The 541475-nt window shown below is 50.3% G+C and overlaps 25 protein-coding genes and 5 long non-coding RNA genes across 80 annotated transcripts; 16 read left to right on the plus strand and 14 right to left on the minus strand.

Moving 5' to 3' along the window:
* Positions 1-17179: 17179 nt before the first annotated feature.
* On the plus strand, positions 17180-36431 carry LOC311441671 (mannan-binding lectin serine protease 1-like). Its single transcript, XM_084530066.1, is given in 12 exon segments — positions 17180-17451; positions 17454-17491; positions 19503-19728; positions 24743-24920; positions 25008-25139; positions 25557-25753; positions 26033-26180; positions 26280-26398; positions 26667-26745; positions 30960-31097; positions 31668-31742; positions 35384-36431. Coding segments are annotated over 12 exon segments (2370 nt in total). The 5' UTR covers positions 17180-17307; the 3' UTR covers positions 36280-36431.
* A 1894-nt stretch (positions 36432-38325) lies between these two features.
* LOC311441317 (mannan-binding lectin serine protease 1-like) lies at positions 38326-40979 on the plus strand (the record flags this gene model as incomplete). The annotated part of the gene is made up of 6 exons (XM_084529272.1): positions 38326-38371; positions 38812-38925; positions 39132-39317; positions 39936-40219; positions 40430-40529; positions 40652-40979. 6 exons carry the CDS (start codon positions 38326-38328, stop codon positions 40840-40842), a joined length of 921 nt encoding a protein of 306 aa, XP_084385398.1. The 3' UTR covers positions 40843-40979.
* Positions 40980-44528: 3549 nt separating this feature from the next.
* Positions 44529-48698, minus strand: LOC311441213 (receptor-transporting protein 3-like). Its single transcript, XM_084529036.1, has 2 exons — positions 46004-48698; positions 44529-45327 (listed from the first exon to the last, which is right to left on the minus strand). Exons 1-2 carry the CDS (start codon positions 46147-46149, stop codon positions 44832-44834), a joined length of 642 nt encoding a protein of 213 aa, XP_084385162.1. The 5' UTR covers positions 46150-48698; the 3' UTR covers positions 44529-44831.
* A 185-nt stretch (positions 48699-48883) lies between these two features.
* Positions 48884-52308, plus strand: LOC311441214. Its single transcript, XR_014695847.1, has 2 exons — positions 48884-50073; positions 51217-52308. It is a non-coding gene; the product is annotated as an uncharacterized lncRNA (long non-coding RNA).
* Positions 52157-57355, minus strand: PDCD1 (programmed cell death 1). 2 transcript variants are annotated; one of them, XM_084529035.1, is made up of 5 exons: positions 57194-57355; positions 55119-55451; positions 54079-54231; positions 53654-53688; positions 52157-52956 (listed from the first exon to the last, which is right to left on the minus strand). In XM_084529035.1, the coding sequence occupies exons 1-5, from the start codon at positions 57300-57302 to the stop codon at positions 52738-52740; spliced, it is 849 nt and encodes a 282-aa protein (XP_084385161.1). In that variant the 5' UTR covers positions 57303-57355; the 3' UTR covers positions 52157-52737. The 2 variants fall into 2 exon arrangements, with proteins under 2 accessions (XP_084385161.1, XP_084385160.1); XM_084529034.1 differs by having other exon boundaries at positions 54079-54234.
* A 3955-nt stretch (positions 57356-61310) lies between these two features.
* On the plus strand, positions 61311-67445 carry DYNLT2B (dynein light chain Tctex-type 2B). 3 transcript variants are annotated; one of them, XM_084529062.1, is made up of 6 exons: positions 61311-61433; positions 61645-61778; positions 63376-63445; positions 64783-64846; positions 65931-66008; positions 67239-67445. In XM_084529062.1, exons 1-5 carry the CDS (start codon positions 61369-61371, stop codon positions 65976-65978), a joined length of 381 nt encoding a protein of 126 aa, XP_084385188.1. In that variant the 5' UTR covers positions 61311-61368; the 3' UTR covers positions 65979-66008; positions 67239-67445. The 3 variants fall into 3 exon arrangements, with proteins under 3 accessions (XP_084385188.1, XP_084385187.1, XP_084385186.1); XM_084529061.1 differs by lacking the exon at positions 67239-67445 and adding an exon at positions 66793-67232; XM_084529060.1 differs by lacking the exon at positions 67239-67445 and having other exon boundaries at positions 65931-66524.
* Positions 67446-67699: 254 nt separating this feature from the next.
* Positions 67700-85789, plus strand: PCYT1A (phosphate cytidylyltransferase 1A, choline). Of its 5 annotated transcripts, none has more exons than XM_084529055.1 (9): positions 67700-67850; positions 72224-72364; positions 74708-74807; positions 76926-77042; positions 78951-79102; positions 79888-79966; positions 80680-80822; positions 82014-82202; positions 82772-85789. In XM_084529055.1, exons 2-9 carry the CDS (start codon positions 72248-72250, stop codon positions 82976-82978), a joined length of 1104 nt encoding a protein of 367 aa, XP_084385181.1. In that variant the 5' UTR covers positions 67700-67850; positions 72224-72247; the 3' UTR covers positions 82979-85789. The 5 variants fall into 5 exon arrangements, with proteins under 5 accessions (XP_084385181.1, XP_084385180.1, XP_084385178.1 ...); XM_084529054.1 differs by lacking the exon at positions 67700-67850 and adding an exon at positions 68682-68732; XM_084529052.1 differs by lacking the exon at positions 67700-67850 and adding an exon at positions 68845-69168.
* A 204-nt stretch (positions 85790-85993) lies between these two features.
* Positions 85994-88349, minus strand: SLC51A (solute carrier family 51 member A). Its single transcript, XM_084529056.1, has 9 exons — positions 88235-88349; positions 87990-88084; positions 87596-87750; positions 87413-87486; positions 87166-87324; positions 86975-87086; positions 86745-86891; positions 86511-86616; positions 85994-86387 (listed from the first exon to the last, which is right to left on the minus strand). The coding sequence occupies exons 1-9, from the start codon at positions 88267-88269 to the stop codon at positions 86251-86253; spliced, it is 1020 nt and encodes a 339-aa protein (XP_084385182.1). The 5' UTR covers positions 88270-88349; the 3' UTR covers positions 85994-86250.
* Positions 88350-88494: 145 nt separating this feature from the next.
* On the plus strand, positions 88495-91071 carry LOC311441219 (uncharacterized protein). Of its 3 annotated transcripts, none has more exons than XM_084529058.1 (4): positions 88495-89172; positions 89378-89703; positions 90177-90225; positions 90542-91071. In XM_084529058.1, exons 1-4 carry the CDS (start codon positions 89060-89062, stop codon positions 90549-90551), a joined length of 498 nt encoding a protein of 165 aa, XP_084385184.1. In that variant the 5' UTR covers positions 88495-89059; the 3' UTR covers positions 90552-91071. The 3 variants fall into 3 exon arrangements, with proteins under 3 accessions (XP_084385184.1, XP_084385183.1, XP_084385185.1); XM_084529057.1 differs by having other exon boundaries at positions 90913-91071; XM_084529059.1 differs by having other exon boundaries at positions 89378-89505; positions 89585-89703; positions 90177-91071.
* A 7186-nt stretch (positions 91072-98257) lies between these two features.
* On the plus strand, positions 98258-112942 carry TFRC (transferrin receptor). Of its 6 annotated transcripts, none has more exons than XM_084529050.1 (19): positions 98258-98377; positions 99796-99866; positions 101250-101463; positions 102015-102237; positions 102449-102592; positions 103217-103313; positions 103707-103829; positions 104686-104775; positions 104942-105081; positions 105492-105661; positions 105959-106078; positions 106704-106786; positions 106915-106978; positions 107353-107420; positions 107806-107873; positions 108284-108365; positions 109243-109464; positions 109933-110073; positions 110347-112942. In XM_084529050.1, exons 2-19 carry the CDS (start codon positions 99834-99836, stop codon positions 110587-110589), a joined length of 2325 nt encoding a protein of 774 aa, XP_084385176.1. In that variant the 5' UTR covers positions 98258-98377; positions 99796-99833; the 3' UTR covers positions 110590-112942. The 6 variants fall into 6 exon arrangements, with proteins under 6 accessions (XP_084385176.1, XP_084385171.1, XP_084385172.1 ...); XM_084529045.1 differs by having other exon boundaries at positions 98259-98377; positions 106701-106786; XM_084529046.1 differs by having other exon boundaries at positions 98274-98377; positions 99755-99866; positions 106701-106786.
* An 864-nt stretch (positions 112943-113806) lies between these two features.
* Positions 113807-135824, plus strand: TNK2 (tyrosine kinase non receptor 2). 8 transcript variants are annotated; one of them, XM_084529043.1, is made up of 17 exons: positions 113807-114217; positions 116364-116513; positions 124353-124530; positions 124701-124771; positions 125625-125837; positions 125959-126111; positions 126321-126598; positions 126723-126849; positions 126959-127105; positions 127322-127416; positions 130104-130298; positions 131829-131920; positions 132481-132525; positions 133295-134646; positions 135055-135150; positions 135257-135384; positions 135486-135824. In XM_084529043.1, the coding sequence occupies exons 3-17, from the start codon at positions 124368-124370 to the stop codon at positions 135490-135492; spliced, it is 3162 nt and encodes a 1053-aa protein (XP_084385169.1). In that variant the 5' UTR covers positions 113807-114217; positions 116364-116513; positions 124353-124367; the 3' UTR covers positions 135493-135824. The 8 variants fall into 8 exon arrangements, with proteins under 8 accessions (XP_084385169.1, XP_084385167.1, XP_084385168.1 ...); XM_084529041.1 differs by lacking the exons at positions 113807-114217; positions 116364-116513 and adding an exon at positions 117734-117859; XM_084529037.1 differs by lacking the exons at positions 113807-114217; positions 116364-116513 and adding an exon at positions 119806-120016.
* A 15540-nt stretch (positions 135825-151364) lies between these two features.
* Positions 151365-161245, minus strand: MUC4 (mucin 4, cell surface associated). The gene is made up of 12 exons (XM_084529904.1): positions 161138-161245; positions 155019-159713; positions 154646-154785; positions 154297-154461; positions 153978-154133; positions 153597-153727; positions 153421-153509; positions 152895-153074; positions 152602-152754; positions 152245-152364; positions 151940-151978; positions 151365-151810 (listed from the first exon to the last, which is right to left on the minus strand). The coding sequence occupies exons 1-12, from the start codon at positions 161196-161198 to the stop codon at positions 151794-151796; spliced, it is 5946 nt and encodes a 1981-aa protein (XP_084386030.1). The 5' UTR covers positions 161199-161245; the 3' UTR covers positions 151365-151793.
* Positions 161246-164367: 3122 nt separating this feature from the next.
* On the minus strand, positions 164368-167917 carry LOC311441318 (uncharacterized protein; the record flags this gene model as incomplete). The annotated part of the gene is made up of 5 exons (XM_084529273.1): positions 164368-164833; positions 164961-165046; positions 165369-165476; positions 165564-165899; positions 167338-167917. The coding sequence occupies 5 exons, from the start codon at positions 167915-167917 to the stop codon at positions 164762-164764; spliced, it is 1182 nt and encodes a 393-aa protein (XP_084385399.1). The 3' UTR covers positions 164368-164761.
* Positions 167918-169431: 1514 nt separating this feature from the next.
* LOC311441160 (deoxyribodipyrimidine photo-lyase-like) lies at positions 169432-173225 on the plus strand. The gene is made up of 9 exons (XM_084528869.1): positions 169432-169798; positions 169940-170085; positions 170172-170354; positions 170578-170736; positions 171078-171276; positions 171367-171519; positions 171765-171886; positions 172027-172186; positions 172327-173225. Exons 1-9 carry the CDS (start codon positions 169528-169530, stop codon positions 172479-172481), a joined length of 1548 nt encoding a protein of 515 aa, XP_084384995.1. The 5' UTR covers positions 169432-169527; the 3' UTR covers positions 172482-173225.
* Positions 173025-199701, minus strand: RUBCN (rubicon autophagy regulator). 3 transcript variants are annotated; one of them, XM_084528866.1, is made up of 23 exons: positions 199621-199701; positions 194028-194181; positions 191174-191257; positions 190142-190301; positions 189158-189264; positions 188597-188737; positions 188237-188393; positions 187370-187906; positions 186886-186930; positions 185411-185506; positions 184861-184976; positions 184177-184378; positions 183786-183887; positions 182929-183003; positions 180293-180353; positions 179581-179713; positions 177932-178077; positions 177538-177602; positions 176949-177187; positions 176485-176546; positions 175851-176004; positions 175401-175494; positions 173025-175265 (listed from the first exon to the last, which is right to left on the minus strand). In XM_084528866.1, exons 1-23 carry the CDS (start codon positions 199656-199658, stop codon positions 175102-175104), a joined length of 3132 nt encoding a protein of 1043 aa, XP_084384992.1. In that variant the 5' UTR covers positions 199659-199701; the 3' UTR covers positions 173025-175101. The 3 variants fall into 3 exon arrangements, with proteins under 3 accessions (XP_084384992.1, XP_084384993.1, XP_084384994.1); XM_084528867.1 differs by lacking the exon at positions 186886-186930 and having other exon boundaries at positions 199621-199700; XM_084528868.1 differs by lacking the exon at positions 182929-183003 and having other exon boundaries at positions 199621-199700.
* Positions 199702-203053: 3352 nt separating this feature from the next.
* On the plus strand, positions 203054-216692 carry FYTTD1 (forty-two-three domain containing 1). 2 transcript variants are annotated; one of them, XM_084529297.1, is made up of 9 exons: positions 203054-203200; positions 206169-206300; positions 209286-209431; positions 210477-210589; positions 212157-212253; positions 213126-213187; positions 213839-213913; positions 214732-214858; positions 215990-216692. In XM_084529297.1, the coding sequence occupies exons 1-9, from the start codon at positions 203098-203100 to the stop codon at positions 216083-216085; spliced, it is 951 nt and encodes a 316-aa protein (XP_084385423.1). In that variant the 5' UTR covers positions 203054-203097; the 3' UTR covers positions 216086-216692. The 2 variants fall into 2 exon arrangements, with proteins under 2 accessions (XP_084385423.1, XP_084385424.1); XM_084529298.1 differs by having other exon boundaries at positions 212184-212253.
* A 2007-nt stretch (positions 216693-218699) lies between these two features.
* LRCH3 (leucine rich repeats and calponin homology domain containing 3) lies at positions 218700-283099 on the plus strand. Of its 18 annotated transcripts, none has more exons than XM_084529073.1 (23): positions 218700-219012; positions 244775-244919; positions 246418-246544; positions 246871-246976; positions 247161-247297; positions 248269-248378; positions 251132-251225; positions 251981-252101; positions 254464-254612; positions 257213-257283; positions 259753-259848; positions 260284-260335; positions 260491-260631; positions 261283-261330; positions 262554-262607; positions 266067-266147; positions 267773-267844; positions 268754-268802; positions 269329-269442; positions 270066-270184; positions 271675-271812; positions 273963-274040; positions 279510-283099. In XM_084529073.1, the coding sequence occupies exons 1-23, from the start codon at positions 218703-218705 to the stop codon at positions 279636-279638; spliced, it is 2541 nt and encodes an 846-aa protein (XP_084385199.1). In that variant the 5' UTR covers positions 218700-218702; the 3' UTR covers positions 279639-283099. The 18 variants fall into 18 exon arrangements, with proteins under 18 accessions (XP_084385199.1, XP_084385189.1, XP_084385200.1 ...); XM_084529063.1 differs by lacking the exon at positions 279510-283099 and adding an exon at positions 276257-278576; XM_084529074.1 differs by lacking the exon at positions 279510-283099 and adding an exon at positions 276257-278576 and having other exon boundaries at positions 254464-254528.
* Positions 281755-304011, minus strand: DRC9 (dynein regulatory complex subunit 9). 7 transcript variants are annotated; one of them, XM_084529083.1, is made up of 11 exons: positions 303769-303902; positions 302965-303078; positions 300809-300956; positions 297542-297786; positions 297277-297405; positions 295715-295796; positions 289956-290117; positions 288998-289072; positions 287447-287578; positions 286326-286427; positions 285581-285826 (listed from the first exon to the last, which is right to left on the minus strand). In XM_084529083.1, the coding sequence occupies exons 3-11, from the start codon at positions 300932-300934 to the stop codon at positions 285692-285694; spliced, it is 1188 nt and encodes a 395-aa protein (XP_084385209.1). In that variant the 5' UTR covers positions 300935-300956; positions 302965-303078; positions 303769-303902; the 3' UTR covers positions 285581-285691. The 7 variants fall into 7 exon arrangements, with proteins under 7 accessions (XP_084385213.1, XP_084385209.1, XP_084385211.1 ...); XM_084529085.1 differs by lacking the exons at positions 287447-287578; positions 303769-303902 and adding an exon at positions 303950-304011; XM_084529082.1 differs by lacking the exons at positions 302965-303078; positions 303769-303902 and adding an exon at positions 303950-303999.
* Position 304012: 1 nt separating this feature from the next.
* Positions 304013-307517, plus strand: RPL35A (ribosomal protein L35a). 2 transcript variants are annotated; one of them, XM_084529092.1, is made up of 5 exons: positions 304013-304246; positions 304571-304613; positions 305579-305731; positions 306633-306777; positions 307459-307517. In XM_084529092.1, exons 2-5 carry the CDS (start codon positions 304603-304605, stop codon positions 307480-307482), a joined length of 333 nt encoding a protein of 110 aa, XP_084385218.1. In that variant the 5' UTR covers positions 304013-304246; positions 304571-304602; the 3' UTR covers positions 307483-307517. The 2 variants fall into 2 exon arrangements, with proteins under 2 accessions (XP_084385218.1, XP_084385217.1); XM_084529091.1 differs by having other exon boundaries at positions 304070-304262.
* LOC311441227 lies at positions 307473-311136 on the minus strand. The gene is made up of 2 exons (XR_014695848.1): positions 309792-311136; positions 307473-309757 (listed from the first exon to the last, which is right to left on the minus strand). It is a non-coding gene; the product is annotated as an uncharacterized lncRNA (long non-coding RNA).
* Positions 311137-313778: 2642 nt separating this feature from the next.
* LOC311441225 (uncharacterized protein C2orf72 homolog) lies at positions 313779-319851 on the plus strand. The gene is made up of 3 exons (XM_084529090.1): positions 313779-314343; positions 317194-317310; positions 318250-319851. The coding sequence occupies exons 1-3, from the start codon at positions 313794-313796 to the stop codon at positions 318336-318338; spliced, it is 756 nt and encodes a 251-aa protein (XP_084385216.1). The 5' UTR covers positions 313779-313793; the 3' UTR covers positions 318339-319851.
* Positions 319852-321310: 1459 nt separating this feature from the next.
* PSMD1 (proteasome 26S subunit, non-ATPase 1) lies at positions 321311-393048 on the plus strand. The gene is made up of 25 exons (XM_084529093.1): positions 321311-321422; positions 323426-323469; positions 324470-324543; positions 324790-324959; positions 325927-326132; positions 327538-327681; positions 328501-328727; positions 329816-329876; positions 331153-331281; positions 332062-332150; positions 333215-333293; positions 334410-334583; positions 335497-335608; positions 336210-336406; positions 336984-337079; positions 337624-337688; positions 366922-367036; positions 370034-370150; positions 378644-378746; positions 383961-384130; positions 385828-385920; positions 387522-387614; positions 389301-389447; positions 391846-392000; positions 392841-393048. Exons 1-24 carry the CDS (start codon positions 321407-321409, stop codon positions 391990-391992), a joined length of 2868 nt encoding a protein of 955 aa, XP_084385219.1. The 5' UTR covers positions 321311-321406; the 3' UTR covers positions 391993-392000; positions 392841-393048.
* On the minus strand, positions 347132-359039 carry HTR2B (5-hydroxytryptamine receptor 2B). 2 transcript variants are annotated; one of them, XM_084529095.1, is made up of 4 exons: positions 358404-359039; positions 357069-357758; positions 350309-350509; positions 347132-348235 (listed from the first exon to the last, which is right to left on the minus strand). In XM_084529095.1, exons 2-4 carry the CDS (start codon positions 357376-357378, stop codon positions 347355-347357), a joined length of 1392 nt encoding a protein of 463 aa, XP_084385221.1. In that variant the 5' UTR covers positions 357379-357758; positions 358404-359039; the 3' UTR covers positions 347132-347354. The 2 variants fall into 2 exon arrangements, with proteins under 2 accessions (XP_084385221.1, XP_084385222.1); XM_084529096.1 differs by lacking the exon at positions 358404-359039 and adding an exon at positions 358157-358194.
* Positions 393049-400994: 7946 nt separating the features above from the next.
* Positions 400995-464956, plus strand: ARMC9 (armadillo repeat containing 9). Its single transcript, XM_084529094.1, is given in 27 exon segments — positions 400995-401024; positions 401169-401256; positions 402945-403070; positions 403614-403784; positions 404146-404301; positions 407042-407134; positions 408338-408362; positions 413966-414123; positions 415947-416045; positions 423360-423395; positions 429486-429520; positions 430755-430866; positions 431846-431938; positions 433195-433285; positions 434089-434212; positions 436079-436218; positions 437025-437101; positions 439147-439221; positions 440316-440406; positions 441327-441385; positions 447006-447110; positions 447881-447996; positions 450838-450962; positions 454417-454549; positions 458855-458972; positions 458974-459027; positions 462395-464956. Coding segments are annotated over 26 exon segments (2544 nt in total). The 5' UTR covers positions 400995-401024; positions 401169-401205; the 3' UTR covers positions 462476-464956.
* LOC311441231 lies at positions 447316-453264 on the minus strand. Of its 2 annotated transcripts, XR_014695849.1 has the most exons (3): positions 453127-453264; positions 452918-453010; positions 447316-451882 (listed from the first exon to the last, which is right to left on the minus strand). It is a non-coding gene; the product is annotated as an uncharacterized lncRNA (long non-coding RNA). The 2 variants fall into 2 exon arrangements; XR_014695850.1 differs by having other exon boundaries at positions 452918-453264.
* Positions 464389-467434, minus strand: LOC311441233. The gene is made up of 2 exons (XR_014695852.1): positions 466547-467434; positions 464389-465796 (listed from the first exon to the last, which is right to left on the minus strand). It is a non-coding gene; the product is annotated as an uncharacterized lncRNA (long non-coding RNA).
* Positions 467435-477788: 10354 nt separating this feature from the next.
* Positions 477789-482475, plus strand: B3GNT7 (UDP-GlcNAc:betaGal beta-1,3-N-acetylglucosaminyltransferase 7). Its single transcript, XM_084529098.1, has 2 exons — positions 477789-477968; positions 481009-482475. The coding sequence occupies exons 1-2, from the start codon at positions 477958-477960 to the stop codon at positions 482225-482227; spliced, it is 1230 nt and encodes a 409-aa protein (XP_084385224.1). The 5' UTR covers positions 477789-477957; the 3' UTR covers positions 482228-482475.
* A 3791-nt stretch (positions 482476-486266) lies between these two features.
* On the minus strand, positions 486267-493330 carry NCL (nucleolin). The gene is made up of 15 exons (XM_084529097.1): positions 493095-493330; positions 492558-492668; positions 491522-491810; positions 491038-491187; positions 490584-490769; positions 490281-490373; positions 489911-490046; positions 489419-489555; positions 489009-489135; positions 488641-488774; positions 488416-488551; positions 488161-488312; positions 487528-487654; positions 486961-487193; positions 486267-486756 (listed from the first exon to the last, which is right to left on the minus strand). The coding sequence occupies exons 1-15, from the start codon at positions 493110-493112 to the stop codon at positions 486677-486679; spliced, it is 2109 nt and encodes a 702-aa protein (XP_084385223.1). The 5' UTR covers positions 493113-493330; the 3' UTR covers positions 486267-486676.
* A 7462-nt stretch (positions 493331-500792) lies between these two features.
* NMUR1 (neuromedin U receptor 1) lies at positions 500793-503159 on the minus strand (the record flags this gene model as incomplete). Its single annotated transcript, XM_084530240.1, has 2 exons — positions 500793-501217; positions 502265-503159. The coding sequence occupies 2 exons, from the start codon at positions 503157-503159 to the stop codon at positions 500814-500816; spliced, it is 1299 nt and encodes a 432-aa protein (XP_084386366.1). The 3' UTR covers positions 500793-500813.
* A 4337-nt stretch (positions 503160-507496) lies between these two features.
* LOC311441236 lies at positions 507497-509740 on the minus strand. The gene is made up of 2 exons (XR_014695853.1): positions 509007-509740; positions 507497-508385 (listed from the first exon to the last, which is right to left on the minus strand). It is a non-coding gene; the product is annotated as an uncharacterized lncRNA (long non-coding RNA).
* Positions 509741-541475: the final 31735 nt, after the last annotated feature.

Raw genomic sequence — 541475 nt, forward strand, 5'->3', positions numbered from 1 at the left:
TGAAACTCCAGAGGCACAAGCACATCTGCACAGATGGGAAAATTACAGTTATGGTGCCTGGGTGGTATGACAAGTAATTTTGTTGCACCCCGAAAAGAAAAGAAAAAAAAAAAAAAACAAATTCAATTGTGGGAGGAATGTGTCAGTTGCAATTTTGGAGCATAATGAAATAAATCAACCAGATGGAGAGAAGAGATGAAGACGAGCCCACACAGCCTCGTGGGAACGCACAGGCCACATGAAGCCAGCTGCCGGGGAGCCGAGATCTCGTCTGGAAGGCTTCGGAGCCACCCTTGGGGTGATGACAGCGAACTCCCCAAGTGAGGAAGCTTCTTTGAACTTTCTCCAGCTGCTGCGGATGAGGTTTGAGGAACGCACGGCCGCCGGTGTACCAAAAAGCAGCTCCTTGCTCGGCTCAGCAGCGATCCTTGGGGGGGGTCTGGATGGCACCCTGCTGCTCCTGACCTGCTGGGTGTGCTCAGGGGACAGCACACAGAACAGGCTCTTCCTTGGGCCAAGGATGCCCAAAATAACCACGCCGCCTGCCCAGGATAACCAGCGAAGGCCCCCGGTACACGGCTCTCCAGACAGGAGGCTTTGCAGCAGGAAATTGATTTCCATAGGCTCCCTCATTAATTTTCATGGCACCCACAGTGTGGTTTTAGAACAAGCGGAATTATTAATGTTCCGAGTTACCCAAGCACTGTCGGGAACACGAGGCCCTCCGAGAGCCAAAGCGGGGCTGACAAACCGGGGAAGGAAATGCCAGAATTGGTCGCGTCCATCCTCCAGACCCCAATGGGTTTGGCCTCGGTGCAGGGAGGAAGGCAGAAACCTTGGAGAAAAGGGCTCATGCCCCCAGATGCCTCAGCTGTCTGGAAGGAAAAATAATAATAAATAAATAAATAAAACAAAAAGCATGGAGTTTGGGCTTTAAAAAAATGAGTGATTTGCCTAATTGCACCTGTTCAGTATTGCTTTGCTTCTGGGCCACCCTGGGCTTCCAGGGAGCAGGACAGCAGGCAATTAGGAAGGGTGAAATATTCACACAGGCTGGCAACACCGATCCTGCCCTTGAAATCACATCTGGGCTTCGGTGACAACTCAGCTAATTAAGGAGAGAGCCTCCCAGGCACAAGTATTCGCTCTGGTCAGACGTAAGGCAGCATCCCCAACCCACCCTGAGATGCCTGCTGGCTGGTACGGGAGGGAGACCGGAGCATCCCTGCCCAGATTTACCCCGACCGTGCCACCCGTGGCATCTCCAGCCACCGGGCACAGCCCCACGGAGCAGCAGGATTTGTCCTGCCCTGTTGGAGCGAGAGGAAACAAGCCCCATTTGTTAACATGCCAATCGTTCTTTACACCGGCTGATTAAAAAATAATTACCCGCAGCCATTATTGAGCACTCTTGCAAATGAGCTGTGGGAAGCTGTGACCGTGCACTTAGCACACTGTGTGTTTTGCTTGTTTCAATATTATTTTAATTAAGTATCTGGGTGAAAGGCGGTTTTCAGTGTAACTTTCTTTTCATAAGCGGGGTGTGGACGGGTGGCTCTGGGCCGTGGCTGGCAGGGTGGCTGGATCCATTTTGTATTCAAATTCAAGGAAAAAATCCATAGGTAGACCCACGAGGGCAGGAGAGCTCATCTGCACCCCAGGAACATGACCCCTGTCCTTTATTTGGGGGATTTTGTCCTTTCACGTGTGCTTACATTCTCTCAGGTAGCTTTTAAGTGGCAGCACTGCTTTCAATTATCTCGTGTTTGCAAGCAAATTAACTCAGCAAACACATTTCAGATCCTCAGCCGACGCAGAGCCAGCATTGCTCTAGAGAAATCGAATTACTGCGTAGATTAAAGCAGCACGCCACGGCCCCAGAGCTTCCCCTTGATCTCTCAAGCCCCCGCCTTACCAACCCAAATCCCAAATCTCGGGTTGTTTCCACCAGCACAAAGAGAAGAGGACCCCCAGACTTGGACCCCTGCCGAGGTCGGGTGGAAGCTGAGCCCAGGACGGGTCCCAGCCTCCAGCTCTGGTCTGGGGGCTGAGGCAGCCGAGGGGGATGGAGGTGTGGAGGCAGTGGGCAGGAAGGATGAGGCCATAATAAGCTGACACCACACAGCCAGCTTATGGGGCAGTAGCTCAGAGATCTCTGTTTTTTAAGCAAAAAGTCAGGCAGGAGGCTTTGCACAGCAAGCTGGTCCTGCTCCATGCCCAGAGCAACACAGAGGGCACACAGCTTTTTGGTACATGGGCACTTGCTTCCCTCCAGATAATTCCTCTCTGTGAGCTGAGACGTATTTATCCCAACACACACTCCTGAGAGCTGAAACCCTGAGCTTCGGGCTTTGAATAGACAGAAATAAATAAAAATCAGAGGGATTTTCCCTTGCCTCGACAACAAACATATGTTCCCACCAGACTTTCTTTTGCCAGAAAATAATAAAATAAAAAAAATACCACATTTCTGAACCAGCTCTGAATACTGCAGACGGCTTCGTTTCCCATCTCAGACCCCACAGTGGCAGGAGGGCAGGAGCAGGACAGCTCAGTGAAGGGGGAAGCCTGTTGAAGGTGAGCTTCTGCTGCTCCCCCCACGCCTGTCCATGGTCATGAGCATCCCTCTCACCAGGGTGCTGCCCCCCTGCTGAGCTCTCAGCCCCTCGCAGCCCGTGCCCTGGCTCTCTGAATTTCTTCCCTCAGCCCCAGAGCGTGCTTCCCATGCTGGAGGTGGAGCCCCAGCAAAAATTGGTGTGTATATAGCTCAACACTGCACTTTGGGACCCCTTGGGATGAAGCTTGCTGGATCAGTGCACTTCACCATCAGGAGGATGTTGATGACTATCTTAGTCTCCCCTGAAAGCCAGGCTACCAATCTACAAAGTCTTTTATTTTTTTTCCTTCTGCTTTTCCTTAAGGCAATAACCCTTCCTCAGAGCTTCCCCCAGGCATTTGCTGCTTCCAGCACTGTAGCTTCACACAGGTCACCCAGATAACCTGGAAGGAGCCCTTCCAGCCCTCCCTGCCTTCCACATCTTATTTACCTCTGCATTAAGCAGGCTGATACCACAGCAGAGCTGGGGATGCACTGCAGTTTGCTCCAATTTTTATTTTATTTTTTTACCTTTCTTGGATAATTTCACGGTCCATTAGTTCCCTGTAGCTGCTCCCCGCAAACACTCACACATCTCCATGGCGTATGAGCTTCTCTCTCGCTAGGGCAGGCACGGAGCAGGCTACACTTGTAGCAGTCCTGCTCGCTCCAGAGACCAGGGGCAGCATCCTCGTGCAGGGCAGAGCAGCAGGACGGGCAGCCCTGCTCCCCTGGCCTCCCTGGACGGGCACGGTGTGGGTGCTGGGGACCGATAAGACTGATGTCTCTCCAAAATGACAGCTTGTGCTTGGAGTTCGCTTGTCTCTCCCAGACAATTGAACTTGGCTGAAAAATAAATAAATAAATAAATAAATAAACAAATAAAAATAAAAGAGGAAAAAAAAAAAAAAGAAATAATAAAAAAAAAAAAAAAAACAACAAAGGGGAATGAGATTTGGTAGATCTAAAGCACAAAGAAATGTTATTCATGAGTATTATTGATTAAGTTTTCCTCACCGACACATACGTAAACACTTATCTCTCAAATGAATAAGAGGCTTTCTAATGCTGGAAGGAAGAAGGGAAAAGATTATTGAAAACGTGAGGGTCAGAGAAGCATCCGGCTGCAGCGGATGCTTTGAGAAGATAAACGAAGATGTCTTTGTCAACAAATCAGTCTGCCAAAGACCAAGTGTGACAGAAGGCAGTGATTTTTGGGCACTAGAAGCAGTGCTGGGGCGTTGATAACAATGAAATAAAGATTGTGGAGCAGATCCTCACCTGGGCTAAGTCACTGCCAGGGCAGCTACATCGATTTACATCGCTGAGCATCCTGCTCCCTCCAGACAAAGCAGCCCGTTAGCAGCAGGGCAGGAGCTGAGATTTATGGCAGCCTCTGCAGGGCAGGGAGAAAAGGGAAGAGCAAAAATCCCCAGGGGGAGAGCAGCAAGGAGTGGGATGAAAGGAGAAACGGAGGAGAAAGGGGGGGCTGCGTCCCGTGAGCACCACCCAGCCTCCACCTCCCACAGGGAGTCCCACACCCCAGCATGAAGCAGGAATATTTGGTGCTGAGCGTGTGGCCGTGACAGCCCAGAAGCACTCGAGCCATCTGAAGGCCATGAGGGAGCATTAGGGTAACCCGTTCTGGCATCCACCACCCCCAGGGGATCAGCTCGTGCATCCTGCCCACAGTTTACATCTCCATCACCGTGACAGGCTCCCCACGGCACCGTGTGGGCTGGTTTGCACTGGTGGCAGGGAGGACAGCCCTGCTGTGGCCAGGGGGACGTGGGTGCCATGTGCCACCTCACCAGGGATGTGCTGACAGATGCTGACTGTGGGTGCCCAGCCAGGAGCTAGAGGCGGGCAGGTTCCCCCATCCCGGGGGGATTATCAGGGTGTGTGAGTGCAGGACATTGCCTTTTGCAGCATTTGCCCACCATGTAGGGTTGGGGAGGGCACGTCCCCAAGTGTGACACCAACTGGGAAAGGAGTTGGGGGCTTATCCTGAGCTGCAGGGCTGTGCTCCCTGTGCCTCAGTTTCCCTGTCCTTCAGCAGGGACTCAAGCTGGGATGCCTGCTCAATCAAAAGGAAAAAAAAAAAAAAAAAAAAAGACTTCAGGGCTTTTCCTGCCTCCTCCTCTTGGTGCCTGCATCGCGGGTGCTAGCCCCGGCGAGCAGCGGCTCAGGAGCTGGAGCAGGGCAGCCCCTAGTGGCTGCAAGCCAGGAAATGCCGGCCCCAAACCCACGGTTTGCTCCCGAAGCAGCCGGCCTGCATAAACCAGGGCTGGTGCTGCTGCTGCAATGCCCAGAGCCCCCAAAAGCGAGCCCTTGGACTCCCCCCACCCAGGGAGAGTCAGGACCTGAAGGAGCTTCTCCCAGCAATGCATCCATAGCCAGGACCTTGCCTGTTGTCTTGTCCCCCACCTCTGCCAAAAAAACCTTCTTCTGGTGGAGGATTGGGGCTCTGCAGCCCCTGCTCTGCAGCACTGGGCTCCCTTTGGTGTCCAGCACAAGCTGGAGGCTGGCTGCAGCATCTCTGCTTCTTCCCACCACCCCTGCCCTCTCTCTGGCTTCCCCAGAGCAAGCTGGTAGTAAGAACTGAAGATTTCTGACACTCGGAGCAAAGACACTCAGAGCAAAGAGCCTGGGGCTGGCCTGCTCCCTGCCATTGTTGGTGGTTCACCCTGGACAAAGCCAGGCTGGCTGCTGTCCCCCTCTGCAGAACCCAGCAGGGGCAAAAAAACAGCAGCTCATGCACTGCTTTGTCACACACATATTCCCCCAGCCGAATGCAGATGTCCAGCTGAGCGGTCAGAGAGCTTGAGCATGAGGGGCAGATCCCAGTTAGCTCATCATTTGGGTGCCAGAGCCTTGCTTGCAAGCTCCTGTCCCTCGCAGGGAAGGGAAACGCTCTTCCCCAGGACGGGCCATCCCACAGAGCCATCACAGACCTTCAGCTCCCCGTCCCACGGGACATAAAACCAAGGAGAGCAAGCCAAGTGAGACAAAATTCCTCCTGGCTGCCTGCAGGAGCCATTTGGCTTCAGCTCGGTGCATCCCCGCTGCCTGCCTCACCCTGGTTTTATCCCTATGAGTCAGAGCTCCCCGCTAACCAGGTGGGGACAAGGCAGGGAAGACAAGATATAAATGCTAGGACTGAGCAGGGACCAGGCTGGAGGAGGGATGCCTGGGAGGACAGACACCTACACAGGTGCATAAATCAGCTGGGCAGAGGATGGAGAGGACGAGGAGCTCTCTGCTCACCGCTGCGTTGCTCCCTAAGCGCAGAGGATGCCCTGACTTCACAGGGGAGAGAGCACAGGGGTCCCGGTTAGTGAGAGAAATCACTCAAGCTCAGGTCTGAGACAGCCAGGAGCGTTTGGAGGTTATCACAGGTGGTGACAGGGCTGGGAGCATCCTTTTCTAGCTGGAGGCCGAGCATCCAGACAGGCTGGGCTGCATCGCTGCGGCGTGAATCACCTGCCCACAGCCAGCCAGGCAGCCTGGATGCATCCTAAAGAAATCTTCACTTCTCTCTGTTGAACAGCACCTTGTTTCTTTTGACTGCTTCTTGCCTTTGTCGAGATAAAATAGAAGCTGGAAATGTCCCAGAAGCCTTGTGGGATTATTTCTTAAAGCCCCAGGTCCTTCTTTTTGCCACTCTGTAATTATTCTTTTCAGAAATTTCCAACGTGTGACGCTTCAGAATGACAGATTACAGCTGCCCTCCTCCGAAAATGCATCACAGGCAAGATAAGGCAGGACAACGGCCAGGCAAGCTGCTGAACGAGCCGACAGGGCTGTAGGGGAGGAGATAAGAGGAGGAGAGGGGCAAGATACCACCTTGTATCCTCTGCCTTCACCACGATGTTTGCCTCTTCTTCGCTGAACCAGGCCAGCAACATCCACACGCACTGAGCAAGCATCGGACCCAAACCAACCTGTGCTGTGCGGGGCTGTTTTCGGCCAGATCCCTGCCTCCAGCCTCTGAGAGCTCTCCACATGGCCTGCTCGATGCTGAGACAGCGGCTGAAGTAGTGGCTGTGTTTCTGAAAGGGGTTTAATAATGAAGAGGGGACGCAGCTCCGCGAGGCACATTAGCAGTCGGTCGGGGTTCATTCGCCTCGTGGCTCTGTCATTAAGCACTGATGGTCACAGAATGGCTGGCAAAGCACCAGGGGCCTCTCGTGCTGGGAACCCTGTCTGCTGGGAGAGGATGGAGGAGCAGGATGGGCTAAATTGGCCTCCACCAAACCAACCCTGCCTCCCCTTCACTCCCTGTCCCTAAACCACTCTGGATCTGGATATGTGGTTTCACCCCAAGCATGGAAAGATTTGGTGCTGAAGCCACGAGTCCCCAGATGGAGAAGCCACACAGCTTTCTGAGTCACTCACACTGTACCCAATCTGTCCCCAAAATCCGCTCTCCTGCCAGGGCTGTGCCCTCTGCTGTTGGAAAGCACGGCAAAATTTCTCTTGATCAGAACAGAAGAGGGGTCATCAGATAAAACGTGCCCACCGAGTTCTCCTTGCTTGCTTCTTGGTTACTGAATTTCTGCAGTCGAGCTCAGGCCATGATTTTCAAGCTGTTTGCCATGATTGTGAAGCGTAAAATGTCCTTTTCTTCACTAAAAGCTTTGAGTCGCAAGAATCCATCTGAATCCAGAATGAGGAGCTTTGGAACAAATGCCCATTCTTGCAAACATCACAATAAAATTATGTGAGCCAGTGATACTTGAAATAACACCCGATTTATCTTCCCGCTTCCCTGTATGATTATGTCTTTCATTTCTCTGGGGCAGGAAACCTTGAAAACAAATGAGTCAGTTGGATTTTTGCTTCACAGAGAAGTTCATTTCCTGGCTCCTTCGCTTGCTCGCCACGTTCGGCTCTCGGCCTGAATGCTCTCGGAAAAAGAGAAGGGCTTTGGAAACGTGGGCTCTGGGAGCTGGGAGGCCAAGGTCCCACACCCCCTGCCACCCTCTGATTCCACAGCAGCATCCCAGTGCCTGTGGTATGGCCTCAAAGCTTGAAACAAAGGGGACAGACCCCCCTGGGGACACGGGGACATGCCTGGGGATACCTCTCCCCTTGTGCTCCGGGTTTTGTTCCCGTAGGTGCCACTCAAGTGTGTTCAGCAGCCATAAATCCACCAGCACAACTCCCTGGGCTGTCTCCAGTCCAAATCTGCTCCTTTGAGCTGGATCCCCATCTCTGGAGGCCTCACGAGGAACTCAAGTCACCTTTCAGCCTGCCCTGAGGAACAACCCTGAGTCATGGACTTGCTTTTCAAGGTGACCCCACCAGGCGATGCAGCAGCCCAGGGGTGGTTGAACCTTTCCCTTCCCCAGACCTCTGGGCATTTCTCTCCATCCCCTAGCTCTGCCCTGCATCGTGCCCCATCAGCCTCGCCAGGTTAATCAGACCTTGGGGAGCATCCCCTAAACCCTTCCCTTGCCTTCAGCATTTTTTCTCCCCCACGTAGCCGGTACGAGGCTCGCACACGTGGTGCTCTGCAGCCTCGCGAGGAGTTACGGCCAATTTAACAGCATAATGAATGTACGTACAGAGCAGTCCTGATTCAAACGCTTGCATTAGATTTAGTCACTGCCTCCCAATGCAAAATGATGCTGACACCGATTCCTCCTCAGCCTGAGTGACTAATTGTGACACAGAGGCAATTAGGCTTGGTTAAATGATCCATGTCCCTTCAAAATAATGGTCTGTCAAACTGCATTCGCCCAAAATAATCCAGGATTGACTTGACGATCAAAATATCTGTTTCTTCAAAATTAATAAAACCCCAGAGCTCCTTGCTTCTCCGTGGTGCAGCTGCAGAATGAGCGGGCTGCCTGGCTGTGCAGGGGAGGGTGGGCTGCCCCAGCGAGGTGGGAGCATCAAAAGGATGCTCTTGGAGGCGACAAAATAGTTGCAGCAGGGACAACACAGCCGGGCAGAGCTGGATGGGTCACTCTGGCCTTATGCAAACCTCCCTCTGAGGTCTCCAGCGTGGGCAGGAGCTGGAATGAGGGCAGATGGGCTGGGCAGGGGTCTCTGGTTGTCTGGCCCAGGCTGTAGGTGTCCTCATCAGAGGCCCCAAGTCACCAACAGGGGCTTTGTTGGTGGCACCTCAAGGGCAATGCTTTGTCCCCAGGAGCTTCCCTCCAAAGGAGGTTGTTGAGGTGATGCTGCGAAACCCACAGCCCTGGGAAGTGATGGGTCACCAGGTGGAAACAGCTCGGGAAGAGCACCGTGCTCCCAGGGACTGGGGTGGCCGTGGGGACAGCAGGGACACTCGGGACACAGGAGCCTGCCTGGGGGATGGGGACACTCGGGAGACAGGAGCTGAGCTTCTCCAGGGCTCAGCCGGCAGATCCCAAAGCGCCCCGCGCTTCCCTATCCCATATCCCAACCCAGAGTTAATGAGGGCCGACCCTCGAGGTCCTTACCTAGTTATCTGCCTCCACAGGGAGCTTCTGCTAATTAAGTATGGTGGGTTAATTGGAAGAGCCCACACAGACCTCCCTCAGGAGCAAGCCCCAGGAACGTGCTCCCCATCTCTCGTTCTGGGGGGATTCTGACATGCTTAATGCTGGTGATGCTGGTTTGGGTCTCTCTCCTCCGTCTTTCCCTGAACTGAAGAGGAACTTAACATCTTTGGGGCCGTTTCATGACAGCTCTGGCTGAAATGGGTGACCCCGCTCAGAGGTGACGGGAGGCAGGGTGAGAGATGGGGAGCTTGGCTGCATTATGCTTTCATTCCTGGGACACAAAGCTGAAAAATGAGACATTTAGAGCCCAGAGCAGTGGTTTGTCTCATTCATGCTCCTGTTCCCACACAGCAGAGTCCTCTGTGTCCCCTCTCACCACGGCCCCTCTCGCACACATCATCTGAATCTGCCACCACCACTTTGCAGCCAGAGTTCCCCCCCTGCTGTGGCTTTAGAGGCTTCTTTGAGCCACTTTCAATAACAGCAGAGAAGGAGAAAATCATCTGCTGAGAAGCAAATTACCACCTGGGAAACGAGAAGTTTCACTGCCTCCTCCCCAAATACGGGTCCATCCCACATAATTTCCTCCTCCGTGCAGCTGCTTAAAGCAGCGTGGACGGGGGGCAAGTGTCCAGGGGGAGGTGAGCCTCGTGTTCATGTTTCTGATGAGCTCTCGCCAGCAGCAGAGGGTGGAGGAGGGCTCCCTGAAGCTTATACGATGCCGTGCTTGTGCTAGAAGGGAGGCAGAGGTGATGCTGCCAGAGGTCCGTAACCTGCGTGCACCACGGCTGTGATGTACAGTCAGTGATGGACAGAAATAGTAACTTACTACTGGGAGAGATTTTTCACCAAACTGCCATAGCTTCTGTGGCTGTCTGGGCTATAAAATACCTCCAAGGAGACGTGGGGATAAAAACAGAGTCCTCCGCTGGAAAACTAAAAATCGTTGATCCTTTAGAGATAGCGGTTTATTCATGTTAGCTCTCAGAGCGTGTGATAATCTCCCTCTCTGCAGCATCCCCTCTGTGTTGTGAGGAGATAAATTGCTTTTATCCCCCACTTCCCAAAGGAGAAAGCTGGCCTATTGCTCCTGCAACAGCCAAGCCCAGTGGTTGCCAGTGGTTTTAGCTCTCAGGCCAAATAGATCAACGTGCCCGCTCCAGCTCGGGGTGGTTGTTTTCAGTTTGTACCTGACTTCAAGGCTTCCTGCTCCAACACAGTGACCCAGCCCCAACTCCTTTGGGATCCCCCCACATCTGGGGCTCCTGGGTGCTCCCGATTTGCAGCAAGGAGAAGAAATCACAGCAAAAAGCACAGCAGGAGGCGGGCAGCAAGGCGTTAAGCCTCCGGTGCTGCACTGGCTCTCCTCCTCCTGCAGTGGGGACTTCATCCTTTATTTATGGGCTGGCCTCCTCTCCATAGGAGACACTTTAATTTTTCAGCAAGGTCCGTGTCCCATCACCCGGGGCAGTTTAAATTTTCACTCGTTTCATCACGCACAGACATCGGCATGGGGATCAGCAGGAGGACAGTAATTACAGCAGAAAAGGATAAAAATGAAAAAAAAAATCGTTTCTGCCATGATTATTCCCTATGTAAAATAGAATGATGTATATTTTACAAGATGAAAATGATCAGCCTGTTGCACTGCTCAGCACACAGAAAAGAGCTGTAAAAGAGCTTTTCATTAAGGTGTTGTCCCAGCCAAAGCACGCTGCTGCTGGGAACAGCCATTACATGGGAGGAAACCCCAAAGAGCTCAGCTGCTTTGAGCACCATGTGCCCAATAACGACTGATTGCTCATCACAAGGGAGCTCGAGAGATAAAAATTGCTTGGCACAGGAGTCTCCAAACTGACTTGTAACACAGGATGTGTCTGCGCAGGGTCCCAGCATCCAGCTTTTAAGGGCTCTGACCTGCAAAGACTTCAAAGGCTTCCCCTCCTTTCCCAGCCACCCACCCCCGTGCACAGGATGGATGTCACCTTCCCACCCCTCCAGGTCACTGGCCTCACTGGGAGGGGGCTGCAAGGAGTCCCCAGGCTTTGTGGACACCAGTTCCCCCAGTTCCCCCAGCAGCAGAGCCAAGAGGTGGCACAGAAGTCCTCGTTCCCAGGCCACCACAGCATGGGAAAATGGTACACCACTGGGAACCCCACTTGTTGCTTCTGGAAGGAGAAATTAAAAGTTTGTTTGTTTTCTTCCGCATGTGGAAAGCCCTCTAATTGCACTGGACTGTTTGCCAGAGAAGGCTGTAATTAAAAGTGAATGGCTCCAAGTCTTTTATCGTCATGATTATTAAAGAAAGGTAAACACTGCATCAATATTCATTTAAACAGAAACAGAAAACGAAAGCCGGGGCTTGATCCTGGCTGACACTTCAGAAATTTTGTAAACGAAGCTACGCAGCTAGGGAAATAATAATAATAAGAAGAAATGACCTTGGAACAACGCAGCTGGGGCAGGCTGGAGTCACCAACCGTGCCTTGCTGCCCTCCCTGTCCCCAAAACTGGCTGCTCCGGGGGAAGGCGCAGGATGATACAGGGCTGACAGTTCCAGCATGAACTGGCCAAGGTGCTGGGATTCACCCCCACCTCTCTGCTCACCTTGTTCTCCACGAACACAGCCCAAGGCACCTTCTCTCCCTGCCCACCCTCAGCACCGACAGCCTTCTCCTTCTCCCAAAAGCCCAGCTCGTCGTCGGCTGGGTCTTTGTGTCTTGGAGGGCTTGGCTGGGGGATGAGTAAGAACTGAAACGTGCCTTGAATGGCATTGCATGCGAGGTGGTGCGTAAAGGCACAAGCCAGGGCAGATGTTGAGGATAACAAATGGCCTGTTGCAGGCCTCATAAATGCAGGTGGGTTGTGAAAATCCGCCCAGCGCTCCAGCCTCCAGCTATGTGATCTATAGGTTGTTAAAATCCACCCAGCTCTCCTGCCTCCAGCGATGTGATCTATAAGCTGTGCTCCCCCTCCAGCCCCCAGAACACGTCGCATCGCCTGCTGCACATCTAACGCCAGGCAGCAGGTGATTAACAGGTTGTTAATGAGCGCAGGGCTGGTGTGTGTCGATATTATTCCACAGCCAGACCCACACAGCACTGTGCAGAGGCAGGCAAACAGCTCTCCTGTCCCCAGAGCTCTTTTTGGCCAAGTCCTCTCCTGCCACCAGCTCCCAGGCTCTGCACCACTACTACTGGGGTGGATGCTGGCATCGGTGGGCTAAGGACTTGTTGGAGACACCTCCTTGCAGAAATCCTCCATAAATCTTTATGAATCTGGGGTCACCAGCACCTGGCAGGTGGATCCAGCCCATCACCTGCAGGGATGGGATGGTTCATCACTGCAGGCTTATGCCAGCCATCGCGGTGTCACCGCCACCAAATCTAGAAGCAGTGCAGCAGCAGGACAGGGAGGGCTTCCCCGTGGGGAGCTTTGAGAGTCTGCTGGCCCCAGCAGAAAGCAGACATCCAGCTCCTCCAACAGCAGCAAGCCCTGGGTTCCCCAGGCTGTTAGCTTTCAGGCTTCCCAGGGGAAAGAGGCTGCATTTAGGGCAGAGAATTAGGTGCCCAAAGCAGGGGCTGCAGCCCCTAATGTTGGGACCTACGAGCTGCAGGATTTGCTGCGAGTGCTCTGGAGGTGAGCAGGGGATGGTGCTGCCAGAACCATTCCTTGCAATGACTCATGCCGTTGTTTGACACCAAACAGCTTCAGGCAAGCCAAGCTTTTGGAAAAAAAAAAAAAAAAAGAGAGGGAGAGAGAGAGAGAGAGAGAGAGGGAAATAATGCTCTGAGGTTTTCAGCATCTTTTTTTTTTTTTTTTTTTTTTTCTTTTTTTTTCCCAGGAAAGCAAGGTCCTGCAAACAAACTGTTGATTGAGCTCAGCCAGCTCACGTTATCTGTGCTCGGAGCGCGGCGCAGCGTGCGGCCCCCTCCAACGCCGCAGATTTGCTATCGGCCCCTGCCACCCGCGTAATCACCTCGGTCACGCCAGGCTCTGCCCCCGCTGCAATTTCACAGCCGCTCGGTCGGGGGGAAATCACGGCGATCCGGGCTTGTCTGCCAGCATCACAAGAGCGTGCTGCGCTGATGTGGAGCACTGATGTGCACAGAGAGGGGTGGGCACGGTGGGACCCTCATTGGGGTCAGAGATCCCGGTGGTGGAGCTCGTGGATGAATCTGGATGAGAAAAAGGGGCTGGATCTGGGCACTTGGGGGGGCAAACAAAGCCCTTTCCTTGCCAGGAGCCCCCCTGGACTGAGGAGGGCTGAGGGCATCAGGCTGCAAGGCAGGAGTGTGGGCTTCAAAGCCAGTCCCTGCCCCATCTTTCCTCTGGAAAAAAAAGTCTCGTAGGTTTTGTTCTCTTTCAGGTGTGCAAGGGATGCTCTGCTCTGTGCCTCTGTGGGTGCTAAGTGCCTTAAATCCTTGCAAACCTTCAGCAGTGGTGTAGGCACAGCCAAGCCCGTATTCTGTCATACAGGTGGATGCTCCAGCACCTCAAATCTCAAAAGCATTTCGGGGCTTCCCTCCCAGCAAAATACAAAAGGGAGCAATGCCAAAATACCCATCAGACAGGGCCAGGGCACATGGCTAAACACCCGCACAGTCACAGCTCTGGCAGCTGTCAAGAGCCGGCGAGGAAACGAGGAGGAAGGAAGCTCAATATTTCCATCCATAGCGTTATGGATCTGCTTCCCTCCCGCAGCCGGGCGCAGCATCGATTTCTTGTGAATAGCCACGGGGCTGTGCTGCTGGAGGTTTCCAGGTCCCTTCCCAGGGATGCTGCGGCTACCCCAGAAAAAAAAAATAAAATAATAATAATAATAAAATAATAATTAAAAAAAAAAATCCCTGCGAGGGGCCGTGGCAGGACGTGGGGTGGGATCGGGGGGCTGCATCTCACCTGTCCCCAGCAGCCCCCCCGGTGTCGCTCAGCGCTCGGGCCGCTGTCCCCGCAAGCAGAGCTCCAAGTGCCACCTAGCGGCACGGGGACAGGCACACTGCCAGCCGGTCCCCTCCGGGTGTTCTCCCCTCTCCCGTAACCCTGCTCCTTGCCTTCCCCACCCCCGTGCACCCTCCTCCTCTCCCCAGCCCCCGTGCGCCTCCTTTTTCCCACTGCCATGTGTGTTTGCCGTGCTGCGCATCCTCGTCTCCCCCCTGTTTTAGGGGTCACCTCCGCCTGGGGCTGTCACAACGCAGGAGCAGGCTCTAAAAGCAGGGGACAGCAAAGACAGCGAACGACCTAAAAAATCTAAAGCTCACGAAGCAGGGAGATGGTTTTGCAAGGGGACCACCTTCCCCATTTGGGCACCTGGGGGTCTCCGGTGTCACCCCCTGCTTCACCCCCTGGAGATGCCCCCAAAGAGGGTCTTGCTGCCTCCATAGGGCCAGGGGTGCAGTGGGATCCCCCACCCCAGCAGGGGGATGCTGGCCCACCAGCAGCTCCCCGGGGATGCCTTTGGTGGGACCCCACCAGCGGTGAGAGCCACGAGGGGGCTCCAGGAGCCCATCAGAGCCGGCTGCTGGGAGCTGAGCTCCCGTCTCCTGGAAGCCGGGCTCCTCTCCAGCAGCCGGGCTGGAGGAGAGCTGCAGAGATGTCACGGTGCTGTCTCAGAGACAGGGCTTTTTCCTCTCTCATCATGCCGAGGAGCAGCGAGCATGCTGCAAGGGCACAGTGTGGGACCTGAGCGAGGCTGTGGCACGGGTTGCGCCGACCCAGCAGGGACACAAGCTCTTTGCCAGGCACTGGTGTTGGGTGTATGATCATTTACACCAGCTGTGGATTCATGCAGGGCCAGATTTATTCCTCACAACCCTTTTTATTGCTCTCTTTCTCCACGGAGTGCAGGGTGTTATTTCCAGGAGGTGAATCTGGCCCCAGCATTAAAGAACTTCCTTGGGCAACACTGCTGAGGTCTCTCCTAGACAAGCATCGTGGGCACGCAGAAGTAGCTCCAGACACCTTCTCTTTGAGGATGGAGGCAGATAAAGCAGGTCCAAGCCCAGCTGCTGCTTTGTCACAGTTTAACTCAGCTGTCCCACCAGCACTTGGGGAAAAAGCACTTCTGGTTAGAGACTCTGCGTGCCCACTCCTGTTACTCCATGGCCAGGCCTCATGTAACACGTACACGAGGCCCTGGTGAGGCCGGGCTAAGATTGACATCCCTGGCATCACCGATCGTAGGAGGGGTGTTTGCAGCATCTGAGCAAGCAGCACAGAGGTCTGCCACTGGGGTCTGCAGTGATTCACATCCTCCCCTGCCCTGCAACGCTTTGGGGTCGGTGTGGATGCTTTAAACCCTGCTATGCCCAGCAGCACGGGCTGGATCCACATTGAACTTGCATCACCACTGCACAGGTCACGGCCAGCCTCACAGTGTAAACACAGACTTTGACCCTCAGTGATCTGGCTTGAAAGAGGCATCAGCAAGCAAAGAAAGTGTCATACGAGGCTTAGGGCTGCTCCTGAAGTGCAGGAGCTGTTCCAAAAAGCTATAGGAGGTTGTCATGGTGGAAAAATGAGTGCATGAAGGACCCACCCTGCAGAACAGGCAGGGAAAAAATAGATCACAATGTATTCAGGCAAGAGCACACTTGCCTGCAAAAATAAAGCCCTGCGTTTGACACATTGCTGAGCTATTAATTAGTTTGATCAGCTTGCCTGGGTGTGTTAACACGAGGGAGAGCTGGTGTTTGTACAGTGATGAGCTGTTAAAACTTCCCAAACAGAGGCAGAAAAAAATGGCAGAGTGAGATCTCCCCTTTGCCCAGAGCCTTCCTGCTATTCTTCCAGTGCTTTCCCACTCATATTTTTTCTATTTTACCCGGCTGAGTCTCCTAGGTGCCATTTCTTCCCCGGCACAGAACCAGGGACCCATGGGAGCGACAGAAGCGGTTTCGGCACTGAAAGCCAAGGAGCTGTCAGCCCCCAGAGCACAAAGGCAAGGAATGGAAAAACCACCCCGTTTTCCTCCCCACAGACCCCTTCCCTCCCAGCTTCTTGGGGGGCTGCACGTAGCCGAAGGGGCAGGCGAGTTACCATTGCCACTTTAATGGCTGGGGAGGGCTGGGAGCTGCTGCTGGGGGAGCCGTGCCAGCACATCCCTGTCTCCCTGCCCCTTGTTTTTGTGCCTTCTAACACGCCGCAGATGTACCCGTGCCTGCCAGGGGGTGTCTGCAGGGTGTACGTTAACCAGCTCAAGCTGAATTTGGTCACCAGCTATGAAAGTTTCATTCTTGATGTCTCCGAGCTTGGCGTTTCTGGACGAGGGGGCCACTTGCACCCTAAGGCAGCCCTAAGGAACGATTCGGGTTGTGCAGGCAGGAGGGGCCGGGGTCTGCTTGTTCCTGGGGCAGGGAAGGGAAACCAATGTCCCCTGGCTCGGTGGGCAGCGTGCAGGTCCTCACCTCGCCAGGAGGGACTCAGGCTTCAGACATGCAGCTTTGGCATCTGCAGCTCTCGCTGCCGGGCAGAGTCCGCATCCGAAGCTGCTCTTTTGCCCTGGGACAAAATGCAGAGCCCAGCCAGCCCCGAGCCCTGCAGGAGGCTCACAGCCTGCTCTCGCCTTTATCCCGACTGCCACCAGCGGAAAGTTTTGCAGGAACCAGACCGCAGCCCCAACCAAGCCGGGCACGGCTCGGGGAGGAGAAGCTGAGATCGGGTCCTGAGCGCGGGTCCCAGCTGCAACACATCCCCACAGCTCTGCACTTCTGTGCAGGTTTTTATTTATTTTTTTTTTTCTTTTCACACATTCTTGCCTTCTGTTTTTGCTGGAGGCTCCCGTCCCTATTGAGAGGCAAATTTTAGCCATCTGGCAAAGCAGACTGTAGGATAAAAAAAATGAGAGAGGGAGAAAAAAAACACACACACAATGTGCATGGGCACACACACACACACACACACACAAAACTCTGGAGATTAGGGAAGACAAAAACTTCTCGGCGGTTGCTGGAGAGGAGAGGAGAGGAGAGGAGAGGAGAGGAGAGGAGAGAAGAGGAGAGGAGAGGAGAGGAGAGGAGAGGAGAGGAGAGGAGAGGAGAGGAGAGGAGAAGGAGAAGGAGAAGGAGAAGGAGAAGGAGAGGAAGAGGAGAAGGAGAAGGAGAGGAAGAGGAGAAGGAGAGGAAGAGGAGAGGAGGAGAGAGCCTTCAGCGCAGGCAGGTCCGTGTGTGCGTGCGGGGATGTGGGGAACCGTTGCAGGCAGGGGAAGGCGTGACCTGCATGGAAAATGCCAGACAACTCCAGACACACACGCAGAGGCGCGCACACGCTCACAAATCTCCGGCCAGAGATAAGGCGGACAGCGGAGCGTGGGGAAGGAGGCGAAGCCGGCCCCCGCCGCCCAGCCAGCCGCCCTCCCCTGCCTCCCCAGCCCCTCGGGGAGCTCTCCCAGCAGAGACATGAGGTGAGTGCCTCCGGGACCAGGGGCGATGCGGCGGGGGAGAGGCGCACACCGGCTCCGAGGGGCTCCGGGGGGCATCGGGGGGTGGTTGGGGGACGGCGCCGGTTTCACTCCGGAGTGGGACCGGGACTCGCAGAGAGGAGCTGGCCGTGGGGCGAGCCGGCGGCGCTGAAGGCGAGGCGAGGCGAAGCGGAGGGGGTGATGCCCGTTTCCGCCAGCCCCCGAGCAGAAGAGAAACAGATTTTTTTCCCTTCGCACATTTTTGTGGTTTCAGACGAGCTGTCAGAAAAAGGCATGTTCAACCTCACTCCGCTCGGATGAGAAGTCGGCCCAAGTTTCTCGGTGCCCCTCGACTTTGCTTTGTACCCAGGGGCCGGGGCGAGCGGTGGCACGAGACAGACGAGCCCCAGAAAACTACTGCCCTGGTTTTGAAAGAACACAGACAGGTTAAAAATAATCCGCTTATATAGCTTCAATTTCCTCATCAGCATACCTAAATCAAGCCCTGCTTCTGAAACCGTGTGTGCATGCACGTGTGGGTAGTTCCAGCGACTGTAATATACACCTACAAGCCTCTGCCAGGCCTTAGTACCTATTTTAGAAAGCGGAAATTTTCTCTAATGGCTCTAATTTCCTGCATGTTTCTGTTCCTCTGTGTGCTGTAAAAAGACGGAGGTCTCTCCTCCAGCCGGGTCCCTTGCAATGCCATGGGCATTCGAGTTTGTACCCCTAGCACGGGCAGGGGTTTGCTGAAAACTGCTCCGCTGGTGCTCACCTTGCTGTTCAAACAGAGCTCCAGACTGGTGTGCAGGGTGACCTGCAATCGCTGTCCTCTGTGCCCTCCTCGGGCACAAACAAGTTGGCAGCTGGGACAAACTCTCTAGGATCAGATTTTTTAAAAATCTGAGTTTGATGACAAAAGGTCTCTATGGATCTTACCTGCTGTGTCCTTCTTCATTTGGGGTGAGTGGTACCCTAAGAACTGAAGAGAATTGAAGAGGGAAAAGATAAGAGAAAAAAAGCAAAATGAAGAGAAGCGAAAAGTACAAGGGAAGCGAAACGAAGAGAAGACTAAAAGAGAATTGAAGTGAAGTGAAGTGAAAAAAGAAAAAAGAAAAGAAAAGAAAAGAAAAGAAAAGAAAAGAAAAGAAAAGAAAAGAAAAGAAAAGAAAAGAAAAGAAAAGAAAAGAAAAGAAAAGAAAAGAAAAGAAAAGAAAAGAAAAGAAAAGAAAAGAAAAGAAAAAAGAAAAGAAAGAAAAGAAAAGAAAAGAAAAGAAAAGAAAAGAAAAGAAAAGAAAAGAAAAGAAAAGAAAAGAAAAGAAAAGAAAAGAAAAGAAAAGAAAAGAAAAGAAAAGAAAAGAAAAGAAAAGAAAAGAAAAGAAAAGAAAAGGAAGGAAAAAAGATAGTGTGCTCGAGGGGAGCAGTGTGCAGGTTCTGCTGCTGGGGCCCTGGCCCATCCTCGCCTGGCTGCAAAGCCGCGTGCTGTTTGCTGAGAGTCGGTGAGCCCCGTTTGGCAGGGTGAAGCTAAGTGGTAGTAACAGCAGTAGTTATTGCCATGATGCTTTCATTAAACCGATTCAGAAAGCATCGTTATTTTATTAAGCATCCTAATGTTTACTCTTCTATTAAGCGAAGATTTGCCCATCGGCTGCTCGTCCAAAGACGTGTAGCTGGTGGCTGCAGCTGCCAGGAGCGAGAAGCATGGGGCTCCTGATGGTGCCTGGAGCTGCAGGGGTGCCTTTGGATCCCACGGGGCACCTCCATCACCCACCCTTCTAAGGGGTTTTCCCTGTGCAACTCCCACCCTCACCTCCACATCCCTACGAAGAGTTTGCTGGCGGTGGCATGGTGCCACAGCTCTCCCAACCCAGCACGCTGGTGTCAACTGTGCAACCTTACACAAAGTTGTAAGGGTTTTGGTGGAAAAAAATGCATTTTTTTGGAAAACGAGACTGAGCCCTGACAGGCTTTGGGATGGCCAGAGTTTCATTTGGTGTCCCCGTGTGCTTTCCAGGTACCCCCTGGCCTGGTCGCTCTGTGCCTGGCTGCTCGGCGTGGCGGATGCCGTTGAGCTGACGGAGATGTTTGGGGAGATCCGGTCCCCAAACTTCCCCGATTCCTATCCCAGCGACTCGGAAGTGACGTGGAACATCTCCGTGCCCGAGGGATTTAAAATCAAGCTGTACTTCATGCATTTCGACTTGGAGTCCTCCTACCTGTGTGAATACGACTACGTGAAGGTGAGCGGTGGTATCAGGGGACGCACGAACGGGCAGGTGGGACATGCGTTTGGCCAGCAGGGAGTGCTGGAAACGCTGGGAACAAGGTATTTTTCCCCATTTGTTGGGCACAGGAATTGTCTGTCCAGTGGACAACAGGGAGAGCACAATAAGCTGACAACATCCATTGGGCTAACCAGTGGGTGGGACACCCAAGTCAGAGCCCAGCCACAAAGGACCAGATCTCTGAAACTACAACACTTATTTCTCATTGAATCCCATGGGATTCACACACCTGCATGCTGATGAAATCCCTGTGGCAAAACCCCCAGGCTGTGCTCCTCTGATGCCAGGCATGTGCAAGCAGACCCCTGAGCTGGGCACCCTTGGCCAGGTCATGGCTGTGGGGACACCCAGCAGACCCAAAAATACGGGTTAGACCCCAGCTTAAGGCTGTAAATTGGGGTCTGCATGCAGAGCTTCCATCCTACGAGCAACTGGGACAGACCCACAGGCTCCTTTGTGTTCACTACGAACCCATATCACAGCCCAGGTCCAATTTTTGGGGCCACTGCTGGCAAATACCCTCAGCACAAAACAAGCTCTGGATGTTCCCAGGGAGCTGTCATGACCAAAACCACAAAAGATTTCATTCTGCCTCGTTGCTGGGCAGTAACCCATCAGAAATGATGGTGGGCCACACGCTGCAGGGCCACACATAGCATCCTTGCCTCTTGCAACTCCGTGTCCCCAAACAGGGTTCCCCTGGGCTCTCCGTCTCTTTGAATTTGGTCAGTTTTGGTGCTTTCTGGCAGGCCAGGTGTAGCAAGCAGGTGCTTCCTACATTTCAGGGCTGAACATTCATCACCCATCGCCCAGCACAAGCCTCACCCTGCCTCTCTGCATGGAGGCAGGTGGAGGTTGCACCCAGGTCTGGAAGCACTCAGCCCCGGTGCTAGGTGCCAGCTACTTGCAATTATTGTTTTATTCTCGCCCTAAGAAGACAAAGCAAACATTTGCATTTTTTTTTCTTCTTGGATCTGTTTGCTGCTTTAATTTCCCCTTTGTGCTGGCACTCATTCTGCTACTAACAGCTCTCATTGAGGTTTGATTAGTTCTTTCTGCTTCTCCTGGATCTTCTCCAAGCACGAGGGCCAGGGACATATATAGAGATATATTGCTCTAAGAACCCAATAAGCTCAAGGAGCAGATTTCTTGGAAACTTTCCCCATTCCAGGCTTTACCCCTCCTCCTGCCCTTCACCCCCTGCTCATTTTTCCTTTTTCATAAGAGCTCCCTGTTATTTGGCCACGGTGCCAAGTTGGCATCACAGCTTTCCCTGCTGCTGGATTTCCATAAGAAGGCGGCATTTTTCACAGGGATTTAGATCTCAGCTGTATAAATTTGCTCAGGGCTGTAGCTCAGCTCACGGAACCTTTACCACAGAACTGCCTTTGAAAAGTGCCGAAAACGCTCAGGAACACCCGTCTGGGTGGATTACAGGTGATCCGTAAGCTGCTCCGCTGGGAAGACGTGCAATTTTGATGCTATTAAAGCACCAGCTTGGAACACGTAAGGAGAGCAGCAGATGAATAGAAGACCATTTTCCTCCTTGGGAAAACCCAACACGTATAGATGTGTCTGTAATACTATGGCAGCCCCACTAAAGAGGCTCATTGAGGCTCAGAAAGCCAGAGGTGCCTCCTCTCTGTTTGGTACCATCTCCAAACAAGGGCTCTCCATCATCTTCACTGCCACAAGACAGAGGTCGAACACGGGGGCTAAACAGCCCTGGTGCAAGGTGGGGACCCAGCTGGGGCCAGGCAGAAAGCCACCGTGCCATGGTTTTTGCCTCCCTCACCTCCTCGGGTGCCCCTGTGCCCCAGCTCGAGCAGTGCAGAGAATCATCCCCAGCAGCAAGCTCGAGGCCCGCTGAGCTGCGAGCACACGCCGGTCTCTGCCTTCGGGGTGGTCTTCAGAAGGGAACAGTTTCCAGAGCCCTGAAACAATGGCTAATTAAAACAATAGCTGTTGATTTATATATATCCACACGCACGCGCGTGCGTGTGTGTATATATATAAAACGAACGTGGCTCCTAGGGAAACGTGGCCAGCAGGATTGTTTGTGCAAAAGGGGATGGGACGGGTGGCACTTCGGTAAGGAGGTAAGCGAGGAGGAGCAGGAGGAGCAGGCAGCCCCGAGCAGGTAGGAAACACCAGCCTGTGTGCTCCTCAGCAAGCACCCAGTGCTTCTGGACACAGGTCTCCAGCAACCCTAGGGCAGAAGCAGGGAGATGGGAGGTGCAAGGTCCTTGCCCCAAATGGGACAGGTGGTTTCTCTTGAATCAGGGGAGCCAAGGGGAGCTTCCAAGGGTGTGAGTTAAAACCTCAGCACAATTTTGCAGGGTTTTTTTGGAAGGAGCTGTCTGCTAAGTCTGGGAAACCTCCACCGGGGAGAGGATGCACGCATGTGGGGAAGACTCAGCTGCGGGCTCTTGCTCCCGGCTGCCCCATCCCCACCTCGTTTCCAGCACCAGGCAGCACAGCATCAGGCATTTCGCACAAAACCCCACTAATCTGGGTGTTGCCTCCTCCCATGCACTCCGGCTGCAAGGCGGCTCCGCAGGGGCCGTTCCGTGCCCTTCCCTGCCTCTGAGCCTCTCCTCCCCATGTCATGTTCCCAGTGTCTTCAGCCCGGCGCTGCGATTTCTCGGCCTAATGAGCCATTTATATATATTACAAGCGGTATGCTTTGCCCTCGTCAGTCCAATTAGTGCATTCCTGGCGGGCTGGCGGCCGCGTTTCCGTACTGCCGGCTCCGTGCTCCTTTCCGGTGGCAGGGGCTGAGCCGCCCGGCCAAATTCCCCGCGGTGCTGGGGGGGCTTTGTTAACCCGGCCGCTGCAGGAGGCATCACTGGGATGTCACTGCTCCAGCAGCCAAGGCTGGGGCTGTCTCCTTTCTGGGTGCCCTGGGCACAGCCTGCTTCACCACGTGCGTTGTGACAGCCTCTGAGTCCCAGCTCCTGCCAAAAATCACGGGGACAGAGCCACATCCATGGCAGGGACCCCTCTCCATCCACAGGGGCAGGCATCCTCACAAGGAGAGCAGAGGCAAAAGCAGACAGCAAAGCTGGCGGGAGGCAGTGGCACGGGTAAATTTAATGCACGAGAGTGTCGCTCTGTTTTATTTTTCAAAGCAGGCTTCTTTCAGCGTATTTTTATAGGGAATTTCTCCGCGGCAATTGATATTTCCCTCAGGGACACATCTTCTCTAGTGAAAACGTCGACATCGTGACCCGAGAGGGAGAAACTCCAAACAAACAACCAGGATTTAATTACCAGCCTGCTCGCTGGATGTAAATGATCTACGAAAAAGTATACAGTCCTCAGCAGAAGCAGCAAATATTAACCAGGGAGGATGACCTCTCTGTTTAGTTTACAGCCGGAGGGCTGTCTCTGCTCCCTGCGTCCCGGGGCATGGGACCCGTCACAGATAAGGGGCTGCCGATACCTTCGGCGAGGCCCCACGGCGAGAGCATCCTCGGGCAGGGACACGGGCACGGGGGACATTTCCCCATGCATCCCTTCAGAGGTGATGGCAGCACCGGCCCCGCACCAAGGATTCGGCTGGAAAACACTGCTTCCGACAGTTTTCCTCCCCAAGAAAGTGTCTTTGCAGAAAACGCGGTGTGCCCACTTTTCACAGCAGCCAAAGAGCCGGGCTCGTTCGCTTTTTGTAGATGGTGCTCCCGTTTTCCAGCCTGAAATGATGTTTTGTTTCAAAACACCCTTTATTTTGGATTTTTAAACGATTCTAAAGCACCACAGTATATTTCAAAGCGATTGAAACCAGATGGACCCCAAATTACTTGTTTCCTTTTTTTTTTTTTTTTTTTTTTCAGAACTCTGTTTCACAAAAAAAGAATAAAATTCAATTGGGTTTTTGTCCCAATGCGGGACGCATGCTTTTTCTCCAAATTCTCAAAATCTATCATCGGAAAGTCTCTCTCTTTTCTGGCCAGCTCTTGCTCATATGAGAGGATGGAAAATATCTGGAGGCAATGTCAAGGCACGCTGAGCTGCCATTTCCATGTTGTCTTTCCCTGGTGTGAACGAGTTTCCTCCTGCATGCTCAGCCCTGGGAAATTTCCTTTTCTCCCCACTCCCTCCCCAGCCGGCGCATCCCGAGGGTCTCGGGGAGCCGTGGTGGCAGCCGCAAGAGGGTCCCACCTCGCCGAGGCCACGCGAGCTGGGGGTGGCACTCATGGGTCCCCAAGCTGTGCGCTTTGTTATGGCCTCAATAACGTGTTCTTGGTGTGAGCAAGAAGGGCTGGTGTGGTGCAGAATTGCTCGAGTTCCTCCCCTGGGGGGTTATTCGTATTCAGAATATGACAGGGTGCTGGGAACGAGGACAGGGTCCAGAGGTGGGATTGCAAGGGAAGGAGATGGGGTTGGTGCTGAAATGGTCCTGGGGAAACAGCGAGGTAAAAGGAAGGGATGGGGCTTCCAGGGAACACAGGAGGGTTTCCCATAGGGATTACAGTGCTTCCAGGCTGTAAAGGGCTGCACAGAGAGGCTAGTGAGCACGCTGAAATAACAGCAGGGCACGGCGGCTCCTCCATCCCCTCCTGCAGCCTTCTGGGCCACAGCACATGGACCCAGGGCGGTGGGGACAGCACCGAGCTTGTCTGAGCCAGCCCAGGGAACTGCAAGGCCATCCAAATTACAGCTGCTCTGACCTGATACAAAACCAGAGTGATCAATACTCAGTGCTCCCAGAGCACGCAGCAGCTCCAGCTCTTCCCATGGGCTATCTGCTCTGCTCCTCATCCCAGCACCCCCAGTGCGGGGGTCCTCAAGGGTCCCAGCACCCTTCTGAGCGTGGAGGCAAACGGAACACAGGTACCAGCAGCTGTGGGTAGGAAAGGCACAGCTGGGGGCTGATTTTCACCCTCTTTCTTCCCCAGCTCCTGCCCACACGTCAGCCCTGTGTGATTCGTGTGAGCCAAGCACTAACCCAGCCTTTCTGCTACAGATCGAAGCGGAGGACCAGGAGCTGGCAACCTTCTGCGGCAGGGAGACGACGGACACCGAGCAGGCCCCCGGCCAGCAAGTCATCCTGTCCCCCGGCCCCTACATGGGGCTGACTTTCAGGTCCGACTTCTCCAACGAGGAGCGCTTCACTGGCTTCGACGCCCATTACACGGCCGTGGGTAAGCAGCACGCAGCCTCGGGACCTGCTGGACATGGGGGGCTGCAGCGTGTGACCCCCCTCTCCTTGCTGTCACCATCCCACCTAGATGTGGACGAGTGCCTGGAGAAAAGCGACGAGGAGCTGGCGTGTGACCACTACTGCCACAACTACATCGGCGGGTACTACTGCTCCTGCAGGTTTGGCTACATCCTCCACTCCGACAACAGGACCTGCAAAGGTACTGGCCGGGCACAGCACGGCCGTGGGGATGGTCATGCATGGTCATGTCATGAGGGATGAGATGTGGTTTCTCCCTCAGCTAAACTCTAGAGATCTCAAATAGGAGAAATGAGAGGTTTTAGTCTCTGCTCTGAGTATGCCTGATGAAGGTGAGATGGATTTGGCTCTCAGCCCGGGACCCTCCATATCACGGGCATATGTGGAGCTTGGCTTGTGAGGTTCTCCTTGCATGGACCCACATTCAGGGCCGTAGACCCCATCCCATAAAGGGGCTGAGCAGGCAGGGTGCAAGCAGTATCAGGGGCTGGGACGAAGGGGAGCTGAGAGCGGGGTGCTCATCAGCACCCCTTATCCTGAGTATGGCCGGGGCTGGGGGAGGCTGATGGGGCGCTGATCCATCCCGGCTGTGTTTCAGTGGAGTGCAGCGACAACCTCTACACCCAGAGGAGCGGGGTGGTCACCAGCGCCGACTTCCCCAGCCCCTACCCCAAGAGCTCGGACTGCCTGTACCGCATCGAGCTGGAGGAGGGCTTCTTCATCACCCTGAGCTTCGAGGACAGCTTTGACGTGGAAGACCACCCCGAGGTGACCTGTCCCTACGACTACATCAAGGTGAGCTCCCCCTGCCCCGCTATCCTGTCATACCCCCGGTGTCGCGTTGATGGGGCCAAAATGTCCCCAGTCTAAATGGACATGATGAAGCCAGCAGGAGCCCCATGATAGCTGAACCTCTTACCACACCTGATGGTGACCCTCTTTCTGGCCCTGGGCCCAGAACCAGTCCACATCGCCCCACCACATGGTGGTGAAACGTCCCAGTCCATCGTCCTCAGGGTGAGGAGGTCCCCAGGTACCCACACCCCACCTCAAGCCACCTCTTTCCCTTGGCAGATCAAAGCTGGCCCCAGGGAGTTTGGCCCTTTCTGTGGAGAGAAGTCCCCAGGACGCATCGAAACCCAAACCAACAGCGTGCAGATCCTCTTCCACAGCGATAACTCGGGGGAGAACAGGGGCTGGAAGCTGTCGTACACAGCAATCGGTAACTCCTGCTGCTTTCCTTGGGAAATGGGAAGGAAGGGCTTTATACACTCTGCAGGTGGAAACCTGTTGTTTTGCTTTGCTTGCTCTTCATTCAAAGGAAACCCATGCCCACTGGTGCAGCCACCCATCAATGGGAAAATCGAGCCTTCCCAAGCCAAGTACACTTTCAAAGACCAGGTTGTCATCAGCTGCAACACCGGCTACAAAGTACTGAAGGTATGGGGTGACGGTGTGGAGCAGGGAGGAACCTTTCCTCCCAAAGCCACCACATCTCTGCTTGGGAGAGCAAACATGACCCACACCCCCAGGCCTCCTCCTCAGGGCCTAGGGCACAGCCTCCTCTAGCAACTTTTAGCTAGAAAAGTCCTCTTCCAGGGAGGTCTGGTTATATCTTTACTAAATTGCCAAGAATTTGACTTTTTATAGGCTCATACCCTGATGGTGTTGTGGTTTCTGTTTTGTTTTGTTCGGTGTTTCTGCACAGGATAACCTAGAGAGCGAATCCTTCCAGATCGAGTGCCTGAAGGACGGGACGTGGAGTAACAAGATCCCCGTTTGCAAAAGTAAGGAAACCCCACGCACACCCTGTCGATGTCCTTTTCCTGCTGAAATTTCACACTGGATGGAGCTGCCCTGCCAGAGCGGAGCTCCTTACTCAGACCCAGCCAGAGAGACTACGTAATTCTGCAATGCTCTCTTGGCTCTTTCTTGGGTAGCATAACGGGGCTTGGTCCAAATGCCACAAGCAGGAGGTTTGTGCTTTCCCTTAGATTACTCATAAGTTGATTTGTGACCAGCTTGGCCGTCTCCCTGTCAAAGAAAGAGCAACCCTGGCTCTTGGGAGCTGGATGAGCGGTAGCACAGACGGCTCTGCTGCCATGTGAAGGATGGCAAATTCGGGGCTGAATCCTGCTCTCGATGTGAGAGCAAGGGCTGCGTGAGATGGGATGACTCCCTGCTGTCTAGAAAACACCTACGAGCTTCCACAAAGCTTTTTTAACTGTAAAGCCTGGGCATGGATCAGATCAGACTTACCTCCGTGGTGATGCACCTTCATGAATGGCTGCTGCTGGAGGGAGGGAGGTGGCTGGTCCTGGGTGAGTGAGGTGGGATTGTTCGAGCTGTTAGATAAATCTGACACAATTTGGGATAACCTGGTTCCCAGTCCAACTTTCCCTCCAAATGGAAGCTGCTAAGATCACGGGCTTTAGAGAGGTGCCAGGTTCTAGCTGGGCAGTGCACAGCTAAGAGGAATGGGACAGAAAAGTTGCCCAGATACTTACAAACCTCAAAAAGAGAGAAAAGAGGGAAAAGAAAGGAGATTCCATTTGCATCAGCTCTTCTTTTGTCTAACCCAGCTCCTCTCTCAGCTCAGGCCCGGAGCTGTGCTTCTCATGTACCTGGTAACACCTCTTTCCTTTCCCCAAACACTCGCCAGTACCTTTCTGCCCCAGAAGGCACTCACTGCTACTCAGCCTGCTGTAAGGCTGGCCCAGAGAAGGGAAAAGCAACAAACACTCTCAGGGAAGGTCCCAAGACCTCCCAGGACAGACAAGACGAGATGCTCTCAGGGGATGTGGCACCCAGGTTCTCCCCTTCTGGGCATATCCTTTTTGTTTTAATGATGTCGTGGATCTTACCTTAGGAGTGTATTTTTGGAGTTTTAAGTCACGTTTGCTCATTCAAAATGAAAAATGGGAGGTTGCCAGACATGCTAAATAGATTCCTATCTGAAAGGGTTTCTTACAAAGTATGGGATCAGTGATGTCTCTGCCCCACCAGAGAACTACCCCTCTCACCAGCAGCTTCCCATTCATTTTATCCAGCTTGGAGAGAGATCAGATAAACACTGGCATTGCCTAGGAAAAAAATAATGCAAAAGTTAGATATTTTTAACCCCCAAAGCATTAATTTTTGGAGATTACCTGCACTATTCCATTTGGGCTGGAACTGGTCCCTTCTTGCGTGAGATAAATCACTACACTAAATTTCTGTGGCTTTCTTGGAAAGCCAAGAAGCCCCTAAATGGGCAGTCCAGGCCTTCAGACTGCCGTGCCTCCCACCTCCCCTGTACGTCTGTCTGGGAGAGGCAAAAATGGTTTGAAGTGAAAAGCAAAGAAAATAGAAACCTCCCCAGCCAAGGTGGATAACATCCAGCTCTGCAGCCTGGCCAGCTTCTCCCAGCCACTGTCCCCAGATCGCCCCGGATGAGCCGAGCGGGTCCCCATCAGGGTCCCCATCAGGGTCCTCATCGGGGTCCCCATGGCTCCTGGTGCTCGTTACAGATCTCTGGTGTTTTGGGGGCTGGGTTTCCTGCATGCCTCTCTCTGCTCGGCTACTAATTGAGCTTTCTCTCTCTGCTCTCCTCCTTCCCCTCTGCCTTCGGTGCAGCTGCAGACAGAGCCGACAACCAGACAGACAGAAGAGCCGGCTCGGAGCAAGTGGCTGCGTGAGGCTGGCGCCGGCCGCGCCGCCGAGACGGGCAGCCTGCCTCCGTGCCCCTCTCTGCTCTGTCCCACACCCAGGGCAGCTCCCCTTTGCCCCTGGCTGCCAACTCCATCTCCGCGGCTTGTCTAACCGGCATGGCGCTCCTAACCCCCTGCGCACGCTGCTTTCTTAACTCCGTCTCCAGAAGGGAAATTCGGAGCCGAACCCCCCTGTCCATCCGTCGGCCCCTCTGGGAAGGTCCCTGCCTGTCCCCGGGCTGCCGCCAGCTCCTGGCACATCCTCTGCACCCCTCCGGACGCCCCCAGCCGTGCTCTGCTCCCCTCCGAGCCGGCGGTTGCGCAAGGAGCGTCGGCCCCGCACATGGTTTGTTTGTTTGGATTTAACCTCCCGCTGCCCTTCCTCCCTGGCCCAGCGTCGCAAATAAGAAACACTCCTTCCTCTCCTCTCTCCGAGCATCCTTTCAGCTCCCCCGCCCCGGGGTGAGGGAGGATGGGGTGGCATCAGCAGCCTTCTCCTGCCAGCCCTTGGGAGGATGCGTGCGGGACCGAGACCTGGCACGGGTACGGGGGATGCTGCTCTGCCTCCCCTCGGTCCCTGCTGCTGGCCCTGCGGAGGTGAGGATGGGCTGGCATCGGGATGGTCACAGCCAAAAGAGGGCAAAGCCCCGTGTCTGGCCCCATCCGTGTCCCCAAGAGCCCAGGATGTGCACCCAGGACTCCTTGAGGTGTCAGGGGCTGCACTGGGAGGGGGACCGGAGGCTGGAAGAGGAGGAGGAGAGTGCTGGGGGGCTCTGCATGGCTCTGCTCTTAGGAAGGTGGCTTAATGTCCCCTCTCCTGAGGCAAAAGTCTGGAAAAGCTCAAGGCACCAACTCCACACTCCCTTTGGGCAGGACCCGGGACACCGGTGGGGCAGCACCTCTGTGCAGGAGCCCATTCTGGCATCAGGGCTGCCCCCCACACGTGGGACACGCGGGGAGGGAGCAGGTTGTGTGGGCTGGGGGGCACAGCCCTGCAGCCATAAATAGCCCCAGAGCAGACGTGCCAGCCACACCGATCCCCCAACACCCATTTCCCCCTTTCTACAAGCCCCAGCATCTCCCAACACCTTCTGCAGGTCCTGCAGGTGCTGGTACCTTGGCACAAATCCACTGTGCTCCTAAGTGTGGTGGAAAGAGAGCTTGGGGACCCTGAGGCTGGTGACAGGAGTCTGTGTCCCCTGCTCTGCCCCTCTGCAAGGCACAGGCACCCCGAGCCTCCTCCAGCCTGGCTGTACCCATCCCATCGCCCACTGTCCCTGCCAAACCGCAGCGGGGCAGAGGGGACCCTGGTGAGCAGCGAGCCACAGCATTTTGCCATAAACCAGGCTTTTTTCACCCAAGTGGGTGGCTCACCCTGAGCATCGCTACATGTCCCTGGTGCCAGCGTTGCTTCTAGTGATTTTTTTCTTCATTAGCCTGGATCACCATGGTAAGGCTCCTGACCTCACTGCCTGCTCTGCTAGCCCTCTCCCCGTCCTCAAGCACCCAGACCGACAGAGCTCACGTGCCCCTGACACACTGGACCTCCTTTCCCATCCTCTCAGCTTCAAAGTGGCAGAGCCCAGCTCCGCAGAGCTGCATTTCCCAGGCAGGATGGGACCCTGGGTGGGTGGCACAAGCCTGGCCCATGGGAGAAGAGGCATGGTGAAGGATGTGGGGGAGAAGACAGACCATGGGAAAGGGCAATGGCACCCTGGAGGTTGGAGCAGGTAGGTTTTTCCCTACAACTGTTCATCTCCCCCTGCCTGCAGAGCAGCCAAGCCGTGCTCTCCATGTCCTTCACCCCTGGTTGTCACAGGAGAGCCAGGACCTAGGGGTGCTCAGCCTGAGCTGTAAATGGTTATCAGCAAGTCTTGCTGAGCAGGTCCAGAGCAGGAGGGATGGGGCTGTGCTACCAACAAAGCCTGGTGCGTGGAGGAGGTGTTTGATGAACCACTGCCTGCTTTTTCCTGCCCATTCATAAGGCATGCAAAGACAAACTGCAGGAGCAAGTCCTGACAGCTCCTGCCCACCTGTGCAGATCCCTTCCCCTCTCAAAGCTACAGCAGATCTCGTCCTAAACACACAGCTCGGGACATCCTAGGAGGGATGGGAGCCGAGCCAAGGAGCTGCCTGAGCCGTGCCAGGCTGTGCTCCTTGCATTGCCCTAAAGAAGCGAGGTATGGGGCTATCGGAGCCTCGCCCTGCCCTGTAGGACCACCACCCACGCTGAAACCCAGCACTGCCTGCACGGGGCTGGGCACCCCAAGCACGGTCACAGGGCTCAACCCCGATTCTGTGTTGGCTTTCAGTTGCTGACTGCAAAGAGCCGCCGGAGCTGGAGCACGGCTTTGTCACCTTCTCCTCCAGGAACAACCTCACCACCTACCGCGCAGCCATCCAGTACCACTGCCAGCACCCCTACTACCACATGGCCCCCAACAGCACCGGTGAGCGGGGGGACAGGTCCCCATGGTGCGGGTGGGCACGCGGGGGGAGCCAGGTATATGGCCACAATGGGGTCTCCGTGCTGGGGGGAGCACCAGGTCCAGCAGCCCTAGGAATGGCTCCTTAGGGCACCCATCCCAAAAACCAGCAGAGCCAAAGCCCTGCAGAGAGCAGTGGGATCATGGCAGACAGCTTCAAGCTTATCCACCAGCAGAGACACCATAAGGGGTTTCACAGAACACCACGGGTCTCTGCACCCTTTGGATATGGCTCTGGGCGGCAGCCCGGGTGCACATATGTCCCAGCCCTCCTTCCTCCTCCTCCCTCAGTATGGAAAGCCAAAGAATTTCCTCACATTCCTGCCTCCCTGCTCACAGCCCTGTGCATCTGGTCCCCGCATCCAGCACTCATTAGTGTAATGGGCGGCAGCAGCACTAACGGGGTGACAGCTCAGAGGGCTTCAAAAGGAGGTCATATCCTGGAAAAGGGCTCAGAGGGTCACGATGGCAGGGCAGCATTTCACTGTCCCTATACTTGGGCCATAGCCCAGCTAACACACTGCTCTCTTCCAGCCACCTACACGTGTGATGCATCAGGGGTGTGGAGGAGCGAGGAGCTGGGCACGGCGCTGCCGTCCTGCCGACCAGGTACTGGTGGGGACGGGTACCATGGGGAGGGGTGCAGGGATGTGCGGGGAGGGGGCTGCCTGCCCAGCCTCACCTGCTGCTCCCGGGCAGGGACCCCCCTCCTCGGTGACAGAGCTGTGTGCTGTACGTGTCTGCTGCAATGTATGGCAGAGAGGGCAGTGAGGACAAGGTTCAGGAAGGCAGCAGCCCCAGCAATATGGGCACGTTCAGCCCCCAGCATCGCTGGAGCTGGCTCCAGCCAAGGGCAGCGCACGACCTGCCCGGTGGCGCCGGCTCCCGGCTGCCATTAGCAGCGTGTCCCCATGCAGGAGCAATTAGCACGTCTCCGAGCCTTGCAGAAAAAAACAGCCCCTTCGCAGGGCCAGAAGTCCCAAGCCTTTGAGCAGTAGCAGAAACGTTTGCAGCCAGCAAGTTTCCAGGCCAGGCGCCCGCTTGGGATTAAACAAAAGTCCCTGGGACATGGGCTGGCCACAGCCGGCTGCAGACGGGGCTGGCGGCAGCTCTGGGTGCAGGCTGTGGTCAGATGTGCGGGGACAGCTCTTCGGAGCGGTGCAGGGACACGGCGGCAGGGCTCAGCCCCACGGCAGGTCTCGCTGGGTGTCTGCTCTCCAGAGACCGAGGCTGCGGCTGCTCTCGTTTCGGCAGCTGCTCCCTGCATCCCTCCTTGATGTTTCAGCCTGAAATAATTTGTGCCGGGAGCATACGGGGACATTTTTCGGGGCCTTAGCTGCCTTCATGGGCCATTTCCAGACCTCCTGATTAGTGACAGAAGTCACAGGGAGGCTTCAGGAAAATGGAAAATCCCAGGGAGAGGGTGACGCTCTCCTGAGATTGGGATCTGCAGGCAGCAGCTGGCCAGCTGCTCTTCAGATCTTCCCTCGTGTCTCACGCTACCTCCCCATCAATAGAAACTCCTCTTCCAGGCCACGCCGCGCCTGCCTCTGCCATTAGTGGGAGCATTTGCAGCCTGGTCAGCGTTTTTGATATGTAATTTAATAGAATAAATATTTGGCTGGATGCGTTTCCTCTAAAATCATCTCCCTGGGATGGCTGTCAGCTTCGGTGCAGCAGCACAGCTGGGCTGGGCTGGGAGGCAGGAGCTCTTAGCCTGAGCACGTTTTCTGTTCCCTGCAGCACTGGGAAAGGCAGGGGAGTGAAGTGCAGGCAGATGCTCCCCACACACTCTGAAGTCGCAGTTTTCCTAGCAGCAGCCACAGCAAATCCATGTCAGCAGCTCCCGGTGCTCCTGCCCCAGCTCTCAGCACTGATCCCATCACCTTGGGAGCCTCTTTCTGGGAGGTTCAGCATCCTCCCCTCCCAATATGAGGGCATGGGGCAGAGTCATGGCAAGCCCAAATCGTCTCCCACAGCCTCCCAGTATCACCAGCACCCCTGGGCACTAACCAGCCTGGGACTTCCCTCCCTGGCACTGCCCCAGGCACGAGCCAGCTCCAGCACTACCACCTTTGTCCCAAGGAATATGTTCCCCAAGGGCACCTTGGTTCTCAGAGCCACCTTCAGCTGCTGAATTCCTCCCGGTGGGTCACAGCACGTGGATAAAGCACCTGGAGGCAAACCAGGCAGCACATCAGGGCCCCTCAGACATAATTCTGGGTCTGCTGGAGCTGAGCAGAGGGAAGCTGGTTTGGCTGCCAGAACTGCGGCAAAGACTTGGGATGCAGGAGTAAAGCCCACGGTGCTAGGCAACATCCCGCGGCCAAGCCTCCTCCGGCCACAGCTCCTCCGGGAGGGTGAATGCCATGGCCGTGACACCACAGGCCTCGTGATGGGTCTCAGGGCGAGGGGTGAGGCTGGGCTGATGTAAGGCTCCAGCCCTCCCGGTGGCGTTCCCCTGGCACAGGCTGAGCAGGAGCCCAAGCGGCTGGACGGCTGGGGAAGGGCTGAGCGAGCTCGCGGGGCAGCGTGAGGCTGCAGGATTACTCACTTGGCCTTTCTGCTTCTGAAGTGGTGTGGGTCCAGCCAAACCACTCCAGAAACTGAGCTGCAATGGGAGGAATTGCAAAGTGCAGGCTGGCCCACCAGCCAGCTCTGTCTCCCACCCACCAGCGCAACTGTACAACAACCCTTCACATGGCAGCCCTGCTTTACTGCAGCCCAGGCCTGGCAGGAATCCTAGCATCCACCAAGTCTTTGACACAGCAGCATTCTCCTTCTACTTCCCATTCCATAAGGAGTCTGGTGCACATGGTGCACATCTGGAGCACAAATCACACCGGAGTAAACCAAGAGTAAGATCTGATCCTGCTCAGAGAACTTCAAGTCCCACCCTGGCTCCCCCTTTGCTAGGTCTGTGACTGGGTTCAGTGGCACAAGATCTGGTACAGCTCTGGGGTAGTTATCACTGGGTAAAAGCCTCCTCCACATCCCCATGGTCTGCTATGAACTGTTCCCATGGTCCATGCTCACTCAGCAGACAACAGACCATTCTTTCCACCAGCTGAGACCACTCTTTCCACCCACTATTTGCAGGACAAGTCCTCCAGCCCCGCTGGAGTGGAGGTCTGGCACACACCACCTATTTGCACAAGCCCACCTTTTTCATCAAAGGCTTTCTGCCTCCCTTCATGATAGGACCACATGTACTGTAGCCCTGCCCTGACAGGCACCAAAAGCTTAACCCTTCCCAAGCTCAGTGGATACTTTTTGGGACAGAGACCTACCAAAGCTGGTAGCCAAAACTGTGCCTAGAAAGCCCATGGCCTCATGGCCAAGGGCATCTACCTTCTGTTTTCACAGCCTACAGCAAGGGTGGGAAAGGAGAAGGCAGCCAAGAGGCTGCTTTTTGGAGCAGACATGCTGGGACAACCTGGGCCTTGACTGCCCGTGGCTGAACCCATGTTGGAGTCCTGCAGAGCTGGGACAGCAGCCAGAGGGAGCTCCTGGCTCTGAAGACGCCTCCTTCCCTGCCCCAGCATCTGGCCTAGCGGCCAGGCTTGGTCTCAGTCCCACCAGCTGAAGAATGGCCTGGTCTGGGCAGGCTGCCATAGCCATGGGAGCCACACAGCCATGCTTCAGGGTGCATGGGGAGATGCAGAGGCAGGTCGGACCCTCTTACCCCCCTGTGAAGGTATTGCAGGTCCCAAAGGTGCAATGATGGATGGCACTGAGCGCTGTGCATTGCATGCATCATTGCAGGTAGATTATGCCACAGGCTTAGCAGTACCTCCTGGGAGAGCTGCCTGGGACCCTCCCTTGGGTCTCCCAGGGTGCCATGTGGGAGCAGATGACAGGATTGGGTCCCCCCCAAATCCTGGAAAGCAACAGATTGTACTGTCCCATAAACAAGACACTTTTCTAATCTATGTCTCATTAACCACAGCCACAAAAAGCATGGGCAGAGGGCTTGGTATAGTTACTTTTAACTCCAGGAGAGCATTGTCCCTATTGTCCGGGGCCCATGAGCAAAGCAAGATGTTCTGTGCTCCAAAAATATTGCTGAAATAGCTCAGGCCAAGAGAGAACTAGCTCCATAAGGGCTGAACAGGGTCTGCAGGGGTCACCCCACCATCCTCATGGTCATGAAGATAACCAGCCATGTGGCATAATCTACAGGGAAGTCCCTTTTCATTTGTTCCCCAGATAAGTGCTGGGAGTAACAGTGCTGTCCGTTTTGTCCCCAGTGTGCGGCCGGCCGGCTCGTGCTCTGCCCGGGATCATCAAGCGCATCATCGGCGGGCGCAACGCGGAGCCTGGCTTCTTCCCCTGGCAGGCCCTGATTGTGGTGGAGGACATGTCCCGGGTGCCCAACGACAAGTGGTTCGGCAGTGGGGCCCTGCTCTCGGACTCCTGGGTGCTGACAGCCGCCCACGTGCTCCGCTCGCAGCGGCGAGACAAGACGGTCATCCCCGTTTCCAAGGAGCACGTCACTGTCTACCTGGCCCTGCACGACGTGAGGAACAAGATGGAGGCTGTCAACCGGACGGTGGAGAGGATCATACTCCACGAGGAGTTTGACATCCAGAACTACAACCACGACATCGCCCTAGTCAAGCTAAAGGAGAAGGTGACCATGGGGAACTACGTCATGCCCGTCTGCTTGCCCCAGTTCGAGCACGAGCTGGAGGGACCTCACCCCAACACTCTAGGGCTGGTGGCTGGCTGGGGGATCTCCAACCCCAACATCACCGTGGACGAGATCATCAGCTCGGGCATGAGGACGCTGTCCGACATCCTGCAGTACGTCAAGCTCCCGGTGGTGCTGCATGCAGAGTGCAAGACCAGCTACGAGTCCCGGTCGGGGAACTACAGCGTGACCGAGAACATGTTCTGCGCCGGCTACTACGAAGGTGGGAAGGACACTTGCTTGGGAGACAGTGGGGGAGCCTTCGTCATTCAGGACCCGGGAACCCGGAGGTGGGTGGCCCAAGGGCTGGTCTCGTGGGGTGGCCCGGAGGAGTGTGGCAGCAAGCAAGTGTATGGGGTGTACACCAAAGTCTCCAACTACGTGGACTGGGTGGAGAAGAAAACAGGCTCCTCAGAGAGGTGGACATTTCTGGACCCTGAGCTGGAGAGATGAGTGACTAAGCACTGCTTGCTGCCGCAGCTTCCTTTCTTCTTGTTGTTTTTTAATATGCTCCAGACTCTGGTCTTTCGCAAGCAGTAGCCACGATGCTCAGCCGCACTTCGGGCCTTTGCCAGCCCTCCACGTCATCCGTTGCGCTTGGTCCCATCCCTTTGCTTGCTTTCTTAGGAAATGCTTGCTAGGGAGCTGGGGGAAGGGAGCGAAGGGTGAGATCTCATCTGGCATCCTTAGCTCATGCTGCCGGGCTCCAAACCTTGCCCACCCTCCCGGGGAGGCTCCCTCCAAGCTGTGACAAAGGCAAAGTGACAGAAGCAGCATTTCCCTGCCACCGAAGCCTTGGGCCATGCACAAAGACTTGCCCACACCCTCAGGGCTCTCAGGCCAGCTCTTCCCATCAGATGATGTAACTGGAGGAGCAACAGGGGCTGTGGACAGCATGGGAAACCTGGATGGGCAGGTCTGGACCTCACAGGTCCCCCCCACTGCATAACACCTTTTCTGTGCAAGGAGCAGTGAGAGAGCCCTGTGGGTTTGCTGGTATTTGTATTTGCAGACAAACATCCCTTCCTGATGGCATCTCAGGTGATGTCCACCTGGCCCCAGGGATGTGAGGATGTGTCCACATTAGCCCTAAACTTCAGCCATGGCTGGAAAGGTAATGGCTGCTGAGATGGCACCGACCCAGCATATGGGACGGCCAGGTAAGCTTAGCTTCCTTCAGCAGGGACATCAACTCCTTCACTTGCCAGCAAAGCCCTCCTATAGCTGTAAGCAACATGCAGCAACTGCCTGCTGTTCCCTCTGCATGCCTCTAACCTCCTTTGGACCTCTCCTCCTCCTCCTCCTTTGGTTTTGCCATGCAAGAAATGAGTCAACAGTAAATGAGCCACTCTCCATTTTGCTATCGTCCAAAAGGCCATTTGTAGAGCATGTAGAGGAGCAGAAGGCCTGAGGAAGGTCTGATTTGCAGACACGCTAAGAACTGTATTCTTGGCTATGTCATGTAACGGCGACTGTATTTTTATATATATATATATATTTCTTTTTTTGATACTACATTCTGTAAAATATCCAATGTCATGTAAGGATGGTTCTGTGTAATCTTCCTCTTGAGAACAAAATAAAACTTTAATATTTACTGAGTTTGTGCCCTGAGGCTTTTATTCCAGGCAGATCAAGGTCAAGGACTGAGGGCAAAGGCAGGTCATGAGTCTGTGCCACACACCCCTTCTCCTTCTCCATCACATCTGCTCTCTGTCCATATCAGTCCTTATCAGCCATGCCCTCAGCTCCACACAGTCCAGCTCTGCATCACACAAACTCTTTCCATGGCCAAGACAGAGGCTGGAGCTACTGGATTTCACACACAGTCATCCTGCCCACCCATGTATAGCAGTACTGCAAAAGACCAGCTCACTTGAAAGGGTGAAGCTCCTTAGCCTTCAGTCGGGTTCAACAACCTGTGGGCTTTACAAGCCTGAATACTACCCAGTCTCACAGTGATCAGCAGACAGAAACATCCATATCACTTTGGGAAATCTGTCTGCAATTACCATCAGCTTCAGCAAGCATTTGCTGAGCAGAGAACAGCCAAGGCCCTCTAGAAACCTCCCCATGGACCATTTCCCAGGCTTCTGGTCGCTGCTGGTAACGCAGGCTGCTTTCCACACTGCCAGCGACACAGAATCAGAGCCCCTCCATTCCACATGGCCTGGGAATGCAGCAAGTACTCAGGACCATATGGCTCTTTGGAAACCCTTGGAAACAGCAGGAAAAGTCTGGGAACCCTCTCAGGGTTGTAAGACCCAAGTGATGGCCTCAAAGTGCCCTTCGCTCAGGCTTAAGGAGAGGCACCCCGTATCCTTTTACTCCACCACACCCCAGTAAGGGTTTACTGTGAAGTCTGGGTGTTTCCATCCCTCACATCTCACTTTCTTCCCTCTGGTTGCAGTGTGTGGGAAGCCCAGGTTTTCCAGGAGCGCCGTGTCCCGGCCCGCAGGCAGACACCTCTCCCAGCGAGGAGCCTCCCCCTGGATCGCCATGCTCGCTCGGGGCGGCCGGCCCTTCTGCGCAGGCTCCCTTCTGGGTAAGCCCATCCTCGGGGAGATGCTGCAGGAGGTAAAAACCGGGCTGGGAATATCCTGCCTGTGGTTAGGGAGGATCGTAAGATGCTGGGAGCCTCCAGCCCGCTGCTGCCCAGGGACTCCCAGGCTCAGATGTGGTGCCTTTGAGCTTCACCATCCTGCTTGATGAAAATACTGACGTAGTTTTTGAACATATGTAAAGATTTGGTCCCTCGCAGTTGCCCAGAGGGTGACTGCTCCTCGTGTTCATTGGAGCCAGCTTCACTCAGTGCTCCCTTTCCTCTTGAACTACAAGAGAAGTGAGCACCCCTGCTCCCGTGGCTTTCTCCTTTTGTGCAATTCCCACTGCACTTCCACCAGACTTTCTCCCATACACAGTGACCAAGAACAACTATGGTAGACTCTTCAGAGGGACACTGATGCCCTGGGGGTTGTTTTCTAGGGAACAAGTGGATTGTCACCGCAGCCCACTGCCTCCACAACGAACTGGACATGGAGAGCCCCCAGCTCCGCAGCTCGGATCTGCTCGCCCCTTCCTCCTTCAGCATCATCCTGGGTGAGCAGAGCACTGATGGGGGGTTGTGAAGCCATGCCCAGGGCTCTGCTCTCCCCACGGTGGCTCTGGGCACAGCTTGCAAAATAACCTCTGAAAGACAAATGCAGAGCACCCAGCCACGGTGGGAGCTGCCCTAATGGCCAAAATGCCACGGAGCCACCTCCCTCTTTGGTACAAAACATCTCCCTGTCTCCCCTCCCTCCCAGGGAAGCACAGCACCCTGAGGCAGGATGACACGGAGCAGCAGATACACCCCAAAACCCTCCTCGTCCACCCATCCTACCGCCCTGACACCCTGGAGTACGACATCGGGCTGGTGGAGCTGTCTGGGGCAGCAGCACTGAACGACTACATCATGCCCATTTGCTTCCCCGACCAGAAGCAGCCACGAGGCAAGAGCTTCGCTGCCCTCCTTTCCCTCTTCTGCCATGGGGAAAGGGCTGCGGGAGGGCTCAAGAGGTGGAAGGGAGTGGGGATGAGGAGTGGGAGCAGCCAGGGTGCACCCCGACAGCGGCTGGGTGATGAGCCAGGGTGGGTGCAGAGGGCACCTAGATGTATGTGGGATGTCTTGGGGAGGTGGAGAGGGAAAGAGCCAGGGTGTTGAGGAAGGGCAATGGCAGGGATGAAATATCATATGAAATGGTGCTGGAAGGGACCTCACAAGGCCTCTGGCTTGGCTTGGGATCAACCAAGTGAAAGCATCCCTGGCATGTGCTTCTCAGACCTCACTGGGGAGTTGGTACATCAAGACAGCCTTCTAGAGCTGGAGCCACAGCGTTTGGTGGTGGTTAGCCTCCTCAGAGACTGTATGAAGCTGATACACTCATCCTTGCACCTCTGAGTGATTTGTGAACCCAGAACCACAATCCCCTCCCCCTCCTCTTCCCAACCCCTTTGTCCCTTATCGAAGTGTAGCCCAGACATCCTGCCTGACAGCTGTTTCCCCGAGCTGCTGCACACCTGTGTGAGGTCCAGGCAGTTTTACTACCTGCTCCACACGTCTCTTTTAGCTCCCCAGCACAGCTATGAGACTCCCCAGCCCCGAACCACAGCTCAGATGGGGGAGCTGGGGCAGGAGCTGCCAGGCAGGGGCAGCCTTCAGGAGAAGGGAGGTGGGAGGCAGAGACAGCCTGAAGGTGGGCAGGAGGAGCATCCAGCATCTAAGAACCACCAGACAAGGGCAGCACACACGGTGAGCAGTGCAGCATCTTCCCTTTCCCTTTCAGACACCCTGGTCATCGTCAGTGGTTGGGGGAAACCCTTCCTGCAACGGCTTCCCGAAACCCTGATGGAGGTGAGAGCTACAGCTGGCCTCAGGGGCTGGTACAGAGATAATTTTCAGCAGGACGTGGCACTGCCCCATGTCCCCATCACGGTGGGGTTCCCTCCATGGTGCTGGGGCTCACGCAGCACTTGGTGAGAAGAGCTGGAGGCTCGGGAAGTGCTGGGGAGGAGGCTGGATGGAGGAGGCAGGAAGAAATGAACCAAAGCACTTGCGTTGCAGGTAGAGGTGCCCATTGTCGAGCACAGCGAGTGCAGAGATGCCTACGCCAGGCTCCACAGGACGGTGACGGATGACATGCTCTGTGCTGGGGAGAAAGAAGGTAAAATCCGTGCCATTTCCAGCCTCGCATCCCAGTCCCTGCTCCCTGCAAGCCCTCCAGTTCACTCCACCAGGGTGTCTGGGTTCCTGGAGAGGTTCTGCAGCAGTTTTCACCCCATGCAGGTGGGAACGATGCTTGCAGCGGAGATTCAGGCGGTCCCATGGTCACCTTCAGCCCCGAGAAGAGCCAGTGGCAGCTGCTGGGCACAGTGTCCTGGGGGGACGGCTGCGGGGTGAAGGAGCAGTACGGGGTTTATTCCAGTGTCATCCGGAGCCTGGAGTGGCTCAGGAAGGTCACAGCGGTGGAGCACTGACTTCCAACCACCGGCGTCCCCGGGCACGGGGAGCCCAGCAGGTGATGCAGTGGGCTGCTAAAGCCCAGGTGTTGATGTGGACCCATGGATACCCTACATGAAAAAGGGAAATAAAGCAGATTCCTCAGCCCAGAAAAGGGAGAGAATTGTGGAGGAGAGGAGTTTTTTCCTGCGGACCCAAGGGGAGGGCTCGCCTCCTCACCGCTGCCCAGGGGTGTCCCAGCTCCCTGCCCCGCGGCAATGCACAGGTTGAAGGCAGCTCGGAAACGGTCCCCAGGGGCTGCAGATTGCAGAGAAGCCTCTCAAGGCCAGGAATCCTGCAACACCGCTGAGCCCTTTGGCTTTCAATAAACTCCCTCTTCAGAAGTGCTGGGGAGAAAAAAAATATTTATCCCTGAAAGCAAACAATTAAACTGAAGCGCCTGCAATATATCTCTTGTCCCTAAGCATCACGGGGGAAATGCTAACGAAATCCCCCAGGATTGCAAATCGCCCTTCGTCTCTGCCAGCTGGGCTGGTGTCCAGCAGCGCATCCACCACCAGTCACTACCGACTGCGACTTCCAAAGCCCTTGGGCTCTCCGTTTACGCTGTCAGTTTATTTTAAGCTACTTGGGGATCAGAGATAATGCACTGAGGGGAGAAATGCTGCGGTTCCACCAGCATTTGTGGTTTCACCTGTGCAGGGCGGATGCTGAGGGGCTCTGCCCCGTGTGCAGGCTGGCAGTGTGCCTGCTCAGCTACAGCCCCTGCAGCTTCATGGGCTGAGGCAGACCTGGACTGCCCAGGAATGCAAACTGCAGGGAAAAGCAAGAGGTGAGAGCCTGCCCTTCAATTATTTATAGCCCTCGCGTGTCATTAAAGATGGATTTGGTGGCCGGAGGAGAGCGCAGTGAGAGAGAATAAAAATTAAAGCTGGGTTCAATCGGCATGCAGAAAAAATAACAGGTAAGGGACTTTAGTTTTAAAAGGGGTGAAGAAGCAGCCCGTCCCTGCTAGCTGTTGGGAGAGAGCACATCCTCACAGCAGGGGCTCCGCAGCAAACACGATGGAAGTTGGGGCAGGGACACAGCTCTGCTGAGCATCTCTTCCCCAGGCTGTGAAAATCCAGCCTTTGGAGAGAGCCTAAGCCACGGGCATGTTTCCTGCCTTGTGCCCAGATCCAGGGCTGGGAGCTGGGCTGTTGGCCCCCATTTTCCTACAGCACGGGATGGGAATAACACGACTGAGCTCCTCGGGGTTCACAGCAGGGTGGCTGCCCAGGCTTGCTCACGCCCGGGTGTGCTGGCATGTCCAAAGACATCCAAAGAATGAACGGAAGGAGAAAGAAAAAGCAAAAGCAAAAGATGGTCCCCTGGGCATCAGACCATCAGCTGCAGGACCTGTGCCTAGACAGCTCCCAGGCAAGTTACAAAACGCTGCTGCCCACAAGATACCCATCACAAATACAGCCTGTTCTCCTCCTCCTCCCTCCCACAGCTCTGCTGGGAAGTCCCCAATGCCACCCAGCCCGTGTCCCCTGCGTGCCACCAAATGCCAGCCCCAGTGCCATGGGGATGGGAGCAGGCAGCAGAGGGGAACAGCAAAAGCAGCAGCTGGCCATGTGTTCCTTGGCACCTCATGACCTGAGAGCCTCTCGCCAGGGAGACAGGCACAGAGAGAGCAATTTATCAGTTAGGTTATGGTAAAAATCCAGCAAAATGCCCCTGGGTGAGGTTTGCCCATCCCTGGCCAAGTGTAAGCACCAGACATTAGCTGCGGAGGAGCCCAGCCCTGGACAGACCAGGGTGGCACAAGAGGGACAGTGAGGACCTGTCCAGGACCCACCAGGAGAGCATCCTTCATTCCTCAGCCACCTTCCTTGGGCTCTCTGTCTCCATGCCTCTCACCTTCCCTGGTCACTGCACTGAGCTGGGGGGGCTTGCTCTGACCTCCAAAAGTGCCAAGAGCCATGGAGAGCAATACACAGAGGGCACTTTGCTAAGAAACCTGTGGGAGATCGGCACAACTGCACATCAGAGCGGAGTATGCTGGAAAAAAAAAAGCCCAAAAATGAGGCTGTGGCTCAGAAGTCCATGTATACATGGGTGTTGCTGAGTGATGGGAAGGGGATGAAGCAGCTGCACGATGGAGGGGGCAAAGCCCCTCCAGAAACACACACAGCACAAGGAGACAGGCAGGCAGCGTCAGCAAGGGGACTGGGGAAAAAGCAGCGTATGCGTGCAAGGCCATGAGTGAAAGGAGCCTGGGTGTGTGCAGAGAACATTTTAAGGAGGGTTAAGGGATGCCCTGCCCTTGCAAAAGAGCAGAAGAGACACAAGCAAGAAAACAAGGACCCCCGCAGGGATGCAGTCTCCACCAGAGCTGGCTTCGCAGGAGGAGGCGAGGGAGTTCCCCCTGCAGCTGGGTGGCTGGGCAGGCTGCAGGCAGCCAGGCACGGGGACTGACTGGGGCTGGGAAAACCTCAGCATGGAAAGAAAAGGGCCAGGGGCAACGGCAGCAAGAAACTTGGCAGCGTCTCCGCCTTCATGACATAACGCTGGCGGGGAGAGGGCTGGTCCCAGCGTCAGGGCAGCCCTGGGATGGAAGGGACAACATCTGCAGCACCAGCTCCTCCTGCGGCACAGCTCAGCCCCTGAGCAAGGAGAAACCTCCAGCAAGATGGGGACATTCAGGTTCTCCTGCCCAAAATGCTCAGGAAACATGGTGATTTGCATCACTTGTGCATCTCTCTCCAGTGCTCCCAGACTAGAGAAATCACAGCGAGAGACCAGCTCAACTGGCTGGCACCATACCCACAAAGGGCATGGGTTGGGGGAGCCATGCTGCAGGGAGCCAGCAGGGCACTGGGATGGGGGAGAGGGCTGCCCCCATCTGGGGAGGGCTGTCCCCTCCCAGTGCTGGCAAGACACTGGTCCCAGTGCTTCCCAGTGCCGTGCCGGAGATCTCGCAGCTCCATCTGCTGGCGCTGGGGCTGAGGGAAGCAGAGGAGGAAAGGCTTGGGGAAAGGGAGAGAGAGTTGGTGGGAAGAGAAAACCCCAGAGAGAAGGGCAGAGATGAATAAGCAATGCAGCTCTGGTCCATGGGGGATCAGGGACACACACACACTGCTCGAAGGTCCTCATCTGCACCTCAACCTGGTCCGGGTGGCTGTGGAAAAGGCTGATGGCCTGGGCTGAGCTCTAAAAGTGCTCACATCGGGATCACCAGGCGCTGAAAGAGAGGAGAGCCCTGGTGGTGAGACAGGGCAGCACTGAGAGGAGCACAAAGACACATCGTCACCCACAGCCCTGCTGCTGCAGCAACCTGGGGACACTCAGGATCCCTGCCTGGCCCCATGGCACCCGTCTCCAGGGCAGTGGGAAGCTGGAAGGAATAAGGGGGATGCCCATGGCATGGTTGGGATCCATTTTACAGGTGAGAAAACCGAGGCATAAAGTCACCAAACCACCTGCGTGGTACAGATCGGGCGGGTGCTGCTGGCTCACGGTGCTTTTGCTGCAAACCTTCAGTTCCAGGTGTCCTTCGGCTGCTTTGGGTACCCATCTTCACTAAGGCTGAGCCAGGAGAGCACTGGGATGTCTCCTACGAGCTGATAAAGGAATCCCCTGCTTCCAGCTGAGCTGGTCGCACATACCCAGAAAAAGGCTTTGGAGAAATTACAAAAGCACAAATGCATCCTCGGGCTGAGGACAAAGAGCTGGTTTATTCTTGCAGGTACACTCCATCTTTTTTTTTTTTTTGGGGGGGGGGGTCATCCTCATGCAGAATATTTCCCAAAGGAAGCCATCAGACCCACCAGGCTCCCCCGAGCTGGAGCCAAGGTGCCCAAGCAGGGTGGTGGTGGCTGTCCCTGACCGCTGTGTGCTGGGGAAGCCTCGAGACGGGGAAAAAGGCTGGCCCTGGGCACCCAAATTTCCATCCACCACCCCCATCATCCCCATCCCCACAGCCATCACCCCAGCTACCCTTTGCCAGCCCCAGCTCCCACTACTTCAAGGTGAAATAAAGCACGATGAAGAGGATCACAGCCAAAATACCTACAGAGAGGAGCACAAAGCAACATTGCTTGGGAAAGCCACCACTGAAGAGCTGGAGTGGAGGGCTCGTGGCCGTGCCCAGATGCCTCCTGGGCTTCCAGGCTGGTGTCTTCGGGGCCACCAGTGGCTTGGAGCAAGCCCCAAGCCGGCAGCCCTCGCAGTGGCTGCTGTCGTGTGGCCCCGCCGGCACGGTGTCCACCATCACTTCCATGAGATCAGAGGGCTGCACGGGCACCTCGTAGAAGTCCTCGAGGATCTGAAGCACCAGGTTGTGTAGGATCCTCTCCATGTTCTCCTGGCTGAAACTGGGCTCCTCCAGCGGGGTGCTGGGGCAGCGCCGGCAGCTCTGCCGGAAGATTCGCATCCTCACCTTGCCCCGGCGCATGTGGAAGAGGATGTGCACCTTGGCTGAGGACCACTCACGTAAGCACTGGGAGCACTGGAACCTGCCGGGGGGGCACAGGGGACACCCGCTCATCCCCGGCTCCCTGCTGCAGCCCAGCAGCTCCCCACGCCATCAGTAGGGACCAGGGCAGTCAGGGCTGAGGGATCAGCTTCACGCAAGGACACCCATGGCCTGTCCTCCTCCGTGGGCCTGACACCAGCCTGGGTAGCTCAGCATGGTGAGCTGGGGGCTGGCCCAAGCTCTATACAGATTTTAGGATGAGCCTGGTGCCCTCACCCATCTGGACCCCACCACCCCAAGCAGAGGCCCTGGGGGAGGGAAGCATCCGGCACCAGCTCCATTTGGGGCTCCAGCCCCCAGCCCGTGCTGTTGCAGCACATCTCAGCGGAAAGCCAGCATCAACAAGGGGCAGGGGAAGTCGAAAAAGAAGCAAAATAGAAGGAAGGTGTGGGTGGAGGCCGCAGGGCAGGTGAGGAGATGTCTTGAGCAGTCAAAAGGGGAGAAACCTGCAGCTCCTCGTCTCTCACAACACGTACGGGGGCTGGCAGCCCAGCACCCCTCTCTGCATCCCCTCCTGCCTCCTGGGCTGCAGGGTGCTGTGGCACAGGGCTCTGCACCCCTCCACCAAGGTCACCCTGCTGCAGCCCAAGGATCGGGAGGCTTTTTGGGGAGGACAGTGGTGGTGGTTCAAAGGGGACAGAGTCGGCAGCCCCTACCTCCCGGCTGCATGCTTCTGCAAATACTCCCTCCGGCCATGCTTGGGGCTGTGCACCTGCAGGCTGCCATCCTCCTGAATTGTCCACGGCTCCTCCACGCCCATTTCCGCAATCTTCTGTGCAAAAATCTTCTGCCATGTCCTCATGGTCCTGCCTGGAGCCGGGGAAGCGGCGGTGGCCAAGGTCAAGCTTGCAGCTTCTGGGCGTTGACACGTGAGCAGCTCTTGGTGCCCCACACCGTTCTTCCCTCCCTTGTGGGTACAAAGTCACATCCCGGTGCCTGGAGACGGGAACCTTTGCTCCCGCGTGAGCAGCACCACCCCAGCCCACTCCCTGCATCCACTGGTTCTGCTGACGCTGTGCCACACCTGGACAGGTGAAAAGTCCCCCAAAGCAAAGCCAAGGCAGCTGTCCCCGATGCGTTTTGCATGCAAGATTTGGGCACGGGGCAAGCTCCCATCCCTGTTGAAGCTGTCATCGCTGCTCCATCCGTAGGCAGACAGGCTCAAAATGCAAAACCTCCATGCTGGCCAGGACCACCAATATCAGAGCAATGGGGCAGAATCAGCAGAGATTTGGCCCAGCATAGGAATAATGGAAGCAAAACCCACCGAAAATGCAGAGCTCAGCAGCTGACAAAACCCGAGGTACACTTATCTCTCTCGATAGCTGCCACCAAACATGGGGTGTTTTTAACAACTTTCAGCCAACTCGAGCAGAAAAAGCCTGACACAAAACCACAGAGTGGAAAGTCGGGGACGATGGCACCGCACATAAAACCGAAAGTGGGGAGGTGAGCTCTGTGCCGAGAGGTGAAAGCAGCGGGGCCGGGGCTGCTGGCACCCCCTGCCTCCCCCATCGCCGGGCATCCCACCCAGAGCCACACAGGGTGGGCAGATAAGGGGCTGAATGGCACCTGGTCTTGAGAGAGGAGCTGAGGGAGGATCTGCTGCCCAGTGGAGCCACCTCGATGTGAAACCACCTTGTCTAGCCTGAAGGATCCAGAGGAGACCATCCTCTGCACAGAGAGGGTGCAAAACTCCCCAAAGTGCCTGGCCTTGGAGGGCACCACCAAGGATGCAGCCCCTGGGGAGAATTACAGCAGCAAATCGTGTTGGGTGCCTGAAAAAGGCTGTGTGGGCCACCACGGTTTGAGCACAGGGGCTGTAACCCCTCGCCAGGTGTGGCGTGCAGCAGCTCCCCAGGACGATGCCGAGCTTCTCCTCCAGAGGCTGGAGAAGCAGCAGGGTTCCCTGCAGGCACCCTGCCTCCTGTGCCTGTTTAATCCTTGTTTTGAGGTCCTTCCACCCTTAACAGCAATCCCTCCCTGTCATCTGGAGCAAGGCCAGGAGGGAGGAACGGAGATTTCCTGCAAGCAGAGGAGCCAAGGCAGAGTTTTCAGGATCTTTACGGAGAGCTAGCAAAGCCCTAACCTGCAGATGGGACCCGAGCACCTTGCCACGGGGACCCACTGCCATCCTGCAACAGGGCAGCAAGGACAGGGCCACCCCCCTGCAGCACCTGCCCACCCCCTCAGCCCCTCTGCTTTCGGGGCTGAGATTTATCCCAGGGGATGGATGCGGGGAAAAAGAAAAGGGGAGGCTCCGGGGATGCCAGCATTGCTCCCCGTTTCCCTGCTGCCCCTCGGGCTCGGGGGGCCGGGTGCCTCCAAAACCCCGCTGTCATGGAAAGCCTGCCCCGCTGCGTCACGGCAACACGACTCAGATCTCGACTCGGGGCGCCAAGCCCTCTGCGAGGAGCCGGGCGCTGCTCCCTCTGTCAGAGCCCGGTGCTTGCCGGCACTGAAGGGACTTTCCCAGAACCACCCACAGAGCTGAAACTGCTTTGACGTCCTGTTCCACTCGGCGCACACCTCCCGGCGCTGCCCCAGCGCCCTGATGCTTACTGGCACCTGCCTGGAAAAAAAAGAAAAAGCTCCCGTGGGACCCCCGGCACGGCCCTGGTGGGTAATAGGGATCAGCCCCATCCCACCACGGGGCCGGACCCCACAAGCCCTCTCCATCCCAGAGCTCCAGCCCTGACTCCTCCGCGGGATGCGTGAAGGAGAAGATGAGGCACAGCCCGCGAGGTGCTTTCCCTGCCACTTTCACACAGCCCGAATTTATTTTTGGCTTCGGTTCCCACCCCCAGGTGAGCTGGGGCGTGAGGAGGGAGGTGGATACCTTCCTCTCCTCCCCTCCCAGCTCTCGCTGCGCCAACATTTTTTTTTTTCAGGGTATTTTTGCTCCTTTCTCCAGCTCACCCGTGGATTTGGTTTCTAACCCTGATGGCCTCCACAGCCTCCCTAAAGAGCAGGCTGCCTTTATTCGGGCCACGCACATCCCTTCCCTGGAAAAACCCTATCTGAAGAGCCTGCCATCGTGGGCTATTGATAACTCTTTTGGGGATATAGCTTCTCAGGTAGCGGTCCACCCACAGTGGGAGAATTTCCCATTTCCCTAATTTGCTTACGAGAATGTAACATAACACACTGCACAAAGATAGCATCACTCCCAGTTTCCTTGCACCACCCAGCTCTAATGAAAAGAGCATTAGGTTGGTTTGACACAATTTGTTCCTGCTAAATCTACGTTCTCAGTCCCAGCGCTGCCCTCTCGGTGTTTACCGCTTGGTGGCCTTACTAATTTGTTCCAGCGGTTTTCCGGGTACCGAGGCTGACTCATCTGTAGCTTCCTGGATCCTCTTTTTTCCCTTTCCTTGATGCAGATGGCGAGCTTGGCATCTGTACCCTCCCGGGAGCCAGCACCGTGCCAGCTCCCCGTGTCCCTGTCCCCCACGCCAAGCTTGCACTGGTGCCACTGCTTGCCACCCCATCACGGCGAGGCCCACGTCCTCTAGGGACCAGCATCCCTTCCAGGCTGGGTTTCCTTCACGGCTGAGCCCTTAGAGAAGGCAGGTCTGTCCCAGGATGGGTTTGAGGCACGGAGAATCAGATCCCAAGGAAATGGGGACATGCCCGAGATGGGCTGTGGAAAGGGGACATCGCTCCCTTGCCCCCAGCCTTCTGCGATGGAGGGGGATGCTGAGCAGTGGGGAGGGATATAAGGGGGGAATCAGCTGAGGAAACACCATCGGGTACCACCCCGAGTGGGTTTTGGTGCCCCGTTGGCCTGGTGGCCCCGTGGTGGTCCCCCTGGTGTAAGGAGAGGGCTCAGCCCCCCGGGGAGGCTGTGCCCGGTGCGGTGGCAGCGGGTTTGTCCCCGGGCACAGGGCTCAGCACCACTCAGCCAGCCAGCCCCTCCAGCAGCACATCCCTCCCAAGGGAGGAAGAGAGAGAAGGAGAAACCATGGAGCCGACTCAAAGCAAAACTAGAGAAAGCAAAATGAGGGCAGGAGGAGGAAACGCAGATGCTCGGCAAGCCTCCAGCACTCTCGGTCGCAGGCAGGGCAGGGCTCTCGGTGGGATTGCATGGGATGGAGGAGATGCTGTGGGTGCAGACCCATCAGAACACGTTGGGGTGGTGCAGATGGGCTGTGGCTAGGGGTCCAGGCAAGCTGCCCAGCAGCACGTCCGACCACCTGCAGCACTCATCCCACCTCAGCCACTCTCCCAGCATGACGGGGCCATGGAGATGCTCCCTGGCCACCACACCTGGGGGGCCAGTCCCACCCAGAGGTCACCACCTCACCAACCCAGAGGCCAACAACTCGCACACCTATCCCCCTGCAGCCCAGCCCTTCCAAAAACCAAAACATTGCTGTGAAACCTCCCAGCTCTCCACATTTGTAAGTGACCAGGACGCTGCTTGCTTCTAAGTGACCTTATTGCCATGTGGCCCTACTGTCCCTTCTTTCCCCTACACGTGCAATGCCCTATTTTGCAGGAACAGGGCTTTGATGTTCCTTGGCATGGCTCTCCTCGAAGACACTCCTGCAAGCAGCAGAGGATTTCCTCTCCACCTTCCTGCCCGCTTCCTCAAAACCCAGCCCTTGGGCTGGGGCATCGTTAAGGGACTCACATGTTCCCTATCACCTCTGACCACAGCTGGGCTACATAAGGAGGTACAGTGGGGGCTCAGAGAGCTCTGCTGGGATATTTGCTTGCTCAGGTACTTTATTGCATGTGAAGCTTCTTGTGTGTGCTGATGGGGACCAGCCCCAGCTCTTGGAGGTCTCCCAGCCGTGGGACAGGAGCTGGGGTGAGCCCTGCTCTCTGGGTGCACCTGAGATGCTGACAAAGCACTTCAGTGATGCTAGTGACAGCCCCGCTGCCCTGAGGAAGTGTGGGGTGGCCGTGGTTGGAAGTGGCTGCTGTGACAGACCCAAGAGAGCAGGAAATGCGGTGGCTGCAGCCAGCCAGGCTGCTCCCCGTCCTGCACAGCACCGGGGCTGGCTGGGAGCACGGCTGCAGGGTGTGGGTGAGCTCTGGTGGCCACAAGGCTGAAGTGAGCTCAAAGCCAGAGCAAGGTTTTTGGGGGTCTGGCTGGCTGCTCTGCAGCAAGCTTTTTCTCTGCAGCCTAAACAGAGGACCATTAAAATCATTCCTCGTCACAGCAATGCAAAGCAGCTGCTGCAGAAAGGCCAGAATTTGCCAAATCCCCCCAAAACTTCCTGATCCATCACAGCCCAACCTTGGTGCAGGCAGGGAGAGTTAAAGTACCTGCAGGGCACCAGCCTGTGAGGGTGTCAGCTCAGCCTCCCCAGGAAACCTGAAGCAAACCTTAGCAGGGGTAGACATGAGTTGCTTGGGTCCTGGCTCAATTTGGAGCAGAGAAAAAGGGTGCCAAGTCAGTGCCAAGGCCAGCCGGCGTGGGCATGGAGGAGGGCAAAAGTAGGAGGGCTGTGACACAGGGAGAGGGGCTGGGAAGGAGGGATGTGGGATGGTGGGGCTGGGAAAGCCAGAACAGGGAAACTCGCACTAGCACCCTGCCCTGCAAACAGGGGTGGGAGACGGTGCCTGGGGCATCCCCACCGTGCTCCCCAAATGTCCCCAGCCCCACTGCCTTGCTCCCTGCGAGGCACAGGGCGATGGCCAGGCTGCTGGGTGCCCCGAGGGGCACAGCGCTGCGGTGGCTCGGGGTGCTCGCTGGGGTTTTCATGAAGTGCTGAGCCCCCACGGCGTGCCTGGCACCCCTGCTGCCCGAAGAGGCAGGGTGGAAAAAATGAAGCAGGGCCCACCCTCCTGCGTGTGCTCTTACGGGAAAGGCAGAACCAAAACTGCTGACTGAGCTCCCGCTTCTTGTTTGCTGCAGCTGCCTCCTGCACGACCATTGCGCTGCTGGGGCAGCGCGGCGCTGCTGCAGGGCGAGGAGCGGAGCTGCTCCTTGCACCGAGTCCGGATGGACTGAGCCACACTGTGACGTGTGTGAACGCGGGGTGAGATGTGCCACTGCCCCAGGGGAGCTTGCAGAGGGTCACGGGACTGAGCAGGGCCACCACATCCATGGTCTTGCCCTAGGGAAGGATGTAAGCCACTCTGGATGGATGCTCATCCCATACGATCTTCTCTGGAGGCTTCTCATGGGTGTCACAGCCCCCAGAGGGCACAGCCCTTGGTGCCTGCTGTCTCAAGGCTATGCTACTTTTAGCTGTGGTAACAGAAAAAGAAAGCTGCTGACAGTGCCACGAGGTGCAGTATGCAAATGGCCCTTTGTTTGCTTGGGGTTTCATGGTCTCCCAGCAGGACGCTGCTGCCTCCAAGCCTGCTTCTCACCAGGGCTCCTCCAGTCTCTAGCGACTGCCGCTGCTTTCTCTTTTGGTTTCTGTAAGCTTTTGGCTGAGCTGCACATCCCTGGCATCGCTTTCAAGGGAAAAATGGAAGTTTGGAGACAGTTTCACAGCTGGGCTGTGCCAGACACCACACCATGAGCATCACCCTACGTGGTGACAGCCAGTCCCCGGCACCTTGTCCCCAGCTGGGCAGGCAGAAACCCCAAGCTGAGCCCAGACAGGGGAGTGGGGGGCTTTTTTGTGGCTGCCCCAGCCCCGTCTGCACCCAGGCAGGGCTGGGAAGCAGGGAGCAGCTCGTTCTCTAAATTATTAAGAGCAGCTTCATGGAAGAGCGGCTTGCTTATCACACGGAGGGGCCCAGGAACCACAACAGACGCCGCCGCCTCCCGGCTCTCACCTGCGTGCTGCCAGGAGCTGTTATTTGCCTGCCCACGCGCCTGCCACCACGAGTCAGCAAACAGCCCGGGTGCCAACCCCTTTATTCACCCCCATAGCCGGATCCGGCTCCCACCAGGCACAGCATCCTCATCCCGGGATGCCCAGCGGTGTCCCTCGTCCCCACGGAGGAGGGAAGTGTCTGATAGCACCCGCCAGCTTCCCCGGGGCTCGATAAATAGCAGTACGTGCAGAAGGCCCTGCCCCGAGCTGGCACAAGACCCTGGGGTGGGGATGTTGCTCCCGTGGGGTGGCAGCTCCCAGCACTGCCCCTGTTCTCGCTCTGGAGCCCGTCCCAAAGCCCTGCTTTGCCATCAGGGTTGGACGCAGGGCGGCTGCCCCAGATATCCCCGGGGAGAGGCGGGAGATTGACGCTGAGAGGCCATCCTTGGCACAGACCCCTTGGCATCGCTGCTTCGTCCCATCCTGCCCTTAGTACGGAGGCACCTGGAGCCCAGCACCAGGCCAGCAGGGACCTGTCCCCGTCCCTCGGTGCCTGTCCCGTGGCCGTGACACCAGCACAGCCAGCGCTGTCCGACACGAACTGCAGCAGCAGCACCTCCATCGCTCTGCTCAGCACACGCCTGGCTTTGGGGCCAGCCTGGCCCTCAGCAGGGCTGTGACGGGGGCTGCCACGTCCTCTCGTCCAGGTGCCTCTTGCCCCGCTCGGGTGTGACAGGTTTCTCCTCGGGGAAGATGATGGTGGCGTACTCGGTCTGGTCGTCCGGGCAGGTCTCAGGAGGCAGCTGGGTGTGTGGGTCCCACTGAAACTCCAGCACGCCGTAGTCCACGGTGGACACGGACACCACAGGCGGCTTCTCTTCCTTCTGCAGAGAAAGGATGCCCCGTTGGGATCCATGCTCTGCCCAGAAGCACCATTCATTCCCAGCACGAGTCCCTTTGTACAGCAAGTGCCAAAACAAGCATCCCACGAGGGCGAGAATAATGCAGAGGGGTAGGATGTACAGACCTGGGGTGGCATTTGTGCAGGGAAACCAGACCCTGAGGCTTGGGGTCACCCACAGGCACGTCAGGGTCCCTTTTCCCACCTCTCCACAGGCACCAATGGCACAGGGTGAGCTTGAGGCTGCAAGTGCTCAGCCCAGAGAGGGGAGAGTGAAGGCTGCCCTCAGCTACCTAACGGGCTTGGAGGAAGACAGAGCTGGCCTCCTTCAGGCAATGCCCAGCAAAAGGAAGAGCGGGAACAAGCCAAGCTGCAGCAAGAGTTGGGTATGGAGTGGGAGAGTCTCCCATTATTCACAGCAACACAATTCCCCACCAGATAAAACCTTGCTCTGAGCAAGGCTTGGAGTAGAGAGGCCCCCGTCCTGCCTCAGGCGGTTTTTTGATTTCGCGATGGGGCCGTGCTGCAGGTGCAGCCGTAGCGGTGCCGGAGAGATCGCGTGGTGCCAGAGGAGATAGGGGAAGCGAGAAGCCCGATAAAAGGAGGCCCCGTGCCCTCCGCTCCCGCACCCAGCGCCGCTCCCCCGCAGCACAGCGGGCTGTCGGAGGCGGAGAACTCACCTCTGCGGTGTTTTCACTCGGTGGTTTCTGCACATCTGCAAAGTAACACATTTGGTTAGGAGGTGCTTGTGTGCCAAGGCAGTCTGAGCGGCTGGGGCTGACCCAGCCTCATCGTGCTGCTGCACCGGGGCTCGCCAGTCCCCTCGTGTCCTTAGGTGCTGCTCCAAGGTGAGGTGCAGAGCCTCAGCACGTGGGCTGGAGGGCGAGCAGCAGCCCTGAGCACCCTTGTCCCATCAGCACGGAGATGCCTGTCCCACAGGGACACGCCACACTTGAGTTTGGGCATCCAAACCAGCCCGCGTGCACCCCACGTATCCATCTGCCCCCAGGTCCCAGCTGGGTTTCCTGAAGGAGCATCACCCCCTGGGTCCCCTGGAGCACCCCCAGCCCCTTGGCACGGCGAGCGGGGTCCCCGAGGTCCCCACCTCCTCTCCTGTAGGTGACGAGGCAGTAGCCGAGGACCACCAGCACGACCACGCAGCCCAGCAGCAGGACGCCCAGGATCACGGCCTTGATGTGGCTTGGGGGGCTGCTGTCCTCCACGCCAGGCTCCTCGGTGGTGTTTATCTTCTCAGGGGCTGCTGCAAGAGCCGTGACAAAAGCCAGCAGGTCAGGAGCGTAAGATCTCTGTGAATGGCACTAGGGGAGCACAGGGGGTGTCCCCAGAAAGGGCTCAGTTCCAGGCTGGCTGCTACAGCCCCGCCATCCCTCCAGGACCCTCAATTTGGGCTGATGTGGGGTTTTTTTTTGGCCACGTTCCACTCCTCCTCATTGCGGGTGGTGAGGATGATCCCACTTGGGGTGACAGTGACAGTGTAGGGGCCAGGACACCCACAGGCAGTCTCACAGCAGGACCCCATCCCCAAGGAGAACACAGCTCCTCCAAGCCTCCCAGACCCCTCCACATCTTGGGGCCAGCTCACGCTGGCAGGAGATGTGTAAGAAGACTAAATTTTGCAGTGTTTTCCCCTTATTTTTTTCCTTTTTTCCCCTAAAGAAAATGCCATCAGTAAGGACTCATTCCTCCCCAGAGCATCCTTGGGGACAGAGACCTCCTGCCTCAGGACCAGACCCAGCTGCAAGGTGCTCAGGGAAAGGACAGCCTGCTGTGTCCTGGACCTCAACGGTACGAGTAAAGGGCAGGGCTGTGCTCTCCTCACCCACACCAGGTCCTCCCCAGGAGGGTGCTGCCTGCCTGGGGCCATACACTTAACCAGGAATGTGGTTTCTCCATCTCTGGGACACAGCCCCTTGGAGGCACCACAGCTGAGATGCCACCAGCATGCCCCTGGTTCAGGGAGCAGGGCAGAGGGAGGACATCACTCCATAGCTGATGTGCAAAACCCCACAGGGCTCTCACCAAGAACAAGCCCGGGAGTCCCCATCTCCTTGCTATCCACCCCAGTCCCTACCCTCTGGGGTGGCACTGCAGGGTGACACCGACAGCCTGTCCCGTTCAGCTGACCTGTGACCACCAGGTGGGACCGGTTGCTCTCCTCCACTTTGTTGGACTGGAAGAAGGCGATCAGCCCGCAGTAATAGGAGCCCGAGTCATTCTGGTGGAGGTTCAGGATCTCAATCTTGAAGACAGAAGCGTGGTTGGAGAGCAGGTACTTCTCCGTCTTTGTCTGGGGGATGCTCCGGCTGATCTGAGCAATTTTTTGGGGATTGCTGTGGTTGGTCTCCTTGTACCAGTTGAGGTTGTACTCCAGGCTGGAGTTGTTCTCTATGGAGATGTTGCAGAAGAAGGTGGCTGAGCTGCCTGCGGGGCGAGTTAATATGGCTGGGGAGGAGGTCACTGTTGGGGAGAGAAGAAGCAAGGAAATGACACGGTGACAGCGGGCAGCAGGAGCAGCCATGCCCCTCATGGGATCCTGGGCTGCAGAAAGGGTGAGAGCCCCCTGCAGCTCCCATCCCGCACGGAGGTGACGGGCTCCCAAGCCCCTCGTGCTTCTGCCTCATGTGCCAGAGTCCCCGCACACTTCTCAGCTGTCCCACCCTCAGCTCCTGAAGGCCCTTAAGGAGATTTGTAAAAATCTGCTCACACGCCAGCCCTGTGACCTGCGCCAAGTGGGCTCAGCAGAGCCCCCTACAATGAACCCACAGGAGCTTTTGCAAAAAACAGACTTCAGGGAGGGGGAGGCATATTATTACTGCTATTAAATCCATGCTCGGTGTTAACGTTGGGTTTCACCCTTCCTCTAGCTGGTGTCGCCTCCAAAAGCGAGCAGAGGGACTGGATCCCTGTTTGGGGCACCCCAGTGCTGCCCACCCAGTCCCAGCAGGGCTGCAGGCATGGGCCAGGCACCTTCTACCACCTCCTGAGAAAAGCCAGGGCTGCAGAGCCCAAGCAGTGCCCTCTTGTCCCCTAGCAAGCCCCTAATTAGCAAGAATTAGCAATATTAATCCTGCCCATCAGACTCTCTGCCTGCCTCTCACTTTGGCTGCTTGAGCCACTGGAATGGGTGATGTCCTGGCAAGGACAAGCAGACCCAGCAGGAAGAGGTGGCTGCTGTGCTATATTGGGTTCAGAGCAATAAAAAGCAGAAAAGAAAATTAAAAAAAAAAAAAAAAAAAAAAAAAAAACATGTAGGTTTTCTGACTACACGTGATCCAAACCATCGGTGAAGTTTAACTTCCCATTTTTCAGAAACCAGCACCGACACCAGCCCCTAGACTCGGAAGCAGGATCAGAAAAGTGCCTTCTCCCTTCAGCATTGGCCTAAGGCTGGTACAAGCAGGCTCACCAAGCAGAGAAGGAACCAGGACAGTTCCTTGATTACAGGATGAGCTGGAAAACAGGGCTTAAAAAACTGAGAAACGATACCAGACAGGAGGATGGAGAGAGGGAATTGCTCCAGCTCCTGGCGGGCAGCGTTTGCTGTGGCAGTGCCTATGCCGAGAGTTTTAATTTTCGCAGTATTCTTAGTTTCTTCTGTTTAACAGGAAATATTCAGCAGGCTCAGGGCTGTGCTTCCTACTGAGCGCCACTCTCAGCAATGAATGAAGTGCTCGGAGGATGTCCCGAGCAGTCCCTGGTTTTACAGGTGTCCCTGCCTCCTCCCAGCACCAGCTGCCATCGGTGCCTGGGGAGGGTCCCACGAGGGGCTTCCAGCCCCGTGTTCACCACCGGGACAGAAAACAACCGATGCCACCAAAGCGGGGACCTGGCCTCCCCAGGACTCTTCCTTACCCTGCCCAGACTCCCCCATTCACTCTCCACCTGCCTTTCTCTCCCGAAATTTCACACCAAACAAAACCAGAGGCAGAAGCCTGGCTCGGTGAGGATGAAGCCCACCCCAGGAGGGCATGCACGGGGGCATGAAACCCAGAGCAGGAAACCCCAGCACCTGACAAACCCAAACCTCCAACACCAAACCCCAACCGTGGTCGGCACACACGCAGCCAGGCTCACGCCCCACCAGCACCGCGACCTCAGCACCTGGCCCTTTTCTCCATCCTTTCACCCCATTCCTCCGCTGAGCGCCCCCCATTCCCCTTGCCCCTTCCGTACCCCAAACCTTTGGGTTTTCCACCTACCCCGGTGGCAGCCGGCCAGCGCGGGGCTGCAGCACAGCAGCAGGACGAAGAGGCCGGCCAGGGCCACGTCCACGTTGCCCGGTGTGGTCCTCGAGGTGCCGGGAGCCATGGCGAGGCAGCGGGCCCCCTGCCCGTGCCGCGTGCCCCGTGCCGTGCCGCGCAGCCCCGGCTCTCGCCGCGCTTCCTTCCCCACGGCGCTGTCTCGTCCTCCGCCACACGCGGCAGGGGTTGGGGTGGAAATGAAACGTGCCCATCTCAGCCCCGCAGGGAAACCCGGGCTGCCTCCCGCCCCCGGCTTCCTCCTCACCGAGGCAGGGAACAGCTGAGCTGTGGCCTGGCCCCTTCCCCTCCCCGTGCACTCCCCCCGCGGGCCCCATAGCATGGCCCCAGCCCCAAGGATGGCCCACGGGTGGCAGGGAAGGGGTGTCTGGGTCTCCTGGGTACCCATGGGTGCTGGGTGCTGATACTGGGAGGGGATGGGGAAAGGAGGGAGGAGGAGAGGAGAAGGTGAAAATCAGAGGGGGGAAATGAGAAAATGACAAGAAGGAGAAAAGGAGAAAAAGGAGCAAATGGAGAAGGAGCAAAGGAAAAGAAGGAGAAAAGGGCAAAGGAAGACAAGGAGGAGGAGAAAGTGGAGAAGAAAAAGGAGAAAGAGGAGAAAGGAGGAGGAGGGGGAGAAGGAGAAAGTGAGAAGGAGGTGGAGGAGAAGGAGAAGGAGAAGGAGAAGGAGAAGGAGAAGGAGAAGGAGAAGGAGAAGGAGAAGGAGAAGGAGAAGGAGAAGGAGAAGGAGAAGGAGAAGGAGAAGGAGAAGGAGAAGGAGAAGGAGAAGGACACTTTGCCTCCTTGGGCCCGTTTCTAGCGAAGCAAAGAATTTACAGGGGGCAGGTGCGCAAGGTTTGGGTACAGATATCGGGGTGATATTTTCTGCAGACTTCTTTAATTTCTCTGCCAGCGATGCTTCCCGCTCGCCCTGCTGACTAATATTCACGTCGCAAATAAGCAGCGGTGAAACCGCACTGTTCGCTGGCTCCTCCTGCTTCTACTGAGCCCAGCCGTGATGCGGTGGCAATTTTGGAAAGTGTCTGGGGAAAATTAATAACTGGGGCAAAGGATGCTATTCTTATGATGATTTAATAATTTTCCAGGCTCTCAGAAACTAAGCAGCGGGGCTGAGGCTCACTCACATCTCACTTTCAGACCCAACAGCAGCCTGGGAGGAGGCTGAGCCCCCAACTAGACCCTCCTGGATCTCCCCTCAGGCCTCCACCTGGTGCTGTAGCTTCACACCTTGGTCCTCAGCTTTTACCATTGCATGGTCCGAAGAGAGAGCCCAGGGGCTGTCCCGTCCTTGTCACCTCCCAAGGCCACCACGCAGCCCGGCATGGTGACAGGGGAGCGCTCTTCAGCATGTACAGCAGCGCTGGTGGATTTGAGATGGTTATTGCCTCATCCTGTGTTCCCATTAAAAAAAAAAAAAAAACAACAAACAAACCAACCAACCAACAACAACAACAAAAAAAAAAAAACACTAAAGAAACTAAAACAAACTCTGGGAAACGGCTCAGAGCAAGGCAGATTTTCCCCCTTGGTGCTCTGTGTCCCCACACCACAGCATCACTGTGCCACCCCAGTTCCCTTTGGAGACCCCCAGCCCCATCTCTGCGGGCCCAGGGCTCTCACCGCCTGCCCTGCAGCCCCAAAAAAGCCTCCAGGCAGTCCTGACGACATGTTTGGGTGGAAGATGTGACGGGTATCGCTGCAGAGGCTGCAGCTCACCGAGGGAAGGATCGGCAGGAAAAACTGGCTCACACCCCTGCACGGCTGGCACGGGGCTGATTAAAATCATAGCGCAGTTGCTCAAACTTTCCAACACACACTCGAAACGAGGCGTCAGGGGGTTGCTGCTCAGCGGGGCGGGGAAGGCGGCTGTGTCCACTAGAAAACAACGAGGGGGAAATGCAAGGAGTAAGGCAATATTTCGTGATACTCAGGTTCCCTCTGGGTCTGGCAGAAGCTCTCCACAGCACACCGTGAGCGAGGCGGTGGGTCCCAGCAGAGCAGGAAGGGCAGGGAAATGCCCACTGCTTGGAATCAAAAATTCCTATGGGAAAACACATTTCACAGTGCCAGACACCCCTTAGTTTTGCTGTTTGCTTCCTGCTGCCTTAGACTCTTCTCCTCATCACCAGCTCAGTGGCTGCATTTGAGTGCCAAAGCTCAGGGGCAGGATGCGGCCCCGCCGCTTGGTCACGAAGCACAGGGGAGGCTGCAGAGCTGGGCATGCAGCAGAAACCACGAGCCCGGAGCTGTCCAACCGAGCACCAGCAGAAAGCACACAAAAGGGTGATTTTTTTTTAAAAAAAAAAAAGGCCAAGATCTGCCTTGCTACAACAAAGTGGCTACAGGGGAAGCAAGATGTGCAGCTGTGCAGGGACCTTGCAGGTGCCCCGGGTGCTGGCATCACGGGGGGAGCCTGGCCCCAGCAAGGGGCCCAGCTAAGATAAGACAAGGACAGGGCAGACAGGTAGGGGGAGTTGGATGCCAGGGAAGGAAAAGCAGTGCTCAAGCTCTACAAGATCCTTTGATGCTTTTAAAAAAAAATAAAAATCTCCATCTCTGAGCTGGAACAGCACGTGGTGCAATCCTTCACTGGCATTCTTCACCCTGCCAAGGCCAGCACACCCCAAACGGCTCAAAGGGCCTAAGGTCAGTCCCGAAACAGCTTGAAATCACCTGGGGTATTTATTTAAGGAGCACTGAAAATGTGGAAGAGGAACAAGAAATCAATGTTCAGGCACCTGGTATGCAGTCTGCTGAGGCCCCAACCTGGATGCCCACAAAGCCTTGGGAAAACAAAGACTCCCAAAATGAGCAGGACCATGAAACCAACCATGAACAGATGCTGAGGAAGATCAGCCCGCAGATTTATCACGTCCACACACACACACAGCTTCTTAATTGAATTTGCATCTGTGGCTCTGATCCAGGCAGCAGGCGGCAATAGATGGGCAGCAGCAGGAAATGGTTAATGGTGTTTGCAAATAAATGCAAAGCAAGCCCGCTGCCTTTCAGATACTTCTCGGAAATTAAGAAGGCCCGTGCAGATGATTTGCATGAGCTCCGCCTGACCCTGCGGGAAAGCGAGGCGGCTCCAACCCACACAGCCCAGCGGTGCCTCGGGCTGAGCAAGTGCTGGGTGCGAAGAGAGGGAGCGGCGGCACCGAGGGGCTCCTACAGCCAGCAGAAATCTGCATGGCCCTGGTATGGGGATGGGAAAAGCTCCTGAGCTGCTGACCAAGGTGCTCCCGTGCCCAGGGCTCTGCTGGATCATCTCAGAGAGTGATGCTGCTGAAGCACTGAGCCCATGGGCACCAGCAACTGCTGCACCTTGGGTCCCAGCAACCCGCATGTGGTCAGGGGAGGCTCGGGGCAGGAGCTGGTGTGAGCCTGGCTGTGTCAGAGCTCACAGCCGCCGCAGGAAGGGGCTCTGGGAGAGCAGCCCGTGCCCGCGGGGTGGCCAGCCTGCACCCGTTTGGCAGCCGGGGGTGGTTTCCTGCTCCCCCAGCCCCGCGCCGCGCTCCACCCCGCAGCCAGCTGCGCTTTTGGTGCCGTTTCTATTCTAGCCCAGGCGCCGAGTTCTCAACGGTGTCACCCAGCCGTACGTAGGAAACGCAATCGGAGAGATTGCCGCAGCGAGATAAGCAGCAGAGGAAGCAGGATGTCAGCTCCTCAGCGAGGCACCAGCCGCGAGCCGTTACCAACAGCGCGGGACGGGGAGCGGGCAGGGGGAGCAGCACAGCTCTGTGATGACGGTGTGGAATTACAAAATGTTTTTTATTATTATTATTATTTTTAGGACCCCAGGGTGCAAACCCCATGGCGGGGCAGCGCAGGAGGGCGCATGGCACCCAGGGCAGCGAGCAGGGACCCGGCTGCGCCGTGCAGCAACTCCATCCCCGAGCCCTGAGGGTGGGCTGGGGGCTATAGGGGCACCCCGGGGGGGGGCTCAGCAGCACCCATGGGTGCGGGCAGGGACCCCACGGCCCCAGCGCGCCACGTGCCGCGCTTGGCGCGAAAACGGGGCGTGGCGCCGTGACGTCAGCAACGCGGAAGGCGGCAACGCGGAAGTAGCGAGGCGGAAGTGCCCGCGGTTGCCATGGTAACCGAGGCCGGCCATGGGCGAGCTGGGCCCAGAGGGCTCCGGGGATGCCCACGGGCTGCGGCCCGGCCTGCGGCCGCGGTGAGGAAGGACCGGGGCTGCCCCCGGCCGTGTTTTTATTTTTAGTAGGTTTAGGAGCTAATTCCCTTCGAGCTAAGCTCTTTTCTCTGCAGTTCTTCGCTTTGTTGTACTTTTTAATGGGAAAGCTGAGCTTGTCTGTGGTGTGTGTGTGTTTCTGTACATAACATAAATATCATGAGCCTTTTCTTGCTGTTTTTTTTTCCCCTGGTAGGTTTAAGTCGTCCACGGTGAAGGAATGTATCCATGCGATACTGAAGGAGAAGCTGGCCGATGCTCAGTACGTCCCAGAAGAAGTGCCTCAGCTCACAAAGTCGTTATCAGAGATAATAAAAGATAGGCTGAAAGGTAAGGAGGCATGTGGCGAAAGCCGCTTCTTTTCTCACTTTAAACTTAATTTCTCTAACTTTAAAATGTGTCCTCTTCCTTTCATAAATCCCCTCTTTCCTCCTTTATTCTTAAAGCCTGTTCCTTCACTGTCAAATGACTGAAGTCTGCTGTTGTTATCTGCATAAATATGTGCCTCACCTGTGGAAGCAGAAACCTAATTCAAGCAAGCAGCTTTGTTTTAATATGGGCTGGTTGGTGTGGGATGTCAGCCTTGCAGGGCTGTAGGGGAAAGAAGCTTCATTAGAGAGAAGGAGGAACGATTGCCTCTTGCTTCAACAAGCAAGTGTTCCTCCTGTTTTTTGTTTTGTTTCATTTTTTGTGTCCCTGAGATGGGAACAAGACCAGGTGGGAGCAGTGAAGGGTGAGTTAGGAGCACTGTCGATCAGGGAGGGATGTGAATACAGCACTGGAAGCGTGGTGGTGCTGCTGCACAAGATACCCTCCAACGTTTTTGAGTGCAAGATCCAGCAGGTGTTTCCTGTGCTCAGAGCTGGAAAAAGTAGGTAGGTGTGAGTTGGTGTGGTCACTTCTTTTCCCTCTTTTCCTTGGGACAGGCTGGTGCTCCATCTGCTGGGCTGACGAGCAGTGGCTGTGCAGAAATGCCATCACCCTCAGCAGGAGCCGTGGGTTTATGCTTCCCCCAGAGTTACACATCTGCTTTAAAAGCAGCAGCAGCTGTCGTCCCAGCACATGTTGATGCCAAGCTAATATGCACAGGGCTTGACTTCAGCAATCTGTAAGCACCCTCGCAGTAGCCTGAAGCAAGACTGGCCCAGTGTGGCCGTTGTATTGGCTGACATCTCCGATAAGCATTGACACAGTGGGTGTTACCAGGCCCAGCATGTAATGTTCAATCTTTCAGCAGAAACAGGCACTAGAGCCTTCCTTTATGTTGCTCTATTGAAGATAAAGGCATTAGGATTAATATTTTATTTAAAACATGGTTGTTCTGGTTTGAATTCTGGAATCTTGTCATGGCCTGATTGGATCTGACCTCTGCCCCAAAGGTATCCCTTTACTGTTGTGAAACAATCATATTTTTGCAGACATAAACTTAGACCTGCCTAAGCTTTTTTTGTGACCTTTTATCTCAGCTCAGAAGCAAAGGAAACAACTACGTGGCAGAAAAATCTCTAAAATACCTTTGCATCAGAACAGCTTTAAAATAAACCAATTTTATTAAACTGGCTTTTGCCCTACCAGCAGCCTTATTTACATTCTCACCATGTGTTCAGTTCTTAAACGCTGTAGAACTGGAATGCTTACATAGAAGAGGGCTGTTTGGGGATATCTTATGATTTAGATGCATCTTTTGATAGATACCAAATACCCTGCTCATCCTTTGAGTAAAATGAGGCTGTGGTAGTCCATATCTAGGAGAGTGAAGTGATGAGACAGTTGGTCTGCTCTGCCTATTGCATGTACTTTTAATTTGTACAGGACACTGCTTTGTAACTAGAAATCTTGCTCTCAGTGTGTCCTGTTCTGGGCTCATATCTTAAACGAATACAGAGTTTGAAATTGCTCTTGCTTTCTTTTGTTTTTCTTTTCCCAGAGGAGGGATTTGACAGGTACAAAATGGTGGTGCAGGTTGTGATCGGAGAGCAGAGAGGAGAAGGAGTGAAGTAAGTTTTGCATTTTCTAATTGTATTTCTATGATTTTTGTTTAATCTTTTTCCATTCTCCTTCGGGAGCTCCTTCCAACTTTTCCAGATTCTAAGATATTTCTGCCTGTACTAAAATGTAAAGCATTTTCTTTCCTCTTAAGCAGCAAGTGCAGGCTTGGACTGTGGCTGATTGAATTACTAGTCAGTTGACTGATGATAATTGGCTGTGTGATGGGTATTAACAGGCTGAAATGCTGAAAAGCATTTGTGAGGTGTGTTGCAGAAAAGATTTTATATTGTACTCACGATGAACTGAAGCATACATCCAGTCTATTCTCAGGGCCCTGCTGGAGCACAAGAGCCATGGTAACTCACTTGTGCCTAAAGCCTGATTTCCATAAGTACTTCATTTGCATTTAATCCCCCCAAATAAGTATTTTTCAGTAGTTCAAATTCCTATAATCCTCCTGCAATACTGTTATGGGAATCTAGCCCAGGCTGGGGGTGCTGAGCACTTGGAAATCTAGCTCCCAATGCCTGCAGTCAGACAAAAGAATTCCTCTCTGCTGCTGTGGTGGGCTGTAGCTTTCTGTTACTGCTGGGTAAGGAGAAGACAAAAAGGAACAGCCCACAAGGTTTATGTGCCTTATACACAGGGCTTCACGTTATTATTGTGCTTGGTATTGCAGCAGAAGATCAGTGAAGCAAACAGGAATCCTGTCAGTTGAGACTGAGTGGGGAAGGTAGTGAGCTGGGCATTTGCAGGAGAGAAAAGAGTGTCAGTGACATTAAACAAGGCAGCACTGAGGTCTCATCCAGAATATCCTCTGACAGTCTAGTTGCTTGTCTTCAAAGTAAAGCAGATGCAGAAAAAGTCTGCCAGAATTCTCAGGGAACAGGCAGTGTAGATATGAAAGGGCTATAGGAGTTCAGCTTGGTTCTAGTAATGTGAAGGCTGCCAAGGAATACGATAGCTCCCTATAAATAAACGGGTAGTATGCATCAGGAGGGCACGGGAGGTGAAGGATGAGAACAAATCAGCTAAATTAGCCACTGATATGTATACAGCAGAAGTCAGAAGGTTCTTAAGCATGAAAGCAAGGAGGCTGCAAGCCCTGCTGCACAGCAGAGCTGGCAGAATTGATAGTTGAGGAGTTTCAAGATGCATCTTGATCAACATACAAAGAGGTTTATAGCGTGTGGCGGAATTCAGCAATGCTCGGGATTTGGGGGAACACGTCCAGTTTCCTTTTATCCTTAAAGGAAGCTTAGCTTGCTTTTTCAGGGAAAGTGTGATCACTTAGATCCTTACACCTAACTTTGCAGGTAATGGCTGTGCTTTCTCCTTTTTCTAGTATGGCTGCGCGGTGTTTCTGGGATGCTGACACTGACAGCTATGCTCATGATGTTTTTGTTAATGTAAGTATTGAGTGTTTTACCATAGGAAATGTAAAGCTACTACTTTTATGACAGGCAGACTAACTTTAAAACGTGAAGCAGGCAAAAGGAACTGCTGTTGCCTTTGGAAGGAACCAAAGCCAAATCAAAACTGTGATTTACAGTCTCATTCACAAATTCATGAAATAGACGTAATACCCAATACAGTAAAACTTGTTTATTGAGTAGATCATACAATATTGTACACAAGTCATTTAAGTTGCACCATTTTACAGGTAGGGAGAGGAAGCACAAGAGATGAAGTTGTTTTTCTCTTTTTTTTACATGCTTTGCCGAGCTGCTATCCAGAAGTACCGCTGGAATTCAGGACTGAGCAAAAGCCAGTATTTTATTTTAAAACCTCCTTCTTTACTGTCCTGACTCCACGGAGCATTTCCCAGGTTTAATTCTCTATGAAGGGCTTCAGGCTCTCTGCTGTCAAAGGCATCAGCCTACGGGGCTTTCAGGAAGGAGAATGTCCTTTTTGTGAGCTACAGATAACAGGCAGGAGCATTGATTGCTCTTTGGTGAGGACATTCACCTGGATTTGGGTTTGGTCACTGCAGCAGAAATTTTCCATGCTTTACATTGTTTCTGGGTCGTCATCTTATCTTCACTGAGCTGCAGTTGAGAAATCACTGGGACCCGTTCCCACAGTGCCTGTGAATCCTGAAACAGTAGGGGTGCTCTAAGAACGCCCTGTGAGTGGAGCCCAGAGGTGAATTTGCCTATGGGCCCTGGAGAGGCGAAGGCGGGACAAGGGTCAAACTAGTCAGTTCTGACATGACTGGGACACTTCTAGGTACACAGAGAAACAACGCCTACACACCTTTGGGTGTGCAGCTGGAGAAAACTGAGGCACTTCTGGCATTCAGACTCACTGGCCTGGGTTACACCACACCTGAAGTAAATAAGTGACTAAAAAGACAAAAATTTGAAGGACTTTACAGCATAAGGCTCTAACTATTTTTAGTGCTCTGGTCCAAGCCTTCCCTCAGCCTAGCTTTTTCAGTTACGCTAGCAAAGAGTTGCCTTTACTAATGCAGAGCCTTTCTGTTTTCCCCAGGACAGCCTCTTTTGTGTGGTAGCTGCATTTGGCTGCTTCTACTATTGAAGATGGTAAAGATTGCACAAAAAGACAAAGGTGGGGAGGAATACTTTAGAGTATTTTTGCTAACACACACAAAAGCACCATACTCTTCCTTTAATACCTAACACAATACAGCTCTACAAAGCACGTCCTACACCTGTTACACTACAACATCCCTCCTCCCTTGTGGATATCAATATAGCTTTAAGCACATTATTATCATCATTATTTAAATCATCCTTTAGTTTTTATATAGTGTACTGGTTTTGTCCTAAACAGTATACTGCCAATAGCCATTGTTTCTAGGGCAAACTGAACTTGTGTTGTAAAAGAGTTCTGTTATTTTTACTTTATTAATTTTCATAAGTGAATGAAATATTTCTAAGAAATATAATAAATCTGTGTATTTACTGTTTCTCTCCTGTGTGTTTACCTTTGCCATTTCCACCACTGGTTCTTTTTCTCCACTCTGTGAAATGCACTGGCCTTGATTGCTCATCAGTGCTTCTCAGATAAGCATTTTCTGAAGATTCTTTGTAAGTTAATAAATAAAGCTGATCTCTAATTCTGGCTATCCAGACTTGTTACTATGACTTCTGTAAGAATTACGCTGTCAATCCCAGCTAAGTGTCACATGAAAATGATATCAATTGACAGGAAGACAAGGTATTTAGGATAATGATTCAGAACAGTAGCCTGCACACCCCATTAAGCGCCCAAACACCCAGCTGTAACCCCTCATTGGTTCGGTGCAATTTGGCACCTGTGGAAATGCTGAATAACCATTGCTCAGTGCCCAGTTCAATAGATATTGCAGTGCTTTCTGTAACTGTTTCAGGATACACAGTTGGATGTTTGGAGAGCAAAATTGATAAAACTCAAACCTTTAAAGGAACAATAGAAAAGGCTGCTGTAAATCAGAAAGGGAGAGCCAAAATCTCTTATCTCCCCAAAAATTAGAGGACGAGGTTGGTTCCTGGGAGATGGGTGCTACTGAAATGCATCTTAAATGCCCATTGGAAGACAGGAGGAGTTGCTCTATGCTGATGCCTGTTCTCTGTGCTAAGGAAGAAGCATAGCTGAACAATTTCAACTGCATGAATAGCTTTTGTAGCACTGAAGTTTAGCATGGTGAATCCTGAATCCCACCCTCACCAACTGTTAGAGCAGAACACACTCTGCCCATGCAGCTCTTAGCAGAGAAGTCAAAAATTATGGTTCATCTTCTAGAATCACTCTTCTGTCTAAAATTGCAGAACTAGCGCATTCCTATTTCTGTAACAGGTTTGTTTGAAAGCAGCTTCATCTGATTTACTTCTGATGGGAAATGGATGGTGACTTCCCTGCTGTCTTTGTATCTGTGACATGTTAAATGAGCTGCCAAGATGTCATAGCAATATTCAGTGTGTGAACCTGAGAGTCCACAAGCTTTGGAAAACAGTGGAAAAAAATAAAAAAATAAAAAATAAAAACACAGATTATATATATCTTTAGACTTGTTTAGACGTTTTTATCAAGTCACGGTGATCAAATCATGCTTTTTTGCCTTGCACGTGTTCTGGTTGGGGCGGTTTTTAACCCCCGCTTCACAAAGACTTGACACAAACCCCCCAGTTTGTGACCATCCTGCTTCTTGCCAGCCGTCAGGGCGAGCACCGGGGGTCCTGCCGGCAGCTGTGGGGCTCAGCACCCCTCTGATAACCTGCCGGGGCTCGCAGGGAAGGCGGCGGGGCCCGGAACGCGGCTTCGGGCCGTGGTTTCCCGGAGCGCCGCCGGTCCCTTCCTGCGGCCCGGGCTGTGCGCGGCGGCTCCGCCCGCGCCCCGTTGGCGGCAGCGGGGCGGGACCGGCACCGGCACCGGCACCGGGCGGCTCCGGGGCTCCGGCACCGGCTGAAGGTGTGTGGGGACACGGGGGGGACACCGGGAGGGGTGGCTGCGGGGTCGGGTGCTGAGACGCGTTGGGAACGGCTGCGCGGTGGTTACCCGGGGATAACCGCAGGGTCGGTGATATGGGTGGGTTGGGGGGTCCTGGGCGCACGGAAAGGGGTTGGGGTGGGCTCGGTGTGACCCCAGGGGGGCTCTGGGGGGCTTGGTGGTGATATGCAGCCCTCCTGGGGGAGGCTGGCACCCGGCTCCCAGTAGGTGCTGCTGGCAGACCCTAAAACACGGTTTTCAGCCCAAAGGTCAGGCAGATCGGCTGCCCATCCCTGTATGTTGCAGCCCCTGGGAAAGCCCCAAACCTGCCATATTCTGCAGAAATCTGCTCCTGCAGACCGCAGCTGAGACCTTGGTGTGTGCCGGGATGCTCCGTGCGCCGGGTTATGGTGTGCCCAGTGGGGCTGCGAATTCACCAAAAAGGTCCCACCAGAAAATCCTTTATTTTTTTTTTATACTACAGGGGCTCGGGGGGCGCCCAGCATCCTTCCCCTGACCCCAGAGCTCTGGGTGTGCCAGACCCCGCCGAACCTTGGGCTTGGGGGCTTGGCACCGAGTGCAGGGACAGCCACAGTCTGGGCCATTTCCACCCAATTTTTGTGCCGGTGCCCTCGGTCTGGGGGCACTGAGCAAGGCTGGGCTGTGAACGAGGCTGGCGTGGAGATTGGGCAAGGTTTTTAAACACTAAGAGGGATCCTGATCTCTCCCAGTAATTACATACAGGTTAACCCCCACCTTGTAAACAGCCTTTCGTCAGTATCTAGAGGGGCGTGTGACGAGCCTTGTCATTAACTTCTCCTGAGCCTTCCTGTCTACAGCGGATCCCTACAGAGAGGCATACCGGTGAGATTAATCATAAATCAGGGATGGAGAGCACAATACAGAGGCTGTGCTCCCCGTGGCTGAGGCATGCAGGGCAGGTCGGGTGCTTTGCAGCCTGGCAGGGGAATTATCGGCGGTGACAGGACCTCTTCCTCTTCCCTGCGGCTCTCGCTCCATGCCTTCCATGTGTCAGGGCAATTCTTCCCCGTGGACAGCTGCCAGAGTGCAAAGTTTGGTAGTATTTGCCTGCGGATGAGTCAGCAGAAGAGAAATAGCTTGCTTCTGTGCAGTGGGATCGTCTTGTAGGCAGAGCAGCACATGACAGTCACATCTGACCGTGCTAACAACGCCTTCCGAGTCCAGCGGGCGACGGGAGCATGCGAGGAGGCTGCGGAGCCTGGGGCTGGGGGCTCGCTGTCCCGGTGTGCAGGCCTCCTGCTGACCTTCGTCTCTGCTGGTAAATGCAACAGCTCGGGGCTGGAGCGCTTACGGGGTTGTGGCAGCCACCTCTCGTTTCGTACGTGTTTCGAGTTTAAGCAGCAGGTTTTGTTTTGCCTCGGTGTGGGAACCTGCAAGGAGGACGCAGCAGGAGAAATCCAGCTGCTGCACGTAGGTTTGCAAATCATAACGCTCTCCGAGAAATCCCTCGAGTCTCGAAACGCGAAGAATGCAGATGAGCCAGGTCCCCGTTCCATCAATGGGCTCGGGATGCAGGAATATCTGGTCTGCTGCTGTGGTGTCAGAGTCCTGCGACACCACAAATGCTGACACTCGGGGCTAAACTAAACCTCGGTGCTGCCCGGGAAGGAGCAGCCCCTGAGGTAAGGCTTTGGTAAGCAACAGGATTTGCTGCACCAATTCTGGGACCTTGTCCGTATGCCACAGGTGCTGTGGTGAAATTCCAGCTCAGATGATGATTAGTTAACTTGCACTAAGGGGAAAAAAAATTAATTTTCCTTGTGCCTGTCCTTTCTCCCCTCTGAGACGTGGCTGCGTTCCTGTGGGGAACGCCCTGAGCTTTGTAGTCGGCTGCTCCTTGCAGAACACAGCAGGCAGGTGATGGAAGGCACTTCCTTGATACGGGGTGCAAGCCAAAGAGATGAGTTACGGAAGCAAAGCCCCAAATGTTCTGTGAAGTGGCACAGAGGCTGGGATCTGCCCCATGGGCCTGCCCTGATAGGGCACTCCTTAGCTTTGCTCCTAGAGAACATTTTCTCATGTCAGGCACAGGCTCGGTCCTGCAGGAGGTTGATGCGTTAGGCAAAGTGGAACAGTGATAATGTTTTACAACAGGGCCGTTCCTTCTGGTTATGCCATTTCTTTGTCTTGGAGGTTTTCAGAATAAGCTTTCAGAGCTATCTTTCCTTCCCTGCTCCCCATCTGCTGCAAGTGTAATTAATTTTAGAACAGGCAGTGTTTTACTCGTTTGGGGAAGCAAAGATGTGTGCTCATGTGTTCAGCTCAGCTACAGATGCTGCATCCCATTGTTAGGAAGCAATTGTTTAGGGTGCTATTTTAGTCCTTTGGGTCAAAAAAAAAAAATAAATGTTCTAAGAGCAGTAGCTTTATCGCAGTGAGGTATGGCTTGTTTTCCAAAACAACTTGTTCCCAGTTATTTTCATTAATAACTTCGGTGCTGGGAGGAGCTCCCGGAAACGCGCTAGCCACGGGGTGAAGGTTTTAGAGCCCCGAAGAGGTAAAATTACTGCTTAAGTTCTGCATTAATTTGAGTAATTAACAGAGCTGCGTCACTCCTGAGGTGCCCAGCCGAGCTCTCCAGACTCTGCAGAGGCTCCTTCAGCACGGTCTAGCCTGAAACATCAGGGCAGGGAGAGCGCTTGTGTGCCATCCACCAGCCAGGTAGTCAGGAGAACCTACAGCTGTTTTCCCCCACTCTTTCCGTAAACATTAAGGTTGCTCCCACCAGAGACAGAATTGTGCTGCTAAAAATTCTCTTTTCCTGGTCGTAGTGCCTCACGTTAGGTCTAACAGAGCAGCCTGGGGTGCGTGTCTGCAGGTAACACCGCACCGGCTGCGCTTGGCCCTACGCCTGCTTGTAAGGTTGATGCTTGGTGGGGAGAGTTATTAAACTGCATTTGCCTCCTTACCTGGGGACATTCTTTAACTTGGAGTCAGATAAACCCAATCCCTAAATCTGCTCCTTCACAGTTCCCTTTCGCAGAGCCCAGGCTTGCTGGCAGCCGAGGAGCAGGGCTTTACCCCGCGCAGAGGGGCACTGCCCTGTCCCCTTCCCTCGCACTGCCCCGCCTAACGTGTTCCAGCTCATCCTCTGCAAAGGGTGGGGAGAAGCTTTACATTCCACCTGGCTCTTATTAGAAGGGTGTAGAGGCATGCACATAATCATCATTCCTGGGTGGAGGGAGGGCTCGCGCTGCTCGCGGCTCCAAAACGCTGCGCTGGGAGCTGCGCGGTTCAGGTGAGCAGGAGGGACAAGCCTTGGCTGCTGCTCTTTCCTTACAGCCTCTGCAAATGCAGCACCTCTCTCTGTCTCAGCAGCTGAAAGAGGAGTGTTGGCTGCCACGCGTTTTATAAATCCCTAGCTTTGCTTCAGCTGCTTGGAGTACTTCCTAATGCTGCGGGGCCCTTTGGGAAGGTAGCAGCGAACGGTAACCCCAGTTCACACGCCAGGGTAGCTCACGACCAGAGAGCTGTCACGATTTGCGTCCCGAGCTGCTCATCCCTCTGCCCGTTCAGAATCACAGCCTGGTACATGAAGTGCCAGAAGTGTGTGCCCGAACGTGGTGGCAGCAGCTGCCTCGCCGCCAGCTGAGTCACGGCTGCAGTGGGGACAGGGGACGAGCGGGGAGGACGGTGGCAGCCCTCCCAAGGTGAGCTGTCCCCGCTGAGCCCCGGCTTGGTCTTACGCAAACAGCAAAGCAAACAGCGAGCCGTCTCCTTAGTGAAGTTATGACCGTGGGTTGCACCCCTTTGCTCCTTCCCCTCCCCTTGTCCTTCTGCTTAAACCAGCTTCATCCTTGCATCGGCATTGCGCAGGGCCCCGGGGTCTCAAAGGGGGGCTGCAGCACTGAGGGGCAGAAGGGTTTGCATTTGGTGTCACCCAAATGAGAGCTGGGGGAGGGCTGGATGCGGACTGGGCATGCCTTAATCCTTAGCTTGCCTTTCAGATGCTAAACCAGCAGAATTAGCCTTGTTCTGATGATTTATAACTTGCACTGCAACTCCTGGGTGAGTTTCTCTCCAGCCAGCTGACTGCTGCACGCTCCTCTCTCTGCAGCAGAGCCCCGGGTTGCACTCAGTGATTCCGTATTCCCACCAGGCACTGTTTGTCAAGCCTTGGCAGCTGATGCCAAATACAACTGGCTAAGCCCCTTGTTAGGTGGCTGTGTCTTTGCACTGACCTTCTGTGCGCTGTGCCTGCTGTTGACTGATTTTTTTTTTTCTTTGCTTTGGAAGAGCTGAGAAATATCTCTCCCTCCCGTCCCTTTTTTTTATTATTATTTATTTTTTTCTCCTCCTTCATTTTGTCCTAGTTCCTACTGGACGCGCTTGGCGAGATGGAGCCGCCGACCTCCTCCCGGCTGAATTCCCGCAAGAGAAGAAAAGATGGATCCGGCCCCAACGGGGCGACGGAGCTGGATGGAGTCCCTCCAAAAATGTCCCGGCGCTCATTCGTAAGTAAGCAGAGATAGGGGCCGTAGGTGCCTGGAGATTAGGCACTGAAGTCTTAGCAGCAGGAAGATAAATGTTATGGGGTTTCTGTGGAGACGGAAAACAAGGGGGAGGAAAGACAAATGACTGTAGCTATCGTTCTTGTAGAGCCAGTCTGAAATCTTCCTTTGCCCATACTAATAACATGCTTACAACATGGGCTTAAATTAGATCTGAGGCGAGCGTTGCTAAGCTGCTTTTGTGGTCTGTCCAGCCTCTTTGTATCATTTAATCTGCACCCAAAGAGGCATGCGTATAGATACCCACGTGCTACAAAAGGCAGCTTGCTCTTCACACAGGTGGCTTTTCTCAGTGACCCAGCAGGAGGGAGAAATGCACCAAACAAGTACAAAATAACTTGTGTACCTAGCAGAAAGTCTGCGTCAAGGCAGGGGACCTATTGGTGGGCTTGAAGTTTGTTAGCACCTGCAGAAGACCGCTGCTGAAACACAGGGAAGATGACTTTTTGGTTCTCCTTGTGTGGCAGGATGCTGCGTTTATGTTGCTGGTACTTCAGGAATGTTTAAAAAAGAAAATATGGAAAGTATTTCTCCTCCTAGATCAAACTTGGAGTCTCTTCTAAAGGTCATGTGTCCATCTGTCTCAGCTAACGTCACTGTGAAGAGCTGATTTTACCTTGTCCTTGCTGTGATATTGTGGTGATGGGCTTTCTACAGCTCCTCTCTGCTCCTTTTCCTCGAGCTCTCCTGTGCATCACGTGTTTGCTGGTTGCTCCTTCCTTATCTCTGAGAAGCAACTACCGTCCCTGCCACATCACGCTGGGGTCATAGTCCTTAGTAAAATTTGGTGATGTGTCACGGCTTTCTTCTTGGATAACGTTTTGCTCTTGAGGAGTATTTCAGTGCTGTCCCAAGACATTTGACAGATGTTAACAGCATTGGAATTGAAGGATTGAGCTGTTGCATGACTTAATTCCACAAGGCCTTAATATCCTCGACTTCCATAAAGATCCATCTCTTGAAAATTCCACATATCTCAGTGAGGAAAGAGAAGCATAGGGGTTATTCCATGGAAATCACTTGCTCTTCAGTTTGGTGTCTGTCCTGTGTTAGAAATAAAGCATCTCTATATGAACAACATGAAACAGGTAATACCCAGCCTGTTGTATTGTGCACATCTGGTTGTGTCCCGACCTTTGTAGGTGCTGCAGAGGAAGGGTGAGATGGGCAGGAGCTTTTGAGAGCATTTCTCTGTGATTATCTGATAATTTCGGTAATTTTTTATGCTGTTATTCCTAGCTTTGCGTCACATACATGGCAACCAAGCTGCAAAGAGTCTGGTTTTATTCACAAGTCCCAAATATAATGGCCATGAGGAAAGGAAAGAGAGACAGGCCTTACCTAACCATAAGGATCCACCGGAGGAGGTGAAACATGGGTACCAGAGCCTCAGAAAATGCTCCTGTTAAAGGAGCACCAGTTTGCTTCAGTGTAGTGGTCAGTGGGTTGCTTTTTCTCTGCACCTCACTTGTAGCACTGTAATCAGGGATGACATTAGCAGTACTAGCAGTGGTCCTTCTGTTTGCAGTGGTGCTAGGTACTGTGGCAGGACGCTGCAATGGGACAGGAAGCCAGAGAGGAAACTGCTGATTAGCTTTCTGCAGCTTGAAGGTATTATTGTAATGATCTGCAGGCTCGTTTCCTAGCCTTCTGGCTCAGGAAAGAGAAGGCATTGCTGCCTCACACCTTCCTGCGAGAAGGAAGTTGAGCTGTTTGTTCCATTATGGCAAGGTCAGATGTTTTGTTCCCGCTCAGAGGAGGCCAGAAAGGATACGGGGACTTCAGCTGCTGATGAAATGTAACTGCTGTGATCAGGTTAGTAGATTAGAGAGGTTTTCCTGCAGCACTAGGATATGTTCTGCCACAGATCGAGGTCAGTCTCTTGTTGCACGTCTCAGAAAAGGGAGATGATGCACACATTCCTTGGGGATTTGTGCTGCTGCTGGTATTGCTCTTTTGCTCATCTGTGTATTCAAACTGAGGAGCTGTTAGAATTTGCACATCACGGCACAGGCACACAAGTCCAGCAAAGCGATTGTCTTGCCTGGGTGGGCAAAGTCACAGCTGTGACAATGAGGTTTGCTGAAGCTCCCCCTGTCAAATTCAGGCTAATCGCCCTGCAGGGCTGTTTTGAGGTTTTAACGCTAATTAGTCTTTCAGTACACGTGCCTGAATCATGCAGACACAGCAAGTCACTCCACGACAAGAGCACTGCAGGTGCCTTGCTGGTGCTACACAGCGTGCTCGCCTTTGCGTCCTCACAGCTGACCACCTCTGGCTTTTTAGGGTCTGAAGGAACCAGCTCCGTTTTCAGATGAAGTGGAGATCGACTACAGCAAGCCATACATCAGAGTGACCTATGAAGAAGCAATGAGAGGGACCCCTTGTAAGTAAGAACCAGACTGGACGGGGTTTGTATAAACGTTGGGTTTGGGGAAGAGGTTTGATTCTTGATATCTGACTCTGATCCAACCTTCTGTGTCAAACCAGGTTTGCAGCCCGTGACTTTATTCATGCTTTGGTGGTTAGATAGCTCTCCCTGTGTGAAATTAGGTCTGCCAGTCCAACTGAAATTGGAGGCTCTGTGTGTGAGGTGTTGTACCTTTGTCAGTAAGACTCTCTGAAGTAAATAAATATTCATATTTTAGCTCTTCCTGTGCCACTGACAGCTAAAGAGTACTATAAGAGCTGAACATTTTTCTGTACTACTTTGTCTGAAGCAGCTTAAAGTTAGGCACTTTAAAAGTCATCTCTTTAGGAATTTGAAATGCCAAGTAAAACCAACATATGTCTTTGTCCAGAGTATCCCATTCTAGCCTGGATTTGAATTAAAGTCAGTGTCATTAATCAAAATAGGCTATCCCCACAGCAGGAACATGCCCTTTTATTTTATAAAACAAACGGAGAAACTGTGCTCTCTGCAAGTCCAACGGGGAGGCAGAGGCAGGACTGGCTCCTCCTGAAGGCCAAGCTGTCTGCAGACCGTACTGCCTTGCTTGGCCTCTCCATTCTGGAGACCCTGAGACAATAAAAATGCTGCACTTCTGATTACCTGACTGCTGCCGATGTTGAGAGAGAAGCCAGCATGGAATGAGATCTGGCAGTGATTTCCTGCAGGAGTTTCTGGAAATTCAGTGCTTTTCACAGCCCGCGTTATTCTCCCAGCTGAAAGTCTCCAGAACCTGCACAAAGGTCTCTGATTTCAACATCGATGGCTCTCCTGCCTGCTAAGACTAAAATACACTGCATGCTTCCTTGTTGTTGTTTATGCCTGTGCTCAGCAACTGTGGCTGCTGCAGGTACAGAGGGAAAGATAGAGATGTCCCAGCCAATTCCCAGAACATAATTGCGCTGTGACAAAGGCGTGCCAGGGCCAGCCCTCTTCTGGCATACAGAAAGCTCGCACAGTCTTAGGCCTCCAGATCCTTGGCCCTCCAGAGCCTCCTGGCACCTTCAGACAGAGGCAGGTTTGCTGACAAATGACTGCAGGAGGCCATCCTCAAGCTGACTCCTCTGCTTAGCTTGAACTTAACGTCCTTCCCTTTGCATCGAGCCTTCCTCTCCCATGTTGTGTCACTAGGTGCAGTCAGAGCCCTTCTCGGAGCTGTGAGGTTTCAGCTCTCCTGATGGGTCTTCTCTCTGCCCCTTCCTCGCTGCAGCTTTGGTGTGCCTCTGAGCCAGTCTATGTGGCTTTCTGTCACCAGCAACAAGAGAGCCCAAGCCCCGTGTGGTCCCAGGGGACCAGAAGTCGGGGAGTCTCCTGCTGCTACGTGGCAGGACTCCTCTATCTCAGCTTATCTTTGTGCTGAGCTCAGGGAAGAGCTACGATTTACCCCGGCAGAGATGGGCTGATGGCCTTTGTTCTTCCTTATTAATCTGTGATTTCAGTGCATGCCAGCAGTTCAGCAGGATTGTGTTTGCATTTCTCTGAGTGGCCCAGCTGGGTTTTAATATACAGACACACACTTCATTGGACAGTAGGGAACTGGTGATGCTGGTGGGGAATCAGAATAGACTGGTCCCTCAACCAGACGTGATAGCTGTGGCAGTGGGCTGCAGAGAGGAGGATTTTGAGAAGGTCTTGGATGCCATCCTGGACGGCAGGGCGAATTGGGCACCTGTGAAATGTTTCGGCCAATTCCCCTCTGGTATCTCCTTGCTTTGCAAAAATGAATGCTACATTTAGATTTCTGTAGGAGGGAGATATTCAGAGTTTGCTTTCCCCATAGTGTCCCTTCATGGTAGACATGTGGTAGGTTTTGAGTCTGTTTTTGAATATGGTTCAGTTTCAGCTCTGTTCTCTGCTGTGTTTGTTTCCATGTGCGAAGGAAAAGAGCCAGCCATTTCTTTTCACAAATGTTTCCTGGCTATGGCTCTGTATTCTGCCAGTTTCCTGCAACTTCCCCCTGAGTTTCAGAAGGTCCCCATGTGCATGCATGAGCAGCAGCTACTTCTCCAGGAGGGCATCTTCACAAATGTCTGTCTGTCTGTCTCTCTGGCACAGTGGATCGCCCTGTCAGAGTTTACGCCGATGGAATATTTGACTTGTTTCACTCTGGACACGCCCGGGCCTTGATGCAAGCAAAAAACCTCTTCCCAAACACATACCTCATTGTGGGAGGTAAGGAGTGATCTTGTTGACTTTGGCTGTCAGGGGAGCGCAGTTAACCTCCGCTGTTGTGCATACAGATTGGCATAACAGGGTTTTTGTCCTTATGGCCTTAGTGCCATAAAGACATCTGCAGAAAGAAATCCTGTACCAAAAGAACACAGGGAAAAGATTCCTCATCAGCCTGTTCAAACTTGGCCCCTCTGTTTCTGACAGATACCACTGAGTATGAAAATATACTGGCGGCAGCTGAGCATCTGCCTCTCAGTTAACAGTCCCCCCATGGCTGGTTGAGCTTTGTGTCACTTGCATTGCCCTGCAAGGCACCCTCCTGCTCCAGCTCTCTGCTGGGAATTGCTTCTGGCTAACCCCAAGCCAGGAGCACGGAGATAACAGTGGTTCCTTGGGCACACGAGTGCCCACGTGGAAGTCAGTAAGGCCCCCATTTCTCCAATAAAAAGTTTCCATTTTGTTCATTAGATTCAAAGACCTTGAGATAAAACCAGGAATACCCTGCTCACTGCCTGAGGGGATCCAGCAGAGGTGTTTCAGCCAGGTCTCCTTCAAAAATATAACAGGAAAGAAGAAACCCTTTCCTCTGGCTGCTGCAATACGCTGGCCTCTGTCCACGCAGTGCCTCTGTGCCTGTACCTTCACCCACGTTTCTGATATGTGACACTGGAGACACGTCAGGCTGTGGATGCTGTCTATCAGGAGCTGACCTCTAATCAGGCTGCGTAATAATGCTGAGGTGTCAGGAGCTGGGAATACCCCTCACTAGTTTTCTCAACTGTCATTAACTTGCTGCAGCAAAGTGAAACTGATTCTGTGACAAACCATTAATAATGCCTTTGCGTTTTGTTTCACTGCTGAGAGCAGTTTCACAGTGGTACTTCTGTATTTTTTGTGTGCTCCAGTAGTGTCTGGAAGGGGAGAGAGGAAGCTGATAGAGTTAATCAGACTTTGAAAATGCTCTAAACTCAGAAAGTTTCTGCAGGCAGAAAGACAAGCCATGTACATAAATGTACATCAGGCAGGAAAATACCTTCAGGTAACGCTATTAACATGCTGGTGTAGCGAGATGTGTAATCTTGGTCTCTGCATCTGGGAGACTGGTGAGCTGTAGAGGGCAGTGAGCTGCTCCCCTTGCACCAGGAACTGAGGGAGATGAGGCCACAGCCCAAGTGAATGTTAACTCCAAGCAGGGATCAATCTCACCCACTCTTTATCATCCGTTTGTTTGGAACATAAATACATCCAATACCTTGAGATTGGTAATCCCTTGTTTACTTTTGAGTCTGATAACCAAGTGAAACTGCTTCCTCCTCAGTGTAGATTGTGAAGAGTGGTTCATTTACTTTTTCATAGAACATAATTAAATGAACTTAATTTGCTGTGAACTCACTCTTCATTTTAGTTTTCCGAGAGGTGGACTATGGTATGTTATTTATGAAATTAGAAGTTTGGGAGGTGGTTTTTTTGATGTTTTTTTGTTTGGTTTTGTTTTTCATATGGGCTCCAGTTTCCAGAGCTAAGACATCCAGAAGGTCATAAGCAGGTTTCTGCCAGGTGCCATTTCATACAGGAGAGTTGTCTTCTGTAGTGGCTGATTTTCTTGGAGAGTATTGTAATCTTTAGGGACCTTGAGGACGAAGGGTGTGGGTCCCCAGCTTGTGCAGAAATCCCCCAAGCAAATGGACAATTCCCCTTGCTCAGCCTGCCTAGAATGGCTCGAGAGTTTGGTGCCCTGTCACCACTCCCTGGTTCTAGTGCTTTTTGGCTCAAAGAGTTAGGTTTGGAAGCGCCAGCCTGTCAGCAGCTGGAATTGTCTGGCTTGGCAGGGGTGTATGCAGGGTCCTTTTGCTGTGAAGTATTAGGGTAAGTACATCATCTCGCTCTTCTCTCCGCCTGTTTCTTCAGTCTGCAGTGATGAGCTGACCCATAACTTCAAGGGCTTCACGGTGATGAATGAAAACGAGCGGTACGATGCTGTGCAGCACTGTCGCTATGTGGACGAAGTGGTGAGAAATGCACCATGGACGCTCACCCCTGAATTCCTGGCAGAGCACAGGGTAATATGTGGCATCTGATCTGCTTTGAATTTTGATTAGCTGCTGTCTGTGCTTGCTATTTACAGCAAGAATTCATCCGTGGGGGTGACCTCTGCCTGATCAACCCCTTTCTGTTGAAGATCCTTAAATATAGAATGAGCTGGGTTATGGGAACCAGGTGGGGCTTCTTGGAAGATTAGAAGTGTGTGCTGAGCTGGCAGATAGCGACAAGGTAAAGGAGCCCGAGAGGGCAAAAGGGTTTTCTGTGTTCCAGGGGAAGCTGATGCTGGTTACAGATTGGTGTGAAACATGAAAAAGGGAGAGCATAACATTGGGTGGAAGGGATTTCTGGAGGTCGTGTGGTCCAGCCCTCTGCTTTCAGCAGGGCCAGATTAAATCTACATCAGCTTCCCCGCAGCAGGAGACCAGGCAAGCTGTATTGTGAGTCTTTTATCAGTAGGTAAGATGAACAAAAAGAGCCTCTGACATCTGTTGAACTGCTTTGGGAAGTGAAACAGCATCTGGGGAGTGTGCTTAGTTTCCCCCTGTGGCCGTTAACAAGCTGTTTCTCTCTGGGGCTTAAAGCAGCTGTGTCCTTAGTCCCAGCCCTTCCTTTTTGTTGTGTGCTAACAAGTTTGATCTGCAATTGCCCGTGAGAATTTGTGACTGCTCTTTGTTGGTTTTTCAAGGGGAAACTCGTGCAGTTCTCGGCCATGCCTCTGAGTGGAGGTGTTGAGCAAAAAGTTACCCTCCGTGACAGATGCTTGGGATAAAATGTTGATTCTCATATTCTTCTTAATTTTCAGATCGACTTTGTTGCACATGATGACATCCCCTACTCTTCTGCTGGCAGCGATGATGTATATAAGCACATAAAAGAAGCAGGTGAGTTTGGGTCAGGTTCTCTGCTGTAGTTTTTCTTGTGCTCCTGTATATCAGGGTTGTGCCCTGCAGAATGGCCCTGAGGGCAGGAAGAAGTACAGCTTTGGGCAGTAGTGCTAAGGCCAAGACTGTTCCATGTGCCATGTCAAGGATTGCCTTGCATGAATTTTTATGTACAACCTTGTTACTGTGATTGAATTCTCAGCCATCTTTTGGAAAAATATAATGGCTTGTTTTGTAGATTCTCACGAGTGAAGAATCTTGCAGACTTCGCAGTGTGGATCCTCTAGCTGATTGCTGTAAAACTCACTGTGGGGTACAGTTTATGTTAAGCTATCAAACCCCAGCCATCAGGGCTTATGTTTCCACCCACTAAATTGTGGGACCCCTTCTGTCCTTGCCACCACGCTATTCTCAATGCAGTGGGTTGTAGTCCATAGTTCAAAACCAGGTAAAGCGAAGAGTTGGAGCTTTTCATTAGAAGATATGTTTGAATTTGAGTAAGAAATCGTTTCTGACATGCTTAGGCCTTTCTTAGTTCCTCCCCATGCTCCCAGAAAGGAGGAGCCAGGTATTGTGCATTCCAGGGCAGAGTCATGATGGTGTGAGGCCAGTTAGGAGTGTTCACAGGAGAAGTTATTTACCGTTAGAGGTGGCAGCAGCTTTTTACCATGTGTCTTGCTACAGCTGTCCCAAATCCTGTTCCCCAACTTTAGGCATGTTTGCGCCAACTCAGAGGACTGAGGGGATCTCAACGTCAGATATCATCACCCGCATCGTGCGGGACTATGATGTTTATGCCAGACGGAACCTGCAACGGGGCTACACAGCTAAAGAGCTCAACGTCAGCTTCATAAATGTGAGTTGAAGTGTGTCTGGCCACAACTTCTTGCTCAGAGAAGCTGTGAATGCCTCATTCGTGGAAGTGTTCAAGGCCAGGTTGGATGGAGTTTTGAGCAACCTGGTCTAGTGGGAGGTGTCCCTGCCCTTCAGGGGCGTTAGAACTAGGAGATCTGTAAGGTCTCCTCCAACCCAAACCGTTCTGTGGCTCTGTAAGCTGTGTGAAGCTGTGCCTTGCATAGCACTAGCACGCTCCTGCTGTATGCCCGTGAGCAGCAAGTCTGCAGAGCTAAACAGTTACACCAAACTGGCGTCCTTGTAGCAGAAATTAGATTTCTTTCTCTGCTGAAACTCTCACTGTGAAGAGTAGGCCTGTCCAGAGGAGCTGGGGTTTTGCTAATACTGCTCTATTATCAGAAATTACTTGGTGATATTTCACCAGTTGAGAGAGCTGGAGGCCGGGGCATGTGGCAAAATGTGTGTTTTGTCGAGTCGAGTGAAGTGTTGGTTGTTCCTGGCAGCAGATGCAGCGCCTCACCTCTCTCCTCTTCCCTCAGCCACTTCCCTAAGGTAGAGGCATTTGTTAGGATAAAATCTGATCCTGTTCTCGCTGTGCTATTCCCTCTCTGGAGCTGCAGGAGTTAGGGGAGAAGGATGTGCCATGATCCTTTACTGAGTGTCTCTTAGCACACAAGCAGAATACATGGCAGGAGGCTTTTCTTTTGTAGTAAACATTTTTCTTATCGCTCAGACACTGTGCCTTTTTAATACAATCAAATACAAAATGAAACGGGAGAGGTAACGGCTGCTTGGCCTCTCCTTGGCATCCAACTGTCCCTGTGTACGAACACCCAGCAAAAACTCTTGTGCTGCCTCGATATGCAAGGAGACCTACAGCAGGTCACTCAAATCTAATCTGTATATTTTATAAATATTTCCCTCTTCCATGCACTGCTCTTAGATAGCCCTTATCTCTGGGTTTAGTCTTGCTTTGTGGACTGTGCCAGGGCCTGCCACAAAGCATCTCGCAGCCCCACTGCGTGTCTGCCACTTAGTCTAGGGAAGAAGCATCGCTGAAGTGAGGGCCAAGTGCCACAAAACTGGTGGGGATGCTGAGCCTCAAGCAGCAGTTCAGTGTAATAACACAGAGCAGTGGTGGTCGCCTCTTAGGTCTGGTGAGCTGCGTTCTCATCCGTCGTTTACTCAACAGGAAAAGAAATACCACCTCCAGGAGCGCGTGGATAAGGTGAAAAAAAGGGTGAAGGACGTGGAGGAGAAGTCAAAGGAATTTGTCCAGAAAGTGGAGGAGAAGAGTATTGATCTCATTCAGAAGTGGGAAGAGAAGTCCCGGGAGTTCATTGGCAATTTCCTGGAGATGTTTGGCCCAGAAGGCGCCTTGGTAAGGAGCTGCCTGGGGAGAAGGGGAAAGGGGATCTGGGAGAGCTTGGCAGCTGACACAGGGACGGTGCAGCCCATACTGCAGAACAAAGCCTCAGGTTTGTTGCAGTGCTGGATGTGCTGCCAGTCTCCAGACAGACCTTGGGCAGGCTGTTTAAAGAGAGCCCTCACTGTTGCTCGCTGGATAAAGATAGTTCTGGCTGTAGCACAAAAGGTCCCCGCTCCCCAGAAGCTGGTCTGTGAACTCCAGCTTGTGTCCTGCAGGCCACAGAGCAAAGAGACTGGCAGTCACTTTGTCACTGGCATGGGACGGGATGGGTCTGAAACAACTTTTTTGCCTGGCTGTCCCGTGGTGCTGGCCAAATGTCACAGGCACTTCATGCTAGAGGTGCTTGAAAATGTGTCATGGTGAAAGCAGAGGCAGTGTCTGAAGGCACTGTAGCACTGTGTTGGGTTTCTGCTCTTATATCATGTGAGGAATTGAGGCACAACAGCTCAAAAGGCTGCACGGGCTATGAGCAGTGCCCATTTCCACCGCTCTTGCTAACGTCCCTCCTGCTTCCACCCCAGAAACACATGCTGAAGGAGGGCAAGGGCCGGATGCTGCAGGCCATCAGCCCCAAGCAGAGCCCCAGCAGCAGCCCCACGCACGACCGCTCCCCGTCGCCCTCCTTCCGCTGGCCCTTTTCGACCAAGACTCCTCCTTCCTCGCCGGGAAACCGCTCCAGGAACGAGTCTGCAGTCACCTACGACATCAGCGAGGATGAAGAGGATTAAGCTGCCAGCCGGGATTTGCCGCGGCCCGCTGATCGCCGAATCCTAGGTCCAGACCCACTGGGGAACTCTACCTGAGCAAGAGAGCCATAGGAACAGGGCTGACGGGGAGCGCAGGGCCTGGGAGGCACCCGCTGCTCCTGGCGAGGGCTGCTGCCTGGAAGCACATTCAAACCTCCTCTCCCTTCTCCCCAAATCCCCCTTTTATGGTTTACGTCCTAGCGGTCTCCAGGGGAAAGGTGGTTTTTATATTTGCAGAAACTGCTCTTTTAAAACACAAAGGATGGCACTCGAGTGTGGCTCTTGTTCTGGTTTCTTTGCCCCTGTTAAGGCTCTCCAGGCGAGGCAGAGAGTGGTAAGACCCACCTGCCCCTTCCTCCTTTCAGCTCCCCTCTCTTATCCCTCCCAGCCCCAGGCAGTATCCGTGCCGCTGCCAAATGAAAGACACCAGGGCGACCTCGACAGCACGCAGGGAGCAGTTTTTTAGAGAAGCTGCTAGGACACAGGGACATCTCTGCTGCCCTGGAAGGAGTGGCGGCACCGTAGCCGCACACCCTGCAGGTGTGCAGCATTTGCAGCTCTAAATCTGCACAAATTGGCTGCGGGGGAGAGGCCTTTCCCAGCTGATCTTAACGGGACTGCTAAATCTCGAGCTAAAATTGAGCCCTCCGGTTGCTGATGGAGAGAAGAGAATGAATCCTTGCTTCAGGGCACTTTCTGTCCGTGCGTTTCCTCGGGTGTGTGAGCACCTGGGTGGGAAATAATGTGTGTGCTCCTTTGCGAAGTTCCTCGTCCCGGTCTCTGGTGTGTCCTCAGTGTGTGTCCGTCCCCGTGGCCCCTCAGCACTGTGCTCTGTGCCTCTGTGTTCCCGTTGCTGTGCTCCAAGGACTGGCGCGGTCCTTTACACTGGTCAAGTTGCTGCTATCAGGACAAAACAAGAATTCGTGCAGCCCGTTTGCTGCCTGCTGTTAAGTGCAGCTGGGCAGATGGGGGGCACGTTTACCACCCAGTGAAGGGTGGCGGTCCCGTGTACCGATCCTGTGCAACAAATGCACAAATCCTGCCCATTTATTCCTCGGAGAGTGCTGCAGCTTTTCAAGATTTTAAACGTGTGCTCTGCTCGTTTGAAAGGTCCTAGTGCTGCCTGCTGCTGTGTGTGTGTAGGAAGCACCGAGCTTTGTGGCCCGCAGCTCTCCGGGGGAAGTTTCCCATCCCACTGGGGAGCAGCAGGGAGGTGAAGCATCCCGGGCTGCTGCTGCTTGCTGGCTTTCACCCTGCTGCTCCCCCGTCGTGCTGCCCGGAGGGCTTGGCAGAGTCTCGGAGGAGAGAAACCTCATCGCTCCGGGCTTCTGCTGAGACCAGAGCCTGTGTGAGAAAGGGAATTTGGGGGATTCCTCAGCCACCGCTCGGAGCTCTCTCAGCAGGGGTGTGCACAGCGTGGCTGGCTGCTCTTGGCTTTAAGCTGTGAGAGCAAAAAGGGTCCCTTGGTACGAGGCAGCCTTCCCTCACCTGGCTTATTCACCATGGTGGAGCACAGATTTTGTACCACCCGCGGTCTCTCTCCCTATTTTCCCCACCTCCCCTCCTTCTCCCTTCCCTCCCTGGGGGTGTCGAGTCGCTTTCCCCAGGCGGATCGCAAAGGCCAGGCTGCTTCAGAGCCCTCCTGCTGTTTTAAACACAACTTATGCAACGGTGTTCTGTCATTTTGGGTAGCAGTGGTGTGTTTTGGATGGTGGCTTGTTCTGTGGAGACCCTGCGTGTTTCTTGGTGCCTCTGCACAACCCCGGGGCGCTTGGGAAGAAGCCAGACGTGGTTTTACGTGTAGCTTGGAGTATCAGAGCTGTTTCTTGTAACCGATAATCCCTGCTTCCTCCTTGCACTTAAATTAAAAAGGACACTCGAATCCCAATGTAGTCTTTTATTTTTTTATTTTATTTTTTCTTTTTAGTTTTGTTTGTTTCCTCCTGTATCGCTGGACTGGCCCCGTTTCCAGCGCTGCCCTGTCCTACCAAGACATTTTACAGGGTCAGGACTTTATTGTAACCCGAGGCAGGTGCTGGAGCACTGAATACACCTGGCAGGAGCGGTGCCTTTGGGACAAACCCTGCGTCTTGATCCCTGCCCTCAGGGTGCTCACGAGGGCTCCCTGCTGGGTGTCCTACCTGCTGCAGGAAAGGAGCTGGCCCTGGCTGTCCAACATTGGACCGAGTCCTGCATTTTGCTGCTCGCCTGCCTGTTGCTGCTCGTCAAAACCAGGAGACTTCGGGGCCCAACGCTGCTGGTGGTGCCTAGAAAGTCCTGTCACGCTCCGTTGCCAGCAGTCTGTCAAGCCCCACGGTCTCCCAGCTGCTCACCGCTGTGTCTCCCAGCTGAGCAGTTTCACTCTGAACACAGCCACCCACAAAAAGCTTTGAGTCACTTTTTTCCCCACCCCCCCCCTTGATGGGAAAGAGAACTTTTTTCCCTGAAATGGATGAAAGAAATGAAAGAGTGGGAGTCGGGAGCTTTGGCTCTCTGACTCTTCTTCTCTTCCCCAGGGTTGCACCGGCCAGAGGCAGTGCTGGGGGGCACTGGGAGATGAGCAGGGTGCTGGTCTGGTGGTGCCCAGCAGCGAGCTCTGCCCTCAGCACCCACGTTCTGCCATCCCCTGCCCATCCCTGGCCTTGTGCTGTCACCTCGGGCTGGCTCTTCCCGATCCGTGTTCACTGTGCTGCTTTGTCTGTATGGCCTGTGTGCGCAGCCCCTTTGTCTTACTTGTTCTGGGGTTGGTTTTTTGGCTTCTGTGTTTAGCCAAATAAATGCAAAGTCATTTTACTCATCGTGTGCCAGGTCCCTTCTGCTGTTCTAGCCCAGCCAGCGCTCGTCGTGGCCTCCTCATGTGCTGTCTTAGCAAGGCTTGGAGGGAGAAGGGGCTTCGGTGGGGGGTGCTGGGCACCTCGTGAGCCCTGCACCATGGCTCTGCTGCCCTGGGCTCCATCCTCCCACCATCTGAGCCCAGCAACCAACACGAGACCCACGTACAGAGTTACATTTATTAAGTGGAAAAAAAAGACAAGAGCCCCCCCCCGGGGCTGGACAGCTGCTTCACAGCTCCCTCTGGCTCGTGGCCTTCAGGTTTCGGACCCTGTCACCCCTCCGCTGGCCTGCCCTTTCCCCCTTCTGCTGCCTGTGCCCCCAGCAGCTTCCCAGGGCCGCAGGAGGAGGAGGAGGTGGCTGTGCAGGGTGGGCAGCACCCGGGGCTCTGCCCCTCGCACCCTCCTGTGCTCTCCCCCTGCTCACACCTTGGCGTTGCTGCTGGTGGGGGTGATGTTGGAGGGCTGGTAGCCCGGCTTGTCATCCTGCTTGCGGTAATACATCCGCGCCACCACCGCCAGGATGAAGGTTTGCGGGATTAGCAGCTGCATGTTCATCTCTGGAAGCGAGAAACGGAGACAGGTTGGTCAAAGATGCCTTCATCGACCGTGTCCGTACCCTGCTGTGTGCTGGAGGTGCTCGGCCAGGAGCGAGCCATCCACCACCACGTCTCCCAACTTACGCTGCGACCTGGCCTTGGAGGAGAAGGGCGGCGAGCAGGCGATGTTGCCGTTGTTGGCCAGGATGCTGAAGATGGCAGGCTGCAGCGCTGTCAGGATGAGGAGAACCTGCAAGCACAACACCCCCAGGGGGAGGACACCGTCCCCACCCGCAGCTGGACCTGGATCTCGGCCACCACCACGTCCTGTCCCACCTCCAGGCTGCGCTAGGAATTGCTCCTTGTGCTCGGGCTTACCTGGAAGCAGGTGAACTTGGCCTGGATGTTCTGCTCCGCCAGATGCACCCGGGCCTGCCGGAACAGGATGCCCAGAGCCCACAGCCCGAAGAGGGTGGAGGCACCGACGACGGTGTTGATCCAGAGCGCCACGCTCTCCGCCGAGATCTGGGGGGGGAAGGCAGGAAATGCGTCTGGGCTGCCAGAGCCACCACCCGTCACCCTGCCCAGCCCCACGCTGCAGCACTCACATCAGCGGGGTTGTAGTTCCCGTCAGCAGACAGCACCAGCCCCAGAAACACGGCGGCCGTCCTCAAGAAGGCGTACTGGAAAGTCCCCAGCATCAGCAACCGCAGCTTGCTCCTGGCACGGAGAGAGAGGTCGGTGGCACCCTGAGGTTTCCGTGCCCGGGGTGTTCTCCTCTGCCCCAGCCCTCCCTCACCTGCTCATGGTGATTCGGGGCAGGCAGGGGCAGCAGCAGCAGCAGGGCCCGGTGTTGAGCACCATGGGCACGTCCTTCAGGGTGCTGAGCACCGCCTCCTTGCCCCCAAAGCCCTCCACCATGACCAGCATCAGGAGGTAGAAGCAGATGGAGAAGTACCTGGCGAGGAAGAAGAGGATGAGGACAGAAGGTGCTTGGCTCCCGTGGGCTCCCCAGCCCCTCTGCCCCCAGGGCAGGCGCTACTCACATCGTGGTGGCCATCTCCACCACCATCATGGAGCGCGGGATCCACAGCCCGAAGCAGCTGAACACGGCCACGACCTGAGGGGGAGACGTGGGCATGGCACGCAGCCTCTCCCCGTCCCCTCCCAGGGGGGGTGCTCAGACCCTTCAGGTGCCCCCCACCCCACCGCCCCCATCCCCAGCTCACCGTGGGCGCCGAGCTGCTCCAGCGGAGGGTCTTCATCTTGATGGGGCAGCGGATCTTGTGGGTGAGGTAGAGGGCTTCTTCCACGTAGATGCCGACCGACACCAGCGTCAGGACGGTGGCCAGGCCCATGATGGAGAGTTGGACCATGTCCAGCTCTGCCGGGGAGGGGCGAGAAAGGGGTTTGGTCGCGTCCCGTCCCATCTCCCTTTTGGCACAGCACCAGCACCCCCCCTTGGGCAGGGCTGTGGGGTGGGAGCTGAGCCCCCAGCAGCACCCCGTTGCCTCCCCCCTTCCTTGGGGCCGCCCCCTGCTTTCCCCCGCCGTCCCTCATCCCCGTCCCACTCCCCGGGGGGACAGGAGGAGGCTCCCCCCGCACCACCCGCTCCCCCCTTACCCTGCAGCAGCTGCCGGGAGGTGGGCGGCAGGGAGAAGCAGGCTGGCGGCACGCTGAAGTTCACGATCAGCATCTCCACCAGCGAGCGGGGGAACCTGAGGAGAAGGGCAGCGCTGCTGGGGACACGGGGACACCCAGCCCCATGGGGTTCCCCCGCCTCCCTCCCTTCCTTTAACCCAAAATCCCACTCCCAAAAGCGGCTGCGAAGCATCCCAGCAGCACTGGGGGGGGGTCCCCAAACCCACCTGGGGTCATTTGCCAGCTCCATGGTGGGCTCCATCCTGCCCCGCTGCTCCCCGGCTCTGTCCCAGCAGCTGCTCGGCTGCCTCCGCGTCCCCTCCCCGATTCTACACGGGGTCAGAGTCCCCAGGGCAGGGACCTCGGGGAGGCCTGGGCGCCTCGTTCAAGTTTAACCAGCTCCAGGCACTCATTGGCGGCCCCACAACCCCCTCGGCCGCCCGGTTATCGACCCGGAGGAGTGGCTGTCCGCATGCCATCGCGCCTGCGTGTCCCCAAAACCCAAGGTGCGGGGCCCTGCGGTGCCGTGACACCGCCTGCCCGCCCCTTGGGGCACCCCATGGATGGGTTTGGGTGGGGGTCCCCGTGGTGCCGGGGTCCCCGTGCGTCCTCCTGCCCCCTCTGCGGCGGTGGCTGGGGGGGAGGTGGTGCCACCACGCCTGCCACCTTCCATCTGTCCTTCCCGGTGGTGGCACCTGCCCTGCTCGTGGCAGCACGGGGCTGGGCCCCGCTGGGAGCAGCTCCCGTGACGCTAGAGGGCAGGGCCAGCCCTGCTCAGCACCACGGCTCAGCACCCAGAATCAGTGCCAGCACCAGGGTGAAGTCCTGGTGACCCCCCCAGCACCCCGAGGCACTCGGGCTCTGGTTTGTGTTGGGATTTCAGACATCTTCCAGCCCTTCTGCACTCAGGCAGGGGGGTCCTGCAGGAGCCAGGGTGCTGTCTGCACCCCAAAAGTGTCCCCAGCACCCCGCTGCGGTTGCCGTGGGGCCGGGGTTCCGGGGGTTGCTGTGGGAGCGGAGTGGGGGCGTTGGGCTGCGGCCAGGAGAAGGGGATGCCAACCACCCAGCGGGGCCACGGCCAGGCAGCTGCCCAGCCCAGCATGGAGCCCGTCACCCCCCTTCACTTCTCCATCCTCCTGTGCCTCTGCTTGCTGCTCCTGGGCCCGTAAGTCCCCCCACGGCAGCGTGCCAAGCCCCATCCTGCCCACACGGGGTGACAGAGCCACCCTTCCACGTCGGCATCCTGCAGATGTTGGAGCTGGGCATCAGCTCTGCCATCCCCGAGCTGCATTTTCCCCGTGCCCACCTCCCCCTGGGCTTGGGCACCCCGCTGCCCGCTCGGCCCCGACCTCCCCTCGCTCCCGCCGCAGGTGCAGCTGGCCGGCTCTGCGCGTCCTGCTGCTGCTCCCCATCTCCAGCAGCATCTTCCTCATCTCCATCCTGGCTGCCACCTTCCTCATCCTGCTCAGCGTCGCCTGCCTGGAGCTCCCCCAGCCAGGTGAGGCGCCCGGATGGGTGCGGGATACGGGAGCAGCGGGCTGGGGGGAGCGGTGTCCCCATCGTGTCGCCCGCACCAGGGAGCTGGGAGGACGTCCTGGAGCTCTGTGGCACAGCGATTCGGCAGCCCTGGGGCAGGTGCCAGCGTCCCCGCCGGCAGCACATCATCTACTGCTCTCACTGCGACGGCTACGTCAAGGTGAGGGACACGGGGTGCCCGGGGTGCCGCGCACCACAGCCCCGCTGCCCAAACCCTGCACCCTGAGGGTCACAGCGCGCTGCACCACGACCGTCCCGCTGCCCTGCGGCCCCAAACCGGTGCTCAGCCCCCTGAGCCCATCACCCTGGGGAAGAGCCGCACGTATCCCTTGGCCTGGAGAGGCCGAGCCCTGCCCTGACGTGCACACACACGTGCTGCACGCCCCGCGGTGCCGCCCGGGCTGGCACATGCTGGAGCCTGCTCCCCTTGGCGCACGTAGCCCCGGGGTCGGCAGTGGGGCTGGCTCCTGGTCCCTGCCTGGCTCTGCAGCATCGCCGTGACCCTACTCGCTGCTCCCTGCCCAAATCTGCTCGTGTCCTGGGCCCCTCTGTGTCCCCTGAGTGCAGCACACGGTGCCAGGTACGGCCACAGGGTGCTCCACCAGGCTCCGTCACCCCCCCGTGTCCCCACAGGCTGCTGCTGCAGGCAAGGGCAGGCAGGACGGGCAGGAGCCAAAGGCAGGTGAGCACCCGCCTCCTGGCACAGGACCAGGTGAGGTTTTGGGCCAGCCCCATCACTTCAAACCCAGCCCCAGGGTGCTGTAGGGCTGACCAGCTCACTGGGATTCCCCTTTCCTGCCAAAAAATCCCTTAGGTGGGGAAGGAAAACAGAGCACCCAGCAGAGCCATTCGCCCCGCTGGGCCCTGGCAATTTAAGGCTCAGGGAACCCAGAGCCACGGGCATCGTGGTGGGTGCTGTGCTCCGAGGAGCTGCTGGAGGGGGCATGCTGTGCTGGCAAACCCTCTCTGCTTGGTTAGCTTTTTCTTTCTTTAAACAGAAGCGCTTGACCTTTGAAACCCTGCCCAAAAAAAGCCGATCGGACCCCTCTCGGCATGTCTGCATCGCCCACGCGGCTGCTTGGTCAGCGTTCCCCAATACTTGGAAAAGCTCTGGAAATGCAAATATTTGCATGGGCTTTGGGGATGGTTTTCCGCCCATCTCCAACTGCCCGGGGCTGCGGCCGGAGCTGCTGGCCCAGCTCCTGGGGAGCCCGCGGGGGGCCAGCAGCTGTGCTCGCCCCCGGGGGCTGCGTGCCACCTTCCTGGTGGCTTTGGCTGCTTGTCCCAGCTGATGTCCCTCACAGAGCCCTGCTGGGAGCTGTCAGGAGGCCAAAATGCTCTTGTCTCCCTGCTCTCCTCTCCCCCCCAGCGCCTCGGGGTGTGGCGGATGGCAGGGACACCACGCAGTGACGATGTCCCGCTGCACCCGCACCGGCTCCCCGCACCGTCCCGCACACCGAGGGACACGCACGGCTCCTTCAGGCTGAGCTCCGGCTGCACAAACGGGCAATAAATATCTTCACCCCGAGCTCTCCTGCCCTGTGCTGTCGTCGTGTCGGCCACACAGCCCCGGCACCCCCGTACCAGGGTTTTAGGGGGAGCTGCTGACCCCGTTCAGCTCCTCCAGCGTGCCGGCTGCACCCCACGGAGACGCTGGAAGCAGGAGGGTGGACACGGCTCAAGAGAAACAAATAAAGCGTGGCGGTGGCCGGACTTGAGAAAGGGACAGGAAAGCCTTTCCCAAGGCGCCGGCCCTGCCTGGCCTCCCCCGCACCCCACGAGCATCGCCAAGAGGAAACTCAACAGTGAGAGGCCGGGGGGCTGGATCCTGCTGGCAGCAAGGCGAGGTGAGGCTCCGTTTGCCATCGCGTGCCCTGCTGCAACGCAACCCCGGAGCTCCTGGCGTTGGCACGCTGGCTGCCAGGCTGCGGGGGGACACCAGGACAGAGCCCTGTCCCCAGGAGCATCGCCGTGCCATGGGCAGAGCGGGGCCGTGGCCGTGCCCCCGGGGCTGGCCCCAGCACAGGAGGGATGGGGCTGTGTCCCCCTGGCCCCGAGGCCGCAGCCACCCCGCTGATAGTGCCGCAGGGGAGCCCTGCCCGCGGCTGGCCCGCAGATAAGCGCGGGGTGCGCCCCACAGATCACCCCTGGAAGGAGGCGGCCGGCAGGGTGGGAGCAGCAGTGCCCAGGAGATAGGAGCCCCAGGGCTGTGCGGCAGGAGGTGGGCTGCTCCTGCCCCGTGGTTCCCCGGCCCTAGAAGTGGCCCCGAGCAGGCGCCCATGGGGCACCCCATAACCTCCCCGGCTCCATCTTCTGCTGAGCAGCTCTGGGCTGCTTTTTTCTTTGCTCTTCCTCCCAGCAGAGCCACGTCCAGCGGTGCCACGCTCGGCCGGAGCGGATGCAGCCGATCGGCAGGGCTCACCGGGGCGGGCGGGGGCTTTGTCACCTTCAAAGGGGACAAACAGACGGCGTCGGTCCCCAGCCCGGCCGGGGGATCCTGAGGAAGCGCCGCCGTCAACACGCTCGGGCGCTGCTTCCTCCCCGCGCCCAGCATCTGCTGCAGCGCCGGGCTCAACCGCAGCGGGTTCCTGTGGCGTGAAAAGGCACCTTGTCTGAAAACAGAGGGGCTTTCTTCTCCTGCGGCCACCTAAAACACTGCACGTCACTGCTGATGTTTGCACTCCGAGCGTGACGGGGTGAAAGCACACTGTGCGTGGGCTCCGGGCGTTTTCTTTGGTCCGGAGTTTATTTTCCTACCCGTCTGCCTCTCGCGAGGAGCTTGCAGGTGAAAACGCTGAGGCTTGGGGAAAGGCACACCTCAAACCCCAAACTATTCTCCCAGGGAGCCAGCACACACACACACGCGCGGCGTCTTTAGGGAAGAGGAGCTCTGCTCCTGCCCATCCTGCCCCATCTGTCCTGAGGGGACACCGCGCCAGGAATTTCCTGGCTGCCCCCTAAACCCTCGCCTCGTGCCTGCAGGCGAAGCGGGGCCGGCAGCACCCTGCGCCCAGGAGACGGGGCGGGGAGGGTGGGGGCACCCGGAGCTGCTTGGGCGCAGGCACGTAGGTGTGTATGCGCCCGTACTCGTAGGGCTGTGTGGGTGTGAGCACATCCCTGCCCCTCCTGGGGGGTGCAGCAGGACGCCCGGCACCGCTCGTCCTGGGTGCTGCCACCCTGCGCCAGGGGTGGGTGCCCACCCGGGGGGGGCTCGGAGCACCGCATCCAAGCAGGGAGCGGGACCCTGCTCCTCCGTGAGCGGTGCTGGCCGCGCAGCATCGGTGCTCGGCAATTTGGCTGAGCTGGGTAATGAATGAAGCAGCTGCTCGGAGCAGCTGGGACGTGCAGGAGCAAAGCAGGGCGCTTTCACAAGGCACCCGGCTGATAAAAGACACAACTGCGCCCGGCCGGCTGCGGGGGAGGCAGGGCAAGGAGCCTGGGGGTGCCCGCGCCCACAACGGGCTCAGCAGCCCCCGGGCTGTGCTGAGGGAGAGGCCGGTGCTGGACACGGTCCCCGTGGGCAGTTCTTTACGGGACAAGGATGACTAAAACGGAGGAGGGCAGAACACCAGACTGCTCATCGCTGGGGGAAGGAGCGGGGAGGTTGTTTTTTTTTTTTTTTTCTGGTTTTGGAGTGTTTTTTTAGTTGCTTCAGCTTTCAGGCCGCGCAGAAACAAAAATACAAGCTGAGATATTTTTTCCCTGTAGGGTAAAGTCAGCTTTGCCCACCGCGCGGGGTCCTGCCCTGCCGGGTGTGCATCCCGAGGGAGGCCTGCAGGACAGGCGAGGCCGTGCTGGCTGCAGACATTTTCCTTCAGCACCCCCGTCCCTGGCAGAACGTGCGCTGGGCAGGCGCCCAGGGCTGTTGCAGGGCAGAACAGCACACCCTGGAAGGTCAGCGATTTGGCCGGGCAGCGGGGCTGCTTATCTCAGGTTTTCCAGCAGCGTGCGCCCCTTCTCCAGCCAAAGATTTGCCCTTGAGGTGCCGACCGGCTTTGCGTGCCCCGGGGAAAACGGCGCGGCAGGCTCCTGCGTGCAGCTCGAGCCAGCGCCCTGGTCGGAGGCACCACGTTGGACCAGCCAGGCTGCAACTAACCCCACAAATAAACCCACAAATAAACCCGCAAATAACCCCACAAACAAACCTACCAACCCGCCCTGCGGCTCGCCTGGGCCCCAGCGCAGCCAGGCAGGCAGCCAGCAGCAGGTTTCTCCGCCGCAGATAAGGGGCAATTAGCAGGAAGGCAGAAAGCTCCCCCTCTCCCTGCTAATCCCACCCCAATTAAAAATCCCCCCTCTCTGCTTTCGAACATTGTCCCCCTGGGGACAATTTCCCTCCGCCGCGCCAGCCGGCAGTGCACAGCAGGGTGCAGTTTCCCCCTCCGTTGTTGTTTTTCCCCCCCCTTCAGGCTCCCCTTTTGCCAATAAATGCATAAATAAAGGAATAAATGCATAAATAAAAGAGCAGAGCAGCAGGCAGGGCTAATCCCCGGAGCCAAGCGCTCCCTTATCTAGGCGGGGCTGTGCCGGGCAGGGTGGCTGTGCCATCCCCGTGGTGCAGCGAGCGCACGCACTGCAGAGAAAATCAGAGGGGAAACTTTTTGGGCTTTCCAGCCCCTTCCCAGGCCCTTTTGGGAATAAAGAAGGAGGGATTTTCGCAGGACTGCTGCTGGGAGAGAGGCTCAGCTGGTGTAGCGGGATGCAATAAGCAGGCTGGGGTGTCGGGGTGATGGTGCAGGGGGTGGCAGGTGCCGAGCAGCTCCGGGGCTTTCTAGGACTCAGCCCACCAAATCTGCAAGGGAAAAAATAAAATAAAATAAAAATAAAAATAAATAAATAAAAGCAATGCTCCCGGCTGTGCCAATTGCAGAGTGAAACGGCACACAAAGCACTTTGGAAAAGGACCGAGATGCCTGCCCGGAGATGCGGGGAAGTGGGGAAGAGAGGGGCAGTGTGCTGCGCTCGAGATACGGATCAGGGAGAGCCAGAACAAAGAGGGACCGAGGGAGCTCATGAGAAACCCGTGACGTGGAGCCCAGGACCCTGGGGGCTGCATCCCAGCCCCGTGCCTGCCCTCTCCCCACTGCTGCCTTTTCCCTTTCCGCTTCCCACCGCCCCAGCCCCCCGGCCAGCTGGGGCCAGGCCGGCGGCGATCAAACACGGGGGCTGCTGGGGAGCCGCAAGCTGGAGACGGGGCCTTTGATGCGCCCCGGGACGGCCGCGCTGCGTCCCCCTGCTTTTCAAAGCCCCGTCCCTGGCCATTGTGCTCGCATCCTGAGCTTGTTTGTGCACTTGTCGGGGGGGCCCCCAGCCCCGTAGCCCCCCTGCGGGTGCCTGAGCTCTGTCGGACACCGGCCCCGGCCAGCAGATAAGCGCAGCCGGGCTCGCTCTGGGGGCAGAGCTGCTATCGGGGCCGTGGTGAGCAGCGGTGTGCGGTGGTGCAGCCGCCCAGATAGCGGGATCTGGGGGCTCTGGGTCAACCACAGCACCTCCCCTGCTGCCCACCGCAGCGCTGCCTGTTGGTGGGGGCCCTATCGGCCCCGTGCACACCGGGGATTTGTCCTCGCGCCGTTGCTGTCCCCTCGGGAAGCTGCCAAAAGGTTGAACCGACGCCGGCCCCTGGCAAGCGGCACAGCGGTGGCGAGCACCGCCAGCCTGGCTTCCTTCCTCGGGCAATCTCAGGAGGGTTTGGGTGTCTCCTGGGCAGACGGAGGTGTCTTGGAGGGGTCTGGAGCTCCGTGAGGGTCCCCAGCTGCTCGGCTCTCTGCGGGGCCAGCTGAGGACAATGAGCCAGGCCAGGGCCAGGTGTTTCCCTGGGAAGGATGCGAAGATTAATTTGTTTCAAAGGGAGGATGGGGCCGCGGCCGGCTCTCAGCACTACCTGCCACATCTCCACCCCCTCCAGAGCCTTTTCCTGGCCTCTGCTGCAGGGAGGTGGGCTGCAGATCCTCTCCCAGATACCGGCGCTGCCGGGCTCCCTCTTTTAGGCAGAGCATTTGGGAAAGTCAGAAGGAAATGGCAAAACCACAAGGCCACCTCCTAGAGGATGGAGACATTCCTTGCCAAGTTTGGGGATATCACACTCGCAGCTGGGAAGGAGACACGAGCAGGCAGGGCAGGGTTTTTCTGGCAGGGCAGGATGAGGGCAGCATTCCCAAAATTGCAAAAACCTGGATTTAGCAACTCCCTTGGGACCATAGCTGATTGCAGCCCGGTGCAGGCTGAGAGCTGAGCGGGGAGCATAGACAAGGCACTGCTCCGATCCGCTGCCAGAAAGGCAGGAGCTGGCACCGCTGGGGAAGCAGCCCACGGGCAGGGCGTGTTGAAGCCTTGCTGGTCTCAGAGTCCACCATCTCCCCGCTGGCTTTTGGCCTCAGCCCTGCGCTCGGCTGCAGCACCCCTGGTTTGGCACCGAGCTCCTGCACTTTGTCCCTGGCTTTTCCACCCGTCCAGATTAAAAAGCCACAGTGCTTCCAGTATTTCTCGATATAAAACTACTCGAGTCACCTCCCAGTCTTGTTTTTGATAAGCAGCTCGCAGAGCACAGGGCATCCTTCCCAACCTGGTTATCTCTGGGGCTTTTGTTTTCCCTCTGCTCTCTAACTGCCACCGCCAAAATGTGAGCAGCACAGCTGGTCACGCAACCATCAGCCGTGCCGTAAAGCTGAAGTGAAACCATGTTTTCACCCCCACATTTTGGTCACATGTTCGGGCATTTGTCCAGCAGCAGGGACACGGTCACGTTGTGGGGCATTGCACAAGGGACTGGGAAGTCATTTGAGTCTAAGTCAGGGGACGCACGAGCCCCTCGGAGTTCAGACAAACATCTCCTAAAAACACCAGGGCCAAGCTGCCAGGAGGAGGAACGCCCTGGTGGGAGCTGGGCCAGGGTTAAGCTGCTCTCAGGTACCGTGCTGCATCTGAAGCAGGCAACATTTTTAGGTATTTCACTGCCAGCACTAGCTAAGTTGCAAAGATAGCTGTTTTTCTAATATCAGCTCCCTCCCCTCTTCCGGGCAGGCGTAAAAATGGGGAACTGCTGAGCATGTGGCCAGAGATGTGAGAGGGAACAGAAAACACCTGCAGCCGCTCTGTGCCAAGGCAGGTTGGGGCTGGCATGGCACAGCGCAACGTGCCTCCTCCGGCATGGAGCTGGCAGCCGACAGAGCCCACGGAGAGACATAAATCAGTGGCTGCTTTTCAGCATCTCTGTTTCCAAGCTTTGCAGGATCCTGGTTTTACAAAAATGAACAGTTCTGGAGGCCTGCAGCAGTTTGTATGGGTTGCACGTAGGTAAAAACCTGCCTGGAGTGAAATTAAAGACTCTTCTCTGGGCCTTAGGGCACTGCTGCCATTTAACAGGTTTTGTCCTCTCCGCAATGGGTGCCTCATACTGCCCTGAAGGTGATTTGATGAGCACTTGAGTCTTTAATTGCATGGCAATGGCACCTCCAGCTCCGTCAACAGCCTTCACAGCAGGAGATTTTATCCCTTTGTTCAGGAGGAACATAAAACCTTGGGCAGGGCTTGGGCTGCGTTCCCCTGGTTATATATTTCCCTGCATCCAGACTCGTATTTAAAAGCAACCAGAGGATCCACCCTCCAGGACGGCTCAAAACCCTTTCTGCACCTTTATTACACCCCTTGCCTTCCCCCGAGGACCCCTCAGCATCCCGGGGCTGCCGTTTCCCTGAGGTTTGTCTCCAGACATGAACAGCATCGAGCCCAGGCCTTGCTTAATCCCCCCAGTACCAGCGCAGGAATGTATTGCTTTTCACCAAGCGTAATCCTCTTTGCGGTCATGTGTCCTGCCAAACTACCAACTTTCTGCTCCCGTCGTTCTTTTCCCGGGGGAGGATTTGAGGCAATAATCCTGCCCTACCCACCTATTTCTTTAACGAGCAAGAGGAATTACGCACAGGGCACCACAGTGTGTGCACAGCGAGACCTGGGGGCACTTCTGGCCCTCCTGTGAGGGACGGGATGAACTCAGCCCCTGCTCTGGAGCACGGACACTGGGGACAAGTGGCTCCAGGGGCACTCACAGCATAGAAATTTTGGTGTTTTGGGGTGCTGAGGTGCCCTGCAGGGATGCAGGGATGCAGGGCTGTCCTTTCCCTGAAGGCTGTGTTAGCGTGCCCAGTGACTGTGCCGCAGTTCTTCACCACCCCGGAGCTGCTGCCAACACCGCCCACAGACGTGGTTAGCCCGGCATTGTACGGAGTGCTAGAGAACTGCCTCAGCACCAGGACAGGGCAATTTACGGAAAGTGACTCATCACCAACACCGGTGCTTTATGTGCTGCTTGAAACACCGTTCGTGTAATATTTACTCCCCTCAGCCTTTCCCAGGCGAAGCAGAGGGCAAGGAGGACCCACACTTCACTTCTCCTCACGGCTCCCTGGAAACAAGAGAGGGAACCAGGGGCTCTGACACACACACGGGCTCCATCAGGGCTAATTCAACGGGCACGGGGGTCTGGGGTCTCTCACGGAGCCCCCTCTGCCCCCTCACACACCGAGGCAGCGCTGAGGTGAGGCGAAGGCGGGGACGGGGCAGCGCCATCACCTCACGCGCGCCCCTCAGAGGGAGGGGGTGAGGTTCCCGCCTGCGCCTGCGCTCGGGGCGCTGATTGGCTGAGCGGCGTGCTGGGGGGGGCGGGGCGCAGGGATGAGCCGGGCGGTGGGGGCAGAGCCCGGCAGTGCGTGCGCGAGGAGCGGCACGAGCGCAGCGGCGGCAGCGGGGGGCTCGCGCGGCGGCCGTTGGAAGGGCGGGAAGGGCGCGCGCCGCGCCGAGGCGGGAAGAGCCCCCCCTGAGGCGGGAAGGGCCCTGAGGTGAGGCGAGGTGAGATGGGGCGGTGCGGTGCGGTGCGGTGCTGCCATGGCTGCCTGACCTTGAGGAGAGGCAGCGCTGCCGTGACGAGTCGAGCATGCGAAGGGGGCCCCCCTGAAGGGGGGAGAGACGTGCCCCGGGAGGGCGGCCTATCGGCCCCGTCGCTTATCGGGCGGCCGGCAGCCGGGCGGCCCTGCCTGTGATACCGTGCCTGGTGAGAGGCGGTGGCTCCTCGGCTGTTTTTTTTTTTAATTTTATTTTTATTTTTCGTTTTATTTGCTGTCAAGGTGCGTGGGGGGGGGGGTGGATGCGGGTGCTGGGTGGGTTGAGGGTGCTGCCGCAGCGTTGTGCTGAGCATCGCTCCTCACGTGGGGCCTGCAGGGCCGTGGGTGCCGCCAGCTTGTCCCTCGTGAGCCCCTGCAGCTGCCCCCTGCCTGCTTCCCCCCTCTATGTTGGCTTCCCTGCCTGCCAGCTATGGCCTGGGCCTCAAAACGTGGCCTGGTGAGGCCGCCGGGGCTCGTCTCCTCCACACAGCCCTGTTCTGAGAGGAAGGTGAGGCTACGGTTAACCTTTGGTCTCTGCTCGTGGTGCAGAGCTGTGCAGTGTACAGGTGGCGATCAGCGTGCACCATCAGCTTGAGCGCTCTGCCCATGTGCACCGGCTCAGAGCCATTTCTCAGCCAGAGGGTGTGCTCCAGCCACGTGCTCCCAAGCCCAGCTGGCTGGTCACTGACTTACAGAGCTCCTTGAAACATCCTCCTGAAGGAAGAAGTCCTAAACTGATTCAAATCAGAAGTTATACCCTCTGGGGAAATGCAGGCTGCAAAAGTAACTGCAGTGCTTTTGGGTGGTTGCTCTTAGTCATTCTGGGAGAAAGGCCAGTGCGGAGGTTGTCTTTATGAAATTATAAAGAAATAGTCACCTGGAAGGGACCTTCCAGATGGAAGTGTTCCTGTAGGGTAGGAATTGGGGCTGCTTTTGGCAGATGGTGTTGTGCCACCTCTGGCTACCAGTCGGATGTTTGTCTCCGTGCTGTCATGGAGCCATAAAGTCTCCACGTGCTGTCCCTTGTCACTGCTCAGTATCCACCTATTGTGAGCCCTTCCCAAGTGGAGGTGGTCCTACAATTCGTAAGACCCTCGGCTGAACTTAGCTGTGCGAGACTACTCCTCAGTTATACCCTTCTCACCACTGGGGTTCAACAAAAAGGGTATTTTCTTGTTCATCTGCAGAGTGGAGATGCAAACTTCAGGTTGTGTTCAAGGCTAAGGGGCAAGCTTGATCTAGCATAACCAACATGGTGAAGGACTTATATAAAATTCATGGGCAAGCATTTTGCTAGTGGCTGTGGCTGATCTTGGGCATCTTTTATAATTGCAGGGGAACAGCCTGAGTTGATTTGTTGTGCTCTGAACTTCTAGGGCTTCGGTCAAGTTGGTGGGTACTCCTCCAGAAGGCGATGGACCATGCGAGAGCAGCCATTTCGAACTTGGTAAGACACTGCCAGCCCCGTGCCATTTATCTCTCGGTGACGAACTGGTAATACCGTGGAAGTGCGATTCAGCGAAGTTGTTGTTGGTATCAGAGGCTGGCAAGTCCAACGTGCTGCTAGGTGCTGCTGTGCACGTTGCTGTAGCTAGCTGGCTATGATAAGGAAGTGGTTTAAGCTGTTTGGTCTGGTAGGGTTATCTTTAACTGCTACAGTGTCTCGGGTCTCTCAAGAAGCTGGAAAAGCGATAAGTGGAGGGGAGAGAGCTTTGAACAATGTTCCAGGAGGAAGTACTGATGAGGAAGCTGATTAAGTGCCCGTTGGGACAACCAGCACGGGACAATCAACACATGTTCTATTATGTTCCCCCGGGGGGGTGGGGAAGGGGAGCTCAACCACAACCTTTGTGACATGTGCTTCTGAAATGAGTACCGGGGAGGTGTTGCTGCGGTGTTTCCCCTCAGTTACAACAGCTGCCAGGCACTTCATTTCAGGTAACGTGGGCAGAGATGGCAGCAGTTTGGGTACAGGCTGCCACCTGCTTCTTCAGCATAGCAGGGAGGCCACAGGACCGCTGCTCCCAGAACTGTTCCTCTGGCTCTTAGCCAGCCTCCTGCCTCTCCCCAGCAAGTACCCGAGCGCAAGCATGGCTACAAGCAGGCTCGGTGGCTCCAATGGGAGCTGTGTGGTTCTGCTTAGAGTTAAGTCAGCCACGATGCCTGGGTGCTGAAAAAGAGCTCTCAAATGGTTCCCGTTGCGGCTGGACATGAGAGGCGCATCCCTGCCTTCCTTCCTCTCAGCTAAGGTTATGGGGTTCCCATGGATCATCCCTTTTCAGCCTAGCTGCTCTATAATAGTTATCAATAGTGTAATTTAAGAGTAGCCTGGGGCAGCTTAATATGAGATTATGTAGATATTGGCTGAGACTACTTGCGTCAAAGTGAATGTGGCTCAAAGGCACAGCTGTGGAGGGGTTGCCTTCCCTTTCGTCTGTTCTGATCAAAGTTGCCTTCTGTGCAAGTTGCACGTGTTCAGGTCAGTGCATTCCTGATGAAGACCAGGAGATTCTGCTTCTATCAGCCATTGCCGTGGGGCTCCATGGGAAATGTCAGTACCGTTGCCTGCCTTGTATCTGGAAGAGTCCAAGCTAGAATCTGAATAGCGTAGCTTGAGCTTGGGCAGGGCAAACAGCTGCGAGGCTCTGGAGACCCTGAGTGGGTCTGGCTGTGTGTGTGAGCAGCCAGCCTGGCGTATTGACAGCCGACACTTGGCTGTGCTGGAGCAGTTTCAGATGAACAAGCTGTACTTAGCACAAGTGCAACTGGCTGCAGGGGCTGTAGGTTGGCATAGCAAACTCTACCATCACGTGGCTGTCTTTCGACACAGTTTAGTGGCGAGCCGATGTCGTACACGCGCTTCAGCATTGCCCGGCAAACGGACGGAGACAACAGCCATGTGGAGATGAAGCTGTCTGCCGACGATGAGGAAGGAGGAGAGGCTGGGAGGCCTGAGCACCTGCATGCCCATGTGGCTCAGCCGTGGAGGAATGGCAAGAACCTCTGCTTCCTACTCATTGCGGCTTTTCTCCTCCTTTTGATTGGTAAGAAAGAGTGGGAAACGAACTAAGTACCAGGCTCTGCGTCATGCAGTTACCTGAGGCTATCCACTAACATTAGAATTCATGTTGTTTCAGGATAGAATTAAAGAGCCTGGATCCAGGCTGCAGCCTCTTGTCACTAACTCTTACAAATGCTCAGACTTGTGTCAGGCTTGATAGCGGGACTGTGACTTAGCCAAAGGGCAAACCAGTCACTGGTTTTTCCCCTCATCAACTCCCCACACTTCTCTAGAAATGTGGGCAAACACATCGGTAAGGCCTGATGCTGGTCTTTCCAGGGTTTTAATACTGCCACCTAGAGCAATCCTCCTCCCTGTCTGGAGGGACTCTGCCAAGCACAAGGTCAGATCTACAGTGCTACAGTGTGCCTTAGAATGTGCCAGCTCAGGCAAAATGTCAGGCTGCATACTGCTGTCTGTCCCTAGGTATTCCAGCTCGTTAAAAATGGAGTGAGAACAGTGCTGCATCTTAACTGTCAGGCTGCTGTGAGCGTGCTGGTGTGGTCATCTTTCTGACGTGTTTTCTCTCTATAGGGTTTCTGATCGGCTACTTGAGTTACCGGGGACGAATGCAGCTGGCTGCCAAGTGTCTAGAGGGAGGTGGCAAGTGTGAGGTGACTCCTACTGCATCTTACTTAGCGGATGGTGATGAAACTGAGGAAGAAGAAGTTCCAGGACCACGTATCCTCTACTGGCCTGATCTTAAGAAGCTGTTGTCAACTAAGCTGTCAGAAAGGCGTCTTGAGGAGAACTTGAGGTAACAGCTCCAGAAAGCTTAGCTTACAGCTATGGGAGAGGCAAAGCCTGTGAGCAGAACTCAGGCTTGTTTGGAGAACAAGGACATGGTGATATAGGGGGGCATGTGGTTAAAGGTGGATTTAAATGGCTCATCCAACCTGGGTTTGTAGGCTGGGGGACTGTAGTGCAGCCTGGTGCTGTAGCCTAAGCCATACATCCTTTATCTACAGGCAAAGAGCAAACAAGTACTCCTTTGAAGCTGGCCAGAGTGAAGATGAGAACATGGGCATCTACATTCATGACCTGTTCAAGAGCTTCTTTTTGAATCAAGTGTGGAAGGATAAGCACTATATAAAGCTGCAGGTCAAAGGCAGGTATGTTAATGAAAAAATGTAGGTCTCTCCCTCATAGCACGGATCTCCACAGTCCTGAGTAAACACTTTAATTGCTGTTGAGATTGTGTGCCAGTTACCTCTCTCTGAAGATCTTATCTAGCCAAGCTGTAGCTGCTCCTTTCTTTAGGCTTCCTAAATCCAAAGGGCCAAATAGCAGTCCTCTAAATTTTAGCTGGGACAGCTGGCTCTTAAAGCATGTGTAAGAAATGGAGGGAAAACACACAGAGTAAAGACTCAGCTGAAAAGTAGACTCCCTGTGCCCAAGACTGATAGCAGGGTGACAGTCTTGTTACCCAGGCAGGTGCTGCAGACCTGGCGGTGGCTCCCAACAGCTCAGAAGGGTGTCAGCTGCCACTGAGCTGTCTGACAGCTCACATCCCCAGGTCTTCCTGCCTGTTCATGCTAGGGGAGTTGAATTTACTTCATTAATGTCTGAACAATCCCAGAGATTGTTTTGTGAAAGCACTGGGATGAGTCGGCCGGTTTCAGGCTCTGCATGGACTTGATCAGAATTACAGGAGTTATTAGGCTGAAATATGTGAGATGGCTAAGTATGCACTTAACGTAGGAAAGAATGTAACGCTGCCTCCTGACACTTAACAGCACCAGGAACAAAGTGTCTGTTTTGGAAGATGGTAAAGAAGAGGAACTGGAGACTCCTGATGCATATGTGGCATACAGTGAGACCGGCTCAGTTACTGTAAGTGACTCCAAGAAAATCCTGGGGTTTTTGTGTGCCTGTCAGGTGGCGGTGTGTGAAATACATGTGTGTCAAGACATGTGCTGCTTAAAGGCCTTCCCAATTAAAGAGCCGGTGGGGAGAGGGAGGGAAAAGAGTGGGCCCACACAGTTTTCTTACCTTGTCAAGAGACAGAAGTTACTGTTTAAACTTCTCTGCTGGGATCCAGCCAGGAACTTTTGACAGAACTGCTCCAATACGTGTGTTGCATGTGATCAGAGTTTACATAGCTGAAATTGAACTCCCTGCTGCTAGTGGCAGGCTGATGTGTTCCAGGCCTGTAACTGGGCAGGGTGCTTCAGGTGCCTTCCTAGCACAGGACTGCTGTGTTTATAACCACTGTTTCTGTCCTAGGGCAAACCAGTCTATGCAAACTATGGACAGAAAGAAGATTTTCAGAAGCTAGAGAAGTCAGCGATTGAACTGAATGGAACCATAGTCATTGTCAGAGCTGGAAAAATAACCCTTGCTGAGAAGGTAAGCAGCCTGTGGCCCAAAGTCTGGCAAAACGTGGCAGCGGGAAGCTATGTTGTGTTTTTTTTTGGTTTGTAGTCACACCACTTTACCTCAGTTCACGTCTCAAGAATTCATAGGTAGGCTTGTCCTGCAGGCCTGGTCTTGTTTGTTTGCTCCGAGCTTCCACGTGCAGGTCTGGACACCGAGGTTGAATGGAGCTGGTTACCACTCGTGGGGCTGCTGTTCTTAGCCGCTGGCAATCTGGTTGGGATAGCCAAGCATTTAGGAGGCAGAGGCAGTTTGGGAACTGCCGTGTGCAAAGCTGGCCGCTATGGCTGGGTGCAGCAGCGGGGCTGCTAGAAGCAGAGCAGCCTCACCCCCAGGGCACCTCTGCTGCTGCAACCAGGCACCTTTAAAGCTCAGTTGCCGTGTCTCCACTGAGCTCTTGCAGACATGGTCCGAGTGAAAGTGCTGGCACTGCCTTCCCAGTCAGTTGCCACGTGTCGTTTAACATTCCCTTCATAGCAAGCGATGCGGAACAGCCAGGTAGCCTAAAAGATCCAAGTCCTGCACACAAGCCCGTTTTAGGTCTGTCCCAGAACTGCTCCTCAGAGGGGTGCTGGTGGAGAGGCTGGGGTATCGCTGCTGGGTGCCGCTCTGGCTCTGCCAGCGTGCATCGTGGACACTTTAACTGTTCAGAAGGGCATTAGAGACATTATGCCTGGAGTAAGGCTGTTAGCTTTCATCATCCTTGTGTGCATATCTCTGTCAGGTGGCTCTTAAAGCCTGTTGTGGAGCTAGGCAGTGAGGAGCTCAGCCCCTCACACTGTTACTTGACATACTTGCCTTAACTCCCCTTGCTTGCTGTGCACCTCAGGTTGTGAACGCCAAGGAGAAAGGAGCAGTTGGTGTGCTGATGTACCTGGATCCGTACAAGAACACAGACGACCTTGTCCCGTTTGGGCATGTGAGTATGCAGTTGGCTCTCCTGTCTGCTGTTCTCATGATGCTTTTGCTCTGTCGGCTGCAAACTGTAGCAGTCCTTCTGCAGACTTCCATGCCAGCAGTGCTTCATGCCCTTGTGTAGGTGGAAACTGGTCTCCTGAGACATGAAGGCTTCTTACTTTCCACAGGCCCACCTTGGAACTGGAGACCCTTACACCCCAGGCTTTCCTTCTTTCAACCACACCCAGTTTCCTCCCATTGAATCTTCAGGACTACCCCACATTGTTGTTCAGACCATCTCTAGCCACGCAGCGAGCAGGCTGTTCAGGTAACGGGCTTCTCTGGCTTGCATGCTCTGCTCTTGGTGGCTCTGCTGCAGAGGTGAGAATGATGATGAGGTGCTGCGAGCCCAGGGAGCTCTCTGCTGGTCTGTGCTGTGTATCGCAGGGAACACTTAATGAAACTGGCTGTGGAAATGTTGCTTGTCCATGTCTCCTTGCTTAAAGGCAGGTCTTAATCTAGTGTTGAGTTCTTCTTGGCCTCTGCATTCTCCCTTTCCGCACTTAATGAGCAGGGCTTCACAGGGCTGCAGGCTTGTTCCTGAGTAAGCTCTGAACAGGGCTGCACCTGCAGTTGCGGGCTTGATGGTGTTTTGTTTATTATTACTTTTTAGGATAGTTAAATGAGGACAGAGCTGGATAATGAGCTCAAAGGATCTTTTTTTCCCTTCCCCCTCAGCAAAATGGATGGAGAGTCATGCCTTCCCCAGTGGAGAGGTGGACTTCTGGTCTGTAAGATGACAGTGAGGAGCGACAAGCAGCTGACGGTGAAACTGGATGTGAACAATGTCATGGTGGACAGGAAGATTCTGAACATCTTTGGTGCTATCACAGGATTTGAAGAACCAGGTAACAGCAGCTGCCCTGTGGCTCAGCCTCTAGGGGAACATTTCATCTTCTGTGATCTCTGTAACACATGGCAGCTGCTCCCAGACAGAGACAACCTCAGTAGCACCAAGACCGGTCTCTGAGGATTAAGAGAGAAGCTGAGCTGCAGTGCCAGGGAAAGGCTAAATGAAAGCAGTGTGCTTCATACAGGAGTTAGACTCCACTTGGTTCCTGGCACAAAAGCTCAAAGCTGCCTCTTTGGTAGACAGTGTTTGCGATCTGAAGCTCGCAGCTCAGATCTTGATGTCTCCTTTGTAGATCGGTACGTGGTGATCGGAGCCCAGAGAGACTCCTGGGGCCCAGGAGCAGCCAAGGCTGGCGTTGGAACTGCCATATTGTTGGAACTTGCCCGTGCCATCTCGGACATAGTGAAAAATGGTAAATATCTGTATACAAAAGCATGGGGTTGAGGGGTTGATACAGGTTTAGCTCTGTGTGTAACACTGGAGAGCCCAGTTACAAAATAATCCTTCCAGAACGTGTGGGAAGTCTGACAAAGCTTTCTGAGAAGCTGCTACTTGTCCAACACAGACAGCTTGTCTGCAGCCAGCACTTGCTTCCAAGGGACTGCCTGCTTGTATCTGATATGGCTTGAATGCAAGAACATCCTTGTATAGCATGCACTGCAAACCTCAAACGTGAGCTGCCTATTGGACAGCCAGGCTTGGAGGTGAAAACATCGAAGCAGCTGACCAGCTGGAGGGGCGGGGGCTGCACGGTGGCACTTAGTGCGAGTGCTCTTGTCCCCAGGGTTAATTCTGGGCTCAGGCAGATAAAGAAAGGGAGTAAAATGCAGAGAACCTGGCTTTACTGTGCAGCATGGAGAAGGTCAAGGAGGGCTGGAAAGGTTGCAGTGTCCTTGCTGCCACTAGTGCACATGTTTGCGGCAGGCAGAATGCTTCAGCTCTGCCTGAGCAGCAGGTGACTTCATCAGCCCAGGTCTGGAGTGCTAATCCACATCTCAGGGGAAGGGCGGAGATCTCAGTCTGTCTCTTTGCAGAAGGCTACAAACCGAGGCGAAGCATCATCTTTGCCAGCTGGAGTGCGGGAGACTACGGCACTGTGGGTGCTACTGAATGGCTGGAGGTACTGGTTCTTCAGACTGTTGTGTGATGACTGCTCAGTCGTCATTTCTCATTCCACGTTTCCCTGTGGAATAAACTCCCTGGTATTATACTGCCATTGCTTATCTTAAAATGCTTGTTTTGTTCTAGGGGTACTCGGCCACGCTGCATGCCAAAGCTTTCACTTACATCAACCTGGATGCTGCAGTCCTGGGTAACTTGCCACTCTTAATTTTTCTTTCTTGAAACCAGATGGAATGAGGGTAGTTTGACAGATAACCTTAAGCCTCCAGAAATGGAGACGCTTCCCTGACTGCGCTAGAGGTGCTGTTGGGTGTTTGGCTGAAGGCCAGAATGACTCAATTCATCGTTGGCCCACTGTCACTGAAACCAGGAGATTGCAGGGACCTAGCAGAACTGTCTTCTGGTTCAGGCTGCAGCAGTTTCTGCCCTGTGCCTTTTGAAAACCTTTTGGCAACAACCCGTAGATCACTTGGCCCAGAAGGCCTTGTTGCTCGGTTGCAGGTCTGAGCTGCTCTAGCAATTAATTGTGCAATCAGTGTGTTAAACATCCTTTTTCTCTTGCAGGCACAAATGACATCAAGATTTCTGCTAGCCCCTTGCTGTATGCACTACTGGAGAGAACTATGAAGGGGGTGAGTTGAAGGGTCTCAGGTGGATCAGAGTTAAACAATAGCTTAAGCCACTTTCCACTGGGTCCCTTTCCTCAGCAGAGCTGGCACCTCTTAAAGAGAAGCTGCACTTAAGAGGAGGGGCTGAAATACTCTGGAGGGCCCTGTCTGAAGTCAGCTGGGCTCTGGGAATTGCAGTTCACTTAAACAGAATGCAAAATTAATAATTGCCATGGTTTGGTGGGAAATGAGTGCCTGTCCTGTATGGAGTGTGTTCGTGTAAAGAAAGGTCAGGAGAGAGCACACCTGACTGGTGTCTGCATAGCGGTGTGAGCTCTGGGGCACGCCCAGCAGCCTGGAAGCTGAAACAGAGGTCAGAACAAGTGCAGTGACTGTCATCTCCCTGCAGGTAAAGGATCCAGCAACAAGCTCGAGAAGCCTCTATGACAGAGTTGGCTCCAGCTGGGTAAAATCAATGTAAGTATTCCAGTCCTGTTGAGGAAAGCAGATCTCCATAAAGGCACAAACTAAACAGCTTCTGCCTTTGTGCTGGAACCTCATGCCACTGTCCGGGGCAGGCTTTCCCTGCTGCAGTGGGGTCAGGCAGGCGTGAACACAGAGCACTAGCCGTACTGAGTGCTGCCCCAAGCTGCCTGTAGGCAGTTCAGACACCCTTTTTGCAGGGCAAGATCTGCCTTGTACAAGGAGCGGTGGCCGGAAGCGGACCAGCAGCCCTTGGCACTTGGCTTGGACTCCTTGCCAAAACCTGTCTTGTCTAGACAGAGTAGCCCGGTTGGCTCAGAGCTTCACCTCGAGCCCTCTAGCCCTGTAGCTTTTCAGCTGGGCTGTCTAAACCAGTCAGTAACTATTCAATACCTCTCTTGCAGCGTTCCTTTTGGCCTAGATAATGCAGCGTTCCCTTTTCTGGCATACTCTGGAATCCCAGTGGTGTCCTTTGGTTTCTACAACGTAAGTACTGCCCGCCTGCCTGCCTAGCCTTCGTGCTGTGGAAGGTGCTGTAGGGATAGCTGCTCTCCAGGATGGCGAAGTGCAAGGTGCACTGAGCTCGGTGTCCATGCAGGAGCCTCTCTGAGAGAGGAGGAGCAGCCACTGGACGTGGGGGCTGTGGCAGTACTCGTGAAGGCTGCTCCTGGGATGTGGTTGGCCTTTAGCTTCTGTTTGAGCGTCTGGGATGCTTGTGTTCTGTTGGGAGAGGAGGGCATTGCTCTTCTAGAGGCTCAGATGTCAATGACGCAGAAATAAAAAGCATTAGAGATGCCAAGCTTCCACTGCTTCAATTAGAGAATGTACTGCAGCCTGCTGTTCAGCAAACAGTGCTCTGGGGACGCTGTACAGCTGGCCAGAGCAGACAGACTGTCCAGATCTGCTGTTGCAGCTCGGTGCTGGCAAAATGGCAGCAGCCTGGCAGCCTGCACTGCTCCTGCTGCAGGAGTGCAGCTGGGACCCTTTCTGCTAACAGCTTCCTTGGTTCCTGAGTGCTTGGATTTTGCAAGTGTCAGGCTTCACAAAAATCTTAGGCTGTTGTGCTCAGAAAGGTTGGAAAGTGCTGTCAGCGTGTACTGAAGTGGGTGATGGTTTGCAGGAGCTCTGCAGGGAACCCTGACAGAATGGGTCTGTGTGTCTCTGGCCTAACAAGCTCACAGGGCATGCGGCTGATCCTCAGAGGCTGTGAGGGACTAGAGGAGGGCGTTCCGTTCCCCTCCCTCATGTTCTGAAGTTTTGCTACTCAAATCTCACTATGTAGAAGCACAAGTTGATGGGACGTGCTGAGAGCTCCTAGCTGGAGAAGCATTGCTGTCTAACTTTTACACCTTCTCTCTTGTAGAAAGATGAGGACTATCCCTTCCTGGGCACTACTCAGGACACTGTGGAGAACCTGAAGGCGATTAACAGTCTGTACGCTCATCTGCGTGCTGCTGCGGAAGTAGCTGGACAAATAGCTCTCAGGCTAACCCATGACCATGAGCTCTTCCTAGACTTTGGGAGATACAGTGAGGAACTGTTAGCGTTCCAGGAAAAGTTTCTGGTCTACGATCAGGATGTGAAGGTAAGAAAGGATCTGAGTGCACTGAATCCCTGTAGACTGTTCCGGAGTCGTGTGTTAGCAAGGCTCTGTGATTACTGCATGCAGCTGGGGGGACATCTGTCTTCTTGACATGAGCGTCACAAGATGTGATCTGAATTAATGTTCCTTAGGGAGCAGTAGTACTGACATAGGAGCTGTTGCAGACAGGTTTAGCTATAGTGGCTTTAGTGAGTTCTTGAGGAAATGGATGTGGCAGTGATTGTTTCTAGTCTGAAATACCATTCACAGTGCAGCTTTGCATCTCATCTGCACCTCTGCTGAAACAGTACGAGAAACAGTGGGTGGGGAGAGACGTCACTGTGCTCGGTGACCTCAGAAGACTGCCAGGAACTTGCTCTGCTACTTGGTTAACTGGCAAAAAAAACACACACACTTGGTAAGAGCAGCAAAAGAAGAAAATCAGGTTTGCTAACAGTTCCTCCCTCGCAGGAGCTGGGGCTGAACTTAGACTGGCTGTTTCTTGCCCGTGGCGACTTCCAGCGAGCTGCAAATGCGCTGAGAAGAGACATTGAAAACAGTGACAAGGAAAACAAGGTCATCCGCAGAGCCCTGAACGACAGGATCATGAAGGTGGGTGCCTGCAGCTCGTTTGCCTCCCTTTGCAAAGGGAGAGAGCTGCCTGGGGTGCGCTTTGTACTTGGAAGCTGTGGACGCTGTGCAGATCCGTGTCTTACGTAGTGTTAATGTGACCAACTGCTGCTATCAGGAGAGGATCTGGCCTGTGCAGAGCTGCTCTAGGAAAGGGCTGGGTGGAGGTGGGAGGCTGGGGGCTCAGGGTGGGACAGATGAGGAAAGAAAAACGTGGGAGGTGAGTGTAACCTGAAGCTTGCACCTCTGCTCCAGGTGGAGTATGACTTCCTCTCCCCATACCTCTCACCGAAAGATGCTCCCCTTCGCCACATCTTCTTCGGCAAAGGCTCCCACACCCTGCAGAGCCTGCTGGACCATCTGCAGCTGCTGAAAACCAGCAGGAGCGAGGTGGATTTGGACATGCTGAAAGAGCAGCTGGCCCTGGCGACCTGGACCATTAAAGGGGCTGCCAATGCGTTAGAGGGTGATATTTGGAATACAGACAACACATTCTAGACACAGCAAACACCTGGTTAAGGTACAGGATTAAGGAAACCCACTCCCTAACACGGCATTATTTTTCTGTAGAGGTTTTTTTTTTTTGGCAACAGATCTCTTTTTGACCAAAATTGAAGATAAAAATTTAAATCTCACCTCACAAATTCACAGGAGGCAGTTTAAAAGCAGGTACTAAAATTTCCATGAAATCTTTTCTGACCAGGCTCCCATCTGACCATAGTCCAACCCGGTCGCGTACGGCTGCTTTGTGGGGTTTGCTCTCTGGTATACTTGAGAACTAACAGCTCGTGTGAATCCTGAACCGGTACCTTGAGTGGGGAGGTACCGTATCATATGTTTATTTTTTATTCTTGGCCTCCTAAATGTGGTGACAGAACAGGGAATGGATTCCTCTACTGCTTGTAGCTTGTAGTAAGGATTTTTTTTCTCTGTCCAGGGAGCTGCAGACACCAACCTATAGTTCAAGAGTAAAACAGCTTACTACAGCAGCTTAATACTAGCCTGTAAGTGCTGGATTAGCAGCAAGCTCTGAAGTGCCCGGCCTGCCTTTTCTCAACAGCAGCCCTCCAATAAAATCTTGGAGGCTTGCTTCTGCAAAGGCAGGTCCCGGCACCCAGGGAAGATAACCCAAAGACTGCATAACGCCCCATCTGGTCTCCTTACTCGGCACCCCCGCGAGTGCTGCAGCATTGAGAAATGGCTCAGGACTGGCACTTCAGACCTTGCTGTGCTGGGGCCTCTTGCGAAATCGAGTCTCTTGCTGGCCAAACACTGTTTGGCTGATGCCATTTTTGCAGGGTGGCTCTTGTTTGGCACTGAGATATTTATTTGTTTATTTATTTATCAGTGACAGTGTTCACTATAAATGGTGTGGTTTTTTTATAGAAGATAATTATCGGAAGCAGTGCCTTCCATAATTATGACAGTTATACTGTCGTTTTTGAATAAAGCAGCATCTGCTATTACAATCAAACATGATACTGGAACTTTGCATTTAACATAATCTAAACAAGCCCCCCCACCTACTTTAATCTTATAATTTTTATTACTATTTTTTTTTTTAAATAGCAGTTAAATTTTCTGTGGCTTAAATGCCCCTCTGGCAGAAACCTGATGGTGCAAACCTGGTAGCAAGCCTCCGGGTTGCACTTCAGAACAATCCTTGACATGCTGAAAACCTGGGTGGAAACTCAAATGCTGCAAATTTGGTTTCCCTGAGTTGCCTCTGCCTCTCTGGGCTTAGGACTCCCTCTTCTCCCCCCTTTCTGGCAGCTTTTCTCCCCACAAGGGGGCACAGCTTCCTTCCTGGCCGGGGCGGAGGGGCAGAGGCACCCTGAGCAGGGCTCATTGTGTAGCTCTTGCTCCACCCACTGCAGCACACACAAAGTACCTTGGATTAGGCATTGTCCCAATTTTCAATGGCAGCTTCCTGCAAACTTCCAGTACCTTATGTATCATGAAACCTAACTGACATTATCGGAGGCAGTGTCTTCCATAATGTGTAAAGAACAAGGTAGTTTTTGCCTACCACAGTGTTATATCGGAGGCAGTGACCTCCATATGTTGCACTATGGGTGTACGTAATTATCGGGGACAGTGTTTCCCATAATTGTTTTATGCTTATCATGCAATGTCATCTGCAAAGCTGGATGGTTAGTATCTAACATGGATTAACTTCCCGCAGTCATTTCTTTCACTCTCCTGTGGTGATGCGAATACAAACCTCGGCCTGTTATGTACTTCTCTAGACTCTACCTTCTCTCTAAGCTGAGCTTTCTCATAGCTGTGCTGTCCTGAAATGACGTCCTGCCCTCGGTCCTGAGACTGGTGTTTGAATGTTAGTGGAAGCTAGGCTAGGTAGATCGTGTGCTCTGTGATTTAGTGAACTTCCTTCCGAAGACTTGGTGAACTCGTGCTAGGTCAGCGTACTACTGAAAGGAAGAACTCAGCCTGCTTTGGCAGTCCAAAATTTAATGGACACGGTGGGTTTTCATCGGTCTTTCTGGAAGCCTTAGGTCCAGGCTTGTGCAACTCCTACCTCTTCTTTAAGTATCCTGCATGTGTGTAGCGCTCTCTGTCTTAAGGTTTTTTAGTATCACTTCTCCACGTGGCAGCTACGAGCTGCTGCCTACCAGTCTTCACCGCAGCATTTGTGTGCGTTTTGATAGCATGTTTAATCGTGTGCTTTGTAACCTGCAGAGGATGATTAAAGCCTGGCTGGGGGGAGCCGCCGTGGCTCCTGGGGTGCCGATACCCCTTCCTCAGTCCTGGCGGCGGACGTGGTGTGGGGTATAACGCCTGTTTGTAGGCTACCTGCTGTCTGCTTGAATAAAGTTGTAAAGCTTCAACACTCAACGCCTCTCGTGAGTTCTTGCCGAGCCGTCGGGCTGTTGCGGACACCGGTGAGCTTCAACTTTCACCGAGCCCCCCTGGGCTTTTAGGGGCTGTCTTCCCCTCTCCCTCATGCCCTTGTCACAGCGTCCCCCAAAAAGTGACACCAGGACTCCTCCAGGAGCCCTGACCCTGCTTGGGGTGCCCGAGTTTCTCCTTCCTCCCCATGCTACCCCGTGTCCGTCTGTCCGTCCCTCCTCACCCCCCTAACCCCCCCCTTTCCCCTTACGTAAAAGCCAGAGACGCGGCTCCTTTAAGAGCGCGGCCGGGCGGGAGCGCGCCGCCCCGGGAGCGCGCCCCGGCTGCGGGGAGCGCGCACCGCGGCGGGGTAAGGGGCGGAGGAGGAGGAGGAAGCCGCGGCGGGGCTGCGGCACCGGGAAGCGAGCACCGGAGCCGAGCCCCCAGCGTGCGGGGCCGGGGGGCGCCGCCTGCACCATCCGGGAGCCGGGGGTGGCGGAGGGCGGGGGGCTGAGCCCGGGGGTGGAGGAAGGCGGCGGCGTGGCCCCGGGGGTGCAGGAGGCGGGGGGCTTGGCGCAGGGGGTGCAAGAAGCGGGGCTGGGAGCCCGGGGACAGGAGCTGGTGACCGGAGGGAGGGCACCGGAGGGCGGCGGCGGTGGCGAGGCCGGGCGGCCGGGGCAGTGGCAGCGGGTGCTGCTGGGGGTGCGCGCCGGGCTGCAGGAGCGCGGAGACCGCCCGGTGCCCACCGTGGGCACCAAGCCCCCGCCGGGCTTGCTGCGCCCCCGCGAGCAGCTGGGGGCTCCCCGGGGCCGCCCGAGCCCCGGAGAGCCTCGGGTGGGCGTGAGGAGGGCGAGGGGGGCCGAAGGGGGCAGCCCCGGGGTTAGGAGGGTCCGCGCGGGTGTGCGCGGGGTGCAGGAGCGCGGCCCCAAAGCGCGGCAGGAGCAGGGCCCGAGCCGCAGGGCGCAGCAGGAGCGCGGAGCCCGCAGGGACAGCGGCAGCCCCCCGGGGCGAGCCCGCTGGTGGGTGCGCAGGGGTCGGCAGGAGGAAGGGGAGGCGCTGCGCGGGGTGCAGGAGGAAGGGGAGCGCTACCGCGGGGAGCAGGAGCAGCCCCCCGGCACGTGGCCCCCGCGACGCCGCCAGGCCAGGGTGTGAAGGCGGAGACCCCGCCGAGCGCGCCCCTCGCCATGCCGCCCGCCCGCCGCCCTCCTCGCCCCGCCGACACCGCCACGCCGGCACCGGACACCCGGCGAGGGATGCCACGGCCGTGAGCACCGAGGTAAGGGGCGACGCGGGCACCGGGACCGCTGGCGGAGGCGGTGCGGCGCTGGCACCGTGCCCTGCAGCACTGCGGGCATCCCGGCAGCAGGCACCAGGGATGCTTGCCCTCCGTCCCCCTGCTCCCCTCTGCTGAGGTTTGGTGTTTGAACCCGCAGCGGAAGCCGGGGGAAGGATTCCTTTTTCTTTTTTTTTTTTTTTCCCTTTTGCTCTGCTCTTCCTCCTCCCCGGGCTGAACAGAGGACCCTTGTCCTCCGGGCACAGCCCCGCGTCTCGGGGGCGTCGCGCTGCTGCCAGCGCTGGGAGCAGCACGGAGACCCTCCGCATCCCCGTCACATCCGCCTCTGGCCGCATCGGGGCAGGTTTTTCTCACCGAAGCGCTCAGGACGCTTTCTTTTGCTCACTTTTTTCTCGCTTGCTCTAAAAGTTAACTCTGGCGATGCGCGCTTGGCAGCCTCAGCACGGATCCTTCTCCAGCAGGAGGATCCCTGCTCTGCTGCCATCCTCTCGCAGCTGCTCCTCCAGACGTGTTCGGAGCCTCCCAATTTACCCACAGCCTTCATCTCGACCCCGTACCCCTCGCCCCGCTGGCTGGGGGAGCAGCAGCAACCCCGGGCACGGGGCAGGGACCCTGCCCGCAGCCGCCACCGAGGCTCCCGCATGCCCCGGGCCGGGGAAGCGCCAGGGCCAGGCTGTCTGGGCAGGGCAGGCCGAGGCAGAGCCCGGCGCTGCCGCTTCCCCACGCGCTCGCCTCCGTGGTGCCGCCCCGGCACGGCCTCTCCCCCTGCCCCGCGTTCCCCGGGCTGCCGCGGCGGCGGCGCGCCACCCTGCGCCGTGGGTGCCCTCGTGGTGCCGGGTCCCTGCACCCAAACCCTCGCTGGAAAATTGGCAAAGCTCACCAGGTTTTGGGATTTGCTAAAATTGCCACCTGAGCGCAGGGTGTGCGCACAAGGAGGAGGGTGGGATGGGGGGGCTGCTCCTCCAGGATCCTTTTCAGGGAGCCCCTGAGCAGGTAAAACCCCATCCCGCTCGCCAGCCCGACCCAACCCCTGCCTGGGGGCGCGGGCGGGGGCGCCCCAGCGGGATTTGGGGCTGCGCAACCAGTTAGCAGCCCCTTGAGCCACCCCGGGCCTCGTTAGCCCGGTGTTCATTAGCGCGGGGCGTGGTGCCGGTGGGGCATGGTGGGAACCACGGCTGGGCTGCGGGGCCGCCGGTGGTGCCCGGTTCTGTGCCACTGCCCCGGGCAGGGTGCGGGGGTGGCAGCCGTGACTCAGCTCCCCTGGGGTTTGGGGGGCACAACGGGGGAGCGGCTTCACCCCATGCACCTGGGTTGTAGGGCCAGGGGGGAGCTTCCCAGGAAGCCTCACCCCGCGGCACTGGGGCGCTGCAGCTGCTACGGATGGAGGAGGAGGAGGAGGAGGAGGAGAGCCGGGGGGGCTGCAGTGCCCGGGGTGGGGGCAGCAGGGCCTCCTGCACCAGTACCACCAGTACCACCAGTTCCTGCAGGTGTGGTGCCGCGGGAGCGGGTGAGACCGTGCGGCTCCTGCACCATGCCAAAGGGTCCCTTGGGTGCCCTGTCCCCCGTGGGGTGCCCCCCCTGCAGCCACGCTCCGGCTCTCAGCTCGCTGCATGGGCTGAGCAGCCCCAGGGGGCACTGCCCGTGCTGCAGCCTGGCCAATTAGGCTGCCTTCAATTAGTGCTAATGACTTGCAGATGCGCAGTGGTCTGGCCAGGGCACCGCTCTGCTCCAAACCATCATCCCTTCCCAGCGCCGGGTGCTGGGGCAGGTCGGGGGTTCCTGGACATTCCTGCCCAGCACCCAGGGGTGCTGAGCCCCTCTCCCTCCCCGTGGCCCCGTTAAGCTCCTTCAGAGGGGAGCCGGAGCCCGGCCACGGGTGCAGGGTGACACTTCCAGCTCTGATCTGGCCCCCGACACCGGCTGGACAGATCCCCCCGTGCACGAGGCTGGTGCTCCACGGCCAGGGTACCCATGGGTGCTGCCATGCCAGCCCCAGGTGCGCATTTTGGGGGGGCTCCCATCAGACCCCGGGTTTGGTTTTCCACCCCCACAGGGCTTGGGGCAGGCGACGGGTGCGGGATCAGCAGGATCCCATCCATCCTGACCTCTCCTTCCTGCTTGGCCCCAGGGGACCCTGCGGCCAGCGCGAGCGGAGCCCTGCCATGGCTGCGCGGGCAAAGCCCTGACGCTGTCCTACGTCACCGCTGGGCTCGCGGGGACACCGGGACACGGAGCAGCCCTGCCAGGGGACCCCAGCAGCGCGGCCGCCCCGGCCCAGGTAGGATGAGCACGGGGGCTGTTGGGCACGGTCCAGCTTCGCGTTGGGGTGCTGGGTTTTGAGGGGGTGTCCCTCTGAGTGCTCGGTGACACCAAGCCCAGTGCCCTCTCGTGGCAATGCCGGGCTCAGCCGTGCGCTCTGCCAACGCCGCCCTGGGCACGGGGCCCGGACGGGGAGCTGGGGGGGTGCTGTGCTCGGGGTGCCCATGGGAATGCAGTCACTGCATGCGTCCTCGCCTTTTTCCTCCAGCTTGCACCCCTCTCCTGCTTTTTCATGCCAAAGCAGGGTTGGTTTGTCCCTTAACCCAGCCCGGTGCTTGCCCTGCCTGGTGACAAATGGAGATGGGGACGAGATGGGGGTCGGCCAGGGGGTCGTGTGTGCCCCCTGCCCCTCTCCATGCGCCCTGGGCTGCACGGCGTGCACCTGGCCCCATTATTTCCCCCATCTTCCATGGGGATGTGTTGTGGATTGGGCCGGATCCTGCTGCAGATGCAGAGATGGGGATCAGCCCCTCAGGTGCAATGGGCTAGTGCGGCTCTGTGTGGGCTTGTGGCCCAGCCGGGCAGGCTGCTAGCCACGCTGGGAGCCCAGCATGCCCTCAGCCCGCCCCGGGGCTGTCTGTGCCGCCACTGCTCGCCATACGGCAGGGATTTAGCGGAGGAAAGAGGCTTAGGGAGAGGATTGGGGTTGCGCCGGGCTTTGTCAGGGCGGGGGGGCACCGCTGGGTGCGGCTGCTCCCGGGCAGGCTCCGAGGGACAATCGCTGCCTGGAGAGCAGGGGACGCACCGGGGCAGGATCCAACCATGGCATCGGGCTCTGGTGGCACGGAGAGCGCAGCGTTGGGGCACCTGCCACCCCGTCCTCGCCGGCCACCCCCGCCGCGGGTGTCACCGTCCCGCCGTGCCGGCTGCTCGGGACACCCCAGCGAGCTGCGTCGGGTGCCGGAGGCGAAACGCACGCCGGTATGGGGGCTCCTCGCCGAGATGTGGAGGGCACCGGGTGGGTGGCACAGCAGCGGGAGGTCCCCAGGGAGCGCGGGCAGGATGCTGCTGGCATCCTTTTGCCTTTGCCGCGCCGTGCTCTGTGTGTGTGTGTGTGTGTGTGTGGGTTCGCACGTGTGTGCGCGCACGCCTGCGCCGGAGCAGCCGGCCCGGGGAGTGTTGTCAGTGCAATTTGGGGCCGCCCCTGGGCCCCGCCAGGGCTGAGCGAGCCAGCCCGGGGCGCCGCGGCCGTGCTGCTGCCGGTGACATCACTTCCAGGTGACACTGCCACCAGGAAGGTGGCAGGCGGGGTGGCGGGGCCCCGGCACGGCCAGACAGGATGGCGAGCGGGGCGATGCGCTGCGGGTGAGCGGGGACCCTATTTTGGGGAAGAGGGTGGGCGCAGGGCAGGGTGCTGTGGTGTGCGCCCCAGGGATGCTCAGAGGGATGCGGGGACAAACTGGGATGCTGGTTTGCCTGGAGGGCTTGGGGAGCTCTGGTGTCCCTGTGGTGGGAGGGACGCCCTGTGGTCACCGTGGCTGTCACCGCCCCGGGGGCTTTGGTGGCCGTGGTTTTGGTAGGAATCACGGGTGTCACGCTCTCCGCCTCGCTCCAGAGACCTCATGCTTTGGGTTTTGGCTGAGCTGGCACCTGAGGCTCTGTGGGGCTGGGATTGGCACCGTTTCGGTCCCCAGCGCAGCACCCCGAGGCTTGTGCCACCCACCCCGTGTCACCTGGGGCTGGCCGGGATGCGCGGGGTGACCCTGCGGGGATGGGACACGGACCCCCAACTGCACCGGCCGAATGTCGGGGTGGGATGGGGATGGGGTGGGACACGGACACGGGCGCTGCGTGGCCGGGGGGCCGGTGGCATGCATAGCACGTGCGTCAGTCACCGGCCCGCGGCGTGCCAGCGCGGTGACGCCGGCGGGCCGCGCGCGGGGGCGGCTGGCTGCTCCCACGCCCCGCGCCCGCGGGCTCGGCTCGGCGGCTGAGCTCACCTCTGTGGTATGGCAGGAGGAGCCACCGACAGCCTGCCCGGGGCGCAGCCCACCCACCCCTACAGCCCCCCGGGGTCGGTGCCCCCCTGGGATGTGGGGTGTGGTGGGAGCCGGGGTGGTGCGGGGTGGTGTTGGGGGGGGCTCGGTGTCACCCCCACCAAGGTCAGGCTGGGGTTTGGATGCGTGGTAGGGGGGAAGGGGAGAATAATGGGGGGGTGTGGGGGGTCATCGGGGACAGATGGGGGTGCATAGGAGCGTTTCTGGGGGATGGGATGGGGCATCGTGCCCTGTGGTGTTGGCACCAGGAGTGTTTTGGTCCCCGAGGCTGTGCGATGCCGCCGAGCACAGGCAGGTGCAGGGGGGCTGCAGGGCCCCCACCTTCTGCCTCCTCCCATGCTTGCAGCTCTGCCAGGGGGGGTTCAGCCCCCGTCCAGCCAGGCGGTGTCAGGGCACGGGGGCAGCTCCGAGGGGCTGCTGACAGCTCCCCCGTGTGGGTTCCCCATCTCCCCGTGCAGGGGGTGGCTTCCGGAGAGCTGCATGCAGACACCTCACCCAGGAGACCCCCAGCACCGTGATAAGGGTGGCGAGAGGCTTGGAGGCAGGATAAATCCTCCCAGCACATCCCCCCCCCAACCCCAAAACCCCATCGTGCTGGGGCCTGGCCTCTCTCCCTACCCTGCCGAGCTCGCGCCCGCGCGGCCCCGCTGCCGGCTCGCCGCGGAGCAGCCATCTTCCCCCAGCATCCCTTCCCCCTCCGCCGGCACACCGCACCGGGGTGCCCGCAGCGGGAGGGATGCCGGGGAGGATGCTGCGCTGCCCACCTCCCCTCGCCCCCCGGGGGCTCCCCGCGTCGGGGCTCGCTGCCCCCGTCCCCACCCCGCTTGCCGCAGAGCCGCAGCCGCCGGGCGCTGCTCCCCGCTGCTCCCCAACGCTGGGCTGGGGGGAGAAGGGGGCCGCCAGCGCGGGCGGCGATGCCACCACCACCGCTGCCACCTCCTCCTCGCTCGGGTGCCGGGGGGGACAGCGGGCACGCAGGCAGCAGAGCCGGGAGGAAGGCGGCGATGCCAGGGCTCGGGGTGAGGACGGGTGCCCAAAGGGCTGCCCTTTTCTTTTCTTTTCTTTTCTCTTTTTTTTTTTTTTTATTCTCCCCCTCCCCTCTGCATCCATCAGCCCTCCCTCCTTCCCCTCCATCACCGCGGTCACCTTCACCCTCTCGCTGTTTTCCGGAACTGCAGCAACTTTCTGCCATGTGATCCCACGCCCGGCTCCAGCCCTCGCCGCCCCCAGGCAGGCGCGGGCGTCTCCGCAGAGCCCCCCGCTCGCTGCCACCGCCGCGGCCCCAGCCATGGGCGAGAGATGCGACTACCAGCGCCTGAGCAGCGCCGAGGAGGAGGAGGAGATGCTCGCCCCCCTGCCCCACAGCCTCTCGGACAGCACCGGGCTGCGAGCCCCGCGGCCGGGCGGTGGGCGCCACGGGCGGCCCCCCCAGCAGGACGTCACCCTGGGCATGCCGTGCCGGCGGGTCAGTGCCGGGGGGGGAGCCGTGGGGAAGCGGTGGCACGTGTGTCCCCGAGAGGTGCTGGGTCCTGCTGGGCCGTGGGGTGCGTGGGGGGCTCGTGGCGACGCTCCCCTGCATGGCTTCTCCGCGTCGGGGCCCTGCGGCGTGCAACTGCGGGGGTGGCATGGGGACGGCACCCGCCCCGCATGGCTGCGCCCCTGTCCTGAGCCACGAGCGGGGTGGCTGCTCCTGCCTGCTGGGGAAACTGAGGCACGGATGGGGGCAGGAATGTTGTTGCTGGGGGGGAAAAAGGGGACAGTGCTGGGATGGGGACCCAGGTGTCCCCGCAGTGGCACGTGTTGTCCCCTCGCGGTGCAGCTCGGGGCACGGCAGGAGCTTGGCTCAGCCGGCGCTGGCACAGGTCTGGGGATGGAGGGGCTGCCGCAGGGCGGGCACGGTGCCCGGCATGGGCGGCTGGAGGCCAGGCTGGTGGCTGTCCACGCTGGCAGGGACCCGTGTCCCCCGCCCTGGGTGACACTGGGCAAACTGGGAGTCGCCCCTGCGCCCCCAAAAAGGCAGCTGGCAGGTGCTTTGGTGCCTCTCACCTGCCGTGCCTCAGTTTCCCCAGCTGAGAGCGAGGGGTGGGGGGTGCGTGGCTGCTGGGGAAGGGCCCGGCGTGGGGACAGGATCTGCGCACCCCGGGCACCTCCTGCTCTGGGGAGGTGGAAAACGGGGGGTGGACGTATGGATGATGTGTGCACGGGGGTGTAGGTGGTGTGGGCACAGCTGGGGGGGCAGCAAGCTGCGTGTAACCGGTCTGCGTGGGGCTGCAAGGAGCACGTTGGTGCGTGGGCACCTGTGGGTGCCGACGGAGATGTCGGGGTGCCGTCACGGGCGGCGCTGAGCGTGGGAGGCAGACGGGGTGCGTTTGCACCCCCGCGCGCCGCCTCGGGAGGGCGTGCACGGTGTGTGCGATGCGCCGGTGGCTGCGTGGCTGGCGGGGGCGAGCCGGCTGCCAGCGGGCAGACGTGACCTGTGTGTGTGCCACGGGTGGGTGCCCGTGGGCGCAGGGTGCCCGTGGGCACGACGGGTGTGTGTGCAGGGGGAGCACCGGGGGCTTTGCTGCAGGGCTCGGGGTGTTTGCGCACGTGCACCCAGGCACATCAGGAGCTGCGGGGAGCGTGGTGGTGGTGGTGGTGGTGGTGATGGAGAGGGGGGGGGACGTGCAGAGGTGCTGTGTTTGGGCGCCGTTAGCATGCGCGCCGGGGGGCGGTGGCGGTGGTGCGGTTGCGGCCGTGCACGTGTCGGGGTGTGTGCGTGGTGCGTGTGGTTGCAGGAGCGCGCGTGTGTGGTCCTGGGCTGCACGTGAGAGCCGGCACCGCCTGCGCATCTGGGTGTGCGCACGTAGGGAGCATCCCCCGAGCTGCAGGTTGGGCTATGGGGGGGGAGTTTTCCCCAGCTGCGCTGTGCTACCCGGCCCTGTGCACCCCGCGCCGTGGCTCTGTGCGGTATCCTGGGTTTTGGGGGTCTGCTGTCCGCGTCCCACAGCCTCTGGGGATGGTGATCCCGCACCCTGCTGGGGTGCTGGCACAGGGATCGCCGTCACGCTCCGTTCACCGGTCTCAGAGGTTGCAGGGCTGCCCCTGCCAGACGCCCTCGCTGTGCAGGATCAGGCCCTGCCTGCTGCACTGCGCTGACCTGAGCAGCCCTGCCTGGGGTTTTGGGGTGCTGGAGGCAGCACGGATGCTTCCCCCGGCTGCTGGGGGCTGTGCACAAGCGTGGGGCAGGGAACACCCTGCATCCCTGGGGAGCTGGCGCGTGGCAGAGCTTGGTGCCGAGGGCACCGTGCCCGGCTGTGCCCGCTCAATGGGGCCGTTGTGCCGGGTACGGCCGGGATCCCAGCGGTGGGAGCCACTGTGGATGCCCCTCCAGCACCGCGAGGGCTCCCCGCCTGCCTCATCCCCTTCCTGGCCACCTCGGCACAGCCACGGCTGCGGCAGGGGTCCAGCACTGGAGATTTTGGGGGGGGGTAGGCACAGCAGGAGAATGCCCCGAGTCTTTCCTCTCTCACGCCGCGGCTGCCGGCACCGCCAGCTGTTCTCCCGGGGGAGCTCGCGGGCGGACAACGCGCCCGTGTTCGGGTGCCAGCCCTTGGCCCCGGCCCCATCGGGGACAGGAGCCAGCCCCGGGACACCGGTGGTCGCGGAGGGACCCGTGCCCACCTCCCCCAGCACCCCGCAGGGCCTGGCACCCGCAGGGCAGGCAGCGCGCCCACCGGCCCTGTGTGCCCACGGGGGTGACGGCGGCAGCGGCACGGTGCCCGTCACCCTGGCGTCATGCCTGCCGCCTCCTTTTGGGAGCGCAGGGCCGGATGTCTCCCCTCCCTCCTCGCTTCCTTTTTTTTTTTTTTTTTTGGGGGGGGGGAAACTGAGGCCCGGGAACGTTTCCCAAGGCCGGAGCGAGGTTTCCATGGCAATGGGAGCCGGGGGTCCGGTCTCCCAGGCGGTGCAGCTGCCGGAGCGCCCGCTGAACAAGAGAGAAAGCAGCACATTGATCGGAGCCCGGCCCCCTGGGCTCGCGGCCCAACGCCTGGCCAACGCGCAGCTAAAATAAACCCTCCTGGGACAGGGGCTGCGCGGGCAGCCGGGCCGGGACGGCGCTCGATGCCCGGCTGCCGGCCGAGGGGGGAGCCTCACAGAAAGCCAGGAGCGAGCCCACGGCCGCTGCTCGGAAAACGCCAACGCCACGGCTCCGCTCCGGCCCCGGCACGATTGCGTTCGGGAAGGGGAGGGCAGCACGGCCGGGAAGGAGAGGCTGGAGAGAGCACGAAGGAAGGAGGAGGAGGAGGAGGATTGGGACAGCCCCGCGTCCTGCCGCCAGCCCCGGCGCTGCGGGGATGCCCTGAGCCCCCCTGCTCGCACCGGGGGATTTATGGGGTGGCCGTGCCCAGCTGGCAACGCGCGGCACGGGGGCCACCAGGAGGCCGTCACCCACCGGGCTGTGACCCCCATGACTCCTCCGCGGGTCCCCCGACTCCGCTGAGCGCTCGGTGCCCCGGTGACACCGTCACCAAGCAGGGGACGTGCTGGTGGCCGCGGTGCCCCGGGCAAGGCTGGCTCTAGGGACGAGGCCGCCTGCCCCGGTGGCCGGCCAAACAGGATGCGACGCTTCGAGACGCTGCGCCGCTCCTTCCCCTTCCTCGCCCGCTTCCGCGTCTACCGAGTAAGTGGCCGTCACCCCCCCAGCCCGGTGCCCACGGGCAGGGGACCCCCCGGGGAAGGGGGTCCTGTCCGTGCTGGGAGCCGCCAGCTCCTCGTGCCGCGGGTGCCCCCGTGCGCCCCGTGCCCAGCCGCCTGCCGCGCCCGCCGTATTTTTAGCCCCGTGCCGAGGGTTGGGATCGCGGTGACGCGGACCCGAGAGCGCAGGGAGGGGGGTGAAGGGGCTCAGGGGGGGTGATGTCTAATCCTGGGGGAGAAAAGAGGATGGAGGGGGCTGACCGGGGGCTTTCCCACGTCCCCTCCGGCTCTCGGGGGCGGGGGGCAGAGCCGGGTCCCTTCCTGGAACCGCTGAGACCTCGGGCAGGGGCGCGATGCGGCGAGGGGTGCGTTTTGGGGGAGGATGTGGAGATCCCTGCTGGGAGCTGGCCCCGTGCCTTGTGCAGCTGCAGGGGGCGATGCTGGCAGCACCGGGATGCTGCTTGCACCCCGTCCTCGTCCCCCACTCATGGCTCTGCATCCCCCTTTGTCCCTTCCCCAAGGCTGCCGGCACGGGGCCACCACCCCATGGCATATCCATAGGTCTGTGCCCTATCCTAGCCCTGCTGGGGGTGCGGGGACACGAGGGGACACTGAGGCAGTGCTGTGGGGGCTGTCCCTGCTGGGGACAGCTGCCACCTCCGCTGTCAGCCACTCCAGCTGGGCACCCAAAGCCTGGCAGGCAGTGTGTGGGGTGCCCCGTGTGCGTGTGTGGTGCCAGGGCGCAGGGCATCCCTTACAAGGCGCTGGGTTGTGGCGTTCCCCTTGCATGGGGCTGGAATCGGGGACATCCGTGCCGTGCCTCAGGGTCTGACCCGTCTCCATCCCTGGCTTCAGTGGGGCACAATGGGGCAGAGATGGGGTCCCTGCCCTTCCCTGGGGGTCCTGCTGATGGGGAGAGGAGCTCGCGTCTCTCCTGCCCCCGCCACAGGGAGCTGGGGCCGGGCTCTGCAGGAGACGAATCCCTGCTGGCACAGGGAGCAGCCCCAGCTCTCTTACCCCATTTTGGGCAGCGGGTGCCTGGCTCTGGCGGGACAAGGGACGGACCCCTGGGGGCGGCGGGGCGCAGGGCAGGGTCCCCGCTAACCAGGCGCGGTGTCCGGCAGAAGCTGAGCTGTAGCATGCAGTCGGAGGAGGGCACGGACTGGCTGCTGGAGCTGCTCACCGAGCTGCAGCTGCAGCAGTACTTCCTGCGCATCCGGGACGAGCTCAACGTCACCCGCCTCTCCCACTTCGAGTACGTCAAAAATGAGGACCTGGAGAAGATCGGCATGGGGCGCCCCGGTGCGTTACACCCCCCCCCTAAACCCTGAGATCCCCCTCACCCCGTTTGGCTGCACCCCGTTTTTTTTGGGGGGGAGCCCAGAGGGACGCGTGGTCCCAAGGGATGGAGAGGGTTGTTTTTTTTTTTGGGGAGGGGACCCCCGTGTTGGTGACGGTCCCCTGTGCTGCAGGCCAGCGGCGGCTGTGGGAGGCGGTGAAGCGGAGGAAAGCCATGTGCAAGAGGAAATCCTGGATGAGCAAGGTACAGCCGGGGCAGGGGCAGGGAGGGCGTGATGGGGAAACTGAGGCACGCCGGAGGAATGGGGCTGCCTCAGCCCCGTGCAAGGAGCTGGTGGCTGTGTGCCCCTCTGCCACCTCCTTCCCTCTCGGTGCCCGTCTCTCCAAGTGCCCCAGGGTGATGGGGCCAGCCCTGTCCCCCCCGGTGCTGGCAGAGATTGGGATAAAACCCCCCACCGTGCGTCCTGCTGCGGCATCACCCTGCCCGGCCCCGCACGGGTTGCCTCCCAGCTAGGGCCAGCGGTCGGGAAATTCATTCCCCTCGCGTGATTTGCCTCCTTTTTTTCCAGGAAACTCATTCAGAGCTAATTAGTAGCAGAGCCTCAGCCGGCTCCGTGGGCAGCATCCCCGTTCTCCATCCCCCTGCCCGCCCCGGTGCCCCGCAGCGCCGAGGCAGGGGACCCCGGGGTGCGCAGCTGGGGACGTGCCCCATGGGGGTGCTGCCCCCCGGGCACCTCGCGCCCCCAAAACGCCCGTGTGCTCGCCAGCTGGGCGCTGGGTCGTGGCCTCTCCCTTTCGTGACTCATCTGGGCCGAGCCGGGGCCGGGATGGGCTTTTAATAGAAGGCGACTCAGCCTCGAGCCGGGCCGAGAAATGCCACCTCCCACCCCGGCCACATGCCTGCCCCGGCCCCCGCGCAGGTGCCAGCATCCCCAGCTGTGCACCGGGGCTGGGACGGACCCCATCCCTTCCGATATCACCCTTATGGGAAGGGGAAACCGAGGCGAGCCGTGCCCACCAGTGGGCAGGAAGATTTGGGGTCCCCCCCCCGCGTGTCTCCGCGCCCCCCACATCCCACCCCTCTCTGCGCCCCGCAGGTGTTCAGCGGCAAGCGCCCCGACTCGGAGCTGCCCCCCCAGCCCCACAGCACCTTCCGCAAGCCGCCCACGCCGCCCCCCCCGGACACGGGGGGCCAGCACTCGCTCACCTGCCTGATCCGGGAGCGGGATTTGTCTCTCTTCGAGAAGCTGGGCGATGGCTCCTTCGGCGTCGTGCGCCGCGGGGAGTGGTGCACGCCCGCCGGCAAGACGGTGAGGGGCCGTGCGCCCACGCTGCTGCTGCTCGTGGTGTAGGAGACCCCCCCCCGGGAAGGTGTCCTGCCCGGTCCCGTGGCTGTATCGGGTTTATTTGGGTTTTGTTGTTTGGCTGTAGCTCAACGTGGCCGTGAAGTGCCTCAAGACGGACGTGCTGAGCCAGCCGGAGGTGCTGGATGATTTCATCCGCGAGGTGAACGCCATGCACTCCCTGGACCACAAGAACCTCATCCGCCTCTACGGCGTGGTGCTCTCCCACCCCATGAAGATGGTGAGTCCGTGGGGTTAGCGGGACGGACCCCATCCCGTGCTTGCTGCCACCGCCGAGCCCCACGAGGCGGCGATCCCACCCTACAGGGCACCGTGCCCCGAGTCCTCCACCAGCACCCCCAGGACTGGGGACGTTAACGGGGCTGGAAAGCAGCCCCAAATGCCGTGTCCCTGGCCTGACCACCCCGCTGTCCCCTCCCCGTGGCCCAGGTGACGGAGCTGGCCCCGCTGGGCTCCCTCCTGGACCGCCTGCGGAAGAACCAGGGCCACTTCCTCATCTCCACGCTGTGCCAGTACGCCATCCAGGTGGCCAAGGGCATGGCCTACCTGGAGTCCAAGCGCTTCATCCACCGCGACCTGGCCGCCCGCAACATCCTGCTGGCCTCCAACGAGCAGGTCAAGATCGGGGACTTCGGGCTCATGCGGGCCCTGCCCAAAAACGACGACCACTACGTGATGCAGGAGCACCGCAAGGTGCCCTTCGCCTGGTGAGCCTGGGGAGCCCCGGGCAGCACCCCAGGGTGCTGACACCCAGGGTGGAGGCGCCAGGGAGGCGCCGCTCATCCCCTCCCGACGCTCGCGTCCCTCCTGATGCTCGTGTCCTTCGCTCAGGTGTGCGCCCGAGAGCCTCAAGACGCGCACCTTCTCCCACGCCAGCGACACTTGGATGTTCGGGGTGACGCTCTGGGAGATGTTCACCTACGGCCAGGAGCCCTGGATCGGCCTCAACGGCAGCCAGGTGGGTGCGCACGGTGCCCGTGGGGCCGGCACCCCCACCCACAGCACCCACAGCACCCACAGCACCCGCTGGGACCCGGCACCCCGTAATGGCGCTGCCTGCCCCGCAGATCCTGCACAAGATCGACAAGGAGGGCGAGCGGCTGCCGCGGCCCGAGGACTGTCCCCAGGACGTCTACAACGTCATGCTGCAGTGCTGGGCGCACAAACCCGAGGACCGGCCGACCTTCGTGGCCCTGCGGGACTTCCTGATGGAGGTAGGGGGGTGGGAGAGATGGGAGGAGGGCAGGGGGTCCTTGGTGCCCCCGTCCCATCAGCTGGAGCGCAGGCAGAGTTGTAGGGTACCCGAGTGGGTGACTCGGTCTTGTGCCCATTGCCAGGGCACCCCTGACCCCAAAGTGGGGGATATAGGGTTGCTGCGTCCCCATGTGCCCACGTCCCCGTGTGCTCACCCCGTCCCCGTCCCCCCCCAGGCCCAGCCCACCGACATGAGGGCCCTGCAGGACTTCGAGGAGCCCGACAAGCTGCACATCCAGATGAACGATATCATCACCGTCATCGAGGGCAGGTATTGCACGGCTGGGGGAGGGCACGTGCCAGCCTGCAGGGGGACCCCAAAAACCGGCGTGGGGATTTGGAGGGGCTCTACACCCCCTCCGGCACACCCGGCTGCACACCCCACGGGCGGGCAGCCCCCTCGGTGGGGACATGGTGGCAGGGGCCACGGGGCCACCGCCGTGCCCACGGGCAGCGTGGCTCTTCCCCGTGCCGCCCGGCCCCGCTGACTCACCCCGCTGCACTTGTTGCTTTGCCCCGGCCTTGCCCCGGGTGCACGCAGCGGGGCCGCTCCCTGCTGATAGTGGCGGGGCCGTGCCACCGTCACCACGGGGGCACCGGGCGCTCCGTGCCACCACCGTGGCCTCTGCCTGCGCCGCGGGCTGCGCTCTCCACCTCCTCCGATCCTTCTGGATGCCCTCGTTCCTCCCCAGATCAGGGGTCCCAGGACCCCGTGCGTCAGGCTGGGGGGCACTTTTTGTCCCTAAGGGACAGGTATTGTCACCCTCGAGGGTTCCTGCCCCGCTCCAGCCCTATTGTGCCGCTCGGGGACGGCGAGGGGACACCCCAAAAAGTGTCCCTTCCTGGTGGCACGCAGCGCTCCAGCACCCCGGCTGGCCCCGTAGCAGCGGGGAGGCGAGGGGAAAGGAGCTGCTTTCCCTCTCCCCCCCTCCCCGGGGGCCAGCTCCCTGCCTTTAGTCACGGCCCGGAGGTGAATCAGGCCGGATTTGTGTGTCTGGAGGGACCAGCTTTCTCCCCGGGCTGCCGATGACTCTTGCCCAGGGTCTGGCGGTGGCGGCGGTGGTTTAATTGCAGGGAGGGGAGGGAGGGGAGGGGAAGGGAAGGGAAACGGCGTCGGCGGAGCGAGGGAGGGAGGGAAGGAGCGGCGGAGGGCGGCGCGGCCGTGCCAGAGCGCGCACATCGTCCCTGGTGCATCACGGGCGGGCTGGGGGCCCCGCTGCCTCCGCCACCACCGCCACCACCACCGCTCGCCCCGGCTGCGCTCGCCCCAGGTGAACCACACGGGTTGGGACGCGGCGGGGAGGGACGCTGGCGGGGTGCCCTGGCCCCGCTGCTGGTGCCGGGAGCCACGGGGTGCTGGAGGAGCCGGGGCGCAGCCTCTCCTGCCTCAGTTTCCCCAGGCGGGCACGGTTTGGGGGGGTGCGGGGAGGGGTAACGGGGGCCGCAGCGGGTGCCGGCGCTGCGGGGTGCCCCAATGGGATCACCGAGCCTGAGCCCCCCGTGCCTCAGTTTCCCCAGGGGTGGCCGCCCCCCTCACTGGGCGCTGGGGAAGAAGGGTGAGGGGCTGCTGGGGGGGCCGCATCCGTCGCCGGCGAGGCCGCCCGGGGCGGTGTAAACACCCCCCACCCCTTTTTTCAAGCCCCTGCGTGCCGTTTGAAGCGGCGCCGGGCGTGCGTACGTGTGTGTGGGCAGGGGAAGGGGCCCCCGGCTCCGTGCGGGACCTACCTGAAAGCCCCGAGCGCACAGCTCGGCCGCGGGGTGGGGAACATGGAGTGTGGGGGGGGGAGCCCATTTTTGGGGTGGGAAACGGAGACAATTTGTGCCGGGGGTCCGAGCAGCGGGGCTGGGGGCGCGCAGAGGGGACCAGCTCGGCCTCAGCATCCCTCCGGGGCGCTGCTGCGAGCGGGGGAGACCTCCCAGGGTGGGGGGCCCGGCCCCCGGCCCCCTTTTACCCCCATCCCCGGCACGCTGCGGGCAAGGGAGGGTACCCAGTGCCGGCCGGGCTCGGGCTCAGCCTCTCCAAGGGGTCTCGGGGCTGAGTAATGGGGCTGGCTGGCGGCGAGCAGGGAAGGTAAACAGGAAAAGGGCTGAGCTAGTGGCCGCCAGTGACTCACAGGTGACTCCAGGAAACCGCGGGGCCCGTGCCAGCCTGGCCGAGCTGGCAGCGCGGGCGGCAGTGCCACCCTGAGCACGGACAGGGGGCAGCCCCCCGGGGTACCCCCGGCATGGAGCAGGGGGGACGTGGTGGGTGCGGGATGGGGACAGGCTGGGGGTGCTGCTCAGGGTGCCCTCCTGGGGTCTCCTCGTTGTGTTTGTCCCTTGCTGAGCGGGGACAAACTCTGCCACTGCCCTGTCCCACCCTGGTGGTGGCCGTGTCCCCCCCCAGGCTGCTCCCACCCTGGGGGGCTCACGGCTCAGGTCCCCCTGCCAGTAGGGTCACCCCACGCAGGGCTCCCCCATAACGTAGGAAAGAAGCAAGGGAGACCCCAAAACCTCTGCGTCCCTCACCGTCCCAAAACCTCTGTGTCCCCTCAATTCCCCCCATGGGGACTGGGATATTTGGGGTCGGACAGCAGCACCCCAGCTGCTTGGTCCCGTTGCTCGTGCTGCCCCCAGTGGCGTGGGACACGGCTGTCACCCCACAGCTCCCGCGTGTCCTGCGCCACCCAGGGCTCCGAAGGGGCACGTCCTTTGGGGAGCTCCGCTCCTCACCCCCCAAATCCCCAGCGGGTCGGATCCTGACCCCTTCCCGGGGCGCGGGGTGGGGGGCAGAGCACGCCGTGGGTGTGCAGGGTTAGGATCCCGGGCACCCTCCCCGGCTGTGCCACCGCCTGCCTGAGTCACTTTGCCTCCTCCTGTGTCACCAGGGTTGGGGACGTGCCCCGCTCCCAGCGCCCCCCCCGGGGGTCTCGCCGCCCTCCCACGCCGTCCCTAACGCAGGTCCTTTTTGTTCCTCAGGGCCGAGAATTACTGGTGGCGGGGTCAGAATAAGCGGACCCTAAAAGTGGGCCAGTTCCCCCGAAACACGGTGACCTCGGTGGCGGGGCTGTCGGCCCACGACATCAGCCAGCCGCTTAAAAACAGCTTCATCCACACAGGCCATGGAGACACCAACCCGCAGCAGTGCTGGGGGTTTCCCGATAAAATTGATGAGTAAGAAAATTTTCTGTCTTCTCTGCACCCCCCTGCCTCCCTCCCTGCCTTGATGGGAGCCAGCCACTGCTTGGCTTTCCTCCTTTTCTTTTTTTTTTAAAAAAAAAAAAAACAAACAGAAAAAACTCCTCTTCCTCCCTGGTGTGCTGGGGCTGGTGGCTCTGGGCAGGGTCCCCGCAGCTTGACTAACTCCCTCGCCTCTTCTCACTAACGGGGTCGGGCGCTGCATGGTGGGGAGCTCGGGGGTCGTGGTGGAGCTGTGCTGGTGGGGCTGCTCGTCATGGGCTGTGGGGTCAGGCTGGGCACGGAGCCCCTTGCCCCAGCCCCGCGGCCCCTCGGTGCTTCGCAGCACCCCTGCTGCAGGGGGACGGGGGAAATGTCCCCCCACAGAGGTGGCCGCCAACGTTTTTGGGGTGTCTCGGGGCAGCGTGTGCTTGGAGGGGTGTTGGTGTGAGCTTTTAACAGCGTGAGTCCTCTTAAAAAGCAAAATATATATATATATAAAAAAAAAGGGGCCGGGCATCGTGCAGCGTGTCCTGGCAGGAGCTGGGCACCAAGACCCCGCAGCGCCCAGGAAGCGGTGGGCAGGGTGTGCTGGCTCGCTGCGGGGTCACGGCGGCTCTCTGCCAGCGTTGGGGCTGGGGGGGCCGTGGGAGGGCTGTTTGGGGGGGGCAGGCTACGATTCCAAAGCCTGGAAAGCTCCCGCCGGGCCGAGCCAGCTCCCGCGCCCGCCTCACCACATCCCATGGCACGGCGACCCCCGTGGCCGTCCGGCACCCCGACCCTATACAACCCTGCTGGCGCTCCTCATCCCATTCTGCCCCCTCCCTATCCCCACGGGGCCGTGTCCCGGTGGCCTCCCCGGAGCATTTGGGTGCCGCGCGTGCGCCGAGGCGCCTCGTGCCCCGGCAGGCCTCCCCGCGCCCCGCTGCGTGGGCACGCGCCCTGGGTACGTGCCGTCCGCGCCGCGGAGAACGCACCGAGCCCGGCACACGCCCAGGCCTCGGGGCTCCGCCGGCTCCCTGCCCCACCACGCCTGGCTTGCGACGGCTCGCCCGGGCCTCCCGCCGCGCTGCTCCCGCCGTGCCCCGGGCGCGCGGCACCCCCGAGCACCCCGCTGCGGCACCGCGGCTCTCCGTGCCTCGTGCGCGTGGCACGTCGTGCACCGAGGGGTTCCCGGAGGCAGGGAGGGGATGGGTGGCACATGGAGAGCACCAGGGGGCTGCGCCCTGGAGGTAAAAACCTCTCGGGGTGCATCCCCGGGCAGCCAGCAGGCATGGGGATGGTGCTCGCGGCGGGATTTGGGTCTCCCTGCAGGGCACAGGGCTTGGGGAGGGGCTGTGGGGTTTTTCCCACGTCCCCATCCCGTAGCAAGGGGCAGGTTTTCCTCCTCTCGCCCCCCAGCAGCCCCTCACCGTAGGCGGGGGTGTGCCGAACGTGCGCCCGAGCACGTGCTGCGAGCGTGGGGAGTGCGGGGGCCCCGCACGGCGCCCCGCTGAGCCCCCGCGGCGCTCTGCTCTCTCCCCGCAGGCTGTACCTGGGAAATCCCATGGACCCTCCTGACATTTTAGGTGTCGACCTGACTGCTGCCAGACCCACCCAGCTCCCCGGAAGGGCTAAAAGTAAGCGGCTTTCCCCCCTCGCACCCCCTGCCTCCAGCCCGTCGGCTGCGCAAAGTCCCTTCTCTCCGCGCCGGGAGCTGTGCCCTTTCACCTGGGTGACGGGCAGGGTCTGTCACCCCTCCGCTCTGTCTCTCTGCTGCTACTTGCTTGCTGCAGCCCCGGGTGGCAGGGAGCCGGGCTGAGGGCGCGTGCCAGCGGTGTGGGCGGCTCTGCCCAGCCCCGCCAGGCTGGACTCTGCCCCGCTGGCCTTCGGCCGGGCCCCTCGTCCCCTCCCGGGGCAGGGCTCCCCGCTGCGGGGGAGATCAGCTCGGCGCAGTCGGAGCCGCGACATCCCCAGCCGGGCAGGGAGGTCAGGCACAGCACCAGTGCCACCGACCCCCTAAATCTGCAATCCGGGGGGAGCTGGGGGGCCGCCCACCAGCATCTGCTCCCATCCAGCAGCGGCTGGAGGGGGGCACGCAGCATGCACCGTGCCCCCGCTGCCGACCGCCCCGGCTGCCGCTTGCTCCCCGCACTCCCCCTGCGCCTCCCCTGCTCTCGGGCTCTCTCTTCTCCTGCAGGGCAGCCGCCTCCGCGCCCGCCTCAGCCTTCAATCCTGCTTACGAGTAAGTCGGGCTGTTCTGGGAGCCCCACTCGTGCCCCCCCCTCTCTTTTTTCTTAGCTCCTTTCTTCCAAGGTACTCGGGGCGTGCTGTGCGCTTCTCTCCCGGGGCAGCCCCCGGTCCTCTCCGGCGTGCACGGGCACCGCCGGGCACCCGCGGGTGACAGCGCGGCTCTGCTCCCCGCGGAGGAACGCGTCCCCAGCCCTCCAAACCCAGGGCAGGCGTCCCCGGGGAGATGGTGCCGCCCCTGCTGCCTGCCCCTGGGCGTCTCCAGGCTTGTCCCCCTCCTCGCACGTCTTCCCTGGAGGGACCGGCGGGGACTAATCGCTCCGAGGGGCCGCCCGCCACCGGTACTGACCCGGGTGCCGCTGGACCGGGCATGGCTGCAGCGTGGCATGCGCTGGGGTGGCCATGGAGCAAGGGGGAGACAGGGCAGGGGCCCAGGGGGTGGGGAAGGGCAGGGATTAGGGTGTAGGGGCACTGCCCTTCCCCAATCCCCGTCCACCCCGTGAACCCTGCCCCGGGAAGGCGAGCATCGCCGTGGCCAAGGTGGGAGTGGGGCACGGGGGCGTGGAGTGGGGGAGCTGAGGCTGCCGTGCCGTGGGTTTGGGGGAGCTTTCGAGATGCTGGGGTCTCGCCGTGGCTTGGGGAAGGAGGGCAGTTGGGATCCGGAGTCGTTCCCAAGGAGGGTTGTCCCCACCTTGGGGGCAGGAGCTGGGGATTTTTTGGGGTGACGCCACGGGACCCTCACCGCCTTCTCCGTTGCATCCTAGAGCCCTCCTACGACCCGGTCAGCGAGGAGGACGAGGGCCTGTCGTCTGGCTTCCGAAAACTCTGCCTGAAGAAGCCGGGCCCGGGGAAAGGTCTGCGGCTGGCCAAGCCCTCTGCCCGCGTGCCGGGCACCAAGGTGGGCGAGCGGCAACCCGGCCGGCCACCCAACGAGGGACCGGGCAGCGGCGAGGTGACCCTCATCGACTTCGGGGAGGAGGTGCCCCCCGCCAGCCCCTCGCCCCTGGGGGAGCTGACGGCCCCCTCCCTCGCCAAGCTGGCCATGGAGGCCTTCTCCCTGCTGGACAAGACCCCCCCGCAGAGCCCCACGCGAGCCCTGCCCCGACCCCTCCACCCCACGCCGGTGGTGGACTGGGACTCCCGGCCCTTGCCCCCGCCGCCCGCCTACGACGACGTGGCGCAGGACGAGGACGACTTCGAGGTGTGCTCCATCAACAGCCCCCCCGGGCGGCGGGGCAGCCGTGCCGGGCTGCCCAGGGCGCGGGAGCGGGGCGAGACCAACTACGGCTTCGTGGACGAGGGCGAGCGGGCGGCGGGGCTGGAGGACAACCTCTTCCTGCCCCCCAAGGAGGCCAAGCAGCCCAGCCTGACGCAGACCACTGAGATCTTCGAGGAGCTGCAGCAGGAGTGCATGAAGAGGTTCAACGTGCCCCGGGGGCCGGCCGCCTGCCCGGCAGACGACAAACCCCAAATCCCACCCCGCGTCCCCATCCCGCCCCGGCCCCTGCGCCGCAACGAGCCCGGGCGCTGGTCGGGGGAGCTGTCCCCGGCCTCGGGGGGCGAGGAGGACCGGCCACCCCAGATCCCCCCCCGGGACCCGCTGTCGCAGCCCACCTCAAGGACGCCCAGCCCCATGGCCCTGCAGGTGGGCTCCCCCCAGCAGCGCGGCGCCCTCTGCTCCTGCCTCTCCACCTCGCCGGGGAAGCCCATGCCCACCACGCAGAGCTTCGCCCTCGACCCCAAATACGCCACCCCCAAGGTGATCCAGGCGCAGGGCAAGGACTGCTCCAAGGGGCCCTGCATCCTGCCCATCGTGAAGGACGGGCAGAAGGTCAGCAGCACCCACTACTACCTGCTGCCCGAGCGCCCTGCCTACCTGGACAAGTACGAGAAGTTTTTCAAGGAGGCCAAAAGCCCCGAGGAGGCACCGGCGTCCCGCGTGGTCACCACGGCCACCGTCCGGCCCATGGTGCAGCAGCAGCCGGACTACAAGGCCAACTTCTCCTCCAACAACAGCAACCTGGGGCCCAAGTGCCTGGTGAAAGCCTCCTGCAGCCTCCAGAAGATTGTCTACGACGGGCCGGATGGCTACCGCCCCTCCGAGAAGATCCGGCTGGTAGGTGGCTTCCCCCGGGGGTGGCTTTTGGCCAGGTGGCCGTGGGCTCCTTGTGTCCCTTGGGCGACAGCCATCCCTACCCCATGCCCAGTCCCCGAGGGGGGGGCTGCGAGGGGTCCCCAGACGTGCAAAAAGCAACTCCAAAATGGGGATTGGGGAGACTTTGAACCCAAAGTAGCCCTACCCATGGTTTGGCCACATGGATGGGGAGGAAGGTGGCCGTCCCTGCTGGGCACAGGGAGGTGGCTGGGGGTCTGTGTCCTAGCACAGGAGGCAGAAATCCCACCTTGACTGGTGCTGGTGCCCAGCTGGGGACAGAGCCACGGGGGGAGGGGGACATCCCCGGTGTCCCCCTGACCCCTCCCAGCTCCTTGCTGGTGGCACGGGGTGACCGTCAGCCTCCCCCAGGTGCAGGACATGGTGCACGGCGTCACCACCGAGGAGTGCCAGGCGGCCCTGCAGAACCACGGCTGGAACGTCCAGCGGGCCATCCAGTACCTGAAGGTACGGCACGGCACGGCACGCCGCGGCCCCCACGCCAGCTCCCGCGGGGGTGGGAGCGCCCCCGCCACCCCCTCCCTCCCCGTCCTCGCGCCCTGTCCCCTTGCAGGTGGAGCAGCTCTTCTGCCTGGGGCTGAAGTCCCGCGTGGAGTGCCACCGGGTGCTGGAGATGTTCGACTGGAACCTGGCGCAGGCCAGCTCCCACCTCCTCGACCCCTGCGGCTCCTCCCGGCAGAAGTAAGTGCATTTCGGGGTGGCTTTTTAGGGCTTCTCCCGCGCCACGTTGCCCTTGCGCTTCCAGCCTCGTCCCCTTTTCCTCATCTCACCTCCCCTCGCAGGCGGTGACAGCGGGGACCCGGCGAGCTGCGTTGGATCCGGAGCAGGCGCCCGGCTGCGGGGCCAGCACGCCGTGCCCACCCCCAGCCACACAACCCGCTGCTGGACTCTGGACTGAGCCCCACCTGGGGGACGGGGGCACCCCAAAAAGGGGTCTGGGAAGGCCCCCGGCCCCTGCGCCGGGCTGCCTGCGCCCTGGCTTGAGAGATGAGCTCCGTCCCCTGGCCTGTTGTTGAGTTGTTTTTTTTTTTTTTTTTGTAAAGAGAAATGTAATTTTAATATATATATATTATATATATATATATTATATATATATATAAAATATTCTATGGAGAGGAGGAGGGTGCCTGTGCCCGTCTCCTGGCTTCCTCCCTGCCAGCACACGGGGACCAGGGTGTCCCTGAGCCCCTCGCAGAGGGTGCTCCGGTGGCACCCCATGGGGGGACCCCCACGGCACGACCCCGTTTCCCCCCCTTTTCCCCTCCCCGTGGCTCCAGCCGCCCCCGCGCCCCGCGGCAGATGTGCCGGGAGCCTGCTCGTGACTCATGCCCGGGCAGGGAGCGGCGAGCCCTGCGTCGCCCCCACCCACGCGAGGGGCGTTGTGCAACCGGGTGGCACCGCCAAGCCGCAGCCAGGTGCCGGGGAGGTGGGTGGGTGGGGGGGGGGGGGGGCTGGCACCCCGCAAGCCCCGGGTGCTGCTGCTCATGCAGCCCTAATATGCCTCGGATCCTCCCCTCCCCTAAATGGGGTCCCCCCCCCCGGGTGCCACCTCGCACCAAGGGGGGGGACTTTGGTGGCCAAGCTCTCCGGGTGCTGGGGCACCTGAATGCGCAGGGGGGGTGGACGTGGTGGTCCCTGGGGTGTCCTCTGCCCCATGTGCATGCAGAGATGGTGGAGAAGTCCCCATGAGTCGTCCCATTATGGCCACAAGTCCCTGGCACCCGCTGCCCCCCAGGGGACGGGCAGCTTTGGTGGTGCTGCTGGGGCTCTCCTGTGCCTCAGTTTCCCCCCCCAGAGCTGTCACGACATGTCATCGACATGGGATGGGTGTCAATGAAGCGAGGGAGGTGCAACACCTTAACTGACTTGTTTTCCCCCTCCCACCCCCTTAAAAACCCCGGAGCTGGAGCAGGCCCCGAGAGGAAGCAAACATTTCTTTACCGTAACCACTCCTGCCAGGTCCCGGGGGGCTGTTGCACGCCAGGGTGAGTCTCGCCGTCCTTCCCCTGGTTTAAGGTGACCTGTGAGCCCAGCCCATGTTAGAACAACCCCCCCCCGGCACGGATCTGCGTGGGTGTTTGCAATGGGATGCACTCCGATGGGCAGATAACCCCCCGCACGCAAGGACTCCGTTAAGGTCACCAGCCCTTAACACAACGCCAGTGGGGCAAAGTTGGGGTGCCCCAAGTGCTGAGCCCATCCCCACAGAGCCCCCTATCAACCCTTTCGGGGTCCCTTTTGGGCAGGTGGGCTTACGCAGCATCTGGGACTGGAATTTTTTGGGGTGCTTCATGAACGGGAATCGTCCCCAAGCATCAAAGCATCGGCGCACTGGGGTAGGGCACGGCCACGGGTGTCGGGCAGGGTGGGATGAGCACCACCGGGTCTCTGCGGGGTCTGGGGGGGCGATGCTGTGCCCCCAGGATGGGCAAGAGTTAAGCAGCACTGGACCCCGAGGCGGTGGGAGCTGCTCCCTTCCTTGTTCCTCCTTGGCGGCGAGCCCACGGGTGCCAGGGGTTATCGGCTGCCCGGCCGAGCGTGGCCAGGACGTGGCAGCAAACGGGGAGGGGTGGGTGCCGGGCTGGGGGGAGCACCCCCTCCCAGCAGCACTGGGGGACCCCAGCCCCTCTCCCCATCCCGTGTCCTTTTGCAGCCCACTGGGTAGCCCCCAGTGGCTATCGACCCTACAGATGTCCCCAACCTTGGGGTACCATCCGTGGGGTCACCCTAGGTAAGATCCCAAAGCCTCCCCATGGCTAACGCAAGGGTTAGGGGTGTCCCCCAGCACCAGCACGTCCCCAGGGCTGGGACACGGCCACCCCTTAGGAATGGGGGAGCTGTGGGTGCCCCGGGGCAGGGCACGTGGCTCAGTGGCAGCGGGAGGAGGGCTGGCACGGGGCAGTGCTCGCCGGCGGGGCCGCCCCAAAGCATCACTCCCCGCGGACACCAGGAGCCACGGGAGGTGCCAGGGACGCCAGGAGCCTGCTGCTGCCACGCCATGGGGTGCCGGTGGCCGCTCTGGAGCTGGGGGCTCTGGGTGCTGCTGGGTAAGTGCTGGGGTGGCCGATCCCATCGGGGTTACGGGTGACGGCTGTGACGGTGCCGGCCGCTCGGCGTGTCCACAATGGGGCTGCGGGACAGGCTGTGGGGTCAGCTCGTTGGAGCCACGAACGGTGGCACCCAGCAGTCCCAAAACTGACCCTGGTTCCCAGGTGTGCAGTGCTGGTGTAACGCTCCATCGGTTTGTGGATCAGGCAGGGATTTGCACAAGGGGAAGGCGCGAGCACCCCGTGTCCGCCTCGCTCTCCGTCCGCGGTGCCGGGGCTGCTCTTGGTGGCACGGGGACACCTTCTTGAAGCAGCCGGGCACGGTGGGGAGGAGGGATGGGAACCACGATGCTGCACAGGGCTGGCTCGCCCGTCCTGCCCTCACTCACCTGCACACCCTGCCAGGGGCAGCAGGAGCAGAGCCGGGCAGCATCTCCCGCGGGGCTGATAGCGCCGAGCTGCCTCCGGACGTGTCACCCACCGTGGCCAGGCTGGGCATGTGCCAGGTGTCCCCCAGCAGCGCGGCCAGCCCCCCGGAGCAGCCCTCTGTCCCCGGGGACAGGTCAGGTAACACCACTCGGAGCGGGTCCCTGCCTGCCGGGGAGCTCGTCCCGGTGCTGCGGAGCACAACGCGCACGCCTCTGGGCGCAGGGAGGAGCGCCCCGTCCCTCCTCACAGGTGACGTGGTGGCAGCAGGACAGGTCCCCACGAGCCCCAGCAAGGAGCAGGAGGAGCCCAGCAGCACAGCAGCTCTCTCTGGGGGGTTGGCAGCGCGGGATATTCCCCAGGCAGGGGCTGGGTTTTCCTCCCCAAACCCTGGTGGCCGCCCGCCCAGTGTCCCTCCAGCTCCTGTCACCCCTCAGCTGCTGTCCCCCGTGCCAGCAGGGCACACGGTGGCTCTCAGCGCTGCTGGGCCAGCCACAGCCACATTGTCCCCAGCTCCACCTGTCCCCACCGAGAAGGGGACGGGCAAAACAGTGCCATCAGGCAGCAGCACTGCTCCCGAGCAAACTCTGGAGGTGTTCAGGGGGCTGGAGAACATCGCTGGAGAGCCAACACCAGGAACAACTGTCCCTGTAGAGCAAGGGACTGTTCCCATGGCACTTACAGGTCACGTCCCAGCACCAGGCGGAGGTTTGTCCCCACCAGTGCCACTTGTCCTAGCTGCTCAACCAGAGCTGGGGACAAAAGCATCTTCCTCAGCCACGACCGAAGCGAGCGATGCCCGTGAGTTGGCGCAGCCCTACGGCGCTGTCACAGCAGAGGGGACGCTGGGGACAGCGTGGAGCACCGTGCCATCTCCTGCTGCACACAGCACGGGGACATCGCCCCCTGCTATCAGCGAGAGCCCCGCTGAGCCACACGCAACCACCGTGCTCCTGTCCCAAAAGGCCACCCCGGAGCTGGACACGGCCACCTCTCCTCCTGCCACAGCAGCCAGCGTCTCGCCGGCCTCCCCTGGGGACACAACCCACTCCGTGGAGCCACCAGCAGCCCTGGGTGGCCCTGTCACCGACCCCACTGCTCCAGCAGCCACCGGGGGTCCCCTCCAGACAGCCACTGAAGGATCCAGGACCCCACTGCCTGCAGCCCCCCCGGGAGCATCCTCAGCAGCGAGCACCTTTCCTCCTGCCACCGCTGGTGTCAGCGAGGCTGCGGGGCCAGGGACACCAGCCCCCGGCACTGCTGGAGCTGGGCTGCTCGGATCCAACCCTGCCACCCGTCCCCGTGCCACCACACGGGCACCAGGACCACCAGCCATGGCACTGGATGTCACCAACACAGAGCACGTCCCCACCATGCCACTTCCAACCCCAGGAAAGGCTGAGCTGGCGGCCACTGCTGCCCTGCACACCGAGGCCACACCAAGGGACATGGGGCAGGTCCCCAGCACGGCCCCTGCTGTGTCACTCCCTGGGGGTGGCCTCTCCCCTGGGCTCTCCTCTCCAGTCCCCAGGATCCCCACAGCACAGGTGGATGGGGACAGATCCCCTCCGGCCAGCCCCAGCGTGGCCACGTCCCTGTCCCTCGTGGATGGAGCAAAGACGACGCCTTCCCTCCAGGAGTATGGCACCGGGACCCAGCCAGCTGCCCTCGTTAGCAAAACTCCAATTAGTGCAGCAGAGCTGGGGACAGCATCGCCAACCAGCAGCGACACTGCCACCATGGCATGGGATGGCAGCTCCAGTGCCACCCCAGCTGCTTCAGGGGTGCCCAGGACATTCAGCACCCCTGGGGTACCACGGGCAGGCATCCCGCAGGACAGCAGTGCCACCGCGGGGACGGCAGAGGGGGTGTCCCCATCCAGCAGCCCCCCGGAGGTGGCATTGGGGACGTCCCCAGTGTCCCCAGCCACCCTGATGCCAGCACTGGGTGCCCCCACTGCCCGCCCCGATGGCAGCACCCCTGGGCGGGCAGTGGGGTCACTGTCCCTGGATGTGGGCACCGACCCATCGGGGACAGCTCCCAGCCATGGAATTGTCACCACCGGGCCATCACCAGAGCCACCCACCCCAGGGAGCGACGTCCCCAAAACCGAGCCACCGACCAGCTTTCCCCTCCTGCCCTCCCAGGGCAGTTTTTCGGCCCCATCAGCCTCAGCAGCCCCCAGCCCAGCTCCGGGCACAGCCGTGCCCCTCGGCACCACGGCTGGCAGCCAGGATCCCCCACCTGTAACCACTCAGCCTGCCCAAAACACGGCCACCGAGGGCACCAGGGACAGGTCCCAGGCAGCAGGAGACGGCAGCACCACGCAGGCAGCACCAGGATTGACCCCGTATGAAAGCCCTGCTGGGGATGCCCCCACAGCTACACCCCGCAGCGGGAACACCTCCGTGGGGACAACTCCATCAGTGTCAGCCTCCCCCAGAGCCAGCAGCGCTGCTCAGCCAGCAGTGCGCACGGACACATCCCTGGGCACCTCAGGGGACGGGGCCGTGGGGCTGCCCCCCACTCTGCCCACCCCTGTGGCTGGGGGTGCTGAGCCAGGCACCATCAGGGCCACCCCGGTGTCACCCTATGCACCGGGCAGCCAAAACCCTGTGGCAGGGGCAGGGACAGTGTCACCCACAGCTCCGGAGCTGGTCACGGCACCATCTCCTGTCCTCGGCCACAGCACGGTGGAGCCAGTCGTGAGCGTGTCCCCTCCTGTGCTCGGGGACACCACTCTGGCTGTGGTGGCATCCTCTGTGACACCCAGCACCAGTGCCACCAGTCTGGCAGCAGGAATAACCACTGCCAGCCCCAGCACGGTCACAGCACCCAGCTCCGCTACCTCCAGCAGCACCTCTGCCCTGTACAGCCCCCGTGGCACCCCTGGGACCCCCACCGAGGCCACCAGCAGCACCCGGTCCCCCTCTGTCACCCACAATGTCCCCATCAGCCCGGGCAGGGTGACGAGCCACGATGCCAGCCCTGCGTTTGCTGCCGTGCCCAGCGTGGCCAGAGGGACCCCGCCAGCAGCCACCAGCCCCGGTGGCACAGCTCCTGCCTTGGGGACACAGAGGGGACCGGCCACCACGCCGAGGAATCCTGCTCACACCACTTCCAGCCACGGACACCCCGTGCCAGAGCCCCAGCCCAGCCACGGGCTCGGTAAGTCGATTTTCTTCCTCCTTAGGGCGATGAAGAGGAGGGGGCTGCGGGTTGGCACAGCACCGTGGTGACAGCAGGAAGAGCCCCAAAGCCCTTGGGGGGGGCTCAGCCCCGTCTGTGCATTCCCAACTCCCCCCTCACCACTGCAGGGGCCAAACCCTGCACCCCTTCCCCATCCCACCCCTCCTCCTTTTCGGGCTTTTTTTTTTTTTCCCCTTAACCTTTACAGCAGAAGTGAGCGAATTCACCAAAGTACCCGCTCACATTTTGCCCCAATCCCACCCAGAAAGCAAGCGGGGTTTGTAGGGTTAAGCACCCGCAGGCACAGACCCCCCCACCCTCCCCCTGTGCCTTAGGACGTGCCGGGCACAGCGCGCCGGGCTCGTTAATCACGGCATTCCAGCCCAAAATTGGAGGAGTCACCGAAGTGGCTCATTTCCTCCAGATGCGAGCCCTGCTTGAGTCACCCAAGACCAAATTGGGTTAAAAATCGTGACAGCATCGGGGCGGGCGGGGGCACCCACGGGGAAAGGCTCCCTGGAGGGGCTCGCCCCGCGTCCCTCATTCCTAAAATCATCCATCATTCCCAAAATCGCATCCCGGGGCACGAGGGCGTGCTTGTCTTGGCTGCGAGAAAGCCGGGGCAGAAGTGGCTCGTTTCTAACCTTCTCCATTAATCTCCTGCCCGCCCCAGGCCCGGCGGTGTCCCTGTACCCGTTCGGCACGGAGGGAGGTGACAGGGAGTGCGTCCAGCGGGCGGTGGATTTCAATTCCCCCTTGTTCAAGCCGGAGATCGGGTTCCCCTTCGGGAAGGCGCTGCGTGACTCCCTCTACGTGAGTTCCTGCGGCCGCAGAGCGTGTCAGGGATGTACAGCTCCATAGGAAAAAATAATAATAATAAGGAAAAAAAAAAAAAAACACAACACACAGAGACACAAAAATGGAACAGAAACCTAATTTAATCCGAATGTTATTTTTTCCCAGCTTAAAATAGACATTTTCTGCTTGCATGTGGGCAGAGTAGGGATTAAAATCCCCCCTCCAGGCCAAGGGGAACCGCTCGGGGAGCCGGGTGCCGGGGCCTAATGGGTGATTTTGGTCAGTTTACAGACAATGGGCAAATTATTTTCCCACCCACGGACAACGTCGTCCCCTCCAACCCCAACCCGCCTGCCCGGGGGTTCAGTGGCCACGAGGCGCTGCCAATGGTGGCTGTTTTTTGGGAGGATGCAGACTTCTCGCGGGGCATCGGCACCACCTGGTACCAGGTCAGGGCCACCAGGGACCTGCACCCGGAGATCCCAGTGCCCCTGTCAGCCCTCACCCACTGACCCCCCCTTGTGAAAATCAGGAATACCTCACCCTCGGCTCTACCCGAGACCCCCTCGTCCGGGACGTGGAGGCAAAAATTGAGAAATACCTGAAAATCCCATACACGGCGAGATGGACCCTGAAGGTGACGTGGGAGAAGGCTCCGGCGTACCCGTCCCAGCAGGACGATGCCCAGGTGACGAAGGGGACAGCCACCAGCGATGGATGGGGCACGGCAGAGCCCAGCTGGATGGGTATTTGGGGTCTCGCCTTGGTTTTGCCCGGACCCACACCAGGGCACGGTGTATTTTTACATTTCAATCCTGCTGCATCCTCGGTGTGCGCTTCGGGGAGAGGGGAGGGAGGCTGTGGGGTGCTGACGTGTGGGTTCCTGCAGACCAGCACGTACCAGGCTGTCCTCTCCACCGACGGGAACCAGTCCTTCGCCCTGCTGCTGTACCAGGACGGTGCCATGCGGTGGGACTACGCCGGGCTGGCAGCTGGGAACGTGCTGATCGGCTTCTCCAGGTGCCCTGCATTTTGGGACACCCCATATTCCTCCACCGTGCTGGGGCCATCAAGGCATCTCCTCCCCAGGAGAGCCCAGCTCCCACCTCGCCCAACCCCATCCCTTTTAACCCCTCTCTCTGCAAACTGGCAGGAAAAACCTACGGAGCCCCCCAGCCTGAAACCCCGCCGGGCGCTCTGTGCCGAGCCATCGCCCCGCTGGGCAGGCAGTGGTGATAGGGGGGTGGGAGGGAGACCCCAACCCAATCCTAACCCCAAACCCGCTCTCTTTACGCAGCGGTGATGGGTATGCCCGAAACAACGAGCTGACTCAGCAGCCACCAGCAGTGAGGTACCGACCCGACCAGCACCGCAGCCCTGGCACCGGTACGGCACCTTCAGTCCGGGGCTGGTGGGGGGACGGATGGCACCAGGACCCCCCTGTGGGGTTTTTGGTGGTCTCTGCAGCTCCAATGGCTGTGTTGTTCTCCTGTCGTCCCCCCAGACGTGCGGGGGCTGTGGCTGTACCGGCTGGACAGCCACGGCCGGGTGAATTACCGGCTGCGGTGCCTGGCGTGGCTGGAGGCACAGCCTGCCCCAAACACCTGGAGCACGGAGCTGCCACCCTGCCCCTGCTCGCGGCCCCAGGCCGAGCTGGACCCCCGCTACCGCCGCAGCAGAGGTGCTGAGCATGGGGCTGAGCCCCCTCCTGCAGCCGGGGTGGCTGCCACCCCCCGGGATGTCTCAGACCCGGCAGACAGCACCGTGAGGGTGCTGCGCACCGCGTCCCCCAGCCGGGCAGGAGCTGGGGTGCGGTGTGTGTACCGAGGCACGAGCTTGCTGGAGGGCTGGCAGGAGCGAGCCTGGAGGCCTCCCACCCGTGCCACGGCTGGTAAGAGGGCACAGTGCTCCCTAAAACACCCGTGGGGTCCCCCCGTGTGCACAGGGGCACAGCGGGGTCCCCGCACCCCCAGCACCCATCCTCCATCCTCCCGCAGACGAGGAGCTGGAGGCGTTCGAGTGGTGCTGCCGGCGCGTGGGGAAGCCCCGGTTCTGCAGCAGGTTTGCCGAGAAGAGACCGAGGACCGGCTGCGAGGGATACCTGCCACCCACCCCCGGTGAGTCCCCGGGGTCCCTCTCCTCCGTGCTGGGCTGGACATGCCTGATGGAGACTGCTGCGTGCTCTGATCTGCCCTCCTCCACGCGATGACAGCAGCATTCGCTTCCCTTCCTCCCCCCAAAATGTCTCCATCTCCTTCGCACCCCAGCCAGTGCCTTCGGGGACCCCCACATCACCACCCTGGATGGCCTCAGCTACACCTTCAATGGCCTTGGGGACTTTGTCCTGCTGCTGGCCGGCGATGCCCGGAGCAGCTTCGTGCTGCAAGGGCGCACAGCCCGGACTGGCACAGCCCAGGCCACCAACTTCGTGGCCTTCGCTGCCCAGTACATCTCCAGCACCACCACCACAGTGAGTAGGAGCAACCTGGGAATTGGTCTGAGCATCTAACGGGACAGTTTGGGTGTTGTTTCTGCATGTACCTACAAGTGCTCGGGACCAGAGGAGCATCCTGCCACCTCCCGTCAGCCCAGCAAGGTGCTGAGGGCAGTGAGTTGGGCTCAGAATAACGAGGCACGGCTCTGACACCTCTGGCAAGCTGTCCAGTGTGGGTCTGGAGCCCTGCAGGGACGCGGGCTGCTCCAGCCCTCCCTCTGCACCACATCCACCGGGATCCTTTGGATGTGGTAGTGCCCTTCCTTGCTTTGCAGAACTGCTCCCCGCACTCGTTTCAGTACATAACATCCCCCAGCGTCACCAGAAGGAGCCCCTGAGCAGCAGGAGAGAGCCTGGAGCCACCACCACAGCTCTCCACATTGCGAGGGTCAGCCAAGCAGTGGTGGCAGCCTGGATGTGCCCTGGGATGGTGGCAGCGGGGGCAGCTCTCCATCTTCACCCACACCACCACCCCAGCTGCATTATATTTTGTTTTCTGGGGTGATGAGCGTGCCAGCACGACCCTGGGCTGAACATCTCTGCTGGGGCTGGAGAAGGACGGGGTGTAACATCACGTCCCCAGCAGGAGGTGGGGAGGGAGGAGCGGAGGGGCTGACGGGGACATCCATTGCCACTTGCAGGTTGAGTGGACTCTGGGGAGCCAGGGTGACATCCAAGTCCTCCTGAACAACCAAACCATCCAGTTTGCCTACTCCCAAGGTGAGCGGGACGTGGCGTTAAACATTCAGTGTGTCTGGGGGGGTTGAGGGGTGTCCCCATCCCTCAGGAACCTGGCCAGGGGGGATGAGGAGACCTCCCCTCCTCGAATTCAGAGGCATCATTTCAGACCCAGGCTCACGTGGGCTCTCCCCTTGTGCTCCTCTCCCCTTGCAGACGTGGGTGCCGAGGTGCACTACAGCCCTGGGGTGCTGCTGGTCAACTCCTCCTCCGTCACGGCCACCTTTGATGGCACCGTCTCCATCTCCATCTCAGCCAGCGCCGGGCTCCTCAGCGTGGTGTGCAGCCTGCCAGATCGGTACCGCAACACCACCAAGGGCCTCTTGGGTGAGGGCACCACCAGATGGGCCACAGCAGCCTCATTTCTCCTCCAACATGGCCGCAGGGCCAGGGTGCAAGGTCCCCTTCCCACCCCAAGGCGGGTGGAAGAGGCTGTGGGAGCCTGGTTCTGGGTGTCCCCGAGCGGCACCAGAGAGGGGACCCCAATCCTGTGGTGGTGCCCCCACAGGTGTGTGGGACAACAACCCTGCAGATGACTTCCAGATGCCGAACGGGACCAGCATCCCTGTGAACAGCAGCGAGGAGGAGATCTTCAGCTATGGGATGACCTGTAAGGCCGGGCTGGGGATCCACCCTGGCCATCCCCGTGCTCCGGCACCTTCCGGCCACGCTTTGGCTGGAGAGATTTGGACACTTGTCTGGGCAAGACTGGTGCCAGGGAACCCTTTGGTCTCTTCTTTGCTCCGTGTAAACCATCCCTGAAGAGGAAAAAGCTAAAAACCAAAGGCCCTACCCAGTTGTGCTCTCTTGCAGGGGATGTTGGAGAGCACAGCCTGTTCGCCCAGCCCCTGGCCGCACCGGAGAAGAACTTCACCCCCATCTTCTTGTCTCGGCTGCGGCAGGAGAAGGAAAGCCAGTACCAGCAGGCAGCCTCGCGGTGCCACGGCAGCAAGGAGTGCATCTACGACATGCTGAGCACTGGGGACGTGACCCTGGGCCTGGCCACCCAGAGCCTCGTGGAGGACTTCCAGGAGAAGAAGACGGCGCTCAGTAAGTGGAGAAGGTCCTCACCTCCACGAGGGCACGGGTTGGATAGCGGCTCCCTGGGTCCCCTTGCTCCATGTGAGGCAAGAGAGATGCCTCCAAGGTCTTGGATTTTTCTCCACGCCTGGGAGATGCCACCAGCAGGAGAGATGCCACCAAGGTCTTGAGTTGCGTTGCCTGTCTGGCTGCTCTCCGGGCTTTTTTTGCCATCTGGGGGGGATTTTTGGCTGGTGGTCACATCTACACCTGCCTGGGGTCTGTCCCCTCCTGGCCAGGAGGGCTGCAGAGCCGAGGGATGCCAAGGCCACGTGTTGAGCACACCGGGCTGCTGTTTCCTCAGACACCTTCCCTCCCGTCATCGTTGGCGACCCGTCCCTCACAGCCTTCAGGACGCAGCGGGTGACGAGGCAGTACCGAGCCGAGGGGCCAGGCGCGCTCTTTGTCCCCCACATCTCCCCAGAGCTCAACATTTCGGGTAGGGATGGGGACAGCGGGCAGCCGGGGCAGGACGGGCACCCCACAGACACCGGGCTTTGGGGAGAACCCCTCCGGGAGGACAGGGACGTGACCCTCACCGCGTGTCCCCCTCCGGCCCCCGCAGAGAACGGCACCCTGACGTGGGAGCCCCGCGGGACGGCCCCGCTCAGCATCACCCTGCAGGCCGTGGGCTCCCAGCACCTCGCCGCCCTGCTCCAGCTCAGCTTCACCCTCTGCAGCTGCCGCACGAGCCGCGAGTGCGACTACAACGACACGGCCACCGTCAACAGCTCCTCACTGCAGGTACCACCTCGGGGCAGCGCCGTGTGCCGCGGCCACCCTCTCTGTCCATCCATCCTCGTGTCCCCTAAGCCGGTGTCCCCGTCCCCTTGGCAGCTGGCAGCCTGCAGGTGTGAGGACGGCTTCTCGGGTCCCTTCTGCCAGCACCCACCGGACCCCTGCGCCCAAGGGTGCTTCCCTGGGGTGGGCTGCGACCCGCTCACCGGCTGCGGCCCCTGCCCACCTGGCCTGACGGGCGATGGGAGGCACTGCTCAGGTGATGAGGGCTGGCTTTGGGAAGGAACGGGGTGCCAAAAGGCTTCGCCCGGTGCCACGCTGCGTTGTCCCCGCAGATATCGATGAGTGCGCGCAGGGGATGGCGTGTCCGGGGAACGGCACCTGCACCAACACCATGGGCAGCTACACCTGCTCCTGCCCGGATGGTGCGGAGGGTGAGTGATGGCAACCTGGGGTGTGATTTGGGATCTCAGCCCCAAAATCTGCCAGGGCGAGCAGCTCAGGGTGCCTGGTGCTGAGGCTCGGCTGGGCAGAGACGTGGTCCTCGTCCCTGTCCCCTCCCTGGTCTCAGTACCCAGCCCCTGCCAACCTGCAGTCCTCAGCGTCAGGAGGGATCGAGATGCTCCAGCCCAGGGTCCTGAAGTATCATTAATATGCTAGGAAAATATTTTTTTCAGTGCAATTTTTTTTTCTTTGAGAAAACTCATCCCATCAAAGCTTGCAGGCACATGTGAAGGTTTGTAGGGTCAGGTCCCGTTTTCAGATGTTTTTGGTGGTGTTTGCTCCTGTTGTGATGCAGCAGGCTGGGATGTTTCAAGGGCAAAAGACTGGGAGGGTGCAGGGCTTTTCCTCAAGGACCTGAATTTATATAGAAGACTTAAAAAAAAAAATAAAAAAAAATGGGGGGAGGAGGGGAAGAGAAGAAAGGCTCGCAGCGTGGGAGCAGCGAGGATGGAGCAGTGCACTTTGACCAGTGCCTGCCCCTGAGCCGTGTGGGCGCAGACCAGTGTCCCCGTGTCACCCTGCTCCATCCCACAGGCGAGGGGCCGGGCTGTGGCACAGCCTGCAGGTCCCATTCCTGCCCCGAGGGCTTCTGCAGCAACGGGGGTCGCTGCCACCTGCACCCCTCCTCCTGTGCGCCCACCTGCCTGTGTCCCCCGGCCTTCACCGACCAGCGCTGCCTGGTGGCAGGGGGGGACTTTCAGCCCCCGGCCAGCCCAGGTGGGTGCCCGTGCCCCGTGCCCTGTCCCAGCTCGGCCAGCCCAGGGGCACAAAAGGCACCGTGGTGGTTTTTCCCTGCAGATCTGCCCCGGAGGAGCGTGAGGCTGCAGGTCAGGGCGCTGCAAAACGCCACAGCTGGGGAAGTCAACGCCTCCGTACGTAGCTGGCAGGGGACGGGGTGTCACGGTGGCTCAGGGACGGGGGGATGCTGCAGCATGGGGTGCCCGTGCCTCCTGCACCCCGTGCATCCCCTCCCGTGGCATCCCCAGGGATCCAGCAGCTCCTTCCCGTGTGCTCCCCGCTGGTCCCCAAGGCAGGAATGAGGCCGAGCAGCCCTCGGGGCTGGGGCACGGTGCCTGCAGCCCTCTGCTCACCCCCACACACCCCTCGGCACAGGTCTCGGCCATCCTGGGCTCCCTGGAGGTGAAGGCTTTCCAGGGCAACACCAACATCACCCGCATGTGAGTGTCGAGCAGACGAGGCAAGGGTTGGGGTACAAAGGACATTTCTCCCCCCGGGCCATGCAGGAATCTGCTTTTCCAGCCCCCACATTTCTAAATCTTTAAAAATACCGCAGGGCAGCTGCTGGCTTTGCCTTCACCGTGGTGGCTGAGTTTGCCTATGGCAGCAGCGGCTCCGTGATCCAGTTCCTGAACGAGGAGCTGCTGGGGGCCATCGCCAGCGCCTTCAACAAGCAGCGGGGACGGCGGGACGTGGGCACAGACCTCCTCTTCGAGCACCTGCACCTGGACAACGTCACTGACGTGGTGAAGTGTGAGTGCCCCCGGCACCGTGGTGTCCCCATGGTCCATCCCCTGCCACCTGGCGTGCCCCGGAGTCTGGGGGGTGGAAGGGGCTTGGTGGTGATTCCTATCCAAGGGAGAGCTTGGGGATGGTGTCCCAAAAGCCAGGGACACCCCAAATTATGGGCTAACCCTGTGCCATCTCTCACCAGTGACGGTGGCGGAGCTGAGGCACTACTTCTCCTGCGCTCTGTATGGCTACGAAGGCTACCAGCTAGACTACGTGGGGACCACTGGCTTCCTCTGCATCTCCCCTTGCAAGAAGGGCTACTGCCAGCACGGCGGCCAGTGCCAGCACCTGCCCGAGGGCCCCATGTGCAGGTAGAAAGCAGTGACACCACGGTGGAGGCCACCCCATGTGGCCACCTCTCCCCACAGCCAAACTTTGGCTCCATCCCTTCCACAGCTGCACCCCTTTCTCCATCTTCTCCCCGGCTGGTGCACGGTGTGAGCAGCTCGCCGTCAGCCTCGCCGCCTTCCTCGGCATCCTGCTGGGGGCCCTGGCTCTGCTCTGCCTCCTGCTCGCCGCCGCCTGCCTCGCCTTGCGCCTCTGCCGCCGGCACCGGGAGCCCTGGGGGTGAGCGAGGGGCGAGGGGCAGCGGGGGCTGGACCCACACGGGATGGGTGCTGTGGGGTGTGAGAGCAGCAGGGAATGGAGGCTGGGATTCAAGGAGAGGTTTGCCAGGATGAAAAAATGGAAAATCCCTCCCCAAAAAAGGGCAAAGGGTGCTGGGGGAAGGCACCCTGCTGCAGGTACCTGGTATAACAGCATCAGCGGGGTGACTTCAGCTTCCTTCTTCCCCCCCGTGTCAGAAATTATTTGCATTTCTTCCTCATCCCACCCAGTGCTCGGTTACAGAAGGGCTTTCCATTTGACTCGCATTTGAATGCCATCCAAATGTTCTCCACCAAAACTCATGCTCCCCTGGAAAGAGCTGGGCAGGGAAGTGTGGTCACCTATACTTGGGGCAGGGCAAGAAATAGGGGGGGTGTGTGCAGTAGCAGGGGCTTTTTTCCCTTAAATCCCTGTCCCACAGCCCTGCCTACCCTATACTCAGTCACTGCTCCCCACGCCGGGGCCTGGGACAAGGCAGGGGCTCTCCTGACCCCATTCTGTGCCCCTCTCCTAGGACCAAGGACACCTTCTGGAGGCCTCGGCCGTTCTCCTGTGAGCACACCCTGCAGCCCAACCCGGCCTCTGCTTTGTGCAGCACCCGTACCCCAGCTCGGGCATGTGCTGGGTCACTGGGGTGGCTCCGCGCCCCCCGGTGTCCCCCAGCTCTGCTCCTCTTCCTCACCCCAGCCCTGACGAAGGCAGCAGAGAGAGCAGAGAGCACCCGCTCCCACGGCTCGGGAAGGCTTTGGGAACCACAGCTCCAGGCCATCGACCCATCCGTCCAGGTCTGCCCGGGGTTATTGTCCCCTGCGTGGGGTGGCGCTGGCCTGGCTGGGCACCGATGTCCTTGTCCCGGGGCTCAGAGTCCATCGGAGCTGCCCTGCGGTGCCCAGTCCTGGGGCATCAGGGACATCGGGGGCTGCACTGCTGGGGGACTCGTAGCAAAACCAGCACCTCTTGTCCCGTCCCTTCTTTGCAGATAAGGATCAAGAGACCCCAGGTCAGGGCTCCAAGCCAGCCTGCCCTGCAGCCGTAGCCTCCCTGCAGCCCCTCCAGCACCGAGACGTGGCCGCTCCTGGGGGTCCCGGCTCCGTGCCCACCCAGGGCAGGGGCAGCATCGGATGGGGGGCTCCGGGCACGTGCCCGCTGGGCATGGAGCATCGCATCTGGGGGCTGTGGGAGGTGTCTGTGCTACAGGGGGGGATGCTTGGGTCAGCAAAATAAGGGTCTCGCCTCCTGCTCGGGACCTGCAGAAGTGACCGGGGTCACCTGTGGGTGAGTCTGTCTGGTGTGCCCTGCACAGCGCGGCTGGACCCGGGGATCATGACCCGTTATGAACAGAATAAATGTGAAATGACAGCACGCTGCTGCGTGGTGTGTGCACCCCACCTCACAGCTCTTCCAGATCGCCTCTCACGGCTCAGATGGCACCGGTCAGGCCCTGGTCCCTGCTCCAAGCCTGCCCCCGTCCTCCTCCCACACCCCCAACAGACACCACAGTGATGCTCAGACCCTCCCACACTTTATTGAAGAGACTAGATTTGACGAGGACTACTTGTGGTTTCAGAAGAAGTGCAGATGCTCTCTCACACTCACAAATTATTATTTTTCTCCCAATGTTTCTGACCGTGGGGGTGGCCCCAAGCAAGGTGACCCGAACCCCTCCACCAGCAGCCCTCGCCCTGCCAGCCCCAGGCAGGGGAGCAGGGACAAGGGACACGGTGGCACTGCCTGTCCCCCTGCCACCGGCGAGGAGGTGGCAGAGTTGGGGGGAAAAGGGGAACTTCTACGGTGAAGGGAACCACTGGAACGGGGTGATCATCACCGGGGGGAGTGGGGACACACAGGGGGACACACGGGTTTGCTGGGTATGATCAGGAGTGAAGGACTCGGAGGATCAGCTGTGGTCCAGAGCGCGTTGTGGATGTGCATCCCTTTAGTTACTCGTCCTCCTCATCTGCAAAGAAGTGGTGAGAGCTCGGCCATCTCCTCCCTGAGGGTCTGGGGAGAGCAGCGACCCCCCCCAGGGGGATTTCTGCCTCCTGGGGATGCGGCCGGCGGAGAGGAGCCCCCTGATCCCGCTCACCTGTCTGTTCATCTGAGTCGATGTCTTCCGAGGAATCTGCTGAGGATTGCAAGAAAGACCACGGGTAAGATCCCACCCACAGCCACTGCCTCTGTGGGGCTGCCACCCCCAGGTGCCTGCCTCGGGGAGGGACTGGGTGCTGCACAGCACCCCTGGGTGCTGCACGGAGCCCCTGGGTGCTGCTGACCCTCCCCATCTGACCTGCCCAAGGCTTTTGTTGCATTAACTGGGGGTGGCTGGGATGTCCCCTCCCCAATTTGGCACAGAGGTGGCACCGTGCCTGCACACAGGGGCTGGGAACCCACCTGTGCCAAGTGCCTGGTACCCGTCACAGCCGATCCTCGGCCTCTTCTCGCTGTAGCGGGCGCAGAGGCGGGCGCTTGCCGCCTGGTTGCAGCACCAGTCGTACAGCTTCAGCTCCTGGTCTGGGGGCAAGGATTAAAGAAATCAGAAGGGGAGAAGAGTGGGGGCAACCGGCTGCGAGCAAGCAGGGCGCTCGCCGCAGCACAGCCCCGTGCAGCCCCAGAATGGAGACAGGCTGGCACGGGGGTTAAAATGATTTACGGGCTCCAGTTGGTGCCGTGCAGCTTGGCACAGGGATGTTTCCAGCCCACCCACGCCTTGGTTGGCAGCGCAGGGAGGCTGAGGCCGGCTGTGCTTACCACGGAAGGGGGACACCTGTCTGGAGGACCTCCAGTACCTCTCCTGCCGCCCCTCCACGAGCTGCCCCCGGCTGTCGTACAGGCAGCGCACGCCGGCACCGTACCGGTTGGGAGAGGCGGAGTGCAGCATGGACACGCGGGCAGACCACCAGCCTGAAACGGGGCTGCCGTCAGCTTTTGGGCACTGCAGGGGGCCCAAAAGGGGATGGCAGGGTCCCCCCCAAGAGGGGACACCCGGGGGGGACACACAGCCACCCCGCAGGGGACACGCTGGGCACGGCGGTGCCACTTGCCTCCCCGGCTGCTCTTGAAGCGCGGGTCCTGCTGCCCTTGCTGCAGGGAGCAGGGGCAGGCGGGCAGGTCCTGGCTCCACATCCGCGGCTCCTGCTGCCGCCCCGTCCACGCCAGGCACTTCAGGCGGTAGTTGAGGCCCACGCGGCTCTCCAGCTTGTACAGCCACAGCCCGCGGAGATCTGAGAAGGAAGGAAGGCAGGAGATGTGATGGGGATGCCCCCAGCCCCGGGACCCCATGCACAACAGTCCCCCAACACCAGGAAAATGGGGGGAGCAGCGCTTGACAAAGAAGAAATCCCCAGGACACAGCCACGGCACCAAAAATTGATGTGCCAAGGGTGTTTCAGGCTCAGCCTCATGGTTCCTGGAGCCCTGGTGCCCAGGGGAGGCGTTTTATGTGTAAAATCAGGGCAAAACCCCACTGATGGCCAACTCATGGAGAGCCTTGCCGCACCAGCTGGATTCTACCCCCTGTCTGGGGATGTCCCCATCCCCACACAGAGCTTCCCCAGGCCGTGCCCTTACCTGTGTTGTATCCCCTGAACTGATCAGGGCGATATTTGGCAGCCGGGGGTCCCTGAGTCAGGTCATCGTTGTGGTAGGAGCCATCCCCGCTGCGCAGAGGGAAGAGGGGAGAGTCAGGCATCACCCTTCCCAGCTCGGATCACCCCATCCCCGTGCTGTGACACCACGAGCAGTACCTGGTGTACCCGATGAGCACGTTGGCAGCCGGCAGCTGGCTGTAATCCCACCGCATGCCCCCGTCCTGGTACAGGAGCAGCACGTAGGACCTGAAGCCGTCGGTGGTGAGGACGGCCTGGAACGTGTTCGTCTGGGGAGAAGCACGGCGGGAGGGTAAGAAACCGAGCAAAGCTGCCGGGTTTAAAGCTAAATTTAAAACGGGGTGTGGGTCGCTGCAGGTGGTGGCGGAGAGAGGGGCTGGCTTCCTGACATGCCAAACGGAGGCTGGGCGGCTTCAGGAGTGATATTTTTGGCAAAACCAGCTCCTTCTGTCCAGGCACCCATGGGTGCAGCTCTCGCCTTTAGCACCCAGCCACCCCCGAGCCCCGGCAGCCCCTTACCCTCCGGCTGTCACCCCGTGTGCCGTAGGCGGGCGCCCTGTCCCAGGTGATTTTCAGGGTCCAGGCTGCAGAGTAGGAGGACCTCAGGTACCGCCGGACCTTCGCCTCCACGTCGCGGATGAAGGGCGGCTTCTCCGAATTCAGGGTGAGGAACTCCTGCGGGTTTGGGGTGCGCAAACCTCGTTTGTCTCCCAGCAAAGCACAGAAAATTGAAATGCCACCCGCCAACCCCTTCGATCACCCATCCCAAGGGGTATCCTCAAAGATGGATCACCGAAAAGTGCTTAACGAGGTCACACACGGGGATGGCTTCACCCACCTGGTAAAAGGTGGTGCCGGTGCCCCTGGAGAAGTCGGCGTTGTCCCAGAAGACGGCGATCATGGGCACCTCCTCGTGGCCATTGAACCCCCTGGGAGGCGGGTTGGGGTATGTGGGGATGCTGCTGTCGGAGGGTGGGAAGATGATCTGCCCGTTGTCTGTAAACTGAGCACAGGGGAGGAGATGAAGGGGCCACAAAGTCACCTCCTGCCGCAAACGGACCCCGCAAGCACCCCAACCAACCCCTGCTTGCACGGATCCCAAGCCAGGCCCCAGCTCCTGGTGTCTCCCCCAGGTTTTTGGGGGACGGCCGCCCACCCCACAGCAAGTCAGGGCAATGCAGACTCACGTAGAGAGAGTCCCGGAGGGTTTTCCCGAACGGGAACCCAGTCTCGGGCTTGAAAAGTGGAGAGTTGAAGTCCACCCTCCTCTCCACGTACTCGCGGTCGTTTTCCCTTGGTCCGTAGCCATAGAGGGACACGGCTGCGACTAAAACAGGAAAACAAACAAACAAAACAAAGAAAAAAAAAAAAAAGAAAAAAAAAAATGGTTATAGCAAAACCTTTGGTCTGTGCCAACACAAATGTCCGAAACAATTTTGCATTCAGAGACCCAGGCTGGGCAGCAGGAGGACGAGGGACACCGGGACACCCTGCACATCACCTTCCCTCGCAGGGTCCCTCTCCCACCCCTCTCCCTGCCCTACCTGGTGCATCACCTACCTGTGGGGCCGGGTGGAGGCACCGGGGCAGCTGCTGCTGATCGTGGAGGAGCTGGAAGCTTGGAGGATGATGCACGGGCAGCGAGAGCAGCCGTCGTGTTTGTCCCCGGCCCCGGCAGCCCCTTTTTGCCCCCAGGGCTGGGAGCTGCTGGGGACGGGCTGCAGGACACGGTTGGACGCAGGGTGGTGGGGGCAGACCCCCTTTGGGCTCCCCCTTGGCCTGGGATGGGTGCGGGGACTCTTGCCCCTCCAGCAGCAGGGACCCTGTTTGCAGGGGTGGCGCTGCCCAAGGAGGGGCGCAGGGCTGGGGGCGATGAACCCCCGGCAGGTCCTGGCCCCAAAATGTTGGGCAGGGGGCTGCCAGCAGCAGGGCCAGCAGGAGGAAGGACAGAGTGAGACCCCCCAGCTCCCCCTGATCCTACAGCCACGCCAGGACGTGGTTTCCCCAGCACGGGGCCATCGGTGTCCCCTCTGCCTTCAGCCACCACGGGTCTGGGGGGGACCCCGGGGCCCCCAGGCTGGAGAGGAGGCAGGAAGGGGGCAGCCCCCTCCGCGGCAGCCCCCAGCTCTCCCCGTGTCCCCGCGCCCCCCTCACTTCCAGAAACTGGAGAGGAAACTGGTGGGGGGCGAGCAGCCACCCCCTCTGCTGCATCCTCTCCCTCTGAGGCCGAAGGCAGAGCAGGGGCAGCATTGGGGGGTGCGGGGGCACGTGGGGACTCTTCTCCCAAAGGTGCCAGCATCCCTGAGGCCATTTCGTATTCGGGGGACCCCGGCAGAGCGCTCCCAGCACCCACCACAGGCAGTGGGGAGCCTGGTGCCGAGGGGCTGCTCCCACTTGGGGTGCCGGAGGCAGAGGGGGGGCCCCCGTTGGGTGCTGGTGCTGAGCTCCCCCCCGTGCCCCCGGCAGAGGCATCCGGGGCCACCGGGACCAGGGGCTGCACCTCCTGGGGAGAGGACAGGACGGAGGGGGCCAGCACCCCCGATGTGATCTGGATGATGGCCCCTGCCCCGTCTGCCCCGCTGGCACCGGGGGAAGGTGCCCCGGGGGCCGAGGCTCCCGTTTCTTCCCCAGCCAGCTGCACCACGTTGGTTTGGCTCAGGTTTGCATCCGAAAGCCCGAGGTCGGCACCGCTCTGGGTGCCGGGGGCAGGCACGGGGGTCTCCTCGTTGCCTTGGGGGCCAGCAGCCTCCAAGCCTGGGCTCGGTCCTACACCAGCTCCAGGACCTCCTGCTCCCTCGGCAGCTCCACCGCTTGTCCCAGCTGAAGAAGATCCCTCGGGAGATGAGGAGGGAGATGCAGAGTGCAGCACAGCTCCCGTTCCTCCACCAGAGGCTCCAGCTGCTCCATCCAGGTCCTGGGACACCCCCAGGGACTCCCCAGCACCAGCACCAGCCCCTTCGACCCCACTTTGTCCTGCAGCAGGTTGGGTGCCGGGTCCAGCACCCAGGGCAGGCTGCACAGCACCAGGGGCAGCTCCTGCTCCTCCCAGGGCACCTGGGCTGGGTGTATCCGAAACTGATGGAGCTGTGAGTGTGTCACCGGGAGAGGCAGGACCAGGCAGGGACACGGCGCCAGGCAGCAGATCTGTCCCAGAATCCACCCCAGCACCACCAGAGGAGCTCAGGGATGGCTCTGACCCCATCCCACTGCCTCCCAGTGCCTGCCCCTCTGCTGCCGTCACCCCCAGGGCTGCACCAGGCTGGACCCCGAGGGTGGGCGATGGGGGTCCCACGGGTCCATGAGGTGCTGAGCCGGGGACATCCAGCGCTGAACTGAAGCCAGATCCTGGTCCCTCAGCCCCAGGGAGAGCTGCTCCTGCAGGAGCACCAGCTGCCATCCCCCATGGCTGCGACCCCACAAGGAAGGGGGATATGGGGGCTCCTTGGGCAGCACCGAGGTCAGGGTTTGCTGCCATCTCTGCCCCATCGCTGGTCCCAAACACGGCTCCAGATTCAGCAACAGGAGGTGGGAAAGCAGCACCAGGAGCTCCAGGGGCTTGGTTGGGCAGGGGTCCCGGTCCTTCAGCCCCCAAGAGGCTGGGCTCCAGCCCCACATAGCCAGGAGCCGTGGCACCAGGTGGGGACACTTCTCCCAGTGCCGGGGCTGCTCCTGCTCCATCCCCAGGAGCTGCAGCAGGGGACAGCTCGGTGCTGGGCAGGGCTCCTGCTGGGGCTGCCGGCAGCTCTGCGGTATCAGCGGGGCCCTGCTGAGTGCTGCTGGACGTAGAGCTGGTGTCCGTGTAGGGATTTATGCCCCCTGGGTTTGCTGCCTCTGCCGTATCCCCTGCGCTCTCGGTCCCCTGCACCGTGGCGAGCTCTGGGCCAGTTCCGCCGTACGGAGAGCCCTGGGACAGGCGGTCAGGGCCAGGGGCTGCAGCCCCCCCGTTCTCCAAAGTGGAAGATACTGGAAGTGTGTCACTGGGAGAGGCAGGACCAGGCAGGGACACGGCGCCAGGCAGCAGATCTGTCCCAGCCTCCACCCCAGCACCACCAGAGGAGCTCAGGGATGGCTCCGACCCAGTCCCGCTGCCTCCCAGTGCCTGCCCCTCTGCTCCTGGCACCCCCAGGGCTGCGCCGGGCTGGACCCCGAGGGTGGGCGATGGGGGTCCCACGGGTCCATACGATGCTGAGCCAGGGACATCCAGCGCTGAACTGAAGCCAGATCCTGGTCCTTCAACCCCAGGGAGAGCTGCTCCTGTGGGAGCACCAGCTGCCATCCCCCATGGCTGTGACCCCACAAGGAATGGGGATATGGGGGCTCCTTGGGCAGTGCTGAGGTCGGGGTTTGCTGCCATCTCTGCCCCATTGCTGGTCCCAAACACGGCTCCAGATTCAGCAACAGGAGGTGGGAAAGCAGCACCAGGAGCTCCAGGGGCTTGGTTGGGCAGGGGTCCCGGTCCTTCAGCCCCCAAGAGGCCGGGCTCCAGCCCCCCATAGCCAGGAGCCGTGGCACGAGGCGGGGACACTTCTGGTGCTGGGGCTGCTCCTGCTCCATCCCCAGGAGCTGCAGCAGGGGACAGCTCGGTGCTGGGCAGGGCTCCTGCTGGGGCTGCCGGCAGCTCTGCGGTGTCAGCGGGGCCCTGCTGAGTGCTGCTGGACGTAGAGCTGGTGTCACCCTGGGTGTCTGCGTAAGGACTGCCGTCCCCTGCGTCCCCTGCCCGTGCCGTGTCCACTGTGTCCCCCTGAGCAGGCCCTGCCAGGCCATCGGGTGCAGAAGAAGCCGGGCTGGCAGCATCCAGAGCTGAATTGAGGCCGGTGCCAGCTCCATCAGCTCCCTCGGGAGCTCCGGCTGCCGTCCCCCATGGCTGTGACCCCACAAGGGACGGCGAGATGGGCACTCCTGGGGCAGCACCGAGGTCAGGGTTCGCTGTTGTCTCTGCCCCATCAGCAGCTGCAGCCCCTGGGGGTGGGAAAGCAGCCCCGGGAGCGCTGGGGGTGTCCTTGGGGGACAGCAAAGCGGCGTCGTGCTGCGGTTGCTCTTCTCCTGTGGGGCTCTGCCATGGGGCAGGCTGCAGGGAAGGCTCGGCCGGACCCGCAGCCCCCGTGGGCAGAGGCAGGGCGATGGATGGGGCTGTGGCATCCGTGTCACTCTGCGCATCCGTGGGGGCCCTGGAGGCCAGCAGCGAGGTGGCCGTGTCCCCTCGCTCCCCAGGTGAGCCGGGGCTGGCCGGTGACACCGCCGGGGCTCCCTGCACATCTCCGTCCCCGCCACCGGCCGGTCCTGGAGAGGTGGCCGGGCTCAGCCCTGCCTGTCCAGCGAGGAGGGAGGCCTGCCCTGGGTTTTCTGCTGCTCCCGACGCTGTCCCATTCTCTGGAGCCAGATGGGATGAATCAGTTGTGCCAACAGCACCATCCACCGCATCTCCTGCATCACCAGAGCCCGGAGCTGCTGGCCCCGCGGTGACACCCACGGTCCCACTCAGCACCTCGTCCCGCTGTGTTGTGAGCAGCCCCTCGGCTTCAGGGCTGGGGATGGAGGAGGGGGCACTGCCTTCACCGTGGCTGTCCCCAGGCAGGGTGACACCTTCCCCTGCAGCCCCCGTGGCCGTGGCCAGCCCTTGGCTCAGCAGCGCGGTGACACGGGGACCCAGGGGGCTGCTGGTTGTTGGCTCTGCCCCTGCAGCTGCTGGTGGCAGGGTGGTGGGGAGGGATGTGGCATTATCTGTGGGCTCCAAGTCCGCTCCTTCCCTTGTCACCGACGCGAGGACGTCCTTGCTCGTGTCTGCAAACACAGGGGTGGCCCCGGGGGGCGCAGCAGGAGTGGTCCCCAACGCGCCAAGCTCTGAGCTGGGGGTGAAGGCAGGCTGGGGGGTGAAAACCAAGGCGGCAGCCGAAACCGTCTGGTTTCCCTGGGACGCATTAAGGGCCGTGGCCACGTCCGTCACCGCCTGGGGCTCTCCGCTGGGAGCCTGCGTGGCTGCACCAGGGCTCGGCCCAGCCTCAGCGTCGCTCCCCGCAGCCGGAGCGCTGGTCGCGGTCTCCAAATCTGCCTCAGCCCCGGAGGGGAAGGCCGGGCTGGCCGGGCGTCCCGCGAGGATGCTCTGGGTTGTCTCAGTATCAGCCACGGCGCTGCTCGTCCCCGCGGTGCCCGGCGTCGGGGCGCCCCGTGCCTCGCTCTGCGCCGCGGTGGGAGAAGCCGTGTGGGCACCAAGCGGCCCCTCCGTGCTCAGCGGGACGGCGACGGCGGCCCCGAGCCCTGCAGGGAGCACAGGGCAGGGTGTTAATGGGGGAGACGGGGCCAGCAGCCCCCTGCTGCTGGGGTGGGAGCACAGGGGGCGGTGGGACAGCGGGGCAGGGGGTGACACAAAGCAGGCAGGGGGCTGCAGGTACCCGTGTGGCCGCACAAAGGGGAATTTTCCGCCTTTATTTTGCCCCTTCGTGGCGTGGGACCGAGCTCTGCCGTCTTAGGGCAGCCCTTGTCGCTCTCTGCCTCGCTGCAGAGACGCCCCTGGGCGCAGCTTTGCGTTTTTTAATCTTTTGGGGTGTCTGAGAGACATTTAAATACGTTTTACCCACAGCTCTTTGGCAGAGCTCTCTGGCACGGTTTGGTGAAACGTTTGCTGGCTGCAGAGGGCTCCTGGCCCACCGCAGCCCCCAAAGACCTGCCCCCCACCCAGGCCCTTATCTGCAGCAGTTGGATGGAGACCCCCCAACCCCAGGACCCTCTCCCCAGCCCCAAAAGCTGCAGGAGGAGCCCAGCAGCCGCCCGTCGGGGCAGGCACCAGCTTGGTGGCGACGTGTCCCACCCAGCCCTATTTTTAGGACCGGGGCGCAACTGCTGCGGGGATGGAGCGGCAGCCTGGAGGATCTGCTGACACTTGGCTCCGGGCGGCTGCAATTAGGGGAGCCCTAATCAGCACCCTGCGGGTGAGACTGGGCGTTCAGCCCGCTCCCAGCCCCGTTGCCCCTGTTCGGCAGGTTCCCCCCACGAGGCCACCGGCCCCCCAGCAGCAGAGGTGGCTCCCAGGCTCGGTGGCGTGCCGAGAGCTGCGTGCCACCGCAGTGACCCAGCCTCCTGCCCCAGTCCTGGGGTCCCCCCCCGCCTCCCCTTCCTCCGGGCTGCTTCCTCCCCTTCCCCTTCCTGCCCTGCTCCCGTCTTCGCCTGATAAGTGAAGGTGTTTGCAGAAATCCCCCCTTCCCCTATCGGCCGGAGGAGATGAGCCGCTTCCCTTCTCGGCTCGGGGAAAACAGTGAGTCACCCAAGTCGGGTTATTCTGGCACTCTGCACCCTAACAAATCCACCTTTTATCTGAATTCTTGCACGGGGAGCAGGAAATGCCGTGCACCCTGCAGCGGCCGAGCGGGGATGCTCGTGCAAGAGGAGCCTTAGCACGGAGCTGGGCTGTGGGCGAGGTGGAGCAGCCTTGGTGCACCCCCGGTGCCTGCCTTTGGTGTCCTTGCTGCGGGGGGACCTGCCTGCAACCAGCCTTGTGGGGCCGTGCCTGTCCCCTAAAACACTTCCCCAGTTTTTTGGTTGCAAAGGACTGCAAGCACTCATCCTAGGAAAAGTTTCCAATGAAGCCAGAAGGAAAAAAAAGAAAAAACCATCTCAGCCATTCCCCCTGGGGCAGATTGCGCCGGGGATTTGCAAGGACTGGGGTAGCAGGATACGGGACATACCATGCAGAACCCATAGGCAGCATCCCACGAAGGCTGGAAGCGTCCATCCCCTGGTCCCCATGCTGCTGGAGCACCGGGAAGCTGGAAGGGAGCGGGGAGAGCAGCGAGGTGCAGCCCCGGCCCCGCTCTCCTGCTGGAGCTGGAGTCCCACAGGTGCAATCCCGCTCCAGGTCCCTCCTCTTTATAGGGATGGCAGAGGAGGCAGGTCCCCTCCCGCCCCCGGTGCTCTCCCTCCACGTCCCTGTCCCCAGCCCCTTCCCTCCCCGCCCTCCCCTCCACCTCCCCGCGAGGCTCTGGGGTCCCCAAGGGAGCACCGGCCCCTTACAGCTGGGTGCGGGGTGGGGGGCACCCAAAATCCACCCCACAGGGACCTGATCCAGCCAGGGCACAGCCTGGGGGACATACAGCTGGGGCAGGCCCTGGGGCATCACCCAGCCCCTCCCAGTACTCCTCCATGACTGGGAGCACTGGGGAGCCCCATCCAGACCCCCAGCATCACCACCCTGCGTGCGGGCGCAGCAGTGCCGGGGCGGGTGCTGGGTTGCTGCACCCCATATCCCCCCCACCTCCCAGCCCTCTACCCCTACAGCCTCTGCTCCCCACTCGGGGCTCCCCGGGGGTGACAGGCGTTGCACAACACCCAGCAGTGGGTGTTTGGTGAGCAATTAATCGCTCCTTAACCAGCAGTGCCCGCGGGCGGCTCCTGCCCGCTGCCATTAGCGCGGCGTGCCCGCCCCAGCCGGCCTCGGTGGAGCTGGCGGCGGTGGCAGCGGCAGCGTGGGCGATGCCAGGGGTGGCCAAGTCACGCCAAAAACCCGTCACACCAACACACCCACGCCTCACCCCCCTGCCCGGGCACCGGGAGCTGGCCGTAAATCACCGCTCGCCCGGAACGAACGGGGAGAGCGGTGGCGATGCGGGGGGACAGCTCCCAAAAGCTTCCTCTCCTCTGTGCTCCCCAAAGCCCCCTCTGCCCTATTTTGGGCCAGCAGAGCTGAGGTATAGATCAGGGGGAGGATCCAAGGATCTCTCTGAACCCTGGCACCCAGATTGTCCTCGCTATGAGCACGGCGTCCGGCTCTCACCCCGGGAAGGGGCTGTGCATTAAATCCTTCTGCTGTGCCCCAAACCCGTAGATCCTTCTGCTGTGCCCCAAACCAGGATCCCAGCAAGCCGCCAGATCTCTCAGGGCCAGTTCTCATCCGCAGTTATCGAGGCGGCCCAGCACAGGATGGACACCGGAGCCAAGAAATGGGACAGAGAGCACAGGACTCAGATCTGCACAGACACAGCCTGGGTTTGGGGGTCAGCACGGTCCCACCAAACCCAGGGCGGGGAGGTGCTGGATCTGAGGATGGGATCCCCTCGGGATCCTGGGTCTGGGGTGGGCAGTGCCGGGAACCCCAGCGCCGGGGGGCTCAGCAGCAGGCAGCACAGCGTGGCACGGCAGCGCCTTATCGGCCTTCCTGGAATTAATGGGCTGCTTGTTCCAGCCCCGCGGAGATTACGGCATCTCCTGCCGGCAAGGGCATCTGGAGGGGGCTTGGGGGGGGGACGGACGGGTTATCCAGGTTATCCATCAACCCCACAGGTTCTGGATCATTTGGTGCGCCGGGCACAGCGCGGTGAAGGGGAGGGGGACGCTGGAGGGGACACCTCGGTCACCAGGGGCTGGTGCCACCCTCCGGAGGTGAGGGTCCCCCTGGGTGCCGGGGAGAGGGGTCTGCAACCAGGGATGATGCTGATGGAGGGAAATAGGTTACAGCAGGAGGGTGAGGGATGGTTTGAGGGCTGGAAGAGCCCCTCACTGCGAGCAACATCCCTGTCCCAGTCAGCAGCTCATCCTAGCGAGGTGATGGTGGCAAAACCCCGTCCTGGTGGGGAGGCCCCACAGCACAGAGGAGAAAACCCCTAAAGACGTCCACACTGGGAAGTGGAAGGTGGGAAAAATTCAAACTGGGACCCACAGGACTGGTGCTGAGGCACAGCTGGCTGCCATCACCTTCCCCCAGCTGCGAGCGGGGGCTCTGGGAGGGCTGCAGCTTCCCGGGGCGGTACCCAGAGCCCAGCAAGCAGCAGGCACCCAGAGCGCAAGCATTCAGCCGTGCCGGGAGCCTGTCACAGCCCCGTGTCCCCATTTTGGGATCACAGCACCCCCGTCACAGCCGGGTCCCCTCTGCTCTGTCCCAGGATGAGGGCAGGGGGGGGCTTGGCCACCACCGGAGCATCTCCTCCCCCTGCCACGAAGGCAGCTGTGCCGGACGGGGATGGTAAGTGCCCCGGTCACCTTTTCATCCCAGCACTTGGGGACCTTTTTCCTCCCTTTGTGACGCACTTTGGCTGCCGTCTGCCGGCCTTGGCCCCGCGCCACGTCCCGGGGTCTGAAGTTATGGATTCAGCAGCCGGCAGGATCAGCCCGGTGGGACTCGGCGTGGGAGGGCTCCTGGCCCGGCGCCACGGCGTGGGCAGAGCACGAGGATGATTTTGCCCCGTGCCCTACAAGGCGTGGGGAGCGGGGACCCCATCCAGCAGGCTCTGCCCTGCTTCCCCTTTGCTCTGCACCCCGCTGCAGCAGGAGCAGCGCTGTGCTAAGGGCTCAAAAAAAAAAAAAAAAAGCCTCCCAAAAAGCCAGGCAGCATCCCGGCTGGGAAACAGCTCCCTGGGGAATTGGGGTGTGCTCCTGCAGGCTGCTTTTCCCTGTGGGGAAACGTGTGCAGGTCCCGGAGGAGGAGAACCCCATCCAGCTGGGGCTGGTGGCCAGCAGCAGGTGACACAGCCCAGAGCCTCAGGGCCAGGCAGTTCCCGTCCTCTCTCTCCCAGAATTGGGGTCACCATCAGCAGGGCCACTGTGTGACCACAGGGGGACGTGTTTTTATGTCCCCATTCGTGCCCCCTCCCTGTCCCAGCCCGGCCTGCGACTCACACAGACCAGAATGAAAGGAACCAGCAGTGGGTTGGGGACAGATCCTGCCCAAATCGCAGCACCCTGGTGAGCTCTCGGGGCTCCAGACCCCACCGAGCCCCCCACCTTGCCCAGACCCTATGAGCTGGGTGGCTCCGAGGTGGCTTCGTGTCCCTCCTGGCTGCTGGGTGACAGCTCAGCTGCCTGGGAGCAGTCCCCAGGTTTGGTGTCTGCAGCCCCAAACGCCCTTTCCCTTGGTGGGACAGGGGCTGCAGGAAGGGATCAGCCAAAAACACCTCCCCCCCCACCCGCAGTAACAACACAGCCATTTGGGTCATTATTTCACTTTTTAATCACTCCGCGAGGTGACTTGCTGAGGGTAAGAACTGCTTCGGCCTGATTTTATCTGCCTAATTAATCAGTTAATAAATGACTTCGCTGCGGGGGGATAGACGCTGCGGCCGTCTCCTTAACCAGAGACTGAGGAAAAAAAAAACAGGGAAGGATTTCAGCCCACAGGATTTCCACAGCCCCACGGCGCAGGCAGCCAGGGGGGGAGCAGAGCAGCGACGTGGGACCCCCCGGCTGTGCCCCCACAGCCAGCCAGGTCCTGAAATCTGCTTATTTCGGAGCACACAGGGGCTGACAACGGGCTGCAGGGGCTCCTTCCTCGTCTTCCTCAGTGCCACGGGCGGCTGGGGGGCTGCAGCGTGGGGCAGCGCTCAGGGTTTCTTCCCACTCCACTGCATGGTGAAGTTGGCGTGCGGGAACATGGCCTGCAGCCCGTGGCGGAGCTGGGGGCAGAGGACGGCCGTGACACCAAACAGCATTGACAGGGGGTCCCAAAAGGGGTTTCCTGCCCCCTGTCCCCAGCCAGGCAAAGGGGAGAGCCCCTTGGGAAGGGCTGCGGGCACAGCTCACCTCGGACATGATCAGGTCCTGCACTGTTTTGTTCCCAGGGTCCACGGGGCCGGCCAGGCGCATGGACAGGAAGATGTGGGACTCCGCTGGGAGCAGAAGACACAGCTCTGCTGGTTCCCCTTCCACCTGACGCCTGGGGTCTCTCCCCAGCACCACAACCAGAGCTGTGCAGGCTCAGGTGTGCCCCCCACCCTCAGGCACGGTGTCTGCGCCACCCTGCTCTGCGCCACCCCCCGTGCGCACAGCAAACCACGCGCCCCGCACACCAACAGAGCCCCCAGGCTGAGAACAGGGCAAAAGGAGAGGGGCTGCAGGACCCCAAAAGGCCACCACCATGCCCATGGGACATGTGGGCCTTGCCATAAAGGCTTCAGAGAAGAGTTTGGGGTCCCAGGAGGTGGCACTTACCGCCTGGGCTCACGATGCCGGGGCAGGCGGGTTGTGCCGTCGGCTGGGCTGTGGAGGTGCTGGAGGTGTTGTTTGGGTTCTGGGTTGAGTTGGTGGCAGGGGAGGTGCCTGGGCAAAGCAACGTGGTTCTAGTTAGTTAGCCAGAGGGTCCTAAACCTGGGGAAGACCCACCCTTCACCCCTCAGCCACACTCACCCGTGGTGGCACCGGGGCTGCGGGGTGACGCCTGGGTGTCCGGGGATGTCCCCGTGGTCAGGGTGGAGGCACCAGGGCTGGTCCCGTTTGTGGTCCCCAGTGCCTGGCTGGGATTTGGGGTGCTCCCGGGCACCCCAGAGCTGGTGTGGGGGGAGGCTGTGGTGTCCAGAGGGGCTGTCGAGGGCTCAGTGGATGCACCCGTGTGTGGGGCTGTGGTGGGAGGAGAGGGACGGCTGCTCCCCGGGGGTGTGCTGGGTGTCTCTGGAGCGGAGGATCCTTTTTCGGGGCTGGAGGCTGTGCCGGTGGAGGCGGTGGTGGGCGGCAGCGCCGTGGTCTCTGTGGGTTTCAGGGAGGCAGAGAGAGCTGAGGTCGCTGTAGCATTCAGGTCAAGCAGCCACCTCCTCCCTGAGCTGCTGCAGCCTGCCAGAAGTTAAATAATAATACTATGAAGGGCAAAGGTCTGCTCGCAGCCCCTGCCCAGGTGGATGTCTGCTCCGGAGGGCCCCATCCTCGCACAAGGGAGGAGGTGGGAGCCCACCTCTGCATCCCGTCCACCCCGGAGAGGCGAGAGCAAGCAGCTGCAGCCCCAGGCAGCCCCCAGGAAGAGGCAGAGGGAATTTGCTGTGCGAGGCAGCAGAAATGAAGCAAAACCTGTTGCTTACACAGCACAGCCCCGTTCTCCTGCTCAGTAAGCAGCACCCACAGCGTGTCCCCTCCCGTGCCCCCCACTGTGGGTAAAGCCACCCCGGGGCCACCCAAGCACCCTGGCAGCGATGCTCCCCATGCATCCCTCTCGTCCCTTACCCAGCGCCAGCTCGGGCACGGCGAGGCTCAGCAGCAGCAGCAGGGGCAGGGGCAGCCCTCCTCTGTGCCCGGCCATGTCCAGGCGGGCAGGAGCTGATGCCCCCCCAAAAAAGGCCAGCTCCGGGTGCTCCCCGCAGCCCTGGCACTGCGGTGGCTGCGCTCCCTTTGCCGGATAGAGGCAGAGCACCCAGGTGGGTGCTTTTATTCCTTGGGTGCTGGCAGGGAAGGGGGTGCTCCCAGGGGTGGGTGCGATGCCCAGCAGACCTCCACCAGCCCCCGGGGCAGAGATCCTCTGCCTGGTGAGGGGACGGCTCCGATGGGAAAAAGCCCGGGGAAGCAGCTGGGCTGCCTGGGGCCGTCCCTACGCCCCGAGACAGGGGTGATGCTCGGTGCCAGCAGCACCGCAGCCCCCGGGAGCCAACAGCCCCGCTCTGCCTGCGGCCGAGCAAGCGGCCGGGAGAGCAGGCGGCGCTCAGGAAGGGCGTGCTCCAGCCCAAGGACTTCTCTCCCGGGCCGTCTGCGCAGGCATCACTTCCCCAGAGCGTGTCACGGCGGCGCGGGGCCGCTTCCTTCTGGCCGGGCTCACGATCGAGCCCGCACGAAGGCGCCCGCAGGCACCGGGCACGGCCCCGCAAGCGGCCGGGACGAAGGCACCCAAGGGTGCCGGGGAGAGGAGCACGGGGGGCGCCCAGGGGACGGGGCTCCGGTGGCGGGGGCGCCACGGGGAGCGCGCCACCACGGGGAGCGCGCCACCACGGGGCCACGCCCACCGCGAGGCCACGCCCATTAGTAGCCACGCCCACTGCCGCCCGCCCATTCATCCCCGGCACCGCCCTACCGCTGGCCACGCCCACATCTCGCCCGCCCATTCAAGCCACGCCCGTAAAGCCACGCCCATTCCATTGGCCACGCCCACCTCCCCGCCCTATATAAAGCCCGCGGCCGGGCGCTGCACTCCCCCTGCACTCACCTGCGGTGCTGGCAGCGGGGCTCTGGGGGGTGTCCGGGGGTGTCCCCACGGTCCCGTTGGTGGTCCCTGGGGGCTGGCTGGGGGTTGAATTGCTCCCAGGGCCCCCGGTGCTGGGGTGGGAGGGGGTTGTGGGATCCAGAGGCGTTGTGGGGTCCGGCGGGGTTGTGGAGGGCTCGGTTGGTGTGATGGGAACGGGGCTGCTGCTCCCCGGGGATGTGGTGCTGAGCGCTGTGGTCACCGCTGGCCCTTTGCTGGTGCTCGTGGTGACCACCGAGGTGGAGGGGAGAGAGGTGGAGGGGAGGGTGGGGAGCGAGCTTGGTGCAGCTCCTGCCGAGCTGGTGCTCGGAGCTGGGGACACACCGGTCCCCAGCGATGTGCCTGCTGTCACCTCAGGCCGGGTGGGTATCGTGACTGCAGAGGTTGGGCTTGGGGGCGTGGTGGCGGCGGTGCTGGTGGCATAAGGGTGCAGCGTGGTGCTGGTGGGAGAGCCCACGCTGCCACTCACCTCCAACGGGGGGCTGCTGGGGGCTGCCAGGCTGCTGCCCCAGGGCGGCAGGGTGCTGCTGGTGAAGGGACCCATCGGCACGCTGGGTGTCTCTGGGGTGGAGGCTCCCGTTTCTGGGCTGGAGGGAGGCACGGAGGCTGTGTCGGTGGTGGGCAGCAGCATCGGGGTCTCCACGGGTGTCAGGGAGGTGGAGGGAGCTGAGGTCACCGAAGCATTTGTGGCTGTGGTCCCTGCAAAGAGGTGGGCAGCAAGGTGTCACCGTGATGGAGCTGGGGATGGCTCAGCACCACCACCACCGGTTCCTGGAGGCTCCCTAGGCTATGGGGTCAGCAGTGGGGCTCTGCCATCCTGCAGGGACCCTACACGGGTTCCTCCTGAGCAGCAGCACCCTGCTCATCAGTGTGGAAGGACAATAAACGCCCCAGCCTGATGAACAAGGAACCAGCTGCGGGCACGGCCACCCTCTGGGCAGAAACACCTCCTGGCACCAGCGATAAGCCCCGTGCCACCCTCTCCATCCCTCCGGGGGGGAAGTCAAACAAACCCGTCTGACGGGAAGAGCTGAGCAGGAACCGGTTACCGCGCTCAGGCTGGAATCTCCCGGGCAGTTTACACAAAGCTCTCTGCTGCAGATCTTCAGGAACCGATAACGCGATGCATAAATAGTGGCAGCGGGGGAAGCCAGCCCCGTAGGAAGGGAGGGAGAGGGGAGAAAATCCCTGCTTGCATGGCAGACGTGCTGCAACCCATGTAAGCTCTGCAGGGGTTGAGGGATGGGGTCGGGGGCTGTTCCCCAGGGTTTGTAGGAGGCCATAAGGCTGCAGGCCCTGAATTTCCTCCCTGGACATCACTTCTGCATTGTGCTGAGAGCAAATGCTTGCAGTTTCCCGGTCCTACAACAGCCCAGCACCCCTGCCAGCAGGGAAGGTGACCCAGACAGCAAGGTGCAGCCCTGGAGCTCTGTGCTGCAGCACAGCAGAGGCCTCCTCTGCCTGCCGGAGATGCCATCGAAACAAAACTTGACGTGGAGACGAAGCCACCCCGGGGCCACCCAGCTCCCCGTGCATCCCGCTCAGCCCTTACCCAGTGCCAGCTCGGGCACGGCGAGGCTCAGCAGCAGCAGCAGCAGGGGCAGGATCAGCCCTCCTCTGTGCCCGGCCATGTCCAGGAGGGTGGGAGCAATGCCCCCCTCCCAAAAAAGGCCAGCTCCGAGCCCTCCCCGCAGCCCCGGCACTGCGCTGTGCGCGCTCCCTTTGCCGGACAGAGGCAGAGCACCCAGGTGAGCGCTTTTATTCCCCAGGTGGTGGCAGGGAAGGGGGTTTCCACCCCCCCGGGGCCACTCCCTGGGCTGGGTGCGGTGCCCAGCAGGCACCCACGGGTGGCAGCGGGACCCCCAGCACCCCGGGGCCATCCCCAGCACCCCTGGGGCCGTGCTGGGCATGGGGGGGGGTCGGTGCCAGCGGGGACCCCATGGGGGGACCAGGTTGGGTTTAGGGGCAGGGACAGCAGCCCCTGGGCGGTGCACGGCCAGGAGGCCCCGCCCCTTATCCTGAAGCCCCGCCCCTTTTTCTTTGGCCCCGCCCCTTGTTGTATAACGCCCGGCGCCACGTGGGGGAGGCTCCGGGGGTCCCTGGTGGGGTTGGCAGCCGTCGGGCAAGGGGTCCCGGGGCTGTACCGGGCTGAGGATGCCGAGGGGCAGCGGGAAGAGGAAAGCCTCCGGGGGTGGCGAGGCTGCGAAGAGGAGGGAGAAGGAAGAGGAAGAGGAGGAGGAGGAGGAAGAAGAGGCCGAGGGGAGGCTGGAGGCAGCGCTGCGGGCGGCCCGGCGGGCGGCCGCCCCCTCGGTGCGGGAGTTCAGGTACAACAAGAAGCGGGTCCGGCTCGTCTCCCGGGGCCCCGAGCTGCTGGAGGACGCCAAATGCATCCTCTACTGGATGTCCCGGGACCAGAGGGTGCAAGGTAAGGATGCGACCCCCCCGCCTCCACCCTTCCCTAGAGCCGGGGGGCGCTGGGGGGGCTCCCCATGCGCAGCCCCCGGCTCCTTCCCCTCGCAGCGCATCCCCGGCACAGCCCCTTGTGCTTTATCCCCCCCCTCCCCAGATAACTGGGCTTTCCTCTACGCCCAGCGCCTGGCCCTCAAACAGGAGCTGCCTCTGCGCGTCTGCTTCTGCCTGGTGCCCAAATTCCTCGGTGCCACCATCCGCCACTACGGCTTCATGCTGCGGGGGCTGCAGGAGGTCAGCAAGGTACGGCCACCGCGGGGACACGCGGGGGTCCTGGGGGGACACGGAGCCACCAGGACCGTCCCCCAGCCCTCTTCGTCTCGTTGCAGGAGTGCACGGAGCTGAACATCCCCTTCCACTTGCTGCTGGGCTACGCCAAGGACGTGCTGCCCCCCTTCGTGGTGCAGCAAGGCGTGGGGGGGCTGGTGACGGATTTCTGTCCCCTGCGTGTCCCCAGGCAGTGGGTGGAGGACGTCAGGGAGAGGTTGCCCGAGGACGTGCCCTTTGTGCAGGTGGGTCCCTGTGATCTACGAGGGCGTGGGGAAACCTAGGCTGGTGAGATAGGGAATAAACAAAGGGTCTTGTGTTTGGGATCACTGTAGAGGTGTACTGGAGTGGCCTGAGCAGGGAGGGGTGAGGACGTTGTCCTGGGTGTGGGTCGTGCCATCAGGACCATTTGCTTCTCATTTGCTTCTCATTTGCTTACGGCTCCTCCTCCGCGGCTTTGCTTCCCAGGTGGATGCCCACAACATCGTGCCCTGCTGGGTCACCTCCCCCAAGCAGGAGTACAGCGCCAGGACCATCCGGGGCAAGATCCACAGCCAGCTCCCGGAGTTCCTCACCGAGTTCCCTCCCGTCATTCGGCACCCGCATCCCCCGTCCTGCCCCGCAGAGGTACTTGGGGCAAACCCTCCGCATCCAGCCCCGGATAGCTTTACAGCTGCTTTGTGATCCTGGGAGCGGGGACGATGACCTGGCCACAGGCAGTGGGAGATGGGGAGGCCCTGGGGAAGGGAGATTCCCACCCCATTCTTCCAGATATTGAGCAAATCTCAGCCGTGCAGGGCTGGTTTGTAGCTGGCATGAGCTGGGGGCTGGCAGGTTGGGGACAGCCCTAAGTGGTGGGCACATGGGGGATGTAAATACGGCTCAGGGCAGCCCTGGCTGGAGAGCATCTGCTGCCGGGGCTCAGCCCTAGCACAGCAAACACCCTCACACCGCTTGGTTGCTTGCAGCCCATCGCGTGGGACGCCTGCTACTCCAGCCTGCAGGTGGACCGCTCGGTGGCGGAGGTGGAGTGGGCGACCCCCGGCACCTCGGCGGGGCTGGCCGTGCTGCAGTCCTTCATCGCCGAGCGGCTGAAATCCTTCAGCTCCCACAGAAACGACCCCAACAAGGCGGCTCTCAGCAACCTCTCTCCCTGGTTCCACTTCGGTGAGCGCCCCGGCCGTCCTGCCACGCTCAGCATCACAGCTGGGTGACCCGATGGGTGACCGGGACCCACGCCTTCCCCCCTGTCCCCAGGCCAGGTGTCCACCCAGCGAGCCATCCTGGAGGTGCAGAAACACCGGCGTGCCCACAAGGAGTCGGTGGACGCGTTCGTGGAGGAGGCCGTGGTGCGGAGGGAGCTGGCCGATAACTTCTGTTACTACAACGAGAACTACGACAGCCTGCAAGGTGGTGCCCCGGGGCGGGTGGGCAACCCTAGGGGCCCAAACTGTGCTCACCCCAACCTGGCAAGCCCCTCTTTTCCCTAAAGAAGGGGCCGTAGGGGCAGTAATGTGCCATCGGTATCATCTAGATACAGGGCAGGAGGCGTAATGCCCCCTTGCGAGGCTGCCTGCAGGGCTGGGGTCTCCAACGCTTGGTTCCCCCCTCGCCCATGGAGCAGGGCGCTCAGCGGTGTCCCTCATCTCCCACAGGTGCCTACGACTGGGCGCAGACCACCCTGAGGCTCCACGCCAAGGACAAGAGGCCTTTTCTCTACGAGCTGCAGCAGCTGGAGCAGGCCGCCACGCACGACCCGCTCTGGAACGCTGCCCAGGTCGGGGACCCCAAAGGCCCCGCTGCCTCCCTTGGGACCCCCAGCCACACCAAGGGGGCTGCGGCCGTGCCGTGGGGTGAATGGGGTCTGGGAAGGGCTGGGACACAAGCTGAGCCCTGTGTTTGTCCCTTTCCCCACAGCTGCAGATGGTTCGGGAGGGCAAGATGCACGGCTTCCTGCGGATGTACTGGGCCAAGAAGATCCTGGAGTGGACCCGCTCCCCCGAGGAGGCCCTGCAATTTGCCATCTACCTCAACGACCGCTACGAGCTGGACGGGAGAGACCCCAACGGCTACGTAGGCACGTTGTGGGATGGGTTATGGGGTGGGGGTCCCCTCCCTTGGCGGCCACAGCATGGGGACAGGGCTCTCAGCCTCTCCATTGTCCTTGGCACCCCGCTGGCACGGGGCAGAGCTGATGTCCGCCTCCGTGTCCACCAGGCTGCCTCTGGTCCATCTGCGGCATACACGACCAGGGCTGGAAGGAGCGGGACGTCTTCGGGAAGATCCGCTACATGAACTACTCCGGCTGCAAGCGCAAGTTTGACGTGGACCAGTTCGAGCGCCGCTACGCCCCCCGAGAGCTCGCCCAGTGACCGGCACAGCGGTGCTCGGGGTGCAAGGGGTGAGACGGGTCGTGCTCCTCCCTGCTCGGGGTGGACGTGCCTTTGTCATGGTGCTGGCTCACACCTGACCCATGATTAGTGCTGCTGGAGGGCTCCTAGCAGCGGCAAGCCCCAGGGTTTTGCAGGTTTCTGCTTTGTGTTACCCCCAGCTAGAAAGGAGGCAGCTGTGCAGGGCTTGATGCAGGCAGCAAGGTGCAATCCTCAGCCAGAAAGCTTTCCTACAACCACTGTGCTCAGGGTCTGTGCAGCTTACACCTACAGCTTAGTTTTTCCTTTTTCTGGGGAAAAATCCCAAGAACCAGGCTCCTGATGCCATGCTTCCTGCAGAGCTCCTCGGTGCGGAGCCAGCGCGGTGCTGGGCTTGCCCAAGCGCCCTCAAACAGTTCCCCCCTGGCCTTTTGGTGTGAGGTTTACAGTTTGTATCCCCGGTGTTTGTGGGTCAGTGCACGAGCCCTGCTGCAGGCAGGGGCCTCAGTACAGCTCAGAACACAACCACATTTAGTTGAAACCACGTTGAGTTTAACTTAGTTTATTAGGGACGGCGTTTCACTGCTCTGCTGTGCAATAGTCCCGTGGGGAGGGCTCCGGTTAAGTGCCAGGGCAGCCCCTGGCTGTCCCTCCAGACGTGGCAGCAGTGGTAGTGTTGTGCGTCACCTTGCCCAGAGACCTCCACTGGGTTTCGGGTTCCCATTGCATCCAGAGGGGGGGGGGGGGGGGAAAAAACAGAAATAAACCAAAATCCATTCGCTCGTCTCTAAAGGTACTCAGTGCTTCTAGAACTGGACGTGGGCTCAGCTCGGCCAGCGGCCCGCGACGTTAAAGTGCTTCAAACAAAAGGGTGTGGGTGAAGGTGTGCTGCTCTGAGCCAGCTCCTAGGAGGGGGGAGACCAGCTCCGGACCTGCCGAGCCAGGTGGCAGCATGGGGACAAGAGGCAAGGACGGTGGCAATGCTCTCCGCTTGCGAGGCTGGCAACTTCAAGGCTTGTAGAGCTCCTGCCAGCTGCGGAGCAAGCAGGAGAGCAGCTGCTGTCCTGGGAAAATGAGGATAAAGACAGGAGGAGGCAGAAACATGAGGGAGAAGGTGTGGATCTACCTGTCCCAGGCCAGGAATGCTAGAGCTGGTAAGTAGCCTCTGACCCTGCCATCAGAGAGGTGACGTGCCAGGCTGAAAGCTGGTGTCCCCTGTCCCTCAACACCCTTCATCCTTCCCACCACCTGCCTGCCAGGCTGGGTGGGCTCCAGCCCCCAGTGCTACCTTGGTGCTGGACACTGCCCGTACCGTGGGACAAAGCAGCCCCTGGATGCAGCGGCACCTTGCAGCACCCCCAGTGCCAATCCCTCTCCCCAAAAGTGCACCCCCGTGGGAGCAACCTGTCCAGCTTCTCCCCTGAGGCTCTGCCTGGCTCAGTGACCCCTCTCCCAAGGGGAGCAGGTCCGATGGGAGAGGGGCACCTGGCAGCTGCCAGCCCCGGTCAGGGGTGAGGGACCAGGAGCAGGAAAGCTCTGGAGGTTTTATAGCCCCTCACGTAGGAACATCTCCAGCAGCACCTTCTTGGGAGGTGGGGAGCAAACGGTTAAAAACACAAACGACTGCGTTAAAAAAATAAAACCAAATCCAGCCAGTTAAAAAAAAAAAAAAAAAAAAAAGCCCAACCTAAAAGAACAAAGTGTGACAGAGGCTGGGGGGAGGCACCTGGAGGGCTGAGCTACGAGCCTTCACACGCATCCCAGGGTGACACTGCCAGCCCTAGAGGAGGAGAAATCCCCAAGAACAGATGAGCAGCATGAGGGAGAAGTGAGGTTTGAAGCCTCGCTTGCTGCACTCTTGCCTCAAGATCTCCTCTGCAATGCCCAGCAGCAAAGCGGGTCCCCTCAGGTGGCTGCACCTCCTGGATGCCCCCTGGGTGCTGCCTCTGTGGGAACGAGGCGGGCAGGCACACCACATTTTTACCATTTTTACCTCCTCTGTCCTGATCCTGGAGGAAGAGAAATGTGTCTCTGGCAGTAGTTCCAGTCCAGATGTGAAAAAGGGAGCTGCTAAACGTATTGTTCAGCCCCCCAGCCTCCCTCCACAAACACAAAGAAGCAGCAAGACAAGCTGGGGAAGACTCGGAGATGATTCCTGCCTCCCAGGAGGGGTTGTGGCCAGGGCTTCCAGTGTCCAGCCGCTGAGCAGAAAGTGCTGACCCCACTGGGGAGCCTCCCAGGCAGGAGGGGATGGGGACTGGCCTTGCAGCCCTGCCTGGCCCAGTGGCTCCCAAAGGGGAAGGCTGCAGCCCAGCACGTGAGCGACTGCCTGGTAAAGGTCCGTGTTCAGCCTGCAGGACAGACAGGGGTGGCTGCCTTTCCCCAAGCCAAGGCGGCAGGGAGGTGACTGGTACCTGGAGCAGACTTAGAGGATGGAAAATGTTCATTCCCCAGCACTGCTGCCCAGGGAAAAACAGCTCCCTTCAAGCCAGCGCTCCAAGCACCCAGCATGACAAGTGTCCCAGCGCTGCTCCTCATCACAAGTCCGCTTGGCTCAGTCTCTGGTGATGAAGGCCACAGGTATAAATAAACACCCGCTACCTGCTCCTCTGCTGCCACACGCTCATGTGGTTGCTGCTGCCTCCTGCTGCTCCAACTCGTCTTCGTAGTCCGAGACGTAGGACTCCATGCTCTGCTTGGCCAGCAGCTCCCGCCGGGCTTGGAGCCGCTCGCAGCGGGGACAGTGGGTGGACTTGAAGCAGGACTTGTGGTAGCAGGCTTTGCACTCTGCAGGGAGAGAGGAAGAGCATCTGAGAGCTGCGGGCTGGCGGAGGCTGACCCAGGCTGGCTGGCTCTCCACACCCTCCAGATTTGTCCAAGAGGACGCTGCAATCCCCTCCCTGCTTCTCCCCAGTACCTCACCTTCACACGTCCTGCACTTGTTGAGCTCAAAGGGGAAGATGATGTCGTCTTCATTCTGGCAGAACTCGCAGATGAAGCCTTTAGCTTGGCACAACTGGAAGAAAAGGTGAGGAAAAAGTGGCTAAATGCTCCTCATCTCCCTGGCAAGCCGGACAGGAGGTAGAGAGGAGGACAGTAGGACGCAGTGTCCTGCCCTGGCCATGTGCAACAGTCCATCCCCAGCATGGAAAAGCAGAATCAACGTATGTTAGCGAAGAGAAAGCCAAAATGGGGTAAGAAACATCCCACACCTGCTGGGTAGCAGCTCTGTGTAACAGGCAGGAGCAGCTAGCATTTAACCAATTAATTCTGTGGTTGCTCTGCATGTCAAAGGCCTCCCTGCTGGCTATTTATGCAGCAATGGGTGCTCAAAAGAGTGCAATGCTGCACAGGAGGTGGGTGAAGCCTTACCATGCATTTCTCAACGTGCAGGCTGCCTGCCTTCAGTAGTTCTGTCAGGCGAGGCACCAGGTCCCCCCTCTTCGTGGCGCTGAGGTCGCTCAGGGAGTAGAGGTGCAAATCTTCCGTCAAGTGGCCGGGCACTGCATCAAAGGAGTCTAGGAGGCTGCAAGGACAGAAAAAATAGAGCTTAGAGCAGAGGGATTGCACAAAGTCCTCTCTCTGCACTGCTTCTGCTTTCTCTCTCCCTCCACTCAGCGCTTCACCAAGTCACCATCTCATTTTGTGGTGGGATCTTGGAAGGAGCCCTCAGCAAACACCTTCCATGCCTGGACTAGGAGGCTTTTAGGAAGCAGAGGATGCCAACAAGACCCCGAATCAACCCCAATCGCTGCAGTTGATGCAGTGGGACCTGGTGCACACCACAATCTGCTGGACTTCACCGTCTCCCAAAGCCCCCACTGAGCTCCTCAAGGCTTCAACAGTGCCAGAGGTAAGAGACAGGAACAAGCTCAGAGCTTACAGAGATATCAGGACAGACTTTGCAAGCCTCCATTTATCCTCAGTCTGCACAGACCCGCATTAAAAATTGCCATGGGACAGACACAGGACAGCAAACAGCTTAGCCTCACATCCCAGGACTCACTCTTTAGCTAGGCGGCAGGTCTTAAACATGTTCTTCATGTGGAAGAGCTGGATTCGCAGCATCTGGAGAGGAAGGCGGGACACAAGAATCAGTAAACAGATCACAGTCCTTAGCTAAACACGTCTGCCCCGTTTCCTGCACTGGTGCAATGCCTGCTGCTCCTCAGCTGCAGTTTCCCAGGTACTGAGACGTTTACACCATGCTGGATAAAGCGAGCACAACCCAGTCAGCGCGTGCTCCAGGAAATAAAGCACCAAGGCCCAGCTGAACACCATGCAGAAATTCCTTCCCTCTCTATGTTACTGTACAGGAAACAAGATATGAACGGAAACCCGCAGCGCTGAGGTTTTAAGCTTCAAAACCTGAAATATCCGCTTCTCCCCAGCTGCTCCAGCACGTTTTTACAACTGGCAGCCACCCACCCCACCCAAACCCCACGCAGAGAGGCACGGGAAGGGTCTTACCCACACTTGGTTGAGAGACTTCACTTTCCTGTACAGGGCAGGATTGATATCCTGCACGTTGAAGAGTGGGTCGCTCCAGATCTTGCTCAGCAGGTCCTTGGAGAAGTTGCTCACGTAGTACTTGCTGAAGTCCCACTTGCGCAGGATGCGGCTGGGGATGACCGTCTGGGCGTTCTCGTGGCAGCACTGGCAGAAATACTTCCCCAGGTACTCGCAGTACCGCATCCGCTTGATGTAATCTGGCCCAGCCCAGGGAGACAGGGAGGTCGGATGATGTGCAGGCTCTGCCCAGCCACGTATCAAGACTCCCGATTCTGCTCAACGTTCCCACCAAGCAGGGTGTTCTGCCTGCTGCCACCTCCTTCAGCCCCCAGCTGCTCAACACTGGAGTCTGCAAGCTCCCTACAGACTGCGGAAAAATTTGGGACCGCCCTGTGCCCATCAGTCCCATGTAGCCTAGGCATTCAGGAAGGACTGGAAGGACCTCACGCTGAGCTCTGCCACAACCCACCCACTCTGTCTCCTCCTTCCCACTCGTTCATGGGCTATTCCCTGCTTTCCAGCTACGGGTCAGGGCCCCGGCACTCACCAGGATCAGTGCGGATGCCACAGCCCGCGCAGCGGTAATTCTGCTTGGCCACAGCCACCTTCCTCCTGCCCAGAGACAAAAGACAAAGTGCATGAATCCAGCCCTGCTGGCACCAGAGGGGCACTGTCACAGCTTTCCGGGGCAGGGACATTCATATTTGTTGCCACCTAAGTGTGGACAACAGCTAAGGAGAGGGGAAAAGCGCCGGTGCACACCAAAAGCAGCATCCACAGGCACCAGCTCCGTTGCACAGCACCAGCTAATGTGGATTTACCAGGCTGAGAGCAGAGAAACCCCACCAGCAAAGCAAAAAGGGCAGAAAATCCACCTTGGCATTGCTGGGAAAGGGGGAAAGGACAGGTACCGGAGAGCCCAAGGCCACAGGGGTGCTTACGTTGGGGCTGGGTGAACGTTGAAGATGATCTGCGGTCGCGGGGGCGCCCACTCCAGGTTTCCACGCACCCGAATCCTCAGCTTGTAGATGTCAGCGTGCTCTCCATCATCAGGGGAGATGGGCAGGGAGTCAGGGATGGGCAGGAGCTGGGAGAGGCAAGCAAGAGGGTCAGATCCCCACCTGGGACCAAAAAGGCAACACACTTGGCTGGCTTGCCAGAAACCTACAGCTGCAGCCCTCTGGAAAACTGCCTGGTCCCCAGCGCCCAGCCCTGCTGCTCCTGCTGAACAGAGGGGCTGGAGAAGGGATCCTCAGGGATCCGAGCACTCTGCTACTGCCGTTTCCATGTGGGCTCTTTTCCTTTTTTTTTTTTTCCACACACTTTCACTCTTTCCAGATCTCCAAGCAGCCCAGGAAACTGGACAAGGCTTCTCGTGCTTCCCAAGCAGAGCACATCTCCCAGCTCACTGGGGTGTGATCCTTCAGCCCTTCGGGGCACAGCTCATGGGCAAGCAGAAGAGCCTGGCAGGGAGCTGGTGCAGGGCACAAGATGCTGAACTAGAGCAGCAATGAGCCCAAGTCCCTTAGATCCCCAGGACAGCACACACTGAAGAGCAACCTGCATTTTGGGGAGACCAGACACAGCAGCCTCTGGGAGCAAACCACACGGAGGAGGGCTGAGCACAAGACAGGTAAGGTGCCAGTGTTATTCTCTGCAGACGTTAGTAGGAAAAGGCTGAGGCACAGCTGCCCAGGAGGACGTGGCCACAAAACACCCCGTGAGAACATGCTGCAGGTGGCAGAGAAGAAGCCATTTCCACAGCGCTGCTGGAGGTGCCTCCTGCTCCTTCAGGAGATCTTCAGCTCTCAGCTCTTCTCTCTGGTGTCTCCAGCAGCTGCCCTGGAGGTTTGCACCAGCTCTGGCAAACCTCCCTCTTGCTTCCAGAGCCACTCTCAGAGGAGGAGGGGAACTGGTATAAGGTGCTGTCTACACTCAGTCCACCCTCCACGCCGGAGGGGAAGATGTGGAAGGTGTTACCCGGCTGGGCACTGCTGGGTTGAGCAATTAGTGCACGCTACGGCCCACGCATGCTCCCTCCGGGCACACTGTCCACTCCCAACGTACCAGCAGGAGCTTTTTGGAAAGCTGCCTTTTCTTATACCAGCCGGGACGCCTAAAGAACTTTTTTAGAGATCGTCTCAGGCCCTGAAAACCAACAGCAAATAAGCTATCAAGGTGCTCAGCGAGAGCAGCTGGTGAGCAGCCGTGCAGGCAGAGCCCCTACCCCACACAGCTCCCACCCGCAAGCTGCTGCTGGTCCCACATTGCTTCCTCTCTCCTCCTGGCTGCTAGGCAAGGCACTGCACGGCAAGCAGCACAGCCTGGACAAAACCCATCCTTCCCTCCTCACAAAGGGATTGTCAGGGCTAGCAAAGGCCGGAGGCAGTGGGCACAAAGCCAGGGGTTCACGGAAAAGTGATCAAATAATCAGCGACTTGGGATTTCCAGAGAGCAGTGGGAGCTTTGTTTGTATGCTTCCCCAATCGCTGTGCTTAGGTGATCCCTTGCTCCTGTCCTGGCATCCCCATGTGCCTTGGTGGAGCCACCCTGGCAGTTCTGGTACCTTCCTGTACAATCACACCCTTACCTTCTGCGGAGCGTCGTGCTCGGGGACGAGCCATTCCAGTTCGGAGGCAGCCGGCAGCTGCATGCCCTCAAACTGCTTCAGCAAGCCCATGGCGACGGCTTCTGCCGAGTTCGAGTTGCTGAAGGAGTGGGATCTGCTCAACAAAAGGAGTTAATGCCAGGGATCTCGGAGCTGTGCCCTCTTCACATACCCCCATTCTCTGATCCCATTCCCAACTCAAGCTGAAAATGCTCCCTCAAACACTGGTACCTTATTTCTGCACCTCTACACAGGCTTGAAGTTGATATATGTGATTTTTTTGTGTCTTTGCAGCTGCCCCCAAGCAAAGCTGGCTAATGGCACACCAAAGAGAGGCTTGATGTGAAATGGGCAGCACCACATAGTCTTAACAGGCTGTCCTGGCCAGTCTGGATGCTCCAGGTCCTCTCCCCAGCCTCCTGCTACCAGCAGGTACAGGGATCCCTGCAGACACCAATACACGAGGTATCCACCTCGTGCCCACACAGCATGTGAACGACCCTCATCATCCCAGGGGCTGCTTCTCAAATTCAAGACTAGGACCCAGCTGTGCCCCACGGCTAAGTAAATACAGGGAGGGAGGGAGAAGACGTCTGCTCCAGCACAAAACAGCAGCTGATGCACTTGGAAGAGCAGAGCTGGATGGGAAGGGGAATTGGGTACCGAGACGTCTCACCGCAACTCGAATACATACATGGACTCCGAGGAGAGAAAGGATTTCCTGCTGGAGTCTGGATTCCTCTTGATGTCTGCATCTGAAGCACAAACAAACACAGTGAAGCAGACCAGGCAGGGCTGGAGGCTGCACTCACTCCAAACCAAAGCTACACGTTAAAACTCATCAAGCTGTTTAAAAGCACATAAACTACAGCATCAACTGCTACCGGTAACACGGAGCAGCAAGGAGAGGTGCAGCCTAATCCGTCACCTGGTGGCATTACAAGGCCAGGACGTGGTGGGACGATGCAAAAACACAGTTGGCCGGGGATTTGGGGGGTGACAAGCGGTTGCTGGTGCAAGTCACACACCAAGTCCTAGCGGTTACGTGGCCTGAAATGTTGTGCACACACAGCTGGAGCTAGGAGGGCACGACAGCGGGGTTAGCTAGAAGGTTTAGTAGCTCTCCAAGCAGTACAGGTGCTGCAGGGCGTTAGCAGTGGGATGCAGAACCCTCCTCTCTACTTAACCACAACCTGTAAGGTGTAACTGTGGCCATGACACAGCTTGTCAGCTGCTGCAGCACAGGGGATGGCAGCCCTGCCTCCACAGACAGGTCAGTATCTGTGCAGAGAGCAGGTCCAGCTCCCTCCAGCAGCCCTGGGCTGCCCCACGTCCCTCCTCAGTGCCAGTCTGGGTACCACAGCAGTACCCAAGAGCTACCTTCCCCACTCATCTCTTCCTTTCACTCCAGCAGGTTTCTCTGCTAAACCCTGACGCAGAATTCATCTGGACGGCAGAAGGTCGCTCTGCTCTTGCACCCCGAGCAGGTCGGCGACACGGACCCACGCTGAGCTTGTCTGCTCCTGGCCACGCTCACCCTGCAGGGGGACAGCCAGCACCACGAGCTGTCAGCTCCCCTACAAAGAGCGGGGCTGCCCTGGCAGGATGGGGAGCGAGGATTCCCAAAGGCTTAGGGCAGTGCTCTGCAGGAGCCAAGGACCCTGCCTTCAGGTGATCCTGGCTTTAGAAGAGGAACGACGTGCAAAGAGGCCACAGCAAGCCTTCACGGCCCTTCCACTAAATTTACAGATTTGGGTTAACAGAGGTCAGCTTGGACAGGCAGCACTCCGTGTTCGACATCCATCGCTAGAAACCAACATGAAAGCATCCTAATGCTAAGGAACCCACATGTCCACACCAAGCGAGCAGACTTCTAGAGCAGAAAAGAGGGAATTCAGGCCAACGTAGCCTCCTGCCCACGTACAACACTGGACAGACAGATCTACCATGCTCTGGTACCTTCAGCTCAGCACAGGAAGGCTTTGCATGGTCCTAGGCTACGACAAGCTCAAGCCAACAGTGGGGCACACAAAACATAGGGCCAAGCATTACAGGGAGATCTTGGGCAGAGACCAGTTCAGGCACTGGCATCACCTCGGGGATGGCAGAGGGAGCCAGATTTGGCCCTAAGCTCCCTCAGGGGATAGAGCTGGGATCCTGGCACCACTCCTTCCCCAGCCCTAACTGCAGACACTCCCCAGAGACCTCCAGTTACTTGCCCTAAACACCTCTGCTGCCAACGCTTTCTCCTCGTGGGACAGTCCCCAGGATGCTGGAGAACAGCACCCAAACCCAGGGAAGTCACCGCAGCCCCCAGGGGCCAGCTTCAGGCCAGGAGGAGCCACCCTGCACTACACCCACGGGCGCTGTAAGCTCTGGGTGCAGCAGAGCTGCCAGGAAGCTCTGAGCATCAGCACCTCTGGCAGTGCTGGTGCCAAACGCCTGAGAGCAGAGAGCAGCAGCAGGTAAGCAAGAGCTGGCTGCACGTGATCCCAGCGTTCGGGGCCTCCAATGTGAATAAAACGCCCATCAAGCAGGATAACTCTCCCCCAAGGCACCAACAGCTTCAGAGTGCTTTGGTCCCGTCCTAGCTCTGCCTCCTGGCCACAAGCTGACAGCAGGGTCATTTTGAGAGCGAGGTTTCTTCCTTCCTGGCTCCCTCCCTGTCTCACCTGCAGCAGACAGGGAGCTGCAGGGCAGCTCCATCCCAAGCCATAACGCTGGAGAGGGACAGGATTTCTGGGATGGAGACCTGGTCCCACAGCGTAGGGGGCTGTGCTCTCACCCAGCCCAGCAGCTACAAAGCTGTGCCTGTGCCTTCATCTTGGGCCACAGCCCAGGCAAGACAAGCTTTCGCCACAGCAGGCACGTTGTGTGCATACAAACCACTGCAAGGCAAAACACCCTGCAGGATGGTGCTGTGGCAGAGCTCCTCTGCTTCCTCTCTGCTCCCCCACAAAGCATCACCCTTCCGTGCCTTTCCTTGCTGACACTTGGACGCTGCTGTGTCACGGTTCCCAAAGCAGGCAGATCACAAGGATCTGGTTCACACTCACAGAGCAGCACGGGAGAACAGCTGAAATACCCTCACTAGTGGCTTGAGCCGGGGTCTGGAAGTAAATTTTGGTGATTTTGTGCCTGGTCTGAAGCTGACCTGCTGATGCAGCATGAACTCAACACCTCGGGAGCCTGTACAGAGATCGAGGCCTCTGCACTCCCTGTAATACCCCGAGGGGACACACCGAGGAGTGTGCACGTGCGAGGCACACACACGCACACACCTTGCACACACACGCACGCGTGCCGCAAGGGAGCACTGCGGGGTACTACCTGAGAACAAGGAAGCCATTGACACTGAGAGGCCGTTCTTGGACATTTGAATCAGGTTAGATCCATCGTTACCATCTGTATAACACGGTGATGACAAAACAGTTCACTTCAGTGCTTTGGCCAGGCCAAAGGGAAAGGGCATAACACAAGAGCAGCACTTGCAGGAGAGAAACCCAGAACTGAACTCACACACCCCTCCATGGACCTCAAAACTGAGCCCAAAATCTAGCCCTCGGGAACTGAAATGTTTTGTTGTCAGCAGAGACATGAAGATTGAGAAGTTCACAGCTGGAGACTGGATTGCTCCATCGTCTCTCATCGCACCTCTAAAGTCAGCGTGATGGAGGTTCTGCTGAGAAATGAGTCACCTACCCCAGAGGTGGAACAAGGTTTTGAACAAAAGGGATGCCCAGGAGCCCAGGCAGGTCTCCTGCATGCAATAAGCTCAGCTGTCCCAGCTGCCAGGGCCAGAGACCACAGCTAGGGCCAGGATGTGACCAGCAGTCGGCTGCTCCCACCCAAAAGACAAGTGGGCAAAAGTATGGCTCCTTCTCCTGGGTAGGAGAGCAGGGCAGCAGCTCTCCCATCTCTCTAGCTCTGACAGCTGCTCTGGCAAGTGAAACGGAAACCAAGTACCAGCTAGAGGCTCTGAATGCGAGAGGATTACAGAGGATTTTGAAAGAAAGTCATGCCACCACATGAGGGAAACTCATGCTCAGCATTCAGCCATTTGTCTGGGAAAAGCCATCCTGAAGGCCAGAGGGACATGCTCCTCTTGGTGTGACCGACCTCAACGCAATCACGCCCAGGAGAAGCCTGGCTCCACGCGAGAAGCTAAAGCAGCCGTTCCCTCTCACCTTGTATCTCGTACTCCTCCACGTCCTCCGCAGAGCCAGAATCAGACAGGCGCATGGAGCCGCGGGAGCTGAACTGGGACTCGCTGTCTGTTGCCACAAGGCCTGGGAGGCAAAGAAAAGGCAACACGGCCAGGCCATCAGTGGAAGTGGTCTGCATGGGTCACTGACAGCCAAGGGAGATCTCGATCGCCAGATGTGGCATCCTCGACGGACATCAAGGATGGAAAATGGGCTATGGGCTCAGAACGAAATCACATTCCTTACACAAATCTCTGCAGCACCCTCCTAGCAACATGATTGTTTCCCATAAAAAGTCAGGATGCTGCAAGAACAGGCAACGGACAGAAAACCCACATCCCACCCGCTGATGAGCCCAAAAAACATCACCCACTGTCTGAGCCCATCTCCTGGCAGGCAGGGAACAGGTGCTTGGTACGGATCTGCTGGCGCCTAATGCGAATCTTCTGTTTAAGCTCCTGGATCTCCTTGTCGCTGTCTTCCTCCTCCTCCTCCAGCTGCCGGCTCATCATGTTGCATTTCATCAGCTCGATGGCAGCAATCAGCGACTCTGAGATGCTGAAGTGAGCATTCTCCTGTGAGGCAAAAGCAAAAGCATTCGAGGCTGTACCACAGGGAAATTAGGAAGCCTTGGCAAAATGTGGTTCCTTACCTGTGAAAGGAAAGAGTTTAATGTTTATGGAAGGTGGCAGAAGGACCTCATGTCCTCCTGGCTCTATGAAAGCTTACCGTCCTGTAATGACCTAGAAATTAAAGTCTTCTTGGGCACCAGAATACTTGCAAAACACAAGGGGAATCCTACAAAGAGATGTGCAACACATCCACTCTTGGGGAGTCAGCACGTCCCTGAGGACAGCATGTTGCAGAGCTACTGCGTGTATGCTGGACGGGCAGATCCTGGTGGCCAGACAACGACGTGCAACTCACCATGGAAGTTCTGTTCACAGCTCTACAGCAGGAAATACTACGGGATTCTCTGTGCCACAGAGGGAAGTAGCACTGAACCTGCACCAAAATCCTTTCTCCTCAGCACACGGGCTGCTGCTGCCTCCCTCACCTTCTCCAGGTCTGCACAGCTGCCGAAGTCCTGCTCAGAGAGGTAGCTGATGAGGGACTGCCCTTCCGAGGGTCTTCTGAACATCCCTTCCCCCGAGCTCAGGTACTGGCCAGAGTCTAGAAGAGCAAGAGACAAACATATGAGGGAAGGACGTGGAGATCCACTGCTCAAAGCACTGGGTAACAGCCCACGCTCTGCACCAACACACTGGCGAGCCCACGTGGCCAGCAGCTGGTCTGTCCCACCCTACAGATAGATCGGATCTCTGCTTGGTCCTAATGGATAACAGCGACCAACATGGGGCCATTAAGATGACAAGACAAAACGTGACAGCAGGCATCCTAAAATCGCCCAGCCCTCCTGAACATCCCACCCTAAACATGAAGGAGGAGATCACTGAGAGCCCTGAAGCCTCTTGGCTCTTCTGGCTGCCACCAGATGCTCTCGTACTTCACTGGGGCTCTCCGATGGGTGGTACACACCCATGCCAAAAGTGCCCTGCAGTGCATGACCAGGAGCAAACGTCCTGACTCGGGCTCGCTGTACTCACCATACTCCATGTAGAGGGAGCTGGGTGTGCTCAGCTCGCTGCTCTGGGTGGAACCAGACACTGTCCCTCTGCCTCTGCCCGTGTCACCGTGGGACTCTGCAGGAAAAGACAACACCAGGCACACATCAGGATCCCGGAGGAGCCCAGACCAGATCTCGGTGTGAAATGGAAGGAGCTCAACATCACATGGGTGGACACAAATGGATGGGAAAAAACAAGGGAAATCCTCTGCTCGGCTAGCCTGCTCTGTGCCATGCCTGAGGCCAAGCCCAGGAGGGGACAAAACTAGAGGGGCATTCCAGGCAGGAGAGGAGGAAGGGGAAAGGAGAGAAGCTTGTGAGAGCCATGGATCAGCTGAGTCCTGAGCTTTCCTCTCTTTATCCCCTAGCAGATCCAGAGAACGCCACAGCCTCCAGCAAGTGCCTCTGCCAGCCCCTTCGTCCCCCTGGAGCATCTCCAAGAGTTACCCCACAGGGCTGGGCCATGAGACAAGGGGACCCCGAGCAACCAAGGGATCAGTGGGGCTCACAGCCCTGAAAGGCAACCTGAGCAAAGGTGGAAGGAGGCGTCTGAAGGACACGCTCTCACTCGGCTAGGAAAAGCCAGGGCTCCCTGCAGACAACCCCAAAGTCAGGAGCACAGTGCTCAAGGTGACCGGCCCATGCGTGCACTGCAGGGCCACCCGCTGCCAGGCAGAGCTGGTGGGGACCGCCAGGAGCTGGCCTCATCGGGGACAAACAACCAGCAGTGCTCCCTGGAGAGCAACAGCCCCAGAGAGCAGCTGACCTGTTAACTGGAGGACTGCAGGAAGGCAAAAAACACTTCAGCTGGAGCTAAATAGCACCCGGCACCCTCTGCTGGAGCGAGAGCTGGAGCAGGGCACATCTACCACCTCCAGAAAGGAGCCTTGCCAGCCACAGACATCTCAGCGCCTTGAGCTAGGGAACCCAGTGCCACCACTGATCAATAGATGTAAAACAGCCCGTTTTTTAGAGCTGCTACTCTGTCTCTGCGCAGTGCGGAGTAGCACCTGTGAATCCCAGCTCCCGGTGCACACAGGGCTAGCTGGGATGGAGCTGAACTCAGCCAGCATCAAACCACCCTGTTCTGCAGCCCTGTTCCACAAAAAATACGGTGTTCAAACCCACACCTTCCTAGCTACCAGCCCTCAGTCGCTGGTTCCCAGAGCAGTAGGGGGTGGAGGAGAGGGCAGGGAAGCGGGTCAGGGACAGCCCTTCCAAACACCATGCAGGAGAGCTGGGTGCCAGCCGTGGCCTGGTGTACTGCTGCCAAAAAACAAGCTGGGATCTTCAGTCAGGTCGCATGCACAAACCTGAGGCACCCCTCAAAGCACCACCTGGCAGTCAGGGAACACAGAATTTTTTGTTGTTTTCTAAATGGACATTAATGGGTTGATGGAAATCCTGAATGTAATGCAATGATCACTAATGAAGGGCTCATTCTGGCTCCCAAACCTGCCACTGGGTCTTCTATTATAATGGTGATATCCCTGAGGCCTCCTGGACAGACAGAGGAGGAAGAGGGCAGCAGTAAGGGAGAGAAAACAGAGACAGACTGGTTACTACTGAGCAAGGACCCATGTTTCTCCCACGAAGGCAGCACAGCAGGACAGACTCTCAGACTGGCTGTCCCTTCACACCCCACTCCTCCCACCATGCGTTCGCCCATCCAAGGAGAACCCAGGGACACTACCAAAGCCAGACCGGCCTTGGGCATTCTGGGCCACAAGACGTCAGCCCATTGCTCCACCGTGGAGCAGGAAAAGGCAAAAAATCAAATTTCCAAACTGCTTGCTCACTGCTCCCCTCGCTCAGCTGACACACGGAGTCCAAGGGGCAGCCAGCATCCCAACACTGGTGACTCCCACCCGGCCGTGGTCCCGTATCTGTGCCCACACCCCAAAGCCACCCCGTGCGCCCCGAAAAGCAGCCCCATTACCGTGCAATTTCCCCGAGGCCACGTTGGTGTCAGAGTGCGAGCGCACGTGGCTCTTCTTGAGGATGCCCTGCGGGGCTGACGACTGCCCCTCCGAGAAGCTGGACCGGCGCAACAGGCCCAGGCCCCAGCTCCCACCTCCGCTCGCCCCCTGCTCCCCCAGGGAGGAGACCGAGTCCAGCTTCTGGGAGCTGCTGGAGGAGAAGAGGTTGGAGCTGCTGCTCTTGCTGCTGCTGGTGCTGGCGCTGCTGCAGGCCCGGCCCCGGCGCCCCGAGTTGCCGATGGCCAGGTACTCGGGCCCATCGTTGGGGTCGCTCTGAGCATCGTCCTGGCTCCCCGTCCAGGTGTCCTCGCTCTGGCTGGTGGTGCTGGAGCTCATCTCGCTGGCCGGAGAGAAAGGGTCTTTGGGTGAGGGGATGCGGGAGCTGGGCTGCTCCAGGGAGGTCCTGTCCTCGCTGAAGGAGGAGGAGCGGGTGGCCGGGCAGTGTTCCTGGGGCTGGCTGGTGCTGGAGCAGACGGAGGAGCTCGCTGGTCTCCTGTCTGAAGGGAGACAGGAAGGGGGCATCACACACACACAGCCTGGCACAAACACACCACCCTATGGCACTAAGCACGTGGCTTCAAACAGGCATGCCCACCCACCCTGGGCAAAGGCAAGGGATCTCCACGCCAACACAGGCAGATTTCTCACACAAAGAACCTAACATAAAGCACGAAGAAGGCAAACCATTGTCCCAGCTGCAGCTTCACTGCAGCTCTGCTTGGACCTGCGTTTTGGCATCTGAGATGATTCAGCCCGAAGCGTGTGCTCTACAGACAGACACCGAGTGAGCAAGGGGCTCAAGTGGGCTTCCAGCCCCCCCCGGTTACCTGGCAGGCCAGACGAGGCTGGATGGGGCAGGCTGGAGAAGGACCCGCAGTGGCGCTGCTGCGTGCAGCCTGCAGACAGGGCGTACGGGGACCCGGGGAGGGCAGTCAGGCTCTGGCTCTTTGTCACTGGAGAAGGACCTTCACCCCTCCTGGTGAGCTGAAAAGAGGTGGCATCATGAATAAATCAGCAATTACAGGGCTACGTGTCAAAGGAGCAGCAACTGGACACGTGCAGCGCCTGCACAAGCACCTGCCCTGGGGCAGCCAGGTCTGCAGGGTGGGAGAAACACCCCGCAGCAAAGGGAAGCAGCTCTTTATTCACAGCTAAACAAAAAGCCCCCCCCCCCGTCTGAAAATTACCAGGCTCTCAGCAAGATGATCCAGGCAGCCCAGCGCCCCAGGCAAGTGGCTCTGGTGTCCTTCAGCGTCACAGTCACGTGCATCTCTTGTCCCGGCAGAGGGACCTGACGCGCACAGGGAGGGCAGTGACGTGCCGGCCAGCTGAAAGAACACAGCCCCCATTTAACGAAGTGTCATTAATTATCCTCCCTCTGGGGAGCTCTCTGCAAAGAAAGCGGCCGCTGCTCCCCTCCTCTGGGGAGAGGGCAGCCGGCATGGGGCTGCACGGGGTCGGTGGCATCTCCTCTGAGGACGGCTGGCTCTGAAGCCTGGGACTTTCAGGACTTTAGAGGTATTTTAAAGGAACTGGTGCCTGCTATCAGGGCCTCAGATTCTCAGTGCCATCCAGAAGCAAGGTGCCTCACTACAGATATCTCCCCCCTACCCCAATCCCCTCTCCTTTTGCTGTTTCCAAGTCCAGGCCCTTGTCCAACAGCTCTCTGAATGAGACATTGTACGAGCAGCCACAGCCGGACAGCATTTAGGGAGGGCCAGATGCAAAAGCCGGGGGCCTCAGCTCACCATGGACGTGTCGATCTGAGCCAGCAGCCTGGGGTTGTTCTGCTCAACAGCCTCCAGGCACTGCAGCATGGCCGTGACGTGGGCGTCACTGAGCAGGAAGGCAGTGTCTGCGGGGAGAGAACTGCTGTCAGGGGGCTCTCTCCTTACCACCCCCAGCACCAGGGCAGCAGGAGGAGCAGGATGCTCTTCTTGCAGCAGAGAGGCAAAGCCTGAGCCCTCACGGAGGGGTTTGCTGCCTGCACTTCATCCTGTAGGACAACCACAGCCAGCCCACTACTCCAAAACGCAGAATTAAAGAAATATCCTGACCCAGATCAATATACGTAATCTTTGTCCTTGCTGCTGATTTTGACTTTTTGACAAAATCTCAAGTTTTCACAAAAATGCTTAACATCTGTGAAGCTGCACAAAGGGCTTCATTTTTCACCTACAAAGTAGTAGAAACACAGCTGCGTTTCCACAAAACAAGCTCTGACCTCTGATGATTAGAAAGCTTCCAGGGGAGAAAAAAGCCCAGAGTATTTTTGAAACAGATTCAAAATTGACTTTCTATGCCCATTTTGTTTCTTTCTAATGAAAACGCATTTCTCCAAGGCTTCTAGTGCAAGCCTGGACACAGGATTAAGACCAGACCGATTCACTACTTCCAGCAGAAACCTTTGAGCGCATGCAAAAAAGCTGCTGCAAGAGAAAGAAGATGAGGATGTCCAGCATGTTCACACAGGCTCAAGCTCTCGCTTGGGCAGCAGGGAGGGCCCAGACACAGGCAGGACCAAGCGTGCTCCAGACAAGCTTGCTGCAGAAAGCCTGAGCTCAGCTCTTCTACATGCATCCGGGCTGTGCTTGCAGCATGGACACAGCACACAAGTCACCCGCTTTGCCCGACAGCACAGATTGCCCAGAAGCAAACCACCTTTCCTGCTGTCCCCTTCACTCACACGGGATATTTTCACGGGCAGATGAAAAAGGCCCGTTTTTATTTACCTGCGTAGAATTTCCTTATGTACTGCCTGTTCCCCAGGAGAGGTCTGAGCTGCGCCGAGAGGCAGTGGAACTGCAGGCTGTGCTGCAGCCACAGCTTGGCGATAGCTTGGTCGCTGCGGCCGTCTGGGCCGGGCTGGCCGTTCTCGTGCAGGCTGATGAACTGGAAACAAACGCCAGGCACAAGTTAAGGCGAGAAGAGGAGCAGGGATCGTTCCTCCTCACAGCTTTGGCCCCTGAGAGCAGCAGCTTTCCAGCGCCAGGCACTGCCTGCGGGAACACGGTCACATCCTAGCAGCTTCCCAGCTACCAACCGAGGGAGCACAGGGAGACAGAAACACTGGCGAGGAACAACACTTCAAAGGTCAGCCAGCAGGAGCGACCAAAGTCCTCCCGACAGCCACCAGCAACATGAATTTCAACGGCATGTTCTCCCACCCCTGACCTGGAGGGACCCCACACTCCCAAACCTAATTGCTTTCCTGCGGTGACGGTCATGTTCTCGCTGACACATTAACTGACGTGTCCATCCTCACTGCCCCACAGCAGACCCTGCTCACACGTCTGAGCCCGCGTTGAAGGGCAGCACGGTGTCCATCAGGGCACAGGGCAGCCACGGGCTGAGAGCATCCCCGTGTGTCAGCAGGCAGCACAAGCCAGGCATGGAAGAACCAAATGAATGGTCAGGGCTGAGACACAACCCAGAAATGAGACAGCCAAAGCCTCTGGAGATTTGTACCAACGCATCAATCGCTCTTGTATGCACAGAAGCACTGCCTGTGCCGGTTCCCTTGGTGACGCCAGTGGTACCCAACCAAAAGGAGCTGGAGACTGGCCCGTGAGAAATAAGGACCCGATTGTCTCAGCCTAAATCACGCCGCGTTCCCGGGATGTGGCTTGCACACAACCACGTGGCTGCTTCGTCCCTTTTTCACCCGCAGCAGGCCAAGGCAAGGCGATCCCAGCAGGGAGGCCCGCAGCCCGGCTGCTCTCTCCCCGCCCGCTGGGTACACGGAGGCACCCCCCAGGACTCACCTTCTCCAGGTGATGAGCAGAGCTGGGACTCAGCCGGCGAATGTCTTTGACGAACTGCCAGTAATCCTTCTGCCTGCAGCACACCTGTCCAGGAGAGGCTCGGTTAGGGCCCACCACACAAGTCCCACCACAAGGCCGAGTGGTGCAGCAGGCTCGGACTGGGGAAGCTGGACACCAGGCACCCCCAGAGCTGCCACAGGACTGTGCAGGCACTGACAGGGAACGGGTGATAAACTCCTTCCCACCAAACACAAAATAAAAGAATCTGTCAGCTAGGAGAGGGCATTCAACCTAGAACATGATAGGATGGATCCTACAGCCTGTTCCTATCAGCCTCCTGCTTAGAGGTTTGGGGACGGGGAGCTGTTCTGACCACAGAGCCCTCCAGCTTTGCTTGAACGCTTTGTAAATGCAAAGCAGGAGCACGCACAGCACGGTGTCAGCCCCAGTTAAGCGACAACATTTCCCATTAACCCCATGCTATCACCACTGGACAGCCCCCAGCCCTAGCAAGATGGGCCTGGAGCTAGAAAGCGCTAGGAAGAGCAAAGTTGCTTTGCAGAAGGGGAAAAAGAATCAGTGAGAAGGTCTAGCCTAGTTTTATAGACATAAAACTGGGAAAGGGATCAAGTCACAAAACACTGAGTTGATGTACACAAGCTGTCTAGTGCACAGTCTACTCCCACAGTGGCCTCCCCGTTGCGTTCACCCACAAGCAAGAAGACAGCAGGTCCCCTCCGCTGCTTCTCCTCCAGCAGGTAATATCCCAGCCCACAGATCTTAAGACCGGGAAGGGACATGGCATTGAAAGGTTCCCTCCACCTCAGTGTAAGAAGGACACTAAAGGCCACCGGCAGCTCACCAGCGGACCAGGGAGCAGAGCCAGCACCACCACCCAGGCAGCAGTGGGCACAAGGGCAGGAGAAGGGTGACCTCGGGTGCTAGCTGCACCTATAGCAAAGCGTGTCCAGTGCCTCAGCCCTCTGCCCGTGTCCTCCTGGTCACTCTGTGCATCACCATGTCACGTACACACCCCCTGCTGCCTATGGCGGTCTGCCCAGGTCAGAGCTGGCCGAGCTCCCGTGTCACTGATCACCTCCTACCTGGCAGCTCAGTCCCACAAAAAGGGCCAGGCTTCAGCGAGGGGATGCAGTGGGCAACAAGAAACACATCCCAGCAAAACCTGCAACAACCAGGGTCCTGTAACACCAGCCACCGACAAGGACACCGGCATGGCTGAGCACCACGAGTAAGAAACTCGAAGTAGCGTGCTCTGGCACTGTGTTTCCATCAGCAACTTGCTGTTTGCCTTGACTTTATTCAGACACCGAGTTATTTTTTGTTTCTTATTCTTCCAGTTAAAGAGGAACTGCAGAAGAGCTGCTGTTTTCCTCATCGCTTTATCGGGTGTAAACGCAGCCCCAGAATGTCTCTCTTCACAAAAATGCTGGGTTTTTTCCTCCATCTCTACTTCCTCTTTCACAAGTGTCAGACAAATTGGTTCTGTTTTGTGGTTTATTTGTTTGAGGGGGTTGTTTTATTATTTTTTTTTTTTAAAGACTAGAGCACTAACACAGAAATTTTAGCCCTTTATATTCAATCGGGGTTTTCTGGACAAATTAACAAAATTCACTCAATAGTTTAAAAACCTCTTATCCTAGTTCTCTTAACATGTACATATGGTGTTTTTTTTTATTTTTATTTTTTACTCCTAGTCATAGAAAAAAGCTGATACAAAAAATAAATAAAAGGAAGTTTCTCTGGAATAAATATGAGAAAACTCCAGCTAGGAAGCTGTATTTGCATGGGCCTGCCTTTGCAGCTATTATATTTGGAGTGGTGTCACACACACACACAAAACTGAAGGATCATTTCTAATTGAGAACTGCCTTTGTGTGTAGCATGACGAAATGTACTGTGCTGTCCTACTTTGCAGGTGTCTGTTTCCTCAAGCTGTGGCATGAACGGTTACCAATACACAGATGAGTGGAAATCATTTAAATTTCACTTCCTGAAGTCTATTAATAGCACGTCTATCAGAAATGAGCACTGTATTCCCCACATATGAAGGGTAACTTCTCTCTTTGCTCTAGTCCCAAAGGAGGTCACGGGCCCACACAGCTGGGGACTAATGGCCCAGAGCTCCTAAATGCAGGCAGCGAAATCCCAGCCCTGTTTTGGGACGATCTGCCAGCTCCTGGAGGTTTATCAGCTCGGATGCAGCACTGCCTGAATCAGTGGTACCAGAGCCCCAGCTGCACAAACCTTCCCTGGGCTTCTCTGCACCTCTGTAGTTGCAGAGCTGGCTGGTAGGAAGCCTGCCCGAGGCATGGCCTGCAGGCTTGCTGTAACTCTCCCTTGTGAAATAACAGCAGCAGTAATTGCAAGCTGAAAGGGAGATCTTCAGGTGTCTGCACACAACCGGTGTCCAGAAAGGGAAAGAGAAAGTCTTCCTGGCAGTCGGGGAGGGCTGGATGAGCCTGGAAGGAGGCCCCATTGACGCGGAGCGCAGCTGCGGCTGCCAGCCCCTATCACTAACACAGCTCACCAGAAACAGGCAAGATACAAGGCTCCTCTTGCCAGACCTCACTGGGGAGTTGTCCAAGCGCACACGGCTGGAGGCTGACTCATGGCAAATTCAGCTTTATCGCTTCGCTACAGGCTGCAGCGGGGCGAGAGAGAGGCCTCTCCTCACAGAGGGCACGGATGCTTAATAAAACCGTGTCAGAAGTACACGAGATGGAAAGAACAGAGGCACAGGGCTCTCTGACAGCCACACTGCTCATGATACAAGCCGTGAGTGCCACCAGAGCTGCAGCAGGAGGACAGCAAGGCTGGCAGGACAGACACCTACCTTGTCGTGGATGAGCCCGTGGTAAAGGATGCTGTGCATGTCCCTGCAGAGCCGCTCCAAGCCACCATACTTGGACCAGACGTTGGGGTTGCTGGTGGACACCAACCCTTCCACGGTGGTCTTCAGGTTGCCCAGCAGCTTCCAGTGCTCCTTCCTGCAGAGGAACACAGCGGGTTGCCTACCAAGCAGCAAATATATTGCAAGAGGAGCTTGAGAGCAGCAAGATGCGCTCCCCACACGGAGACTCTGGTCAGACCGAAACTTTTGGTAGTCCAGAAAGCAGCTTCAGGACTTCACACCTCTCTGTGGTCTAGCCCTGTGGTCTCCAACACACCGTTTGTGGACAAGAGGCCCTACAGTAACGATGTACATATGACTAGCAGACACCACTGATACAGCCTCTGGAGGCAGCAGAGATGGGTACCATGGCTTGCCTATGCAAAAGCAGTTTTGGGGAAGGAAATTTTGGATGGTGGACGTCTGGCCTTCCCCATTCAAGCTTTTTGACGGTGATGCCAGCTGCCAAAAAGATGTCTTCAGACAGGAGCCGCCCTCTCAGAAGCAACAGGAATGTTGCAAGGCGTGCAATAGGAATGTTGCAAGGTATATTTGGGTGTGCAACTGTCAAAAAAAAATGTGCCTCTGCAGGATTTTAACAAAAGCATTGGAGATAACAGCCTGGAATGAAAGTTTAACCTTTACACCGCAAGAACAAGCCCCAGTGTTTCAGCTGTTAATCCCTCTCCCTGCCCAAAATAAACCAGATTGCCAAAGTAAACAAAAAAAAAAAAAAAAAAAAAAAAAAAAGGAAAACCTGCTTTCGTTTTCATCCTTGTGGGATAAAGTATGGGCCGCACGCTTCTCATGGTGCAGAAAAGGACACGAACAAGCCATATAATCCTGTTCCTTGAAAACAAGCTCTTCTCGCCAATATTCTCCTTTTGAGACTGGTTTGTTATTGCAAAACTGATGAAGTGAGCAAGCCTGATACCTCCACCACTGCCCAGGGCAGAGGAAGCCAGGGCTGTGAGACATCCATCTGAATTGAGGGGCTTTTTTGAGCCGCCACCAGACACAAGAGCTCCAGCAGCTCCTCCCCGAAGTATTTCTGACACTCAGAGTTGGGAAATGCAAGTGAAAGCTCAGCCACGCCGCCCAGCTTCCAAGTCCGTGAGTCAGGAAAACTCTCTCCTCGCTCTTTTGTGCCATAAAAAGCTCGCAGTGCGCACAGCGACGGGGGGCAGCGCACGCTGCAGGCTGAGCAGTGCTCCCCCAGAGGCAGGAAAATCGGGATCCAGCAAACGGGAAGCACAGCTCCTCCGCCACAAATTCATCTTCAAACAAAACAGCCCAAAAACGCGAAAGCAGTGCCGCTGCCGCTGAGCTCATGCAGGAAACAATCGGCACCAGCGAAGCACCTCCACGGAGATGATTCAGAAGCTGCCAAAAGTGAATTAAATCTCTGAATCAACACAGAGACTCCCAAGGGACGGGGCTTGTTGATCCAAATGATTCAAAAGCCTTTCGCAGGACCTTACCCACACCCAAACCGCAGACGATTCTGGGCTGGAGCGCGCTGCCTGCTGAAAAGCTGGCGGTGACACAAGCCCAGGGAAATTCAGACCCACACACCTGGCTGCAGGTGTAGGGCAGGGAGGCACGGCACAGCTGACCACAGCCACTTTTGACTGGACTTTTGGGTTAACCCTTAATTAGTGGCAGGATTTGCTCCCCTCTCATTGACAGAGCCTGGGCTGCCCGGAGGGGTGGAAAACTGCCGGGTGCCAGCTGCCCTCCAGTTCCCTGTTTCTGCAGATGTTCAGGGCGCTACTAAGAAATCTGCTTCTTTCTCACCAAATAAAGAAAACGCTTCTCTAGTTCTAAAAAAAAAAAAAAAAGCCTAGCACGCCCTGACACGGGGTGAAGACGATTCAAATCATATCATGAAAATACCCCTGCTTACAGGAAGGGCAAAGGGAGCAACACACCCAAGGGAGGTCACAGTACACGAGCAGACTTTTCCCTGTAAGAGCCATACGTGCTGCTCCTTCCGTGCCCTACCATGGGTGCTTCCCCCCTCCACACCAGCTGGGTGCGTTTGCACAGCTCCTTGCTGCATCCTGCTGCAGCTCCCGGCTTCCCAAGCTTTTGGGGAGAAAGAAAACGTGGCAGGAGGAGGTTTGCTCTGCTCGATGCCTGGCCCACAAGCTGCTTTTTTGGGGTTTCGCTCACGGGAGCTCAGCCCCGTGCAGGCAGGGATGTTCTCTGATGCGCTGTGATTGACGTTACCCGGGTGAGAATCTGGACGTGCTCCAGCTTCAGCGGAGACACGCAGAAAACAGCAGCTCGAGCTCGCTGGGAGCAGCAGCATTTCCTCAGGGAAACCATGGCCTGGGTGCGGCTGCACTACGTGGGGTTAGAGTCTGGAGGGTTACGGCATACGGCTCCACGCAGGGACACAGACAACACTGGGGACACGATTTGGGGCCTTTTCCTAAGGAGCACGCTTCATGTGTTGGAAAGGAATTGGTCATTACGTGAGAGGAGCCCGTGCAGTACCTGCAAGACCCCAGGCACGTCTCGCTCCCTCCTCAGGTGCCCTCTGATTCAGCCAATTTAACCTCCAGCCCCACAAACCCGTCTGGGATTTATGTCCAGTCAGCCTCCTCGCCTTGCCAATACCGACTCTGTTCCAGACGCAGACACCCCAACCTGTGGGCAGGAGCTGTTCGAAATACGATTGAAACTTTTGCATTGGAGTAATAAAAGACCGAACGCAGCCTTGGAGCTGGGAATCGCTCGGTGCCAGCCTTGACAGAAAGGAGGGGGAAATTCTGCGGGGAATTCTGCTTGTTCTCCCAAGGCTTTCTCAGCCCTTCCACGCTAGCAAGAGTAGGAACAACCTCTGGGCCAAATCGGCAGAGGTGACTCAGAACAGACGCAGGGAACCATGCTGCTGAGTCAGGTGAACTTCATTGAAAAAAATAAAAATTAAAAAAAAAATCACAGAGGTAACCAATATCCAAGAAAATGGAGGTCATCTTCCTTACGAACAGCACGTGCCGTATGCCTTCCCATGCTCTCACTGCCCCGGCACTGTTCTCTACCTGGAGGTTTGATCCTTCTTAGCATGCTAAAGAGATCGGGCTGAGGATACCGAGGTCATTCAGGGGGAACCACAGAGGGACTTCTGCCACATCCCCGGGGACGCTCCTGCTCTGGCTGCTCCTCCTGCGGATTTCAAGGTGCCGGCGCCGTGCTGCTGCGCACAGGCAGCTCTGAATCCATCGCAGGCAGCTCTGAATCCACCCGTCCACGGGTTTCCTAGACAACGAGCAGCAAATTTCCTTGTGCTTTGCTGCCTGCTCCCCCGCCAGGCTTGACACTTCTGGGAAAGGGGAATTAAAAGAAGCGCAGGCTTCGTGCAGTTCACGGGGAGCAGCTCACAAACCATAGGAAGCCCCACAGCTCCTTCAGCCCAGCGGCTCAGCCCCACAGAGCCCGGGCAGGCTGGCTGGAAACCCACGTGCAGGGCTGCTTGCAGCAGGACTGGAAGCTTGCAGTTCCTAAAACGGGGGCACAGCCACAAAAAGGTCCCCCAGAGAACGCAGCCCCCACCTGCAGCTCCCCACGGCGCTGACAGGGCCCCAGGGGAGCACACGGGCTGTACAGGCATTTTCAGCCTCTCCCCTGCTCTTGAGGAGGCCAGGAGGCTGCCAAAGCAGGCACCAGAGCCTCGTTTTCCTCTCCTGCCCTTGCAAAAGGAAAGAGACCAGCGAAGTAACTTTTGCTTCTGCATTTCCCAAGACCCGTGTCCGGTCCAGCAGCCCCGTCCTCTTGCTGTCAGTCGCGGCCCCAATCTGCAGTGAGACGGCACCTCGCTGGGAAGCAGGGTGCTGCACCATCAGTAAAAAGGACAAGGCAAAGCCCTCCTGTGCCAAAATCCTCCCCAGTGCCAAATCAGACAGCCAGGAGGACAGACAGACACCTCCACGTGCAGCAGAGGGGACGGTGCCCTCTTCTTCCCCCTGGTTAATGTGGCACCACGTCGGCCCTACCCGTCACGCAGCGATGTGGTCTGGCAGAGCAGGGCCTGCGCTTATAAAGGCAGGAAAACAGGCAAAGATGATTCTGGAAAAATAAATGAACGCAGGCAATTCCGTCTGTCTTTCTGAATGCGCTGGGTTTGAAACCTCAGCTCAAAGAAGGAGAATGGCTCGAACCACGCGAGGCATGGCAGCCCAAACCTGCACCGTGGTTTTCGAAGCACTGGTCCCATTTTCGCAGCTGGCACCGTGAGCAGACAGCCAGCAGCAGCTCGCTGAGCCTGTCAGATAAGGAATGCCTCTCTTGGATCAGGTTTCAGCCATTCCCTCCTCCCCGGCCCCTCTCCATCCACGTCCATTCGGCCTTTCGGGACAGCACTGCAAAACGGGAGCCCCAAACCCAGACCTGCGAACACCTGAAGCAGCACTTACCACTGAAACGCCTGCAGGGAACGAGCTGCATTACCTGCTGAAATGCAAACCAGCAAAACCCAGCCTACAGCACAAGCCCGGATCACACCGACCGAGCTGCCGCAGCGCTGCCGCTGTCACCTGCCAGGCTCGGGGAGCGGGAGCTGCCAGCCACGTGCAGCCACCAGGCCTGGCGGCCAGAGGCAGCGAGGAGCTGGGGATTTGGGGTAAATATCCAAAGCGGGTGACGCAGCCGACTGCCAGGAGGGCGCTGGGACACAGCCCAAACCCCAAACCCAGCCAGCTGTGGAGGCACCAGAGGTGCAGCACGGGGACAAGGCAGGGTGGTTCCTCACCGAGCATCGGCAGCACAGGGCTGGGCAGCCTCCACTATGGCAGGTGACAGGGACGGGGACATCGGGTGCTTAAGGCACATGTCCCTGCACCACTGCCACGCAGCCCTGTCGCCCATGGGTGCTCGGCATGGCCAGGCAGCACGCCCACAGATACGCACCCCTGCTGTCTCCTGCGGTGCTGCGACCGCACAGTATGTCCCCATGTGTCCCTAGCATGTCCCCATGGGTCCCTATGCGTCCTCAGCATGTCCCCATGGGTCCTCAGCATGTCCCCACGGGTCTCCATATGTCCCCATGGGTCCCTATGTCTCCTCAGCACGTCTCCATAGGTCCCCATGTCTCACCAGCAGGTCCCTGTGTGTTCCCAGCATGTCCCCAAGGGTCCCTATACATCCCCAGCATGTCCCCATGTGTCCCTAGCATGTCCCCACGGGTCCCTGTGTGTCCCCAGCATGTCCCCATGAGTCCCTGTGTGTCCCCAGCCTGTCCCCAGCCCGTCCCCAGCTGCCACCCACCTGCAGCCCCATCCCCGGCTATCCCTTACCCGACCCCTCCCCGTTGTCCCCAAAAACCTGCTCCTGTCCCTCTTCTCCCACCCCTTTACCCCAGCACCCCCGGGATGCTGCCCCCCCACCCCCCCCCTCCGGTTCCACCTCCCACCGGTGCCGCGCCTCCCGCGTGCACGCGCACCACCCCCCCACCTCCCCCATCCCCATCCCCATCCCCGCTGCCCTCTCCGCGCGCTCCCGCAGCGCGCGCGCGCGCCCCCGCGCCCCCCACCTGCTCTCCGCGCGCCCCCCGCGGGGCTCGACCTCCATCCCGGGCGCGCGCGCGCGCCCCGCCGCCGCCGCCGCCGCCGCCGCCGCCGCCACCGCCCCGCCGCCGTCACGTGGGGGCGAGCGGCCGCCCCGCCCACCTCGCCGCGGGAACTACAACTCCCGGCGCACCCCGCGCGCCTAAGGGACTACAGGTCCCGGCGTGCACCGCGCGTAAAGGGGTCAGGGTGCTGGGGCTGCCCTAAAGGGGGGGGTGGAAAGGGGGCTGAGGGGTTACACGGGATTTTCGCTAAAATATAGTGAGATTGAAGTTGAAAAGGGGAAAGCTGCTGCTGCTGGCGTCAGGCTGAGAGTAGCCAAGGGTGAATTGGCAAGGGAGGTGAGAATTAAGTGTCTCAGGACATAGTGGTGCCTCAGCAAGTAGTGCTTTGCATAGAGGAAACTCCATGTAGCTGTGCTGCCCACTGATGCTTCATATGTAAAAACACCACTGGAAACATTTCTGAGAGTACTGTGAGGCTTATCGCACTGCCACTCCGAAGGCGATACCAAAATATTTCTCAGAAGGCACTTAAACAGGAGAGCGGGACTCCCCACGCATCCCAGTAATTAGGTACAATTACGGAACAACTCCCAGCAGGATTGCCAGCCAGGCAGAAATTTACTTGCCAGAGCCTACCTCGTTGATCACACAGGTTGAAAACACTGTATATAGGGGATTGGCATCTGATAATGGCTAGCACAGTGTAACAATTAACTTTCACTGTATAAGTATCGGAGAAAGACTATTGTAAGATCACTGTTAGTCATCACACCAGGTTAAATGGAGCGTACAGATGAAGCTTACAATTCTAATATAGCTCTTAAATAGGGAATTATAAGATTCTTCTAGCTCCACAAGTCAGAAATAGCCTAGAAATGATGTTGAGCCCAGTGGAAAAGGTGTTAAATGTGTAAATATAAATAAATAAAGAAAACATTCTTCAGGCACGCCAATTTGTTGATTTACTTAGCTCTATTACAAAGTGAACAAACATAACTAACTCAAAGGCCTGGAAGGCTGGAAAATGGTTGGGAGACTAAAAAAGAGACAAAAAATAATAATGATAAAAAAAAATCTGAGGACAGAAAAAAATTGTTCTTACAGTTAAAGTATAAAGTCTTTACAATAGTGAATGCCATATAGAACCATTGTCATTCATCCAGATGCTGTCACAATCCTGAGAGGTAGGCAGAAAACCAAGAGCTGATGTTTGTTTGCTTGCCTCTATCATCCCTATGCTATTTTAGCCATTTTGAACGCAGTAAAATTACTTTTTGTGATCATAACCTTTGCTTGGTTTTATGTTGTGCAGAGCAGAAGACAGCTGGTGTCCTGTTTGGATAATAAATGCAACAAATTGATGTGGCACAATCTGGATCGTGTCTGATTTCCACCTGCCGCGAGGGCAGGCAGCATCTGCCACCTTTGCAGTTAGCATATTTGTTTTGGGTAAACAGCATTTGTTTGTCAGCGTGACACAGTCACCAGATGGAGCTGCACCCTATAGCATCACAGGAATTTGGTTTAAGGTTTTGAAAAAAATGCACATTTTATTTGACACCTCCATTATTAGTATTTATCGGTAATCTGGCGATAGCATCTTTCCTTTAGAAATGTGACCTTTAAAAACCTCAAGTCCCACACATCATCAATCACTTGTCATCAAATCCCACTTGTCATCTGGAGGAAAATGCATAAATTATCAAATATTTGGCTCCAAGGCTCTGTGTCTGAAGTTATGCCACACATGAGAGAACACAGAGAAGAAAATGGGGATAGAACTCACAGCATCCTGCACCGTGGTTGTGGGCTACTCCTGCTTGGATGACAGGAAAATCTCTCACTAGCTGAAGATTTCCTGTGATGTTAACTAAGCCATTCTCTTCCAGACAGTAGAATTCAGTAAGAGGAAAATCCAGAAGCATGTTATTGGTCTTATTTTAAAAGGAAAGACATGCATAAAGAGCATAAAGGGATGGAAAAGGCCTTGTCAACAGTTTATGGTGCAGCACAGATCCTCAGTTCTCTCCTGTCATTCTTGCTCTTCATGATTTATACTCCTAAAAAGATCTCATTCTGCAGTTAAGGGGCAAAGGACTGCCTAGTATTTAGATTAAGGTACCTCCTGGCATAGAAGGATAAAAACTGTGCCAGGGATTACATACATGAGGATTTAGTTGTGCGCTGGGTACTTTGGGTATTGCATTTTGGCAGAGAGGTATTTGCTAGGGAAAATTTGTTATAGCAAATGAACATATGTTGTATGTAGGCAGTTAATGAAACGTGGGAGTGTTCGCACTATAAGGGGAGGTTGTGTCTGTGGAAATATTTATTCCTGCCCAAGGGCGTTTGCAATATAGTGCCTGAAGTCTGCATGAAGTCAGTCAAACCCTAAAACAACAGTTATCCTCTGGTCGCATTGCAAAGGCTGCTGCAGGTCAAGGGCAGGGGGAAGTCAACTTCTGAATGGCAGCTTCAACACAAATCCCAGAGAAAATACAGGGAGATGTGGGCAATAACACAAGATGCCCATTGTGAACAGGGGAAACTGATACAGATTTTTTGTTTCAGCATTTATCAACTGTTTTCTGAAGGAAGTCCAGCCTATATGGTCATGTTGTCTGCTCATCTGTTCCTTCCTTTAGTATCTCTAGAACTCACTGACCAATTTCAACCAACAATAAGCAAGATGATGTAGAGATTTCAGTGATAATTATTATCCCTAAAGTTTGATGAAGAGAGTGCCAGATGAAGGAAAGAAATTTCCTTCACCAAGTTGGGTTGCCCAGGGAATTGGTGGAGTCTTTGCCCCTGGGGATGCTTGAGGAAAGGTTGGACCTGGTGCTTAGGGACATGGTTTAGTGGATGACATGGGCAGTAAAGTGATGGTTGGACCAGATGATCTTGGAGGTCTTTTCCAACCTTAATGATTCTATGAAAAAGAGGAAGGTCCCAGCCCTGTTACACCTCATGTAGTAACAGTCAGCTGGCTACTAGGTATGCGTGTACTGTTGCCACTTCAGCTGGGGCAAAAAAAAAAAAAAAAAAAGGCTCTGCTCGATTACTTATTGAAGAAAAACAAATTGTTTCTATGAATCGTCCTGAATTTCAGAATCATGACTGACAAAAACCTGCAGAAAGCGACTTTGACAAAAAATCCAAAGAAAACAAAACATCAGTCCCCATATCATTTTATTTTTAAATGACAATTTTAATCCCAACGTGGTACTTTTGGGCTTCCCACCCCACAGCCACCTTCAGCCCTGACACCGGGCCGGCGGGCTGAGGGGCACTCAGCGCGCACGCGCCGGCGGCCATTTTGGGGGGAGGGGGCGCGGGCTGAGGGGAGGACTGCGGCGCGTGCGCAGTGCGCATGCGCGAGGCCCGCCCGCCGTCGGTTCGGGGCGGCTGAGGGGAGGCGGCGGAGGCAGGGCGGCCATGAGCGGGTTCGGGGCTGCGGCGCCGCTTGCGGCCTCCTCGGCCGCTGCCGGGGCCCGGAGCGGGAGCAGCGACAGCCTGGAGAAGATCGACATGTCCCTGGGTGAGCCGCGGGGCCGTGGGGTTGAGCTAAAGGGGGTGCGGAGCGAGCCAACGGCTGGGGGGGGGGGGGGAGGGGGAGGCGCCGTTATCGGTTGGGGGCGAGCCCGGAGGCCTGAGGTGGGTTCCTGGGGTGGGAGGGGGGTGTCCGGGGCACGGCCCGCACCTGCTGCCCTTTCCCTGTCCTGCCTCCATTCCCCTGCCCTCCCAGCCTGTTAGGAAGGAGCAGGGCCGCGTCAGGCCTGCTGCCCCTCAGGTAGGGCCCGCAACCTGCCACCCTCTCTATTTGTACATTTCCAAACTAATTCTGTTCTGATGATCGCCGCTGAGCCTGCTTGGTAGTTGGCGGAATGCTTGGTGGATGCCTGGAGTACGTCTTCCAGTCAGGGTTTGTTCAGAAAAACCCCAGCCTCAAAAACCTGGTGGTGTGGCTCCGAGACTGCTCCATTGTGCTGCCAAAGTGTGGTGGATTGGTACCGTCAGGAGGTTCCCGTAAAACACTGAAATCATGGCTTGAATGCAATGGTAGACTTGGCTTCTGTGGATCACCTTAAAATACGAAGATATATACGTTTTTTCTCTTTCTAGAGGATCCAGTGGAGTTCTTTGTTCTGGTGATGACTCGTGAAATGATGTGGAGAGTTTTTCTGAATGTCAAGTCCCACTACAGCATTCCAATAAATCTATTTTTATTTATAGACTAGCATACTGAGTCTTTGTTTCCAAGGTTACTAAGAATAAGGTCACTGATTCTCAGCGACTAGCTTACTTTCATAAAGCCAAATATTTTCTTATTTGGCCAAATTAGCTTTTGAATTCGCCACTGCTGCATGTTCTGGGCATTGCCCAGTAACAAATGGTGAAGAACTGTTGTGGTGTCACGGTGACGTTATGTTAAAGAATCTGTAGAGGGTGGGTGTGTCCCTTCGCTTGTTTAATTTCAGGGGAAACTTGCATGAGAACAGTTTCGTCACCACCTACTGTCCCTAAGCCATAGCTTTATGGCCTGCTGTAAAGGAAGATAAGCTTCAGTCCCACATCTGTCATGATAACAAAAAATTGTCATGATGCTAAACCAGGAAATCGTAGGATCTAGAACTTAGTGTTAAGTACTTTCTCTTGTACTAATAAAGATTAAACCTGTTTTTATTGCTAGTGTGTGCAACTCATCTGAGGCTGAGCTTCCAGTTTGATAATATCCATAAATTATTCTGCTGTTCCAGGTGTAGTTTTGATCTCTAATCGCAGACAAGGTAGGAGAACACGTTCCTTAGTTAAGACGACCTGAAGCTTAATGTCCTAGGTAACCTTCGTTTCCCCAAATAAGAGAATTGCTGAAACTTTAGTCCTTTTGTTTCAAAAACTTGCAAGCCTGTGTGCATTAACAGCTGGTTGTCTTGCAAAAACGGGATCTAAGATGGAGCAGATGAACTGTGAAACAAGGATCCAAGTTCTCTGAACATGGTAGTTTGCATCGCAGGTACCAGGGGGGAGGTACCCATTATAGAGAAGTACCCAGAGTCATAGAATCAGTCAGGTTGGAAAAGCCCTGTAAGATCATCTAGTCCAACCTTTAACCTTGCACTGACAAGTCCAGCACTAAACCATGCTGCTGAGTTCTACATCTACGTGTTTCTTGAAGAGCTCCAGGGTCAGCTCTTCAAGGCCCTGGAGGTCCAAGGTTGGGAATCTTTCTCTTTTGCTCAGCACCTGTTTATCGCTGATACTAAGCTTGAGCAATGCTTCCAGTTGAGTACTGCAGTTGTCAGTGATATTTTCAGCTATTTTTGAGCTAGATACCATTCTGAAGTGGCTTTGGTTTCCTTTGTCATACAGAAAGGTTTGTTCAGGAATCCTTCCTATAGGGATGAGTTCTTTGGTAAAGAAGCTTCTATAGCAATCGAAACCTGAGTGACCTGGTATCAGCAGTCCTTTACCTATTTTTTTTTCCAGATATTCATTCATTTTTGCAGCAAAGTAGGCTGATTTTTCTCTTCACTATCAGTAGGATACAAAGCATTTGCGAACAAAATTTTATGATTTTTTTTTCTAGTTGCTGTTTTCTCTTTTCTACCCCATCTAAGTCCATTTGAACTTGGTTAAATACAGCAACCCTGCTCCCTTCTCTCCCTGACTCAGAAGGGAATGTCTGTATTCGTGGAATCTTTCTGGAATATGACGTTTGTGTCAGTTGTGCTCCCACGACTGAGATGCAATAAAGTATAATTTGACATCTTCTTTTATGGTGTTTTTGTAGACAAGCTAAGAGTCAAGTAAAGACATACCACAGCTATTACTTTATGCTTATCTCCTGAGCCAGCTCCCTGATCAGTGGATGAAATCAGGCTGGTGTGACACGGTTTGCTATTGACAGACCTGTTTGCTTTTCATGAATTTATCAGTTTATAATCTTACACGTATTCTTAAACCCAGTAATAATTTGTTCAATGTTGTTCTGTACGACAATAGATAAGGTGATTGCTTTGGATTGCAGGTACTTGGGGAGAGAAGTCTTGCTTTTTCCTGTCGTCTGAACCTCAGTGAACTTATAAAGATAACTGATAGACCGAGTTCCTTTGTATGATTTCGTTGAGTAACATAGGGTGAAAGAGTTAAGGCTTGAACTAACATTTTTTCTGTAGCCTGGAAGGGGTGAGAGTGCGATGGGATTACCTTTTCTTCAGTGGTCTACAAAAACTAACAGATCATTTGTTTGGAAACTTAATGATCTTTCAAGTATCTTGGATATTCTAAATGTGTGCAACAGCTGCTTTATATTATATTTATATTATATTATCAAATGAGGACTGTAAGACTAATTGGGACTTAACTTGCATGTGCTGGTTTCTCAAGATTAACTGGTCTGTTTCACTTAACTCTAAGCAGCTATGGTTTCTCTTCTTTAGAACTGGAATATGTCTGCAATATGTCAAATCTTTTTTTTTTTTTTCTTTTTTTCCCTCTTCTTACAGATGATATAATTAAGCTGAACAAGAAAGAAGAGAGAAAGCAATATTCCCCCAAAATGAAAAGAGGGCTTCATCAGAATCGAACTCGGCAGTTCAGGACACCAGGCTCCAAGTGGGGAATCCAACAACAGAAGGGTGGGTGTATCAAATATGATGTGGACTGTGATATTTTTTGAGGTGAAATGTAAGCTCCTGAAAAAGCATGAATTGACACAGTCAATACGTGTGTTTTTCAAATGGTGGTATACAATTTTGATTATAATTCAGCTTATTGTGATTCATTTACGTTTGGGTTTGTTTCTGCTTCAGTATGAGAACAGCATTGAGATGTCCGGCCAGCAGGGAGATTAGGTATTTCATGGACTCTCTTGATACAAGGAAGGATTGGCTTTCTTTCTGATTCTTTTTCATTTTCTTTCAGTTTTGGAAATTGTGTTAATACTTGGTCTCACTGAGGTGGATAGAGAGTGTTCATGCCAAAACTCGTACATTAGGAAATGCGCAGGCCTTGCCAAACTTTGGAGCTTTGTGAAAAAGAGCCAATAGATTTATATATGCTAGGTAGAATTCTCCTAGTAGGCTTCCCAAAAATAGCTGTTACTGCAGTCTGTAACGCTGCCTCTGGGACATCCAGATGGATAGTGCAGGGTGTCTGAGTTGGCTTTTCTTGTTAAGACTTTGGGTTGCAAAGGAAGTACCATGGCAGCCTTCTTAAGTCTGTGCTTTTACAGTGGAGTACAGCAGTTGGGGGGAAAAAAATCACGTAGGCAGGAACTGAAGAGGGGAAAAGTGCTCAGTAACACCTGATTTGAAGCTACTGCAGATTTCCTGAGTAGCTGTCAGATTTTTCAATAAGTAGGAGTCATTTTTAGATGATTCCCAGGTATTAGTCTGGTACATGAAGAGCACCTGCTAGAAATAAAAGCTTTTTGCTTATGTTTAATTTTGAAAAGTACCTTTTTAGCACTGGTTGGTACTGTCCATACAGAACACATACCACCTGAGCTAGCTGTTTAGTATACACAGTTTCTTGTTGAGTAGCATTTGTTTAAAACAAATGCACATCTGTCTGATGCATTCACGGTAAGTAATCTCATGTTTTCATTGTCACTACTTAAGATTCGTTGTAGCAGTAGTTTGTATTCTTTTGGAGATCAATGAAATGTCACGTAACTCAGAGTTGTTTTGCTTTTCAGACAGGCCAACATAACAGTGTTAATTAATTTGTGCATCTTTGGTAAATTGTTGAGAGTACAGGAGAATGTTTTATGTCAGTCAGATGAAGTGTGAGACTATTTGTGGAGGTGAGAGAGTAATTGAAGTGGTAGATTATCAAGTGTAGGCTTTTATTTACAACCACAGTTCTCCAGTGCAGTTGTTCGTGACCTGAAGGGCACAAAAGAAGCAAGTATTACAATTTAGAATTTCAGGAAGAACTAGAGCTTCAAATATAAAATCCATAATACGTTCAACTCTTGGAACTTTCCTCCCTTGTCTGCCCTTGTTCTAGGGGGAAAAAAAAAAGGCAAACTTTTTTTTTTTTCTAGAATCAGTAGCTTCATCATTTGTTGAAACATTGTGAATAGCTTTAACTGCTCCATTCTAGACAGGTCCATGCATTTCCATACATTTCCTCCCATTGAAGCACCCCTCATCTATATTGTTTCTGAGCAGAAGGTATCATTAAATAGTTCCTCTGAGGGTCTTAATTATTACTTACTTATGACCAGTAGATTTACTGCTACTCCAGTGCCATTGAAGTTATTCTGATAAGTGGCAAATCCTCTCTTGTTTGTGGACAGCTACAGAAACCACAAATGATCAGCATTCAATTCCCTCTGGTTTTAGATGTTGCTGCCAAACTCTCTGAAAGGAAGCAAGGAACTCGAGCTGGGACTTTCTCAGCTTTTGTGGGGAGAAGCAGAGAGAAGATCATTGTCCATTTGAATAAAAGTTGTCCTTGGTGATACACAATGCAACTGCACAAAACCCTGGGCTGCCTGAGCTGACTTCAAAGTTGTCATTTCATTGAGCAGAGCTTGGTCCAGAGAGCTTGTGAGGTCCCTTCCAGCCTAAATAACTCCGTTTTTCAGCTTTTCTTTTAATGGGGAAGAGCATTTGTTAACTGTCTACACAGTGTGGTTACACAGCAGTCTCTCAACAGCAGATTTATCCAAGCTGGATTCTGATCCACAGCTTGCCTCGTGATCCTGTCTCATGAGGAAGCACAGATCTGTCATCAGTGCTGTGAAGTCACATATGTCAGGACTAGATGTGCCTGTTTCTGCAGAGCTGACTTCTCAGTCTTAAATTTATCTTGCAGTCTGAGGTTCTAGAGGGGATCCTAACTTGGGGATAAAACCGAGGTGTGGCGCGTTCACATAACGTGAAACTAAATGGCTCCAGACAGGGTTAACCAAACCCTTGTAACTGGAGACTTGAGATGTTTATACTACAGACCTTAGACTTGCAAGCCTTTTATATCCAAAGACAGCTGTCATTTCTCAGTCTTGTGTAGACTGCAGAATGCAGGCTTCTAATTGAAAACACTTTAAATGTGATGTAATTCATACACTGTTTAATATGGTTTTGTGGGCCAGTTGCTATACTCTTCTTAAGTTATGTCTTGGGAACCACTGATGTACATAATAAGCTTTGAAGTTGCTTTTCTTTTTTTTTTCTTTCTTTTTGTTTTCTTTATTAAGTTGGTAATTTAAAGTCTGCTGAATTGCTGGGGACCTGAATTATTTGGTTTGATTTTGTGTTACTCAGCACTTGATGAAGGTCCATTTTGGTGTATTTGGTAGGAGTCCTTCTGGCATAGGAAACTAAGTTGTCCCTGCAGACGTGTCAAATAACAAGTTTTCAACGTTAATTAATTCAGTGAAGGAAAGCAAAATTGTCATCTGTATGAGGTGATTATTGTTGTGCTAGCTGTAGAGCCAGACTTAATAAAATAACCGAATGACCAAACTGTCTTCAAGCGTAGTGATATTTTCTGCTCTAGGGGTAGAAGTGTGCAGCCAAATAAACCTGTGTTGCTTGCATAGCATCTTAACACAACAAACTTTGTACTTCTGTAAGAATTGTTGAACTCTTCAATTATTTTTTATTTTGCAGGTTATGGTAAAAATCGTTTGGGACACAGAAAGAAGATAACAGGGAAGAAGCGTTCTTACGGAGTTAAAACTGGCTTGGCAGCCAAGAAAGCAATGGGTTCACGCAAAGGAATTAGTCCTCTGAACAGACAGCCGCTTAGTGAGAAGGTAATTAATGCAGTTCCAGTGGTTCGTGTAATTGTCTGCAGTAGGTGTAACTCTGACTTTGCTAAAAGAACTCATTAGAAATGGAACACAGTGGCTTCAGACTAGTGCTACTGAAATATATTCCAGTATGCTGGTTCTATAGCATGCAGACATCTGGTACAACCTCTTACAAAATTGCAGGTGTGTTGGCTGAGTGGTTTTTTGTTTTGAGAGAGGGATGGACAGTGACTAGGTTTGAAAGGTTTTGAACACTTAGCAAGCCATGAAGATTGAAGCACAGAAGTCCATTCTGTGAGAATATGTGAGCATTTATGGTATTTTTACAAGAAAAGCTCACTTACTAGGATTTCTTGTCATCTATATTGCTTTGCTACAAACCAGTGGTACAACATGCATAGAGGTGTTAAACATGGGCCTATCACAAAAATGAAGTTTTGCAAAATACCTCTGTCAGCAGCCTCCCTCTTCTGCGTTCCTCCAGTGCATTCCTGCCTGCTCCATCTATTCTGGTATTGTAGAACAGGGATTGCTTTTGGATTTGTGAAGAAGAGCAATTTTAAAGGTGTGTGGAGGAGGTATTGTCAGTTATATATAGGGAGGTAAAATAATCAAGTAACTGCTAAGCTCTGCTTTTTTTGGCCTGGTAATGAGGGTAACATATGATTCATAACAGCATAGATGGTATTTCTCAAATTATAGTGAGCTGTGAAAGGTGGGCAAAGCAAAATGTGTTCTGTGTGCAGCTTGTAAACAAACAAAAATTGAAGGAAAAATTTCCAGGAAAACTGACAAAGCTTGAAACAGCAGAAGCGCATACAGTTACAACACACAGGAGAGAAATGCAGATGGTTTTAAATGACAATTCTAATATATCCCTGTTTCAGTTTAACAACTAATTCATGAAATACTTCCCTTTTTAGAGATAGGAAAGGACTCAGTAATTATATTCAGGTTATAACTATATTGTTCCTAATTCAATTTAGTGTGTGTTTGTATGTACACATCGTACATATATATTGCATTTATTTATTTTCTCCTTTTTAAGAATGCACAGCGGAATTACCCAGTTTTGAAAAAGAAAACAAATTTGCAGAGACAATCTGATATGCAGAGAAAACAAATCCCAGTCCTCAGGAGGCCTGCTCCACTAAACAGAAGGTAAAATGCCATGTCTGCTTTCTGAGCTCTTCTTGATAACTTTTCATAATGAGTCTTGTTTCTGACAGAACTGGGTCCGAAGGCAAATGGTAGGTACTGGCAGTTGTAGTACTATCAAGACTGTCATGTGTATGAAGCTTAGTAAATCTGAAGCTGAATATGGCCTCCATACAAAGGCAGATACTTATTACTGTGTAGAACACTTGGGAAGTACCTGCATTTGTTAGTGTCTGGTATTCTGCTTTCATTTAAATCATAGGCAGCCTATGTGAAAATGGCCAAGATGGATTTCCATAATAGCTTCAAAGTGACAACCATGGTTTAGTGAATTTTCTAAATAAAATGTCTTTGTGGAAGCTGGTGCCATCTTCCGTTTCTTGGAAGGTATTGCATATTTTATTTATGCCGGAATTGATCTGTATCAGTTACAAACTGCAGCTGAACTGGTCTCTGTGATGGAAATTTTCACTGTGTGACTCTTGTAGAAACTGTAAACGCAGCTTGTTTACAGTTACCAATACTGCTCTTTGTTTTTATCTAATATAAAGTGCTGGAGGGTATTACAGTAAAGAAGAAGCAGAATTATTAACCTGTGACATGGGAGTCCTAATGCCAGGTGCTGCACTTGGGTCATAAAAGCCCCATGCAGCAGTATAGGCTTTGAAGAGTGTGGCTGGAAAGTTGCCTAGCAAGAAAGGAATTGGGGGTGCTGGCCAATATATGAATATGAGCTGGCAATATGTCCAGGTGGTCAAGGTGCCCAGTGGCATCCTGGCCTGCACCAGAAATAGGGTGGCTAGCAGGACTATGGAAGTGATTGTCCCTCTGTACCCAACACCACACTTCAAGCACTGTGTTTGGTTTTGGGCCCATCACTACAAGAAAAGCATTGAGTTGCTCAGGTGTGTGCAGAGAAGAGCAACAAAGCTGGTGAAGGGATGAGAAAACAAGACATGAGGAGAGCAGCTGAGGGAACCGGGGCTGTTTAGTGTGGAGAAAAGAAGGCTGAGAGGAGATGTCATCACTCTCTGTAACTACCTGAAAGGAGGCTGCAGCAAGGAGGGTGTCAGTCTCTTTTCTCAGGTGACAAGTGATAGGACATGAGGTGACAGGATCAAGTTCTGCCAGCGGAAGTTTAGACTGGCTGTCAGGAAGTGTTTTGTCACAGGAAGGGTGGTGAGGTATTGAAACAGGCTGCTCAAGAAGGTGGTGAAGTCACCATCCCTGGAAGTATTTAAGAGATGTGTGGATGTGGCACTTAGGGACATGGTTGACCAGTGGATTTGTAGTGTTAGTTGGATAGTTGGACTTGATGATCTCAGAGGTCTCTTCAAACCTAAATAATTCTATGGATCTATAATTTCTAGTCCTAGAGATTTCTCCATTTTTAAATAACATGTTTTTTTTCCTCGTAGGTGAGAAGCTTATTGCGACTGAAATGTTCCGCCTCAAAGAGGCAGCTTCGCAGATGTCTTTAGTGGGCAATTGGGCAATTTCCTGACCTTCATAGTGGTCTCTTTCATATGTTATCTTTGGAGCCTTTCACTATGTTTTCTAAATATTACAGGAATAACATGCCGTCTGCTTTTACCAGAATTGGAAACAAACTAAATCAACAGAAAGACACTCGTCAAGCAACTTTCTTGTTTCGAAGAGGCTTGAAGGTAATAAACATTGCTGAAAACAAAGTAGTGCCATGGCTTTTGAGCTAACTCAAAACGTTGAAATTAATCGCTTTTGATCATCAGATCTAAGTAGAAACTTCAAGGAGACTGGAAAATAGGCACATGTTCTTCTGGAGACTTCCCTTCAGTTCCCTTCAGTTACTGTAACCCATTGAGTCTTGCTTCCTATTTCAGTGTAGCTGGACTGTTCTGAAGGGCATGGAACTTGTCTGAGTATTTGGGGATAGTTTTAAGCCATTAGTTCTTCCTCTCACAAGTAAATGTTAGAAAGCAATGCACAGCTTTCAGCAGCTGCCTTCAGGTAAATGATAGAGCAGTAACATGTTTCAGAATCTGAATATGTTCATCTTATTTGTATTCAAAGAGGGTTTTTTTAGTTATTTTGAATAAGATCAAGAAAATAGAAAGTGGATATGCAATGAATGGTGTTCTTGGTTTTCATTTATGCCTTTATTCTACATCTGCTGTTGTTTTAACTGTAGGTAGTTACTATCTTCCATCCATATGAATTACAGAACTACAGCCATAGCTTTTATTGCTGGCCTGGTAACACTTTGGTGCTTGTTGGTAGTGTTTGCAGAAGTTCTCAAAGATGTTTCCATCTCTTTATTGGTTAAGTTACTTTATTGGCGATGTTTAAAACGTTTTAGGTTCTTAGAGTAATTTTCTTCCAGTGCCTTACAAGGTTAGTAGGATAGTTACTTATATGTCCCTCTGAAAGTAGAGCTCAGTTTGTGCATCATGTATAAACCGCTTTAAACTTCTGTTTTTGAACTGCTGTATTTCCAGCTGCTACAAGGGGAGTTGTGAAACATTTTGCAAATCCAGTGTCTGTATTGATGTGCTTTCAGGTGCAGGCCCAAGTGCAGACAACAGATGATCTTGATAACCAGACAGTAAAGAGAACTCGTCAGTAAGTATTTCACTTGGAAAACTTGAGTATAGTTTCTTGTTTGTACTGCTCTTCTCCATTTAATACTGGCTTCTGCTTCTAGCTATGGTAATAGAATGCTTTTTTTGTTCCCCTGTAGGCATCTCAACTGAGTGACAGCAATCCTCCCCCTATTTTCCGCAGTTGTTTTCTAAATTATTTCGTAATTTAACTAGGAGGAGTTTGTTTGCAGTAAGACGCTTGCAGGAATGAGGGGGAAGGTGGTAGCTTCAGAGGAACAGACTAGTCTGTCATGAATACTGCATAGATGATAAGAAGAAAAACTGAAATGTCAGTGCTCTCCTAAGCTCATGATGCAATTTCCATTTTATTTGATATAAATATAGAGTCTATGAAGGAGTTTGGAAATATGCAAGGCAGGCCACAAGATGGACAACCTCCACTCTTATTCTTCATATTGATCTTTTATCATTCTCAGCCTGGTAGGCTCTTTGCAGTTTTGTTGTTGGTAACAAAGCAGGCTGAGAAAATTTGGCTGCATGTGGTCTTTGTATTGGCCTACATTCTGAAAACTTGCACGTTCCTTATTAGCCTGAGTTCTGGACGCACATTTGAAGATATTCTGACTAAAATTTCAGCAATATTTTTGTGATTTCTGTGTTTTCAAACTAGATGGCGAACTTCTACCACAAGTGGAGGGATTTTGACTGTGTCCATCGACAACCCAGGAGCAATCCTAGCCCCAATGTGAGTTTGAGAAATAGTTGTGAAATGTTAACATAAATGAAATCGCTGTTCCTGAGCCATTTAGCAAGTTCCTTTTGGACAGTCTTTCATGTGACTTCACGTGACAGCTTTTTCTGAAGACTTCCAAATCTGTCCTGTTTTTGAATATTTCTGCGTTGTGTGTTAGTAACACCACAGCTGAGTTTACCGAAACATCTCCTCATTAGGAGCTTGATCTGCTGTGTAGAGTCGAAGGGTGGTGGGCTGGTAGTTCTTCACCTTGTCTGCCTGTTCTAGATCAGACTGTTAAGGCTGTTTTCCTCCCTGATCTGAACAAAAATGAATTTAGCATCTAGTTGATGAGTGATGGTAGTAGTTTCTGCCTGATCAGCAATGACACTGCTAGAATTTTACTTAAAGAAAGCATTGCTGTATTTGTCTTTATAAAATTGAAGGCACTGTTGATTCGTGAGATATTTTATTTTAAAAATCAATTGAGTTGCTTTTTCCATTATTAATATTTTATCTGCAGGGAAAACTATACCAGTTTTTATTTTATGTATTTACAAGAATAATTAACCGTGAATAATGGGGTTGTCAGTAAAAAAAATAAATAAATAAAATTACTTCCTTTTGGGACACTTGCTGTCTAATAACAATAAGAAATCCTAAACTTTCATAGTTCTGCTTCACTTTAACCTCCTTGAATTTGAGCCCTTCAGCTACTCAGCTGGCCTAATCAAATGGCATGATGAAAAATTAATATTTCTATCAGCAGTAAGGCTTCATTGCATAAAACATGTATTCACAGTGTCCTGTCTGATGTTCTTCTTTCACAGTTCCCAGAAATTACGATTAACTCGCACTCCTGTGCCCCCATTTCTGATGAAGAGGGACCAATCTGAAGAGAAGAAGATTCCCAAAGGGGTTCCATTGCAGTTTGATATTAATAGTGTTGGAAAACAGGTAAATGTAGTTTCATTTCTTGACTGTAGAAGTAGCTTCAGATAAGACAGATAAAATCTGGTGAGCCAGGCACTTTTCTCCTAGATTCACTAGTGAAAAATGAGGGAACTGGTGACAACTTCATTTCCACTTCTTGTTCTTCCACTAACTTGCTGTGTAACTCCAAGCAAGTGCCTGAACTCACTGTTCCTGTTCCTCTAGTTTACATCTTGAATACCCATGTGCTTTAAATAGGATTTAAAATGCTGAATGTTTCTAAAAGCTTTCTGGTGTTCCTGCTGTGCTTGAATCAGCAAGCGTGCGTAATTCAGGAACAAGCGTCATTTGGTGATGTAACCTGATTTAATAGGGCGACTTTTGCTATGCACCTAGCATTTTAAAAAAAAAAAAAAAAAAAAAAAAAAAAGGTGGGGTGAGAAAATCAGATGTGATCAGTGTGATGACACAAACACTTGAATGATTAATATTTTTCCAAAGTTTAATGAAGATGAGTGATCGGATGCAGAAATCTTAGTGCTGCCATTGATGAAATTCTTACAGGCTGACAGATGCCGGAGAATTTGACCACAAGATGAGGCTGTTCTTGTAATCAGCTCCTTGCTGCCATCTGCAGAGTACTGCATAGGGTCAGGGCATTGGTCTGGATTTGTTCCTTCAGTGAACAAGCAGTATGTCAAAAATAGTCTACTAGTATATTGGAAAAATTACTTGAACTTTTGGCCTAGAATCCAGTCTGCAGCCTCAACTGGATGAACTGGAAAACAAACTGCATTATAGTGGTTCAACAGCTGTAGTTGTTGAAGTTACATAGAATCTGTATGGGGAAATAGGTGTAGTAAAAGTTCCCTTTTCAGTCTGTCTGTCCTCAGTTTAACTTTTTTACAGTTTTCTGAGTAGTTTGTCAGTCCTGACATTGTGTACCATGTATTCTTAATAAATTGCAAGAAGTAGCTCTTGATTTTTAAATGGTGGAGGAAAGAACTAAGCCAAATCAAACCTTTTTTTGTTTTAGGAATTTGAGTTAGGAAGTCAAGTAATGAAACTAAAGGAGGAAAAAATGTTCTTGTATTTATTACTTTGACTAAATTAACCTAACGTCTTTTAAGTTTATGAAATTATTTTATTTTTCAGACAGGGATGACACTGAACGAACGTTTTGGGATCCTGAAGGAGCAAAGAACAGCGCTGTCTCAGAACAAAGGAAGCCGTTTTGTAACAGTGGGCTAACCTGTCGAATGGACTTGAGTGCTGATCCCACCTACTTAAGAAAGTGAGATAAAAGTGGGCAGAAGAATATGGCGTATGTCCCTGAAATTCTCCAGACTTCTTGCTAAGATGGTGGCACTGTTTTTATTACTTTTACTTTGAGCAGTAAAAGACATTTTGCCCTGAGAGGGGGAAAACTGGGAAACTGATCTACTGGAGTAGCACCATCACCTGGTTGGAAAAGATTCTGTTGCCCAGCTGTTAACAAACACCAATTTTGGTTCATCTTGCAACCAATATTTAAACATGAAGTTAAAAGGTTTTTCTTTCTGTTTAGAAGTACTCGGTATCTGTTCTTCAACCCCCTGCTATAGTAAAGATTGTGTCAGTGTATCATTACAAATCCCACTTTAGGATGTTAGGGACTGCCTATGAACTTTCCTCTGGACTGCAGTTTGGCACAGAGCCTCAGTCCGTGAATACTTTAGTAGTGATGTAGCAACATTTTTCATGGGAGCATTGGTTGTACTTCTTTGTGCTTTTAAAGTTCTTTTTTTTTTCCTTTCTTGAAGACTAAATGTTTTGCATTCTCTATTTCACAAATAAAGATGTTAGCTGAGACCCGTAATATGTAATTGGGATGGAGACTATTCTACTCTTATCCTTAAAAGTGGTCCAGGCCATATTGGAGGAGTACTGCGCAGGCAGTACGAGAGTAACAAATATTACAAATATCTCAAGTTCATCAGCATCCTCTGCAAATGGAGTTTACACATCTCCCATTTTTCTTAAACTTTTGCTTACTATTTCTTTCTGTAAGTTTTTCTTTTCTCAAACTTAATGCAATAACTTCAAATTTTTGGATAATTTCATAGAAATAAATGTAACAGTTCACAAGAAAGTCAGTGGCATGGTAGAGTTCCTTGCATTCCCAGACACAGGATTTTCATCTTGCAAACCTTGACCCAGAGGGTTTTCTGTGGCTCATACAAATGGCCAGAGGCATGCAATCTAACGGCACTTGCTTGTATATACCAAAGAGAGGTAAAATGTGAAGTTGATTGAAATTTGTCAGGCGTCTTGAAATTGGCCAAAACTGGGGAATGTCAATGGAAGAAAGCCCTCAGTCTACCAGCATGTGTAAGGCATTGAGCAGGAGCATGTAGTCACTTGCTGCAGGCATAGCTTTGTGTATCCGAATCTGCAGGATGGTAAGGTCTGGGGCATTCTCAATATTAATTTATGATTCCTAAAAGTGAGGCACCTGTTCAGGAATAACATACAGTTAAAGCTGCTTCCAGCCCAGGAATTGATGAGTTTAACCCTGTTCTGTAGCAATGGAGTTTAGGTACAGCCACATAAAAGGATGGTTGGTTGCTGCATCCACAATTGTTCATGGTGTTTGAAGTGGTTTTACTTCGTTTTATTTTTCTTGAAGAGTTTACATTGGATTTCTTACAGAACTGGTTTCCTTGCGTTTTTATCTCAAATTCCAAGTTAACTGGTGTTTACTGGGGACTTCAATGTTTGAAGAGCATTGACTGTAGAAGGGCTTTCATTCATACAGCAATTTTAAAGTCCAAATGCATCCCTGATGCTATATAGAACTGAAACCATTATTTTTAATGTTGACAAGTATACCTTAGCAGAAATGAACTAAGCAAAATGGTGTTAAGGTGTTTTTTCTTAATTACTAGTAGGATTTTTTTTGACAAATGAAAGATGTCCCACTGTTAGAATTTGAGTAGATAATGTGGCGTCAGTCATTCTGTTTCCATGTATACATTTTCCATGTGCCAGGATGCAACAAAAAAAACTCTTTTGCATCAACATAGATGCAAAACATTGATGCAATGCATCAAAAAAAAAAAAAAAGCTAGTTTGTATTTAATGAGAAGATGCTTTACACTGTACCTTTTGGTATTTTTTGGAGAAGTTATTACATTTGATCTATTCTGAAGCTGTTAATTTTTTTTTAAATAAAAAGTTACAGGTTTCATGCTGTCTTGTCCCTGTCATAACACTTGGGCAGTAATATGTTGGTTATATCAGAAAATGCATATATTTAAGGGGTTGTTAATGACTAAATCACTATTAAATGTTCTGAAGAATGTAACAAAAAAATAGTTGAATTTGAAGAAGGCTTGCGTTTGTTGCCTGTGTTGGGAAAAGTAAGCACCTTTTGCAGTGGTGCTGTACAAGTTAATGTATATTGGTGTGACTAGCTGCCGATATCACAATCGGACAGGTGATATCACGATGTAACAGGGGTTTGCACTGCTGACGGGAGCTCTGCACCCTCACCCTCGCCTCACAGGATCAGCGCCAACACCCTGATAAACCTCTGCGGCCGCGGTTTTGAGTTAAGTGTGCTTGGCAGAGGGATGAGTATAAGCCATGGAAGGGGGTCAGGATGAACATAGTGCCCGTGTGTCTATGTGACGAGGCGCTGGGCACGGTAACTGCCCCGACCCCTGCCTTTGTTCAGGGCGGTGTCAGGGCGGGCCCCGCCATGGCCCTCACAGGCAGGGAGGGGATAAAGGAGGAGGGGGGGGAGCTTGGCGCATGCGCACTCCCCTCCCTCTCTGTCATGGCCGGCGCATGGGTCCCGTCCGCCCGGCCGGGGGGCGCCCCGCGCATGCGCAGCGCGGCACGAAGCCGGAGCGGCGGCAGCGGCGGCGGTGGGGAAATGGCGGCCGCGGGGCTGGCGGCGCCGGAGGGCGGCTCGGCGGGGATGCCGCTGGGCACCGCGGTGGCGACGGCGGCGGCGGCGGTGGCGGCGGTGTGTCCTTCTCCTCCGGCGGGCCCCGGCTCGTGGAGCCGTTCCTTGGACCGAGCTCTGGAAGAAGCGGCGGCCAGCGGCACGCTCAGCTTGAGCGGCAGGAAGCTCCGCGACTACCCGCGGGCCAGCGCCGCCAACCACGACCTCAGCGACACCACACGGGCCGGTGAGGGACCGGGGCGGGCACCGGCACCGGGACGGGGCAGCCCCTGACACAGCCCTGCCCGGGGATCTGAAGGGCTTGAGGCTCGGCTCTCAACCTGGGAGCTGCCTCAGGGGGTGCCCGGAGGGGTGGGGACCCCCCCACGCTCTCCCCGTTTAATTTTCTCCCCTCAGGAGCACTCAGAGAGGGGCTTCCCCGCTCCCCGTCTCTGTCCTGAGGCGATGCTGGGCGTGCTGCTCCTCTCGGGCTGCTGCTCCCTCCCCGCCCTGCCTCTGCCCCTCTGCAGAGCTCCTGGGCTGCTCCGCTGGGCCTCGCCTCCGTGTCCCCAGCGGGGAGGGGTTCCCCTGCTCAGAAACTGAGTTTTAAAAAGAGTTTTAGGGGGTTTGTCGCAGCGCCTGCTGCTCGCCTCTGGGGTTTTAGCAGGGCAGGAGCTCGTTCGGAGGTGTGTGTGTGTCTGTGAGCATCGCTGAGTATCTCTGTGTGTGCATACACACCCCCAGCATCCTTCCCTATCAACATTTTGCTCTGTTGACAGAGGAAAAAACACTTTGCAAGCTGGCTGGTGTGTATGAGCTGCAGGCAGGTGTTTCTCGTGCTCTTACACTGCTGTTATTATCGCTTCTGACAGCCATGAGCAAGGTGTGAAAGGCGCTCTGAGTGGAATCGTGTCCTCTTCCCCTTCTTTCTGCATGGAGAAAAAACATTAAGGCTTTAAAAATTATTTTGCAAGGTAGAGCGTTCAATAAGCCTGTGTTTTCTCCTCTGCTCCCTAAATATGTTCCCAGGAGACTAAGAATGTATATTTATCCTGTGAGCACCTCAATTGTAAGGAAGAACGCGTGTAAACACCTGTGGCATATGTTAACATGGCTCCTTATTAATTGGAGAGAGAAAAAACAAGGAGGGTTTGTATAGGATGGAGTAGTTTTCTTAATGCATTATATACAGAAAACTTAGCTTACGTTTATTTTAACTGTCTGGTTGTGTAACTGAGGTTGCAGTGGTTTTGGGAGGCATCAGCAGGCCGTTTGGTTTCAGCTTAGTTTACTTACGCAGTCATCTAGATTTTGTCATGCTTTGTGTTTATAACTTTGTCAGTTGCGTTGCCCTGCTTTTGTTTGAAGATACTAGCTTAAAAATAAACTCCCAACATGGCTTTTTGGAAATTACCATCTGTATTAGTGAGTGTCTTGATGCCCTGCCAGTGAAGTATTTCAAAATGGAGCCTTCTTTAAAATTGCCCAACTTGGTGCTCTGTCACAGAATGTCCTATTCGTGCAAAAATCTCTCACTAATATGAAAAAAATCCGAGACAAATGTGGTTTGTCTGGTTTAAACGCATCTGTAAGCTGAAAGTGCTCCTTGTTAGGGTGTAATTTTTTTGTTTGAAGGATTTTTGCACAAGTGCAGTAGCACAGTGAACGCGTAGTGGGCTAATCTGTGGGTAAATGCGACGTAAGCATTTATGGGAGATTTGGGCTTTTTGTTTATAACGCTATTCATTTACTGTACTCTTAAACAATTTGTGGGAATTCTGGTTTCCACCGAGGTTCCCATCTATTGTGATGCCCATTCGCATTGTAGTTGTTCAAGAAGCATTAAATTCTAATAAGCGGTAGTGCATACCATACACTGCTGTGTGTTTATCATCACAATGAACCTTAGAAAAAGCTAGGGCTGTTCTGAACTTGTACGAAGCAAAGCTTATAGAGTGAAGGGGGGAGCATTCTCTTTTAAAGTCTCAGTTCTGAAGGCTGCTGTGAGTAACTCCATCTCGTGCCTTTTTTTAGTGTAATGTGGTGTAAGGCTAGCAGTGGGGAAAAATCCGTGCGAGTGCTTTTGCCCCCAATACTGAGCTACAAATTTAATGCACTTCCTTCTCCGTGTTAATATCTTTCCCGTGAAGCTTCCAATTATATGGTAGCAGCCACAAATCATAATGTGCAAATGTGTATGAAGTGTTATAAACACTTAAAATAGCCTCCTTGTGTGCTGTGCTACAAGGACTCGAAGCACGTCAGATGGAGCGTGCATGTGTGGAGTTTCCCCAAAACCATTGGAATTACTCCCAAACTGTAAAAGTGAAGATGAAAGAACGTATATGCAAATCTTACTCCATTTTATGTGCCAGAATAGACACTTCTCTAGTGTGAATCACGTTATACTGGTATAGCTCATTCCAATTCTTCTAGTAATAAAAATAATTGCACGTCACTGTTACTGCATCCATCTTAAAGTGGTGGGAGTTAATCACATCCCTCATTAACGTAACTATGCTGCTAGCAAACTGGCAGCTAGCGTAGCCTTAAGCCTTAGCAGAATCAGTGGCCTTACCTGGAAGGTGCTAACACAAATGAACCACCAGAGCAGGTCAGCAGGAGGAACAAGGAGCTAGAGATCAGGTGCTGGATCAGGTTAGTTGGGTGCTCGGTGCAGGTTTTAAGGTTGGTGATGCACAAGGGCAGAATATCTAAATCAGCTAAAAATATATATATATTTTGAAGTATTAAATGAATGTAAAGAGCACATCTCTTTGCATATTTCCTGGCTTCAGAGCTGACAGTTCTCCTAACCCTAGTGCTCAAGCTCCAGTAGCTGCTTTTTGCATACTCGTTTCCTAATTCTAGTTATTAACTAGGTAAATAAGCAGTGGTTTCACATTAGTGAAAATTGCAGAAGCATTTACTAGACCAAATTCCAATTTATGTAATCTTATTTAAGCTTATTTTTCTCCACTTGTACCTGCTTTCAGATAGCTCTGGACTGTGTTGAGATCATTACATCCCCCCTCTCGCCCCACCCCATTACAGTTGTCTTGCCTGTTTTGTTTCCACTACGGTGTTCCTATACAGAGATACCATTTTCAGGTGAGCTGTAGCCCTCTGATGAGACCTAAGTTGCATGCGGCACCCCCTTCTCATCACCTGGCCTTGGTAATATAGTAATTAATATAATATTTCTGTTAAGCATCAGTGGGAAAATTAGGTTCCTCATTAATCGTTTGCCTCAATCACAAAATGTCAGTGGAAATATCAGAGCCCCAGCTGCCTCCAGATGCTGGAGACCCATGGAAAGCATCTGAAACCAAGATCGGTGCCCAGGGTTGTTTTCAGACCTGAGTAGGTAACTTACGAAGGCATTGAAGTAATAACGAGTTTGTGGTTGGTTTGCACTTTGACTGGAATTAAGATCATGTAAGGAGCAGGGAAGACCAAGGGCAAGGCAGCCAGCTGGTATTCGTGCTCATCCTTACAGCCTGGAATTATAGGAAGTGACTCAAGCTTGCAAAACTTATTGATGATGAAGAATGAGCAAACTTCTTTGTCACCAAAGCAAGGATGTGCTTCTCTTTTTCTTTCACGCTCCTTCACTGTTACCTATCTCCGTTTAATTTGGGTTGAATTATAATCCATTTGTTCGTTCCACTCTCCTTTTCAACAAGGGAATAGGAAAAGGACGGGCCATCCGAGTTAAATAAGAAAGGAAATGTAGTTGCATTTCGCCAGTCCTAATGTAGACTCTGATGTCATTATTTGACAGCTTTCCCAGTGGCCTAAAGCATACATAGAGCAGAGAAATGATTTGTCAAACCTGCCGTGACAGCTGTAATTACCTAAACCACTCAGCCTCCATTTTTAAAGGCGAAAATGGGAATCTGTGGCTTTTTGCAATATAAAAAATGGCTGTTGTATGGAAATTGACTGGTACGATAACTATGTGCTGAGCACTCTATCTTGTTTCTGGAATATATTAATAGAGAACAAGGGCTCTGAAAAGGGGGGAAAAAAAAAAAAAAAAAGGTTATCTGCTGCTGCATTGTGAAACACTTTGCCAGTAAGGTATCGCTGTAGTTTTCTTCTTAGCAGCTCTCCACAGAAACAGTAAAGGCTGAGCATATGTCAATGCAACTTCTGTATGCTAAATGCTTGCGTGCTTTTAGATGGATTACAGTGACTACGAGCGTTCTCCAGTACGAGGCCTCATTGGTATTTTTAACTTCTGCCAGAAATTTAGTTGATGAAATGTAAAACAGCGTGAAAAGTACAGCATGGCTCGTATAGCAGCGTCCATAACTCCCAAACATGGATCCTTATAGCCACAACAGCAAAGTCCAAACCATGCTGAAATTAAACAATTGTTTGAAGAAAACTCTGGGTTACTGTAGGAATGTAATTTCATTATGGTCTTTAAGATGCCTTGGAGGGGGACGGGATGGTTCTCCATTCAAGCAGCAGGGGTTTTGTCACAAGAGCGTACAGTGTTGGCTGCTTATCCCTAAAGTTGCTGCATTAAAACTCAAAACTTAGCATTTCATTAGGGTAGTTCAGACTCATGCTGAGATGTGTATACCTGCCTCCACCCTTACCAAATCCCAAATGAAAATATGCTCCCCAGAATTTCCAGAAGTAGGGAAAGAGGGAGGGAAGGTGACGCTCTGTCCCCAAACTTAGTGGCTTAGCAAACAAAGGCTCTTTAGTTTTAGACAGTAATCTAGCTTGTTGCATCCAGTTGGGTTTTTCAGCCTTAGCTTCAAGCTGTGCCAGTCCCTTTTTAACTTGATTCTTGCTCCTTCTTGTTTCCTTCCTGCTGTTAGAAGGTCTGCACCACGCGTGTGTTCTGTGCATGACTCCTGGCACTTCCTAATCAGGGCTCGAGGCATTATCTGAGTGAGGTGCTTTGGGAAACTGAGGTCAGTTCTCTCGTTTTTTTGTTACCTTCTAAATATGGGGAGAAGCTGACCGTGGTAGTTTATGGGTTTTGCTGAAGGTGTTGGGGTGGGTTTTGATGGAGAGCTGAGGCTCGCAGCAGTGTTCAGAGCCTCTTGGCACGCAGGCAGTCCTTTTGCTTCATGTTTTATAGCAGCTGGGAAAGTGGAGTCTGAGCTTGTATTTTTTAAGCCTTGTTGCAATAAAACTAATACATGGCATTTGGAGTTCCTTTATTTTAGTGAGTTGACCTTAAAAAAAAAAAAAAAGGCACTCAGAGTCAGACTTTTACTACCAGCAAACCCTCCTAAGTGGTGTTCAGGATTGCATGTGTTTCTGATTACTTCTCGAGTCGTCCTCCACCTCCCTGCCTCCTTCACAGTCAGGTTTTATTGTAAGGACTCAGTGTTAGTTGGTTTTGGATATAACTGTAGCAACATAAAGAGGAGAACGGAGAGGGACTGATAGGTGAATACATCAGCTCCTCCAATCTCCTGAAGGACAGATTTGAGTTTAGGAAACAGGTGAATGAATGTTTTAGTTTCTCCTGCGGTGTCCTCCAGCCCTCTTCTGTGGCTTACCTGTGTTAAATGCTCCCTGAAGTCAGGTGGAAGTACGCAGCCTAAAGTCATCCACGCTCTCTGCTGATGCCAAAAGGGGAAGCTCTGCCTTCAGCTCCTGCTGCACAGTCAACACCAGTGCTCCCAGTGCCTTCCAGCAAGCTTGGTTTGTACCTACCAGGCTGAAAGCTGAGCCAGCAGCTCCTTGGCAGTTGGATCAAGTCCTCGGACAGCTCGCTGTGCCTTCCCGTGTTGGGCTGCCAGCAGACCCAAGGGTGGAAAGACTACATGGGGTGAGGAGAAATAGAGGGCCTGGTTTGGCTGACGTGTAAACTGGTATCAACTGAATCACACCTTAATTCGATTTTGAAACCCTTTACCACTGACCTATTGCAGATTTGCTAAGTATTTTTTGTAAAACAGCAAGCCTTTGAGTCGGTGGGCCTGGGAATTTCTTGGTTTCCAGCACAGCTTACAGAGCTGGGTTGCATTTGGTGAAACTTCGTTGCTGACAGGTTTGGATCTCCTGCTTTCATCTGGCTAAACACATCGTTCTCTGCAAGTAATTTTAAACGGATGGTTTGCGTTTAGCTGGAGACTGCAGCAGACATAATTAGCTTCTCTAGTGGAAGAACCAGCAGTAAAGAGTTAGTTACAACAAATGCTGCAAATTATACAGCCTGTGTTAAAAACGACATGACGTGGTTGAGAAGGCTGCAACTCAAGGGTTTATGCTCCATTCAAGGGTTCTTCTGCCTTTAATAATTAATCAGGCTTGGAGCGCATGGTTTCCGAGGTTGGCCAAGCAGCCCAGATGAATAGCAGTTGTGTATTTAGCTGAAGTCACGGGCTGAGCAGTGTGCTTTTTTCTTTTATCTGCTGATAGCCCCCTCCCAGCAGTGAAGGGGGGAAAAACCCATTCATGTTAGAAGTGTCTTGGAGGTTAGACTGTTTGGTGTATTAAAGGAGTTCAAGTATTTCTTTAGTTCTCTGGATTATACATATTTAAAGAGGACTCTGATCTTTTTTTTATAGGATTGTTTTGCATAAACTAGCACTTTATATATATGCAAGAAGAGGGCCTTATTTTTCACTTTGAAGTCCCCCAAAGTGTTCCTATAGTCCTATATTTCAGCATCACTTATGATTGCACACTACAAACCACTGCTGTTAATGACAGAGCACAGAAGTCTCTGTAGAGGAGAGCCTTTGTTCTTTCCCGGCTGGTCATGTTATTGATTTGAAAGTGAAAATATTTGCAGTCCTGGTCTTCTCTGAATGCAGCCGAAGCACTCCAAAATGAGGACATGCCTAAAAAATCCCACTTTCCGTGCAGCCCAGGTGTTGACTCCATGGTTTTTAACCATGCCCTGCTTTGCGCAGAGGCCAGTGGGATCAGTGAGCATCTATTCTTTTTTTTTTTTTTTTTTCCTCCTATTGTGCAACCAACCATGTGAATTTCATTCTCCTTATTCTACATACTGTTGAAATGTAGCTGTGAATCCCGGACTGTGTTACTGTTGCCTTGGGCTTTGGTTAGTGCTCCCCACTGTTGAAAAGGCTTCAAACACCATTTTCCATGTGATCTCTGAAATGAAGCAAGGTCGTGGTACTGCATTTTACAGATACAAATCTTGGAATTGCACAGAGCCTGAAAGCATTCGCTGATTTGGGGTACCAAGTTCAAAGCACTTTGTGCCTGGAGGTTTTAGGCAACCCAGACATTGCAGGTTTTTTATATATACTTTTAAAAACGCAGTTCTTAACTTCCAATACCTTGGTGACTCCTCAGTAGTACTGGAAATCAAACCCAACATCTAGAACAATGGAAACGTGCGATTGAAGACCTTGGAAAAATACATTAGAAGATTTGCTTAGTGCTATGAAGGAAATACGTGGCAGTGACAGGATGCAATCCATTTTCCCAAAGCAGCCTTCCTCCACTTTGGGGTAAGCCTTCCCTTTTTCTTCCTGTAGTTCTCTGCTTTGTTCCTGATGGCTTTTCAGCAACAGGCTCTTGCAGAAGGCCTTTGCTGTGATCAGCCATCATTCTTCAGTAAGCTTATCTTGTCTGAAGAGATCTGCTTGAACAGAAAAATCTCAAAGAGGAACGAAAAGTGGCGTGTGGTTATTATAATCAAAGACCTGTGGGCAGTAGCAATGCACAGGAAGTGAGAAATTAGTTCCGTGGGCATCTTTGATTACGGACTGTTCCGTCTGCTTGAGTTTCCAGTCTTACCTAAGAGTTCAACTTATTTTTTTTTGAAAAAATGAAGTCTTGGTGCCTCTTCCAGGTTATGTTTTGGTGCCGAATCCTGGGTAGAGGCTGGATATCTAGATGCAGACTGACAGAATCACGCTGGCATCCGCATGACTCGTGAGCACTGTCCAAACGCCTGTTGCGTCTCTTTCCTGAGCCAGTTGGGCTGCTGCGGGTTGTCCTTCCCTGGGGGCAATTTTGGGCAGTGCTCAGCCTCTGTGCTGTGCTGGTGTTTGGGAGCGGAGGAGTAGGGGCACGTGCAGAGCTTGGGATCTGTGCCTGGTACCGGAGGGAACAGCTCGGGCAGGGTGGGCTCCTCCGTGCATTCGTGTCGGGTGTCCCTAGCACCATGTTGTTGTCTCCGTTTTCTCTTCTGTCCCCCTTTTGGCTCATCTGCTTCAGCCCAGCTCGCACCTCCTAGCTCCATTCTTCTCCAAGCTGTTACTGCAGAAAAAGAGGAATAATCTACATCTTAGCATTTGGTAGAAAATTTCTTTTAAATCCAAGGAGACCATTAATTTTAGGGTGCTGATGAGACAAGTCGTAATTTAAGCCTGCTTAATTCACTCTTACCGTTATTTATGGCCGTGTATATTACCTCTCGGTTCAGTCATAGCCAAAGGCTTCTGTCAGCTGCTGTCGTAGGCGCTGTTCCCCAGGAGTAAAGGAGTCATTGAGCACAATAATAGCCACACAATTACGTGCTTGTCACTGCGTTGACTCCGAGCTCGGCTATAGAATAAATGTTTTTGTAGAGGGCCACGACTGAATGTGGTTATGGGCCATAAAAGATCTGCTACTTCCTTTTATTCTGCTGGCCTGCTAAGGGGCAGGTGGATTTTTGCTTAGTAGGGGAAAAAATTATCTTTGGGACTCATCTGTGCTAAAGCAGCAGACCGATCCTTTGAGCTATAAATGTGTTGCAAAGTGTTCGAGTATTGCATGTTTTATGGCTCTGTGCAAATCGTATCACGTCGTTTAGCGATGTCTCCTGTCAGAAGATTGTTGTAATTGCCATGAAAAGTTATACGGTGCCCGGGAAAGCCTAGAAGCTTTTCATCATCTTTGCAGGTGATTAAATGCTGGCTTTTCATTCTGAGCACGCAGATGGTTGTGATCGCAGTGAATAAATCTGAGAAATAAGTATGAATAAAAAGTCTGGTACCAACTGCATTTATCCTGGGTCTGAAACTAGGAGGGTCGCAAATCTTGATTACGCTCTTTTTGTTATGTGGTACAAGAATCTCATCCAGTTCATAGGATTTCATCTAGACCAAAGTATTAAACTACTAATAAAAGGAATGTTATAAACAGCTTTTCTTGCCAGAAATCTTTATTCCTTATGAAATTCCCTATGAAATGTGCTACGCGTGTTTTCCTGGAGTTTAACTTCTCCTGTGCCGTGGCATTCTGCTCCAATTGCATCTAGGGAAGGGCGTCGTGTTTGCTGCCATCGGTTAATTAATAAGCAGGGAGCACTCTGAGGAGGAAGGGCACAAAGCAAATGGCTCTAATCTGCCCGTATCCCTTCAGCGTGATGCAGTTCTTTTCAAGTCTTGACCGTATTGAATATCCAGTAGATGGAAATGCAGGGACTTTTTTTAGAAGCATGCAAAGCGTCCTTTACGAGCTGTTTGGGCAGGTTCTGGTGGAAGTTGAATGAGGCATTGTCTGCCCTGTTTTGGGGGAGGGATTTCCTTTTTCTAATGAATGACTACAACACATGTCTCTGGAGCTTTCTCAGTAGTAGTAATGAGAAATGTATCAGATACCTGACAATTGCTCAGGACCTTGGGGATTACGAAGGCAAATAAACACAAAAGCCTGACCAGAATTGTGAGTCCTTCTCTTTGCTCCTGCGTGGCACTGATATGAGGCAGAGAAGCTCTGTCTGTATGATGGCACAGCTACCTAACCCCTCACACTTAGAGATACACTTTATACATGTATGTTTCTCCACTGAGGACACTTTGGTCTACTTTTAAATCATATTAGAAGAAAATGTGTTCATATGTCAAAGAAGCAATGTGTCTTATTTTTGGTTGTTATGTTTCAATTCTGTTTCTGACCTTACAGAAATCCTTCCACCGCCGCTTCTCCAACCTCTTTGCATCTTGCTTTTTCTGTGCTGCTTGTGTGGTACGTGCTGCTTCCTCCCTGGGATGCCTGTGTGTGTATCAGAGGAGTTTAGAGAAGAGCTTGTGGCATATCGTTCTCCTTCCCAGGCAAAGCCATGTAATTTTAAAGCTGAAGAACACAATTTGTGCCCCATGAAGAAGGGGGAGGAAAAAAAATAATTGTAAAGTGTCTGTCTTATCTGGGGGACTTGAATTTTATTTCACTTCAAGTTTGATATTGAAAATACATTAAACCACTTTGTTTTATATGCCCTTGCTTCTTTCCATGCCAGTTGATTTGAAACTTACTATGTTGTGTAATTCATCAAACTGCATGTTGTGCAGGGATAGCAGTACAGAGGAGGAACTGGGCATGTTAACAGGTATAAAGCTGGAGATGCCCTTTTTGATCAGCAAAAAGTAACAGATCTTTAATTCATAGACCAGCATCAACCTACCTCTGACAGACAGCATCATCAGAGATGAGAGGATCAATGAAGAATCCAATACATTTGTACGTATTACATTGAAAATAAAGCTTTCATCTCTCTCAACACCAGTAGCAGCAGTTGCACAGTTGAACTGTAATAAATTTTATTGCACTCTGGCTGTTCGCAGGCTTGCCTCGTGTTACTTTCCACATAACAGCTTTTCCACGTGGCTCTCGCAACTTACAGACAAGTTCTTCCTGCTGCATGGCTGGTTTTAGCTGTTTAAGCAGGTGCCAAGCTTCAGTGGCAAACTTTCATTTGCCATATTTTTAATCAGCGTATGGCATCTCGTCTTGTGATCTCTGCCATTCATGCTAGCAACAAAAGTACAGTGCTCTATGATTTTTTTTTATGTAGTATAACTTGTCACAGTTAAAACAGCTGCTGCTGCTTTGGCTGTGGCTGCAGTCTCAGAGATGAAGGTCTTGTTTGTGAAGAATGGTAAATGTTATCAGGTGAAGCAGGCTATAAACTCAATTTTATTTTCAAATGTATTTTATGGTGGCACTTTCCACAAGTTCCTCTTTACTTCATAGCAGTCTGAAGAGTTTTATTTTACTTCGCTTAGAAGTGCAGATGTGTTTCTGAGTTTCTGGTGATCTCAGGATGCTTTGTCATCGTGTGCTTAAAGTAATGACAAAGTAATGAGATCAGTGTTGCTTTCAGAGCAAGAGCAATACTGCTGCTTCAGTACCATCGCTGTTGTTAAAGCCTCAGCATCATTTTTCAGTTTGTATAAACTTCAAATATTTTTGCTTGACTAATATTTTCCTACCCACACTGCTTTCTTGTTGCATATCATTTCCATATTTATAATGAGGCTAAATTAATAATTGAATGTGCTGTTTTTATGATGTATTTTCCTTTTTTTAAAATTGCTCAGCGGGGCCAATTAATGTGTGTATAACTGTCCCCCTGCATAATTCATTGGCTTTTTCTGGGGAAGATAAGTGGGTTAAATTTATGGTAAATGTATGGTTTTAACAACACTTGTAATTTCTAATAGGAAAAAAAATAGATGGGTTTAGAGGTTTGCACATGGATTGTGTGTCTTAGAATCTAGCAATAGGCCTAGCTCTATATTCAAAGCTTTTTTGTGCTATTTGCCTTAAAATTAATTTTAAGTAGATTTCCTTGGTTAGATAATTCCTTTTGGACCTAAAGAAATTTTAACGGGGCTGGGGGACGGGGAGAGATGAGTTATTTGCTTTGCACTTCCCCTCGCTGCTAACTCAGTGAAGCACTTGTGTAAAATGAAACCTGGCTCTGCTGGAAGCCAGTCAAGTATTTCTCGAGCGGTGGCAGCAGGCAGGGTGTCCTGTTGCTGAGGAGCAGGAGGAGGCTTTGGGTGTCCTTATGCTCGTGTCCACGTGTTAGAAAAACTGCTTTGTGCGTGCTAGCTTGGAGATTTTCCATTTGTGTTTTTGTTGGGTTTGCATATTTGCTTGTTTTTGAGTTAACGCTGCTTTGTTTGCAAGGTTTTGTGCATAGTTAGAGCTCTAAAAATAAGAGATGGTAAAATATTAATGATGAAGAGGGGTGCTGGTCATCTCTGGAAGTGGGATTCTCATCGTGCAGTGCAGGCAGTCGCCAGGCAGCTTTTATTCTGGGGCTCAGTGTTTGTCAAGGATTTTCCTATCAGGCAAGCAGCTTTCATTTTCCTGGTCCTTATGCTCCCTGCAACTCATCCTGAGCCAGCATAGCTGGGATTGCCTAGGCACAAAGCCGTCCATGGTGCTCCTCAGGAGCTGCAGGGATGGTGCCACAGCTTCCACACAGACCAGCCCAAAGCTTTCGAAGTGACTACTGCACTTTGAGCCGAATTTGCATCAATGACTCACAGGAGAAACGTTGACTGTTCACCCAGGGTTGGTTTTGAAAAAATACATTTTCAACTGCAGTCAGATCCCTTTGGGTTTTGTTTGTTGCCCTGGGTTTCATAACGTTTAATTTTTTTTTGTGAAAGGTTACACGCAAGACAGTTCAAAATATTAATTTGAGAAGGTACCATTCATTCTGAGCGCCTTGCTACTGTTTCTTAGCCAGCTTCGCTTTTACCATAATGAAGATGGATGAAATTGCGACCACCACTTCTGTAGGCCTTGATCCTTGCTAATGTCTGCGTGATGTGTTTTTGACTGAAGGTGACTTTTATGGTTTCCAGATTCAAAATTTATTTTATATTACGAACATATGTTTTGGCAATTGCTGTCATTTATCTCCTCATCTGGCTGGTCTCTGTTTGATGCGGGATACTTTCCATACATATCCCATACCATTTTTTTATTTCTTGACACTGAAATGGCTTGTACTGTACAGATGCCTTGGTCAGGCTCCATCTCCTTTTCTAGGATTCTGGCTATAATTGTCCTATTGAAAACTGCAGCACTGCTTGTGTAAAGTGTAACAGGCTTTTTTTGTTAGCAGTGATGTCAGCATGAGAGATGGCCTCAAGGAGTCATTAAGAGAACATAGGACTTTTGACTGCTAGGACTTTATTGACTTTTCAATAAAATACCATCCTGCTGAAGACAGATCAGTGTCTGCAGTGGCATGAGACGTATTCGGTGACCTTACTGCACGGTCTGATGAAGCTGTAGCTAAATGCCAGAAGTACGGAGGCACTCAATTAAGAACTTTGCACAAATGCGTTAATAACAGGCATAAAAATTTATAGAAACGCTTGCCTTTCTCTGAAAATAATTGGCCTTTTATTGTGAAATTACTTTTTTTTTTTTTTTAAGACCTCTGAGTTTTCAGTTCAGGTTTGAGCTGGTTTGTTTCTAATTCTCCATGAAGGACAATCCAAGCTGCTTTTTTAGCTAAAACTTCTTTGCACTGTCCGTCTATTACTGACTTTATTATATCATTTGACTTAAGTTGTCTGTGAGGGGAGAAAAGGAAATGTAGTCAGGTAATGTATTTTTAACTTCTTGGTGAAAAATACAGAGGGGAATATGCAAAGCTAGTGTGATACTGGGTTAAGTTGCAGCTGCTGCTAATATCCCTGTCCTGTTAACTGAAATGGTTACATGTGAGCATTCTTGTAGATGGAGAACAATATGTACAATATTAAGATGAATTGAAATCATTGCTAGCATTTCGTAAAATAAACAGATGAACGGTGGAAATACAGATCCTTTGTTGGTTGCATTTTACATTTCCAGCCCTTCTGACTGCCTTATTCTTGTCTTTATGGCATGCCAGGTCTCCCTCCCCGAGTTCCCGTTTGGTTGCCAAGCTGTTGGAACCGCTGAATGTGTGATGTATCTCACTGATATAGATGAAAGCCCCAGCAGAGCATTAAGCAAAGTGACAGTAACATACGATCTTCTCGCTGGGAGAACTCTCCATAGCTATGAGCAGATTGCTCGGGGTGGTTTCACAGAGCAGTAAGTGCACTTGGGGTACCTGAGCTGGTTACGGGACCACCAGGTCGGACAGCAAACCTCTGGTGAAGAGGCACTCTGCTGCCTGCCAGGGTGTTTCTAGGCTGGGTCAGAGCTGCCTAGGAGGTCTTGGTACTCTTCTGTCAGCAGTGTCATTACTGAGCATTGTACGTCATCTGCATTGTTTTGTATTAACCTGTGGTTTTGCTTTACCCACTTTATCTGCCCCTTCCCCACATCCCCCCATTTTGACTTGTCAGTGGATTTGATGCTGTGGTATCTGGCATAATATCTAGAGCCTAATCATGAAGTGTGGGAGCTAATATTTATCATACATTTATCTTCTGTGGGGAGTTGTGTGTGTAATGTAATTTCTTGGCAAGAGTCTTTTCTATTTTACGTAACGTCTTGCGTGTGCAGTGCCTTGTGTACATACCGTAAGTTATAGGCTTTCGCTGTAAAAAAAGCAAAAGTGAGAAATGGAACTGAAGGAGATGATGTACGTGAAAACCTAGAAGTGCTTACTGGCAGGCCTCAGACTATGAGAAAAATGTTTCTTTAAACTTACAGAAGTAAGGAAATGAAACGTCGCCAAGTGGAACTTGCAGCCTCCTCTCTGCTAACAAGCAGACGTCTCCCCCTTACAGCACAGCTTAGCCACCTGTTCGGGAGGTGGCAGCCTGGCATTTGTCCTGTAATGAAGCACACTTCTGAATGCAGCCTACTGTGACAGAAGGACAGCAACACATTTTCTCATTAAAAGTAAGATTAAAAATACGTATTACTAAGTGGCGTGACATTCTGACTCCAGCCTACAAGCGAATGTCTTCAGCTGAGGTTTAATGAAGCTGGCGTGTAGTTTCAAGAGGCACAGTCACAGCAGGTTGAAGAAGTTGTGGCCCTTTGCCATGTTCGTTCCTGTTTTTGCACAGTGGTTCAGTGCTTCTCTGCTCCGTGCTGGAAACCAGATATTGCTACGAACGAGTCACTGCCAGGTTGGTTCTGCCCTGTGAAAATAAGAAGTGGTATGCAGGTCTTGAGCTGTCACTTGTCCTGGTGTGCTAACAGGAAAAGGAAAGAGCTGTGAAAGAAAATGAGAAATTGCTTCCTGACAGGGGAAGAGAGCCCATGGAAGGGAGGTATGTCTGTCCTAAATAGTATGGGAAAAGGGCAGCTCAGGCCTATGGGAAGCAAAAATAGTGAAAAGCACTGAAATGTTTGGTGGAATGTTGTGCATGTACTCATACTCATTCTGAAGCATAATAGTTTTTCCACAGTTCAGAGAATGAGAACCCAGAAAAGCAGATCTCTTAAATTAAATGCAAGGAAGAAATGCAGAAGAGCTAAATTTCACCCTGTGTTTGCTGGGATTGAGGGACTGAATCTATTTATCTGAAACAGGTAATGATTCCAAGTGGAGGTGGTGCAGCAAACAGCCTGCAACATGAGCTTAGTCTCCCTTATAGTGAGGACATTTTGCTTCTGTTTTAGCAAAGATGGCTGCTTAATGATGAAAGAAAACAGAATGTTTAAGTAATGAGGGCTCTGATCCGATTCCAAATAGTCTGTTTAGATAATCCCGATTACAGATACTTTTTTTTTTTTTTTTTCCCCAAAGTCGCCTTCTTTCTTCCCATCTTCTAAGCATTTTCACAGAGGCAGGGCTTCTACTTGTTTGTCAGTGTGCAGATAAGAGCCGGTGACTTCACAGGAGTGCTAGAGAATAAAGTTCATAGGGGTCCTCCCCATGTTAGCTTCAGGCAAAAGTTGCAAGCAGAGTTTTAACAACTTAAAAACCAGGATGAGCTAACTTGACTGTTTTCTGGTGTGGATGGGGAAATGCTCACCCAAGCATTGCAGAATCAGTAGCTTACTGCAAGGGGGGGTGTGGTGAGGAGTACCCAACAGCTGGGATCATTTCGTGCCAGTGTAATGGGGTGCCAGAGGGTGCCTCTCCAAGGCTTTCAGGTTTGATTGTGTACTGTTTTGATTATAATAGTGTAAAAATCTGGGCATACAGGTTTCGTGCCATGATTTGACTTCGTTCTTTGTTTTAGTTTAGCTTAAGTCAACTAGGAATGGCTTTGGGTCAAGCCAAAGTAGCCGCCTTTAAACCGGGTTTATCAATGAAGGGGCGTGTGCTGCCTTACCAGCTTTGTAGGTGTCATCCAAAGGCTGCTTTTCCTGGAGATAAATCCTGTATGCATGTTTTATACAAATAAACATGGGGATGTGCAGTGCAGCCAGCCAGCCAGGAACGGAGCTTCCCCAGAGTAAGCAGAGTTGGTGAGCTGGAGACCCTGGTTCATTTCCCCGGCGTTAGATCTCTCGTGACATTGCTTCTCCGACTTTCACTTATTTCAGTTTGTTTGGCTTGATATTTTAGGGTTGTTTGAAAGAGACGCGTGATTATTCTGTTGGCTGGATGCCCACGTTCAGTGAGGAAATGGAATAAAATAGCTGGAAGATAGAAGATATGAGGGGGTGGGGAAGATATATATGAACTTTTTCAGCTGACAGGTCCTTAGGAAAGGGTTAGAATTAATCCTTCTTTTTCAGACATGGATAAACAGTTCTGCTTTGCTTGTGTCGTCTGTGCTGTAACAGCGCAGCCAGTTGCAGTGTGTGTTCTGTCTGTAGTCTGTCCTCTTGGTTACTGACAGATCATAAGGCCCAGCTGCTGGGTCATCAGACTTCCTCCTGCATGGCTCCCTCCTCAAGTCACTGGTTTCTTCTCCCCACTCACCTGAGAAGTGGTGGCATCTCGTTCCTGAAGTGTCTGCTTCGCTCCACCACGTGCTGTCCTTAATATACTCTGCTGTGTCCACAGGTACATACGTGCAAGGAGCAAAACCTGGGAATAAATCCCTAGTCACAACCCTGACTTTGCTATTCTGAAACGATCCCTGTTTTATTAGGAGTGTGCATGGTAAGGAACCAGGGAAGCACGGTTTTGTGGTTATCATAAAGCAGCTGGGCCAAATCCCAGCGCCTGGCAGAAGTCGTGGTCTCCTTCTTCCCTACACATATAGCCACGCATTCTCCTCTTCTCCCTTGTGTTGATGTAAGAGCTTACACAACAGCACCATGAATCAGATCATGCCTCAGAAGGGCTGAAAACTATTTGTGGCTTTGTGTTTTGTTGTTTTTTTTTTCTTTCTTTCAGGATTCGTTCACAGTAATGAGATCCAACTGGCTGTGTGGCTGTGCAATCAGCAGCGCTGGCGCGAGGGAGGGGATGATGATGAGGCCAGCGAGGAATTGTTCCCTTCCGTGGTCCTGCCGGCTTAGATTGGCTGCCTGCAAAGCCACAATCTACGTTGAAACATAAATAAGGCTTGACATAAGTTTGGTTTGTCTAGGCTACTGATTTGCCTGCGCTAGAGCCGACTAGAGGAAAAGCAACTGAAGTTTGTGGAATATTAGGAGTTCTCAGCTCCTTGCGGGGACTAGAGCCTCTTGCTTTGCCTGTTTGCTAGTAACCACATGAGAACAGCTGTGTAATGGTGTTCTGCAGTTTCCACTTTTTTGTGTTAGTCAAAAATATATATATATTTTTTTTCCTTGCAGAAGGAAAGTGAAATTATTTCTTAGAGAAAACAGCATTTTATTCCAGGCTGTTACTCTGATTTGGATGTTTATCCTCCTCTTGCAGTACTCATGATCTGCTGCAGTGAGAAAATCGTGCTGTCGGGGGGAATGTGCTTTCTTGTCAAAGGATGTACAGCATCTGGTCTGAAGTGCAGGACTGTAAAATACATGTTTGTGTTTAGTCAGTGTTTCTTTTTTTTTTTTATGGTGACACCTGTGAGGTTTTCATTCATCATGTGCAAAAGAAAAAGCTAAACCACAGCAAATATGCGGTAAAATAACACGGAGAGCAAAAATGGAGGGAACATGGGAACGAGTTCCTAGTCTTCTGTTTTCCTCCTTGATCCCAGATTTTTCTCAATTCGGTAGAATATAAATAGAAGCAGAATTAAAGTTCTCACAGATCTTTGTACGTAGATTTTCCTGGTCTGAACGGTGGATGGTGAATACTACAGAGACTAAGCTCAGAGACAGTTCTATTTGATTAATTTCTTGTGCAAGTGATGTGGTTTAGTGGAGAAGAGTTGAAGGGGCAACTTAAAGTTAAAAACTTAGTGTAGTTCAAGTAATTGGGGACCACAGTCTGCAAAATTCTGTTGTATGACTCTTAGTAAGATGTTTCTGAGCTAAAAATAAAAAAAGAGGTTTCATTTGGTAACCTCTATGTTGAAGCAAGAGGTGAATGCTTCGGCCAAAATCGCTACATGCAAGGATTTGTAAGAATTCTTCAGGGGAAGTGAGGGGTTTTCTTGTTTTGTTTCAAATAGTTGGCAAGAAACTTGATTTATTTTGTAAAAAAATCATGAAAACAAAGCATATCCAGAGGAAATACCATGTGAGAAGCTTTGATCCACACATCTGAAACTTGACAATGGTTTGGCAATGATGTGGAGTCCTTTTTACAAAGGGCAGCGTTAAGCAGCGTTGGGTAGAAGCGTTCTTGCAAACCTTGTCTTTACAACCTTTGTGTGCAGCACACGAGGCAGGAAATCTAGAGGGCTGATTCCAGTGCAGAGCGCAGTCTTTTGGTCCGTTCTGTGTGCTACATGGTGTGGTCTCGAGGTGGTGAAACAGGCTTCGGTGGTGAGCACCTCTGTGTTCAAGGCACAGCACCGCCGAGCTGACGTTTGGAACAAACCACTGACTTTTGCCTCGCTTTCTGTATCTGCAGAAATGATAGCCTGTTCGTCTTGTAACAAGCAACAGGCTTGGCTGGTTCTTGGCTCCAAAATGGTAGTCCCTGGAAATGGTTAAAAGAGTTGAACGCTGCTGGTATTCCTGCTAAGGCAGGATGTGATCGTACGCACCAAGAGTGGGTCTGCTGAGAATTGAAATGCGAGAAGTGTATCAAGGTCAAATTGCGTGTCTTAGTCTAACTTGCCTAACCTCATGAAATACTGGAAATTGAAACTAGGAATATAGGGCTAGAAAAATCATGTAGGTTAAAGGGAAAAAGGAAAAGAAGGTACAGTTTCAGCTCAGGCCAGTAAATGCCACCCTCTTTCTCCTTGACTTAATAGGTTTCTGAGAGGTGTATCTAAGATGCGTGGGGAAATAGCTGGGAAAAGTTCAGGTCTGACAGGACTAGCAGGTAGAGGGTAAGTCAGGAGATGACATTTCTGAGGTTTGTTTTAAATTAGGGTATGACAAAAGTGGTGGTGTTACATCACAGCAGACAGGAAGAGGTAAAATCACCCGTCCTGTGCCAGGAAATCCTCCGAGTATGAACTGAAGCTGTAAGCATGCCAGAGTTTGCAGTGCTTAAAAAGAAAGCTATTCCTATGTAGCGAGACCATCAGTATTAGATTTATAGCACAGGTGTTTTTTATGATTTTTTTTTAGTTTTCTTGCACAGGAAAAACATGTAATAATAGCAGTAACTCATCTGCTTAGGGCTGTGCTTTCGTTTTATTCATTTTCTTTTATTAGCTTTATGGGAATGTTTTCCTAAAAATCAGTAGGGCTGCAAGTATTGCTCTTAGGTTTTCATTTCAATTCCTGAAATGTTTGCGAGGTGAAACACACCAAGTCATGAAAACAGTATCAGCATGCATGAATTTATTTGGCTAATGGCATGGATGACAAACTAATGAAACTGGAGTTACGGTTTGTGTAACGATGTGCTTCGAATGCATTTGGAACTGTAAGTAATCGTCCTGAGAGAGCTGGCTCTCAATGTCACACTTGAGCTATCAGATGACACCAGGAAGCTCCTCAAAAGGTCTGTTTTGTGACATTATCTGCAAGATGAGGCTTGTAACCTCCGCAGTGAATTCCCAGGGAGCAGGCTGCCTTCAGGAGCAGCGGTTGTAAAGGAGCTGTTCAGGTGAGCTGCTTTCATGTCTGCGAGATCACATCAGCTACTTCGCTGTTTTACAAGAAGCTGATGATAACAGAAGTCGTGTTATCATTGTGAAACCGTGGAGTTTGCTGCCGGTTTTTAAGCTGTGTATGTGAAGAAACCCATCTGCACAGAGATTTTGAACGTGGTTCTTCTTGACCAGCTGGCCTTTGTCATCGTAAAGCAGTTCCTGCTGCCTCTTTCTGTCTGTCGTTACTCTGGCTATCAGCCTCCTGGTCATGGGTTGGTTGACTTAATTATTTATATTAAAATAGATTTTGTCTGTCATCTGCAGGCTAATGCATCTTAGATTCATCTGGCGTGAAAGGAAAACCGTGAGAGTGCTTTTTATTTACAACACAGGGAAAGCAGAACGTTTTCTTGCCCTTCGGTGAGGTATAATCTCAGCTGAGGTCAGTGCACAGCAGCAGGCAGCGATGCTAGGATTGCCAGGATTCAACCACGTCACAGACACCAGTCACATTGCTTCACTGAGCGCCATCACAGCTGATGTCACGACACGTCACGACTGGGAGTCCACGCCTTGCAGCTGCTGCCTTGTCGCAATCTTCCACATCAGCGTTTTGCCAGCGGGTGTTACGGTGGTTGCTGACTTTTGGGATGTGATAGACAGACAAAGATCTAGGTTTTGCTGGTTTACATTTTTACTTTAAAAGAAATAAAACCTTTATGGAACGCAGGCAAGTCTGCAGTGACAGAATTCTGATTTTTACCAACAAAGTTTTGTATCGCAGGCCAGGCTTAGGGCTGCCTTTCGTTGTCGCAGTCAGTTGGAATGAGACGCCGTGCTCCCACTGCAGCAGGCTGGGCAGGATGATCATCTCCCCAGGAGCTGGAATTTGCCACCACCCTGCTGGGTTGAGTGCCAGCAGCAGCTGAGCTGCAGCTCCCTCCCGGCCCAGCCTGGGCAGCGGGTTCAAGCACCCGGTACCTTGAGCTTGGTCTTGGTGCATCGGGGTTTTTTGGAGACACGTTTGTGTTACAGCTGAACTTCAGCAGGGCTCTGTTGGCACGTCTTGTTGGGTATTACTGTCACATTCTTCTTTGAGCAGAAGTTTACATTTGATGCTGAGTGATGCAACTTTAACGTAGCATATTCTTGATTTGCATTTACCCCTGGCTTTGCTGGCCTTCTGAGTGGAATCCCAATTAGGATGGAAAAGGTCAGTGATCTGACTCCGCTCTGAGATTTCGTTTTGTGTTTGTGCTGCTGGCTGTTTTATCTTCCACAAAGAGCTTAGCTCCAAAGAACGTTTCCCCTTTGCCAAAATTCCACAAGATCGTGCCTTCAAGGAAATGCATCCATTTTTAGCAGGCAAGGAGAACCTTTTTTTTTTTTTTTTTTTTTTTTTCTTTTTTTTTTTAACATTCCTTTAAATGGTTACTTTAACCCATTAAAGCCGAACACAATTCATTCCGGGTTCAAATTACAGTAGCTGTATTTCACTCATTTGTTTCTTCATAGTAAAATTCAGCATTTGTGCTTCTGAGAGGGAATTAGTGTGCTTGCTCTCTGCATTTTGTGGTATGTCAAGGAAGAAAGGGTTTACACATATTAAATCAAGTATTTTTATATTTATTCACACTGATTATTGCTTGCTTGATTTGGCAGTTATCAATTACTTCTTAGTTCATGCTACAATATTTGTAAAAAATATTAAAATGTAAATAATATCTCACTGCAGCATTGCCACTTTTCTGAGAAATGGAGAGAAATCTTTGTACAAATTTTAGCTTTCACAACAGTTCATACTATTAACACCTTTTTATTTTTTGGTTGTTACTAAAAAATTACTTTATATCTGCAGTGACAGAAGAGTATTTATAACCAAAACAAGTCATAATTGTCAAGATATTTTTGATGAAATGGCTTTTTTTTCGTTTACCTCACTTCCACTTCCTCTTTTTGGAAAAGCACCAGATGCTGCCATGCTGCAGGTATATAGCCTGGCGTGCTTTTTTCTTTAAATATTTACCTCCCAGTTTTGTTCGAGCTGTTCCTTTCATTCAGATATTTTTAGGAAGAAGGTGGGAAAGAGGATGGAGTTGAATTGCTTCGTACAATGACTGCTGTACTTGGCCCTGTTTCTGCTTCCATTGAAGGTCTGGTTTTGGAGGGGGGAGACTTCCAGAGGAAGTGGCCAAAATCAGAAATGTCGCTGAGGCTTAGGATGCGGTCGTGGAAAGCTTAAATTCTTGTTGGAGTCTCCTGCAGGACAGGAGAGAATTGCAAATTACCGAAAGCAGTTCTTCATTTGCAGATTTAGAGCTCTCGCTCTGTTTTATAATAAATTTGCTTCCTTCCTATTCTTGAAGTGCTCTTGTTTTATTCTACAGCTCAACGTACTTTTATAGTACTTGCCTTTTTTTTTAATGTTCTTGGCAGATCTCCTTAATTCTCCCTTTGAGCACATGAAATCATAGTTACTTTGTGTGAGATGACATTGTCATGACTATCATGTGAGTAAATGCTGCAGCATTATCAACCAAACTTGTAATTAGTTAGACCATTTTTGAACGATTTAAGAGACTGTACCGCTGTCCCAAATTTAGCTCCAGCTTGATCTGCTTTCCATTGAATGAGTCCTAGAACAAAATGCCAAGATTTAAAAATCGCTGTAGATTGAGAGAAGTCTGGAAAAGCTTAGTTGTTGCTGCTAACTGGCTTTGATGTCTCTTTTCTATCATGCTCTGAGCTCATTTGTTGTTTAAAAAAGTGTATTTTCATTTCTTCCTACCTAATCTTATTTTGCAGGGAGTTATTTCTAAAGAAATACTGAATCATAGCTCAGAAAATACAAAGTTAGTGTCTAGTACTTGATGCTGTGAGGGTCTAGGCAACAGAGCAATGTGTAAACACGAGGTTTTAAATATTCTTTGGAAAGATAAAGCGAAACAAAAAGTAATTGAGAGACTTCTCATGTTTGTGGTTAAACCCTTTCCAAAACAGTGAAAACAAACTTTTTCTCTGTGGCTCTTCTGCCAGAAAACATGGTTCATTACTTGGGAAGTCTCGTTCTTTGTTAAAATGAGTAGTATTGAAAACAGGCAGCGCAGCTGTGCGAAGGAGGGAAAAAGCTGCGTGCTGGAGGATGTCAGTATCCTGTGGTACAACTCAGTCCCAGCCCCCAAGATCCCTAAAAAAACAACAAAAAAAGCACCTTAACCCTTAGATGAGGACCGCAGTTGTAAGTAATTATTTAAAATAGATGCTTAAGCATGTGGGCAATGGAGAAACTGAACATTTTTCTACATTACTCGTGCTTGTTTCTGAAATAATTTGCATTCTTTTCCCTTTCTGATATGTGACAAACAAGTGTGCTGCGAAACCTTATGCGAAGTCGTATTAGAGATGAGTTCAGTGATTGCAACTGCTGTGGTTGGCTGCGCTTACTATGAAATTTGCAGGATGCATCACTTTTGTTTGTGTTGGGGCTGTGTTTGTTTGGAAATCACTCTTCTCCTACATTTTAGGACAATGTTGGCACAGAAGAGGTTCCCCTGGGAATGTCGCAATTCTGGCCATCGCATTGTTGCCTAGTTTTAGTGCTATTACTCTGCTTTAAATCTGCTGCAGCTATACGGCATTTATTTGGAGGGAAGCGGGTTGGAGTTTGCTGTCATTTTTAGTAAATCACTAATGAGAATTAAATTAGGGAAGTAAAGCAAAATAAACCCCGGGACAGGCTTGTGTCTTACAGGAGATGGCTCGTACAAAATGTGCCCACTGCGTAAATTCACTTGAAAGTGTACACTGTGTCCCTGCAGGGTATACACGGATATTTTATTGCTTCCTTTTCTGTCTGCAGATTCTGATCAGTCTTAATTTGTTCTCTGTCTGCGCTTAGGCTGGAGTTCGGAGTTTAAGGCAGCAAAAGGAATCCCTGCCAGCAGATCAAGGAGCTCTGCCACCTGCACCACCGTTTCCCTGCTGCTCACATAGAGTTTGGATGATCAGAAAAACTAGATTTAATTCCCACAAACTGTGGCAATAAAAAGGGCCTGGGGCGAGCAATGGAAGTAAGAAATCTCGGGGTCTGGCAGGAGCGGGAAGTAGGATCCATCACGGTGGTCTGGCTTGGTGTTTGATGTGTTTATCTGATGATTTATCAGGATTAGGACATGGTAAGATTAGGATGTTTATGGAAGCTGTCTTCAGCAATCAGTAAGTGCAGGTTTTTCCTCAAAAAAAAAAAAAAAAAAGCTTGACCTCTTTCTCAAAAAATAGAAAAAAGAGGAAAATCCATAATCCTGATTTGTTAAAAGGCCATTCTAGATATTCACTGCAGACTTAATGCTAATGGCTTCTTTTGGTTTGTAGTTTTAGCTCCCACTGTTAGAGCTGGTCAGAAATGTTGAGTTAAAAATGGTGACTTTCCAAAGTCAAGTTCAACCTTAGTTTAAGCTGAGGGCAAGATTGATGTTGAGATAAGCTGAAAAGAAAACCCTTGGTGTAATTTTTCCTACTTTTTGCTGAATAGGCAATGAGTTTTGTTATGTTCCCCATTACTCTTTTATATCCATGGATTAGAGGTTTCCTTGATCTTCATGTTTTCTTGTGTGTGCCTTACACAACCTTATTTTGTATCCATCATATTCTTTGCTATAGTTGACTTTGGTCTTATCTGCAGATTGGATAATGCGGTCTCTTATCACTTACACTAAAACACATCTGAGAGTTTTTCCCTGCAAAGTTCAGTGTGGTGCTTCTTTTTTTCTGAGATTTTAAATTGCTGGTTCTTTATCAATAGTAGCTTGTGGCTTTTTCTGACCAAAGTTGTAAAAACTGAGACAGACAGCATCAGCTCCTGCTGCCCTAGGAGTAACCTTTTTTCCTTCAGCACCATAGAGCCACATACACTGAAACAGAGTGGTAGACAAGAGCTCTGCAGGGAGGGCTTTTTTACTCTGTAAAAGCTTCCCTTTGTTTAAAAATAATAATAATAGTCCAAGACTCACGAGACCTACCTGAATTGTCAGCCCTTAAAATGTAATCTGTATTGGATGGTTCCTTCGTGGAATAAAGGTACACTATAAGCTTATTTTTATTTGAAGGACAACCCCAAAACACATAAAGGATAAGAACCAATAAAGAATATAGCAATTCCATTTGGATGTTTGCTTTGATCGTTCACAATGCTGATTTAGATTAATTGAGCTTTTACAGTGAATGTCTGCCTGCTTAAAAAGGTGTGGGTGAAGTCAGTTCATTACCAGGCGGTATCTCTAAAACTCCTTCCTGATGCAAAGTCATCTTTCTTGTGCTCTTAATGGTGACCATAACCCCTGTCAGATCTGGGTGTGTTAGGAAGTGGGAGCTACTGGTGTGTGTTTGTGAGAATTGTCCTTTGGCATTCATAACCGAGAGCTTGGCTTGACCTTTAAGGAGAAAATAACACTTCGAGCCGTGTTATTTATCACAATGCAGCTTTTACCCTTGGACTCCTCCAAGTAACGCTGATGGATACACGTAGGACTTGAGTGAACTGGCTGAGGAAAAATGTTGATTCTTCAAATACAAATATTTGGTGGTAGTTTTGATTAAACTTTGCCTCTTGCCCAGCAGGGAATGTTTGATCACATCGAAATAGTAAATCTTGCTGCTAGCAGTGAGCAGGCATTTCTCTGCTCCCAGGACAACTGGTTATTGCATTACGTGATTGGGATTTCAGGATTGAACCGGTGTCTTTGTGAAGGGGGGGATGCTTTGGCCATGGTATAGAAGGCTTATATATGGTGTATGCCCCATGCTTCCCTTACTGGAGCTGCTATATATAAATGTGCACCATGTATTCTATGTAAAGTGAATATTTTAGACTAGAAGTTGAACTAGAAGCTGAGATTTTCATGTGACAGCGTAGCCTAGCAGGGGGCTGAGAGAAGAGTACTTGTGGGTTTTGTTTGTGTTTCATTACAGCACCACTCACCCTATACAAAATCCATAATCTAAAGGTGGAGGAGCTGGTCCTGGAGCAGATTTGAAGCTGGGCTTTCAACATCTTAAACTAACTCCCTTAAGCTTTAAGTGGTTAGGGATGCAAAAGCGTGACTGTGAAAGGAATGGAGCATTTGTCTCTCTTTCTCATTGTCACTACGAGATTTTAAGATGTTAATTTATTTCCTGTGTTATGTGTAAATCACTTTCTAATCTTGAAAACTTTGCAGGCAGGATGGCAAAACTGCTTCCTGTCCAACTCTTCCCACTATGTGATGGCAAATATACAGATAATACTTGCCCTCATTAAATTTTAACATAGCTTCACGGAATGTTTTTTTTCTTCCCCTTCAGATTTGTCACGGAACAGACTGTCAGAGCTTCCAGCAGAAGCGTGTCACTTTGTCTCCCTTGAGAGCCTTAATGTGTACCAGAACTGCATTCGATACATCCCAGAGGCTGTTTTGAACTTACAGTCTTTAACGTTTCTAAATATCAGGTAACAATTGTCTTTAAAACTTTGCTTTAGCATCGGTAATCTGGGTTGATCAACTTTGGCGCATCCATAAATAATACAGGCACAGTGTGTGATCATCACATTGTTATATTGTGTGTCATTGAAACAAGGCAGCCTGTACCAGTCTCACTTGGGTAGATCGTGGAACACAAGGATTAAAGAGCAGCTTGTAGAAGTGGAGTATGAAGAGGAAAGCTAATTCCAATTTAGAGTACTCACATAATAAGTTCCAGTAGTTTTCATGTGAAATACAGGCATGCCAACTGAAAAGAGAGGATAGAGTTGTTGGCTAATCTGTAAATTTCAAATTTGAGCACCTGAATAAGCTTTATGGAATTGACCTTCACTGTACTAGTGGCTTTTAAACAGCTTTCTCAAGCAGGAACACCTACCTGCCAGTGCTAAAAGCTAATTGGTGCAGTGTATCCTGTGGATAAAATTCAGCTATGTACAGCATTCTCCGTTTCTAAAAACAGTCTTTTAAGAGGTGATGAAGGGTCTCAATTACAAATTGTCTCTGATAGCAATCAAGAAGAATGTCAGGCTTTTTCATTCTGGTGTCATACTTATGCCAATTCAATTAGCTTGTTTTTTATTGCTGGTGAGAATTATAGGAATAGGATATAAATAAGGTATGGATTTCCTATCGCTCTGATCTCTAGCAGGTACAGTCCAAGTATAATCCTTTGAAAAGCTATTGTTGATTCAGCTACTGCTCAGATATTTTTAATAGCAAGGAAATCTGGGCTTCAGGCATGAAAAAACAGCATATTTTGGTAAATGTCAACATCTGATCAAAGCCTTAGTTAAGATCCTTAGCTACAGTCATAATAACTTCCATTGTAAACATCCATGCTTTGCTCTTTGCTATGTTTTGTTTTGAAAGATAGTCTTTCTCTTTTTATAATCCATTCTCATCCTACTTGATTCTCGTCTGAGGTTACAGTCGAGTCATATGATCTCATATTTGCTTTAATAGTAGTCTGTTGTGAAATGTACAACACTGGATTTTGGAACAACCAAATCCATCCTGGCGAGATCTGTGATCCTCATGACTTCCTGAATATTTCAAGTATATTTCTAATTGTGTATCTACTGAATTTCTCTGGGATTTTGTATGTGCTGACCTGCAACACTACCCAACTGAAAGACTTTTGCACCATGTTCAAACATAGTAAGTTTGCCCAGTTTTCAGAAGTCCCAAAAATATTTTGTGTAGCTGAGTCCGAAAGCATCAGATCAGGCTTGGTATTTGACATTCAAAGTGTGCTCAGACACAGCTGGATAAAGCAAGTAATGGTTCAGGGAGCAAGGAAGGTTTCATGGAACTAGTTTTACAGTACTTATATTATTTTTAAAAAAGTTGATTGTCAAAACAGAGTGTGCTTTTTGAGTATATCATGCATTGCATTTTCATTGCCTTTGAGAGGTGAGCTGTCATGAGAGTTGTAATGATTTTGTTTTCCTTCTGTCCAAAAAGCCGAAACCAGCTCTCAACGTTGCCAGTACACCTCTGTAGTCTACCACTAAAAGTTTTGATAGCAAGCAATAATAAATTGGTTTCAATACCTGAAGAAATAGGACAGCTCAGACAGCTGACAGAGCTTGTGAGTATGCAATTATTCTTTAACCACCAATATTTGATCTTTAATTTAATTGACTTAATTAAATGAATTAAATTGATTTAACTATGCGTAATAGGTTCAGATGTTCTTCAGATAAACTGCTAAAAACAGGGCAGTAATTGGGATGCTATCTGGGGATCTGCGAGATTAACATTCTGTTAAGAAGTCTGTGATTGTAAACCGGTCATTGCATGCAGCAGCAAGTTATTTAAATCTACTTTTAGTCTAAGAAGGATCTCTATCTGCTCTAGTATCTCCAGTTATGTTGTGTGGAGTGTACTAACGCACTCTCCACTCGTGCTTTGTAGGATGTGAGCTGTAATGAAATACAAACAATACCTCCGCAGATTGGCAATTTGGAATCTTTACGGGACCTAAATGTCAGAAGAAATCATCTGGTGCGTTTACCTGAAGGTGAGATAAAGGCTGTCAGTCGTAACAGCAGAAACTTCAAGCACTTCTGTATTTTTAATGCCTTTTTCTTCCCCTGAGAACTAGAAGCAGATACACTTAATTATTTTGTAAAGTAACATGTACAGGGTTTTTTATACTCTTGCTTTTAACTCTGCTGAATTAATTGTTTATTTTCTACCTGCAGAGCTCGCTGAGTTGCCTTTGATTCGGTTAGATTTCTCCTGCAATAAAATAACAACAATCCCAGTTTGTTATAGGAACCTCAGACATCTGCAAACCATCATGTTAGAGAACAACCCTCTCCAGTCACCCCCTGCACAGGTAAACTGCAGCCGGGAATTCAGATAACTAGGTCAATTAAAAAGGGTGGAACAAAGTTAAAAGCTGAATAACTTTTATTAGAACCTTTATTTAAGAACAAGAGGACTTTACATGAATTGTATTCCCTGGAAGCGTTAAATATACAGCACAGCTTGAAAAATCCCTTTTTCTTCTATTTATTGCATTAGAAATCTCAGCTGTGCGATTATACTAAAAAATCCACTATTAACATTCTGCTAATATTAGCTGAAGATATCAAATAGCTTTAGGACATGTGTGGGAGGGAGGAAGCTCTGTTATGGAAAGCTGTTTTTGTGCCACTCAAATGTCAAAATTTTGACTGAGGCCTTGGTGCTGCTGTGCACCAGTTCACTTTGCAGCAGAGTGATCAAATTGGCATTGGAACTAGAAACTGCGGTATGGCTAGTGACTAATTTTGAATGCAGGTATATTAGCCATTGAGAATTACAAATTCTGCCGTGAGCTTCTGCTTCTGAATCTACAGTGGTACTTGCTGAAATCTGTAGTTTACACAGGCTTTTGCCTCCCTTTAGAAAGCAAAACAGTGATTGTCTTCAGTCACTTTAAGTAAGAGCTTGCTTTGGCAGTCTGCCACTGCCATTCAAAGCTGGACATGGGTAGGATGCATCTGTTCTGATGCCAAGGGTATAAATTCTAGTACTTGTACATACTTAAGTCTATTTTTCATGATGAAGTTTCAGCATCCAGCTGACAGAGTTGTATGCAGACCAGATGTACTTGGAGGACAGCATCCATTTGTTTAACAGGCATCTCGTGACTCTCCACTACAACTGTTCATGTAAAATGCACAGAGGTTAAAAGAAAAGATGTATTGGTTGACATAAATGTGCTCATTTATTACCCTGCACTGCAGGTTAAATCTCTGATAGAGTATTTTGAAAGTACATTGTAAAATTATAGTTCTTTTTTTTTTTTTTTTAAATTCACAGATATGTATAAAAGGAAAAATCCACATATTTAAATACCTGAACATAGAAGCATGCAAGATAGCTCCAGACTTGCCCGATTATGATAGGAGGCCCATGGGATTTGGATCTTGGTAAGTTTTGCACCATCAAGGTTTCCAGTTTTGATGTCATTCAGGAAAGTTTTGTCAGCAATCTGAATTTTAAAACAGAATAGATCCAAGGATTGTTCTTTGGTAAGTTCACTGATGGAGGTAGCTTTGAAGAATATCATTTATGTTATCATGGTACGTTTTAGCAAGGTACTACTAGTTAAGAAACAAAGAGATGTTCAGAAGAAAACCTTAGCAATATCATATGAAAGGCAGTACTAGAGTTAATTGTACAGTAAAAAGCATATTCTTAGTATGGGGGCATGCTGTCTTGTTGTTAACGTGTTCAGTTTATAAGATCTCAATATATTCCGCATACTTGCTGAAGTATATCCCTGCTGTGATTTTTAACCTGTTGTACAGAATTTTATAGCTGCTACGCTCAAACTGCAGGTGTAAATGCTGATCTCCACCCGGTTAGTAAACTGTTATTCTTGGCAAGCTTTCACTTGGCAGTATTGCTTAGCTTTGTAACACAAATATTGGAACAGTCAGCCGTATCAGCTGCTAAATTAAGATGTCTAGAGAAAAGCAGGAGTTGAGATTTATTTCTGTTATATGATAGAGAAGAAAGGGAGTCAGTGAAGTATGAAACTAAGTGTATATAAAAGTTACCTCAGTCGTCTTGGAAGGTGGTAATAATGTGTGGAGGAGTAAGTTGCTAAAGGATGTACTGCAGCAGTAAAACACAGATCAGGGGGCCTCACAATAAATCATCACGAGTCAGATTTGTGAAGAAGAATTTGCACGAGGAACTGACAGAATGATTTCGTATCAGCACTGACTGTCTTAAATTATTTTCTGTCTGAAGTCAACATATGAATTGAATATTTTGGGTGCTCCTCACTTTCCTAGAACATATGCTGTTGCAGACAGTCTCTGTGCAATACTTGGGATACCATCCTGCTATTGAACAGAAGAGGCTCTAAAAGACAAACTGTCATGATCTCTTTTTTTAGAGAAAATCCCAAATAAGGGTTCTCACTGACTGACTGTTGTATTACTATCAAGGTTTTCAATAGTTGCTTTTCTGAAACGAGAATTTTTGTTTTAAACATAACTTGGAAATGTGAATGGGGAAAAAAAAAAAAGAAAATCTGTATCAAAATCCTTCTCCATTTTTGAGATGTAGCCAAGGAGCCATTTTGATGCTCTTCAATTCTGTGTAATTGATCAACTTAGAACAGGGTTCTCACAGCTCCTAGGAATATGGATGTATTTAAAATGTAATTAAACGGCAGATAGAGGTTTTTTTTTTCCTTCTCTGAGACATGTTTTACAACCGTTAAGTATTGTGAACTATCAGTGTACGTGTTGTTCTGTCATCAGTGTCTCAAATTTATAGCTCATTAACTGCACTCAGCAGTTTTGTCTTTTTAATTCCCAACCCTAAAGAAGGGAGGTACTTTTTTCCCCTTATTTCTTGCAGAGGCTTTTTATGCAGATGATCTTTCTGTTCAAATACTAGACCATAACAGTGTGACTCTCCTGAGTTAACCTAAACTCCATGCAGGTGCAAGAACTTGTCTTTTGGTGTCTGTTTGCAGAAGTTTTAACTGCATAGAAGTATATGGATAGCCTAATATTTCTCATCTGTAGCTCCCCATCCCTCCTATAACTTTGTGTTTTTTTTTTTAAATGTCTATCTGAAAACGTAAGTAGCCCTGGGTCTGTAAGTTTTGAAAGCCCCATGCATGCATATGTGCTGCTTAAATAATAGTAATGAGTAATTTAAAAATAAGTATTTCCTGAAAGAGGGATTTTTAGAGGGGAGCAGCAACTTGAGAGCAATACCAGTGAGAAAATGCCTGGCAATTTGGTTATGATGGGGTGAACCAATTAGCTTCCTGAAGTTCTTCCTTGTGTATTATGCAGTAATTACTGCTGCAGTTCTCCCTGGGGCATCGAGTGCCAGTAGGACAGTTGAGCCATTGTGAAATGCCATCTGCAGTGGGTCAGACAAGTCCCATTGTCTCTTTACTGCAGCTATCTGCAGCAGTTGCCAGGCTTGACATCTGTGATGGCTGTACTGCTGAATTATGTAGTTTCTGAGCCCAGAAATTTAGGGATCTTGTGTGGCTGTTTGTTTGTGTGTATTGTAACACCAGGCACATGTTTAATGCCTTTGTCTAGACGTGTCATCAACAAAGTCAGACTGTGTAGATGGAAGCCATACTTTTATATTTAATATATTTTGAAATATTTGAAATATTGCCCTGCTTTCTGTATGTCTTAGGTAGATAATTAGGATACAGAAGATAGTCACATAATACATTCTAGGTAATTTTGTGTAGAATAAATATATTTTGCTATGCCTATATTTTTTGTAATTTTACGTGCTTTTTGCCTGTTTGAGGAAAAACTTTGTGAGAAGTAAACAGAAGTGGTTTTCAACCAAAACATACGAGTAGTGGAAAATGAAAGCTTGACATGCTAAACAGTGAAGTAATAATGAGACCACTTTGCTGTTTTCTTTGTCAGAATTTCTGTTTGGGAAACGTTTGCAGTATGGATAAATACTTTGGTCAGATTAGCTCTTAAAATGCAGGTGAACAGCTGACTGAGCTCATGCCTCTTGTTCTACATGACAAATGCAGCACGATGCTTTCTAATATGCTGAGCTTGTGAAAACACTGCAACTGTGCTTGGTAGCCTGTTCTACCTCTAGTTCTGTAGTAGCTCACAACTTTTCAGTGGCTTCTATGTTGCACTAACTAAACCATTGTGTTTGACAGCCACGAGGAACTTTATTCCAGTCGTCCTTATGGAGCACTTGATTCTGGCTTCAACAGTGTGGACAGTGGAGACAAAAGATGGTCAGGGAATGAAGTAAGTGTTGCAACTTTTTTGAGTGCCATATTTTACAGGAAAGAAAAATAGTAAGTGTACATCTGGAAGCATATTCAGTAGGGAATGTGTACATGTTCGTATGGAAATTGCATTCATCCAATATTTGTAGATTTATTCAAGTAAAGCAAGCATAATTTTATATGGGATGCACATGAAGTTAGAAATGTGCATGACAGATGAATTTACTGGAGCACAAAAGATGAGGAAAAGGGAGTTCCTCATTTAAAAAAAGTCTTAGCTGTCATTAAAAGAATGAGTCATCTTCATTTACTTATGAGTCGTTGTCTCAATAAAATCTGAACATGAAAATTGAGCTTCAAAACAGTGTCTCCTAGCAAGGAGGTTGTCCATTTTTCATTCCAGGAATCAGCACCCTTTTTCTCTTGGGACAGGTAGAAAAGGCAGTAGCCAAGATCTAATGTGCTTCCTTGAACTGCTTTCTGTATGCCTCTTTGTGCTCCTAGCTTGGTTTTAGGAAGAGTTGTAGGAGTTTTGTCCTGGGATGTTCTCAAGCATTTGCAATTATTCCAGAGAAAAGCTGTAGTCAAACTGTGTTTTGTTTGATTTTTACTTTGTTTAGGAAAGCTTATTTAATGACAATACACCTTAGCTATATTTTGATAGTGTTTTATACATGCAAAAGAAGACAGTTGAAGTAAAAACACAAATCAAGAGATAGCAACTTGCAAGATGTTTCCCAAGAAAATGTTTCTTCACCATTTGTTTTTCTAAAGCCAACAGATGAGTTTTCAGACCTCCCTTTACGTGTGGCAGAAATCACTAAAGAACAGAGACTGCGAAGAGAAAGTCAGTATCAAGAAAACCGGGGGAGCACAGTTGTAACTAATGGTGGAGGTAAAGAGTGATCTTTGACTAATAATATTTATTGTTGTTGTTATATATTTCAGAATATTTGCTGTAAATAATAGGTTATCTAAAGACAAAAAAAAAAAGGAGAAAGAATTAGGTAGAATTATTCTGAAAGACTGTTGTGTAAAGAGAATGTTAAGTATGTTGCAAGGCAAACTCAATTAGCATTGAAATTAGGATTATCTGGGAAACATTATGTTAGTTTCTGCATATGTGCTAGGGTAAAATTGCCAAATAATTTGAACAGTGCTTAGGAATCTTGAACTTCAGTTCATGGAGGTTTGCTGCTTGAGCTACTGGGAGAATCTGTAAATTGGCTGTGCTCTTTGTTGACTGCTGTCAGAACTGGACGAGCAGTTTTGTCAGGGAATTCCATGTTTTCAAGCAGCAGATGTGCCTTGTTCAGGATTCATAGGTTTTAACACAAACACATGAGCTTGTTTTTCTGTACTTCCTTAATTTGTTGTCCTGCAGTCTGAAAGTAACACCCTCCTGTTTGGTCAATAGATGACAGTCCTTCCCACGTTTCTTGATTTCCACGGTCCTTCTCTATTTTAACTTTAAATAATCCCCTGCTAACACTGGCTTGCAGTTCAGTCCTCTTTTTGTTACTGTGACCTGTGTTAGCGTTCTTTCAGGCTTGTTTGTTTGTCTGTTTTTTCAGTCATTCCATATTCTCCATTTCATGCAGTACTGGTTATTGTATCTCTCATCACCACATACACTGATTAAGTTTTCTTTTTGCTTAGCTGCTCTCTGTTTTCCATTTCCCCTAAGGGTTCCAGTTCATGTACCCTGAGTCTCACTCACTCTTTTATTATAAATAAAAATATTTTTAACCTCTCTCTTGCAAGGGAAAGTGTTCTCTTCCCTCTTCTTCCCTCCTCACCCTATTCACCTTTTGCCATCTTCTTTTCTTGGTCTTATTCTTTTCTGCTACTATGGTTTTGTTTTCTTCACTAGCATGTAGAAATACCTGAAACTTTTTTTTAACTCGCACTCCTCTACACATTAATAGATTAGAAAAATTAGTTCAAACAGTTACATTCTGGCAAAGCTAGAGGAATTGAAAACATGATGTTATAGGAAGCTGTGGGCAGCCTTAATAGCAGGTAACACTGCCAGCTTTACCTCTAAGACTAACTTTGTTCTTTGGGTTTTGTACGCCAGGCATTTCAAAAGGCCTCACTAGTCCTTTAAGTTGGAGTTTAGTCAGTTCACGAGTAGGAGTACTGGAGAGCAGCACAAGCCATAGCATGTGCTGTCAGTGATCCAGGAGATCCTTTCCAATTTTGTGCTCCTAACACAGTTACTAATGTCTTTCACCCTCTGCTGTATTGTTGTTGTTAAAGTTTAATAAGGTGGTGGTTGTTGTGGTGTGGTTTTTGTTGAGTGTTTTTTTTTATTTTGTTTTTTAAATATTTGAAACTGAGATGGAGATTTAATGAAGCCAAAATGTATAGGAATGCTGGGTGTAGTAGCAGAGGAGGTGGCTTTGGCAGTAACAGTTGCTAGATTGTGTGGTGAAGCAAAGAGAAGTCTGTTTTAGACAAGCAGGAAAGGGGCGGGGGAGTAGAAAAAGAATGTCTGCAAGAGAGTCTAGAGAAAGTTTGGGGACAGTTTTAAGAATGAGAAAACCAGTGCTCAGAAAAAGAGCTCATGCCCTACCCTGCACCCATGGCGCAGTATTTCTCACCTAGGTAGTTTACTAGATGTCATGCTTCTTGGAATCCCTGGGCAGAATGCACATTCTAGGTTTATAAAATAAAATTTGGAGGTGCTTTTTGGTGCTTTTGAGGTTTCTGTTGCTTTCTGTACTACCCTCCATTATTTCCACATTTTTTTATTCTTCGCATTTGCATCCTGGTAACTCGGTCACACTGTCATCTTTTGTTGTTCTAGTAATAAAGTACTAGTAGAAGTATGTCACATCCATCCTAATTTGTCTGAAGGAAATGATTTAGCAACAAGATAAATTGCTCAAAACATACACAACTCATTGTGCAGTCTTAGTGTTAGGTGATAGATTTTGATAAATACTTTTCAGCATTGAGAAAGTAAAAATTTTTTTAGTCACTACTAAATTATCTGCAGCTGGCAATTTAAAGCTACATGTTTGATATGTTTATCATTGCTTCTTAAAAACCATTAATTTTATCATTATTTCCAAATCTGATGTTTAACAAATGTTAGTGGGCCAGGCAGAATTCAGTACTTTTCAGGCTGAGCTTTCCCAGATGGAAGAAAAACAGTATGGTCTTAGTTCCTGACACTGTTTTTGTTGTTTATTTTTCCCCTCCTGTTGGTCATCTAATTATGGGTGTTTCCTTTGTGTATGTATGTCAAGTGGAACATGATCTCGATCAGATCGACTATATTGATAGCTGTGCCACAGAAGAGGAGGAGGAAGAGGTGAGGCAACCCAAGTGCATGGACTCAGACAGCCTCAGCTCACAATTCATGGCATATATTGACCAGCGGCGAATCTCTAATGAGGTGGTGCTTTTACTTAAACTAGTTAAATTCATATGCCACAGGAAAGCCTTTGTGATGATATTAATGTTTCTTGTCCTCAGAGGTTTTCTTTATTTTTTTAAAAAAAAGGAAACAACAAAACAATGCCAAAAAAACCACTGATTGATCTGGAGGAAGAGCACAGTGTTGTGCTCTGTGGAGAGTCAGAACTGGGATGTTAAGTTGCTCTCAAGCGCCCTTTGGGATATGTGGAATGAGTCCAACACAGCCACTCTGTTCTCCTGTCCTGGGGGTTCTTGCAAGCTTTTGCTTTAAGCATATGTGAAGTGAATGTTTTTCCAAAGGAGTGTTTTCATCGGAAAGCACATTTGATGCTTCCATTTGGTAATTGGTGATACCTAGGAAATTGTTCATGTTTACTTGGTGAACTACTTGCTGAATAAATGTCTTTTTTTGAAGGAAAAATGTTCACTGTTATCAGCTTAGACATACTCCAGGAATTTTGGAACTCCGTTAATCTGGCTGTTCGTATTGATTATGAGTTATTTGCCAGTAAACTTACTGTCTTAAGCATCCATTTTAAGTTTAGACTAATGTCAATACTCAGACTTTTCAGAAAGCCTGCTGTTTACAGAAAACAATTTCTCCATTTTGAGCAAGGCTCTGAAGTGTCACCACAGGTTACAGACTCAGATATGTACATAGTCACCTTTGTGAACAAAAGCCATCATCAGTAGTTCAAAATAAATCTGGCATTAAATCGTTCTCAGTGAGTAGAAGTGTACAGTTAAATGAGCAATATATGAAGGCATTGCTAGACAGGTTGGAAAGTTATCTGGACTGCTTTTTCAAATGTCTAGAAACAGGCACGAGTGGCTCCAGACATTGCCCTATTTTCTTCTTTCACACACATGCAAAAAAAAAGAGGGGGGGCAAAGAAGCCTCTGTTCTTGTTTCCCAACAAGTCTAAACAGTATCCTTCTTTTTTTGTTCTCAAGAGTCTTTCTATTTAAGCTGGTATGCAATACTTGCACTGGAATGCTGCATTTCAGAAATCACAGAAACTGTAATATAATTCCTGAGAGTCACAATACATGCACCCATTTCCCTGCAACATAGGGATGAAGAACTTACTTAGTTTGCACATTCACAATATAGTATGGTAATAATAGCTGCTTTTATTGGCGGCTTACTATAGCCAGATGAAGTCCAAGAGCAGACAAAGACAATGATTTCTGTGAAGTTACCGTCATTTTTCTTCTGTTCACGTCCTTTCATTGCTTTCTAACTGCACAAGGATTAGCGTGCACTTGATCAAAATTCACTAAAGTTGCTTTGAAATTGTATGAATCGCCAAAACTTGAAACTGTCTTTGTTCCAGTTGTAGTAGCCACTGCTGTGAACAAACACACGGAGAAGACTGTTCCCTGTTAAGTCGCCCATGCCTACCACTTGGATGGTAGACATTTGAGAGTATCCTCAGAAATCGAACTACAGAAGTGGATTTTTAGCTATATAATGTTTCTTTCTATGAGTCTTGCTGCCTGTGTACACAGCTTCACAATTCAGTGGCTCATTGTATATGCTACATGAACAACCTGTCTGAGAAAATCTTTGTGGTTGATATGCTTAAACAGTAGCTATTATGCTGCAATTCAAACTTGTCCTTTCATGTATTGTTTTGTGTTTTGAAGCAAAAAGATATTTGCTCTTTGGGGAAAGAAGGAGCCATGGATCTTTAGTATTCACGTAGGAGCTTTGTGCCTGTTTTGTCCACTTTATGGTACTGTTCACTGTGTTAAAAATCAGTGATACACAAATATCCATTGGAGATGCATTCGTTTTGCAAATCTCACAAGTTCTCAAGGACTCTTCACTGTACATAATGAAAAGGCATTGATCAACATCAAAAAAAAAATTTTATAGGGTTCTACCTATTCATAAAAATTAAGCTTTTTGCAGTTTTTCTGAAAAGACAAACAATCAAAAACTCTAACCTAAGTAGTAGTCTAGCTGTATGCAACATAACAATATCCATACGGGCAAGAGTGAAAATTGACAAGTTGATCTTGAAGCTTCCATTTCCCTATGTTAGCGGGTATCAGGAGAAGAGGAATATGTCTCTGTTCCCAGTAGGATAAATGACTTAATAGCTCAAATGAAGCCATAGGTGTTCTTTTCCATACCTTTTTTTTTTTTTTTTTTTTGCTTTTTTATTCACCTGTGACCTGTCTTTAGGGCATCAGCTATTGTGTCCTGTATTTCTGAGATTCCAGACTACATTGCTCTACAATTCTATATGCCTTCTTCAGAGCTTAATTCTACATTTCTTCTAAGTGATGTTAATTATTTTCTACCTACATTTACTTCTCTGCATTATCCTTAATAGTGGAGGTTTCAAAACTCATTTAAACAGTAAGCATATTAAGTCTTGAAATTAAAGTTTCTTTAAATAGCAGAGGGAAAAAAAAAAGTGAGCTTGCCTAGCTGGAAACAAAATCTTTGAGCTGTGTTTTGTTGTTCTTTGTTGGGTATTTTGAATACTTTGTATGTATGTATGACTTTAATGTACAGTGTTACGAATACATGGCTAATTTAGTCTTCTGTGTTATTCTGCATAGGGCTCCCCAGCAAAGCCTGTATCCACAAGAGAATTTCAAAAAACAGAAAACAGATATTTACACCAAAATAGGTAAGAATATGTGGTAGCAGTAATTTTGTGCAAAGTTTCATGATGAATGCAAAGCAGATATTTACTGAATGTTTTTTTTTAATTATGTTTTTTGTTGCTTCACCAGAAATGTACATGGTGCTTTACAAATAAGTTATTGCTCTAGATTTGGAATTCGTATTCTAACAATGACAAGGACCAAAAGGCTTGACTGTTCTATACCAGTGCTTAGATTGAAGTATATTGGTTAAAACATCAGGGGAAGAAGGGCTAGATTGGAAGTCACTGATGACAATGGAAAAACTGCATGGTCACTTAGTTTAACAAAGTTGACCTTTCTGAAGTATGCCCATACTTCTGAGTGATTGCTTGGTTTGTCGAAGGATTAGTGCTTATCCATAAAACATGGGTCAGAGCCGGACAGGATATAAATGAGGTGATTAGGTTTGAGAAGAGATGTCTGGGTTGAAAGAACAGGAGATAGGCAAATGTATAGCTTCTTCTAATGAAACTAAAATCAAAACTGGCAGAACTTTACATATACCATTGAAGGATTTCAGTATTCTGTGGAGTGAAAATGAATGTGAAGGAATCAGCAGAAAACCAGTTCAATCGGACTAGGAATGTTTAAAAAGAGAGAGAGAACTGCTAGCTTTAGGTATGTCATTATTTACGCAGTCAGTAAGTTTATAGGCATTCAAAAATGGTCTTCAAAGAGAAAATGAAATCAAGAATAATGTTTAAATTTCTCCAGAGTTATGGCAATGTTTTAGTAGAGATTTTGAAATGTACAGTCAGTGTGTAAATATAGCAGTTGTATTGATATAGTGGAGGGTAACTCCTTCAGCATATATTGGCATTCCTTACCCTGTAGTGTCTACAAGTAAAGCATAAAATAATATAACAGTCTGACGTGTTCTTCCCAAATGAAGTGCTTTTGGTTTGAAAGACTGATTTTTATTTTTTTTCCTATTTGAACATTTGTGGTCAACATGGAAGTAATTAGACAAACACTGGATTCCAAGAAATATCTACAGAAAATAAGACAAGACTGCTAGCTAGCCAGGAGTGAGCTGCTGTTTACATACACAGATTTTAATGATAAAGGAAGTTGTATCTCGCTTACGGTGTCCATTGTTATCAAAATTTTACATGGGAATGGCAGTGGATCTTGATGTGCAAGTAATTAATTAAGACCTAAAGGAATTGTAGATTGTTCATATTCTGGTGCAGCAGAGTGAAATGAGGCACTAAAAACAGGTTATGTTGCCCTCAAGATTATGGAAAAACAGACATATGACAACTAGTCTTTTTAAAAAATAAATTTAAAAAAATTTAAGCATATATTAGTCAAATATTTCATTTGTGCCAACCACAAGCTGTAAACTGCTTCCACAATAATTCATTGCAAATGCCTTGGCAGGCAGCCTCTTTTTTTTTTCTTCAGCATGCTGAAGCCATTAAAACCCTTGAAGAGTTGGATGTAATGCAGGCTTCATCTTAAGAGTACTTACATTAGTTGATTCAGTTCAGTAAATAAGGTTTTTGCCTCTGGACAGACTGTGGTTCGTTTCTGATACAACAAAGCTGTGTGTACTCTAGTCTCAATATGCTTCTTAGCACTTAGTTGAACCCAGTCCTGTCTATTCAAAGCTCTGCAGTAGTGGATTTGTCATGTTGTGCATCAGTGCTAACTCAAGTAACAGGGGAAACCTGTGGCACATGCATCTTCCACATCTTTTAAGCTTCTCCACAGAGAGTAGGTGTAGAATCAGTCTGCACACAGGCAGCAGGAATAATGTTTTTCAAAGTGCATTGAGAAGTCTTTCCCTCTTCCATGGCTGATTCAGGAGCAAGGGTTGCTTAGCCTAGGCTACCAGAGTAACCTACTTGATTTCCATCTGCCTTCTTGTATGAAACCAGCATGGCAGGGAACGTGTTGTAGACTGGAATTGTAGACCCTAGGAATTGTTTCAGTGCTCACAGCTACATTTTAGCTAAGTCCTTACTGCAGAATTTCTCTTCTATTATTAGTATGATAGGTATGAGACAGCTCAGTTATTGTTTATCTTGTGACTTTGATGGCTTACATCACTGATGGTTAGGAAGTCATCATTTGATTGTTGAAATGAGATTTGTTCTGAAAATATCAGAGGATGATAATGTTTTAAAAACATTTTTTCTTTCCTGAAAAAAATAAGGCCTGCAATCACCAGAATATAATCTTGAGAAATTCCATTTTTGTGTGTTTTGAAAACATTCCATTACTGAAGCAAGTTACATTTATTAAATTATGAACTGTAGTAATTGTGATCTAACTTGGCATCACAACGTATTTTCTTTAGTCATCTTAAATTTCACCTTTGTGGTTATCTGAAGCTAATTGTCTAGGCAATTTCATAAACAGCTGTAGTCTAGAGAAGAATTCACCTGACAGTAGTGTTTATGCATCACTGGCCAATCCCCCTTCCACCTGGTGTTTACCTGCAGGGATACTGATGAATTACGAAGACCTGAAACTCTAAATTTGGTGCAGGACAGAGAGCATCACCAAGTACTAAGGAGTTATGTGGACAGGACAGAGAGGTAGGGAAAAGAAATGCATAGTTTCTACTTTTTTTTTTTTTTTTTTCTTTTTTGCTAAACAGCCATTGTAACCAGTTGTTCCTCTACATGAGGATCATCTGAAAAGTTCCTGTATTGGTTAATCAGTTCCTGAAGAATGAGTTTTGAGATACTGGATATCTCAATATAATAGGCCAAATGTACAAACCCATTGATACATCCTTAGCTGCAGAAGGATTTTTATCACAGTTCAGGAGAAGAGGTAGAAATGACTGCACAAAATCTATCAAGCAGTAACAATAAGTTAAATCATAATTGCAGCAGTTAAGCAGCTTACTAAATAGTTACCTTCCTAGAGTTGATGAGGTATATGAGTTGTCAGTGATATACGTGTATGAATTATTATTTTTATTTAAGTTTAAATAATAATTACTCTCTGTTTTTTCCATTTGTCAGGCCCCCAGCTGATTCACCTTATTTTCTCTCTCTATCAAGTCATCACAGTCAGGTAACACATTGAACTGTACTGTTCTATTCTTTTGGCTAAGCTTGGTGCAAAACCAAACTTGTGTAAGCCAGAAGACATGGACTATTGCTCTGTAACCCTTCTGTCTTACCTGCTGTAGTTCTGTCTTAACAGCATAGTGCACTGTTTTGTTCCAGGTGCCCAATACAGATCCTGAGCTGCACCGCAGGCACATAGAGCGTACCCGTCGGGAGGCACAGCTAGCAGCCCTTCAGTACGAGGAGGAAAGGATGAGAACGAAACAGATTCAGAGAGAAGCTGTTCTTGACTTTGTTAAAGTACCTCCTTTTAGTACCTACTTGATTCCAAACCTTTATCTTTTCTGATTCTCTTAATGGAAATTAGTTGCCAAGAACATTAACACTTGAATATTGCAGAAAATAGTTGAAATTGTAAAATTACAATTGTAAAATTGTAATTGTAGAAAAAAGGTTTCTAGCTGCCTGAAACAAAAATGTTCATTATCACCAACTAATCTCAGACTCCTGGCAATGTTTTGCAGAAAAAGGTGCTTTTATTAAAGATTCCGCTCAGTCTTTCAGTTAAAGACTTAAGATTTTTAGGATGCATTTTGTTCATTGACAAGCCTTTTTTCTTTTTCTTCTTCTGTTGCCTTTGTTATTCATGAGCACTTTGTTCTCAGCAATGAAATTACTCCCTTGGGTTATATTTTGGGTTTATTGTGCATCTTTTAATATGCAAAAACAATTTGGGTTTTTGTTTTCATACAGAATGAAAGCTATTTTTTGACTAATAGTATTAGTGTTTTCATCTCAGTGGAAACTTGAATTTCCCCAGTACATGTTTTATTTAAAAACTAGGACTTCATGTGTTTTAAAACAGTCTAAATTACGCTGTTCTGTTCAGAGCTTTTGTTTTTCTGTCACATCCTTTTAAATTTGTCTTTTGTTTTACCTTTTTCTCTATAGCAAAAAGCATCTTTAAGTACCCAGAAGCAAAGTCCTCTGGATAGTGAGGTAAGACTCCAATATAAGTATTAATTGGGTTTGGCAGTACCTGAATTCTTAGCTCTTTCCATCAGAGATCAGAGAGATTTTCCTGATTGTGGAGAACTCTTCAGGAATGGTTTATAACATAGGTTTTTACATCTAACAGACCCTGAGTTGGTCTTTTTTTTTTCCTTTTTGCTTATGGACCAGTTTAGTATTTCCTTCTGTTCGTGTAGATTGCTTGGCTGAGTGTTTTGTTGTTTTCTGTATGTTTTCTATGTTCTATACAGAAAATAGATTTCATGTTCCATTTTAAAATGCTGCTTGGAAGCAGTACAGTTAAATTTCTAATGGGAGTATTCAAACAAGATTTTGTTTTGCAGTCGTTTCTCCTTCATTGATCAGTTTTCTCCTATTTGCCTCTCATATCCTGTGTGACCTGATCTAGGTGTTCCTGCTCCGGCAGGGGGATTGGACTAGATGATCTTTCAAGTTCCCTTCCAATCCCTATTATTCTGTGATTCTGTGATTACCAATTATCCCAGAAAGATTGACCATTTTTATTTTGAGGGTTATCCATTTATTTTTTTTTTTTAAAGGTTTCTTTTAGTGTAGTTTTATAGTCAAAAGCAGCGAGTAAATAGGGGATAAAAATTATATGAGGCTCAGCCTTCTATAATAATACAGACCTGAGCCAATGACATCTGCTTGTTCTCTGCAACAAGTTTCTGTTTGGTAATAGCTCTTCTACTGCTTGCCATCCTCACTTTTGTCTGGGGAAGATAATTCATGTGGCAGTGTTAATCAGATCAAAACCTTCAATAGCCTAACGCTTACAAATAGCTCTTCAGAAGCATTTTTCACCTTTTTTGTGTGTTTGAAAATTACTGAAACATGGGGTATTTGAAATAGTTTTTGCTTCTTTTCCTTCTTAATGTTCTTCTGTTCTTAATTTATTCTTTTAAAGAGTCCTTTGTTCTGCCACAGTAAGAATTGTGAATACGTAGTTGTCCGTATTTGCTTGAGACAACACAGAGCAGAATAATTGATTCCTTAAGTGATATGAATATACTGTAATTCATGGGTCATGTGGCTATATATTCCTACACAGTTGTGTATACTGTATGGAACTGCAGAAATAATGCCTCAAAATGCTATAAACAAGCAGTACGTGTCCCTGAATGTCTGTCTGTTCACAACTGTGTCATTCTGTTTGTTTCTGACATTACTCCATCTCTCCCACCTCCCAGTGTCCCTTTCCATCCAGAAGGTCTCAGCATACTGATGATAGTGCCTTGTTAGTGGTAAGATCCTGCACGCAATGGCCTTTTTATCTGGCAGATTCTAGAGCATAAAAATAGCTACATGTTATGGTTGCCTCAGATTAGACAAACTATTTTAGAGCTAATCTAAATAGCATAAAACATGACCATCTTCGAAAAGTTCGAATATATCGATATTTGTACCATCAGCTATTTGTTATAATAATATAGTGATATTTTTCATAAAAGAATTAAAGTTTAGAGAAGAAAAAACTGACTGATAGTGAAGAACAGCTTATGAAATTCAAAATCCTCCTCTAGTAGTTCCAGTTTGATTTCTTCTCCGTTTAGCTTGCTTCCTAATTGATGAGCTCTTCAGCGGCAAGTAAACAATTTTAATGCTTTGAATACAGCCTTCAACTTCGTTTGCATCCTGCACCTGGACCTTAGAAAAGCTTAGTGTCATGGTAACCATATCATAGCAAAGGGAAAAACTGCTGTACGTCAATACTAAAAGTCATGAAATATTCCTCATGCCCTCTTACTATTTGTTGATGAAGATGTGTTAATAATCCATTTTGAGCACTAGTAAAAATAAAAACATTTATGTACTCACTTTCATGTTTTATGCTATTTTTTCTTTTATGGCACCTTAGTGATGTAGCATAATTAAAGAACATAATTAATGCCACAATCATTGTCTATAAAAGAAAAATACACTCGATTTGCCTGCTGTTGCATGACTGCATGCCTGAGATTTGTTTTCTTAATTTATGCGCATCCACTATCTACCTAAATTTTCTTTAGGCAGTGTTCTTGGTTAGAATAGATCTCTTCAGAACATGTTGGTCAAGGTGTTTACTGTCTCTTTATTCAGACTTTTTGGTTTTCCTGCTATCACATGACTAGCACTGTGAGGGAGAAAAAGAAGGCTCATAATGTTGTGGGGAGATGTAGTTGTGATCACGCACGTGCCTTTTTAGAGAAAGCACAATCAGCATATAAAAATGTGCTTCGATATTTAGATTATAAGAACCAGGAGAAGAGTAGATGTGGTTCATGTTAAATGTTGATGTTCTGTTGTCAGTGAATTCATCTCTGGAATGTATTTTAAAGATACATTTTAAGGACCCCATTTCTTTTTGTTTGTGTGATTCTCGTGTTTTTGTTGTAAATTAATATATTGAATTTTAGGTTATAGACGTGACTAAGAATTTTCAGAAATTATTTTACTGGGCTTCCATCCATGTTGATTTCTTTTGTGTCTTCAAGTTATATCCTTGCACTTCTCTCTCTCATGCACATACATACACACTCCCTCTCTTCCCTTGCCCCTTCCCAGGCTGATAGGGAAAGATCGAACTCGATTTGAAAATGATCAATTCTGTGTTCATTTTGCTTTTAATTCTTTGCTCTTTTCAGCAGTGCTAAACTGCACATCCTGTACATGGTGGTTTCAGTATATGAAACGTTGGTTTTCTGAACTGCTGAATTATGATCTGCAGATCTATTGTAGTGGAAATACATACTGTGCCTAATGATGACATAACCATAACAGCTGTTTCTGGTGATTATTGTAACTAGAACATTAAGCTCTGGCTAGGTCATGAATTTGTAGGGTTTTTTTTCCACAAATGTATGATTAAAACTTGGTCAACAGCAAGGAAATGTTCATTAGTTTCCTTAAAAAACAAGTCTGTTGTAAGAATGGAAATTCTTTTACCTTTTTTAATTTTTGCATTTCATTTGACATTTCTCCTGTCCTTATGGATTTGAAATTTAGCTAGATCTAATTTATTAGGACAATTTTTTTTTTTTTAGGGAAGCGAAGTATAGGGGCATTTCATAGCAAAATACCATTTGCTAACGGCAGTTCTCGGTGCACATTTTCCATTGACATACTTTCCTCTTTATTATTTTATCTTTCTCCCTAAAGACTGCATGCAGTGGTATGAACTTCGCCTATTAATTTCAGAAACTTTTGGATACAGAAACTTGCAGATAGGCTAATTTAAAATAATAATAATAAAGTTGTGTACCGATAGTTTTTCCACTGTTTATTCCAGTTTTAAGGTGCAGGAATAATATAATTATAGTAAAGATGAGAATTCTATAAACTGAGCAGTTACTTGCTTTTTTTTCTTTTTCCTCCAAACTCATACTCAGCTCAGATGTAATGGAGAAAAAATCCAATAGGTAAAAGGCAAGAGAGCTCTCCTTTATTTTGATTCTTCTCTGTTCTGGTGCAGTTACAGCTTTTACAGAAACTTCCTTAAAAAAGCAAAATTCAAGTTGCGAATCTCCTTTGTAAATCTTACATTATGTTTCTTTTGGTGGTCTTCTTTGTTGTCGTTTATCACAAATTAAAATGCATTCACTTTGCACATGTTACTCTGTTTCTTTCTGCTTATAGATACTTTGGGGACAGTCTGTTTCAACTTACAAAATGACTTTGCATACTTGCTGTGAATATTAATAGTTTACTTCTATGTTTCTTCGACATGCCCGTGATTTGATGCAAAATGGATTTTGGTTATAGGACTTCAGCGTGCGCTCTGACAGATTTCATGTGTTGATTTATAATAGCCAGGCTAGCTAAAACTTTGCTGAAGAAATAAAATCAATGGCCTCTCTTGAGAAAATTTGCAGTAGACCTCAGAGTCTTGTATTAGTCATATCCTGCTTGCTGTTCTCACCAGGGCAGGCTCATTCATTACAATTGAAATTTTTTGTTAATGCAACATTGAGGCTTCAGACTTGGCTAAAGTTTTCAACCCTGATTGCTTTTGAATCTCATTTTCCCCAAATATCTTCTTTTTTTTTTTTTCCCCCTTTCATACTGTATGTTTCAAGGTGGTTACCATCGGAAACTAATATAAAAGGTACCATCCTTTGTTTTCTGTCAAACTATTTCTCAATTTCTGTCGTGAAACACTCGATAAACACCAGACAGCTGGTGTGACCTCTTCCTTCCATAGCCCGTGTGTCACTGCTACGTTGTGCTGCCTTCGTTGTGTTGTATTTTCTTGCTGAGGTCTCAAACGAGGCCTGAGACCATCACGTCACAGTTAACAGAGGATTTCTGAAACATTTTAAGATAAGGCCTTGGGGCATCAGTGTGCTACAAGTAGTAATGGTGTGAGTAAAGTAAGCAGGACGTGAATTATACTAACCTGTTCCCTGGAGTTTTCTGTCATACAGTTGGCATCCCTTTGTGTATTTAGGCAACTAATAATCAAAATCACTTCAAATGTCTTTATTTGGTTAGCACAGAGTTGTGGTTGGGCTCTGCTTTGGCATCCCCTGTATCTACAGTCGTTTCTGGCATGGGGAGGTTTCTCTGACTTCAGAGCTGCAGTTCAGCATGTGCAGCAGGGTGCTGCAAGGCTGAATTTGCAGCATCCTGGTTCCTTCTGTATTGTGGCTACCTTCTCTTACAGTTGTTCTCTGCCTCACTTCTTCCTCTCTTCCCTCCCTTTCTTCCCTTGCTGTCCCTGACAGAATGGCTTTGAGCCTCACTTTGTGTTTGAGATTGACAATAACACCAATACCATTAAAAGGAGGCCAGGGACTCGCAAACAGGTGAAGAGCATGCGGTGTGTTGCTGTTGTGGTTGTGTTGCCCTACGGTGTGCTGTGTTCCCCCTCTCTTTGCCTGCTGGTGGCTTCATGGATTGTGACAACTACCTGTTAGTCTGTGTCAAGGTTGTCCTGTCCTTTTCATGTAGGAATAAACAGTTACATGAATGTTACAGAGCAGCATATTGTTTTATATTGTTTTAAATACTTGCTAATATTTTATTTGTGGAAGTGGTATTTTGAAACTCTTCAAACAAAAACCAATAAAAAATGTTTGCACTGCTATGGAGAAGAGGATGTTTTGAGGATCAGCTACTAAGTCTACATAGGACCTGAAGAAGTTTGTGTAAGGCTTGTCCTGTGCAGAGCATCTCCTTCAAGTCCTTCCTGGCTGTGCTGTTCTGAAGCGACAGAATAGTTGCAAACCTTTGAAAATACGAACACCCCAAAGCATGTAGTTGACGTCTATGAAGTTTCTAGGTGTTATTTGGTGTGTTTTTCCTGTGCTGAATTTCCACTTCACTGTTTGAATGCCATTTCAGAAGGTATCAGTTCGTTCTCGAGTCATTCAGTCCTCAGATGTCAATGTTTTAAGTATGCTTGCAATAACCAGAGGGGAAGAAATTAAAATTTAAAGGAAAGGCTTAGCTTTTTATTTGAAGTGCTGGAGACTTTAAGCACCCCACATATCCTTTGCTGGGCTTTTCCGTGATGTAAGTTTGGTTTGGGCAGCTGTTACATCTTTAAAATGTGGGCTTTCATCGTAGCTGGTTTTTTCGGTGTTGTGCTGCCACACCACTTGCATGTACCTTAACAGCAGCGTTGGCTGAAGGGTTCATGGAGATGCAGAATTTGGCCTTCGAGATCCGCCTGTCAGTGACAGATGGGTATTGGCACACTGGAGCTCCCATTCTGGAAACGTTAAAAGTTATTTGTTGTTTTTTGTTTGGTTTTGGTGGTTTTTAATCTAGTGGTTATAATTGAAGTTTGACAGTGCTTTATTTTGGACAACACTGTAAATCTTCACACTGACATCTTCTCCAAGAGCTAAATTTCACCCACAGAATCTTTACTACTTTCTCTGTAACTCGTAAAGATCAGGATTAAGTGTTTGTGGCAGAGCAAATGTGCATTCCTTAGTCCATTAGATGCAAGTTTCTCTAATTTTACAAAACTGATGAGAAATTAACTTACTAAAATCCATAGCATACTTGAAACATTAAAAAGAAAGCTTTTGCTTTGAATAGTGGCTCAGGACGAACTGCTACGGGGTAAACTTTTCTTTTGGGTCTAGAGTCTGATGGCATAGGTGTTTCTTTAGTAAGGTCTTACCTATTTATTATTTAGTTCTGCTTCTGATGTCACTTTGTGTTTAAAAAGGAATGTTTCATCTCCCAAGCGTGTTAGCCAGAAGGTTCAGGAGAGTAGGAAGGCTTCAGCTCTGCAAGCAGTTTAGCTCAGCGAGTCATTTTGTGTTGTTTCTGTGTTCTGCCTGCTGAATGTTTCTGAGAACGTGACCGTGATGACCACTTTTTCCATTCTAACTCATCTACTCAATTCCACCTTTGCACGTGACCTTTCAGCCGTTTGCTAACACTGCTACTGCCTTCTCTTTCTTTCTGCATTCAGTCTCTCTCAGGGTTGAATCAGGAGAGCTGTGCTACTAGCCTGCCCAATGCTTCTACCTTCAGTCCTCTCAAGGTATCTCTCGCTATTATCATTCACCAGTAAAGCCAACAAAAAGCTCTTGGATCCACACATCTGTTTTAGCAGGTGTTAGTCTGTCAGCTTCTAGTCAAAAGTTCAGGTAGGGGATGAATCTGATTTAACTGATTAAATTGTAGTAGGTATTACCTCATCTTAGCTTTAGGCTGTATCTAGAGGAGGCCTAAGCTATAAAAACGTGGTAACCCAGCTCTGCTCCGAGGGGTTCTTGGTTGTCTTTGATGTTGCTTTTTATTTACAAGATGATTTTTTTTCTTGACCAAGTTGAGTTTATCAAAAATGCTTTTGTTCTATTCTTTACCACCTTGCTTTTATCAGTGAATATAGGTATCCTTTATTTCTTTCTTTCTCTTTTGTGGAAACTGCTAAACTGAATGCATTCATCATGAGTAACCAGCCTATGTTAAGCACCATAGTAAACCACAGCAGGTTTCTCTAGGGAGAGCGATGTTCAGCAAATAGCAGTTTTGCATTACCAAAGATGTCAAAGAGGCTGTGTATTCTTCAGCGTTGCTGTTATGCAAGTTCTGCATGTTAATTTAATTATCTGCTTTTCTGTGTCCGTTTTGCAAAGAATACTTTGAAATTTTGGGTTAGATGGAAGAGTAAATATAGATCTGTCATTGCACTGTCAATGCTGTTTAATCTTTGTTTTTTTCCTTGGAGAAGAACAATTGTGTCATTTCTGCAAAAGAAAAAGCTTCATTGCTTTCTGCAGAGATGAGATGTGGGGAACAATGTGGTTTGTGTTTTTTTCACGTTTGTTTTTTTTTTCTGAAGCATATTTAGATGGATGGAGCCTATTTTAAAACCTATCAAATGAAAATGTGCTCACAGCTTTTCCAGATTAGGACCATTTATACTCTTTTACTTGTTTATCCACAGAGTGATGACAGATCTACCATCTCTCCTGGATCACCTACCACTCAGACAGGTAACAGGGAAAGGCAGTAAAGTTTCTGGGAAAAAAAAGAGGGGAAGAAAAAAAAAAAAAAAAAAAGAGATCAAAATGCCTGCTTGCATATTCGTGCTGTAAGGAGAAGGGAGCATAGCTTCCCATCTCTGGATGTGGCACTGCTGTGCTTGGTAGTTTACCCACTTATTTGGGTCTCCTTGGAAACACAAGAGGGAAGAGACAGCAGGGGTGAAGCATGTCTTCAGGGAGAGCGTAGGGTTTGGCTGCTTTAGGCTTTCCTGCCAGCTTTGGCCCACAGATGCATTCAGCAGCAGTCAGAACAGTTGTTGGAAGTGGTATGTGGAATGTGCTTTGCATGCAAGTGTCCTTGAAAGCGCCTTTTCCTGCTCTGTGCTTTTATCATGCATGCATGTAATTTATTTTGTCATTATATTAAAATTTTTGGTTTGTTCTTTTTATTTACCACATTGCTGAACCCATTTTCTATTTAAACTCTAACCGTTTCCTTCTTCCTCCTTTCCTGTGCCTTCCCGCGTTTGTTTAGTCCACCTTTCCCCTCCATATCCTGGTCATGCAGCCCCGCCTTCCTATAGAAACCCTTCCCAGCGACCTGAGAGTTTCCTTTTCCGAACAGCTGTCAGGGATGAAGCAAACAAAGGTAGGTTACATAGCTCAGAAATTAGCTAGTTTTGCTACATTTTCGTAATATCTGCCTTGCCTAGGTTTTGCACTGTTCTATTATTTCAGGTCGTTATTGTCAAACTAGTTTTCGAGTTCCATTTATAGACACATAGCATTAAATACTTTGTGAATAAGCAGTTTTTTATTTAGAGCTGCCAAATATTCTTTTATCATATTTGCGGAAACATGGGAATTTGTTCTTCCTGGTCTGTGCTTACACTTAAGGACATGCCACACAAGCCTTCAACAAGTGGTGAGGGCAGCTTGATATAGTAGCACATAACAAAATTGCTGTTTCTGTAGAAAGACTGAACTCTTTCAACATAATTCATCTGTCAAAACCTTGTCATCTTTCTGTGAATGATTATTAGCCAACTGAAACAAAAAAGTCTAAATGAAAAGGAACTTGTGTTATGGAAACACCTCATTTAGATTAGTAGATCATTAGCTTGATAGAATAGTAAGCTAATGAAAGAAACAGATTTGAGAAAAGGAATACACTGTACCCCTTCTGGACACTGTGTGTGCTGTGTAGTGCAGCAGGGAAGGACAGTCAGCCAAACCATGCTTATTGGTTCTTTCCTTCATGCTACTTTTCAGTGGTTACTTCATCTTCTACACACGCCTTGTCTCCTGCTAATGACTGTGCAGACCCCAGGGTCAGACAAAACTCCAAACAGCGTGAAGAGGAGCTGGAGCTAATAGAGCAGCTCCGTAAGGTAAGTGCTTACAGAAACCAGTGTGTGGACGTCTTGGTAAATGCATTCGTTGCATGCCATCATGTTAAGGCTGCCCTTGTGTTTTGGACTGATTTCAGTGTACCATTTATGGTGAGGGGTTGGCCAAAATGAAATGGCACCGTGCAATCTGAGTGTTCCTTTCAGATGGATGCAGTGGTGGTCGCTTTGTTGTGGGGGAATAAAGTTAGCTTAATTGCTGCGGAATATACAGTCCTGACTATCGCTTTTGAACAGCCAATGATCTCTGCTTTTAAAATAAATATGTACTTTCTTCCTTATCACCCTTCCCACTTGTTAGGAAGTCTGGAAAGCTCCCACAATGTCTTCCTTTTAATCAGCTTTTAAAAACTCAGCTGTAAAGCCCCCGCAGAAAAGCAAGCGGAATGCAGAGGCTGCTGCCAGTAATGCTGACAGCGCGGTGTCCTTGTGTGTTCTGAATCCATCCATTGCTTCTTGCTTTAGCTATCCTTAGTTACGTGTAGAATACCTGTAGCATGAGCATTCCTTGTGCTTGCACTTTTTGTCTGTTTAGGGTCAGTAGGCCCTGCTTTGTGCTCAGGTACAGTGGTGAATACACCAAGTGCCATTAAGGTACTGCTCTGCTTTGCCCCAGGCATGTTTCTGGTGAGCTTGAAGGGCTTCCCTGAAGTGCTTTAATGCTTTGAGCTTTCTCAAGGAAAAAGAATTCCTCTTTGTTAATGCCAATTTTAAAAGCCATAAGCATCCCAGATGGACAGAGAGAGTTCCTTCTCTTTGCAAATTTTGAAGTAAGGACAATCTGCTTTCTCTGAAGAGAAAGTTCTCTTAAGTAAAATGAAAGAAAACTTGATGATGTTTGTAGAGCCTTTGATCTCTTATCTTGGAATGCTTTGTATGCAGTCTCTCTTGTTCTGCTTCCTGGGTAAGCTTAAATCTTCTCTTGTATTCTTAAAATTTAAGATACAGCATAGCTCAGAGAAACTCACACAACATATGACATAAGATGAAATGCCCTGATTTGAATTTGTAGTAATTCCCTGAAACAACTGTTAACTACCTTGGTTTTTAAAACTATTGGCACAAAGCAGTTTGTTTTTTTCTTTACAGAGACTTTTGTTAGCTGTGTTGTCCTCCAACTCACAAACACTATTATTTTAAATTCTCTTGGCAGAACCATTCATTGAGAATGTGTGGGTTTAGGAATACTGTTCTTAGACTCTGACTTCCGTTATTTTTGAGTAAAGGTTGTATTAATCCCCTGTGCTGTGCAGTGAAAGCTGTTCAGCATGGAACTCAGCTGCTCCCAGACTGTGTTCAGCTCTGGCCCAGTGCTGAGCAGAACCTTTCTTGGTGTTAGAAAGCTGTTCAGGAGTGTCCTGAGGATGGACAGTGTTGTGATGTAAATGCTTCTGCCTCTTACAAAATGTTCTGCAGAGTGAAACAATTGGAAACAGCCCTTACTTTTTGTGTATCCACATCATTTTTCACAGAATATTGAATCACGGTTGAAAGTGTCACTGCCCAGTGATCTTGGAGCAGCTCTCACCGACGGTGTTGTTCTGTGCCATTTAGCTAATCATGTGCGTCCTCGGTCTGTTCCCAGCATTCATGTCCCCTCACCTGCTGTTGTAAGTATGTGCTAATGGTAGTATTTTATAAATGTCCAAAATGCCATCCTGCAAAGTTCTGTAATCCAGGCAAGTGCTAAATTCTTCATTCTCATCTGTGATCATACATGACAAAAAATAACTGTTTTGTCTGAACAATGTCTGTAGCTTCGTTAAAAATGCATTATGTTTAGGTTTGTTTCCTTTAAGTAAAGTTACTTCTAATACAGATTTTAAGAAAACATTAAGATTTTCAAGCCCTTGCTACATTAACTTGAAAACTAATGAAATGAAAGACAGTTCAGCGTGAAAACTGAAGTAGGATATTTCAGAAGATCAAAAGGTCTGAGAAGTTCGGGAAAACAGGGAAGCATAACATTCTTTACAATACTTACAATCCCACCACACGAGAGCACAAATGGGCAGAGAAGCCAAATTGATGTATGTCCACTTCACAGCAAGATAAATTTATCTGCTTAGGAATTTCAGCAGAGCACACTTGAGCTCCAGTTGCATGTGCTTGGAGAACACCATCTCCCGGAACAAAGTAAATCCAATCATACCTTTGTGGTAACAGGAAAAAAAAGTTTACTTTGTATTTGGGGGCTGTTCAGAGCAAGGAAAGAAGTACACAGAGAAGTTTGAAATACTTTGTCTAACTGCAGTGTTTCTGGAAAGCAATAATGATAATATATTTATAGGTGTATTACTCTGAATCATATGGGGAAAGCACAAAATGAGGGAAAGGTCAAGAACTGTGACATACAAATTATTTACCTAATCTCAACCCCCCAGAAAAATCTTTGGCAGTCAAAGTTCAGTGAAAATATTTAGGATCAGCTGCTTGAAGGTAGTATGGAGAGACAAAATGCCTGTTATGCACCTTCACATTTTCTTAAAATTATGTAAAAAAGGAAAAAAAAATTCTCCTGGGGCAAGAAGTTGAAACAAGCATGTTGTTTGCTTTTACTTATTTTGGAGTCAGTTCTTGTGTTGGAATTTGAACTGGCACTGCTGCATACTGTATCACTGTGGTTCTTGCTTGGAGTTATGTGAACAAGCGGCTGTCTTCATTATTTTGAGAATGATTGAGCTGGACACGCCAGCATTTTAGGCAGATCGTGGAATCATTAAGAGAAGAGGCATACAGCCGCTATTCAGAAGACTCATGTCATTAAGAATATCTTTTCAATGGCCTGGTTTTATGTGCTGTGGCATATTCTGTGTTGCAAATTAAATCGTGGCTTTGTCAGAGATCTCAAGGAAGAGGCAGCCTGTAGCTGGACGGCTCCAGGAGCAGAAGAGGCATCATGTCTTTCCTCACTTACACTGGGATCTTTGTATTCCTTTCATCCTTCAGAAGAAGTCAGCAATACCCTTTAACCTGCTTTCTTGGTGGGGAAATATGGCACACTGATGGGACAGAGGAAAAAACCCACCAGTCTAAGTTTCCCTCACGGAAAAATATTGAACTCGTAGAAGCTGCCACCTGCTGCTACGTAGACTGGGTAGCTTGTACAAAAGAACAGGAAGCTTGTGTCTTTTTAATCGGAAAAGAATAAGCTTCAAGAATAGAAAGAAGATTGAGCCTCTGCAGTGGTATGTCTGTGTAGTTGTGAGAGTTAAGTATATAGAAAAAAAGACTTGAAAAAAATGCCAGTGAGTTCAATTGGAGCAGCTGTATCAAACCCACCTGCAGGAGGCTTACGTGCAGCAAGTCTCAATTTCGGTTGTATTCCATTAATCTCTGGTTTCATCTAGCCTTCATTTTTTATTGTTGTTAGTTGAAATAAAGTTTGAAATATTTGTATAATATAGTGATCCAGAACAAACTCCAGATTGCTTCATACCATGAAATCGCTCAGAAATCACAGCACAGGAGCTACACTCATGTGCTTCATTCAAAATGCTTTTTTAATTATCATATTGTAGTCACAGAAAGTGTTAGCCTGTTGTAACATATCGCACAGGTTAGAATTGTCCTTTTTTGAACGTCCATCATTCATAAATTGGCTTGGAAATTTTTTGAAATTTTGAAACCGCAACAGAGCCTGGTTTGAATTAGACATGTTTGTCAGTGTGGTATGTTTTTGGCAAAGAGTTCTATTAAGAGTTTTATTTAAATAAAGAAATCCTTCCAATTAAGAACACTCTGCCTGCCTCCTTTGCAGCCTAAACTTACGATGGCAAAATGCAGACGAAACGTGGAGAATTTCTTGGAAGCTTGCAGAAGGATTGGAGTGCCTCAGGTACATATTTCTGTTACTCTCACGTTACACTTCAGGTGCAGTTCTAAAACCTGCTTTGAATAAGTTTGTGAAAATAAGTTGATTAAAAGTTTAGAAGGCATGAGGTGCGCTGTGCTATGTAGATCAGACTTACCATTGTCTTCTAGAATAAAATAAAGTTGGAAATAGTTTATATAGAGGCTGATTCACTTACTGATGTGCCTTAAGTTCTTAACAGTTGGCTGCAGCTTGAGCTTGCTTTAGAACTGCAAGGTTCATCTATAAAGACTTCATCTTGAAGTTTTCTCAAGATTAGATACTAGGTGGGATAAAATTTGGGTGGTGTTTTGCATGTGTTACTACCATTCTAAAACATTTGGCTTTCCTTCAGAATAATCCTTTAACACAAACATCTGTACTGTCTTACCAAGAAGTCACGCTGTTGTTGGCCTTTCTCTAATGGTAGCTATCTTTGCATAGATCCTAATTCTTCTTGTTACGTACCAGTGGTAGAACTCTTACCTTCTGGTATTCCTTTTCCCTTTGAAACTGGAATAGCTAAGAGGTAGGAACATATAAAATAATCTGAGTCCAGCTATCGTGTTTTATGCTATCCTATCCTTTCAACTTTGTCTTATTCAGCAGCTGTTTCAGTACAAATAATTTTGATATGTCATGTTTTTCTTTATTTTTCTTCTAGTGCATTAATTGGATTGGTTTCTTATGCTGCTAAGTATTAGTGTTTTTATTGTAGGTGCTCTTTTCTGTATTATGAAAGGGAAAAGTAGATCCAGTGACTCATTGCCCTGCTGTTTCTAAAAGCAATGCTCTCGAGTCAGTCATGCAGTATTATCTGATAGTTTCGCTGGAAGGCATTTGAGGCATTGGGATTTTGGGATAGCAAATTTATTGAGCTGTCTAGCAATTTGACATGGCTCACTGGTGAATGGCATTGGAACGTTGTAGGGAGTCAAAACTGGTCATTAGTGCTCTGAGATTCTTCGCTATTTTGGTTCCTCTAAGAAAGTTGAAACTTTGCTTCCCAGAGGGACTGTACAATATAAATTCTTCTGGGGCAAAATTGTTCAATTCCATCCCAGCTTCCCTATTTATAGCTCTCTTAAATAAGTAGATTAACTTTTTTTTTTTTTTTTTTTCGGGCTAGAATACAAAGCAGATCACTAAAATGACCCAAATTTAAAAACAAAACAAAATAACACTCCAGCAGGAATTCCCCTATAGACCCAGTCTGCTACAGCTGCTACAGCTACTATCTAGGATCCTCCCATTTTTCTGATTTCTCCTGCTTTCATGTGAAAGAGTTCAAGGAGAATGTCTCTGGGGAAACTTACTGAAATACCCCCAGCTGAATTCTAAGTTGCTCTCACATATCTCCGTTACATGTCTACTGAGATGAGACGGTAAGATATCTGTATGAAAGAATGGCATGGCAACCTAATACATTTCTTTGCTAAAAAGATGCCTGCAGGTATTTCCTTTCATTTAAATCGTGATTACAAAAATAAAAGGCTTTCTGGAAGTATGGATCTATGTAGAAATACTTACCTTCTTAGAGGAAGGCTACTTTATGTAAAAAGCTACTTTAGAAAGCGGTAATTATCGCAGTGAAGCAGCTATTTCTGTAGGACTTTGCTAGGTAGAGCTCTTGCATCAAAAGAAACCAAAGTTAAACAGATTGGCATGTGCATCTAAATTTCATTGATTTACCGCAGTTACCTCTGTGGAAGGGAGGCAAACGGTACCCAGTGGGAATAGTTATAGAACACAAACTAATTAGTAATAGATTAAACAGTAATTTGTAAAAGATGCTTCTGTAGGGTACTGCACTGGAGCATCAATTACGTACAAATAATGCCTTGTGCTGTTTCTGTTAATTAAGATACAGTGTGAGTACTCAGTGCCAAAAAGCTGCAGTCTGTTTCCCCTGAAAAAAAATGTTTTTCCCTATGGCACGTGTAAACTGCTGTGTTTTTAACAGCAAAGCTTGGTACACGTGTAAGGTGCACAGGTGACAGATACTAAACTCCAGGTAGTCGCATTGAGCACGTTCTTTGTCACACAGATTCTTTTGGAGAATTAACCTGCTGCCACGTGCTGCTTGAACATGTAGGATGTATCTGAAATGTCTGATGTCTGACTGCTCCGTGGATGTTGCTATGGCTAACTGACCTTTTTTTTCTGTCTGTTTTCCCTTCCTGCTCACACACTCTGGACAGGACAATCTTTGTTCCCCTTCTGACATTCTTCAGCTAAACCTCAGCGTTAAAAGAACAGTTGAGACTCTTCTTTCCCTGGGGACAGATTCAGAAGAATCCAGTCTTGTCTCCCTTTCCATTCAGCTCTGGGGCTTTGTGGTGTTTTACTGTACTCTAATGCTAACGCTCTGTATGGTCTATCGCTGGGTCTTCTTTCTCTAGCTGAAGGATAGTGCCGCTGCTTCCTCCCTCCAGCGCTTGGTAAAGGATTCGGGGCTTTGTCAAGACCCCATGTACGAAGCGCTTTCCTTCCCACTTATGGGACAGAGGTGACACACCTCCATCTGTGACACAACTCACATTTGTATTTGCTGTGTGGTATTTAGCAGATGTAACGCAAAGGGGGGAAGTGCTGTCCATGGGCTAGAGCAAGGGACTGAGGTGTAGGGACGTGTAGGTGCTTGCTGTAGTCTGACTGCTCCTGGGTGATGTAGCACTGGGAGCACTGCAGTCAGTTTGTGCCTGGGTTTCCCTGTCTGTATAATAGGAATTGCACCACTTCGGTGAATTGCTTTGGGATTATCTGATGAAAAATGTTAACAAATACAAAGTTTTTCTTCTCAACATTAGTGTTCTTGATGAGATCTCACAGTCTGAGGAGACATGGTCTGATGAGTTTTGTCCACAAGACGTTGGGGTTTGTTCTTACCCTAGCTCCTTATCCTGCTTCTGAGGAGATTTGTAGATCAATGTATAACTTCTCAGTCAGGATTTTTAAAATAACTGTCAGTGAATCCTCAGCTACTTGGGCTTTGGAACAGGTCAAGCAGGAAATTTTCAGAGTGAGCTCTTCCCTCAACTCAGAGGGAGCTCTTCTGGCACAGGAGAAAACTTTAAGGTTCTGTCAGATGCCACAGGACTGCTGCAGCATTTTATGGTGCTCCGACTAAAACTTAACAAAGGCTTCTTGAGTTGCCACTCAGCTGTGGGACCCCAGACTATGGTCATTCCCTTTTTCCTCCTATTCAGTCATTTTCAGAAACTTGTAGATCACACAGCTACAGAAACACAAGTCCTGGCTGCACATTCAGTTCCCTCTTTGCTGTTTTACAAAACTCAGGTAGTCTTCCACAACGCTCAAAGCTTTTCCTTCCCTGGAGAAGCATCCTGGCTCTCTCATTTCTCAGGGACACCTCCGAACTTCAGGGCCCTCCTCATGTCGTGTACAAAAGACCATGTCTCCTCAGAGTGTAGGTCGGTTCAGAGCTCAGTTCCAGGTAAGTGTTAGGTTAAATGGCTGTTCCCAATGTTGTTTCAATAAATTTGTTATATCTGAATATCCAGTAAATGGCCTGCAAGCCCTGTCCAGGCGGTGGTAGCATTCCAGCACTAACCTGGCACAAACTCCGGAGCACGGTTTCAGATACGCAGGAGTTTAGCTGCAAACGAGGTCACTACCAGTAAAGATGTGTTGTGTACGTGGATCTCACAAGCTCTTGTAACATAAAATGAGTATTTAACAAAGGAGCGAGCAGAGGAGTTAATGCCCTCTTCCTGAACCACACTGTGACTGGCACAAAGCGTTCCGTCCAAGCAAAACATTTCTGCTGCAAGAGGGGACCTTTGGCAAGGGGGAGAGACGATTTTATTTTTCAACAAGCTATTTTTGCACTGTTTACTGGCGTGAACTGAAATGAACTCGGTTCCTATGTTTCTTAACTTCTTCTAATGAACACTGTGATAAAAGCTGCAAGGGGTCTTACACTAACAGTGCCTTCCTTTTTTTCCAAATTTTGTTTGTCACGGCTGTCTCTGTGGTATGGAGTCATTCCAAAGCTTCTCCCCCTTATCTATTTGCATACATAAGAAAACTGATAAATATTTGCTCTGGTTTACAAGTATTTCTCAAAAAGCACATTTTTTTTTCAAAATAACAATTTTGCTGAAAGGAAAATGCATTTCGGCTTGATCGTCTGGCTTACTGCAAGAATTTGTCTGGGTTAATTTGCTTTTTGTCTACTCTGAGCTGTGCGGGAGGCATTGGCTGCTGTTATTCTGAAGGATTTAATATCAAAAAATATCAGTAAAGATACAAAGAGTGGAAAATTCATATTGCAGTGGAAATAACATGTGAAAAGGGAAATCTCTGCAGCTCTATAGGAAGGACACAAGTTGGTTATTTCTAGAGATACAGAGGACTGTTGGACATGCATCCTGTCCCTGGATGATTGTTGTGGGGTGAGGATGGCCCAGGTGTGCCAAGGACTTATGTGTAGGATGAGGCTTTAAATCCACCTGATGCTGAGAATAGCACAATTCTTAATAAACGATTTGAAACCTCTTTTTGCACTCAGTGTATTACTCTTACTCTTCAGAATGGTTGTGCAAGTGACTGTTCAGTAGGCTGCCCTCTGAAAGGTTTAAAAAAAAAAAAAAAAAAAGGCAGTAGCAACTCATACATAATATCGGAGGGATATTTGCCTTTAAAAACTGCCGTTTTCTCATTGCCTTGAACAGGAGAAATTACATTTTCTACATCTGTTATCAAAGTTACTCATACACAGAAGCAAGTCGGGGGGTTCCTTCTTAAAACAACCTATACTTTCTATTTTTTTTTTGTGTGTGTCTCCCAAGGAATTTGGGAAATGGAGGCCAGGCCATACATCTGGACAGAAGGATCTCAGATGTGCAGCGTCTCCTTACGAGAACTGATTTTAAGCGTGACATTTCCTGTTAGCCTTGTTGCAGTGTTTCCATGGCACACATCAGTACTTCATTCTCTGCCTTAAATTGGTATTCACTTGGTGGCTGAACAAGGCTTGCTATGTGACGACTCTCAACAAGTCAATTCTGTCTGGGAAAGGAAGCCGTGGTTCCTTCTGTCCTCTGCAGATTCATGTTGAAGCGAAGCTTTCCCCCTCCTTAAGTCAGTCAAATTTTGGTTTCACAAGCTGCTGCCATTTCAGTGTGGGCAGAGATAAAGGATTTTGCTGTTTCGCAGTTTTCCTATAATCCTTTTCCAAATTCTCATTATTCATACACGTTTTCTGCACGACGCCTGATAAAGAAACACAACGATTAGCCCAAGAACTCCTGTTTTAAGTAATCACGTTCAGTTCCGTATTCACCAGTAGAAATTTCATTTCATTTGTGTGTGTGCGTGCTAGTTGTCCGTAACATTTCCTATTTCAGTCTCCTTTTGCTTAATTTTTCGTTTCGGTTGAGTGTTTTTCATCCATTTTGTTTTTTGTCTTTTGTTTTGTTCCCCATTCAGGAGCAATTATGTTTGCCTCTGCATATTTTAGAAGAGAAAGGTTTGACACAGGTAGCTGTGACTGTGCAGGCGCTCCTGGAGCTGGCACCCCCAAAGCAGCAGCAGCTTCACCACCTGTCTGCTGTGTAAAGACCTCCGGGACCTTTTGGGTTACCTTGGCTAAGCAGAAGGACGTCAAGACTTTACTGCCCATGCAGTGCATCCCCACACACAGAGCTCTGTCCTAAGGAAAGGAGTTCCCGTGATTCCTGACAGGAATGTTTGTGCTTCGTTTCTCCATTTTTTTTGGAGATGACAACAGTTTCCAATAACGTTTTTATTATTGATATTTTTGCCCCCTACTGGGAAAAAAAAAAAAAAAAAAGGGTTGTTGTGAGGGCAGGGACTTGCAGTGGCTAGCTGTTGGAGCCAGCTGTAGAAACTGACCTTGTAGTTTGAAGACGTTGGTGTACACAGTTTGGAAAGCTGTTCCTACAGGAGTTAATTTGTTTTAAAACAAAACAAAAAAAAAAAAAAAAAAAAAGGATGTTGCTGCAATGGGCACAAGGGGAATGAAATTTCATTCCTTTTCCACGGGATTCAAAGAAAGGGAGTTTCTTTGCCTCCAGAGAACATCTCTTTCCATTATATAGATATATATATTTAAAATATATATATATTGCAACACAATCTTAACCTGCACAGTGTTTCGTAAGAATCAAACCTTGTGCAGCTTTCACTCATGTTGGCATGTCCTCGTTACTTAATATTTGAAGGGGGATTTTTTTTTTCTCCAAGGGAAAAAGTACTGCATGTTTTCTCCACAAGAAATATCTTAGTAATTAAAAAAAAATAAAAAATAAAAAATCAGAGCTACTTAAATCTCCCGTCCTGGTCAGGTAAGGATGCATTTGGTTACTCAGTGTTCTTTTTCAAATGACTGTCAAGAATCATGTACGTGTTTTCACTGCAGTGCGAAGAATTACAGCCTGCCATGCAGGTCCTTAGAAATCCAGTATCAGATAATACATTCAGAAGGGACTGGAGCTTCCCATGCAGACATGCCAGCACTGGTGAGTGTCCCAGCCACTGAGAAATTCATCATTTTAAGAACAAAGTTAGGGAATTTCCACCGGTGGGCTGCATATGGTTAACACAGCAATCCTGCAGAAGGTAGCTTCTACATATCACAGTATTCACACAGATGCACTGGTTTACAAAACTACCAATACTTTCTTCCTCTTTCTTTACCAAGAAAATGGAAATTCAATGTACAGGAATGGGAGAGGCAGCAGGCAAGTTTTGGGTTTTGCTTGAAAGCTGACCTGCAAAACAAAGACCAGCTCTGTGCTTTAGGCACAGTGACGAGGCCAGGCTCACTACCAGATCACTCACAACACGTGTTTTTCCCCAAAAAAAGACCTTGTAAAATGCAGTTCTCCACCTATGCAGCTCTTTTGCTAGTTCCTGACCCATTTCAGTATCCCAGAACAGCGTGCCACTAACGTGTTGTACGGGGTCTGGGACCAACATCAGGCGTTGGAGGCACATCTGAAGCAGAGTGCACCAAGAGGATTGCATGGGGACAAAGGAAGGAGAAGGACTGGGGAGTGGCTAGCCAAAAGCCAGTTTTGCTGAAGTAAACCTGCCACAGGAACACTGACAAAACCTGCTCCTAGCTGGATTTTTCCCCTTTTGATTTGCAGTTTCTTTCCACCGTTCTGCTTCATGTTTTGCTTTCAGGACTCGTGGTGAGTGTTGTATCCCTGGTTCACACAATGACTCCAGTTGCTTCTTATTGGCATTGGCTGATCACGGTGCAAGCACGTGTGAAAGGAAACCTTTTCATACCACCTAGCATGTTGCCCTGAGCTCTGCAAGAAATGCAAATGCCAATAACTTGCAATGCATAGAGAGCAGTCCCATAGTGACCTGCTTTCCTCCTCGAGTAGCTCTTGTGTTCCCCTTGTTTTCACTTGCAAGGTCTGTTGGTAATTGTTGAACGGTTACGTAGGTGTCAGAAGTCTCTGCTGTAGTTTGTTGTGCAGATGATCGTGCCACTCGCAGCAAACAGTACAGCCCACAAATGTTTCTTGTCTTCGTCTCTCACGTAATTTGAAAGAGGGGGGCAGTGAATTCCTCTTAGTTTTCACCATGAGGTCATTTGTATCATACAGAGGCACGTCACGTTTTAATAGCGCACCCTTCGTAGGCTATTTAAATGTTCCTGTTTGAAGAAACCCGTTCCCTTCAGGGGACTGCGAGGGTGTGTTGTTTGCTTCAGTCCGGCTTCCAGCACTTAGAGAAACTAAACCTTAACAGTATTCAGGTTGGTGGAAGCTTGACATTTCATTAATGCTAGTTTTTAGGAATTAATGGGGAGTTGAGTCTGAACTGCAAGAAACGGCCACTTTTATTGTCTGGTTAAAAGAGCAATTCATGTACACGGGCAGTGCGTGCACACAGCAGCCGAATTCATGTGAAAAGCAGTGTTTGCATGACTGGGCTGGTGTATGTATGTCCGAGTATCACTTACCTTGTTAGAAGCAGCAGTTCGCTCTGCCGGTTTCAGATGTATTTGGTCATGTTAGTTTAACCCTTAGAGTCGTGTGTTTTCATGCTGGCAAACACTAAATGTTGACCAGATGTTTAGGACAAAAATCCAGACCTGAAGTTTCATTGTAGGGCTTATTTAATGTATTATACCAAACAAAAACAAAAGCAAAACAACAACAAAAAAAAAAAACACTTTGGTTTCATTTTACAAAATAGGTTGGGAGATTTTTTTTTAGTGTATTTATGTGCAATTTTTGTTGTGTCCAGTGAAAAGAATATTTTAAAGAAACTGTGTATAAAATTCTATTTTGTGTTAAAGAGGCGATTGTTTTTTCCTTTCTGGGGCATTTGTGTTGGAGGATGTGGGAGGAATCCAGCTGAGTGTTTCGTGCTTGCCAGTGTCCGTATACTGACCCCATCGTTCCACCACCCTCCCTCAAAACGATGCCGAGCACTGAGCAGCGTTTGAGGCTCAGCAGCATCAGAGGCTTGAAATCAAGTGGCACTGGCACTCAGGAGTCCCTGATGGCATTGAAACGATCAGGTCAAAGCGACTGGGATTTGATTCTTCCCCCTTGTGAAGGGGGGGAGCTTCGGTGGCCTGCTTAAAATAGATCAGAGACGGTTTTTTACAGCACCAAGAACTCCTCTGTTGTGCTTGGTAGTGACACAACGGCAAATGGTATTTTTATCCTTTTGTAAGTGGTCCTTTTGAAAAAATGTTTTAGAAACAGGACTTTTACGGTGAATTTGGACATTAAAAAATTCTTTTGTATAAATATTGTGATGTTTTACAAAGCAATCTAATTTTGTTATTTCTGAAAACAGTGTAAACGTGTAATTAATAGAGTAAAGGATTTTAAAGCTTCATCCCATGCTGTATGTCTGTAAATACATTCCATAATTTCTAAGTCTGTTAAGTATAAATATGTTTGAATATTGTACACTTTATTTTAAATTGCCTGTATTCTGCCAGTAGTGTGAACTTCTAGCACATTAATAATATAAAAGGAAACCATGGGTAATTTGAAATAAAGTTTTAAGACTTACATGAACTGCAGTTTGTTTTCCTGATGTTCTTCTGTTGTATGAATGAATGTCACATCCTGTGTGCCAGGTGTGTGTATTCACCCTCCACATCATCAAGTTGTTTTTTTGTTGTGTTTTTTTTTTTTTTAAATCTTCTCAAAGCGAGCAGTAAAATGTACCTTCAGGGCCTGGGTGGTTTGCTGCCAGTATTTGTGCTCTTTGCAGTTCTCATCTTCTGCTTGATTTTATCCTGTCTTGGTTCAGTCTGTAAAATGTGTCGCTGTGCTTCATGCCTGTCCCCTCCCCTGTATCTGCAAGATTTGTTTCTGTTAGCCAAAATATTCACTCCTCTTTTCTTCAGCTCCCATCCTGCCTTCTTCAGGGCTGCCCAACTCTCTCCAGGTTTCATTCCTCCCCTAGCTTCTGTCTCCTGCCTTTCTTTCTCCTCCATTCACCTCCTTGGAAACCAGTCTGTCCAAAGGGCTCCTGATCGCTGGGATTTCCTGCAGAAAACACCTCGGGTGTGTGCTGTGATCCTGGCTCTCCACAGCTGGAAAAAACGAGCAGTGCCATGTTGTGTGATGGTGCTCCCAGCTCCAATCACTGAGGATGCTCAGCTTTATTCAGCAGCTGGACAGCCAAGCAGCAGGGACCAGCTCTGATTTCTGACCCAGCAAGGAGAGGCTCACACAGAGAGCAGTGGCTCTGAGAGCGGCCGATGCAGCGGAGAAGGCCCAGAGGAGCCGGATGGGTGGCAGCATGAGTGGAGTCCACAGGCAGGAGGGGGCTGCTCTCACCTGGAAGGGGTAAGCTCACGTGGGTTAGGTCAGGGTAAAAGCCTCTGCCCACCTCAGGGCAGCGTCACCCAGCAGCCAGGATGCTCGCCTTGGGACTCCAGGGATTTTGGTACCCCCGTCCTTATCAGAACAGCAAAGCCAGTCCCACTGTTACTTTGATACAGATTTTTGTTAAATTATTTGTGAAAGAGTAGCCCTTCACATTACACAAGGGTTCACAGCTGGCTAAGTTTGGAAGCGTGCTTTGCTGTGCCCAAGCAATTTGTGGGTTGGGGGTGTTGCTTCTTTTCTCTTCAAGACACGAGGTACTGAAACTGAAATTTTGAATTATTTCATGATCCAGTGCAGTGTGTAACTTGCTATGGGCTTGTTCACTGCAGCTCTGGGGCACCTGATGTACCCGAAGTGCAAGTGCTGTGTTACCCTGCCGTCAGGAACTGGGGCTTGCTGGGGAGCCAGGCGGAGGCTGAGGAGGACTTACACAAATTCAGTTATATTTTGTTCTGTGCTGAAAAGCAAGCAAAAGCGTAAGCATGAGCAAGGAGATTGAGAATTAGGAACATCTGATGGCTCTGCAGTGCCCCCTGCAAGAAGGAGCCGTGGTACAGATGGGTGATGTCAGCCCAGGCTTAGCTCGCTCCTGCCAGCACGGGACTGGCAGCAACCCCTGTTGCCTCCCCGTGGGGACCATGGAAAGCAAGTGAGCATTTTCATGGATTTGGTACGTGTTGGAATGGGAACACAGGGTGGTTTAAGCAGCAGTGCCCCCAGCAGCAATGCCAATATTTCTAACTGGAGTTTGTGTAGTGTCTGCAGTTTCAGCACTCCTTTGATAACCAGCTCAGCCTGACAGTCAGGCACCAGCCCCTTTCCTTTCCTTCCCTTCAGACAGGGTTCTGAGCCAAAGGCTCTTTGCTCGTGATTTCAGTAATCCTGCTTGAACTTTAGAGCTTTTGGCACGGTTCAACCTGGACACAAGGGTGTTTGGATGGGGCCAGCACAGCCTGGTCACAAAAAGCACAGATGGGGATGCGTTTGTATGGTTTGAGCTCTCTTCCCTGTGCGGGAGTGTCAGAAAGCAGCCGGCTCAGCCGTGGGTGAGTGACAGTGGTGTCAGGAGAAAGGGACAAAAAACAAACAAACCCAGAACTTTGCTCCCCACCAGCTTTGTTCCCTGCCTCACATCCCTGCACGGAGGTCGCAGTCGTGGTGGGTACGGCAGTGACAGAGCAGCTCCTCTGGGCCGTGCGGCCAGCTGTCTTTTTCCATTGTTGCTTCCCTCTGTAGGAGGGCACTGAGAGCTTTTCTGTCTCAGTGCTGACACTTTGCAGGGCTGTGGGAATGGAAACCTGCATGCTTCGCCTGCCCTCATGTTTACACTGCAAAGTGTCAGCAGTTTTCCCCTGGCCGACCTAATGCTGGCACTGACACCAGGGAGAGCGCTGCTTGAGCCCAGATGTGGGTGATGCCTTCCCTGCCTCGCTCAGAGCCACAGCAAACACCACCCCTTCCATGGCCAGTGCTGTGGGGGACTGCAAAGGAGGCTCTCTGTGCAGAGCACCTCATCTGGTGAGTTCTGGAGCTGTTCATAGGATTGCATCCCGCTAGCTTTAATGTTTCCATAAAGCTGCTACTGGGGAAGCAGCATCTCTGCTGTACAAAGACAGCTTCAGGTCACTGGAGCTTCACCTTCACAAATCACATTCTCCAGAATAGCCCAAGATCTGTGACGTGGTTTATTTCGTCCTGATGGACACGCAGAGAGCAGTGCCCTGCCCAGCAGCAGCCCCGGAGCGCATCTGTGGCCGGGTTTCTTACTTATCATTTCTTTTTCTTTGCTCCAGGTTTTTCCTTTTTGTTTGTCTGCTTTGACAGCTGCTTCTCTCGACTCTTCTTGAGGTTCTGGTAGGGGCCAAGGTTTCTGCGGACCATTGTACCTCTCCACCAGGCCTGCAGCTGGAAGTAGGAGAGAGAGGTCTTAGGGGAAATCGGTTGCAGGGGAAATCCGGGTACAGTAAAATGGACAGAGCATCTCTCCTGCACTTCCCAGCTGCAGGGGGAAACCCCTGGCCCATGCAGCAGCAGCTGGGCCTCTGCTGATGACACTGAAGGCATCCATGTATAAGCTGAGGTCAAGAGGAGGAGTAGGGGAACAGCCCCGTGACTCCCCTCTTGTATCACCCATGCAGTGGGGCTGCTGTGATGGGCACAGCCCCAGGTCATTCGAGGAGGCTGGCTTTTCCCCTCTTGTTCCCTTCTTAATCATTCTGCAGCCAGCTGCTGGCTTTGCGTCTGCCCCAGGAGAAGGGGACAGCTTTAATCTGTCCCTTGCTTGTGCCACCCCGTACCAGCCAACTTTCTCAGGCCATTCTCTGCCTGAACACAGCCTGTGGTGCAAATAATTAACTCCCAGCTGCTGATGGAGCAGCACTGCCTCAGTTTCGTTCCCCTTTACCTTCAGGATGCTCTTCAGTTCCAAGGCATCCCGCTCTAGTTTTCTTCTTCTAGCCTCCTTTTCTGCCCGATCAGCGATGATGGTTTCCTCAAACATCTGGCACTGCGAGGTAGCACAGGGGTAGTTCAGCAGCCACATGAAAAAAAAAAAAAACAGCCAGGGACGTCTCTGCTCCATGGCAGCCCACGGGTAATGTGTAAGCCTGGACCTTCCTCCCCCACCTCCTTTATTTGATCTTTTCCTGAATCCAGATGGCAAATGTTGCTCATTACCACCGCTCCTAAAGGCACTGAGAGCTGCCAAAGTGAAACCACTCATGGCCTGGGTGTAATTAACCCCCCGATCCTGTGCTGTAACGTGGCTGGCTGCTGGTGTCTCAGGCAACAGATGTCGGTAGGAAGGACCCGTGCTCCCCCAGGCTAGGCAGCAGATGATGAATTGAAAGGCTTGGGACACCCAGCTGACAGTACACAGAGTGAAAAATGAGCCCACAAGCAGGGAAACATCTAACTCAAGCCCAGCATCTCAGGCCCAGTGACAATAAGGAATGATCACAAGTGAATTCCTCCTAGCGCCCTTTTTACCAGACACTTCGTTTTGCCCTGTGCTGCCTGCTCTGATGTGCCTGTGTGTCTGTGATCAAAGCCCAGCAGTTAACCAAGAAACTGGTGTGGGGTAGGAATGATTTTAACTGGAATCGGTCTCCTGATAACAGAGCACTGTGCAGCTGTGAACACATCTCCAGGAGGGGAAGGAACTGCTGCTTTCAGGCTCAGCTTGTCATACCCACACATCGCTAGAAGGAACAAGCTTGTTCTGGCTACGGCAGCAAACTAAGGTGAGGCATACTGACGGGATGGGGCAGTGCCTTTGCCCCTCACAAAGGCTATCAGTAGTTTTCTAATTACCTGCTGGTATTTGAAAATAGCTCAGGGAAAACATCATCATCCTTCCTTGATGTCACAAATGATGTCATGCCTTCCCAGGACCTGTGCTCATAACCCCATCCTACAGCTCTAGATTACTGATTTTTTCCCCATGGTCCTTGTTCCTTATCTGAATGACAGTAGGAAAAAGCCAGGATGTGGTTTTGCATGGCTGAGCTGCTGCTGCTGCCTTACCTCACTGGCAAACCTCTGCAGCATTTCCAGGGTGTTTGCCTTTGATTCTTTTAGGGCTTCAAGTTCTGCGTCTTTAGCATCTGTGTCATTTTCATACTTGTCCACCCAGTATTCCAGCTTCTCTTCCACCTTCTGCATGGGGACAGAGAGGCGTTCAGCATGGTACAAGGAGTGTACAGGGGGTGCACTGCCTGGGGGACACCATGGAAGCCCCAGCACTGGCCCAGAGGATAAAAGAGACTGGATCAGCCTTGCAGAGGTGCAAGAAGAATGGAGTAGCCCTGGGAGTTAGCTTTGTGCACAATCCTGGTGCAGTAAATGACAACCAGAAGCCATTCTTTGTGTGTGAGCATAGGAAGGGGAGTTTAGGAAACACAGTGTCACAGTGAGAAACCTTTTATCCTCTGCATGACTGCCTAGCCCCTCTCTGGATTAAACTCAGTGCACCCGGAGTAAGGTCCCATGGGTCAGCAGCTCACGCTTTTTCAGGTTGTGAACTTGGCTTTGTCGCGCTCATTAATAGGAGGGCAGGTGTTTCTGAAACATCATGCCAGATGATTTCCTCCCATTCATGAGTAACTTCTCCATAGCAACAGCCATGATTGCCTGCATGGAAAAATAGTCTGAGGAAAAGCATCAATCTCATTACAACATCACAGCTGGACGCAAGAGGGAAGTGGAGGGCACGGTCAGCCTCTTCTCTGTGGGCCGCCGTAAAGCCACCAGCTGCTGGCTGAGTACAGAGAGGCTTGGGATGTACGTAGGAAGTCCTCTCACTCTGAAACCTTGGTCAGACTATGGTCCTGGGATAGGGAGCTCATGCTTTAATTGCTCTGAAGATCCGGCACTTTTCTGCAGTCGTATGTTAAAAATGTGGTTCTCTTTTCTTAAATTTCACTCTGGCAGTGATGCTAGGTAGCCTGCAGCAGTACAGGTTTTCTTCCAGCCATATGTGAGACATTTATGACGCTTACCAATGTTATTTGCTGTTATGAGCACTGCTGTTGATGACAGAAAAACTCTGAACCTTTGGATCAGCAGCACAGGGACGTTCATGGTTGGTAGCTGCTCAGATCAGGTACAATAATCATGAGCTAGCAATTATCCAACCCCAGTTCTTGCTCAGATTAAGAAAAGGCATAATTATTCTAGCAGCTTCTGTCATTTCTTTCACCCTCTGCAACACTTGGGTGTGTGATCTGTTGCCCTGACTTAGTGCAAGAGCACTCTTCACTGCGTTGTGGAATTCCCAGCTCCAGCCAAAGGTCTACACAAAATCCCTGATAGCTGAATACAGCTATCTGAGGGAGGGAAAATCTGTAACAATGGGATAGAAAATCCCAATCATATGAACTCTAATTTTAAGAAAATGTGTGTAATCTAGCAAATCACAAATCAGGGAGAGCCAGCTTAATTCCGACTTGAAGGGAAGCAGTAATTCAAACAGCAACAATCGTGATGGAGCAATAACTGCTTTTCTTTAGACACTAAGCAATGATGTAATAGTTATTGGTTGATATTTCAGGTACTAACATAAAAAGACAGACACACCGTATAGTATTGCCTGAGGAAATTTTCAGTCTCCACGTGGACTCGAATCTCCTCATCAGTTTCCTTCTTCAAGTCCTGGGATTGATGCAACAGAAATGTGAGATGATGTTACTGCATCTGTGTGTGTACCTTTGCTGCTCAGAGCCCAGCTGGTGCACATGCACGTGGAGCTCTCTGTGCAGTCCACACGCATTTTTGCCTTTTTCCCAGTGCCCAAACTGACCGAGGCAGTAGTTCAGCCTGTGGCTACCAAACAGCTCTACCAGCGTAACATGCTGCGGGCAATGCTAGGAGTTTAAGCTGCTGAGGTTGCTAAATAGCACTGTAACTGTATGCAAGTGGAACATGAACTTGCAGCATTAAAATGAATAGGGGGAAATATATTTAAAATAAATCCATTTGACTTGAATCACCTTTAAAGGAACCAAATAAGTAAAGTACTTAGCCGTGTTTTACCTGTTTGAGGTCTGATCCAGAAAGCTTTGCATCCACAGTCCACATGATAGTTCTGGTGGCAGACAACCACCTGTCATCATCTAAGTCCTCTGATCAAGCATTTCTCCAGGAAAGAAAGCCCCCAAGACAGCTACCTGCCCGTGCTGAGGCCAAACACTGGCCTTATTTTCATTATTTCTTTTTTTTTTTTTTTTTCTTTCTTTCTTTGGCTTTTTCAGATCTGAAAAAATGCTGCTTGTGCAGCTCACCATACTTCAGCTGCAATTCCAAGGGAGGGGGACTTTTATCGTTTTAGAGAAAAAAAGGATAACGTGGTGTAAAAATGGGGCACCAGACAAGCAGAGGCATTGCTAGAGTCCTAGGAGAAGATCTTTCTGAGACAAGAATTGTTCCCAGCACAGTGCTGAGTCCTCCTGTCCTCAACTACAGACAACCCGCTGAGCTGACTTTTTCCTCACAAGCTGCAGGTACTTTTCAGTAAGGGCCGTGGGGAAGAGCTTACCTCAATTGCCTTGGTCAGTCCATTTTCTGCATTGCTGCACTTCTTCTGGGTTTGGTGGACCTGGAGGTCTGTGTGTTTTTTTACATAGCATTTCTCCATGTCTGTTTTGGCTTTCAACTCTTGGAACTCATCTTTGAGGTAGACAATTATATTATCTCGGTTCTGGGGGGGAGACAGAATAAGCAAAAAAGCAAGCCTGGAGACTGAAATCAGCTCTCTGTTTCTTAATCTCTCCACTCCCTGATAAATGCAAAAGAATCAAAGGCTGTAGGCTTCACACTTTCCCTGACCGTTGACCCATTTTAAACTGTGCTTCAAATGGAAGTTTGATTTACAACCCATACAAGAAGGCAATAAACTCATCAGTGAGGAGTGAGAACCGCTGGAGAAGGCAGAGTGGTGAACAGAGTGGGACAAGAAACCAGGCCTGGTGGCCTTTGGTTCAGGAAGAGATTCAGACATGCTTATTATGAGCATGAAAATAGTCCAATAATTTCAACTGCTAAAGGGAGTTTGCTAACTACTTGGATTAGGCTGTCTCAGTGAGCAGGCATCTGTAACAAGAGGATGATACCTCAACCCCCTATATGCCCAAGTCTAATTTCCTAAAGTACGCTCTATTCCTTGGATTTATTGCTGGTTTTTGGCTTGCTATGTGGTTGTATTTTTTTTCTAGTTATACAGCAACTGTAAAAATACAGCCCTATGAACAGGTGAAAATCTAATCTTGACTCGCTCATATGTTTATACAGTTCTTTCTTGAAATCTTATCAAGAAAATGCTGCCCACTTTGTTAATAAAAGCACACACCCAGGGTAAGTAAGGAGTGCCAAGGAAAAGCTGGCTGTGAGCTCCCAGCCTCTCCCCACACCTTGTTTCACAGCAGAGCTGAGCTTTCCTGGGGGAGTTCTGTCTCCGGGATGTTTACCCCCAGGCCAACGTGCCCCATTTGTCCAGCTTTTTGTGTGTGCTCAGGCAGCAAAGTGCATTTGCTCGATCTGGGATTGTTAGTTTCCTTACTCCTTTTTAATGATTTGATTTGAATAGCAGATAAAAGCTCATCAATCAAGGGTTGGGACTTGGAAGAACCTCCCGTAAAATGAAAAACTCTAGACTGCCTTGCGAGTTAAAAAGGTCATCAAAGTCCCCTGTGTAATTATGCAAGAGCAGCAGTCATGCCTCTGGGCTGGCTCCCAGTTGCTCCATTACAGCCTCTCTCTTTGCTCTCCTGCCATGCTGTGACAGGTTTGACATTCATCAGCCAAACCTTGCAGCTGAAGATGAAATACCAAAGTGTTGGCATTTAAATGGGTTGAAGCCCACGTATCTTGTCTCTGAAGCACCCTTGCATTCCTGAGCTGTGTAAACATGGAAAAATGCCACAGGAAGGAGCCAGCTCAATAGCGCTGTGTTTGAAAGCCTTCGCAGCGTGACTCATCTGGAAAGGTTTCCTTATAAGAAGAGTTTGGAACAGTTAAAAGAAAATCCTTCCCTCTGCACCCCTTGTCGGACATAGCTAGGAAGAGTAAAGTACATTTATAAGGCTCAGGACAATTAGGGCCTTGGTTGGTGCAGTTCTGTGGTTTTAAAAGTCATGCATTCAAAATTTGTGAAGGTTTCCAAGATCAGATATTTTTTTTTAACAGCCGTATCATCATATGACTGCAGACAGCTACAGACACGACCTATTTATGCCCCATTAAGGTTTCTGGTAATGGCTTTTATTCTCCTTGATGTGAAATTCTGCTAGGCATTGGGAGTGGTTGTGTTCCTACTCAGTAGACGTGGGAGGTGACTACACCACTTTATCCTGAGGTTGTCCTGCTGTGTTGTGGTGGAAGCACGGCTAAATCCAGGGGCTGGCAGACAGAGCGGGGAGATGCTAATGAAAAACCCCAAGGTTTTGTGGCGCTGAGGCTCTGCAAAACCAAGTGCTGCTGAAGTCAGGGTCTTGCTGCTATCTGCTAAGGATCTGGAAACAGGCCAGAAAAGAAGGGTTCAGCCTAGGTTACAAAGAATTCAGAGAGGTGGGGCAGAGCATGAACACCACGCTATTTTCTTTTTTATTTCTATTTTGATAGGGGAAAAAGTGCTTTTGATTTCAGAGCCCCAGGCCTCAGCTGGGAGAGGGGCCCGCCTGCTCTGTTTGTTTTCTTGGCTGCACGGCATGTTTGTGGTTTGGATTTGGTGGTGTAAAACAGCTCCGATAGAAGCGGGGAGTCTGGGGGCTCGGTTACACAACCCGAAGCAGACGGGAAGTGAAATGCAAAACCCCGCTGGTGGTTTACAGTAATGCACTCACTTGGAGAGGGAAAGTCTGCTGCAGGCATGTGGGCAGCTACTGCAGCCCCGCTGGGGGGCCGGGAGCTGCAGAACCGGGGCGTTTTTGGTGTGACATCGCGGGCTGTGACTGCTGCTGCCACCCACAAGCCGTGGGCGCCATCTGTGGACCGTGCTGGTCCCTGGAGTTCAGAGGCAGGTACGGGGAAAACGAGTTAATATTTATTCATTCTGGTTTATTCTAGCAAAGGGCTCAGCCAGGACACTGCGTGCTTTCACGGTTAATGCAGTAAACCTCTGGGCTGCTTATTTGGGATGACTTCAGCTTCGAATCTGCCAATCCAAAGATGCAAAATCATACATCATGCATCCAAAACTATCCCCAAACTGGCAGAGACCGAGATCAAAACCCAGGAAATACTTGTTAAGAGCCAGTCTGTTCTGCTAGCAGGTAAACAAGCTTTTTTTTTTTTTCCTCTGATCTCTCAGCTCGCAGACATCAGCTCAGAGGGCTGTCTGCTGCTGTTCTCCAGTGCCATAGGATTCTGCCCCACAGATGCTGTTTGGCAGCAAAAGCAACTGCACTCGAGCTGGAAAGGGTACACACGCTCATGTGTTTTCATTTACTTTGATTTATCTGCCTTGCAAGTGCCCCCTGCATCTCTCAGTTCTTCCACAGCAATTAGCATTTACAGTCTCCTAAAATACAGCTGCTTACAGAAATAACAACCAGCAGCAAAGAGTCTGTGTGATTCCTACAGCCTTGGGGTAAACTCCCTGCTGCCAGCAGCTCACCCGGTGCCCACCGTTTGGAGGGAGCAGGGGAGGGGGTGCTGTGCTGTGTGGGGGCAGCCAGTGAGCCTGCAGGGCGCCCCGCTGCCTGCCTCCTTGCTTCCACGCCGAGCGTGGATGAGCTCAAATCTTTCCACTGGCAGCTGTGATAGCTCAGGCTGCAAAGCCTGGAGTTATGCTTAGATCTACACACCTGCTGCAGCCTGGACTTGCATCCCCTGAAACCACACAGCTCTGTCGTAGCTGCCAGAATGTCCCTGTGCTGCACACCCCCCTGAGGAATGCTTCAGCCGAAAGGCCAGCAGGCCTGGAGGGTCACCCATTCTCCTGCCATAAGGACTTCTGCAGCCCTCTGCTAGCTCACCTCAATACCAACAAGTGCTGTGCCGTGTCTGAGGGGCAGTTTGCTGGCAGAGGGACCAGAATTGTTGGCAGTGGCACCCTTGTCAAAGACTCTGTCCCCCGTGGCAGCACGTTTGGATCTAATGCACCAGTTCTGGCTCCTGCTGAGTTGCCTCGGGGGCTGTTCCAGCACTGGGATGAAGTAGCCCAGGGCCATCACAAACCTCTTGCCTTTCACTACAGTCATCTAGTACGTTTCTCCAGAACAAACATGCACCAGTTTAGGGGTATATGCAGTTAAGATATTCCCCCGAATAGTTATTTGATGGATTTGTCTTCCTGGGGGAGGATAAGGAAAGAAATGTGACAGATTTTAGTCACTGCTGAATGCACTACTGAGTGGCACATTGGAACTGGTTGTCTTAACAGAGCTCAAAGAGAATAAAAAATAATGGACCTATTTTCACTGGCACCATGATGTAACATCTTGGTTTTCTGTCTAGTATGTAGCCTGAAATATTACAGTGTTATAAAATTATACCATAACTTGCATACATTTATGGCATGAATTTAACAAAAAAACTACAGGTCATAAAAAGTCTCTGTGAGAACAGCAATGAGGGAAGTTAAAAGTTTACATTCCCTCCCCCCCGCCTTTTTTTTTGTTAACCTCTATAAACTATATTATCTCATACAATATTAACTTGTTTCAAAATCTGTATAATGGCCATCACTTGTCCAGGAAATGTGAGAAAGTGAGTATTTTTCTGCAAGCTCAGAAATGAACACTGTAGCAGCAAACAGAACTCCTGCAGCCAAAGTACAGGTATCGGTGATGTTCCTTTACGGAGGAACATCATAACAAAACAGTCTGGAATAAAAACAGACTGATCGTCTCGGCTTCTTTTGAGACACCAGTGGTATCCAAAAGGAAATAAAACGAAATGTGAGAACATTTAGCATTTGACTTGTGTTCTATTAGAAAGAAAAATGAGAAGAGCAGACTAATACAGCATTAATTAGCATCTCATTAAGAACTAGCAAGACTGAAAATAAAAACATGCAAGCAACATGTGTGAATCAATGACCGTGTTTTTCTGGTTCCATGATTAGATTTTCTTGCTTTTGTTTTCTCATCCACTGCACTGGAGACAGCCATGCAGGCTTTTGTCTACAGGTCTGTGTGTTATTATTGTTCAAAGTGCTCCAAAATCAGCAAGCTGTATTTTTGCTTCTAATTAGTTGGCAAGGTGACAAATCATGCAAGTGTCTGTAAAACTGCCGATGGGAAAATCCCATATTAAGCAAAAATAAATTATTCTCCCTCGGGAGATGGAGTGAGACACCATTATTTTTGGCACAGGAGGAAAGCAGTACTTGAAAGTAGTCTTGTCTTTGATTTGTTATCAAAGCTGAAACTATAAGGAAACCCAGAAAAGGATTTTTAGGCTGGAAACATAAAAACAAGATCCCAAATGAGTGCAGGTCCCACTTGATGAGGCAAAACGCAAGAACCCAATTAGCATAAGGTATTAAAAGAACACAGAGAAGGTCACCTCAGCATGGGAGCTACACACCTTCCGACGACTGCAAGAGCAAAGAGAGGTGCAAGGCAGGACAGAGAAATGCCAAGCCTGACTGCAGTGCCAGGACATTGCTGCTAGTGAGAGATGGGATGATTGCAGCCCATATACCAGTCCCAGAGAAGGTATTAAACCAGAGCTGGACACCTATGTCATGTGCACAGACACTGAGGTTTGTGGAGCACTACACAGAAGGCAAAATACTTCATCATATTCATGAGCTTGGGGAGAGGGAGAAAAGAAGCTTCCCAGGAGCCATCAGAAGCTGAGTGAGACAGGACATTGTGCAGAAACAAACGGACAAAATGTGGTGGTGTGAGCCTGACAAACTATCCAGCTTATTTCATTTAAGTGCCACACAGATGTCAAGGGAATTTGGGTTATCCCACAGGGCCTAGAAATAGTCTCCCAACGCACTTTCAGTGGGAGTAAGTATATATTGAAATATACAGCTTCCCTTTTCAGTCCTGGGTCTGACCTTTACATCTTTTAGATGTTCTGCTCAATTCTGTAAGGGAAAAAAAAATAAACTTCATTCTTTGTTTCTCCTTCACTTTCCACAACTATTCTTCCTTGTTTCTTTTTCCTAACTTGCTAACTTTCCATTTCCTTCAATGACTTCTTTCTCCTCTCTGTTATGCCCACATTTTTTTTCTAGTGTTCTTTTCATCTTGCTACACTTCCCAGTGTACCTTACGCATTTCCAGGATCTCTGCTAGTAGATTTCCCTTTGGTGTGATGCCCACTGTTAAGTAACCTCACCTGAAGTTCTGTTTCAGTTTCTTTCTTGACATCTTGCAGCTGTTTCTGGAGTGACTTTATCTCCTTCTTTCCTTCCTCCTCCCTGAAGGAAAATGGGAAAATACAATCACTTGAATACATCAAGAAAGGCAGGAGTTGTGTACCTAGATAGGGGATTTCCTATCTCCTGATACATCAGTGGACTTAGCTGAACACTGCCCCACTTAACCTGCTAATTGGTGAGTTTGTAACAGCTGAGCTAAAACAAGCATGCACAAAAGCTTGCCCTGCTTCTTCAGAACAGCAGATAGCTGCTTTCTGTGGCTGGGTAGCAGAAAAGGCATTCGTCCCTTCACTCTGATTCTTGAGGAGGCAGCACAGCTGCAAGTCAGAAGCAGTACAAGCCAGTGACTTGGTAAGTAAATCCTTAAAGAAAAGACTAAAGAGTAAAAGAGTAAAGAGGATGGGAGAGAGAGGTAGAATGAACCAAAATCCTGGGGAACCACATCAAAACCTACAGAAGTATTTACCTGTTTAAAACAAAATGGATACAGTAATATTCTAGGTTTCATTACTATCATATTTCACCGAGTGCTTTTCTAAGCTCTTATGCCTATCATTTGATGTAAAGCCAGTAACAAGAATTGCTGCCTGAGGCTTCGAACCCGCTCCCAACCTTACATGCAAACACGCATTTCATTTTCAGAGTCCTCAGCTGGGTGACTGTGATGCACTGAAGCTCCTGATCAGGAGTTCCAGCCTTGCTGCAGACCGCTTTCAGACCAGTATATTGACACAAACCCAGGGAAGTTATAGTATATTGAAATACAGACCAAGTTCATTCCATGAAAAGAATGTACAGTAGATCAGGCAGCACAGTGATTAGATACGGTTTATAGACTGGAATAAAATGATTATGTCCTTTCCAGTTATGATTTGTCTGCCCCTTTCCTCCTTCCAGTATTGATCAGTGATTCCACAAGCAATTGCTGCTTTCATTTTTGCTTTCTGTCCTTTCTATGGATAAACAATAAATCCCTTGGTTTTAGACAGTGGAAGAGGTGGGTTTTGTGCTTGAAAGACAATTGCCTCTGCTGCCATCTGTGCTAGCCCCTTGCTGTCAGTGGTTAAAGGGAGCACATTAGCATATGGGTCAAAACAGATCCTCCTGGGCATCATCTAACCTAAAGGCCGTGTGTTGCTGACCCTGGTTTGAGCAGATTATTTGCATCTCTGGCTTCCTCTGGGGACAGGGAGTTAAAGATCGGGGATCTCCTATATCACATTATGTTTTAATTAATTATGGAGCAGCATTTGCATTAATGCAGACACTGGTGTCCAAGCTGAGGCAATTCCCTAATGTGATTAGTATCAGTACCATCAGTTATTTCTCTCTCAATGGGAAAGGAGTGCAATTTGTAAAGTAGTCAGGGTAATTTAAGCTGAAAAAGTGGCATCCTTTCTATATCTTGGTTTAGGGTTTTTGTTTGTTTTTGTTTACTTCCCTATTATAGCATCTACTGAGGGGGAATGGGCTTTGGCTCTGAGCAGTAAAGCAGAAAAATACTGAAGTCAACTCTGACCTGATGAGGGTGTCATGAAACTTGCTCTTCTTTGCACTCTCTCTCCCATTAGCTTCTATTAGGCTGTTAAATGTTCCTGATTCCTGAATCTCTTTCATAGTTGCAGTAATTACATCACTTGCATACTGCCTGCCAGGAAGAAAATGTATACAACAGTAATTTATAAGTGGGAGAGTGGGAACCCTGTATTTTTCCTTTTGAGAGAGACTGAGAACTTTAAAGCCCCGAGCATCCCCCACAGCCATTATATCTGTGCTTCACTCACCTGTCAGCCTGAATTTTTCTGAGAGTATCTGCAGGCAGAGCACTGTGTTTCATGGCCTTGTTGGAAATATGATGAATTCTTTTCAGATCCACAGAATTCCCCAGCTGCTGCTTGTGCTCAGTGCTTTTCAGAGGCTTGGAGGTAACCACTTCCCCACCCCCTTGCCTTGCAGATGTAAGCTCTTGATGGTCGATGTCCAGCTCCTTCTTGTTGTCTCCAATTTCTTTCATTTCCTGGCTCTCAATCTAAAAGGGAGTACAGGAGACCTGCTTGCACATTGGGCAGTTGAAATACACCCTCTGCAAATTTATGTGAGAAGAGAGGAGCAACAATTAATAATAAATGAGAATGCAGATATACTAAGTAGACATTTGTCCAAGATGTTTTTAAAGACCTCCAGCAAGGGAGACTGCACAGTCTCCAGTCAGTCCCAGCATGTCACAGCTATCTTTACTGTAAGGAAGATTTTTCTGAAAGTCCTCGTCTGCAGTTGAACCTCTGACTTCTTCTCCTAGTCTCTGTAGACACAGAGAAAAAAATATTCCTTCCTTCTTTGCAGCAGCTTTTATGTATGGGAAGCTTGTTAGTCTGTTTTCCCTCAGCCTTCTTTCCATCTTCGCCATTTCCCCATTTATTTCACCAGGACCTTTGCCTACAATATTTTTGTTAGAACAAGAGCTGCGATGCATGGAAATAAATGATAGGCATCAGCTATCTGCTTAGCTGCTGCTTGTGAGAGTGACAGCAGAAGAGGTTTAAGGTAAATTCAGAGAGGAAATACAAAATACTAGCAGCAATCTTTTATGGGAAGATATCTTCCAACTGTGTACAATTTTACAAGCAAAAAAAGCCCTGAAAAAGCAAAAGCACGCTATAAAAACAACTGAGGCCTTGCTTCTAGGAATTCCCCTGCTTAATGTGCTGTGGGTAAGAATGCAGGTGTATACACTGGGGCATTAAAAGAGAAAATTTTCTTGCTCACCTACAGACATCTCAGAGTTTGCATGTCATCTTAGCCTGTGGCTAAGCACCACAGTTTATAGCAGTACCACTGAAGCCAAATAATGCAGTCATTTCCAGCCCTAATCCTAGTCCAGAGCTGCCTACTCTCCACTCTGGCAGCTTGGTGAAATGGAAAAGAGAACTCACTGAGCTGAAACATTTTCCAGCAAAGAAGGGGAAAAAAAAATATTTTTAACAGCACCAGTTCTCAGTCCAGATCACTTCACAACCACAAAAATCTTTGTGCCAACACAGCACCAAGGGCAGAGTGAAAACAAGTGGTCAGGGCAGCCACGGTGCATGCTAGCAGTAATTCCAAGAAGCTCCTGGTCTAGCAAGGCTCCGATCATGTTCTGTGATCCTACTGCAGGCAGTGGGGGCAGCGAGCAGGGCACTGCACAGGGCTGCTTCATCCTGAATACACATACAGCTCACAAGGAGATGAACCAGCCTCTGGAAGTGCCGGACTCACCACTGACTACAGAAGGAGTCTAGCTGGCTACATGCTTACTTTTTGGACAGTTGAATTTCCATTAAATGAATGCCATGCAAAGTATGTACAGAGCAATGGAAATTACACAGTTAATTAGGAAAAAAAATAAGTTTAAAATAGTTTTCAGTGAAGGCTGTACTTCAGAAATAGCTAATTTAGGCAAACAAACTTTTAATATGATGTAGATTTTATGAATGCTCTGATAGATGTTTATAATGTCTGGGAAAGTTCAAGACAGGCTATAACTGGGTTGTCTGTAAACAGTAGGGAATTAAGCACTAATAATTACCAAATAACTACGGAAGAGCAAGGAGTTTGTGAACTGCATGTGGTGCCATCAGTGTACTCTCCTACCTGTTTATCTTTTGCTAGTCTTTTGCTCCAAAGTCAGCAAATAGAAAGGCTGCCTTCTTCTGGGGTATGCACTGCATAAAGCAATTCACAAAGTCCCTGAAGTAGAAAATCAGTGAGGTGCTGACCAACACCGTGACTAACCCTGTCAAAAACGTCATCAACTGAAATGTAGACTGTCAATCTATGAAATGTCAATCTATGAAAATGTCATTGATCTGTTTGACTGACAGAGCTCCAGTAGCATGCAAGGTGCTTGGCAAGTACAGGTCTACAAATACAGTGATAACAGACAAAGGTAAACTGAGAACAGGGAGAAACAGTGAATTAAAGAGCACTAGATTCAGCAGGTAGCTTCCCTTAGGTCATCATCTTGTTTCTAAATTGTTTCCTCCTCAATTTGTTTTGGAATCTTTAGCAATACAACTGAGGTTTACAGTCTGTGGGAAAACTGTGTTTTAAGAAATCACTTGGTAAAAATGAGCCTGTGTGCTTGGAGAGAAAAAATAAGGCATTTTCTCTATAATTTAAATGTAACTTAAGTATGTCTATGAACCTCTGAATGGGGTGAAGGAGAGCAACTCCTGCCATCCTTGAGACATGCTCTGTCTGTGTGTTCTTGCTGCTGGCTCATCAGAGGTTTCACACCCAGATCTGTGAGGGAGAAGCATCCTCTGGAAACAGGAGAGCCTGGCTCATCGTGCTCTTGGAAGGGGAGGAGTGCCCTCTATTGCACAGTCTAAGCGTTGTTCATGCCCTGAAATTCACTGCAACATATTAAAAGACTTTCCTCCCCAGCAACAAACCTCTGCCTGAGCATTATGGCTTCTTTTTCTTCTTCACACCTCTGCCCAAATCCACTTAACTATGATGCCTCTTAGAAATCAACTAATTAATAATGGTCATTAAGAATGGGGAGTTACTAATACATTTTGAAGTGGAATCTTTCTTAATTCATTGTCTGTGGGGACTACAGGAGGATTAGCATGCACTTAGAATAACAGAATTACTCTGGTTTGGGGTACTTTCAAAGTTCCTTTATTTGTATTTTTAAAATGGCCGTGTATCTATATAAGCCCCTAGATATGTTTTACTTCTTTTTCACTAATCCTTTGCTTGTCATCTAACCACTGAGATGTTAGAACTACAAGCCCAGGAACCTCATCTTGGGTCAGTGGGATTCTTTGCAGTCTTGACAAAGGCGTCTCAGTGATGCTGCAGTGTAAATACATGTATTAAAACGTCATCTGTGCATTTTTATTGTTTCTTCACCAAAGGGTCATAGACTGCTTTGCAGAAAAAAATAAAAAAAAAAAGAAAAAAATCCTGAGCTGATTTTTAAAGAGTACTGATAGAAGATACAAAAGACAAGGAGAAAAATTAGAGGTACTTTTTAAAGAGAGAGGACAAGAGGCACATACGCAGCTGATGTCTGTCTTGCCCTCATATGGAACCGGCATGATACATCCAAGGATTGCGAGCTGATCAACGCAATTCTCCAGCACAGCAGTAAACAGCAGAGCTTCCAGCCGAGTGAATTTTTCCATGTCTTTAGTCTCTGTGTTCTTGCTAAGAGGAACAAAGACAAGAGATGCCAATGAGAATTACCCTATCATGTTAGTAACTAGTATAAACTAAGGTAGACCTGAAATAGCCTTGTTTGCAGCCTTTTATACACTTCCCTAGCTTTGTTTATAGTCTTTCAAACACTGTTTATAAGAGGAGCCGTGCTCTGCTAATGGCTGCATTCAAGGAATGTTTAGCTTTCACAGAACAAAGCAGGTCCTGGTCCCTCCTAGAGCAGATCTGGGTAGACAAGATGAGAAGGGATTGAACACGGATTGCTCAAATTGGGTGAGGTGGCCTCACCAGTCAGTCCGAGGGGGCAGAAGTGCTTCATGCTGGACTTTGTACTTTGGGAAACAACCAAACGAAGGTGCCTTTGTAAAAGGAAAAAAAAAATCCACACCTCTTATAAAATCTCAGTTGGCAGACATTCCTGTTCTAATTACTCTTCATTATTACTGTGTAGCCTTATCATTTTTATGATCCCAAGCTCCTCGGGAGGAATCGTTACCACCTCAAGACTTTGAAAGTCAAACCAGAACCAATATCTGGACTAAGTAAACTATCTTTAATGTTCTGTGTTCGATTTTGTTTGTTTTATTTTAATTGCTTTTCAAACGTGAAACAGATCTGCATCCCTTCCGCATTTACAATATTCCATCTGCAAGGAAAGCAGATGGAATACTGTGACAGTGCATCTAGAGCACGGTGGAAATTCACCATCAAACCAAGTGAGATTGGTCCATTTAGAAAAATGCATAAGAAAACGTGCATACAAAATAGAGAAATTATCCGAGGCTTTTAATGAGTTTTGGTAAGGCATTAGACAATCCCTCTGCTCCTAAAACAGGTATTTCTGGTAGAGCACCTAGCACAGGGGGAGCCTGAGATGGCTGAGATCCCGCATGTCATCGCAATGGAAGCATCAACATCTACTAACATTTTGGCTTCTGTTCCTACGACTGGGTTTCTGCCATCTGTAAAACCCTTACATAAACACACTCCAGGCCTGCAGAATATTACAGCCCAATCTGTAAGCAAACCATGGAAATGCATCAGACAATGCCTGTTAACCTGACTAACGGGATAAAACATGTCTGTAGTCTACTAAAAACCAAAAAGGTTTAGATGCAGACATGCCCTGGATCACTGGGAATCAGTGATTTTTCATAAGCAACTTTACAAGTGTTTAAAAAATAGGCATATTTGCTGTGAGAGTTCAGAAACTGTAACCATTTGTCTTTCTATCTCTTTGTTGTTTCTGTTGAAGAAAATATAGTAATTTACAACTACAGCATGAAATTAATTTCACTGGAGTGGAATATATGGTCACTTTTTAGTTGAGATCTATGAGATGTCTGTTAGTACCATAACAGTTAGAACAAAATAAAAGTGTAGATTTTATGTATTTGTTTCCAGCTAACAGGCACTAATAAAATGTTTTTTTTTTTAATTTCTCATAATTTTTTTCTTTTTAAGAAATCTATTATCTACATTTTGAGGTTAAATAACATGCGAATAATCTACTTCATGTGGAGTCATAGTGCTAAAAATATGGAGAAAAAGCGTTGTTGTGAGAGAGCTTTCACCGGTGGTTATGACAGCATTCTTCAAAGTAGAAATAACGCTTGCAGCTCTCACAGGAAAAAGTGACTTATCTGGAAATAAAGGCGGATGGAATGCTTTTCCCCTATTGCATGAACAACTTCTGTCCAGCAGAGAGTTAACTCAAGCTGTTAATGTGTGTTAAGAAAACTTCACAGCAGGAATGTTTCTCTAAAACTTGCTGGTTTGCTCCTCCTACATAACTCCTCTTATAGCCGTGCTAACAGCCACATACTCAGCAGATGCATGAGCCAAACCAGTAAGCCCTGCCTGGGCTTATGTTGACTTGGAAGTGGGAAGGAAACCACTGTCTGGGGCATTTAGAAATGCTACAAGCAGCGAGGTGCTCTCACCAGATTTTAGTATTAACGCAGTGCCCGCAGACCATCCTGATATTGACATTGACCTTAATCGCTGTGCTTTGCTGAACTCCTTCGCTAAGCTCTATTAATAAAAAGAGAGGTATGTGAGGGATTCAGCTTCCCCCAAGAGCTTAGGCTGACATTCTTTCTCTGCTGATCTAAAGGGAAAGAAAAACATATCAAGACATGATTTTTAAAACAACTGTATAAAAGGTCTGGCCTTGTTCCTCTGGGGATTGCAACTCCCTCTGCTGTGTGAGATTCGTGGAGGCACATTTCTCCCATCCTGCCTGACAAAATGAAATGGCTTCAAGGGCAGCATTTTTTTTTTCAGCATTTCTTTTAGTTATTTAAGAATATACTAACAAATGCCAATGAGAAAATTCAAAGCTGAGAATGTCACATCTCTGTCAGCTCAGTTTTGCAGAAAAAGAGATTCTGAATCCCCACAGTGGCAGCAGCTGGGCTTTAAATCAGGAATATCTGAGCTTTTACCAAAGAACGTCTCTTAGGCAAGCAAAATAGTTGTGGCCTTACAGAACTGTCTACTGCTATAAACGTTAGGATAAACATTGCTCATTTGAAGCAAATTAGAAAAGAAACCTTGATTTTTTTTAATAGTGTTGGTTTTGGCTCGGAGATGCACAGCCGGTTTCATGCTGACTGCAGAGAAACGCTTTCAGCTCCTGCTCTCTGAGGCTGCGCTGATAAGAACTGAGAGCTATCGGGAGCATTTCCCGGCTGTGACATCTCTGCAGCTGGGAACAGCAGAGTCCGGGCAGGCCACAGCCGGGCCCGTGCCCATTCTGCCACCAAAGGAGCACTCGGTGGGCGCTCCTCACTGGTACTTGAGCGAACTTTGCTTTATTCCTTCCTCAAAACAGAAGCTAACAGAAGAATTCAGAGAATTCACAATCCTCCATCCCTCCTCCACTCCGATCTGTACGAAAAAGCCCTGTTTATAGTTTATCCCCGCTTCCACATACACAAACCCCGGCCGCCCCCCCCCGGCCCAGGCCCGGCGCTCACCGGGCCCGCGGCCCCGTCTCCATGGCAACCGCCCCGCTCCGGGGGCCTTGCGGAGCAGCCCGCAGGAGTGCCTGAACAACGGGTATAGCGACTCCCCTCCGCTAGCCCCCCCCCTTAAAATAAAGCGGACGCCAAACCGGACACACGGAGACCCGGGGCCGGTGTCCGCGCGTTGTTGGGGCCGCTTCTATTTATTTTTTTCACTCAGGCTCTATTGGGGCCGCCCGCCGGTGGGGGCCTTCGCGGCGCGTATCCCGGCAGGCAGCGCGCGGGGTTCTCCCTTTCGCCGCCATCTTGGTGCGCAGCCATAGGGGTGAGCGGGGCCGCGGCGGCACCGGGCCGGGGTTAGGGGGGGGTTGCCCCCGCCATCGGGCTGCCGGCGGGTGCGGGGCCCCCGGGGCGTTCCGTCTGGCGCCGTGCGGGGCGAGGAGCGGGCGGGATGGCGCCGATGCGCGGCGGATGGTGTCGGGAGGCCGCCTGAGGCCTGGAGCGGCCGGTGCCGGGAGGCGGCCGAGGGGTCCCCCCGCACCCCCGCTGTGAGGCAGGGGCAGGTTCCGGGGGCGGAGGTGGCGGCCGGGCAGGGCCGGGGGAGGCTGACGGGGTGTGTGTGTGTCGTTCTAGGCCTGCCGGGACCAGGGCTGCAGGAGGACACCATGAGCGGGAGGTGAGTGAGCCGCCCCACGCTGCGGTTACGGCGTGATTTTGGCAGGTTCTGCTAAAAATGGGGCTTTTGCGAGTGTTTGGCTAAAGCTGCAGGCAGTGGGCTGTCCTTTGTACCTGCCCTGGTTTTCCAGGGCAGCTCCTCTAGCCGGTACACCTGAGTATCCTGGGTGTCTGTCAGACCGCCACAATTGGGTCTGCGTTTTCTGAAATCCTTGCCTTGAACTGGTTGTAGCTGTTTGTTTTGTCCCACGCCTGTCAGTAGATTGTTGAGTGTTAATATTAGTTGGAGTAGTCTTGGTATTGATCTTAGTGCTTCATTGATTAATGGAGGTTCTGTAGCCCTGATGTATTCTTCTATAGATACAGGGAGCATTGTGTTCACAGATAGTGGAGGGATTAAAACTGAATCTTAGGGTTTTGTTTTAATATTTATGTGCAGTTTATTTTGTGTAGAAGATAGAACTGGATTATTTACCTTAATACCATCGTATTATGGTTGCTGTATACAGTTGTGACACGGTCATGTTTTGTGGAACAAGCTATCTCATTGCTTTAAGCATATAACACAAACAAGTTTTTGTCATAGAGAATTGTTGAGTTTGTGTCAGTTGTCCAGCACACGTGCACTGAGTTGTAGGCCTCTATTTCTGCCTGTCTGCATAAACTGCAGTTTGAGGCTGCAAATGAATTGCTGCTGATACTTCCTGCTGCAGCAGCTCATGTTTGACTGCAGCACAAGAAAGTCAATGTATGTGGTATACGTGCGTAGACTATTGTCCCAGTTACTTAGCTTTTCTCTTCCTTGAATGTAAAGACTTGCAGTAATTGGTAGAATTGGTAGAACTGTTTTTTTCCTCAGTTAAATTTCTATTGGTGTGGAAATAGTTTTTTCTGAACCAGCACGTTGTTTGGCTTTATCTTTAATGTTTTGGACTGAGTTAATTTGTACATTTTTAACGTCTTCAGGTTGTGGTCCAAGGCCATTTTTGCTGGCTACAAACGTGGCCTCCGAAACCAGCGGGAGCACACCGCCCTTCTGAAAATTGAAGGTGTCTATGCTCGCCAGGAGACAGAGTTCTACTTGGGCAAGAGGTGTGCCTATGTGTACAAAGCAAAAAAGTAAGTCATTTTTACTGCTAAACTAAATCTGTCAACTTCTATGCCAGGTTTTGCAAATGCTGGGGTGTGAGCGGTCTACTTGGGTATCTTTAGATAGAGCAAAAAGAGAAGGAGCTCAGCTTGCAAACAATGTCCATACAGTATTGTTTAGAGCAGTTTCCTTGTTTGTTCTTAAGTTTGAAGTTCTTTGTTGTTTTTTAATTAGTTGACCTATGTGTCCATCATTCAGATCATGAACTTAATGTATAATAATCAGTCACTGTTACAAAGGATGTATTAAAGGGCAAACGGGAAGAAAAGCAACCTTTGCTTGGGTCTGGCAAAAACTGAAGGCAGGTTGATAGAGCAAATAGAGGTGCGATGAACTTGTGTTGAACACTGTTATTGGGATATTTAATGGCAGAATATTTTGTGAAGGTTGGAGAAGTTTATCCTGGCTTTTGCATGTCCATGTCAGAGCACTTCTGCTGTGCTAGCATTGGTGGAGGTCTTCAGAGTGGTTGCTTATTGCCTTCCACTTATTTTTTTTTTTTTTCTTTGAGCATAATTGTTGAGATACAGGAGTTGAGAATTGTCTTGAATAAAACTTATCAGGCTGTTTGTGTGACCAGCATCATTTTGAAGATAACGTGGGTTTTCTTCTAAAGTAGTTGTGGCTGGTCCCAGTGCCTTAGGCTCATGCGTGTGGTGTTTCTGGAGAAATTTTAGAAAAAAAGATGTTTTCTTCAGAATAGAAATCGAGGAGTTCTCAGTTAGATCTTAATAACGATGTTTTCCCTATTAAGCTTTATGGTTTGTTAATACTTCTTTGGAGCTTGTGACAATCTACCAGCTGCAGCACTTACCCCATTTGGAAGGCACGGTGCAATTTGTGTGCTCAGAATCTTTTCTGTTTCCTCAGCAACACCGCAACCCCTGGTGGCAAGCCCAACAGGACACGAGTGATCTGGGGGAAGGTAACCCGTGCCCATGGGAACAGCGGCATGGTTCGTGCCAAGTTCCGTTCCAACCTCCCTGCCAAGGCCATTGGACACAGAATCCGAGTGGTGAGTAGTTCTGGTTCAGCAACGAGGCATTCATTGGCAGCTTTTGGGGTGCATTTTAATCCCCTTGACTGTGAGGGAAAGCCTGAACTCCGATTTTGTTCTGTTGCTGTTGTGTATTCCTTGTGAAGCTAGGAGAGGTTTATTGCTGGCTGCTTTTGCTGAGAGGATTCGTTGTGTTGTGAAGGGTTTTGTGTGCTTGTTCAGGCTGCCTCCAAAGGCTCTTAAAGTTCCTGGACTCTTCAGCTGCCTTGTAAATATATTTTTATTTCTTTTCCTTGCATCTTGTATACGTAATTTTTCTGCTTTTCTGCCCCAGTTCCTATCCAATGGCAAGGGAACTGTGGCATCATTTTTTTTCTCCTACCTCCCAAATGTTTTTAACTGAGGGGCAATTATCTTCCTAGTGATTTTGCCCAGAGAATCATTAGAGGGGGATGTTGATTCTTCATTTGTCTTTCTCCTGTGCCTTAGAAAAAGCACAGTAGGAGCAGCATGGTTAAATCATGAAACCAGACACGTGAAGCCTCTTCCTCTCAGTGAGCTGGAGAGCTGACAGCTGTGGGGGAGCCTGTACCTCTTGTGTAAATGGGGGAGTTGCTTTTATAGCAGTTGAAGAGAAGCTTGTTTAAAATCAGTCCCCTAACAAGGTATCTAATGTGATTCTTTTCTTGTGTTTTACAGATGCTGTACCCGTCTAGGATCTAAATTTTTATTGGAAATAAAATGCAGAGTCTGTTTCATTTTTGTACATTCCTATTTTTATCTTCACCTACTTTGAGGGATTTTATTGTTCTTCAGTGGCATATCAGAGTGTACAGCACAGTGATGTAGTGGCTCCAGACTAGATCCTCAGATGGAGATTTGACCCATGCAAGGCACTTGTACAGCAGACTGCATTCTAAAGGCAAATAACTGGCAGCCCTTACTGTGACCTGTCATTGCCTCCATCGTAGAACGACCGATTTTCAGGGCTGAGCAATAAATGTTTACAACCTCAGACTGTGCACGCAAGTTTTCTACAGGAGAAAGAACGGGAGAAGTATTTCCTTGCCTCCCAGTTAGAGGGAAACCTCTTATACCTGCTGGTTTCCTTCCCAGCCTTACCACAAAGAGTACGTGGGATGGGAAGGATCTTTAAATCAGGATCCCCTGTTACTTTCATGATTTCTTTAACGTTTATTGATCAAAAAGGCAGTGAAAACAGATTGAAGGATACTTAGAAGTCTGAGTTTCTTGGTACGTCTCAAAAAAAATGGGTAATTTTAAGGGAGGTTTCAGGCAGCTGCAGGTTGGCATGGCTACTGCTGATGTCGTAGTCTTCTTTTATTCCCAAAATGACCCCTCAGTACAGGAGGGTGACGGCTGCTGATGCATCACAGCAGTTCAGACACCAGGAAAGCATCTCTGGCTGCTGAGGCAAGTGAGTCACTGCCCTAACCCTCACGCCAGTGTCTTCTTTTTTCCCACCTCACGAGTGAGCTTCCTTGGCCCTGCTGCTTTTATGTGGCGGGTCGGTGTTTCATAAATAGCCTTCCCTTCTGAAGGAGATATAGATAGAATACGTTATTGGGTAAATTACTTTGTTTGTGAAATTCAAATTGTTTGAAGCTGGCTCCTGTCATCTGGTTTATAAATTATTTCTCTAGATATGCTTCAAGCACTAAAAACAGTTTTGTCTTTGCTTTGAGGTTATGAGAACACGTGTAGCTTTTACATGGATGGAGGGAAACTGGGCAGCTTAGGGGGTACTTGGGTCAAGCAGGGCTTTATTCTTAGAAATACCAAGTTGTACATGTAGGATTCAAAGAAGGGCAGGTGGAACATAAACTGAATTTCCAGGTTGGGGCTGTACCAGAGGTATGAGGAGAAAACTAACAGGCAAATCAGATTGTGACAGCGTGTGGGTCAGACTGGTCCCTGCTGGGTGTTTGGCTTCTGCTGAAGAGAAGGTAATTGAGTGCTGCCACTGAGTTAATCTTTGTGTCAGAACTCAAGTCCAGCATTCATCTGGCCCTGCCAAAACCAGTGTTTGGTTGTACGTAGCAGTTGCAGGTGATGGAGATGCCAACGTGACAGCCCCCACTGCTGGATTTTGTCCAGGATCCATTTGGCACAGTTAGTGTACCAAACTACAGCAGATGGAGAGGGTGAAGGAGGAAGGAAAGGAGGCGATTTGGCCACATCTGATTTTTATGCAGTGGCAAGCCACCACTTTGAAGCAGTTCATGCAGTGAGACCCTCGGGAAGGTGAGGAACCTCCCCTGTGTGCCAGCTGTGCTGGTGGCGATCCGTCCTGAGGAGCAGGGGAGGCCAATGTGATGCTTTGTGACCAGGTTCCAATACGGGAGGGAGGATGAGCTGGGCTTCACAAGCAGTGTGATGTGGGAATTAAAATCATGTCCCAAGGAAGGACAGACACTGAGCACATCTCTGTGTGCAGCCTGCAGGGAAGGGCAAGGCAGGATCCTGAGGATGTCTCAGCTGCCTGCTGCCACAAGGGGACACTGCTCCCACAGCCTCATGCCATCCTGCTCCAAAACCCTGATTTTGCTGCATCAAAGCTGAACAACCTCCCTCAGGAATCTCCTGCCAAAAATCACTGACTTTCTGCTTTGCATGAAATGAGATTGGAGCAAGCGATGTCCCCTGGAAGCCTGCTGGGCTGGTTCAGCTGCAAGCAGGGAGTGAGTCAGAGCAGGACTCACAGAGCTGCCTCTGGGCTTCAGACTGTCCCAGCACTGGCACAGTGAAAGAAACCCAGGTGTGAGAGCTCAGACCGTGCTTTTCCAGAAGAGCAAGGCCCAGTTGAGTTACTGGGATGAGTGGTCTCGAATCGGTGTCACTGTGGAAGCAGTAGATAATTTTTGTCTTTAAAAACAATGGCCCATATAATAGCTCAACTCACATCCCATCCTTTTTTGGGCACGACAAGGCACCATTGCTAGTTCTGCTTTTCTGTGTTGGGACTTTAAATGCATACCTTTACTCTACCTGTACCCTTACCTTTACTCTACCTTTACTCTACCATGCTGGTACTTTGCAGCCTCTTGGATGAGGTTTTGGTTCTGTGGAAAAAAAAAAAAAAACTTTAAAAGATAGGGAGGAAAATGACCTTGTCTGGTTGTTTGGATGTAATTGTAACACACTTGACCTGATTTGTGTGTTGTGGAAGAGTCCTTCCGTGAGCAATCAGGCATCTTGAGATAAAGCCCCACCTTTTTTTAGTGTCCACTTTCTGTTTTGGTTCAAGCTAAAGCAGAAATTACCTCCCTCGAGTCAACACAAGATGCTTTATGTGTGCTGCAGGCGGTTTGTCACTGTAGAAAGTTTGGCTTCAAAAGACTCCTCATCAGCACGTTAGAGCATCCTTAAAGCACGTAACCATGATGGAATCCTGTGCCTCTACTATCTGCTGAAACATCCAAAAGCTGGCTAGCCACCCAATTTCAGGCACAATTTGTGTGTCACTCAAGTGTCTCCTGTCAGCACGTTCCTGCCATATCCAGGCACTTTGTGTGGCGATGCGTGGCACTGCCAAGCGCTGCTCGTGGGACAGAAGCTGTGAAGCACCAGGCTGATAAATCTGGTGAGGGCTGCAGGTCTCTTCCCAAGGCAGAGAGAGCGACCTGCTCTGCTCAGCTGGCATCACACACTGCAAGCAGCAGGGGTCATCTGTCCTGTGGGCTCCTGGTGTGTGAGCATCTGATTGCCACCTCCGAAAGAAGATCTTCATCAAAATGGCATTCAAACCAAGCTTTGCCTCTTTCTGAAAGAAAACTTTGGTAGCCCTGCTCCTTACTGATCCAATGCATCGTGCCTACGTGCCAGGACAAAGTCCAAACGTGTGTTGGGGCAATCAGGTAGGGTGCCAGGAGGGAACCTTGCCAGCTGGCTACCTGTGGCCCCTTTCAGGGCTCAATGGAGTAAAAGCAGGCAGCTCCAAAACATCCCACTCTGCCCATTGGAACAACTCCAGCCTGGGGAGCTGATGGACCTGTCCTTCGTGGCTCAGGTCCTGTCATCAAACCCATGGCCACTAGGTTTCGAGGCTGGGAGCACAGGGACAGTGGCATGGTGGTAATTTCTTCCTTGGCTCTGGCAGGGCCCAGGTATCACTTGACCCTAAGCAAAAACCAAAACAAGCAAACAAAAACCAGGATTTTGTCTGTATCGGAAGAAACTGGTGATGGGAGAAGCTTCACCAAACAACTGATGGCAAAGTGGGGTTGGGAAATCTTTGGGCTGGAAACCTGCTTGGGGTACACGTAAATAGAAAGGAAAGATAAGAAGCCTTTTTCCTGTCCTCTCTCTGCTCTCTTTAGATGAGAGGTAAATCATGGTAAATGCATCTCCTAAGGGGCCTAATCCCACAGATCTTTGGTCTTGCTTAGACGTTGAGGCACTCCTAATATAAAGGGTATATCTATTTCTCTGGACAAAGCATCCTCTCTTCCCCTTTTGAAGTCCAAAATGAAGAAATGATGTGTTTGCCCTGAACAGGCATGGGCATATATAAGAGGTGCAATTGCCCTGCCTCATTTAGGGCAAGCTGTAGAGATTTCCTACAAGCCTTTCTGTCAGATTGCTGTCTGAAGGCAAAGGGCAGAGTGTCGGGCCTTGTAAACACATCTGGCTTTCTGCTCGGCTGCCTGCCAGAGCTCTGAAGTCGCTTTGCTGGGGACTGCCAATAGTGCTGAGCTGACGGCTGCCTCTGACCCGCGTGAGCTCTATCTCTTTAAGTAACACAAGGGGAGATAAAGGTGTATTTGCTGTAAGATCTCGCCTCTGTTAATGAGTAAGGAAATGTAAACGCGGTTGTTTGGGTATTGTGGGTGACATTCACCTTTCCAACCAGCCCCCTCTGGCAATGGTAGATGTGTACCCAAAATTAACCATACAATTGCAGAGGCCACAAAGAACAGCTCCATCCGTTCCCAAATATTAGTTTTTGGGTGACTGTGCTGGCAGTTTAAACGTCAGGGCCACCGAGGAGAAATAGCCAGCAGTGCTTGTTCTGGGCTCAGCTGGGAAGAGCCCTGTGGTTTTTCCTGTACCCTCCCCACAAGAAAAAAATTCATCACCCAGGGAGAGACCTGCCGAAAGCCCCCTTCCCGAGGTATTTTGGGGTCTCTGTGTGAGCCACTGGCATGGCACTGGTTGAGAAGAGCCTTGCGAGACCGATGCTGTGGTGGTCTTGGCGCATCAGGTGGGGTGTCGCTGGCTCTGCCACGCTGCAGGCTGTGCCAGCAGTGTTTTGGCAGGCTGGCGTGCAATTTTAACGTGCCGTGGGGCTGGTTTGCAGGGAGCGTCCCACATCCTCAGAGCAAACAGGTCTGGGTTTCCCCTGGTCCAGCTTGCCAAAGCAGGAGCCTTTCCTTGGCTTGGTGCTTGCAGGGAGGAGCTCTTCAGACGTCTTGCTGTACAAATCCCTCCCTGGAGACCTTCTGCTTGTGGCTGGTGTCTGGAGAACTCCTGGTATGAGCTCCATACCCAAAATTCTGTAAGAGGGGAAGGTGTGAACAGAAAAACCCCAGGGCTGTGGGCTGCTGGGGACCTGCACCTTCCTGGTGCCCCTGCTGCTGCTCCTGGCAGAGCTCCTGTTGCTGACTGCACCCAGGGCTCTTCTCCCCCAGATAAAATGCAGGGCCATGAGCAGGATTCTGACCAGATGAGAGGAGATCCTCGTAAATGCAAAACCTGGGCAACGTTAAAGCCAGACCTGGGTGTTGAACCGTGTCCGACTGTAGCCCTGGCACGCTGACATCTGCTCTCAGGATCCCCATGCTGGTGCGGGAGTGTAGCCTCTTGCAACAGACCCTGATCTTTGGCAGAGGAGCCTAATCCCCCTGGTTTATCTCCCCCAACCTGGTTATCAGCACTAGTCAATGAGTAAGTTACTTTTACTAAGAGTTAGGGCAGAAAGTCTCTCTGAAACCCTTGCCCAGGCTGTCCAGCCCCATGGTGCTGGTGTGGGGCAGCGTTTCCTAAACCTTTTGTAGCTGGAGCACGCTTTTTCCTGGCTTAAAACTGGTGGCACAGAGCAACATCCCTGAGCTGCCCCACCTCAGCTGTGCCTGAGGAGCTGCTGGTGGCCAAGGGGACAGGCAGGGAGCGGGCAAGGTGGCTTTTTGGGAAGCACAGACCCCAGGTGGCTGGGTGGTGCATGAATTTCTGCTCTGCTTCCATCCTCGATGCTCTGGGGCCTCCATGCCCCACAGAGGTGCTCTGCAAGGGCAGCTGCCTGCTGCTGGCACCTCCAAGCCCTTCCTTCCCCATTAAATGGGGAGCTATTAAATACTTTTGTGGAGTCTGGGACCCGCTTCTGATGTGGAATAGGGAAAGCGTTCACCATGTGTGCTGCAGGTCGGAGCTTCCTGGTTCACCTACAGGCGTGCCAACTCGTGGCCTCTTCCCTGTGCTGGGGCTGTTAAACATGTGCCAGCACTGAAACCCTAATTACAGCCCCGCACTTACCCCCGCAAGCATCCCGTGCTCCCATGGGACGTGTCCCAGGGCCGGTGGGGCTCAGGGGCTGTGTTTTGTGCTACAGGGGGGATGCAGTGTTTGCAGACGGGGAGCAAAAGGGGAATGCGTGGGAAGGGACCCCGAGGTGCAGCATGTGGGGTGGGGTCGCAGCTCGGCTTTGGGGTGTTTCTGGGGCTTTGTGCTCGTGCATGAATTGGCGAACCTGCGAGCTGTGGGGTGGGTATGGGTATGGGGTGCTGACCGTTCCCCACGGCGTGGTGTTATCGGGGTTATAGCACAGCCAGCTGTGGGCTACAGCCCAAGGTGCCCACGGAGGCCACCCCACCACCGCCCCGGGGGGCGCATTACACGCGTGGGGCGTGCAGTCACCCCCTCATCTATCAGGGTCGCTATGGGGCCAGCCCCTTGCGGAGCTGCGGGGCCGGGAGGCGGGCCGGGGGGGGGGGCGGTGCATTGCTGCGGGCCGGGCTCCACGGAGGTTGGGGAGGTTGGGGAGGAGGCTGCGGAGGCTGGGGAAGAGGCTGCAGAGGATGGAGGCTGCGGAGGAGCTGCGGGAGCTGCGGGCGCTGGTGGAGCGGGCGGGCGGGCGGCGGGCGGTGCTGCTGGTGGCCGAGGTGGCCGAGGGAGCCCCGGTGGCTTCCACCTTGGCTTCGTTCGCCCGAGATTTGCTGGGAGACGAAGCTCCTCCGCTACCGGCACCGACCCCGGGCTGCCCGTCCCGTTCCCGGTGCCGGTCCCGGGGTGAAGGAGGGCGGCGGGCGCTGTCGGCGGGGCTGCTGCTGGTGCTGTGCCGAGGAGGGGCGGCGAGGGGCCGAGGGAACCGAGCACGGCTGCGGGAGGTGGTGCGGGACGTGCGGGGTCGCCTCCCCTCGGGGTCGCCGCCCGCCGCCGTCGTCGGTGTCCTCCTGCCCGGGGGGGACGGGGAGGATGCGGCGGTGCTGGACGCCACCCTCCGCCGCCACTTCCCGGCCCCGGGAACCGTGCAGGGGGCTCGTTACAGCCCCGGGAGTCCCGCAGCTCTCCGAGAGTGCCGTGCCGCAGCCTGCCGAGCTCTGCGAGCAGCCCTGCAGCACCCCGCAGGTACCGGGGGTACAGGGCACAGGGTGGGCATCCCGCCCGGGTGGGTCAGGGTGCCGTGTGGTGCTTCCCATCGGGGTCTGTTCCACCCCTAAGGGATGCCATCCCAAGGAGAAGTGCTGCTTCTCAATGGGATTTGCTCTGTTGGCCGGTGGGATCAGGCCCTCCTCAGTTGGACCTGGCTCTCCGCCACAGGAGCTGCGGCATTGCGGGGAGATCTGCCCCTCTCCGGGGAGATCTGGCTGTTCCCAAAGGGATCGGCTTCATGCTGGTGGGGTCTGAGCCTTCCCGATGGGATCTGCCCCTTCCTGGTGGGGATCCCAGCCCTGGCAGCTTGGGAAGCACAGAAGGCAGCGCTTGGGTGGCAGGGATGTGGCAGGTGGCGGCTGTGACACGGTGGCACACCGTGCTTACATCCAGGGGATGGGGGCTTGGGGTGCTGCCCATGTCTCAGGTCCTGCAGGAGGAAAGTGCTTGTGTCGGCTTCACGGAATGAGATGGAACAAGAAAGTGTTTGGGTGTAAAACCACACGCTGTTGGTGGCCACTGTGAGCACCGTGAGGCTGGCAGGATGAAAGCTGGGTGTCACCGGGACCTTGAGGCGAGAGGCGAGGCGTGGTTGTGCGCAGGCACAGGGCGCTGGGCAGCTGGGCAGGCTCTGCCCCATGGCAGCCACATAAAAAAAAATACAGACTCACGTTAATCTTAGACACTGCTTGTCTTGGGCTGTTCCCCTTTCTTCTTCCTTCTTTTCATTTTTCCCACTTTTCTCTTGCTCCACTTCATGTCCTGGTGCTCCAGCGTTCTGCTCTTTCTGGGCCCTGCCCCTGAGGGGTCCCACTGCATCCCCCTGGGACCTGCTGCATCCCCCTGGAGGGTGTGGGGCTGTCTTCTGCCAACCCTTTGTGCTGAGTCAGGCTTGTTCCCCTTTCCATCTTCTCTCCTCCTGCCGGCTTTCTCTTTCCTCACATTGTTCCCACTGCAAGAATTCCTTCTGGTGATCTCCCAGATGCCAGTGCTCCCTCCAGTTCTGCTCTGGTGGGACAGCAGCTGCAGAGGCAGAAAACCATCCCTGCCTGTCACCTTTTTCCATCTTTGCACCGTGCTGGCGCTTGCCTCAGAGCTCACATCTTTGTGAGTAGCTGTGGATTTGTGCTCCGTGCAGCAGTGGGGTTGGAGAGCGGTGGAGAAAGAGGAGCAGAAAGCCTGAGCAGGCGCTGCCAGCAGCCTGTTTGTGTGTGCTTTGTACGTGTTGTGGGTAGGAGGACTCAGCTTTAATTCACCTCTGACAGTGCTCTTAGTCATGTAAGTGTGCCATGGCCTGCGTTTGTGATGAGGATGCTCCTCAGCTGCAGGGTCGGCTTCTGTTCATGCCCCTGTGAGCCCTACGTACCGAAATCTCCACGTGGCTCCTGCTGTGCCACTCCGGAGAGCTGGGGATGTGGCAGTGCCAGCCACATGGAGGAGAATTTGCTTCAGTGTGGCCTGGGCTCCGTCACCCTGTGGCCTTCCCCAAGGAGAATGATATGTTTAGTGTAGTGTGAGGGAGGAATGTGTGAAATATGGGCCTGGGGGTGTGGAGCGCCCTGCAAAGCAGGTTCTAGGGGTGCCACGGAAAGATGTCATCAGTGGGGGCTGAGCTTGTCACAGTTCCCTTCTCAGCTTTGAATTTTCCCTTCTCAGTTTTGAAAGGGGCTTGTGCTAAGCTGACAAAAGTTGCTCTTGCATCTGAATAAGCATACTGGGAGGAACACAGAGCATCCACGTTTGTTGCCAGTGGTGTAACTTGTAAGGCTGTGTCCGTGTGCTTGTGCCCTTTTTATTTCAGACCAGCCTCAGTGCCCCTTCCTCACCCAGCACATCACTGCCTTGCCCAGGAAAGCCACCCTGGAGCTGAGCCCCTTGCTGGGAAGGTCCCAGGCTCTTCTCATTGTATGGTGGAGCTGGGATGGGAGCAACAACGGGGCTCACGTGCCTCGGGTCTCAGCAGAAACGAGCCAGGTGCCCCAGAGTGTGCAGAGCCCCCAAGGTCTGTGAGGAGGGGATGTGTTTGTGGCTGCAGGTTTTGGTTTGTGGACGGCTAGGGCTAGGAAACAGCGGCTAATGTAAAGCTTTTGGTGTTGCAATGGTGTGATAAGACGAAGGACGCTGAAACGGTTTATCATTTGTCACCGGGAGATAAGATCTGATTAGGAGGTGAAAGGCTGTGAGGCATTTCAATGGGGATGCTGAGCTGCTGCTCTTGGAGACCGTGCAAAATTGTTGTAGTGTTTGCAAGCCTTCATGTTATAGTGAAACACTCCAGCAGCTTGTGAGCTGTGACCTTCATTGTCCTCCAGAATAAATGCTGTATGTGGATGGAGGCCACATGCACTCTGCACCTTGCAGGCATTACAGCTTTAGTTTTTTGGTGTCCTGCAGGCCCCTGCTCCCTGTAAGGTTGCTGAATAAAGGGGGGAGCAGTCAGTAGGTCGAGATGGCAGAAGCCGTGTGGTAATATAAAAAAAAACTTCCTCCTGAAGGAGTGCTTTAGGTGTTTTAGTCCTCAGGACCACCACGTGAGCTGGCTGAGCCCCTGCCAGGTTTCTCTTCCTGGGCCACCAGTGCCTGCCCCATCCAAAACAGCGTCTGCTGGGGTAAACGAGCCCTCAGGGTGGGTTCTGGCAGCCCTGTGGCACAGTGGGGACAAATTTCCAGGCACTGGAAGCCTGGGATGAAGATTTCCAGGAGCTGCCCTGTGCTTTTTGGCAAGGAGGGCCCTGGTTTTGCTTCTGGAGGGGGTGAGTTGGGAGGTGGGGGGAGCACGGCGCTGACGCAGCACTGTCCTGAACTGGTCTTCTCTGGTTTGTCCAGAAGAGGAGAAGGAGAGGGAGAGGTGGAGGCTGCCTGCCTTCCTGCCATGCACTTCTTGGAGCCGGAGGAGCCGGAGAAAAGGCCACGTATCGAAAGATGCAAACAACGTTCATGAAGGTATGCCCAGCTCCCGCGAGGGCCTTGTACTCCTGCTGTGACTGCTGGAGGTTCCCCACTGACTCCCTGGTGATCCTCATGCCCACACCCCTTGCTGGTGGCCTCCTGAGGCCATTTCCAGTTCCAGACATCTCTTCCCTGGCTCAGGTTTGGCCAGAACCTAAAGATACCTGGCAGCTGTGTCTTCGGGCCTTTCACTTGTCTAAATAACGCCACGCTGGGTGCCCAGCTATGTCCCTGCACTGCTGGGCTCAGCTGCGTTTTGCAGGAGATCCTGATGACACGACTGCTCTGCATCCACACAGTGAATTGGAAGCATCACCCCAATCTTACATGATGTTTTCTGCAAATACTGCTGAGAGCAGTGCTCCCAAACCACTTGGTTTTGGGGCTGGCGGGGATGAGCAAGAGGGCAGCCAGCCCTGGGCTCACTGAGTCAAAGGAAATTGTCCAGGCGTGGTGCAGAGATCCATGCTGCTGCATGGAGTGTGTGAGCAAGGGGGTCCTCTGTAAAAAACACGAGGGTCTGAGAAAACAACTAAAATGGCCAATTTGTGCAGCTCTGAGCCAGCTCCTCTAGGGGAAGACAGCGGCTCAGAAAATTGATGTGCCTGGTCTTGCAGTCGATGCCAGGCAGGCGAAGCCTGATACCTGCACAGAGCACTTTGAGGTTGCTGAGTCTGCAGGAGTCCGTGGGGCTGTCTGCAGGGATGCTGCTCCTTTGCTCATGGGTCACCTCTGCTTGGTGAAGTGATGCTGAGTTTGCAAAACAAAATGAGAATCCATTATGAATAAAACAAACAACAGCTGTGCTTAGGTTGTGAGAATACAGCAATTGCTTCATGCCTATGCTTTATTTCCGTGTTGGTTTAAGTTGCAGCTTGCACAAGGAAGGGTTTCCCACCCAGCTCTCCCTTGACCTCTCTTTGCTCTTTGCAGGTGACCAGCAGGACCCCCAGGAAGTGGCTCTGACCAGCCTGTCTCCTAATGGAAACTACGAAGAAGCTGCTGGAGGCACGGGCACCTAGAGCTGCGGGGCATCCGGCGCGATCCCTGTCCCGGTCCTGCCTGGCTGGTGTGGAGCAGCAGGAGGAGGAGCTGCTGTGTGCCTGCTCAGCCTCTCCTCGCAGAGCCCACCGCTCCCAGGAGATGCTGGAATTCACCAGGGTCTTCCACGGCTGCCAACAGCCTCCGAGGTCCATGCCAGAGCCACCCCGTGCCCTGCGCCCTGCTGCCTTGGGGTGCCTGCTGCTGGTGGACACTGGGCTTTGGAGAAGCCCTTTGGGAATGGACCCTGGGCGAGGTGACGTGGGGACTTTGGGTGTCAATCTGCATGAAGAAAGGGGAATGCTTGCTAATTTAGAGCAGGGCTGGCCTCCCAGGCAAACAGAGCCTGCTGCCTTGTTTTCGTGCTTTATCACTGTTTTGAAGTTCCTGTCCTCTCTCTGATCAAGAAAAAAAAAAAAAAGGAAAAGACAACACAGTGGCATGGAGACTGCGGTGGGACTAAATATGAGGCCTTGGCCAGCTGAAAAGGCTTAGATGTAGATAAGCCATGTGAAGAAATGTTTAAGCAGTTCCAAAAGGCTACCCGTAGTCTGTGGAGCAACAAAATTGCAAGTCCTTGGTTTACGGGGAATGTATAATGGTGAAATACCTGTTTCATGCTTATTTTAATGCCACAGAAAACGGGTCTTGGTTTGCTTTCGGCACAAGCTGCTGGGCTCTGTTTGCTCCTGGCTGTCCCTTTGGATTTCACCCTGCTCAGGCCAGAAGCTTCAGCCCCTCACATCCTGCCTCCCTGTTCCCTGCTGGATGGCGGCAGTGTGTCCTCCCTGGGTGTCCGTCTGTCTTCTTTCTCACTTCTTTTTCCCAGTGGCAGCAGAGCACCTGCGGTACTGCCGGCACCAGCCAGCACTCCCCTCCAGCAGCGTGCCTTGGGATTTTCTCTAGCTCTTCCCCAAAGCAGGGGCTGGGTTTGTTACCCGACTCATGACCGTCTGCAGTCTTTCCGTGCCTCAGTCTCCCCACCAGCAGGATGGGGATGGTGACGCCTTGCCTACCTCACCAGGGTGACGACGGTAACGCTGGGGTTAGAGTCGTTGCCCTTTGTGATGGTGCTGCTCTGCCCTTTGGGCTGGGAGTGGAAAATCTTTGTTTTCTTGCAGTATTTGGCCTTTGCCACCCGGAATGTACCAATGAAGAAGCGACCCACTACAGATCTGCAGTTAAACCTCAGTGTTACAAATCCAATGGATTTATTTGCTGGTAATTTATAGGTAAATCATTGCACATTTCGCACTGAAATTTCCATTGAAACTGATGAAGTGCGAGTGATTTAGAGAGGTGTGAGTGGGAATGTATCTGACCCCAAGTATTTCTTTTCCTTTGGCTGAGGAGTGAAGCAACTTTTTATTTTTTTTTCCTGCGTTAAGTGGGTACATGATGGTGCTGCATTAAATTTTACAGGTTTAATTGATTTCATAATTTAAGGGCTCTGTTATTCTAAGTGTTTGCTGTAACGAATAAAGACGTTTCATTTCTGAATTACAAAGTGCTCGTTTCCTATAGTGTTGTCTTTAAAATCATGTTATACACGGATTCAATGATGTTTCTCTACATTTAAATAAAACGAGTGTTAGGAGGGAATAGAAGTGACCCCAGTGTATGGAACCCAGACCAGCTGAGGCGGGTTGCTTGCTTCTTTGTAGTGGGGAAGGTTGGAGGCAAGGAACAGCAGCTGCCTACGAGGAGCAGAGCTGGCCCTCTCCTGCACCATGGGTTGAGCTCTGGTACTTCTCCTTAATAACTTTCACCACAGCCATAGGTTTCTCAGAGGAATTCAAGCCCAGCAGAAAATATTTTTTCCTATTTGGCAGAAAACCAACGCTGCCCATTTGGACACCGCTGCCAAGGTGGATTTCTGTAGGACAGCCCCAGCAGCCTGACCTGCCCACACAGGGTCCTGGGCTGGGGCTCAGGAGTGGTGTGGGAAATAGGGCTGCTGGGGGAGGGATGGGGAAGGGGATTTGGGTAATTATTGGGGAAGGGTTGGGGAAGAGGACTGGGGGAAGGATGGGTGGGATGGGGATTGGAGGAAGGGGATTTGGGGAATTACTGCGGAAGGATGGGGAGAAAGATTGGGTTAATTATTGGGGATGGGGATTTGAGTAATTATTGGGGAAGGATGGGGGGAAGGATTGGGGGTAATTGTTGGGGATGGGGATTTGGGGAAGAAGGTTGGGGGAAGGACGGAGGGGAAGGACTGGGGGAATTATTAGGGAAGGATCGGGGAAGGGGACTGAAGAAAGGATGGGTGGCAAGAGGACTGGCGGAAGGCTTGGGGGAAGGGGATTTGGGTAATTTTGGGGGAAAGACGGGGGGAAGAATTGGGAGAATTATGGGGGAAGGGGATTCGGGAATTATTGGGGGAGGATTGGGGAAGGGGACTGAAGGAAGAATGGGTGCGAAAAGATTGGGGGAAGGATGGGAGGGAAGAATTGGGAGAAGGGGGTTTGGGGAATTACTGGGGACGGATTGGGGGAAGAAGATGGGAAGGACTGGGGGAATTATTGGGGGAATTATCGGGGAAAGACTGGGGGGAGGACTTGGGAAAGGATTAGGAAAGGGGATTTGGGGAATTATTGGGAAAGAACTGAAAAAAGGGATCGGGGGAAGGATGGGGGGGATCGTTGGGAAGGGGATTTGGGAAATTTTGGGGGAATTATGGAGGAATTATCGGGGAACGGCTGGGCAAGAGCGGGGCAGGGCTGAGGGGAGAGCGGGGGCAGGACCCCCTCCCCCCCATGAGGCGCGAGGCCCCCGGTCGCCGCCATGAGCGTGCAGGGCTGCCCTCCCCACGCCTGCCCGCTCCCCTTTCTCATCAGGCGCTCTGCGCGGCCACCCCCTCCCGACAACCACAGGGGCCCTGCCGGAAGGGGACCTCGGCGGCACTTCCGGGCCGGGCATCAGAGGCGGCGGAGCGGCGGCGGCGGCGGAGCGGCGGGGGGGGGGCAGCGCCGTAGTTGCCGCAGCGGGGCCGGGCGAGGCGAGGCGGGGCGGAGCTGGGCGCCACCTCCGTCCGCGGGCCGCCACCATGATCACCTCGGCCGGTGAGGGGGCCGCGCCGCCCGCCGGGGTTTCGCTGAGTCAGGGCCGGCACCGGGCGCCGCCGGAAGGCCGCGGGGGGGCCGCTGGTTGGGGTTATGGGGGGGGGGGAGCAGCACGGGGAGCTCTGTAAGCACCGAGCGTGGCCTCCGGGGGGAAATGAGGCCGGGGAGCCGCGGGGTGAGGTCTTCAGGGGGGGGTCCTGACCCCACAGAGGCCTTGTGGGGGGAGAGGGAGACCAGAGGGCCCAGGGAAAGGGGGCGGGGGGGGGTGTTAAGCGCTGCTTCTGGGCCCGCTGGGGTCTTTCGGAGTGTAAGAAAATATAAAAAGGGTTTCTGAGGGTGCTCAGGATGGAAATCGGTGTGTGGCCGAGCCCTGGTTTGCGAGGGAAGCGGTGCAGAGGGGAATGGTCTGCACGGAGCTTTCTCTTTCCGAGCCCTTTGTTTTGTGTTTTAGGTTTTTAATTGAGTAGAAGCAGGAATTAGTTTTAAAGGCCTATTAAAGTGGAAGTGGTGTGTTGAAGAGCAGTAAGATTGCTTTTACCAAAAATGCAGGAGCTTGTAAAAACAAAACGTATACTTGGAGCAGAGTAGCAGAAAACCACAGGAAGGAGGGGTGCTGCCTGGCGTGGGGCCACCTCAGTGCTCCTTGCTGAGGGATGTTTGTGTACCTTGTTTTTTTAAAAAAAATCTGGTAATGGGGATTCCACAACATCCGTAGGCAAAATGAGTAACTTTATTTCTGTCAGAAAACTTTTCTTATCATTGCACTTCAGCCTGTACAGCTCCAAATAAACCTTGGTCCTACAGCTCCTGTTCGTATCTGACAGCGATCAGATTGTTCTCTTCCTGCTGACACCCAGCTTACTCATATGTGAGCTGTGCTTGTTTTAAAGGTGTCAGTAGACTGAACAGTTACAGCCCTCCCCACACAAGTGTCCCAAGCTCTGAGCCCTGGACCTCTTTGCTCGTGTTGCTCAACGCCCCGGTTTGTGCCTAGCTCCCAAAACAGGGCTCCTGGTGCAGGACACAGCACTCAGGCGTGGCGGTGCCAAGCGGAGGGAAGGATTGCCTCGGGTCTGCCAGGAGACATTCTTGCTTACATGTCTCAGTGTGAAGCTTGGTTCTGTGCCTCCTAGGTCAGCCGTGTGATATTCTGATCAGGTTTCACCTGGATTGACCCTACTACTCTGCTTCCTTCCTGTGTTGTATGTTTTAGTTTTGTTCCGTGCCCTCTTTTTAGATCCCTCCCCCTCAGGTTCCTCCCTCTCTTCCCTGATTTTTTGTCAAAATCTCGTGAAAGCCCGACTCAGCCCTTCAGTAGGCTTTCTGGCCTTTGTAACTTGATGCCTCCTGCAGATTTAAAAAGGTTATCAATTTATGTAACAAGTAGAACATTAAAAGCAGGGAGTTCTGTTGAATTTTGGGCACATCCTCTGTCCACCTTTTCAGTTGCATCCTTGTAGTCTGACAGTGAACCACCTGTAACTGCTCTTCAAGCATTTTGGGCTTCTCTTGTTGTGTCAGTGAAACCATGTTTCTGTAGCCGTTTGTACAAATGTTCTGGGACAGCATCAGGAACCTTGGTAAAGCTGAGAGATACGATGTCTTGTCTAAGGTATGAGGCATGTTTTCCTAGCAGAAAAAAAAATCAGATGTTTTAAAATGATCTTCATGCCCTTCAGGTGAAGTGGAAGTGACTTGCTAGTAAACAGGCAGCAAACTAGTGATGGAGCTGGAAGTAAAATCCAGGTTCTCAGACTTCCTATCTCATACCTTTTCCTCTAAGAAGGATCCTCTTTTTAGAGAGCGTACCTTTCCAATCACAAATTCCGAGCTTTTATATTCATTTTTAATATAAACGTGGATCTGGCCTTTGAATTTTAATATTGAGAATTTTAAACCAGTATTCCGGAGACAGCCTTCTTTCATCTTCTTTTGTTTTTGAGCTAAATGAGATGTTCACCTTTAAAGCAGAGTCCCAAACTGACTGTGATCTTGTTTTGCAGCTGGAATTATCTCCCTTCTGGATGAAGAAGAGCCACAGCTCAAGGTAACCTTGATTATGTCTGGGAACAAATAATGGCAAATGCATTGTGCTGAGAGCTTTATGTGCCAATCAGAAGTGATTGGATCTCAGTAACTGTAACGGTTGGACAGCAACAAATCATATCCAGCCTGAAAGCTGAAAGAAAAGGCTTAAATAACGTGGTAACAGATGGCAGACTTCCTTCTTCTGAACATGGAGCAACCTGGAGCTTTGCCGAAGCTCCCAGTACTCGGATGGTAATGGGAATTGGTTACTCACACGCGTGCCAGAGGCTGTGTTCTGACTATGTAAAATTCAGAGCTGAATAATATCAAATTTGTAGCACAGCTGGAGACGTGTAAAACAATAATCACATCTAGTTTTCTCTGGAAATAAAACCACGGTGGTAGCAGACAGGAACAGCAATCAGAGCTCTGCTATCCACAGTGTACGAATCCATAGGACAACACTGAACACCCAAAGTGGTGATGTACTGATTTTAGAAGGGGGAGATCCATCTTACAATATTGGCAATCCCCTGAATATTTCACTTGGAAACAGTTATAGGTGGCGGTAGGTCTGAATAAGCCCTGCTTTTGCTCCGAGCTGATTGCAGGTGGGCTGATTCTAGTCTGGACATCGTTCAGCTGCCAAAGCGCAGTGTCCAAATTAACGGTGATGGCTGGTGTAGACCACAGCCAGAGTTCTGTGTGCCGCAATGAGGTTGCCAAAAATGCTTTGAAAACTTTATATTTTTAGGAATTTCAGCTGTCAGTCATTTTTAGCCAATTTGTCATCACAAAGAGACCATGGGAAGGGGCATCAGGGCTCTCTGCCTTAGAGCAGCCCTTTGCAAAGGAGTTACAAAGATGAGTGAATGTTTACAAAGATCTTTTCAAATAGAATGTGATATTTAAGTGGGTCAGTTCTTATCATATTAGTCTTAGTTCACATATCATTTTTATCAAGGTAAGGTAATAAATGCATTTTTTTTAACGTAATATGACTTTTTTTTTCCATGTAGGAGTTTGCTCTTCACAAGCTGAATGCTGTTGTCAATGACTTCTGGGCAGAAATCTCCGAGTCAGTGGACAAAATGTAAGAGAAAACACTCACTACTGCAGGGTGTGCTATTTTAAAACAATATGAGATATAAATGGATGCAGTTTTCCTTGCTTGAGACTGGTGAATATAGAATTTAGCCTCATACTTCCTGGAAAGCCCTAATTGAAGTGGATGTGGGCTTGGTGCTGTGGTCCCAAAGATGAAAGTTCAGTCAAGTTGTTATGTGGCCTTAAAGAGAACTGGGCACAGAGTTAATATTCTTCCCTCTCTTCTTTTCAGTGAAGTTCTCTATGAAGATGAGGGCTTCCGGAGCCGGCAGTTTGCTGCTTTAGTTGCTTCCAAAGTGTTTTACCACCTGGGAGCTTTTGAGGAATCGCTGAACTATGCCCTGGGAGCAGGTGACCTCTTCAACGTCAATGACAACTCGGAATATGTGGAGACGATCATTGGTAAGCAACTGCTTCTGTAAAAGAAAAGCTCTTGTGTTGCCAAAACTTCTGCAATTTAGAGATTTCACTTCTTTAGCTGCTTTTCTCCATATTCCTCTTCCTCTTATTTTCATTCAAACTAATGCTGCAGCTACATTTATCCATTTTATTTTTGCGTTGTTTCCCATCTGCTTTGGGATTTTTTTATAGTACTCATTTGGGAGTTCTGGCAATCTTTTCCTATTCTTAGCTGTTATCTCACTGCAAGTTCTTCACCCCAAAATTGCTTTGCTTGTATGTTTTCCCTTCTCTCATTTGTGTTCTGATGTCGTTGTTAATGTCAGCCTAACCTTGGAAGTAATCAGCTAATAAAACTAGCTGCACACCTGAGGGGTACAATTTTATTGCTCCCCCCTTAAACAAAATAGCAGGTCATGCATAAGGTAAAAGTTGTTTTTTTTTTTAAAGTATTGACCACTTGTATCAGTTGCCCTTGAGAGGTTTTGATGGACAAGGGCTGGCTTTCAGTCTCCCCAGCTAATGCTTAAAATGGATCTGGGAAGCCTCCTACTGCTGTTTGTGCATTTATTTAAAATATCCTGCTGTTTGAACAAAGAACATGTCCTTGGCTCCATTTTAAAAATAACTTATTGGTTTCAGTGCTAAAATGAGAGTTTCTTAGGAGAGGTAAGCATCTTCCACTAACATTTGTGTCTTTGATTGCACAAATAGCTCTTGTGCCTCATCTTCATGCAGTTTCCTATACATTGTGTTTCGCTGGTTGAATGCGTGTACGCACACGCCTTTCAGATAAAAAGACCAGCATGGTGAGCACCAGGTTACCTAGTTTAGAATAAATTGATATGCTGGCTAGGATTGAATTTTAGGTAGACCCCCCACTGGTCTCTGTTTTCCAACCTATGTGAAAATTGCAAACATCTCAGAAGCTGACATCTGTTCCCCTACATTTTTTTTAATGTCTTTTCAGCAAAATGTATCGACCACTATACCAAGCAGTGTGTGGAGAACGCGGAGCTGCCGGAGGGGGAGAAGAAACCTGTCGATGAAAGGCTAGAAGGGATAGTGAACAAAATGTTCCAGCGATGCTTGGATGACCACAAGTACAAGCAGGCAATTGGCATTGCACTCGAGACGCGCAGGCTGGACATCTTTGAGAAAACAATCCTTGAATCGGTACGTGCAAGAGACAGGATGTGCATACATACAGCTAGGCTTTTCCAGGCATGGATCCAGAAGCGAAGTGCAAGATCTGTGTTGCTTTGGAACTTGAACTGTTTTGTGTGGGCAAGATCAGAGATGAAAGCTGGGGGAAGAGTTTATGCAGTTCTTGTGAAGGGGAGTGAGTTGGGGCAGGGGGTTCACTTCAACATGTTCATGGAAGACAAAGCTGCTCAAGACTATCATTAATCAATTATAAAGAGACCACTGGCTTAAAAAAAACTGCTGGAGCTGCAAGCTGCTGAGGGAAAATTCCCAGAAAGCCTGGATGTTTGCTTTAGGTATTCCCTGTCAGCTACTAGCAGAGGTGATACTGGGCTAAGCAGACTGTAGGTCTGGCCTAACGTAAGAAGAACTTGTATTTTGTTGTGCCTGTCATCTGCTGTGATTCAGTAGAAGGGATCTTTAGGGATAGGTAAGTGATTTATGTATGGCAGGTTAATAATAATAATTAAAAAAAAACCAGCATGATAATAAATAATATCCAGTTGCTGGGTGAGGTGCTCTAATTCTTAGAAAATGGCCGTGTGCAAACTTAGTCCACCCTGGCTGCAGGGCAGTACAGTCTGTTTAACGTGTCTCGCTGAGGGTTTAAGATAAATCGTTTTACCAAGACATAGCATTAAGAGAAACATGCATGTAGTCATTTGCAGTAATTCTGTGAGTATGTCTCATCTTGTTGTGCTGCAATCTCAGTTGTATACCAGAACAAGCAAATCCTTTAAACTAAAAAGTATAATTTAGAGCTTTCCAGTATTCTTGGATGTCTCCTATTTCTGTATTTGGGAGTGATAATCATCGGGCATTTGTCTTGCTTTCCTTGTTCCCTTTACTGTGCTATACATTTACTAACTTCATTGCCTATTACAAATCACTTCAGAAACTGCCATTCTGAAGTCTAGTAATGAAATCTGTTTCTCAGTCTCCAGCAAGAAACAGATGTGTTGGAGATATTTTCTTGATTCACAGTTTGGTTTGCTGACATTTTATGTTAATGCAGTGAATTTCATCAGGAAAGCAAACAGGAAAGGCGAAGAGGGGGAAATAAGTATCAAACTTTTGAATTAATCTTTTGCGTATTTTAGATCTAAATTAAAGACTCAATTTAACTGCTGAATTGTATATTTTTCCCATACTTTTCTGGTAGTATTTTTTTTCTTTACATTGCAATATACCAGTATATAAGCTTTTCTAAAGATGGGTCTTCTGCAGAGATTTTTCTGAAAAGGGAAAGTGTGAAGTTTTATGTGTGTGTGTCTTCTCTGCTTTTTAAAATGGAAAGAAGGTAGCTTTATCTCAATCTCTAAATCCTTTCTTGTCAATCCAAACCTAAACTTCATATCTCTGACTTTTGTTTCAGAATGATGTTCCTGGGATGCTAGCCTACAGCTTGAAGCTCTGCATGTCTCTGATGCAAAATAAACAGTTCCGTAATAAAGTCTTGAGAGTTCTAGTTAAAATCTACATGAATCTAGAGAAACCAGACTTCATCAACGTGTGCCAGGTAAACTTCTCAGAGTGCTGTTTAAAGATCACTCAGCAGTTGTTGTTCTTGTAGATGTCAATTCAAATACATCTGTGATCTGTTGTTTTTTGTTTGTTTTTTTTTTCAATTAAATGAAATACTTTTTCCTGGTTGAGTAATTAAAGTGTATGTACTAACGAAATCAACATGAAAGAAGCGATGGAAATACTGTACACTTGATCAATTAATAGTGAAACGTTCAAAGGCAGTTTGGAGACACAGATGGCTGATTATTTTAAGCTTCTGTAGGGAGGATCAGATAGCAGCTTCACAGTTTGGAATTTTATTTATTCCTCCAAAAAACAACTGTTTTTTTTTTTTATAAGCTGTTGTCTGAATGTATTCAAACAACCAGATACCAAATTACTCAGATTCTCAAGCATTTGACAATATTGGGATGCGATGTACACATGACTTAGGAGTGTTACTCCTGTTGCATTTTAGCTGAGACAACCGTACAAAATGACTGATACTTTAATGTGCTTTGGAAATTTGTGTTTAGTAGGATAACATGGTCAGTTTCCAAAGATAAAGCTGAATAAATAGAAAAGCTTGAATGGTGCGTCTTGAATTTGTAACGCTTGGTCTTGCTTTTAAACTGACCTGTGAAAACTCTTTGAAGATTCTTATCTCCTATGAGAGAGAGGGAATGGTCCTTTCTCTGAAGAGGTGCTCCATAGAAGCAGCAGATCAGGCAAAAGGGAAAATGGATTGTGGCCTCACATTGTGTTTCTTTTTCATTCTGAAGTAGATGATGTCTTCTGATTTTTCTTTTCTGTTTCCCTTCCTTTCCCTCAGTGCCTGATATTCCTGGATGACCCACAGGCTGTAAGCGACATCTTGGAAAAACTGGTGAAGGAAGATAACCTCCTCATGGCCTACCAAATTTGCTTTGATCTGTATGAAAGTGCTAGCCAGCAGTTCTTGTCCTCTGTGATCCAGAATCTCCGCACTGTCGGAACTCCCATTGCCTCTGTGCCTGGATCCACCAACACTGGCACTGTCCCTGGATCAGAGAAAGACAGGTGGGGGAATTGGCTTGAGGAAAGGCAGAATTGTTCAGTTACAGTCCTGCTCTGGTGGAGCCTCCTGTTCTGTGTATGGCTCTCCATTACGAGCAGTTGAGTTATTCCATTTAAGTTAGGGAAATAAATATAAAATTGAATGTTACCAGAATCCACTCTTTGAGAAAGTGCATTTCCTGTGCAGTTGATGCAAGCATGGTGCACTTGTGAGGCTCGAGTAGCTCAGCTAATGAGCAGTAATGAATTAAGCCATAGTGCGAGTTGCTCTGGAGTGCTCTGATGTTGTATGGTCTTCGTAGAAGTTGGTAGGGCTAAGAAAGCAGTGGGTGTGAGCAAAAAGTTGTGGGTTTTGCTTCAGATTGTAGCTGTTCTCATGCCTGCTTCTGTGAAGAGTTCATAGATGATATTGTAGTATTGCTCCAGAGCTGTCATGGCTGTGTGCAGCCTGACCCCTGCACCATCTTTGACAATGCATGATGGAAAGTGCTGCCTAGATCAAGGCTGGCTAAGTGTGAGAGCTTATGTAGTTGTGAGGAACTGATTATAAAAGCTTATAAATCAGCAATATGGATATAGCAAGCATTATTTCACTAGAGAAGAAGAGAGAATAAAAGCCAAGGCACAAAGTAATTGATAAATCCTTCTTTGAAGCATTAGGACAGGATGCTAACAGCAGCTTAACATCTTTTGTTTCCGTTTCAATGCTCTAGCATTCATCTTAATAGTGATGAGCTCAAGGCTTTTGGGTGAGGACATAATTACCCATGCTGCCTGTTTGTTGACCCTGTTTTCTCACTTGTCTCTGCCTGTTCCTTCCATACCAGCATCTCTTTTTTTTGCCTCTCTGGATGGAGTTGGAGGGTGGGGATTTCCAGGCCTTTGTCTTCAAGTCCCCTGGCAACTGAACTGTTGAGTTTGCTTCTCAGCAATGACCTCCAGAAAGACAGCCCTTGTATTGTCAAAGTCCTGTTATTTTCAGCTGTCATCTCCAAATCCTGGACTACTGTTTCAGAATAGTGTTTAGCCATAATTACAGTACTTGGCTAGCTCTGAGTGATGAACTGGGTTGCATTTCTGTTCTTTTTCAGTGATGCTATGGAAGCAGAAGAGAAACCAGGAAGCAGCTGTGCAGGGAAGTCTGCAGAAGTTGTGAGTGTCGTTTCCAAAAACGTGCCTTGCTTAATAGTTCTTATGTGTTAGAACCTGCAGTTGTTGGGTTGGTTCACCTAATGAAAAGTAATTTCACTTCTGTTTTGCTGGGAGGCAAGGTGACAATCTCTGAGGACAAAGTAACTGACAATATAAAAGTCCAACAGTTGAGATACTGAAAACTGGAGGAATTAAGTAATTTCAGCAGGTAGTGCTGAGCCCAGAAAAGGGGAGAAAAAAACAGAAGGAGCTGGGTTATGTCTTTGCTTTTTTTTTTTTTTTTTTTTTTTTTTTTTTTTTTTTTTTTTTTTTTGAAATAACTAACTGCTAGAAGAAAGAGCCTGAAATTTGACGGATGGTGGCTGTCTTCCTCAGTGGAATCCTTTTGTTCAGATTCTTTTCCCAAGTACTGAAGAAAGCAAGTTCACTTCTGACATGCACGTGCAATTGCATTTCACCGTTTTATGCATAGCTAATGCAATTCTGATCCTGAGAAAAGGAAATGCTACCTGAGAAGGAAATAAAACCCAAGACAAGCTGTTTTTTCACTTTCCCCATGTTGCATTTTTGCAAACTAGACTTGGGAATCTTTGAGAGATTCTTGCAGATCAGTTAAAAAGGATAATGTTTTACTCAAGGGCAAACTGAATTGTTTTCTTAAAGTTATATTCTGTGAGGAAAACAAAAGGGGTGAATTTTCTTGCCTCATCAAGGAACCTGTAAACAGTGCTTTTGTGTAGTAAAGGTGTCTTGAATCAGTTTCTGCTGAGTTGGCATTGCTGACTGTGCTGAGGGATAAGCACATAAAAATGATCTTTGGGGCCAGAAACATTCTTGAGCTTAATCTTCCACAATACAGAATACCAACTACAAAGAAATAATTGAGAGGATTAGTTTAAGGGCTGAACTACTTATGTTTGGCTGATCTCTGACCACTAAAGTAATGCCAGAGAGCAGCAATGTACTTTACATCCTTCTCAAAAGGTACTTCAGCTGGGACTTAAGTTGTGGAAACTGTTCCACAGTGGGGAAGGGGGAGTCTTTCTTGAAGGGCTCTGGAAGATGAGTGTGTTAGAGAATCCTAGAATGAATTCTACTAGCTGCTGTTCTAAATAAAGTCCTTGGGCTTGGGCAACAATGTCCCTTGGGTCCCTAAACCTGTGAGATTTTGGAATGCGGTGATGGGAACGTATCAGAGTGGCTTTTCATGAACTGTGTTTTCTCAGAGCTTTAATTAGGTTCTCACTTTTCTTTTTCTCTTTGCTTATATGTAAAGAACCCAGAGCCTAAGGACCAGATCTCAAAAATGATTAAAATTTTAAGTGGGGAAATGGCCATTGAGTTACATCTTCAGTTTTTAATACGAAACAACAATACGGACCTCATGATCCTCAAAAACACAAAGGTAAGAGGCTTTGTAAATTGGTTGTCTTGGATTCATCTGATTCATCTTAGATTTGTAAAGTAACAGCAATGTGGTCAATACAGCATCTTATTGTCTTAGCATGACCTCCCTCCGTTTTGAGGACACAAATCTGTGTTTTAGTCATAATACATTAACGTTTATAACTTGAACCTGTGACCCTGGGTAGTGCTAGTAAACTGAGTAACTGATTTTGTTTTGGAATGTGTTGTTCAAGGATGGGCAAATAAGTTACAGGTAAATCAAACTCTTTCTGTTAAGCTGAATGATTATTAGAAACCACAGGAAGTTGTTTTTATATATGAAATGAGATGCATGTCATTGGCAAAAATGGTAGGGGATTATTGTCAGTGGGCTCATCTGTTTCAGGAGGTACTTTAAGCATATCGGAAAAGCATTTCCATCTGCTTGTTAAGTGCTTTGGAGTCATCCTGTGTAGCAGCTGAGGGATGGCTTGAAAAAGTCAGCAGCGTGCACTGCAATGCTTGGTTTGGAAAACCAGAAGTGGGATTCTTCTGTTAAGCTGTAATTGAAGCAATCGTGCCTCTGACAGAAACTCATAGAGAGGATAGATTTGCACTGGAAAGATGGGTTGAGGATATATTAGAGTGTATTAACAATCTATTAACTCTGATTAAAGGGAAATTGCTGGTTAAATTGAGTCTAATTACAACTCATTTTTCTAGTGTACTGGCAAGCTTGTTAAGTGACCTGGGGCATGTCTTTGGCTGGCTGTGATACTGTTTGTTTCTGTTCTTTCAGGATGCAGTGCGGAATTCCGTGTGTCACACAGCAACGGTTATAGCAAACTCCTTTATGCACTGTGGTACAACCAGTGACCAGTTCCTTAGGTAAATCCATGGCAAGGAAGCCCCGGTATTATTTCATAGAATCATAGAATATCCTGAGTTGGAAGGGACCCTTAAGGATCATCAAGTCCAACTCTTGACACCGCACAGGTCTACCCAAAAGTTCAGACCATGTGCCTAAGTGCACAGTCCAATCTCTTCTTAAATTCAGACAGGCTCGGTGCAGTGACCACTTCCCTGGGGAGCCTGTTCCAGTGTGCAACCACCCTCTCTGTGAAGAACCCCCTCCTGACGTCAAGCCTAAATTTCCCCTGCCTCAGCTTAACCCCGTTCCCGCGGGTCCTGTCACTGGTGTTAATGGAGAAAAGGTCTCCTGCCTCTCAACACCCCCTTACGAGGAAGTTGTAGACTGTGATGAGGTCTCCCCTCAGCCTCCTCTTCTCCAGGCTGAACAGGCCCAGTGACCTCAGCCGTTCTTCGTACGTCTTCCCCTCCAGGCCTTTCACTACTTAGCCTGATAGTTTTAATGAATGGCTGCAGAACTCTGAGCTTAGAATATAAAAAGGTCTGAAAGCTAAGTTGAGGATAGAAAGAAGAAGCTGGAATTGTTTACTTTTCTCTGTCCTCACAAATAGGCTTTATTGGGATGGTAACCACATGAGCAGTTTGGAGGGTTTGGAATTTGTTCTCCTTGTTTACTAGTTGGAGAATTTCTGAGATGGTGATGTATCTTCTTTGGTAGAGACTGACACTGGCTCTCAATGAATGACTCTGGGAAGGGAAATGTCAGGAGTGACCTTCCCAGGAAATTGAGGAAAACACCAGAAACTCTGCTCAGGTTTCTCCCACAAAGCTAATGGGCTGCATGTTGACTGACTGTTCTCCATCCTTCACTGAGATCACTGCTATGTAGGAGCTTGACTCCTGCCAGCCAAACAGCAGTAGTGATGAAGGGGAGAGAGGTACAAAGTGTAATTACAGTTAGCCTTGCCTTCTGGAACTGTTTTCTGGTGTGAAAGCAATCTTTAATGCTGTGAAACATTGCTTGCAGAGTGAGGAGTGGGCTGTGTGTAAAATTATCTAACCTGTATCTTTTTGTCTTACAGAGACAATTTGGAGTGGCTGGCCAGGGCCACTAATTGGGCTAAGTTTACTGCTACTGCCAGCTTGGGTGTTATACACAAGGTAAAGTTGCATTCATTCCCTTCTGTTCAGTAGGAGAGATTTATTTCTCAACGCAGAGAACATTGAAGGGGGGATTCTGAATGTTGCCTGTACTTCAGTTAACCTAGTCTGTTGCGAGGCACAGCCATAACATAGCTTGTGTCTTTGACCTGAAGAAAAGCTCTGCTTTATCAAATCCAACATGGTGAATATCTCATCTAGTTCAAAGTGTATTTTGCTGATGGTGAGAAGGGGATTGGGTAACATGGCTTAAGGAGAGAGCCTTCAACTGCAGTCAGAACTCAGTAGCTTATGAATGAGTGTTGTGATCAACTTAATGGATGTACCCAGTTAAGCCTTTTCCCTGGTGGACAAAACATCTCTCAGGGATACTGAGCGGGAAGAGTCTCTTGCTGAAAAGATTTAAATACCTTTATTCTGATAGATTGCACGTCTTGTGTTGAATGCTTTGGGATAGAGGAGTTAGCTGAGGAGTTAGGCTAGGCTGACGAAAGCTGGATGGCTTTCTTGGTACTGTAGCATTAGAGCAGGTACCTTTCTTCCTAGACTCCTTCCTAGATCTTCTTTTCCTTTGATAATTTCGGAGGATTGGTAATTTCTAGCTATTAAAATTGCAGGTGTATATTAAGTGTATTCCCTGGCCTTGTGACAGGACCAGAGTTCTCACTGTTGTAATTTTCATAAAGTTTCAATGGTGAACTAAGTAGAAGTCACTTTCTTCAAATTCATTAATGGAGAAGGTATATTTAGGGGTGTTTTGAAATAGCAAGAAGTTTTTGTAGTGGTTTTATTTGCCTTGATCCTCACTGAAGTGCTCTAGTGAATGAATCAATGTAGCTTCTGGCCAAATTTGTCCTTGATTTAGATCAGTGATCGAGTGATTGATGCATACTCCTGTTCTGGGGTGGATAAAATCTCAGTACTGAAGGATTCTTTGCTAATCATACAGCACTGAAGGCTAACTTTTTGTGAAGAAAGTAAAGCAATGGCTATGACAAGTTTTCTCCTGACTTATTTAAATACTGTTTAAATGTTATTGCAAAGTGTTTGCATCCACTGTTTTTTCACCTTTCGATTCTCCCTGTTTTCCCTTTCTGCTGGACTCTGGACATGCAGGGTCATGAGAAAGAAGCACTTCAGCTAATGGCAACGTACCTACCCAAGGACACCTCGCCGGGATCAGCCTACCAGGAGGGCGGAGGCCTCTATGCCTTGGGTCTCATTCATGCTAACCATGGTGGTGACATCATTGACTATTTGCTGAACCAGCTGAAGAATGCCAGTAATGATGTACGTACTGGGTTTGGTAATAAACCTTGATTTTGTTGGGAATGTCCAGAAGGGTGCTAGCTGGTTTAGAAGTAACTACGTCTGTGACTTCCTATGGGTTTTAGCAACCTTTTGCTAACAATTTAAGTAAGGTTTTTAGGAAGTTTTTATGTTAATGACAGTGAATCTAGCTTCATTTTCTTACTACTTAATTATCTTATTTGTTCTGCTAGTAGACCTCCAGTGCTAAAGTACCATTACTGTTTATGGCTTAGCTGTCAAAGGAATAAGCCACAAAATGCTTCTGCCTCCCTGTAGGTTTGAATGCATTTTACACAAAAAACATGCTTTCCTTCCCCACTTAACGTTTATAGACCACTACAAAAAGCCTCCTTTAAAGTTTAAATTGATTAGTATTTCTCCCAGCATGTTCCTTTATTTTCTTTTGGGAATTTCAGACTGTATCTTTGAAAATACTGTGAATGGATCCCACTCATCTTATTGCGAGTGTAATACTTTTCCCATATCCAGTTAGAACAAGAGGGGAGGTACAATTTAAGTGGGTACTGATTTACCTTTCTATTTAAATGCTATTACTAGGCAGCAATTTTTATGTATGGTACAGCTTTGTGGTACTACATAAGTCACTCAGTGGGGGGAAAGAGCTTAAAGGTATTAAAGTCTCACGTGCTATGTGGAAAGCTTCTGACACTCGTTATGGGCTTTGAACTGTTGCTTTTAATCTAGCTTCTTTCCTTCTAATCAGTTACTGCCTTAAAAGGTAAAAGAGGCTTTTCTGACAGGTCAGGAGATCATAATGGGTGGTTTGGGGTTAAAAGTTTGCAGGTTTATATTGCTAGAAAGACATCTGCTTCAACTGAAGCCATGTTGTTACTGTTTTATGATGACTCAACTTGCATATGCTTCTCTCTAGATTGTCCGACATGGTGGCAGCTTGGGTTTAGGTCTTGCTGCCATGGGGACGGCACGTCAAGATGTGTACGATTTGCTGAAAACAAATCTATACCAGGATGATGCAGTGACAGGTAAATGTTCAGCTTTCAAAGCAGATAACCATCTGAGGCCTTATCAGGCATCTGTTTTTTTTTCTAAGTCTTCTGTTAGCAACATAGATCAATTTTCTGGGTTGCCTTAGCTGTGTTTTATTAGCTAACCTTTTCCTGATCAGCATGGTTCTTTAGTTAAGTGGTAGTAATGGTCAGAGGTCCTGTCAGGACTGGTCTTTGGCACTGTTCCAATTGTTAGTAAGATATGGTACGTCTTTAGACAGTCTCTTATTTTGCTCTATTCTTAACTTTGTCATACGTTTTTTATTCAGTGTAGTTGATCTCCAGAGCCATGTGCCCTTTTTTTGACTGAGAAGCTTCTGAAGGGCTACTGCTGCATAGCTTGGGGTTTGCAGGAAAATTATCTGAGCAGCTGTTGGCCTACGAAGATAAATTGGAACTTGGAGGGGGAGGGCACTAACTCGTGGCTGGTGGGTTATCTTTACAAGCACAGTTGTCTGTGAATACTGGGGTTGCTGAGTATGGTGACGTTGAAGTGACCTGTTGGCCTCTATCCTGTGTAATATTTACTGCTTTTAGGAGCTGAGTTTGCTGGATTTTGTTTTTCTGTGCTGTGCAGGTGAAGCAGCTGGCCTGGCACTGGGACTGGTTATGCTGGGATCTAAAAATGCTCAGGCAATTGAGGACATGGTTGGCTACGCACAGGAAACCCAGCATGAAAAGATTTTGCGAGGCCTTGCTGTTGGAATTGCTCTGGTGATGTACGGGAGAATGGAGGAGGCAGATGCTCTCATTGAGAGTCTCTGCAGAGATAAGGTGAGTTTAGCTGTGTCTTAATCCCAGGTCCTTTTGTTATACAGGTGATCCGCTGTTCTTTTCTGAAAATTCAAGCTGTGGTGGGTTGGCTATTTCATCCCAGGGAGGTTCTTACATAGAATTAAAGTGGATGTGTTTCACACACTGCTTTCTCCTGATCAAAAATACAGGAACAATGGTGCTTAGTCTTAATATTTCCTTTGTGTGATACTCAGCCTCTGTAACAGAGCACCAAAGGGCATAACAGGATGTAATGGTTAAAAACAGACGAGGCTGACTGTGGATGGTTCGCTCATGAGGATCTAATAGTGTTCAAAAGCAAATAATGAATATGAAGCAGAGTAACACATCTACCTGATGCTCTTTGGCATCTGTGTCATAGCAACTTTCTGGCCCACTGAAATAGGTAGATGACATATCCTGCTTTGGGAATTGTTCTGTTATTCATCCATAATAAACAATAAAGCACAGAGGCTGCCTGCTTGCAGCTTGCAAGCCCAAGAGAGGAACAGATTTGTATTTGGAATTACTGAGTCTGATAGGATATATGTTAAATATTGACACTTTTCTCTTCCAGGATCCGATTCTCCGTCGTTCTGGCATGTACACAGTTGCTATGGCATACTGTGGCTCAGGGAACAACAAGGCTATCAGACGCCTGCTGCATGTGGCTGTAAGTACTGGGGTCTTAGGAACACATAGTAAGACATTAGTGGTGAGAGAGTAAAGACATTGCTTTGGCAGGCTTTGCGTCTGCAGTGTTAATGTTCTGGTCCAAATCAGAGAAAGTAAAGTAATGAAAGCTTTCTTTAATACTGGGAGTAGAAATAGTAGGTTCTTCTTCTGGTATTAGAATAAGTAGACATACTGGTAGAGAATCTGGTATCACAAAAAGGAATCTATTAAAAAAATAAAACTTGATTCTCAGGTAATTGGTAATGAGTTTGCAGTGAATGGTCTGCATAATGACTGGCTGGAGGAAAAAAAACAACTTAAGCCTTAAAAGATGGGGTCTGCCTCCTCTTTGATAAGCTTCCAGCCACAGTATGTGAACCAAAGCAAAGCTGTTTCAGCTAAGGTTTACCATGATTGTTACCTTCCTTTCTGTATACATCTGTCTTCCTGATTGACCTGTGTGCCTGACAACTCATCCAAAATGTTGCAGAGTCCTCAAGTGTTATAACTACATTCTGAATATCCTGTTTTCCACCTTGTAGGTAAGTGATGTGAACGATGATGTGAGGCGTGCAGCTGTTGAGTCGCTTGGTTTCATTTTATTCAGGTACAGTATCTTTTTTGGTCACTTCCACAGCTTTTGATTTGGTGCCTGTTCTTTTCAGGAAATGTGTACGCTATTGCTGGCATTGAATAACTCAATTGCTAGCTGAGTGAAGGTTAAAAAATATCAAAAAATTGAGAATTAAAACTGGGTCCAAAATAGGAGCCTTCTCAAATGTTCAGTAGATGCTTAATGAGCCTTTTAGCAGGTTTCCGGACTTCCAACTTCATCTAACTCTAGTCAAACAATTAAGATGACAAACAGAATGAAAAATTAATATTTGCAAGATTGAGAGTTGATTAAAAATTAAATATACAGTGCTTGTGCCAGGCATCCTAAAAGCTGTGCTGATCAGACAAACATGCCTACCTAATTGCTAAAATGTTCCTGGAGATTGTGACTTGGTAAAACTAACATGAAGAAGGATGTTGAAATAGCCTGCATTTTTTGCTGTTGTTTTTTAAACATCCCCTGTTAAACCCTGACAGGTTACTGGGCTTACATTGTGGTAATGGCAGCCCCACTGCAAACTGATTTTGATGTTTGCTTTGATTGTCTAAAGTAAAAATCTGTGAGTGCACTGGTATTTTTGTAGTAGTGCTCTACGGTTCCCTAGGTAAGAAGTTGTGTGGGTTTTTTTGTATGTGTATCTGGGAGAAAGGGGAGGTTGCTTTGGGTTTTTGATCAGATTGGGGGAATTGGAAAGCTCCCCAAGTACTAAACCATGTCTTTATCTGTTAATACAGGAATTTGCATAGGCTGAGCATTGAGCCAGGCAGTAGCCTTTGAGTATGTCTGAGAGGTGGTAGTGCATACTGGGGTCCAGGGCTGTAATTTTCCATGGATATTTTCTAAAATCTTTGTGTTCTTTGGGTTAGTAGCAGTACATAAATTCTTCTGAAAAAAGCAAGATAGTAACAGGTGCTTAAAGATGGTTTGGGAAAAACCAGGTTACTGATGCCACCAGCCAATTTGTCATTAACCAAGTTGTTTCTCATGTAGAAATTACTCCATTCTGTTTTATCTGAAAGTTGAAATTTAATGTATTTTACAAGCAGAATTAATTCTTTTTGTGGTCAGCAGGCGTCTCTCAAGAGCTTCTGCTTGGTTTCATGAGCCCAGATCATTCCTCTGTGTCTCTCCTGAAGCCAAAGGGTCTGTTAAACTGACTTCTGCATCTGTGTACAGAAGGAAAATTCCACACAGGCCTTCCATAGTTTCAGGAATCTTTTTCTTCCAAACAGGTTGTGACAAAGCACTTTTGATCTCTGAATCAATACCATTGTTCTTTTCAACAAATGCAAGACATAACTGGACATGTATAGCTTCCTACCAAAATAAGAAGCTGTCTGGGCTTTGAGCTCCACCATTTACCAAGTAGTGGCATTTTGTTGGAGCACTAAGTGCCTGTCTGCTTCTTCAGGTTTTCTCTTTAAATGAATGAGGAAAGCAGGGCCTTAGGTAGTTAAAATCTAGCCAGGTACGTGGAAATCTGAAACCTCATCTTACCCCTGTCCTGTTCTGTTTGCACATACAGCATTATGCTATGTCTACATAAGTTGCCCTAAGGTATGAATTTTACAAGATAGTTCTGGGCCTGTTCTCTTCACGGTCAGCAATGAGGAAATACATGGCAGTAACTTTTGACTCTTAAAGCTGCTCCGCAGTGATTCAGATCTTATCCTGCCTCTTTTCTTCCTGTTATGGAGGGGTACGATCCAAAACCTTCTTGCATAACAGGGAGAAATATTTCCTTGTAAATTCAATTCCAGTGTCCACATTGGTTGGTAGAAAAGGTCTAAAACTTTGGTCTGAAGTAGTAAAGGTCTAAAACTAAAAGTTGGATGAGTGCTCGCCTGGAAGTGTGAATGTCTGCAGACATGGTGCTCTAGGAGCAACGCAGTAGCCACCGTGAGAGAATACATTATGTTCATATAACACAAAGCTAGCTTCCTTTTTCTGTTCTTGGGCTCCCTAAAGCTTTCCAGGGGTTCGTGTATATAGAATTAAAGCTTACTTGACAGCAGTCTTGCTTTACTTGTTCTTGACTACTCAGAAGCAGTCACAGATCTGTAGACTGGGCATCAAAACCAAAGCTCTAGGACTTGGTGTACCTTTTTTTCTGTCTTTGGTTAGTGCCATACAAAAAACAGGTACTGGGTATATATCTTGTGACTGAGCATTTTCATGCCACTATATTAAATTATCAGAAAATGCTCGTGTGCAAGACACTTGGTTTAAAACTGTCTCCTCCTTTCTTCTTCCTTACAGTTTGTAAGACCGTCAAAATAACATTGCATAAAAACCCGAGACTTCTTCTCTTTTTCAAAAATGACTGCCTCTTAGAGGAGACACACTTAAGTAAAATATTATTTTTAAGTGGTATGGAGACATGGATAAAGCTTGCAGTATTTGGGGATGACAGTGCAGATGACACGGCTGTACAAAATTATGTGGTGAAATAGCAAGAAGAGAAGTGATGTAATGACTTGGATAGTGTAATGCGTCTTTGTTCTCCCAGCTCTGCCACTTGTGCCAGTAGATTGTTGTGATCGTAGACTACAAATTTTACTTTATTACTGATGCTTATATATTAGTCTTTCTTCCTATGAAAGTGGTTTATAAAATATTTAGCATGGCTGCTGAAAAACAACATTAAATATGCTTGTAATTTCTGGTCAGCCTTTTTTTTTTTTATTATTATGATGAGATAGAAAACGCTGGTGTTTTACTTTATAAAAATGGATTTTTTTTAATCTTCATTTCTTGACATAAGTAGTAAAAATTATGTTTATTTCAGATTGAGATGTGATTGATCTATGCAGTCAGCTTTATTTTTAAATTGTTATGCGTTAGGGCAATGAAGCGGTGTTTCTGAATACCTACAGGTTATAGATGAAATGAGGAGCTAGAAGCTCTGCGGATAAAATAGAACCAATTAGGTAGAAGGCTTCAATGTAGACAGTGCTTGAAAGCATGAAGTGAGAAGGTTTAATTGCTCTGATAGCAGATGTTAAGCTCGGGGGAATAAGAAATACAGAGAAGCCGGACCTTACTGCTGCTCTGAGTATTACAACAAAGCTCCCTGAGGCACACGGGTTGTGGGATGCTACTGCCATAGCGCAGCCTTGTTAGTTCCTCTTTAGGAAAAAGCTAAAGGCACGAGAAGGAATAATGCAGCCTCTAGCAAGTCCCAAAAGGAAGGTGTAGTACCAGCCACTGGGTGTTGGCTGCCCAAACGTGGAGCACTGCATGTGGTTTACCTTCAGTTCATCGGTGTAGGATGAAGCAAGCAAAACAGAAATGTTTCCTGCTTTTGTGTTCATTGGGTTTATGTGGTCTTTGATATTATAAAAGACACATTTGTTTTAAAGCAAATGCAGATCAGATGCTTGTATTTTGTTCGAGTAAGACTTGGACAATTTGTTTTGTTCAACTGCTGCAGCGTATCTTTACCCAGCAGGCAGGTGGCAGATCTTCGTAGCACCTGAGTATGAGCCAAACAGTCAGTCTAACTTGTGAACTTCAGTGCGTTAATTGTGAAGAGGAGGAATGTAGTGTAACATATCTGCTTGTTAATTCTTGTGTAGAAAAGATTTAAAGATTTTTGTTTACTCTCCAACCCATTTCATTGTCATCATCTACAGTCTTGGTGGAGGAGAATAAGGAGCCCCTTTCAATGACAGGTTAAAAGTAACAGAAATCTTTTTTATAATTAGAGGAAGCTGTAGACTTTCACTGAAGTCTTTCTGGATTTGAAAATGTCTCCTTTATCTGCAGATCTGAAACTTGAAAGAAAGCTGTGTAGGACATAATGTCTTGGTCTTCACTTACCAAACTGTAGTGCTCTGGAGAAATTCCTTATTTCTGGAAAAATTAATCTAACTTCTAAGGAAAATTGTAGGTGTACAATCAGATTGCACAAATACTTTGTTTCAAATAGTATAGAAAGAGATCTTGCATTAACACTTTACCTGCTATTTTATCATTGTTCTAGACTATTTGTATGCATGAGATTTTATTTACTTGAGAAACCAGTGCTCAGAGCCTTGTACCACTTGAGTTCTTTTGAAAATCTCAGTGAGTGTTTTAACTTTCCACTGTAAACTGGAATGCCTGTGCAGATAAGTAAATTAATGATTGGCTTAAACCTGAGGTAGTTCTTTCAGTTTTGCTTATATCCTACTCAAAACTCAAAAATATTCCTTCAGGAAGTCATTCTCTCCTTATGGCCTAAAAATACTACCCACATTGCCTATAGTAAGCTTACTGAAGATTTTCAGATCACAAAATTCTTACATTTCCTTTAAAACTACTGTTCAAGCGGAGTTTCAGATTAAGTCATCAAAAATGCTGAGATGCTTTGAGCCATTAGGTTAAGTTGATTAATGTTATTTTTCTATGGCAAAGTCTTCCTGTTGGATTTTATTAGGGAATATTGATGTGCATCTAACAGAATAAAAGGCTCATCTGTTGTGCAGAGTTTAATGAATTTGCAAATGAAATGCATTGCTGTCGCCTGTCCAGAGCATTTGTAAAGAGGATCCTTTGAAGAACAAAAAGCTTGTTAGTTTTAAGAGAATGATGTTGTTTTTCAGGGCTTGGAAAGGGCTTGAATACCTGGGTGCTTGGACTCTTATATGTAGCTAGAGAAATTATGTTTGACATGAATTATTAAAAGTAATAATTATAATAAAAAAGGACATTTCAGCAAGCCGTCTTTCCTATTTTTTTCACTAGCTTCCCATTTAAAAAAAATAAACAACACCGCTTCTTCTGTTCTGCAGGGCAAAAGGCTCTCTTTGCAGCTGGAGAAAACAGTTCCTCACAGGAACTGACACTGACATTAAGCACCATGATGCCAAATGCCAAAGCAAAAATATGGAAATCAATTCTCTACTGACTGTTGTTTTTGCCGTGTTGATGGTTACCTAAAGAGCCAAAGGGGAAGCGAAACAACAGAGTGCTTCTTAGCAACAGTACATGAGCATCTTTATGAATCTGGTGAAGGAACTCTAATGCTTCATGGTGGTATTAAGTATGTCCCGAGAACTGGACAGAACTCTGGGACTCCTGGTTCTAGCTTTTAATGCACAAAGCCAGAAAAACTCTGGCGAGCAGCCTCTGTTTTTGGGCTCTGTTGTCCCAGGTTGCTCAGTATGCCCTTTCCAGGCTTATTGTGCTTGCACTACTGTACCTTTTAAGGCTGATGTTACATAGGACATCCTACAAAAAGATTAAGGGAACAATGCTTTTGCTTTCTCAAAGCAGCTTGCAGTGCTGTGGATTTTTCCACAAGAAATCAGTGTAGGAAAATGTTATCTGTGAAGAAATCAGTGTGCCTCTTGTCTTGTTAGTGAGCAGCATTATAGTATTAGTGACCAGCTTTATGGTACCAGTCTGTTTTCTCAGTGCCTTGACTTCTGTTTAACACTGGGTTATTTTTTTTTAACTGAATTTTGATGCATTAGTATGGCCAGATGTAATGCAGTTGGGAGCAGTTTTGCACACGAAGACAAGATGAGTGGTGAATGATTTTTTTTATGGCTGCCTGAAAGTTTTCTGACAGAATCTTAACTGAAGGCTTGTATCTTGCAGAACCATGGATGGCTGGGGACTGGTTTCCTAAAATGCATTTTATATCCCCATAGTTGAGATTAGTTGAAATAGGCTTAAAGGTTGGTTTTGCTTGTTTGTTTTTGTGGTGTGTAGTTTTTTACAATATTCCCTTTACTTGAATTTGAAGGCACTTATCCTGTTAGCCTTCAAATTCTGTTATTTTTCTCTTAGTAAGACTGTTGAGGCGGGTAGGTCCACGTCTGTGCTTTAATTTTTGTTTAATTAGATAGCCAATGTTCTGACTGCCTATCTCCTAATGTATTTTAAATAATTGACAGAAGAACAGCAGCAACAAAATACTTGACCATTGTTCCTGTAAAATTTCTTCTCATAGTGATTGCATGTTACAGATCAGCTTTAACTTTTGTCTTTGTTCTCTAGTTGTTTAAAAGGGAGTGAAATGTACTGGATTACAGGTTTCTGTAATAGTGAGGAAAAGTCAACTAAGTACTCTGTGAGTTGTTATTCCCTGTAGTATATAGGGAGCATAGAGCTGGTCAGGTGGCTGGCTTGGCATGGGCTAAATTCTGAAAGAACTGAGAACGTTTCACTCCAGAGAAAAGAATGTTGAGTTTTCTGCCCAAGTCTTTTTTTGGTAAAAACGGGGAGTGCATGACCCCTAAAGGTCTTGTGTTCTACTAACAAGTGACTGCAAATCTTTTATCGATTAGAACTTACAGTGCTATCTTTATGTAGGAATCTCAAAGCTATAAAAATACTCTCTTTTCAGAACCAGCATCTAAAAATACATATTTGTGCAAATGAGTGTAACAAGATGATGGTAGTGAATGTAGTCTTTATCCCATCTCACTCATCTGTTCTGTATGAACACATTGTCCTTAGTTACAGTATAACTAATTTGTGCTTCCTTACAGTAGCTTGCAGTGACCCTTTTAATTTTTCACCATGTCTTGCTAACGAAGGCAATGTCTTTGTTCGTACTTGTTCTTGTAGATACAGTTTCCAAAACAAGAACTCTTCTGTACGTTGTGTTGTCTTTTTATTTCATAGTTCTCCATCTTCATCTTTCTTCTCCCTCTGTCTGTATACTTTACAGGCTTGTTGCCTGAATTCTCAGCTTGTTTGTTTTGTAAAAGAGAAATTGCTTGTGCATTAACATTTAGCATGTTAAATTGAAGGTGTATGTTCTCTAGCTGATATGTTTCTGTGCACAGAGAATTTTATTTTATTTTTTGGTAGGAAGGCTAGACGTTTGGTTAGTCACTGGTCCCTTTGAGGTTTATGTCTCAATTTAGCTATTGCTGCTGACTAAATTCAGTAACTGGAACCTGGTGACCTTCTATTTCTGGTTATTAAAATTGAGAAACGTGTGTGCTGGCTTGACATAGCACATTTTTGCTGGGTGAGACCTTTTCAGGGTTTTTTGTTCCTTGGAGTCCAACCGTAAGTTATAAAGAGTCTTTGGTATCGTTCTCTAGGGAACGCTTGAAGCAAATTACTTCTGCTGTCGTTGCTCACTGGAGATTGATGGTTGTACAAGAACAGGGTCACCCAGAAGATGACTAAGCTACCTCTTGCCCTTTCCAGATGCTGGTAGCCATCTGTGGTGTTTCTGCTGGAAAGATCGAAATTGTTGCTGACGGTGGGATTGTTAATCCAGTGGTTTTCTTCCCAGGTTTAAGATATCCCTCCCGTTGTTCTTGTAATAACACACTAAATAGTGTTTGTTTTTTGAGCTCAATAGTACATTTGCTGGGAAGAAGGGAGGACAGCTGCAAGATTTCAACAAGCAATCCTCACAGTTCTTCCTCCCTACTGTTTCTGCCAACTTCTAGAGAGATGGAGATTTTTTTTTTGAGAAACTGGGTGGACTGGGAGCTGTTGCCACTGAGATCAGCAGATGGGGGCAGTGTGTCTTTCTGAAAGGCAGGATTTCCTTCTCACCTATCTGGCCTTCCCCTTCTTCCTATTCATGTGTGGTAATCTTAGCCCAAGAAGTTGTCGTTATAATCAGAAATGAGTTTTTTTTAATTGGAGGTTCATCTTCATTCTGAAAGTAGATGATTACCGCTTTTATTGTATGCAAGTTTTTTGTTTAATCTGCAAGGATTTATTAAGAGGCAGGAGAGTTTTCAAAGATGACTGCATCTTGCTCTCCGGCTGCTGGGAAATAACCCCTCAAGTACTGTGCCCATTTGACACTTTTTTTTCTTCCTTATGAAGGCTGGTTCCTGCTTTTCAAATAATGCATGTAATCTTTTTTTTTGGTGTTTGATCACAATGTCTATAGACATGATTGCACTTCTTCCTGGTACCAGTACTCCTGCTTTAGTGTAAGTGGGATACGGATGTGTGAAGATTTCAGCTAAATGCCTGGAAGTTTGGGGGTTGTGGTGTTTGTTTGTTTGTTTTTATTACTACTCTGTCTCCCTTAAGAGCTTTTAAGTAATCTAGGTAATCTACTAATTTAGTAATCTACTAATTTAAGTAATTAAAGGCTTTTGATCCTCAAATATTTTTAGATACAGGCATCTGCCACAGCTATAACAAAACAGCAATTCTGGCTTTTAACTACAGGATCCTGTTGAACAGATTTTGATTACTCAAAGGGTATAAGAGTAGTTAAGAGCTTATCCTAACTTTCAGTGGCTAGTGACTATTTCCAAAAAGGGTAGGAAGGAGCAAAATTACTGTAAGTACCACAAAAGTATTTTTAATACTTTCTCCTGGAACACGCTGGTATTTGTTACATCAGGCTCTGTTTCGAACTTGCATATGTTTTAAATTAAATATATATAAATAAATTTTGGAAGGACATGTTATCTTTAGTACTTTCTGTTCTGTGGATAAAAAACCTAAGCTTTTTGCTGTACATAATTTAAGCGTGTAACTAAAGAGCTCTGAAAGCATTAAAAATGAAAACAAAGCTTGGGTTGAAAATTCTGCTGTAAATGGAAACTACAGGGGAAAAAATGGTGACCTGGCTGCTTACTGTCAGAACTCCAGTACTTTGGGGAAATCTGATTTTCCTTCCCAGAGGGGATATGGCCTGGGACTGTTAGAAGCTCCTGACTTCATAGAGATAATCTTAGCTTGTCTGGATTGTGAAGAGCAATTCTTTCTATGAATTTTGTGTTCTCACGGAAGATTAGATTTACCAGTGTTGTGGTTAAGAGAGTACAGGATGGGACCCGTGATCTTACAGCATTAATTAGTCCAATGAAATGCTTCTGAGCTAAGCTGAGCAGTTAATGTATACAGGCCTAGATACTGCCCTTATCCCTGCTGCCTCCTGGGAGCACAATTGGCAGATCACGGACAGCTTTTACTGAAGTTCTAAAAGCTACAAAAAGGAACTTTGCTCATATAAATTAAAGGGATCTTCCAGGCACTGCCTGTCCTGTTTCACATATGATCGTTCATGCGGTATTGCCCTGTTTTAGTTAGACGCTCTCACTTTCTTAGTATGAAAAGAAGAAAGGCTATTTTTTTGTGACAAATCTGCTAACGCCAAGCTTGTTTGTATGTGAGAGTAATGGTGATGAAATTCAGGTGGGTAAGAGATTCTGGCTTCCATACAGTAAAACCACAGGGATAATTTCCACACATGGATTATTATTTTTTTTTTGTCACCTAGTTAACAAAAGGTTTTACTGCTTGTGGACTGTGAATAGGCACTTTATGGTCTCTGGAACTAGTGATTTTGCTTGTGATACCCCCAATACAGAGAAAGTCTTGTATCTGAGTGTGCAGTCTCAGCAGTGGAACTGTAGGAGGCAGTGCAGTGAGCATGTGTGCTGTTTTGTTTGCCCAGAGTAAACCATCGTAGGTTTAAATCAAGAGACTGTAGATGATGAGAACTAAAGTTAGATACTCACATTGATTTAGCTTTTATTTATTTCCCTTTTTCTGTAGGATACAGTTTTGCAATAGTCATTGTTTATCACGGAATGGGAGGCGAAGATTTCTTATAAATTTATAAGATATTGCTTGCATAAATAAAACAATAGTATTTATGACCTCTTATAGCACAGTTACCTAGAATAATACAGACAGTAATCCTATGATACGGACATGGCTGCCATTCCACTATACATAGCTTACTTGTTCTTCTGTTTTATCAACTTCATTTTCTGTGAGCAGCAACGTGTCCAGCAGAATGGCTGATGATGCTTGGATAGGTGAATTCCTCAGCCTCATTGGGCTCTGGTACATTATGGGGTTAATCCCGTTTCTCATCCCGTGCATAACAAAGAGCTTGGAATTTTCTGTCACAGAATTCCTGAAAGAGATCCTGCTGGAACACTTCCGAAGGATCTTGGCAGGCTTTGTGGTCCCATAGTTGCAAGTGATATACCTGCTGAAAGCCTCCCTAAATGTTTTGTTGAAGAGTGTATAGACAAGAGGGTTCACTCCCGAGGAAATGTATCCTATCCAAACAAATATCTCCATGAGCTTTTGAAAAACTTCCTTGTTGCAGGAGTTGCACAGGACTGAACTTATGTTAGTTATGAAGAACGGGCACCACATCAACAAGAAAAGTAAAAATACAATCCCAAGAACTTTTGATGCCCTTTGTTCATTGGTTATGGTTTGCATAGACTTCCTCCCAATTGTAGACATTCTGCAGATGGGCATATCGTTGGACAAAGTCTTGTCCTTTCTGGAGCCGTTTAGCATGGCCACCTTTTCTGGTGAGTAGGAAGGTGTCGTGTCACGCTGAAAAACCGTGGACACCGTTGACCAAGTCAAACGTTGAGGTGGCTTGTTGATCAAGTAGGCCTTCTTGCGTAGCACTTGGATTGTCAGAAAATAAGTGACTATCATGATAGCTAGGGGAATAAAGAACGCAGCCACTGATCCGTATAGAATAAAGTCATGAAAACGATCGGGTGTCAGAAGACACGTGATGTTTGTAGAGTTGCCATTTCCATCTTCAATGCCTCTGATAGGAACTGGGATAGCAATACCTAGAGGAGAAAAAACAAATACTTCAGTATATGGTGATTGCTTGTCTTATCCTTTCTTGGGTCTGAAGCCTCAGGGTCTCTAAAGAATTCCTGAACTCTGGAGTAGGCACAAGGGTTACTGAGAAAACATGAGTTGTTTGAGGGCCTCACGTGGGTAATTGGGAAAATAGTACTTTGTGAGACTTGGCAAGCTCAGCTTTAACAGAATGCCCTTTTAACGAGATTGGGACGAACCCTTAGAGGTTGAGGAAGCAGTATGAAGTTGCCAACTTCTCAAGTGTAAAACACATGAATTGCTTTGACTCTAGTCACTGCAATTAGTATGGCTTTTCCTCCCTTGAAATGAGTTTCCCTAATGCTCTTCACCTCCTTTCCTCTCCCTCTGCCCCCCTTTTTTTGAGGTAACCGTTGTACTTCTTGAAGGCTGGTTCTGTAAATACTTAAAACTTGTCTTTCCCTCTTATCTTAATGACATCAAGTGATTGAATACAGCTGATTTTTTCACCCTGCTTGACTGTGGTATATACAAGTAGTTAAATAGATGCCAGAATTATGCAGTGTGTGTATTTGAGATGGATTTGTTGTTTAAAGTCTCTTGGATATTTAAGAGTGTTTAAATGAGGCTAGCTAGCGAGCTCTGTAATTCACTGCTCATTTAAAAAAATTAAAAAAAATGTTAGCAGTCTTGTCTTTTAAATGATTTTTTTTATAACCACTAAATTACTGTCAGCACTTCATTTGCCAGCAGTCTGACATTACAATGAAAACAACAGGTTCCTTGCTGTCTGGTGGAGGTTATTTGTGCTATGTTTCCTGATACCACTTAAAAATGTAGCTATTTACTGCAGTCCTCTGCTACTCTGCTTACCGAGGTTGGTCGGAGGCAGCAAGCAGAGAAATGATTTACCCTTCAACCACTTGACCCCTTTCTTAAGTGGAGGCACACCTTCAGATAGAGCAAATGCTTAAAACAAGGATTGAATCAAATTAACCTTTGATTTCGAGAAATTTGGCTCATCTGCAGGGTACTTTCATGTTAGATAAAAAGCAATGAAAAGTACAGCACTGATTAATAACAATACATCGGGTATTAAAAGGTCAGCTTGTAAGTGTGTTGTCTCATTAACAGTTTCCTTTTTTGTGATAAAATAGAAATATGTCTTTTCTCTTGTCATCATCACAGCTCTTCCAGAATTTTGTTCAAGTTGAAATTTCTGGGTTTAGGCACGTATGTCTAAGTCAAGAAGATGGATGTACCTATTCTTGTATGCGTCATTGGCCTAAAGTAATCCGGACTAATTTTGTTTTTCCTCTTGCATACAGAGCACAACAGCTCTATGCTTGTGGCTGCCTGCTATGCATTTTAGTTACTTGAATTCAATGTTTTCACCTCCTAGCTCATTTAAAAGACTTTTGTAAGCATTGAAAGCAAGCGATGTGCTACATACACAACAAAGAGAAGCTAATATCATAAATGTTTATACATTTGCATCCTTTATATCAACAGTTTGTTTTGGTGTTTTGTTTTGGTTTTGGCTTAAAGGTAGCCTTTCTGTATGATGTATTGCCAGTGCGTCTCAGTTTTCAGTGTGAATATTGCCAGCTGCTCACTTATCTTTCATTCTTTGGTGCAAGTAATTAACCTTTTCAAAATTTATTTCATGAGATGATTGTAAGTAAGGCACTGTTTTTTAACAGCATATACTCAAGGCTTAAAATTACGTTTGGGACAGAATACTAGATTGTTTCCACAGAAACATGAAATCTTGCATTCCCAGGAGACATGCTAGCCATGCAGACGTTGTCTTCTGACTTTTGGGACCATAAAGAAGTGTGATGATTAGGCCTGCTCGGTGCTTGACCTTTCTAGTAAGCTTGATAAGGAGCAGCTATCCAGGCAGGTTTTTGATGTAGCTACACATGATCCAAGTGGTGGACTTAGACCAGCCCAGGTGTTACGGTCTGCAAACCATATAGTACTTCATCAAATTTGTCTTTGTGCCCAGCTTACACCTACTTTTTTGGACATGAGAAGCTTCTGTATTGCTTTTCCAGTTTCCGAGCCTCACATACCTATTGAAATGAGCCAAACGATGATGATTTTGATGATTGTTGTAGCCCATGAGTTGTACTGGCTAGCCTGGATTGGCTTTTTAATTGCAATATAGCGGTCTAGTGAGATGGCACAGAGGTGCATGATGGAAGCTGTGGAAAAGAGGACATCAAGGAACAGCCAGATAGGACACAAGGCAGCTGGAAGAGGCCAGGCATTATCTGAAAGAGAACAGAAAACTCATTAGAATCTTTTCTTGAGAGACTGTTTTTGGTGTGTAGGTTGTTGGTTTTTTGTTCCCTCCTTGGTATCAGTATCCTTAAAGTTCATAATTCTGCAGAAACTCAACTTTGCCACCACCTCAGTTGGATTGTAGTAGTTTTCAGTTGACGTCTGATTGGGATAGTTTCCATCGTCACACTGATCAGGATGTTTGTGTATAATAAATCTATCCCTATCGTTCTGTCCATTTTAGATCATAATCTCTTTGTGGTAAGGACTCTGGATTTAAAAAAAATAAAAATAAAAAAATTAAATGGGCTAGGACTGTGTTCAGTGCTTGCACCCTGATTTTAAATGACTTTTTTCAGCTATGTATTTCTGTTAATCCTGTGATTCAAGACTGTATTAAATGCAGGAGGTAGTAGGTCATAATCAATGTATTAGTCATTGCAGAACCATGTTTGGATCTTGAAATTAGTGGTAATCTTGAGGAGCCTAATTGTGCAGAAACTAAAAAGAAGCAGGGCTCTTCTGACTAGACATTTTATAAACATCGATGTGCTTTCTTGTACTTTTTTTTTTTTTTTTTCCAAGAAGGATCATATGAATTTTTAATTTTTAATCCTGTTTCTGACAGCAGTTACCTGTCTCTCATGTTAATCTTCATAGCAAATGTATGGTCTGTCAACTGCATTGGGTCCAAGCTAAAAGTTTTGTGATGTTCAGTGTTGCAAAAGGCTGGTATTTTTATGGTATTGACTGATTTGCTTAAATTCTCCTTCCTTATAAAACTCAGCTGTGCTTGATCAGTAGGTTCATTAAAAGTACTGTCAGAGAACTTGGTTCTTTGTTGAATAATGACTAAGAAAAAAAAAAAGATATTTGTGACAAATGAAATTTGGTTTTAATCTCCTTATTCTGAATGTTGGGATGTTGTAATGCTTGATCCTGTCAGTGTGGTGACAGTGCAGCAGTTTGACATTAAAACATTTTTTCATAATGTGACTGGTAGATGGAAACAGCATGTTGCTACCTTGACTTGAGTAATAAGCCCCAGAAAACAGAAAATGGTGTAAAGACAGTATGTACTTTTCTGCATTGCTGCCCATGTTTGGAAACCTTTCCTGTTAGATAGAGAACAGGTCGATGAAGCGTTACGCTGGATGTCACCCATCCCCAAAGCAGGGGACTCCAGGTGAGGATGATGTAGAAAATGAGGCAAAAAGGAAGACGAATGGTCTAGTTTAAAATCAGTAACCATTGAATTTTAATATCTAGCTGCGTATTTCCAAAAGTAGATATTTTATTTAAAATTATGCTTCAAAAATGTCATACAGTTATGAGAAAGTCATAATTAGTATATTTTGAAATAGTTGCTCATGTTCATGATTTCTATCTACACTTTTAACTGGCAGTGAAGTGTGTTACCTCTGAACAACAAGATAAAGGAAATCAAAATGTTTTGTGGTTCACGCAAACAGAAAGCAAGCCAGAATAAAAAAGAAAAACAGTTAAATAATTGATTTGATGGGTTTTAAATGTTCTTGCTCACTCCAGAAAAGTAGAACTATTTCTTGACTTACATGATGAGTGATTAGTTGAGATAAAATATGAATAATGGAAAGCGTATTCTACATCTTGAAGGACACACAGATAACACTGCTAGATTTCAAATGAGGAGCTAACACTTCTGTTCAGAGTGCTTACGTGCTGCTCCCTGGATTATAACTGCTTTGCTTTCTGGAGAATTGCAGCATAAAAAACTCTTTCCATTTGCAGTTAATTTGCCTTTTGCAAAAGAAATCCCTCAAATAGCTCACAACAGAAAGTGTTTTTCTTTTAAGTATAGATGTATTGAAACAGCTACCTGACACAGAGCAACTTTGATGAGTTGTAGGGCGTTTGTTAGTTGGGAAGTATAACTGAAGAGAGAAAGCTTTTTCCTTTTTTTCTTTCGAACTGCATGCAGAAGACAGTAAGGTTCTGCATTAGTGGCTATAGCATTGTGTACTGTTATATTTGTGTGTATGAGGTGATATTATCCATACAAAATCAGAGTAGGCGGTAAATGCAGTAGCTAATGAGTTGATGAATACGGTTATTAATTAAACATATATTTGTAGTGAAACTCTGATACCTGTAAGTCCTGAAGAATCACCTAGTCATCTGGGATTCATATTTTACTTTGTTTCATTGTACACGTGTTAGAAGCTCTGTGCCTAGCCCTGAATGTACTGTTCCAGGCTATGATTTTGTGCTTTCCTCATGTATATTATTGTTTGTCTGTTCTGTTAGTTCGGGAGTAGGGAAGAAGCAGAACATTAGTTTCACCTCAGGACCTCGAAGGCATGTCTGACCCTAAAGAACAAACAAGCAGTCGTGTTTTCCCACTTTATAATTTAGGCTGAAGGTAAAATGGGTGAGTCCTGTCAGAGCAGTCCACACGGAGTTGCTAACAGGTCGTGCTTAGTTTGGATTGTTGGAAGTTCAGATTCTCCTATTACAGATCCACACTTCTAGAGGAAAAAAACAAAGCATTAAATGGTTTACTCTGCTGGGATTCTCCACCTTTTTTTGTGGGGAATTGAAATGAGGATTTTAACAACTAGTGGATTCGATTTATTTATTTATTCAAATTCCTGTGTTAGCTGACAAATGTGCTGGCTTGAAAACCTGTTTGCTTTCTCTAGCTGTTGGGTGCTATAAGATAAAAAGATAGTCCTTACAATCCTGGTCTCAGACCCTCCTAAATGCAGCAGTGCTGCTGTTGTGCATCATTTTCCTTATTTCTAGTTAATACAAAATCAAATACGTATTTTAAGGTTTCTCTTGCACCTTAAGAAAAGTAAGATGAGCTTTTAACACAACTGTCTGCCCTTGTTTAATAGAATCTTTATTTCCAGAAAGATTTATTGATAGGAAATACCTTGGAAATGTGTAATCCTCAAAACAAAGTACAGTATAGAAGTGCTGCTCTTGCTGTAAGCCAAAAGCTTTTTTTGAAGGCTTGGGAGAAGGCACCTATTGTGTGCATGCATAGGCATGATTGAGAGATCTTTAAACAGGCTTGGAAATTGTTCTTTTGCTATAGGGGCTCCTGAAATGTGTTGCTTGCAAGTGATTTAGTTACAGGAGTCATTTTGTTGCTGTTAGACAACAATGTTTTCACCAAGAAGGAAATCTGATGCTTTAATCGCCAACTGAGCTAAGCCTAGGCTTTAATCTTCAATTTGATGTGTGCGTGTTTGTGGTCTGTGTGTTTGTTGTTCACCCTCGTGGCAGCATTCGGCTTTGGGGACTTCATAGGCCTGGGATTTCTGGGCTGCTGCCTTGCTTTCGCACTCCCATGGCTGCTTGCTTTTATTTCTCCACTCCAATTGTAGTGTCAGCAGTGGTTTTTCACTGTTGTGCTGTTTTTTGACTTTTACCTAGGTATTCTTTTTATAAAAGTTGCTTTGTTGGAAATAAACCCTGGTTTTATTATTTATTTTTAGATTTGAGATATTGGGAAGTAGCCATCAATGAAATAAGTCCTTGTTACCACAAGCAAGAAGGCAAGGTTTGCCGTGGTTCAAAATCAATAACGGGGAAAGATGGTCAGAAACCTTTTGACAGGTCTCAAAAATTAGGGTTGGCAGCCTGGGACACACAGCTTTACCTTCTGATTTTTAAGTGCATGTACGTGAGAATCGAGAATACAATTTAAAAGGTGGCACATACCCTGTCTGCAAGTAAACCACTGCCTATGAAGGCATGGACAACAGACTTTTTCCTGCTGCAGGCTTTGCAAATTAGAGGCTCCTTCTTAAGAATTTGCTAATTTCGCCATCTGATAAATAACAACGTTTTTGTTTTGCTTTGGTATTTCTTTGGTAGTTCTGTGTGTTTATAAATTTTGGTAACTTCTGAAAGCTAGATTTCAGAGAATGCAATTATTTCCTAACACGCCTGCCTTTTTGTGGAAGAAATGAGAAGAATTTAGTAACCAATAAAAACAATGAATTGTTTGTATATTCTGCAACTTGTATTCTTAAATCAAAATTGCAGTGTATATTCAGACTGGAGAACATCTTAGTCACTGCTGGGAAGAAGAAATCTGCTGCTCATGGTATTATACCTGTGGGGTGGTTACAGATTTTTTTTTTTTTTTTTTTTTTTTTTTTTTTTTTTTTTTGAAAGAGCAGCTGCTTATCACAGTGACAGCCTATTTCTGAAGGTTTTCCTTTAAGCCTGTCGTCAGGGCATGAAGCCAATAGCTGTAGTAGACTTTGAATTTGAACATTGTGACATTATTTTTTTTTCCAAAATCATTTAACGTGACCACATTTTAGTTCACACCTTTTTCCTCAAATATTTTCCACATAATTAAATATCAGTCTCATCTGAAGCATAATATTTGTATTCTGTATCTAAAAACTGCACACAGCTATTTCATTATAACAGAAACATTCCTGTGTGAAAGTGCCAGGAGGCCAGACTTAATTGGCTTTCTGACTATCAATTATTATTCTATGTTCAAGCAGTTATCTGGATAATGTAGCTTCAGGATTTAGACTTGTTCTGTACTCAGAAGTATGTTCTTGCTTCATTCCAGTAACTCCTTATGTTTTGCTCATGCTTTGGTCTTCTGTAAACACCTCAGCATCTTCTGCCAGTTGGTAAAGAGGCAAAGCAGCTTTTCTGGTCGGGAGCCAGAGAGAAATGCAAGATAGCAGTGGCTGAAACTGAAACGTGAAGGGCTGGTCACAATCTCATTTAGTTAATTGTCACTAATTTCACTGCTTTCTGGTATATTTCCTGCACTGTGAAAGATGCTTTTGTTTGTAAGATTCCTAGCATGCTTTAAACTGTTGTAACCAGGGTTTTGCACTAGATTAATTGAGAGATTAAGGAGCAATAGTCTCTTTATAAAGTTAAAAAGAAAGGGAGTTACTAGTTGAGCAAAATTTAAAAAGAAAAGAAAGAAACCACCCACACCTTCACAAAGCCCAGAACCTGCCCTCTCTTTTTATTGGTTGCTAGTCAAATACTAGTGCTTTTTATCTTAATAATTTTATTATTTCTTTTCATTAGTGTGGTCTTTGGCAGGAGCTAAGCACTTACAGTATCTGTATATTAGTACGTGTTTACAGAAGTTTTTCACCTGTACATGTGCACATACATTACATCAATTGTTTTTGTAGGCAGTGGTATTTTTTCAAGGTAGAAATCACAATTTTGGTTATATACATTCATTTATCTTTATAGAAACTGTTGCTTGAAATAAAAAAAAAAAAAATCTGCCTACTTTATGATATCAACCCTGAATTCTTCCCTCCAATTCATAGACTGTTAAGGGTGAAAGTCTGTACTATACAGAAATTCAGTGTCCTTTAATAAATAAACACATTTGTTAATAAAGTGATACCAGTCTTCTGCAGCAAACAAAAGCTACTGATGCACTTTCTGAAATGAAGTTTATAGTTGTTTGCTTGTTGCTTAGGCAACTTTTAGAGAGATAGCAAAGGAAACATGAACTCCTGTAGCCTTTCGTTATCTAGAGCCCGGTGATATCTATACCTTAAAGATAATTCTGTAAATCCTTAAGCTTTTTGAAAAAACGATATCAGATTGCATTTTAAATTGTCAAAATGATATCAGATTGCATTTTAAATTATCTATTCTAGTGTCATACAGGTGGGAAAAAATATTCTTAAAGAAACTTCAGGAGTAAAAAAAAAAAAAAAAAGACTTTTCCATGCAGCTGTTTCTGATTGGGTGTCAAAAGTAATATTTGAAATAAAGCTGGGCATGAGAAAATATGAAAAAGGCATTCTTCTTCTGTAATGACTAAGTAGAAAGAAAATGTCACACCCGATGTATAATCATATAAAATATATATATTTTATTCCCTGTGAGCCAGACTGAATGGTGAATCTGAGTCTTGAAGATCAGGTACATGGATGCATTGAGGCTGCTGTGGCTTGACAGATGAATTAATTCTATGGGACACTTTACAAACCATTTTTCCTAGGGCAGGAGAAAATCACTTTCCCTGAAACTGAGACTGGTAAAACTTGACATTGATGCTTCCAGGAACCATCTCTGACTGCTCATGGAGTATGGAATTGATATAAAGACAAAATGAGGTGGCTCTTAATCCCAGAGAGTTAAAAACTGTTCAGTTTAGTTATTTTAGCCCAGATCACTTAGTGTCACATTTCTAAGAGGACACTGACTGCAAGTAATGTAATACCCAGTAGAACAGATCTCAACATTGTGCTGAAGTTATTAAAAACAATGATCGACTGCACAAATGTTCCCATGTCCCTGTCTGATTTAGTTCTAAGTCTCAGGTGCTTTTTCGATGGTTTATTTCAAATCAAAGAACATAGTGGGTATATTTCCCATAAAGACATTAGGCTGTATTACAATTAAAGGAAGGAAAGATTTTGGAGCCCTTATCCGAGTGATTTTTAAAATCCTATTAGTGGAAAGCAAACAAATTTTCTGTTTAAATTAGACTTCCAAGTTTGTGCCCAGGATGCTTGCCTGATGAAACAAACGCACTGTACTTACCAAACAATATTATGAGAAGGGCAATCGGCATCACAAACAGTCCCACGAGCAAATCTGCCACGGCCAAGGATGTTAAAAAGTAGTTGGTAGCATATTGCAACTTTTTCTCCAGAGACACAGCCAGGATAACGAGAATGTTCCCCCCGATGGTGGGGATGATCACCAGCAGGAACAGCAAAGCCGCCCAACGCACTTTGTTCCCTTGCTCATCATTCGGGTAGTTCTCTTTGGGTTCTCCTGTTACTGAGAGGGGTGACAAAGATCCGTTGTCCGCTCCAGACCCGTTCAAGAAATGTAAAGGATGGGACATGTTTGTTTCCAGCAGAATATATTCAGGAGCCGTATTTTGGGCAGAAATTGCGTACGGTGTAAGACTTCACTGCGCCTCTCTGGTCCAGGATGGTCCTGAAGAAAGGCCAGCATGGTCAGTATGGTGAACTGGTCATCTGCTATTTTGAGCCACAGTAACCATGTCAGAGCTGGTATCCAAATTTTTTTTTTTTTTATCCTGTGCGTTGCTGAGCGCAGTTAGTTCTTAAAAATGAAAATCTTGTCTTGTGTCCATCTCTGGCCGCTCAGGTTCGGTGGTCCCGTCTCCTCTTTAAAGTGAGGTTCAGCTTTCAGACGATCACACGAGAGAATTCAATAGCTGAGAAAAGTAAGCAGTGCATTAGCTCCAGTCTTTTACTGCTGTAGGGGAAAAAAACGAAAAGTGATAAGATGAATTTGGATGCCAAACGGTTCCCTCTAGCTATAGAGTACGTAGATTTGCTCTTTCTAAGTACAAACTGATGCAAAGACAGATGCTCGCGTTGTGTGTATGCAACTCCTCCTCTCCCCAGTGTCTAGTCTCCAGCAGCGTGTGCGTAGGCAGACGGCAGTTCCCATATTTCCCCTTATTAAGAATCCTATTTCTCCACAGAGGGTCACCCCAAAAATATCTTCAGAAATGATGTATGAGGCTTCGGTTTTAATGTCTACAGTTCCTAATTTATCAGGTGAGGGTCAGGAAGCTGTAGACAATAAAACACTGGTGACAGTCTCAAGGGGACAGTAAAGATTTATGGAACTGAGACATCTAAATTTACCCATTACTTGAAGGGGGGGAGTGAGTAAACCTTCTTTTGTTTTTGTAATCTGAGCAGGGCTTTTATTAAGCACAGCCTTTTTTTTTTTTTTTCTCTCTCTCTCTCTCTCTCAACTCTGCTGAAGACTTAACGCTTACATTTCCCTGTTCAAGCAGACACTAAGCCAGTTGTCATGTCAATAAGCTGAACGCACTCGGGTACTGGCAAGATTTGATATGCTGTAATTTTCAGGTGAAGAAAGCCTTACCTTTTTCTCTTGGATTTCAGTAGAGTTCACTTTATATCCAGGATGATCCTTTGTAAATTATTGTTCTTTTTCATCACGTGATGGATTTTAAGATGCTTTTCACTGTTTTCTAGAAAGCAAGTTGTTCATTTGGTTTTGTTTCTTATTCTTTTCTGAAGTGTCTCTCTTTGCCTGCTTTTGTTTAGCACTTATGTTTCTTTTCACTCTAAGATTCAGAATTTCTCTTTTGGGAAAACTATCTTCCTTATCCAGGTATTTTCTCCAGCTCTTGAATGGAGGAGAAAAAGTGTTCTTGCTGCATTTAAGAAAGATAAAAGTAAGATTCTTTTTTTTCTGCCCTTCCATTCTTTTGATGATTTTATTTAAGTAGTTAGCACAGTCTCGGTGCGATTTTCTTTGTTCGTTAGGAAAACTTGCAGTCCGCTGCTACTGCTGTTTGCTGATTGATTCATTCCAGTGCATCCAGCTCCGTGCCTGAATGCAGGGAAATAAATGAGTGGGGGCTCAGCTGGAAAAAAGCCAGAGAGGGTTAATTGATTGAGCGCTCCAGCGCTCTAATGTATGCTCCTTGTAGCTGTATCAGGATGTGCAGACCCTGCAAAGAACCCTTCCTGCTGGACTATTGGGACTACATGCAGGATAGCGTGTGTGCATACGCGCGCTCGCGCTCTCCCTCAGCTCTCTCTGCTTGGAAGCAGTTAACCCTAAAAAGTTCTACCGCCATGTAAACACTCCAATGAGCACACTGTTTTAAGTGTGTGGGCTGTGATTTTCAATCTTTCTACATGCAGCTGCTTCTTATTACTGCGAGTGTTCTCTTTTGTTACCTTCCAACTTTCAGTCAGATGTGTGTGTAGTCTCTAACTTCATGCATTTCTGCATAAAAATGGAAATAGAGTTTACTTCCAAGGACATTAGCTGGACAGTTGTGTAAGAGTCATTGAGTTTAAGGCCAGAAAAGACCGTGAGATCACGGTCTGGCCTCTGGTATATTACTGGACGTTACAGTCCCTGAGTTGTTCAGTGCTCTCACCGGGCTCAACCTGGGAATTGGATCATCGAGGAACTACAAATCAATTCATATTTGTTTAGAAAGCAAACAAAAACTTCTTTTGGATACAGCTACTTTGGGGCTAAAGAGAGAAAGCTGCTGTCAGAAATGAACAGAAGTATTTAACTTTTTCAGATAGCACTGTAGAATTTCCAGAGAACTAGTTACAACTTGTTCCTTTTTTTTTTTTTTTCTTGTTAAAGGAAACTTTTGGTAAGATTTCACGATGTCTTCATTTTCAATTGACTTTTGACATCTTTATTCTTCAGAAAGTCCTATCTTAGGAAATAAAGATGAATCCAGCTATGGTAATTGTTTCCTTATGTGACCACCTCCCCATTGTCACCTCTGACAGCACTGACAGAGCACATGCAAGGGAGTGAATACATACAGATACAGGAACGGGGATGGAGCAATACTGTATTGGACTAAGAAGCTTTTAGATTCCATTTTCCTTAATTTCAACTTTGTCTAATCAGCTTCTGTACTATTTTATGAAATTTGAAGGCTCTCCTAGCATTAATTTAACTGGAGTGAAATCTTTACCTTTTAAATTTTCTTTTGGATTAAACACGGCCAGTTTTCACTCCTTCTGATTGTGCAGATGAAGCTTGTTTTCCTTCATCATTAACACCAGAGCTATTTTTGTCTGTGTTGAAAAGCGGCTGGAACTATTGCCACTTTCTGGTGACAGAAATATTGGCAGGATGGTCTAAATAATGAATGTGCGGGGGAAAAAAAAGTTCCACAGTAAAACCACTGAAGTATAGTAAAAGATAGATTAATCCTTTAACTTCAGTGGTCTACTTGTGGGTATATGGCATGTGCTGATCTTCACATCACATCCCCAGATTTAAAGAACAGAGTTGAAAGCTCTGGGAGTTTAAAAACAGACAATGCATCTATCAGAAACCAGCTCATCATGAGCATTGTGTACTGATGTAAGCCTGTGCTGGCTCTGAAGCATTATCTATAAAGTGGTTTGTTGTTTTTTTTCTTCTCAAATTTTGTCTTTCACAGTGCAGTAGCACTATCCTTCAATCACTTCAATGTGGGGGAAGTATCAGAGTTAGAAATGCAATTTTGTCAGCTTGAGTTCTGCATTATAAATTTCCTTCACAGATCTTAACCACATCTGAGAAACATCTCTGTAGGTTGCTGCATTAAAGAGTTGTTTTCGTCAAAGTGAAAATCAAGCGTTCCCACTTCTCTGGAATGCCTCATTGGATTTTATAATGTAATTTATATGATGAAAACATCTCTTTAGCTGCTAAAACGGCTAAATTAAACAAATTGGGAGGGGGGAGGCACTTAGAAGCACCACCTGAAGGCTGTACTGTTGCTTGCAGACCAGTGTGATGAAAGCATTCGTATCTAATTGAAAGGGGAAGGATTTGTTAATACAGATGAAAACAATTTTCTTAGGACCTCTCAGAGAACGAGAGTTTGGTTATGTGTCGGCTCGTACAGCACGTAAGCTTGCTTTGTGTGCTGTTTCGTTTCAGATGGTGAGAGCTTATCTGCCTTTTGTGATGTTTTTTTTGAACCTTCCCAGGCTTGAATAATTTCTGAGAAACGTACATGCCTGTGTATCTGTGACAGATCTCAAGCACACAGTGAAGAGAGCTTGGCTACTCACTAGGCCTTTTCTGTAGGCCGCTGCCCTGCCCCGTGCCCGGCCCCTTTCCTTTATTAAAACCTAGGCCTCGCTAAGATGGTCTACAGTAACCTGAGTGTTTGAAGTGTGCACAGATCCCCCTAGTGTTATTTCTGTATTCACATTGCCCATGCTATTGCATTGTAATGGGCCAATATCTACATCAGACGTGAGCTGTCGCTGGTGACAGAGCTGTTTGGGAGGTGCATAGCCCTCCAATTCAAATGCTGTGGCTGTCTGCAGCTCTCAGCCTGGTCCTCCTGGTGGTGGGAGGCCTCCTGGAAGTTCTCATCCATCAGCAGATCTTGGGTGTGCAACTGGGAGGCACTGCAGAGAAAGACATTGAGGAGAACCAGCCTGTGTCGCGTGAGATAGCTGCAGGAAATGCCTGCCATGGGAATCGCTTAGATCCTTTCTGTCAAGAGAGAAGGAGAGGATTTGCACCAATGCTTAACGTACACTGAAATATGTCAACTTGTTGCATTTTTCTCTGCATTTTTCTGTGTTGTTCCCTATTCATCCATCCTCCATCAGAAATGAGTGCAAACTGCAATTAGACGTCTACATTCCTCCCTTATTAACTCATTCTTGTATGAAATGGAATATCTATCAAGCTTTTCCTTTTGTCACTGGACAAGAACAGCAATGTGTAGAAGTAGTACTGTATCAAACGATTAATTCCTGCCCAATAGTTTAGAAAATTTATAAATATTTTGAATAACGTGAAATATGACTGGCGAGACTTAATGAGGAATTTAAAAGATATATTTGACATTTGTTCTTTAACATTTCATATTTCACTTAGTTGTAAAGCCCTTAAATATTTAGACTAAAAAATAAATGCATGTTACTGATGCTTCAGACACTTCCATTTTTAGTCTCAATTGCAAGAGCAATCTGATGGCTTATTTTCAGCATTCTGTTTATTTACTTATTGATGCTAGCTTTTATACATAAACATGGTTTCATGTTCAGATATTGCTAAAATAGAAATGGCAATAATCCTCCACCCTTCAAGATGTGTTAAGTCATAAAATTGCGGATAAATTGCACAAAGGTGTTCGAATGTGATTCTAACTGGGATGTAATCTAAGAAACTAAGTGCTTCAAAATGTGGCAATCAGAGCTTTTAGCTTGTCTTGTGGTATGGGTGTATGCTTCTTGGACAAAAAAAAAGTTAAACGATCAATGTATCTAACAGTGTTTCTTAACTTTTAGTGTGCCAGTAAGGCTCTTGTAGGCAAATCTTGAAAAGAATTGATTCTGCATCTGCACATCTAATTTATGTTTAGAAAAGCCACAAGGTAGAGATACCTTACAGATTCCAAGTAAAGCTACATTAAAAAACAAAACACAGCAAACAAAAAAAAAATACTACTTCCTTTAGTTTTCACAAACTCTAGGGCAATTAAAAGCTAACTATCAGCCCTTATATATAATACTTATATATAGAGATCTCACATTTAATTCACATTTAATTATAACCATAAAGGAGATGAATATCCCTAGGAAGGAGATCAAAGCTGGGGCTAAAGTTGAGGTCACTGGGCAGTAGTTAGGCAGCGCCTGTCCATTTCAGTAAAGATTCAAAATCCTCAGTTAAGTAGGATGTTTGTTTCTTGTGGTGGTTTTGAGAGGAACCAGTTGGTGAGTAAAACTAATAAAATGCTAGCTGCTATGTTTTGCTGATAATCTCTCATTGCTGTCGTGGTGCATCTTAATTTTTTTAAGGTTTTGTTTATGGCTTCTCAAACAAACCAAACTGAACCTTGGAGCGAGTCCTTCATCTGCAGGCCAAACATCACAACAATAAAACTTATCCTGGCATCGGTTGGAAACAAATCTGTAGCCAGCTACTGTGTAGAAGTCTATAGGGAAAAAAAAAAAAAAAAAACCTTGTGAAGTTTCTTTGGCTTATTTTATTTCCTGATAACATAAAGGATAAAGTGAGGCAAATTATGATGCTGTTTTTTGGATATGGGCGTGGATTCATTGACATTTGTTTTGATGGCTTACGTAGGAGCAGTTGAGCAATTCTCAAATGAAAATGAAGGAAATAATCAGGCAGTTCTTTTGTTGTTTTGCTGTTGTAGTAAAATGTAATTGCAAAAGCAAACTGCTTGAGCAAAACCAGCGTTAGGAATAAAGGAAGGAACCGGTGCATTAAAGATAATTTGGTTTAAAAATAGACATGGGGCTGTATATCTTAGAAAGATGGGCAGTTTAGAGATGTGCCTCAGCCTTTAATGTAGGAATTTGTGCGATGGAATTACTGGCTTCTGTTACGGGAAGATCAGAATAGAGGACCATGATATGTTGCCTCACAATATATTAAACATACTCCAGGCTTAGAGTTTTTCCTCTGACTTTTAAGAGGAGGGGAGTCTGCAGATGAAACTTCTCCCCACTAGATTTCCAGATGTTCTGTTTTTTCATGCATTGTTATCTGTTTAATTTGCAGTAACAACCGATGTCCTTACTAACACTAGGAGTATCCAGTTGCTGAGTGTGACCTCTGATAAGCTGTGGTGGAGGTGTCCAGCAGGGAGCTGGAGGGGTGCAGTAGGTTTGGGAACCAGCATGGGGTCTGGTCCCGGTGGAGTGGAAGCTTCCTCCAGCAGCAGCAGCAGAGCTGCCTCCTGGTTGTGCTGAATGTCAAGTCTGCAGTTTGCATGGCTTAAGTGAGGGCTGGAAACCTCGGGCTAGTAGAAGGAGAGCAGGATCACTTTCTAACCATACTCCTCAATTGGATTACCGGTTGGAAATAATGCCACAGGAGCAGGATTGCAGGCTGTAACTGCATATGAGAGCGTTTTAAGTTTTTTCCTTTGATCGCTTGACAGAATTGTTTTGAGTTTTATGAATTTTACTAAGTGTGGTTTGGGGTTTATGTTGGCTAACCTTGTGGCAACAGTGTGTAAGATTTTGTAAAGCATCTCAGCAACAGAGTGAGCAAACAAATGTTACAGCTGTAACTTCAATGCCAGCAGTGCTCTTGTACATTGAAGTCCTGTTCCTCTGATAAGCATTTTTACAAGGCTCTTCAGATTCCTCTACCTGCTTGTGATTCTGCCTTCTACTTCTCTAATAAGCGGGAAAGCACTTTTTGAAGGTTGCAGGGTTCAGAGGGCTGTGGGACCGAGGGAAGTGGTGGGGTCCTTTCAGTAATTTCAGCTCCCGAAGTGGATTTACAGAAGGCCACCTGTCAGAATGTTTGACTGTTTTATGGGTAGATATGAGACAAAAGCATTCACAATAAAGGCTACAAATAATGTAAATCTGACTAGGAATTCTGTATTCAATTGGTGTGCATTCATCTTGATTTTATAAAAAAAAAAAAAAAAAAAAGCTCTGCTGGAACTTCTGACCCTGCAGACACAAAAATCCATCCAAGTTAATGATTCTATAAAATTCAGCTTTCTGAGCAGGAATTTTATGATTAATGCTTCAAAGTGCATAATTACATCTTTGCCAGAAGATGTTTTTCTCTTCTTTGGCTCACAATCTGCCTGTTCAACATTTGCTGAAGTTAAGCAAACACAAAGGTGTTAAGAGTCTTTGTTCAAGAGCTGAAATCTTCCGTGCAGCTGAATGCTTGCGCTCGTTTATTACAGGATTTGTGCTTCCCAGTCTCCACATCAGCTCATTTTTAGTAAACGTTGTCAGCATTCAAGCTATTATTTGACCAACAGACTGACAGGTAGTTTTAAATGTGCCTTTTAATTTATAGTCTTCACTTCTGCTGCTTGCCTGTGGGACAGATTTGTTTTGTTTCCCAGCTTTCCTTTGCTTAATGTTCATCATGGCTGAACCGTAGAGGCAGCAGAGCTTCCAGCTATTCCCTTCTTCTTGTGTGTGGTGGTGTTTTTTTCTTGTATCCCCCACCGCTGGTGTTTTAGGAAAGACTCATAAAAAATAGATTGCTGGTGGGTTGAGTAGCTTGTGAAACGTGGGTGCCTTCAGGTCCCTTCTGCAGTGCCTGAAGCAGGGCTGGAGCTTGGGTGGGTGCTGCTTGTCTGCGATAACAGAAGAAGAGAGGAGTGTAAGCAGGAGTTTAGGGCTAGTTGTCAGAGAAGACTGGGAGAAGCATTGAAATGGGGAGAGATAATAGCTAGAGTAGAAATTAGCTGATCTGCACAATGCAGAATTGATGTACATGGTTATATGAATTTGTCTTGGGTCTTCAGTCACAAGAAACAAAAGGAATATATTATTGCTTTGAGGTGCCTTTACCTGTTTTCAATGATTCAGGGATGCATTTAAATAAAAACAACGCTGGAGCATACTCTGTAATATCATTCCTACGTCTTGAGTTGATTGAACACTTTGATAGATGCCTAATAATACAAGGTGATGATTTATAGTTCCCGTGTACCACAGCTACTGCCTCCCACCTTCATCTTTCATTATGGCAAAGGTGAGAAGAAAAGAGCCAATATCACAAACTGCGAACTGAATGCCAAGAGCCAGGAACACCTTAGTTTTCACTTGTACGTTTTGATCTGAAATAGGTTTATAGTCAAAGTAAATTATTTGCAAGACTGTATTTAGGATTGCAAGCGTGGCAGCTACAGAGCTAGTCCAGGCTGCAAGGCAGTGAAATGGAGTAGATAACCGGAAGATATCCACTTTGAAACTGGCTGTAATTTAATCTCTTGCAATTTATAGTTTCCCATCTTTCCTTTCATGAGCATGTACTTGCCAAATGCATTCTTGCGTTGCTCTTGTGTTTGTGGTGTCATGAGATTGGGTGGATTGAAAAGATGAGCTGTGGTGGATGTGCTTGCAGTGCCTATGAGTTCAGAATGCAGATGTGTATGAAACGTGCTTATTTTAAAAACATTTTTGTCTTTGCTGCATTAGAAATGCTAAAACAGACGGTGTACAATGTTATGAAATGCCTCATAGAGCATCAAAATTAACTGAGTGATCAATACAACTACACAGACAGGAGGAAAATGAATATATATTTATACCTGCAAATGAGCTTTAGAATACTTCAAAAATATTTGATATTTATGAGACTCTTTGCATTACCGATGTGTGCTTCTTGCTGTAGGAAATTAAGAGCTTTCTCTCATCTTTCCTAGCAGAGGGCTAGGAGTTCTGTTACAGTAATGGCCAACAAGACGTATCTCAGATAGTGAGGCATAGGACATACACTCCAAGTTCAGATCTCTTAAAAGACAGCAACATCACAGTGTGATATTGTGAGGAGGCAACAGTACACATCTCTGGTACTCTGTTTGGAAGTACATTTATCAAAGTTTCCTCACAAGCCCTGACTGTGAGTGTTAGTTGGAGGTGAGGAGGAGTGAGCAGAAGCAGTAGTTGCAAAAGGCAGTTTGGAATCCACCAAGCTGTCCATCCACCAGGATTTCTGAATACTGGAGGTGGTTTTGTGTCTGCCGATGGAAAGTTTAGTACTGTGTATGTCACAGAGAATACACCGGGGAGTAGAAAGTCAGTCACAACAGTGTGATTTCTAGAGAGAAAGACCTCAGTCTCAATATGTATGTCATTCTGCTGGGTGACTTTTTAATGTCTCCATAAAAAGTAGACACTAAAAAGGAAGATCTTAAGAGTGGGAACCATGTGTCGTATCTGCTAGGATGGGGAGATTTATTAGTTTGTGCTCTCTTCCCAGTTCTTCTCTTGAGTCCACCTGTTCCACTCCTCCAGATATATTTTGAGAAATGCAAGCATATTGCGTGGAAGGACAATTTAAGTTTTCCAATATGAGCAAAGTAAAGTCTCCAAATTTTAAAGAACAATAATAAGAAGTAACATTCTCTTTTGCCTTTCTTTAGGACTCCTGAGCAGTGTCCAAGTGTGGTTTCTTTGCTGTCAGAGAGCTACAATCCCCACGTGCGTTATGGAGCTGCCATGGCTTTGGGTATCTGCTGTGCGGGCACTGGAAACAAGGTGAGGACCAGTAGTCATCCACTCTTTCTTCAGTCTCCTTCCACAGCAACATTTGTGCAGAAATGTCATGCACATAGATCAGATTTCTTGCACGTGCACACTCCTAGCCAGCTGGAGGAAAGCAGTACTTCTTTACATTTTTTAACTGTCCTGGGCGTAAAGACTCTTTTCCTGCTTGTGCAGAACAGATAAAGTAGAAGAATGTTTTTATACGTTATTGCCACATTCTTGGAATTTTATCTCTAAAACTTTTCTTGGAGTTTTTTTTACTGTCAGTTGCTACTCAATATTAAATACATATTCAGTACTCCAAAATCATTATTCTTTGGAGCTGATTCTGTACACATCACTTCAGAGGAGGATGGGGGATGTAAATGATGGGAAAAGAGCAAGTACTTTGCATAACTCCTAGTTCTTTTCTTCTTTTTTGTGGTACATAGTTCACAGAAGATCCATATAGAGTGAAGTGCAATGAAATGTACTGTTTTTTCAGGTGAATAATATACAGCCAGTAAATTTTACTCTCAATTTATAAGTATTGGTAAAAGATAACTATCACAGTGGGTGGCAGTGGGCTTTTAGAGCAGAAGGATTCCCACTTCTGTAGGATGTGAGTGCTCAGTGTGGGACAAGCAGCAAGTAAACTCTGGGATAAGCTTCCTTGCTTTATCCACAAACGTATGCAGTCTGAACTGGTACTGAATCAGTTTTGAGATAGGTAGATTGACCACGTGAAAATATTATTTCATGCTTCTGAGTTTTCAATAAAACTCTCATTTATCTGTATCATCCCTTCCTCAGCTAGCATTAAACATTAGTTCTTTGGCTCTTGCACACGAGATTCCACAGCATGTCACTTGTGTTGCGAAATGCGCAGAATGCTGACATACGCTGCCTGCCATCTTTAGCATCCAAAGCATGCAGACTTGAAAGCAAACTTGAAATACTATTTTTAATGCAGGTTGCTTTATTCTCAAGTGGAAGGTGGAATCAAGGAGCTAATTATTTTTAACCTGCTGCATCTGACAAGTTGGATTTAAGTGGAAATGCTTTTAGTGGCACAAAGTCTGTTTTATTTCTAGATACTTCGTGTGATAAAGATCTAGATCATCTGATTATACAGACATATCATCTGAAGCTTATATTAGTAGGTTTTGAAAGTCCACATACATGTATATTCGACTTCAGAGATTGGAAAGCTTTTTGTAATGGTGGATGCTCTGTATATGGTGTTGAATTAAAGCCAAAAAATGAGGCACCTGTGATAGCTTCTTTCAGAGAAGTGTAGTCTTGAAGTTAGCTCACATGGAAAAAAGTGAGGGCATGGGATTATTCTAGAAGTTTTCCTCAGAAATAGGAAAACTTCTAGAAAAAGACAGTTGTCTTTTTTGTATAAAGACAACTTGTTTGTGGAAAGCCTCACCCTGAGAGAAGTACACTGAGAGGTCTGTGCTGGGACACTCATGCATTCAATTGCATTTGCTCATGTCCTCAGTTTGTGTGGACAGGAGAAAGCTCAGTGCAAGAGAGTGCCAAGTGATTCCGTCCAACTCCTGTAATCAGAAGATCACATAATAAATTAAAAGAGCTCTTTCATCATCTTAGGGTGGGTGTCAAACTGTTGCGTTGTGTTCCAAAAAGCATCTAACAGCTTGCTTCATGTGACATTTCGGAATGCTTTTAGACAGCCCCTGGGTTGTCACAGACCAAATTAATCTGTACAGCCCACAGCAGTACAAACTGCTATTTAAGGTTTATTCCACTTAAATCTGAAGAGTGTGGGTGGTGAGTGTTGGCTGAGCCCCCTAACAACTTGCTGTTGTTGACACAGGTAGCCTCAGTCCCTCTTTCCACCTTTCCCTGTGTTATGTCCAGCTCCCCAGTGCATTGATGCAGACACAAAGTCAGAGAAAACTCATCCAGACAACAACACAAAAAAAATGTGAACAGCTCTCTATTGAATTATCGATCTGGGAAAGCTCACTGAGAGGTGTGATGAGGGCTGCAGCTAGCACAGCAAAGGGGAGGATCAGTACAACTGAAGGGAACCTGAGGAAGGAGAGGATCTCCTTGTGGCAGCAGTGAGTTTAGGTCAGGTTGGTTGTCTTGTGTAAGACAACTGAGGACCTTGGATGGTCAGAAATGAATTAGTGTCTATAACAATTATTTGTATGTTTAAGTCATGGCTTGCGAAGTGGCAGAACTGTAAATAGAGAATAAAAATGTGTCCAAAGAGATGATTTAGCCTGAGAAGTCTGCAAATTGCATGTGCTGGTCCTGGGTATGTTTAAAGAGTCCATTGCAATATATGCTGCTTATAGCTTTTCATAATTCATATTCAATGTCTGCTTTGAAATGAATGCTTATTGGTAGATCCACTGTGGATCATGTTCCTGTTGTGTTTACCTGAGCAGTTAGTAAATTTGGAGAAGCAATAGATGTTTTGAAATGTTTTTAAAACCTGGATTTACTGTGTAGGTGCTTATAGGCAGCCCCAGCTGATGTGAGTTTGAGATGAGTGCTTTCATGTGCTGCTGAATGTTACAGATTCTAACAATAAAGTGTAAGGCCAAAAATTTGGGACCTGGATTACTTTACTGGCTTGTTTTGTAACCTCTGACGTGATGTTTGATATCTCAGGATCATCTGTTCCTAAGTGGAAAATGAAGTTAATGCTGATGTATTTTGTTGGGAAGAATGGCAAAGTATAATTTATGAGTAGATTTAAGACATACCTTTGTCATCAGTTCTTATGTGCTGAATGTATCTTACTTCTGCAGGTAGATCTTGTTCTATCCATCACTTGCTTTTTTTCTTCCCAATTTTTAGATGAAAAGCCCCAGCTATATAGATTTCTGCTTTATTTAGCAAGAACATGCAAAATATGTTTAAAAATGTATGTGACAGCACCAATCTTACAACCTAGGATTAAAGGACTGGATCCTGGAGTACTGAAAATAGCAGTATTAACTTTGTGATGATTTTTTTTTTTTTTAGGAAGCGATTAATTTGCTTGAGCCAATGACAAATGATCCTGTGAACTATGTACGTCAAGGAGCTCTGATTGCATCTGCCCTTATCATGATCCAGCAGACTGAGATTACCTGCCCAAAGGTAATAAAGAGTGCCATGCCTTGCATACCAGCTTGCTGGGTGGGAAACATGATGCCATGATGCCAAGTCATTAGGTCTCAGCACTACATGCAAGTCTTGGCAGGAGGGTATGTGCCTCAGAGCAATATCTAAATGCACAGCAGGAAACTCCTGCACGGATCAGAGCACACACTTCTGAATGGGGGAGCAATGCATGCTGATAGAAACATGCTTGGTAGGTGACAGCATTTCAAGTTGAGTTGTTACATGAATAGATACTCTTTCTTAAAAGGTCTAAAACCATCTTGTACCGATACAAAGTGACTGGATTCCACTAAAATATATAGAGGCCTCTATACTCCCGATTTATGTGAGAACCGTTGTTTAGTAAAGTTGTTTCTTGTGATACTAAACTTGATTTTTGATGTGGCCACCATACAGGGTAGCAATAAAAAAACTGTTTCTTTTGTAGCTCGACAAATGCTTTCCAGGTGAAACAATTTCTCCTGTCAGATCCGTCTCAGTTGCTTTATAGCAAATAATTTTTTTTAATGGAGTCTTTCTGCTCGGAAGGCAAAAAGAATTGCGTGTGCTGTGTTTAGCTTTTAAAAATAGATTGCTTTGTGAATATATGACAGATGATAATATGCAAACATTTGTACAGACTAAAAGTCTACATTAATAGAAGCTCTGAGGTTTCACATTTCATCTGCCCTAGTGAGTGCTGAGACAGAGTTGTAGCTGGTACTTTGCTATTGATCTGTCATATAGGGGTTGCTTTTATCAACGTCATTTTAGAAACTGAACTATGATAAAAGCAGATACTTTTTTTTTTTTTTTTTTCTCCATTTGTATGGGGAGAAAGTGGGGTGTGTGTGTGACTTTGTCCAGTGGAAAGCTGTACTTGGGAAAGTCGGCAAAGAACATCTACAGATACAGGTGTTTGGGTATTTCCAAGCTGCAGATCATGAAGATTTGCTAGCAGATGGTTTGTTCCTTTAAATTATAAACCAAAAACAGACCATTTTCACTGAGCAGAATCTAGCATTAGTATTACTTGCATTATCAGAACTGTAGTTCAACTGAATAAAACAGTGGAGACCAGTAGAGATCTGTAGGATCCCCTCATCTTACAAGATACGATATATGTGTAACATGAAGCTGAGTGATTCTGTCTTTGGGAAGAGACTGCTTTTTGTTTTCATCATTTCTTCCTTAATCTAGTGCTTGGAATGCCAGCCCTGAGTATAGGAATCATATAATCATTTAGTTTGGAAAAGACCTCTAATGCCATCAAATCTAACCACCCACATCTCTACCAAGTCCACCACTAAACCTTGTCCCTAAGCGCTACATCCACACTTTTCTTAAATACCTCCAGAGATGGTAATTCCACCACTTCTCTGGGTAGCCTACTCCAATGCCTTATCACCTTTTCCTTGAAGAAATTCTTCCTGATATCTAATCTAAACCTCCCCTGAAAAAAAAGAGGCTATTTCCTCACGTCCTGTCACTTGTCACCTGAGAGGAGACCAACACCATCCTTGCTGCAGCCTCCTTTCAGGTAGTTGTAAAAAGCAGTTAAGTCTCCTCTCAGCCTCTTCCCCAGACTAAACGACCCCAATTCTCTCAGATCAGGCTTAATCATTCTTCTGCACTCCTCTCTAATGTTGGGCAAATTGTATAGCTCCCCTGTGCCTCAGTTTGACACCTGAAATGAATAAAGATGATACTTTCTTCTGTGAAAAGACATTAAGAATAAATTCATTTTAGTTTGCGAAACACCCTAATCACATTGTGAGCTGGTCTGAACAAGTCAGACATCCAAGACTGTTATGGATTACTTGCTGAGTCTGTCTATTGAGTTTTCAGTTCTCATGAGATGATTGGTGAGAGTCTGTATCCTAAAGAAAAGTGCAGACAGAAGAAACGGCTAGCAAAAATACAGATTGTTTTAGGTGTGTAACAAGCCAGATCTCTTCCCCCAAAGAGTCCTGCTAACCTTGACTTGAGAGGTACATGTAATAAGTAGGTTTCCTAAAGGGGTTGCAAATTTGGCTAGCAAATACAGGATGAGGTGTTCAGTCTGGGGTTTGGGGACTTGTTTAAAAATGGGGATTGTTACTGAAAAAGCTTTATGCTAAGGCCCTGTTTGTAAGCTACAATTTGAGCAGTGTTACACAATATAGATACAGAAAGCAATTCATTACCCAGTCATATAATTGCTACCGATATTAAAAACACAAACCAAAAACCCTAGCGATTATAAATAATAAATCCTTGAAATAATTTGAGAATACAGGATCTCAACACAGAATATATAAATTTCTCTTCTTTTGAAGGAAGAAGGTTCTCCAGAAGTTAGCAGTAGCTATCATGGCTTCTTGCTCAGAAGTAAAAGGAATATTGTGAGGAATAGACTGATGGTTGAGTTACTTATTATTCCCATTTCCATGGGAAACATTTTTGGAGCTCTCTGCCAGTCTAAAGAAAAAATATTCTCATGTGAAAGGGTGGAGTTCAGATAACGAGACATTTTTGGATTACAGTGACATTTTGATCCAATTAGACCCCTAAATCACAGGGTGACGTGTTGTATACCAAGCGTATAACCTGATGTATGTATTTGTACTGCTAGATAAGCAGCTAGTAAGATGAGCATGGTGGATTTTATGTCCCACAAGCTGTGTTTGTTGTCTTTAGGGGTTACTGAGAAGCGAAATTTTACATTTAAACACACTTCATATCATTGTCTCACTGCTGATAAATATTTTGAGATGCTTTGCATGCAAGAGAGTGATTTTATAAAGATTGTGGCATATAGTCTGGCAAGCTTCCTGTCATTGCTTCTCAGTTTCATGTTTTCTGCTTTTTGTGCTTTCGTAGACTTCTAGTGAGCTGTGTGCTTTGAGTTAGATGGACTTTAAGCTCTATGATAACTTGGTATGAAGAGAGTAGCAAATAGAGTAGTTGCCTGCTTTATCCTTCTTTCCAAGAGATCTTACATAAATTCTGTTTTAATCATTTTTTTTCTTTCCATCCTTCCTTTAACATTGCAATCTGAGGCGTGGGGAATGACAGTGACATGTTTCTCAAGCTGTTCTAGTAACAGGCTTTGCTCTTAATTTTGTTCACGTAAAGCACAGCAAATAAGCTGCCATACCTGCTCGTGGAATGAATTGCCTCGATTTCCCCCACCCCATTCCCTGAGAATCTAGTGCAGAGATGTTAGTGGTTCTCCAAACACCAGCAGTCCTGCCTTAGGACTGGAAGGGAGACTTAAGAGAAAAGTGTTCTGTAAAAATAAATAATAATTACAAATATTGGAAAAAGACAACTTCAGATTTTCAAAAAAATACTCGTTTTGAAAGCTGAGTGTTGCAATGCTGAAATGCCAGTGATAAGTAGAGATTTAATAATCAAAGTATTTTGATTTAAAATAAATTGCTTTTGCTGTGAGAGAATGTAGGTGTGTATCTTTGAATAACTTTTGCTTTCCTCTTTTCTTTGTATTGGTCTTTGTGCTCACTCGGTTTAAGCAGACAGCTGAAGTAAGTGGTGTATTTCATAAATGAAGGATGGAGGTCCCTAGAACTTACAAGTTGCTTAAGTGCTAAAAAGGGTAGCAACTCTTGTATAAAACTGACTTGGTCTCTTTGATGTTCCAACTCAGACTCCTCTGTGACCAGCCACTGTGGTTTTTCCTGACCTCTGCTGATACATTTAAGAGCCATATTAGTGGAGGATACAGAACAACAAGTTGATTTTGTGAAATGGAATCCTAAATTATGGATATGATGAGATCACTGTAACAGAAATCAATGGCAACTTCGTTAAGTCTTTGTGACCAGCAAGGCAATTAAGGCAGCAATTTGTGAGGCATGCTACATGTCTTAACATCTTGAATTGAATTTACTTTTGCTCTTTTTGCGTTAGGGTAGTCATCTTCACAGACTGAGAAGATAATAAGCAAGTTCAAAGGTTTTCTTCCCTTCTCCTTCCATCACGGCCTGTTATCGTTAATATGTGAGGAAGCCAGGACCTGAGAGTTCTTTTTATCTTATCTTAAATGAAATGCCAGATCTTGCTAGGATGCAAGAATATTTTTTTTTTGCAGTGTTCTAGTAGCACCTTAACTTTCCTTCACATAAGCCTGTTACTGTTAGATGTTTCTGTATGCTGTGTGCTCTTACATACTTTGAAGAGAGTGATCGTAGGTAGAACAGCTTTGACTTTTGAAGATGGAGAGAAAAAGCACGCAAGCACTTGGAATCTTGTTTTTATTAAAAACAGATTCCTAAATAATCTTATTTTTAAGAATTTTGCATTTGCAATAAGCATCACATGTTGACTGTCACCATTTCCTGTGGCTGTTAATGAACAGAGGCCGTATTCTTGACGATTTCCTAGGCTTCGCATACATGATGTTGACTGGTAGAGGGAGACGTGGTAAACAGCCTATTAAATGATAAATAATACGAGCCCCTCGGGCTTGCGGTAGGAAATGGTGCTGTACCATTCTCATGTCTTAAAGCCTGTGTTTTCCTCTGTGTTTCCAAGGTTGCACATTTGGCTTCGTTTGAAATCAGCGGCATGCAGTTGAGGCCAGCATTAATTATCAGAGTGGTGTGTGTGGATTGTTAGGAAAGATGAAATGAGTCACTGCCCATGTTTTAGTGTTCCCCCTGGATGTTGCCCAAATCAATTTCTTGATAACTTCATAGCATTTGGAAAAGTGCTTGAAGATTTTGAGGGGGGAAACAGAGCTTGTGGGTTTCACAGCATATTATTAAACAAACCTATTTGGTAATTTGGGATGTGCTCATTGCCATGATTTGAAGGAAAAACAGCAGCAGATTAAAGGGCTCTACTAGACAAACTCTGACAGGTTTCGTTTCAACAGCTTTGGAAGCTGTTGACGTCTCGATCCATTCTGTAGGAGGCGGCTGCCACAGCAGCAAAGGTAGAACTGCGTTTTTGTCTGAATCAGTTTTTCTTTCTCCAGAGGGATGGAGCAGTGGCCGTGTGAGGACGGTACTTTCCTGAACTGCTGCTGCTAGATCTGCCAAAGCAGGCTTTTCCCAACCCTTTCAAGGAATGTTTTGCAGCTGGGAGCTGATCTAGTTCAAAATGTCCATTGCTGTGAAGCATTTGCTGTATAGGAACAGCCTGGAAAACGTGTAGGCCAGTAATACGTGTTTGAGTGTTGAGTCAGTTTTTTGATCTAGGTTTGCCTAGTGCCTAAGGCCAGGCTGGGTAGTCTCCTACCCTTTCATAGAGCATTTGTGCTTCTGCTAATGCTAAAGTAAAACTTTGAATGGAGCACGCTATCTTAACATGTTTTGCAGGTTTGGCAGTGGTCCCCAGCTCACAATCCACAGCTACACAAAATATATCTGAAAGCAGAACTCTTACTGTGGCACTCTGTATTTTGTATTTAATAAATAGAGGGTGTAAGGACTATTTCTTACTCTAGCTGTTCAACATTTGTTCGTGACAGCCTGCTGTCCACTAATTCCCTACTGTAACCTGTCCACATCACCTGGAGACGTGGCAATTGATCCCCTCAGGTGTGGCAGCCAGGTTTCTGTCACTTGGTCTCTTGCAGTCATAGGTGTCCCGGTTAGCTCGCTGCTCCGCGTGGTGTCCCAGTACCACGGCTGGTGGTTCCTGCTGGGGCTGATACCAGCATGTTTTGTTCATCTGCTCTGGATTCATATATGTGAGTAGGAGCAGTGGAAGCCGTGGTAGGGAAAGGATGCTCAGAGACTGCCAGCTGTGACTAGGGGAAGGAAGTGAATGACTTCTGCTGCTAGCACTGGCTCGTGTTTGCCAAGTGAGGTGTTTCTGCCCTGCGCTCCGAGGTACTTCTCCGTCAGACTTCAGACGCCAGCGTGAACTTTAGCAGACCTGCTGAACGCCTTCTTGCTTTGCCTAGGGTTTTGTTCTCTGAAGATTTGATTACTGTGTAAATTCCAGATTACAGTCCACTGAATGAGTGATTTTTTTTCAGAGCTTTGTGACACTCAGGATATTCTATGATTCTATGATCCCTTTTAATAAATATTCCAAGCCTAGAAGCTGAGCCCAGAGTTACAGGAATGATGTGCTTTAAACAGAGGCACTAGAATCCTACTGTTCAGCAAAACCAGACAAATAGTTTTACATGTTGCTTCTGTGTCCATCCCAAATAATAACTGAAGGTCTTGGTTTAGCTGGCCTGCATGTGGTTGCCTTGCTCCAGGTTGCTGGAGATGAAGGTCGCTCCAGGAGGAAGCAGGTGGTAGGACATGTTCTGCTTCCGAGGCTGTGAGTATGAATATTGAGGGAAAATAACACCATGAGTACAAACTGAGGTATTTTTCCAGTGTACAAGAGGTCAGGCATAAGAAACAAACTATTTATATTAAATGTGTAAACCTCAGCGTAAGCTTTCCTAAATAAAAATCAGGAGAGCGTGAAAAAGCATAAATAGAGTGAAGCGGTGGTGGAGTTCCTTCAGTATATCGAGAAGAAACCCTGTGCTGTGTGTGCAGTATCACCCTGCCACCCCATCTCTACGTGTGGCTGCCCTGAAAATGTACATTGCTCCTTTTCCTTAGCATTTATAAAGGCAAGGACATTTAAGTCACCTCCATTCGGTGGCCTTACCACCTAGTAATGAAGAACTTAATGCAAAGGAGAACTGGCAAATAGGGAACGGATATTAATACGCAGATTGTTGGACTTGGGCTGAGACAGGGAAATAGCTGACATTTTTCCTGTCTGTTTTAGTAAATGCTGGGCTGCTGTTCTGCTCAGCTTTGCTGAGGTGGCCGGCTGCTGTGGTGCTTCGTGGTTGTGAGGCTGTCCATTTGTGGGAATCGAAGCGAGTAATTTTATTACAGCTGGTGTTCAGCAGGTCGGGGCTTACTCATGTGAGCATTCGTGTCCTTCACGTAAGCCAGAGACTGGGTTAGATTGCATCAGGTTAGATGTCATCAGTGCTAAAGATGTTGAGGTGCCGATTAGTACAGCTGGCTTAGCTGCTGAAAGAGCAGAGGAAAGGGCAGTGAATGGAATGTGGCTTTTCCTTTAGGGCTCCTGTGTTTTAAAAGGTGTGGTGAATTGATGCCTGTTGTTTCGTTGTTTTTTGTTTGTTTTTTTTTAAACAAAACCAGTTTGCAGAAAGCATGCAGTCTTTATCTGAAGTCTACTCATTATGTAGGCCTATCAGATGGTGTTGGGACTCTGGTATACAATGCTCATGGGTTGGGAGAGGCAAGATGTCTTCTTCCACCTCAGATATTTAATATAATTTCTCAGATACTGTCTGGTGGGTGGGAACTGGCTGCAGTAGCACAGCTCTGGGGCTTGGGGTGTTCTGCACGTGCAGGGTTAGCAGCCAGAAATGAACCTTTCGATGTCTGGTGGCTGGCTGGCAACTCGAGGTAGAAGTTTGTCCTCTTGTCTGGCTGTAGCAGTAGGAAGAGGACTTGGGTCCAGTGATAAAATGGGCTGATAGTGGGGAGAAGCTTGTTGAAGACTTCTTGTAAGGAGACTTTTTGAAAAGACCTCCTTAGCTTTCGAGTGTGTCAAGCAAAGGCATAGTATGAAAACAATATTTTCCACAGATACCTGAATGAAAATGAATTTAGGAAAGAGGTACAGAAGTTTCCTCCAGACATTCAGTGGATTGGATGCAGCTTCTCAGCTTTTGACTGCATTGCAGATTGGGATTTTCTGGTCAGCTTCTTCAGCTATAAAAACCACTTGAACCGTATTGTTGCTCCCCTGTATGCACTGAAAGATAAGCTATTAATTTTTGATAGATCCTTAGGTATTTCTGGATGTGATACTCTTCTATCTTTACAACTCTTAGTGAATCAGTGAAAGATGAAGCTGTTGGAAGCAATGATGATAATGTAACCAAAGGTTTAGCAATTTCCCTTATTAATGTGCACTTAAAACATTGTGGTAAATGTACCATGGCATAAGCTGTTACATTATTAATTATTTTCATTAATGACTTTGACTTAAAAGGTACGAGTGCGGTAGCAAAATCTGATGACGCACCGTAGGAGCATTATCAATACAGCAGAACTATTCTAGAGGAAAAACAGAATAGGTTTGAGGTTTTCAGCAGTAGGAATTGGAGGAAATTTAATAAAGTGCAGTGTCACGCACCTAAGAACATATAGTAGTTGTTGCCACAAAGTCATCAGTTGGTCTGTTATTCTGCTGATACTCCAGAGATCGTCAGGCTACTCACGTAAGGCCTGCAAGATGTGGTTTGGAAATCTGTCTGTGCTGACTATTTAAAGTTGCTATATGGCTATCTTCAAGTGGGAAAAGCCTCTGCAATTAATTATTAAACGCAGATAATTATTAAATATCACCCGTGATTAAAACCACTGAAAAATTGAATGTCCTCCTAGGATGCAGAAATCCAGGATACTTCCCATAATGACAGAGTATTTGACTAGTGCAATTTTATAATCTCTTCTTTTTTTTTTTTTTTTTTTTCCTATCCAGGTCAGCCAGTTCAGACAGCTCTATTCCAAAGTGATCAACGATAAGCATGATGATGTTATGGCAAAGTTTGGAGCAATCCTGGCTCAAGGCATTTTGGATGCAGGTAATTCCCCAAATATCTAAAGCAGTCAAAATTTCTTACACTTTCATGACTGTAGAATGCTTCTAATAGATGTAATATGAAATTTCATTTGGGAGATGAAGTGCTGGCTTTATGCCTGTCATGTAATAGCAGCACGAAGTCTCTGATTTCAAGTAATTTTATTTAATTAAAGAAATAAACCCTGTTTTATGGTTCCATCTTGTATCAGTGTGCTCCAGTTAAAATAGACCAGTCCAGTCATTGCAGTTGGTCATTTGTCCAGAAGTCTGAACAAATATGATTTTTTTGCTCTATTTTGTTGTCCTTTATGGTGATTTATAGCATTTTAGATTGCTTCTTTATTTTTCTAAGGTCCGGAAATTTGGACACCTTGTGGTATCCTGTCTTTGTATTTTGAGATTTCTGTCAAAATCTGAAATGACCAGCTAAAAAAAAAAAAAAAGGCGTTAAATATTTTTCAATCACTAAGCTTTTCTTCTTCCATGATTATTAGGAGTAGTGTTACATAATGAGGGAAGCAAATTTAACTGTATTAGTGTTACTTCAGAAGACCCAGTTAGTCACACGGAGTCACACTGCCTTTTCCTAGCGTAGCGAACATTTCATGAATGTTAATGACTAATGTTGAGCCAGGGGGTAGGATCCTGTGAAGGGTGTAAGCGTTTCACAAGGGCTGAATTGCAGGGCCTATTAAGGAAGGTTTCTGTAAGCAAAGAGGGCAGACAATGTTTTGTTTTGAATTTTTCCTTCTGCTGGAGTTAAGACATGTGAAGTGCTGTGTGTCACTAGTACCTCCTTTCCAAGTTTCCAGTGCTGTCCCATGCATCCAAACAGTTTGTCCCTACTGGTCTCTTGTGCTGTGAGCTTCTCTGGACACGGAGTTCCTTGTGGTAGATAGAAACAATCTGCTTTTCCCAGTACTCTCAAGATCAAGGTTAATCCTGAAGTCACACCAGCAAAAGAGTCTAATTTGTCTCAGTGGCATGGCTTAAGCACAGCACCATGCCCCAAGCCTTGTTGTTACAGCGTCTGAATGAAATCGCTACATTTTCAGCCCATGCCATTGTGGGATTAAAACATAGGGCTGCCTTTGCCTATCCGTGTGGAAGCGTGCTTCCAGACCTCTGTTCCTGGTGGGCATATGGCAGTCAGGCTGCTCTGTGCTCTTTGACCAGTGCTAGCCAGAGAAGGAAGCAACAGGAATCACCAACAGAAATCATCTCCTTTGTCTTCCACCTTGTGTCCCAGGTACCTCTCCCACAGCTCAGGTTTACCAGGACTCTTGGCATGAGATTGTTCCAATAATTTTTGTCGTTCACATTCTCATAATATGTTGCTGGGAAGCTGTTTCAGCTGGCTCAGAAAGATTTTTCTCTCAGCTGTACAAACCTGTATTAAATTCTTACCTCTAAGATTAAATGTAAAAATGCAGCTAAAACCTTATGTATTTCATGCATCGCTCATGTACTACACAGTGATTTGGGAACCATAAATACCCAGTTTTAGTAAACTACATGTGAATTTGTGCCAACATCTTGGCTCTTTATTTCTTGCTGTGCTGCTGGGGGAAGGCTGTGACCTACCCTTTCTTAACCTGTTGCCATTTACATTAGAGCCTCTTCAAAGAAAAGTCTTTTTTTTATCTCTCCCATACAACTCCAAGTCTTATCTGAAACAATGAGCTATAGAATTTAATTATCACTACCAGGAAAAAAAGGTTCTTTGTGTCATCTGCCATACTTAGGTCTATGGAGCTTGCATTTTTTTTTCTGGGGGAAGTAGAAAAGTATAATTCTCTTTCAATGACAGGCTTTGATTAAAAGTGCAAGATTTCTGGTGGGCAACTGGGAAATGATGCATTGGAGGTGGCTTTTGTGCTCAAAGAATGAAGCAATCGTCAGACTGGGGGTTTCATGGAAGGAGGGGAGGCTGCCTTGGGAGCACTGAAGTGGAAATGAAAAATTTCGTCATTGTCTAATTGTTAGGCCCAAGCAGCTACTTTTTTACTTCTATTAAAATAAGAAAAACATAGACACTCTAAATTTAGATTTATTTTTTTTTCCTCCAAACATCTGAACTTTTATAATGTTCCCCTTCATGTACAGACATGCTCTCTTGTTCCAGGCTGATGACTCCCTTTCTGTTCTTTGCAAAATGAATATGCCTTATTTTCTGGAATATGTGTCTATAAATGTGAGCTATAAAAGGGATGTGGTGATGTAGTTAGGCATCAGCATTTGACCTACTTGAAAACTATTTTGCCCTCTGGGCTCTAGGTATCTTTGATTCTTAATGCAACGTTTCTCAATCGATGAGAAAAAAGGAGTGATAACATGTAAATATTTATGTATTACATTTGGAAAATCCTCTCTGCATTTAGGAAAAGTCTAGGTGGGGTTAGCTATGCGGTGGGTTTGGGACAGACTGTAGCCTTGGGCAGTGTAGGCTGAACTGAAGCAGCTGCTGACAGCGTGAAGGTGAATTTACTGTTTTCTCCACGGTTTTGGAGTCAACTGTAGTGAGTGATGGGAAAGGAAATCTTTCAAATTACAGAGGAAGGGGTTTCCCACATTGCTTTCCCTCCAAGTATGTGTCTGATGTGATATGTTGCATTTTGGCTCTTAAAGACTTTAGTACAATAAATAAACTTTGGTGTTCATCACTTTGGCCCTCACACATGTTGAATTCAGTGTTAGTGTTTCCCACCTTTCTCCTGGTTGTCCCTGCTTACAGGCTTTTAATGTAAAGTCAGGCATAACTGGTAGGTAAGGAAAAAAACCACATTGTATTAGGTGAGGGTTGCAGTGTGGCTCGTTGCTGATGCTGGCACATGCTGAAAGCCCCTCTGCTAGGGATCAGGCAGATGATGGATTTTGACCTTTCTGTGCTGTGGCTAACAGCTCAGGTCACCTTCATTCATTATGTAGATGAAGCAACTTGTAAGTCTTTCCTGATACAGAAGGAAGTGGTAGGATATAGTTTGAAAGTAGGATGCAGACTAGGCCAAGGTTGGAGACTGATTTCCTAGGTCTCTGAAGCATCTGATGAGCACTGTGCTCGTGTGCTGCCAGAGTATTACTAGCAAGGTGTGTGCTGTCAGAAAACTTGTCAAAGGAACTAAGTTTGTAGAGTTGAGTGATGGATGATACAAAAGTGCCACCATAATTACAAGCTGTGAATGACTTCATCAATGTATATAGATCATCAGCATCTGCTTGTTGCACTCCCTCTCCTTGTTAACATTAAGTTTGAGCCAGAAGATCCTCGTAGCCTTCAGAACAGCCCCTTTAATTCTGGCAAACCTTGCCACAACAGCAACACGAGCTCAGGAGCCCTGAAAATCTTGTGTTCTATTGGTTTGGTTTTGAGGTAATCATGTCACAGCTTACATTCATCTAGCTAACGATCTGGAATGTATTCCTTTCCAGGTTGTCAGTGCTGCTTCTTAGTCATGAAGATCTATCACAGTTGTGCAATATCAGCCCTCTCCACCTTTCCTGCTCCACGCAAATCCCTGGGAATGAGGGTGGGCTGTGCACGGACGTGAAACAGCAGAGAGCAGCAGCATGACAGCATCTTTGGAGTACGAAATCTGTTACTCATCCAGGAAATTCCAGAGATTTGATAATAAAATTCTGAAGGTTAAAAATAAATTTGGAAAATAAAATTCCAAAAGTTTGATAAAGTATAGCTAAGCTGCTTGTGCAACATTCACTGGGCTGCTTTACCCAGTATATCCGTGGATTACTGACCTGGCCCTTATATAGCGATGCGGTGAAGGAAAGTTCAGAGTAAAGATTGAGGAGAAGACCAGGCATTCAAACATGCAATGCTTGGTATGTTTCAGGATAGCACAAGACCTCAGGCACTCCCTTGTTAATGCTACTGCAAATTCAAATGCAAGTATGAGAGCGGTACCAGAGGGAATTAATGAGAAGCACAGCAGACCTGGCAGTGGGAAAAGCAGAGATCACAAAAGCAGAGATCACATCGTTGCCTTTCTTCAAAAAGGCATCTGGAAGGAGTTCTCTAGTCAAACAGCAGGAGAAGTATTGCTGCCACAAAAGGAACAGCAGGGAGATAGTATGTATGCGGGGTATACTCTAGGAGGACATCAAAATCCTCCTCCTTCCACTGCCTTTCCTGGGACTCGCTCTGACGAGTGCCTAAAACGAGATTACTGCCTCGTTCAGGGCTGTCATTAGTTGTGGGAGCAAAAATTATTTTTGATTTCTTTAAGACGCAGACGGCCCAATTGCTGCCTGGCCCCGCTACAGATCGCTGCTTATGCATGGCGGAGGAATGCTCCTCCAGTTTGGGATTTGCAGCTCTGAAGTGCCCTGAGTTAGGACAGAATGGGTGCTTGTATTTTAACCGAGTTAACCTCCCTGCACCTGGTCATGGCAGCGGTAATGGGCTTGCCTGGTGCCCTCTTCAACTCAATTCAGTGTGTTCATCAGAAAGCCGAAGATCAGATTAACACTTTCTCGCTCTGTCTGCAAGCCCAATCTTTCAATTTGGTCTCTAGCTGGATGTTTCTGCACTACATCAACATATGGAGTTGTTTTGGTCTCTGCTTTGCAAGTACAAACCTAGGACTTGGGTTGTCTGGCAGAGATTTAATTTTGTTGCAAAGACTGCAGGAGCTTGTCTCTTTGCTGCACAGATTGATCACCTCCAGAAGCAACTTCTGAAGTTGCTGCTGTTTACATTTTTTTCTTCTGAGATGGTGTAGGATAAAAATGCAGGCGTATTTCTTCTGAATAATAGGCAGTTCAGGGAGGCAGACAGAGAGAAACGTTTATGTATAAGTGCCGTATGTGTGCTGCTTTCTTTGTGATTCCTGCCTTGTGGCTCATTGATACGCTATGTTTTGAAACTGGTTATAGCTAAGGACTGCCTTTTTTATTCCGTCTCTCCCCACCTCTGATCTGTACTTCTGTTTTAACTGTCTCCTGGCAAAATGAGCAGGAAAGGGCTGTAATCATTGATTGCATACAGGTAACATCTAGCAGATATATAGAGCTAGACAGAGGTGGTCACACTGCTCACGAGTTTCACTGTGAAAGGTGAGAACAGAGGAGAAAGCTGACAGCATTGTGGTCTGGCTTGCGCTTGTAGCCCCCTTGACAGCATCTGTTTTAAAGATGCATCACTCAGGAATCCTTCTGGAGTTACCCAAGAATTCATTAATTCATTTGTGATTCCTTGCAGGGGGCCATAACGTAACTATTTCGCTGCAGTCAAGGACAGGACACACTCACATGCCTTCCGTGGTGGGAGTTCTGGTCTTCACCCAGTTCTGGTTCTGGTTCCCCCTGTCTCACTTCTTGTCACTGGCTTTCACCCCAACCTGTGTCATTGGCCTTAACAAGGATCTTAAGGTACGTAATGAATGGAGTTAAAAAGGCAATGATAGCTGTGTGAGAGACCTGAGTGACATGCCTGCTTGCTTTTGTTGGTTTTCTCAGAGTGCCTCCAGCTTGTATGCACCAGAAATGGTGCTAACTGGAAGAAGTCTGAAAAGCAGGCTTTAATTGCAGGGCTGGCAGAGGACTAGGGACAAGAGAGACGTGAAGAGCAAACTTTGTCTCCTTTACTTCAAAGTAAATTCGGAAGAATGGAATTCTATTCAGTATGTGTGGGCAGAGACCACCCTGCTATCACTCCAGAAGATCAAAATTACTTTTTAAAAAAAAAACAAACAACTGTTCTTAAGCCACTCTCAAATGAATCATGTAATACTCTTCCCTATGGCAGGTAGCAGTGGGAAAAGGGGATTTTGTTTTCAGTTCCTGGGGGAGTAAACATTAAACCACTGTCCTGGGTACTGCACTTGCCTTGCACATTTGTTCCTCCAGCTGATCAGTCGTGGTATGGCCCCTGTGAGCTGTATGCCATGCTGGGTCTCCCGTGCTGGAGAGCTGAGCTAGTAACTTCCACAAAAAAGCTTCTGAATACACATCCCCCTCCTGTCACTGCTGCAGGGTTATTCTGTGATGCACAGAGCATGGATAGGGCTGTGCTGGTCTTCAGAAGCCCCCTGTGGGATGGAGCCAGCTTGCAGGATTGCAGACCCTAGACCAAAAGCTTACAGCTGTAGGGTGCACTTCTCCACCTGTCTTGGGTTTAGCATTCAGTCTATACACAGCTCAAAATGACTGCTCTGTTTGAAGAAAGGCTTGCATTTAAAATGCCATTTTCTCCTCTCTGTCTTTAATACATCAAACAAATTGCATTGCAGCTTTGTCAGTGCACCTCTGCAGAGGTGATAGGCTCAGCACCTTTCTGCCTGCTTGGCTGCACTGCCATTTTGTCTCCTCTCCCCATCACTTAGAGCTTCCAGCAGTCCCAAATGGCTGTGGGTAATATTTATGGGGGTAATATGTGGGTTATATTGTTATATAACTTGGCCTGAATACTAAAGCCAGCTAGGAGCTGGATGTATATTACGGGCAGCACCACACCCACCTTGCTTCCTCAGAGCACTCCCTGGTCTCTCTTTGCTCCATGACGTGTTCTGAAGGAAGAGACAGGAGAAATTAATTTAGCCTAAGAATTCAGATGGGCTATCAGGAGGTGCTTTCTGGCCTTGCTTATATAGACAACTGTAAGACAATATGTGAAATTGGTTACCCACCCCCAAAACAGACTGTCCTTTTGCAAGAGGTGAGCGTCAGGCAGCGCTTGGTTGGCCTAGCATGCACTGACAGATCTCCACTTAGATCTTAAACCAATTTTGTGTTAATAAGAGCAGGCACAGCAACAACATTAAAACCACAAAAGCATTGAAACAATGAAAACAAAGCATGGTGTGAATAGCATGGAGTGTATGGAGAAGGCTAGGAGAGCTTGCCAGAGTCAGATTATAGAATAATTAAATAACATTGTTCTAGTTGAACCGTTGCCACTGATAACAGTTTCTCTGCTTCCGGAGGGGGAGTAGGGGAAGCTCGTATTCTTTAGAGGATCTGTGTTTGTCTCTGCTGGAAGGAAAATGAAGCTAAAGTAATTATTATGCTGTGGACTTTTTCCTCTGCTTTTCTTGTCTCTAACGATTTTTTTTAACTGTTTTTCTTAGATGCCAAAAGTCCAATACAAGTCCAACTGTAAGCCGTCCACATTTGCCTACCCCCCACCTCTGGAGGTTCCAAAGGAAAAGGAGAAAGAAAAGGTATTTGGGCTAGCTTTCCATGTGGTGAAGACCACCCCATTCTCCCTCCTAGTATAAACATTGACTTTGGTGGCACTAACAGGGTATTTGGAGAACAGGAGAAAAATTGGCAGGCGCTATTGTCTCTGAAGGAGAATTCTAGCTATTTTTTCCTGCTGAGCCTGGGACCGTTGCTGATCATGGCATAGAGCTGCTGTGCTACCGAGTCACTGGAACTTCCCTTATCTCCAGTGATCAAGCAGAAGCACTGTTTAACACTTTTTTTTTCCATGCCCTGCTGATTTGTGTGTCATTTTTGTGCAGCACCTAAAACAACAGCACCCTTGTCTGTGGCTTGGGCCCCAAAGTGCTGCTGCAGTGCAAATGCTGAACATATTAGGTTGGACAGATCTTAAATAGTTCCATATGGAAGGACAGAACTGTACCTGGTCTCAGGGTAGTACAACCGTGTGCTAGGATGTGAGTTATTGGGCCCATGGATTGCAAAAAGGTAAGTGTGGAACTGAGAACATGTAGGTGTAGAAAGGGAACAGATGAAATCAGATGGCTGGCAGACAACAGTGGAAGTGATTTGTCTCCTGGCATAAGATGGTAAGAGCTGCTGAGCAGACCACAGCAGCAGGCAAAGCAGCCCTCAGGGAGCAATTGCAGCAGTGGAGACCTCAGGCATGTCACGCTGATGAATGGCGTTGTGTGAAAATTGTAAAACATTTTATCAGAATTGAATGATGGGCAGGAAATCAGTGCCACCAAGGAACCCAGAAATTAACTCTTAACAAAAGGCAAAGTTTACTGCTCATAGCTGCATTCTCGCCTTTGGAATAGGATATGAATTGGATAAATCTGTTTTTGTTTTAAACTTCCCTGGCCAAAATTAAAACATGCCACGAGGCTGCGTTCAGCCTAGAAAGCCTCACCAGCAGCATGACAAATGCAGTTGCTCCCTGTTCCTCTGAGGAAGTTACTGTCTTGTAGAGGCAGCTGCTGTGGATAGAGAAAGATGTGCTTACTCGAAGGGAGGAGACGTGCTGAGTTCTTGTACTGAGCGTTGCTTCTGGGTACTTTGTGGCTCAGGAGTGCCAAAGCTCCATGTGGTCTCCTTCACAGGGTATTTTGTGTATCTGCTTCTTTAGGTCAGTGAAAAAGAGCTGTCTGGTTAGGAGAGTGGAATAGCTTTTCAGGTCATTCTGAAGAGAATCTATAGACGTGTTTTTTTTACCATAGAAACTCTAGCAACAGATTTTTTTTTTTTTTTCCAATAACAAAAAATCCATTCTTTGCTCTGTTAAATAAAAATCTCATGTAGAGACCCAAACAGTAATTATTAATCTCTGAATTAGGAAATTCGTCCTTCTGCATGTGTGACTGTACCCAGTCTGTATGCATGGCATCTTTTGTCCCATTTGTACCTTTTATTTGCTTCGGTGGTGGGGTATTTGTCTGTTCAACATAGCAGTGCATAGGTAGAGGAATTGATCTCGTTGACAGCTGCACTGAGAACTAACCTAACACTGGTTTCCCTTTGTTCCCCTGCTTGGGGAGCTGAAGCACAGCGTAGTGTTGCAGTCATACTGAATGCCTGCCTCCTCTGACATATCCAGGTTTCCACTGCCGTGCTGTCCATCACTGCAAAAGCCAAGAAGAAGGAAAAGGAGAAGGAGAAAGAGAAGAAGGAAGAGGAGAAGATGGAAGTGGTGGGTGTAAACTTTGAAACTTAAATGTCCTCTTCCCCCTGCCCTGTAAATGTAGAAGGTGTGTCATGAAAGCTGGCACCCACTTAACACTGTACCCAACACTGTGACCCGGATAATGAATTCTTGGTGGTTGCTGTAAGTTGGAAAATAGATGGCAGCTAAAATTCTTGATGTACTTTGACAAAGGACCCTGCCTTTTGTGCTTACATAACAGATGAAAATATGCCAAGAGTAACTGTAAGCTGAAAAGGTGTTATGCTGACCAGTTCAGTAGAAACTTTTCTAATTCCAGTTTAACATCTCTGTGAGTTGTTAAGCAACATGGTCAGGGAGTTTTAAGAAGAAACACACAAATGGTATGCAAAGGGAGTGTGTCGTAAGATCAAAGGTGTATGTGTACAATAACTATGCAGACCTACTTAAATATTGGCCATGTTGTAGGTGCTGAACTTTCTGCAGTTGGTTTAGAAAATGAATCACCTCAGGTTCAAGGTAGAATCTCTGTTTTTTTTTTTGTTCCTTTATCAATGTTCCCTTGTCATCAAACCATCAAACACTGCCTTTTCTTTGAATTATTCTTGCAGCACTATTGACTAAGCAAAATGTGCTGAACAGATGAACGTTTCTTCCAAAATCTTACACAACCTACAGCTAAGTAAAGGTGTTGAGAGGAAGCATTGTATTGGAAGGGATTTACGTGTTGGGCTGAGGGATTCACATGTTGTATCTGTGTACACTCCAACTGTCTGAAAAGTTTTCTTGGCTGAATCAAGCAGAAGAAACGAGGATAGCAAAAAGGGAGCTTGCTGCCACCTGCTGTGTTTGAGTTCAGTGCTTTGCTATTGTCCAAATGTTTTAGAGGTATAATTGCTTTCCTGTTTTTCTCGTATGCCTATTAAGTGACTAGTAACCCACAGCTTCCAAGCGGTCTGCACAGCAGCAAACAGTCTCTGTGACAGAGATATTCCTGTTGCTGTTATAGGACATACCATGCATTTGATGGTGTTTCTGATCATTTCCTATTGGTTGTTTCCATCTTCTCCGCAGTTTTCTTTTTCTTTTTTTTTTTTTTTTTTTTTTGTAACATGCAGATGTCTCTGAGCAAGAAGGAAAATATGATCCACGTTCTTCTTAAGTATATAAATGATGCTGTATTTTTTTTCCTTCTGAGCTTTTGCCTCCAGCTGCTGAGTCAGTGGTAAAGGAGCATCTAACTGCATTTCCCTAGGGAGTCGCTGGAGTTGAGTCATTTTGGTTGAGCTGCTGTCGCTACCGGTAGTGTGAAATGCTAGTGATGGTTTTATGGCAGTGAAAAGACAAGGGTGGTTTGGGGCAATTTTTATGTGCTTAGTAATGATATTAAAGAATTTTAAGTTGTGAATAAAAGTGGAGAGTGAGTTTAAGAGGAAGTATTAGAAAGGGAAGCCAGAGGTAAAACCATTCTACTACCACGTCTTGCTGAACTTGCTTTCACCTGCAGTCAAGAGTGAGCCATTGCATTGATGAGGGTACTTAGATCCACACTGATTTTGCTGATGCCAGCTCATAGACACATCGTAGCTTGTTCCTCAGATGGTGAATGGCTTCTCACCATGCTCTGGAATTGCTCCCTGTGTGAAGAGTAATTACGAAAGGGTTAGAGACTACTATTAAAACAATGTTGATTTCCTCTTCCCCTCTCCCCAGGATGAAACTGAAAAGAAGGATGAAAAAGAAAAGAAGAAAGAACCCGAACCCAACTTCCAGCTTCTGGATAACCCAGCAAGGGTCATGCCTGCTCAGCTCAAAGTTCTCACTATGACAGAGAGCTGCCGGTATCAGCCTTTCAAACCAGTAAGTGTCACATTACTAGTTTGTGTGCTTGACTGAGCATTCCCTGTGCTGGGCTTATGTATAAGGACCCTGAAGCTCTATGTTTATGTGAAAATGCCACTCACATGTATTGCATCACTCTAATTTGTTTCAGGGACTTGCAACTTCACTGTTGTCATGTTTACTTTCTAATATCCCTCTCCTCAAATGATCGTGTGCAGTTCTAGCTGGGGGAAAACCAGAGCTGCCACAACCCTTTTCACCATGTTGATGCTGCTTTATCTCTTTCTTCTACGTATGACACATGCTGTAACCTGGAAACCAGTTAGACACTCTGTGTTAATGACATTGCTGGGGACGTAGAGACTGAGACGTGGTATTTCCAATGAGCTGAAAAGTTGAACCAGCTCATTGTCAAAGCAGTAAAATAAATACATGGTGACGATCACCCATCATGTGCTGGGGCCTTATTATTCTGCAGTGGGGGTTGCCTATAGAGTTGTGAGTTTTTTCATTAAACAGATTTATTTGGTTGCACCTGACTTTAGAGGAGTGCCTTCATCTCCTGTTAACATAGAGAAGAGCATGTAACTGCCAAATGGAGAACAAATTAGCATTAGCCCAAGGGATAACTAACTTTTCTGTGAGATGCTCCAACATATTGCAAATATAAGTTTTTTTCCTGGCCTCTATATCTCCTGTATCATATTCTTCTGGCTTTTATTTTTGTCCAACAAATAACACTGTACATCCCCCTCTTGCAGTATTGTGCTTGGGAAAAACATGTGCAGAGTGTTTTTTTTGTGTGTTTTGTTTTGTTTTTTAACTGGGAAAATAGTTGGTTTTATTAAGTGGATTTCCTGGAATTCCATCAGCACATCGGAATCCACTTTACATCATCCCTGTTTGAGACATCTCTTAGCAAATCTATGTAGGGATCTTTCAGTTTCTAACCTCTAAAAAGAAGAGGCGGCCCAACTGGTATTTGGTTTGGGAACATCTGCTACGCAGTCCAGTAAGTGTCCACTCACACAGCCGAAACATGGATATTTGAAACTGCTTGCTGCTTGTATCACTTTCAAAAGAAGCAGAGCCCTAGTACAGAGCTGTTTAGTGAAGGGAGTACAGTTTCCTCCCTTAACTCTCCCCAAAAAATTGGTTTTGAAGAGAACTGAACAGTGCGCTTTTTTGCTGGAAGTAGGGTGTGTAACCAAGGAGAGTCTTGAAATGGAGCTGTTTGGGAGCTTTGCTCTACTTAGGGAAATGCCAGAATAAAAGGCCTCTTTGAGATGCTTGTTTATAGCCTGGAGTCCTGGTGTGGTCAACACTGATCCCAGCCAGGCATGACACAGCACTGCCTCTTCGCACCTCATGTTTCACTCCTTGAGACGCAGGGATTTACTTCAGCCTGCCAGGATGTTTGGTTGTGACCTTTGTAATTAATTCCACTTTGTTTTACGAGGTTCTGCTAATAGGATTCCTCAGTCGGTGGAAGCTGGTGATCAGATTAGTCTCTGTTTCAGATAGCCTCCTGGGAGGTGGCTACGGAGAGAAGCTTCACTAGGCTTTTTTGCCCTGAAAGGATGAGCCATATAAAGCTATTATAGTTCAATTAGTTTTTATGTGGAAAGTGCCAGACTGGGACTGGGGTAAAGCTGTGAATCCAGATGCCATTTTCTATCAAACTGAGGCTTAGATAATCGTAATATAAAAAGTAGTCTGGATAGGCTCCGTCTGCTCCATCCCCTTATCGGGCAGGGATCCATGTGGGTGTCAGATGCTTTGCTTTCTGAAACTTCCCCTTTTTCTGGGAAAGTCATACCTTTTGGCACAGAGCCAGTCAGCAGAGAATCAGCAGATACGGTGCTGTTCCTGGCATGAAATGTTGGTGTGAAGGCCACCGTTGAGCAATCTTTGCTGTGACTCCTTTGTCTATGAGCTGTGAGGAGAAGGGAACTGCTTTTTGTTTCTTTTCCTAGATAGCACCGAATAATTCTTGAGGGGCTTTGCTTCCTCCTTTCCCCTTGCAGAGGCATGCTCGTGAATGGCTGGCGCCTCCACTAAGACTTTCAGAAGTCTGTGAGCATTTGGCCTAGATACTCAGTGAGCTTGTAATGCAGGGTGCAACCAAGTAAGGAAGTGTAAATTACCGTTAATTACCATTTTTATTATTACCAATAAATTACCATTGAATTACCATTTGTCCCACTTCTCATGACACCTGATTTTGTCCAGCACAGGGTTTCAGTTTGATGTAATTTGTGGCTACATCCTAAAGGCCCTTTTCTCCCTTTGGTGTCAGTTGAGCGTTCGTTCCTGCTTCTGGGGAACCTGAGGTGTCTAGGATAAGATCGTGGCCATAAGCACTCCACCACCAGGCAGCAAGCTGCTTCTAACGCTCACTGCACTTGTCTTGCAGCTTTCCATCGGGGGCATCATCATTCTGAAGGACACCAGTGAGGATATGGAGGAGCTGGTTGAACCTGTGGCAGCTCATGGTCCGAAGATAGAGGAAGAGGAGCAGGAACCTGAACCACCAGAGCCCTTTGAGTACATTGATGATTAAGACCTGAGGTATAATATAGTGTGCAGAGTCACCTTTATTAATCCCAGTGAAGCAAAAGCCTCTTTGGACCAACTGAAGCTGTTGCCAGCATCTGGCTGTCTTGTTTTAGCTCTTCGCTTCTGCATCAGATTCAGAAATATGTGCTCAGTACTGATTTAGAAGAATTGGGTAGCAGTAGAAGGGAAAGCCCGTGGTTCTGGATGAGGCCTTGACCCAGTCATACTGGATCTAGTCTCTAATTGCACAGGCTTGGCTACTTTTGAATAGAACCCTGCTGGGCAGAGTCTGAGCGGTGTATGGGGTCACAGGCAACAGCTGAGCTGGGAATACTCAGCTCATGAAGGACGGTCCCAGAGGAGCAAGTGGTTTATGTAAGAAAGCTGTCATCTACTTGACCTCAGTGTGGCAGGATTGGTCGAAAAAGACCTACTCTGCTCTCTCGGGTTGCCTTCTATTCCCAGAAGTTCTTAGCAGAATTTAAAGACAATTCAGTCATGGGCTCTATGGAGGGCTCAGAGAACATTACAAGGATCTTTGTAGAACTGTTCCAGGCAATGAATAGTGCAGTTCTCAGGTTCCTTGGTTAATGTGCCTGAACTGATGTGCAAGTTTCTCACTGAGAGGCAGAAATTCAGTTGCTTTATTTCCAAATATGGGCTGGCATGTCCCAGTGCTCCCACGAGCAAAGATTATGCACTTGAATCAGTGGATGGGCAGGAAAACAAACTCCCTGCTAAAAACTGTAAATGTTGCGTCAGTGGCAGGCTTGGGTGAATGTGTGGGGCCAACCACAAGAAGCCTTAGTTAAATATGTTTGCTTTTCTGGTTTCTCTCTCCCCTTTCTCCAGGATCATGTCCTCTAAAGAAGACACTATGCTTGGTATCGGAAAGACAGACATGAAGACCTTCCTATCGAGATCTGCTGTTCAGTGCATGCAGCCCCAATCTGTGCTGAGCTAAAGCTGATAGTCCGTGTTTTATGGTTGAAGAACAGATATATGCTATTTAGTGTACTCTTTCACAAAACCTTGTTTTCAAATAAATATATTAAAAATTCTTGACAGAAAACTTAGTGCTTGGGGGGGAAAGAGGGAAGCCTACCAATGTCCTCTTCTATTCATCTTAGGAATTAGACCCAAGTCATGCACATTCTTCCAGCAGAGCTCAACTGACTATTCCTCTGTAGCACACACTTAAGCTGACCTAAGCTAGTCTGTAGTCACTCACTACAGTCTGACCCAGCCACAGAACTGATGCTACAGAGACAGCAGCTCTCTACTTGCCACCATCTGTCTAGGTAAGGTCTGCTTCCAAATTACCTCTGTGATACTCGCTTTACACTGATCTTCCCCCTTGCTCCTCCTGGTATTCCTGTGTCAGTGTGGGGCTGACAGAAGGGCTGTGGATGTTAGTAGTGGAGAAACGGAGGCACGTTTCGCTTTGTTTCACAGAATCCCTTTTTTGTGGGCTTTCACCAAATACGAGCATTCTCTGATGTTAGCAGGCAGCTAGAAATACGTTACAGACCTCGATGGGGTGAATCCAGACATGCAAGCATCATTAGCCAAGGGGGAATTTGCAGTCAGGGGTATGCAATGAGCAGCAGTCAAAAGGAAAGAACGCAGCTCAAGCGTTCGCTGTGGGCCCAGCCAGGCCCTCACCTGTTGGGCTGTAATGCTTCACAGATTGCATCGCCAGCGAGCCAGCCTGCAGCCCTGGTCGGCTGAAAGCCAACTGCTGGGCTATCCTGCGTGGCTTGAAACGGCATTTAAATGGAACGAGGGTTTTATTACATGGATGTGGGAATATCTTGCTCCACGTGAACATACCACAAGCTCATGTGCATCAGTAATAACGGAAGACAAATGTTGCATGTAGCGCCCGGGAGTTTCTCCAGAAGATGGTTTATTTTGGTGGAGGTTTCTATAGCGATCGAATAGTCCGCCTTTGTTCTCTGCAGAGCTTCAGCAGTACAGTGCAGAGCTATGGGCCTGGAAGCCAATTCCGAGTCCTAGGCTTCAATCAAAGTCCCTAAAGTTGAAATGTCTCAGTAGGGGTGCTGGCTAGAGCTCGCTGTAATTGTGATCCAGATCTGTTCTCCCATGCAGCAGAGCTGAAAATGAACCTGAAACAACTACAGACATCATTACTGTGGGTAAGACTTGGAAACAGGTAATCAGTGCTCCAGTCCCATGGTTGTTAGATGTAAGACCTAGCTATTGTGGAGCAAGAAGCAGAAGCTGGACAAATATAAATCCTGTGAGTCTCCCCACCACTTTAATCCTTTCCCTTTGAGTGGGTGCATGTAACCTGTATTGCTGCTTGTTCTGCTGATGCCAACCAGCATGGAATTTGTGTTTTTCAAGTAATTTGTTAGTAATGCCTCATGCCACTTACAAAATACCGCAGAGGGGAGGACAAGGGGAATTAAAAAAAAAAATAAAAATCATTTCAGGTCATTCAACAACCTGCTGGGTAGATAGGTATTGCTAGGAGAGCTTGAGTCCAAGTAGAAATGCTGGGAAAAGCTGGCTTAGAAAGGCCTGAAGGCCTTGATGCCTTGGCCATGCCGTGAACAGACAGCTTCTATTCATGGGAGTTTTTGCTGAGTCTTAAATACTTTAATGTATGCCAGGGTAGCCAATGTATTCCTTGTGCTTTCTGCAGGTTTGGTTCTCAGTGTGGCTGTGTAAATCTACACACACACACACACACAGCAGTTCCCACTGAGCCATGTAATGCCTGGGGCACCATCCAGCAGACTTGATTCTTGTGTTAAATGTTTTTCTTGAGCCTGTGAAGTCCACTCCTGGAGCTTTCTTGGTACAAGTACAAGTAAAAACCAGATTGTCCCAAACTGATTTCTGAGCTGCTACTCTGGGGACATGTGGCAAGGTTACACTCAGGTGGCCAAATCTTCAGCAGAGCTTTTTGGTGGCTGTGGAATAAAAATGTCATGTGTGCTGGGGACCCCAGGAGGGAAATCTGGGAATTGGCCTGTTCACACTTCCCCAGCTCTGCACTTGCCGTGTCTTGTCTGTGCTGTGTAAAGACACGTGGGAACTGCATGGATCGGGGTGACTGCAGAGATGCATGCACAAAGGCATCTGCTTTCTCTCTAGGGCTGCTCCGGAGAATGTCAGCAGCCCCGTGACAGTCCTGCCAAGGAGCCTGGGTGGTGGAGAGGAGCTGGATGAGCGCTGCTGGAGATGGCTGCTGGTTATAGGGTGAAGCAGGTGAATTACCGGGTGCCCCAGCAGCGTGCAGGAGGCTGCATCTGAAACCTGAGCGAGTCCCTCTGAGCTGAGGGGGAGCGGGAAGGGGCAGCTCTGTGGGATGGTGCACAGGGAAAGGCAAAGCTGCTCCGCGGGGTAGGACAAAGTTTTCCAGCGAGTTGATCTCTTGCTGGCGGGCTGATGATTGAGAAGTCACTCCTCTCAGCAGGAGGATGTACGGTGAGTGGCTTTCAGGGATTTCAGCCTGTCTGCACCTCTTTATTAGATCCTGATCCCCTTTCCAGTGCATGCTGAGGAGCTTGAGCAGCTTCCCTGGGGATAGGTGGGGCTGGGAACTGCAGGACCGGCTACTTGCTGTGCTCAAATGGAGGCAGCTGCTGCCTTTCTGATCTCTGGTGTTGGAGAACATGTGTGGGAAGCCTGAACACTGCTTTAATGAATGTCCTTTAGCCCCAGTGACTCACTGGTGTGCTGATTCAGGAAGTGCTGCTCTCCTGGGCCCACCTGGGAATGCTGTAGGGAAACCCACCCCTGGGGTGCTTGCCAGGGCCTAATTGGCCCTAATGCTCCTGGGTTTGCCGCAGGGAGAGGCAGAGGTGGCAGGAAGCCTGCTTCTGTCCCTCCTGAGTAAAGGGCCTCGTCCCCCTGAACCCTGGTGACAAATCACTTCAGAAAGCGTGCCGCTTCTGACAGGTCCCAGGAGGCCCTGGCCATGTCCTTCGTCCCATTTTTTCTGTCTAACTCGGATTAAAAACCTTTGGGGCACTATGCTGGGGCCAGAGGTGGGGATGGAGATGCTGGCGGCTCCGAGGAGGGGCTATTTGGGACTCTCCCTATGGTGGCGGTGCCGCCCTCCCTATCTCTCCCCTCCCTTCCAGGGCCAGGCCAAGCTCTTCCTCCTCGCCAATTCCTGCCGAGGTTGGGCGCTGCTGATAACAATGAGGACTTGGCCCTTTATCTCCCCGCATCCTTCAGGCTGCAGCATCTCCCGGCCTCGCCCAGGCCGCAGCCTGCCCCTGGTTGTTCCCTGTGGTGACGGGCTGGGTTTTTGGCCCAGCTCTGGGCACACCTTAACCCTGGGGTGGTGACAGGATGGGAGAGGTCTCTGCAGGGCTTGGGGTGTTTTCTTGCACCCTCTGGGACCAGTGATTCTGAAGGCCTTCACCCAAGGGTGCTGATCTTTCCTCAGGGTGTCCCCACATGGGAGCAAGGCTCTTTCTTCCCCTCGTGAAGATACGTGGCGGATATACTGGGCTGTGCCAGGCCCAGTGCAATGTGGTTTTTTGGCACTGGACTGGGACTGGACTGGCCCCGTGCTCTGTGCCTCAGGTGAGGAGAAGCCGCCCCAGGCCCTGCCGCTGGGTTTCAGCTCAGGCCTGGCTTCACGCAGCCTCTCCAATCCTGCTGTGCGTGGGCAAATGGCCCAGCTGGCAGGAGCCCAGGCCTGGAGTTTTGTGTTGGGGGCTGTATTTTCTGCCCCAAACCCTTTGGATCCCAGCTAGTCAGAGATCCTGGAAACCATAAACCGCAAACATCCCAACCCCATGCACTTGGGCTGATAGGCCCGCTGCCCCATGTGTGTGCATGGGGGTGTTTAAGCAACACCCACCACTGCTTTTTCTTTGTGTCGGCAAAGGACTTGCAGAAAATGGATGGCAGAGGGTCTGTGCCATGAGGGTCCAGGTGAGGTGGGCCCTGGTGTGCAGGACAGCACATAGAAGCACCCCGGGGCTCACTGCCTGCGGCCTTGGCTCTGGGCTGTTTGAGGGGAAGGGCAGAGCCCTTCGGATGGCAACAGCATCCCCGGCCAAGGGTATAAATAAATAGCTGCTCTGGTGACCCAGGGAAGAACCGCCATGCAGGCAGGGTTAATTGTCAGCAGAAATTATGGGAACATTGTTCCTCCGAAGATAACCTACAAGGGATGAACCACGGAGCAAATTTTTCCCCTTCAAAGTGAAGGAAAAAGACCTGAAATATTGGTGTGGTGTCTTTGTTCTCAGCATTAGGCTGGCTCTCCCAATTAATTGTTTTTCTCCATTTCTTGTCAATGAGAATCAAGATGGATGAACTTTTTGTTTCGCCATCGTCTTCCCAGAAGAGCTGAGATAGCTCCGGTAGGGCTGGGCCAGTTCTCTGTTTTCTTTACCTTCACACTGAGACCATTTTATCTTTAACCTACACATGAAATTTAGGGTCCAATGATGGATTGTCATTTTTGGCAGGAAAGTCTTTGGTTACAGAAAATTACTGGAGAAGGGTCTGCACGTAAATAGCCTGGCATGGGGCTGACCGCATCCTTCTGGGCGAGGTGGGGACAGAAGCTGGTGGCTCGGCAGCAGCTACATCCAAGGGAGACAGAGCAGCTTTATGATAGCCCGATGCTGTGGAAAACAGAGAGCTTTTGCAATTACATTGCCTCGGTTTTCCTTGCAGAGGGCCCTGAGGGTCACGCTGCTGCGTAACTTGAAATGTGAGCAGTGTTTGCACGGCAGGGTACCCTGCCTGAGCGCAGGACCGTGGTCCAAGCAAACTTCTCTGCTCCTGGGCAGTACCAGTAGGAGCCAGGCCGTGCTCCAAACCCAACCGGCAATAATGTGCCATCCACCAAAAACTGATTGATTTATTGTCCAAATGCTCCTTTAAAAGTATTCACAGAAAATCCAAGCCAAAATCATTTTTAGCAACTAAAAGCTGAAGTTTGACTCAGAAAATAACAGGATGTTTAAGTTTTGAAAAATGTTCCCCTCTTGCCTGCTTGCTTTTATTTTTAATGCGACCGCTTGGAAAGGCTACTGAAAGAAGAAATTCCCTGCAAAATCTTCCACTTGGGCACAGAAAATAGCAACCTGTTTTTTAATTGAGCAGCAGGTCACCGCCCAGCCCAGGACCTGCAGCCAGCCCCAGGAACGTTCAGCTCTGTGGCAGAGGCAGTGCCACCTGTCCCCAGGAAAAAAACCCTCTAAGCAGGGAGCTGGATGATGCCAGATGATGACATTTCATAGTGTTTCATTTAGAATTCAGATTCATTTAGTATACAAACAGCCAAACCCAGAAGCTCTAATTGCCAGCTCAACCAAGTACCCAGCTGAGCACTTAGCAGCGCACGCAGAAGCTGCCCAGCCAGCCGGAATGGTAAACGTCGCACGGTGAGCAATGGGAACGCAGCCTAACGATGGACACAAATTGCCCAGCACCTCCCTGGTGCTTTATAAAGATGCTCCTGTACTTTCTAGGAATTCAGGCAAGATCCTAGGAATCTCTCACTGCTTTCTTGAAACTTCTTTGTGTCTTTTTTTTTTTTTTTTTTTTTTTTTTTTTTTTTGAGTATCTATGTTCTTTTTTGGAATAACAAGATCTCTATAGGAATTACAGACTGGAATTCCAAGGGGCTTTCTGAACATCTTGGTGTACCTCCTGGGAATTTCAGGATGCTTTTTCTTCTAGAGTTTTTCAGGCCTTTCCCTGTGCTTTCTAGGAAATTTCAGGTGCTCTCTAAGCATCACAGAGTCATTTCTAGAAATATCTAAATGCTTTCTTGGGATGTGGATGTGAATAAGAGCACTTTCTGGAAATTTCCCAGTACTTTCTAGGAATTTCCCTTTGCTTTCTGGAAATTACCAACTGCTTTCTAGGCATTGCTGAGCGCTTTCTAGGACTCGCAGTGTGCTGCCCAGAAACATCTTTGATCCAAAGTCCAGGCTGCTAACGTTCTCCAAGAAGCCACAGGGCTACACAACTGTCTCTGTTTGCGGCACACAGCATCTATTTCTAAATAAATAGAAAGGGGCCTACCTATTTTAGCTTTGAACAGCAATACTGTGGCAAACCATAGAAGCACAGCGGTCTGTTGAGCTTCTGCCATGGTTCAGATGTTTTTTCAAGGTCTGGAATTCTCAGCACAAATAAATTCAGGGATATGGCAAAACGGAGCGTATCTGGAGTGCTTGAGCAGGGGGTGATGCCCCAGTGAGAGACGCTGAGGTTCGCTATAGCAAAACACTTGCTCAGGGGGAGGTGGCAAAGGGCTTGCACAAGCTATCAGATATTCATCTTCCCTTTCAGAACAAGCGCTGCTCCCAGTCCTGAAGCCTCACACCTGATTTTAGCATCATTAGATAATTCTCCCTGGGTGTCTTCTGCCTGAGCTCAGCCAACACATTCCCTTTCTGCAGGAACCGGTCCTGGCTCAAACCACTGCTCTGTCCCCTGCCTGGACAGCCACCATTTGAAGAAGGAAGGCATGGCAGGGGGGATAGATCTCTAAAGGTTGCATCTGCCCTGCATAAGGTATTTCATATCTTGCTTCCCTTTCCCAAAGAGTACCAGTCTGCCTCAGTGCTTCATTCTCAAATACCAACCCTCTGCAGGCTGGCAGTGGAGCAGAGCTATTTGCAGCAGTGGTGGGCTGATGATTCCCACGAGTTATGGATGGGATGCTGGTGCCCGCTCACTCAGTGTGACGTGTTTCTGTCATAACTGTTTTCCATCACCTCTCTTTTTCCCAACATTTTTCCTATTAAACCGATAATTTTAGATCTGTCGAGAATGTCTGAGGTTGATTTTTTTTCCCCTGTGCCTTCAATTAAAAAAAAAAAACCTGCGTAAGGAGAAGAACGCCCTTAGATCACTAGCCAAGGGCAGGCTGTGCCCTGAACCACATTCATACTGAAGTGCCAGTGTTGGGAAGTTAAGGTTTGGCCAGGAAATGGTCTCAGCAGAGAGCAGGGCCTCTGAGCTGTCTGGTGAGATTAGCTTCTGGTTTTTGGGAGGTTATTGCGGTTCAAAATCTGTGGCTGGGGCAGATGCAGAGCACTGCAGGCTGTTCTTGCTGCCTCTTTTGGCAGCCTTTTAGAGGCAGGAAGATGGTGTCATGTTGTGTCTGGCTGCGGTGGGGAGGCGAGGAGGACATGAGTCTTCCCAGGAGTTCACCTAAGGTATGGGCAGGGGAAAACACAGCTGTGCAGGTGAGACCAGAATCCCAAACAGGACATCACTGGTGATACAAAGACATTCTTCTGTTTCTAGCAAGTCTTTCATAGCAAAGTGGGTGCCTGTGGGTCCCTCCTCTGATGGCTTCTGCCTCTCCACTGTGTGGGTTGTGGCAGGGCTGTGTCTCAGCTCTCTTGTCACCAAAATCAAAGCCCCTCTGCCTTTATCTGATAACCTTGTTAAATTAATTTTCTAAAGGGGGCAGTAAATGGAGTGGGTAACCTTTGCCCATTTTTGGTTTAAACAGATCAGGAATTACAGCTGGAGCTCACATTCACTTAACAGACCGCACCATAGAGGTGTGCAGGTGTGGATGTTGTAGCACATGGCGTTAAACCTTATTATGAAATTGTTTAATTGTGCATCCGAAAGCTCTGCCTTTAGGCCTGCAGAGAAGATGGCGCCCACAACTTCTCCACAACCTCTGGGCTGTGCGGGGTGTAAGGGAGCTACACAACCTGTATGGTAATGTGGTGTGTCTTTTTTCTTTCTTTCTTTTTTTTATTTTTTTTATTAATTTGACCACAAACACTCCTCAGATAACTTTAAAAAAGAGAGGACTGATACACAGCGGCCGTTACACAGAACCAGCCCAAACCCTCACAGACTCTGACCCCGCCCCCCTCCCCAGGGGCCGCCCCGCAGCGGCCGCCATCACGGCGAGGCCGGCGCCCCCCCCCCCCCCCGCCACGTGACGCCGTGTCCCCGCTTGGCATTGGCCGAGAGCGGTCACGTGCCGCAGGAGGGAGGTGGGGGCGTGAGGCCGCGGTTGCCACGGCGACCGGAGGCGGCGGCGGCCCGCAGGTAGGCCGCGGCCTGGCCCGGCCCGGGGCAGCTGTGGGGCCGGGAGGCTCTGGGGGGTTTCTGGGGGGCTCTGAGAGGCTCTGAGACAGCTGTGGGGCTGCTTTGGGGCCGTTGACCCTCCCCTCTTGCCCTTCTCCCCTCCAGGTGTGTCGCCGGTGAGCCCCGGCGGTGCCGCTCGGCGATGGGCGACGTGCTGGCTTACGAAGCCGAGCTGCTCGGGCTGGTCAGAGAGGTTGGTGTGAGCTTATTTTCCCCTTTTTTCCACCCTTTTTTGTTGAAATGAGCAAGGGGGGGGGTTCAGAGCACTTGTGTTTGGGAGCAGGGTGGTGTAAGCGCTGCGTGCTGTGGGTGTGCCGCCGGGCAAGCGTTTGCTATGCCTGGAAGTCAGAGGTTCACAGGGCTTAACGTGCGTTAAATGCCAGCAGCCACACGTCTGATAATTAAAAAATATATATTGTTCGTCGTAAACGAGGCTTTTGTTAAAGGGACAGTTAAATTGATTAGACCCCGGACATCTCTGGGGCTCGGGTCCAACGTGCAGCACTGGTGAGAGCCTTAAGCCAGGTGGCTGGGCTGCCATCTGATTTTGTGCCTCTATAAAATTGCAGAGGCACATAAAAGCCCCAGAAATGACAAAGCCCAGGCTGAAGTCCTGAGACCACTGGTCTTCATGGTTTAATGCCTAATCAGGGTTCTCTAGTTAGGTGCTCCTCTACCCATATTGCCCATTAGATGATATTCTGAAGTGTGAAACAGTCCTATGGAAAAAAAATGTGAGAGGCAAATTTTAAAGGGTGGGCATTTCTCTGGTGGTTTGTGCTTCTGCCTCCCGGATAAATTGGCTAAATGGGATGTTTGTGATTGGGAACAGGGACACAAGCTGTGATCCCTGTTGCTTGTTACTGTCACGTTCCTTTGATCAGCACGGTCTCAGTAGCCTGACTGAGACCTGAAGTGAGCAGCAAACAAACCAGCAGCCTCCCACCTGCACCGTGTGCTTGTGTGACCCAATTTGCTGCACGGTTCTGCAGGCGCCAGCGCTGTGATCAGGGGCAGCAGTCAGCCACTATTGTGCCCAGCTTTTCCCAGGCTGTCTCTTGAAAGCTTGGACTCTCTGCCTAAAGAGTTTATCAAAAGGCAAAATCTTACAAAGCTTATTTTGTTTGTTTGTTTGTTTCTCAGAAAACAAATTAAAAAGTTCTAAGTGCTCAATCATCAACGTAGTACTGTTTATGTTAACAGTGAAGAAAATAAATGATTCCGGTTCTCTGTGGCAATGTTGGACACCCAGATCAAGGTTGCAAGACAAAATGTGATGTCCTGCCACAGCAACCAATAACTAAGGCTCATGAGATGGGGGAGGAGAGGGAAGACATGTAATATCATGACTGTACATTGTGGGAGGAAGAGAGGGGGCTGTTCTTCTCTTCTTCAGATGAGCAATGCTTGGTTAGCTGGCCGTTGATTTGGCTAATGCAACTTCACATATCATGGGTGAACTGGCTTAGGATTCCAGCTTTGTGGCTGCTGAAGAGTCACACTTAAGAATTCTGTCCGCCGAGAACATTATCTGCAAGGAAGTTATTTACTTTTTTATTCAGCTGAGGTGTTGGCAGTAATGGATTTTCTTTCTTTTTTCTTCTTTGGTTGCATTAAGTTACTGTCTAAACTGGGGGGCATCATACTTTTAGAGACAGTGTGCTTGGTTTCAAACACTGTTGTCTAAGATGTAGAAGGAAACCTAAGTTAAGAAATGGTAGGCTCTCACCATGTGAGACACAGTTGTTTGTTCCTGTATAATCTTTCAACATTTATGGACCATACTACAGAGAAACTTTTAAGGACTTTGGCAATTCGTGGATCACTCTTTGAAGCACTAATAATCTAAGAAAAATATTTCTGTATGTTTTTATCTTGCAGTATTTGGATTTTGCAGAATTTGAAGAAACAGTGAAGGTATTTGCAAAGGAATGTAAAATAAAAGGGAAGCCTCTACCCAAAACAGCAGGTGTTTCCTTGAGAGATTCAAAAGCCTTGCCTGTGCAGGTAATGCATCACTTGCACTTATTTTGAATAATACTCAAAAGGGTTTAAGTCCGCTAACCACTGTGTGAATTATTACAGCACTGTCTGAACCGATTCTTATTTATTTGGAGAAGGCTGCTAGCAGTCTTCTTTCAGTGCAGGAACCTCCACATTTGCTTTTTTGAAGAGCTTCAATCCTTCTGAACCTGAGGCAGTAGTTCTGGTTCACAGTATTTTAGGTTTTTAGCTTGATGTACTTTGAAAAGTTGATTTTCAGATGCTGCAGGTATTTGTTTTTCTCTTATGGTGAAGGTGGGTCCCCAGATCTATGTTTGAATATTCTTTGCTTCTTGTATCAATGGGTGATTCGAGCTTTCAAAGAGATTAGAGATAGTTGGAGAAGGAATATTTAGCTGGTCATCAAATGGTAAGAGATTTTGGATAAAACTTTAATTCGGCATCTTCAGATGGCACTTGGATTCTTCATTTACTAGCCTGTGTAGCCTTTGAAAAATGTTACTGTTCCGTGTTTGTTTTTTGACTGAATGCTTTTGCCCTTTGCAGAAAGATTTGCTAGCAGCGTTTGAAAATGGTGAGCAGAAAGCTTTCTTCCAGCTCTGGGAGGAGCATGTTTCATCTTCAGTCCGGGACAATGAACCAGCTGCTCAGAAGCTGGAGTTCTATCTTCACATATACTTTGCTACATACCTCTTGAAACACTCTGTGGGAAAGCCTGTAAGTTTCCTTGACGGTTTGAACTTCAAATTGCCTTCATTTGTTTTACTTGATATACTTGTCTTTAGTGCAGATGGCAGTGGGATGCTTAGTAAGAAGTCACAGAGTACACATCTGGATTTTGGGCAGCAGTCCACATTTTAGATGAAAGCAGACACTTGAGATGGAATTTGTTCCTTATTGTGGAGCTCCTGAAATATCTTGGAAAATACCAGTGTACTGATATTTTCACACCTCTAATTGTATACACTGAGATTTCAAATTTGAAGTTAATGTCTTTAGGTCTCTGCTTACGTCTGCCAGCTTTACAGTGCATTCAGAACAGCAGTCTTCTAAATAAATATGTGGTTTTATTTCCTAGGACAAAGCTGAACTTGAGGAAAGGATTTCTCACTTTAAAGCATACCTTGAAACAAAAGGCGCTGCACTGAGCCAGACTACAGAGTTTCTTCCCTTCTATGCTTTGCCTTTCGTTCCCAACCCTATGGTGCATCCTTCATTTAAAGAACTTTTCCAGGTACTTTGCAGAAATTGTATTTATGATGTGTTTGTTTTTTGTTTTTTTTTTTTTTCCCACTTGGAATGGTAGGTGTTAAATGATATTTGATTTGGTAATTGCTTTTATCATTTCCTCTAACAGAAACTGTACAATTATAAAACAAGACGTTTCATGGAGGAGTGTAATCAATAGCAGAGTAACATCTTAAATATTTGAGTCTTAAATGGTGTGCTGACATTAAAAAAATAAATAAATGCCTCTTCTTCCTTTCCACACAACCCTGAAATATGCTTGCTGATGGGAGTCACTGTGTAGTAGTGCAACTCCACTTATGTGCTTTGAGGATGTTGCCCTGGGGTATTCCACTATCTGTGTGTACAGTTTGGTTTTAAAACACGATAGCTAGGCATAAGAAGACTGAAGCAGTTTCATTTAATGTGGAAAAGAGAAAGTCAACTTTATAAGTAATTAACTAATCTTCCTGTAGCAGAAATTGAGGATGTAATTGTCTTAATTGAGACAATAAGTTAGTGTTGTCTGTGTTCCCTGAGAGTTGTTGTTTTTTTTTTCTTCCCAGAAATACTGGAAGAGCATAGCTGTGTTTAGTGGCTTAGTGACTCTTGCCACAGGCATTTTTACTGCTTAATAAATCTTGTTAACTACATTTTAGCCTTTGCCTGTGGCTGTTTCAGAGTTCAGTTCTTAGGCATGTGCAAGTTTTTAGGCACATGTACATGCAAGGTGAGGAAAGAGTATAAAAGTTAGTGTGGTTCAGCTTCAAAATAGATTTTCATTGCCAGGTGCACTGATGATCTACAGTTATTCTGTTGATGACGGGGTAATAAAGCACCTTCACGTTGACTGCCTTCTGAGCATCAGGCAGGGGGATGCTTAGGAGATGCTGTCTGGAGCTGCGAAGTATCAGTGGCAATTCCTTTGGGTTGGGTGCTGCTCCCATTCCACCTGCTGACAGCTCGTTCCTGCAGTGGAAAGCTGTCATTAACTTCTTGGTTTTGTGGCACACAGCTGGCTGTGCTGCTGCACTCGAACTGGATCAAGAAACTGAGCTGCTGTATTGCATGTGAATGTGTGGGTATAGAGCTCCCCCATGTCTGCACGCACATGTGCACAGATTTGTTTGTGAAGTACATGTAAACCCCGTTTGCAGGGCTTGATGTGCCCCACCATCCTACCACCTGGGCGGTCGTGCTGGCTCACCTAAGAGGCTGTGGGCAGTCACTGTGGTGGGAAGGGGTATTTTAATCCATGTTTTTGTCACACGTGGTTTGATATCAAATCAAACCTGAAGTGATGCTTGCCCTAGGGCTGACTTTATATGTAGCAGCTGATGAGGAGCTTTAGTTTAACACCAAAAAAGGCACATGCTGCAATTTTCCTTTGGGACTAGCTATAAATAATGAGATGTGCTAGTTGACATCAGGCTTGGGATATGACTACTTTTTTAATTATACTTAGCAGCTTTTTGTTGTTGTTGTTGTGGAATGCCTTATCGAAGACAAGATCCTGGGGTTTATTCATAGTAACTCTGTCAAAGCTCTTAGTCCACAGTCACTCATGTTTTCTCGTGGGAATTGTACAATTCACTCTGTGTTAGTGTGGAAGCACAGGTTGTTTTACATTTGAGAAAGAACAGCAGTGAGTCACTAGTCTACCAAGCAGTGTTCTTACAGCATTACTTTTTTCTCAGGCATCTGATGTTTTATAACTGGAGTTCCTTGCTGCTTGTTTAATATAACTTAAAAAATAATACACACGTCTTTCTGTAGCAGACACAGCTCCTTTGGTAATATACGACATCTTGTGTGGTGCACCCTGCTTGTTACTAAATTGGTGAATGCAGCAAGTAAATTCTGTACACTCTCCAACATGGTGAGATAAGGGCAAAAGGGCAAGTTTGAGCTGCAAGAGCAGCTTGCAATGTATACAAATACAGCAGTAAACTAGGAAGCCCCTGCTATTTTTTGGAACACGTTGATTTTTCACTTGTTGGAAGATAACTGCTTTTTCATCTATTGGCTAGCTTTTAAGCAGAAACCAGCTGAACTGAAGGTTTGAAAAACAAGAAATGAGTAATCAGTGAATTCTTAGGTGTATTTTTTTTCCTTAACTATTATTTTCTTGTGCTTATGAGGCAGAGACGCTATGTGAGACAGAAAACAGTATTCCAGTTAGTGGCTGATGCGTTAGTTAGATTTTCATATGTGAGTCATTTTTTTTTCTCCAAATGTGTTTTGGAAATGTTGTACCCTGACCACTGATGTCACGTCATGACGCTTTAGACAGAGTCTAAAGTCCCAGATTTTGTCAGGAATGAAAGATGACTTCAGGGATTTTCTTTTGAAGAATGGAAAATAGCTCATTTTGTGCTTTATTTTAAAAATGCTAAATTCATATTATCTTTTTATCAAGTTGCTTGTATTTTAAAGGTACTTGTAATTGAAAAACAGTTGTTGCATAATCATACAAGGCACCAATACTGTGTGACAGCTTTCTAAAAACATGATGTGGCTTTAGTTCAAGTATAAGTCTTGTATAGAAATAATACTGAATTTACTCTTGGTGTACTTTTATGAGTAGTTAGCAACCACATTCACTGCAGTAACAGTGAAAGAAAAGCTTTTCACTATAATGTTGGCTGCCTTGTTTACTAGTAGAAGGTTGCTGTGATCCAAACAGTACTTCCAGCAAAGCGTACATATTTGGCGAACAGCTGTCATCATTTGTTTTTCTTTTGAAGGATTCTTGGACATTGGATTTAAGGACAAGATTGGAAAAGTTCCTGTCTCTGACTCTCAAAGCCAGCCAGACTCCCAGGCTTCTCACTTTATTTGTATCCTTTTGAGAAAATACTTTGAAGATCATTAGAATTACTGTAAAGAGACAGTATAATTTATCAGAAGAGTATGCTGGTAAGATCTATTGTACAACTGCAGTAACATTGCAGTTTAATGTGTTTTGGTAGGAAACATTCAAAACTCTATGTTCAAAACCAAACTTTTGAAAAAGTAATGCAAAGACAATGTATGGATGCATATGAATCTGTGTATTTATTATATGACCCTTCTCTGCTTCTGTGTGTGATGTACAGGATACCCCAAAGGCCGACCCCTCTCTCTGTGTTTGGAAAGCTCTTAATCTTTTCAATTAGCCATTTCAGGGACTAGCTGAAAGTTTTCCAGAGCCTTTAAGGGTTCCAGAAATCACTGTTTTATTAAATGAGTTGTCTTTCAGACTAATTTTTCTTCTAATATTGTTTAAGCTGTGTTGTCAGGCCTTATTTGCAGGCTAACTAGCTGTATGACAAGATAATGTTCTCCATTTTTGGTCAGTATAGTTAAAGGCAAGGCAGAGAGAACTAAACTGCAGTCTTTGTTTCTGCCTGCCTCCTGTTTTGACAGGACAGGTTTAAAATCCTTTTCCTCCTACATCTTACTCCATCCTAAAACATCATGCCACTGTGGAATTGAATGAGAGCTGGAAATGATATTTTTCCTGTGCAATTCTATTTGCCAGGATAAGGAGCAATGATCAAAAGAGTCTGCTTTCACTTCCATGTTAGAGCAGTTTGTGTGTGTGTGTGCGTGACATGGAACAGTTGTATTTCTTTCTGTTTATTCGTCTTTATGTAGTAACGTACTGGATCCTGACTGAACCCTAAATATTTGTTAGAATATATTGTTTGCATATTTGTATATTGATTTTATGAGCAGTTTGACTTTTTTGTTGTTGTTAATATATTTAGTCTGGATTTACCGTATTTTCAGATTTGGATCTTGTATGTGCAAAGGTCAGCAAAAAGTCTCATGTTTCTATATAACATTGTGCACTTGAAAGATTTTTATGTGTTTATTTTGATTCATTTATTACTGATGATTTTCCATGAAGCATCAGGCATGGGCTGTTGCCTGGGGCTGCAGGAATATTTGGCTTGGGTGGGTGTGCTAGTTGGTTGAATTTCTTGTTCTGTCTCTGGAACTAAATGCATACTTGAAAAGAAATACATTTTCCTGAACAGCTCCTACTCATACAACAGAAGGAGAATGGACAGTGCAACAAAGGTAAATGTGGAGATGCGGTAAGGATATTCTGTAAGATTATTAGGGGCTATAAAAGTAGCGGAAATTAGGCCTAAATGACAGGGAAATATTTTGATGCATGTCAAAAAGTCCTTTGAAATCCATACCCCTGTTTTGGTGGTAGCTATTGCCAGGCTGCTTGAAGCCCGTGCGCTTGAGCACAGAGATGTGCTGGGAATGGAAGGAGCCTGTTAGTGGGATTTGCATTTTATCTCTGTTCTGTCCTGAAATAAAATTATGGTAAAAACAAGTGGATAACTCTGTACAAAATGCATGCCGTCTCTCTGGTTTTAGTTATGATTAAAACATGTTTCCTCAGATTTGTTTCCAGTACCCACCTAGGCCTATCTGCATCTTCCAGGCTTCACATCTCAGTCCTTTACTCTGAAGGCTGTCAGACCTTCTTAGAGAAAGTAGATTTGTGTTCCTATTCACTTACCCTGTTTAAACTCTTAACATAGTACAAATTGGTATCTCCTAAGAATCTCTGAATAAGAATGTCTTAAATATTTTAAGTAGGCTGTTCATAAACACTTATCTAAGTAACTTGGGGTCCTTTAAAATGGTAATTTTAGTGCTAAATCCCATTAGATGCAGATGGCACTTGAAGTATATGCCTTTTAAAAATCGGTTCAATAAATAGAATTGAAGGTCCTAAGTCCATTGCGTTCATTTTTTCAATTGACTTTTTGTGTTCAGTTTGTTGATGGGAATTTGTATGAGCTCAGCTTGGGTTCCTAAAATTTTTCCTGCTGAGTTGCTTTAATCGTAGTTTTACCTTGAGAATTTTTTAATTGTGTATTGAATTAGAAAGAAAATGAAGGTTATCTCTCATTGTGAGGTTTGGGTATTTTTTTTTGTAAGTTTGTGCTTTACGTTGTTAGAATTTCATTGAGTAATAGATCTTTATTTGCTAAAAGTCACTTTTTTTCCTTGTCATGGAGATTCCTGAAGGCGGTAATTCCATACTCTGATTTGAAAGACATAACTACTTGATTGGGCCTCAGTTATTTAGGGCCTAAGTATTCTTTTATTTCGGTAAGTTCTGTGCTCTGTATGAGTACAGAGATGGTCATAGTATTGACCACACAGCCTTAATTTGTAGATCTGTTACATGCCTTAGAGTTTGAGTCAGGGTGGATTTTTCGTAAAGGCTATTTGAGGTCTGTCTCATTTGAAGGTACCGGGTCTGAGACATTAGTTCTGCAGTATGTTTCTTGGATCACGTGGGATCTGCAGTATGTACTCGCTGCTGGAGAATGTTTACATTATCAGTGAAGGAGAAATGTAAAGAAAATTAATAGGTAACATATGAGTGAAGAGTGGTATGGCAGAGAGTCCTCTTAAACAGCCTTTTGTAAACAGTTGCCAGTCATTAGTCTCACATACTGAAGCACTTCAAGTTTGGGTGGGATGGTGCATGTGCTTTCGAAGATGTCCTGGAGCGTTTAGTGGGTGTGCTTTTCCTGATTAACCTGCTACGGTCTCTGGCTCTTCACCCATTTGCCAAATGTGCTTCTTAAGAAGACGTGACAAATGAGCAGAGATAATTACGTAGATGAGAGAGCAAGCCAAGAAAATGGGTATCAGAAGATGCCTGAAGCCAGCACCTTCACTTTGCAGAGCCACTGGCTTTACTGTACACTCTATCTTCCTAAACCAGGTTAGTCCTCTGCTCTTTATTGTCCCATCTTTCCCTCCACATAAAAGTAATGATTGTGGTAGGTGTTAGGTCTGGAGCTTGTTTTCAATCCTCTGTAACCCTAGTTTATTACAAGTTGGCTGTAGAAAGCATTTATCTGTTGGGAGAGAGAGGGGAAAAAAAGAAACCAAGCATTGTGTTACTCTGTGCTTCCCGTTACAGAGGCAGTTTGATTGCTGCTGCAATGTCACTTAGATGGAAAAAGTGTCTTTTAGTGGCAGCTCACTTCTTCCCATTCTGACTCAGATTGCAATGATTTAATCTTTCAAGCAAGCAGCTAAATAGTAATTTTTAACTGGGCTGGTGGCTCCCTGATCAGTCTGCATAAATGCTGGTATTGATTATGGGGATGTGGCAGGAATGCAAGGGGGGGAAAATGGAGCAGCGTAGGACCAGCTCTTACAACAGCCATCTGTACACAGGTCAGTTACGTGCCAACAGTGAAAGCTTCCTGCCTTGCTAGTAAGAGAAACTTTCATGAAATATTTTGCCTTTTTTAGTAAAATTACTGTTTGAGAAGATAGTGCTGTAAAAAATGCAAACTATGTCACGGTTTCATGATTCTTCTCTTTGACTCCTCGGTAAAGACCAGTGTTTATAACTGCTAATCCCTTGATTTAACAGAAAAAGGGTAAGTTGGCCGGTTTCTCAATTGCTAAGACTAGCACTCATGAGCTGTGTTGAGAATTGGTTTTGTAGTTCTTCCTGCTTGCTGTAGTTGGAAGATGTATTTTCATCACTGGAAATTTTCTGTAGTAGTCTATGTAAAGCAAGCAAATGATGAGAAGATTTATGTTTCATGACTTGATGCTTCAGACTTTCCTCTGAGTGAAAGTCACGCTCTGGATATATCCCCTGGAAACTTCTGAGCTGAAGTTGAATAAAAATATATTCCAATTTGGTCATCCAAGCAAAAGAAGAATGTGCTGAAGAGCAGTTTGCTTTGTATAACCGATGTTCTCAGGGTCTTAATGCATTTAGTATTCTTGTTTCAGAGCTATACGATACTAAGGCTGTGGTAGTTGTTACGCAGTGGTGGCTATAAAATAAAAATTAACTCAAAGTTGAATGATTATTATCAAGGAAGAATAATTCGGGTTGTCTTTGGAATCTATCTTAGCTCTTATTTGTAAGTGCATTTTGCTGTATTTGAACACAACCTGTGGCTTGTCCCAGCCTCTGTTATTTCACACGGGTTTTTGTCCCTCCAAGGAAGTTTATAAAAAAATACCATTAGGGTTGCTAGATTTGCAGGTGGATAAAAAGCATCAGTCACAAATCAGGTGCAGAGTGCAGATTCTTGAATGATTCTCAGAAAGGAGCCACTCTAAGAGGGGAGGAGGCTGTCAGAATAAAATAACGTCTTTTAAAAAATCAAAAATTAAAACATATAGATTAGAAGTAAGAAAATGTACCTTCTCTGCATTCTGTGCTTTATTTTAAGACTGTAAATTTATAGCTAAGGTTTATAGCTGGTTTATTAATACACTTTTTTCTCTAAAAGGTCCCATAAAAAGTTCATTTTGCTAAATTTTCTGAAAGTAGAAACAAGCTGTTGTGCCATCTATTGCTTTTCGTATAAATGGGATAAAACCAGCCTATTTCAGAAACCCTGTAAATCCATAAGATCTATCAAGATCAGAATTCAAAAAGCTACATGATGGCTTACCTTTTTCATTACCTTTTTCATTTATAATGATGGACTTATGGGCAGTTCTACTTGAACAGTATTGTTTGACAGCCTTGTCTCTGAAGTCCACATGTTTATTGCTTTAAGAAGCAATTTGTCAGCAAGTAACTTCCTGTGCAGTTACTTGGGTGATATTTACACATATTGCAGATAGCAATATACTAATTATAGCTTGATGGTAGAAGACAACTTGTGAAGGTTCTGCAAGATAAGCCATGGTATTTAGATACCACTTTCACTCCCCGTTCTTCACTTTGCTGATTATTACCTTGTGTGCAAGCCACCATGGAACAGAGCAGAGGTTTGTGCCTGACTTCAGAGAGCAGGGGAGTAAATGGTGAGGGACAGTTGTATTTTTAAATAACTGTACATAAATTGTCCACAGCTTGTTTCTCATAGCTGCAAGGTGTTCAGCTCAGCACAGCATGGCAGTACACACAGCAGTTGTGCATGCTGAGTTTTTTTTCAAAGAGAGCGTAACTGTGCAGTAAAAGTTTATATTGCTGTAGGATTCTCCAGATAACCATCCCAAGGTTTTCCACTTATCAGTTATGTTTCCCAGCACTTCTGTGATACGGGAAGGTATGATTTATATTGTTACGGAAAGAGATAGTGAATCATGAAAGCGCATGATGGTTTCCTTAAAGGTCATGGTCAAAGTTTGTTCAAAGCCAGGAAAAGGAATTTGTTTTTCTAATGTCCAGTTTTGCATCTTGAGCTATTTACTTTCCTTTTCTGCCTCCTGGGTCTGTGTGGACCTGAACTGTGTTATATGAGGCTGTTTGGAATGCTGTATTCGAATCCAAGAAGTTATGAAATCTGTGAAAAAGAATCCTACCTCTGTTTGGAATTCCATAGTCAAGCTAATTCCTGCACCTTGTTTTAACAGCAAGTTTTATGGTAAATATTCAGCCTGTTTGCAGATGGGTGCTAGCTCTTTTTCACAACACAGGAGCAAAGCTGGCTTCTCATCAAACTATTTTAAAATGCAATGTTTTAGCAAAATACATAAGCATCAGGAGTAAAAATAGCGTTATTGTGCCTCTTTTCATAGTTTTGTCTGGTTGTAGGGATGCCTGCTCTGGTTCCAGCTCTAGATTGTGTTCCTGACTTCCATGTATAATGTTAATTTTGAAAGGTGTGAAAACAGGAATGCAGGACACAGATTTTGGCATTCAGTTTGCTTCTTTCATTTCTAAATTAACGTAATCTGAAGAAGCAAAATGTATTAGGAATTTTACTTTTCTTTAATTTAGACAAAATAAATAGAAATAAAAAAGAAAAATTGGTGTTATTTCCAGAAACTGAAGGGGGTATTAAAAGCAACCAATATAGGTCACCATAAACAAATAAATAATGGAATCACCTGAAAAAAAATGTTGGAAAATTGAAGGCATCTATGATCAAATGAAGTAGGGACTTACCTGCAACTTCTAAGAATCCACTATTTTAAGAATGCGTGGAGAGCTGGTTAACTTGTAGGTGATTTTTTTTTCTGAGCTGTTCCATTTTCTTTAAAAGATGCAAGACTTAGTATGTATTGTAGAATATGTAGAGACCTACATAATTTAATTGTCAATGGACTATGTCTATAAATCACCAGGAAAAAACTCCCAGCTTTACAATGTAACCTTCCAAGCACTTGCATTAATCTTTGTCACTTTCTTTCTCCTTTTCTGTTTTATTTTTGAAGTAGCAGCTAGAGCTTTGCAGTTACTCTGTAATGTTTTTACCTGCTGTTACTTTAGTGAATGTATAAGATGGTGCATGCATCTGGTGTGTAGGTAACAAGATCACTTAACCACATCTGGGCTGCATTTTGTCACAAATTCTTGATTAGATGATCACACTCATTTTGTCTCTAACAGCATAGAACTTCTTGTTTTAGGACTTTGTTTTAAAACAGTATCCTTTTCACAAGCGTATTCAGTGACTTTTACTGTCTTGTAGTTATATTGCTGCAATATGTAACTGTGAAGCACTTGATTGTGCAATTAAGATAAGTACTTGTAATGATGAAATAAAATCACACTGCTAGTGTGGAATTATCCTTGCAGTGAAGTTCCACCCTTTGGGTGGAATTCCACATCAGCAGCCAAAGTTGTCCCTTCAGAGCAGTAAAAATGCTCCTGGGTTCTCTGCCCTTTCAGTTGAAAAAGTGAATTTGTTTCCTTTTTATTATTATCTTGACAGAAATGTTGCAGCATCTTCATCAACAGCTAGTGGAGTCTGAGCACAGGACCATGACCTACCTGAAGCGATTTAACAAAATGCAAGCAGACTACCATAATCTCATTGGAGTCACTGCAGAGCTTGTGGATTCCTTGGAGGCAACAGTCAATGGCAAGATGGTAAGAGGTGACTTGGATGTGTACCTACTTCACTCCTTCCACCCCCCCCAAAAAATGGAAGAGAGAATGCCACTAAAAAGTGAATTAAACTTCGTAGTTAGAAGCATTTCTGTAAGTATTGTGTCTCTTTACTGATGAAACAGTGCTTGGGTTGAGTTTCTTCCATTGCCCCTGTGTACTAGGATAAAGGTGGTGCAGACCATGTGTTGAGTTGTGTCAGCTCAGAAATCTTGTAGAAAGTAGCATCGTCTCACAAGACCTCCCAGATCTCTCGTGGGAGTCTCCTTTTGAGCTTTGGCATAAGTAGTGATTAGAGGGTGTTACTGTGATCACTGACTGCAGTTCAGCCCATCAGAAATTCTTGTGTATTTTAAAACAGCTGCCAGGTCTGCTTTAAGTTGCACAGTGACGGAAACAATCTTCTCTATTTATTCAAAATTTCAGTGAGGAAAAGCTTTACTCTCTGTTCTGTGAAGCTGAACTTGTTAATTTAGTTGGTAAAGGGAACTGGTTGGGGAGATGAGCGAGTCATTTACTTTATCAAATGGGCCACACATGTATTTATTTGACTGGAGAAAGAACAGCTTTCTTACGGGTATTTCTTATCCAACGATGTTTTACACTTCGTCTTTTGTGCAAGCAGGCCTCTGTTCTATAACTTCAGTATAACCTGAAGATGATTCTTACAGCAGGTGTTAGTGGCCTCTGTAGGTGCTTTTAAGGGATCTGTGAACTGTTAGCAGGGAGAATGACCTTGGAGTTCCCGTGCTGCTTGCTGAAATATCAGTATGTACCTTCCTCCTCTCATCAGCATGAAGATCTTGTGGCTTGCCACTCTACAGCTGGGATTACTGTCTGCTTATATCACTACTGCAGGGAAGAATTTGCCTACATGTGTGGATTTTGTTTTACAGCAGATTAGGAAACGTATCTGCTGATACATTTCATGAGTGTCAAAAGCAATAAGAAACATAGCAGTCATTTCCTGCCTACTGTTTCAGGCTTCATTGCTCTCTGAGGTGATATTCCCTTACATTCTGTGGTGGAGGATAGATGCTTGTTACATTTTTTTTTTTTGTAAGCCTTGTGCCAGGCAGTCATTTGATCCTTCCCAAATGTGTCCAGTTGATGGTGCTCTTTCGTTAGGATTCTTGGTTTCTGTCACTCCAAAGCGGAGCTGGACACTGAATAAAATAATGTTGAAATTACAGCATTCTGAATTTGAAGGGTCTTGTTTTCTTGCTGTAAGTGTCCCTATTCCCCTTTCTATAATCTCTCTCCTCTGTTTTGGGGTAACAAATAACTATTCTGCAGTTAGGCAGTTCTGCTGTGGTGTAGATTTCTCAGAACAAAAACTCTAAACCCGCTGAGATGTTTTGCCTTGGAAAGTAAAGTCCTGTACTGCATAACTTATTTTTATTCTCTCTTCTGTACAACTGTGATTTAAATTCTTCTCTTCAGATAGGTAACACTTCAGTGTATCGTTTATGTCTAAAGCTTAAAACTGCTTCATACTTATTGTTGGAGAACTTACTTCTTGACTGAGGAAAATCTATATGCAAACACTGGTGTGACAATTCACTTTTTCTTCCAGATTCTGAAATTTCTAATGCAAGTTCTGAAAAGCATAGCTATTCCCTGATGAAGAAAGTTTACAATTTTCTTAATTTCTAAACAAAACTATAGTTTGAGTACATACCTTGCGCTTGCATCAAGTGTGTGGTTTCTAGCCCTCAGAAACCCTCAAGTATACAAACGCTTGTCTGGTAGAAAATGTCAGTTTTATATAATCTGGTTCTCTTGTTTTATTTCCTAATTTTTAGATCACACCAGAATATCTTCAAAGTGTTTGTGTTCGCTTGTTTAGCAATCAGATGAGACAAAGTGTAGCACAAAGTATTGACTTCACAAGGCCTGGAACAGTAAGTATTAATGTTTGCGTTTTGTTTTTTTCTTCTTCTTGTTTTGTTTTGTACAATACCACTTGAGCTGTGTATTAAACAAGGGATTTGAAATAGTAAAAGATGAAAGATAGTGCTCATGTTTGCATGAGAACGTGGCGTAAAGTTTTGTTGATCTCATGTGCTGGTGAATGACAGTTACGTAGTTATAGCTGCATAAATATGATTAATTCTCTTGTTATGATAACACAGTGAGCTGTGCGTTTGTTAAAACTGCTAACGATGTGTGTTTTTTTTTGGGGGGAAAAAAAAAGCTAATGTCCTGAGTGTGGTTTGGTGGCATGTCTTAATCAATTTTAATGTAGCTAAGAGGAGGTGGTTGCATTGCTCCGCTCTGGACACGTGCTCTGTTCCTTTCTGCTGTCAGTGATGCTCCTATAATCCCAGAGTGAGTTGGTTTAACCAGCGAAAGAAGGAGCATCAGACAGGATAATGAGAACACGTGGGGAAAAGAGGAGGAAGGGAGGACTTCACTTTTTTTCTAAGAGCTGTTGTTAGAATCATACATCTAAGCTACCTTGTTGATTTAGATGATGGGCTTAGCTTTGTATCTAAAGTTGTTCATTCTTACCAACAAGCATCTCAGGATGCCTGTTTGGTTTTTTGATTCCCTTTCCATCAGTCTCTTGTTATTGTCAGATGGCTACAGTTTACCTGGCAGCTTGTGCCCATTTCTGCTCCACTCAGTCTTTTATGCCATTGTGGAGAGGGAGCTTTTTCTTTTTTCAGCAGCAGAACGGTCTTAGGGTAGTTTCTAGTATCCATGAAACTGTGCCTGCAGGTGTGAAATATTACATGACTTAATGATAGTGTAAGAGCTGTTCAGTGGCACAACCTGTTTTAATACCTAGCTTGTTCAGATCTTTTCTTGCTTCATGTTTTTCAAATAAGTGTTAATATTAGAACTCCTCAAACATTTGAATAAAATACTGTGCCACTGCTTTAGAATGACATGCCAAATCCATGACTTAAGCTTATTATCTTGGCCATGGCAGACATTCACGTGTACTTAACTTTGCTGTAAGAGAGCTCTGTGAAGTGTCAAAGGAAAAGCAGAAGAAAATAAGATTCTCGTTCCTTGTTCTAGCCAAAATTTTTAATAACAAAACCACTACGGGTACATTTTGTTCCTCTTGAAGATCTGTTACAGAAAGATGAGGAGATAAGAATATTCCTTTTTCTTTTTTTCTATGTTATTATTTTCAGAGGTAGATATTATTCTTCATTGTTCTTCAAGCTGAATTAAATACCCTTGCTTCATTGTTGATGGTCAGTGCTCCTGTCTCATTTAAGAGGTGCACTCTTTTGCAGGCTGTGTTTCCAGGGGTTCAGGAAGGAACCAGGATCTCTGTCAGCTACCTCAATGTCAGGGATAGTCTATAATTACTCTCTGATGCCCGCCATGTCTGTGGTGCATGGTTATGCCATGTCCCACCCCTTATCATAGCCCCCTCCTCCTGCCAGCCTTCTAACCAACAATTTTCTGGGATCTTCCATCATTCCTTATCGACAGCTTTCCAAGGTAATGCTTGGTGTACCCCAATCATCTGCATTTTGTCATCTGGTGCAGCCATATGCACTCCGCTGTCTGTTCCTGTGCTTTAGTTGCACCAAGGCTTCCCTTCTTCTACACTTTCAAGTTGCTCCATTTGTGTAGTGCTGCCTTATTATTTCTGTTCTTTGTGTCATAAGTTGACCCTCTGATCTCTTGAACCCTTTTGGGAAGTGAGCAGAGGGAAAAGTGTCATCCCTGGGGAAGTTGCTGATTTTTGTCTTTATCCACTGCAGAGTGTATAGAAGTGATTGAAGCTGCATCTTCACTGATAAACACTGGGTGGATTATTGCTAGACATGTAGCTTTTAGCTATAAACGTCTGTTTCATTCTCTGTGAAAGAAGACTTTATAAGACTTTTCAGATCAATAAGTGATCATGGAAGAAGTGGGTAAGCAGCAGTGTATAAACACAGTGTATCAGCCAGGATCTCTGTCACACTTTTTAAGAACCAAATAGACCAATAGTTACTATTTACCAGGAATGGTTGATGCTTGGTTGCTCCTCCAGGACAGATTAGGTGACAGTTCAAAATCTCTTCCTTTTTCTTCTAGAAAATGATGCTCAAATAACTATCGACCTTCTGTATCATGTTTGCTTACTGCTGCTTCTCTAAAAGCATCTCTAAAAGCTTATTTGCTCTGGAAATGCATTTGCTGCTGTACTTGTGCCAATGTGCCCACTTTAACGTAATCTCCAGCTATGTAGGTAGGTCAGAGAAAGAGGTTTTGATGGTGGTGGATTTTCTGCTCTCCTGGAAGTAAATTTTTGCCTCCTTTCTGTCCCAAATTTGCTAGGTTAAGCTGAGTATAACTGTGTTCTTTTGGCACAGTTGAATCTGTTTTTATATGAGGTTTTACTCACATAACTGTTTCAGTGTGACTTTATGGCTCCCCTACCCGCAGTACTTGAGGCAGCTGTTGTGCCATCAAAGTTCTCTAGGGAAGGGCCGGGACAACTATAGCACTGAGTCTATTTAGATTAAGGGTTTCTCAGCTGGTTCAGGTCACTCCTTGACAGTGAGGTTATAGTAGCTACTGTGGTTGAAATCTAACGCCGTTTCTATAAGCAGGCTCATGTACTCAGGCAGTCCGAGGCATTAGCCGAGTTACGGAGACGAGGCTAATCACAGTCCTTGCTGTAGACCTTGACTAAAACATAACCAGGTTTCCCAATCTTATCCTTGTATCCTCCTTGATTAATAATATTTTCTTGTTTATTTCCCATGTAAAGAGTTCTGTTTTCATATGTGAACAGCAAACATGCAGAAACACAAATAAGTAAGAAGAACAAATATATATGGTATGTATATAGCCTCAAAATATTTCTAACCACTCCCTGCCCCTGTTGATCCGTGAAGCCAGATGAGACTGACTAAAAACCAAATTCAGACTGTTGGTCATTAAGGCATCACATTACTTTTTCTTTAGGAGTTCCAAATTCCTCATTGTTATACACTTAGCTGTTATTGTTCTATCCTTAAGTGGTTTCAGGTTTTCAGATAAGTTTTGGAATAAAGCTGGAGGCATCATGACCTAGACAACATAGCAGAATGCGTTTGCAGCATCTGTGCTGGATTTGTGTTGGAAGGTCCCATCACTTCTTGCTTATAATTAATTAGAGTCACTAGAGTGTGGTCTTGCCAGCTACTCTGTCTCACAAAACTCCTTCCACTGTAAGGAGCTATCACCTACAGAACTGCGGAGGGAAGAGACTAGGACTCCTTTGCTCATCCTCACCATTAAGTTCACTGTGTAGGCAAGATAAGCGAGATGTGTTTTGTTTTTTTTGTCTATTTCTAAAGATTGTTTTCAGCCATTAAAAGTTTTTTTTTCCCTTTTTTTGTTCTTTTTTTCCTCTTTGCCAACAGAAATGATTAGGCCTTTATAGTTTACCTGGGTTTTCAGTACTCTGGATTTGGCCTTGTCCCAGTGACACCATTGATGTCAGGCCCGTAAATCCCTAAATAAATTAATTTTGGTGGATCAGTATCTCTATATAAACTAGCAGCTAAGGAAATCATTAGGTAGAAAGCTCCTTTTTTGTTGTACTGATACGCAGCCTTAAATTTCTACCGCTTAGGGGATGTTTGGATGTTTGTTACGTTGTTTGGGAAGACTGGATGCTTGAGTTCAGTCAGCTGTGCTGGCACAACTCAGGACAAGCCAAATTTGGGAGCAGGTTCTGAGAGCAGAAGATGTTAAAGCCATAAGTGCTTCTAGGAGGAGTGTGTTTTTAGTCATCCCTTAGCTGTGTAATGAAGATTTTAAAGGCAATTAGGAGGTGATGCTTCGATTTTTTATTTACTGATAATTTCTGTCCTTGAAGTAAATCATTCACAGATAAACTTAAGAACTCCTTTTTAGGAAGGTAAGAAACCATTTTTGCTTTCTGGCTGCAAACAGGCATTCTGTAGTCCCGTTGACATTAAAGACCTGCCACCCAGTGCACAGTTGACATGGTCTAAGATTGTAGCATCATGCTCTGAGATGTGTACCTGGGATTTATGGTGGATTTTGTAGTTTCTGCTACAGCACAGTGGTAGTTTTAGGATAGACTTAGAAGGAGGCCTGTACCACTGCTGTACCCAAAATGATGTATTGCCCAAGGAAGTTAAAGAGTATGCCTTGGGTTATATCCTTGGTGGCATTACTTGGCTGTAAACTTCATTTTGTTCCCAGTGCATTGTACTTGGTGCACAGCTTTTATTGCCTGAAAAGCAGTATTGTATAATATAAAGGCTTGAGGTCTCAGGCTTTGAGCGTAGAGCAAAAGCAGTGTGTATCACTTACTAATGTGTGCTGTTACTGTACAAACATCAGCTTCCTGCTTTGTCTCCTGTGGTTAAAGGCCCGTCCTTTCATACTGAAAGAAATCCATATCAGAAGGACAAATCCCCAAACTAGTCTTTCTTCCAGAACTGGCTGTGAGACTTGAGGCAAGACCAAAAGACTTTCCCAGTGTAATCACCCCTGTGAAATCTTACTCAGTGAGGGTGTCTGGTGTTGGCTGTTGCCTTGTGCTCTCCTGCAAGCTGGCTTGGATCTCGTTCTTCTGCAGAGCAGCTTTATGCCTCTTGCCAGCTCTGAGACCTCGTGGGTCAGCCTGTGAGCCTGATCTGCTGTCCATTAACAGGATGCATCTGGTGCACGTAGGGGGGGAATAGAGGCAGCAGCACGGCGTTGCAGATGGGAGATGTTTCTAACGCTTCTGTAAGGCCCTATTGTATCATAAGGCCTTTTTTTTCCTAGCTGCAATTCAATGTAATCCCCATCTTTGATCGTTGTCATTTGACGTGTGGGAGATAAGGAATCTGAGAAAATTGTCGGAGCAAAAGGTCTGCCTCTAAGAACAGGAGGTCAGAGCACCAGTCCTGACAAGTTGAGGAAGCATTCAGCTGAAGATTTAATCAGATTCCTGACTTCCTAATGTTTGTTTGGGCAGGAAATTGATGCGGGTAATGGTGGGTAAATTTGAAATGAATAGTTTTAAATACAGTTACTTAATATAGTCCCTTATATTTGTAAAACACTTAATAAATTGTTTTACTTTTTTTTTTTTTTTCATTCTTCTAAAACTGATTTGTCCAATGGATGAGAAACATGGGTTGTAGTCTTTTGTTGCATGCAGCTGCGTCTGTTTAATACTCATCATGATGCCTAAAGGATTCTGGCTCTTTACTGGCTTGGATTTGATCCTCTGAAGTGTTGTACCTTCAGTCCCCATCCAATGTAGTTCTTAAGCATGGGCTCATTCTTAAATCCATGAATAGCTTTTCCGATTCATATATGATGCACACCTTCCTGGAATTTCTTGAATTAGGGTTCCTGTAATAAGATTCTCAAAATTTTGGATTAAAGGAAGAAAAGGAAGCTCTTCTTCACGTCTGCAGTCTCCATCAATAGCCAAGATGCGTCTTAACCACTGGAAAATGGTTCTGTGACTAGAAAGCTGTATAGTTGATTGCATATATTGTTCCTCTGTCATGGAATAGAATAAATACCCATTACGTTTTTGCTGCTATTCAGTCTGATTATATTTACCTGTCACTCCAATTAGTTGAATTAATCTCCCTTGCAAGATTTAGATGTCTTTTGGCACAGCTCTTTTGAAGCTGGGCTGGGAAGTTTGTTCTGTCACACATTGGACAAAAGCACCAGTTCTTTGAAGTTAGCCTGTGACTCACAAACTGTAAACAGGGTAGAATTTAATTTTTTTTAATTTGTTGGAAAAGCCATGAGGACTAGCATGTTTTTTGTTTTGTTTCCCCATAGTATGCACTTTTTTCCTCAAAAACTTTATACTGCAAAGGTGAACATGCCACCAAGTTGTAATAGTTAATGGCAGCCATTCTGTTACTTATTTGTGATAATGTTTTCAGCATCAGCAGTCCACACGAAACCTAGGAGACATGGAAAACAGAAGTCACTTTTTATTATTCTGAGCCATTCAGAGTGGATTCACCAAACGTTAAGTGGATGTACACTCTTTCATTTCAAAATACTACATGCTGTTTGCTGTGAATGTAACTAAGCTTTTCTTAGGATGAAGTATATATTTCTTCTCCATCCTTGTCCATGGGATGCTTCTTGTATGTTATATGATAAAGAAGAAACAATCTTACCTTCTTGTGTAAACAAGGATAAGTCCCTTTTTTCTGCTGTCACAGTATGTGATGCCTTTTTCACATATATCTGCTACCTGCCACAATTTGGGCATCTTCTTTGTATGAACTGTTACATTCCTCATCTCTAAAGGTAAGGCATTGACATCAGTAGGGGCTTCCGCAAACTTTTCCTGTTACTGTCCTCAAATCCTTTAACATCATCTTTGTCTTGATGCTCGTGGACTTTTTCATTGGCTTAGGTCATGAGTGTGTTGAAATTCCATCTCATCATGCCAGAGGTTATCTCCTAGTTTCTTTTTGCTCATTTGTTGTTTCTCTTAGTGTTGCCTATTGTGTTAAATTGCCTCAGCCAGGAACTGCGTGTGTATGTTTACACGTGTATAGTGCTGGTAGAGTTAAAATACTCATTCACTTCAGGGAATTCAACTGTTCTTTCTAGTTGTTCTAGGTTAAATCAGTTAAATATAATAGTCTAAGTAAAGAGAATATGGACATATTACTAAACTACTCAAACCATGAATGGTCTTTGATTTTTTACTTCAGTAGTTAAATCATATGTTTCCTTCTAGAGACTTTTCCTTAATATAGCCTTGGAACCTTTTGTGATGAGGAATAGGTAATGTTGCTGAAACACCTCAGGTTGTTTCAGCTTTCATTATATGCTGGTAAGAAATTTGAGCCAAGTATGGAAAAAATCCACAGCTGCTTTCTCGGAAGCTGAGGTCTTCTGATTGATACTATGTTCATTGGTACCTGTCTCTTTGGCTGCTTCAATGCAGAGAACAATTCATGGGTCCACATAAATGTGTCAGTGCTTGGTACACAGCTATTCTAACAGACAGTTGCAATGGAATAATGTGCAAACTAGGTATGTTACAAGAGAAACACGCTGATTTCAGTCCTAAAACGTAAAGTATGTGGAATGGGAGAAGATGCGTATACTTTTCTTTTCAAAGCTAACGGTCTGTTAATACTTAGCTAATTTTAATTTGTTGTTTTCTTAGAACTGTGCATTTCTCTGTGATTTATTTCTGTTAACTTGTGTTTTTTTTTTTAATCTTCTTTATTTTAATGTGTGCCTGTTTGCCCATAAAGGGATATTACTCTATGAGCCCTTGTGATGACGGATATGTAAGTGTCTATATCTTTATATCCTTTCACGTTGCCTGCTGCAGTCTGTCACAGTTTGTCTCTCTTCATTTCACAATGTATAACAATTTTCTATGCATTTTAACTTGTCATTACATTAACCGTATGGTTCATACAGAGCCAAAAACATGTGCAAGGCTTGGAATTTATGCATGGAGAACAGACTAGAAGTTCTAAGTAACCTTATGGCTTTTAATACACGTAACACAGCATGTCAACAAAAGCGCAGCTTTGTCTACAACTTCTCACATGAAACACAGCTTCTTTATAATATGTGGAAAACTATTGTTTCTTCCATGTGAAAGTCAGTGAATATAACCTGAAGTCTTCAGTGTGCCAACACCATCTGATCCCACAGCACCTTTGAGTAAGCAGATAGATATCAGTGCTTAAGACAATGCAGTAAATTGAACTGTGCTTGTTAGAGGTGCGTCTTATTTTTTGTGTTTGTATTATGAATTTGTAAAGTGAAACTTTGTAGGAGATATTATCAAATTGTTTCATGCAATTAAAATGGCCCTCTTCCATTGAAAACTGAAAAAGCAAAACAATATTTTGTGTACTGCCTGTGACTTCTGTAACCAGATGGAAGTCTGTATTCTGGCAATATCACAAGTACACCATAAGTATCTCATTTTGCCTGTAGTCAGTGCATTCTTTGTAAAGAGAGGAAATGAGTCTACTTCTGAGTAACTCAGTTTGTAATCAAATCATAAAAGTGATTGACACTAATTCTGAAAAATGTCAGTCAATATTCTACTTGAAAATCATCCATATTTGTATTTTTTTCTGCCTTGTTAGGGTAGAACAAGATTTCACTTTTCAAGGAAAATTGTACTTTTTCCTCAAATATATTCCTCACCTGGAACTATAGTAGCCTGGGTGGACAACCAACTTCCTACTTAAAACAACATTTTATTTTAAGAAATAATCACTGAATGCAATGGATTATTCCTTATGTGCTTCTTTTTGTCTTGACATAGAGAATGTTACTCATGTTCACCTGTGTGATCACAGGTACCAGAAGACTACCTCTATCGAGCAACATGTTCCTGCTGATGATGTGAATGGTCATACTGGCCAGCTTTTGCTTGGTGTTTAGCATTCTGTTACTCTTCATAATGGTGTCTTTTGAGATTGAGAAAAGCTGTTTTCATTCACAATTTCACATCTGTAATTATCTTTGCTAAAGAAAAGTTTTGCCCATATGCAGGGAGTCTTAGTACATTCTGCATTGTATAAATTATATGCAACTATCTTACAACTCAGAATTATTTATAATTTTTAAAGCTATCTGGCTAATTCTGGGATATTTCTCCAATACATAGATTGGTTTCCTCTAGCATATCTACATTGTTTATATATAGGATTTTCTTTTATCTGTCATCTATTGTTATTACGCTATCATGCAGTATCACAGGGTGACTTTTTTTTTAATAAACTTCAGGTCTGTTACAGAAACTGCTTTATATGCCAACTAGGAAGTTTTCATAACAGCATATGTCAAGTATAAGTAAGATTAAAAAAATAATAATAATTAAAAGCATTTGCAGATCTTCTTATGAAATAAATTTGCATGGTCCCAGTAGAGACTTGCCAGGTTACACAAGCTCAAAACCTAAAATGCAACAAGCTGCATGTAGCAGTCTTCTTGTCACTAGTGTGTAACGGATGAGCTGAACATACACATTTATGATTTCTAATCACACGCACAAATTAGCTAAAACTTTGGCTTTACTCCTCATGTATTCATCACATATCTTGGAGTATTAATTCTGAATTTGCATTGCATTTACACTGAATTTTATAGCTCATTTTCATAATGGTAACAGAGGTCAGAATCTGGCTTTCAGCTTCATCCTTCAGCATATTATGAATATATACATCAAATTGTAAAGTGGAGATGATTTGAATACAGGACTACAGGATTTGATAAAATCAGTTGTGTTTTTGGCTTCCAGATGAAATGCATCTGTTTTCTTTTATAAATATTGATATTTTTTTTCTCTTTGAACTTCTTTATTTTATTCCATGCTGTTCATATTCAAGCCTTTCTTCTTTCAAAAATGAAGGGCTACCATCTGTGGCTAATCTGCACTGTGACAAAATTACTTAATATGGCACCTGGTTTGGCTTTGGTAAGAAACAATACAAACATAAGTCATACCCCATGATCCTACCAGAATGAGCTGTGCTTGGGCTGTTTTCTTGTGTTTGTTTCTCTTCTTTCCTTAAGACACCTGGTTTCTGCATGTGCTTTAATTATTGAAAAATGGTTCTGTCCTGCGGTTCTGCATGAAAAACATTTTGTTTGAGATTAAGTCTGTTAATGTTGGGAGTCAGGTATTGCAGATAAGTCATGTATACTGTGTGTTCTTCATAATCATTCATTGACTGGTACTGTACAAAATACTTATGCAGAAGCTTGAATTAGTGTTTAACCTATTCCAGGAAAGGTAAGACCAAGGAAAGGACATGGGAGAAAATGTTAAGGTTAAAATACCTCCCGAAAGCAAATCTTTTTCATCTGAGAAATTGATGGTAAAGAGGAGTTGCCTAGGAAGGGCATTGTCTGGAGAATAATGTCGGGTGCAGAGTGAGAAAGATACCTTTGGCAGTGCTGCTGACTGAGTCTCATTCTGTGGCTCTGGATTCATCATTGCCAAAAAAGGCCAAAATGGACCCCATTCTGCCCACTTTCATTATAAAAACTAGTCCAAACTGTCAGTTAAGACTTGAAAATTAAACTTTTCCTCATTTAAATGTATTCTGTTGTCCCTAAAAATAGTTTTAGAAGACTACATGTTTCTATATGTACCTGCAACAAGCAATTTTGCTTGTAAAAGCATGTGGCTAAAGTTTACAAATAACTTAAACAAAAAAAAAATTGATTTAAGTTTTGTAACAGGGTAGGATTTTGTTCCTTAGCATCACTTGGTTTTGCTTTCCATAGCAGGAATATGTTGAGGAAGGAAGGCTGGTTAAGCTGGAACTCCTGCCAGAAGTAAAATGTGTGAAAGCTTGGCCTTGAAGCTACTGTGTACGGAGATAACGGTGAAGAAAATGTCTTTTTTTCCACTGACCAGAATATATGGCTTAATTGCACTAACGGTGCTCCTGATTTAATGAAGGCCTAGAGCTGCTTTGTAGAACCCAGCTGCGTTTGAGGTTTTTCCTTTTATTAAAGCTAATGCCCAAGTAAAGAACTAGAGCTTAGCAGAGCTTTTTGGGGTTAGGTTATGTAAAGATGTTTAACTGGGTAAATATCCTGAGACTGGGAAATGTCAGATAGCACCAAAGAGGAGAAACAGAAGTGAACAAGCAAACAAATGTTATCTTGTGAACTGTGCAAGGAGGTACTGAGGCTGAAGAGTTGTTTGCTTTGGTGGGCTGCCTGGAAGGAGCTGTGTAGTACACATTGCCCCACACGGGGAATTGGAAGGGTAAAGGCACTTTGTGAGGGGCAGAAGAGCACTCTGCTTACGGAATAGGAGCATTGAAGCAAGTTAAAATGAAATGTTAGAATGGTTCTGCATTTCTTCCTGTTAATTAGAAAAGGTCTTGGGACTCTCAGGGGCAGAAAGTGAGGAGGAGCAGAAAGTAGCATGTATGTAGCATGTTATGTTATGAATGTAGGTATGACTTTCCTCTTAAAAAAATAACAGGATAAGAAGATGAAAAGATGAGAGTCTGTGGCTACAGGCAGCCTGGATGTTAAATAGAATGATCAGTGTTTGTTGGTACTGTATTTAGATGACTTGTTTGAAACTAGACATTGAAAATGCAGAGGAAGAAAGGAGATCTCTGCCTGTGATGTGGTTGCACTCTTTCTTATCAGTGGTGCTGCCCGTGGTCAGGCAGGCTCCAAAAGGCAGGTGCAGTGAAGGACAAACCAGCCCTGAGAATCCCTCTGCTTTGCCTCGTTGAACCTGATGTAATATAAACCGTATCCAAGTTGCTTTCCCAGGAGCACCGAAAGCCTAAGAAAGCTGCCTTTATCCTGCGTGGGTTCTAGAGGGGTTAACCTGGGTCTGAGCAGGAAAGCGAGTGCTGGACCAGAAGGCTGGCCATCGAGGTGCTCCTGCCCTCAGAGCTTGAGTATAGGGTCAGCATCCTTATCCAGGGCCTTTTTGTGTGGGGTAACTGCAAAGCCAAACCTTTATAAAGGCTGTGCTGCTCTCTAGCTGCCACCTTAGAACTAATTTGAGAATTAATAGGACGTTGTCCTGCTTGTTCTGATTGATTGTAAAAACCCTAATGTTTTTCCAATTGAATTGTCTTTAGTTTGAAATTTATAGAAGCTTTCACAATCTTACACTTACCAGAAAGGTTTATTTGTGTAGATGAGGGATATGTGTTTCATTACCAGTTGTGGATCCTTTATTTGGATTTTGGTTGGAGCACATTTTTCTTTTTATGGTGGCAAAGAACTAGTGGGTAAAAGACTTTGCAGAGGAGCAGAGGGCTTTTATATTCATCTATCCTCTTAGTAACCTGCTCTGTTTCTTATTGCTGTTCTTTGTGTCACGTTTTCATCTTCAAGGCCTCAAGGTCATTTCTTTTGCTTTAGTGTGCTATGGCCACTTTCTTCCATGTTTCCTTTAATGGAGAAGGGTGCTAAGCAAGAAAGTGATTTGTGACTTCATTGCACACTCAGGTGCAAGCTTGTAGTTTTTGAAGTGGAAAACAATTTTGTTTAAACAAAAGTAAACTTTTAATATTTATTTTATAATAATAATAATACAAATAAGTGAAGGGAAGACAGTTGAAGTGTATGTGATACTTTGAAAGACTTCTCCACTGTGTAAAATAAACTAATATGTGAGAAGTGCTGTCAAGACAAGTTAATTTTGAAGTGCATGACCTGTTAATTAGCTATTGTGTGCAGGTCATTCATTGACTTAAACATAATATAAAATGCTTTCTGATGCACATGTAAGCTTATTTCACATCTGAGAGAGCAGTTCCTTGCATTACAAAGGATACCCATGAGGTTTGTGAAATCTAGCACGTTCAAGAATATGTCAGTTGGTTTAATTTAATATTCTCTATGGTATTGCATGCCTTTTGTCTACTAAATCCCTCAGTTTTAAACCTGACAATAGACGTGGATTATATTGCTCCCCTTGAAAGAGGCCAGGTTAGAAGAGGAGACTGGTTTTAAAGACGTAAGTGGTAATGAGAGATTTCTTACAAAGTAAGTAGTGAGGTCAATACAAAAGAAGACACAGAATATACTGTGAATGTGGCATGTGGTTGACATCAGAATGCATGATATGAAGCGCTTCCGTGCCAGAACTGCTGCTTCTTGGCTCACCTACAGTTAGCTCTAGCTAAAAAATACTTATTAAACCAGACAACTTTTATACCGTGCTGACATTTTGACTTGTGCAACAATGGTGCCTTCCTATGCCCTGTGTCACACTGCAGCAGAGAGCAAATATCCAGGCTTAAATTGAACTTACCCTAGGCAGAATCCCTGAGAAAAGGCATGCTGTTCCACATCCCTTTTGTCTGTACTAGAATGGATAGTATTTTCTTTACATAATTATAGTTGTTTATTTAGGTGTATATTAATATCAGCAGGCAGTCTGATAATGTTAGTATTAACAAGAGTGAATTGTAGCAAACTTGGATGCTGAATTACATGGTAGATCTCCACTGGAAAAGAACTACAGCTTTAAGGTAATACCATTTTTAAAGTCAATAAATGTCTTTAACAAGGTCTTCGTCTTTCTTAGTGGGCTTCAGGTAGGTAGTATTTTCTTCTATCTCCCCCCCTTTATTTTTAAATGCTCTCAGTGTAGGTAATATTTGGAGTATGAAAGTAAAGATAACATAACTAGATCACAACACAAGATGTTTTAACTTTTGAACTACTCTGAGGGAAAATAAATGAAAAATAAAGTCCTCTCCTGTTTTAATCTGTGTTTCTAATCTGAAATGTAGGTTTTATAGGAAAAGAACTGCAGAACTTGAGTGAGATAATTCACTATGAACCTTATTAATAGCACTCCTGATCTGATATTTGGACTCATCTGTTGTGATTTCTTTTTTTTTTTCCTGATCCAGGCTTCCACAATGTTAAGAGCATCAATAGCACCTGTGTAAGTATTTATTGAGGAGCTACAATTATATCTGTAAAGAGTAGGAGGAGGGGTTATTAAATTGAAGTGCGCTACCTGTGGTCTGCAAATGAGAATCAGCCTGTGTGCTTCCTCTGATCTCAATGAACATTGCATGCAAATGTCCTCTGATCAGTATTCCTCTGCTGGGCAGGTTCAATAACATCCTAATTTCAGCAGGATGTTGCTAATCCAATAAATCTGCCACTCCACACCTGCAAGTTGGCTGCTTTATTTTCTTTGCTGTTTCCGCACAGTACGGTCCTATTGTTGTAGTTGGTTTGCTTCCCCCAAATCCAGGAAAAGGGGGAATGGGTAAAATGTTTTTTTGTGTGCTTCAAGATCAATTCTTTTGTGCTTAATTCAATAAATTTTTGCTTATAAATAGAATAGATATGGTGTGTCTGAGGAGGTTTTTAGTTGTTTTGAAGCACTTTTGATCCTTCCATTGTTTACGAGATAATTAAAGGGTCAACTATATATAGCATTAAAAATTGTTTTGAAAAGTAGCAGGATAGGAACAGAGGAGTAAAAATTGTTTTAGTGGAATTTATTTAAATAATAAAATTAAAGCATTGAAAGCAACGTTACTATTTTTATTTTTACTAATTTTATTTCTATTGCAGTATTAACACTCAAAACAGCAGGACAGTATTGGCACATGGAATGTGATCCTGTATTAAATCTTATGTGGACCAGCATGGTCCAGCTGGCAGCCTGTAAAAACCCATTCAGCTTTGCCTTGGAGAAGACTTTGCTGTGTTTGTGAGGGCTTAGAGGTGTAGTTGGAGCTGCAGCTTGTTACTCTGGCTGTTCATAACCATGTGCTGAGAGCCACAAGCTGCTGTCCTTCAGCCCTTGTGGGCCACAGAGGGCAAAGACATCATTGAACTGATGGCTCTTTTGTGCTGCTAAAAAAACTCAGATAATCAAATGGCTAATTTTCGTAGTTTAACATCTCCAAATTGGGATGACAAATGAGCTGAAAATATAATAGAATATTAAAAAAGAATAAGTCCAGGTTTTAAAAACTTGTTTCAAGCCTGTTGTTTTAACATGGTAATAAAAATAGCAAAGGTGTAAAAATGTGGAAGCCCTTCTCCTGCAGCAAACTTCCTGTTTTGGCTCTTGTCACCTCAGTAACATCAGCTGCACTGAATAAGGAGAAGGTTTTGATGAATGTCAAAATTCAGTGAGTTTCCCTTTTGCATTGTAGAAAGATGCAGGATGTGCCATTGTTGCCCTCTTTGGACTATGAGAAGCTGAAAAAAGATTTGATTACAGGGAGTGATCGTCTCAAAGCCTTCCTACTGCAAGCTCTGCGCTGGGTAAGTGGGATAGCCTCTGTACAAATCAATAGGTCCCTTCTGGAGGGGTCCAATCTTGTGGGCAAGCTTATTGAACTCTTCAACAGAACAGCATTATAGGCACCTTCTGTCTTTGTCAGTGAAGCTTGCTGATGCTCTTGAAATGATGAAGAAAGCCCAGGCAGTAGGTGTGTATTTGTAGCAGTGTCCTCCCTTTCTGAGGAAAGCCAGATAGAAATTCCTGAAATCTCCAGTGGAAGTTATTTCTGATGTGTTTTTGAGAAAATTGTTGCTCCTGGCAGCTCCTTTTTCCATGTTTTGCTCTGTTTCAGATTTATATAAATGCTACTGTATCAGAGAAATACCTGAATCTAATCACCAGTTTTCCTTCATAGTCAACGTATGCTACAGGAGCCTGCAGTTTTAGTTAACTCAGATCATGTAACGGTATTTTGTGAAAAATTAAAGGTGACAACAGGAAGTTTCATTTTCCTGCCGAAAAGGAAGCTGACACTTTCAAAGTGACACGTGAAAAGTGATAATAGTGAAATTCTGGTCAAGCTTCAATATCCATTTTTCACATTTAAAAAAAAAAAAAAAAAAAAAAAGGCAAACAAACTGTTAGGTCTGACTGGTGGTTCCTCTAGCCCAGTATTCTGAGATCTTTTAGAAAAGCACCACATCTGTAGCTATTAGAGGGGCTTTTTAGCTTTATGGGAAGTCATGCTGTATCTCTCTTGTATGGACAGTGATGATAGCTTATGAGTAACAGCTCTGTGATGGATCGCTTAGCTGACATCAGGTCGGTTCATTTCATCTCATTCCCTTAGATCACTGAGGTTGAATTCCTTTCCTCTGTGAGAAGAGGATTAATTTTCAACTATGGGGTATCTACACCTTTTAAATCTTCAGTGGTCATCAATTCACATTACCATTCATTTATTTGACTGGATTATTTATTTATGTTTTTGTGTTGTGTTATTTTGTGTTTTTTTTTTAGCGCTTGACAACATCATATCCTGGAGAACAAAGAGATACTGTCCTGCAGGCCTACATCAATAATGACCTCCTAGATTGCCACAGCAACTGTCAGGTCAGCTGGAATGGCTTTTCTCCAGCTTGTGTGCGATATTGCTGATTTGTTTCTATAAAGTGCTGATCAGAAAATATTATTGCTCTCTGGAGCGTGGGGGGGAAGCACTAGTACTGCCAAAATTGTGTGATATGTTTAACTCCTTCGCCCCAGTCTTTAGATGTAGTTGGCAAAGCTCAGCGTTACAGGAGTTCTTGATTTAGATCATCTCAGCAAGTGCATACAGTCCTTGTAGCCAAGGGGAAGTTTGTCACCTCTCCTGGTTTTTGATGTCTGAGTTGAGCAGAAGCCTACTGAGCCCCCCACATAACAGTCAGCTCTTGTTTACGAGATGCTCTGTCTCTTTTTGAGTCAGTATGTGTTGTTAGATAATACACTCATTTTCACTGCTCTAGGATAAGAGCAGAATTAGCACTTCAGTCTTAATACCTGCATGGAATGTCTGATTATGCACATGTTCAACAGTATTTTAGTGAGTTTAGAATGGATTGTTACCTTTCTTTAGAAGGGGGATTATCAGGCATGTTGATTTATTCACTAATGATCTAGTACTGTTGCTAACAAAAGGGAAATATTTTTTTCATTCATAAAGGTTAATTTTATGCATGGTTGATTTCCCCAGTTGTTAGAAGCTGTGGACCTGCTTGCTGCATTGTCATTGCAACAGTAACTTGTGCTATTAGAAAAGTTAAAGGATTAATAAATCAATGATCGCTTTTTTTTCTCCCTGAGAATTTCTGTAAGAGGAAAGTTATGCAAAGGTAATGCCAAAAGTAAAACAGATTAAAAATAGTTTGCAATGTGTTGTTCTTTGTAAGTTACTGAGCTGCTTTCCCACACTCCTAGTTGTCAAACAACAGCATTCCTATTCGGATGACATTAATATTTAGCCAGTGACCAAGAAAACCTGTTAATTTAAGTTCACAAACAAAATGCGCTAATTTTAGTTTTCCTCTTTGCCAGTGCTGGTTAATTATAATTCTTATTCTACACCATGGAGTTTAATAGCATTATAACAGAGCTGAGTGGCTGTGATCTGCTTATTTTCTGTCTCTCCCTTAGCCACACCCCCACACCAAAATTTAAAAAAGGAAGTGGAAAATTCTAAATCACAGTGACAATTTTTAAGATATCGGTATGCGGTTTATGCTTGTTTGCTCTGAAAATTTACTGAAGCTTTTAAAATGTTACAGAAGACTAGGTTTGTTTTTTTCCCTCTTCGGTGAGCTATTACTAACATTTGTTTTCTTTTTCAGAGAAATGTCCTTAAATTATTACAGTCTAAGAGCGAGGTAGTCAGACAGTACATGGCAAGGCTCATCAATGCTTTTGCTTCATTGGCAGAAGGTAAGAGATCCATGGTGAGGGGAGGAGGGTTGCAAATCATTTTCATATAATGCTGGCTCATAGGTACTTTAAAAAGTGCATGTCACCCTGTGTGGGAATTTAGAGTCTCATTGGCATACTTTTTCTAGGGCTTCACTGTCTTTTGTTATGTAGATTCAAAAGAGTTTTTCAGTGTCTGGAAAGTTTTCATTTTGACACTGTGTTTGCATCATTTCTGTTGTTTTTGATGATTTGTGGTCTGTGCAGGAGCCTAGCCAGTTGATGTCTTTATGTAGGCTTCAGTCTCTTTATGAAGGTCAAAAAATATATATATGGAGGGGCTGGAGGGGAAATTCCCCACTAGTTAAAGTGCGTATTGGCAAACCTGCTCCCAGACTGCATATCTCTGCCTGTCCCACATTAGCCATCAGGTCTGGTGTTTCTTCAGAAGCTAACTATTGCTAGGACCTGAAATCCCTTTGAAAGTCAGTAACACCTAACTTTCCTGAACTCTTTGGACATCTCAGTTCTTTTCATAGAGTATGTAAAACTGTAATAAATCAGAAAGCATGTTCTGAAAGAATAGTGGATTCTGTGTGGTACAAGCAGAGGTACTAACTAGGCAGGTAGGGACCTCTAATATGCCAAGTGGGTGGATTTGGTCTGCTAGACAACTCATTTGTTCAGGTTTGTTTGGGTTTTGGCACATTGTGGCTCCTCAGGAAAAAACTAAGGTCAATCCAACTTGCTCTTTCAAGGAGAAAAAACTTTTCTGTCATAAGTTGATATCTCAGCATCTGTTCTTTCATCGCTCTTTGCACCAGGTCGTCTCTACCTTTCTCAGAACCCACTGTTGCTGCGATTGCTGGAGGAGAGACTGAAAGCTGAGGACAAGGATTCCCTTACATGGGAGAATGTTCTGGGGGCTTTGCAGAAATTCAGCCTCAGGTGATGAAAGCACAGCACTCAGTGGTGACAGCAGGGGAGGAAATGCAGGCTAAGTTAAGCTCTGTTCAGGGAGGAAAGAAGAGTGCTTGATTTTCCCATAACAATCATCAGACCCTCTGATGACCGATGAAAGCGGTGTCATTTATAATGGAGGAGAATTCAGTTTTGCTGACTGAATTAACCTGATTTCCTACCAGCTGTCATGACTCAAGTAAACGTAAATCTCGTACCACAACTCTGTGCACTTCTCTATGTATTCTTTAACTGAACAACTGAAGTGAAAGTCTTAATGTAGAAAGTTCTGAAAATCCCACACAGGAGAAAAAAAAAAGAGCTGTTTTACATTCCCATGCATAATGTTTTCATTATCCTTTCTGCAAACATTTTTCAGGGATTTCATTCTCATGCTGTTGATCCTCTTTCCTGGAGCTGTCTATACATGGGCTATTCTGTTTTTTCCTTTTGAATTACTGACTCAAATGAAATTTCATGCAAATGCAATAAAGTGCATGATATTGCTCTCATTTTAAAAGTAACTATGATCTAGGACCTCTGTTTTCACAGTATTTGGGAGGAATATTCAGCTCTGAATAGCTAACTAAATGTAAGGAGATAAATATATCTCTCTCTTCTAAATTAAGACTGCAAGTTGTGTTATTTTGTTTGTTTGTTGTTGTTGTTTGTTTGGGCTTGTTGAAGAATAAGTGCTGCTCTTGAATTTGCCTCATTTAGATTTTCAGTAGATAAAGTATGTGGAAATGTACATAAGATTCTGCACTGCTTCCTTACATAATACCTTACATATATTTGAGAAGAAATCTTCATACCCTACTGCTTGAAATCCTAAACCAGTCTTAGACAAAATGATTTTTCCATTTAAGCAGTGTTTGATAGAACAGTTGAGTTTGAATTTTGGGGTCAGGAGCATTTTTGTGAAATAAGCCACTGTAATTTTTGTTTTCAATCTGAAAAATAACAGTTCGTTTTATAGGAGGTTAATGCCAGATACTTGACATGAGGGACTTTTAATATAGGGTCAGATGCTCCCTTGTTTTGCCTCAGTCCTTGGCATAGGCCTACCCCACGATCCAGGACCGAGGAAGTGTGTGTGAGTTTTCAAGGGTAATCTAAATCCCAAATACTAAGACCAAGGAAATAACCGTTTGATCTTTGGAGTTTAGACTTGCTGGCTGTAAGAAATAAAGTAATTAACAAATGATGTTCTTCAGTAAGACATTTTCCACCAATTCTAAGAGAAAAAAAAATTCTACATGGGGTGTGTATGTTTGGTGTTGTTAAGTTAGGAAGTTCTGTGGCAGGAGTCAATCACAGTTGATCACCTGGCACTCGTCAGAGACAACTACAGGTTGAGGAAAAAATTTACACAATATAACAATCCCTAGAGAAAGTGCAAACAGATCTAAGCAAAGATTGCATCAGCCTAATCAGCAGTACAAAAATGCTATAGTGCTTTGTCAAACAGTAATTGTTTTATGGGTCTGTTATGTGTAGCTGTTTTTTTGTTTGCTTTTTTCTTATTTTAAACCAATTTGAAGCCAATGGAAAATGCAGTATTAGGTGGAATTAGCCTTAGAAAACAATGAAACTTACCCCAGCAATTTGCAGGTGTACACCCAACAGTATTTCAGTCTTCTAACCCTACAGGAATCTGCGTCTACTTACCAGGCTTTGTTAATTCACTAGTTTGATTCTGCAAAATGAGCAGTTTATTTTTTTGTTGGCGAGCTAGCGTGTGGCAGGTAGATACAGTAGGTATTTAATGTGCTCGTATTCAATATAAATGTATTCAAAAGGTGTTTACCTTGTGGTTTGCTTTTTTGTGTGTATTGTTGTTTTTAATCCTAGGCGTGCACTGCAGTCAGCAATGATCAAAGATGGGCTCATTTTCTGGCTGGTTGATGTTCTGACAGATACAGATAGCCTGTCTGATTACACACTGGAGTATGCTGTTGCCTTGCTCATGAATCTGTGTCTGAGGAGTGCAGGTATCTAACTTCTGAATTACAATTTTATTCCAAGTGGATAGGGAAGATCCTGAAACCTTTTACTGTTATCCCTGGATTCTTTCAAGTAACTATATTTAGTAGCTGAGACTCAACCAACTAGTGACATTTGAGTGTCATAACCAGTATTTAATGAGCATATCTCTTTCCCAAGAATCCCAGACTATGGTGGTTGGCTTGACCAAAGTCCCAAGAACTAAGGAAGCAGTTAATCAACGAAACCCTCCAAGATTTGATTTTTTTTCAGATCAACATGTGAGGACTGTCGTTCCTACGTTCCAGGTCCACTTTTAGAAGGACACTTACTATTTAAGAGATCTGTTTATGTAAAAGAAAGTCAGAACTGACTTAATCACTAATGGCAAGGAGCTTAACCTTCACCATGTGAAATGAAATACTTGTGTGCTATACTTTACTGTGTAGAGATGTCCCCTGAGAAAATAAGGTTCCTGTCTTAAAAGACTTAAAAGAACCTTAAAGTAAGTTTCGTTTTAAAAAGGAAAGTAAGGCAAGGAAGAGAGCTTGGCATAAGAAAAATAATGCCTTTGTTTAACGTTGTTAAATCCCTTTGTGTTGCATCCTGTCCAAGATTGCGATTGTATAAAACTGGAAAACTCCACTAATTTCAGCTCAGTTATGAGCAGCATTTGGCAGGAACAGCATTGCTCTGTGTAAATTCATTCTATTTAGTACTGATTTTAAGAAATAATTAAGACACTTTCTCTGATCTGCTGGTTTTTTTGGTGTTGTTTTTTTTTTTCAAGCATATTTATTTTCTCCCTTTGCAGGGAAGAAAATGTGTGCAAGGATTTCAAACCATGTGCTCAAAGTTCTCTCTGATCTTCTTGGCCATGAAAATCATGAGGTACTTGTACAGCAACTTAGGGTTAAGAAAAAGGTAAAAAGGAAAATTAAAGATGAAAAAGGCAAGAAAGGAAGAAACAGAAATAAATATATAAATTGGCTTTGTTTCCCTTGTTAGACTTTCAAGTAATTAAGTACCTCGAAAGTTTCCTAAAATTCACAATTCTGTGAATTTGATTTCATTGGACACAGATCTTTCTAGATGTAATTATGTCTTCCTTTAACACAGGTTGATAGCCAGAAATGAAAGTCTTGTAGGTGCCCAGCTATCGTGTAATCCACATGCATTTTTGACTGCTGTTTCTGACACTGTTTAAATGTTATCTCAAGACCGAGAGGATTTGGTCTGACTACTTCATGAGCTGAGGTGCAAGCCATTATGTAAAACATTGGTACAAAAAAACAAATCTGCTGCTAATTTAAAGAACGTTACAAGAAAGCAGTACACCTGTGACGTTCAAGCCCAAATATGTTTTTGTCTGCCACTTTGTTTCATCTGCCTCTTTACTGCCTTGGGGTTCAAGCTTCTTTTCTGTCTCCAGACACACTTGTGCCATAGATGTTATATTAAACAACCTCAGAGGAAAGTGTTAAAGGTGATAGTTTATTTCTGCCTAATGTTTTCAAGACATCACTCTGATAAAATTTGTGTTTTATGTAAAGCATTGATTCAGCTCTCTCTGCAGAGGAGTACTTCTTTTAACCATATGGTAGAACTGAAGGAAGGAGAAAATGCAGACAAATATTTTTATGAAATTGAAATCGTAGAGAGGGAGGGTTTACCGGGATACTCTAGATCAGTTCCTTGATGATTTTGCAAGGTGGTTTGGGACATCCAATAAGAACAAAATAAAAACTCTGGGGTCTCATGTTTATATCTAATGATTGGATCATCAAGAAAGTTTTTTTGTTTATCACTTAAGCTGGAAACAGTGAATGTTTCAATGAACTATTAGCTCCAGGTTTTATGAATTAATCAGAGGGCGTAGATCAGTTCTTTACTGGCACTGTTTTAATTAAGATGAATTTTGTCATATCTTTATTGAACTCTTTCAGTATTTTTGTTTTTATGAATGGGAAAGTTAATACGATACATAGTAGTACAAAATAACATCCCAGTTCCTAGACTGAAATATTTAGAAAACGCTGTGATACAGTTGAAGTCTGTGCCTTAGAAGGACCTTGAAATTTCTTTTAAAGGATGGATTCTTAGGACTTTGTACCAGTGCAACTGATGAAAGTTTTGTTATTGCAGTCAAAGGTACAGGGCAGCTCTCTTGGGTGCCAAGAGAACTTTCTGAGAAGCTGTGGAGCCCTTGTGTAAATACTAATCCCTCGTCTTTCCTTGTTTCCTCTGCTCACTGCCTAGCTCACTTGTTCGTTTTTCCAAAATACAGTCAGAGGATGACTGGACGTCTTAGTGCTCCAACAGTAACTGGCCAACACAACGGGTCACATAAGTGCTACTAAAAGTAGTTTGACATATCTGGTGGTTTTCACTAATCATATTACCAAGTTTTTTTGCCTCTGCTGAGGGACAGTAAATAGGCAGCTGACTGGGAGGATCTTTTACATTTCTTCAGCTTTTATCATCCTGCTTAAGGCTACAGTGCTTGAAACCTGTCTGTGTTTATGCTGACATAGTTTTGTCCCAGTTGTTTGTCCTTTCCTTTTTTTTGTAGTGCTAGTCAGAAACTAACCTAATTTTTCTGCTTTTCTCCTTTCTCTCTCTTTTTTTTTTCTTTTTGGCCATGGGCTAGGTCAGTTTGCAAGAACACATTAACACATTTTCAAAAAAGGGGTGGGGACTATCAACACACAGCAGTACTGGTTTAGCTCAATCATGTCACAGTGTACTTGCATTCCCCCAGAAAATCACTGCTTACCAAGTGGGAATTTTTGCAAGTGTGTAGGCTACCCTGATTAAACTCTCTGAACATAGTTGGTTCTGTTCCTTCACTCTTAAATTTTGGTTATAGTCTACTTGGCTGAATGTCAGAGTTTTTCTTAGTGGTCTGACTACTGGCAAGTATTTCTTCCTCTTAGATACAACCATATGTGAATGGAGCACTGTATAGCATTCTCGCCATCCCTTCTGTCCGAGAAGAAGCCAGAGCAATGGTAAGAAGTTCTGCTTTGCTTAGCACAGAGATCACTTCATCCACTGAAGATGACGTGTGTGGGTATCTGTTGAGTGGCGTGCAGCAGGTTTGTCATAGGCATAGCATTTTGAGAAGGGAATCCGCAGGAGGCCCTCCACCTTTGATATACAAACAGGTATAAATGTACATCTTGAACATTTTTGCCATATTTGCTAGCCTTTTCCTAAAGGTGAAGCCCCAGCAGCATAAAGGATCCTTCTTAGTTTATAAATGAAAGATGTTATTTTAGAACAGTTGTCCATGTAGCATTTCATAGATTGGATGTGGCTCAGAAGATGCTTTCATCTGACCTGCTATTTATGGCCTTCCCTGAGTTAAGTAATTCTGCTCAAGTGAGCTAAGGGGATAAGTGTTCTTCTTGCTGCTTTTTTTTTTTTTTCCTGTCTGGTCTAGACATGGTTAGCTGGGGAGGGCGGGAGGAAGGTTTTCACAGAACTAGGAACTGATTCAGGTGAAAGCTAGTCTAATGGTAACGAAAGTGTTTTGACTTGGGGTTGATGAAGCTATTCCAGGGACAGCAGTGTATCCTTGTATTTTAAGGACTAACCTAGAAAGTTTTACAGACATGATTGTTGTCAGATGTTTTACCTAACAGAACACAAAGGATTGAATGTCATCTTAAATGATTAAAGGCACAACATCAAGCCTATAAGGGACTGCAAAGGAAGAAACGGAGTTTAGAGAAGGTCAAAGAGAGTCCTGCCTTTTGCTTTCCTTCTCTAAATCTTTCATAGTTATCTCTTTGAAGGCAAATTTGCCATTTTCTCTTGACGCCTGTGTTAAGAACTGAGTTGAGAAGGTGGAAGCAGCAGATCTATTAAAATTTGTTGCTCATCATGGATACTTCCATATCTAAATCTAGAAGCAATATACACATCCCATTTCTTTGGCCTTTGGGAAGTGTATAGACAAAAAGGAATATTTATTGCTGGACACAGTTTGTTTCACACTGCCAATATTCTTCCCAACAAAACAGTGATATTTTAGCTGACAGTGCTCTGTCAGTGTGGTCACGTGAAGCACTAACCTAGCAATGTTTTCCACTCCATCCAGGGAATGGAAGAAATTCTGCGCTGCTTTATCAAGGAAGGAAGTGCAGAGATGATCCGGCAGATTGAATTTATTATCAAGCAGCTCAATTCAGGTCAGAGGAACATATGCAGCTATCTGAGCTGTACATCTTTCATAAAAGTCAGAAGAAGGCTCATTTTTTTATTTGGCATTGAAACTCTTGTAGAACTACAGTAATGTGATGGGCTCAGAGAGGGTGAATAGTTAATGTCAGGATTTGATACGTTTTAAAATTGATTTTTGTGTTACATTTATAAAGAAGAAAGAAAAGGCTGTGTAGTTCCCAATCCTGAAGTTTTGGGACTGTAAACAGAATGCCTTTGTCTGTGTTTTTTTTTTAATGCCGGTGCCCTCACAGTAACAAGAGACCAGTGTCAACTGCAAAAATAAGCAGGTGATACAGATTGTAAAGCAGGATTTAGTGACTATGTCAGTCTCTGCTCATCTCTCGTTCTGTAGAGGAGCATAGCTCTGTTATCTGCAATTGTTATTGCAGATACACTGCTGACCTTGGGGGGTTTTGTTGTGTGCTGTGTTGTTTTTTTAAAATTCGTATTGATCTTCTGTATTCTGCTATATTGCACAAAAGTTTTAAAAAAATATTTTTACTTGTGGACAGTATAATAATGAAGTGCTTGTAGAGAGAAGTAGAATATTTTATTAAAAGTTAGTTGAAAAATAGACAAACTTGCAAGCACACACTCTCATTCAAGTCTCCTCAGTAAATACACTGAGGCATCATAGTAGGATTTATGAGAAAAGAACCATTCCCAAGTGTTTCTGTTTCTGCCTTTTTTTTTCTTGGATATGAATTGGCTTCAGTGATTTCTAGCATGCTTAATAGGAGCGAATAATTCCAATAGTTGTCTTGAGAAGAATGGTGTGTCTATAAGAGAAGCAAGCTAAATCTGAATGTTCCAAAAGAGGGGCAATAACTAGAGATTCTTTTAGGCTAGACGTGTTCTTATAGAGTTTCGTTTTGCTTCTTTCTAGAAGAGCCATTAAATGACAGTGCTGTGTCTGATGATGAAGAGGAAGAAGAGGATGAGGAAGTAAGTATAAAGGCCCTCTGGAACCTTTTAGAAAAATCCTTAGTCCTCTAGACAAAAAGTATTTCTGTCAGTAAACCAGACCTTGTTTATTCCATGGAGGTGTTCTTTTTTTTTTCTTTTCTTTTTACCTTTGGTTGATTTTGGTGGTGGTGGTTTTATTTAATTACCATGGTAATATTAACAAGAAAATTGTATCCGTTTACATTACCTTTACTCCATCTGAAGTCCTATACTTTTATTTTGACAAGTCACCTCCTTTGTGATAAATAAAGGATTATAGCTGGAAATAAGTAAAGAGATGAGCACAAGTAGAAATCTTGCTTTCAAACAGACTTATTTCAGCAATTAAATATAAAGGAAGTGAATGATCCAGTATATCACCAGAATAGCTTTTAAAATATTGTGTTTTTTTTTCTTAAGGTATCTTTATCTGTTTAATGTGTGACTTCATTTTGCTGTTTAGAAACTTTTAAATATATTTCATAAATTGTTTATGATGAAGGAAAACAGTAATTCTAAATTTGAAAATAACTGCCATAAAAAGAGAAGAAGAAAAAAATAAGATAGCAAGTATCAGAAACAGCACAATAGCGTAAACTGGTGAGCTGTATATTTCCAGCACTGTTAACAAAATTTTTTATACTGATGATTTCACTTCAGCATTTTTTAAGAAGCTGTTTGCGTAGGGTAATAGGATTCCAGGTGTAGACAGCACGTAGTGTAATTAGTTTATTCGCCATGATCCCATGGCAGGGAAGTCAGACTAGATGGTCCGAAATGGTCCCTTTAAACCCAAGGGATCCTGTGATTCTGTGATTTAAATTAACCATCAAAGCAAGGTGTAAACAATGTTTAAGAAATTTGTAACAGTCTTCACTGGTGTTGTTACAAAGAATAAGATGCATAAAACTCAGTAAGCCTGTTGTGTGTGTGTTTGCTAGCTTGTTGCACGTTAATGCTTAGCAAGAGTGGTGACGCTGCTGAACCCAGAAGGTGCCCTGCTGCTGCAGGTTGACTGAGCGTATTTTCAAGTGAACTTTGAACCTGTTACATTGTGAAAACAGAAAAATATGCAAACATCCCATTTGTAAAAGGTGTGGTTTACTTGTAGCCATGTAGCGTATCACTTTGCAGGATCCAGCCTTTGCTTGGCAGTGTCCAGAAAAAAAATTGTATTTGCATTCTTTAGCTGTTTTGTGTTGTGGCACAATAGGTCGTGAGAAGCCTAGACCAGATTATCTCTTGTGCCTTTCCCTAATTTTACAGCCATGTGGAAATTCTAACATTACAGCTGTATGGAAGCTTTCATTTACAGACAGCTCTTTTTTCTTCTAAAGGGGTTCAGCAAACTCTTTTTTTTTTTTTTTTTTTTTTTTCTATTAGGATTGGATTATTGTAATTGTATCATCTCTTGAAGTTCTGAAGTGTGTTTTCAGTAATCTTCTCTTTCCATGACTTCAGACCAAAACCAGTGCTTTATATGCAAGGTGGTCTTTCCAGGGATTAACACCTTTTAACTGGTTAACACCTTTTAGCTGGTGTTCCAAGGCTTTCGGTGTCTCAGATGTATTGTGAGTATTCAAAGTTGAGATATTTTTCCCCTGAATGCCAGTATCCTTATTTTGAAGGTTACTATGATCTGTTATGAAATCACAGAGATTGGGACACCATTCATGAAAGGTGTGGCTTTAAATTGTGTGATGGTGTCGCATACTTTTATTGTGGTTTTTACTTTTCTTTTTTCCTGCTGATGATTTCTCCTATTCAGTCATGTCCTCTAGATGAGTTGCTGCTGCTCACAATCCCAGCCAAGGCTCTAAGTCAAACCAATTGTATGTGAAATGTGTAACAGGCTTCTGTCAGTCCTTATTTTACTCAAATATAACAATAAGCTCTTGAAACAGAGAAGTGCCTGGTTTCAGTTTTACAATAGCTTTGAGATTATATTAAAAAGAAAAGGAAAAACTCTTAATTCAGGCAGTTTTACAGCTACTTCTATAATAATGATGTGGCGAGTCCTACATTGTAACTGCTTCTGGCACTGTAATTCTGTTCTGTTCCATGTAGGGCTGGTCTGTCGGTCTTTCAGAAAGCAGAATATACAAACTGTGGCAACAAAAGGCTATACAAAACTCATAATGTTGTTACTTTCTTAACTAAGCAAAGCTCTGTTGACTCACTGCCTCGGTGCTTGAGGCCCTTTTGTATTTTGGAAATGCTGTGAGTTATTGTTCTGTGGAGTTCTGTGATAACATCTGGTGCTGTGATCTGGCAGCACAAAGTTTTGAAAGACTTTGTCGGAAGCCTTGCCTTGACATAATGCTTAAAAGCTACTACAGACAATATATTTCCCTATACGTCTATTTAGTGACAATATGTGACATGCATTCAGACTGCCTGCTGATATCATCATTTGTTGCTGGTTTACTCGGCACCAGTTTACACCTTCACAGCTTAAGAAATAACAAAGTGAGTCTTTTATGCAGACTCTTAAGTTGCAGTTTCTACCCAAGCTTTTCTTGTTTCCAAAAACATGTGAAGAATCCCCATGCTGTTACCATTACCTTTCTTGTTGTTTTTTTTCCTTTTTTTCCTTTTGCCTGCGATTAATTTAAAGTTGTTGAATTTTCTTCTGGCTTTGAACAGACCTTGTGGTACTGACTTTCTCCTAAACACTGCCGCCAAGTTGTGGTTGAGCTTGTTGGAGGATGAGCCTGAGATTTCTAAGAGAACGTCACACACTTGGAAATTAAGATTCTGTAGTGTGTGACATCAGAGCATATATGAAAAATTTCTGCGTAGTGTTACTCAGAAGAAAAATGGCTTTAAGGTTTGTCTGCCAAGCTTTACATTGATTTATGTAGAGCTCAGGATGCACTGTTTTCCAGAGTATATGCCCACTTCGTTATATGAGCTGTCTGGCATGTGATGAGAGCCACGGTTACAATGCATAATTTCTGGTGCTTAATATTCTTTTGACTGTTCTGTTAAATACTAACGTATTTTATATTTAATATTTAATCTTTATATTTGCTTTTTTATTTGACTTGGACCTTCTTAAAAAGCTGCCTGTAAAAGTAAATATGTGATATCATAGCTCTAGCTCAGAAGTTTACTTACAAGCTCGAGATATGTTAGATAACTGTACAGTGACCATTTATCAAACACCCCGTGATGTCACCATCACTCAGCACCTGGCAATAAAATTAGTAAACTCCAGTGTGACAATATACTTCAGACGAAGGGTACATCAAAGGAAGAAGCTTAATCACGAGGCTTCGAGCCATTGCATTAAAGGTTTGCTGCCAACAGTGGTGAATGGGGCACCAGTTGTGGTGTTGCAGTGGTGGAAGGATGACGGTACATATGTCAAAGCTTTCCTTCTGTGCAAGGAGGAGCTAGAGGAGGGAAGCGTTCAGGATCAGTTACCTGCTGTGGTAAATAATGTTAGAGAGCAAGATTGGCAGGGAGAGGTACTTCCCAAGAGACAGAAACTGCTGTTCTCCGTGTGGCAGAATGCCTCAACCAGCATATTGGGTGAGGTGGAACCTGGGGAAGCTGAGGAGATCCGTGAAGAAAAGCTAAATACATCATGCATGCATGGTAGCTGGATGAAAATCTCCACCAGACTATTTATAAAGCTCATCTTTGCGAAAGCATGTACAGTATATTGTGGAGTTTAGTCTGTTTTTGTTGTTGATTTGCTTGATACAGGTGATTGCTGGCTACTGTACAAGTGTTTATCTGTATCTTTTCCATTATCTGGGTTACCTTTCACACCTACCCGGCTTCCCAGCTGGTTTTAACATATCTTTGGAGAGAAAGGCAGATGGAACATCTCCCTGAGGTCCTGTACAGCCTTGTCCTTTATGGCTGAGTGTCAGGAGAATGCATCTTTAGGAGGATGAAGAGGATTAACAGTCTGGTATCTCAAAAGTACCTTTGTAAAAACTATTTTTTATTAAATCTATATACAGAAAAAATAAATTAAGAAAAAATTGCTCTAAACCTCAGAAGTCTGTTGTTCATACACAGACATCTAATGCCTCTAAAGTTTGCCTAGGATATCAGTGATCATTGTTTTTAATGTCATTTTTAACAGGCTTTTTACATTACTTTAAATATACCTTACTCTAACAAGTCATTTAGTTTTTCTTAGTCACTTACATTTACTGTCGCAATCTGTTTTCTTTACTACGTGTGGGGTGGTTCTTATCTAGGTTATCACGGGCAGCTCGGAAGAAACTGCTTTCCAAGAGCAAAACGCAAGCAAAAATACTGTCATGCATGACTACTTTTGGTTTGTTGGAGGAGTCCCTCAAACTTTAATACTTCTTGGTTTGTATGAAAGCCGAATCACCACAGTTCTACCAGAAATAGACATGAGAGAGTGAATTCTGGATACTTCTCACTTGAGAAGTTGGTTACTTTTTGTATGTGTGAAATAAAGTCAACAGAGGACTGTCAATATATTGGTATCCTAAAGTACTGCTTCCAAGAATTTTGTAGCAGCCCCGAATTGTGAGCTTTAAAGATTTGGTGCAAAGCTGAGTTGCTGCTGCTGCTTCATATTGCTCCAGAAACATCTGCTTTCAGATGGCTGCCCCTGGTCTCACCTTTAAGGAACCACTGCCCTCAGAGGAGCTTTGCATGCCCAGCCATAAGGAATTTTTGTCTCGAGTCATTAAAAATTATGCCTCCCTTTTCTTGAAAATAAGTAATAAAATGCTTTTGCCCCCCAGATGGGGAATAAGCAGCAGTAAATTACTTGAGTGTTTTTGTGAAGGTGTAGGGAAGAGTGCTGAATACATATACGTGGGCATTTTTACCTAATCGAACGCTAGCACTGTGTTCAGGAAAGACTATGAATTGTTTTAATGTGTAGTTACTTTATTTTTACTGCTACTTGTGATAATCTAATCTCAATCTATAATTTTTATTACTGTCACATGATACTGATTCATAGCAAGATCCGTACAAGTTCTCTGTCATTCTATTTGCTTGAAAGATAACTGTCTTGTATGTTTTAGTTTTAAAATTGACTTTTTAAAAAAATGAAACAAGGATATCCTTTTCTCAGCTTCCAGCGTGGCTGAGAAACTTCATCAGGTTGTTTTTTTCAGTCTGTATTGCACGACTAAGTTGGCTGTATGACTAGATCTGCAAAAACTAAAACTCCAAACTTCACAGCAGCTGCTTGTTAAAGATGGAGCATTGCACCTCCTCGGACTAGAATGTGGTGTTCCACAAAAATACCAATTGCTGAGATTTTCCTGAGTCTTTATTAAGTTCCGCAAGGAATAATGATTTGAGCTTGAGGAAATTTGAAGAACAACTTTTGAAATTCGTGCTGTGCCTTCTGGAGAAGGATTTGTAGAGAAAGAAGTGTTTCCTCCTCTCAGGGTTCTGTAGTTTCTGTTTCTATCAAAAGCTTATGTGAGTTTTCTTAGCTATCTGCTTTTTTGATAGAAATTGCCTGCCTGTTACTATTTACATGTGCAGTACTAAGTCATTTATCTGGAAAGTAGATATCATCCAAGTGACTACTGAAGTAAGAACTAAATTTAAAATGGAAACGTCCTTGGAACGTGGGCTGAGATAACATGTGTTGCTGTTGCAGGAAGACCATGACATCATGGAGGCTGATCTGGACAAAGATGAGATTTTACAACCTCAACTGGGAGAACTTACAGGAGAGAAGCTGCTGACAACTGAGTACTTGGGAGTGAGTACCAGTTAGTATGATCCTGAAATAAATGAATTTGCTGGGTTAAGTGTTTAATTTCAGTGGTTTCATCACCTTCTAAAATCTTTTCTTCTTCATTTTGTTGATTTGGACTTGCATGGCAGTCCAAATCTTTCGCTATTTGTTTTCTAAGCTGTAGTTCAGAAATAGAATAAGTTTGAAAAAGGTAGCTGCCCCTTCTTGGGAGGTAATCAGGCTGTGACTTGGTAATAAGCTAAGGACAGCCTTAGGGTTTTAGTGCTAGATCACTGACTCTGTGGCACACAAAACGAAGCGCTGAGCAACTTAACGCTGAAACACTCTGCTAGTCTGAAATTATTTTGACAGGGAGAAAAAAAGTTGAAAAATTAACTGTTCCTTCAATCTTTATGCCAGATCAAGTACTGTATGTCTTACCTCAAGCATCAAAAAGACATTAAGTAAAAAAAAAAAAAAAAAAAGTTGTCACAACTGCCATTTAGTATGCTGCAATTTAATGTGAGATAAATGTGGCTGTATGCCTTCTGAATGTCAAAGTCCGCACACAGGTCCGGCTACAGTGATGATGAATGAGTGATGAGATGAGATGTCATGGGACAACCTGTAGTGATTCCACGGAATTTCATGTACTGATACTGGAACACAACTTAGTTGCTGTTGCAGTGTTTCTACAGATTTTTTTTTTTCAGTGGTTCTAGTTCCTGATCTTTCCGCTACCTTCTCTTTGTTTGTTTGTTTTTGTTTCAATTTCTTTATTACCTGTGTATCAGATAATGACTCATACTCCAAAAACCAAGAAGAAGCTGTTTCCCAGTGTCCAGCAGAGTATAGACGAGCCTCTCCAGAGACCTGTGACACCAGGTTATCACAGAACTGCGTACCCAATGTAAGTCTAAACAAATGAGGCAAAGCAGGATTTTTTTTTTTTTTAACTTAAAAAGTGACCTAACAAATATCCCCACTGCCAGATAAATAAAATCTCCATACTTGAAAGTGCATTGGCATTGTCATTCTTTAAAGATCACTTGAAAGAAGAAATAAGAGTGCTGTAGGCAGAGAAAGGTCTGCTGGCTGAGGCCACATACTTTGAATAGTTGAACAAGTGTTTACTGATCAGTTGGATTTAAAGTAGCGTTATATCCTGTGTGTTCTTAATTCTTTCTTCTTCTCACAATATATTCTATTTGTAAGTTGCATGGAGTGTGTAAGATGACTGGGATCTTCATGTTATAAGCAAAAAAAGTATATTGCTCTAGACAGATACGCTACCCACCCATAAAACACACTAAAAAGAAAATGGAAAAGACGAATCTTAGTATGTCTGATTTCCTGTTTAAAAAAAAAAAAAATCCAATGGGGTGTCTGTGACACCTTGCTCTTGGTTTGATTGGTTCATTGTGGGGTCGCTGTTACCAGGTTCGAGGTCCCACTTCCACTGCTTGGTACTTTTTCCAGTGGTAGACTAGAGGAGCTGGACTGACTGTCTGGCACTGGCTGTTTAGGTAGCCTTACTTAATATAAAGAAAACTTAAAATATTTATCAGGAGTAGATTTTAGTTACCGTGGGAGTGTTTAAGCATTGCATTCCTGCTTTTTAAGTGGAGAGGAAAACAAGCATGTGACAATGAAGTGACTTGCCAAGGAAAAGTCAGAAAAACAGTGGCAAACCTGAGGGAATAGCTTTTATTTCCTGGTGCAATGTAATGTGCTACAGTTTATGTACCAGAAAAATGTCTAGAAGTGATCAAATGCCTCTTTTTATCACCGTCTACCCAGGTAATGTTTGCTTAACAAAATCCCGGGATTACCTGAGTGACACTGGTACTTTGTTGTGTCAAAGCTTAAATCTCCTTACGGACAGCTTTGCAGCCTATTGCCTCTGCAACACAACTTGAGGTGTGATTAAAAAAAATCATGTTGATTTAAAAAAAAAAAAATCTTTCTCTACATAGTGGTTCTAGTAGCTTTGGGTCTGAGAAAAGTGGTGGGTGAAGCCTTCTTTACAGATCACCTTATTGTGTAAACTAGAGAGGAGAAATGTCATCAGCAAAAGTCTAGCATGGTGAAGAATATGTGGAAATTATTTCCCTCCGTTTTTGCCAAGTGGTGGAAATTATAAGAGTATTTGGTGCTTGCATGTAGGAAGCATGAGATACCACTGTGAATTAGAAGTTTACATTTTGTATATAATTTATTTGTGCAAGAAAACTGCAGTAAATAGTAACATGCTTGAGGTAGCTTTTGCAACAGAAAAGAATAAGCTTTGGAGGCTTTATGTCTTTCTAATTTTAGTAAGAATTCATTTAGTAAAATGAGGAAATTACTTTCTTAGGAAGAGGAGGGCAATAAAAGTAACCAAATCATAGCTGCCTTAATATGAAATACATCCAGTTCAGATATTGCTTTCAAATTTTTAAATTATTTAAGTGTCTCATGTTTGCATCAAATGAAATGGTATGAAAAATGTCAGACTTCTTACTCTCCTGTACAGCTTGTTTACCTAGGAACAACCCAGGACAGTTCATCTGAAGTTTTTGATTCAGCCAAAGTTAAACTGCATAAAAACACATGTAAATGCTTGCATTCAGAATTGAATGTAACCCGTTTGAAGTTCTTCTGCGAGACCTGATGTAACACATTCCATTTCTCAAACAAGGTGAAAAAGGAAGCAGTTGATGGAGATACTATAATGTGTCTCTTTGAGTTGTTAGTTCATACCTCAGAAAGGGGAGGGGGGGGCTTCCAGTGCTGAATAGGAGTATTCACACAGAAAATTAATGCAGAATAGCTACTGCACATGAAGCAGATATTCCATGCTCATTTTTCTACGACTTTCCAGTACAGACAAATCTCTGGTTACTTCAGATGGATTGTCATGGGATCCCTGTATGGACAAGCTCCTGTTGTATGGGGAAGCCAGGAAACATTGGAAAGCTGCTTTTTTCCTTTCCCTTCCCTCCTCTTTAAAGACTCACTGCTGAGATCACTCAAGAGGGACTGAGCTACTCAATATTCTGCTCGCTGTTTCCTTAGAAACTGACTTAGCTGTGAAATCATTAACTGCCTCCTTGGAATGCATCCTTTCTCACTAGAAATATAGCCTAATTACCTTAACCTGATATTGGGCAGGGAAACTTGCTGCGTCTGCCAACTTCTTTTCACACACGTTTCACACCCGTCTTGCTTCTGCTGCATTTTGTTGCTTATTACTGAGCAATCTTGTCCCTGTTCTGTCCTTCAGCTGCTTAAGTTTCTCATTGATCCACCTCGCTTGGGAAATCAGCAGTTCTACTTCTTATCTACTTTAAGCCAGTGTTGCATGTTGCTCTCTATAAAGCAAAATCCTTGTAATACTCAGGAGCAAACCCTAAATCCTTGAAAAAGCTGAGAATTGGAGACCTTTCAGGCCTGCTACTATATTCTTTTCTTTAAGCGTCCTACTGGTATTTTGAGTCTTCAGACTGCAAGGAGTTATGGTTTCCTTTCCTTGGCTCTTTATTGCTGTAGGAAAAAATGTTAATTCCGAATATGTATAACATCAGCTGGGTTGGGGGAGCTGCAGTGGTGCAGTTAAATTATGACATTGGCACTAGTTTGCAAAGTGAAAAAATAGGTGTTTTAATTTCTTCCATGTTATTACAGGCAATGAGAAGAAATCAGAATTTGCTTTCCTGTAACTTTTTAGACTGCAAGTATTCATCACCCTACATTCTCCTTTCTCCTCCAGGCCAGAAAACGATGCCGTCTCTTGTCATGATAGGCATGAGAAACTGCAGTCTCTGCCGAGTGATTGTCCTCCTGTCTGTGGTGGGAGCAGGTCCAGCATTTCTGACCTCTGCATTTCCTCATCGTGTAAGGATATTCCGTAAATGGTGTTATTGCTCATTGCTTGATTAGTATTATTATTATTTTTTAAATGTAGCCTTGGAACTGGGTCTCTGTTTGTAGACCCTGGGGCAGTCTGCATGACCTTGGGCATGCATTTGGCTCCAGCTGGATAAATGGCTGCAGGAGGTGATGTGTGGTCAGTAGATACTGACAGCCACACCAGCCTTGCTCCATCTCCCTTCCTGTGGTAGGGCCAAGGATCATTCCCAGGGCTTCCGACAAGCAAAGTATATTTTCTTTCACTCCGTGATATCCTCTGCCTAGGGAGAGAGCTGCAGCCCAGATACAGTGCACTTCCCAACTGGCCAAGCTACTTACTTGATCAAATATACCCTTGTTCAGATCTAAATGAATTACTGTCTGCTGGCACCTGCAGGCTCGATTGGCTGGTCCTCTGTATTAAAGTTGAAGGCAGCTGCAGCTCTCTGCTTCGTTTTGCAGCTGCATTCAAACCATGAAGGGTTGTGGAGGATGGGGAGCCCTGTGTGTGTAGCTGCATTGTGGGTGATGCTGCTAACGATTCCGTCCTTGCAACTTAAACAGAAATTAATGCAGACTCAGCTGGACCCGAGAGTTCAGAAGCATGTGTTGGAGTTTAAAAGGTTATAGGCTTCTGAAATACTTTTCCTCATCTTCCAATATCCACAGGATCATGGAACTTCTGATGTGAGTTTCAACCTGCTTGCAGGGATTCATTAACATTTCCAACCAGGGTTTTAAAGCAAAATGTTCTGCAGTCTTAGATAAAGGATCTTGAAGCATATCCGGTACAGAATTACTAATAAGTTCAGGCAAAAACCTGCCATTACTTTGTTGAAAAATATGCTTTGAAGCAGCAAAGGAATAGCAGGCTTTTTTCTTTTTCTTCTTGTTTTTTAAATTTCCTAGAGGAAATGAAAAGGATTCTGAGAAAAGTAACCGAGATCTTGCAGGCAGGAATCTGCTTGCATAATGCCTAGAGCTGATAAATACAACGTGCTGAATAAAAGGCGTATGAGAGAAGCAGCTGAAGCTCCTGTTTGAGATGGGCACTCTGGTCCTTGCTGTTGTGCATGAACAGAGAGCCGCTGTCCTCAAGCCTTGCTTGACACAGCAGCATGCCGAGTAGAGTTAATTCTGTTCCACACAGAGATTAATTAGCTGGTCAGAGGCAGCAGCTCAGAACAGAGGCTGTGAGCTAATGAAAGCATGCTGACTCGACAGTTTTTCTGTATAGAATAATAATTTTTAAAAAGGGATTGTGCGTATTCATGCTTTGTAAAGGAAATTAAGCAAAGTAGGTACCCAATGTGATGCTATTTCCTGTTTTAAAATGTACTGTAGATAAAACCTACCTTTGGATGTAATTTCCAAGGTATTATGCAGGTACCAGGAGCCCAGCATGCCTTCTGAACCACATTTTGATAATATTTTATGTTCACTCACCTCTGTCACCTTTCCTGTGCTACTGATGCTGTCGGATGGCTTGCTTGGAGAGGTTTGTGGGGAGGCTTAAAGCGGGAATCTGAGCAAGTCAGTGAAGTAATTCATCATTTTGGTGGAGATTGTTGATTTAATGCCTTAGTGCTGAAGAAAATGCTGCCAATTTAATGTATTCATATTTTCAGAACTTTAATTTTACCCACTAAAAAGTTTGCTAGCTATTTTCGGTCAAAACTGCTTACAGATGGATATTAGTTAGAGAACTAGATTATACCGTCTCTTCTCATGGAAAAAATTGGAAGTCAGAATATACAGCATATTGCAAGTTTATATTCATTATGCATATAAGAAGACTAATTATTTTTATGCGTGACAGAGACAATTCTTAGCACTAACTGAGGCTATAAAACAACACTGAGTTACTCAAAGAAGGATTGCCAGAGGTTTGTTTTCAGTTTTTGCAAGTAGCCAGTGAAATACATGCTTAACTATCTTACCTTTTGAGATTTAGAAATGAAGAGAAGAGACTGCACTGCTGGATCCCATGGCAGATCATTTCATTGTAACTGGACTGGATCTTTGGACATTGCCTGTTTTCCAAAAGGCAGTGTTTTTTGTAAATCTTAGATTGAATTCAAAACATTGGATTCAAAACAGTACAAAACAAGCCCTTGAAACCATAATTAGAAAAAAAAAAAAATCTTACTATACAAAGCTTCTGTGCCCTTTTTCTTCTAGTGCCTTCTAAGATAAAACAGGAATCACTGCGTAAGAAAGATGTAAAAATAGTTGTACTGCTTCTAGGGGCTCCCATCATGCCCAGGCAAATGTCATTGCTGTGAAATGGAATATATAGTGCGTTGAATTCAGATCTCGGTCTGACAGTCATCGTGCAGCACCAGAAACCTGCTCACTTCAGCATGTATTTTCCCACATCACATGAATATTTTGGGTTTCAGAGTTGCACGCAATCAAGTTATGAAATGAATAATAATAGATGGGGGGGGAGAGGAAAAGAATAAAAGCTTCACGTGAACAGTCAGCATCATCAATGTCATGTCTCAAGCAAAGCTTAGCTTCAAGAAACCTTTATCCTCTTCTGTTTTCTAAAAATGAAAGTAGTTCTCAATGTTCTCTGCACCTGGATCTACTCATCTGTTCTTGAGTCATGTTCTTTTTTTTTCTTTTTTTTTTCCGATTCTGTCTGGGACCGTCCTCACTTTTTATCAATTTGGTAAAGAGATTATTATTATGACTTTTTTTTTTGTCTCCTATGAATAGAAGGCTTGCATACTAAAGATGAACCTTGGTCACCTTATTTACATATCCAGTGAATATCAGAGAGAACATTAACTGGGCAGCCAGGTGCTTGTCTGGAAGCGGCCTGGTCGGTATCCCACTCAGCAAGTGAGAGCAAATAAAAACAGGAGGGCAGCCTGTCCCAGGCATGGGAGGAATGCGGAGGAATGGAGCTGGGAATTTTCCCTAGGCTCTTACTGGACTTGCACATCTCGGTAGCCTTGTGATCCTCAGCAAGCTGCCTGTCCTTCCCTTTTGTGTCAGCACAAGGCAAAATGTGAGGTTTAGTGAGCAAATGTAACAGACCTCAGTTCTGATGGAGGTGTTTAAAACAGCTTTTTGTCTGCAATGTCTGCCTGTCACTACAGATGTGGACAGACAACTGCAAGAGGTTGCATTCCTGTGGCTTTAATGAGGTATCAGCTAATAACTGATATATTTTAACTGATGAATGCAGAGTATAGCTGCTTTGAAAATGATCCAAGCATGATTTACCTTGCAATTGCAAAGGGCTAGGAGGATGCACACATGCAGTTACCTTGGCTCAGCTGACGAGCTATAAACTCTGCCACAGTAACTCAGTAGCCTACTTTTGTCTCAACCTTTCTTTCATACAGCAGGAGCCGTGACTTGATTGTATTTCTAGTGAATTGTAAAGAGCCAACTTCTCACTGAATTGTGTTTCCTTTTTGAATAGCAATTGAGACGAAGTCGTCCAAAGTATTCTCATCAGGCCATAGAACGGACCGAAGCATCCCGGGTGGTGACAATATCTTGTCTTCTCGATCCACTGACTTCACCCAGGACAAAGTAAATGGGCAATCTCATAGGTATGATTTATTCAGATGAGTATCTAAGAGTGCAAGAGGAGTCTGAGGGGACTTACCAGCTAATTCCATGCTGCTGTAAAGACAATCTGTGAAGTCATTTGATGTATGATGTAGTCTGGTCTGAGACAGCTGTGGCAGTGCTTGCCAAACAAAATACCCTTAGTAGTGCCAGCGGCAGCTGTTCAATTTCTAAGCATCTGGTCCAGAATAGGAGAAACCTCAAGCAAGACGTTATTAATGAACGTCACATGTATGCACAACCCGGTCTCCTGCAAGTAAAACTTCCTGATTGCTTCCGTAGACGACTGTACTGTACCCCATGAAAAATCATTTAAACAGTAAAGAAAGAGGGACAGCAATGGGAACAGGGCAGGAATTAACATGCAAAAGAGAAATTAAGCATTTAAGTGGATTTGTGTGTTTAAACATGCTGTATTGCTAACACAGCTGACCAGAATCCCTGATGATTGATTTGCTGGGTGGGTATAAGAAAGAACTAAAATATTACAAGTTCTCACAAAATGGGTTTCAATTTTATCTTGGAAAAAAAAAAAAAGAAAATCTGTCAAAAGAAGAAGAAAGATCTTGCTCTCCTGTTCATGCATTGAGTCCTCTGTGAAGCTCCTCATATGGAGGACTGTGATGTTATATACTGGGTGAGAACTAGTAATTCATTAGGAATTGGACCGAGGTTTACCAAAGCTTTTCAGGACCCACATGTGTCCTTCAGACATTAACAGCTTTTTCCTAAAGGTAGTTTGATTGGGCCAAGTTTTAAACAGTGAGTGTAGAGAAATGTTAAAAGCAAATACATTCCAAGAGTAAAACACAGAATGGGTGGAGATGTGTTAAAGGAGAGGTTTTACAGACTTTCTATGGGTCTGATTTTTTTTCAGAAATGTTCAGTTACTTGTGTCAGTTAAAGCTCTAGCACTTCTGAAAGCTAGATTCTCTGCTTAGAGCTTTGTTTCTTTCTGGCCTACAGATGCCTTTGTAAATATTTTTTTTCCAATTTTGCTCTTCCAATGGTGACGTCTGAGAAATTACATGCTGTTAACAAATTAGCACTGGCAAGTAATTGAAGTGCGTAGTAGTCATAACCCTGTTCCTGCATTATTGGTTTTACTTCCGTGTTAACATAACAGTATCTAAGCACATACTGCAAATACAAACAGAATTTGATGGCAAAATTTTGCTTGCTTTGTGCACTGGCTGATGTAGCGAGGTTACTATTCAGGCATTTGCTTGCAAGAGATCATAAATAGGCAGTATCTTGTCCCCTACCTTAGTGTGAAGCTTTGCTTCTCTACAGTTATAATCCATTGTTTAAAAGGTATGTCCCTAGTAATCTTTGCTCTTTCTGAATACAAGGTTATATAAATATCACTAATAGGTGGATCCCTAACTGAAATTAAGGATGCAGTATTGCAGAAGCAGATCGTATCTGTGCATTGTACGTGTATGCTTCCTTACCATGCAAACGATAATCTCTATTTACAAAGCAGCCTCGAGTTACGGATATGGGAATGTAACCACTCATAGTCCAAGCAGAACACAGAGTTTTCTGTGTCAGGGGTCTTTTGTTCATGTGCTCATGTTGCAACGACTAGGCCCTGCCTTTTTATTCTTCTTTCATTTTTTCCTCCCTGGAAGTGTATTTTAATGTGTTTGCAAAACAGAGTGAATAAATCACTGCTTTGGTCATATGTCTACCACAAGAGCTGCCTCCCTTCCTACTAGGCAAATACCAAGACGTTCCTAGAAAAGGTATGTATGAGAAAAGGAAGGTTGACTTGTGGTGATGCAGCGTTTTGATCATATATAGATCTGTTATATGCCTTGTAGTTAATCAAGCATAAACTTGTGCCTAATAGACTTGAGTTTACGATTGAGGCTTGCTTGAAAAATTCCCTATGTTTTATTGTGACTATGACCAGCATCGTCACAGTAAAGAGATTAAACTCTGTAGGGGCCTTCTTTGGTTTCTAATAGTCTCACCTTTGTTATAATCAGGTAAAACTGGTCAGAAGTCCAAGTGTGTTTGTCTTGGAAAAAGCAGTCCATAACTCGTATTTGAATGTCGAGTCTTCTCACATGTCTTGGTTGGTTATTCAGATCTCCGTGTCAGTCTGTTGTGCACTTTTTAATAACTATCTTAATTTTTTCCAAGTAATCAGTTTTATTTCTTGTCAATGCAAACGTAGGTTTCTCTGATTTATTTTTTGTTAGAACATTTGCTCTCGAATTACCACACATTGTCACAAATGACTTTTTTACTAAATACTATAGAACATTTTTCCACAGTAGATTTTGCTGCTTCTTTCTTCATCTGGCCAAGTCCTAAAGGAAGACAGATAGAAGGATTTTTATGGTATTTTGAGGATTACCTCTTTTCTGTTGGTCTCTTTTTATTGTTGTAGGAGAAAGTCATTCTGGGACACCTGCATACATGGACACATCCTACACATCCTGACAGAACACAAGCAGAATTTTTCTTTGAACTTTATGGTGTTTGCTACCAATTTATTTCATATAATCCTTTCCCAGAGAGTTTGTAAATATGTGAGCCATCGTACGTGACTGTTATATGTTCTTTCTCTTTCATCAAGTCCAGTGACTGACTGCATTACCGTGCTTTGTCTCCCAGGTGTGTAGAGCTGCCTAGGTTACTCTGGTGAAACTGAGATTGTTCATGGCTATAAAAATGCTTTTTAGTGCTTAGGAATACAGATGCAACTTTTTTAATCTAGTGCCAAATAACAAAAAAACTAATTTATGGCTCAAATACTTCTGTGAGGCTGTTGGGTCTTGCTTTTTCATCTGTGTCAGCGTATCGTAATCCACACGAGGTTAACATGACTGGCACAAGTGTATTGAAAACCCAACTCTTGAATCTGAGCGAATAAAACGACAAACAAGCAATAACAATGAAACTATTTTATGGAGAGAGACATTTAAATACATCTGGGATCCACGGCTTGGGGTGAATCTAGCCAATCTTACTTTTTTTTGGCTTGGATTTGCTGGTTTTGCTGCCATCTGCCACCTTCCCTTTTGAAACGCTACAAGTTTAATGCTTGTCATGCTCAGTGATAGGTAAAGGGCTGCAGAGGTGGCTCTGAGGAAAGGAGTTAGAGTGTCTCTGCCCTTAACAGTTAACATATACAAATGCAAAATGCAGACAATTAATGCCACTTAAAATATAAAAGAAACGTTTGCTGACAGATCTCCCTGCAAGGTGAAGCAGGGGAATGGCTAATCACTGACTCAGCAGCATTCCCAGGAGAGCAGGAGGGATTAAATGTCTTGAAAATCCTCCTAATCACCCTTTCTGATGGTCACAAAGGGTTCTTTGATGGAGCTAATAACATGGGGACTTTCCAAATAAAATTTTAATCACTTTCCTTTCGATGGCACCTTTATGATTCTCTTGCTTTGGCTCTGCTTTCACTTCCCTTTAATATGATGTGTTTCTTCATGTAGCTGTTATTTCAGTTTAATCTTTTCTCCTTTTAAGAGAAAATTGACTCACTAGAGCCAACATGAATATAGATTCAAAATTATTTAAGGCTTACTATTTCCTGGTAGCCTTCACTTTTTGTGTATCAGAATATATTGATGCTAGGGGTAGGGAAGGACAGTGTGTCCTCACGCAGCTAGGGACTACATTTTAAATAATTGTATTCTTGCAGCATGTGCAGACTGTGAAATAACAGCAGCTGGTTTGTGTTCTCAGCACGAACAAGGAACCCGTGTGCATAGGGAATTTATTTTATAGATGCCATCAGAGCTTTTTGCTCTTTTGACAAAGACCTTTTGGGAGATCTACGAATCTTGTCACAGCTGGGAGCCAGGGAGGATGCCTGTGTCTGCCAATATTATGACCTGTATGTAATAGTTTGTGCCCTAGAAGGATTTATTCCTGTGCTGTAGCTTTCATATATGCTTTTTGTACCTCAGAATGAGTCTGCATATGATGAAGACAATAGAAAACAAGCTATACAACACAAGCCAAACATCTATTATTTATTTGCAAGGGGCTTACCTGGACCTGTTCAATCCTGTTGTCCAAATAATCAGGTTTGAGTAGGATAGACAGGTCCACAGACCCAGTTTAGGGAGGCTGTGCGGTGAGTACATACCCCAGGATAGTACCTGTGGTGCCACATTCCTCTCCGTTTGTAGTCACCCTGAATTTGGGGCATTCTGGTGTGGTGATAGCAGGCCAGGTTTCACTTGGTTGCAGACTTTCTGTGCGTATGTTTTTCTCTGTGTGTTACTAACCCTTTCCATGTCCTCCCACAGCGAGTTTTTCTCGGCCTTTACCAGCAAACCCAAGATCCCTCGCACTCCTGAAGTGCAGAGTGCCAGCCCCAGAAAGGGAAAGCTCCCGACCATTGCCCCGCAGTTTTCTCAGTCTGGTCCCCAGCAAACGAGCCGGCCGAGCTCCTCAGGATCATCCACAAGGAGCAGACAGAGTAAGTGGAAAAAGTCACCCTTCTCCTTGTCAGCGCTTGGGATGGGAAAGGAGGGAGCTCTGCGGGAGCTCTCCAGGAATGAAGTCGTACTCTACGAATGTGCCAGGAGTATATGACATTGTACTTGTCATCTGCAGGATGCACAACCATGGAATTATATCCTGCTGAACACTGCTCCTATTTCCAGACTGTCATGTGAACAGTTGGAGACGTGCTTTTTCCTGTCTCTGGGTGGAGAAAAGTGGCTCAGAAGTATGGGGGGAAGCTTCTAGTCTCAGATTAGACGTTCTCTGGATGTCATTAGACTGTCTCCTTTTCTTTAGACACTTGTTCACTCCACTGTATAGCTTGTCTAACGTTCTTCAATTTGGATTCCTGGGTGTGTCTGCGCTGCACTGAATGTAGACCAGATGTCCGACGGTTCAGGAGATGGGCTAGGGCAGCCTAGCAAGAAGGCTGCCAGGCATGGTGTGCTGCTTGTGGCAGTCAGCATTCTGCTGGAAACTTGGATTTGAGAACCAGATGGATGTGTTGTTGCCTGCAGAAGCGTAAGCAGTGCTAGGTTGCAGTGGGCTCAGAGGAGAGGAAGGCAGGGACCTGAGGTTGGAGGGAAGAGGTGGAAGCATGCTCTAGGCCTGCCAGTGTGAGCCCACTAAAATAGAAATGTTGGTCTCAGTTGCTTACACAACAGTAAACACGTATGGAGATGTGGAGGGTGTGAATAAGTTTTTTCTCCGGGGTGCAGAAAGGACTAGCTGGATTCAAATATACTCCTGGGGCTGGACTAGCCGCATTCAGGTATATCCCTGGCGCCAGCAGCAATAAAAATGGAAATAGCAACGTGCTATAGGTTCATATTCCAATTGTATCGTAAAAGTTTAGTGATGATTATCACTACGTAACGTCAGCATGACTCTTTAGCTGTAACTGTTACCTTTAACCATTTAAAAAAAAAAAAAAAAAAAAAAAAACACACCAGGAAACTAATAGCACTTTGTAAACCTGCCCGTGGAATTTGAGATAGGTGCTTATCATTTCCTTATCTGTAATTAAAAGTTAAACTAATTGTAGGGAGCTGAAATAATACAGTAAATCAGCAACAGAGCAGGAAGGAGCTTCTTGAACCTTCTATATTGCTTATTTATTGTCATTTCGTGTGGTCGTATATGTGAGGAGATTGCGTGGTTTCATTCAGGGAGTACAGGTGAGGCAATGAAAGAGGATGTCCCTGGTAACTAAGTGAGATTTTGACCTAGCGATTATTTGCTCGAGTGATCCCATGCTTAGGTAATAACTGCCAGCTGCTTTAGTGTTACTTTCACTGCGTATGCCCTGTGTTTCACCTCTGTCATCAATGCTTTACATTTCCTGTGAGGGGAGTTCCATTCTGCCCTGGCTGAATGTGATGCTAACAGCCAAGAGTCTGTCCCTGTTACCTGTTTAGCTTCATTTCCAAAAGCACTAGTCCATTAAAAAGGAGAGAGTATATGTGTGCACACAAACTTGTCCACATGTTCTAGTTTCTCCAGCAGAACTCTACGCTCCTGGGTGTCTGTGCCCTGTGAAAGATGTGACACATGTATGGTTGCTTTTGTAGGGATGTGAATTAAGTTCCTTTTCCAGTGGCACAGTGCACAATCTAGCTTATTTTGAAGTTGAGTTAAAGGAGAGTTTAATCAGAGTTCTGTGTTGTTTGTGTTTCTTTATTGATTCAGTGTATGTAACTTGTAAGGCCAGACTCTTGGGCTCTCTTAATTTTTAACTTTTATTAGATAGGATTTGTCTTACAGCATACTTGTGGGCATCATGCACTGAGAACATTGCATCTCATTTTGTGTCCGTTTAGCTTTTCTTCAGAGTTTTTCATTGGGGTTTCAGGCAACTTGTTTTCTATCTGTCCATAGGTTTCGCGAGACAGACTTGAAGGCAGCAAAAGAACGCTAAACTCCTATCTTCCTGCCAAAAAATAGCAAAGAAATTGTTTTGCAAACAAGCTGCCATCCACCCTATTTTATTCTGTATTGTTGTCTGCTGTCATAAGGCACCTATTAGTTACTCTGCATCTTGCAGGTGGCTTTCACACAAGTATTTATGGTTTGGAAAATTGAGAGGCTGGTGTTAAGGACCTGATTTTTAAAGGACTTTAGAAAGGCTTTAAGCACCCAAGTCCAAACTCTGTGTTTCCAAATTTAATTCCCTTTAAGCTTCTGCTTAAAAGTACAGGGTACAGGGAAGCATCTGAAGCAGGTGAGCCCCTGATAAAGCTCTGTTTTGCTATTCCTTTGATTTCCTAGTTGACTTTTGTAGATGAGTTGGAAGTGGTGTCAGATGCACAGATCTAAGCAATTAGTAGATCTCAGCAGTTGCTGCCTTCCATTTGCCTACTGCATAGGTATGTTGTTTTTTTACATATTAAAGGAGACTTCTGGAGGATTGTCTTTACCTCGTGGATTCCTTTGTATTTCTGGAGAAATAAAAGTTTATATAGCTCTGGACAAATGATGAGAAAAAGATTAGTTTCTGATTGCACTTATTGATGCGATGGCTTATTTTAGAGACAGGTTTTAGCTTGTTTTTAAAATTTATTGTAGGTGTACTTACTGGAAATAAGTTGCTTTGACGCAAACCTAGCTGAACTAGCTGGACTGCTGTTCTTGGAGTGTAGAGTGTGTGGAATGCCTGAGGAATGCAGAGGAAGCACAGGTACTTAGTGCAGCTACAGGCCTGGGGCCAGATTGCTGCCTGAGATGTAGCCCACTGTTAGTGGAGTGTTAAAGCTGTACCTTACAGCAAAACTGAGCTCCTCAAAATAAAACCAACCATGTTGGAGCTTTCTGCTGAATCCCCTTCCTAGCTGGTATAGGGGTAACACAGTGGCTAGAAGACAAAGAGGACCTCCAAATCTAAACTTTTTCAGCTCTGCTTTATGTGCTCCATATGGATGGGAAAGAATGATTTAGTCTTCATGCATTGCTCTGCATCTGTTCCAAGCACCTCTTTATGGACACGCTAAAGGTACGTGTGCAGCATCCCACGTTGGTTCACTCTAGGGCACAGTGAAACTAGACTGACAGAAAAATCTGTACCAAAAGAATGAGGAAGGATTTTATCAGGAGTGTGACCTGCCCCTGTGGCTTCCTGCTACTCCAGAAGTTCTTTCAGTGACCCCGGACAGCTGGCTCCCGTAAGCACATTCTGCATTTTGAAGTTGCAGCACCAGTGGTTAAGGTGCCTTTGTGTGTGTTCTTTGTGCTGGTTGTGTCACTGTATGGATCAAACAAGTGTTCCCTCAGGCAACTCCTGCCTAGTGATAAATGCTGCTTTCAACTGACAGACTTTTCTTTTCTTTTTTTTTTTCTCCCTGCAGGCGCTCAGTCCTCCAGGAAGTGAGAACAGTTCCTTTCCTCAAGAATCACCTGTCACTTTACTGAAGGGCAGCTTCCTGTAATGAGCTTTACTGGCGACCTACCGAGAAGAGGTTATTAACATTGCACGGCGTGTGCCCTGCATGGTGATTCAGGGATTATCTGATGGGATCCATCTGTAGTCCTCTCGAAAGCTGGCTAAGACAAAGGCCTTGTTACAATTCAAGGTCTCAGCAGGTGCCCACAACTGATACGGTAGATGGATATAGTCCCACTGTCTCTGATAGTTTATTCTAAAGTGACATTGCTACCTCCAGAAGTCTCTTGCTCTCTGCTTTTTGTGTCAGAGTAAATGGCCTTTGGAGGTGGTCTGTAGGGCTCAGCACAGGAGTCTGGCCAAGCAACTGTCTTGTTTACATATTGCTTGCTGAACAAGTCTGTAACTTGCTTTATTTAAATTATGCTGTTGTGAATGAGTTAGGGAATATCTGTGTTCAAAGGATCTGCATCTGCACGAGGAAGGAAAGTGTACGCTATCTGTGTAGCCTCACTGCCTGGAGCAGGTCTATGTGGAGTGAGATCTCTGTTTGACCACCAGAGACTGAAGAGAAAGTATTTTATCAACTTCTGATTGTCCTAAGGCAGTTGAAAAACTCTGCCAGTGCCTAAAGCACCATCCAGCCATGCTTATCTCTGAGGATCTGGTCAGCAGGTTTATCTACAGCAATTATTCCTATTCATTCATTTTTTTTCCCCTTAATGTTGTTTCTTAACATTTGTAGAATGAATAATTAATTTTCCACTGGAATTAAGAACTTTCTTCATTCACAGGAGAAACCATGAGATGTGAACAGGTTAGAAACAGTGTTCTGTGTGTGTGTGGCTGTGGACAATGACTTTTGGTCTTTGTCACATTTTAAATTCTTCACTTCTGAACAGTGATTGGTTATGTCTTTATGGAATTTATGCTGGTCTTCAGTGAATACAAAGTGCTGAATAGGTAAGGGTAATCAGGAAGCCCTTCGCTAAATCAAAACCCAGCAGTTAGTTCTGCCAGTAAATTATGAAACCTGCACATCCCTTTGTATGACACAGCTCTTAGGACAACAGCAAAAACTTTAACAGAAAAGCAGTTTACCTTGGAGCTTGGCTGCCACTGAAGCAGAAAACATTGTAAATGGACTTCAAAGCAAATGCTTTAGCAGGTGTAAAAGGGAGAAGCCAAAGCTTTTGTTTTGGAGTTCCACCTTGAGAAACAAACAAGAGGAACCCAGCCTAAAAATAAAAAGTCAAGCAACTCCAACAGTGACAGCTGCCTCCCGCTTGAGTAAAGAGTTGTAAAGCCACCAAACATTTCCGTAGGAACAGAAGAAAGCTTTATGCTTGTGCCGATGAGACCTTGAGTTGTTTGTGCCTCTCGGTATGTGATGGCAACTGAATAGGCAAGGCATTTCCTCACCCGGTTTAGTTGCCATGAGACCCAAGACCAGTGATGCTGCGTCAGGTTTTTGTGGAAAGGGATCCAACAGGCAAGTTCCTCTAACCCCTTTGGCTAATAGACTTCAAATTGGAATTAAGATGTTTTGAAGGACAAGACAGTTGAAAATCTGGTCGTATTCACGTGAAACTTTCTGCTCAGTAACTGCACAGCCTAACACAAAGCAGGCAGGGTATGGGTTTTGCTTTAATGCCCCAGCTGCATAGGACGTAGAGTAATTAGAGACACCTGATAGTCTTTTTTCCTGTAGATTACAGTGATAGATGAATCACAGAAAACCTCTGATTTGTGCTTTGTGAAATCACAGAAAATTCCTGATTTGTGCACCCACCTGCTCTCAATGCTGTTAAACATAGTTAATGAAAAAAAAATGTCCTTTGATTTACAGAAGGGCAGCAATAGGAGGCAGCCATAAGAACTCACCTAGTAGTTTTGCATGGCAGGCAGTTTTTCTTTTCCCTCTGAAAAGCTATCTTTTTTCCAGCTGGTAATATCAATGGGCAGGTTGTTAACACTGAAGTGCTAAGCAAGTTCATTTGCATATGTGGATACACAGAGTGCCCCAGCAGTTGAATTTTATTTATTTTACAGCGGTGTTGAGTTTCATGTTTGAGCAGACCTGATTCTCTGAAATGCAGAACAGCCTTTGAAAAGAGTTGAGTGCAAACTATTAAAAGAAAAAAAAAAAACAACTCCCTGGGTTTACCGTTAGGTGAGGTTAAAACTATCACTCTGTAACTCAGCCAAAAGTAGCTGCCCTCCACCAGATCAAGATAAGTGAAAAGCAAAATACAACCAACAGATGAGGAAAACTGAAAGGAACAAACTGAAGTGTATGTCCTTGTGTGTTTCTTATGCAGGCCCACTGCAAGGCAGAACTCTACGTGTATGTTTTTTCATGTTCAAGTCTTAGATATTTTGGAGTGAGTACAGAGTTTGAAAACTGAGAGTATTTTTATATTAATGTTTGAGAAACTTCATTTTCCAAGTACTTGAGAGAGAAACTGTGTACATGCTTTGAAATAAAGTAGCAGCTGAGCAGTAGCTTGTGAGTCTGACAAAGTAACGTGTTCTCTGTTTCTCTGTGTTGCTCACAAAAAGCCCCTGCGATGCCAGTCAGGAGGTTTTGAAGCTAATGTTAAATGCTCATTCTGCCTTTGTTAGTGGGGCACCACTATTTGGGGTTGAGAGGTCCCTGGATAAAAGGTCAGTAACATGCATATAGCAAATTCTGCACCTCGCTCTTAAAAGTTGTTAGGTACTTCTTGTATCTGTCACGCAGAGGCTGCTGCTAGATACAACACCATCCTGGTAAATTTGTAACAGGAACAGTGGAAGCTGCCTCCTGAATGAGAGGGAGGTGATTGTACCTAAACGGATTGTAATTTTATTTCCAATAAGCAGATGCAGTAACTGCACGTAACACACAAAAAGTCCCCTTCAGCTGTTTGTGTGACCAAAGTGCTACGTGATGCTGATGTGCTTCTTGTGTATAACCTCTACATTCAGTGTTAATGGGGCACAGAATCATAAAGTATCCTGAGTTGGAAAGGATCCACATGGATCATCAAGTCCAACTGCTGGCCCCACACAGGACCACCCAAAAATCAAACTGTGTTTCTCTGAGCGTTGTCCAAGCATGAACTGCCTATGTCTATTTAAACTTGCATGTCAGGCTCATTCTGTACAGTTGCTTTAAAATCATCTGGTGCTGACCAAGTAAAAATGCTTCTGAAGGCACACGTGAATTTTTCTTTCTGTGCTAGGTTTCCCTAGGGTTTCATGCACTTTCAGGCTGTGCGTTTGCTTGCCTTGTGCTGTTCTATTATCGACAAATTCTGTCTCAGCTGTTTTGTCTCTACCTGAATTGGAAATGCATCTCCCTTTGGTTCAGCCTGGCCTGCCTCTGCTGTCAGCATTGTTTGCCCAGAAGTGTTGCAAAGCAGGTGTGTGCCACACATCGTTTTTGCTCTCTCATGAGGAGAGCCCAGGCATGTGGGATGCCACCACTGACACTTTTTGGGTGTCAGAGCTGTTATTCCTTAGAGGGACTATAAGCGTGGGGGGAGACAAGCAAGGAAGTTCTCTGGAGACAAAATATTCCTGTGTTGGGGAGGGAAAAGGGTTGTTTGGTTTGATTTTTGAGATATTTGCTTTAAATAAAGTTCACTGGTCTCTAAAAAAAACATCAGGGGTTACAGCACAGGGATGAAAAGCACTGTGTTGCCTTCATGCACATGTTGGAGCAGTAGCAGGAAGAAGGCAAGCAAGCTACCTTCCCCCCAGGTATTTCCCCCAGCCCCTTCGTTCTGGGACCTGGAGTTCATCTTTGAGCCAGAACTTCTGGCAGCGTACACCATCCTCATGCGTGGCTGCAGTCTGGTTCAATTTGGGGACAAATCATTCCCCAGCAGAGGATAGTGGCGGGGAGCAGGGAGGTGCACCTTGCACAGTGAGCCGATCTAATCGTAGGGTGTTTGAGCCAAGCCCTGCAAGGTTTGGACACACCTGATTATGCCATGTGCAAGGTGGTGCATGGGCTTGGCTGACCAAGAGGTTAGAGATACAGTTTTAAAGGTCTCTGCTGACCTTGGTGGGAACTGAGTATTAAAACACCTCTGTGACTAAGCCGTGTGGCCTCCTGCACTTTCCTGACCTCTGCTATTCATATAAATCAAAAAAGGAGGGGGACTCTTGAGAATGCAGTGACAGGTGAGAAACAAGATGTTCTGGGGCAAACAAAGCAGATGAGACTCGGCTCTTCCAGCCAGGTTGTGTGGGAATCTGCTGCCAGCAGATTTTAAAGGAACTTCTGGGTGCAGAGCCCAGGGTGGGCTGTGTTATCGGACCAGTAATCCTTCTACCTGGCGCCTGGTCAGTGGTTGGTATCTGGTGTTTCAAAGCAGGTTTCTTTCCAGCTCCTGGCTGCATTCTGCCCTGCAGAGGAAGGGTGTTGTGTTCAACTCCAGGACCATGAGCTAAACTTCCACTCCTTGAGGATCCAATGTTCTCCAAACGACAGGCCAAGTGGCACACCCTGGGACATCTAATAATTTTCGGGAACGTGCCCTTTTCAGTTCTCTCGGCTGTCCTTTCACATAGTCCAAGTTTCCGAGGAGCTATGATATTGATTTGTGGAAATGAAAGTGAGAAAGCTTCATGCAAATTGTCAGAAAGTCCAGTGACAACCTTAAATGTTTGCCTTGTGCTTATCTTCTTCAAATATGGGAAATGCTGATCTCATATGATTTTAGGTCCACAGTTTTCGGGAGTGTCACTTACTTTACTCTGGGTATGAATGACCTGTAATTAAAAAGATGGCACCCACTACCTCTCACTCTTTTCTTTTTACAAGACATTAAACTGTTGCTTCATTTTATTTGTTTTCCTTTGCATAGCACTGGGAGCTAAATCCAAGTAAAAGAGCAAACAGGGCAATAAGGAAGAGTGGATACCACAACCAACAGCCTTCATCCTGCAGGTGCTTGAGGTGCTTTAAGGCTGGAGCTGACAGCTACGACTGCTGCGGCCAGCCAAAACTCAGCCCGACCTACTAAGGGATTTTTAGCAGGCAAGGACATTTCCCCCTGCTGATCCCAAGGAGAAATCCTGGCCTTTGTAGCTGGAGATTTCATTACAGGCACGTAGTCCTCTTTCTCTGAAGAGCGAAAAAGCTGGGCTAACAGGCGGATGGGATGTGAGCGCTGGAAATAGCAGCTCCGTGCCAAGTGATAGTTCCTCCTTCGGGCTGCCATGTGCCGCTCTGACGGCCGTAGCCCTTGTCTGGATCCGGCTGACTGCTGGCAGAGGTTGAATGCTTCCCGAGAACAAATCCGTTTATTGTTTGTGTCTGTTCATGCACTGCCTTTGGGACCGTGGTTCGTGTTGGTAGCAAGGAGCGGGGCCGTCCGCGCCAAACGAGCTCTTTGTCAAGCAGCACGCCTTGCTGACATTTCTACCATTTTCTCCAACTGCTTACCCCAAGCAGACAACTTGTTTGTTTTTGTTAACGTGGCAGATCGTGGCCTGTCGTGATTTCCCATGAAACTCTTTCAATTTCTCTCCAGGCCTTGTGACTGAAGGTGCTGCTGGTGTGGATGCAGGTTTTCCCACAGCCGTGCTGAGTGCTGCAGCGAGGCCTGAGCAGCTGCCAGGCTTCACAAATCCTCCTGCAGCTTCCAAGGTCCTCTGAAACCGCACTTAGAGCTCCTAAAGCAGAAGCCAATACTGCATGTCATGTCCCAAATCACTCTGAAATGGCAGCAATAAGAACCAATTTCAGGGTGAGTCCCTGCTGGGTGTCCTGGCCCCCAGGCCCTACTCGCGTAGGGCAGAGACCCAGGCTTTTAACCATAACCAGCCCAGATGATCTTACACATTTCTGGTGAGAACACACTTGTGTCTGTGGAATCCACAGTGAAAAAAAAAAATATATCCATGCTGTAAAATTCATTATGTTCATTATTTGCTGTCTGTGAATGAATGCATCCCATATTTCAGCTGAGTTCAGCTTCCCCCAAGCGGTTGTGAGGAGACAGCTGATTTTCCACCTGCACTCTCCTCGCTGAAAGCAGGGAGAGGGCTTGAATCTTCACGGAAAGCTGGTTGTTTTTATCCAGGTGCCTAAAAATGTGGGTTTTTCAGAAAAAAATCATCTCTCACACCCCAGTGCCTGCACAAAAATCTGGCCCTCCATCCTGCTTCAGTGGCCTTTCTGGAGAGCATCCGTGTAGTTTCCTGTCTCTGCTTCCTTCCCTCTCTCTAGCTTTTTGGTTTGGTTTGTGTTATTTTTTCTGTATTTTTTCCTGTGATGGGAATTACGCTGCAGGGCTGGCTCGTGCTCGTGTTACGGAGGTGAGGGAGGCTTTGAGAGGTGCTCATCCCACGGCAGCGCAGGCCTGGTCCCGCCAGCAGAGGAGAGCTTTTCCACCTCTAGCTGGAGTTATGCAGGAATCTCCTTCCTTCGGTGCTGGGGCTGATTAAAATCTCTCATTACCTTTACCTTCTGACTTGTGACGCCAGTTCTTTATGCAAAACCATTTACTAATGAGAACAGTTTAGGGCGAGTCAGTCACTGAAGTGTTACCGTTGTGCATTACATTCGTGCAGCCGGGGGTGAGACCTCGGTGCTTCATTAGACGCCTCTCCGTCCATTCCTGGACAGCGGGGCTGGGACTGTGAGGTGCTGGAGGACTTGGGACCAGATTTTGTCTTTATAATAACCCCTCAGGTTGTGCTGAGCAAAGCAGTAGGTCACAGACTGCCTTATCTTACGTGACTCAGCCTGGCACTGCTGCTCGGCGTGGTTACGGCGCTGCCCACGTGTTTCTTTCAGTGACCTTCCTCGGGGCTGCGAGTGTGGTTTGTACCAGGAATGCCCTGTCCTGGCTGGAAAATCGGCCCCTGGGGAAATGTGTCCTTGCTTAGGCTCCCTGGAGATGACGGGGGAGGTGTTATGGCCACAAGTGTATGGGTTCAGGTCTGCGCTGGGCTCCAGCTGTGCACCGGAGGAACAGGACGGCCGGCAGCAGAGGCTGCTGTGAGGCTGGCACCCCGTTACTCAGCACAGGGCCGTTATGGGGAGTAGCAATTGGGGTTTCCTTTAACCGTGTGAGGGGGATCTGTGGACATGTGCCCTGAATGCAGTGAGAGGTTTTGGTCACCGGCTTCTTTGCAAGGAGTGCCCCCCAGGCATGTCCAAGCCCCGTTTAGGCAGGAGGGATGCTTACCCTGACATCAGGCAGTGCAGGACACGGGCATGGAGGGGTTTTGTGCTTCCAGCTGTGGGGACTCTGGGGAAGGTTTTCCCCCAGTGCCTGCTGTCTGTCTTTTTACTGTGTGCTGGGCTGGATTGAAGGGAGCAAAATGGTGCTGAGAGGTGAAGCTGCCTTTGCACCACTTCAGCCAAGAGGAGTTTCTGCTGCCTTGGCCCCAAACACGCTGCTGCTGGTCCCAGCTTTCCGTGCGGACTGGTGCTCCGAGACAAAAGGGGAAAGCAGAGAAGCTCCAGGCTCTGGTTTGCTTGTGTAGCACCAGGTCTGCGTGAGAGCAGCTTTCAACCTGTTGTATTACCTAATGCCATTTTGATACATAATGAATTGTTCTGCATGAATTATTTTAGAGCAACTCAAGTCCGGTGGTAGCAATTTGCCTTGCACACCTTTAAGCGTACATGCAGCGAGGAGTTGCTGAGGCCCTTCAGGGAGAAGGCAACGTGATGTCCTGGTGCAGGAGGGCCTGAAGCATTGCGAAATCCCGCTGGAGGTGGTTCACAGCCACCAGGTAAGAGCAGGGAATAGAAACTACCACCACACCCACTTCCAGGCCTTCTCGAACATCACAGAGGGGTTGAGAAATAGGGCTGTGACTGGGTGCAGGGCAGTTGGCTCTGGTGCAAACCGAGCAGCTTGGAAGCATCTCCTTATTTTAACCCCTTCCTGGGACCATTTTGCACCTGCCCAAGGCTCGAAGATCCCTGGAGGTGGAGATGTGCAGCCGAATCTTGCTGGATTGCAGGCAGCTGGGGCTGAGTGTGGTCCTTGGCCCAATGCTGCAAGGATGGAGGGTGGGAGCTTTACAGACAGCCCTGCTTTAATCCTTATTATTTAATCCTTATTCTTTAATTATTATTTATTAGGTTTGTGGCTGTCATTGGTGTGGGCGACTTGTGATCCCTCGGCGTTGCTGCAGGTGTTATCACAGCAGGGCGAGCAGAGCTCAGGGTGAGCATGGGGAGGGTGCAGGGCAGCAGGGAGCACTGAGCCGTGGTGCTTAGGAGGCTGCAGCTGGGAATTTAAATGGTTCATATAATCATTAGCAGCTTATGCTTATATTCTTTTCCCAGCACAGCATAAAGCTTTTATTTGCGAACCTAAAAACTGATTTTGTTTGTCAGGATGGTGATGGGTCATCTCCCCTGCTCCCATGGTTTGGGGAGGAAGCTGGCAGGGAGAGCTCCCGCATCTTATTAGGGTGAGAGTGAAATTGCAAGACCTGTGATCCTGCTCTCTGCTTGGCCCTGGGGCTCCTGCGATGCACAGGGGGCTGGCAGTGGGCTCCGTGCACTGGCAGCTTGACCTCACAGCCAGGACCCTGGCTTCTGGGTGACCTTTGCCAGGTTAAGTACAGGTTGCCAAAGCCTCCCCTCGGCTTTAGGAGCTGAAGAGGAACTCGCTGCTACCGAAACCTGGCAGGCACCCCGAGGCGAGGGCGGCTGCCATGCACACCTCGGGCCCTCAGATAACAAATTCCTCCCCAAATTCCTCCTGTGCAGGTTTCTAGATTTTTCCTTTCTCACCTTGTTCGTTGAAGGGAAAACAAAACAAAACAAAAAAAAAAAAAAACAGCCTGACTTCTGGGCAGCATCTTTCTATTTTCCCGTCCTAAGACAGGTGCCCAGGAGCGAGGGGGCACCTCGGAGCCGTACCCAAGCCCCTGCTGGGGAGCGCTCGTGCCAGCTGACCGGGGATTCCCCTCCAAGCCTGGCTTTCTGCCCTTTGCGGTGTTCACAGCCAAGTTTGTAGGGTTTTCTCCTTTCTCCAGCCTGCTCCCTAGCCCACAGCAGGGTATGACGTGGCCCTGCAGGCTCCATTCATGCACTGCAGGTGCATGAGCAGTAACCCCTTGGTTTGGGCTGTGCCAAGGGCTGCGATAACGCATGGGCCCCACGCACACACCTCTGCCTCTCCTGTGCACCAGTCTGTGACCGATTTTTCAGGTAGTTTGAGTATTTTGGCAAACTGGAAAGAAAATCCCCAGCAAAACAGACAGGAAGGAAGCAGAAACAGGAAACACTGTGCATAGAGGTTCTCTGGGGCTTGCTGCTGCGGATATTTTGCTTCCCCGTGGTGTCACCCACAGAGAGGAGCTCCTCTTTCACTGGGTCCCTCAGGGTGTGCGCACCCTGCTGTGACAGCCCCAAAGCCACAGTTTTAGGGGTGTAAGGGCCCTTTTTGGGGTACACCAGAGCAGGATACCACACATGGGCTCCCCTGGGCTCCGGCACCTCACACAGGGACACAAGAGGGACAAGTCCCCGTGTGGGAGCGGGACTGGAGCAGTGCTGCCCGCGGCCACGAGCCTGCAGCCCGTCTCCAAACCCGTTCTGCAGACTGCTTTTCCAGCGGCTCCTCAAAGGCAGGATTTCACAAGGTGTGCAGGTGAAGGGGCAGCTTAGCCGGGGCTCCCACCCCTGAGCCACGGGGCACAGAGGAGCCTGTTCTCAGCCCCGGCCCCGCACAGAGCCCCGCTGTTGGGGAGGCTCGGAGAAAGCCCAGTGAAGGCAGCGGGGAGGGAAAAGATCCTGGCAGAGCCAGGAATTGTCCTGCTAGCAGCTCAGGATCCTTTTTCTTCTCCAGTACATCTATTTTTTTTTTTTTTTTTTTAAGGCTGCTGGATTTTACTCAAAGGCACCCGGGCTGGCCAAGCCGGCCGGCTGCTTTCTTGCTTCTCCTGGCCCGGGGCGCACCGGCAAGGGCTCTGCCCTCCTCGCCCTGAAAGCCTCCCTCTTTGCAACTGCCGCTGATGTCTCCTCTTTGGCCTGGAGCCCGTGCCCTGAAGAATATAAGCATAAACTATTTAATGCCCCCTCGCCTGGGAAGAGGCCTGGGGGCTCGGCGGGAGCGCTGCCCCGCTGCCGAGGCCGGGAAGACTGGGGCAGTGTTTGGGGCCGGGCGCTGCTGAAAGGGCTCAGTGTGTGCTTGGCGTGAGTCACCGGGGAGCCGGGAGCCAGCAGGAGGGGGGACGGAGCGGTGCTGCGGGAGGCATCGAGCCTGAAAATGAATATCATGAGTGTTGAGAGGAGGCAGGAGGAGGACGGGGAGGGGAGGCCGAGAGGCTCGGCACTGCCGGGGGTGGAGGCGCGCGTGGAGGACAGGAGCGGGGAGCACGGGGGGGGGGTGCCCTGGAGGAGCGTTTTTTTTTTAGCATGGATCTGAGGGTGTCAAAGCAGAAAAAATAAATAAATAAAGCTCAGGGAAGGGGCCTGAAGAAGGGGAGCTGCCCCTTGCCACCCCGAGAATTGGGCTGCAGGGCTGGAGCTCTGTCCTGGCTGGCGCATGTTGTCCTGGGCCCGATGGTTTTCCTTGGCTGTCTCCAAGGCTCGGTCTGGCCGATCCACACCCTGCGGCTGCCAGGCTGTGCCAGCCTCTTACATGTCCTCGGCGTCACCTTCCCTGTCCCCAGGGTCCCCACCTGCTGTGACAGGCACAGGAGGAGGCAGGAGCATGGGACGCTGCTGGTGGCTCAGGGCCAGACCCCAAAGGGCGCTTGGCTCCTGGGTGAGGTCCCAGCTGAGCTGGGATATCAGTGGGATGGGATTTCTTCTTCAGGGGGGGATTTCTTCTTCAGACTGAAGCTCTGGGTCAGTCCCAAAAGCCCAGAGCCTCTGGAGGCTGGGGCCAGCACGGAGGGTGTGCACGGGAGGCCTTCCAGCCGTGTTTGAGCAGGAAACGAGTCCCACACAGACACGCCGCTTTACGGGGTTTTGGTTGACCGAACTGGAGTTGAACATTGCTGGAAAGTCACGCCAAGGTTTCCTCCCAGCACCGCGGCCCCAGCGCACAGGGTGTCGAAGGATTCCTCCACCACCCCTCGGGGTTATTGATCCGTGGGGTCCTGCAGACCCATGCCATGGGTGCATGGGACGGGGGGTGTCCCTGTCACCTCGCCCTGGGGACGTTGTGCACAGCGGGGGCTCCGTCCTGCCCTTTACATGATTCACAAGCTCTCCGTCCTTCCCCACCTCTCTGTAACACTGGGCAGGCCTTCAAGGCCTCAGCCCTGCAGCAACGAGCTCCCAGGGCGGTGCTCGTCTGCCCTGCGGTCACCAGTGGCTGCACTGGGATGAAGTGGGAGGAAAACACCCCGGGGGGTCACAGCCCAGCTGGCAGGACCCACCAGGACAGTCTGTCTGTCCCTCCGCCCCATGACAGGACCCATTCACATGGGATTTGCCTTGTGCCTGTGCCCGGAGCTTCCCCAAAAAGGGGATCGCCTCGAGGGAGGCTGAGTCCTCAGCTGCTGGGAATCGGGGACGGAGCCGGCTCCCTGCATTAACTCAGCGGCCACCTCAGCCCGCAGCATGACTTCACCGTCGGGTGAATGGCCCACCATGGAAACCAAACCTCAGGAATGCGGCTGGGTGTGCCGGCTCCGGCTCCGTGCTCCTCTCCCGAGGGCTCAGGCACGGCTGGAACCCTCCCAGCCTAGCAAATGGCTGTCGCCCCCCTCCCTCTCCAAAATCCTGCCCCGGCCCATCTCTTTGCTGGAGATGGACCCACCCGTGAGGTGTGTCTCCGTTGGCAGAGGATAAATTTTGGGTCAGCCGGTGAGACCTGGGAGCAGCAGGCACTGCTGTGGTGAAGGGCTCAGGGGTGCAGGTGCCTGCTTGGGGGCTCGGCAGTGGGCACGGTGTCTGATTTTCCATTTGGGCTGGATAAGGGCTGTGAGCGGGCAGCCACCAGGCTCAGGTGCCTCCCGCACCAGCTTCTCCATCTGAGTCACGGGAGAGGCCAGCAGCACGCTTGGAAAACTCTAAAATGCTGCTCAGCTCCTGAGCTCTGGGGCCTCGCCAGCCCCCTGGGCCATGAGCACCACGTGAGGCTGGGAGGGGAAACTGAGGCACGGCCGGGCTGGCAGGGACGAGCCAGGGCTGCTGGCTCGCTGTCGTTATCCACACGGGGATCCACAGCATCGGGCTGCCTGGGGAGGGGAAATGTTTTTTTCCCTCTCCCCTCCCTTCCCCACGAGCCAGAGGCAGCGTCAGCCCGGTTTCCCCTGCGCGCTGCCGCGCCAAGCGCCTCTGCAACCGCTGGAAAATGCATAAAAGCCCCGGGCAGGGCTGCAGGAGGGTTCCTGGCAGTCACAGCTGGATCCAGCCGCTGGCTTAAAGCAACCACACGGCCACGCCGGGCTGTGCCCTGTCCCCTGTCCTTCCCCAGGCTGTGCCCATGGGATTTGGACAAGCTCACCCCATCCTCTTATTTGGAGCTCTGGGGTCTGTCCCCCCAGCACTGTGCTGGCACGGGGCAGCCCAGGGGCAGGAGAGGGGCTGTGGGGTTTGCCCTGGGGATCCTGAAGCAGAGAGGGGCTGGCCCTGCCGTCACCCTGCCAGGCACGTCCCTTTCTCACCTGTTTTTGGCATAAATCATGCAAAGCCCCAGGGGTTTGATGCCACGCAGGGCAGAAAGGTTTCCTCAGCTTGGCACGGGAAGAAAAACCCAAATGTGTCACTGTGCCACCAGTCTCCGCCACCGCAGGTCAGGCTGAACCTTGGGTCCTGCCCCAGACACTCAGGGTTTGGGGGAGGAAAGGGCTCATTTGGGATCCCTGTGGGTCATGGCCCTCCCAAAGGGAGGTCCCTTGGCTCCTGTGGGATGCCCAGCCCCAGGTCTGCGGTGCTGGCACGAGCTGGGCAGCTCGAGGTGCTGGGATAGACAGGACACGTTCCTGTATGGGTAAGACTCATTAGCAGAACAGAAAGAAATCAGAAAAAGAAAAGAAGAAAAAATGGAAATCCCACAGCAAAAAAAAACCACCAGGTCGTGCTTTTTTTTTTTCTTTTTTTTTTTTTTTTCTTTCTTTTCTCACTGAAACAAAACCCAAACCATCAGTGGGAAGGCATTGGCTGGGTCAACCTGCCACAAGCCAGTCTTTCAGCATTACATAAACGTTACAAAAAAAGCTCCCTTCTTTGTCTGTACTTTTATTTAAAAAAAATAAAAAAATAAAAAATAAAGCAGGTCTGCTCTGAAAAAAAAAAAAAAAGTCTTGAAACAAAAAAAGAGCTGTGGTTTGCTGTGAGAACGTCTAACTGAGCCACTTTGGCATCATCCCAATCCTCTCCCTTTCCCTGTGCTCAGAGATGCCCCGAGGCCCTAAACCATGCCCCGCAGCCACACCAGGTGCCTGCCCTGAAGCCTCACACCCCACCAGGTCGCCTGTGCCCATCTCCAGCAGGGACACCACCGGGGATGCCCTAACAGGAGCCGGGGGTGGCCGCTGTCACACTCAGGGGGTCTGTGCCTTGCCCCCCTGCGCCTCCCCACGCAGTGCTACAGGAATGTGCCCAGGTGCCCTTTCCATAGGTCCCTGCCAGCTCTCACGGAGCTCAGCACGGCTCGAAATGTCACCGAAATGTCACCAGGGTTGTGTAACTGCTGGCTTTTGGTTTGGCTTCTCCGTGCCCGAGGCGCTGCCATCCCATCCCCTCCGTTGGCCAAGCGGTGGAGGGGGGCAGGGGCCGAATCCAGCCCTGTGCTGGGCGCTGAGCGGGGCTCTGCCTGCTGCCGGGTCTGGCTGCCCTCTCTCCAGCTCCAGGGAGAATTAAAAAAAAGCCAGGTTTGGCTTTGCTGTCAGCTGAGGGGGTTCTGGCTGCTCAGGTCAGAGCAGATAGCACTGTGCTGGGGCAGGAGGTGAGGGAGCGCACGAGGCAGCAAGGAAAAGATGTGTGGAGGAGTGGTTTTGTTAAAAAAAAAAAAAAAAAAAAAAAAAAAAACTCTCAGTTTGCTTCTCTTTCTCCTTTCCCAGGTGAACGTGGGGTTTGGCCTCAACTTTTCTAATGCTGAACCAGATGTAAAAAGTGCTGCTTCATTTTGAGGCCATGGGGAGGTAGCTGTGGGGTCCGGCTTTGGATGGGGGGGACTCGAGCCAAAATCTCATGCAGAAGCACGGGAGCACCCAGGAAATCCCTGCACTTGTGGCCCGGACACTTTCCTGCATGGAAGCAGCTAAATTTTCAGGGCTTTGGCTCTGAGTCTGTTTGTGATTGGGGTCTCCCCTCCTCTGGGAGGTCCTGGGGTGGATTCACACCTCGCAGACACCTCCTTGCTTCCCCCTGCAGCCAGGCTGGTGCTCAGTGGGGATCCCACAGCCGAGCCTTTCCTGGGGCCACAGCTTCAGCAGACCCCGACTTGCCTCTGGGCTTTGGGACCGGCCAAAAAAAAGCAGTCAGGGAAGGTGTGCAGGGACCTTTGGTGGTGGGAAGGCTGCAGGGTGCTGTAGGGCAATGATTCCCGGGGAGCTTTCTGCCCAGCTGGGTGGGAAATATGGAAACCGAGCTAAAGGGGCAGAACTGGGGAAAGAAATGCCACTTTCCTCCCCACGCAGCTGGACTTGGGGGGGTCCTGGAGCTGGGCCAAAAGCTGTTTTGTGTAGTGGGGGTTGTGTGGGTCCCGCCGTATGGCCAACCCCATAAGGGGGCATGGGGAAGGGACCGGGATATCTCTGCTGGGCAGGAAGGGAAATATCCCAAAAGATTTCCTGTGGGCTTCGTGGCTGCGGCACGTGGCTGCTGGGGATGGGAGGATGATGACAGAAAGGGAGACATCAGAAATGGTGGGGGCTGATTGTCACGGCTGAAAAAGTCCCTGTACTGAAAAATATTGCATTTAGGGGAAAAGGAACGGTTCCTAGCAGGCAATGGGATGCGCCGTGTCGGCATGGGGGGATGCTTAGCACCAGGTAGGGTGGGGGGTCCCAGCTGGGTGCCTCCATCCCCCCAGGGACCCTAATGGTGGCTGTGCCCTGTTGCAAAGCTGGGATCTCGGTGTCCTTGTGCAAAACCGGGGTTTGGTCCCTCTATTTTTTGGGGTTCTCCCCCAAATGACCAGCTGGTGTCGGGGGAGCAGGAAAGACACAAGTGGAACTTTCCCTGAGAGCACTGGGACCCCCTCCCCACAACCGGGACCCTCTGTGGGGTCAGGGCTCATGCAACGCACCGTGACCGGGGGCCAGCAGACACCCAGGGGTGCTGGGGTGTCCCCCTAATCTCCCAGAGGGTGTCCCCTCAACGAGGGGATATGGGGGGTGCAATTTGGGGTGTCCCCATCCCCTGCAGCCACCGAGGGGACCCGGGAGAGATTTGGGGTTGGGGTGATGTCAGGGGGCAGGGCAAGAGTTAAGCTACCTGCGCGTCCATCCCTCTTGACTCCACCTCGAAGTCCGAGGGGAGGGAAGAGGGAAAAAGAAAAAAAAAAAAAAAAAAAAAAAAAAAAAGAGGAGAAAGAGGAAAAGGAAGAGGGCAGAGCGCCGCGCACGGACCGCGGGCAGCCCCGTCCCGCTCCCAGCATGTTCCAGTGGTGAGTGCCGGCCACGGGGGGGTAAAAGGACGGTGCTGTCCCCTGTCCCCTGTCCCCTGTCCCCTGTCCCCTCTCCTGGGGGTCTGCAGGAGGGCAGGGGTCTCCGAGGTGCCCGCACCCCATAGCTCGGGGTCGGGGAGAAGGGGGTGAACGGGGATGCCGGGGGGTCCCGTCCCGTCGGGGGTCCCATCCTGCCCGGGGTCCCCTCCTCCTGGGGGTCTCATCCTGCCCAAGGTCCCATCATATTGGGGTTTCCTTTCCCATCTCCTCATCCTTTCACGCCCAGGGGACGTGTCGCCAGCTTGGGGACAGCTCTGCGCTCGCGTTTCCTTTTGGAGAGTTTTTTTTGGGGTGGGGGGGTCCCAGCCCCAGCCCTGCTGAGTCCCCTTCGGTCCCAGCACCAACACAAGGGCTCTGTGCTGCCGCTGTCCCCGCCGGCTCAGCCACCCCTAATTAAAAGGGATAATAAAATCCTAATAAACGGGTGGTCCCTGCCACGCAGAGGGGGGTTGTGTGCCTCTCCAGGGGCTGGGGGACACAGCTTGAGCCTCCTGGTGTCCCCAGCATCACCCCTAAAGGGCGACCAGCCCCCCTCTAATTTGGGGTTATATCTAACCGCCCTGGGCACAGGCAGGGCAGCCTCACAGGGATGCTTTTGATTTATTCCTGGCGGAGAAAAGGGAAGAGGAGGCCTGGGTCTGGACCCTTCAAAACCCCCTCGATGGCACCCACGGCAGCCGGGCCCGGTTGGCGCAGGTGGGAGGCACCAAGGGGTGACCCTGCTGGGGACACATCAGGGTCCCAGAGCAGGGAGTGGGGCTGAGCGGGGTCATTCCCATGCTATGGTGGCTCCAGAGAACCCAAAACGCCATCCTCATTTCTCCTGCAAAGCGGTGGTTTTGGGGTCCCGACAGCACAGGATGGGGGCTGCTCCCCCTCGTGTCATTCCCACCTTAGGAGACCAAAGGCCAGAAAGACTGGAGGTTAGAAAAGCCCTACATATAATTACTATTTTTATTTTTTTATTATTATTTATTTTTCCCCAGCAAAATGCCTGATTTGATGTGGGAATTGCCCCAGGTGGTGGCTCAAGGTCCCCCGGTCCCCGTCACTTCCCCAGGACGGTGCCACGGGGTTGTGCATGGGGCGAGCAGGGTTTTAAGCACTGTGCTGGGGTCTGAGCTGCTGCTGTGCCGGGTCCAAAGGGGTCCTGAGAAACCCAGGAGCTGTGAGACGGGGGCTGGAGAGGGTTAAAGGCAACGGTGAGCTCTGCTCTGAGCTGCTCCCTCATCAGTCTCAGATGAGTGGCCGTGTATAAAACCAGCTGGGACTGTCCATGCACCCCTTTGCCTGTAATTACTTATTTCCACGCCTGTTCTCACAGTCCTCACTAGCGATCGTGCTTTTCCCACATAAAGATGGGGCTGAAAAATGTTTTCTGTGCCGGAGGGCGACGCCAGAGAGAGGAGCTCCCGACAGCTCCTGGCTCCACACGTAGGGTCCCCGTTTCAGGCTGAGCAGGGTCCCTGCCACCAGCTGCCAGCGTTGTTCCCCTCCTGGGGGTGTGAAACATGACGGTGCATTTGTAGGATGCTGTAGTACATCAGGACAGAGAGTTTTGTTTCTTGAATTTATTACAAGGCCAAGGACAGCAGGTATATACCGAAATGGACGTACTTAGACACACCACCAGGAGAGGGGCTGATCGAGGGCAGAAAACCCTCACGTCACATCACCTGTGCCTGGGGTCCCCACTGAGATCCGGGCTGGAGAAATCCCTGGGAGAGGTTTCTTTGGGGGCAGATCTGGAGTTCCCACAGCGCGGGGAGGCACGGCACCTTCCTACGCCTACAGCTGGGGCCAGCTTCTGTTTTCCTGGACATTATCACAACTCCTTTGTTCTGCGCTTATCGGGGCTGTCCCAGGCTCCCCGCTGCACTTCTCAAGGATGCTGCGGGTTCCCAGGCAGCTTCTCTCAGTACTTTTCCATCAGGTCGGGTCGCTCTTAGGGCTGTTAGTCCCCAGCCCCTGCCCTCAGGCACCTGAGGCCGACAGAGCAGAGGAAATTGGTGCCCGAGTGCCAGCTGGGGGGGAGCCAGGTGCCTGGGGCAATGCAGGGTGAAGACGGGGCATCAGCAGGGTGAAAAACCTGCTTTGCTTTAGCTGGGTGTGAAGAAGCAGCTTGGGGGGATTACAGGGTGCAGCAGCGATCGCTGGGTCTCTTTTGAGCCCCCAGCGAGCCGCTCGCAGGGTTTGGGAGCTGCCCCCAGACACAGATCCACAGCGTTTGGTGCTGCAAGGAGAAGTGATGGGTCCCAAGACCTGGCCCCAGCTGTGCCCCAGAAATGCTGGGCACGCAGGGATGTCTTTTCCCAGCCCGACCTTCAATTTCCTTTCAAATACCAGTATTTTTTTCTTGGTCCCGAGCTGTTATTTTGTAATGAAAAGCCGCTGCCTGCTTCGTGTCGGATCCTGCAGCCTTCCAGGCTCTGGTTTCTCAGGGCTGCGCAGCCCGAGATGCCAGTCTAGGGCCATGGGAAAGGACGTCCGTGTTTTGGAGCTGATGTTTCCCTAGAAAAGATAATTCCTGTCTGCTGCTTTCCCAAACTGAAATTTTCAGACAGCCGAATGAAGGGTTGCCCTTGGGATTTCCTCCGAAACAGCTGCTCTGATGAAACTCCCGTGTCCAGCAGTTCGCAGACACGTACCCCGGTGGCACCCTCATTTCTCCTATCTTTCCCTGGCTCCATCTCTCTCTCATCCCATTTTCTCCTCTCCCCTGAGCCCTTTCCAGCTCTTTGCAGGGACCCAAGGCTGTCAGAGGACATTACCTGTCCCTGCCTGGCCTGAGGGTTGCCCCAAAATCAGGATAGAGCCGTGGGAAGAGCATGTGGAGGTGTCCCCCAGCACTCCCCTCAAGGCTGCCACCTTGTGATGGGTGCCGGGCTGTGAGCAGCCCACGATCCTCGGCTCCTTTTGTCGATGAACTTGCCAGGTCCAGCACTTTCCTCTCCTTACCCGCCCCGTCTCGCCCCTGTAGGAAGAAGACCATCTACAAAACGGTTTGCCTGTCCTTCCTGCTGGTGGTGACGGTGACGGTGCTGCAGCGGGGAATGGCCCCCAGCCAGTTCATGCAGGGCCAGCAGCAGAAGGAGCTGCCCCCTCCCGAGCCCCTGAAAACGCAGAAGAGAGGCGACGCCTTCTCCGTCACCAGCACTTTCTGGAACAGCAAGAAGGAGAAGGCTCCCGCGAAGCAGGAGGAGAAGGAGGAGGAGGAAGGGGTGACGGAGAAGCAAACGAGGTCGTGGGACATCACCACCTCCAACTGCTCGGCCAACCAAAACCTCAGCCAGGCGGAGTGGTTCAAGGGGCTGGAGCCCCACTTCCAGCAGTTCCTGCTCTACCGGCACTGCCGCTACTTCCCCATGCTGATCAACCACCCCGAGAAGTGCAGCGGGGGCGTCTACCTGCTCATCGTGGTCAAGTCCATCGTCACGCAGCACGACCGCCGCGAGGCCATCCGCAGGACCTGGGGCCAGGAGAAGGAGGTGGAGGGCAAGAAGATCAGGACGCTCTTCTTGCTGGGCACGGCCGCCAAGGAGGAGGAGAAAGCCAACTACCAGAAGCTGCTGGATTACGAGAACCACATCTACGGGGACATCCTGCAGTGGGATTTCCTGGACAGCTTCTTCAACCTGACCCTCAAGGAGGTGCACTTCCTGAAGTGGCTGAACATCTACTGCGACAACGTCCACTTCGTCTTCAAGGGCGACGACGACGTCTTCGTGAGCCCCAGCAACATCCTGGAGTTCCTGGAGGACAAGACGGAGGGAGAGGACCTCTTCGTGGGGGACGTCCTCTACAAGGCCAGGCCGATCAGGAAGAAGGAGAACAAGTACTACATCCCCAGCGCGCTCTACAACAAAAACCACTACCCGCCCTACGCGGGGGGTGGCGGCTTCATCATGGCTGGGTCGCTGGCCAAGAAGCTGCACAAGACCTCGGAGACGCTGGAGCTGTACCCCATCGACGACGTCTTCCTAGGGATGTGCTTGGAGGTCCTCAAGGTATCGCCCGTCGGGCACGAGGGCTTCAAAACGTTTGGCATCGTGAAGAACAAGAACAGCAAGATGAACAAGGAGCCGTGTTTTTTCCGGGGGATGCTGGTGGTTCATAAACTGCTGCCTCCGGAGCTGCTCCAAATGTGGGACTTGGTCCACAGTAACTTGACGTGCTCGAGAAAACTCAACGTCCTTTAGCTCAGTCTCTCTGGAGAGCTGGGACTGGAGGGGCCGGGGCAGCTGCTCCCTGCCCCGGGGGCGCGGTGAGCCTCGGCTCGTGGCACACGAGGAGGGCAGAGGCTCCGCGGCCACGGGCAGGGCTTGTGATAGTGTTTGTTCCTGTACTGTAATGTGGTTCACTCATCTCCAGCTGGGTTGGGGGTTGCTGAAAAAGAAGAGAAAAAAAAAGAAAAAGAAAAAAAAAAAAAAAAAAAAGAAAAAGAAAAGGGAAAGAAAGAAACCCGAGCACTAAAGGGAGAGAGAAAGAGAGGGAAGAGGGTTTGCTCTCTGCTTTAGGTACCACCTCCACCAGAAGATGAACGATGGGGCTGGGGGGAGGCAGGAGGGACGTGGCACGCTCATTGTTATTTTTTGGAGATGTTCAGGGTCTGGCAACCCAGGGAAGCTTCTCCAAGGGGGCTGAGTGGTTTACATGTACGTGAGCCCCCCACCACTCAGAAGTCAAGGGGGTTTTGTTGTCTGAACCGCCTGCTCCGTGCAAGGTTGAACCTGTGTGCTTTGGGCTCGCCCCCTCACAAAGTCCTCACCATGTCCCCAGTGTGCGGGTGGGGGAAAGGGGCCAGCCCCTCCCTGGGGCCAGCCCCGAGCCCCCATTAGGGCTGCTGGTTTTCAGCCAGGAGGTCGGGGAATCGGGGCTTTATCCCCCAGTGGAGGTTCCCACAGGACTTTGGTTCCCGGTGCCAGCCCTGGCTGCGCATGCGTCGCGCTCGAACAAACACCCCCAGCCAAAATTCCTCAGGGATTTGCTCTTCCTGGCAAGAAAGCGAAGAGCTGGGGTGGGCTGTCCTTGCCCACGGCCAGGGAAGCAGCAGGGGCACTGGGTCAGCCCCAGGTGGGTGCTGGAGGGCGTCGCTCCCTGCCTGGAGCGGGGTCCCAGGTGAAGAAGGGCTGGTGCTGTGCACCACGTCCGCTCCTCTCCGGGCTCTCAGAGTGTGCATTTCTATATGGCGGGGCCCAGGAGTGTGACAGGGGGTGACACCACACGGCATGGCCCTTTTTTTGCTCCCCATGGCGTCTTAGGGCCGCTGGAGGTGTCAGGGTGAGCCCCAAGCCAGCTTCTGTGGTGGAAAACCCATGCAGCGCCGTAGCCACGCACCCCTGGGTGCTCTCCAAGCCACCAACTGTGAGCTGTGCAAGGCCACACACGTGTGCAAAGCCACATGGGCTCCGGTGTGTCACCTTCTGGGGCGGGGGCACAGCGTCTGTACACCAGACATCATCCCCGAGTGCAGGGTTTGTGCAGCCGACTGTCCCTGTGCGTGGTGGACGTGCACAGCCACAGCCACGGCCCTGAACACGAGCAGCGAAACGCGCACACGTGTGCTCTCTCTCTCTCTCTCTCCTTCTCTGGTGCCAGACATTGAAAGGAAAAAATTTCTACTACCTCAAAGGTCCCCCTGTGCAGTGCCTTTTTTTTTTTTTTTTTTTTTTTTTCCCCTTAATGTGTTCTGGAAACGTGCCTGTTTCATTCACTCCAAGCCTGTATGTTCCCCAGGTTAGAAAACAAACAAGAAGGGGCGCACGGCAGCCAAAAGAGCCACCCGTGCGCCAAGCCACGCCACTTCCCCTCTGCAAATGCCCCTCGTCGCCTCCGACGAGCTGCAAATTTTGGAGAGGGAAAACCAGAAAGAAAGGGAAAACCAGAAAAAAAGGGAAAACCGTTGGGTGGCAGGGCTGGCATTTGATTGACGACGTGCCCGGCGGAGCCGCGGCCCTGGGGCACCTGCGGGGCAGAGCCCGAGGGCATGGCTGGTGCCCGCTGGGCACCGAGCACGCGGTCATTTCCCATCCTCTCAGTTGTTTCCCATCCTCTCGTGGGTTCAGAAATGCTTCCCCAAAAGGCACCTCTGTCCCTGATGTCGGGTATGGTTCCTTGGTGTCTCTGCTTGCCCCGTAGGTGGGGGTGGCACTCGGAGAGCCAGGGCCGCGTGCCGAAATCTTTCAGTGTTGGCTCTTCACCTGGCGGGACCTGTACGGAGAAACCGTGTAGATTTGGTGAACATTTTTAGTTTCTAAATAAAGGTTAAAAGAAGAAGGAGAAGAAATAAAAGCACCCAAGCCCCGTGTCATTGCTAGCCCCCTCCTCAGGACGGGCTGGCTGCTTGGGAACTGAACCTGGTGGTGGGCCACAGGGGCAAATGGGGCTGCAGTTGTGGTGTGGCTTCGTTGCAGAGCCCGTTGTGGTGTTTAACGAGGTCCCGTGGATATTTTCTGTCTTCCAAGCGCTCCTCCAGCTGCATTTCAAACCCAGCTCAGCTTCAGGCCGCCCTGGCACGCTCCAGCCCCGTGGGAAGAGCTGTCTGGGCACTCGGCTCCTGGCAAACCTGTCCCTGTCACCCTCTCCATGCCACTTTTCCCCCGTAGCACTGTGCTCGCTGCCTTTAGGAGCATGCAGGGCAATGGGGACCCCAAAGCAGAGCAAGCCACATGCACAGGGACAAACCCACATCGGGTTTGGCGTTGGCTGGGGCGGAGAGAAGGAAAATCATGCCAGGAGATCGATGGGTGTCAGGGGCTGGGTTTTCGGGGCTGGCACCCACCGTGGCTGCTCAGCCCAGTGACGGATGCAGAGAGGTGACCAGAGGGGATTGGGATCGTGTAGGACGCTGCCAGCTGGGCCGTGCTGCGTGTCCTGTTCCACCCGGGCTTCCCAGGTGTGAAAAAGGCAAAAAGCCAAGCTCGGGAATGCTTTTGCTCTTTCAGGCAGGACCCAGGGCTGCAGCACCGCTCCCTGGGGAGCCAGCGGGGAGAAAATACCCAAGGTGGCGGCGTGGGGAGGCTCCACGGCAGGGTCCCGGAGCGAAATCCAGGTTTGGGGGTGAAGGCAGGGCGGTGAAAGCCTCCTGCGGGCGGGTGCTGCCCTCTGCCGCCCGGCCCCGCCGCCAGCCTCCGACCATTTGCCGCCGGGGCCAGCGACCCGCCTCTAAAATGGCTGATGGCAGCGGGGGGAAGGCGAGCACCGAAGCCAAAAAGCGAGCCTTGGCCCTGGTTGAGTATAAAAAGTTTTATTTTCATGTGCTTTGCAGGGCTCCAGCTGCTAATGACAGTTCTTTTCTACATACACCCACTGCTCCCATGCTTAGGTTTTCAGACAAGAAGGGGCAATGCACTGTAGCAAGTCCTTCTCACATGATTTGTTTTGGGAATTAGAAAGTAGAAACAGCATTTAATGGGCTGCAGGAGCTTGGCCGAGGCAGGTAGGTGCAGGACTGCCACCACCTGCAAGGTGTCACAGCACAGTCCTGTGCTCAGGGTCATTGTCCCCTGGCTGGGAAAGAGAGAGGGGGAAGAGGTCAACTAATTTTTAGGTGAGAGGTAGAGGCCGCCAGCACAGCTTGCAGGAGGTGACATTTATTTGAGCCTGTGCGGCCACAGGGTGCTGTGAGCAGCCCTGCCCCAGCTTGACCGAAGCAGCAGCTGCCCCTCTGCAGCCACATGCTGAAGTCACTCAGGAGCAGCTTTGTCCATCAGCAGCTGCTGCAGCAGGAGCCCAGCCAAGTCCTGGGGGAGGAAAAGAGGCCCAGGAGGGCAGCTCCTCACCCCCACAGGGCTGTTGAGCAATCACACTTACACTTACCCAGTTAAAGAGTTAAACTTACCCAGTTCAGAGTTAAAACAGGATGGGGAACATTCCCCACCATGTTTTAACACCCTGCTTCACAGCTGGAGAGACAAACATGAGGCAGGACTACTGTTGGTACTGGAATATTCTGTGAAAGTATACCAAGCTCCTGCTAGTCAGTCACCAAATTATTATTTTTTTTTAAATAAGTAAGTAAAAAGCAAGTGGATAAAAAGCAAGTGCAAAAGAAGATGGTTTGTCTTAATCCTATTCCTTCTTGTAAATAGATTATGCTTAGATTAACCTGCGTATGTTGGTAGTTGTCATTGCAGACTAAACCAGAAGCAAGACAGGAGCTGCTGTCCGCGAAGTTAGCGACCTTAAAATGAAGGCAAAAGCCAGAATTTCTCCCAGCCTACTTTAGGTGGCACAGAATTAACACGAACCAGTTTAGGTCCTTTAATCTGTCCAAGACAGGGTGCTGAAGCACAAATGATAAAACATTCTGCATTTTTACAGCAAAAATGCTACCGAAGTTTATAGGAAAAAAAATATTTTTGTACATGGGTAAAACATTATAAATTCAAGACAACTCACAGACAAGGGGTAAATTCCCACATCTATCGCTCATTTCTTTTAAAAAGTTCACTCGAATGGGCAAGCAGTCAAAAGGGCTTGCTCTCTCTTCCTTGAAATGAAAACTGTTTCTTCCAAGTGGCTCACAGTACTCCTTTGCACCTTGGAATGTCCTCCGAAGGCTCCGCCGAGATAAAAGGAGAATAAAAACCCCCGGAGTCCTTTCAGATAGTCTCAGAGAGCAGGAGAAGGGAAAGGAAAAGGGAAGTTTATTCAAACTTGATCTTCTTCCCTTGGGGCTTGTGATCTCCACCTCCTCCTCTGCCTCCTCGGAAGCCACCTCCTCTACCTAGAGAAGAGATTAGGTCAAGAAGTGAGATTAGGGCAGGAAGCAGAGCTGCAGGTGTCCCTGCACACGTACCACTGCCCTTCCAAACCCCTCTTGGTACAGGACAGAAAACAAATCCACATCAGGCACTCACTCTGTGGTGAGCACACCATAATCCCTCAGCTTTATTTGCCCCTTAGAAGAGGGGTATTTGCATCTCCTTACCTCCAAAGCCTCTGCCACCACCTCTGCCACCAAATCCACCTCTTCCTCCTCCTCGGCCTCCTCTGCCACCACCTCTGCCGCCAAATCCACCGCCAAATCCGCCGCCACGCTGGAAATCGCCCTTTGGCTTGGCAAAATCAAGGGTCACTTTGTTTCCGTCTATCTCCCCATCCTCCATGGCTTCTTTAGCTGCTTTGGCATCTTCTGGGGAGCTGAAGTCCACAAACCCAAACCTAGGCAGCAGATTAAGAGAAAGATGGTCAAACTCCATGAACTGAAGAACTGCAGCACCACCTACAGGCATATGATAGCAACAGCTTAGGAAACAACTGCGTTTCTGCAACCACTGATCAGAAGTGTTACTTGTAGAACAGTAGTGGCTAATCGCAACCGATGGAGCCATGTTACAAGCGTGCCAGTACTGAACTGTTAATATCCTTCTCGTGCGAATCCATAGGCTGCCACGGAGTGGTTGGCAGGAAGGAGCTCATTGAGAAGTGAGCACGCAGCCAGTTTGCAAATAGTAGCATGCTACTGGACCCGAATCCCAGATCATGCTTAACGTACCCTTTAGAAGATCCAGTGTCTCTGTCTGTGACTATTCTAGCACTTATGGAGCCTTCAAATGATTCTCTTAGCGTCTCCTCTGTTGTGTCCTCAGAAAGGCCTCTGACAAACAATGTTTTGCTTTGTTCTGTAGAAAGACAATACAGAACTCATCTTAGCAAGTCTCAGCAAAGCCACCATCAACCTCTCAGTAATGCAAAGTTGGATTTGGTACCAACTCCAACAGCAGCTTATGTGGTTCTGGGGTTTGGTTTCAAAAGGAAGCCCAGAACAGCTAAGGCACCCAAAGATGACCTGGGAAGCTTTTTCAGGACTATTTGTCTAAGAGCATCCCCATGTGGACCAGTTTGGTACTGTCAAATTCACCCCCCCAGCCCCTGTAATAAACAATAGTGTCTTATCGGTATGGATACTGACTGGACAGACTCTGCTGGATCAGCACTTGACTATCTAGAGGAATTTGGAAACAGTTTCATCATCATTTCAGATAATCAGTCATCATATCCAGCACACTCACTTATGATAGAAAACTTCTGTACCACAGGTTTATTTATTTTTTCTAATGCAGACCAGAGTTTGTGTGAATCGTACACTCCTATCCCAATATCAAATACTTAAATGTGGAATACTTACGGTTAAATCCTCCTCTTGCATTCGTGTTCCCTTTCTGCCACGCTGGTGAACTGAATTCCAGTCTGATTGCTCTGCCTTCAATTTCTGTGTTGTTACAGGAATTCAATGCCTCTTTGGCATCCTCCGCTGTGGGAAATTCTACGAACGCGTACCTGTTGGGAGAGGAAGACTTCAGTCAGGTTGGGAGCACAGCATGTCAGTGCAAGTACAGCATTCACAATGACAACAGAGAAATCAGTTTTAAGTCAAACATACCCTTTAGGCCTGCCCTGGTTGTTCTGTGGCATCTTAATGGAAGAGGCTTTTTTGAACAGTTCTTGGAGAGTCTCCTCTGAGGCAGCGTATGAGAGGTTGTTTACAATCAGGGTCTTTGACTCCCTCTCTCCACCTCCTACAAAGGAAACGGTGCTTTTTAAGTACAGGTTTGGAGAGAGAAAGCTCCCTTTCCTCTTTATGCATCCCACAGATCTGGAAATGTACCTTTCTGGTTTTCTTGTTGGCTCTTCTCACCGGTGTAGTCAATGACCATGGCACGACCATCGATCTCTGTGCCCTGCTTCTCCTCCAGAGCTTTGTCTGCCTCAGCTTCTGTTTTGAATTCAACATAGGCCATCCTACAGCAAAGGAAAAGAATATGAACCAAGGTTCTTTTGGCTTTTGTAATGCCCACCTTCCAGGAATGATTAAGTGAATGAGAGGGAAAAGCATGTAAAAAAAACACTTAAATAATTATTTCAGTATATCTAATCCAGCAGATTCTTTAATGTAGTTAAGAGACAGACTAGCTCTTCAAAATACACTAAGAGTCTAAGAAATGGCAAATATCCCGTTTCCCCTCAGATACGTACCCTTTGCTGCTCCCTTCCTTGTTAAGTACTATTCTGACTTCTACTGCATTTTCGAACACATTTTTCATTTCCTCTTCGGTTAAGCGGTAGGGCAGATTCTTCACGAACAGCGTTCTGGCATCTCTCTCTGCAAAGAGGAAAAAAAAAGTTACTTCCACCTGATCAGCTCAAAATTCATGGGTCCTAAAACTGAGGACAGAACCATCCCCCCTTGCATATCCATCCTTCCTCCCCATCCCCCCCTTGCATATCCATTTCAAGGTTTAAGAATCTGGTTATAACAGAGCTCAGACCAGGGAAATGTGCTTCAAGAGCAGCACATCAGCCATCAGTAATAGCACAAGCCTACTCCAAGGACTGATTACAACCTTTCTTTGATGCACACAGGTATTCAGAGTTTCATGCCATACCTTTCTTATTTTCTTTAAGACTTTCCTTGCTTTTTGCTTTTTCCAGTTTGATTTCCAAGCCCATCAGCTTCTTTCCATTCAGTTGAAGAGCTTTATCCATGTCTTCAGCAGATAAGAAGTCTACATAGCCAAATCGTCTGAAAGAAAAGCAGCTTCACTGCTTAAGCTGCTCTCTAGCAGCAGACAACATACAGAACCACAGGGAATAGGTCAAGCTAAAGCACCAGTGAAAATTAAGGCAAAGAGGTGACTGTAACAGCTCTGTGCTGAAGTGGCAGCTCCCCCTTCTGGGATATACTGCTTGAAACAGCTGCAAGCCTGGCAAGTGTAATGCCCATCTCAGCACTGCACATGTACTGTGCCTCTTCCAGCTTCCATACACTACCAACAGTGATCCCAGCATCTTGAAGGGAAGCTGCACCAGCACATTTACCTATCTGAATGAGTTGTTGCCAACTAAAAGCAGCAGCAAAATTCTACAGATGAACTTACTTGGAAGAGCCAATTCTGACTTCTGAAACTTGAAGATTCTTCTTGCCAAAGAACTCCTTGATGGCAGTCTTCAGTTCTTCGTAGTCCTTGGTGGGGCACAGATTTTTCATGAAGAGTGAAAACGCTGAGGCAGGAGCTTCAAATGAAAAGACAAATGAGTGTAAGGCAGACTGAAAGAATTGGAAACTAAACTATGGACAGCATTAGCACATCAGCTTCTGCTCAAAAGTGACATCATGCTTCAGTATTAAGTCCCTTATAATCATCATTTGTGCTGGAAAAAAGAAACACTGAGTGCCCAGCCTCATTATATGCCTAGCAGGCCACTAATAGCTAAGTGAGCATCGTTTGATGCCCCCATGCCACCCACCTTCTGTTTTCTCTGTTTTCTTTTTCTTGGCCTCTGGTGCACTTTTATTGGCCATTTCTTTCTTCCTCTTTCCAGGTGCTTCCTTGACAGGTTCTGTGATAGAGAACAAAGAACACTGAGATGAAGTACAAGAATAAAACAGCTTCTTCTGTGCTGGAGCATTAACATCTACACCATTCATACATGAGACCTGCTCGTCATTACAAGCAACTGTTCTTCAGCCCTAGAGACCATAATGGGACAATTACTCATATGTCCTCTCTTATTATGGACAGTTATGTTCTTGTTAACATTTAAACTCACTTTCATCCTCGCTTTCTTCCTCATCTTCATCCTCCTCCTCATCATCTTCGTCCTCTTCATCTTCATCCTCCTCCTCATCATCTTCCTCATCTTCAGACTCTGCCTTGGCTTTTACTGGCACAGCCTTTGCTGGAGTAGGTTTCTTCACTGGAACGGGTGTGGTGTCCATGGCCTCATCTTCAGACTCTGAAATGAATTGCATGTGAGATTTCACGTGTGTTCAAGATCAAGTCACTTTTGAGTGTAACAAAAACATAAATCGGCTAACTAAGTATTTTTTTTCATACCTCCTGAAGCTTATAAGTTTTCAGGAAAGAAGTTTTGTAATGTTATACTAATAATCCATTGAGTTAACCTCCCCCTCCCCCAAGCTCCCTCTCAGTGTGTATCAGTTTAACACGTTCTAAATTTTCTAAGAGAATCCATTTTCCTAAATCCATTGTGGACCACATACCCTCATCTTCCTCATCATCATCTTCGTCGTCATCTTCCTCTTCCTCAGATTCTTGCTTTGCTGGCACAACTGCAGGCTTTTTGGCTGGTACAGCTGCCGCGGGCTTTTTGGCTGCAGGCTTCACAGGCATTGCTGGTTCCTCTTCCTCCTCTGCAACAACAGTACAGTAAGTGTTTATCCACAGCACTCAGCCTTCAAACTCAGTCAAGTTCTTTGTTTCACTAGATTTTGGCAGTGTTCGGAAGAGAACAAACAGGAAATTAGAAGGTACTTCACGGGCTTCATGGAATACAGCCACAGTACAGAAAGTTCTCCAATATTCACTGAACACCTGACTTTCCTCCCTTACTACCTCTGATCAATGAAATCCCCTCTTTGGGGTGTTAAGTCACACTGAACTTAATTTCAATTTCAAAGGTAATGAAATTTAGCTACTCAACTGGGCTAACTCTATAGTTGGGCATTTATTCCACAAGTCACTTACCAGAATCATCCTCTTCATCCTCATCCTCCTCATCCTCTTCCTCATCCTCCTCATCTTCGTCGTCTTCCTCACTTTCTTCCTTCTTGGCATTCTTGCCATTTTTTGCTCCTTTACCTATGACAGCAGCCTTTTTAGGTGATGGAGCAACAGCCTTTTTAGCTGGAGTAGCCACAGCCTTCTTGGCTGGTGTAACTGCCTTTTTCGCAGGAGTGGCAGCCTTCTTTGCAGGGGTAGCAGCCTTCTTAGCTGGCGTGACTGCTACTTTTTGTTGTTTCTTCTGAGGGACCATCTGAAAGAAATTTGAGGATTAGATTTACATTGTTGCTGGAGGGATTTCAGAGTGACAAACACGACCCCATGCTGGCATTGTGCCTTGACAGACTGGAAGAACTTTGCAGCCACACTCATGAAAAGGGCACTACAGGAGCTGCAGCAAGCAGGTAGCTGCTACCTCTGCACACCCAATTAGTCAAAAGGTATGCTCTCAGCGCCACTCCTCCCTTTACTAATTCTGTCCATTCTTGCTCCTACACCTCGTGGCTAGTGCTTCAACATGGCAGACAAATATACGGCAACTGTGACCTAAAGCTTACCCTTCCTGTCACTTGTTTAGTTTGTTTCCTTCGGCTTCCTATTCTGTTGAATTAATAAAGCTCAAAAGCAGCCTTTTCAGGTTTTTAACAGGCCAGATCTGTAAGAGCAAAGCCTGAAGCTATAATAATCAATCTCTGTAGCAGCACCCAAAAGCTTGAGTTTTATGGTCCTGTGTGCTACATGTGCTTGATAAATCACTTATCGCTGATGCCCTACTTGAGTAAGTGATCATCCTTTTGCTCATCACTACTAGGAACAGCTCTAACATCACAAGTAGTACTTCTGGAAGTACCGACTTAGCCAGTTTTTTCCCCCCGACTATTAGTTTACCCCCTAGCCTCAACAAATACGCGTGCTAACCGCTTACAGACGCGGATTCACCCTCCCACGTGCGCCCCGAAAGCCTCCCGCCGCTGCACACCACGTGCGGCCGCCCCCTCACCTCCTCCCCGCTGCTCTCCTCCAGGTCGGAGGACTCCTCCTCCTCGCTCTCCTCCACCTTTTTGGGGGGCGGCGGAGCCATCTTCTTCTGCTTCACCTGGTTTTTGGGGGTCTGGGGTGGAAAAGAGAGAGGGGGGGGGGTTGGGGACACAGAGCCGTCATGCACCGCCAACACGTGGCCGTTCCCGGGCGCGCGCCCGCACGTGCTCGCGCGCCCCACATGGCCGCGCCTCCCCCCCCCCCCCCCCTCCGCGCGCCCCCTCCCAATAGGGATAAAAAAAAAAAGGGGGGGGGGGGAAGAAAGGAGAGGGGGGGGCTTGAAACCGCTCCCGCCGCGCGCGCCCCTCCCCTCGCCGCCATCTTCCCGCTGAGGGCATGGGGGGGGGGGGCCTGGAAACCGCCGGCGGCGGGAAGGCAGCGCCGGGACCCCCCCCCGGGCCTTTAACCCCCCTCCTCCCCCCTCGATCTCCGCCGCCGGTCCCGGTCCCCTCAGCGCGGGGATGGCGGCGCTGGGGCAGGCCCCGAGCGCAGGCCTCACCTTGGCGATCTTCACCATGATGGCGGCGGCGGTGGCCTGAGGAGGCGCAGGGGCGGCGGCCGGGCTGCCTCGGGGAAAGGATAAAAGGGAGCGGGGAGGCGAAAGAACCCGGAGAGGGGCCGCGGGGAGGCGGCGGGGCGGGAGCGGCGGCGGAGCGCGGCCGACCCGGAGCGGCGGCTGCGGGGAAAAGAGCGAGCGCGGGGCCCTTCCGCTGGCTCGCCTCGCCCCTCAGCTTCGCCCCGCCCCCGCCGCCCCCGCCTGGGCCAATCGGCGCGCGCGCCGCGCGGCGCGGCCAATCGGCGCCTCCGCCCCGCGGGGCGCTAAGCCAATCGGAGGCGCCGTGGCATCGGCCAACGGGAGGCGGCGTTACGGATGGTGAAAGGGGAGGGGGAGAGCGCCGCGGGGGAGGGGGGAACGGGAGGATGGGGGCAGCCAATGGGAGACGGGGGAAGCGCGGGGGCTGAGCGCTGATTGGGCGGCGGGGACCGGAGGAGGGTGGGAGGGGCTGGGGCCTGGGGAGAGCACGTGGCGCGCGGCGGGCCACGTGGTGGGGAGGGCTGGGGGCGCTGGGGCTGGGGGCTGCGGGGCGGGGGACCCGGGTTCGAGTCCCGGCCCCGGCCCCGGCCCCAAGCCCTGTCCCCATCCCTGTCCCTGTCCCCGTTCCTGGTTCTGGTTCAGCCCCCTCCAGGCTGTGCCCCCAGCAGCAAGCAGCCGGATCTGGGGTTTTATTCATCCATCCCCAATGGGACGGGGCTGGGGTCTCCCTTGTGCTGCCCCCCTGGCCTAATGCAGGGGGGAGAATAACCCGTGCTTGCCTGAGGGATGGTTTTTAATTCATCCACCAAAAAATCATCCTCCTGTAGGGCTTAGCCCCGGTGTCTGTGAGGATGGGGGATAAATAACCCGCTGGTGGTGCTGTTCCCAGGTCCCTGGGTGCCCCCTCCAGCTGCAAACAGGGCGTGCAGCCCCCCCCCAGGGCTCCTGACTCCCCAACGTGTTCCTTCACCACCCCTTTTCCCCCTTCCCAATCCTGCTGGAGAGAAGCCCCAAAGCTGGGGGAGAAGAGCTCCTCACGAGCACCATCGGCCAGTTTGGGTTGGGATGGAGCTGGGGCGGTGGGGACGCCGCTGTGCTCCCCGTGCGGATGGGCTCTGTGTGTAAAACACGGCCCCGTGGCTCGCAGCCAGCCCAGGTCCCGCCACGCGCTGCAGGAGCCATCCCCGAGCACCCAAAGATTTGGGGTGCGCCCTGCCCCGCAGCCCTGCCGCCGCCCCGAGCCTCAGGGAGGAGAGAGGTTTGCGGAGTGGCATCAGCAGGGCAGTAATTGGGCCAAAATGGGAGGATTTGTAGCTCCATCCGAGGAGTAGAAGTATTTTAGGTGCTTCTCTGGCTGGAAAAAGCCCTGAAAAGCCCTGCGAGGGTGCTGAGTGGGGCTGAAACAAGCAGAACCTGCACTGGGTGCGTGGTAAGACAAAAACCTGTGGCAAACAGAGAGCATCCTCCCGAAACTTGGTCCTGTGAAGCCAGGTGAGGGTGTCCCCGTGATGTCCTGAGGGATGCGAGCTGTGCTTTCTCTAGGAAATGTCCTCTCCTGCCCGTCCCACCGAGCTTCCAGCTCCTCTCCCCGTGCCCCGAAGGGCAGGGGAGGCTCGAAGCAGGCTGAGGGTTGTTCCACGCCTCCCCTGCCCGTTTTTAATTGTAGAGCAAACAAAGCAGCGCACTGATTCATCCCGCTGGGTAATTAAATGCCTCGTGCTATCGACTACGAAGACATTAGGGTTCAGCAGCCCAACGCTAATGCATTAATAATCGCTTCCATCCTGGAGAGAAAGGGCCGCGAGCTGCTCTCGAGGAATGTGACGGTTGCAGGGGCCGGGAGCTCGCAGCCAAAAAAAAAGCCTTCGGACCCGAATTAGTGAGTGCACGTGGTGCAGAGCAGGGCAGAGCCCGGGATTAACGCATTAAATACGGCCAGGCGGGCGCTGGGCCAGGCGGCAGAGGGCATTTGCTCGCAGAGCACGCTGTCAGGCCCTGATTTGATTTGTTCCTCTGGTGGCGATGCACCATTTGCCTTCATTACCTTCCCTGTCCCATGCCATAGCCCAGTCATGTCGCATCTGTCCAATAAAGGGCCCATTAATAGGATTTACATCCAGTTGTCACTTTCTGCCTTGTCCAGGACAATGGGCTCCCTGGGCATGCTGTCGCTTGGAAAAAGCAGGTTTGTTTTTTTCTTTCACAGGTAGGCTGAGCGGGATAAATAACCTCCTAGGACGGTTTATGGCTAGATTTAGCTCCGTGAAGTTGAATTTCTCCCAAAGATTTGATTCATGGCTTGAAACGGAGCCATTTAAAATATATGTGTATGTTTGTGGGTATGAATATATGTATGTATTTATTTATTCACTCTAAAAAGGATGGAAATAAAGAGAAGGGAAGGTGCTCTCCTTCCTTTCCCCTGGAAGACCCTAGAAGATGCCTCCAGCTGTACAGGAGCAGCCAAAGCAGGGCGCTGGGCTGGGGTGAGGAGCAGCACGCAGAGCTCCTGGTGCCTGCATCTCGGGATGGAGACCTCGGGATGCCACATTTCCTCTAGAAAAGCCTTTCTGAGACTGGGATAACTTTAAATAAATACCTATATCAGCGCATATGTGTATGAAAACCTCTCTAAGGGGTTTCTTAGGATGGTAGGAGTAAAACGTGGTTCCTGACAAGGCTCTGACAGGGGGGCAGGCGCATGGCTTTTCGGGTCTCTGCACCCCTTGCCTCTGACTCTCTGGGACACGGCCATACAGGTGGCCAGAAATTCACCCCGGGCTCCCAGGAGCTTGAAAACTGTCCAAAAAAAAGCAAACCATAGTGGGTTAAGCCATCACCATAACCCTCTGTGTGGTAAAGGATGTGCTGGAAGGGCTGGAGGATGCAGAGAGCAGCAAGCACCCGTCAGGGTCCCCCCGGGGGCTGGATTTAAAGGCTGCCAGATTGCTTGGCCTGGTCTGTCCTATTGTTTGAGATCCTCCTCCCAAATCCTGAAGCGAGCGCAGCCAGGCTTTGTCACCAAAAACATCCCTGGCACAGCAGAGCTGGGTGTTGGGATCCCGTCCTCACCCCCCTGAGCGGGGCTGGAGCTCCCCAAACCTGTCCCGAGCAGTTCTTTGGAGAAAAAACATAAACACGGGGTGTCTCACCACTAACCCCAGCCTCTTCCAACCCACATGTGCAGAATAAAATTGCACAAGCTCTGGCCAGAGGCCCTGTTCTGCCCCGGAGCCGTGGTGCCAGTGGGATACTGAGCTTGTGGGGTGAGGAAGCAAGATGCGAGGGCAGAGACCTCTCAAAGATACCCATAAAAAACCCATCCGATGAACGTGAGCTGCAAGGAGGGGTGGGTTTCTACCACGACCAGTGGAAACAGGTGACACCGAGGGTGAAAAATCCAAAAATTCACACCCGTACAGCTCCCATCCTCCGTGCCCCGTCCTGGGGCCAGTCCCCCAGGGGCACCGCAGCTCCCCCGCTGCTGCCAGCTGGACTCGCTGCCTGCAGGAAAACAGAAAGGAAACCCAGCTCGAGCCATTTGCTTTCCCATCTGTGCAAGCTGGTTGTTTAAATCAACCCCAGCAGAGAGGTTTGGGGCCGGATCCAGGAGGAGTTTGGACAACTGGAGAGCTGGAGGGAGCCAGAGATTTCTCTTGAAGCAGAGCAGAAATCAGCTGAAAGCAGCAGGAAGGGCAGACGGCTCTTAAATAAAGGGGCCTGGACTGCAGGGAAAAATACAAGGCGGCACGTGGAGGACGGCAGCTTGAGGCTGGGGTAGCCAAAGGGCTCCTGGGATGGGGGTGTAGGTGTGGGATAGGATAGGAGCCCCCCAGCACCCCCCTTGCTGCTCGTCAGTGCGGCAGCGTGGCTTGCCGGGTCTCCCAAATTATGGTGACTTTCTTGTTCTTAACTTGATTTCTTTCTGGTGACAGCAGCGGCAAATTGGTCCCAGCTGTTCTGAGCACCGGAAGAGAAATTAAAAAAAAAAAAAAAAAGGAATTAAAACAGGCCAAGTGCTGGGGGGCTTGGGGGCAGTGTCAAAGGGGGGACTTTGGGGCCGGGGCTGGGTGGCAGGGCAGTGGGAGATGCCCGACAGGAGCAGGGGGGCCAGGGTTTGGGCTAATTAACACCAGCCCGTGCTAATTACCCATTGCTTTCATTTCTCAGCCCAAGTATCCGAATGAACCAAGTCAAGCACCATGCACGCTCCCGGGATGTCGCTTCTCTCATCTTTATTAACCAACCCTGTGCTCCACGTGGCGCGATGGGAACAGGCGTGGGATACCATGGTGACCCCTGCTCAGCGTCTGGTGCCCTTAATGGGCCAAATGTCCCCCGAAATTATCCCTGCACGCTGCTGCTGGGCTGCTCCGAGGGGGTTTCACATCATGGTCCACGCGTCCCATCACCCTGCCGTGGGGACTTTGGGGTTTGGGCAGGGATCCTTCAATAATCAATGGGATTTCGTCTCCCTTTGGCACTGAGGAACACGAGGGGATAGGAATGGAAACTCTCAGCTCACAGAAGTCCCCGAGGGGCAGAATCACGTCCCGCACACAGCTCCTGTCTCTCCGTTTGTCCCCATGCCTCCCTTTGTGCCGCCCGTCACGCACACTGGTGTTATTTTTCACCTCCGCCAGCGTTCCAGCATAAGAGGAATAATTGAAATACCGATTAAAAAAAAAAAAAAGCAGCCTAAATCTCAATGCGAAGCTCACATCAAGCACATCTCTGACATTTACGCTTTCCTGGTTCCTGTGCCACTCGCAGAGCCCCAGCCCATGCGGGCACGGCCCCGCTGGCGGCCACCTGAGGGCTTTGCAAACTCTCTCCCCTCGAGGTTTGCCTCGAGCTCTGCGAAGGAAGGGAAAAACAACCCTTCCCTTGGCTTTTGAGGGAGGGGCGGTGAAGATTCTGCTGGCGCTCCCAGCGCCATCCATCACGGCTCCAAACACGCGAGACGATCGCTGTAAAACCGGCTTTGGCTCCGCCGAGGAAAGAAAAAAAAGGAAAAAAAAAAAAAAAAAAGGAAAAAAGGAACGTGCCTGTTGCAAACCACCACGGCACAAAAAAAAAAAAAAAAAAAAAAAAAAAAAAAAAGCCTTACAAGGCTGGGGCAGCCTCCTGGATTGATTGCTTTTTAATCCCCAAGTAAAGGTGATAAATCTTGTTATTGGAAGCGCCGCTGGGGATGCTGCGTGGCCCGGATTTGCTGTGCCGCTGCGCAAGCGCCTGCCTGGAAAGGGTTTGGGGCCGGCGGGTGCTTCAGCGGGACCCGGCTGCTGGAAGGGGGCTGCTGTAAATCTCAGAGGACGGATGACAACTTTTGGGAAGCGGCTCTTTGGAAACGAAGCTGTTGGAGAGGGGCGGTGCGGAGCCTGAGCTGGACACATGCCCCGAATTGCAGGACAGGGATGAGTTCCCTGACTTGTAGGGACAGGGATGAGTTCCCCAATGCAGAGCGAAGACCTGGAACAAACCCATCCACCAACAGCCACTCGTTTTCCCGGCCCCTGTCCCCACCGTGTCCCTCTGCTCCATCCCACCCAGGCTCCGTGATGTCCTGAAATATCATCTGGTGACATCTCCAAGTGACATTCTGGGGACCCTCCATCCACCACGGCCATCCTGCCCCAAAGGATGGCTGATCCCCGACCGACCACACATGTGGGAGCTGTGGGGGGTCCCTGCACAGCCCCCAAACCCCCAGCCCCATCGTTTGGCCCCGGTGGCAGCGCCGAGCCCTGCCTGAACATCAGCAGCTCACCAACACCCCGGGCTTCAACTCACCGCCTGTACACATCCCCTGGCAGGAGTAATCCTCTGATTTATCCCGGGGGATTTGCAGCCAGGGAGCAGCTCCGCTCCTCTCCTGCAAGCCGCTCTCCCCTCGCGGGACAAGGAGTCCTTTTTCTAAGTGTACTTTTGGGAAATGAGGCAGAAGCGCTCAGTCACCAGCCACTTATTTTTGAGCCAGGCGTAAGTGCTTGGCTGAGCCCCCGGCACGCGGCTGGGAAGGTGCCACGGGGCCACAAGTGATGCACGGGGGCTTGGGGTTGTCCCCTTGTGCTGTCCCAAAACAGCCAGAGGGGCAAGGTTTGCTCTCAGATCTCCACCCAGGAGATGCCACAGCCGTGGCTTCGCAAGGATGCTTCCCAAGGTGATCCACAAAAACAAAGCAGCCCCCAGCAGCCCCACCGGGCAGGCACCACCATGCTGGGATCTCACCAGCAGCTTCACCTCCTGCATCTCAAAGAGCAAATTCGGGGTGGCCAAGGAGGGGCGGAGGGGACATTGGGAGCGTGGCTGCGTCAGGGGACAGCTGGGGACGTGACCGAGAGCCCGGTGCACTGACCCAGGGCATGAGGGACCCGAAGCTCTGCGCAGGCTGCGCAATAAAACGCTATCGACTGCCTATTAAAAAGCAATTCCCTGGAGGTTTCCAGGCGGGGAGGTGCCTGCACGGGGCATTAAGAGCCATCAAGGAGGCATCCGTCACCTCCACCCTCGTGGCTGCCTGGGACCGGGAGCAATGGGAGACGGAGGAGGGAGAAACCAGGAGGGGATCAATGCGCTTTGCCACGTCGACGTCCTCTGGAGAGCAGTTGGGATGGCCCTGAAATGTAAAGGTGGCTGCAGCCCTGCACAAGTCCTCACCCTACAGCGCACAACAGGACCCCAAAGGGATCCAGTGGGGATGGGGAGCTCGGAGGGGACCTGGCTGCACTGCCTCCAGGCTGAGGCTGGGCTGATGCGGGGAAGGAAGGAGCCTGCGAGCCCAAATCCTGGCCAGACAGCAAATGGGACTGGAAAAGTCCTATGGGAAACATCCCAGCCTGTTTCGGAGCCCGGCTATCTCATCCCACGGGAGGACTTGGTGAGCGCCAGGAAGCCGTCGGCATCGATCCCAGGCAGCAAATCGATCAGCCCCTTCAGCCCGGGGGAACGTGGCCAGCCTGCCCGCCCTCCGTGGCATTTTGTGACATTTCCCCAGCCGTGTGGCTGGGGACAGATCGATCATCACCGCCCTGCAGGCAGCGGGCTGCCCGCGGCCCCGTGCGGCGCGGCGAGCAGGAGCGGTGCGCGGCCCCCTGTGGGAAGAGGGCCGGGTGCTGGGAGCAGAGCTGGGACCCGGGGGATGCAATCGGGGCACAAATCAAAGGGAATTTTAACTGCTGGGTGAGGATCAGGTCACGTAGGGATGAGGATGTCCCCACTGCCCCGTGGGGACTGCGGTGGCTGAGGAAGAGGAGGGAGGCAGGGAGGAAGGCCAAGTGCTGGGTGTGCACCACGGGGAGGAGAGCGGGGCGCCCGCAGAGGATTTCCCCTCTCCACCCGTTGCAGACCTCTCCTGACCCAGCGAGCATCTAGGGGGGTCCCCAGCCCACGGGCACCCACGGGCTCATGCTTGAGCAGTGGAGGGATGGGAAATTTTGGGGGGATCGCTGGCGTGGCCCTGGGGGTGCCCTGACCTTGGCTACGGAGAGGGTGCACGGCACGGCGAGGGACAGCCACCACCACCCCGGAGCTGCCAAGAAAACCATCCTGAGGAGAGCATTGAGCATCCCAGAGGAACAAAACCAAAAGGTGGGCTCCCCTTTCCATCACCCAGGTGGCTGCCAGGGTGCAGGGGGGGATTCTGGAGGAGCTGTCCCCGTGCCCCCCGCCTCCCCCAGCTCCTCAGCAGAGGGACGTCGCGTGCGTGGCCGCCTGCCCCCCTTCCATCTCCTCCATCTCATACTCCTCGCCGTCGGACAGGGGCAGCCCGTTGGCTCCGGGCACGGGCTCGCACTCGGTGCTGCGGGTGGTGCCGTGGGTGACGCTGGGCGAGTATTTGCGCGAGCCCGGCGGGCGGTGTCCCGGGTGGCACATCACCTCCTTGAACATCTCGCGGAAGCGGGTGGACATCAGGTTGTAGAGGATGGGGTTGGCGGCCGAGCTCAGGTAGAAGAAGACGCCCGAAATGATGTGGACGTACTGGAACATGTGGAGCATGCGGCTGGTCCAGGTGGAGACGAAGCTCCAGACCAGGCGGTCGGTGTGGAAGGGGGCCCAGCAGATCCCGAACACCACCACCAGCACGACTGCGGGGAGCAGGGGGGTGGTGTTAGGGGGGGGGACGAGGCTCAGCAGCACCACCACCACCACCCCTTTTCTGCCTAAGGGAGCTGAGGAGAAGGTTTGGATGGACGAGGGGACGTGGGTGTGAGAAATAAAGCCTCAAACCACTGTTTCCGGCCACGTCCCGTGGGGTCCTGCCCCATTTCGGCCTCAACTTCAGCAAATGTCACCCTGCTCCTGGCCGAGTCCAAGGATCAAGAGGTGTGTGCCCCTCTCCTTGTCCTCTCTGCTTCTTTTACACCCCAGCCCCGTTGGTGAGGAGGAAAAGGGGGTGACCACTGCATGGATCTGCTGCCCTCAGCCCTGCCAAACCCGTGCCACGCTGCTTCTATGTGCCACGTGGGGACAGGTCCCCCTTTTGTCCCCTCCGTGTCCCATGCCGGGGGAAGGCAGGGAGTGTTTTTAGCTTGTTGGGGCTGTGGCAGAGAAGCAGCCCTGGCCCTGATGATGGACTGGGCTGGGCAGCTCGCCACGGCGTGCCGTCACGGGGCCGGGAGCACACGGAGGTCAGCGTGCCGGGGGGGGACGGCTGCCCACGGGCAGCCAGCTGGGGGCTGCTGGGGATGGGGACAGGGGAGGAACAAGGGCACGCAGCCATGGGACAGGGGGATGCTGCGGTCCAGCCTGGGGTCAGAGCCTCATCGCCATGGGATGGGGCAGGGCAGGAGGCCACCACGGCACCCCAAAGCTGTGGGGCACAGGAATCTGGGCTGGGGGGGAGAGCGGGGAAGGTCCCCACACCCCAGCCCTGCTCTTTCCCCTTTCTCACCTGGTGCTCTCCTGGATAAAGGGGGGGTCTCACGGCCAGGAGGGAGCCAGCACGAGCAATCCCACCGCAGGACCCCATCCACCAGCCCTGCCTTTGCCCTGACAACCCCCGCACACCACTCCTGGCCCCCTCCTCTGGGATGACCCAGCCTCAGCACCTCCACACCGGCCGTGCCTCAGTTTCCCCCCAGCTCCCTCCTAACACCCCTGCTGGCTCTGCCCGTCCCCAGGCTCGGACTCACACAGCATCTTCGTGACCTGCCTCCTCTTCACCTTCTTCTGCCCCCGGCCGCCGCGGTAGTCGCCGTCGCCGCTGGACTTGGCCCCCAGGGCCTCCAGCATCTTCTCCTTCTTGAGCTGCAGGCCGATGAGCAGGTAGAGGACGCTGATGGTCCCCATGGGCAGGAAGAAGAAGACGATGGTGGTGATCTGGATGATGAGGTTGTAGGTCAAGCGCGGCTTCACCAAGGTGCAGATCTCCGAGTCGGGCACGCGGCCCCGGCCGGGCACGTAGAGAGGCCTCAAACCGTGGAGGCTGGTGTTGGGGATGGAGCAGACGACGGCCGCGAGCCAGATGGCGACGATCACCCTCTTGGCGTGGTTCCTGGTCACCACGTACTTGGCCTTGAGCGGGTGCACCACGGCGATGTAGCGCTCGACGCTCAGGGCGGTGACGTTGAGGATGGAGGCGAAGCAGACGGCCTCGAAGAGCAGCGTCTTGAAGTAGCAGCCGCCGGCGCCCAGCAGGAAGGGGTAGTTGCTCCACATGTCGTACAGCTCCAGCGGCATCCCCAGCAGCAGCACCAGCAGGTCGGAGACGGCCAGGCTGAAGAGGTAGTAGTTGGTGGGCGTCCTCATGAAGCGGTGCCGGAGGATGACGATGCAGGTCAGGGTGTTGCCCACCGCCCCCACGGCGAAGATCAGCAGGTAGATGACGCAGACGGGGACGAAGAAGCTGGACCGCCGGGGCCCCAGGTATTTATCCCGCAGCTGCTCCTCCGTCAGGTTGGCGTCCTTGGGGTCGAACAAGGCGTCCGGGTGGGTCCTGTTGCAGAGAGCTGGGCTGAGGGGCTCGGCGGGGAAGTCGCGCTGGGGCAGGGGGAGCTCGGGGCCGGAGCAGTTGATGTAGGGATTCATGGCTGTGGAGAGACAGGGTGGCTCGCAGGATGGTTTCCCAAATCCTTTGTCGCTCCCAAGCCCTCTGCCCTTCTCCCCTCATCATGCCAAGGCTGCTGCTCAGCACCTCCAGCCTGCCCCAGGCAAAGTCCTTCCCCTAGGAAACCACCCCAAATCTCCCCAGAACCTCCCTTTAGGGTTCTCACCCTCCCCTTGCCCCGTTTCCCACCCGCAGACACCGCTGGCAGCTCCCCGACCCCCTGCAGCCCCTTCACCCCACCTGTGGGAACACCTCGGGGAGGGGGGCACCCCCTCTCCCTGCCCTGCAGCAGAGCAGGATACGACCCCAAAGCTGGCCCCAAACCCATCCCCGAGCCACGCCACGCATCGATCCCGGCTCCAACTCCCCTGGCTGTGCGGAGGGGCAAGGGTAAAAGAGCCGAGGGGAAAATCCCTCTTCCACCCCACAAAGGACTTACGTCTCGCCGGGAAGCTCCAGCCGAAGGACGAGGTCCCGGCACCCCTAACGCCGGACGGTCGGGCGGGGAAGGGAGCAAGGGAGGGGATGGAGACGTCGCTGCCTTAAGAGGCAGGCTGGAGAAATCCTGCCTCTGCTCTCCCCTCGGAGCAAACGGCTGCCCTTACCCACGGCTGCCTCCCTCCTCCGTCAGCGGAGAGGCTCCCGGGGGAGCTTTTGGGGGCTTCCTCCCCCAGCGCCGCGCGAGCCAAGCTCGGTGCCGAGCCCCTGCCTCCACCGGGGGCTGGATTCTTGGATCCTCGGCGGCGGAGCGGCACGGCGGAGGAGATGCTCTTCAGGAGGAGAGAGGAAATACGTTAAAGTAATAAACTCCATTGACTCGAGAGAGTCCCGGGGGAGGGCAGCGCGGCCGTCTCCATCCCCACCGGCAGCCTTCGCAAGGCGGTGATGTGCCATTTACGTGGCCTCCGTGGTGAGCGAGGCATCGATCGGCCCCGCTGCTCTGCCGGCGGTGCGGGGGCCAGGGCAGCGCCGAGTTGGACGGGTTTGGTTGGGGATGGGGCTGCCGGAGCTCGGGGGGCTCCTTTCCATCCGAGGTGAGCCCTCCGGCTCAGCCCCGGCAGCTGCTGCGGGGCAGGAGGCTCCTTTCCCACCTGTTTTCGAGGGAGCTGCTCCCTCCTGCTGTCTGTCTGTCTGTCTGTCTGTGCTGCTTGTTCGGATCACTCCCCCCTTGCCCACCCTCCTGCGTTGCAAGGAAGCAGCCCTGCTCTGCAGGCAGACACACAGACACGCAGACACCCCACACCTTCCCGTGTCCCCGCACACCATCCAGGCTGCCTGTCCCCTCTCTGCCCCCACCCCGCAGAACCCCTCTCTCTCCTGGAACACATCAATTTTTTAATATTTTTATTATTTTTTTAAATTTTAAATTTAATTTTTTTATTTTTTTAGCCCAGTTTCAGCCCAACTTCCAGCCCGAGGAGCAGCTGGGCACCCGCTCTCACCTCCCAGATCCTGCCCAGTGGCTCTTTTGGGACGCCCAGTTCCCATCTCCCCGGTGCCCCCCATGCCCCCACTCCGTCCCACCCACCTCCATCTCCTTACTGCAGAATTTGGAGCCTCCCCTGTCCCCTTGTCCACCCCTTAGGACCTCATGAGGACACGGGGAGGGGGTCTGATGGTGGTGGGGCTCCACAGCTCCCCATGAAGCCGGATATTTTTCCTCCCCAGTTTTGGGACACAAAGATCCTTGAGGGTGCTGTGGCGCCATGCCCAGCTCTGTCCCCACCGGGTGACGATGACGAGGAGGGGAGGAAGGCTGCAGGGACACCGATGACACCATTGCCATGGCACTGCTCACTGGTGCGGGTCTGCGGCTGGGCACGGTGCTTCTGCTCGGGGAAATTTCGGAGCAGGACAGGGCTGGGAGGGCAAAGGCAGCAGGGGACGGCTCGGTGGCCCTGCGCTGGCCCTGTGCTGCTCCTGGCAGCAAACAGGCTGCGAACAGAGGGGAACTGGCAGAGCAAACACGCAGAGGGCAGGACGGGGCCAGCGCTGAGAAGTGACATTCCCTGGCAAGCCGTCTCCCTCGGCAGAGCCGCAGGAGCCAAAGGGCTGGAGGGCGAACGGGCACGAACAAGGCGTTACGCAGGGGGAAAAATCCACCCGGCTGGAAATCCTGGCTGCAGCGGGAGAGAGGAGGCTCTGCCCGCAGCCAGGGGAGTGGGGAGGGCAGAGAAATGTCCTCGGTGGGGCTGGGGACAGGCTGTGCCACGGCACAGTGCTGGTGACAGCAGCCGGGCGCTGCTGGCAGAGGCTCAGCAGACGCCGGGGTGGGTGGCAGAGCCAGGGAGCTGCCAGAAGCAGCAGCTGATGGGCACAGGTTTTTGTCCCTGTTCCTGGCTGCTGCCACAAGGCTGCTTGTTTTTTTTTTCCCCTGGGGATGCCCGAGGCAGGGATGGATCCGTGCCGGTGCAGGAGCAGATTGTGCCGCAGCGAGGGCGCACCGGGGAGGAGGCATTCCTGGAAACATCTCTTTTGGGAAGGGTTCATGGCTCCCAGCGGCTGCATGTCACTTCTTTCTGCTCCTTGTCACGACCCGTCAGCCTCTTCCCCTTCTCAGGCACTTTATTAAAACCCTGCCTGTTTTTCCTTGGCACCTAAGCCCACTCCTCGCTGCAGCCTGATCTCTGCTGCGCTGAGAGCGAGCAGCAATTCAGGGGAACCCCCCTGCGTGCGCCCACCCCCCAAATCTTCTTCCCCACGGTCTCCCGCCCTGCGTGCACTCAGCCTTTTCCGTGAGCTGTCCAAGGGCAGCTGAGGTTGTCCCTGTGACCGCTGAGTCCTCGAGGTGCCGGTAAAGGCTGGCGCCCAGAGGCTGAGCAAGGCTCACGCTGCCCGCGGCATCCTCGGGGGAATTCAGAGGCCGAAGGAGAGGCCAAACAGCGCCTTTGAAGCTGGAGAGCTGCAGCCCTAATAACCGCCTGCATCCACTCTCGGCTCCTTTCAAGGGTGCATCACTCATGGTAATTGCAGGGAAGATCAGCGCTGCCTTTTAGCTCCCCGTGTCTCTTCCCCCTGCCTGCACAGGGCTTTGCGCTTTTAATTAACGCCTTCTGCTCCCGAGCAGAGAAAAGCAGCAAGCCCCTGGGGTGGTGACAGTGTCTGAGAGGGGAAACTGAGGCACGGGCAGTCACTTGTGCCCTCTGCGGTGCCCTGCAGTGGGTGCCAGCCCCAGCTGTGAGCCCTCACCTCAGTGGGAGGATGAGGATGGGCAGCCCGTGCGCAGGGCATCGCCCCCGAGCAAGGTTCTGGCTGCAGGGTTCACATTTACCCGTGTCCCTACAACTGCTGCAGGGGGTGGGCAGTGGCTGTGCCCATTTTTCTGAGCTGATTGTACCTTGCCAGGACCTTTTCCAGGGCATGGATGCCTCCATATGTGCCGAGGGGTGTAGAAAAGGTGCCCTCGTTCCCCCCGGGGCACCCAAACGCATCCCTGTGGGGTCAGCACTCAGCCCCCTCCCACTCCCCTGTCCCTCCCTACAGCACCTCTGAGAAACCACAGGGAGGGGGCATTTCTTTTTTTCCCCTCTAAAACTGGGCCAAAAGGAGAAGGGGAATAAAGAAAAGGGCCATTTGGATGTTCCCGGGGATAAAAGTAACCAGCTTTCCCGGGGACGGCGGAACCGGCCTCCGCTCGGGTCTGCTGGGGGGCCGGGGGAGGCGGGCGCCCTCAGAGCAGGAATTGGGGCTCCATGGCAACCATAATTTTGCTAATCAGGGCCGGCACAGACGATGTGCTTTTCCACCTGGCAGGAGAGCCGGGCTCTCGCAGGTCTCCATCAGGCCGAGCTGCCCGGGGATGCTCATGGCCATGGGTAGGGGAAGGGCTGGGGGCAGCCGGAGCATCCCAGCAGCTGGAAATCCCCTGCCCAAAGCCATAACGAGCTCGGGGGCACCTCGGCTACAGCAGGACCTTCTCTGGGGCACATCAAAACAGAGCGCGGGTCCAGGGCGCCTTCCCAAGCATCGTGGAGACAGTTTATGGGCTCTATTTATTCCTCCTCAAACCTCCTCCTCTGTGAGTCATCAAAAGCAGATAAATAAATGGCACAGCGTGGGGACGGCCTCCCTCCCCGGCCCTGGCTTCGGAGCCACTTTGCATTCACGAGTTGATTTAAGGTGCCGGCTGGGGCTGCCGGATTGATTGCCGGGACATTTATTAGCTCTTCTACCCAGCCAGGCCCCTGGTAAATATTCATTCCCTCCCCGCGCATCGCCCAATTCGCAGCCGTTTAAATGGGACCGGGGAAGAGGCTTTTGGCTGGAAGGGAAAAAAGGAAAAAAAAAAAAAAAAAAGAAAACACACAAACCAACACACTCAAGTTCTGCAAAATCTCATTTGCAAAGAACACCGGGCAAGGAAATAACGTCTCCGTGATTGGATCCCATTTGCCACGTAATGACTCACTCTCCAAGTCGAGATCAGCCCCACCAGCCATAAAGAACCACCCGCAACAGCAGCGACATCGAGACACGGCAAACAGAGGCAGAGGCTGGAGGGAGAGCAGCCCACAGCGGGGCCACGCGTGCCCTGATGGCCTTTGCAGATGAGCAAGGAGATGCTCAGGCTCCAGCACGTGGCCAGGTTGAGGGGCAGGGGCATGGAGATGCAAGGATGGGGTTTGCTACACGTGCACGGTGTCACCCCCAGAGGTGGATTTATTTGCTGTGTTAATGGCCCCGTGGTTTTACTCCATGCCTGCTGCTTTGTTTTTTGATGGCTGGCAGCTTTGCTGGATTTTGGGAAGGATGGACGGGGTAAGAGGGCAGGTGGGGAGAGGTGTGTGGGTCACGGAGAGGGTCCCACTGACCGGTTGGTCCCCCCCCCACCCAAAACGTCCCAGCACAGCCCAACACATCCCAGCATTTCCACCACGTGCAGACCCCAGTGCTGGGGACAGTGGGGGGATGTCCCAGAAAAGCCAGGTTCGGGGCCCCAGTGAGACCCCAGCACATCCACACCCAGCTCGTGGTGGTGCTGCCACATCCCCATGCCCTGCCTGCCCCTTTCAAAGCCCTTCTCTAGCAGCCACAGAGGTTGATGGCCAGGCGTAGGACAGGATGCTCTCCTGCAACCTTCTCCATGCAAGTGCCACGCTCTGCTCCAGGTCATGGGATGGGTTTTCCCTTCTCAGCGCTCCTCAGGCACTGATAAACCTCAGGGATGAGCTTTTCCAGGCTTGCTCTGCATCCAAAAGTTAGTTCAGCTGGAAAAAAAATATAAAATGAAGAAAAAAAAGTGGGACACACGCACACACTTTCATTTTTTCCAGAAAAAATATTATGCTTCACCTCAAGAGACCAAAGGGAAGGCACACCACGAGCTCCCAGGGATGCCAATGAGGCGACTTTAGCATGAATAAAAATGATCCCCAGCTCCTCAATTCTTCTCCTCCTCCCTGTGCATCCCACCTGCCCCTTGGTGGCAATCACACGGGACATGGCACAGGGAGAAGGTGTCACCTGCACCTCCCATGTCTCACCACCAAACACTCAGGGATCATACCCGGGGTGGCACAGGAGGGGCTGAGTGATGAGGTGTGGGGCTGAGCCGCGGTTTAATTGCGGCAGGAGTGGGAAAAGAGGGGGAACGTGGGCACTAACGAGCTGTGTGGGGCCGTTCAGGTCGGCAGGTTGGGATGAAAGCCACCCCTGGGGCACCACAGCAAGACACCAGGCAGCCTCCGGGTCCTTAGCTGAGCCCTGGGGACAGCCGAGGGACGGAAGAAGATTAGGGGCGGTAATTCTCTCTAAGTGGATAGAGATGAGAGTCTCTCAGCCTGATTTCCACACTCAGAGAGCCCAGCATGAATAATGAAGCATCCCACCTGCGAGCGCCGAGGATGAGCCCAAACCCACGTCATGTCACGGGCGAATCATATCTAACTGGTCCCAAGGGATCCCCAAATGGACTGCAGGGCGATGGCTGGGCACGTTACTCCCTGCTTCCAGCACCGCTGGGACCAGTGGGAAGGGGCTGGAGGCGAGCCCAGCCTGGCTCAGTGCCCTGCCAGGAGCATCCTGGCATCCAGTGCCTGCCCGTGCCCCAAAGTCCCCGCACGGGGCACTTGTGGCTCCCCCGAGCAGGCAGGATTAAACACCAGGGCTGGGATTTCCTCTCCCGGCCATGCCAGGCTGCTCTGGCAGCAGAGCCAGGTGCCGCCTGCCCGAATTCAGCCCAAATCCCATCTACCCCTGGCTCTCCGAGCCTCTGACGTGCCAAAAAATCTCCCGGGTGCAGGCAAGGGGCTGGGACCCCGCCATCCGCTCAGGTTCTTGCGCCCACAGCAGTTCTCGGTGGCTCAGACATCTCCCAAAAAAGGCACCCGATTCACTTGGGACTTTTGTGAATCCCATCCCATGTGGCTGCAGCTAATGACAGGCTTTAAATAAACGAGTAAATTCTCAGCAAACACGAGAGATTTTCCTCTGGCACCACGCAGCGTCGCCGGCGAGGTTTTTTTCTCCGTCTTTCCCCCCGGCTCCCATCTGGCGGGTTGCTTCCACCCTGCCAGGGGAGCACCAGGAGCATCGTTCCCAACCTTCCCTTCCTGCTGCTTTGCGTCTGTGTTAATTGAGACCGACGACCCCCTTTACCCGGTGTTTAGAGGGGAGCTGCTCCTTCCTCACCGGTGGTTTGGGTTGGGAGAACCCCAAAAACCAGCGAGGAAATTTGGGGATGCTCCAGGCACGAATTGGGGGAAACACGTAGGTTTTCTCCCTGGCCATGGGGCTGGACAGGGTTTGGGGCAGCTGGAAGGGCTTTTTTTCTGGTGGCAAAACCCCACAGAGGGGTGACAGTCCCCATGTGGCCACCCATATCCCGGCGCCCCGACGCCACGATGATGGGCGCACGTCGCCGGGCGGATTTGGTGACATTTGGGCTCCCTCTGGTGGAAACGCCTGGGAGCTCCGGCCTGGCCCCCCCCCCGCCCGAGGAGAAGCAGCGGTGACCGAAGGGGACGAGCAGGGTTTTGGGGACATCGGGGGGGACACAGAAATGTCCCCCCCCGGGGGGCAGCAAGGGGCCGGCGGAGCAGCGCTGCGCGGGGGAGGCTGTGGGGACAGCGGCTTTGGGGACGTGTCGCCTGTCCACACGGTGGCACCAGGAGCCGGAGCGGTGTCCCCAGGGCACGGGGAGCATTTGGGGTGCTGGCTGGGCCGCTCTGGAGCCCACAGCTTTTGTGGCAGGTGTGGGAAAGGAGAAAGAGGCCCCAAAGCTGCTCCTCGTGCTTCACCCCATCACCCTGTGCACCACCGCTTGATCCTGGGGGGCTCTCCAAGTCACCCTCCCAAAACCCCCTCAGCTTCCCCGGCACCCCACAAGGTCACAAACCATGAGTTTGGCCGATGATTCCTCCGTCCAAATCCTCGTGCTCCACACCAGCAGCCCCCTCAGCCCCCACACACCCTGGGACCCCCAAGACACCATCCCTTGGAGGCTCCCAGGTGTCCCTTTTATCAGCTGTGCGGGTAAAACCCAAAATGTGCTCACCTGGGCCAGTGGGATTGTCACTGCTTTGGCCTCAAGGCTCCTCTTACTGGGCTCCACAGTGGTCTGGGGGGTCCAACATTCCCAAAATGGTCCCCGTGCCACCAGTGGGGACAGGGACATGGCACCAAGGGGCCACCATCCCCCTGCCCCGACCCCCCAGTGCTTGTCCCTTGTCCCCCTCTGTCCCCAGCCACCCCCACATCGGGGAGTGCCCCCAATTCCCCCCACCCCATCATAGGGCCGCACGTCTCCCCGGGACCCACAGAAATTGCTCAAATGGGCGGCTGGGCCATCGGCGCTTCTAAAAATAATAACTCAGACTGTGCCAAAAAAAGAAAAAAAGCTGTTTTGGGGGATTTTTTCCCACTATTTTAATAAGAAGCATTCACAGTCCCCTCGGAAGAGGTCCCACGGGTGCCCGGTCCCCCAGGGACCGCGAGTGGCCGCCCCCCCCCCTCCATCCCCGGCCCTATCCCCAAGGGGGGGGCCCAAATCCCCCCCTTGCTGTCACCATGGTGACAGTGACATCACGCGGGGCCCGTCTCGTAGCAACCTCCCGGTGACATCAGAAACCCTCCGGTTCCCATGGCAACCCTGGGGGCTGGGGGGGGGGACAGCTCATGTAGGGGGGGGGGTTCCGGGGTGACCCCCAGCCCTACTGCCCCCCTCTGTGGGGGGACCCCAAACCCCCCTCTCCGGCAAGGAAAGGGTTAACGTGCATAAATCTGCATATTTTAGTGACGTCAGCCCCACGCCAGCCAACCCCAGGGGGGCTGGGGGAGGAAATGGGGTAGGTTTTGGGGAGGAGGGGGGATGCTCTGCACCCTATTTAACCCCCCCCAGCACCCAACTGTCCCAGCCTGGCCCACCCGGACCCCTGGGGACAGGACCCATGGGGGGCACCGTGATGGGGTTCGAGGTGCACACCCCAAAACGAGCACCCCCTGCCCTACAGACACCCCGTGGGGCTCTGCACCCCATAATCAGCCCCCCGTGTGTCTCCCCACTCCCGTGGGGTGACCCACACGGCAATAGGGGCAGGGCGCAGCCCCCCCGCCTGCCTCCACGTCCCTCCCGCCCGCTGTGACTCACGCTCTCCGGCCGCCTGTTTATGGGACGCGTTCCCAAAATCCCCGTGGAGGCAACGGGGGGAACGTTTGGGCTGCTGAGGGAAACCCCTCGGAGGTCAGGGAGGTGGCAGGAGGGGGACAAGAGATGGACCGCGGGGACTTTACAGAGGGATGGAGGCCGCCCCGTGTCCCCAAGGAGCTGGGGGTGGCACTGCTCCGACAGCCGGGTGCCTGTGGGGTCGGGGTGTCCGTCCCCAAAAGGCCAAGTGTCCCCAGCCTGGAAAATGTCCCCACGCTGCCTCCCGTCACCCAGAGGGTGTCCGAGCCCCGCTGAGCCAGGGGACGGACCCAAGAGGGTCCCCAAAGGGCTGAAGGCAGGGAAAAGGAGGAGGATAACGACCCAAAAAGAGTCGAAATAGCCCCAGAGGGAGGTTCCCGGTGCGGGCATCCCAGTCCCATCTCCGGGGGGGGGGTCAGGAGGGGTGGACGGCCGCTCTGTGTGGGTTCCCAGTGCGTCTGTGCCCTTTGAGTCCCCACGTGGATGTGGAGGTGGTAAAATGTCACCAGCTGGGTGGTGGAGCCGGGGCCGGGAGCGGAAAATCCCAATAAAGGGTGGCCATTGTCTGGGGCTGGGGGGGGGAACCCGCTGCTCGCCCCTCGCCCCCGCCACCCAGGTGCCCGAATGAAGGGGCAGCTTTATCCTCCCCAACCCCACGTGGGAGGCGATGCTGATCCCAAAACGTGCCCCTTAAGCAGCGGGGGAAGGCACGGGGACACCGTGTGCCGGCGCCCCGACCCGCTCTGCGCTGCAGGGCTGCTCTCCAGCCCCTCATTCCCACGTCCCCGATGATCCCTCCCAGCCCCTCTGTTTTAGGGCCTTTTATGGCCATCGGCTCCGGCGCCGGCAGATGCTTCCCGACCCAAACAATCCCTGCCAAACAGGGACAGGGACGCAGCCGGGGGCACCTGGGGACACCCCCAAGTCCTTTCTCGGCTCCCTTTTGGGGGCTGCTCGTGGCACGCCGACGAGTTCGCGGCCGTGCGCGGGGCTGGGCGGAGAGAAGGCTGATCCCAAATATTCAGCAAGGGTTTTGCGAGCTCCACGGGGTCCCGAATGCCCCCCAAAGCTCACCCCGGAGCCGGCTGCGTGCAGGCAGGGGGAAAAGCAGTCCCGCAGCCGTGGGATGAAAGGTGCTGCCACAAACACCACCCGTAATTTCCTCCTCCGTGGTGTGAGCAATGGAACAGGTTCTTCGGCGAGCCCGTGGCACGGTGACAGCACGGGGAGAGGCCGGGAATGGTGCCAGCCCAGCCAGCCAGCACCGCCACTTGTATGGCTGGAGAGGGGCCCCGGGGACCCCAAATGTGCCCACGGGAAGCTGAGGTGGCCGGGGATGGCGAGGGGACCACGCGGGTAGCAACTTGGCCAGGACGCCCCTGGGGCAGCCCGAGGGAGAACGTGCCACATGGATGTGGTTTCACGGGGCTGGAGCCCAAATCCTGCTGCGGGGACAAGGATGCCCGAGGCAAAACCCCGCTCCCAACCCCAAACCAGGGCCCCGAATGGGGTCCCCGTCCCCGTTCCCGGGGGTGCCAGCGGGGCAGATGGGCCGGCAGCTCGGCGGCACATGGATCCCGGTGTGAGCCCAGCAGCGGGCGTTGGCGGGGCGGTGACGCAGGAGACGTGTGACAGGAGAATTGTCGCCAGGCTCGGGGAGGGATCCAATCGCGCCGGGGTGCTCTCGGCAGATTAAGGATTGGAAGGCTCCGGTAATTACTTTGCAGTACAAAAATAGGCCCGGCTTTATCCGGCGCCCTGATCTCCCGCCCTGCCCCGCCGCTCCCCCCACCCAAGGGCGAGCTGATGCCACCCACCCGGCAGGTGCCACCCACCAGTGGTGTTGCCAGCAGTTTTAGGGCAAAAGGGGGGGAAAAAAGAGCTCGAGGGGCTCCGGGGGGGTGGTGGCAAGCGCAGGAGCAGTGTCTGGGTGGCACGTGCGAGCCGTGCAGAGCAGGGGGTGGGAGAGGAGCTGGTGTCCCCACGTCCCAGGGCAGAGTGCCAGGGGAGGGAAGAGCCTCGGGGACGGCAGCGGAGCAGATGCTTGGGGAGGAGAGGATGTCTGTAGGAGCATGCAGCGCTGCCCAGCCCTACGGTGGACCCAAAGGACGGCTGCTGCAGGCACAGGATCGACCGGGCAGTGCCCAGGGTTCCCGATCCCTTTGCTGGGGGCCGGGGCCACGTGGCGCTGGGAGCCAGAGGGGCAGAGCGCGCGGCACGCGCTCCCAGCCTGCATTCCCACCTCCTCCCGCAGCCGCCTGCACCGAGCTGCTCCTCACGGCACGGCCAAAACGCGGCCTCTCCGCTGCGTCCCCAACCCCACACCACGCTGCCCGCCAGCTGCTGGGATCAGGACGAGGATGGAGCCCGGACGAGGCACCGCGGAGCACGCCGGGACCCGTAGTCTGGTGGCCGGCCCCGTTAGCCCCGCGGGCTCCCACCCACCCCGTTCCGGCAGGAAAGGCTGCCGGGGGGGCCGGGGAGGGGGCTGCGACCCCACAAACCTCAGCTGGTTCAGCAGCGTGGTCGATATCTCCTCTTGCCAGGCTCGATCCAAGATCCCAGGAACGTGTCCCCCCCCTGCGAGTCCCTCGGTGCCTGCGCAGCGCAGCCCACTCCCCCCCACGGTGCCCCCGTTCCCGGTTCACAGCCAGGGCATTGGGGTGCAGAAATTACCAGCAAAACCCCACATTTCTGCCACCGGCACCAAGCGACGCCAGCCCCAGGAGTCGCCCATCTGCCCCCCCTTGGCCACTCGCTGCCCCCCCTCCTGCTTTCCTTTACGAGCGCCCCTAAAACCACCCCATGCAGAGCCCCCCTGCAGCACCCCCATGCCCACACTCTGGGCGCTCTGCACCCCAAATCCTGCATCCCCCAAGCCTATGGGGGAGGGGGGAAACCCCTCACCCTCATCCACGGGGGTGGGTGCCCCCCTGTGCCCTACAGATCCCCCACCCCACTGGGATGCTCCGGGCACGGTGCCCTGACACCCCAACCCTCCGACACCCCCATTTGTCAGCCTCCAGTATTTTTCCATTCCCCCCAACACCAAACCCTTTGTTCTGTGCAAATCCCGGCCCCTTCCCCACTAGAAGATTTCACACCCCCCTTCCCCCAAAAAAAATAAAAATACAAAAAAAAACCTTCTGGAAATTCACCCCCAGCCCGGCAAATCCCTCCGGCGGCGGCGTGGGCTGGGGGGAACCGGGGGAGAAGGGGGAAAAAAATGATCCCCCTCCCCATTCCCGGCAAATCCCTAAACCCACTTGCCTGCTGCCTCCGGAGCCACCGGATCCCGGAGCCACCGGGGTCCCGGAGCCACCGGGGTCCCGGAGCCGCCGCCGCCGCCGCTCCGGAGCCTCCCGGTGCCGGTGCCGGTGCCGGGGCCGCCGCTCTCCGCTCCTCCCCTCCCGCTCCCCCGGGCAGCCACCGCCGGGCCCTGCCGGGGGGGGCTCCGTGCTCCCCGCCCCCGTTGCCCCGTGGGGGGGGACGGGGGATGGAGAGAAGGATGCTGACCCCTTCACCTCCCCCCCAAAAAAAACCCTTGCTGCGAGCCGGGATGTTGTGGTCTCCCCAATCCCCTATAATTCTCCCCCCTCCCAACCCCAAATCTTCGCTTTGTGAGGTTTGCTGCCCCCCCCCCTCCAATCTTTTCTCCCATGGGTGCACGCACTGGGGTTTATCGCATCCCTTCCTGCCCTGAAAGCCCCGCACCCAGAGGTGCTGCTGGCTGGGTGGCCCCAGCTCTCCCCTGTAGGTTCCCCCCTCCCCGGCACGGATTCCCCTTCGGTCCTCATCAGACACAGCCCCAAGCCCCATCGGTGCCACCTTGGGGAATGGGGGGGTCCCTGAAAAAAAAGGGGACCCCTTGCAACAGCCCCCCCACCCCAATCTGTGCAGGGGGAGAGGTTGCTCTGCCCTGGGTCCAGTGGGACCCCAAGCAGGACCCCAAGCTAAGAGCAGGGTTAAATGACCAGGGAGTATGGGGCAGGGGAGAGGGGAGCAGAGCCCCCCCCAAAACCATGAGGGTGTCCTGGAGCACGGTAAGGGACACGCTGGGACTGCCCCGAGGATGGGGGGAGCAGCAGGTACCCCGGCACCGAGCTTCCTGCACGAGCCATGGGGTGCAGGCGGCTTTTTGGGGAGGGATCACAGAGAGTTTGAAGCCCCTTTTTTGGGTTTTACTGAGAAATCCAAGCCCGACCAGCCCGCCTCGTTGCCTTGGCTGTGCCCCCCGCCTGGCAAAAAGTCACAGCCCCGTCCTTGCCCCCGAGGTGCCGCGGACCCCCTGCTCCTTTCAGCCCTCTCCGCGGTGGGAGCGGATCGCCGCGCTGCCGCACGGCACGCCGAGCTGCTCTGGCAGGGAAAAGGTGAGTTAAACCTCCCTGCCTCGAGCTCCGCCAGGGAAATCTGCACAAATCCAGCGTTATCCTGGCGTCCGGACAGCCCCGGCCCCTGGCACAGCCCGCGCAGGCTGGCACAGCCCTCCCTGGCCACCCGGCTGCCGCGCTGAGACCGCGCCAGCTCGTTTCACCCCCGGCGAGCGATGCCGCAGCATGGAGAGCCTTCGTCTGCAGGAGGAAGAGGAGGAGGAGGGCTGGGGGGTTGGGGGGTCGAGGGCCAGGTTGCCCCCTTAAATCCTGCAGGGGAAGTGTGGGTGCTGGCTCATCGGCTACGAAAAGGGACCACACGGCACACGGGTCCCCCCCGCCACCCCCAGCACCCCCAGAGTGTCGCTCGGTGCCACGGGGCCAGCTCATCACACCCGGTCTCTGCCCCGTCCTTCCCAGCTCCTGGAGCTGGACTGGAGCTGTGACACCGGGACCACACGTCCCCGGGTGCCACGGCCCCGTAGGTGACACGCGTGGGGTGGCGGCAGCGGGACGGGGAAACTGAGGCACGGGGGGCAGCGCCCGGGTGGAGCGGGCACGGCGCTTCCCCAGAGCCGATGGCGGTGGAGATAAGGCTAAAAATACGCTGGGCGCTTTGTTGCTGGCGACAATAGCCCGCGGTATTTTTAGCCGGCGTGGCGTTAGCGGCGGGGACGGGGACGCTTCTCCCGGCCCCGCTGTCCCAACCCGCCCTCGGTGCTGTCGGGGGGCCCTCCGCGGCCCCCCAGGGCTCGGGGCTGCTTCCCCGGTGCTGTGGAAACGGTAACGTTAGAAACTAAAACACAAACACCTCGCCCGCTGCCACCCCCGGCTGAGTCACGGCGCTGCCTGCTCCCCTCGCCCCTGCCGCCCCCCGCCGCCCCGCTCCCCCTCTCTCCTCCTGCCCCACTGCCCCAAAAAACCCGTGGCTGGCACCCCGAGGCCCAGCCCCGCTCCTGCTTTTGGGGGATTGCCCCCCCATGTGGGATGTTGGCTTCGCTTCGCTCTGTTCCAGGACTCCGTTTGGGGATTTATGGGGCAAACCCTGCTGGGTGGCATCGATGTCCCCAGCCCCATGGCATGGGGATGCCCCTTTCTGCCCCACCGCCGGGCACCAGACCCCGAGCGGTGCCCGGCTCCCAGCACAGCCCAAAGCCCTCACCCCAAACCCTCTGGTGGCTGCGGCTCCAGCACAGCCTCCCGTCCCCAGCCCGCTGCCAGGGATAAAAATAACCGGGCAGGAGAAGGGAGAGGCAGCGGGAGCCGCAGTGCGCCCTGCTACCGGGTCCCCTCTGCGTGGGGACGGCCAGGCTGGGGGGCTCTGCCCCCACCCAAGTGGGACAGGGTGCACAGCACGGTGCTGGGGTCCTTGTCCTTGACATGGGATGAGAGGGGACCTGGCCCACTTTATGGGGTAAAAGGGTTTCGCTGGCCCCCATGGGGTTTTGGGGATAATTTGGGGGCACTCCTTCTCCCAACACCATCCCCAAGCAGCCAGCACCCACCAGAAACCTTCCGGGTGGGAAAGAGCAGTTTGTGCTCAAGGGACGGGGCAGCGGCCGCACCGCCTCCTCCCAAAAATCCAGCAAAGGGCTGCAGCCACGCCGGGGGCGGGCGGCCGCGGCCGTGCCTATGTTAGGATGTTCTGGTGCTGAGGGCAGCTTGCGTCGCGGGCAAGAATTAATTAACGCTAAGCACTTTTGGACAGCGGCCCAGGCTCTTTTCGCTGTTTTCATTTCTGCCAGCTCCAACCGAGCCCTCCGGTGCCCGCTGGGTCCGGGGTTAGCCCACGGCATTGGGACGTCCCCGGTGGGGTGTGCGCACAGCTCCAGCGCTGCTCCCCGTTGCCAAAAGCGGCGCCTTCCCGGCCACGCCGTGCCCGATTCCCCCACACCACCCGTGTTGGAGACCAGGGAGTGGCTCCACAGCCCCCTCCTTTCCCCCTCCCAGGCCCGGCTGCCTTTAAATTTAGCTTTTTTCCATCTCCGGTTGTGCGAAGCCGGGCCGGCGGCCAAAGCCCTGGCCGCCCTGCGCAGGACGCCAGCCCCGCGCCGCGTGAGTGAGCGGGTGGGTGCCGCGGGTGTGCAACGCGTGGGCAAGCCCAATTTAGATATTTATTTATTTTTTGGGGGGGAGCTGTGTGTGTGTGCGTGCTCGTGCTCGGTGCGTGCACGCGCACCCAGGATTGTGGGCAGAGGTGCAGGCGCGTGGGGAGCCCCCCCGTGGGGTTTGGGGTGTGCCGGGGGCAGGCTCCAGCAGAGGGTGCCCTGCCTCTGTGTCGCCCTGTGGGGACCCAATCCTGTGCCCACATGGGGGGGGGGACAAGGGTTGGGGGACACGGGGGTGTCCCCAACGTGGGCTGGGGGCTCGGGGCTTTAGGCTGGCCCCCCCCCCGGTTCGTTGCCACCAGGCTGAGACCTGAGCAAACTCATCACATGGGGATGCAGAGATGAGGGAGGTGGCTAAGAGCTAAGGGGGGGAGTGGGGATTTCTGGGGATTTCAGCCTCAGTGACCTCACCGACTCCCTTCCCACGTCCCCATGGTCCCCAACACAAGGGGACAGCAGAGTGGGTGCCACACAACGGTCCCAGCCCCTCCTGGGACCAGCTCAGCCCCCCACCACAGCTGGAGCACAGCTGCCCTCTGCTCTTCATCCCCGTGCTGCTGGCTCTGATACCCCACGGGGGCATTTCTGTCCCAGCCCAGTGACCTTGTCCCCACGTCCCTCCTCACCGGGACTCTGGCTGCTCCCGGCGAGCTGCAGTGGGGCCGGGCAGGAGGACTGGGGCCGCCTGGGAGCCACCCCAGCCCCGCAGCGCCTCCAAACCAGCCCGACCTGCCGGGGAGGCTGGACCTGCTCAGGGACTGGGATTCCCATGGCTGGGGCTCAGCACGTCTCTCCCTCCCCTCCTCAAACCTCTCCCCGAGGATGGGCCCCATCCCAAAAACCTAAGGGATATCCATAGCATCCCACGTGCCCCTTCTCTCCCCACTCTGGAGCGGGTGATGCTGCTGGGGTACCCGTGGGGCTCACCCGTCCCCAGTGGCACGGGACCTGCAGCCCGGCGTTTTTTGGCCACCCTGGGAAGAGTCATCGCGCTTTTAAGACAAAGAGCGGGGCACAAAGCAGCTTTGTGTCCCGACTTGCGAGTTTTTCCTGCCTGCTGCAGCACGGCTTTGTCCCGGGACATGTAGGGGCACGAGCACGGCTCCGCGTCACGGCGGCGCCTGCTCCACGGCTGCGCTGCTGAGATGAGCCCCGAGCCCACATCCCATAAAAGTGGATGGACCTAAAACGGGGACCTAAAATGGGCCAGGGAGCAGAAGCAGCAGAGGCAGCCAGACCCTGCTCCTGGTTATGGGATGGGGACCAGCCAGGGCATCCCCCTCCTGCCCTTGGGATGTGCCCAGAGCTGGGGCTGTGGGGGCACTTTCCCCGTGCCGTTTGGGGCAAGGGAGCAAGCCCCCTACCCACCCATCCGTCCGTCTGTCCGACCATCCGTCCCTGCCTTGCTGCCCCACCAAACCAACATGCCACAACCCCAATCCACCCTCCCTCCCCCAAATTTGCCACCCTACTCCTCACGTGGGGGCTCTCCGGGGGGGTTCATCCCACCGCGGCATGCGTGCCACCACGGAGACGTGTGAGCAGCGAGGGAACGTCCCCGTCCCCAGCAGCCACGGCCAGCCTGGGACGAGCCCCTGGCTGTGGGGTGACCCCTCTTGTGCCCATCCCGGCTACCCCGAAGCACCCCGAGGTGGCCATCTCCATCCCCGTCCTCGTCCCCGTGCCGGGGAGGCCGCTCCGCACGGGCGTCCCGCTGGCCTCCGTGTTTTCCCTGCAGCCTTTTGTGTGCGTGGCGGCGTGGCGGCGCACGGGGAGGCCGCATGGCGCCCGGCCTTCCCCACCTCCGTCCTCCTCCTCCTCCTCCCCCCCGATCCCCGCCTCCCCGGCCGCCATTTCGCAGCGCCGGCCTCGCTCGCTCTCCACATCATGGAGGACTGGCGTGGGGGGGAACAAAGAGCCCCGGCCTGCGCCGGTGCCCCCAGCCTTGGCGTCCCCACATCCCCTCCTGCCGTGCCCACGTGTGAGGAGTTTGCTCGGGCCTCAGCCTCGTGGCCAAGCTGCTGCGCTCCCTCCTGTCCCCCCCCTAGCCCTCGGGGCTCGTCCTGCCCCGCTGCGGGGTCCTGTGGGGTCCCCGAGGGTCCCGACACGTGCACGGGGAGAAATGGTGTGTGCACACAGGTGTGTGGCACTGTGGGCACTCGTGTGGCACTGTGGGCACTCGTGGGGCAGTTTGTGTGCACACACGTGTGAGATGGGGGTGTGCACACGCGTGATCACGCACACGCATACACAGATGGCAGCCAGCACATGTGACACGTTTTGCACCGCGCGTGTGACACCGCTGACGCGTGGCACTCTGCACGCTCGTGTGTAACACCGTGTGCTCCCGGGGCTGTGCACACACATGGCAGGCTGCGTGTGCGTGACGGCGAGGACATGCGTGTGAGCGTGCATGCGTGTGTGGTTTGGGGTGTGTGTGGTGTGACTCCACACGTGGGGCACACCCGGGTGGCACCCGTGCGGGCTGGGTCCCCCCGTTTCCTCCCTGGTGTGCGAGCAAGTGCTCAGTGTGAGGCTGCGGGGTGGGCGTGCTCCGGAGGGGAAAAGGAGGGTGTGTGTGGGGACAGCCCCGTCCCCTTGGACCTGTCCCGCCATGGGGACACGCAGCAGGTCCCTCGCTGGAGCTCTGACCCAGCAGAGGGGCCAAAAAATGGGGCAGAGGACACGGGGGTTGTGCCGGTGCCCCCCTGCCCCTGGTGGCTGCTGCGTGCCGAGCGCTGCTCCGCTCCCGCTCCCTTCCCCTCCCCGGCGCCTTCCAGCCACCGACATCAAGGCACTTTGCAGGCATTAAATATTCAGTTCCCTTCTCCTTCCCCTCCCTGCGAAGGAGTTCAGCATGGCAATGAACCCCGTGCCCTGCACCGGAGGGATTTGTCTGGGAGGAGGCTGCTCCGAGCCAGCCTCCCGCAGAAGTCCCCAGAGGTGGCCACGGGGGCTGCTGGTGCCCATCCCCGCGGCCTCATGCCACCTTCCCCACTGCTCTCCTGTGTATTAACCTGCTGCAACACGGGGTTCAGCCCTCTCCACGTCTCACCCCAGGCTTGGATCCGGCCAGGAGGTGTCCCTGTTCCACCGGGATCCCGTGACAGCGGGGACAGATGGATGGCAGCGGGAAGAGGTGGCTGCCGCAGCGAGGCAGGGACCGCATCCTGCACAGCGCCTGCAGCCGGGTTACGGCGGGGCCAGGAGGTGACAGCGGTGGCAGGGGTGCTTGTTTTTTTGTTTTCTTTTTGTTTTTGTTTTGTTTTGAGTCAGAAATAAACGTTCTAGCTGGGGAAAGAGAAGCGAGTTCTTCTGGTTCAGGAGGGCCCAGAAAGTGTCAAGCCACCACGGCTGTCTTCAAAAATCCTGGGCAAAATCCTAGCCCAAGGGGCTCTCCTTTTCCTTTTGCCTTCAGGTCTGTTTTCAGGCTTCCCTCTGTGACCGCAAAGACCAGGAACCGTGGGAGCCCAGATCCTGCTTGCGGGCCCACAGCACGTGGGGGAACCAGGACACTTGGGAAAACACCGGGTCACGGGAACATCGCGCAGGATGCACCCTGCGTGTCCACAGCTTTTTCCACAAGGCAGAAGTGCCCCGTTTGCAGGCTGGGATGGGAAATACCCAATGCTGGGGGGGTCACAGCCACGACGCCAGCAGGAAGGGGCATTGGGGACCCCCAGGAGGGTGCTGGGGTATGGCTGGAGCAGCCCCGTGCCAGCCCGGAGCAGGGGCGCGCCATCGCGCCATTCCTGCGGCGTGGCATCATCGGTGCCGCCGGAGTAATTGCAGCTGGGCTCGGTGCCAGAGCAGCGCTCAGCCCCCGTCAGAGGAGATAACTCCAGCCCCACGCACCGATACAACCCCATAATGCTCAGCCCCATTGCACTGCCTGGGGCTGATCCCCTCCTGGGGCGAGCCAGGAGGGAGATAATGGGGGCACCCATGGAATGGGGGGGGCACGCAGCGGGCACAAGCCCAGCTCGGGGGCCCCCTTTTCCCCGTGCCCCGCTATCCCGGCTTCATATGGCTGCTCAGCTTCCCGCTGCAAAGGCTGCCGGAGTGTTTTAAAAGCCTTCTTTCAGCCGGCTTCCTTCCTGGGAATAAACCACATCCTGGTGGTGCCGAGCGTCGAAAGCAAAGCGATGGGCAGCGGCCAAACGGGGCAGGCAGCGGGGCCGCAGCCTCCCTCCCGCCCAGCCTCGGCCTCATCCCCAGCCTCCCGGTGGAGGCGACCTGCCCATCCTGCCACGGGCACATCCCAGCCGCCCTCGCCAAAAGGGATGTGCCAAAATCCCCCGTGGAGCCCCAACAAGGGGCCTCCCCCTGGCCTGGCACTGCTCCGGGCGTCGGACACCGAAAGGGACCCTTGTCCCCAGGCAGGGGAGGGACAGCAGGGCTTAGATCCCCCCAGCTTATTTCCACAGAGCCTGGAAAGGTTTTATCCTCATCATTTCAACCTAAAGCTCTTTCCTAATGGTTGTTTATTAAAACAAACAAACAAACAAACAAACATTTTTTTAGATAAAACAGCATAAAGCAAGCGCTGCTGCATCTCAGGGTGCCCGCTTGCTGTCCCAGGCATGAGCTGAAGCCACCGTCCCTGCTGCGAGGTGGCACGGGAACACCACGGCAGCACCAAGGGGATCACAGCCTGTCCTGCATGCAGGGCTTCTCCTCGTGGTGTGGCTTCTCCGCTGTCTTATATGGGGTTGAGCTGCAGAGCTCTGGGCTAAAGGAAAGGAAAAAACTTCTCCCCCTCCCCTCCCACCCCCAGTTGCGCACTTGGGGCAGCCCTGCTGACCCGAGGGTGTTTACAGCTCCCTGCCCTCCCGTCCAGCGGGCGGGAAATTTGGTCAAAGTTTATTAGGAGGGCACCAGCCACACGGCCATGTGTGTGTGTAGGCAAAGCGTGACGGCGCGACCTTTGTTTTCTTCGGAGGCCGCTCTGGAAAGCGAGGCCACGAGGGGAGGAAGCGAAGAGGCAGGAAGGGGACTGGGTGTTTGTGCTCCCAGCTGCGCTCTGCCTCCAGCAGGGGACAGCCGCCGGGAAAGGAGGACACGAGGGCGAACGGCAGGAAAAAAAACAGGGATTTGCAAGGGAGGCAATGCCCCAGGGGGCAAAAGGAGCCACCGTGTCCCTCCTGTAGGGTGAGGAGGGGACAGAGCCTGGGTGCTGTGGGGCACGCACGTTTCCTCCTCTGGGGCAGACGGAGCGACGCCGCTGCCTCCCAGCCAGCAGCACGTGGAGTCACAGGTCCCTGTAACCTGCTCCCCTGGGGACAGCCACCACGGGCTGCACCCTCCCACCCCGGGACGGGTTTGTCTTGGGACAGAGCAGCCCCGCTAGGGCACTGCAGCCTCCCCAAACCCACCGCTGACCCCAAATGTGGCCAGGGAAGCGCAGCTTTCAGGAGACCACACTGGTGCCAAACCCTTGGAATTGCAACCCTTGCCCCCCACAGTGGGTCACCACCCCAAATTGTCCCCAAATAGCTGCAGGACCTGGCTGTGGTGGCAGCAGCCACGGGGGCGATGTGGGGACAGCGGGGCTGTGCCATACGCAGGGACCAAGCCTGAGAGCAGCAGGGGCCCCGTGCCCAGCCCGTGGCCGGGGGAATTACGGTGCCGCCCTGGCAGGAGCCCGGCCAAGGCTCTTGGTGGGCACCAGAGCGGTGTCTCAGGGCCAGGACAGCCGGCCACGGTGACTCAGAGGCGAGAAAGGAAATTCAGACTCACTCCCGCCCTCCGCAGCCCTCTGACCAGTTTCCTGGCTCCTTTCGGTTCGGTGTAACAGCCCGGCTGCCTCCTGGGGCCCCCCCGCAGGCATCGGGAGCCCCACAGCCGGGGCAGGATCCTGCGGTCAGCCCCAGCTCTCGCTCTTGCTCATGCAAACGGCCACAACAACAGCTGGCTGCATGTGGGGGCTTGCCAGAGCCTTGTCCCCAGCCCCAGGGGACACCGTGAGCCCCACCGGGCGCATCGAGCTCTCTGGGTGCCCGGTGTGGGGTGCATCTCTCCGTAAGCACAGCGGTGGTTTATTGGGGCAGGGAGAGGTGGTGGCTGTGACCGACGTCCCCTCTGTCCCCTGCCCACGTGGGGCTGGTGGTTTTGGCACAGAAACGCCTCTGGGGCATCCAAGGTCGCCGTGGGTGGCTTCCCACAGAGCAAAGGTTGAGGTCTCTCCTCCTTCTCCCACACCCCCAGGACCCTGCCAGCCCCGGGGAGGGCTGTATGGCCGTGGGCTGTGTCACCCCCTCTGTCACTGGCATGCCTTAGGGAGCAAACAGCGAGCCCAGCCAGGAGGGAGGGCCAAACGCCACGTACCTGACCCAGCTCCAACCAGTGCCACCAGCGTGTCCCTCCCCAGCTCCCACAGCAGCTTTGGGAACAAACTGGCCTCCCCCTGCCGGAGCTGGGGACCCTGCAGAAAGTAACCCGGGCTGGATGTGGTGCCCGTGGTGCTGTCAGCTGGCTCCAGCATCGAGGTTTTTGGTTTTCAAGGGCGCAGCACAGCTCGCTTTGGCCAGAAGGCAGGGCTGAGGCTGAGCTGGGGGCTGGAGGGGTCAGCACGAGGCTGTGACCACCACCCAGAGCCACCACTCGTGGTGGTGCCAAGGCAGCAGGAGCTGCAGGGACACCCTGGGTCAGCTTCAAGCCACCCCCAAAACTGGTCCCGAGGGCAGAAGGGGTGTCAGCAGCACAGAGCTGCCTGGCTACAGGTAGGGAAACTGAGGCAGGGGCTGGCCACACACCCCCTTCAGCCCCCCAGCTCCTATCTCACACCAGCATGCACCCCCCAGTGCCCCCCAAACCCAGCCACAGGGAGCAGAACCCAGGGGTGCACAAACAGCACCAGCCCCAAGCCCCACAGTTCCCAGAGACCCTACAATAACAGGAGCACCTCCTCCCCATCCCCACAGGCAGCGGGGTCACCACGCTGTCCCCACAGAGCCCAAAGACCTCCAGCAGCATGCAGCACCCCAACACACCCTATATCACCCCTAGCAGCACCCCAGCACACCCCGCAGCACCCCACCCGGCGGACCCTACCATAACAAACCCCCATGTGCAAAGGAGGAAGGAAACCAGCCAGTTAGAAAAAATGAAAAAAAAAAAAAAAAAAGCCAAAAACCAGCAAACCCAGACCCAGCACAACTGCAGGCAGGGTGAGCCGAGCCACCCCGCGTTTATTGGGGTGCAGGAGGGATGGAAATACCTGCCGGCAGCCCGCCGCGCTCCCTCGCAGCCACCCCACTCGCAGGGCTGCAGTGCACAAAGGGCTCCACTTCCCCAGCCCCCGGTCCTATATATTTATATATTTCCCCCAACCCCACCCGGCCCTGATTGGTTGGGCCGGGGCAGCGCCGCAGGCTGGGCACCCCCCCCCTCGATGGCGAGGAGGGGGGAGAAAATGGTAAAAAAATTAAAAAAAAAAAAAAAAAAAAAATGAGGAGAAAGTGCAAACCGGTCCCAAACACCGAAAAAAAAAAACAACAAAAAAAACGAAAAGCCGAAAAAATCCAGCCCCCTGTAGCCGACCCCTCCCCAGCCTCCGGGCCGGCCCCCAGTTGTGGTTAGGTGGTGGCTTATTTTTTTTTAATTTTTAATGTTATTTTTATTTTTTTTTTGTAGGGTTTGGGGTGCCGGCGGTGTCCGGGGAGCTGTGCTTTCCCAGTTCGTCGGCAGGGGGTATGCTTGTACCGGCTAAGGCAGCCCTTTCGGCCAGGCTGCCGGCCCCCAGCCCCGTCCCACCGGGAGCTGATCCTTTTTTGGAAACCCCCCTGCTCGGATATTTGGGCTTCGTGGGCGCTGGGCATGCCTTGGAGCCGGCTACAGCGAAAGAAATTGAACCACGGGGAAATGTCGGGCAGAGAGCCCAGGGCAGAGCCAGCACCCCACTGCCATCCCCATCCCCATCCCCATCCTGGGACAGTTTCGTCTCTCTGGGGATGCACCAAAGAGTTTTGGGGTGCTCGTCCCAGCAGCAGGGGCAGGGCAGTTTCCATCCCTCCCATCCCCTGCGCTGCAGAGGGGATGAGCGGGGCTGGAAAAACAAATGCGTTTTTCTCTTCCGTGCTGAAAACCTTTTGGAAAGTTTCCTGCCCCTCGGAGCTCCAGCACGGGTGCTTTATAAAAGCATCCCAAGCTCGAGCGTGAAGCACTCGTGACCGATTTTTTCGTAGTATTTGGGGTGCACGTGTGGAGCATCCCCCTTCGTCCAGCCACCGGGCTCCACTCTTGGCCACACGGGGATGAGGAGCCACCAGCCTGCGGGGTCATCGGGTGTCTGTGCATCTTCTGTCAGACTTGCCTTTATCCTCCAGGGGGGGAAACTGAGGCACAGAAGGTGGGCACCAGCACTGGTCCCCAAAAGAGGGGTCGTTCCCATGCTTTGTGAGCAGGTGCTGGGTGACGGGGAGTGCGGTGTGGCTGCCAAAGGAGGGGGAGACCCTTTGATTTCTTTTTCTTATAGGGAACGTGACCCGGCTCTGTGTTTCTGCCCCCATTTTGCAGACGGGTAAACCTGCACGGGGATTTTGATCAGGCTGGCTTCTCAGGACGAGAATTAACCCCGGGGCTGAACTGGCTGGGGTGTTCAGTGCTCAGGGCTCCCAGACCAACAGTGCTCATGATGCCACTGCATCATCCTCTGGACTCGTTAAAGTACCTGTACCTGGGCTCCGTCAGGCACAGAAAGAGAACAGTAGCTTTTGGAAAGCACCAACACTCCTCCACTGGGGAAAAACGATTGAAAAGCACACCCTGCACACGTTTCACCTCGCCCGGTTCAAAGCAGCTCATGCTGTGAGCTTCTCATCACTTTTATCCAGAAGTTTGTCCCCTCAGGTGGCTGCTGGAGGGGAGCTGTGGGCACCCCGGACTGCCCTCGGTGCCCACAGTGCTGCAGGTGGACGTGAGCTGTCCCTGGAGGCCAGAGGAGAGCGGCTGGCACGGCCCCACTGTACCAGAGCCATCATTTTGGGATGCTCCGTCCATCCCCGGGGCTCACCTCGCCGCTCAGACCTTCGCAGGCTGCTGGGAGTCGCTGGCCACGCACAGCAAGTTCATCCTCATCTGTGCATGGCCCAAAATGGGCCGAAGCCTGAAGGAGAGGAGTGCCACCAAAACCAGATGCCTTTCCCCTCCAGAAGATAAATCTCCCGCAATAGCCCAGGCAACAGGGAGAAAACAAACACAAATACTGAGCAGCGAAAGTTTGGCCGGAGCTGGCTGCAGCATCCTGGCAAAGCGAACGCTCCCACTAGGGTTTGTTCCAGCCTTCGTGCGAAGCCCCCTCCCCATTAAGCGGGGTCTTGGAGAGTCTCACAGCCCGTGGGAGCAGCCTGGTGGGGCCGGGCTGGCTGCAGGAGGGCTACGCCAAGCCAGGAAGGCCTCACCCAAGATCTCGCTGCTTTTTCCAGCAAGAAATGTAACAGCATTGCATTGGTGGCGTGGAGGGAGCATTTGTCACGAATAATTCACGTGATGGCACCAGCGGGGTGAGGAGGAGCAGGATGCCAGCACCCAGACCTCAGCAGCTCCATGCTGCTTGCACCCAGGCTCCTGCTTTTGCTGCTTGCATGCAGCTGGGGTAGACAGCATCTGTGGTGTCCCCATCATCTGTGGTGTCCCCATCATCTGTGGTGTCCCCAACATCTGTGGTGTCACCATCACCTGCAGCGTGCAGCCAAGAGGCTGTCTCCCCTTTAGGATGGGGCATTGCCCCCTCGAGTGTTCCCCACACTGATCCCATGCATATTAGGTCCTGGGAAACCACGGGGACCACGTATTGAGCAGGTCACTGGGTTTCTCCCAGCTGGCTGGACGGATCTGCCCCGGGTTCCCTTTCCCCACCATTGCTCGCCTCCGGTGGTTTTGGAAGCACCGCTCCGGATGCGATTCCCACCCGCCGCTGCGTTACGTGCGCATGTGTTTCTGTGTGCTCAGGGCCACGGCAGCTTCTCCTGGGCTCTCCTCCTGCTCTATTTAATGAGGCACCGAGGGACAGGGACAGAAACCAACAATTAGGTGAGCTGGAGGAGTGCCCTGGTTTCCTGGCCTCGCTGCTCCGAGCACCTTGGGAACCAACATCTCCCGAGACAGCAGGAGGAGAGGGAGGGAGCCGAGGCTCTTGGAAATACAGAGCAGAAAAAGCTCTGTATTTCAGCTGGGAAAAGCAAGGTGCTGTGTTAAATTGTGCAGGCGATGCAGGTTAACTCTCCAGGAATGGGTGATCCGCTTGGGGTTTGCTCCTGGGCTGCTCTGAATCAGCAGGGCTGTGGGACCGTCAGCATCCTCAGAACAGAGCAACCTCCTCATCGGTGCCCTGGGAAGTGCTCGGCCTGAGCTTGGAGTTGTCTGGGGACCACCGAGCTCTTGTCATCGGTGATTGCACGCCTTGTCCTTTCAGAGCTGACTTGGGATCGTCAGCTATCGCCCTCCCCGTAGCCGTGGGGTTCCTGGCATCCTGCAGAAGGAATTACCTCCACCGCCAGCTGCACGCATGGTCCAGCTGGAAACGGGCCCGAGCAGCCTCTGCCTCTCTTCCCGTTGCCAATTCGAGGCCTTGGAGCTGATCCCCAGCGTCTCCACGAGATCAGGTCTTGGCCCTGTTGGTAACCATGAGCAGACAGCTCGAGGTGCTGCGCCAGGGGCTGGGCTCCTGGAGAAGATCCAGGGGGGAGATGGGGTTTGGCCATGTCCAGGGGGGGCTGGTGGCAAGGCAGTGGTGGCATCTGAGCAGGTGACAGAGGTGACCCTGACCCAAAGCCACCTGGAAATGTACTGGGAACCAGAGACCGGTACCTGCACCTCACTGGACATGGGAGGCACTTCGAGGCTTTCTTGGTCCTGGTCTTTCTGTAAGGCTCAGCATTGGCCTCGCCAAAGCTGGAGCTGTCTCCAAGAAGTTCCTGCCAAGACGTTTTTTGGCCAAAGTCCTGGAGGCAGGATAAATCAGTCTGGATTTGCAAGCCCCAGGCGAGCGGCCGTGCGTGTGCTCAGACACGCTCCCCTAGGAGAGGCCACGTCTTAGCCGCATCCGCTCCCGCTGATCCCCCTTCGCTCAAGGTTGTTTCAGCCCTTCTCCTGCTCCTGGCTCAGCTCCCTTAGCTTCAAATCCCATTAGGCTTCCACAAGGTCCCCTCAGAGGGCTTTTCGGAAGGGTTGCTCCCCGCTCCCCCTGCCCTGGTGACACAGTGTGCAAGGGGGACGCGGGATAAAAGCACCCATCTGCGCACACCAAATGGCCTGGCAGTGGCAAGAGCCACCCTTGAAGGGCACATAGCTCCTCAGGGGCTGATCCTGCCTTCCTCATCCCCTGGTGGAGCTGCTCTGGTGTCCCCAGGTCCACGTTGTCCTCCAGATGAGGCCGCAGCACATGAAACTCACATCCCTGCTGCTGCGCACGGGAGCCTCCTCTCACAGGGATTGAGAGGGCTGGCGGGGAGGCAGATCCCAGATCTGCCAAATTCCCCAGCAGAAACAAGATCTGAAGCCATCCCTGGAGCCGCTGCCGTCCAGGTGCATCGATCGGAGGCGTCTGATACATTATTCATCGCCCACCCGTGCCACGGCTCTGGAGAAAGCGGTGAGCAGGCACTTCTTGGGACATGAGCCCCAGAGAGCTCATGAGGCCCTGCCCGGGACCGATGGTGTCCCAAGGGAGAAGCAGGACCCAAAGCACTGCTCACAGGTGTGTTGGGCTTCCCCAAGGGGAAGGGAAAGGGATGGAGAGGAAGGCAATGGGGACACAGTGAGGGCATCTGCATGGCTTCGTGCTTGGTGTCGTGGTTCAGTGTGGGAGTCACAGCCCCAAATAGGTGCTTTGGAAAGCTTTGGGGAGGATCCCATGAAAAAGACCGCCTTCCCTAAATGCCCCAGAAACCAGAGCATCTCAGCCCAAGCTGCAGAGCCCCTCCTGGGGCAGCCGGGGGGTGTGTGAGGGGCAGGGGGGGAGCAGGGCCTGCTTGGGCCTCCAGGGCCAGGCACCCCTGCTTGACTCCCTTCCAGAGGGGTGCCCGATCCGCACCGGGTTTTGCTCCGCCGTGGACCAGGGGCAGGGGGCGCCGCAGCCCAGGGCTCAGGCCAGGGGATGCGGGGGCGGGGGGAAATCCCGGCATGGATTTCGCCCATCCCGAACGGGGTCTGTGTCACTGCACTAGCCCACCCGCACCCCGCTGCCCCCAAACCTCCCCCGAGGCCTCCCCATCCCCTCTGAGCCGTGCCCCCATGGGTGCCCACCTCCCCCTGATCCCACCGGCATCCCTGCTCGCCCCTCAGCAGGATCTAGGGGCGTTCATGTAGGGTTTGCAGAGAACAACCCAGTGTGGCTGTCTGTGGGGCCAGGTCGGGGCAACGAGGGGACAAGTGGCAGCGTCTCCCCCATGGGACCCGCTCCCCACAGCTACGGGCACCCCTAGGATCATGAGGCAGCTGGGTGACACAGGGGACATCTGTGGGACACGACACCACCGTGCTGTGGGATCAGGGCTGGCAGAGATGCTGGGCTGGGGCTCATTGGGATGGGAGAGCATTGGGTTTGGGGTTTGGGGGTGCAACCGAGGGCAAAGCAGGGCTAGGAGGGCATCCACGCTCTGCATTTTTCAAGGGGGAAGCCTGGCGCTGGGCTTTACACCCCTGCCTTCAGCAGCAGCCCCACGGGGACGGAGGGGAAGAGGCTCACCCCCAGCCCTGCAACCCCTCGAGCTTCCTCTGCGAGGCCGCTGCTCTTCCTGAACCCATTTCCTCCCCTTCCCCGCGCCCGGGGATGCGATGGCTCTGCCAAGGCTGCAAAAATAACCCGGCCAGGCTCGGGACACCGGCTTCCTCCTCCCTGCAAACACAGCTGCCAAAATTCCCCGTGGGGCTGAGGTGGGCTCCGTACGGTCACGGTCTCCTCCCCGGTGCAGTGTGGTGCCTCGCTGCCCTCGCTGGGGGATTAAGCTTTTTTTTTTTTTTTAATTTTTATTTTATAATATGCTTTATTAGCTAAACCTAACGAGGCAGCGGTCGTGCGGGCCCTTGAGGGCAGGTGGCTGGGATTTATGACTGCAGCACTGCCGAGTGACCTGGCACAGAGGCGGGCAGGGTATAAAGGAGAGCGGGGCACCTCGCGCTGCGGATCACCATGTCCCTTGGGATTCCTGGGAGCAGGGGAAGGAGCAGCAGCAGCAGCAGCAGCGGCAGCAGTGGCAGCAGCAGGGAGGAGCGGGCAGTGCCATGCCCAGCACTGGCAAGGATGCTGTGCCATGCCGAGAGAGCGCCCGCGCTGCGAGAGGCACGGCTGGCACGGGCGAGGCGCCGCGATGAAGGGGCATTTCACTGCCCAGACGGCCGCTGCGCATGAAAAGGGCATTGTAGGGAAGCGTGCGTGGCTGGGGAGCAGCTGGCATCGGCAAAGCACCGCCGCCTCTTAAAGGCGCACAAAGACCCCCGCCTCCTGCCCCAGCGCATGGGTTTGAGGCTGACAGAGGGGTGAGAAGAGGGCAGGGCATCGCTGGGGGCAGCTCACATCGTTTATAGGGATGTGAGCACCCGGGGGATGTCACAGCCCTGCGATCCAGCAGTGCCGTGCCCGTGCACACCATGGATGGCATGGAGTGGGGTCGGTGCTGCCCCTCGCTGCCTGGTACCCCACGGGGTGCATGGAGCCACTCTGATCCGCATAGACAGAGGGGATTTGGGGACCTATAAATGCCTCTTCACTCCTTTTTTTCTAAGCAGGGAGCCCCATCCCGTGGCTACTTGCAGGACGAGGTCACCTGCCCCCGTGCCTGCCCGCATCCCGCTGCGCCCCTGCGGTGAACACCCCCTGCCTTGCCCGGGGTGGGGGCAGCGTGCCCCATGCAGCTCTGCGTAGGCCTGGTTCACACCGAGGATCAGAGGATCACAGAAGTTTCCTCCCGAAACTGGTTTCCCAACGGGCTCGGCTCACCCAGCGTGAAGAGCAGGCCGGGCACGGCGCGGTGCAGACGGCGCATAAATCACCCCGCGGCTGCTGGCGGGGGGCGCGGGGGCAGCCGGAGGGGACGTTTCTCCGAGTTTGCAGCTCAGGGGCCTGAGTGCGAACCCACGGCCACGTTCGGCTTCAAAAAGGGACCGGGGACAGGCAAGGGACACGCAGGGGACACACAGGGGACACGCAGGGGACACGCAGGGCCCGCTGGCAGTGGAACAGAGGAGCCAGCTGGATGCTGCGATGTCCCAGACTGCTGCTGCTGGCCCTGCTGGTGCCAGCCTCCCAGATCAGAGGGGATGAAGCGATGTGGGGTTTGGGAGGGCACACGGGGAACCTCCACGGTTTCCCCCACCGGGAGCGGGGCGCGAGGCGGCCTCACGAGACGAAAGCGCTCGGCGGCATCCGCAGCAGCCAAGCTCACCAGCCCGGGCACGCCGCGCCCGCCGCCGAGCACCTCTCTCTGAGAGCATGAAAAAAAAAAAAAAAAAAGAAAAAGAAAAAGAAAAGAAACCCTTTGAGGAAAAACCGGGGAGCGCAACCACGCTGCTCCTCCTTCCCCTGGGGGGCCAGGCCCCGCTGGGTGGCACGGAGGAGCCCCAAGGGGAGGCAGGCGCCGGCGGGGGTTCCTCCAGCATCCCCGGCTGGAAACGGAGGAGAAAAGCGGGGAGAGGGGGCCAAGGGGGTTGAGACCCCCCGAGGCGTTGGGGGATGTCCCCCTACAACCTCCCCACAGCTCCTGGGCCCTCTCCGTGCCCTGTTCCCCGCGGCAGAGGGCGCCCCGCTCCACGCTTGCGGCGCGGCTCCGGCGCCGGTGCCCCTCGGTGCGGGGGGGAGCGGAGGGGATGCTCCGGGTGGGGAAGGGCACCGGGTCCTGCAGAGGGCACCGGGAGGCCGAGGGGAGATGCTAGAAGGTTCTGGCACCCCAAAAGGCACCGGGAGGGTGAGGAGGGGAGGCTGGTGCTGCCGCCAACAGCAGAAAAGCAAGAGGAGACGGGAGGTGGAAATGGGAGGTGGGGAGGGTGAAAGGGGGTGGCCGTGGGGAGCCTCCTGGGGGCCTGGGGGGTTGCACGGGGCTGGCAAGGGAGTGGGCAAAGTTATGGCAGAAAAATCTCCAGGGGAGACTTGTGCAAAAGCTCCGGTGCCAGGGGAGCACCGGGGCAGTCCCAGGTGTGGTTCCTGCTCCTCGCCCAGCATCTGGGGAGCATCCGGGTTTGGTTTCCACTGCAGGTGGGGCACTGGGGGGAAACGAACCTGTGGGTGCCCCGCTCTGCTGCTCCTCTGCCCTCACACCGCCCGGATTTCACGCTGCACTGTGTGCCAAGTCTCCCTCTGCATTTCAAGCTAATATGATTTTCCAGGCACTTTTTGCCCCTACAAGAGCCCAGTGCCTCCCACCCATCAACACCTGTCCCACCTGGCTTCTGGGTTGCTTGTTTTCCTTGCACGAGCAAAGCACCAAGAAATAGACCATAAAAAAAATAAATGCCTGCAGCTAAACTTTTGTAGGAAGCCGGGATACAGAGGAGGTGGTTTTAGGGGAAGCTGGTGTCATAGGATCTGGATGCAAACCTCCTCCTTCCACCCCAGGGACAAAGGCCCGTGTTCGTGTGGAGGGAGGACGGTGCTGTAACTCGGATGCTCCTGCGATTGCAGAGTGTGTTGACGCTGGGAAATCCCCAAAGCTCATTGCCAGATTAAGAATTAACTCCAGGCTGCAGCGAGAGGTTTCAGCGTCCCGATGCGGTTACCCTCAGGCTGCCCATCGTGGCTGCTACCTGGGGTCAGCCCTGGATGGTGAGGGGAAGGGAAAGCTCAGGAGGGAACCAAAGCAAATGACTGAGAAACCTGCACTGTGCCCTCAGAGCCAGGCCTGATCCTGATGGCCCGAGCTCTGAGCTGATTAACAGCAGCTTGATCTCTCCCCTAACACCACAACCCGGTGTGTGCCACCCTCCCTTGCTGCCCAGGCAGCAGGAAAGGTCCCTGGGGACAGATCTGGGTGACACAGCCACCTTGCAGAGGCAGGATGGGAAGCCAAGGGCTGGAATCACAACGAGGAAGCAGCTCTGGCATCCTGACCCCCTCCCAGCTGGGAGCAGGACCAGATTTTGTGCAGCCCCAGGCACCAGGCAGCCTCAGCTGCAGCTGGAGAGCTGGCTGCTGCCCGAGGACATCGGTATTTCTGGGGGACAAGGAGGGGTTGCTGTCCCCTGTCCCAGAGGTGGCTACGTGTCGGTCCCTGCAGGCCTTCTGCAAAGGGGGTTTGGGGCAAAAGCTCCAATTTTCTAACAGAAAAGATTTGTTGATGTTTTCCGGGTGGGACTGTCGGTGGAAAAGTTTCCCAGGCTGGAAACTTTGTCAAACCGCAGGGGGACAGAGACGGGTGAGGGACATCCCCAGGGCTGCTTGACCCCGAGGAGGAAGGAGGCCACAGAAGGCCAAGCTGGCCACCTCCTTGGCAGTCCTGGGGCTGCCAGATCTCCCATTTTTCCTTTCCCTCTTCTCTTTCCCCCCCTCCAGCCCCAGGCAAAAGCCTTCTGGCCTCCTTGGTCTCCTGGTTGCAGGGCTGGTGGCTCCCCACACACCTTTGCCAGGTCAGAGTGAGGGATTTGTGCTGGAAATGACATCCTACAACCATTGTCTTTCCCCACAGCCCAGCCAGATGCCTGTTAAATATCACACAGACCCCGAGCTGTGGGTGCCCATGGGGTCTGGTTCAGTTCTGAGACACCTTGGGGAGCTCATGGCTTTAGGACCACCCCCAAAAAAAAACAGGAGAAGCGGGGGATGCTTCAAACCAGGAGGCCAGACTGGGGAAGTGATGCTGTGGGCATTTGGAGGAGATGGATTATAGACTGGGGAAGGAGAATCAAAGTCTGGGGCTGAGAGGGGAGAAGTAAAATGGGGGATATGTAAATAGCTTGCAATCTGTAAAGCGTGCTGTGCTTTCTCCTGGAGGAAAGGATGGGAGATGTAGCAGTGAGGCTGGGAGGGATTTTGAAGCCATCTGGAACATCTTCACTGGTGTAGCACACACCAGCATGGAAGAAAGTCCGAGGGGTGTTTGCAGAGACCCCTCCAACCCTAAAAGAAAAGGAAAAAGGTGTCAGAAGAGAGCTGCTGTGCTGGTTTTGTCAGGGACACCCTGGCTACATGCAGACTGCCGGCGACCGCCGCAGCTTTGGGACGGGCTGGTGGCAGTCTGGAGAAGGGCTGGGCTGACAAAGCAAGGCAAAGCCGCCGAGGAGATGAAAGCAGTTCAAACACAGCGTGTTAGGAACAAAACGAGCCCATGTGGCAAAGGACATGCCTGGAAAATATTTGGTCCATGTACACCAGGGTTAGATGTGTGCTCACCGAGGTGGGGGCACGGGAAGCCCTCCTTGCTGAGGACCGACCTGGTGCCATCAGTAGGGACACAAAACCACCGTTTTGGTCCATGAGAGGGGAGCTGTGGCCTGTTTGGGGAGGACAGCATGCGTGAGAGCTGTGTGGGAGGGAGTGTTTTACGGAGGGGATGCTTCCTGGGCTCAGACCCATCGATAACCGCGAGCGCAGGATCTGGGACGCACATGGACCGAGGCGCTAACGGCAGCGCTTGAGAGCTGTCCTGCCTGTGGGTCTGTACCAGGGACTGAAGCAGGGAGCAGGAACACTCCTGCTAATAAGTAAGGAGATAAATGGGGAAAAAAAAAAACAGTTCTCAGGGGTTTCACTTGGGCGAAGACCGTCCTGAAGGTCTTGCACATCCACGGGTGAAACGAACGAAGATCGAAGGTTGCCACAACTCGAGGTAAAATGTGACATGAAAAGAACCACGCAGCACACCAAATAACGTGAGTCTGGGCCTCGTTATGTCAGACACGGGTGAATTAGTTGCTGGACTGGAAGTTTGTGGCTGCCTAGGGACTAGTTAGCATGGCCTGATCCCATTTGTTTTGGGAAAGAAAAAGGACGCTTCTGGCTCACTTGTGCGCCCCGTATGTGCGGTGCTTCATAGGGTTAATTTTCCAAGGCTGGGAGAAAGTAGGAGGGAAAGTGGTTGGGAGGAATAATTTAGAAAAATGTGAGAAAATATTGCGAGCTCTTTAGAAAGAGTTTTTGATAGCTGGCAGGTCACAGTGCAAACGGAGAGGAAACGGGTTTGGCTATGAGCCCATTCTGATTCAGTGGCAAACTGGAAACCAAAGAGCCACACGTCACAACTGGAGGGGAGGGAGGACACTAAAAAATCAGTCGATACAAATGGAAACTTAGGAAATTGATCAGGGAAGCTAAAAAAAAAAGAGCAAGGAAAAAATCCACGCCAGGCAGGGGCGAGGACAACAGGAGGGACTTGCAGGGAGACGTGGAGCTAAAGGTATGGAAGCATCGATGCAGCCTCCACCTAACACCATGGGGATGATAAAACGAACAGTGATATGTAAAAGTTGTTGTGCTCAGTAACTAACTCCATTTGGAGAGCAGGAGGGGGATATGCTCATATCAGATGAGATACCATCCAGACCACTGGAATCTTGGAAAGATATTAGAGCACGCTCAAAAGTAAACTCGCAAGCCCAGAAGAGTCCTTAGAGAGCTGGCAGAGGTGTCCCGCGTTACTGATCTTTATTTGCAAGAAGATCAGAGAAATGCTAATGTTTTGCCAGAATTTCTAAACAAGGCAAATGAGATCACTGGATAATTCAGACCTGTTAACCTGGCATCATGCAAAATAGTGGAAGAGAAGCCGAGCTTCAACCGACACTGAACTAACAGGCAAGAAAATAAATAACGATTTGCTCTCTTTTTGTGGCAACAGGGCTTGGTATAGGAAAACGATCCTGGGTTTGGCTAGTGAAGTCACTGCACCACCACAACATCGTTCCTGCGAACTTTTCAACAGAGGGCTCTGCTATAGAAAAATCTGCTGTAGCCCACAATAAAATATTTCCTACAGGAGCCAGCTGCAGATGGGCCTCAGAAGTAGCTGATCTCTGTTGACGAACGGGAGCCTTTCCCACAGGCTTCCCCTGGAAGGGAGATGCTCTGAAGCCTTCTCACCGCTGATAACGCCGGTGCACGGCAGGAAGATGGGCAATGAGATAAGGGCCTCACGGTCCTGCTCCGTGGTTTGCTCCTCCGATGAACTCAACCCATTCAAGCCAAACATCTTAGCAAGTCAAATGCAAGGAGCAAAGAGCGGGTTGTGGACTTCACATACCAAGTGGGAGGATAGAAAGTTCAGAGCGTGCAATTTTGGGGTATTTAAATAGGGAGGAAGAGATGTGAGATGACATCTCCTCTGGCTATGACCTGGCTGATGCAGAAGTCCTGCCTGTGTTCCTGTGTTTTGTTTTGTTTTTCTTTGCTTTGTTTTGTTTTAATGAAGACATGAGAGAAGATGTAGAAAAGGACCACCACAAGGAAGCCAGGTCATGGGAGAGAACAAGAGCACACATGCCTAGTCTGGTTATCTAAATGAAAAAGAAATTAAGGGGTGTATGAGTGTTTTCCTAAGGCTGCAGGAAAGCTAATTTCAGTTGTTGTAGGTAACACTGAACATTTACAGGGGAGAAACCAACCAGGTACAAACTCTGCAGCCTGCTGCTGACTCGGAGGACGCGTTCTAACAGAGTAAAACCTCCAGCCGCTTCTCATCGTGTTCCCAATCTCTCTGGCTTGGCAGAAGGAAGATGCATCACAGGTGTCGGAGACCTCACCCTGGGAAACAAAACCCTCAGACACGCCCTTTGATCCCCTACAGCTATCTCAACGTACCTATTCGTCTCGGCGTACCCCAGGCAGGCGTCCCGCAGCACATGCTTGGGATACCTGCCTCTGCTCATTGCCCTCGTATCAGTTCCGCCTTTGCCGAGGCATTAAGGCCACGTAACGGATCGTTATCCGTGTTTGATCTCAGAATTATCTTAAAGCAGTCGGTGTTAACGCGGCCGGACTTTGGTAATGTTTTATGAAGATAGCTGATGCTGAAGTATCCTTATTGCTCTGTCTACACCCATTTTAATCTAGCGCCTTTTACACATTGAGATTTATTGTTTTACCACTCCATTAACAAAATCATACACCTTAATCTAAGGTCCTATGACTCCTTTCCCTACACTAACTGACAAAACCCTTAACTAGGTCTCTCCGGAGCCTAATTGCTTCCATTTCAATGCTAAATGTTTTAACATAGACAACAAACCAATGGCTAAATTCCAAAGCCAGATAAACCCACGTAGGAACGATCACGCTTCCTCAACGAGGAGCACATTTCACCATCAGAACCAACCAGCTAGGGGATAAAACTCTGCCGCTTTATCTCCAGATCAAGACTCAGTTCCTTTCCAGGAGAGGCGTTGCTGACAAAACCCAGATTTGGCATCTGGCGTAGGAGTAAGTGGGCAAAACCTTTACGGATGAGGTGGGAGAGCAGCCACATGGAGGGGTGACCGTCCATTCCCTCCTGATCCCCCCGGCTGGGCTGCACCTCCGTTTGCTTTACCCCGACCTGGGGGTGAGTGGGTGGCTCCTAACATCAGGGACAGAGCTCATCCAGCCTCTCACCATGCTTGAGAGAAGTCCCCTCAGCTGGCAGCCTCGTGGTAGCTACACCAGGATTGTTATCTCACAAGAAAACCCATGTTTTGTGCACCTTCAGCTGCCACCTGGAAGCATCCCTCAGTGAGGCTTTGCTCCAGCTGGCAGGCCTCGCCTTGTCCCTCTGGTTGTGGCCACATCCCTGCCATCTCCCCCCTTTCCCACCACCATTTCTGGCTGCCCCACAGTGATGCTGTAACATGGACGTGAGGAGTTTTGCCCTGAGGAGACAGTGGTGTTGCCACATTTATCTCCAGCGACTCATGCGGAGTGCGTCAAACCTGTCCTGAGCTTTCCATGGAGGCCTGCTGAGGGGGAATGCTTTGCCCTCCAGGCTGTTGTGGAAGCGACCTTTAAGTCTTTGGCCCTTGGTTTCCAAAAGAATAGACTTTTATCTCTATACTGAAGCGACATCAAGCTCTCCTTGTCTTTGGGTTCTCCAGGCTGTGAGAGAGGCTGGGGAGGGGGGGCATTAGCTGCTGCTTTGACACAAAGCATTGAGGGCACCCAAGGCATTGAGGGCACCCAAAGCACTCAGGGCACCCAAAGCAAGGGATCATCAGCTAGGATCATCTCCGTGAAGCACGGTGACACCAAAGCAGGGCTCCCACCGGGGCCCACGTGGTGTGGGTGTGTGTGCCTCGGGGGGCAGCACGGCCCCCGTGCCGTTAATCAGCACCAAATGTCCGTGCGGGGCGAGCAGGGGGAGAGCCTTCATCAGATGACGGCGACCGCCGCTGCGGAAACAGCCTGGCTATTGTCTGAGAGCCGATTTTCCCCTCGCAGTTTACTACTTTTTACTGCTGGTCTGGCCTGGGAGGCTTTATTGCTCCAAACGGAGCCGGGAGTTTGCTCTGAAGGCAACACGAGGAGCCTCCGAAAGCCTCGCGTCTACGTGTAGGTGTGTGAGCACACCTTCGTGCACGCACGCCCGTGCGCGTGGGCACCAGCACACGTGTGAGCACGCGGGCACCGACCCATGTGGAGCTGTTCTCCTGCGTTTCAGCCTCAGGGCCGGGCTTTCAGCAGCAGGAGGCTGAGCCCCGACCTCTCCTGCTGCTTGCTTGCAGCCCTCCCGTGGCCTCGGGAGCGGCAGCAGGCACGGCGGCCGCACCACGCCACGGTTCTGCCGGCGAGGAGGCCTTTGAGAGGCCGGGATAATGGCTAATAGTGCTGTTTTCCCCTGCTCTGCTTTCCTTCAAGTGAATTACCAGGGCCTTGCTGGGAATTATCCTGCCATTACCCGGCGCTCTGGGGAGCTGCCAGTGATTTACTTAACAGCAAACAACACAAAGAGCCGGACACGGTGGGAGCTACGCTGCTGAGCAAGCTGGGGAACATGCGAGTGGAAGAAAAACCTCGTAGGAACCACCAGGGCACGGGACTGAGGCCAGAGATGGGCACTCGTTACCCCAAAGCTTGGTGGGCACAAGACCAGGGCACCCCACTGCAAGCAGCAGGGCTCCTTGCACACCCGTTTCCTTGCACACTCTCCCTCTGCATGACATTTTGTGACCCTTTTTAGCATGCCAGGACAATTTGTTCTTCTGGAGCCCAGCTGCGGGTATGCTCATGGTGTGGAGACAAAGAGTGGGTCCGTGCCGTGCCTGGGGACAGCGCTACCACCAGGGTAGGGGACAACAGCCCCCAGGGAAAACCTGCTTGTCCCCAAGGCAGCCCCAGTTCCCAGGAGATGGAGCGGGGGCTGTGGAAGTGCCCCCCTGGGTTAGGGACAGGGGGAGCAAGGAGGAGGCAGGGGGAAGCGGAGGCAGGTGAAGTGTCCACCAGCAAGGCGTCCCCACAAAGAGGTGAGCACTGCAGCTGAGAAATAATCAAAAGGAGAAACAAACAAACAAACAAACAAACAAAAAAACAAAAAAACAAAGAAACTTCTGAAGTTAGAGGGTGCAGTAGGGTGCCTGAGCATCCCGGCTTAGCTGGGGACAGGCCTGAGATCCCGACTTGTCCCAGTGTCCCAAATGACATCCTTGACCTGGATATTAGAAATGGTAGCCCAGACAGTGCCTTGTAGGCAGGGATCTTCCCTGTGTTCCCTCCCTGGTTTGTAGGGCTGTAAATGCATCCTCTGTTGGCTCCCCAGCGGAGCTGCATGACACAGGGGACACGCACCCATCCATGACCCACCTGCGTGGTGTTTCCCCTTATATCCCACTTAGATCTGCCTTGGGTCACAGCAGTGTGAGGAGCATCCTAATCCCAAATCAGAAAAGCCTCCTCTCGAGTCCACGCAGCCATGAGATGAGACAGCCAGATCGGGGTGAGAATTAACCCCCTGCACACCAAAAAAAAAAAAAAAATAAAGGGAAGGATTTGTTTTCAGCCCGAGCTGTCCCCTAAGCTGACCCCTGCTGCAAGAGCCAGCCCCAAGGAGGCGGCGAGGCCAGGCGAGGCTGGCGGCTCCTTTTGGCAGCCGCGCAGGTTTCGATCAGCTCGAAGCCACCGTGCGATCACAGCCTGAACTTCCAGTGACTCACCCAGAGAAGGGAAACTTCCTGGCTTGTGTGCTCCAGCATTTCTGGAAAAACTGCTATATTTGGCGTGGAAAATAGGAAGGATTCCTCCGGCCACTCCAAATGGGAGCAGCAGGAATGACTCAATGGGCAGTTTCAGAGCGCCGGGCGAGGATGCTC

Source organism: Aythya ferina, assembly GCF_964211825.1.
Source record: "Aythya ferina genome assembly, chromosome: 9".
Classification (NCBI taxonomy): Eukaryota; Metazoa; Chordata; class Aves; order Anseriformes; family Anatidae; genus Aythya; species Aythya ferina.

What these genes read in the sequence shown, in the direction of transcription:
- PDCD1 (XM_084529034.1), bottom strand. Translation starts at nt 57,302, where the DNA reads ATGGCTCCCGGCACCTCGAGGACCACACCGGGCAACGTGGACGTGGCC. An exon ending in GCTGGCCGGCTGCCACCGGG is followed by an intron (nt 55,452 to 57,193) that starts GTAGGTGGAAAA and finishes TCTCCCCAACAG; the next exon opens with TGACCTCCTCCCCAGCCATA. An exon ending in CGAGTGAAAACACCGCAGAG is followed by an intron (nt 52,957 to 53,653) that starts GTGAGTTCTCCG and finishes CTTTCTCTGCAG; the next exon opens with AAGGAAGAGAAGCCGCCTGT.
- RUBCN (XM_084528866.1), bottom strand. Translation starts at nt 199,658, where the DNA reads ATGGAGGTCGAGCCCCGCGGGGGGCGCGCGGAGAGCAG. An exon ending in TGGCATCCGCACTGATCCTG is followed by an intron (nt 177,188 to 177,537) that starts GTGAGTGCCGGG and finishes GGGCTGGGCCAG; the next exon opens with ATTACATCAAGCGGATGCGG. An exon ending in CAAGTGCAGGACGTGTGAAG is followed by an intron (nt 175,266 to 175,400) that starts GTGAGGTACTGG and finishes CTCTCCCTGCAG; the next exon opens with AGTGCAAAGCCTGCTACCAC.
- RPL35A (XM_084529092.1), top strand. An exon ending in TATGTGTACAAAGCAAAAAA is followed by an intron (nt 305,732 to 306,632) that starts GTAAGTCATTTT and finishes CTGTTTCCTCAG; the next exon opens with CAACACCGCAACCCCTGGTG. An exon ending in TTGGACACAGAATCCGAGTG is followed by an intron (nt 306,778 to 307,458) that starts GTGAGTAGTTCT and finishes TGTGTTTTACAG; the next exon opens with ATGCTGTACCCGTCTAGGAT.
- NCL (XM_084529097.1), bottom strand. An exon ending in AAGGAAGGGAGCAGCAAAGG is followed by an intron (nt 488,775 to 489,008) that starts GTACGTATCTGA and finishes CCTTTGCTGTAG; the next exon opens with GATGGCCTATGTTGAATTCA. An exon ending in TGGTGGCAGAGGCTTTGGAG is followed by an intron (nt 486,757 to 486,960) that starts GTAAGGAGATGC and finishes TCTCTTCTCTAG; the next exon opens with GTAGAGGAGGTGGCTTCCGA.
- PSMD1 (XM_084529093.1), top strand. An exon ending in AAGAAGAGCCACAGCTCAAG is followed by an intron (nt 323,470 to 324,469) that starts GTAACCTTGATT and finishes TTTTCCATGTAG; the next exon opens with GAGTTTGCTCTTCACAAGCT. An exon ending in ACCAGTGACCAGTTCCTTAG is followed by an intron (nt 332,151 to 333,214) that starts GTAAATCCATGG and finishes TTTGTCTTACAG; the next exon opens with AGACAATTTGGAGTGGCTGG.
- LOC311441225 (XM_084529090.1), top strand. Translation starts at nt 313,794, where the DNA reads ATGGAGGCTGCGGAGGAGCTGCGGGAGCTGCGGGCGCTGGTGGAGCGG. An exon ending in AGCCCTGCAGCACCCCGCAG is followed by an intron (nt 314,344 to 317,193) that starts GTACCGGGGGTA and finishes TGGTTTGTCCAG; the next exon opens with AAGAGGAGAAGGAGAGGGAG. An exon ending in TGCAAACAACGTTCATGAAG is followed by an intron (nt 317,311 to 318,249) that starts GTATGCCCAGCT and finishes TGCTCTTTGCAG; the next exon opens with GTGACCAGCAGGACCCCCAG.
- DYNLT2B (XM_084529062.1), top strand. Translation starts at nt 61,369, where the DNA reads ATGGGCGAGCTGGGCCCAGAGGGCTCCGGGGATGCCCACGGGCTGCGG. An exon ending in CGGCCCGGCCTGCGGCCGCG is followed by an intron (nt 61,434 to 61,644) that starts GTGAGGAAGGAC and finishes TTCCCCTGGTAG; the next exon opens with GTTTAAGTCGTCCACGGTGA. An exon ending in AATAAAAGATAGGCTGAAAG is followed by an intron (nt 61,779 to 63,375) that starts GTAAGGAGGCAT and finishes TTCTTTTCCCAG; the next exon opens with AGGAGGGATTTGACAGGTAC.
- PCYT1A (XM_084529051.1), top strand. Translation starts at nt 71,889, where the DNA reads ATGATTTATAACTTGCACTGCAACTCCTGG. An exon ending in ACTTGCACTGCAACTCCTGG is followed by an intron (nt 71,919 to 72,223) that starts GTGAGTTTCTCT and finishes ATTTTGTCCTAG; the next exon opens with TTCCTACTGGACGCGCTTGG. An exon ending in TAAGCACATAAAAGAAGCAG is followed by an intron (nt 79,967 to 80,679) that starts GTGAGTTTGGGT and finishes CCCCAACTTTAG; the next exon opens with GCATGTTTGCGCCAACTCAG.
- LRCH3 (XM_084529063.1), top strand. Translation starts at nt 218,703, where the DNA reads ATGCGCAGCGCGGCACGAAGCCGGAGCGGCGGCAGCGGCGGCGGTGGG. An exon ending in CCCATGGGATTTGGATCTTG is followed by an intron (nt 248,379 to 251,131) that starts GTAAGTTTTGCA and finishes TGTGTTTGACAG; the next exon opens with CCACGAGGAACTTTATTCCA. An exon ending in GGCCAGGGACTCGCAAACAG is followed by an intron (nt 266,148 to 267,772) that starts GTGAAGAGCATG and finishes TTCTGCATTCAG; the next exon opens with TCTCTCTCAGGGTTGAATCA.
- DRC9 (XM_084529082.1), bottom strand. Translation starts at nt 303,972, where the DNA reads ATGGAGACGGGGCCGCGGGCCCG. An exon ending in AGAAAAATTCAGGCTGACAG is followed by an intron (nt 297,406 to 297,541) that starts GTGAGTGAAGCA and finishes TCTTCCTGGCAG; the next exon opens with GCAGTATGCAAGTGATGTAA. An exon ending in TCCTCAGGCAATACTATACG is followed by an intron (nt 287,579 to 288,997) that starts GTGTGTCTGTCT and finishes GTCCCCATGCAG; the next exon opens with AAGGTGGAAGAGAAGCTGGA.
- TNK2 (XM_084529037.1), top strand. Translation starts at nt 119,840, where the DNA reads ATGGGCGAGAGATGCGACTACCAGCGCCTGAGCAGCGCCGAGGAGGAG. An exon ending in GCTCCCCGGAAGGGCTAAAA is followed by an intron (nt 131,921 to 132,480) that starts GTAAGCGGCTTT and finishes CTTCTCCTGCAG; the next exon opens with GGCAGCCGCCTCCGCGCCCG. An exon ending in CCTCCGAGAAGATCCGGCTG is followed by an intron (nt 134,647 to 135,054) that starts GTAGGTGGCTTC and finishes AGCCTCCCCCAG; the next exon opens with GTGCAGGACATGGTGCACGG.
- HTR2B (XM_084529095.1), bottom strand. Translation starts at nt 357,378, where the DNA reads ATGTCCCATCCTTTACATTTCTTGAACGGGTCTGGAGCGGACAACGGA. An exon ending in CCTTCTCATAATATTGTTTG is followed by an intron (nt 350,510 to 357,068) that starts GTAAGTACAGTG and finishes GTTCTCTTTCAG; the next exon opens with ATAATGCCTGGCCTCTTCCA. An exon ending in CGTTTGGCTCATTTCAATAG is followed by an intron (nt 348,236 to 350,308) that starts GTATGTGAGGCT and finishes TTTCTCCTCTAG; the next exon opens with GTATTGCTATCCCAGTTCCT.
- LOC311441219 (XM_084529057.1), top strand. Translation starts at nt 89,060, where the DNA reads ATGCCAACCACCCAGCGGGGCCACGGCCAGGCAGCTGCCCAGCCCAGC. An exon ending in ACTGCGACGGCTACGTCAAG is followed by an intron (nt 89,704 to 90,176) that starts GTGAGGGACACG and finishes GTGTCCCCACAG; the next exon opens with GCTGCTGCTGCAGGCAAGGG. An exon ending in CGGGCAGGAGCCAAAGGCAG is followed by an intron (nt 90,226 to 90,912) that starts GTGAGCACCCGC and finishes TCTCCCCCCCAG; the next exon opens with CGCCTCGGGGTGTGGCGGAT.
- LOC311441213 (XM_084529036.1), bottom strand. Translation starts at nt 46,149, where the DNA reads ATGAGGACATGGCAGAAGATTTTTGCACAGAAGATTGCGGAAATGGGC. An exon ending in CAGAAGCATGCAGCCGGGAG is followed by an intron (nt 45,328 to 46,003) that starts GTAGGGGCTGCC and finishes CCCCCCCGGCAG; the next exon opens with GTTCCAGTGCTCCCAGTGCT.
- FYTTD1 (XM_084529297.1), top strand. Translation starts at nt 203,098, where the DNA reads ATGAGCGGGTTCGGGGCTGCGGCGCCGCTTGCGGCCTCCTCGGCCGCT. An exon ending in GACAGCCGCTTAGTGAGAAG is followed by an intron (nt 209,432 to 210,476) that starts GTAATTAATGCA and finishes CTCCTTTTTAAG; the next exon opens with AATGCACAGCGGAATTACCC. An exon ending in GGAGCAATCCTAGCCCCAAT is followed by an intron (nt 213,914 to 214,731) that starts GTGAGTTTGAGA and finishes CTTCTTTCACAG; the next exon opens with TTCCCAGAAATTACGATTAA.
- SLC51A (XM_084529056.1), bottom strand. Translation starts at nt 88,269, where the DNA reads ATGGAGCCCACCATGGAGCTGGCAAATGACCCCAG. An exon ending in GTGGAGATGGCCACCACGAT is followed by an intron (nt 87,325 to 87,412) that starts GTGAGTAGCGCC and finishes CTTCCTCGCCAG; the next exon opens with GTACTTCTCCATCTGCTTCT. An exon ending in CCCCGAATCACCATGAGCAG is followed by an intron (nt 87,087 to 87,165) that starts GTGAGGGAGGGC and finishes TCTCCGTGCCAG; the next exon opens with GAGCAAGCTGCGGTTGCTGA.
- LOC311441160 (XM_084528869.1), top strand. Translation starts at nt 169,528, where the DNA reads ATGCCGAGGGGCAGCGGGAAGAGGAAAGCCTCCGGGGGTGGCGAGGCT. An exon ending in GGCTGCAGGAGGTCAGCAAG is followed by an intron (nt 170,086 to 170,171) that starts GTACGGCCACCG and finishes GTCTCGTTGCAG; the next exon opens with GAGTGCACGGAGCTGAACAT. An exon ending in AGGACGTGCCCTTTGTGCAG is followed by an intron (nt 170,355 to 170,577) that starts GTGGGTCCCTGT and finishes TTTGCTTCCCAG; the next exon opens with GTGGATGCCCACAACATCGT.
- TFRC (XM_084529045.1), top strand. Translation starts at nt 99,834, where the DNA reads ATGGACCATGCGAGAGCAGCCATTTCGAACTTG. An exon ending in TCTACGATCAGGATGTGAAG is followed by an intron (nt 109,465 to 109,932) that starts GTAAGAAAGGAT and finishes CCTCCCTCGCAG; the next exon opens with GAGCTGGGGCTGAACTTAGA. An exon ending in TGAACGACAGGATCATGAAG is followed by an intron (nt 110,074 to 110,346) that starts GTGGGTGCCTGC and finishes CCTCTGCTCCAG; the next exon opens with GTGGAGTATGACTTCCTCTC.
- MUC4 (XM_084529904.1), bottom strand. Translation starts at nt 161,198, where the DNA reads ATGGGGACCAGGGGATGGACGCTTCCAGCCTTCGTGGGATGCTGCCTA. An exon ending in CTGCCTATGGGTTCTGCATG is followed by an intron (nt 159,714 to 161,137) that starts GTATGTCCCGTA and finishes TGCTCCCTGCAG; the next exon opens with GGCTCGGGGCCGCCGTCGCC. An exon ending in CCGGCACCACCTTTTACCAG is followed by an intron (nt 154,134 to 154,296) that starts GTGGGTGAAGCC and finishes CCAAACCCGCAG; the next exon opens with GAGTTCCTCACCCTGAATTC.